Source organism: Anopheles coustani, chromosome 3 (assembly GCF_943734705.1).
Source record: "Anopheles coustani chromosome 3, idAnoCousDA_361_x.2, whole genome shotgun sequence".
In the NCBI taxonomy this organism is placed as follows: Eukaryota; Metazoa; Arthropoda; class Insecta; order Diptera; family Culicidae; genus Anopheles; species Anopheles coustani.
The window spans coordinates 76,064,343-76,594,484 of record NC_071288.1 but is presented as its reverse complement, the minus strand read 5'-3'; the positions used below and the strand labels follow the sequence as shown (position 1 = coordinate 76,594,484).

Genomic DNA, 530,142 nt, shown 5'->3' with positions numbered 1-530,142 from the left:
TTTTTGATTAAAAAAATCCAGATCAAAACACAACTGATCAGCAGGCATGTGAATACTCTGAAACTTCCTTAAAATAAATAAAAATGCTTAACATAAGCGAAGGTCAACAGTGTTCGATAGGCCAATGATGGTTTTAAATTCGTACAAAATCTATCGAAAATGGCAGTCATGATGATCATCAATCGATTCACCTAATTTGACGTTTGCCGATTTATTATCAAAAAACATTGTTTATATTGTGATCATGCGTCGTGAATTAAAAATGTTAGTTTTCCTCATTTTTCCTTAGTTTTGCATCCTAAATTATCGAAAAAAGTGTTCTGGTACATTGTACGAGAAAATTGAAGATACGTGATGTGGAATGATTATGATCTGTGCATCATAGTTTTGCCTTCTCTCATACAAACCGTAAGTAATCGTATATTAGTATCGATTATGAAAATCATGTTTTTACTTTTGTTATGAATCGAATTGATCATAAATTGTGAATGATTTTTTCTCCGAGGTGCTATTCCATCGATTGCGATTGGGATGCTCAACGTATGCATTAAACATTTTCCAATGAGCGGTATCAGTACCAATGGTAGCATATATTTATCCACCCTATCCTATGCCAACGTGTTTACCCTGCAACGAAGACTTCATCCCACCCGATGATAATCGGATGGGCATGTATAATTCCGAACACAGCATTCTTGATTTAGCCAATAGATCTTGCCCAATCGGTCGAACAGATGCTGAACATGCGCCAAAATGGGTCCATCGATGCCTGAAGCAATGCAAGTAGCTGTTTGGAAATAATCCGGCACGTAATTTCTATCCCCTTTCAGCGCTGAAATGTACATGAATATACTTCTGCCCCGAGTGGTTTACACGATAGTAAGATAATGCACGATAGCTACCTCATTGCAAGACTGCGTAACGATTCGAAACGACAATCGAATTAAAACCCACCGATGTCGACGGTTCGGGAGGCAGGTTTTTTTAGTAGGACCAATCGGGTATCTCAGCAAAACGCATCACCACCGCGCTGGATCAGGCTGGAAAACATTGGAAAACATCCCGAAAGCCGTATTGCAAGCGCTGTTCATGCTACGAAGATGTTACATAAGCTCAATGGTTGGCGCAGGGCTACGATCTGCACAAGCAACCCTTTAACATTGCATCTCTTGGGGAATTATGCTTGGGAATGCTCAAAGGAAATATTTTTACTATCTTGTGTCTCACAAGTGTTTTATATTCGCATTCCAAGATGTCATAGATCATGATCCCATGCGTCACATTGTGTTCAACAGGTTTTTTCGGTCATTCTGTTACTGAAGGTGTCTCAATCCCCAAACCTGCTGGAGCTTCTGTTCAGTTCAAGTATTTCACGGGCTACAAATGCTTTGCGTCTTACTACGGCGGGAGAAAACACAAGCCATACCGTCGTGCAGTCTGCGTACCTAGCGATTGACCTTAAAAATTTCGACTCATGTCGGGCCTAGAGCTGTCACCCGGCCCGGGAGTCCGTCCCGCGACAAGCCAGGGTTCACGCCGGCGCCTTTGCGGAGACCTTGGGCTACAATATTTCACTGCCTCGGAAAATGTTGTAAACATTTCGGTCGGTCTCCACCCGACGGCCCGGACTCTCCCCGTTCTGATGGCGCAGTTTTTTTTGTGGAGCAACCCGATCGATCGAGAGCGGGTGTATAGCCAAACATTCAGAGCAACAACGGCAGCATTCGCAGGGTGTGTAAATTCCAGCAAGGCAATTAATCAACAGGCCGTACAAATGAACTTCGGTTATTTTTTTGAACTGACACCTTTTGGTTATTGAGGGAGAAGTTTTAGTTTCAAAGTTCCATTTTAGTTCGCTGCCGACCAAGGATGATTCTAACCATTTAATTTGCATTCCTTACAGCATTGCTATGAGCTTATACTCTGCTTAATCCGCTCCACAGTACCGCAGCATTCGTAGGGGCTTTGATCCGTGTGGTATGCTGTTCTTTTAATTAAATGCTATTCCCTCTAGCTACCTTTCGGTGAAACCTTGGCTTTGGGACCGAACTCGATGAAATTTGGTAGCTCAGGGCTACCTGGGATTGGCGGATTAATTTTTCACGTCGCTGAATGCAGGTGGTACAACAACATATTCCGCTCTCGGATTGTCATGATGTTGTCCGGGTGGTGGGTGCAGCTGGAAATCGATTCGTTTCGATACCATTTTGCTGCGTAATGGCGCTTTATCGTTCGACTCCCTTTCGCCCAAACTTCGCCCAACATTAATATGCGTGATGGTGACCTCCCGTCGGCCTCACCCCCGCCCCAGGAATCAGTAACTTCTGGTGGCGTACAGGTTAAAGGTCGCTCGGCGTACCGGGCGAGATTCGGGTTTTGCAATACCACCAGCGCGCCCCATATAATGCTGGACAATTGCTGGATCTCTCTAAGGTTGCATCGGACACGAGCATTTGCAACGAATGCAATGGCAACCTACCTCCTAAACCTGCCCCGGACACAACCACCCGCTTTCAAATGGGTGACAGGCGTGAAATTTTCGGTGTTTAGCAAGCGTAACACATCGTGGGCTAGACTGGGTCTTGAAGTAAGGTTGGCAAGGTTTAGACGAGGCTAAAGGTCTCAATTTAATATATTTTTTGCCAATTAAGTCATAACATCCGTATGATATGTTACGATTTATGTTCGTTTTCTTCGGCCTGTTCTGTCTGCTGAAGCATTTATTGAATGCTGTTTTCGATACTTGAAGTAATTGACCTACTGAACAATTGTTTGGACTTGTGCTTCCATGTTTAACGGGTTTTAGGTTTTGGTTTAAACTTATCCTTCGGTGTCTGCATCAGAAAGTACAAAATATGTTCATAGCATTTTTGCTGCCGAACACTTTTACTTTGAATGGTTTATGATGCTTTTCAAAAACAATTTAACCTAATTTCCGTTTGTAGCTAACTTCAGTAGCACATAAAGTAATAGTTTATCGACGTTGACGTATGTTCAGTACTGTGTTGAAAATTAACAAAAGTGTTTCCATGCCTTTTCCATCGTACCATCAGAAAGCGATCAACAGGAGATAACTATTACTTTATTGCACATTTGTAAAATACTTTACATCCCTTCTGGATACATACCGGGAGCGATTAAACTGAAGCGACGTGCCTTCGTTACGCAAAGCTCTCTAGCGTCAACGTGGTGTTGCCAGGTCCGACCAACCCATTCGAAATGCGCACGTTTTACGAGCCGTTAATGTGTGTGGTTATGGTGTGCCGGAAAGGTGAGTGGAGCGATGTTTCAAACGTTTGGCCGATGGGCGCTGCTTTGTTGTGAAAGATAATGCGCGGGGTCGTTGGGCGGGAGATAAACTATCTTCATACGAGTTGTTGTCCGTTTGCGATGATGATGGTGGGTGGCTTTTAAATGCTGGAAATTCTACCATTCGAAAGGAAGGTAGTTTGTGCCGCAAAAATGGACATGCTTCCAGGCAACGGTATGGATAAATAACAGAAGGAATTAGTAATATAACAGCATTTTGTTAAATATCAGCAATAGAAAAATATTTGTTATAAATTATGAAATGTACAAACTGCATTAATTCAAAAGCCAGTAGAAACTAAATTCATTCAAACATTAAAACATATACATGTTGATGTAGAAAGGTTCTACAACAACTTAACGACTTTAGGACATTATAGATGATGCTTTAAAGATATATGAAAACATAACGATGTAAAAAGTATATTTATGGGGAGAACATAAAATAAAAATAAAGCAAGCCTCCTTAATGGGGCCTAAGATGTACTCAAGACTATGGCAGATGTAATATCCTATTTGAAAAATGTGACCCCTTTCTTATACTGCTAAAATTATCTTGGTTTACTCGCCCCTTCTGAAGTACCCCGTCTTCAGGGCACAGCGGCTCGGATAAAGGAAACTTCACCGTGCAGTATACCGAAAGCCCAGGAACGATTCCGGACGACACACGCGTGACATGTTGGGCGGGAATTGTGGGCAAGTATCCGATTACGCATTACGCGCCCGGGGAAGCTTCGTGAAATGGCACGCACTGCCAACCCGATTGATGCCCTTCCCTTTCCCTCTCGCCTTCTCTAATGGCAACGGCTCCGCGTTACGGAGTGCACCGGGCGGTAATTGAATCGTTTATACATGTTAATTGCAATTTATTATTAAACGCTGATGCTGGCGCTCCTCTGCCGGCGATCCTTTCTCCACTTCTTCACGGTTCAGTTGACCATTCCGGCGAAAAGGATCACTGGCTTGATGGGGGTTGTTTGATAAGTTTGTTGGACGAAAAAAAATTAAATGGCATAGATAAATTTTTCTCAATTATATGCGATTTGTATGTACTCATAAGTAAAAGAAAATATCAAAACCAAAACAAAAAATATACTTAATTGTATTGGATTCGCATGCTTTCAATTTAAAATGAAAAGAAGTACCATAAATGCATGTTTCAATATTTACAATCAATTTGGAACAACAGTTTGGTACGAATAAGAGTAAATGTTAATGACCAGAATCGGGTATCAAATATTTCAAACATAAGCACATGATAGTTTTATTCTAGCCACGTTTCAAACAATTGCAAAACACGCACTCTCTCGTGGATTAAATTGCTTGTCCATTGCGCGGAACGACGGACGCGCGTCCGCAAATCGAGTTCAGATCGATCTTACACTACCGCTCCGCGCCTTAGAAACGAAGCGGCCAACAAAAGGAGGCAAATAAAGTTCCTAATCGATTTCCATTTCCACCGCCCATCTAAGCGTTACCTTATCAGGCGTTACTTAACCCACCGCGTGGCCCTTGGTAACCGATATTATCGAACCCTGCGCACCGTGGAATACTGCTGGTGATGCTGGAACTGATATGCTGGACGATGTAAAATGATGGAGCATTATCGGTGCCGAATAATCGATGAATCTCAGCAGTGATTAAGTTACGGTGCACGATGGAAAGTTCTTGGTCAAACGTTCGTTCTGAGTAGAGCTCGTAGCCGTTGGAATCGTTTATCGATTTTTTATACTTCATTAATAGTTCGAGTTAATGCATGTTTGATTTCATTTCAATAACAATTAAGCATAATATTTTATCAAGTAGTTATATACTATCATCAATCCGAAAGCGCCCCATTACATCAGTGTAAAGCTCGAGAAAATTCAGCCACACTATGTATGAGTTTATAAAACAAATCAACTCACTTTAAACACCTTTAAGTTTTTTTTATAACTGAATATTGTATTCAAATAAAAACTGAAACCAATTTTATTAAATTTTAAATATAATAATCATCAAGGTCATTTCAAATGTGAAATGATTGGCGAAAAATTTGAAGAACGAATAGATAGTAAAATTATATCGTAAAATATACTTAATACTGGCCACGTGGTTCTGCGTGGGTACGTTAAACTTTTCGTTGTAGAGTAATTTGCTAATAATAATTTCCTGCTCCTGAATTATTTTGCAATTACGGAGAGCAGTGCAGAGATGCTATAAAGTCGAAGAGGTTTGCGTTTCGTAAGCAGTTCTGTTTGCGCAAGCCATCGAACATCATAACGATGCGAATTGCGCTTGGGTTTCTGGTAGTTGTTGTGTGTGTCCTGAGCTTGACTCAGACTGCCGACGGACGCCAATCGTCGGAGGAAAAAGGCAAAGAAACGGGCAAACGTCCTGCCGACCTAGGATGGCTCGGAAAGGGAAGTCTACCGACGGAAAAGGCGAAGTCAACTCTTGCGAAACTTACTTTGGTGAAGCAAACGGCGAAGACGACCAGAACTACTCGTGCAAGACGCACTAGAAGGCCAAGGATAACGAAAACAACTGCGGCAAGGACTACTACTACTAAAAAACTGGTTACCCCTACAACTGAGTTGAAGTCGATTGTACTGAGTACTACGACCGGGCCGACGACGACTAAGCCTATAATTTCTTCAACAACAACTACTACTGCGACTACAACGACCACTGTTCCGATAACAACAACAACACGTCCTACTACAACTACCATCCCAACAACCACTGCGCCTTCGACGACAACGACTACTACAACAACTCGTCCTACTACTAGCACACTCCCTGCACCGGCTGCAATCCCTACAACTACTACGCTTCCTACAACAACAACGATTCCAACAACTACAACGATCCCAACAACTACCACACTTCCTTCTACTACAACGGTCCCTATAACTACAACGATTCCTACTACTACAACGATCCCTACAACTACAGCGGTCCCTACAACTTCAACGATTCCTACTACTACTACGGTTCCATCAACTACAAAGATTCCAATAACTACAACGATCCCTACAACTTCAACGATTCCTACTACTACAACGATCCCTACAACTACAGCGGTCCCTACAACTTCAACGATTCCTACTACTACTACGATTCCATCAACTACAAAGATTCCAACAACTACAACGATCCCTACAACTACAACGATCCCTACAACTACAACGATTCCTACGACTACAACGATTCCTACAACTACTACGATCGCTACAACTACAACGACCCCTACAACTACAACAATATCTACAACTACTAAACCTGCTACTACTACAACTACTACCCTTCCTACAACGACTACGCCGGTTACTACAACCAAAGCAACACCACCACCACCACCAAGCATGCCGAATCCTGGACCGAATAATAATGGAAACAATAACAATAACAATGGAAACAATAACAACAACAATGGTAATGGTGGTGGTAGAGGTGGCGGTGGTGGTGGTGGTGGTGGTGGACGCGGTTGAAAAGCGCCCGGCTAGAAAGGAATTCCATGTTTTTTCATGTTTACGTTGGATTTGTGTTTCGATCAAAATTGAAATAGAAGAAAGGGGAAAACGATTCATTGTTTTGTCTTTTCCTTAAATGTTTCATCCTTATGGACAGTATGTTTATTTGAAAGCCGTAATTTCTCATACAAATGATGCGCCATGAACGGGATCAGTGCAAAAATCTTAATCTTCTTACATACTTCTTTTATGTTTTAAATGATGCTCGATAAAATATTGATACATGAATAGAAAGTCTAAGTTCGTTTACAGGAAAGAAGGAAAGTGTCTTCAGGCCAAACAAAAGTGTACAATTGATTTGTTTTGTAGGGGCATATGACCTTAGTTGCCGGTCCTTAATCAACAGAGGTCTACATCACCATGCTTGCTGGCGAAGGCTGGATTCAACAGCCGTATTGGGGTAAATCCTCGCAGACTAAGAAGAAGAAGAAGAAGAAGAAGAAGAAGAAGAAGAAGAAGAAGAAAATTTGTTTTGTGTTTGATTGTTGATGGTCTTCCTAAAATGCCTTCTAAATATGCTCGTTTGTAGATGTAATTCTATAATATTTCCATACCGCCACACAATGAAAATTAGTTTGCATAAACGGCTGAAACGTGTGACTTTCATGTTTGTTCGTATGCGCCACGTAAATACTGGTTCCGGGATGGGTTTGTCTGTAGATAAAAAGGGGTGAAAGGTTTTATGCTAGACATTCGCTCTATCTCCGTGTCATGCTTGAACGGGGCCGAAAGTTTGACCATAACGCGGATTGCGATTGCATTCGAGCGGTCCTTCCCTATGCCATTTCAAATCATCCCCCGAGCCGTCTTCGGAAACCCGTCGTCGAAATGGAAGAACGCGCGGTGTTGCAATTGAGAGTGGACGGTCCAGTTGAACCACCGTAATCTCAAACTGCGTTGGTTTGATTAGGATTGTTATACCTATTTCATGCCACTTATCGATTAATAAACGATAAGTTCACCGGGCAAAATTATAGAGCAACCCTCGAAGCAATGCGCCCACAAACGAAACAAGTCGTCGTTACGGACGCGCAGCTTCTTGATTTTTGCACAACGAGGCCGTTCGGCTTTGAAACCTTTGGAGAATCGGTTGTGGGGTTGTTTTTCTTTCTTGGGTCTTTCTTTCTCCGGGTTGGTAGTGCCGATGCCAGCACCTCTCTCGGAATGGAATCATTTGTGCAGATGAGCGATGAGCATGGTGATTTTACCAGCGATTCGAGTGATTCCAACACCCTCTGCTGGCTTAACCTTTTGCGGAATGGACACTTGCGGAACACCCTTCGTTGAATCGGGTCTTTGTATGTGCAATCGCAAAAGTCTACATGGATTGTCCTGCTATATTGCTAAACGCAGATGGTTTTTTTGTATTGTATATATCCCTTGACATATCTCGCAAAAGCGAAGATGTAAAAAAGAAAACTTTGTTTCAGCCCTACATTCAAACGGTAACTACAAATTGCAGGTAGTTGTTTTTCGTGTTTGTCTTAGATGAAGCTTCCTCAGTTTTTATTAAATAAACATTTGTCTCCTAATTTATTTCTTGAGAATCTAAGTATTATATCTTTTTTAAATATGACCAAATCCGAGTTTCAATGTAATTGCTCTCGAAGGTGTTTATGGGTTGAACGAGAAATAATTATTTTGCTTAAAAATATATATAAATATTCAATTTTATTCATTTGCAAATAAACAAATTAAAAATTTAAAAAGTAAAAACGATTTTGATGCGTAATTAATTACATTTAATGATTATTTAGTTATTATTGTATTGAATATATTATGTAATACTTATTTAGATGCTAGTTTTTAGTACAATTAAAGTGTAAATAATTTGGAGTAGTAGTCAGGAATTTGTTAAACAATCTTTAAATATGATTGCTACAATTAAAAATTAATAAAAACAAAATGAGTATCAGAATTTCACGATTTTCCCATAATGACATTCTCGTAACATTTTTTTTCTTTTTGGTTTGCAAATTACTCTCTTTACACGTCCTTCAAAATGGTATGTAATGGTATACCGCTTTCGGTTATAAGTGATTAAATTAGTATCAAAAACAAATTAACTCTCCCCGGGAAGTAATACTCACAGGCAGCTGATGAATCGTATATAAAGGCTCCTAGAAGTGGAACGTACAAGTTTGGCCAATTCCATCCCTGAAACCCATGATGAAGTTGTCGGTTTGTCTGGTAGTGCTGTGTGTTCTAGCGGTGTTTGTGTCGAATGCAGAATGCGGCAGAGGGAAAAAGAAGTTTGATGATTCCGAAGAGCAGGATGATATACCCTACGGATGGGTGAAAATCTATTTGAAGGTAAAAATGCAATTAAAGAAGCGATTGAAGATGACAACGACCACACGCCGGGTAGTAACAACCCGACGACCTCCGATGGGATGGACGACGAGAATGTCTGGAACTACGCAGAAACTCCCAACGATAACTACCAAGAAGGGAGTTGCGAACTCGACGGAGAAGGGAGGCATTCTAACTACAACTACGGCTAGAGCGATGAACACAACAGTCAAGTTAAGTATCACAACGCAGAAGCCTGGGGTAGTAAGTACGGCAGGAACTACGAGTACTACAAAAGCAGCACCGACAACCATGTGGCCCACAACGACGAAATCTTTGAGTACTGCAGCTGTTTCTTCAACACTGCCTACTACGATGAGTACTAAACCAGCTACTACAACGCTTGGAACAACAACCACCCTGGGTACAACAACGACTACTAAACCAGCTACTACAACAGTTGGAACAACAACTACCCTTGGTACAACAACGACTACTAAATCACCTACTACAACAGTTGGAACAACAACTACCCTGGCAACAACAACAACAACAACAACAACAAAACCTGCCACGACCACAGTTGGAACAACAATTATCCAGGGTACAACGACCACAGTTGGAACGACAACTATCCTTGCTACAACCAGCACGTCGAAACCAGCCACAACCGCAGCTGGAATTACATCAAACCCGGCAACCACCTTGCCGACAACAACTGCTGCATCTACCGTTACCACAACTGCAGATGCCAGCAAGAAGGCATCCTCTGCTACGATTAACGGGGCCTTTTTCGGTCCAGGAATCATCAACGGACCAACAACAGCACCAGCAGCTACAACAGTAACACCAACAACACCGACAGCATCATCGACAACTCCAACGACAGTAACAACAACAACGGCCAAGGTCAGTACCACCATTTACCTCGATAGTACGCTAACGGCTTCCGAAACTACATCTCCTGTCATCCCTTCCTCTTCCGCTGCCATGATGGCCGCCCCGACTCCATGCGTAATACAAACGACGCCTGTTTCATTTGACACGACTACCGCAAGCAGGCCAATGACGAGTACAGCTACGACTACGGCGAGGAACCTACCTACTAGTTCGACAACGCCCACACTGGACACTACCTACGGGGACGAAGAGATCTCCTACGACTATGAGGACTTGGAACCGGTTCCAACAACTACCACCATCCGTAGCAGGGAAGATAGTAACGGGAAAGGACACAAGGAGAAGAACAAAAAGAATGACAAGGAGAAGAAAAATAAAGAAAACAATGGGTTACACTTGGGTCAGCAGAAGGAAGATTCGAAAAAGAGGGACAAAAAGGGGAAATAAATGTAATCACCTAGGAGCATCGGTAGGGGTTTCAAGCGACAAATAAACACGACAATGTGTCCTGGATTGGTTGTACCGCCGCCAGTCTTTGAGAGTTGGAAAATTATCCACTAAGGTCATTCGCGATTAGTAGTCGTGTTCCACATGAGTCAAACAACGGGCTGGTATCGCCTCAACGCCAGCTTCAAGTGGTTTGCTGCTGGGAGTACTAAGCCCCATTGGGAGCGCCTATTCCCACAAACGGTATCATCCGGAGACAATAGGTTGACACCAGAAGATACTTTCGTAAAGTGACGAGGCGTGTGAGCACCGGTCGACACGGCGTGTAAACACTGTGTGCCAGTCCTTTCGTAACTATCCCGCGGGTCACAACTCTAGGCCATGAGCATTGGAGAATGGCTTACATTCGGTCGTTGCCTGGCTCCAGCACGGCGGTTTGTGTTGTGTCTTCTTCCTCCTGCGCTGTACGTCCACTGCCATGATCCGGGGCCCTCTTCTGTAATGCGCACCTGTCAGATGTCAATCGACGTGCAGGCCGCTTCTGTCGCCCGCTGCGTGGAGCAATATCCCGTGTTGTTGCCATTTCAATTGCGCACGCCGGGAGATATCAGAGTGCGTGGGTTGAATGGTTGCTGTGATGGCCATCTCAAAACGACGCTTGTCCGGTTGACACAGTTCACGGTTGGTCTTTGGACGGTGTGTCATCATCAGCGGTTCGGTGGTTTTGCGAAAATGATTTTTGATTTTCCATTCCCAAAGGATGGTACACGGACAGAAATGCATTGGTTTTGATAGGTATGAACCGAAACACGAAACAAATATGATCCACCTGAGGGTAATGATCACTTGTTGACATTTGTGATTTAGCTCACGTGATAGAGAAGGGTTTATAACGTAGACAGAGCATCGAAAGATAATACACAATGCTCCTGACCTACCCAGAAGAAATACAATTGTTGTTCGAATAACGCTGAATAGAGTGAGAAAATGTTCGGGAGACGTAAATTTAACCTCACACTACAATTGGGTCTCTCAAAGCTAAGATCAACATCAAGAGTTATCACAAACGAAGGGGATTGCATATGCTACAAAATTTTGTATGTAAAGTAATCTAATTAAAAAGAGATGCTGATACTGATTTCATTATAATTAAATGAAAAACGAATGGCATACTACAATGGTTAAAACACGTCGCAACACCATCTGTATGATCTTGAACGTTTTGCAAGTACTATGTTGATTCAACTCTTTCTTCAGTGGAAAAAGTCCTTCGCCGTCAGTCAGTGCCCTGCTCTCCATTTGGTTGAACTTGATTCACATTCGACGCCTCCATGGTTTATAGCGCATGTTTTTTTTCTCGTCATTACATGAGAGAATAAAACACAGAGAAGCACGGCAAAGTAGATTAACCAGATTCCACCAATCCCCGCTCCACCCTTTTCAGCAGGTGCCAGTTTTCCCGCGGCGAACCGTGGCGTGCCCGGTGCCATTTTGTCGCCCGCTCAGATGTGGCGCGAACGTGCGCAATACTGTAAATTAATTGGTTATAATTATCAACCACATTGTCCGGGAGGTATTTTTTCGCTAGTGCCCATTTTCCACCACAACGTTTGGTCCACGGTTTGACGATCGCCCTTTCCTTTACCCTTTTTCTGTATCTCTCTCTCTCACTCCGCTACGGTAAGGTGTCTCTATCACTGCCCTGGGTTGGTTCGTAGTACTTGTTTTACGTGTACTTAATTTTCTTGCCGCCGTTTTCCCTTTTCCTCCCGTTTTTATTTTTCGGACCCCGGCCGTTAACCTCGCGGGAGTGGGTGTTGCATTCGACAGCGGCGACGAGTTCCCACCGATGGGTTGGACGGACGACGCGAAACAGCCAATTATGACATTAGCATCAATTTGTCATTGTGCTGCAGTCGAGGGTAGAGGATCAGATTGAACCTTTGCAGGGCTTGTGGAACAGCTCTGGCCGCGAGGGTAGGGGCTTGGGTCTCATCATGTGTTATGAAATATCAATTTACACCGCTTCGTCACATTCTGCTTGTGGCCGATTGGAATTAGAGCCGGTGGGGAGCTCAAGAACACACCAGGAACAGAAATGATTGCGGTGGTTAATTCACAAACGTCCGGCAAGTGATTATTTGTTGGATCTTTTAGAGGCTTTACTGGATATAGTTAGCAACAAATAAAAGACAACAATTTTGGGTTAGAGGAAATATTCTTTTGCATGTATTTGTCCCTCACAAAGTATTTGTGGTAGCAACAATTGTCCATTCAATAGCACCAACGTTTACTAAATTGTTGTGCATAGTCAGGGTGGGATTAGAACCAAGGATTGTGTTCATTATTCTAAACACGTCAAACGAGTTTAGGGAATAAAAGAATTAGGTCTGGCAAATTGTAATGGGAAACTATCAATCATTACGCAATATAAGTTCTAAACATTGGCCCAAGCCTGTGGGTCGTTCCAGACCACACCGAAACTTATTCTGTCACTAGATCCCTGATACACCCACCCCTAATGCCCTGATGTGCTTTGACTTGCTTGACACTCGTCAACCTCGCAAGCCGTCGATACACATTTTCCACAGGGATTGGCAGAGTCAGACTCCGGAATGTGCGTTTCATGGTCCATCGAACTAAGGCGGAGAGCCGTAACAACGTGTCCGGTGGTGTGTCAATGTCAAGAGTCAGTGTCAAATCGGTTCAATCACACAGAAGTAACAAACCGCATATCGGATTTGTCGGTGTCTCTTTCTTTTAGTTGGTTCTTGATCTACGAGTTTGTGTAATATGCCTGAGAATGGTAAAAACATGCCAGGTTTAAGGACCCAGACACCTACGGGGGGTCCAAAGTATGGTTGACAAACATCACTGGACATCTCCTAGGTCGGTTTCGAGGTGACTGCAACAAGCGTAAAGTTTGTGTGTCGGAAGAGTGACAAATGAACTAATTGTTTTTTCCGGTAAGGTTACTCGGTATCGCTTGTGCATATCGGCTGCCGCAAACGGACACTGGAACCCTGCTGTGTAACTTCGGGTTACATTGACCAGAGGACACCGTGCCATTGTGCTCTTGACTCACCAGTTGACAGTTTTCGAGGTCAGTTGTGCATTTAACCGTGCGCTACCGTGGACGTTCATACGCTCCCAACACACTGACGCTGGGGTAAAACAATGACCGAACGCGTGCGAGAAATGAAGTCCAAATGGAGCACATTCTTCGACACCCGCGACACGTTCGCTCTTAATTGTCCAGCTTGGAGCAAGGTTAGGCGCGCGCGGGAACCTGTACGAGATGCTGCACGGTTCCAACAAGCTGCCGATACGATCGATCGGACCTGAGAACTTGGCTTCGCTAGATTTTGGGATAGGCCCTCAAGGAGCGAGGCGAGCGGTCAAGCGAACAAATTCCATCATTAGTCACCCGTGTGGCGGCGGGTGTCCGGTAGTTCTCTCTCTCTGGGGCATGTCAACAAAGTCGAACCGAGCGGCTTGTTGGCAGTTTGTTTCAAAGTGGTCCGAGGTTAGAACGAATCATTCCGCCTCCGTTGTGGAAGAGGCACTCCCAGAAAAAGCGGGTTCGAGATAGACGCAAGGTGTGGGCCTAACCAGCTCCAGGTCCTGCCGGACTGGTGTTGAACCGAGAGCCTAGGCCCGGTCATGCGGGCTTGATGGACGGATCAGGCGGTGAGTGGTCGTGATTGCTTCAAAACTGCCAGGAATTCGCCAGTCCCCACACATATACTTCCTGGTACCATTAATATGTGACCACCACGCGGGTCCAACCGGTGCTTACGACCCATACGGTGCGGACTTCGAGGCTACGGGTCCGCTAATGGATCGTTTATTGACGATTAAATGATTTCGTCAATCCCATACGGGACCCCGAGCCATTGGAACCAGGAAAGAGGAGGTCCACGAATCGAAAGTACCATCGGTTAAAAATAAAAACAAAACCAAAGCACCGGCAACGGACTCGTTCCGGCATCGAAAGACGACTCCTGGCCCCCGCGCGAAGTGAGTGGCGAATTTCGCATTCGTTCTCTTGACAGTGAAACAGTCAGTGATCGGCCGGCGGAGATCGTTTGGCAGCAGCAGGCGCCATCAACAAAACATTCACTAAACGTCACACGAGCCCGACGCACGGTAGTATAAACGGACACTAATTGCACACCGCAGTAGGTGAAGTAGTAGTAGCAGCAGCAAACAGTACTTCATTGACAGCTAATTGTAGCACATGATTGGGCGCCATTAGCTTGATTATTTTACGACGCCCCGTTTCGTTTCGGCTCCGTTTCGGAGGATATTTATGCTCCTCCAGGTGGATGTTACCGGAACACGATTGGGTGGAAAAAATATATACACACCACATTCCTCCAAGTCGCACTGTGCAGTTCTCCCCTTTTTTTTCTTTCGCTAGCCAGCCATTTATTCCGTCAATATATTTGCTTTCGCGCGCCTTCGTTAATATTTAAATTATGTTTCCCTTCTCACCGTCTGCACCGAATGTGGTGACACTTCATTCCGGAATCCTTGCGTCGGTAATCTTCCAGTTCGCCTTTTTTGGGCGAACTCGACGCTGGCAGATTGCGTAGGCTGGATGCACAAATTGTCCGCCGTGGAATGCAGCACGCGTGACAAACGCAGTTCAAAAGTGCGAGGGCAGAGCAGATATCGGGAGGAGGGAAAAAAAGAAATTTCCCAAAAACACACACCGCAGTCACTTTCCTTTTGCATTGCGTGTTTGCAGTTTTGTTTCATTTTTGTAAAAACTTTACTTACTCCGTTTTCGTTTTCATTTCTTTAAAATAGTTGAGGATCGTTTCTTGTTCATTTTTATTCGTCGTCCTGTGACGGTAGAAAAAACACAAGTGGACAACAAGGGTGGAAATAAAAGTTTTTATTAAACCAGTAACTTCCCAGTGCGTGTTTTCGAGGCCGCAAAGTGAAAGGTCACGCGACAGTGTGTGCGCAAACTGCATCGGTCGCCACGTAACGATGCGCTGCAATGCGATGGGAAATTGAGAAAAAAAAAATGGTGGAAATCGATGGGTGGGTGGGCACGGACACGGTCACGGCACACCATGCGATCGGAAGGATGTGGTGTTTGTCGCCACCGTGTCGCAAAAGAAAGCAGGATGTGTCGATATCGCCGCATCGTTTCGAGAAAAAAGGTTCCTATAATCGCACTGGACTTGTTTTGTTAAACCAATTACCAGGTTCTTCAATTCTCAAGGGGATAAAAGATGTAATGAATTATAAATAAAACATTTCTCTCGATAGATTTAGGTGGTTAATATTTAATGAAAATTGTTTAAAGACGTGTTAAAGCTGAACTTACCGTCATGGAGCAGTCCTGAAGAAAGAGTTCCGGTTGTCAGCCACATTCGAGCCACATAAGTTCAACCATTCGGCACTGTGTAGAGTACGGCGAAGCACAAGACAAACCTGGAAGCATCCGTGGGCAATAAAAGAAAAACAAGAAGAAAAAACTGCGAAGATTTGCTTGAGAGTAGGTCAGTTACATCATGATGCATGTACGTACTTATGCTGCACCATATAACGAAGTGGATATTCATGCTTTCCTCCTCCGGTTGCAATGGTGCACGTCGGACAGCTTCCCGCCCAGCAGCCACGGTTCATGCCGTTGTCGTTATAACGAGTATGCAAAAATCCTGCACCCAATCCGTCCGAAATAGCCGCCGGATCGGAGGTGTCATCCGTTCCGCGTCTGCGATTGGGGTTCACGGTGAATGATAAACGAGGTGGAAAAGGGAAGAATAACTGGGTGGTGTTTACTAAAGATAGAGACCAGACGGAAGAGTTGAGGAACAACGAACAACAAGTCTAATCCTCAGTACACGATTTGTTTGACAATTTATGGAAGTAGTAAAGGTCGACGAACTATTACGTTTTAGTAGAGTGAAAATGTAATATTGTAAAATGAAAATTCCGGAACTATTGATAATACAACAAAATATGTAAATAAACACCAAAAAAGTACAAAAGTCTAATAATAGACCAGAACAACCAAAACGAATTAAAGAATACAAAACTATAGTGCCAAATGATAAAACAAACTCTATTCAAAAGACTATGATAAAAAAACATAGAATTTTATGAATTATATTCCTTTAAGTAAACTTTACTTAAAGTAAACTTTGCAGTTGAAAATATGAACCATATCTGAACAGAAAGTGAAATGATTTCTACAAAACAAAAATATTTAAATGGTATCGAAAAGTATCCAATGAGTGCGAAAAAAAGTGTGGCTAGAAAAAATTCAACAAAAATTGAAGAATACAGAAAGAAAAACAGTTGCATGAAACAAAACAAACCCAACTCGAAAACGCATCCAGTGGACGCACAATTTATTGATATCCCGTGAGTATTCGAATACCCTCGGGGGCGCGCTGTCATCGGCTTCGCACGGTGCCATTCATTACGAAAAAAGCTGGGGACATGAGTCGGAGAACGGAAGAAAGCTACATTTAATCGATCCTTCTCCTGTTTTAGCTCAATTGCTGTACGTGGACACTTGACCCAACTTTACCGGCAGCAGCTAACAGACGATCGTTACGTACGCAACGGCACTGCCAGCCAGCCGGAACAGACGGAGGGCATGATTTATAATCGCACTTTGAACTCACTATCCGATCCAGCTCATCCAGCGCTCCGATTCAGCTGGATGCCGTCCCGCTGGGAAAAGTGGACTTGCAGTGCACGCCGTCCTTTTACTCGCGCGTCGGGTGTGGCCGTTCCGATCTCGTACGCAATCGATTGCGCATGCAGTTCGCCCGGAAGTGTCTCCAGCGGGCCGTTACGAATCGTTCACGTTATTGCGTTTGCGGGTCAGGATCAATGTTTTATCGCTGCCTCTCGATCGCGGGTTGTCTTTATGCGTTCTTTGGCCTCGCGTTACTTATCGATTCATGACAAACACGTCGATTTTGCCCGACACAACGCAGGAAATCGATCGACCGTTGGGTCTCTCTGTAACTCCCGGTCGTATCCAAAAGTCGGTGATACACCCGCAGATCTCCGCAGTTTCTCCGCAGATAAGTTTTGTGCCCGGCACGCGCATAGGAAGACAAGCGAAACAAGCAATACATTATCGGGGAGGGCAAAGTAATTTGTACCCGAATCTATCTTACGTTATCGAGGGCCTTGTTTGGCCTTTTACTGATTCGAATTTCTGCAGCTGCGCCAAATGGATAAGCCTGTTAGGGGATCGATTGTCAGATTAACGATCTTGCTTTGGCTTTCTCCATGTTTGACAACAAAATGAGCGAGCATGGAGTTAAGTGGGCGTATATTACCTTTTAAACATTCAAATCAATTATAATTAGTCTGGAAAAAAAAATAAATAAAATTTTACTCCAATCCTTACGATTTATGTAGAAAACACAGTTTAACCTGAAAAATATAATAATATTGTTAGACACTTTATTGAAAAAACTATTGAAAAAAACATATTGGTACAACATATCAATAGGTTTGATGAATTTGACAGAAAATTTATGTTGGAATTCTTGAACAAATTTTGAATTCTTTTTTGTATCAATAAAATAGTTGAAACATGATATGGAACATATTTATAGTGATCAACTGCTCCCAACCAACTTTTCTTCGTCGGGCAAACTAAACAAAGTTGTAAAGAATATTTTGTAATACAAATTCATGCTAGGAAACCTATTTTATTGAAATTCAACTAAAAAGTTGCGGTGATTCAACTTGTTAAAGCAAGTATTGCCACTTACCCTTGCTCCAATACTAAAAATGTCGCAATAGTAGAAAAAATGTTTCAATTTTCATAAACCTAGGATCTTGAAATTAGCCTGAGTGAGTAACGATCGTTTTATCTGATTTTAACGACCATTTATTTAGGCGAAAATGATTGACAAATGCATCCAATTCATCGAAAACGAACGATTAAATGATAGGTAAATAAACGAGATCGGTTTGTCTTATTTCTCTGCAAAAATCACTGTGTAATGGAAGTTATTTAAAACATCAAAAAGACAAACTTAAAATGTAAATCACGCAAGAGTTCTTTTGATTGATTTGTATTAAATTTAGTTCATGGTTCAAAGGTTAATTTTTATGATGCTCGCGCTTATTTAATATAACATCTCACTTTCTGTTGCAAATCATTTTGTATTAAATTTCCATGAGTTTAATTGCATTTTACACTCCAAACACCACTTAACCTCGTGATGAACGGGATAGACAATGAAGAACTGCCTTCTCACGAGATAAACCGTCTTAATTGCCCGCGCTGCTGGGTGCTGATCAATTAATTATGTGGTTCGCCGTGCGATGTGGCCTGTCAGCTCTCCGAATCTTCCGAGCAGCTCCGAGCAGATGATGCATTCGGTGACTCGAACGATGGGCGGTTTATTTTCGCCACTTGGCCGCCGGCCGGTTCCAGTCGGTTGTTTGCTTTAGCTTGTTGTACCTTCCGATGGCGTAAGGTTTCCCGAGCTGCACCGAAACCGACACCGACACCTCCCTCCTTCACGACCCCGAGCATAAAAGCAATGCACTCGCGAGCACTATGCATTTCGGGAATGCAACGCGGCGTGCCATTAATCATCGAGGCCACCGCAGACCGCGCAGCTGGCGAGAATTACTTTCACTGGGACAGATTTTCTCACTTTGATTGTTTTGCTGATCGCTGCCGTGGCAAACCCGCCGCCCGCACGGCCCTGCTTCAGCCCGTGACCTCCGGTGGTTACGTTTAACCGCCCTTTTCTCCCTTTCAATGAACCCATTGCGGTGAAAAGTGCATCGTTTCGTGTCTCCTTTCCTTTCTAACGAGATGATCATCTTTCGAATCAAAAGCCCATCCACCGACCGCTTCCTTTACGCGCCTAGAAGAGACACGCTCCCTTGACATGGTGTGACAAATCATGATTTATGGATCGGGTCACACCGAAATGTGGTTTTTTTCACCCGCGCTTCTTTCCCCCTTCGATCGGGGGTTTTTTTTTTGTATACATTTGTATGTATCCCTTTACTTGCTCCTACTGGAAACCTCTTCTTTCACGACTTGCTCTGACATCCGTGGATCGGCCATTTTCTGGTAATATGGATAAAGTTTAGGGTTTCTTATTTTTTCCCGTTTGATATTTGACACAATATGTGACTTTGTATGATTTTTTCTTAATGGAGAGAAAGATAGAGATGCAATATAGGAATGTTTCCCAGGATGCATTGATTACAAGCTTGATGACGATTTAAGATTCATCCTTACATAACCCTATCCTCTTGAAGGTATGAAAAATTAAATGAAAACAAAATCACCTACCCCTGTCCTCCCCGCTGTATTTCGACAGTTTTGCTTATTCAATCTGACAAGTTTTGAATGCTTTACAATCCACCGAAGATGGCATCGCGAGATGCGCCCGTTCGTGCATCTGATAAGTTGTAAGGTGGTCCGCGCGCTGAGTGTCATCACGGGACGCACAACTTACCTCACTTGATGTCGATGTCAACAAACATGACACATCAAATGTGCACCACTGCATGCACAAGTTAAGTGCACTTAACTTGGAGACAGCCTTAAGGTTTTATATTTTTATTTTATTTTCTATTAAAATCAAGCATCTGTTTTTATTTTTCTTTTTCTAACTCCACTACTGTGAATTTCGTTCGGAAAAGTTGGGTTTATTCAAGTTTTTTTTATGATTAATAATCGATTTGCGTTGATGATGTAATTATTTGATTAACTTGAATTACACTCGTCATCTTCAATGATAAACGAGCTTAATATTTTTATGTAATAAACAACTTACAAAAATTTGTGCCGTTTTCGTGCGGTTCTTCAGAGTGTTTTGTATTAAATAGCATTGATGTTTAGCCTACAACGAATGCAGCTTTAGTCAGTTTGTGGATAATTCATCAGTTTATGTAATATTTCCTTTGAAATACTAAAACTAAACTGATCAAACGCAACACTAGCTTGCAGATTGCCGCGGGAAAATTGCATCGTGAAAACAACAATATTGCACTCTTACGTGTGTGCGATACGTTACGATGCACCAGCGGCATTTGCAAACTCTTCGCACCGTTCGGGAGGAATTTGTTCCTTGTTGCATGTTGACCGTTTTGTGAACCGATCGTAGATACGCGAAGAAAGCTTAAGCCTTTGGCGTTATAAACCCTTGCAGTGCTCTGTTTTATAGACATTTTGCAGTTTTCAAATGTTTGAAGAAAGGATGATTATACTGTTTTGTGAACAGCTTCTTAACTTGGTATTTGATTTAAAATCCGATCTATTTCCTTTATTCTGGAGATTTGTAATTGTTATATTACCATCCTTAACGTAGATATTAGTAATTTTTACTACTAACGAATGTTATGCAATTTCTTGAACAGCCTCTGAAATCTAGCTTTTCATTAATAAATTGACTACCATTTATTTTAACTTAAAGCATGGCTTGCATTCAACGGTTCCCGATTGAAAACAATTTGTCTCTCTTTTGTTTTTCCCTTTCATTCTCCACTCTTCGTCGTGCTGCATCCGTTGCATCCATAATATGTTGGGGTTTTATTGCAGGTGTTTATTTTATTTTATTTTCATCCCTCATTGCGATGGATGCGTGCGTTAGGTGAAAATTATAGCTCATGCAATTCCTCCCATCGCTCGCTCAGTGAAAAATACGGGGTGTCCAAGGTTGGAGGCAGAGAGAATAATTATGAGGACAACATTTATCATACGCCAAGCGTTTACTTTAGCCATGTTTCGGTCGCGCATCGGCGGTGGTTACGAGCTTCGGGTGTAGTTCTGGCTGTGTTGACAGAGGTGAACGCTAATCTCAGCCCATCCTGTGGGTATAAAAATAAAAGATGATGACTAAATTATCGCACGTAAGTTTATGAGACGTCGTCAGTGCGTAGGGCCCCGTAACTGGGCTCGGGAATTCTAACGAAACTCGATCATACAAATGATCGCAGTGAATTGAGCGAAATAGGATAAACAAACCGAACCGAAACGAGCACCACAGTGTTCGCCTCCGGTGAGAAAATGTGCTTCCGTGTCCACGCCTTGCACATCCCTCTAGGGCTCGCGAGTTATGCTGCCTGTCCGATTCCCCCTGGCTCCATGTCAGCGAAAGATTATGCAAAGGCACAAACAACCAAGTACGTGAGGTGACACACTGGGGTCGACGCCGTGCTGCTTTTTTCTTCTTTTTGTAATGTAGGTTAATGTTACATGCTTTTAACTGCAGGTCATTGGGTCCTGTGTATCAAGGTGTAATAATGTTCTCCACCGGGTTACGATCGTGCTGCAGGCGGCTTGGTGCATAGGCATGTTAGCGACGTGTTGTTGATTAGACGATTTGATAGTTTTTTTTCGAAAACAACTAGGAGGCGTTTTATCAATAAAGAACTTCTTCTGTACTAATTTAATTCTCTTCTAAATGAATTCAAGAATATCTAAGTGACCCACCCTGTGTAGATTTGACCACAAAACAATGATAAACATTTATAATGTATCGAGAACGGTTCGTATTAAATGCTTGTAAAATAAATGGTCCTATAGATCTAGTGTTTAAACGTAGAAAACCGATTTTTTTTGACAAATTACGTAAAAGTTTGATATCTTATTAACCTACGTGTGTGTTGTGTTTGTGTTGTAACCGATTTACTAAAGAAACATATAAGAATTCAATTCAAGTCAATTGAAGCGAAATTCAAACTCTTCTTTTATAAACTGTTTTCGCTTTATGACCAATATATTAAAAACAATAAGTAAAATGATAACTCATGCGACATCACTCCGGTTTCCCACCGTAAAATGAAGTAATCAAGTCCAATCCAATCGAAGTTTTTCTCCATCCTGCCATTGGACGCTAATTGCAATCCATTGCTCCACAAACTAGTACTCAGCCTCCAAACAGCCTTTTCGAACTAGTTCGTTTTACACTAGTTTCATTTCATCTTCGTGGTTTTGTCTTTGTGGGTTGAACCACGGGTATGCATTACTTTAATTCCGGTTCAATTCGTTTTACCATGTGTTCGCCGTAAATCTTTTCCAACTTCACCGATGGGACCGATTCGGGAAAAGGAGGAGTTCGGTGCGCTTCGTTGGTTTTAATTTGCATTTACATCGCGTCATCCAGAGGCACAGTTGCAAATGGTATCTTTGCGAACGGCTCGGGCTAACGCTAAATTATGCAAATTGTGCTATGATTTCCAATAAATCAATCCCGCATTGCAATGGCAGGTAAAAAGAAATGCATCGTGATATATATTTAAAACGGTTTATACAGAAAACAAACCAAAAAACAATCATTTGAATTTAAGCTACAGCTTTTCATACTTTGTAAAAGAATTAAGAGATGAGTTTTTTGATATTTAATTCAAATACAACATTAAATTTTAATCTTGAATTTTTGAAAAAAATCATTCGTGCAGTAAAATGTGGAATGCAAATCAAAATTATACAACTCACTACTAAAACGGAACGTTTACATGTTATCTTAATCTTCTTGGAGATAAGAGAGAGTTCTATGTCTACAACACATCTGCCTTCCAATAACATGTGTTTTTGGTGTAGCTCGATGATGTTGGTGAATGTGCTTCCTGTGTCTAAATATGAAACAAATCCCTATCCCATCTCAACGTGAAACAAAAAGCGCGGTTGAAGCCGATGCTGTTTGTGGGGAAAATCAGGAAATGGTCAACCTTTGGGCACCGGTGTCACCGAGATTTGTGATATTATGTGAAGCACGTGAAAGGAAAGCGTCCAAACGTTAACCAAAAGAAATTGAAGCAGAGGAAAGGCCTGCTCGGGAGAAAAGGGCAGCGGGATTTGTTTCTAATCCTTTTAATTAATAAAATTTCCATTTGATCCAATTGCAACCGTGTTTGCGGCGAGCGAGACCGACGACTCGTGACACATCCGATCCGAAGGTATCAGCACACGCGTCCGAAGGCAAGGAAGTCGGCAGCATTTGCATGCGTAGCCCGAGCAAAGGTTTTACGTTGAACGCTTTCCCGAAATCCCACACGCAGCCTGGCGGAAAGAAGGCTACGTGTGATTTGCGATAGTGTCACGAAACACAGACCTCCCCTCGGGCGGGCCAGAAATAGTACAGACCGGGAGCGACTTCCCAAGGCAGGGAAAATGCAGCCGTTGCGCAGCGAGCAAGGCAGCGCTTCTCAATCGACGACGTAGGCACAGTCCAGTCGTTTGGTTGAAAATTTTATAAAACCGATTTTTTAAATCCTTCTTCCATACGAAATAAGAAATCTTCAAATATGCACAAAGGTGAGGTGCTCTTTCAAATGGTTACTTTGTTTAAAAAACTAAATTTTAGATATTACTACATGTTTTGTATTGCTGAAAAGTGAATTTGGTTGGTAAATTTTTGAAGTAGCTAATTTTATGGCAACCTATTGACAATTTCCAAATACTTATAAAAATCTTTCTAATCCAAAAATGGAAGAATGTATAAAAAAAGTTCCCTCTTGAAGTTTCATAAGCCAGTAGTTTTTTGGAACTACTCGAAATTTGTTGGTGATGTATCAGGGCTTTAAAAGTTACTGTTTAACGATTGGTTGCCTGAACTTGCAACTCTGGGAGATATAAGGGTAGTTGGGAAAATGAAAGCCAGGCTGATCCTCGTCTCCATACTCCTATATTGAGGTATACAATAGAGGCTCCTTGAGGTATGCAATGTGTAACACAAACCATTAGGTAGATTGGCGCGTATCAGGTGTAGCCACAACCAAAAAAATTACAACCCGGGCCACATTTACTCGTTTAAAAGAAGCATCAAAGTGAAATACAAAGAAAAGCAGAAATGTTTAACAAATTTTATAAATATTAGTTTACATCTGTTTTATAATCGAAAACAACTGAAAACTGAGTGAAAATTCAGATAAACATGTACAATCGTTGATTGGAATATAAATGGACAACCTTCTTCTTTTTCATGGCGTGACGACCATGTTGGTCATGCCTGCCGTTAAGAATTACTAGACTTTTTCCCTGTATGCCCGTGGATAGTTAGTCCATTCGTGTAGTTGATTGTCCGGTCTCGGTTGGGATAAGAAACCACGTCGTCGAATTATTGTAGAAAACTGATTTGTCGAACATTTGGAGCGAGAATGAGAAGCTCTGCAATTTCTTAAAAAGTTCCGTCAAGAAACTCCCGGCCCACTTGCTGGCCTGACGCTGCTGTTTGCTGCTGATTGCGTGTAGATAGGCAACCGCCACGCAGCAGGAGTGTGTGTATGTGGAAGTGAGGGAAAAAGCTGTCGAAACGAAAAACGGAAGATTAAAACTATTTTAGATATAAAGTGACAAATGAAGAAATATAATCATAATATGCGCATGAGATAAGAAGTCATGCCATGCGGACTCCCGGTGTGCATATTCACGCGTGTATATGTGTGTGTGTGTGTGTGTTATAACAGGGACTGTGAATAAAAGCCTTCGTGAATCTAGAAGCAGGAAAAAAGGTGTAACGAGCCGGGTTTTGCCGTTAGATAATGTACCTTGAAGATATTTCAATTAAATCACGAACACGGCCGTTTTTCCTTACGTCGCGAAAAGGGAAATGGTGGACGGCTTAGCGAGTTTGCTGCCACATCATCATCTTTACGTCATAATCCCTGACCATTTCAAAGACTTATCCCATCGAAGCTTCAAGCTGGCAGCCGTAGGATGTGTTAGTAACGAACCCTGAGAAGTCTATTGCTGTTTCGTTTTATTGTATTGCGATTAAAAGAGATTGAACCATTTGAACCGTCACTTTTCTTCAATTTGAATGTTGTAAATGTGTTTGAAAAGACGGAGAGAAAAAAAAATTACACAAGCATGTTTTTTTTAAAGAAAATGATCTAGGTCATATGTTCTTTCTATGTCCTTTTCTTTGTTTTAGATCTTTCTATCTTTCTTTTAGTCTTTTCCTATGTTTGCATCATGTTTTGGAAGAACTTCTACATAATTGCTACTGATTCCTTTTGTTTTTATTCATAATAGTGATCACATGGTATAATTTAATTTTTGTTTGCGCTTGGAACAACTCTTACATTCACAATTCATTTTGATATTTCTTTTTATTTTTTTCGTTATTTCTTTTTATTTCGACAGAGTAGAATGGATTGTTAATTTGTACTTCTTTGTAAACCAATTTTGATTGATTTGTTTTTTTTTTAGTGTACACTTTTACATCGATTTATTTTACTGTACAGGCTTTTCTCGTATATAAGACATAATGTCTGAAACTAGCGATATTTGCAATGTTATCTGCCAATCATGCCAACACCACATCAAGTAAGACCTTTTCGCAACTGATCAAATGTCGGATTGTTATGTTTCACTAATTGTGTTGTGTTTGTGCTTGTGTAAGTATGCGTTATATCATATGCTCGCCTTCCCCAGGTCCTGACAGGCAAGAATGATATGTCGTTTTACTTGCTTAACTCTTCCTTTTCCTCTTCGACCCATCCCCACATCCCTCATCAACTGTTGTTGTCATGTTTCATGCTTCCGAACTGTCCAAACAAACAATTAAACAACAAACCGAACGGTCCGTTCCGTTTGGGCGAGCTTTAAATCGGTCGAAGTGCCATTCTCTGCCAAAATAAACCGCGAAAAACACCACACGTCTACGAATCCGAATCCGTTCCGAGGCCGATCTGATAGCGTTGCTGCGTGCGATAAGCATCGGCATCGTCCGGTTACGGTGTCCGCGCGCGCGCGCTCGCGCCGTGAAAGTTCGGTGGAGAGAATATTAATGGAAGATGCCCAAAAGTGCGGGCGAAGGTGGAGAAAAAATCCCGAGCGAAAGGGATTGTTTATTTATCTTGGCTTATTTCATTCATTATACTTCTCCGCCTTTTTTCTTTACCCACGAGTTTCAGTCCAAAGTTGAAATTAAATAATGGCGACTGATTATAATCCACCAAGCGTGGATCAAATTATGTTTCCTTTTTGAAGCGCAAGGCTCATGTTAGTGATCACTTTCTTCCAGGTTCTTATTTTGGTTAGTTGCAATCAATCGTGATGCCGGTAGACATTTATAAAGAAACTCCGTTTTTAGTAATATTCGGGAACAATATTTTATGCTCTTCAAACCATAGTTTAAAATTTGAAATAAACATTTCCTCTTCTGAAACACACAAGATAAAATGGGAGTGTAATGGAAAACTAAAATTGATTTAAATTTGTTGTCAATAATCAACGATTTTATCAGAAAAGGATAAACAAGGCTCAATGAGATCTATTTTTCATTCCTTGCATACGCCTCGAAAAACAAAGCAATCGACCAAAAATGAAACTAAAAACCCAACGAGAAAGATCTTTCTTCCTGTCTACACCCAATTGGTCAGCCTTTCTCCCCGGCGTCAAGGGAAAAAAAGAATGAAAACAAATTAAACGAGCTAATTGCCGGTCGTAAATACGAGTATTGATGTCATCGCTGCCGGCCATTACAAACCGGGCCACCAGTGGTTCATAAAACGAAATGAAAAAAAAAAATACCCTATCCGAAAAACCATCATCCCAATAAAGCTTTTTGCAACGGGTTCAGTTCGAATTCGACGAGCGAGAGGATTTCCCCTTTTTTTATCCATATCTTGAATGGATTGAAAGATTTTTGCGGGTGCGTTTAAACCCTTCCCGAAGGAGCGTTCGAGTTTACGCACGGAAGGAACCCGACGATGACGGAAGGTTTGGAACTATCCGGTTGAAGGAAGTGCCATAAATCAGCACTCCACAAACTCGCCGGAACGTGTTTAGCCGGAGAGACGGAGCAGGATGAGTGCGCGGGAAAGAAATTGCAATTGGATCTCAGCAGCAACCGAAAGGTGAGAAGGCAGCCCGCGACAAAGAAGCGAAAACCCGTGGCGCGTATCGGGGCGCCCTTTTTGGCGAAGGCACCGAAAGGAGGAAGCATTAGACGGGTGTCATATCCGCTGACTGATGGAAAGAAAGTTGGCATGCCGTGCCGCGGGTTGACCTTTCGCCCGACGAGCCTCGATATGGCCTGAACATCGGCGGCGAAGGCACATCTCTGCAGGGCGGAGCCAGCTACGAAAGGAAGCCGCCGCTTGGAAGCTCGCGGAATCGGATCCTTTGTGTGGAAAGGCGAGGAATTCGGCCAGGAGCGGCCCCTTGGAAGGGTGGTTTTGTGTAATTCGCATCCGCGTTACCTAATTGATTGGAAGGTGAGCAGCGAGCGAGCCGGGCACTTGTCATTACACGATCTTTTGCAACTGCCATTCGTCAGGGGCCTTTTTGAAAGGGAGTTGGCCCGGCCCAAAGGGTTGCCGTTCGATTATTCTATTTATGCACAAAGTTACCGTGAGCGTGGGATGAAATATGAAGCTTTAAAGTTTGTTTTCATGGGGCACTTTTCAATGTAACATTATATCTTTTCCATACTTTTGCTCTTTATTTGTGAGGATTTTGTTTCGTCTAGAAATTAAAAAAAAAACGGAAATTTAACACTTCTGAAAACGAATGTTATTTGAGAAATTTCGTTCTAACAAGACAATGTTATTTTTCAGTTAAAATTGTTAAAATCATAAAAAAATAATTTTGTTATGCTGATATATTTAACTTTTTACCTTAATGCTTTCAGGCACGATTGGGTGAACATTTCCATACTAAAACGTTTCGTTGACATTCCATTGCATTTCCTATTCAAATATGGATTAACTACATTTTAAAGTGTGTTCAAATGAAATTGAATTAAATTATAATTAAAAAGTGTCTTGAAACATCAATTGAAATTTGTTGAAAACAGTCTTTTTGTACCATTTTATTCCTTTGAATAAGCTTCTCATTATTAGTTTGTTTCGAAAATTAATCCATTTTCATAAAAAATATTGGAACAGTTTTCACATAATATTTTTTACTTTTTTATCACTTCATCATTTCACATCATTTGAAATATTTACTTTATAATAAATGGTTTTTAGTTATGAAAGTCATTATATTTATATCATAGGTTCTTTCATTATGAACTTTTGATAAAAGAAAAACGTAATATGGTTCTTTAGTATAAATATATTGGTAAAAGAGTAAATGAGGCCCCGGGCTAGATTCTCCTCTTCCTGCTGGTTCACATTAAGCGCCTGAAGCTATGCAAAGCGCGACACATGCATTCGTTTCGATTTTTGAACGCTAACGGTTCGCTTAAAAGAACATAACGGTTTAAACTAATCACGAAGTGGAGGTTGAATGCGGGTTAACATACTTTTACATGTTAAGTTACTAGTAAGTAAACTATACCACACATGATGGACAGCATGAAACAATGAGTTTAGCCGAAGAAATGATTTGAAAACGGCGGCGCGCCCGCAGCGAGCGCAGCGAGCGGACTGCGCTAGGTCTACCGAAAAAGAGAGTTTGTTATAGTTTTGAGAAATTAGGGGGGCCCGTGGGCCCCCCTCATACCGCACCACCTAGGTTGATTGCGTAGCCGAAATTAACGGTACACACTACGGTTCAAATATTCGTAGGTTGAATATAACGAATTAATGTATCACCAATTGCATACATTCAGTTTAAACGTCCACAAGAGGTGTAGCCACGATCGACAACATGGCGGCCGGGGCCTCATTTACTCTTTTACCGATTTTTCTAATAACTCCTAACCGTTTCTGTAACAGTTCCAACATAATTCTGGAATAGTCTAGCTTAAAGGATTGCATTATCAGTAAGCAATAAGGAGCACAAACTATTCCTAAGAACCAGTTGCTAACATCTCAATAATCTGAGTTTTGTCGTAAAAACGTGCTATATTTCATACCCGAAAACCTCCCGCTGGGTGGGGGTAATGCATGAAACAGTCGAAAAGTCTGCAATAAATATGATCGCTCGTGATGGATCACTTACCAGCCAGACTCCGGTTTCGTCGTGTACTTCCGCAGAGTAATTGCAAAACGAATCGAAACGAATCGGAAAAAGGGAGAACCAAACGATCCGCGACCGAACCGATGTGGAAGGTTGTCCCAAAATCGTGCCTTACCGCCGGTGGAGACGGAACCTCGGCCCCTCCCCGAACCTCTCCTTATCCCCGTGGGGCGCGCGTTATGGCCACTTCGTCTCTCAGCATGTGGTATCGTAAAAAATGCCCTGAAACGCCACCGGGGTTTCGAGGGTTCGGTTCGCTTTGTTGTAATGCTCAGTTACGCGCGGAATGTTCGATCGGAGATCGTGTCGGATCGATTGCCCTATCCGGCGGCCACCAACAGCATTACACACTCACACACAGGTGGTCGCACGCGAGCGAAGCATAATCAAACAGCACGAGCCGGCATCGATTCGGTGGAATTTGACCTGATGGATGCAATTAGAGTTGAGGAGGTTTTCTTTTAAGGCAAGGCGGCGGCAAGCGGGTGGAGGGCGGCGCCGGCGAACATATGCTGCAATGGCTCGGGTTCTTGGCGACCCTTGGGGTCACACAAGGTGGGGTCATACGAGTAAATAACACACACACACATACAAAGATAACGTTGCAGCAAAGCGAAGGACTTTAATTAAGGTAGGGCAATCTCCCTGAGGCAAAATCGAAGGGTTCACATGATATTTACGATCGGCCGTCAAGAGGCATATCAAAATGCCATATTTTGTGTAATTGATTCGGGAGATTAATACCAATTATGTAATAAAAGCAAAGTGCTACTGCTTGTTTTAATTTACGAAAGTTTATCGTAGTTTGAAAATATTTTGGGTTGGTTAATTTGGATTCAGAATCATGAACCTGAATCAATGTATAACTCGATTGGTTGAATGTAAATCTTTTCAATATTGAAAGATTCTTAAGGCTCTGCTAATAATTCAATAATAACCCCCAATGAAAACAATTTCCCCTAGATTGATTAATGTATTCTACTGGCTTGATGCTCCGGAGATGCTCGGCTAAGAATGGGCGGAGAAGAGAGTTATGTTTTACTTATGCTTTAACCCTTTCTGACGAAGCTATTTCTAAGCACTTCCAAGGAACACCGGTCGAAATCCAGTTCTGGAACTACCTTTCTATGCTACGACATTTACTTGGTTTGAGAGATTTAATTTCATAGCTACAATTGAGGCATATTTGAAATGATTGATATTCCAAGATTGTGTTGCTTTTATTTTTATTAGAATTGTATATGGCTCTACATTTTGTTTATAGTTTACGGGAGTCCCAAAATTTCTGTTAAACGTAAACAAATATTGAAAGCTGTAGACAATCTATACACAACACAAAACTCGTTACAAAATAAATTTAAAATATGCAATAGAATATAGAATTTAAGCGTTTAAATCCTGCTTTATGCAGCAATTATGACATTCCTTTATGCCATGGATCGATATGGATTTAGATCGGCCTCAAACGATATAGCAAACGTGGGTTAAATATGTCCGGACAGGCTCTAATCGAACGTGTGCATTCAGTGCAAGAGCAATTCAAATAGGCAAACGGCACCCATCAACACCAATTTGCAAAAATGATTTACTATCGGCCCGAGACGGGGCGCCAATGAAGAGATAGATGTTGTCGCCAGGACTCGCGTGCGTACCTGAAGGACACCGCAGTTTTGGTGTGGGCGATCACCGGAGGAACCGTCTAGTCAAAGGTGGGACCGTTGATCATAAATTTTGCTTGCTGGAAGGCGAAGTGATTCAGATCCGATTTAAATTCCATCTTTTCTCGGCGTTGAGTGCTTTCAATATGTTCGTTTCTTTTATTTTATTTGTTATTGTTATTTATTGTTCTTAGTCTACAACTGATTTCACTATATAGAACACTTTATTTTCATTATCAGGGGCTCAAAAATGGGTGTCCTTTGTAATGATGATGAGTTCGTCCAATTTTCGTTCACATTTGGTTGGATGGAAACATTTCTTAACACCTCGGGTGAAAAAAAAGAAAAAGAGAAGAATTTTATTTAGCGAGGTGTTATTTATCTCCTAACCTTAATTGCTAACACTTATTACTAATCGCCCTATTATTTAACTAAATTATTTAGTGCGCTTACTGAGCTATATTGGCATTTCAACCTATACCGTTTTTATTTATTTATTTTTTGTTATGCTGTTAAAGTATTTCTATTTTGGTTATCTGGTAGAGTTATTTATTGTGCTAAACCACATTTTTATGATTTTTTTGTTTTTGTTTCTTTTTCTGTTCCCGAATTAATGAGAATAAACTTCTAAATTGTGTTTCTTTTCTTCACGTACAATTTAACGAAAATTAACTTTGTAGAGGATTAAATGATGGCCAACTGTTTGTTTTGGTGTTTGCTACCAACACCCTAATGTGCTGACAAACGGGCACCCGATTTACGTCGGTAGGTGGCACCCGAGAAAAACACGCAAAACCCAAATCGGGGTGACACATCGAGCGAGACCCCGCCTCACCTTCCCGAAGGCGGAACAGAGGGGTTCGTCGCCTAATGCCGCACGCAGTCTAGCGATTCGAGCGCACGCGATGCAGAAGGAAAAGCGATGCTTTACGCCATGTCGGATGTGCGAACCTCTGGGGGACACGAAGAAGGATCACGATGCTGCTGACCGCGTCGTTGGTTGATGCGCGTTTTATGGACGGCGCTGGTTGCACACACGTTGCGTGTTGGACAGAAAAAAAAGGTGCAAATGGGAAGAGGCCAAAGGCAGCGCGGGCAGTGCAGTGCAATTATAAAAATAAACACATACTCACGCGGCAGAATAAGTGGCCGGAGAAAATATGCACGGGGGACCTAATCGTAGATTCCGCTAGAAGTTCCCGCATCGAACGCAGGTGAACATTAAACATGCCCAACATTATGCTCACGAAACGCGTCACCATCCGAAGCGGCAGACACACACACATACACACACACACACACACGCGGGCGAGTCGCTATAATAAGCAACGGAACGATTTCTTTAGGAAATGAGTCAATTTAGTCCCGCACACTCCAGCCTCGTCCGCGTGTGACGTAATTCTAGCCGCGATGGGTGGCTGAGTGGAGGATTTTCCTCGACCCGGATTTTTTCTTCCCTTCTCCTGCTTCTTCTGCTCGGCCAGCCAAATAAGAGTGCACCCGCGGACGCCTGGCTGAAGACGGGAAATAGTGTAGAATTAGTTCGTAATTTGCATTCAATTGAATTGTGAAACCGTGAACGTGATCGGGACTGGGAGTTGTGTGTTACATGAAAACCTTGCACCCTTTCCTGTGTTACATGAGTCCCGAAGGGTGCGAAAGGGGGTTGGAGTTTGACACGTCCGAAAGGGCAGCGAAGACATGGAATTAAAATTCGATTACCCGTATTTTAAATCGACGGTTACTGAAGAGAAAAATACTTTGTCTACAAACAACCACGGATGAAACTTTTCCATAAATCGATACACGAAAACAGACGTACGTTTTATTTCACTTTAATTCTCAATGAAGCGTACGCTTGTCGTTGTTCGAAAATAAATCAGATAAAGGCTGAACAGAAGTGAAGAAAACCGCAACGGCACACGCAATGGCACACTAACCGACCGTAATCGATTAGATCGCTGGCGCCAACGGATTGGCCCGTGGCGTCGATAGCTTTTCTCTATTTCCCTGTTGTGCTTCCCCCTCTCCCCTCCATCCTTTGCCCATTGGATTAGAGATGCGAATCGGCGCATAAATCATAATTACTGTCCATTTTGGGAAACTGCTTTCCAGTCAACAACGTGCCGTCTCCGTCGTGCGTCCCGCGAACCCCGACCATCCCGAGGCACGTGAGGGTGGCCGGGGTTGGGATGAGGTTTATAATTTTTTTTCTTCATTTGGATTCCTTTTTACATCGCGACCGACGCTTCGCGTACGGCGGTGGGCACGATCCGGGTGGGAAGATAAGACTTCTTGGGTAAATAGAAGGAAAAGGGCAACCGTAAGTCCTGAGGGGGAAAGGTAGGCCCGCCGCGCACGGTAGAGTTTAGTATATTTTTTTCCACCCCCTCCCCCTTACCTAACACCGCGCAGTAGTAGAGTTCGAATGGCGTACGGATTTGGCGACCTCATTTCGAACGGTGCGCTAATGCGTTCGGATTTTTAGTCGAACAGCAGCCTGCAGGGTCTGCTGACGCTAATTGTAAGCCTGCGTTTAATTGCAGCTAGCTACCGGCACTAACACACGCACTCTTACACACACATACATACACACATCCACGCCTCATGGATAAGCGGGTGAAATAGGGTGGCAAAATTTATATCGATCGGTAGATAGCATTAAGATCAATCAAATACAATTAAAATAGATCGAACGTAATAACAACTGCATTAAGGGTGATTAAGTGGGAAAAAGAAACGAGAGAAGGAGCGGAGAGGGGAGGTCGAAATGGACCGATAAATTTGGTGGCCCAATTTACGATTGTGTGATTCATTTATTGGATCAATGTTAAGGAGGGCTTAACAGTGCAGCTATGCAAACATATTTTTCTCGCGTTGTCCTTGAATCGAACATATTGAGATACTAAACAAACGATCTTATTTCCAGTTTGATCTCTTACTCCACTTGTCCTAAAGCCAATAATGTACTGTAGCTGTTGGTTTTCAACATAAACATTTAGCAGTTCGTTTCCTTGCTAAGGATTTCTGTCATGAACAAATATCACAAAGATATCGACACAAAACACCAAAACGGAATAAGGTTTCATTACACAGTGACCAGGCATTAAGGGCCAGTGTGGTTAGATGCCCCATTTGGTGGTAAACTGCACCTGCACTTTTTAGCTTAATTATACTATTTAAAACAAAATAAAGTAATAGAATATGTTCATTGGCATGTCGAATAGATTTTATTTAAATTTCATAGCTCTGAAGTAAGATTTAACAGCGAAAACAGGATACATGCTAGATGAAGACTTCCTTATGATACTATAAGTTATAACAAGTGATAAAATAAAATAGTGCACAAGAGACATTCAGCAAGTTCTTCAACATGCTACTTAACGAATACCGATCAGAATTCATAATCCTTGTTCTTGAAAATCATTACAACAAAGCAAAGTTTTTATTAGAACTTGAAAGCACATTTTACTAAATTCTTGACATTTTCTACTTTGTGATAAATGATAAATTGCTCTAAATAAATAACAATTACCGGTCGAGCGTTTTGCCGTACTTTTTGGACCATTTTGCCCCACATTTTAAAATGACGCGTGAAAAAAAGGGCTCTCTAAACAATTTTTATTATTTTTTGGCACTAAAAGAGAGGGTAACCAATCGATTTGTGATGATTTGAATTATTTTTCTTGAATGAATTTCGAGAAATAAAACTTTTTCGTTTAAGTATAGCATATTTACTCACATTACCTTATATCAACATCATGCAGAGATATGAACACCGCTGGAAAACTTTTGTCCGACTGTTGATTAACGCAAACGAGAACCTTTTAATATAAAGTGTTGTTTTTCAGCTTTAAACTTGTTGGTGTGTTGGTTGGAAAGTATTAAATAGATATGCCCACGATTGATGAATTGACGTTTTGTTTCGTTTTGAAGCATTTTTGGTTAGTTTTATAAGCTTTTTGGAACGCTTATACTGGTGGATATTTTTTTAAATAAAATTATAAGAGATCAAGGAAGCTGCGACAATGTCAGATTCACTAAAAACAAAAGGCTATCGTAGCAAGCAACAGGCATATTTTACCGTTTTATGGCCAAATATATGCTTTTAACACCAACACTAAAGTGCCCAAAACCAGTTATAACTATTGAGTGAACCATTACTGGAAGTTATTTATGTTATTATTTCGTTTAACAGTATGCATTACTCAGATTAGCCGTATCATTCATGTGTCAAAAGTTATTTAGGGTGCTTCACAACCGGAACCACCCCACAACCGGAGACAAGTCTTATAAGGTGTATACTTTTCGAACTAGCAATTTTGAAAGGTACACCCATTTCAATGTCGTACTGTTTTTGTTCCTACGTCAGCCCTTCACTTTGATAGATCATTTAGCGGATCAGTTTAGATTAGTTTTCATTGTCAATAAATATTTTCCACTCCATTTTCTTTTCATTTTACTGATGAAGGATGTTGATAATTTTTTCATTTGTGTCTTTCAATTGAAATCCATTTTTTACATTCTTACTGCTTTAATTTAAAATAAGATCTCAATTTTGTATCAAAAAACCATTAGAATTTGCGTGGAAAACTTAATTTTAAGAAAAATATTCAGTATTTTTCCCTCTTATAACCGGTTCATCTTGTTCTTTTACTGCAAAACAAATCCGTAAAACCTATGGCAACTGAATTCTCATCCACCTACAGCTTGCCGCGATGGGGCAAGAATGAACCTGTTGGAAAGGGTAAGAAAATTACTCATTTTCCTTCACCTGTACCGTACCTATTGAAACAGCTCAATCCGACACCAGTGCCAACACCGAAATGAATGTCGCAAGTAGGGCGCGCAATTAATCGGCAAAACATTGTACGCTGTGTCGTTTGCTTCGCGATGCTAACTTTATTTTTTCCATCTCGGCACAAAAGAACCCAAAAAAGGGCAGCCGATTTGAATTAAACAGCACCGATTACGTGTGCGGTCGGTGTGTGCCCATCGGCGGCGATCATTTTCCCACAATGTTTTCCAAGGAAAGGCCTTTTCGGAAAAGGGTTCGGCTTTTTGAAAGGTGGGAGAGAAGAAAACAAGCTGTCAAATGCCAGTGAGATGTTCTGCTTTGGCCGCGCAACGGATATTTTCCCACCGCAAAGGGAGGGCATCGTAATTATATCGATCAGCAGCAGCAGCAGCAGAAGCATTAAAAAGCATCATCATCATCAGCACCAATGGTGAGTGTGCAACGCAAATGACACGCCAACCGGGCGCTTTGTAACTCATCCCGGGCGTGTTAAAGCCCTCTTTCGTTGGTCCTCATTTGGAAAAACAGTCCATTCAACACGTTAGCGTGAACCGTATCCGGAACAACGTCGGGCCGCTCGTCCGTCGGACGGCTTAGGGATCAAAGACAAACGAAACAACACAAACCCGGGGCCAGAAGTAGGCCATCGAGGCTCCCATTTCGATGGGAAGACACCGAACCCGTCTTCGTCGGGACTGCGGGGAAATCATTTCGATGCACCAAACAATCGTGGACACGCTCTTCGAACGAGGGAGGTGAAACAAATAACAGCCCTCGGGGGAGAAATGCTTCGTTCGTTTTGGCCCAATCATCCTTTCCACCACCCTCCATCCTCCCAAAACCACCCACTCAGCGCAGCAACGTCGATGACTATCGTGGCAAACATTTCTCTCGAACGTCGAACTTCTGCTCGAACGTGGCCCGCATGACATAAGCTCCTAACTCGATCGACCTCGTGGGAGAGATGCGGCTCCAGGAGCATCCCGGGATTGGGAATTTAATGCATGTAATGACGCAACCCGCATCGCAATCGTCTTCCACGAACCGGTGACAATCGATCGGGAGATCGAGTTCCCCGGGTTGGCCGATTTCTATCGTCCGTTTGTTCGATACGATGTTAAGCAATAGAACAAATCGTGGAATGACGTTCCGGGAATCCATCAATATCATTTATTATTATTTTTAAAGTCTTCAGACCGTCACGGGCAGGGAGAAATGGGACAACAACCATTTGCAAATATTACATTAACGAGAACAAATGAACAAGAACATTCTAGTTAATAATCAATTCGAACAGTTGTTAATAATTATAACAGTCAAACTGATCCTTGCACCACATGTTTGACAGCTAAAAACATAATAAAATGCACTACATACTACTGCACTACAAGAATTTATTCAATTATTCTAATTCTAATCAAAACGGCAAGATTGTCGAACTTAAATTATGAAAATAGAACCAAAGCTACCAGAAAAAACTACTATCACTAACCAAAGAAATAGGTTACTAAATTTAACCCATGAAATAATTACAGAACGTATTCAAAAAATAAAAAAAAAAATATTGATAAGACAAGATATAAATATTAATATATATAATATAGCCGTTGCAAACAGCATATTAATAACAGCTATCAAGTTGGTTTTTAAAACATATGAAATTATTTGAACGAAGAATGTTCCATTTTTTCCAACTTGTAAGTAGTAAAGATTATCGGCTATGAGTTTTGAATTTATTATAAGTAATTTGTAAGTTTTTAGGCATTTTTTTATTTGTAAGTAATTATTCGATACTCGTTTTTCTATTACCGTATTTAAGTAAAAAATCTAGATGAGTAAATAAAGAACAAATCGCTATAAAAACCAACCCCTGAGGTCCTAGAGATTTAATGATTATCATATTTTGCAAATCATATGGTGAAGAAACGGAAAAAAAACATTGCACCACGCTTATTTGCGTGTTTTGTTTATTTTACCTTTCCCATAAGACTGGACTGTTGAGTAATGCACGTTGCGCAGGTACCTCGAAAAGGGTAAAATTGATCTAAATATCCACCGTTTAGTTCCCTTCGTGTACCTTTTTCGCCGTCCGCGACGTCCATCAACAGCAATCGATTAACGGCGAGCGGGGTGCGAGATGCGTGCGTGACCGGCGGGGGCTGCGATTAGCACGAACTGCGTCTTCACCGTCCACGTTCGGCACCATCATCATCATCATCATCATCATCATCAGCATAATCATCAACACAACCATGACTGGTCGTTTATGATATCGCTGGACGCGATTCAGGAGGACCACAAAACAAAACCCAAAACCAAACAACACCACAACACAAAACACTCGACCAGGCCAGGAGAGGTCGGGAAGCGCCGGCATTAGATGCAACCGTATTGGGATGGGGGCAGGAGGTCCGTGGAGAAATAAAAATAGAAAAATAGAAAAACGGAACATTAGACGAAATCGTTTAGCTTTGGCGATAGCCAAAAAAGAAAACAAAGCAAAACACAAGACCCGACGAAAGATGGACGATCATCGGACACGAGCGAGTCGTAATTTCGTGGGAAGAAACCCCTTTCGGGCCCGATGTTTTTGGTGGATTGGGGATGGGGCACGTGCGAATGGAACGGCGCATAAAACTAACCCGGCGTATAGCTGCTAAGCGCAGATAGCAGCATATCACATTTTAAGCGGCTTATGTAGTTTAGCCTTCCCCCGTGCGATATGGTAAGCTTGATCGTTAAATTTGTTCCGGATCGCTTGGCCTACGGAAGTAGGAATGTAGGGCTAATAGAAAATTTTCGGGCAAAGTTCAATTTTCGTTCGACGAATTGTTGTAAAAAAACACTGAACTAAATAGAAAAGAGCAAACTTTTCAATAAATCGTAGCGATACAACACAATCAAACGTACGAGCGATTTTCCAAAGCTCATTCCATCTACAGTTGCTCCCAAAAATGTTGATGCACGGTAAATTTTCAATTTTGGAAATACCTATTTTAGTAAATATCTTGTCTATCGAACATTTATCGTTATTTTGGATTAATCATAACCCATTTAATAATGAAACACCGTTTTCGGCGGTTACAAAAGTCTTTGCGCAATGTTGAAAGACTTCAAACATGGCCTAATTAGTATTTTTTTTTTTCATTTCATTCAACAACTTTAATTTAAAAACGCCAAAATTGCGTTATAAGTCGCCACAGGATATTTGAAAAGAATTGCGAAGCGAAAAAAGACAAAAAAAACCAACTAACCCTAGCGTACTTTTTCTCTTAGAAAAGGATAGGGAAAATGTGCACACTTACTTTCTAGCGTATTTTATGTCATACTTATTCATTCATTGTTTTGGAATGTAAATCCCTGTAAAGGATTCACATCTCTAAAATTATTTCCCTCTCTTCGTCGACCTGAATCCCTGCTTGAATGAACTTGTTTTTGGTTACGGTAATTAATAAGACTCTGTGGTTTGTAAAACTTAGTTGACTTATCAATGCAAAATATTCTGTGCAGCCATAACTACAAATTAATACTAAAATGGTGCAAAATAATTAGCTCGTATCAAATGTGTGTTGGATTTTTCAATTACATGAGAGTTTATATAAGTGCAGTTTTTAGTAAAATGATTAATTTGCTTAACAACATCATTTGTAATAATGTTATCAACAAGAAGAATATTTTAAGTTACAGATGCTTTAATTTCAACTGATAAAAAAGATGTGTTCCGGTTTGAGTGCGAGTGACTGTAAGCTGGGTAGGGAGAAGTATTTAGTATGCATGCGTCGGAACATAACATTTGCGATTAAAACAATCCCTTGGCTTTTTTCGATGGTTAGGTAAATTAAAAAAGAAAAACAAAAAACAAACGGCTACGTGTGTAAAACAAAACTGGATCCCGAAACGAAACACCCGCCGCACACAAAACATCGTTTTCCGCCCGCATCCGTAACGGGCTCGTCGTAAAGTGGGCGGTGAGGATTACGCGCAGGTCGATCTCAAACGGGGTGAGGTTCCGCATTGGAAATCCCTTACCTCACCCCTTCCCCATTACTGACCAAAGGCAAGACATCCCGCAGCGACAGCAACAACGCACGAATCCGTAACGCGTAACGGCGTCCGGGTGGCGGCTAATCGGGCAACAAAATTGTACTTTAATGCACTTGAACGGCGTGCTGATAACGGAAAAAGGGTAAGGGGCATGGGGGGTACACGGAGCTGGAAATTCCAGGCACGCATTCCCGGGTCGGGTACTCCTTCGGCGTGCTTCAGCTTACTATTTTTCTTTTATGCTCGATCCTCGGTAAAATGTAATCGTTTCCGTCGTTTATCAAACCCGGTTGGCATCGGGGCAAAATTTTCCCGAGGAACCGTGTTCGTGTGTCCCTTAATGGTCAGCTGGGTCGCGTAAGATATGATTAACTTTTAATTGTGGATCGTAAATCGTGAGGTGCACTGAGAGAGCAACCGCAATCGAATAAAAGTTATCACTTTTGAATAACGAATATTAAAAATAAACAAGATTCGTGACTTATTCTAAAGCAGCACGCTTTCAATCAGAAAACAATTAAAAACCCTAAAATTTAATGTAATTAACTTTTCGGTTTAATTTCTCACTTCTTTCCCCCCAAAACAGCTCGTCACGAAATGGAAATGAACTTCAAAGTAAACACCACACGAAATAATAAACAACTGAGCATGTAATGATTGAGCAATTATCGATGCGCTGATGTAATATCGACACGAAACGGTTTCAACGATACCGGTGCTGGGCTGGATGCAACAAAGTTCAGCTGTTTGTCAGCCCGAGATTAATTGCTACACTGCGGGACATGGTAGGTGTCGACTACGTAAGTAACTGATGTTATCGTATGGTGGGAAAAAACGTAAACCTGTCAAATTGAGACCGAAAGGAAATGAAATACTGCGCTTTATTATCTTACTTAGAGGTACAAGTATAAAAATATGTTAATATCCTTGAAAATGATTCTATTCCTAGTTACTTTCTAAAATAATAAACGTGATGTGATTCTGACATTTTGTTTCAACTGGGGGCATATTTTCTTGTAGAGCATAACATTTAATTACAAATAGTAAACAAATTAATTACTAAATTACAAATAGTTACATAATTAAATACTCTGAATTAAAATTTATTTCTTGTTTCAATATTGTTGCAATTTTACCTATTCATTGATGTATAAAATTAGATTGACTAAATGATTTCAAGTTTCAAATTGATTTATAAAAAAAAATCATGCTCATGCGAATATTAGCAAGTCACACTACGATAAAAGAGATTGTGTACCTTTTAACAACGAAAAAGTATGCATTAACCTCTTTCATCTCCGACCATTTTACTATCATTTCCATCAGTGTTGGCAGCTTTACGGTGTGCTCAACAGGTTGACAAATTATTGCAAAAATTTAAACCGAAAAAACGTCCATCAAAATTCATCAACCAAGGAACAACAATGGTGTGCGATTGGCGCCAACCTTCGAGCGAAGAGCGGAAAATAAAGCGGAAAAACTGCCCGCCCTTCTTTGCATACACGTTGAAATGTCGAACGCTTGTCCTCTTCGAACTGGCCCTAATTATCGTTGCCGAAAGAAAGCCATCGTAGCCTTATTTCAATTACTCCACCTGGTCCCCGATACGTTGATGGATGAGTTTTGGAGCGAAAGATATCGCGCGTTGGGGAAAGGTTGTTTTGCTGGTGTGTGGCGGAGTTTCAAAACGCTTCTCAATCATAAAGAAAACATCGCGAGCGTAGATGAACTGAACTGGTTAAACCCTTCAAGGCGATTGGCCGTGTGATCTGCTTCTTTCCATCGGCTCCCCGAAAAACGCGAAAGGTCAATAGTGCACGCGGTACGCATTTAATTATGGGTCTCGAGGTGGTAAAAATGGTAAAATTAAACACTCACACACGTACCAAAATATCTGAAAGCCAGCCGGCAACGCTTGGCGGCCGAAACGCTAAAGGACACCCGGCTGATGATGATGCTACAAGGGATCGCTCCGTTCCAAATAGCCGAAATAAAACCTGACCTCACTCACGTGCGACTCCCTTTGCGGCCACGGAGGGACGGCTACATCTTCTCCGGAGATTCCCGGCTGGTTTTCCTTTTTTCCCCGTTTCTACCCGGTTGCCCCAAACCGAGAGTACATAAATAGGATATCGTAAAACGAAGAGTAAAACCACGTACCGACCTTTACCGAGTGGCGTACTATATTCGCGCCGGTATTCGATAATGATCAAACTGGAACCGTGGGCAGCAGTACGTCCCTCCTTCACTGACATCACCATTTTGTCCGTCGTAGGAACACATAGTTTACGAAAGTATGTCAGAACGACATTTGCGGTGTATAGCGATGTGTACGAAAGTTGAAAACTGTGGCACCCAAGGACAAAAGTAGTAAGGTTAGGTTTTTCTTCTATAGATTTGACATTATATATTAGTTTGTTAGATTCTACATTCTTACAGATGTCGTAGGTCTATACATTTCAGATGATGCCTTTTGCATGTTGTGATTTGATGGTAGCCGTTTATGAAAAACAAGTACAAAGACTTGTTTGCAAAAGTTCTTTAATTTGAAAATCAATATTTATCATCCTTTTACCTTATTGTTGCAAGAAATGCTCTCACTCTCACCGCTTTAATCTATTATTTGAGATGAACACATTTTCCTTGATTTTAACATTTAACAGTTTTTTTAATTGTCTGGAATCAATTTGTTACCGTTAATAAAAAAAACAACAATAATTTAACATGTTTCATGTTTAAAAAGAGACGAAGAATAGAGTTTCAACTTCCACTTTCCAGAAATATGCTTTGAAACATAAAAGTAAGACCTATATAAAAACACACCTACTTTTCGAAGCAACAAACACGCGATAGGATAACCTTAAAACCTTGATCAATGATGGTTCACATGATCTCCTGGCAGTTGCATGAAAACAGAATTCCAAAATCCACATGATGCTACCGAAATTCCTTCACGTTCTTCATCACCGTATTACTTTAACTTTACATATATTGTTTCACGCAATACCACAGTAACAAGTTGGCGTGTTGGGGGTGTTGAGGTTTAAATTGTTTCTTTTTCTCTTCTTTTTTATTTTGTAGTCTTTGTCTAGACTTGTCTTCCTTAGCCTTTTGGTGCAGCTTTGACCAACTATTTTCGATGCTGTGGGAACCGAGCGCACTTCCAAGGCTGTCCGCCTTCCGACCGAGTGCCGAGCCCTTCCGAAATCCCCATCCAAAGACGATCGGTTGCATGCGGGGTGGTGGATCATCACCCCCACGAGGTGGGAAAATCAATCAGTCACGACGCGACGTGGGGCCGTCGATAATGGAGCGGAAAATGAGCAAGCAGCTCATCAAAAACCATCAACCGCTCGATTTCGGAAGACGATGTACGAAATATACTAACTATTTGGTTGTCATATGAACCTTTATCGACGCACATACTAACACACCTGATTGAGGGCATTTTGGTAGGGTTTTTCTTCCCTCCCGCGATTGAACAATTTGTTCGACATTTTTTGTGTTGTGCTATGAAGCGTTGGAAGTGACGCCGTATTAAAAGGTGCACAAGGTTTCGTTCAGGTTCGAACAACGTTAGAGCAAATTATTTACAATTGCTCAATTCGATGCCATTGACATTGAAGCAGCCGAAGAATTTGTGAAGGGAGGGAAAAAACTAAATCAATATTCATAGCTTTGCTGAAAATTCTTTTTTATGACTTTTCATACAAATGCCCTTAAAAACACTTCATTTGAGACCCGAATGACAGCGATCATCTCTTCTTCAACTCAGCTCATTGTGTACTTTCAAAGTCAAGAAGCATCTCGAGCGGTGGGAAAACAAATGAAAGGCTCGAGAGAGTTAGAGAGGGTAAAAAAAATACACCATACCAACCCATTCATCAACTCCTTCGAATGTGGATCATTGAAAGTAGCATTTAGAGACACAAAGCGGCCACCCTATAGGTCGTTTACAAGAAAAATAAAATAAAATGATCCAGTCGTCGTCGTCGTAAAAAATGCCCCTCGGACGACAATCGATCGACAAAAGGAAACCGATCGAAATCCACCGTTGAGCTCCGAAGATGGATGAGACTCATCAATTGCTTCTTCTTTATTTTCAGATCCACGCCATCGTGCACGCGTGACCTTGAGGAAAGCTGGAAGGAAAAATGATGCTTCGCTTCATTCTCTTGTCGTGCGAAAGCAGAATCAAAGCTGACAGCTGTCAAAAAAAGGGTTTCCATGGTGATGAGCGGAGCAACTTTGTCTCTAATTAAATAACGTTCCCTACGCGATGCGATCGATGTTCTCGTGCGATCGGTGAGTGACACTGACACTCGGCGATTGCCTCGGTAATTGAATGTTATATATGCGAAATGCATAACCGACGGTGCTGGTTGCAGGCTATCATTATTTTTGCTCTAATGAGGCAAATCGAAGACGACACTGGGACGCTGAGGATGAAGTTCTAGCGAGTGGGAGAAGAAACCAGAACACAACACCGGCTTCCAAGGCTCACCGCGGAGGTGTTAGATGGATAAATAATGGCACCCGTCAAACGATCTGTCAGAGGGATCTGCAAATGAAAAAAAAAAACACAACGTACAATTTTCTCCCTCAAATACGCCGATCAATGCACGAAGCGGGCAGAGGATGGAAGGATCCTGTTAAGGATCGGGTGTCGGCGTGCTGGAATTTCCGAAAGAATCTAACTGGGCACCATCACCATAATGACAGACTGCCCGAGCCGGCATCGAGCACGAATGCATGTCGCCCGGCCACGGACAATCCGTCAGAGGTCTCGCTGACGAAACGACGATCGCACCTCGTGAAGAATGTTGCATCTTCCGAGCGACACGGCACATCACTCTGTACACTGGGTGTTGCTCAATCGGTGCCGTCCACAGACCGATCGATCAATCAAGCCGCCCAAACGACGGACCGTCCGATCATAATCCTTCGGCGCAACTGGACAAATGGTGGCAAAGCTAAGGTTGCAAATTAGAAGCGAGTGTTTATGGACCGCCATTGACTTACTTTCTGGTTGGAGCGTCAGCCAAACAGTTCTAACGGTACGTTCAGTTTACGAACACATCAGAACAGCTGAAGAGACGCTTTAATTACCCTGTTTAAATCCTATATTTGAAGTTGTGATAATCTACCTTACATATTATAATTCAAAAAGTACACTCAATAAGTATACAAACAAGTTATGTGTACAAAGTAATTATAAGTATACATTCATTTATGTCTGGTTCTCCTTTTATTTAAAATGTTTGTTTTTGGTGTTAAGTGTTAAAGTTGGACTCTACTATAGATAAGCGCATTTTTAATGCTTAGATGCACAAACATTTAGTAATTAAAACTTAAAACGAGTGATATTAGTAAACCTTTTTCAACAGAAATCTCCCGTTAGAATGTAAGAACAATGTGAATAGATCCTACCTTGTATTTTTGTTTTTAATATCTGACTAATTATAACTCACATCTTTATTTTTGTTCCTTTTTTAGTTCTGATGAATCTAAATTTATATCATACCGGATTGCTGAACGTACAGACGAACGAAACTACGGAAGATGCAGCGGATAAGATTCTCGATTCTCTTCAATTCCTCGCCGGTCGCTGTCGCTGTCAGCTGATCAACCAGATCGCGAGTCCAAGATCTCGACGTGTGAACGAAAGCAAAAGTGAAGAAAATTACCCCACTACACAACCGCAAGAAACGATCGGCGCCAAGAAATGCAGACAGACCGTGGATGGTGGAGAAAAAAGCTCCCCCGAAAGCTCCGAAGATCACGAACGATCGGAGTCTGATCGGGGCACTTTCGGTTTCACTTCGGGGTGCAGGAAAAAGGAAGAAAACAAACAAGCCAAGAACTCGCGGAATCGCGCAAGTCGCGTGGGGCAAACGTCTCGAAGGGAAGTTGGTTCGGCCGGTCGCGGTTTTGAATTCAGTCGTCTGTTGATCGTTGCGGTAGTCGTCACGCGATCGTTCCGCGCAACAGCGTGCCAGCGAGGTGGGTGTACGTTCGTATGTGTGTGTGTGTGTGTTTGTACCGTTTTCCCAGGACCGAGCGAGGACGCGCCGTGATTTTGTTGTTTTTCACCATCTTCTGATCACCTTTTGAGCGGAGTAAAATATCGCGTGTGCCATTGCGTTGCGTTGCCGTGTGACGAAAAGATAATTCGCTGGATTGATGCTACTGCATGTTCCAGTTTCGTGTTTCGTGGGCTTGTGTTAGTCTTTCAAGTGCGTGATTGAGAGGAAAATCGTTGTACGATCGTGTTGATAGGATACGCTCGAAACTCGGCCCCCTCCGCGGCTCGGAATGCTGGTGCCGCCACAGAGTGAAAGAAAGAGAGTAAGAGTGTCAGATAAAATTTCGAGTGAAGACGCAAGGGTTACTTGACCTTAGACAACAATATTTCGGTGTGGTTTAAATTGGCCTCGCGGTGGAACGAAGGAATAACACTTCAAGAGTCGGTCGCAAAGAAAAACACTCGAGCGAGCGAAAAAGCTTCGAAAGCTGTTGGGAATTTAAGTGTTTATCTGGAACTGTCGAACATTGTTTCTACAATCATTATTACTTGTTTGTTGTGTGTTGAAAAGTAAACCTTTGTTTTTATAATACTTATTTTTAACGTGAACCCTTTTCATTATTTATGTTTGTTGGAAGGCAGAAGGACATTACAATAATTAACAAATTTCTTACGAGAACACTTGTTTTATACTTTATTTTCATACTGTGCTGTACGTTTCATACTTAAAAAAAAACTGTACGTTTTACTGTTTTTTTTTTCTATTACTAAAATCATCAATTGTGGTTAGTGTAATATTTGTTAAAACTAAAAATTATTCTTTTATTTTTTCAAAAACTATCCATTTGGGGAAATCTGGTATCGGTGAGGTAATTTGCATGAAAGAAAGCTCGACGAAAACGAATCAATTCATCTGCGGTCTCACGGGCTAATTTGATTTAATTGATCACACTTTTTCGTCACTTTCTTCTGACGCAAACGGTCGGTTTCCGTACAACGGCAGCCGGCGAACAATAGAACCGTAAACAACTCCCCAATATTAGCACCGTTTTCCATCGATTTTCACGATTACAATTTCGGAATTTTTTTATTTTGCCCTCCGGTTTTTTGTCTTTTCGACATTTTCTCCCAAGTGAGAGGGTAGGTGGAAAAAGCGGACGAACAAATAAACAACCCTTTGCAGGGATTCTTGCCAAGAAAGTGTAGCATAAACTCCACGATCTGGCCAGACGAAGGTGCCCGATTCCGGAGTGAGAAGAGAAGTGATTGCAAAGGGAAGTCGTAAAGAAGGTGGTCGGGAAGTGAAAGAAGAAAAAAACGCGCAGTAAACAATGGTGAACAAACAATACAACGTGCACAATCCGAAGCTGCACAAGTCGACGGCGGCGTCCAAGAGTTCGCCGGCGCCGCTGCGCAGCTTCTACCCGCCGGTTTCGACGCGCCCCGCCGGCGCCACCGACGAGGACCGCTTTTCCGTGGAAAGCGACAGCAACAACGCGTCCAGTGACTGCGGCAGCTCGGTTGGCGGCCGCCATCGACAGCTGCCACCGCCTCCGCCGCCCCCGACGGCGCACCCCCGGACACCGCAGGCACAGAACAATCTGAACGTCAGCCGCCGCGCGACGCCGTCTCCAGGGCTCGCCAATCGGCGCCACGAGCACGACGACAGCGAGCACGACGGGCTGTACGGTCGCAATATTCAGTTCTACAGCGAGGGCCGGGTTGAGCTGGCCGAGGGGGATGCCGTGGGTGAGAACGGTGGCGGGCGGTACGGTGGAAAGGAGCTGACCATCAGCGACATCGGCCGATTTCAGTACATTCTTCAAATGGACCGCGAAGTGGTGAGTAAAGAAACCGTTCTCATCAACTTCTTCTCTTTCTCTGTTGGTTGTAAATGCTACAACTTAGTTTGATTTGAAAAATTGTATCATTTTTGCGGGAAAATTACAATATTGGGATATATTTAAACGAAAGTTGCATTTTTCAGCTTTTTTATCGGTTGGATTTCCTTCCAACTATTTGCTGAAAATTCTGCTAATTAACGTGGAGGTTTAAATATACTTCATGTTTCATAAGTTTTGTCAACACTTAGTTCAAAGAACTCTGACAGATTTGCTCAATTTTACTTTTGAAATAGTTTGATCTTACCATTCCTTTACCATGACCTAAACTTAAAACAAAAAAAACAATCTTGTCAAGTTACTTTCCATAAGTTTTCTGCAAGTCTCGCTTGCTTCAATTGATATTTAAGAAAGCTTCGAAACATGAAAGATTTTAAATGTGTCAGGATATTACATAACTGAAAAGTAGAAAGGTCAATGAGGTTTAAGAAAATGGAAATCTTTTTTCACAAGAACCCAAATGAGTTCTTAAGTTAATGACATGCATTTTCTGGCTGAACACCAAAAACCCTCGTAACCAAGGCGGTCCCATTGTGCCATTGTGCGGTGATCTTTCTCAGCGATGCCATTTCCACCGAAGGAAAAAGTAATCTGATTTGAATTAAAAATATGCCCTTGATGCGCTGATCAAACGTAAACGACATTTCGGAGCAAGATATTTGCAAACATTAGCAAAGCACGTCGTATGCTTTCAATGACAACCCGAAAATCAATCGTATCAATCACCGAATCAAAAATTGGGTGATTAATTTTGTGACATTTAAACCGAACCGACATTGGGAAAAAATACCCCGAAATCAGATCAGAGGGGGGCTGTTCGGATATTTTCCTCGGTGACCGATGGGTGGTGGAAATATCAGATCAGAAACGTGCGCCATTTCCCACCCAAGCGGGCGAAACCATAGCGCAACATGGAGCGCCCCAATCAAGGCGCACTTCCGTTCCCAAAGAAGGCAAGAAAATAGAAGACGGCGAAGAAAGAAAAAATGCACAAGAATTAAGACATCGTTTTCATGGTCCCAGCAGGGAGAGCGGGGGAACGAGGGCGATGATGATTTGCGCGTATGACCCCGATCCGTCAGAAATCTCATCACCGTAAAAACGGCGATCACAAGCAAAAAAAACAACAACCAATTCCAAAAGGGGGCAAAAAAAACATGGGTGAAACTAGTGTTACATGTTGTTGATTTTTTTTTGCGTTCGCCCTTCGTCCACTTCCAAGGCGTACGGTGCGGAGCATAAGCGGGCACATCATAATGCTCGGCTTGGTTTTGACACCCACTTTACACTCTGGTCAGGAGGGTATTATTGCACTCCACACTTGGCGACGGACGAGACAGGGCGTGAGAGGGAGAGAGAGACAAAAGACCCAGCCCCAAATGAAATTCGGCTACTCCCCATACTCCCGTTCGTCGCTGTTCGGGCGCCCAACACTATCTCTCTGATGGTTAATCAATCAATGTGTCACGCGAAATTAGCTCCCCTGGCTCCATTGTGGCTCAATTGCTGCCATACCCGGGCTCGCCGCCCGCAGACCGGGAGGTACTTATTGTGCTCTGACTGATGTAATGCAATGCCCCCCGTCCCGAGCTGACCAACAGCGTCAGCGGTCGTTTTTTCACCTGCTTTTTTTCTACCCGAAAATGTCATCCACTGGCCGAAAATCGGGCTGCGCCGTTTAAATTAAATCTTATGCACGGCGTTTACGAACAATTGCGCATATTATGCATTCACACTCCCCTTTTTATGACAATGCAGCAATTTTTATAACTCTTAAACCGAACAACCGGGCTTGGGAGTGTTTTAAAGGTGTCGTTGGGCAAGCATTTTTGATGCAATGTTTTGAAACTGTTGAAGTATATTTGAGCAACTTAATTAAAAATACAACTGAAAAGGTAATTTAACAAATATAAGAATAATTACTTTCGAAAGATTATTTGTAAGGTTTGATGTTCTAAAAGTTTGGGTTGCTGCATTTTTGTCATTTTATTTCTGCTTGATTATCATTACTCAATCACTTTTACGGGTTTTTATAATGTTTTGATATATGTTATTTGGTTAACCTAATGCAAATAATTGCGTCCTTGTTATAAGTTGAAACCATTTAAATAATAAAGAAAAACTTAAAAAATAACAAAAGATATTCGATAAGCCGTAGAGATTTTTTTCAAACATATATGGAACAAAATCAGATCGAAATGCAAAAACATGAAATAAAATGGTTAATTCCTTCGAATAGCGTCAAAATAACAGTTTTGGTGATTTCAGGCATTTTCGATGAATTACCCAACATCCGCAGCTCGGCTCTCAAATGTTCGACTCTAACTATTTCTAAGGCTCCAAACCTCGGTGAGAAATTCATCGTAATCGAACGGCAACCCTGGTAACCGAATCACTCACAAACTGCCAACGCCAAGCAGGAAGTGTCGTCCACGCCTCGTTATGACGCCCTTCCACCAGCTTCCTTGCGGGTCAATCCGGGTCGAAATACAAAAAATCGGCGCTGAATCTAATGGTTGATTTTTTTTTAATTCGAAATTCCCACTGCAGAATATGGTCACGTCATAAATAATACGCTGGCCGAACGGACGCGAGCGTCGCAGCTAAGCGGTCTTAGCTAAGCTTAGCGAATCTTTAATTGGGCACGATAAAATGGGAAACGACAAAAAACATCGCACATAAAAGTTATTGCTTCGATGACGCACCGGTGAGCGAACGATGCATCGGGCTGGCGAGGTTGAGTGTTTGTGGAACTACCGTTTTTGGCAACTGATAGTTTGGGATAATGTCTCGGAGGAAATATTGGGTAAACATTAAAATTAATGGAATCCACTGCTAATTCTGGAAATATCTTTACTCGAATCCATTGCTTTTATATAAAAGCAAAATACAAATAAAACATGCACACGATGGCATCATGAAAAAAACGATCATTAAACAAGTTTCTAGCAAAATGCATCTCATAAATCAATTTAACCGCGCAATTTGAGGTAAAAAGAAACACTCCCAAAAAACACGGGTCTCGCCCATCTTCAGCCTCACTAAAGCGCCACTAAAACGGCTATCTAAAATGTGTCTATCACCGTCCTTCTTCTTCGGTAAAGGTTCGGACCGACATTACTCAAAACAAAACTGGGCCCCAATTTTGTAATGTCAGTAGAGCACGTCATGCGGATCGTATCTTCGCCGGATCGTGTTGCTTTATGCACCATTTACGTAGCCTCCCAAGCCGGTGCTTGGTGTGTACGTGTGTACGCGAGTGAATACAGTTTTAGGGTGTGTTCCATGCGAGAAGAATCAACTTGAGGACCAAACAAAAAAGCAAACACTGATCTCCCACAACGATCCGGCGATATTTCTGATTCTGAGCCGCGATTGCCGCTTCCATGGCTTCCCACGCTGAAAAGCGAAGAAAATCGTCGGCCAAAAAACAAACGTGCTAGACTGGGGAGGGTATGGAAAAAAGACGCACAGCACGCATTCCCATCAGCTTGCAAACTTGGCGGATGGGGGCTAGAAAACAAAACAAAAAGATCAACGAGCTAGAAAGCAAAGCAACCTGCCGCGGCGCCGATGGAAATGCTGCACCGTAGCAACCTTTTGTGAACTTTTGCCGAAGCCTACTGTCGACACTTGGTTTGCTTCACCTTGTGGCGGTGCATTGCTTATTGCTTGTTGCATATCTTTCTTTATTTCAAGAGAGAAAAAGTAACAAAACGTGTAAATATTAGCTATAAAAAATGGTTACTTATTGAATTTTGTTAGAATTGATTTTATTTTATTTTTACTGCAATTAAAAATGAAAATCCTTTTATTTCATTTGTTCAAAGAACACATTTGAACCTTTTCCCTACATTAAAATATTCTTATTCATAACAAACCAAGTTTCGCTCAAATGCGGTTGATTTAAAACGAAAGACTTCGATGCTACATTAAGCGACGAACTACCAGTCAAAATTTAAAAATACTTAAGGGTGGAATGATGGGTTTTTCCTTGCATAGTTGCTAATAAGTAGTTCGATACTACCTTTTAATCCCCAAAACAATTTGCAATGCAAATGACGTGAAATATAAACTTTTAATAGTTATGTAATGAAGTCACTTTGATCTTATATTATTTGTTTGTGCTTTGAAAATGAAAATAAATTCATGTAATTTTGTATGATTAAATTATAGTCACTTTTTCCCTACATGGAAAAAATACTGTTCCGCTTTCATAGGGCTGAGTTAACATGAAAGACTTCGATGCTACAGTAAGCGACGAACTCCTCACCGAAAACGGCCTAAAGTATACAGAGGGTGGAATTACGGTTGTTTTTGCCTGCTTCTTTCCATGTTTAAGGCTTTGTAGGAGTAATTTAAGGCCGGCGATCCCCCAATCAGCCGCTGGCATGCGCTCGATCACCATCATCAGGTGCTTCCAAGGGACCCCGATCAAATAACGATCGGGCGCATCCTCGCTTCTTCTTCTCATCGAAATCACATGAAAAACGGCATGCTCGTGCAGCGTGCAGCGGCAAAGGTTAACCCGGAGTTGGTCGTGACTGAGCTTATGCTGAGGGTGCCCGTTGTAGGGCGCTCACAAAACCAACAGCAATAGGAAACGGGGACGAGCTGCCGTGAAATCGAAGAACCAACCCGATGTTTTGGGTGCCGCCGACGGTTGAAACCGAATTGTCGCACGTTAAATGCCATCCGAAAAGTGCAATGTAACGAGCACGCTCCACCAGGGATGCCCCCGGTCGAGATGATGAGAAAACCAACCCTTGAACGATGGAGTAAACCTATTGAAAAAGAAAAGAGTCCCACATCCGCATGGAAATGGAATGTGAAGAATGTTCGCATTATAAAACAGCTGCAGCAACCAACGCAATTCCCCTATGGAGGTGTTAATTTTATCTTCATCACGCCGACGCAACCGTTCTGACGCATATGTATATTCCCGATTCGATCAACGGATTAAAGGATCGATTGTTTCGGGAAGTGCTAAACGAACTGCGAGCCGATCGATTTGGTAAAGTTCCGGCCGGTCAGTGGTTAGGTAACTTTCACGCAAACAACGACAATGCGAAAGTGAAAGGTACAGAATTGGCACGTCCCTCGCGGGCGATCTTTTTCCGTGATTCCTTGGGCTCGATTGGAACTATATTGTTTATTGGGGCACTTTAGAAATCTATTTCAAGCTAAGTGAAGATTTGAAGTGGTTTTCTAAACCGTACCCCCAATTGAATACACATGGTTTATGTTGAATTTTAAAGGTTTTAGATGATAATTCCAGTGTTTTTAAATTCAATTATTTAATTTTTTTTTTAACCAAAATGATTATTGTAAAACTTGTGTCAAGTTTTGTGTCCTCTGAAAATATTTAATATTTTCTTATTATAGAACAAAATCTGAAACAACCAAGTTTTAGTTGGAATTCATTAATTTACAACATCTCAAAATCTTCAACGAATCGTAGAAAACACCTTACCTTCTAGAGTTCATTAACATTGGTGCCGGCTTTTGGAATTCGATACAAGAAAAATATCAAATAAATAAAAAATGAAAGCATTCACAAACACAGGAACACACATAAACTCATTAAAAATTCTCAGCCTGCCTGACCTTCATTTCGCCGGTACGGAACGATAGCAAAAGTTCTCTCCGCGGGAAACTCGTTCCTTCCTGGTTCACGATTGGAAACCAAGAATCTTCCTCCGCACTCGAATCGCTCATCATTTCTCCACGCGAAGCTAGTTATGCAAAACAGGGCGGACAATTCCACCCTCGCGCGCACACTCCCGCTAAGCGTTTGTCGGGCCAAAAATAACATTCTGCAGGTTCACAGAGTTTGAAAAATTTAAAAACTGAACAAAACAATAGTATACATCTTCGTGGGCAGATTTTTTTCTCTCCTGAAGGCCACGGTCCGCAAGAGAAATGCCGAACGAGTGGGAAAGAAGCAAACGCCGATCGTGCACGAGTCTGAAGGATGCGAAGCGTATCTATTCTGCCTTTAAACCACGCACGCTGTTTTCTTTTTCACTTGCTTTCCTTGTTCTACCATCAGCACAACTTTCGCCTTCGGAATCATCACGCCGCCGTTGGCCTAACGTAGCATAATCGACGCCCGGTGCCGTGCGGTGGTAAAATTGGTTCAAGATCGTTGCCGGTCATCAAAATTGATCCGCTTCAAGGCTTCGTAAACGCGGCCACATTTTCAGCCTCCTAGAGACTGATGGAACTTGGAAGTGAAACAGCAGGAAGGCAACGAAGTGGTACAGTTTTTTTTTCTCGAAGTAGGAACGAAAGTAGATTGACGGTTCTTTCCACTATAAAGTCGGCTAGACAGAAAGTAAACGAGATTATTCTTCGGCATGGAATAGAAATATTCACTTCTTTACATAATCGGTTTTCCCCCTCTTCTTATATTTCTATCTATCTTCAACTAAACTGTATTACCAATCGTGAGGGAAAAAATAAGATACAAAAAATTATAGCCAATGTCGAATTTTATTTTGAATCTTTAAATGTTATCTTAGAAATGGCAAAGCGTAAAATTATTTTTTTAAGACAACGTGTTTATCAAAGAAATATTTTCTTTACAAAGGTTTAAATATGGCTATCATTGTCATTAATTAATCTTTTTACCCATGTTTTTTAATATGAAAAGTTATATAAAAAACTGTCCGAATGGTTTTTGTATTAACTTAAAAAGTTGTGCATTGAACTTTGTGTGAAAGAACCAAACACATTAAAGCATGGCATATAAATCAATAGAAGTAGGAAAAAGTACATAATGACGCCTATTAAAAGCGTGAAAACAGACGAAGTTGTAGCTTCCCGAAATACCGAAATACCAATATTGCCCGATTCAGAGTGTATTGAACTGATAGATCAAACTTTTCAGTGTTCAAAACATGGTTTAAATTGACAACAGCCAAATGTAAACCGAAATAAACTTCTGCATACAAAATCTAATTTGCAAACGAATTCAAAAACAAAATAGTTCAGTAATGGTTGACTTTCTCCACCCAAAATGGACTCCACATGCTTACGAAATAGACAATGCGTTTCACGCAGAATACGCAGTGCGTAATGAAGAGCTGCCGGTGTTGAGCGTTTCGTCAGCTCCAGCTGGGCAGTGTGGAAACTCGTCCAGGTTCGGCGCCCCGTTGGACAAATTTACGACCCTCCTAAACTTGACCGCCATTCCGCTAAAACCGTTGCAACATACGCAACGTCGCCTAAGTGCCACGGAAGCAGCAGCAGCAGCACCAACGCCGAAAATAAAGCCGACTCCTACTACGCGCATTGCTTCATTCTTAGCGAGCCCGTCCCTTTTTCGGTCCGGATGCAAATGATTTCCCGCGCGGCTCAATGCGCGGTAGCCCGGTCGAAATGCAATCGAAATTCTTCGAATGTAAATCGAAATCGCCGACGCACGCCGAAAGTCGCGACGTTTTGCAACCTCGGCCGAGAAGTCGAAGGTGTTTATCATAAATTCAAAATTCCTCCCGCTCGACGAGCTCCGATAATCCAGTTTTCGGTTGCGTGCGTTGCTCGGCCGGCTCGCGAGTCGTCGACGGCGCGATTGGAAGATCCAGTTTACCCGGGGCCGTCTTTCGACAAACTTACAGCTGCCTGACATTGAAGGGGCCAAAAATGGACGCGCACGTCCTTCAACTCGCGCCGGAATATTGGTTTCGACTCGTGCAACGGACGTGGCATGGTTTCGATTCCAGGAGCGATCATCTGTGGCGTGACCCTTGGCCGATGTCGCGATCCCTCGGAAGTCAGAGTTCAAACCGGACCCCCGAAAGGAGGATCCGAGTGCGCCGATGGAGTTGCGAGAGGATGGCGACGGGCTGGGGATGATAACCATTCGTTGACATTGAGGCGGAGTCGTTCTTCTGCTGCTGCCCGGTTTTTCGGTTCCAAGGAGTCGTCGTTAACGATGTTAGGCTAAAAATATAAATGTAAATTTATGAGATTGAGACTTGTTTTCTCGCTATCGTGCTCATCAATGCATGTTGAACAGCTGGGAAAAAGTATTGTAATCGTCAGAGTATATTATCTATCCATGTGTTTTGTTGTTTGTTTTTTGTTTTTTTAAACATGTTCACTTTATTGCTTTCAGGTTTAAACATTTCAAAAGCGTAACTCAATTGTATATTTTACGGGAAAAATTCCATTTTCTGTAATCATGTTATAACATTTACCATATTTTTACGCGTATAAAACCTTTGTACAACCTAGCTTAGTATTTTTTATCTTTTTGGATGTAGTCCATTGCCACAGTTTACTTGAGCAAAAAAGGGGTTTTATTATCACTATCGTTGCTAGTTGTGCTATCAAAGTTGACGTTCTGATCTAAGAATTTATGTAATTTTCTTTACATTCAAGCCTTGAGACTTGAATCAAAATATTTGTTTTGGAGATTCAATTTAATAATTTTCGAAGCACAAACAGTTAGTTTGCTTGTATTATACCACTAGCTTGTATTACACCACTGTGCTTGTATTCCTTATCTAATAATCGAGGAATGAAAAGAAGGTCTTGAACAGACGAAAATACAGCAACAATTTTTTTTAAATAATCGTTTATTTCCTTCATTTCAATTTAAATACTCATTTCTTGGTTGAAACTAAACCAGTTTTTCGACGAAATAAAGTTTTATATTCATCCGTTAAATATTACATTGTTTCAATACATCATGGTTACTTATCGTTTATGGTGTACAGCACAAACGGTAACGTTCACATTCGAGTAACATGTGCATCACGAAATGAAACTCAATGTAATATTTCCGCATATTTCACCGAGAGCTTAAGTTGAAAAAAAAAAAACAAACCACAGCTAAACCTCAACCAGTGCAATCGAATACCCACGTTCAAGGGCCCCGAGGATGAACATTACCCGAAGGCTGAGTCATGGGGAAGGAAATACCCATCGGCAGTTCGCGTTTCAGTTCGATAAAAATCTGTCCACGGAACATTCCGTCCATCCATTCCCTTTTCGCGAACGAAAAAAAGGAAAAACCTATGTTACCTTCGTTTGCAAACGTTCTTCACCAAAGACCTTCGGGTTTGCCAACCCGTCGAAGGGAACGACAGCGATCCGCGGTGACTCTCTCCGCCCCGAACGTCCCGCGGCAATTGAATGCCGATTTTTATTGCATCATAAAATAGAACAGCAGTCTTCGGGTTGTTTCTTGCCGTTGGCGAGAGATGCTGGTGGAAAAATGATGATGGAATTGATCTTTAAGATTAAAGGTTTGTCCCACGATCAAGATTTCGGTACGATATGGTGGCTTTTCTGATCGGCAAGGGTGTGCGTTTTATTATGTTTTGGATTTTTTTTTTTAGTAACCCAACCACGCTAACAAGCGCCACCATCGGAGTTCGAACGTTCTTGCGAATTCGTTTCGTCTCCTAATATTTTTATCTTTTTTTTTGCAAAATGGAATCTTCGTGTTCAGAAGGCAGAAGAAAAAATGAGCATAACCCAATCGAATCGAACAAAAATCGTGATGGGCCGGCGAGGCGGAAATCGTACAATCGATACACGGTTGAGAGTGTTTTATTGACTACACGAAAGCCCCACGAGCCAATATGAGCATCTCGTACGATGTCTCTGCCCTAAGGATGATTCGTAAACAAAAAAAAAACGACGTACTCCTACTGCATTAGCGTCGTCAACATATTTATGGTGCTTTATGATGCCGATCTACCACCAGGATGTTCCATAAGTTACCGGCGTATTAATAAACAGCAACGACGAGCGTCGAACTGTAAAAACAAGCTGGCCAAAACAGAGGCAAAAGAGAACTGTTTCATCTTCCTTTCAATGTCACACCGTGTGGCCTTGATATTTACTTTTAGAATGCTTTGTTTTTTTTTGTAAGGAAGAGAGAGGTCAGTTAAAAATAATAATTATTACTGACAGGCCGACATAATACCGTGCCTTTTAATTAGTAAGACTATGAGGTTGGAGAGTAGTGAATATATGTTTATCGTTGCCAGCCTTCATGCAGATGTTTTGGTTTAATCTATCTTCTATCTATTTATCTAGCATCTATCTATCTTCCTCGTTCCTCTAATATATAAAATTTTGCAATGTACTATTGTATGGCAGAAGGTTGTACAATCTTATGTTGCATGCAAGAATGCTATGCAACCAGTAGCCAACCACTAGATAAGGGGGAAAAAAACATCTTAACAAACAGCGCAGCAACATTAGAAAATACCTCTTTCAAGAAAATTAAATAAATAATGAAACATGGATTAAATTATTAAAAGCATACACTTATGGAAAACATGTTCAAAACGCTTTCCAAATTGATTGACATTGGGAACCAGCTAATTCAGGAAATATGGAAGAATACTAAGATAATCAAATTTTTCATTTGTAAAAATTACAAATTCTGGCGTGCCACCAAGCCCGATTATTACAAACCACATACTAATCGAAGTGAACGAAGACAGTCAAGGTAAAAGCAAGTTCTACACCAAAAAAAAAAAAACAAAAACATGCATTATGAAAGGTTTTTTATAATACCATTAATTAGCATAAGTGTAGAATATTGCTAAAAATTATCATCGTTTAAATACATATAAGCATTAACATTGCAAGCGAGAATAAAAATGAATTTAGTGTACAAACAAAGTTTCCTACTTTGTCCAGACCAGTTTGACAAATAATTTAATTATTGCTTCGTTGGTAAAGGTTTTTACAAAATATACCATTCAAAGAAAATTTCTTATGGAATGAGTTATTTCGTAAAAATAATATTAATAGCAATAAAAGTCCTTAATGGTGTCTTGCATTAAAATAGTGAAAAGTGATGTATTCTTTTATATAACACATCGTATGAAAATCGTGTTCTTTTCGAAATGAAAAGTATCCATAACGAAATGAAAGAATACATTAAAACGTAACAAGTTTTGAAAAGATGAATAATTGGTTGACTTTGAAAAAAGGAACATTACATAGCAAGGATCAACTCTGCACGATTAAGTCGCATATAGTTGTTCACGTCTAACCTCGTGTAGTCATATTCTATTGGAACAGCAAATCACTATGGTCAAATGAAGACTCTCGAACACCGAAGGTTCCGTTCGCATCGAGGCAGATGAAACACGAGCAGAAACTCGACCCGGTACAATGTTGTTCCATCGTGGCCGAAATAATTACAGAGCTGAAAAAAACAATTGCCCGGTAATGTCTCCCTCCCCGGCGTGGGCCTTCGTTCTTGGCTACCGTTTTTGTCTTCTGTTCGCATTAGGTCGATTGATTGATCGCCGTTTAGTGTAATTCCACGCACGATTTCTTCGGCTGCTGCTACCGCGTCGCTCCGAGGGTGGCAAGGATGATGAATGTTTTCCCTCCCCGACATCGCTCGGAAAGGGTGCCAGCATCCCTAGGCCGCCGGTTGACATTGACCAGTGGGTTATTTTTCTGTTTTTCTCTTTGTTTTTTGCGGTACATCTCGGCCACCAAACCGGAGCAAATTATACACCCCGAGCGCGAGGGCATATGAAACCGAAAGCGAGAAACACAACTCAAGCGAACTTGAGGCACGGAATCGGTAGCAATTTTATTGCGCTTGTCAGCGAACGAAGCGCCGTCGGTGTAATATTGGTGCACTTAGGCGGTGGGAGAAGGAGTGCGGGGGCCAGTGCAATGATTGTTTCCGCCATCCATCGAACTGCTCGCTTTGGAGGTCAGCTGCGGGATGGGCGATCGGATGGATGGTCGTAAAAGTGGCCTCACAAATTGATAATCATCGTAAAAAAGACGGCCGAAACTGAAAAATTAATATAAACCCAAGGAAACACACCGGGATCCAAAGAAAGAATCGTAAAAATTAAACCACTTCGTTCGGTGGGTTCGTATCTGTGCAGTTTTAACTGCAGCCGGAGCTGCACTGTCGTTAAACTGGGACCGAACGATTCGAACGATCTTTTTAACTGAACCCGAGCTAAACGGAAGATTCCACCACCGTTCGGATGCGCCTCACGCTGTCTGTCTCTCCTTCTCCCTCTCTCTCTGCGGTCAGTTTGAGAACTGGTTTTCCTTGGCTCAATGCCAACGTCGTTAGTTTGCGGCTGGTTTCATTAGCATAACTCACGGCGAACTGTGCCAACCCTCGGCGAGCCGGGCCGCTTCTTTGCGCTTTTCGATTCGGAATAACTGGAACAATCCGAGATGCCACCCGTCGTCGGCCGCTGGACCAAACCTTCGGCAACCGGTCGCCCCGGGAATGTGCTGTCAAACGGCCGGGGTCATTCAAAGCAACATAAAAAAAAGAAGCCAGCCCGTCGACCTCCGGTATGCGTGTGTGTATATGTGTTTTTTTTTAAATTCCCTCCCAACTCCAAATCCGTCGAACCGTTTTGATAAGGTTCGTCGCTTACGGAAGCATTGCAGTCTATCGTTCGCTTATCGGTCCCTGTTTTTTTTCCTCTCCCGTGGCGGGGGGTAATGATCGCGGGAAAACGATAAGTATGATAATGTTTCCGATACGTGTGTGTTTTCCCGTCCCACCCTTCAAGAGCACCCCCTTTTCCCAAACCTCCGTTTCTACGCATTGCTGCACACTTCGCCCGTGGAAAGTGATGTGTGTGTGTGTGTGCGTGGATTCGGTATCAGATGAAACGCCCGGCATTCGGGAAAATATTACGTTACGGGGTGGAAATTTTAAATTTTACGAGCTTGGAACTTGTTTTGTGGCTTGTTATTTGTTTTACTTTTCTTTCCTTTCCTTCGCGTTGTAAGGTATTTTTATAATTTTTATCACCCACGGAAGCCGCGCACGGTTGGGTAACGCGCAATCGAGGGAATAAAGCATACCATTAAACGTACTTCGATGGTTTGATAATCTTTTTTACCTCAGGTTTTACCTGAAACAGGTTCAACCGTGTCGTATGAGGAGCTGTTAATTATTTATCATGAGGTTAATGAAACAAAAATCTGTTAATAAGACGGTAACATGTTAACGCGTAAAACAACAATTCCGTAAACAATTTGAGAGTGAACATGCACCAAGCAAGCTTTTATCATCGTCTCGGCAATATTAAAAGCTTCCTACCAAAAAAAGTTTCATAAACTGGGGCAATCCTTAAAAGCGGTTCTGCAGCGAGCAGTTTCAAGGATTGGGCGACAATAAATCCATCTAGGTTTAATTGCTTACCATGAGTCATACCGTACCTCCTTTTCTGCACTAGAAAACACTCGGTGACACACCAACGAAAAACCAACCCGTATGTCACTCTTTATTACGTGACTAATCGCACACACCATAATTCCGCACCAACAATGGCTCACTTAGGGAAGGGATAGCATAAGAAGAAAGAACCCCCGGAGCCTCCAGGGCCGTCGTCGCTGCTGCGTTGCTCGGTACAACAACGTCGAGGCCACCGCAGGCTGCACTTCGAAGACGGAAGTTATTTGCAGCGCGTGTAAAAGAACGCTGCATCGGACTCCGGCATGCTTGCGGGTGCCGCATGTTGGCCTATTGTTTTGCTGCCATTGGGTTGCAGAAAACAAGAAAAAAAACGCACAAAACCCCAACATACCAGCAAACGCACCTAATTTTTTCGCAACATTAAATTCGCTCCGTTCCAATCCTCGCCGTACGGCTCGCTGTCCGGGTGCTTGGACTAGCTTTAATTGCCGCCGCCATACGCCATAAAGTCGCTGGGCGTGTGGTTTATTAGCCCAGCATTCTCCTTCCCCTCTCAGGCGGCAGCATTTCGAACAATGGACCGCTAATGTGCGACAACCATCGGCGTGTGTGCGGCTTACTCACGTGACAAACACGACAAAGACACGCGGATGGAGATGTTTTACAGCGCTTTTAATGTACGTACTAGTAGTGTGACGAGGAAACGGGAGATTTGGGTAAGTCAAGCACTGAATTTTACGATCGTTTTATCACTCTAATGTGACATTATGTAGAAATAGATTTATCAAAAGATTAATCTAGAACTTTATCTTCATTTGATTCACTAGGTGTGTGTTTTATTTATTTATTTTTGTTATGGAAAAAGTAAAAAGTTGATACCAAGGCTAAAACATGTTTTATACTTCCATCCTAAAAAGGCAATTTTAAGACATTAGACAAATACTTTTTAGACCTGAAAGTTTTAGCCCCACTGCTTTTGAAGACTTTAAAACTAACAGCAATGATTGATGACAATTAAAAGGAATGGTTGTTCAAATCTAAAAACGCAGCTTATTTTTTAAAACGAAATAAAATTGCCCCTTGTTCCCTTTGTGAAAACTAATACCACAGTCCGATTCGTTCGATTTATCCAATATACCTGTAAAAATATGTACACTAAATTGTTTGAATTGTATTTGGAAGAGTAGAAACAATATTTAATGAAATACCAGCAAATAGTTAAACAAAAAGCGCAATGGTTACGAAAAAAGTTATGTTTGTATTTATGAGTAATGTAGAAACAAGCAAATTTTTAACAAGACACACCTCTTACTGAATATTTAGAACATTTTGAAGCGATGTTTACCTAGCGTACATTATAATTTCATGCCAAAATAGCTCTAAAATAAATAGCAGACACATTAATTTGCAGAGGAGCATGCTTTGATTTATCAAGGGTTATTATTAATATTAAAAGTTATTCTTCGTTTTGAAAAATAAACTCATAAATTGTTAATAATTAAGAATTACGTTAATCATTAAAGCTTACTTTCAAACTAGACTGAGCGTGTAGCAAGAGTTGTTTTTCTAGTCAATAAATTCATAACATTCCCTTTCAACCAATCGTAAAATGAATGTTTAAAGTAACACTAGCGGTCATATATTTTTTTAGTCGAATTCAATCCATTATTCTGAATCAGGAAAAAACCTGAATTTAACGCTTCTCGGCACTTGAACTTAAAGTTAATTTAACTCAGCTGCATCCGCTTCATCCTTGCCGTCGGACCGCGTCGTTCTGAAATAATGAGCATACATTTATTGCATCCATAAACGATTGCTGCGTTCCAGTCATTTGAAAGGTGGCAAAGTAGGAAGCCTTCTCTGAGTACTCTTGACGAGGCAGCTGTCCACCAACGCCGCACCAGCTCCCCCGGTTGTAAGCCGACCCATCGCGAATCGTGACCAATCAATTAGAGCCTGATCGGAGAACGTGGCCACTTTGAAGACACATTCTACTTGACGCAACGCGCGCAAAGAATAGAATGTGCTGTCTCGGCGCCGATTTCCGCCAGGTGTCGATTGTGTCCATCCGCGTCCATCAATCGTGAGGGGGCGCCCGACGTGCTCGACAGCACACACATGTGCATCACCAGTCATTTTCCACGGTCCCGCTCACGATGCGGTCAACATGCGTTTGAATTCCGTCCAGTTCAACGACTACTCCGCGTGGCGCTGCTGGACGAAACCGTGGAATCATTGCGGAACGTTGCGCCAAAACGCGCTGCCCGCGAAGTTGCGCCATTTTGGACACGCTTCGGGTTTAGGGTTTTTTTTCTCGTCGCGTCCCGGGTTGATTTGGAAAATGGAAATGCACAGCCGGTATGTGCGTCGGTGAGCGGGTTGTATTAATGAGCCAAAAAGTAACAGTGACACGCGCTTCACGACGACGCCATAACGACACGAGGAAGTGGCAACATGTGTTCGACACGTTCGAAAAGGGGTTGAAAGGTGAATTCAGTCAATCGTTTTCGGTGCCTCTCGATGTCTTTGTTGCTTTCAGTTTAGAAGCTAGGACATATGTCAATAATTCTTAAGATCTTAAAAACATATTTTCATATTTGTAGGTAATTGTAATAATTACACTGTAACAACCATAAATAGTATTTAATGTTATTCGTATTTCAAAATTCGCACGGACGTGGGGATGTAAAGTTATTTTCATAGCAGCTAAATATCATTTGTTGTTTTGCTTTATATTTTTTCTAATTTTGGTCAGTAACAATCTTTTAATTTGTTAACAAATTTGTCTCATTCCATTTTGTAGGTAGCGTTATAAAACAATATTATCAAATTTTTACAAAGGGACAACATTAAAATAAGGAGATAAAACCACATGAACAAAAGTCAAAAGCTGATAAGTTAGAGACAAACTCAGATGCGATAAAGACAGAAGTTGATGCGCTATTTCAATCAAAGATGGGTCAGAGCCAAAGATTCGTGGCAATGACTGTATGTTACAGATATTCTATGCATGTTTCCAAAACGACAACAACACGAAGAACTATCGTTTCAAAATATTTGTTTATATTTATTTTAATATATTAAAATATGTTATTTTTTAAATATTTTTTAACTATCGTTAAAACAAGTTTAATAAGCCAAAGTCACAAAGGCTTAGCCCATTTAAGTATGTTTGAAAATACCTTTAGTTTGCGATCTAACATTAAAAACTTTTTGTTCGTAAGAAAGTTAACATCGGCAGCTGCAAATTCTGACAAATGATCAATCGCAAAAGAAAAGATCAAACACCAAATTTTGATATTAGATTATCATGACGGTTTGAAAATTTGAAAAATAGAAAGAAAAGACAACGATTGATAAAATAAATCGTGCAACGATCCAGCCATCTAGATGAAAACCATTAAGCACGCCCCAAAAACCCACGCTTCGACGCGCACTAACGACGTAAACTTTGGTCAACCACGCCACGATTTGGTGTGATTCACTTTTCACTTTTTCCCTAAGGAAAAAGAAAACAACAAACACTTACACACCCCGTGCTTGACCACGAACTCGAATTCCGACACGGTGCCAAGTATCATTAAAGGTACTAAGCGTGAGTTGAGCGTGCGAGTGGAGAAAAGAGAAGAAAAAAACAAGCGAGGGGCTGGAAGAAAAACACATCTTCAACGAGTCGAGCTACGAGTCACAGGGCGCGTACCGCGTTGCGTAACGGTTCACGCATGCAATTTTCCGTCTCTGGCGTAATCTGCGCGCGCGCGCGCGCGACGCCGACCGCGGTGGAAAACGAGGTGGATGGCAGTCGTTATTATCCGGAAATCCACCAACCCAACCCCACCCCCCCCCGAACCACAACCGACGAACCCTTTTGGGCGAGATGAATCCAATATCTCATGATCTTCTGTAGGAAAATTATTCACACCGGGCAAACGTAAGTGTAAAGACTCTCGTGGTGGGCGGGCGGGCGGGTGGGTGCGGTTAAAACGAATTGGATCCATTTCAAGCCACCGATCGGTTCCGCTTGAGTGTTTAGTCGATCAGATTTAAATGGCGAAAGATTTCGATCGACTGGAGTGTCGAAAGAAAACTCGTAAGAAAAGCAACTTCGTTGCCACACCGATTCGATTTTCCGAATGCCAAATGGACACGTGAAAAGAACGTCACTGAAAGGAAAATTTCACCAACTCGGTCGTGAAAGGCGACGAAGAAAAAAAAGCAAACACACTTGGTTGCAGCGGAAAAACACACACGTCTCACTGACATTGCCGTCCATCGGTGTTTGGCAAACAGAAAATCGAATGAAAACGAGCCGAAAAAATAGCTCGATTCAATGTTACAGCTAATGAAACGGAAAAAAACCCATGTCCATTGCCATCGTGTACCTCCTGACGTGAGACAAAGGGTGAAAATGTATGTTTTCGGCCGGGCACTCACAACTCGTATGGAAATGGAAAATGAAGCCGCACGCAATTGTTGCCCTTGAATCGTGGTGCGCGAATCAATACGATTGAACTTTGTTTGGTCGTGAGGGGGAAAAACGGCACACGCCCACATACCGAGCAAGGTTGACTCATTGGTGGTGCAATTCGTTCGTTTTTGCACGTTCCATCGATAAAGGATGATGCACTTTTGAGTGGTGCATTTTGTTGTATCGATTTTCAACATAGGTGTTGATGGTTTAATACGTTTTAATTATTTTCTATTATTATTGAATTAATGTGCAAATCGTGGTTGATGTTGGTTGAAAAATTAATTTATTACACGCTTGATATTGGACCTGAAACTATATTTTTATAGCTATAAAGTTTGTATAATTTTAGCTAAACAATCAGAATGCAAGGATCATGAATTCTATTCAGTATTCGTTGAGTAACATTTTGAGCTACTTTATGAATGTCTGTTTCCAATATGTTCTTTTAACACTTGTAATAGCTTTAATTATCGAAGGGTAATCTCACATAATTGGGAACTTAATTTCTAATTTATCTGTGAAATGTTATGGAAGAGTCGTGAATTTTACGTTGGATGTATTAGACACACCAATGAACATATTCTGTTACTTTATTTTGATTTAAATGGCCCAATTTAGTTAAAAAGTGGTGGTGCTTTCAACCCTACTGGGGCATCTTGCCACACTTTCTCATTTTTTTACTTTAGAAGTTTAAAAGTCCTTAAGTCCTATTATGTTTATTTATATAACATGATTAATTAAGGTTTTCGAAGGCTTTCTATTTTATATCGAGTTGTTTATTTTTCTCTCTTGTTAGCATTAACTGCAAAATACAGGATTATTGAAATCGAAGAAGTCTTCTCTAGATCAAACGATCTACTAAGTGGGTTTCAACATTTCAAATTTGTTTTTAGTTGAAGGGCATATTTTATATGATTTAGAATTAAAGCTAATATTTAAACTATGCCGCATTTATCTATCCTTTGCAAAGGTTCATAAATTAATTCGTTAAATTCAATTCTGTTTGTTCGCGAACCATCTCCATGGTGTAATGATCAAGATAATCAAGTACTCGTGTACAAATTGTACACGAATATCACTTTCACGATCGTTGGAATTCCAAAATCGGCACCGGCATTTGTACTGAGATAACGAACCACCGCTGCCCGTCGTGCATCTTTCATGTTTTCGGTATTTGGTTTGTGCAAGCTGTTCAGAAACATTAAGTAACTCCTGCGCGATCGTAATCGGTACATGCATGGCAGTATCAATAACACCAACCAGTGAAGGAATCAAGAAACGGAGGGAAAAAAACAAAATACCGTCGCAAACAAAACAGAAATTTAAAATATTCTGTCTACCCTGTGCCTTCGTACATATGCCGCTCACGTCCTGCCCCCGATCGCAGGCGGTGGGAATGTTTTTTCTTTAACATTTACATGTATATTCACACACACACACATACATGGTAGCCCTTTTGGCTGACACACATTTAAAAGTGCGCTCGACAAAATCTGATAAACGAACCGATAAACCCGCCAGCTCCGTGATGCGCCCGAGCGCCGATTACATCAGCCCCATTTCGAAGGCTGTCGGGAAGGAAAAGCAGCCGCCTGCGCCCAGGAAGTGGCCGGGAAATGGGTGATGGACCCGTGAATGCAGTTTTCGATAACCACCTCCAACCGGCACTCTCCCTGCCGGCCCGTCGGTGCATTTTGTAGTCATGTTCCATGGGAATGCACCGGCGTTACGTGTGCTATCACCGTTTTTATTTACTTTTCTTATGCTGTTTTAGCTTTTGCCGGGAAGAAAGTGTGCCTTCCCCCACGTTGCCCGTAAAAAACTCGGGTCGGACAGTGCTACAAATCTGCATAAAAAAGCGATCGAATCGAAGAGGGATACCGATACGGCCTTTTTTCTTTCTTTATTTGACGGAACGTCTTTCTTTTTAACGGCTACCGGAGCCTGTCGGTTCGAAATGGTTTTGTGGGACGGTTTTTTTTTTGTTTTTACCGCCGAAGGTATCTTGTTTCCCTCGCGTGGTGTTACTATCTGTCACCTTCGGTATGACAAAATATTTCCACCGGAATGTCATAATAAGCGAGGAGCACATAAACAGCGATATTTATGCCGTGAACATACTCGCGGCACCGTGATTAAGCTTGATCGGTTCGTATTTAGGTCGTAACCGAAAATGGGTTGAATTTGTCTTTTCGTTCGGAGTTGTTACTGTTGAATCGCCTAAAAGCACAGCAAATATCATCAAAAACAAGACATGTAAGGATCACTTAAGTACAACATTTGATAGGGAAATTAGGAGCAATTGACATCGTATAAGCAACAAAAAGAAACTCATCCTTACCCAATCAATAATATAAACCCTTGGAAGTGTAAACAGTTATAAAAATATCAAATATCAATGCCAGAAAATACAGTTGAATGTACTCTTAGTCAATATACTCATAGTAAAATTTTCATAGTATTTACTACATTTACAGTTTGAAAAACAGTTCGTTTTACCTTACAAAAGGTAGAAACTTTAATTTTTATTAAATGTGCAAGGATTATGGACACTAGCTTGTTTTAGCAATTTGTTTGATGGACTTTTATGAACCAAAAAAAACTTGACCATAGTTCAGCAATCGATTCCTCAAGAAATCCTCGATATCATCTTCACCATGCTGTTTAGCATATGAAATATATAAAAAGTCAAACCTTTCATATTTTTAGATCCAAAAATATTATTCTCTATCTTATTGACAATGAATTTTAACAAAATTCAAGAATTTAAGAAAAAAGGTATAATTTCACAATATTATGAAGATAAAAATATGAAGATTCATTTGGTCACACTAACTCTCTCTTTCGTATGTTTGATTTATCAAGAGAACGAAAAAAATAATAAAAAGTTTTACAATAACTAAGAAATAGTTTATTAATTGTTATATATATAAAAACTAGATAAAAATATCTGAACGAGGAATAGTTTTTTCTTTCCTTTCAATCAACCAACCGTCTGGCGCCGGGCGTGCAATTATGTGGTGCGCATCTTCACTTTTACTTTCACGCGTTACATTTTTGTCTTTCTCCGTCAGCACAATGAGACGTCGGGACGATGAAAAACCCTCGCCGCCAGACTGCGTTGTCATCGGTCTCGGTGGTTTACCATTTTACCGCGTTGATCGATTCCCGGGAGCGTGCGCCGATTACGCGCAATAATTTTTCCTCCTGCGCTTTGCCGCTTTTCCACAACTTTTTCCTTTTTGTAGTTTCTTTTTTTTTTCGTTTTTCGTTATCCATCGATGACGGCATCATTGCGCACGACATTTCGCCATTCACTATCGCGAGCCATCGGTGAGCCTAATGGACGAATGCTCCTGCGGACGTGCTTCACATTTCAAACATGAAGACGAATATCATCGCCAGCATGTGTCTCCTGTTGTGCTCGAAGCAATTTGTCGTTTGGCGAATGAAGAATCGCACCACCGCAATTGAGTGGTCGGGCTTTCCGTCTGGTACAAATTGTTTATCATTACTTGAATGTCAAACCTCGACCGCTGGGTGAGCCATTTCTTTCTCTATTTACCAAACGACGGGTGAGGAAAATTAAATTAAAATCTCTATGTCCTTTCTTTTCCATGGTGCAAACAAATGACATTTGGTCGGTGAAAAAGAAAACGAGGAAGCGTTCCGATGCATTACCGCTGTTTCTGTCAACAATCGACTCACAAGATCGTCACATCCGTAAAGATGCCTCTCATTGGAATCTCTCGTAGCAGCGATGGAGGAAAATAGTTTTTTTTTCGATTCGAAAAAGTAACGAAGAGAATTAGAGAGAAATAAAGAGGCAAATGCTGGGAACCTCCTTTCAATTTCATCTTCGTTTAATGTCGTGATTAATCGATAAACATTCTCTGCGAGCAAAAAAGGGAAAACAGTTTGGAATGCAATGAAACAGCGATTCAATAATGCAGTGAAGTTGCATTAGGAAAAACGGGAGAAATGTAGGAATCGTAAGTCGTTTTTCCCAATAATTACACAACGGCATGAAGCGCTATCGATAGTCGAGCAATTAGTCAATCACGACAACATCAACATTATGATGACCATCTTACGTTGGTAAAGCCGTGGAGTTTGAGTAAATGGTTAAAAGAAATTTCTATTATTTGATGTTTCTTTTTACTATTTTGCTACCTTCTTCAGTCGTTAGTATTTGATAATATTTTCCCTTTTTCCATTATCAAATTTTCTTTTCCGACCAACCTTGGCGCGAACGGCAAGGGCGATTGAACCCTTCTGGGCCAGCCCCGGTGCAATTTCGTCAGCTTCCGACTTAATCGACCGTGGCCAAACATCGTTTCCGCCTTCCGACCAGCTCGGACTCGGATGTCGAAGCACAAACAGGCAACGAAAACCAACTTTTTTGCTTCCATGTCCACACTCCACGCGATTGCTTCAGCTCCACTGGAGCATTTTTCTAAACGGGGTGCGGTACGAGGGGGAATTTCAATGTTCAAAAACTGTGCAATGTTTGATGTTGAGGGTGTTAACGAAGCCATCATAATTGGAACATCATCGGTATCATCGCGTCGGAAATGCGAAACTTTGCTTCAACAATGGACAGTTTAAATGATGCATGAAGCAGAAGTGAAAATGGAATGGAAGCAAACGGAAAATGGAAATCAAACGGTAGCCATAGCATGATTACGAACGATTTGGGATGTTTTGTGGATGATGATGATGATGATGATGATAAAGTTTTTAATCATCAGCTTACCACCTAAAATCCCGACAGAACAGCGGCTATAAAGTTGATGAATTGTTCTGTCCTGAAAGCATGAAATTTTAAAATTTCAATTGACAAAGTTTTCTTCAAGGCGCAGGAAAATTTTCTGCTACGCAAAACAGAATTTTCACGAGTTGAAAAAAGAAAATTTTATTCTATTGTTTCCGAATTAAATTTGGTTAGCAATAACTTTATCGTTAACTGTTTTGCAACAACTGTTTTAAAAATTTGTCTATATTTTGCCTATTTAAAAAACAAATCTTTGCAGTAAATATGTATAGAGTACGTTCTAACGATCAGATCAAATGACAGCAGTTATAATAAGTCCTTTGTTTAACCTTTTGCGCTTTTCTAACGTACAACCTTTTTCTTTTCCTTTCACCCATTTTTCTCTCATAGGTAAGTTTGAAGGCAAACCCCCCGCCGAACCCTTTTCCCAGCGTTTAATGACAAGGCCATCGTCGGAAGCGGATTTCCCACGGAAAGGGTCTGTTTTCCCACCCACATGTCATGTATGCTTCAGGGACACCGTCCTCCGGGCGTCCGGTGACTTATTCTTCAGCCGAAATATAATAGAAAAACGAAAAAGACGTCCTTCACCGTCCGGTAAGATCGATATCGTACGAGGCGTAAAATCGTTGTTCAACACGCAGATGGTAGGGGAAAAAAGTGTCCAACCGAAGAGTGGTTTATAAAATCAATCAACAACAGCCAACCCATGCTAACCGTAGAGGAACTCGAAGGCATTTTTTATGGCACTACGATGGGAGCAAAAATAAACGTTCACGGTAGTTACATTTTTATTCGATCGCTCTTGCAGCGTATTTGGTATAAGATTTTTTACCTTCCACGTTCTCCTGATCGGGAGTCAGAAGGGGAGTATTTAAACAGAGGGTTTGCAAACAAAAACACTACACTTTTCCAACTTCCACCGGACAAATGTGGCGCTTCACACTGAGTGGCCAAAAGAAGGAGCCAAAGTGGGTCGTTTTTTGTCGAGTTTAATCGAAAATCTAACGACCATTGTTGCGACCTTCGTTGACGGGAAGCTTGATTGAGCCGCGGGAAATAAACAAAGCGGCGTCGGAAAAATCTCACATCGCACTCGACGTGAGAACATTGCACCCTGTTTGCTTTCTTCACCGCTGTCAATATGATAAAACAACTTAAAAGGTCATTGTTTAGTCATCTAAACACTTTCATCGAGAAGTTGGAGACAATCAAAAAGTAATAAATGTGATTTTGTTTGCTATAGCCTCAGGCTTTTCACTGCGTCTTCTGATCTTATCGATACGTAGAAAGCTTCCGTGGACTTTTTCAAACTACTTTTCGCATTTTTTTTTTTTTTTTTTGGTAAAATCTTTAAACAAATTTAAATCCCCAGAAAATCAGATGTGAAACTATTTACGTTGTTTTGACATCGGCCACCCACACTGACCACACAAGAAGAACCCCACCCACCGGGTCTGTGGGTGGGAAAATGGGCAGCTTTGTTTAACCCTACGAAAAGCGTTTGCATAATAGTGTCATTCGGTCGGTGGCTTATGGCGCTGGGAACAAGTAAAACACAATCACCACCGACCGCTTGATGAAAGAATTACACTTTTTTTATATTATTTACCAACACTTTCCATTGAAACGGGGAAGGAGGGGATTGGAGTTGATGGGCTGCCGAATGGTGGTAATATGGGACCCTTAACCGAAGAAAAGGTGCTTCAAAAATCACTTAAAACTTAACGTGATGAGCAATTGTCAAGACAAAGGTGGTAGACGGACGGAGAAGCAATGGAGAAACTGTCAGGTATGACGTTTGACATTTACTCGCGTACTTAAACTGAACACTGTATTGCCACAATTGATCGCTTCCCACGCTCCGGAGGCTGTAAACTGTAAAGATCTGCAACTGCTTGCTGCACCCCTGCAAGCCCTGTTTTTCGGTAATTTGCACACAAACAAAAGTCAAGCCGCGTTGCAAACAGTTGTCGCACCTCCCGCAGCAGCGGCATCATAAACACCGAAATGATGAGCAAACCGAACGGAACGTCACGATCGAAATAGGTCAATAAAATCGTACATCTTCTCGGCGGTTGTCTCCCTGGGGGCAGAATTCAAGCGATCTCGACACCGATTGCTCAAAGATCAAATAAAATTATAATCAATCGGTTACGACGAAACCCTAGCCACCGCTTCGTAGAAGAAATGCCATCCATTCTGATGGGACCGGAATTTGCGAACAGTTTCCTACCGTTTTGTTGGCATACCCGATGGTGAGATTTCGACAGAGCTTTGCTCAAACAGCAATGAGCTTCGGGAACGTGGATCCTAAACTGCAAATCTATTAATCGACCCTTCGCTTTCGACAACGATCTCAAAACCTGCATCCGTCATAACGCGGCGGTGTCTGATCGCCCGAACTGGATGATTGCTAACAAAATGTCAAAAAACCGGTGAGTGCTTTCATAACTGGGGGTAACATTCTCTCGTTTGTGCTTTTATCTCACGCCACGGGCCGATCAAAGATCAATTGCTCAAAGCCTGTGAAATGTGGGCAAATTTATCGCAAACTGCTGTCGTTTTATTTTTTTCCAATTTTATTCAGATCTAGCAACCATGTTTCAGTGTGCACTCTTTCGGACGAAATTGATGAAGCCCTGCGGGACCGATTGCTATGCAAAATAACAAAACGTCATCAAGTGCTGGCCGTTGGGAAAATGGAGGGTTAATATTGTACGTGATATTTCCATTTTATGATGGTACTTTTGCAACATCATTTCGTCAGTGTTGGGCATCGATGCAGGTGTCCTAGTGATCGAAAGTAAATGATGTGGTTTTTGCGCATTTGCATCCCTTTTATTCATGTGATCTCCTTTCTCTTTTACTGTAATAGGATGGATTTACTCATCCATCTTTTGAGTTTATACTCCGATAGACATTATTTAATCACAAATTGCTATTTGATCTTGTTTAGTACATTTATTCCACATTTCCATTGATGTTCGTGCGGTTTAACAGTCCTGAAGCAACAAAGTTTGCCTGGTGGGTAAGAAACCGCTGGCGAAGGTTGTGGAAAGAAATGTGGTTTCCCCTTTCGAAGAAGATCTTCTCTTCTGCCCGTTGTTTCACGGTATCAATAATTTACATCGTGACACGAGGAAAGGCACAACACGAAACGAACAGGGTTCGGCCGACGAGCTGGTGTCGTCGTCGTCGTCGTGACAAGTTTTACCTTACCCTTTTGCGCAGAGGTGCAGAAGAAACACGTAGCTCACAATACAACAGCGTGTTCCGTTGGATTTGCCATTAAATATGTCGGACTGTTCCACTTCGTGGTAGGGTTCGCTTAACATTTTACGGAACGGTGGAAACTGTGAAGATGCACCCAAGCATCTCGTTTCACCTGAGCGTGTGCATCAGAATAGACTCAATTAATCCTTGGAATGGGAAGGAATTTCTTCGCCTCTGTGTAAAGTAGGCATCTTCGACGAGCCCTACACGAACTGCCTAATCAAATGTCATGATTCGCCATCGATTTCGACGAGGCGCACGGCTATAAGAGTTGCATAAGCAAATCTGCTAAACACCGGCATCGTTGGGATAAACACAAAGCACCGCGCATGTAACCAATGCATGCAAAGTAATCAGATGTGCGCGCGCGCACACACACACGCGGCCACAAACACTCTATGGTACGCCATGCAAAACGGGTTCATTAAAACGGACATTTTTGCTGTGACAAGCGTTCGCTCGCACTTCGTTAAATGGTCGATTGATGTGTGGTGGCTCGGCCCGATCTTCCTTCCCCCCCTCAATGAGAGGACATGGAAAGCACGTCTTTCACCTACTTACCATCGAGCCTCTGATTGTAACAAAACAAAGCGAAAACGAAAGGAGGCGAGGACGGAAAAGAAACGACACACCATCGTCCTAAACCGTTCACCTATCGTTCGTCAATCTTCGACAACTTTAGGGAGAGATCGGTAACTAATGATTTGGAAGGGTTAAGTAAATCGTACCACCCTTCATTTGCGCGGTGACATTGCGCCCGCCTGGGTGTGAATGGTGTGTCCTACGCGTTTCGCTAAACATGTCCATCTGTCAGCGAATTCAATGATGTCATTCAGTCGTTCGGCCGGTCCACAGGCGAAGGTTTCCATCTTTGTTACCATCTTTCTCCGACTAGACATTTCAGATCGATTCGCTTGAACGTTGGTTTTCGATAAATGGCGCCGAAGAGGACAAAAACCTGGAATTTCTCTAAGAAAATTGGCGCGCAAACAGCGGAACTCGAAGGCCAATACATGTGTGTTAATTGTGCCAAATTGAGGGCAAGGAATCGTATTTTAACACTCTTGAAAGTTATTCAAAAACGATTGAAGATTTGGAGGTAATTTTTGCGAGGCCGACCTCTAACTTACAGAGATCGAGAAACATGGACGCGAGATCCAAACCAAAAAACAACTCCGGCTCACACTCCGGTTTAATTACAAAATGAACCTACTGCTATACCAACAATGGTGACTGAGAAGAACATCGACATCACAAAAAAAGCGACGGTCAACAGCGTTATAAATCTTAGCCACAATCACCCTCAACACCGTCTGAAGAACTCGCTCTCGAGCGGTATTTGTAAGGCTGTAAACGTAACAAAAGCATTCCATTTTGTTTCTATTGCTGCACCCATATCGCTCCTCGGCGTGCGATGTAGTCACACGCGTATTTCATCCCGCAACGCAACGCCCCCGTTAGCATGCGGATTTGTCTTTAGCTCTAACCTTCCGACGTGGAATGTGCGGATTTAACGCATTGCTGGGGAGTGAATGATTCCTCCACACCTCAAACCAGCACCGGTAAGTTCTGCAAACGAAGAAAGGCTGGGTCAAGTAGGAAGCTCGACGCCTGTTAGTAACTTCGATATTGTGCCGAACTCATGGCTCAGTGAAGTACAACAAAGCGGCTAAAGTATGTGTATTGAATCCAACATATGGTACGGTACAACAATAATTGAAGTGGAAAACGCAGAGGAGGAGAAAAAATCGCATCTACTGAAACAATCACCACCGAAGCGCTATTCGTCGAGACGCTTTAGAGCTGTCAATATCTCTTTTGTAGGCAAGTCACCGTTCGCACATTTCGCGGTTGAGCTACTACTCATATGTCTTACGCTACGAGGTTCAGGGATAGAGCACGCGCTAACGCAACTTTCCGATGACGATTACTCGCCCTACTCGTGGTGCAGGTGAAGTTCAAAGAAACCCTAGCCGCCGCTATATCGCCGCGAAGGTGTGGAACTGCGATTGCCTGTGATTTAAGAGGCCCTCGCTCGCGCGCTACCTGTTAATGAACTGTCAGCGATGGAGTTAATAATTTACTGTAGTTCCTACGAACGATCCCCGCGTTGAAGGTTCGGAGTGGTCGGGGTTTCGGAGTGATTACTGAGGGTTAGTTCGATGGCCCAATCCGATCGTCGATAAACGCGCAGGGGACGTACCACTGTCCAAGTAGTACCGTGCTCTTATTTCCTTGTAAACGCAAAGATTCAGATGGAATTCCCTATTTCCTTGCGATATTGGTGTCAAGTATCCACCTGTGCTGATTCACTTCCCTGCGCAGATCCGCAGCTGTCAGATAGCGCCAAGCATGTCCTTCCATCCCCAACGTTAGGGCACTTCAATTCTTCGCTGACCTTCCTGGACCTGAGTTTCTGCGTCAATAGGAAAGGAAATGAATCAAGTTCCGGAGGAGTGTTTGGAGTGACATAACATGAAATAGGCTACAAATCGGACGATCTCGCCGCAATTAGGCGACCCAGTACCGACAGGAAACGATGTCACACACCGCAGACGGTCGGCGCGCGCAAAACACTAATTAGGGATCGGCACGAGAGCCAAGCTGAAGAGTGATCGGCGTCGGATCGGCGCTCCCATAGATCCAAGGATCTCCCGGTTCGAAGAAGTGGCGCTTGCTGCGCCTCTCGTGGCCTCGAAGCAGGAGGAGTTTGCTCTTTGCGTGTTATTGTGTTCCATCTACCATCTCGGGTCTCCACACTTCCTCGCCGTGGGATGGCCGACCGAACACAATTGGGTCACCTGGGAGCGTCAAGAGCGTCGTCCTCTGCGTCGGCCGTTGGCATCTCTGATGATCTAGGATGATCAAGCTTTCCGATCGAATGGTCGACCGATCAGGCGGGCAGAATTCAGGTCGCACGTCGACAATTGGATTTACCATGAGAAAAGGAAGTGCTCCAAGGGCCTCCTCGTCGTCGAAGCAAGCGCGAAACGAAACCGAACACGCACGTTTGCGCCTTATTTGGTTCGCCGGCTGTGTTTTTCGAGTGATGAACAGTCTCATCCCATCTCATTTCTTACTCACCGCGATGCTTAATTCGCCGTTCGCATCTTTTCCGAACCACCGTCGCGCGAGCGTTTGTTCTTCAGATAAAAATCGACACGAAGCAATTTTTCAAACTTGCTGCCAATGGAAGAGCGGTATGCGCGCGCACGCTCGCAGGAGAAAAAAATCCATCACACCAAATTCGAAAGGCAAAGGTCACGTACTTTCGGTTTTGGTAGAGGAAAAGCCAACAGTATGACAATTGCTGGCGCTGAGTTCTGCGAACTCGGTCACTACCTTTCGAAAATCTAATTATCGATCATCCACACGAGTTCGAGCGTCGAACGTCGGGCGGTGATGTACACGACGCAATGGAATTTAAATGGTAACGTATTGCTGCAACGCATTGAAGGAGTCGATACATCGATTCGTCTGAGGTGACACAGAAAAAAAAAACCTCTCGAAAGATTCAAAAACAATCGAACCATGTATCCATTCCCACCCCAGATATTACCTCATAATAGGGACTGTTCGATAGATCTCATTTTGATTTCAACCTTCCGGCACGCAATAACTATGAAATTATTAACACCGTGTTCAATAGCTTCACATGCCCTTTTTAAAGTTATAGTGTTTATTTTACTGTTTTTACAATTTCTTTATATTTTTGTCACATGGTTACTACACAAGTCAATAAAAATTTAATTAGATTTTTATCATTCTGTGTTCACTATAAGTGAAAAGTGAAAGAGTTTTTGTTTGCGGCGGAAACATAAATATTCAGGTCGAGAACTTTATTACGTCTATTTTCAAGAATTTTAAGATCCTGGGATTCAACCATGAGTGACGATGGTATTTCAAAATATGTTATAATTAATTCTTGTAACATTATCTTTGAAGTGTAAAAAATATTAATCAAATCTTACTATGCAATAATTCCTGTTTGAGAATGTAATCATAAAAATTTAAATGAATTAAGAAAACATCAACGCAATAAAAAAACAAAGAATATATAGTTCATTTTTTTACAGTACTTCTAGACAATGAATAACGGCACAAATTTAAACATTTTCTTCAAGCTTAAAAAGTGCGATCAAAAAGAAACAAACATTTCTGAATCAAGGATAATTAACAGTAAAACCAATTACCTATAGTACGGCGTATGAGACAAAAATGCTTCTCTTCAGGTCGAGGAGATCTTCTACGTTGCGTTCTAACTAAGCCAAGGGCATCGAAATCACACGAGTCGTGGACCGAATTTCCATGCAGTCAATTATTGATCCTTTACCAATCGGAGCTAATCATACGTTTCGGCGTATTCGTTTCTGTTCTGCTTTCGAAGGCTAATGAGCATGCTGATTGATTTTGCTATTGTTTATATAAATTTATTTATAGTAGTCTATAATCTTCAATATCAATATAAGATTCTTTGTAGCAAGGTTTTAAAAACGAGGTATCAAGGTTAACGGTGACGTTCTGGAAGGGTTAATAGTTGTTGTGCAGACGGGCCTGTGTCCCTTAAAAGGCAACGGAGGGTCCCATCGAGCGACCACATTCCACTTTGCATTTGATGCCTCTTTGCCCCCCTACAGGGTCAGCCCCTTCATCCACACCGCGTTCCATTGCATTGTGCATTGGTGCATCGCAGAATCTCCTACAATCTATTTATTACCCGCTCGACGCTCGATCTTCCACCGAGCCTCCTCAAGGGTGGCTCATCCGGTTTTGCAACTTTCGCAAGGCAGCACACAAAACCCACACACAAACAAACCACCTCGTGCCGGTGCACGGGTGATTGATGAGAGTGATTTTCGCGCGCGGAAATCAGGGGTGCGCAAGCGCAACCGTCTTAGACGCAGCCGTTCTTCCACTGCATACACATTAATTAAACCGATCCACAGCGAAAGGCAACGAAAGGAGTGTTCGGTGCGCGGTTCCGCGTTTCGACCGGCCTCGGGCCAACAGGTGAACCTAGATCGGCGACCGGTATATGGTGATCCTCACGGCGACGATCCCATCCATAGCCATAGGGGTGCTGCATATCTGCTCCGCAAGGCGCCACCGACTCGGCAGGAGGGAGGGATGATCTATAGAGTCCGGGCAGAAGGGGCTTGCCCGAACCTGAACGACAGTCCGCAGAGTAATGTGCACCATCATCGGCTATTATGTTTCCGCGCAGGGAAGGCCAGAGGGAGTTGAGGGGGGGGGGGGGGGGGGGGGGGGGGGCGACTTCAGGGTCAATCTAAATTGTGCTCGCGTTTTGAGTGGATCCTTCCCTCACCCGAACGGTAGATTGTTTTCTTTGGCGATAAGTTATTATGACTAATGTTATATTTAAATGTGTGCTAGTATGCATGATTATCTCAGAAAATAATGATAAATGGCAAATTGCAAATTGTCTTTAAAATATGCTCTACTTCAAGCAACAATAACATTTTTTACTATTTTTCTATTATTCTATTTTTTGAGTCGAGTTTGTGGGTTTTCTATTCTCGATCAACAATTAGACTTGACGAATAATTGTTGAAAACTGAATCTTATTTCTATCTATGAATTTTTTCCAACAAACAAACTTTAGAAAGTACATAATGGATTTCTAAATTTAAGCTTTTATAAATAACCCGTTTCTCAACATCTTATACTAAAAAGTTAAGGGAAAAGTTGTTTTTCGTATTGTTATTTATTTAAATATTATTGCACTTCAATAAATACCAACAATCATTTGTAAATTGTAATGTAATTTAGAAAGCTCATTAGACTCGCTATTCCCGAAATCTTTTTAAACAAAAATAAAATTGTAAAAACAAGACTATATTCAAGAAGCTATATTCGAGAAATAGTTGATCTACTTTACATTTTGAGCAGTTACAATTTGTCCTCGAAATTTTGTCTAAAAAGATTTATATAAAACCAAATGTTAGAACTCGCGTGGAAGAAGAAAAATTGTACGAAAAATATGAATATACTATTTTTCAAAAAACTTGTTCTTTAATATACAATGTTTCTACAAAACCCATTATTGAATTGAATGGAACATCTTAACACCTTCAAACAAATCACTGTAAAATAACATCAACAAACAAATTACACATCGCTGCACGACACAAGAAACAAATCAATTTGAAAAATGCTGCAAGTATTTTCACGCTCAATAGATTGCATGATAATGACACGTTCAATTTCCCGCGCCGTCCCCGAGTTTTGATGGCGAATCGTTAGAAACGATATCCGGAGCATGCCGTGGGTTTTGTAATTGGTAACGATCGATCAGAACCATCTCGCGATACATTTACCATTTCCTCGTTTGTCCAGCGGCGCGAAAGTGAAAGAGGAGCACTGGCATGGGAAATGTATGTCCCGGTCCGGGATGATGGTACACGTACGATGATGGCTAGCCAGTACTGAACGCCTTCCTGGAAGAGTGGCTTTTACCACTCTCGTTACTCAATCGAACTCGAGGAGGCGAGGGTATTGCCGCAAGACGTCGTTTATTTGCCATCGTCTCCAGTTGTTGCCAGACGGACCGGCGTTTGATACCGGTGACGTTCTGCGTCCGGACGTAACGTTCATGCGCACAGTGGGCCTTTGGATAATGCTGTGACGGACATAATATGAAAAGGATTTCATATTTTCTCACTATGTTCCATTACTTCTAAGTTACTGGCTTTTGAGTTTATTTGCTCAATTTGCTTGAGAAACTAATTAGAATACTTGTTTGCATTGATAACAATCTGTCTACTATCAAATATCTCTTCAATGTGTTTAGACCTCCAAAGAAGCATTTGTTCTTTGTTTTAGACGCGTTTTTAACATTTTTATAATAGTTGTATACTTAAAATAGAAAAAAAGGATCCACAATTATCAGAGTTGTAATTTCTATTACAACCCATGTAAAAATCTGTAAATAAACGACACGGTCCTGAAATCAAATGATCGAAAAAGAACCCAGTTAACGAAATGAAAAAGTTTATTAAAAAGTAAGAAAATGAAGAGCACAATCTAACAAATCCAATCCTCGTGTGGACCATCGCCCTCAGGAAGTATCGTCCGAAGTGGTAACACCGAAATGACAAACTCGTCCCGACCCGAGAAGCACGGGACGACGATTAATGCAAATACATTACCCGTAATGCGATGCGATTAGGCTGATTAGATTAGAAGCGTCCAACATTTGCAGGTCGCCGCTCGATGGCCTCGGATGCGGCCACGGTTTCCCGGTTGTTTTTTTCGCCCTTGTGGTCGGTGTCCGAACCAAAGCGCACCACTTGCCCGTCACCCGAGATGGAGAAATGGAGTCAATTTTGTACTTCCTCCGCTTCCTTCGGGCCGTCTGTATGTGTGTCTCGGGAACGGCTATCACGATTGAGCACGCGCCTGGCCCACCTTTTTCGGTTCCCGATCCCGGATTGTTGCGGCGTGTTGCCTCAAACGACAGTCAATTAACAGCTGCCTTCGGACCGATGAAATAGAATCATTAGTCCTCTACCCCCTCAGTTCCACCACTCGTTCACTACTCCCGGCCACTTCTTGCCGACGTCGCAGGATAAGCCGCTGTGAAGGCCACTCACGAGGCCGCCTTTTCTGTCAACTCGGGTGTCTCTTTCCCTTTTTCCGGCGCGATGCCCGTCTTCCTCGTGCCATTTCTTGCGACAAATCAATTCATTATGGTGGATTAATCTCTTCTGAGCTGCGGACTGATCGATGGTGTGTTTCCGCCACCCCGATCCGATCGTCGTGATGCTCGGTGAGGTAATCGATCGGTTGGTTGGCAATGTATGGCAATACTATTAGTTATCTTGTTTCAGTGGCAAAGCTGCTTTAGGCTGAACTTCTTTTTTCTGTGAATTTTTATACTTGACATCCATCCATCGAAGGTTCTTTATTTAGATCTTTTATTGTCCATTTATCTATATTTTTTTCTCATTTATCACGTGAAAAGCGTTTTTTTAAATCAATTTAAATTTAAAAAAAAATGAGAATGAAAAAAAGGTAATTGTCCAATACTTTTCTACATGTTTCAAACGTGTTAAATGGAAAAGTAAAGTGTGTGAATTTCGAAACTTTTATATGTTTACTTACTTCAAAACAGTGCAACTCCACCACATGGAGCGTTGATATTTTTAAAACATATCCCATACTGGTTTGCACACATTTTCGTTCCGCATCGAGTCGGCGATCAATGTTCCCGTACTGATAACATATCGTCGTAAAAGCTTCACACGATCCGGTCTGCGTCGGATGCCGCACGATGCCGGATGTGCCATGCGCAATTGACAGCGAAAGGGCTCTTCAGCTATGCCGCTCCGCAATGCACTGCATCGTGGTCTGAGGCTCTTTTCCTGCCACGAACAGTGGTGATGTAATAAGAGTAAGGTATACATACATATCACGTGTTATGACTTCTTCGCTCCACATTTCCCTGTTCGAGTTATAAGTCGTTACATCCTGCTGATCTCCCGCCAGTGCTTCGAAATGGAAGCATCATTGCCGGTTTGATTTATTTCGATACGTGAACTTAGTTACATGGATGTATAGATAAATGCAAGAAACATATACTAATCGCTGTAATTGGGTGGCATGTATCTACTTTCTTACATACGAAGCATATTTTATTGCAAAGTTATTGAAGAAGAAATTCAAAATTAAACTTAGATTAATTCAACGAATTTCTATATGACTGATTAAAAAAAAAGAGAAAAATATCGAAAGGAAATGAACTTGAATCGCATGTATTACCGATCACCAAACCACATGTCTTAGGGACTCGTTAGAGCAAATCGGGGTTTCTGTGGTCGTGGAATAGAATTGAATTTCGAATCCCATTTTCTCCACATTAAATTAAGTCCCTCCAAAGGGTAAATTTTTCGAGCGGAACAAACTTTCACGATCACGACCAAAGACGGAACAGTAAGTGAAAATTGCAGTCACCGTTTGTGGAGTAATAATACTCTCAAAATGTTTTAGAAAACCAAACGGTCTATTGAGAGTAAATCTGTTACATCTTCCATTTTTATTTTACGCCGAAAAGTATGCAATAGGCGATGCACGGAAGTTTGATCGCTAGTTCATCGCTCGGAAGAAATATTTAAGGATGTCCAGTTTTCTTCTCTCTAAGAAGTTCTACGAAGCCTTCTCATATTAAATGCATTTCTTGATTTCCTGAGAAATACCAACAAAACATTGTATTTATTACATTTTCCAACAACTTCTTTCCAGGGCACACCGTACAGTGGTTACACCGCAGCCTCCACAGACTCTCACACCCTGCCCTCGTCACCCACACCCACCTCCCTCGGCAGCAGTGGGCACAACCGGCAAGGATTCAACTTCTGGAAGGCCGGCTCGCAGACGCCCCTCTCAGCTTCATCCTCCAGCAGTTCCTTTTTCCGGCCAACCACCCAACGATCCTTGCCCTACAAGGTACTCAAAGTGATCTGGCGCTACATCAAATGGCCACTCGGGCTGCTGCTTATCTGCGGGCTGCTTGGGCTGGTCGTTTACTTCCTCGTTGTCGGTAAGTGTGTCGTAAGCGGAAGCTTGATTCTCTCGAATGGCTAATGGTTCGTTTGCCTATCGCTTGCAGATCGGGATATTATGAGCAGCGGGTTGTTGGGTGAGGATGGCTACGAGGTGGACGAGAACCTTTCGATCGACTTCAACGACTTTACCAGCGCGAACGATCTGCACGACCACCGTTTCCCGGGCGGCTCGACGAAGGAACCCAAACCGAAGGACACCCAAGGGTCCGGTCGCACCGCGGACAGTAAGTTCTCGTTCGGACTCGACAACGATCTGCTGGCCGTGTTTGGACCGCACTCCCGGAAGCCCTCGTACGAACGGGACAACCACCTAGAGCAGCATGACATCGGGACGTCGTCCGGTTGGCCGACAACCACCACCACCAAGACGAGCTCCACCGGAGCAACCGATGAGCAGCGGAAACGAACGGAAAGCGCCAGCGAGGAGATACCGGCGCTGGTGGTGAAAGTGACCGATGCGCCGATCCGGAAGACCAGCACAATCTCGCTGAAGGACTACACCAAGGCGCGGGTCGTCTTCGACGATGACGACTTTCTCGATGCGGACGATGGCGAGAGCCGGGCGAAGGAGGGCACGACGCGGGCGTACGAACCGGCACCGGCCGCGATTCAGGTGGGGCTCCGGGGCAACGTGGCGCGCGGGCCGGAGGTGCGGGGCTTCACCTCCGGCCATCAGAACAATTTTGGCGTCCCGATCGAGGAGGACGAGCGGCTGTTGCGTCGCCTAAACGAACAGCTGATGCAACTGGAACAGCTGAGACAAGTGAATTGAACACCATTTTCCTCGTTTTCTTTCTCTCTTTCTATGTCTTTCTCTTTGTTCGGGAAGTTTCGTTACTACTTACAGCGTTTTATGTTTGTTTGCAATCTTTCTCCTATCAACTTTCCTTCGAAGCATTCAATTATAACACTTTAAAACATGGACATATGTATCGAAAGTATAGATATGTATACTGTCGTAATGAGAAACAAAAAACAAGTGTAATCGATGTTTAAAGTTTAAATTCAAAATGCATTTCATATTCGGACAACAACAAACTAGTAAAAATTGTTGGTATTTCAAAGTTTTGGCTTTTTATATGATAAAAGATAATGTTGAAGACTGTTGTGAATATTTAAAATTTAATTATTGAAGGATTGTTCCGATTGAAAAAGATTGCACTTTTATTGACCTTTGAGGTTTAACGTTCTAATTAAGGTCTGGACTGGGTGGTACCACATTTCACAATAAGATAATCGGGTCAAAATTATATTTCACAATTACAAAAAACAACGACTGGTACATGTTTTGCAAATCTTGGTGCGTTTATCTTATAAAATCCAATCCCATTAAAATTAGAAACAGATAGTTTCACCGATTCCGGTTTTTTGTGTTTGTTTGTTCTACGCCAAGAATGTGTTATTAACGTTTGCACATTATAAACACATTTTCTTCTAATTGATTGCACGGTTCAGAGAAGAAAGCATACCAAAACAACGTCTGTCTGATAAAATACTATGGAAACACACATGCCACACTTGTATAAATGCATGCGTGAGATCTTGTAAACTGTTTTAAAACATTTCTTCAATAAGGTTTTTTTAAATTGATGTGCACTATGCTCACCAATCGGTGAACAATTTCACATGTGTAAAACTGTGTTTAATTGGGCTCGGAATGATCTTTTTGGTGTCTTGCATTTGCTTATCGCATGGTTAATGCTTTGGTCAAAAGAAGTTTCTTTTTATACGTTTAAATGGCACGATCTTAACACTAATGATAATATTTTATTCCACTTACTCTACGAAAACACATAGAAAAATATAACAATCCCTTCGGCTACGACTGATTCGAGCCTCTACCGGACGAAGGTTTCCCCGACGCTACCCATTCTGTCCCGTTTTGAAATCACGACGGAAGGGTTGAAACGATTCAATATTTCCGAAGAAGGTATGTTTGTATTAATTCATAATTTGTTTCCAAACTAACAGAATTGTTGCTGAAATGTATCTTATCGTAGGCATATGTCAGTCCACTTCACTACCGCTCTGCCGCGGAGTTCTGCCGTACGACTTGACGGTCTCGAACAACCGGCAGCTATCACGTCTCGAGTACGACCACTTCCAGTATCTGATCAACTCGAAGTGCTCGGTCCGGGTGGCGGAGTTTGTGTGCCTCGTGCTCGAACCAGAGTGTCGCCCGACCCGCATGGGAACGCTGACACCGTGCAAGCGAATCTGCAAGTGTAAGTGACAATTCGCGAAATGGTTTTCCCAAAAACTTCCCCACCGATTCTTGCTGTTAACTTGGGTTTTCTGTTCTTTCCAGCTATTTTGGAACCCTGCGCCCACATTATCGCCAGCTCGGAAGCTTTAACGGCGACCTTCGACTGCGATAGCTATCCGGACTCGGACGATCGGAACGTCTGCGAGGACCCGACCCGGCTCGGTCAGTGCTACGCGAATGAGTTCCGGTGTGCCGATAAAAGCTGTATCCCGCTACAATGGAAGTATGTGAAGAAGGGCAGCACCCTGTTGGGGTTCTACTAAAGAATTTCATATTCCGCTTCAGATGCGACAACATCAAGGACTGCCAGGGTGGCGAGGACGAGTCGGACTGCAAGCAGTGTGAGCGGGACGAGTATCGGTGCATGTCAAACGATAAGTGCATTCCGGACAAGTGGCGCTGCGACCAATACGAGGATTGTCCCGATGCGTCGGATGAGCTAGATTGCTACTACGACGAGCCAACGACCTACCCATCGGCCTACGGTAGCCAGCGGGAGTATCCGTTCGTGCAAGTACAGGTCCCGAACAGTCCGAATGGGTAAGAAGCGAAAGGGAAGAGGGTATAGCGTAGCCGTAGCACAGTGAACGCACGCACGCACGCCATGCACTTAAACAAACTACACACAAGAGATCGTGACCAACCGGAGTGGAAGTAGAGAACAGTAAGGGTAAGGGCAGGACTGACTCTGGACGTGAGTTCTCAAAGGGTACGTAGTATGACGATCGAGGCATCCAGCTGGAGCCCAAGGTCATCATGGACAGGGGAAGTAGAACTGTGGTAAAGAACTTGATCATTGTGACGCTCAATTAATAGACGCTGTAGACAGAGAATGGTTTCTATGGTGACGGTGACCCAAAGTGGACGGAGACTATCTGGTAAGGACTGAACATAAACAGCTGTAGACTTGGATGACCGATCCTCGGAGTACTTCGACGCGAGACGCATTTCACTGTAGCCATCCACCTTAGCTCGCTCCGGAATCTTCTGCTAGCTCTAGAAAAAAAGTTCTTTAATTACTTGGCTCGTTTTCGTTTTTTTTCCCGTTGATAACACTTCCGTTTTTAGTCGCCCCTACATAACCATAACCAACGAAGATCGCACGCAGGCCGAAGCCGACCAGCATGATCAGACACAGGGTTCCAGAGATGGTGATCGGGAATACGCCAACTACGGCACGTCGGAAGAAGATGCCGACAAGTATGAACCAACGGCGGCGGAGAACGTACCGTTCGTGAATCGTCAGAAGAGTCGCAACGATACTTCCGCGGAGGATAGCACTGCCCCGGCGGCTGATGCGACCACTACCGATCGGTCAGCGGAGACGAAGGTTGAAGATCAAACGGAGGCCGAAACGAGCCGAACGATATCGGTGCCAAAGTCACTGGGTAATAGCTTTTGGGTAGCGCGCACATTGAGAACGGGGTGATGAGGAAGGATTAATTGCCAGCGAAAGGAAAAGCGACAGATTGTAACATTCTTACCACCTTCCAGTGAACTTCCAGGACAGCAAGGAAATCATGATGACCTCGGACTCGGAGAACGATTTCAAGATCAGTAGCACGAGCAGGGACTTCCTTACGACGGCCCACGTTTCCCCGTGCCCTGAGGGTGAACTGCGTTGCGTCAGTGGCATTTGTATATCGGTTAACCAGCTGTGCGATAGAGTAAGTGTCTACAAACGCAAACAACGCAACGAACTCATACTAACATGCCACTCTTCATTCGCTTAGGTCCAGGACTGTGCTGACGGTGCGGACGAGGCGGGATGCACCTATAAGGATTAGTGAATAGAACAATGGCGGCGTTAAATGGCATTTTGTCCCGCCAGTGATGCAATCTTTCATTCCCATTAGTTTGCTTTTTATTAAGTACGTTCCATTTCTCTCTCACCATTCGCCTAGCCTTCGTTGAGTGTATTGTTGCTCGATTTTTAAATTGTTGACTCGTCTTTAGTAGAGGACTAGGATGCGCTACCAATCGAATCTCAACCACCGTGCATGCGCATGCATACTTCATCATCCACTCCACCGGCGACAACCCGCACGACAACCAAAACCGGAGACCCATCTGCAAATAATGCATTGATAAGTAAAAGCAGCGAGGGAAAATAAGTACGAGAAATAGGGTACGAATTAAAATTAAATTAGATTTTCAATGGTTTCTCTTCTCTGGCCAACCCCGGTACCGCATACATGTGAGCATTTGTGTCCATTCGTACCCGTTACCATTAGATTAAGTTGGATCCCTTTCCACTGAACGATCCCTTTAGGTTACGATCGAAACCGCATCCATGCGTTGTCTTTCACCTTACGGTAATTACTTGCTAGGGATCTAGGAGCCGTTTATTTTCTTTCAAACACTATATATTTCGCTTTGTAAATAGAAGGCACACACACGTACACACAACACACACTGGCACGTAAACATACATACATGCATACCATCATACTTACATTTCATATCCGCTATTCTTTCCAAACTTTTGTAAATGTTTTATTTTTATCAGGCTAATAAACAGAATGAAACTATGGATCGATATTAATACGTATATTAAAATGATGTTTTATTTAAAAATATGGCAAAACAACGCGAATGTAATAACGCTTTAAGGATTGTACCCTTTAATGCTAATATAAGAGAGATGAAACATGGCTGTTAATTATTGAGAAAAAATCATTCTTTTCCCATACCGGGAATCGAACCCGGGCCTTCCGGGTGAGAGCCGGATATCCTAACCACTAGACAATATGGGACTTGTTGCGAGTTTGCTACAACTAACCAAACCGATCCGATATGTTCAGAAAAATCCTATTTTTATTTTCAATGGTACAAAACACCGGGCGCCCGCTTGGCAACACGCGGTCGCCAGACACGCGCATGACGTACGGGAAACTCCGTCCGGCAAGCGGCGATGACTCATCCATCGTGAAAATAAAAACAAACATGCAGTTTGGTTCACGAAAATGAACCCCTTTGGGGATGAATGTCGCCCCCGTCCCAACACTTTCCAACTTTCTCGCGCCTATCACATCGAGCGCTTGGAGATGATGCAATTCGATGATATAATACGTATCCCATACGGAAAGAAAGCACGCGCACATACGCAACTACGTTGATTGTGTGCTATTGTGAAGACAATGCACGTTTTGTTGGACGAAATTTTAAGTTAATATTTAAATTAAATAAATATTGTCAGTGACCGTTGAATAATAGCTATAGCAGACATTTAACGAATATTTGTTCAAGTCCTTTTACTTTGGCTTATGATTAAACCTGTTCACTTTCGTATCTATTTTGATGAGGAAGAACACATGGGTCCATTGTTTTTATTGGGCAGAATTTCCCACGCTAGCGCCAGATGGTTCCCGTTGTGCAAAATGCTCTAAATAAACCTTCTTCGTCGCTGGATGAAACGAAGCGCATGAACTCATCACACTCTCTGTGGCGTTGGTAGAGAAACAGTACGACTCAGAAGAGCATCGCCAGTCTTATTCTAGACGCGACCGGGAAGGCACGTGTTTTCGTTCCTCTCGGAACGCGAGAGATTATTATCGTGGTTTACACTTGTGCCTTGCGAATCATGATTTGTTCAATTGATTGGAAATTCGGATTTTGTGCATTTAAAAAATGTTCATGCTAAGCGTAAAGGGGCGTGAATTTGTTATCTAAGTGTACCAGAGACCAACAACGTTTTCGATCTTCTGTGCAATGACACATTCCATCTCCAAACGGGAGATGGCAAGTGATGAATCATTATTTATTGTCGGCGGGCTACTCGCAGCGTGTGATGTTTTTTTCTGATTTGAATACTAAACCACTGGCACATGGTGTCGTGGGGTCGTATTAGTGCATTGTCGTCTGCTGCTGCTGGTGGCAAGTTTATCGGATTAGTCAAACAGCAGGGTCACGCACAAGTTGCTTGAACTTTGTACCAAGTCCGTTCGCAAGCGCGCGATTCCACAGCGCCAGACATCGCCTGCTGCTATCTTTTTTGTTTTGCTAGACTCCATCGGTTGGTCCATCCGGTCGCGGGTTCTAACCGTTGTCAAACGCGAAGTCAGTGACTCACTCCGGAGGAAGAATTTATGTGTGTGTTGCCTCATCGCTTGGCGAAGTTCTAACCGGAGCAAAAACATGACCGACAAAGCCGCGTCTGGAAAAAGAGAGTGAAAAACGAGGCCCACCACCCACCCGTACAGAAAATCACAGCAGGTGGTGATTGTTTACCGTTACTCGGAACCGGAACTTTACCTTCCACCCGCTCAGTATTTCCGATGTGTTAATTCAGCACTACTTGGGAAAGAGTACATTCGGTGTGACTTAAGCTACCCTCCTCTAGCTGGTTCCATACCAGCTCCAATGGGTGGCTGTGAAAATGTTACGAAGCGACTATGTGATTGTGAAGGTAAGTTTTGCCGGCAACTTTAATCCTACCGGTGATTTATGTTCTTTGTCGTAGAAAAGGTGGTTGTCACAAAGCGGGGGTTATACTCCGATCTTCTGATATGAAATATTACTGTATGGGACTACCATTAGAAGATACTGTTTAATGGTGGAGCATGATGATTATAATAACATTTTCACACATGATGAATGAATCCGATTTAAAGCTCATTCAGAAAATACCGATTGTTGAGTTTGCTGTGATACATGAGTTTAAAGCAGAATACAAAAATCGATAACAAAAATCGAAATAGAGAAACATGTATCACAATGAATGCACACAAACTCAAACATAATTGAGTCTGATATGATATCAATGATATGGCATTAACCACCTGTTACTTACTAACTCAAATGGCGCTACAACCGCTGATCAGCTAATATATTAAATAAATAATAAAAAAACGTGATAGGCCATACGTTACAGTTTAATATGTCCGGCTTTCAATTTAAAATATATTTAACGTCAGTTAGCAAGATGCCGGCCTGTCTGTTACTCCTGAGTTGTTTTTTAACAATGAGTTAAATTTTTAAACTACCGTATCAACTCATTGCCTAGCGTAATTTTATACTTTTGTACATATACATCGTAACATCGTTTATAAAACAACGTTCAGAGACGTTATGTTATTAAAAAAAAGATCAACAACTCTAGCAACCAGACAGATTTTGGCAGTACTATGCTGATTTAGACTACATGTGGCACCCATATGTTCATCAAATGTTCAGAATATTTTTATGTGGCTCATAATCCAATCTAAATAGTTCGAAGGTCTCCCAATTCTTCATAGTTATGCTATAGACTGACATTAACAAACTACTGATCTTTTTCATATTATTGTAATATTCTCGCTGGATAATTTAATAAGCAACAACCAAAGTTTGCAAATATGTCCTCCATCTGATAATATTCACCCGACGGATTACTGGTTAGTTATTTCAATATGCAACCTCGTAAACTACCAATAGCAACTCGAGGAACAAATGACTGATAATAATGCATACGCTTGTTGTATTTAATCTACCAAATTATTCAGTAAGCGCATCATAATGATGGGTTGACAAAATTTATAACTATTTTAATGCGTCGCGTTGCAAAGTATGGCTATTTTTGAACAAAATTAATTTCTGCAACGATTGATTCAAAAACGATACGGGCAATCTGCGCAAATGACAGGAGCGCCGCGCGTTTGTTTACGTGGATCGCGTCAATCGTGGAAGAATACAACCCTCGATATAACCTTTCTCATTTACGTACCAAGCGCAAACCTATAGCAACAACTGAGAAAAAAACAAACAGTCAGCGCCATCGACACTACGGGCGAAAGAGAAAACGAATCACATTGGTGCGTGTGAGGAGGGGGTGGTCAAATCAGAGTGCTATATTTTTTCGGAAAGAAGACCAAACACAAACACCAACTGTGCAGGCTACAAGAACTGTCAAACGGTGCAAAGGCAACATAGCAGTATCTTTCTCCAGAAACAGTTCGGAAGAAAAACACCCCTTCGAGCGAAGTTCCCCTCGCGAGCTCCGTTTATCTTTTCGTTTATTTTGATTGCCACGGGAAAAACCAAACATCTAGTAGACATAAACAAGTGGATCGTCGTGAACATTATTTTCCCTTCTCGAACAAAAGCGATTGGAGTGGAATTCCAAACAGTGGCCATCAATCGATCTGTGCATGCGCAAAATCGTTTGCGTCGAACCAACGACGACGACGGTTTCCTATGTGACTTTCCGTCTGTTGCTGCATTCCACATTCCTTTTCCCTTGTGCCAACGGTCGCCACGATAACACATCCGAAATTATGTGTTGACCATTGTTCTGCGCTAAAGGGCGTAAGATAGCAATCGAAGGGCAAAAAGAAAAGTGAAGGATTAACAAACGCACACACACTCTTGGGTAAGTCTAACGAATTGAGTTGTGCTTTGCGATTGGATGTTTCGTGAATGATAAGAAGCAGAAAGGCACCCTTTCGGGAGATAGTGATTCCATACCATTGTTGCCAGCAATTGTCCCGCATTGCACATCGTAAATCGCAATCACTGAACATTCGAAGGTGCTGTGTGCAAGCGCCTTAGAACAACCTGTTCGAATATACAATCGTATACGTTTCCGTACGCCTCTGGCCGGTTGCGTTCTTGAAGGAACGAGCGAGAAGGCACGATGCTGGACGACGGATGTTAGTCCATCAGCGACAATTTAGACTAATTAATTGCACATCTATGTGGACGTCCCTCTGTTTGCGAAGGGGGCGTTTTGCTGGAATGTTACCAATGCAATTTGTCGTTTTTTCAGACCAAATCCTACATCCTCAGAATGAATCGGGAGGAGAACCTATGCTGGTTCCATGGCAAGATATCGCGCGAAGACGCAGAGGACATCCTAAGGCGCGGTAGGTTTTTCCCAATACGATATTCTTTTTCAACCTCACATCACAATGAATCGTTTTCTTATTCACCTCCAGAGGGCAGTGATGGGGTGTTTCTGGTGCGCGAAAGCTCCTCCTCCGAGGGTGACTATGTGCTGTCGGTGCTATTCATGGGTGAGGTGGTGCACTATGCTATCCGGCGCCACGGGGACGACGCGTTCTTCTCTATCCACGATCACACACCGATCCACGGTCTCGACTCGCTGATCGAGCACTATCAGAAGGAGAAGGGCAACCTGGTGACGCGGTTGCAGGTGATCTGCCGGAACGAACCACCACCGCACGATGTCCGCAGCCATGGTACGACCAACCTGTTGCACCGGGCGACAAAGGAGAGCAATTATACCGTCGTCTCGGAGTTGCTGAAGTGTGGGTATAGAAACATTGACTCCAAAAATCAGGACGGCCAGACGGCGGTTCATCTGGCGTGCCTGCATGCGGACGATAAGATCCTTCAGAAGTTGATCGAACGGGGTGCGAACATCAACAGCCGCGATGCAAAAGGCAACACGCCACTTCATGTAAGTAGAGAAGAATTACTCACGTTGTAATGTGAGAAAAATAGTAAAAATATTTTTTAAGGAAATACTGTTTATCAGCTCTATGACATATGTTGCAGATTTTCGTAATATTTTATAACATGCTCATTCTATTTAAATTGTAAGTATGCATTCTCGTTTAAATTTCACAAACAAAAAAACTATAACATGTTATTTGCAATATTCAGCATCATCAATATTAATATAAGTCCACCTTGAAATTGAACTTTAGAATTCTTTTCACGATAATACGAATACGAATCGTTTTTAGAATTATTCTTTGACATCTTTGACATCAGACATTGGGTCAGGCACAAAATTAATACTCGATTTCCGTTTTCTTTCCAGTACGCATGCGCCAAACGGAACGGGCTAGAAATGGTACGGATGTTGGTGAGCGCGTCCGCTAATCTACAGGCACGCAACAGCGATACAGGCTGGGTACCTTTGCACGAAGCGGCAAACAACGGGAATCTGGAAACGATCAAAGAAATGTTGCGCCACCATGTCCCACACCGGCCGCGATCAAACTTTGGCGAAATGCCGTCCGACCTGGCGCGTCACCGTGGCCATTATCAGGTGGTGGAGTACCTCAATCAGTATAATCCACGGGATCCCATCACACGCCGGGAGCACTGGTACCACGGAACGTTGGAGCGCATGGCGGCCGTCGACAGTCTCAAAGCGCACAGCAAGACCAAGCGAGGGCAGCAGCACAACAAGGAGAACAGCGGGCCGGCGGAGAACGGTGCGGAATCCAGCTCCGGTACGTACCTGGTGCGCTACTCGGCCAAACAGAACGTGGACGTGCTGACGATGTTATACGACGACGAGCCAAAGCATTTCATAATCCAGCGTCAACAGGATTGGCTGTACATTGACGAGGGTCCGTTTATGAACTCGCTCGAACACCTGATCGAGCACTACACCCGGTTTTCCGATGGGCTGCCGGTTAACTTGCGCCACCCGGTACCGCCTGGTCCGAAGCCACCCATTCCCACGTTCGCCACCATACCGAAGTCGAAGCATCGAATAAATCGAGCCGCAACGGAAGGGGGCGCTCCTGGATCATCCTCGTCCTCGTTCCTTTCATCGCTCGTCGGTTCGAACGGGGTCGGAACTTCTTCCAGTACACTCACGAGCATGTTTCGCAAATCGAGCGAAAGTGCCACACTACAACCGGCAAAGGGTGGCGGACCTAACAGCGGACTGCCTGGTGCTCCGATGCGGAATCTTTCCGTGCCGAACGATGCGATGATGCAGATGAATCGGGTCGGATTGTTCGAGCGCAGCCCGGAACGGCCACCGAACAGAAGCCCCAAAGGAGGACGCGGAGAAGTCGACGAACAAAAGTCGACGGCGACGCTGAAGAAAACGTTCATGGAAGGCATGCGAAGTCTGCGCAAAAGCAAGCAAAAACCGAAAACACCTTCCGGTGGTGATCCTACCGATGCGAACGGACGCGTGTCATCGGGTAGCACCGGTGATCATTCAATTAATTCGGTTGGGCTTGGTTTGCCGCCTACAACAGCCTCGCCCTCGTCCTCCTCCATCGAACCCACCGTAAGTCCGTCGAAGTTGCTGCAGCAGTTGAAGTTTTCTTCCGACTTTAACCTGGTGGCCAGCTGTGCCGCGGCCGATGATATCTACAAAATTCCGACCAACAACTGTGCCATCGTGGACATTGACATCGGTGAACCGCCGGTCACCGGCGTCGCTCCAGTACCAATCTCTCCCCCGGTGCTCAGTTCTTCGACATACCCGGCGGATGTTCCGCCCACCGATGACGCTCCACCGGCCATTCCTCCGAAGCTGTCCAACACTTCGCTCGATAGTGTCAACAATAACGTCCACGATACTACACCGGCCAGTAGCACCGACTACTTCACTCAAAGCGATGATCCGGTTCACTCCAACCGAATGCCGGACGAGGAAAGCGAAGACATCTACTTCGTGGAGGTACCGATTCCACCCCCGCTGTCGTTGCTTCCTACGCGTCCACCACTTGTGGGGGCGGAGGGACCTGCACCAGTGTCGAGTAATAACAACGACGAAGGAGCGGGGCCACCACCCGCGATTAAGCCCGCCCCAACGAACTACGTCATGACACGGAACGTGCCGATCTTTAGCAGCGTCTCGGTGGAAGAGTGTCAATCACCGACCTCCCCGACGAACGGTGGCGCCCTACGGGCGAGCCGGTTATTCGAGCGGCTCGATTCGACCCAATCTGCATTCAGCAGGGCGAGCGTACTGTCCGGTGAGAGTGTCTTCTTCTCCATGTTTCAACAGAACGAACGGGCCTCCCAGGTGGACGGTCCGAACTATTTCATCCCGAAGGAGTGCATCCACCCGGAGGTTACGCTGGGACGGGGTGAGTTCGGGTACGTGTACCAGGGCTACCTGGAACCGTGGCCAGTGGAAACGACGGCGGGCAGCAGCAACGGTTCCGTTAGTCCTCCGATCAAAATGCTCGGCATGGGTCGGCTTCCAGTGGCGATCAAGAAGGTGCTGGACAATCAGGAACGCCGCGAGCGGACGGATTTTCTGCGCGAAGCGAGCGTCATGATACGGCTGCGGCATCACTGCATCGTGCGTCTCATCGGTATCTGCAAGGGTCCACCGTTGATTATGGTGCAGGAACTGATCCCGCTCGGTTCGATGCTCGTGTACATCACGAAGCACAAGGCCACGATCGTTCCGCACCAGGAGATGATGATCTGGGCGGCACAAATTGCCAGCGGTAAGTGGCGATGAACAGAATTAGTTATGGCTCCCCCTGCTCCATCAATTACTCTATTTTTTTCCCATCATCCCGTAGGCATGCAGTACCTGGAGGAGCAACATTTCGTGCACCGGGATCTGGCGGCCCGCAATATCCTGCTCGCGAACAAGTACCAAGCCAAAATATCCGACTTTGGGCTGTCGCGAGCCATCGGTGCCGGGCAGGAGTACTACCGTGCTAGTCAGGGCGGCAAGTGGCCCATCAAATGGTAAGTAACAACATGGCTATTATTTTTAGCTTCGGAGATTGCTTCCATAAAATATGCTAACCATTGGAAGACGTACAATTTGTTAGGCAATGTTGTATGAAGGCTGTTTTACGAAAGTTACCGGAACTTTATCCATCATCGTCACGACGTCGTGAATGTTCTGAAAGTATGATTTCACCAGACCTTTGTGCCGTTCATTCTTCGAGCTTGGAGCTCTCGTATCGTTCCAAACCGCTTTTTCCGATGTAAAATCGTCTGGGCAGGGTTCCTTAAAGATTCTTATGGTAGTCTCTGAAATACTAGCTTCTTAAACATCTACTTCTTCTTCTAACTACATAAGTGACTTTAATCAACATTAATTCCGCTGTTGTTGATTTACTATTTTGACCACGACAGATTCAATTAAACTCCTTCATAGTTTTGATCGAGCCTGGCTCGAGACTACAACACAAAAACAAGCTGCTTTTGATCTTTGAATAGAAAATTACTGATGTTCTTTGTTTTTTAATGAAAAATAGATGAATTCAGTGCATGTTACATGCATTGATATGATACACATGCATGGGGATGCTATTTTTCCTGGATCATTGTATTTGTTTTACTCCCTTTAAGAAATCAGTCTGTTAATTTGTTTTTTTGTTTATGCCTTCATAGGTATGCACCGGAAAGCTTCAACTACGGTACGTTCTCGCACGCCAGCGACGTGTGGTCGTTCGGAGTGACGCTGTGGGAGATGTTCTCGTACGGCGCCCCACCCTATCACGACATGAAGGGCGTCGACGTGATCACGCTAATCGAGGCGGGCCAGCGGCTGGCCAAGCCGGACGCCTGCCCGGACAAGGTGTTCGCGGTAATGCGCAACTGCTGGCAGTACAACCCGAAGCAGCGACCGACCTTCAAGTTCCTGCATCGGTTCTTCTCCGATGACATCGCGTACCAGAACCTGCAGGAGCTGGTCGGAGCGGGCACAGAAATCAACGCCAACAGTGCGACCATTTCGTCATCTCCGCCGAACAACGTCGGCGCCATTACCGGAGGCGGGGACAATGTGGCTGCCATCACCCCGTCGACGGTGTAGGAAAGGCGAACCCCCAAACCATTGCCCGGCTTATTATGGCTCTTCCAAAGGTGATAAAAGTGACTTCCCAGGAGTGTGTATATGTACGTATACGTTTTATAATTAACGTTTGTGCAAGTATTATGAGGTGGAAACACATTGCGTTTCCACTTTCATTTTATTCTATTTTTACGCCTTCCCCTCCCTTGGTTGTGTTATAATTTTACTACAATTTAGTTATTTATCAACATTTATTTATGCTTTTCTCATCATCTTTTCGATGCTTTTTTATATTTTTGATTTACTTTTCATGGGTTTTGTTTTATAAAAATATAATTTAAAAATATTGTGTTTCCAGTTGCATGATTCAGTTTATTTTGCACTCTTCGCTTCAAAAAGTTTCCAAGATACAGAATGATAAAATTGTCAAGTACTACAAAATAATAGTATTTATTTAGCAAGGATCATAGAAAACGACACTTCCACAAGCGAATTTAAATCGAAACGGAATTCTTTTCATGCATTTTTTGTTTACAATATTTGAACGGGCAACCATCCTGCAAGTATTCTTTGTTAATGTGTTTCGTTCTATCGAAGTGTCATAAAGTTTCGCATGCCATTTGAAACAACGGAATGTATAATAAGAAACAAAACGTGCCACCAAAATCGAATAAATTCCTTTGATGGGTCGATCACGTGGTTTTATAATGTATGTTTCATCGACGTCTCACGCTAGTCCATAAAGGAGATCCAGCCCAGGCCGTCGGATGACTTGTGGCCATCTCAATGCCAAGCAATTGTTTTTCTAAACCGGATGCAATTTACCTTTCGTTTATGCGTGGCATATTTACAGACAGCAGAGAATATGCAGATAGTAAAAATTATTAAAGTAAGATACCCTTGGGGGGTCCGCGACAGCCGAGCGGTAGCGCCGGTTAGAAAATCGTCCCATGAGCGCCGGGGCTCACCACCTCGACGGCGTGGGTTCGAATCCCAACCGAGACCGGACCCTCCCCTGTACGAGAGGACTGACTATCCACGTACAACAGGGAAACAAGTCTCGTAAGCCCTTAAACGGGCAGGCATGACCAAGGAGGTCGTTACGCCAAGAAGAAGAACCCTTGAATAAATGGAATTTATTTTATGTAAAAAGGTGCAGTAAAACATAAGAAAGTCCCGATTGTGTGCGCCGCTGGATTTAGTTTCGTTAAACGTGGGAAGACCCAAAAGAAAACGGCGCACATCATTCTTGATTGTTTGTTAAAAGACAAGAAAACCGTCCAGCTGATTAAAAGTATACTCTTTAGTTACAGAATCAATTACCCCATTGATGCCACACTGAGTTACTTTGGTATTCCTATTATATTTTCACTTTTTACCAGCATTTCGGTACCGCCTATGCATAAACTACCATAAGCACAAAACGTATAAGCTTTAATGTGGATGTACCATTTTCTTTCCTGTTACCGCCCTCTGTTCAACAAGTTCTGGTGCGCCATGTTTTGCCATGAAATGTACGTAAAGTTAGAAAAATGCACTAGCCGAATCGAAATGATGTGAAATTTGATTAAGTGTAGAACGATAAAACGTTTCAGTGTGTAAATGAATGTAAAGTTCCAGCGATCATATACTCCAACGAATACATTGAAATAAAGGAACTACAAAACGAAGGTAGACACAATTTGTAGAACTCTTAACATAAGAAATGTTCTGTTTTACAATATCACTAAACAATCAGTTGTCTGCATGGGTGTTAGTGAACCGGTACTTTAAAAAAAAAAACAACAAATAATAGGTGGAATCGCATACGAATTTGTTTAATTTTAACCATGGCTTAAATTAAGCAATGGTCTATTTTAGCCGCTCGAATTTGGTATCGCGTACTGTTTCAATTGACCATGGTTAAATGTTAAACCATTGATACATAGCCTACTTTGACGCTTTGATTACAAACAATTTGAATTGAACGTTTTCAAAACAATTTTTAATAAAAAAAACTCCTTTTTGTTTTTCATTATTAATTAAATTTGTAACTAGTTTTTTTCTTACATTTTTATTAACTACAAATGAACAAATAACAACACGATATGGAAAATACAAGCTTGTGAAATCTATTGCCTAGTGTAATTCGTAAAAAACATTGGCCATTCTGCCATTTACTTCGGTTTGTGTGCAAGAGGTGGGACATTTTACAACGAGAATTAATGCAAAGTAAATCTTCTGCCACTAATTCATGTCACAGAAAATATTTTAGTGGATTTCCATATCGTAGAAAATTATATCGACTCATTCGTATCGAACCAAGGCATTTGGCTCAACTGTAAACTGCATTCGGTAAGCTCTCTCTATAAATTATAAATAAATGCTAAATTTTTCTTTTTATTAGAAAAATTAGGTGGAATACGCCATTTTTTGCCTTCGTTCATACAACCGGATATGGTTCGGTTCGTTGAAGACTGGGATTACCCAATTTGGTTCAGCCAACCAACTCTGTTTAAAAAAAACTTACTTGTTTTTCGATAAGCTAATAAATATAAAAAAGATGCTCAATAACTAGTCCTATCCATAGTAACTTAGGTGTTAAATTGCCAAATGTTCTTTAAACATTCGTTTGCCCATCGGCGACATAACCGGTAATTATTTGTGTTTTTACTTTTTTATTAAAGCTTTTTCATCCACTCTAATGTTAAAAATGTATATTCTTGTGCCTAGTTTCACAAAAATATCGACTTCCCTAAGGATATTTTACAATAAAATATCTTGCGCGGAAGATTTGTTTATTTAACAACTACCCCAGACACATCATATAATAAACCATCTTCAACGCTGAAGTCAGAGCGTATGCGATGCCAGAAACGATGGTTTATTATACTGCTCGAAATTTTTACCCGCAGAACCCTACCCACCCTACTACCAATTTTGAATGAACTCAGGCCTATCCCCGTGGATCGGAGCGAGACGCAGCGACTGACTTATGCTCCGTCGCATTCGCGCTGCAGCACCGAAATTTTTCAACCCGCTCTTGAGTGAAACTTTGCATGAAAAATGAAATAAATCGAGGGATGGAAAGCATAAACCGTTACAGTTTGAACGGAAAGTGTATTTTTGAACTTTGGATGGCACCGGTGCTGCCACCAACGGTACAACATTTTCCAATGTAAACAACATTGACGCTTTCAAATCTATTATCGATGCACAATAAAGAGAAGAAATAAAACAAACATAGCTCCTCAATGGTTATTCCTAGCCAAGTGCATCATACAGACAAAAGATAGTCCCACGAAATACCTATGCAATAATATTTATATCATCTCAATCGCCTCAGAAATGATTGTGTTTTAGATGATCAAAGATGTATGATTTCAAAAGCATTCGAAGCATTCTCGTGCGGTCACTTCAAAGCAACACTCGATAGAATAAAGAATCCTTCGACAGAATTTCTATATGTGGGTATGTTTTCATTTACGTTATTACAAAATCGTATAAGTGTTACATACTTATAATGATAACGAGAAAATAGACTAATATTATTCAATTTATTGATGATATTAATCTGTTAGCTCGGAACGATCTGTTTGCGCATGCACATGCACATGCATATCAGCAATTCCTGCGCTACAAAAACATATTACGAGTTTGCTAGTTGCTGGCTTAAGTTATGTTCTAAGGAGGGTGGATGCGATATTTTTTTCTCCCAAATTCAATTTTTACTCTTCTCCCGTAGTTGCTACCATTGCTACCGCTGTACGTTTTACACCTGTGAATTAACGAATGCATATCAAACTAACATATGTTCGGCTATTCACAAAGTGTGTCCATTATATTCTAAACATCAAAAATATATCCCAACGATACATTGATCATTTGAATCAATGATCTCGAACGCCAATTATTGCGAAGTGTTTGATGTTAAGGATTCATGTTCGCCATTTGATATTTGAAATATAGAATTCTTTTTCGAGTTTTATCTTCGGGCGGAAACATGTCCAACAGTAGGGCGTTTTATTTTTTAAATAATCGACATAGACTGTCCTTATACCGATCAAATCTTGATTAGCGACGAACGTTTGCATTTCGGGAATATTACAATAACGTTGGCATTTAAAAAATGAGGCAAATTTTAAAGAATTTTCATGGGAAAACGGAATACGTTAGCAACTTTCTGTTAGCAGCAACTAAAAGCAAGTTAAAGAGTAGCATTTCGTTTAAATTTAAAACAAGTTTGACAACAACCATCTACGTTTGATTGTGTGTTAAACATCCAGCTTAATAGCGGACCATGTGACCAACGATTATTTAAAACCAGACGGCGACAAGTGGTAAAAAAGACTAGTAATTTATATTACTTTTGAAGCTTGTTACAGTATATTTAAAGTGTTTTGTGGTCGCTAAACTCCCATAGAACGGCATATCGTGGCTGAAAATCAGCGAGAACGATTTGCCCAAAGTCGCTGTTCTTCCTGTCAAGACTTCCGGCGTATGGAGAAGTGTATAGTGTGCAGTGTCTTCCGGAATAAATCAACTTTATCAGAAAACACGATAAAGAGTACGATTCAGTGGTTTGGACATACATAGCCACAGTAAATCATGCGTAAAGAGGATCGGAGGAGTTGAATGGATCAAATATAAATGAAATATCCCACACTGCTCACCTTACTCATGGCTATCAACTACAACCAATCGAAAAAAAACATTTACAACAACTGAAAACATTCCCAAATGGTTGGTTTGATTGGCTATGGCAAAAGTTTCGGCCAAGGCCAACTGGCCGTCGGAAGTTATTTTGAAAGTACTAAAAATATGTAATGTTCAATAAAATTTACTTGATTCAATATACTTGGTTGACTTTTTTCTTGTCGTCAACGAAAATTTGTCTATTTTTTAATGCAAACGTCGTGGCCGTGTTTCTCAGTTCAAAGGTTAATTACAAAGTAACGGTATTCTTTGTCCGGTAGTGGTTAATTTTCTATCCGCTTGAGCAGTTGCTACACGAGTTTATGTATTTATATTAGGGTAACCAGCATTAAAAAAACGACAGCTTTTTGACCAAGGACCTGCTCTCTTTTAAACTGTCAATACATGATTTCACCTTATGCTGGGAAACGATTATGTTTCCGGCAGAAGAAGATGTTGGAACGTATTTTGCACACAAAAGTAGCTTTTGATAAGAGCTAGATTTTTATCCGTTACTTCCGAATGCTGTCTCCAATTGGTTTATAGATCTGTGTGTAGATCTTTACTAGTTTCCAAAAGACGTAATCTCATGAAACAATCAAATGCTAAGCAATGAAAAATGCGATGCGACATCGAAATTTGAAAAAAAAATCATTGCAACTTGCAGTTGGATGTAGTGGATGTGGGTAAGCTGTGCAATTAGTTTTTAACCAGATTTTGGCATGGCCTATCTTTGTAAAAGTAATTTCTTATCTGTAATATATTTCAAGCTAGGTATGAAGCAAAGTTTCTCGTAGAGGAAAAAGTACATCTTTCTTCATTCGTACTGTTCTTTACTCCGCATCCACTTTTGTTTTGCATGTTCTTAACGTATAAAGCACATGTTACATAAAAAACATGCAACTTAGTCGCTTGGTCACTTTTAATGACGCCGGCAGTACACTGGGCCTTGCGCCAGTTTGTATTTAAATTTAAATCAAACATTTTGCGGTCATATTTTAGTACCTTTTATTACATGTTAAAAATGTGACGAACAACTGTAATGGTAACACAAATAAATTCCATGCGCATATGTATATTTAATGCTGCGCGAAAATATAGCAAAGATAATCATACGGTGCGATCGGTTGTCGCCACACCAGTGTGGCAAAACAAGAATCAGCTGGTTCTTGTTAGCGGTTCTATTTACAAGGTCAACGCGCGTGCGTTATACACATGTGTGTATCAAGCGACGCGTGCGTGTACTGTCACGCAAACACCAAAGCGATTAAGGAAAACCCTAGTTAAACCCGAGGGTGTACAATAATCTCGGTGGACTACTGGAACAATTCGAGGTTAACACCCCACACGCTTCGGACTGGCAGAATCAAATGGTAAGTAAAAACTTTAATAACAAAGACAAATATATACATCTTTCACCCTCAGGCAACATATCAACTCCCAAAGCCGAAGGAACGGCGGAACACCTGCTACCAGGCGAGCAGAACACATCAGGAGGTTACAAGAGGACCGCAGAGGGGAGCGAGGCAGCAGAACGAGAAAGGCAGAACAGAACAGAAGAAAGAGAAACAAACGGAACAAGAGTTGTGAAATGTTTTTGAATTTTTTCACATTTTTTTGCAAAGGTTCAAAACAAAGCTTAAATTTGTTGAATTATTTCATTAATTATTTCATACGCTTCAATTATTTCATGAACTCCGGTGCTGCATCAGAAATGAACGGAGCTGCTTTAATAGGAAAAGTAGCCGAACACTTCACAGAAAAGCAGCGGTCATTTTCCATAGCGAAATGTTGGTGGGGCGGCAGATTAAACCATGGTTAAATAAACAAATCCGTATGCGATTCCACCTAATATGAAAGGATTCTCTTAATGTTCTTATTAAACAAGGATACCCTAGAAAGAAAGAAAAAGCGTAGTCAGATCAATGAAACAGAATAAAGTCAAAACAGTTAGGTTTCTATGACAACAGCGAGAACTTTATTTATTGTACATAATGGGGGACACAATGGATACGAAGACACCTAACATGCAGGCGCAGCTGAAAATGGTTCTACTCCATTTCAGCCACAACCAAAGAACATAAAAACTTTTTAAATGACGAGTACACTTTTTTGCTTAAATCTATATCAGAAGTTGGCGCTTTAGGCAATCTGAACGCCACTCTGCGCACAGTACTTTTGCAGCGCTTCCTGGTGAGCCGCCGGCAGGGAAGAGATCAGCGTACCGACCTTCCCGGCGTGCGCCTGACCCAGCTTGCCGAGGTGCTGTACCAGATATTGGCGTACATTCGTTACGTCCGGCAGCGGATCGAACGGTTTCGGCTGGGCAAAGTTGAGCTGCGAGTAGGCGGCCTGATAGCCGGGCACGTCCTCGATTTCGATGAAGTTATCACCATCGATGGCGGACTCGTCGGGCGGCAGCTCGAAGATCTGCACCACCGTCTGCAATAGCTGCGGCCAAAAGTTTACGTATGGTTCGGCCAGCATCTCCGGGCACTCGCACAGCAGCTTCGTCAGCCCCACGGAGACGATCTTCTGGTCGAGCTCACCCGATACCTTGTTGATGTCGGGGATGAACACCCGTTCGACCACCATGCCGAACATTCTGAAGAAGAAAAGTGGTGAAAGGTGTTTGGTGCTTTGCTAGGACTAACTTGGATAACGTGGATCTACTTACTGCGCCTGAATGCTTTCGATCATCTGTATTAACGCCTGCGGGCCAACACGTGACGCGTAAAGGCAGAGGAACACGATGAAAGATCGCACAAACTTGGTCGTCTTGGAGGAACTAAGCCGTTGAAAGAGCAGCGAAAAGATCTGACGCATGCTTTGCCCGAGCTCTTCACTGTAAGGTAGAGATGAGGAATGAAACAAACGATTGACAGCTTGTATAAAATAGCAAACCATCCGAACTTACGCTGGGTAGTGGAGCAACAAATTCTGCATCAGATAGAACCCTTCATGGTCATTGTTCTTTGAGGCAATCATCTTCTGGAAAACACCCAGCACGCCGCTCAGCTTTCCCTCGGCCGAAATCTGCGGCGAAGCTTGGCGCACAAACGAGCACAGTAGCCGTATCAGCGGTGTCACGTTGCCAGGGCGCTCCCAGAGGGTGGGCGCCAGTAGGCACGGGAACAGCGACAGGTAGGTGTCGGGAATGCTGCTCTTACCCTCCCGGATCTCCAGAAACAGTGATAGCATCTGGAACACGTAGGGCATGAATTCTGAAACACAAGCAAATAAATATGAAAATAACAATCACAATCAAAGCTTTGTGTGCGGAAGTAGTAGGCTAATGCATTAGTTTGTGTTTATAAAATATAGAAGGCACTATAAGGAACAATCCCTCATTTTTACTTTTGTTAAAATTATTCTTCACAAATCACATGGCATTTGTTTCTGTTTTGGCCCGCTGTACACTGACTTTCGTGGTGTAGTGTATTTATACACCTTTTACGATATGTTTTTCAACAGCCTTAGAACTTACCAAGCACATCCTGTTGCAGTATTCCCTGGAAAACGGGGAACAAAGCCTCCTCGAACGAACTGACAGCATTCGGGTCTGCCTTGCAAACCAACCTATAATGTAAGGCGAAAAGTAGGCCGCACAACAAATTAGTCACTGATGATTTGGTTTAAGGAATGTAACTTTGCTTACTTTACGGAAAGGGAAAGTGTCTCAAACAGATAGTGATTGAAGTGTGGCTTCGATGGGTTCTTCGAAACGACCGTCAGGATCTCGGTTAGGCGCGGTAACACCACGATCATGAACGGCAGCGAAGCCTCCTGGAGCGTGTTCAGCACGCGCATGATACACTTCATGATGTACTCGTTTTCGTTCGAACCCTGCACGGTGAAGGCGGCAAACAGACCAGTGATCAGTTCGGCACTCAGCGGCGTTAGCAGCTCCTTCGTCACGATCGGTTGCTTGTCGGTGCCGCGCATCGTCAGGATCTTGTCGATGGCGCACGCCGCATACGTGTGCACCACAACACTGCCCGCTCCAAGGTGCTTCGCGACCAGTGGCATCGTGGCGACGATAATCTGCGGCCCCAGGATCGTCCGGAACGTCATGATGAACTTGAGTGCGTCGGCTTTCAGCACCGGTAGCTGGTTGACGTCGGAGCGTTCCAGCTCCGGAATAATCTGTTGTTGGGTGAACTGCGGTAGCGGCACCAGCTCGGACGATTGCGTGACGCCGTGCTTCTGCGTCTGCCCCTTGGAAGCCATCGACGTGACGAGGTAGATGGCGGTGTCCTTCGTCTTCCAATTGTTGGCCGGGTTTTCTGCGTACTTCGCAAGCAGCACCTGCAGGTATTGGCCGAAAATTTCGATGATTTTTGCCTCAAAGTTCTGTGACAGCGTCTTGACGAGATCACAGGCCGATCGACGTCGCGTTTCCACGTCCGAACCCTCGATGTCCCGTCGGATGTACTCTTCCGGGTTATCCTCAAACAGCTCCTCGTCCGACAGCCGGAAGTCCATGTTCGGGATGATCACTTTCTCGCAAATACTTGCCAGCACGTTCGGATCTTCGAACAGATGCCGATAGTGATTCCTGTCCGCGACGGTACTAAGGAACTTGAGCGCATAGGAGACGAGCGAATCGTACTTCGTCTGGATACCGGTGTTCACCAGCAGCTCCCAGACGGCCGTCACGAACTGGGGCATGTATGGGCCGAACTCTTCGTCGTATTTCTGCGCGTACATGCAAAGATTCTCGCAGATCTGCGACCTCAAGTGCTCCAAAACGCCCGCATCCTCATCGTCGGGCGTCTTGAGACAGGGTACATCGAGTGTCAGCAGGCCGTGGAATGCTTTCATCCACGTTTCCATGTTATCCTCGAAGAACTCGGGCAGATCCTGCGAGTTGAGCGAGTAAAACACTTTGCACACGAGCACCAGCGAGCTGTAGATGACCTTCAGCGCCTCTTCGTTGTTCGCGTGCGCTTCCGCCAACCCTAGTGTAGCCTGCAGTAGCTCGGTGAGCGGTTTTGCGATTTTGTCCAGCACGAACTTAATCTCCTCCCATAGCTCTTGCGACTTGAACTCGTATCGGTAACGCTTGAACAGCGAATGAGCCGTCTGCAGCACACCGTTGATCACATGAAAATCACCCGTGGCGAACTTTTCAATCATCTCGTCGATCAGCTGGGGCCACTTGAGCGGGAAATCGTACTTCCCGATGATGCTGACCGCATCGCTCAGCTGCTTCTGTATGGAAGCGGGTGATTTCAGCATCATTGGGACGATCAGGCTCTTGATGCCGTTTCGGTCCGACTCGCACACCTTGTCCGGCCCATCATTCTCCAGGTGGAAACCCCAGTTACGTTTGACAAAGTTCTTGAAAGCGATCGCCGCCGCGACTCGTATCGTCATGTCGACCTGCGGACGATCGACCAGGTGCAAACATAGTAGCGGATAGTTTTGGCTGATTTCAATACTTTCGATGAACCTTTCAGCTGGAAACGAGTGAAACGATATTTACCCATCATCCTCCAAGCCATCGTCCTTAACCTCTCCAAGCTACGCGTGTCCCGGTGATGCTTTACATTACTTACCGGGTCGTCGAACTTCCGGATCGGGATTAAGCGTCTGCTGGAGGTAGTTTGCCAGCCGCTCGAAGTTGTTCTCGTTGATTTCCATCGTACGCTTTCGTTGGGAGATTTGCAAAGACCAGCTTTACCAACCTTTTGCCACCACCCTTACCAACGCTACCGTCCACCGCGCGTAAATATACAATAAATAAAAACCACCTAATGAAATTAAATCACCACTGCGGCTCGAGGGAATGTGCAAGAAGCGGTCCACAAAATGCCTTTTATCGTATCGTGAGTGAGAATGGACCGGCCAAAAGCGTACAAGCAAAGGCACCGGTAGTTTATGTTTTGTGTATGACTTTTCGCAAAATTTTGACCGCTTGATGGATGCACGCAATTTGCAGCATCGATGAAAGTGACACATTGAGACTCAAACTCACCACTTTCCTGTCGGTTCCGTTGAGTTTGAAAAACATATTCTCACCTTCAATACTAAGATGGATTTCGCGACAAACCTTTTACGCTTTCTTTCTGCATGTAAAAGAAATTTTTCACATTTTTCTCATAAACTTTTTGATATCGTTCCACTGTATTGTATTACTTTGAGTTGAAAAAATGTTATTTCCGTTTAAAATACCGGTGCCATTTAAATCACTGCGTGGTGAATATAGGAAATGTCAAACTACAAATTTGACAGCAATATGTCAGTCGGCTCTCGATGGCGTCAAAAAAACGCGGTTTACTGTGTTGGCATTCCTAATTTGTTGATATCAGATAGCGTTAGGGAAAGAATAGAAACAGCTAAACCCACCGTCGCGACATTCCTTTTGCCCAAGAATATTCAGCTCAGCTAGCTGCCGTTATCAGTCCATTCATCCATTCCAAAGTTTGTCATGCTGGGAACGCAAAGCGCAGTACGGGACGAACAAACCACCTCCGCCGATAACAAATGTAATGTCGATGAATCAGAGCTACAACGTCAGCGCGAAGGTCAGCAAGCAGGAGAAACATGTTACGATCTATCTCGCTTTCGAACGGTGCGCGTGCTGAACAATAACAGTACGCACAAAAGTGTGTGCCTGTTGGGGCACTTTACCAATCTGTCCACCGAGCAGTACGCGATCGTGGTGCTCGAGAAGAGGGCCTTCACCGAGGCCCAGGTTACGACAGCAGCGACCGTAACCGACGGTCGTAACACGCCAACGCATCGTGAAAACTGTGCCGTTGTCAGTGAAAGTGAACACGAACCACCCGTCACGGACGTGGAAAAGTCTTCCAGCCACACGTTTTTCACGTCGTCATCGCGCTTGGAGACGGAATTCATCAATGACATCTACGGTAACTTCGTCTGTACCGTGGATCCAGCCTTGAACCGTACGTAAACCTTAAATGGTAAGGGTTCTGATAGAATTATTGCTAATTCTTTCCATCTCGGTGTCTTTCATACAGGACTTAAGGTAACCATAGTCTACCCAGCTGCGGAGAAACATATCGTCAAATACTCGGTGCAGAAACGATTTTTCATTGAAGAAACGGCCGATCTTTATAAAAGAATCACCTTACCTCATCTGGAACAGGGGCAGCTAAGCTTGGAGGTTTGTTTTTTAAATTTTCAATGAAGGAAAATGCCTTTAATTAATCGAGTGTTTCTTTCCATCCATCACAACAGTGGCTTTACAACGTGCTGGAACACCGTAAGGAAAAAGAACGTATCGTCTACGAGGATCCGTGCAACGAGAACGGTTTCATTCTGCTTCCCGATTTGAAATGGGACGGTAAAACCGTCGAGCAGCTCTATCTTCTCGCGTTGGTTCGCCGTCGGGACATTCGTTCGCTGCGTGACCTAACATCCTCCCACTTGCCGCTACTCCGCAACGTACAATCGCGCGGAATCGCCGCCATCAAGGAACGGTACGGCATCGGCCCGTCCGAACTGCGCATTTTTCTTCACTACCAACCAACGTTCTATCATTTGCACATGCACTTTACCTATCTGCGCCACGATCCACCCGGCATTACCTGCGAAAAGGCGCACCTTCTGTCAACGGTCATTAGCAACATTGAGCTGCTGCCGGATTACTATCAACGCGTGACCCTTTCGTACGCCCTAAAGGAGACGGACAAGCTGTACGAAAAATTTGTCGCAGCCCTAGCGCAACTTCCGTCGGAACCGGCAGCAAAGCGTGCCAAAGTGGACACGTCGGCGGAACCTCCGTCGGATGAGGCGAACTAACAATAGGCAAAAAGGCAGCTTCTCTTCAACAATCTCTTCAATTTAGTTCCATAGATAGATATTTAGACAGGATGGTTCCTTCATCGACTGGTAATATCGAGCGCGTGCTGATCGAGATGCGTCCACGGCTTCAGAGTGCCAACTTTTTTATCGCCTTCCGGCGAAACTTTGCCGACATTGAGTCGACCACGATCGATCTGGCGAACGATCGTCTAACGATCGCCATTGGGAAAGGCGCAGCAGCCCCCGAACGGTACGAGATACGGGTTGGCGACTTCTTCCAGCTGCACACGCAGACGCTCAGTTCGCTGGTGATAAAAAATCGTTACCTCTGTTTCCGGGTGAACACGAACGAGAGCAGTTTCGGAACGGAATTGCTGAATAGCCAGCAGGAGGGAGGTGGTGGTAGCGCTCTGGAAGAGTATGAGCAGTTAAAGCTTGCGGTAAACATTGAACCAGATGCGCGGTATGCTTTGCTGTGTAGCAATTGTGGCGGTTCATTGAATGCACAACCGGACGCCGAACTCGAGGGCATTACGTTCCGACGCGTCCTGGAGCTTCCATCCGAGCAGATGGACGCTAACGAGTGGTTCTGCCATCGTCACGATCACTCGACGGGCGAGGCGACTGAAGGCGTATCGCATCAAAGCGGAGAGCATGAGAAACTCACCATCAACAAGCTTGAACCGCAGACGTGCGATCTACTGTACGGTCCATTCTATGCCCTGCTTCATCGGACCGCCCTACAGCGCGTGCACATCCGGAGCGATCGTTTTGTGCACTGCCGACGTTGTCTGCAATTTCTCGGAACATGCCAAAAATCGCGCCCTTGCGTCAAACTGTGGTACGAGGGTGTGCGCTTCCAACCGATCACCGGGAATCGGGTACCATTGGCGCTCTTTCGCGTCGATGAGCCGCTTGAGCTGTTCCGCCTGCTCGTGCGCAAAACGATACGAGAGTGCAACTTCGTCACGCATCTCGGCCTTCCGCCGATGTTTAAGCTTATGTTCGAACTGCACCGTCCCGGGCGAGAAGGGGACGTGTTTTACCTGCTGCTGCAAATCATGGACAGTGGGTTGAGCGTGTTCCGCATCGATGCTAAACGAACCGAACCGGAATCATCGGGTTCGTGCTCGGAGGATATCGATGACGTAGGAATGGCAAAGTGCCCATTGCAGTTAAAAACGACGGAGGACGGTCAGAATCGCAAGGAAGACGACGACGACGATGGCACCACAGAAGCCGATGACGACGACGATGATGATGTATTCATTGAGTCTAGCTGCCGTAAACACAACATTGTCCTGCAGCGGCACCGCGCGATGAAACTGATGTACTGGTACGAAAAGTACGAACAGCAGCCCCTGTTCACTTTCTGGCGGGAGGACAGCAATGTGGTCAACCTGGAACTTTCGGAACCAATGTTCACCGCTGCCATACGCTACCTGGATAAGAACTCTAGCTACGTTCCGGAATGTTATCGCGTTAATCAGGGATTCAGCATGAGCTATCTTGATATTACCTAGTGTGGAAACTAACACGAAGCAAATTGGGAAACTTATAAGGAAAAACTTATTACAAAAAACTGCTTTGATTAGAAGGAAAATGTCCTGGCAAAATATTAAATTGCGTTGTGCTGCAACAATTATTTCGTCTTCGGAAAGAAATCCACTAGAATGAGCCGCTACGACCTGGGAGATACTTTTTCAAATAATTCAGCGTGTAGTAGAACTAAGCCTGAACTGTAGAAAATTATCAAACAAGTTGGAATGGAAATGGGGGGTAAAATGAACCGACATGTTTTAAACTGAATTGTGCCATTTCAAAATATGTGTACCCCACAAATCTTCAAGCTTCTCGAAAGAATAGTTATTTATTGCTCTCAGGTAATACACCGCAAAATAAGAAAAATTTCCAAATTCCATTTCAAATTTGGATTTGTTGGTCTTCGTTCGTACGTTGATTGAACACTTCAGCTCTGTCACTGTAAACGAACCCTGACGAAGGCGAAGCACCTGACAAGTCATCAACAAAAAATCGTCCGTAGCCCCTATCCAAAACCACCGTAATTTGTGGAAAGTAGTGGGGTGGAAGGTACCAGACAGACTTATCATCTCTTCGTTTTCCGTAGACATTCGCTGTCGTTGTCGTAACCGTGCGTCGTGTTAAATAATCTTAATCTGCCTTGGAAACCGTAGGGTATCGCCAGCCGCTTTCACTTCGAGAAGATAACGGGAAGCACGCACCACCACACGATGGAGGTAAGTTGATTTCCGGAAGTAAAGAATATTGTTCCTCTATAAGTACACTGCTAAGGGACAATTTGTTCTCCTTTGTAGATTGAAATTTTGGACGCGAAATCGTCGAAATCGCTCGGCAAATGTCGCGTGTCAGGCGACACGACACTGCAGTCGCTGAAGAGCGAGGTGCAGAGGCTGAAACCATCGCTGACCGTGCACCGGCAGTCACTCCGCCTGGAACCGCGCGGTAAGGCGCCGAAGGAAAGCGAAACCCTGCAATCCCTTGGCATCACCGCCGGTGGCAAGGTTTACGTGCGCGACCTGGGCCCTCAGATCAGCTGGAAGGGTGTCTTCCTGGCCGAATACGCGGGACCGATCTTCGTGTACCTCATCTTCTTCCAGCGCCCTTCATTTATCTACTCGAATGCTTCCGCTCCGATGAGCCAAACCGCAACGTAAGTGTTTTGCAAATGTAATGTGAAAACTTGTTGCTACTTGCTGTGGAAGTAATCATCGATAATCCAGCGCAATAACGATTAAGACAACCTTAACGAAAAAAGCGACAAGGTTACTTAAACCGTAAAAGAAGCAGTTCGAAGTCCATCACACGATACGATAGTGTGTTGGAGATTGTGATAATGACCCCGTTAATTTATGCACATACATTGCCCTTCCGGGCGAGGAAAGGCCGGACAGTATTTTCGCTGCGCTTTCCATTGAACTCTTGTTTTACCGAAATCTAAAACATGGAAAACTTACGAATTTACTTTCCACTTAGATTCGTCTCACCGTATCATGCTGCTAGGAAAATAGAAAGTTTTTGTATCGCATCAACCTTTTCGGAAATTACTATGCGACGAAACACACTTGCAACTAAAAGCACCACCAATTGAAGGTTTTTCGTACTCCATCTTAGGGTATTTTTTGTGACTAAAGTAAACTCCCCTAGCTTCATGCTACGTCATTTAACTTTACTCTCGTGGACGTTAGGTTGGGACAAATGGGAACAAAAAGTGGTTTGCTCCGCACAGTTGTAAGTAACATCAACAACAGGCTTTATTTGCCAATCATTTTGAAGCTCGTCAATCTCAGTTGGCTTCGTACGTTAATTCTGCCACCGTGACGTAAGCAATATGGCTTTGATTTCTAATGGTGGTGTTCGTTGTTTTGCTTACGGTCTTCCAAGTTCAAGGTCGACGATATCGGAGCCGGTTTGAATAATTTTAATTTTGAATGAAACTGAACTGTACTTCAACATTCTAGTATACTAGTAATGAACTTAAATTAGTTTAAATTGAGATTAAATTATTAATTTATATTCGTGGATAACTTTTCTCCTCGACAGAATTGCTGCCGCTTGTTGGGTCGCACATTATGCAAAACGTTTGCTGGAAACGCTTTTCGTACACCGCTTTTCTCACGCGACGATGCCCCTGAGAAATCTGTTCAAGAATTGCTCCTACTACTGGGCTTTCGCTGGTTATGTCGCATACCACGTCAACCATCCGCTTTTTACGGAACCGTGCCAGGCGATGGTGTACGCCGGTTTGGCAACCTTTGTGGTAAGTGCAAGTGATGCAGGAGAGCATCCATTAACAAGGAATGGCAATGATTTTCCTTCTCCCCCCACAACAGGTCAGTGAGCTGGGCAACTTCTCCATTCATCTACTGCTGCGCAACCTTCGACCGGCCGGTTCGACCGTGAGGAAAATCCCGGTGCCGGATGCAAATCCACTGACGCAGCTCTTCAAGTTAGTAACACCAGATTCAAAAATTCACCGTTGTTTGAACGGCGAAGATTCTGATTGCCTGTTTATTCAATTTCTTTCAGCTTCGTCTCATGCCCGAACTACACCTACGAGTTCACCTCGTGGGTCGGTTTCACGTTGATGACGTCGTGCATTCCGGCCGGACTGTTCGCGGCCGCTGGCATGTACCAGATGACTATGTGGGCTCTTGGCAAGCACCGTAACTACAAGAAGGAGTTCAAGGACTACCCAAAGAACCGCAAGGCTATCCTTCCTTTCGTACTGTAAGGCAGAAAATGAGCGTTCCGTGGGTTGGCCGACATCCTCCCTATCCTCTCTAGGAGAGGCTTACATTGGGATTCGCTCCGTGCCCATTGAGAGATTTCGTTTTTGCATTTGTACCGGGTTTTTTAGAGTTTGATGTTTTTTTTTCATTTTGTTAATGGTTGAGGTGTGATTTTTGTGAAAATGGTTGACACTTATATTTTATTGATTCGTTCGTTTACTCACTTTTCCCAGCATATTTCCTGTTCCGAATGGTCGAATGAATGCGCAGTGCATCAATGCTCACTCTCACTAGAATTAATTTCGCTGAAGCAATTAGTTATCATTTTGTTGTTGTTAGCAACAAATCAGCATTTATTTATTATCGAGTGCCGGTTCATCTTGCGTCTTGCACTGCACGTCCGTGTTCAATTGACTTCGTTTTGGGCAGAAATAGAACGAACGTATGACGAACACAATTCAGTCGCCAATCATTCCTTGCTGGCAAATTGCGGACAAAAAGCAAAACTAAATAAAAAGAAACAAAGTTATAAGAAACACTACACTAAGATGCGATTAAGGGGGAAAAGAGCTAAATAAATAAACACAATTACAAGACTGTATGCATTTGCTATGATTTATCCTTTCGCCCTCCTTGTTTTATTGCTTTACAAATTCCCATTCGTTCCTAAACCCAAACAAAAAATCACACATCGACAAGGAAGCAGTTTGGAAGGATATACATTATTAATTATTTTTATTACTTTTCTTTTTTTTTTAAGATATATCTGTTAGTATACCATCGAAAAAACATCAACCTTCGTTTGGTTGTTAAGTTTTGTTAATAACACGCGCAATAGTTAAAAAAAGCATAATTGAAAATCTTAGGTGAATTTACGAAAACAAAGTTTCATTTGTCCACTCAATTTCAAAATGTTCGATATGGCGTTTGCCAAAAGGTGGACACCACCTTGGGATCCTTGCTAAGAACAGTTCTAATTTCGAGTGTGAAACCTTACTACGCTGGACTAGCCTCAACTAGCCACTCCAAAGAACACACACACACATGGTTCTATTAAATACATCATTGCGAGCAACATATTTAAAAACCCTTTCGATTTTGCCATCTCTTTGCATGGAATATTAATTGTTCGATTACACTGACCTAATCAATATATTAAAAAATAAACAGATAAAACCTTTACACCCACCAGTGAGATAATACTTTCAATTTCACTCGATCTGCTCACGGCGCTTTCAAAGGTATTCTTTACGGTTTGCTAAGTATAAATCTAAAGCGTTATGAAAACGCTCATTCGTACGCCACAACAGAATGCACCCTCGGGGGGCTTCCCAGTGTGCGGGCTATAGAATTAAGAATAAAACAAAAATATGCGTGGCCACGATTAACTGGTGGCGACGTTGCCCGCGCCCCAGGCTTTCAGCAGGGCGAGCGTTTTGTTCAAATGGGCGCACCATTCGTCACGTTCCTCCTTCGAGTCGGCGGATAGCAGATACCTGGAACATCAAACAAAAAAACAATTAAGGGATTGCAGTTCCACAACGGCGGGGCTCGTTCGTTCGTGCTGCTTACCTTTCGATGGTCATCCTGCCCCGACGGACGATCTTGAGTGACTCGACATCACCGTCCTGTGCCGGGCGTGGAAATTCCAGCATGAGCGTATTGAGCCGGGAGCAGACGTCGCGCGGTGCCACGCCGACCCGCTGTGTGCTGCAACCCTGCAGATCGATGCTACCGATCGGTGCCTTCCGCTTCTCATCGTCCGGGTACCGCCAGTAGTTGATCGTGTGGCGCTGCAACCGACACCAGCGCCGATGCCAGGCACCCAGGCCCGACACGTCCTCGTACATCGTCAGGAACCCGTGGTAGTCCACCGTGACGGACAGTTCGCAGTTGACACGCATATTAACCGTGCCGTCAAGCGGACTGGGACAGCCAGCGATCGGGTTTAGCATCCAGCTGGTACGCTGAATTTCCTTCAGCGAGAAAATGATGAATCCGTACTGAATGAGCGACGGCGAGCGGACCGCATGTGGACCAGCCGGTGACTGAACCGGGGGCATGATAAGCCGCGAGTTCGCCTTGATGCCCTTCGGGGTGTGCAGTTTGCTTGATCCACCGCCACCCTTCTTCTTGCTAATCGGAAGGTGATACTTGACTTCATGCGGGAGAACTTCGCGCGATGCTGGCATACCGTAGATTTCCATCGTTATCTGTGGGGAACAACGCCAACTCACAATTACAATTCTATTCCAACCTTGGGAGGATTAGCATTTACCTTAAAATCCGCAAACACGTTACTCAGCTGCAAAACGTCCGGAAAGCGCACCGACAGCATGCCCGGTAGCGTCGGGGTCGTTTGTGTGGCCAGCACGGTTTCATTGTACTTCAACAGACAGACCAGGTTGTGTCCGGCGATCTGATCGGCCCCAAGTTTGCGCATGTACTCCTGCTTCAGTGGAAGCGTGATTTCTTTTACCGTCAGACGGCCCTTCTCGGTCGGGGCCCCCGGGGGTCTGAGGCAGCCTTCCACCCGCAATCGTTGCACTTCATCCAGAATTGCCTGCCGTCGGTGTGCTATTATGTGTGTGTGGAAGAGGAAGTAAGCATGTATTTATTCAAATTAGTTAATAATCAAAACGTTTGCGTTTCATGTGGTCAGACTCTTCGTGTCCGCCGAACTCAGTAGATGTAGATTTTTTTTGTATTCTGTGACTATTGGAGAAAGGTTGAAAAATCATTTGCTAGCCTAGTTCCGGCGAGACCTAAACGTGCACGAAAGGTCCAGCAACAGACAGACGGCAAAACGGCCCGATGCTGTCTTGGCTATGACAAAATTCTGGCCAACTGCCAAATGGCCGCCTGACTGGAGCGGCGGTATATTTTTTCAAATAGCAAACTGATGTAATTAACTTAAAAAAAATTACTTCACTCAATCATCTTACAAGATTTTTATCCTATCGCCGATGAAAGTTTATCCATTTTTTTTAATCCCAAACGTTAGTAAAATTGTATGCAAACGGGAGAAGGAAACTTACTGGCAACGAGCAGATGCCGCTCGCATTCTTCCGCTTCTGACGAGCCGGAAAACTCTACGGTGGCCGCGCACAAGTTCAGCGCCTGGCTGGTCTGGGCAATAATCGCCTGCTGTTTGCACACCTCGTCCAGCAGCTTCTTGATCTTGTCCTGCACCAGAAACTGGGCTTCCTCGGTGGACGCACTGGTACCGGTCGATTCGGCCGTGCTTGAAACGGCATCCTCCTCATCCTCCTCGTCCGAGTCGCCGGCCGTGGTGGAATCGACTACGGGTGGTACCGGCGTCCGCGGTACTCTGCGCGGTGTTAGGGCACTTTGCTGCTGCTGCTGTTGCTGCTGCTGGCGCCGATAGAAGCTAACGGTGTGCACCAGTGTGACCATGTTGTCGTCACCGGACGGTTTCACCTGTAGCTCCGAACGCACGGGACTGCTGTAGTCCACGGTGCCCCCGCCATTGGTACTACGGCGCGGAGTGCCCGACTTACGTTTGCTGGCGCCAACAATTCTTGCTCCATCATCCTCCTCGTTGATCGTCACACAGCGATCGCCACCGCGGCCAGGGTGTTTCTGGTACGAGAAGCTGTTTGACGAAACGGACGATTTACGCTAGAGAAGGGAGGAACATATTAAAAGTAGAATCTCCAGTAAGTAAAACGCTCCCGGGAGTTTCTTGAATACATAAAATCGGCCGAAAAAATGGATCGTACACCGTGAGGAAAATTGTGTTGTTTTAATATGTACTAGCATTAGATGGCCGACTGTAAATGATACCCTAATACAGCCATAGTGTTAAAACCAGACATTTTTTAAGTAGGTTATATTTAGTCTATAGTAAAACAAAATTTATTAGTACATGTTATAAAAGATAGAGTTACATACAAGGATAGAGAATAACAATCCAATAACGTATTCCCACAGCAAACATTCATGCTATTCATTTCCACCACCCTCCACATGCAGCTTCATTATTCTAAATGCCTTTCTTACGGGTGTATTGTACTCCTCGCTGCTACTTTCATCGACGAACGCCTCTTCAAGGCATGCATCGAGCAGATCGCTGTCCTCCAGCTGACCCGAAGTATCGCTCAAGTCAAACTCGACCGTTCGTTTCGGTGGCGCACCAGTCGACAATTTTGCTTCCTGCTACAGGGTAGGTAATCAAACAGGGAAGAGGCAAGGGGGAAAACATCGAATAGAGCTAACATCGAATTTGGAAAGGGAAATACTTGAGGATATTTTGTACACAACCAAATAAAAACCATTCCAACTTTTATACTTGTGGTAAACAAACAAAGAAACTGCACTCAACGTAACTCAAACCACGGAATGATTACTACTACGCTTTCCGTTTCGATAAAAATACAACCAAAGATCGTAGCAAATGGATCGATGTTCGTGCTTACCTTCCATCCCTGGCTTTGTCGATGTCCACGGTTGCTCTTGCGGCGATCGTTCATCTTGACGGCATCCATAATTTCACGACCCAGACTCACATTGGCGATATTTGCTTCGTCGTCCGAGTACATGAAGCTGTCGAGAGAACAATGGATTTTTTATTGGATCAATCTAATGAAATCATTTCTCAAATCCGACAATATCACTTGACAACGATTAACCATGTGGATTTTAGCCTTTTTGCAAATGATGTTATTTAATTATTTATTAAAGTATCGGTTTGTCGATGAATTACGTTCTTAAATAGCGTTGTTAATTAAGTTAAGTACGACCCCATAGAATATATGTTAGCAATGACGCTTTTAGTCATATTGATATGTTCGAACATGTGACTAATTTATATTTTACTCTCACCTCAAAAATAAAAAAAAATCAAAGCTAAATTTCAGAAAATCAATGAGTTTAAACGTATAAGTGGAAATAACAAAATTCCTTAATGTATATCATTAAGGAAATTTGTCAATTTTAATAATTTGATGAAAAAATTTCTTATTGAATTCAACCAAATTCAATGTTTGTGGCTACAATAATCGTATTATTCCAACCAGTGGAAAAGGGGTATTATTTTAAGCAGAAAAATATTTTACAATAATCTGTAACACCTAAAACCCTTTCTGATGAATGAATCAATTGATTTCAACATGCAGATGAACAGTTAATGAAAAAGCATGATTAAAAAAATATGTTTAACAAAATTCAAAATAAATGCATGATGTGGGGAAAATGATCTTAATATGATGATAAGGAACGAGGGAAAATGAATTAAGAATAAAATGTACAGGTTCAGTATAAGCCCATAAAGCGTGCGTGAAAGTGGTTATGAGGCGTGTGCATGGCGTTCAAATGTTAGCGCAGCAAAAACACTGCAAAAGGTCAACAATAATTTCCCACCTGTCGTCATCCTCGTCGACTTCAAACTGCTCCTCTTCATCATATTCGTCCTCCTCTTCCTCTTCCTCTTCGCCACTCTGGTCTTCCAGGCGCTCATGGTCGGCCTTTTCACCGTAGCTTGCGGTCCGGTAGGCCCGATCGTCCGATGTTTCCGAGCCGGACACCGTGGCCGTAGTGTAATCGTCACACGGGGTACCTTCGTCACCCGATTCGGTGGCCGTCGTTTCGATGTCACTCAGCGCCGGGTACATGCGGCCGTCCTTCGCAGCGGTGCCCACCCGGATACGTTTAACGTCGTCCAATGCGGCCATCACTCCCGGGCTGTCCTTTGAACCATCTGGAAAGGATACATTTCGTGTAATTGAAAATTAACTATTCTATTTCGTGAACATCGTTGCGAAGTGTTTCTCGTACCACTGCGTCGCTTTACCGCACCGGTGTGTCCACCATCGTCAACGGGTTTCTTCTTTTTACCGCTCGATGTCAGGTAACCCTCCGGGGGCATTGGTGGTGCGGATGGGATGGGTCTTGGACCATCGCAGCTACCGGACACGTCGGACGACATGTCGACGGGCTTTGAGAAACGGTTGAGCAGTTGTTCCATTTCCTGCTGACGCTGCCGCCGATTGTCCTCGGCAATCTGCGACTCTGAGATGGTGCTCGTGTTGGACATCAGCGCCGCGACGGTATTACGAATGGCCGAACCACTGGCCATTGTTTCAGCCTTTGTGGCAGGCTTGCCATGGTCGACTTTCGGCTTACTTTGTGGCGATGAGGGTGCAGCAGCATTCGCTTTCGTCTGATGCCCGGTGGTGATACCACCGAAGCCTTGGATACCTGACGAGGACGATGCCGAAGACGGACCTTCCTTTTGGCCGGTGATTTGCCGAATCGATGGACTGATACCGAAGGCAGCCTTTGGTACAAGTGCCGCTCCCTTATTCTTTTCAAAAATGGCCAGGCGTTCCTTGAGCGACATTTCGGCCGGATCTTTCTGCCCCGGTTTCAGTATGGACTGGCGCCGACCGGAAGATTTTTCAAACATTGCTGCCCGACCCGATACGATTCCACCGCCTTGCTTCGACGGTAGTGTTTTTTTCTGCTCCATTGGTGGTTTTTTAACTTCCACCGCTTTCAGCGCCGGTTTCGCCTCAACCGGCTTCGCAACGGGAGCTCGTCCATTTTCGGGTCTTTTTTCATGCCCATCGTCCTTGTAGTCGTACACCAACTTCGGTGCGGTCGACTCACGCCTCTGGAAGCCCTGCGACTCGAGTGTATCCATTACCTTCTGATCCCATTTGAGGGACTTCGTTTGCTGCGGTTTACCTGCTGCTCCCGCCGCTCCTACTTCACCACCACCCATTCCCGACGCCGACTTCTGAGGGCTGAGGATCGACTTTGGTGGATTTGGTGCGGGGTACTTTTTTGGCGTTGCACCCGTCACGGTAGCGTGGTTAGTACCACCACCACCACGTCTAGGGCTTTGCTGCCGATTGGGAGATTTCTTCTCCCTACCTGGCACGATGGTCTCCCGATGGTGCTTGATATCCGGGTGCGATGTATCATCCTCCCAGTTGTTGATCGAGTCGGCTAGCATCGCCAGCTTGGCCAGCTTAGTTTTCTGCTGGCGACCGCCACCCTCTCTCAGCTCCTCATGGAACCGTCCCTCGGTACGGTGCACTGGCGAGGAAAGATCCTGGGTGTCGGAGTACAGAGTGCCGAGTCGTTGCAGCTGATTTCGCGACTGATCGCGAATAATATTCTTCTTCGACGCATTCTCCTTCTCACCGTCAACGTCTTCTCCATCACCGCCACCTGCAGCCGCTGCAGCAGACATTCCCGCCTCAATTGCACGCACAATATTGTGCTCCCACTGTTTCTTTACACTACCGTCCGTCTCCAGTTCCTTCACGCCTAAGTCTACCTGCAGGTTAGCGCTAGTGGTGATATTAATTTCAAGCGCTAGATCACAGTTATCCTGACCACCAATGTCCACCGTCGTAGTCCGGTCACCGTCTGCCGCCGTGCGGGTCGACACGGTGGTTGCAGAAGCCTGAACAGGCGGTGCTTTCGGTGCGGAATGCTTTCTCGATCCTGACGGTTTCTTTTTCGGCGATGCACCCGACGTTGGCTTATCCGCTTCGTAGTTAAACTCGGACAGTGGGAACTTCGAAGTGTTCGTAATACCAAGCGCTGCAGCCCGCTTCTCCGCTCGTTCTAGTATATTCTGCAGAACGGAGCAGTGCATGGTTTTAGCATCATTTCTTGTGCAGCTCGAAAGATATGCTTACCTGCGTGAAAGGATCCATGTTGGCATTTCCTCAATACTGCCACACCGAATATGAACTTAGGAAATATAAACTTCCCGAACACTTTTCACAAAAAACCTCACTTCGTTTGTAATATTGTTTTCAAAAATGTATGGCACGCACTTCTTACGGACCAATTTCCGGGCAAATCAATGTTTTCTGAACGAACCTGTACATGCACTGCGAAACGCCTTTCGCTTTGTTCTTTTGCTAACGAGAAGCGTCAGTGGACTGGTTCAAAAATTGCAACGGTCGTTCAACCGACTACTTGTCAAAACAAACGACCGTTGAAAGTCAACTAGATAAGTTTATATGAAACCCATTTTCGAAATCGAACGATCTTCGAAGATAAGTTTGAAAAGTACGGAAAGTTGAAAAATGGGAACAAAATGGAATCGGTATTTAGTTCATTAGATCAGCATAATTATCTGATTGTTTCTACAAACGCACAAAACAAGCAATTTTGTTTCTTTGTTTTTGTGATAATTTTTGGGTACGATTTTTATTCAACGTGTTACCTGTTACTGCAGTACTGAACTAGGCACTGGTAAACGATGAAGACCCCGATTGTGACAGCCAGCACATAAACAAAACAGTTCGCCAACGTTTCCTTCGATCATCTGGCGCGGCGAATTTCATCATCTTTCGCGAGACCTCGGGTGGAAGGGATAAAGTGGTTCAAAACCAATTCCCCTCCAAAAAGATCCTGTTCGAGGATTTCTATCACCGGTGACTTGCTTGTTGGAACGTGCAAATTATCAGGTAGGTACCTTCATGTGGATTCCGTGGTTACCAGGCATAGTGCACGGCATCGTCAAGATGCCTTTCTTCGTGATGTAACGCATTCGCGCAAGGTGTCTGACCTTGAACTTCGGAGGGAAGATCTTGAGGAGGGATGTATAAAATAAGTGTGCTGGGGTCGAGCCATGCGCCACAGCTGATGTGATAGTAACCAGAAGAGTGTTTAAATTAATCATCTGTATTTCTTTGTGCCTGCATTTAGAATGAGCGGTAAAATGCCAACGTACGACGAGACTCACTCGGATAAGCTCGCCCGCAAAGCCCGAGAGTCTCCCTTCATGCCCATCGGAATTGCAGGCTTGGTGGCGGTATGTGGCATTGGGGCGTACAAGTACAAGAACCGGGGAGCCATGTCGACGTCCGTCTTCCTGATGCAGCTGCGAGTGGCCGCGCAAGGCACGGTGGTCGCCGCCCTGTCCATCGGACTCGGCTACACAATGGCAAACGAGTATATTTTTAACAAAAAAGAGTAGAAAGCTAAGAGGCTCTTTGGATACTCAAAGAAGTAAGTAAAAACTGGACAATTTTTGTTTAAAGTTATTTTAATAATATGCTTATTCGTGCTCGTTTTTCGTTTCGCTTTCCTTCCAGGTGTAAATAAGTATTAACAAATAGAGAAAATCACTATTTATTCTCCTATGAGTCCTTGGGGCAGTCCGACTCCCTTTCATCATCCTCCGAAAAAAAAAATAAGAACTCGACGAAAAAGGTGTTGTTACTAGTGCTACACAAGATGGAAACTGTGATTGACGAGATGTTATCAAGCAGAGAAGAAGGAAAGAAGGAACTTGATAGTGCAACAAAGGCAACAATCAATCATTCCTCGTCCTTGGAAGCACAGGATCGATATATCTCACTTAGTTTATTGGCGGATTCATCAGCTTTGCACAAATCGTTCAAACATTGATGCGTCTTAATCTCCCAACGATTCGGAACGACTTGGAATAAATTTGCCGGAACTGTTTGTTAAAACCAAAAAAGTTATAGGTATACTAAACACAATTTAAAGAAAAGAAAAATATAATTGTACCAAGTGCGAAGCTTCAGTGTGTGCTTCTTCATTTTCTATTCCGATAACGAACAGCATGTGATCGTGAATTTTCCGAATGACGTGTGAAAACTGTGGGGGGACAAAATTGCAGACGTAGGCAGGAGGTAACGCTATGAAAGTGAAGTGGTGTGGTTATTTTTGGTACACGCTGGTCCACGCGAGTCTATGAATGAAAAGCGGTTCTATTCCCGATAAACACGGGTATTCCTATCTCCTGTCTGGGAGGGGATATTGCTCTTGATGAACATATGTTACTACGTGACCTTCGGTGACACGGTAATGATTGTGACCCACTTCAGTTTAATGAATGTGTTATTGTCGGCAGTGGGAATCCGGGAGATGTTTTTTTCTGCTAAGTCTCAAGTGAGTTTATCAGTTTAATGGTGTTTCATTTTTAATTCTGCATAACGATGAGCAAAGGGTTTCAAACAGTAAGTACCGGATGAAAGATAACGATAATGTTGAACTTGAATCATTTCAATTGAGCAATAAAAAAGAAAGCTAAAATAATTAACTCTTCTCTTCTAGGTATTTTGTGTAGTGAGTGTAGTGAGAAAGTGAAAGAAACCCATGTGGACTCCAATTATAACTTAATTTATTAGGAGTAATTAGCTATTTATTGTACAGAACAGAAAAACAAAGTCAACTGGGATTTAAATCGACTTTTGCTGCTGCTCCAGGTGACGTTGCGTTTGGCTGCTTTGGTTCTTCTTCACTGTGTCGTGTTTATGCTGCACTCCGGACAGCACCTCCGTGCTGCGATCCGTGTCCCGCCTGTACACCCGATTGTCGCTCGGTATCTGCACGTACCCGTAATCCAGATTTTGCTGCGTTTGCGGCTGATAGATCGCTTGCTGCAGTGCTACACCTTGCGGCGAAACACGCGCTGGGTCGGCGAAAACGGTCGTCCGGCGGCCGGCGGAAGCGAAAGAGATACCGAGCGGTTGGACGGGCGGTGGTGGTGGTACATGAATGTCACGATAGGCCGCAAGCGGAGCTGAAGCCGTCGATAGTATGATGGAACCAGCGCCGGCCCCGTTCGGGGATGGTGTTGCAATATACGCTAGGTTGGCGGGAGCCTGGAATGCAGATAGGTAAGCCCCACCAGACACTGGAGTTGCCTGCGTAGTTGTCGAAGCAATCACTGCACCGGCGTGCGGGGCCGTATTGTAGCTGTGGATCTTCACGTCACGCAATTGCGACGGATAGAACGGAGCAGGAATTTGGGTTGAGGGGTTTGCCGCGTAGTAAACCCGGGCAGGACGAAGCTGGTATTGTTGGTGCTGATGAACCTGCTGTTGCTGCTGTTGCTGCTGCTGTTGCTGAAGAACCAAAGGTCTTTCGTAATATGTTTCGTACGCAACCGGAGGAGCTGGAGCTACCTGACCAGCGGTTGGAGAAACAGCTGGCCCTGAACCAGCACCGGCCGGTTCGTTCTCGTAGGTAACGTCCGCCCGATAGCCATTGTTGTCGGCCACATACTTGACGATCTGCATGCGGCCATCTGGAAGCTGCACCTTATAGCTACCCTTGACCGCGCCGTCCGTTTGCTGTTGCTGCGTGTGCGAAAAGTCATCACCCGACGCCGAGTCCTTCACGGCGTACGAGAAGACGTAGTTTTTCTTCACGTTCGTAGATGCTTCCTATCCGCGCGGAGGTGAGTAGAAAAGGAAAAGAATTTCTTTACTGTCGCATAACATATTCGCCTCATCATGATTGATCATTACGTACATTGAAGCTATCGATATCCTCGACGGCGTACCCTTTGCCGAGGACTCGGGCGGCATGTTTCGCCAGCGCCTGATAGACCGGTTTCACAATCTGTCCATCCGGTCCGGAAAAGCGAACCATCTTTTGGTGGCGTTCCTTGAGGGCGAGCGTCTCGTAAGGGTACGGCAGCCCATTGACGCTGTTCGGTTCGCGCAGCCGTGGGAACTGAATGGGACCTTGACTAAAGGGTGCGGGAAAAACGATCGTGGGAGATTATGAATGACAGAGGGGAAATAAAATTATCAAACCGGCGCCCAAGGTCTCCAAAAAGAAAAATGCCCCGCCTAAACGGTACCGTTTAGCGGTGGCGGCCGGAAGGGATTCGGGTCTTACTTCAGAAGGTTTTGGGTAAATTTTTCCCCGTTCGTAACAAGGTTCCGGTCGAAGATGGCGATTCCCTCGTAGGCGTTCCGGTACGGGTGTGGGTTGACATCGCGTGGTCGCAGCAGGGAGGCCGGCTCGGGTGATTCGACGGCCACCGCCCGACACGGCAGTCCCAGTGAGCCGAGCGTCACCACCAAGTAACAGCACCAATTGATCTGTCAAACGAAACGAAGACAGGCAAGACAAGCCACAAAACAAATTCACAAATTGTTCCACATTGTAGTAGGCTCACGGCTTTTGGGGTAACAATGCGGCTGCCCTACCTTCACCATCGCCGCCAAACGCCTTGACTGCATTGTCGGTTCCCACTGTCCGCGTGCAATGATTTAAAACACATCCACAACGGCCGGTACCTCCGCCTGTTGAAGTTGTCCGTTAGAGCCTGCAAATGGGTGAAATGCACACGAGAAGAAGGGAAAATAAGTATAATAACACGTTGCGGGAGGGTGATAGACGAATTTCGGGGGCTGCAATTTTCACACCAAACACAGCTCGCATGGCTCGTGGGGGCGTGGGGCCACCATGGGGTAAGGTGCAAGGGCTCGGTTCAGAAGAGGGATGGATCGATATTAGCACTGGCAGTGGCCTTCCATTATTGCAGTTTTACGGCCGCCGTTGGTATGAATGTGCGCACTGAGGGAGGTGCGCAAGAGCATGAGTGGATTTTGGAATTTTTCCACGCCAGCCCCAAGTGCGCGAACCTCCGGCCGGGAATGTGATAACATCGGTACAAACTATGTTCGGTGGTTCTTCTGTTACGACTTCGGTACGGTACACCGAGGAACAGATCTTTGTTTATTGTGTGCAAATCAAACGCTGCGTAGAAGAAAAATTTAATTTAATCATCTTTAGCCTAAGATAAGACATCCATCTTGATTTTGCGAGAACCTGAGTGATTAAATTGCTGGAAGTTGTTTCTATCATCTATAGGCGCCGTTTTATTGTTTAATCTGAGGAATGTTAGGGAGGATATAAGTGAAATAGATTTGAGTCTAGTTTAGTGTTATTTAATCATGTTTTATACGAATTGATTGTTGTTTTCAATTGACCAAGACCATTATCATAGATGCAGTTATCAGGGCTGTTCGAAAATTATCGATTCAATTATTAACATTACATTACATTTTTGTCCACAGACATGAATTCAATTCGAAAAAAATGGTCGATTGAACAAGATAAGATGAATTTGATGCAACAGCTCATTCATTTGATAACGCTACTCTGATGGATCCTCTCTTTTTTTTTACTCAAACTTATTAGAACGTTGAATGTAGTATTATTTATTATAATAGTCAAATCCCTTGGAAGAATTAATATTTAAAGAATAGGGTCAAATAAATCCAGTCAAAAGGGGTCCAAAGTTTTAGTCTAAAGTGTTTTAGTCTAAACTTTTAAATTTTAGATTTACTTATTATGTTGGTTTATTGTTGTTTCTATAATGTTAGTGCACTTTTCAAACATTCTAGAGGCAAGCAATAAGATAAACTAATAAACATATAAACATATTCTTTAGAAGTTTTTTTTTATATTCCTGCTAATTTTTTATTCGTTTGCAAATTATTTGTTCGCAATTCTATTCTTTCAAGATTTTATACATTAGAAAGACGCCTCAACTTCTATAGCATCCTCCAAATAAGCTCCACTTCCACGTTAACCTTGACCGCTGGTCAAACCCGTCTTCAAACGCTCTCACGATGTTGCATGATGAACCACGAAGAGCTGGTCCATAAAAATTACACACGTCCAAATTATGCTCCAATTCACAGCTCCATAAAAACCGCGCGCAGGGATACAAGCTCCATGCATCGCATGGTAAGGTGGTGCATCCGTCGATCTGACGAGGTGCTGCACACCACCGGTTGTTTTTTTTTTTAATTGGGACGTGTGGTCTTGGAGATTTTATGTTCTCGTACAGCACCCCCGCTAAAGTTCACACAATTGGTCGTTTTGACCTACCAACAACAGTTACGTGCCCTATGGAAAATGTGTGTCTCATCTATGCTACACGGGAACCCTTGACCTACGCGCCCAATCTTGCGTTGGGGTCGTCGCGTATGTATAGAAACCCATAAAGCCGTCGATTGATGGCCAGCTCGGTTTATGTTGTGACGGGATGATGTTTGGATCATGGAATCATTAATGCCGCGCTCTCCAGCACGAGCGGTTATTTAACGATCATTAACATACCAATTAGTTATAGACGGACATTGTTGCCGTAAGGGTGCACGCGAAATCGCACGCGCGCGCGCGCAAACTGACCGGTTAAGCCGTGGAGTCGAGCCGAGTTGCGCAACCAGTTGAAGATGTCTTCATTATTTGGCGATGTTTTGGTACACATGTACACGGGCAACAAACGGGTAGTTGTTGACCGTAAAATTGATATGGTAAAGAGTCATAAAAACGAGTCCTCGTTGTTGTCCTACTCAGCCGGCGTACAATGTGCTTGATCACACATATTTCTCTTCAATGTGAATTATGGATAATCTTGTATTTTTTGTTTCGACGCAGAAGCGACCAACTGTATTCCGACCAACACATATTTTGGTACCGATTGTATAGTAGAATAAAAGGCAAGAAAGGGTGTCCAATCTTCTACTGTACATTTTGGTAAGTTATAAATACAAAATTTAACAAGAAAATTATGTTTTTTAAAACATCCAATGGAGAAAGTAGTTTGAAGTAAAAAATCTCATAACTTAATATGAAAAGAAACATGCTCTACATAATTTGAAACTATCTAGTTTTACATCAGTTTGCAAAATTTCACAATTATTAGGTAAGATTTTTGTGTAAAAAAATAGAAGGGTGAAATGCGACAAACGGAAGATATGAAAAGTCAACATTTGCATACGCGCCGGAAAGCGCGATGATCGAATTTACCGGTACACATAAATCACACTGTTACCCAATATGCAACACATGTCACTAAAATTTTGGCCCGATCAAATTCTTCCGTTGGCGGGCTGATCGAAAACGGTCGGCAACTACACCGAATGCAACAATTTATGCTGCTCACGTTGAACGGATGTAGGAAACCGCCCGCCAAAGAGTGACAAACTCGGCGCATTTCACACCAGACTACAAGTCCATAAAGCGGTTCACAATAGCGGCCTGAAGACTGGGAGCATTAGTATTCCGAAATGCTGCTGCAAAAGCGTGGAACCACCGGGTGTTGACGCGTTGAAACGACCTAATCTCTGCTTCTCACTAATTCGTTGCGTTGGCGAGAGTTCATATTATTGGTTTGTTTCAGGTGTCCCCAAGGAGGTCTTTCTCCATCGATCACCCAAAACCAATCGGCCAGAAATCGTCCAAGTCACAAGCACGCACACACACAAATCTCGCCACAGATCGATCAACCGAGTAATTGCCGAGGGTCGGTTCCGAAACGTAGAAGTAGCATAAGACAGTTTCACCAACCCTTTCGATCCGCCGAAAGAGAAGAAATTTCCTCACCCTGACAGCGAGGTAATGTCGGCAATTAATCCTGTTAAAAACGGATCGAAGCTGCTGAACGGTTTATGGAAGGTGTACTAAGTACCAGTACCACCCGACACCCTATTTGGCACGACGAACACGAAACCACGAAATGATTTTTTTGTATTTGAATGATAGTTAATTTTTTATCCCGCGTGTGAGGTAACTAATTTGGAAATTACTAGAATGGAGAATTTATGTCCAACAATTTAGAAAAATTGTAGGCAGACAGAATGCTTAATTTTTGCGTTTTTTTTAATTTTATTTTAAAAATATTTGTTCTCAATGACTATTTCAAATTTTCATGGTTCAAAAAATAAAACCAAGAAACAAATGGTGAAAAAACTTTCCTTAACAATTTGCTATGAAATTTAAAAACTTACACGAATTCGAACACTTTGAGTTCTACTACGAAAAAATCGTGACACTCAACCGACAATCGCACTTTAAATACGCGTTGTTTCCCTCGCACCACAGATTCTTGATGTGTTCCACTACGATTAGGGGTTGCAAACTATTCCGATCAACAGCGTCCGTCGTCGGTGGGCTCCGGTAGGGCACTGAATGTCCGCGTGCCGGTCTGCGCACCTCATAACCCCGACGACGTGTGGTCCGGTGGCCCGCGCAAGGCAAACATTTCCGCCAAAAGCCGAAAACCGCGCTGCGCCCTGCCTTTTGCCCTGCTAGCGTCTTCCGCCAGGCGCCGTCCGGTAGATGAGAGCCTCTTGTAAGGAGAGGGGAGATACCTGCCTCTCGTGGGCTGGCTAGGCTCCGATAGGCTTCAACACATTCGGTTGGGGGTGTACCGCTCCGTCTACGGTGACGCACTGTGCCGCGCACGGGTCTGTGCAAAAGAATGGCAGATTTTGAACTAATACCCTTTACCATTTGGTTCTGTTCAATAGTATGTTCGTTATTCTTATTTTGGAATTTCAAATTACTTTTATTTGTATAAACGATGGTTTTCTGTTTGAAATGGGAAAGAACAAAGTGTAATCAAAGTTGTTTTTATTAATAGTTATAATTACATTCAAAGTCCAAAATTGATAATAAGGACTTTAGACTAGACTAGACTAGACTGTAAAACATACATTTGAAATGCCGACAAAATATTTTCCAAAACGTAAAATTATTCTTTAAATGTCGTAATACTTAGCTCAATTGAAAATACCAAAAGAAATTCCTTACTCTTCTCACGAGAATCTCAGCATATATGCAAACCGTACATGTTATGCACAGTTTCAGATTTTTTTTTAGTAAATTATATTGCAAAGAAGTTAAACCTGAGGTTATGTTTTTAGTTGCTCCGATTAGTCATGTTGAGGAAAAAAAAAAATAACAGTACGGAATAGAAACTCTAACTAGATTTCAGATCGATCAAGTTCGTAAACAGATTTATGGAACCTATCTCTGAGGGCGTTTGTTCTATGCTGGAAAAGATACTAAGGCAAATTTATGTCAACTACTAACATTAATACGTTTATTCATACTACACTATCAAACTAAATTGTCAATTGATGTTTAAATTTGGGATTTTGCAAAGACTAACATTAGCTAACGACATCTAAGTACATCGACATCAATATAAAGTTCAAATTTAGCATATTATTTTATTGGGTTTATATGTATATTTTTCTTGTACTTATTTCTAAGCTAAAGATATTTTATATACGTTCTCTTCTTAGGTGTGGATGGTCTTCAGCTTGGTGCGATAATAAAAAAACTAAGCTCACACTGAAATCGGCTACTTTTTCGTCTGCTAGTGTGGATTGAAATTTTGGTTTGTCTTTGCGCAACATCAGACTCCACGCACTTTAGTCAAACAAATGCAACCACCTTTGGGACCCAAGCGTATGTACTTTAGCACTCTTTATCACATCAGGTGGGAAGGAGGAACTTTAGAACTGAAAACAAACGTTGAGTGGGGCAAAGATTTCAGACCTCCAATCGGGCCTCACGTGCAACCGAAGGGTGGAAGCAACCCTAGAATCGGCCGATAGTGTCTTGCATCTTAGTTGTCGGTAGTGGTGGCGTGATAGAGCACTCAATCCCGAGGCACGGGGCGTGCGGTCGGACGTTTCGCGTAATTAGTGCCAATGGTGGTAAATCTCGGTGCCTAACCTCCCACTTTGCATATAACCTATCGTGCACTCTATCAATGGAGGTAGGGAAACGGTGGCAAGTGTTGCCCACATGGGAAACGGTTTTGGGAAAATTGACTGGGCTGGGCCGGGACTGGGAAAATTTCACGCAGCCTTTTGGACAGCCGTGCAATATGGCACATTCGTCACAAATGTGTTTGTCTAACTTTAGCACGGCGTCTAGTGTAAGCTGCTGTGCAATCTCGTCGGTGGAAATCTTGTTCACAATCGACTAATTGTTTTTCTTTTTTCACTGGAAAAAATGGGTGGTGATTGGTTTGTTTTTTTCCCACCTGCACAACTAACGCTAAATTCTTTCGTAAAATCTCATCAGCATGCTTGAGGTTGGGATGTGCTTTTTAATTTTTGCAAAACTGTGGGGACGCCATAATTTATAGGAAAACGGTTAATCAAACGATTGTTGGGATTTTTTTCGAGCTTGCAAAATATTAAAACTAACATTCCAAATTAAACTCATCTTATGGTGCTTCTGTTAAAAATGCATCAAACCATGTTCCGCTCTATCCCAAAAACATATGTTGTATATTATTTTGTACGGTTTCTGAATAAGTAAAAGTGATTTATAGTGTACTATTAAATTTTAGGAACACTTCGTCTCCGTAACTATTTTCCACGATTAGAAAATAAAATAGTGTGTGCTTGTAGCCGCTTTGTTTTTCGCATAATATCATCACTATTTTTATAATTTGGACTACATTTATTATTTTTTACGGTAAATTTAATCTTCATGTACCTTCTTCAGTAGATCACGTGTCGCTTGCAGAAAAACCTCGTGTCGCACAAAAACAATCGGACTACAGGTTTTGCAAACAGCTTCACCCGCTTGCGCAAAAGCAGATGCCAAAACGTCTGCCCCATCTAATCAATATTCCAATGCCTCTTAACCGGTCAATAGCAGGCAAATCGGCGAAAAGTGCACAGAAAAGAAAACCCGTCACCGTAAAGGCCGGGACCTAAATTTCAAAATCCCTGCCAGGCGGATAAAAAGGTGAAGAAAAATGTAACCACTCACTCGGTCAAACAACAACAACATCCATCGCCATCGTCGTCGTTGTCGTCGTCGTCAGATGCAGCTGGTGGGTCGCATTTTGATGCAAATTCCTCCGATCGATCATCAACTGGCTTTCGGTGCCAATAAGTTTGTCCGCCTGGCGTTTGCAATTCGGATTTTGGGTTCAGTTCGACGTGTGAAAAAGGGAGTCGTCCGTAGGAAAGGGTGAGACAGTGGGGGTTTTCATGCTAATGCCACGGTGCGCGACCTAGACCGATCTCCGGACACTTAGGAACCGGTTGGGAGACACATTTTCTCTTTCTCTCTCTCCTGCTTCGGTATCGTATCTTGTGATGCATTTTAGTTGGCTTTGAAAAGGCGGTTGGTCGGGCATTTTCCGGGTATTTTTTTATGGTCATAATTTTCTACCCTTTGCCAGGTTCCAGCCGCGCGGAATGAGATGTATTTGGTGCCATTAGAAATAGATTGCTCATAATTTACCTTCCAGTTCGACTCGATATCGACAAAACACGCGGCCTACATACGCTGCGTTGGTTGCGCTTTACGCTCCTTTCGTTGGAAACATGGCCGTTTCATATCTCATCGCAAATAATTCACTTAATTCGGTGGGGGCGCGAAAAATTCTTCCCTGTTTCTTTGACAAAAAATCCGTGCGGCTTGCCGGCGGCCCAAAATCAATCCAGATCGGCTGACCGTACAAGGATCGATGCGAAGGACCGACTGCGGCCGTCTCCTGTAGTTCCGACATATGCGCTCTTGCATACGATGATATGTTATTGCAAACCCCCCCTTTAATCCACTCCACGCAAGACTGTTGCAGCGCATTGCTTAACCCGAACCGACAGCCTTTCAGATCGCGGATTAAGATATGTTCTGGGCCCGGATTCGGGGGAGGTACGGAAACACACATGTTCAGTCTGTGCGGTAATCGTTTCTGGTGAGTGCGTATTATGTACTGTATGCCCATTTATGATCGAGCAATAGGTTTTAAGAGGTCGTGACAGAATTAAGCGATCAAGTGAGTGACGATAGAAGTGTGTATTTATTGCTTGGAACTAACAATGGAATGCAAAACAATCTGTCTTTAATGAGTCATGACAAATATTGTGACAAACATTTACAAGTTTTATCATGAAGGCATCCAAGAATAGTTGTTCTTCAACTTACTTAAATAGTACTTTAGTCGTAATGCGTACCATAATTTGTTCTAAACAACATATCGTCACAATATATTCGAGTGAAATTAGAATGTAAAAATGAGTAGATTAAAGTACTGACCGAAAATATGTCAGTTCCTTTATTTGATTAGTTAAAAATTTTCAAAATTAAATAAAATGATATTTTGTTTAGACGTAATAGATAGTTAGATAGTTTTCGTATGAAATGTAACAACAGAAAAATCTACAAATTGAAAATATGAAATACTACTGAAATGTTTTGCCAATTTCTCGTTTCATCGGTCAATTCGTCTTTTTACATCACTAACATATAGTGATCGTATGTGTCGTATAAGTGTATATCCCCTTATTTGTGAGTTCTCAACAATGACTATACAACCGAACGTATTATGCTTCTTAAAAACAAAAAACTTAATCAACTGCAGCGCAATCTAATTTCTAAACACTTCATAAAAATATTTATCATTCGAAACAACTAGCTTAAACCAGTTTAAAAACGTTAAAAATAGTTCATTTTTCCAACATTAAGTGTTTCTACAAGCTTAAATGAAACGAGCTCTTAGAATAAGTTGGTGTGTTAAAATAGTATCTGGTGTTGTGATCATTTACTATCATTTTATATGTCATTTGTTAACCTGATCTTCTGGCTTTAACGATCCCAACACTGTCTTCCTCAATCCTTACGTAGCTTTTTATCAGGTGTGTGACCAAATTGTTCTTTTCTTCTAACACCTTCTTTATCGTAAAGTACCGATAACCTTTCCGTTGATTTAACTGTCATTCCATTACCCGACACCGTTGCTCGCTACTTCGCTACTTTTGAGGGACTTGAAAACGCACCTCTTCAACCGACCGAAGGGCAGTCCACGAGCTGGTGTTACTGATTTTCAAACTGTTTTTAACGAACCAACCAACCACCGTCGCATGTCGCACATATTGCGCCCACGGCCAGGTGATCGTGTGCAAGAGCAACGTCAAATAGAAAATGTATTTTTGCCTTCCTTCCTTACATTCAAAATTGTTGAGTGCTTCCGTAACCAACAAACCGGTGAGCTTGGGGTCGTTCTTAAAGGGAGAGGAGAGAAAAAAAGAAAACGAAAGTGGTTTTAGGAGCAATGTCAGGAATGTGTCGCAAGTTGGCGTGCGGCACGTTTTGGCCGGAGGTTTTTCTTTCGGGGCGGCAATTGAATTCGGGCTCGCTAATGAATGAGCTTTCGAGTTTCACATTTCAAAGTTTCGGCGTTGAAAAGGGAGAACATTATTGACAGTAATTTGGAGAAACTTAACATGAACCAAAGAAACTTTAGTGAGTTGAAGGTCTATACCCAATATTGCTCACGTTTCGTCGGGACTTTGGTTCATTTTTAATTAACAACTATATTGAGTTCAGATCCTTTGATATAAATCCCTTTCACAATACGTTTAGTCTCTATATTGGACCACGATTTGTCAAACATGCGCACTTCAGGAAGATCTTCCCGAACCAATATTTCCGTTACGCTCTGCATACCTGTTAACCTACTTTATGGCACGCGTCCCATTGCCCGGTTGCTATTTTTTCTTTACCCCATGCAGAACATTAGTTTGTTTACTTTGGTTTCCGTTTTGTCCCACCTTTTCCTGAAAATGCCGTAACGATTACCAAAATTGCTGGCAAGAGTGGGGAAATATTGAAATAACTTGGCACGGGGATGACTTTGGGGGTAACCTTCAAACACCCCCCACGAGGGATGGATAAGTGCTAGGCAAGGGTGGGATTTCGCATTACGAACTGACACAATTTCCTAGTTGCGTGTGTCTTGACGTTATCCTCAGCCAAAACCCGTGGACCAACCGCCAACAACCCACACAACTGTCCCCAACTGTCGCGTTTCGTCCGGGTAGGGTTGGGCGGAGGGGCGGAAAACCGCAGGCCAAAGAACCCGCCCTTCTCGAACGAACGCTTCCTGCACGGAACCACACTCTAGGGGTTCTTGCATTTGGGCTCTGGAGTCGTCGTCCGCCGCGCCATCGAACGGTGCACCGCCCATTAATGACGACGACGGCCGAAAGGCTGAACGCTCGGAGTAATAATTTAAATTCCACCGTATGCCAACATATGCGCGGTCAGTTTTATTTTTTTCTCGTCTTTGTGGTACAAAACGTTCGCTTTTTGGCTCGCAGGGCCAGGCTGAACGGTGACTAATTTGGTGCAATATGTTTCGGCGGTAGACCACGTTGTTGATCCGCCTCGATCTGGCCTGATTCTTTCGAGCTTCCGTTTGGTAAGCCTGCAGAACTGAATTCGAGTTCCTGTCGAGTTCCCGGTGGAACTGTGCGTGCTCGAGTGCAATAATCGATCGATTGAATTGTGTTTATGATCGAGCGGTTAAGATAAGCCACGACTCGACAAGATGAGGATTAATTTATTTCTGCAAAGTAGAAAAAGGGAAAGAAGAGGGAAGTAGAGGTCCCAACCATGTTATCTTGCGAAGGGACGATGAATGGTAAGACTTAAACTTTGTAGATAGTCCCAAAAACACAAACGATAATTTTATAACAATTTTGCAAAAAAAAGCGGATAAAAAACGCATGCCGACATGGCATGGATATTTCACTATTAAATTTTCATATTAGAAACAAAATTTGAGAAAATAAGGCAGGAACAAGAATTAATAAAGTTTTAACAAAAAATATTTCCAAAATCGAGCACGAATTCAAATCCAGTTTCTCTTATTCATAATCCAGTATTTCAAAAAAGCCTTCAGTTTTTCTATTTCTAATCTTAAAAGTCTTTGTATTTTAATACACGAAAACCTTTCAATATCGTTTTAAGTTTTGTTTTGATTGGGATCTTTTGACGTCATGTTGCGATGATGGTTTACTACCAATAGGGATTAAACAAATTAATTATAATTATTTCAATGTCGATAAAACCACATTTTTCAGTATGGAAAAATATGTCCTAATAGAAAGCAGTATGGAAAAATATGTCCTACTAATTTCTGAATTTCGAATAGTTGAAATTTATACTATTGAAGAAATTTTCTTTTGGAAGAAAATTTTACATCAAACATTGTTTAACAATAATGACGCATAGGGTAACGGTACCAATAGTGGTGCACTTAGTAATGTAACTAACAATATGATGTAATTTATAAGTGTTAAGAACACAATATGAATCAATTATAATCGATACACGACTTTTCTTCTGGAAAACATCTATTTTCACCGAAAACCATTAAAAATACACGAAAAAAGCGTATATTTCTTCCGATTTGGTTGCTCCTATAATGGTGGTATGGTTTTTTTTTTATTTATTTATTTATTTTTTTTTTATAGTTGTGTTATCGTGTTCCTATAGTGGTGGTAGTACTTGGAAATGACTGAAAATATTTTTACTATGACTTATTTTTTAAACATATTTAAAACAGAATGGCCAAATTACTTAGCCCAATGCATTTTCTTGGTCATAGACCAATGGATTGGCCTCATAGACTTTTTATAAACCAATGCATTTTGCAGCGATTTATAGCCTTAACACGTTGCCATGTCACCCAAAAGTGGGTGACAGTTCTAAAAAGTTCTAAAAAGTTTTTATCCATAAACAAATGAAAATGCAACATAAAAATTATAGTAATATTTTTGTCAATTCTTTTAGTAGCAAAATTTTAGCTTAGCCTGCAAAAATCGTTGGTTTAATAAATGTTTTAAGCAAATTTTATTAAAAGAGATTGTTCTAAAAAAGTGTGCTAAAAACGCTTGGCAGTGAACGTGCTAAGGAAATCATGGCATACCTGATAAATTCTTAAGAAATCCAGCATATTAGTGCAACCTGTTTGGAAAATATTAATTTTGGAGCCTTAATTTATTACGAAATGAGAAGATTTATCGGTTAAACACTCCGCAGAAGATCAAAGAACATTTCATAAAAGAACAAATATCTCCATTGTATTTACTTCGTCGTAGATCTGAAATTTTGTTCCACTACAACCACTATTGGTATTAGCACCACTATAGGAGCACTTACCCTAAGAGAATTTTAATATACTAATAAAAAAACAAAACAAAACAAATCAAACAATCACGAAACCAACGAGAACATAATAGAAAGAAGCATCCCTGGTGCAAAATAGTAGAGATAAATCATCAATCAATTTTTCGTTTCAATTACTCGGTGATATTGCAAATCAACCTATGTATTACATACACCGATTTTTTTGGCAGCGGCTCTTTAACATAACCCTTGTTTTAGCATATTTTTTTAAACAAAAGACTTGTTTTATATTTTTTATTTTTGTGAGTGTAAAATCTGTTTTTTTTTAAATATTTTAATAATATTCATTGAGTGAACACAAAACAACGAGTCATTAATAAAAAAATAAAAAATAAAATGTCTATGGAAATAAAATAATGGATTAATTCCGCAAAAAACTTAATTAAATATGACAGATCGAGAAGGTTAAAAACTGGGCGAGCCGATTGGCGGCAATCTCTTCAGCAATTTCCTTTAATTCCTGGGAGTGGGCTCATAATGGCGTAAAGGAATTATGTTTCTCGACTCTCCAAATTGCCCATTTTCTGCACCAGTTGGAGCGACGGTTAACATCTTTGCGCCATCACCACAACCGACCGGGTAGGCGTTCTTAATTGGCCCAGGCTCTTAACGTAAACCGGGAACGTGCGTGTTCGCCCGATAGCCCATTGGCGCCTATCTGAGGTTTTAGCGGTTTTACGACACCCGCCCCGAATGCCAAGGCCGCACGACGTCAGGGTGCGCCCTAAAGCTGTGGATAGAAAAAGCTCGAACGCACCCTCGCACTGGCCGGAGTTCTTTTCCGGTGCGTTTCGAGGGTGGTCGGTTCCCGAAATATGTTTTCTTCACTGGCCCACCTGGCCAACGGTCGGAGGCCAATAAATAACAATCAACGTGGCCGGCCGTAATGCAACCGTGTGACGAAAAGTTCGAAGCGCACTGCAATTAATCACCTTTATCCGATATGCGTGTCGATGCGGCACGTCTTGCACGTCTTTTCGATGACTTCTTTAAAAGGGCCCAAACACTAGCACCCGCTCCCTTTTGAAGGGCTCCACATCGCCACAGCCACTCTTTCGGGCGTCTTGGAGCAGGAATCGAGTCGAACACACCGTGCAATTGACGCATTGTTGCTGACGTCGTCTCGTCGATGTTCACGGTCAATTCGGTCCGCGAGAAAAAGGGCCAGTCACGGTCAGTTCAAGATTCCGTGTTTGATTTGACGGTTATTTGTCGATCGCGTCGGTCACATTCTTTCCAAGCTTTAAGCAGAATACCAAACCCCGAGTTGTGCTGGATCAATCGATAGGCTTCGTTTGAAACAGCGTCGAAAGGTCTTTCGAGTGATGTAAGAGGTTTTATGACTGCAAGCCTTATTGAAAAGGGCAAAAAAAAACGTTTTTTAAAAATATTTTGATTTTCTACTATGATTTCTCTATCAAGCTTCGGCAAATAAAAAGGATATGGAACACATGGTGCCAAGAAACAGTTACACTACACTCTTCGTGCGCAAACCGTGTGCCATCCGGCATGCATTTATTCACCGAGTTTATGGTGTCTGAGCATGCGGTAGTTTATCGGTTTATCCCCCAAATAACAGCAATTGGCTGTCGGAGCGATATCGCAGCCAATATGTACATGCTATAAATTCCGATCCCCAATCGCATGACCTATGTGTGTCATATTAGCAATCCTCGGAGGGAGCTTTTCGTACGAACCGGCATCGGTTGGTTTCGTGAGCATCATATAAATAACACATATTTAATTTGATACCGATTTCCCCCCGTGTGTGTGTCTTTTGAGTTGAAAAGTGTATTTTCTCATTTTACATATTTTTTTAAGTCATTTATTTGTAGAGAATTAACACTTTGCGCAGTCTTGATTCTGAAATTATAAAAAAAAATAAACAAAAGGGTATGAAATAAAGTGCTAATAATTCGCATCACATCGAGCTTCCTCGTCAAAAAAGGCCACCCGACTCAAAGCCTCTCAAAGCCATATTTACTACTACTACTTCCTCGTCAAATCTTTGAGATTTTTGAAATCCTATCATTCAAACGATGGCCTTTGCAAGCCAACTAGCTTCCTTCACCAAGTATTGCACAGAAAAACGGAAATAAACCACAAAATCGATTTGAACTGCCCTCCGTTAGGCAGGCAGACAGGAGGCAGCAATAGTAGCGACATATAAATTCTGTGCCAAATTTTGTTTATCATAAAAGCTCCCGTTGCTTCCTTTCCGTCCGAGGCGGGCGTGAAACTTGTGCTCCCAAAGCCAATCGGAATTCGCCGAGTTTTATGCCAACCGTGCACGCAAGGATTATTAATCATAGCTGCTTGGAGGTACACACACACACACACACACACAACCAACACCCCGTCGATCGAAGTCACTCCAGCGATCCTATAGGAAGCTCCGAGCAGTAGGCAACCCGTATTTCGGTTCGAGGATCGATCGGATCCGCGCGCACGCCGTCGGGTTTGTCGGGTTGCTAGGAAGATTGTTGATTTTGCGGACACTGTGTCGGAATGTGGCGACACGAACGACCGCCGACCGTCGGCCGGAAACCAGGACCGGTTGGCCTATAAAAGGCGCTGCGGTCATGCCCACGGGCTCTTTAGTTCCGGTGTGTCGCGAAGTTCATCTCGAATAGTCTAAACGGCGGAAAGAAGGAAGAAAGAAGTTCCTTGTACATAGCTGGATTACAATATTTTGTGTGTGCCTGACTTTCCGTGTGTGTGGTGCGTATGTGTGTAAAATAGTGAAAGTGTAAAGGATTATTAAATACTCCTAACCATGAAAACCGGGTACGGTTTGAACACGGCGGATTCGCTCGGATACTTGGGCTACGGTTCGAAGCCGTACTCCTCGCTCAACTATCTCGGCAGCAAGGGATACAGCTCCAGCTCCGCCGGAGGAATACGCACCAAAAGCGCCCTGGACAAGGATACCATAATGTCCAAAGTGAAAAAACCGAAGCTCAGGCAAGCTGCACATTAGTTTGAAATTTTTCCTTGGCATTTTTATTTTCTTCAAAAAATGTATACCGACAAGTTTTATCACATGACCAAAAGAATGTCTAATACCAACTTAAGAGACTTTGCATAGTGTTGGTATGAATAAGGTGCTTAGGTTTAATTTTATTGCTTCCATTTTTTTATTTTTCAAAAGTTCTAATTTGTTGTAAACTTGGTTTACTAGCAAATTGTTTAACCCTTGCAACCAAAGTGTTCATTTTGGTTTCAATAAATTCTTCTACATGTCGAAGACACGACGAAAAATGTCCTACACCCCTTGGACTTAAATTCTCTATCAGATTTGATAGACTCCGTTAGTCGTATCCTTTTGATTACAGAAATAGCAGAATATGTTCACACTATGAGAGATAACTTTAGTTTATCAACAAAGGAATTATGGTGGATGATTGAGAATAATTGTTATATTTTATCATAGCAGTAAAGCATTTATTTTTGATTTTTCAAAAGTTTCAATTTGTTGTGAACTTGGCTCACTAGCAAATTGCAACGTTTATAAGCATCTTGGTTTCTCTAAATTCTTCTACATGTTGAAGAATATCACACGAAGATAACTGTCCTACGCCCCTTGGACTTAAATTCGTTTGCAAAATAGTTTATCAGTAAATTTTGGTAAATTATTGAGAATAATTGCTTTATTTTACGCATTTACTTTAATGGGTTGTATGATATCCAATTTTTTTATTTTTCTGTATCTTCTGTATCTATCGACATTTTTTTAATTTTTAAATTTTTCATTTACAATTAAATAAGATAAAGATTTCAATGTATTAAAATTAAACCAAGTAAGTATTACATGAATAAACAGTTCACAACGATCCTGTGGTACATCCGTTTTCCTATCCTTATTTCTTGCGTTCGTCGTTTCCATTTCGCTAGTCTTATCAGTACCAAAGTATTTCAAAGTACCGCAAAGCGTTGCGTCTCTGCGAAGAAGTTTGTGTATATCGTTTGCTTTTATTTTCGATTTCCCACAACGATGGGATTCTCTTTACTTCGGGGTCCTAGAAGTACCGTAATGCCCTATGCAGAAAAGGGGTTGAACGAGAACATGATCGCACACCAATAATACGAGCAGAGGGAGAGCCTGATACGCACGCGTTCACGTTGTACGTTGCTAGGGGTTACGTGCGCCATGACGATCGTTGTTTACGCTGACCAAACAGACGCAGTTACTTTCGTTTTCCTCCGCACGAGAGGGATAGTCACTGTGCAAGTGTTTGATTGAGAAGTGTGTCGAAGATGAAGAGAAAAGGCTCGACTTTATTGATTATGGTTTGATACCCAAAAAAGTGCGCTGATAGCGAATACATAAAGTTTCGGTTAATTTTGTGGATTAACTCCAGCGAACATGAATACGGAGTAATAGCACTCTCGCTCTCGAAATAAACGATCATAAAGTTAAACTTATCTTATCTTCCTATGTTTCTTTTGGAAAATGTGCAGAAAAACGTCCACCGACAAAGTCGATCTACCGTTGTACAAGAAGAAAACGTTCGACTTCACCGACTATGCGTACCGTGAGGCTGTGAACCGTCTGAAGTTCCTGCTGACCGAAGCGTACGAACCGACGAAGGCAGCCACCAGCTTCTACTATCGCGCCGTCGACGATGGAAAGTCCGAGGCGTCCGACAATCAGTCCGTCGTCGAGCGGCCATCACTTACCGAGGTGTCCAAGTACTTCCCATCGACGGCCGTGTCACGATACGGCGGCGGTGGAGCTCTCGGTCGAAGATATAGTTTCCTCCACCGGGATGCGATGGGCGCGGGAACGTCGGCCGGTGCGCTAAAGCCAGCCACGTCGAACACCAGCTTGCATCCAACGCCATCAGGTGATTGGTGCTCTTGAGATCTCGAGTGGTTTTTGCATCTAACAATCGCTTCCTATTGCAGTGATTGCTGCGCAAAGCCTAGAGGTCGCACAGCCTCCGCCGGAACTGCTTGGTTTCATCGAGAAGCAGGAGAGCTACATCGAGCAGCTGGAGCGCGAATCTCAATACTGCCGGGTAAGTTGCGACTTTTTATATTCCGTATTACTTTCATTCTCGAATACCCACTAATCTCGCAAAAACCATTCACTTGCAGGAAGAGTTGTCAACCTTGCTAAAAAAGGTTAAGGACGTGGTGTCGGAGAATGAAGCCCTCACGGATCGCACCAGAGGTAAGGGGCTGTACCAGCTCGATTCATCCGAGAGCGACGACGTCGACTACGGGGACCGTGTTGGGCGTGATGGAAAGCACAGTAAATCCCTGTCGGGTCCGAACATCGTGTTTGAGTCGCGCATTAGTGAGCTCGAAGCACAACTGGCGCAGTCACAGATCGACCTGAAGAAGCTGTTTAATGAGAATGAGGAAAACAAGCGCAAGCTACTTCACGGTGCGAGTGATGTTGGCAACGCCGATGCCTATCGGAAGCAGGTTGAAAACTTACAACGGTGAGTTTTTTTTTGTGTCACAAGTATCTGAAGGGGAGCTAAACTTTTATATCTTCACTGCTAGGGATAAGCAAAACCTTGAGGAAACGGTACGGAAGTTGCAACTCTCGATTGATCAATTGAAGGACTCCGAAGCCTGTAACTTTAACAAGTCCCAACGAAGCCGGGACATGATCGAGCAGGTGGCGTTCGAGCGAAACCAAGCTGAGATTGAAATACGTCGTCTAAAGGTATGAATACGAGCGATGCGTTTACGACCACCGAGACTTTAATAGTAGAAACTATCGCCCAATAGGATGAACTGGAGCGTCAACACGAGCGTGTTCGGGAGGTCCAGCATGAAATGGCGAAGCGCCTGGCGGAGGAACGGGCCAACGCCGAGCGTCGCTACACCTACCACGTCGATCAACTTGGCGGAGACCTCAGCAGCCAGTGGGAACACGCCACCAAGCTGCAGCTCGAGGTGGAGCGTATGAAACGCATCGAGTCCGACTACAAGCGTGAGCTGAACCAGAAGAACTCCCAAATCGACGAGCTGAAGATGGAGCTGAAGAACAAATCGGCAATCTTTATGTCCGATCTCAACCAGGCCAGTGCGGAGAAGCAGTCGTTGGAGCAGGAAATCACTTCGCTAAGGTTGGTTACCGTAAGATATACTAAAGGGGTGTATGGCTTACCTTTCTTTCATACATTGCAGACTTCAACTGGAGCGTGCCGAACGTCAGGCGAAGGTGGAAGTGTCCCGGTTAAACGCTGAAATAACGTCGCTCAGACAGCGTCTCGATCGTGCCGATGCCGATGTTCTGCACTCGAAGCGGGAAAACCTTAAACTTGCCGACGAGGTGGCATCGCTTGAGAAAGAGGTAATCCGAAGGATAACTCCATATGCCTCCCAAGGGCTTAATAAACTCATTGATCTTCTTTTTCCAGTTAACTCTCGGTGAACTGAACCGAGAGACTCGACCTTCGAAGGAACTGGCGAAAATTATTTCCGACATGGAAGCAAAGCACAGTAAGTGGAATTACTTAGCAAGTTGATACTACTCGCGCATAATGACTGTTTATTCATACACGTGCCAGGGGCATAAGGGGTTTAGGAGGCTACAACTATCGGAAACATACAAAAACCCAACATGCACCTTCAGACCCACCTCAGACAACACACTATATGTGGCCTCTTTGCATAACAATCGGTGCCGCTCGCATATCTGTTCCCAACCGTTTCTGTATGCACATCAGTTGCGTGTCATTTCAACGCCATTCCCCACAACCTTTGCTTTGCGTGTGTGTGTTCGTTCTCGATCGCCTAGATCTTCTAGTCAATTGCTAGTTCACTTGCTTGTTTTATTCCCCATGTTTGCGATACTTATGATTCCATTTGTTGTTCTCGTTTCTCGATCCCACCACCAATGCTGCAGATCAATGTTTGCTGAACACCCAGGTTATTGTTTATCATTTCATTCGAATGCTTAGAAAACTGGAAACCAATGCCTTCCGACGCCTCGTGTGTTTTAGGAATCATGAATTTCCACCGCCAAGATGGTTTGATTCGTTTTGAAAGGCCGTTGTAACAACCGGAGTTTCGAAACGATCGGACGCCACCGTGCCTCGGAAGGAGGTCGTTCTCAATAGTTTATCCATGAGCTATTTTACAATGGAAGTCTATAACTCTGAATCCATCTCTTGGGTGCCCTAGCCCCCAGACTAGCCTACTAGGTAGATTCTTGTCGAAAGAATGCTCCATTGACCTGTCAACCGTGTCCCGTCTCAGTGAAGAACTTGTTCGTTGAACTTGCTTTACACACGGTGGTCGTTTTCCAAGTTTTTCTTTCCTTTTCATTTTTTTTTTTTTGGTTTATTCCTCTAGTCCCTGAGCGAGAGATATCAAAGGGCTTCCAACGGGCACCCCCTTGTTAAACGTTCTCCCTTTCCGTACCTTGCCGCTCAACATCAATCTTTCTTCTTCCCCTTCTCTTTCTTTCCGGTTTCGTCCGTCAACACCGTTCCAGCCAACACCGTTTCCGAACTCGAGGGCATGATACAAGATCAAAAACAGCTCATGGAAAAACTAACTGCAGAATGCAAAAGCTTGACGCATAAGTTAGAGGACACCACACAGAAGCATAAGTACATAACAACATCTTTCTTCTCAGTTGTCGTTTGTTGATCCCTTCTCATTTTGTGTCCATTTTTTTCTATGTTTGTTTCCGTTTCGGAGAGTGAAAACTACTAGGTTTGCCGTGTCGTTTGTGTTTTTTCCTCCTACTTCATTTGTGGTTTGCAAATTAAGGACATTTCAGAAATATTTATGTACTTAACATAAGCGATCAAGTTGTGTACCACAAGAGATCTAATTTAGAAATTCTAGTTTAGCCTTCCTGCCAATTGTACATAATCAATTTTTTAAATCATATTTTAAACCGGATTTGGTTTTAGTTTTTGATTACTAATTTTGTAAAAAAGAAACTCACACACTACTCTACACTATGATACAAAATGGATCTCCCCAAGCATGTGTTCCGACCCAGCTTTTGGAAGATAGACTTCCTACCTGCACTTTTCGCTTTCGTTCGTTTGAGTGGTTTTTGGTGCACGCGTTCCGGGTCCTTTTACTAACACCGACTCCTCCACTTCATCATGCTCCACCGACACCACCATCACCACCACCACCACCACCTTCATCAATCGTAGACGCGAGCGAAGGAAACGGGTCCGCTTCACGGGTATTAACTCCTTCTACGATCATCACAACCCACACCGCAACCACCAATATTCAAGCATCCGTGAGTCCGCAACGGAACTGGGAGTTGCTGGAGGAACCCCCAACCCATGGCCATACCGGACCGGAGGAGGATGCCCCGCAAAGGAGTCTTCGGACAACTTCGGAAGTCAACAGCAACCAAACCACTACTCGCCCCTGCTCGCGTCCCTTTGTGAAAGTAACCGATGGCAAAGGGAACACGTGGAGCGAGGGGGCCGTGGGTTGCGGCCAGACATCGCACCCTATTAAGATCGACGTCAATGTGCGCTTCGGTCGCCGGCCTACCGGAAACGGTAGCCCTGTTGCGGACCAGCGTGACGAGATGTCTTAGGGAAACCTCCCAATACTTAACCAGGCCCTGCTATAGGTTTCGTTTCGGTTTTTCTATGGAGTGATAGTACGTAAGCCTCAAGTACTCTGATAGTGCAAGTCGTGCATGCTTCGTGAGTAGGTAGTTTATCGCACCCGTTACTGTAAGCAGAAACGTATCTAATTTAAACAATGATGAAGGGTTTAGTTGTTTGTGAATATACTCATCAGCGTCTAGACCAGCTTATCTTTAGTTCCCATCACTTTCGTTTTGTTTCTTAATGCTTCTTCTTTTGGTTTCCATTTATTCAATCACCGTGTAATTATGATTTCGGAACGTTGTGTCCCGAAGAGAGGAAAAGCGGGAACTGCGCCAAACAAACTCGGAGCTGATGGAACGTCTGAAGCAAATCTGGGCCAACTACAAACAGATCAGTCCAGCGTTCCGGAAGTCAAGCGTGGCGAGCTCGTCCTGCGGGGACTTGGCAAACTCTAATCCAGCCCAGCTCGTACAGGTAACAGGGGCGTAAAAACCCTACTAACCGTGTGTTTTCTTGTTCTTTCCTTTCTTTCTCTCTCTCTCTCTCTCTCGGCATTCCTCAATCTGCTGTGACCTAAACTTGCGACGTTTAGGCAGGAGATAGACTATCTGCAAGAAAATTTAGAATACCTCACGAAACATATTAATCCAAATAATACTAACGCTACTAGCAACGACACTAACCAATACGCTTCGACAAATCCCATCGCTGAGGTCACTGACCGCTACTCGAACTCGACCCTACCAGCCACCGCCGCCGTTGCGTCCTCCTACAATCCGATCGGGGGAGACCAGCAGCAACACGGTGTTGGCGCATACGGTTTGACATCCGATACGGCTGCCAGTATCGCCGCCGCCTACGCAAGCCCCTCCCCGAACCAATCGATGGCGCGGGACGATGTGAACAATTACGAAGGTATCGAAGGTTCACTGTCGAAAGTTCTCGGACAATGGATGTGCACACTTGCAAGCACCACTCAATTGCCTCACCGGCGCAAAAACACACGCTTTTTGGTACCGATTCACAAGCCGCCGGGTTTCCGAGGCGAGAAAATCTATGCCCAACTTTTGTTCGATCGCAAACCTGGTGGTTTGTATTTGCATCGGCTCATGTTTTGGGCTCCATCTGGCTTGCTATTGTTTGCTTCTGTCGTTCTTAGGGTTCACATGCAAGTAGCAATGAACATGGCCACAAGCAAAATGGCCGAATTCTATTAACCTCGCTTTCCCACTGCACAGTAGCAGCGCAAAGTTCTCGGTGATCGTGAGACGAATATGCTAACGATCTGTTGTTGTTGTACTTTTTCGTTGAAATTTCGGTTGCCAATGAAACATACAGCTCGCTTATTTTGCGCTCCTCTAGTGCCGCCGACTACTTTGATTGTTTGACCAATTGTTTTGTTCGTGTCGTTGTCGTTCTCTAGCAATCAACGCTGGCTCACGGCCCGGAAGTACTACAGCACGATATCCACCAGTACCAGCACCAACCAATGGTCGAACACCAGCGAGCACCGTCGATGACGGAGCGGCCAATGGAAGTGGCGGAGGTAGATATGCCGGAGCCACCGGAGCAGGAAAATCGTCTCGACCCGAGTCACGAACATCCGATCGCCAGCAGTACCCCGCGGGCACGAAGCAACCACCCGAGTTGTCCCGCAACAATTCCGTCATCGACTACGGCAAGTACGAGACGGGTGAGAGACGAAGCGAGTCACGGCTGTCCCGTAGCTCCGTCACCAACGACGATGGAGGGGGAGGAGGAGGAGGAGGAGGAACAGGATCATCAGCGGGTACGGTGCGCCCAGGAGGCGTTCCGAAGGAGCCAGAGTATGGACGCGGAGCAGTGGAACAGGAGCGTCTGTCACGAGCCAGCGATTCCACTAAACCGGACAGCACCGGAGGCGGCGGAAGTGGCCGGCTGTCGCGAGAATCCGTGGCCGACCAGCAGCGGACCTCTCGCCAATCGATGCAGTCACTCGTCGGCTCACAGGGACCAGCCGGATATGGGCAGGATCCCATGCAATATGCCACCTCTGACACAACCGACCCAGCAGCGGCAGCAGCGTATGGACAATCTCAACAGCCATATGGAGACTTTGCATACCAGCAGGCCGGTGGAGAGCAGTACCAGCCGCTGGACGACCAATCTGCCAGTGCCATGTACGGCGAGGGATACGATCCTTCCCAGCAGCAACAGCAATACGATGGATATGCAGAACAGCAGTACGATCAGCAACAGCAGCAGCAGGCCTACGACCAGCAGCAGTACCAAGGCTATCAGCAATCATATGATGCACAGCAGTACGCCACTGAGCCGGTTTATGATGACACCAGCTACGCCACCGGAGCTGGCACCGTGCAGCAGCAACAGCAGCAGTCTCCACAAGGCGCCCAACAGTCACCAACACAAATATCAGCACCAGCAGCAGTATCCGCACCTCCCGTTGCACCTACACCAGCACCAGCAGTCGCACCCACTCCAACACCCGCTCCAGCGGCAACCGGAACCGGCAAACAGCAGCAGCAGCAGCAGCCAGGAAAATCCGCAGTCACAGTGGAACAGAAGGAAGGCAACCGAACTGTGGGGAACACACGCTCTGGCGCATCGTCCCGGGCAGGAGCCAACGGACAGCGATACAAGCAACCGTCCGGCACGGGACGGTAAGACCCCGTGCTGCCATCCGAGCAGCAGCCGGCCTCGCCAGCACCTTCCACAAACGACTTGCGACTTTCGGCCGATCGATAGCTATCCGCATATTAGCATCAGCAGTCCGAGCCTGTTCGGGAGCAGTCCGGACATTAGTCTCACGCCGTCGCCAACGTCGACAGTGCTGAAAAACTATGACGCGGCCAGCCCCAATCCTCGCTAAGTCGTGGCCGGCGCAAGCGACGATAGTTGTCTGTTTTCCAGCTGTGTGTGGTGTTGTGAGTTTGAACATGTTTTTTATTGTATTTAACTTAGGTTTCCCTCCCTCCCTTCTCAATGCCCGTTCGGGCATATTTGTAGTGATACCTGACGCTCTTGAAAATCAATAAATGAAACCCTAGAAGGAATTAACTACTGTGTTCAAAACTATCTTCGTACATATAAATCGTAGCCAACAGTCTACATTTGATAAGTTATTATTTCAGAACTCATCTCCGGTAAATAGAAGCAAATCTTTCCACACATAAGAACAGATTTGAAACATAAAGTGTGTCCTTAAGTAAATTAAGCCAAGGAAAGTGCGCTCTTTGTAGCGCCTCTAGTGGCGCCAGCCGGAAACTAAAAATTTTAGTAGTAACTAATAACGATTCTAGATGTGTACAATTTTGTTTTCACTGAATGCCGTACAATTGAATCGTTTGCACTAGTCATCCGGCCGGTCAAATGCTATCTGCGAATGATAGCGATTGTGATTCGATAGCGATTGTGATTCGATAACGATCAAATGTGTGGAATGATAGCAATTGTGACATTTCGTATCAGGAACCAAGGATTGCGTGCAGGAACCCCGGAATTATTACGAACATACTTTGCTTTTTTTCTGGTCCTTGATTTCTTCTTCTTTTAGACAATTTGTCGATCGTTACTGAAGCCAGGTTCAGAGTCTGGTGGAACAATGTGCGGTGATGTGCGCTGTAGACGAAGATCATCCATTTGTGATTTTTTTTTTGATTGACAAAATTTACCAAATTACTTCCGAATAGACTGCTGTGTTACAAATTGGCAGAAAACAAACTGTAAAATTTGAATTTCTTCGAACCTGTTTTCAAATCTAGTAGCCTTTTATCAGAAAATACTTCGAAAATAGTCTATAAATTAAACGCAAGCAAGCTAGAAGCACAGGATGGAGTGCAGATGCCAAATGTTTCGCTCCGCGGTAAAAGGACTAAAAAAAGCTGTTACTCGTGTGTTTTCTCCTTTTCTTTGCAGGAAGGAACCGGACTGTGAAATCTGCAAAATGGAGGCAGAAGAAAAAGAAAAACTGAAAAAAGTATTCGCAAAATTGAACAAAAAGAAATTTCGATACACGCAAGAACAAAAACAACGCTGGAGAAGATTACAGCCTATTTTATCATCGAAGAACCGCATGGGGACATGGATCAGAAAATACTTCGAAAATAGTCTATAAATTAAACGCCGCAGCAAGCTAGAAGCACAGGATGGAGTGCAGATGCCAAATGTTTCGCTCCGCGGTAAAAGGACTCAAAAGAGCAGTTACTCGTGTGTTTTCTCCTTTCTTTGCAGGAAGGAGCCAGACTGTGTAATCTGCAAAATAGAGGCAGTAGAAAAAGAAAAACTGAAAAAAGTATTCGCAAAATTGAACAAAAAGAAATTTCGATACACGCAAGAACAAAAACAACGCTGGAGAAGATTGCAGCCTATTTTATCATTGAAGAACCGCATGGGACATGGATCAGAAAATACTTCGAAAATAGTCTATAAATTAAACGCCGCAGCAAGCTAGAAGCACAGGATGCAGTGCAAATGCCAAATGTTTCGCTCCGCGGTAAAAGGACCCAAAAGAGCAGTTACTCGTGTGTTTTCTCCTTTCTTTGCAGGAAGGAACCGGACTGTGAAATCTGCAAAATGGAGGCAGAAGAAAGAGAAAAACTGAAAAAAGTATTCGCAAAATTGAACAAAAAGAAATTATAATATAATAATTATAAAGAATACTTTTTTCAGTTTTTCTTTTTCTTCTGCCTCCATTTTGCAGATTTCACAGTCCGGTTCCTTCCTGCAAAGAAAAGGAGAAAACACACGAGTAACAGCTCCTTTGAGTCCTTTTACCGCGGAGCGAAACATTTGGCATCTGCACTCCATCCTGTGCTTCTAGCTTGCTGCGGCGTTTAGTTTATAGACTATTTTCGAAGTATCTTCTGATCCATGTCCCATGCGGTTCTTCAATGATAAAATACGCTGCAATCTTCTCCAGCGTTGTTTTTGTTCTTGCGTGTATCGAAATTTCTTTTTGTTCAATTTTGCGAATACTTTTTTCAGTTTTTCTTTTTTTTCTGCCTCCATTTTGCAGATTTCACAGTCCGGTTCCTTCCTGCAAAGAAAAGGAGAAAACACACGAGTAACAGCTCTTTTGAGTCCTTTTACCGCGGAGCGAAACATTTGGCATCTGCACTCCATCCTGTGCTTCTAGCTTGCTGCGGCGTTTAGTTTATAGACTATTTTCGAAGTATTTTCTGATCCATGTCCCCATGCGGTTCTTCGATGATAATAGGCTGCAATCTTCTCCAGCGTTGTTTTTGTTCTTGCGTGTATCGAAATTTCTTTTTGTTCAATTTTGCGAATACTTTTTTCAGTTTTTCTTTTTTTTCTGCCTCCATTTTGCAGATTTCACAGTCCGGTTCCTTCCTGCAAAGAAAAGGAGAAAACACACGAGTAACTGCTTTTTTTAGTCCTTTTACCGCGGAGCGAAACATTTGGCATCTGCACTCCATCCTGTGCTTCTAGCTTGCTGCGGCGTTTAGTTTATAGACTATTTTCGAAGTATTTTCTGATCCATGTCCCCATGCGGTTCTTCGATGATAAAATAGGCTGCAATCTTCTCCAGTGTTGTTTTTGTTCTTGCGTGTATCGAAATTTCTTTTTGTTCAATTTTGCGAATACTTTTTTCAGTTTTTCTTTTTCTACTGCCTCCATTTTGCAGATTACACACTCTGGCTCCTTCCTGCAAAGAAAGGAGAAAACACACGAGTAACTGCTCTTTTGAGTCCTTTTACCGCGGAGCGAAACATTTGGCATTTGCACTGCATCCTGTGCTTCTAGCTTGCTGCGGCGTTTAATTTATAGACTATTTTCGAAGTATTTTCTGATCCATGTCCCCATGCGGTTCTTCGATGATAAAATAGGCTGCAATCTTCTCCAGTGTTGTTTTTGTTCTTGCGTGTATCGAAATTTCTTTTTGTTCAATTTTGCGAATACTTTTTTCAGTTTTTCTTTTTTTTCTGCCTCCATTTTGCAGATTTCACAGTCCGGTTCCTTCCTGCAAAGAAAAGGAGAAAACACACGAGTAACTGCTTTTTTTAGTCCTTTTACCGCGGAGCGAAACATTTGGCATCTGCACTCCATCCTGTGCTTCTAGCTTGCTGCGGCGTTTAGTTTATAGACTATTTTCGAAGTATTTTCTGATCCATGTCCCCATGCGGTTCTTCGATGATAAAATAGGCTGCAATCTTCTCCAGTGTTGTTTTTGTTCTTACGTGTATCGAAATTTCTTTTTGTTCAATTTTGCGTATACTTTTTTCAGTTTTTCTTTTTCTACTGCCTCCATTTTGCAGATTACACACTCTGGCTCCTTCCTGCAAAGAAAGGAGAAAACACACGAGTAACTGCTCTTTTGAGTCCTTTTACCGCGGAGCGAAACATTTGGCATTTGCACTGCATCCTGTGCTTCTAGCTTGCTGCGGCGTTTAATTTATAGACTATTTTCGAAGTATTTTCTGATCCATGTCCCCATGCGGTTCTTCGATGATAAAATAGGCTGCAATCTTCTCCAGTGTTGTTTTTGTTCTTGCGTGTATCGAAATTTCTTTTTGTTCAATTTTGCGAATACTTTTTTCAGTTTTTCTTTTTCTTCTGCCTCCATTTTGCAGATTTCACAGTCCGGTTCCTTCCTGCAAAGAAAAGGGGAAAACACACGAGTAACTGCTTTTTTGAGTCCTTTTACCGCGGAGCGAAACATTTGGCATCTGCACTCCATCCTGTGCTTCTAGCTTGCAGCGGCGTTTAGTTTATAGACTATTTTCGAAGTATTTTCTGATCCATGTCCCCATGCGGTTCTTCGATGATAAAATAGGCTGCAATCTTCTCCAGTGTTGTTTTTGTTCTTGCGTGTATCGAAATTTCTTTTTGTTCAATTTTGCGAATACTTTTTTCAGTTTTTCTTTTTCTTCTGCCTCCATTTTGCAGATTTCACAGTCCGGTTCCTTCCTGCAAAGAAAAGGAGAAAACACACGAGTAACAGCTCTTTTGAGTCCTTTTACCGCGGAGCGAAACATTTGGCATCTGCACTCCATCCTGTGCTTCTAGCTTGCTGCGGCGTTTAATTTATAGACTATTTTCGAAGTATTTTCTGATCCATGTCCCCATGCGGTTCTTCGATGATAAAATAGGCTGCAATCTTCTCCAGTGTTGTTTTTGTTCTTGCGTGTATCGAAATTTCTGTTTGTTCAATTTTGCGAATACTTTTTTCAGTTTTTCTTTTTTTTCTGCCTCCATTTTGCAGATTTCACAGTCCAGTTCCTTCCTGCAAAGAAAAGGGGAAAACACACGAGTAACTGCTTTTTTGAGTCCTTTTACCGCGGAGCGAAACATTTGGCATCTGCACTCCATCCTGTGCTTCTAGCTTGCTGCGGCGTTTAATTTATAGACTATTTTCGAAGTATTTTCTGATCCATGTCCCCATGCGGTTCTTCGATGATAAAATAGGCTGCAATCTTCTCCAGTGTTGTTTTTGTTCTTGCGTGTATCGAAATTTCTTTTTGTTCAATTTTGCGTATACTTTTTTCAGTTTTTCTTTTTCTACTGCCTCCATTTTGCAGATTACACACTCTGGCTCCTTCCTGCAAAGAAAGGAGAAAACACACGAGTAACTGCTCTTTTGAGTCCTTTTACCGCGGAGCGAAACATTTGGCATTTGCACTGCATCCTGTGCTTCTAGCTTGCTGCGGCGTTTAATTTATAGACTATTTTCGAAGTATTTTCTGATCCATGTCCCCATGCGGTTCTTCGATGATAAAATAGGCTGCAATCTTCTCCAGTGTTGTTTTTGTTCTTGCGTGTATCGAAATTTCTTTTTGTTCAATTTTGCGAATACTTTTTTCAGTTTTTCTTTTTTTTCTGCCTCCATTTTGCAGATTTCACAGTCCAGTTCCTTCCTGCAAAGAAAAGGGGAAAACACACGAGTAACTGCTTTTTTGAGTCCTTTTACCGCGGAGCGAAACATTTGGCATCTGCACTCCATCCTGTGCTTCTAGCTTGCAGCGGCGTTTAGTTTATAGACTATTTTCGAAGTATTTTCTGATCCATGTCCCCATGCGGTTCTTCGATGATAAAATAGGCTGCAATCTTCTCCAGTGTTGTTTTTGTTCTTGCGTGTATCGAAATTTCTTTTTGTTCAATTTTGCGAATACTTTTTTCAGTTTTTCTTTTTCTTCTGCCTCCATTTTGCAGATTTCACAGTCCGGTTCCTTCCTGCAAAGAAAAGGAGAAAACACACGAGTAACAGCTCTTTTGAGTCCTTTTACCGCGGAGCGAAACATTTGGCATCTGCACTCCATCCTGTGCTTCTAGCTTGCTGCGGCGTTTAATTTATAGACTATTTTCGAAGTATTTTCTGATCCATGTCCCCATGCGGTTCTTCGATGATAAAATAGGCTGCAATCTTCTCCAGTGTTGTTTTTGTTCTTGCGTGTATCGAAATTTCTTTTTGTTCAATTTTGCGAATACTTTTTTCAGTTTTTCTTTTTTTTCTGCCTCCATTTTGCAGATTTCACAGTCCAGTTCCTTCCTGCAAAGAAAAGGGGAAAACACACGAGTAACTGCTTTTTTGAGTCCTTTTACCGCGGAGCGAAACATTTGGCATCTGCACTCCATCCTGTGCTTCTAGCTTGCTGCGGCGTTTAATTTATAGACTATTTTCGAAGTATTTTCTGATAAAAGGCTACTAGATTTGAAAACAGGTACGAAGAAATATAAAGTCTCCTGCGTCGTTTTTCCTCTCGCTTGTATCGAAATATCTTGTTATTCAGTTTGTCGTACACTTTTTTAAGCTCTTTTTTTTTCTTCAGCCTCCATTTTGCAGACTCCACAGTTCTGTTGCTTCCTGCCTTCCTTTTGCTTTAGGAATAGATTTTAGATTTAAAAAATACCACACTTGCCGCCAATCATCGAAAAGGACGAAACAGACTACGAACTAAGAAGTATTCTAAATAGGATTGGGGTAATACAGGCGCTACAAGAAATCTTGCCTGGGCGGAGAATGTAACGCGAACTTATTTTATATAAAAAACTTTTTAACATAGGGCATAATTTAAAAAAAAGTTACATAGATAGCTTTCAGACTATTTAAAAGCTATCTATTTAATACTTTTTTAAATTTAATGAATTTTATTGCACGCTTAAATAGCTTCTCTACCTTACCATACCAAGTTTATCGCTATATGGTTGATAAAATGAGTGCAACGATTTCTTTCGTGGGGTTCTCTAAGTGGGCGAAAACTGGCACATTACCCCTTCTTTGGAATGAAAGAAAATTTATAACGTTAAACTTACGATCACAACCGACCACATTACTTGAATTGTGTTTTTATATGTATTTTCACCACATGTTTTATTGAGATTATAGTATCTTGGGAAATTGATTTTTTGATTGATTATAAATTTAATAACAAAAGGCTTTAGTACAGATCCTTGACAACATCAAAATACAGAGTATTTTTTATTTGATTTGATACATCGATCAGCCGATTCCCTTGGAAAGGCAATGTCGTCAATGATAATCACTATTAATTACTCACATAATGTCTACCATTATCATAAGTCTGGAAGCTGCTTGATGATGACAAAAAAAAGGTTGCGTAATAGGGCACAATAAGCATCGTACTTGGCACTTTACTCGTTGTGTGAATCATTCACTGTATAACGATTGCGATAGTGTTCTATCCCTGGTTTGTTTGTTTTTTCACTATGCCTACCGTTTAAGTCAGTTATACTTGATTCGCAGTGGCCCTAGCTGGCCGCCGGAATGTGATGTTTTCTTTTTTTTCATACATTTTCACTTCTCTTGGAACGGATCTTTAGCGATGTACTTGTCCAACGCTTCGTTACTTTCCGGATCCAGTGCCGAAAGGGCAGAGAAGCCTTCCTCATCGACGAAGCAAATCTCGTGGCCGTCCGGATCGGCCAAAATGATCACACGTACCGTTGCCTTTCCGGGTGTGTCGAGGGAAATGAGTGGCGTCAAGATAGTTCCGTTAGCGGCCTGAACCATCTGATCGATTTTGGGTTGTTCATCATACGGCACCGCGAACGCAATTCGTCCATACGCTTTGGCTCGATCGAGTGCCTTACCCTGCTCGAGCTGCGACAGTTCCAGCGCGAACTTTCCGTTGTTAAACGAAAGATCCAGCTGCTTGTCGCTAGTCGATCCAGCATCCAATAGGGGCATGGCGAGCGTATCTGCCCAGTATTGCCGTGATTTCACGATGTCGGTGACGTGTAGAGCGACACGCTGCACCGGATCGGTACCAGCAGCTGGGGTTTCCGCCACGACAAACACACGGTACCCGTCCGGCGAAACGAGAACTGCCTGGTGGCTTCCATCCGTCACCTTTTCCACCGGGTATCCGTGCTTCGCGGCACGATCGATGATGTCCGTTGATTTGATCGTCATGCCGACAAAATCGTTTCCCAGTGCGTACTCCTTCACTCCATAGTTGTACGTCAACTCGATTACGAAATGAGACGATTCCGGTCCATATCCGATCATCGTTTTGCTCCACCGGTTGTCGTACGGACTGATAACGGGAAAACAAGTAACGAAATAAAAACTGGTACCCCTGGAAGCGAGCAGGAAAAGGTAGCTCTCAATCTACAAACCCATTACATGCCGCATCGCAACCTTGCGTAAATTCTTCGTGACGCAGCACCTGTCGTCGAATAGGAAAGTGAACGTTACTTTGTGACCGGGACTCGTTGCGCACTCGAATGCGACCTACCTTCATTCCCAAGATTTCGCGGAAGAAGTGGATGTTCTTAGCGCGATTGCCGATTTTGAACACATAATGCAACGCACGTGCTGAAACCATTTTTGCGCTGTTTACCGAAATGTTTGAGATTACGATAAGATTGCACTTGAAACGGTGTTTGTTTACCACAGAAAGAACGTCGGCAGAACCGCCCGGATCAGTTGTCAACCACAGACTGCAGTTTTCTAGTGATCGGTACGGGATTTTATTCAAGAGATCGACATTATAACCTTTTCATACTGGTTACCATTGGCGACAAAGCGAAGGCACTGGACTGTTAAAATATGGGTTCGGGACCCAGTTTGACAAAATTGTGCCTCATGGTAGTTCGAACCTGGGAGTTTGGGGTTTATCATCCTATTGGAGCCTATTGTCTTCACATCGACTCATTACGTGACTAATTTGACTCACCTCGTGTCTGAATCGGGTCACATAAAATTGAAATATATTCGTATCAAATCAGAATTGAATCAAATCGAGCCCCAAACAAATTAAATCTGATTCAAATGTCGAGCGAATCAAATCTGATCCGAATCCATTAAATAGGAACCAATCCTTTAGAATCCGTCAAGGGATCGAATCCCAGTTCTGCCAACTCTAGCGAATATTGTTTGTCATCATCTAGCATTTCACCGCATACGATCAAGAAGTGTAGCTCGCAATTTAAGTTCAGTTTTCATCGTAAAAAGTGCAGCAAAAATGGCCCTAGCCGAAATTTGTGGTCTTTCTCAGAGCAATGTGTTCGGTGGAGCATCGATGGGCAACGATTTCTTTGCTCGCGACATCATGGTCAACACGCAAAACCTGCAAAATAACATGTCCCTAGCTGTACCTCCGTTTCAAGATGTAAGGTTAAGCTTGCTGTTGGGATGACTTTGTTGTTTTCTATTCTACATCATGAAATTTATTTCTTAGCCGGCTTTGAATTTGGCTAAACTTCAAGCCGCTGGTGAATCGAGCGGAATCAAGATGGAATTTGATCACGGCACAACCACCCTCGGCTTCCGGTTCCAGGGTGGTGTTATTCTGGCGGTCGATTCCCGTGCCACCGGTGGGCAGTTCATTGGCTCGCAGACCATGAAGAAGATTGTAGAAATCAACGACTACCTGCTCGGTACGCTGGCTGGCGGTGCGGCCGATTGCGTCTACTGGGACCGTGTGCTGGCCAAGGAGTGCCGTATCTATGAGCTGCGCAACAAGGAACGAATTTCCGTGGCTGCTGCCAGCAAAATTATGTCCAACATCGTGTACTACTACAAGGGGATGGGACTGAGCATGGGCATGATGTTGGCCGGATACGACAAACGAGTGAGTTCATCGGACCCTTTTGTTCTAATGGGCAATTTTTCTGAAGAGTTTGTTTTACATTTTAGGGCCCTCAGCTGTACTACATCGATTCGGAAGGAACGCGCACTCCCGGCAAGGTGTTTTCAGTCGGAAGTGGGTCCATTTACGCCTATGGAGTGCTCGACTCTGGCTACCACTGGGATCTTACGGACGAAGAAGCACAGGATCTGGGCAGACGTGCGATTTACCACGCGACACACCGTGACGCCTATTCCGGTGGTATCGTGCGTGTGTACCACATCAAACCATCCGGATGGGTGAACATCTCGAACCAGGATTGCATGGATTTACACTTCAAGTTCCAGGAGGAGAAAAACAAGAAGTTTGGCGAATAAGTGTAGCGGTTTCAGTTGTGTTTAATACTTGAAGAATACTTGGAGAATAAATTTCGGTCTAAGGACAATTCTATCTAATTTCAGTAGACATTTTTTCAATCAGTTTTTTTTATTTCTACTTGCACGGTGCGTACCGTATTGTATACATGTATACCATCTATAAAATATATTAGGTCGATTTAATATTAAGCGCGTAAATTCCTTATTTTGATTGAGTAGTGGAATAAATATGATTTATGGAATGTTGAAAACATTTTGTTCCCGGGGTAGTTGCCAATTACAACGGTGAAAGTAAATAGCAAAATTTTGGCTTAAAAGATATGTTTTTAAAGTTGTGGAAACAGGTCTTCACTTTGGTCAATGTTGTCATTTAAATGTCAAACGTTGTCTAGCTGTCGTAAATTCCTTCTGACTAGTCGGTGTATCTATTTGGCGACAAGATCTGCACTAATAATTCGTTGTTAAAATCCGTACGTGGGTGGAATTTGCACTTTAATTCTTTAAACAGATGTTCTGCATACATTTGGCGTTCCACTGAGTGTTGTGAGGTTGCATTACGTGTCGGAAATAAGGCAAATCCAATCCCTTTCGCATTGGAAGCAGTAGGAAGGCAACGAAACGTCACTAGCTCACACGTCAGCCGGAATCCGTCTCGCGATTTGTGATCCAACAAAACGTTTCTATTGGAATCGTTTGTTTTCGTATTTATTCAGTAAAAGTGTGCTGATTAAGAAAAATGGTACTGTGATAAATGTAACGATTGTTGAATATACGATTGATTGAATCCGTTAACCTATAATTACAGGTATTAATAGCGGCTGCAGTGTGTACAAAAGCTGGGAAAAGTATGTATCAAAGTGAAGGGATCAAAGGCATTGGCCACATTTTATAATAACAAAAACATCTTCTCGCACAGCCATCGTTTCCCGGCAGTTTGTTGAAATGACCAAAGCCAGAATCGAGGGTTTGCTGGCGGCATTTCCAAAGTTGATGACGTCCGGAAAGCAGCACACTTTCGTCGAAACGGACTCCGTCCGGTACGTGTACCAACCGATGGAGAAACTGTACATGCTGCTGATCACCACGAAAGCCAGTAACATTCTGGAGGATCTGGAGACGTTGCGTCTGTTCTCGAAGGTGATTCCCGAGTACTGCCGCTCGCTGGAGGAGAAGGAAATCATCGAGAATGCGTTCGATTTGATCTTTGCGTTCGACGAAATCGTGGCGCTCGGTTACCGCGAGAGCGTGAATTTGGCCCAAATCAAGACGTTCGTCGAGATGGATTCGCACGAGGAGAAAGTGTATCAGGCAGTTCGGCAAACGCAAGAGCGCGAAGCCAAGCAGAAGATGCGCGAACGGGCGAAGGAACTGCAGCGTCAGCGCATGGAGCAGAAAAAGTCTGGCCTGGGAGGGCGCAGTGGAGGAAGCGGGCCGGAAGGTTTCGGCAATCGGCCAATCGGCGGAGGCAGTTTCCCGAACGATAGTATTTCATCATCTAGCACACCGTTGGTTACCATTGGGGAGCTTAGCAAACCTGCTCCGGCCGCTGCGTAAGTTCCTTAACGATCTGGAAAAAGTAACGAAGTAGGCCAGATTGGCGACAGAAAAGTAAACCCATTCTCTTGTTTTTTGTTCTAGGAAACCAAGTGCGCCACGAAATGCTCTCAAGCTTGGCGGCAAGTCTCGCGATGCTGACACGTTCGTCGATCAGTTGAAAAACGAGGGCGAGAAGGTTGTTTCGACACCGCTTCCAGCTGCGGCTGCATCTTCTGCCGTTGCTAAGGCGAAACCAGCGTCCGATGTGGTGATGGACGAGTAAGAAGAGCAAATACGATGCCTGAAATCAAACCGGAACCGTCAATCATGTATTTCTTGCACTTACAGTGTCCACTTGCGCATGGAGGACAAGGTTGTGATCCGTGTTGGGCGCGACGGCGGATTGCAGACGTTCGAGTTGTCCGGGTTGCTGTCATTGCGAATTTCAAACGAAAAGTATGGTCGTATCAAGGTGCATCTGGACAATGCCGATCAGCGGGGCATTCAGCTGCAGACGCACCCGAATGTGGACAAGGAGCTGTTCCGCAGCGCGAATCAGATTGGTCTGAAAAACCCGGCTAAACCGTTCCCTTTGAACACGGACGTTGGTGTGTTGAAGTGGCGCTACCAGACGCAGGATGAATCTGCCGTTCCGTTGACGAGTAAGTAGACGGCGATTCTGATAACTTTATTTTAGAGTTGGCTGTAATTATCTGTTTTATTCATCCCACAGTTAATTGCTGGCCATCTGAAAATGCCGAAGGTGGATGCGATGTGAATATTGAATATGAGCTGGAGCATACACGATTGGAGCTGCAAGATGTTTGCATAACGATTCCATTACCGTAAGTAACATTCATTGTTTGAAAGAGAAGGTATCACAAGCGTTCCATCGGTTTACGTTTCCTCCTTTGTTTTACAGAATGGGTATTACTCCATCGATTGCCGAGTGCGATGGCGAATACAATCACGATTCGCGTAAAAATCTACTTCAATGGACGTTGCCGGTCATTGACGCTTCAAGTAAACAAGGTTCAATGGAATTCAGCGTACCAAACTCCATTCCAGGAGATTTCTTCCCGTTAGACGTAAGAACCACTTTCAACCTGGATCGTGTTGAATTAAATAATCAATACTATACTCCTTTCCCGTATTACACAGGTTACATTCTCATCGAAAATTCCCTACGCCGAACTGGCCCCTGCCAAGGTGGTCCTTGTCGATGGTGATGTCGATGTAAAGTTCTCCGCCGAGACGGTGTTCTACACGGACAAGTTTGAGATAGTGTAAACATATGATAGGTTCCACTCTATTTGCTCCCAAACACGTGCATTAGAGAGTCAACGGGGAGCATTACGTTAAAATATATAAACTATATTTCTGCTTATATTTGATGCCGCAATTCCACAGCGCACGCGAGAAGGGGAGTAGTGGTTTTATAGAAAAGGAAGCAAATGTTAGCTCACTAGTAGTGTATCTTTCGTTCGCTTCGATGTTGATTATATTATTCTTTCCCTCGCCGCTCGGCTCTATATTTCCCTTTTTAAATGCTTTCCCTTTTCGGTGTCAATTTTATTTTACAATCAATCCAATATGTTGTCCACTCTATAGTGGAAACGCATTCTGTATAAGCAAAGCTGTAAGAAGGCAAATATATGAATATTGATACGAGTATGCAAAAAAAATCTAAACAATGATTAATAATAACAACGTCTACAATTAGTGTCTGGTGTTCGAAGTTCGCGTTTTCGGGATGAAAGAAGCACAATTGCCCCACTTTTTTACTTTTTTACATACGTTTTAAAACCCTTTTTACTGATCCAACCAAGACTATGTAATACTGTATCTAAACTCGACATGTTAAGCATATTGTACCAAATAATTTATTCCATCAGATTCCTACAATATTGTACTTTTTTTTCAAACAATTGCGACAGTTCAAGATGCGAATGAAACTCGAACCATACACTATAAATGCGCCGTGGTTCCGAGGAATGATGAATTTATGACGTTACCTTGTTTTCACACACTTTGGGCAAACTGCGCAAAATGTAAACAAAAACATAACCCTCCATCGCACACCGGCAAGAGAAGGGGTTCCTTCCCGCCTTCTATTACGCCACAAGAATTCCAGCGTTTGGCAGGATGTTGAGGCGCGCGTCGTAGTTTAGGGAACATTGTGAAATAAACTGAAACTGAAAGTTGTTTGTGATAAAAAGTTTATTTGCTAGGTTTTTTTTCTCTCGGCAGTTTGTTATGCCTATAAGTGATGTTTGCTAAGCGTCTGATTTTATCCTACACGAAAGCGGTCCATCGGTTGAATCGATTATCAAATGGCGGAGGAAAAAACAGCTCCGAATATGAGTTTGCTGCATCCTGTAGCTTCCTTTTACGGCGTCCATATAGCTTGGACGCAAACAATCCAAAAGACGACGGCCAAAAGCCGGTGACGGTGTCGCTGTATCAAATGCGAAAGACTATCAAAACTTCCAGCCTAGGGGAGAGTGTCGAAGGAGCCACCTGCATTCAAACGTTCTGCCCCGTGTGTCATACGGTGCCTGGAGCGTCAGAACCAACAGGAACTGATAGTTCCTCGACGACACCCACACGTATATACGTTAATAAAACGACGGGAAATTTTACCTGCTCCACGTGCCAGTACCTGGGCCGTTGGGACCATATAGAAAAGTTTTTCCTCCCACACAATCGGTCCATGAAAACTGTGCAGGAATTGCGTAAGCAGAGAGATGCCTTTTTGGAGTTGAAAAAGGAACAAATTGGCGTCTTGCATCTGCTTCCGCATGATTCGGTGCCGTTGGACTTGGAAGGTGCAAAGGAGGCTATACGGCAGTTGCAGTTGGAGGTCAGTTTGGTATATCTTGATACGTTGAAGATGAAGGAAAAATTAACATACTTTGCTATCACAACCGTAGAATATACTCCCAGAAGCACTAGTCACTGTTAAGGCGCATTGGAACGAGCGACGGAAAGAACTCTCCATACCACTGCTGGACGTAGAGGAGCGACCAACCGGTTACAAAACGCTTCACGTCGGTCCCGACGGAGAGATCTGTGAGCGTACGGTACCGGAAGCAAATGCCAGCGGTTTAATTTATCTGCGTTGCTCTTCGGCCGGGGTATTAACCAAAGTGAAAGATCACCAAAGCCAAACGAATGCCATTTTAGTGCTTAACGTGCTCGATCTCCTTGCACTGGGAAGTGTAAAGCAAAATGGTAACAATTGCGAATCAAACTAGTAATGGCAAATTAGGTTTAACCAATATTTCCCTGATCGTAGCAACCGCCGTTTGTCTTCCTCATGGATTGAAAAATCTACCTCAACAGTGCCTGCCTGGATTGGAGCGATTCCAGCGGTTAACGCTGTGGTTTAACTACGACACCGCCGGTTGGGATACGGCCCGAAACTACGCCAAAAAACTCGACGAAAGGCGGTGTCTTTTTGTGCGTCCCACCGATCAACATCCCACCCCGTATAAAGCTCTACTCGAGGGAAACATCGAACCACGGACAATCCTGACGAAAGCACAACCCATTCTTCATCAGTCCATCACAACGTTCCGCTCCCTCCGTCAGGACGTGCTGAGTGATCTACAGAATATCGATAAAGTGCAGGGCGTCAAGTGGAAACGCTACCCAACGCTAAACAAGTTGCTCAAGGGTCATCGGAAGGGTGAACTGACCGTCCTCACGGGTCCAACCGGCTGCGGCAAGACGACCTTTATGTCGGACTACTCGCTCGATTTGGCCCAGCAAGGTGTATCGACGCTGTGGGGGTCGTTCGAGATCCGCAACACTCGCCTAGCGGTCACGCTACTGCGGCAAATGGTCGGCCGACCGCTCGATGAGAACTTGAGTGAGTTTGAGCAGTGGGCGGACGCGTTCGAACAGTTGCCGATCTACTTCATGACGTTCCACGGGCAGCAACCGATCAGGCTGGTGATGGAAGCGATCGAGCACGCGCAGTACGTACACGATATCCAGCACGTCATCATCGACAATCTGCAGTTCATGATGGGCGTGCAGGAGGACACGAAACACCTCGATCGCTACTGGAAGCAGGACGCCATCATAGCGTCTTTCCGGACGTTTGCCACCAAGCGCAACTGCCACGTGACGCTGGTGATTCATCCACGTAAGGAGCGCGATACGGACGAGCTGACGACGAGCTCGATCTTTGGTGGTGCGAAAGCATCCCAGGAAGCGGACAATGTATTGATCATACAGGACAAACGGCTAACATCGGTGCGGGGAAAGAAGTACCTTCAGGTTGCGAAAAACCGATATAGTGGCGATCTAGGAATAATGCCATTGGACTTTGATAAGGCGAGTCTCAGCTACGCCCAGCGTAAAAAGAAACCGGACGGAAGCACCGACGATGGTGTGAATGTGGAGGGACCGAATGGAAACCCGGCTGAGCGGATAGTTCGGAGAACATTGTTTTAAGGAAAACAAAACAGAAAACCACAAATGTGTACAGTTAAAAATGGTTCTTACGCAAAGAAACAGCCTTTAATCTACCGTCGAGAAATTCGGAGTAAAGTGAGTCAAAAATAAATTGGGAGGCGTATTGAAGAGTGCAATGGGGTAAATTTTAGGCAGAAGATTGTCGATAGCTCTTCACGTCTAGCAACTTCTTGCCGCACATGGCACAGATTCCTTTTTTGTACGCACACTGCTGGCAATAGTGCGATCCGGCTTGATGAATTTTCTGTTTGCATATTCTGCAATGAATGAAAAAATTGGTTAAACATGCTGATAAGCGGAGAAGCGTTATTTTCCAGCTTTTTACCGGCACGGTGCGAAATTTCCTGCGATCGGATTGTACCGCGCTTTCGAGCTGGTGAGTGCTTTGTTTTCGTTGATTTTCCTACCGCCACCTTCGGTTGTGTTTCGGGCGCCTGCTTTCCATGGGTCGGGTGTAATGACCTTTCCTAACTTTTTCTCACACTTTTCACAAACCATTGGGCCAGTACTTTTGCTTTCTGTGGTGTTCTGTGTCCAAAACTGCCGTATTTACGCTTCTTTTTTTATTTTGGCGAACAAATGACTCTGTTTTGTACCCCGCGTCCACACGGCATCGTAGCGTAGCGATTTTGGCACTCCGTCGTAGTGTCAACTATTTTTTATGGCCGTGGCTAAGGCCTCTCGACCAGCATTTACACTACGACGGAGTGTCAAAATCGCTACGCTACGATGCCATGTGGACGCGGGGGTATACAAACACCGAGTGACAGTTAGAATGACATTTGGCTCTAGTATACCTTGTGGCATTTTTACACGAAGCCAAAAAAGATCGTATAATATCAAGATTACTAAACACTAGACAGGTTGCGACAAGCAGAACATTTTTACCGGTTGACGATAAAAAAATGAAAGAAAAATTTGACAAACAAGTTGGAATGGTTTGTTGCGCTGCTATTTTCAATCAAAGAAGGCTTTAATCAGATTATTAAAGTTAGCGGAGGGACATATTCACAGTTCCACGAGAGCAGGCGTTAAGAGAACTCGAAATCTATTGAACACTATCTTTGAGTACCGGTGTGCCTGTAGCCGGGCTAAATCCTCGATAAACTTCGTAAACGATTTTTACTGGGGACGTACAAATGGATAAAATTCATATCATTCTTCAAGATCAACTCATTGTACACATTGGGTTCTTCCTCCGATTCTACGATTTAGAGAAATGTTGTTTCTCACATCTTACGCATATCACAACCTATACGGCCATGGTCCAAGCAAACCAAAAGAATATTAAAAGAGAAGCATTTTTATGCGAGCCACTAAATAATCTCCATCGTTCCTGCAAACCGCAACAACACCACCGTTATTTTGACAGACAAATTGTAAACAAGATATTCAAAATGGTTCCGAGCAAAACTGCTCTGTCGCAACCTGTTTAGTGTTTAGTAACCTTGGTATAATATACAGATTTCTTTTTCATTTTCTGAAGAAAGTGGTTCTTTTTTAACACCGAAAATGATTTTTTCCACAATATGCTTATCAAAAATTTACGTTTAAAAATTAATAAGTCGTTTTAAATCACAAAAACTGCACTGTTGAGTTTTGTTTGGAGCTTGTAAACCTAGAATACCAACTTGAAGAGTCTTGTCGCCTGTACAGTATTTTTTTTTGTTCCGTTGGTGTCGAGGAGCAAATTTGGAGGGTTGAGCGGTGGAGTTTTTCACTGTTCTTGTATACTGTGCATTCTACCATGGTTTCTATTTTTAAAAGCAACACAAACGCAGTATAGCGCATACTGCTGACAGTAAAGACTTATGTTGCACATGCATTTAGGGTGCATCTGTTTAATTATATTCTCTATGCAGCAGAATCATCCCCAGACTCGGGTCTTTTCTAAATATAGGAAACCAAAAATACCCTAAATGGATCCAACTCCCTGGCGTTAATTTTGTAGCGCTAACGCATAGCTTTGGTTCCGGGGTTTGCACTCGCAGGAAAAGAAATACATAGGATCGCTCCAAATCCTACACGCATCCCACGATCCGGGGCAAAATCTCAACGCCATTAGGACCGAACGCATGAATAAACTCCATGTGTAGGTTGAAAACGTGAACGTTCCTCCGTGCATGGCATTCTCAGTGTGGTATGTGATCTCCCACGAATGCTTGTAGTCTCCAAGAGGCACCACCAGGTCAGTCAACAACTCGTTACGACGCCAACGTGCCTCTTTCTACATCTCTTCAGTTATCTTTTTCCTTTTTCGTGGGCGCGAACGAAAAGTGAATACGCTTCGCTCAATCGCTTCCATCAACAGCGCGTTATTGGACCTGTTCGAAATCGGAAAAGGAAATCGCTCGCAGGAAACCCTGCAAGCCATCTGTTACTGTTTGGTGATATTTTTTGTCAAATTTAACTGCAAAACTGAACCAAGGGCATTGGCCCGGAATTGATCAAACAAAAATACCACGGTTCTTCCCTTATTACATCAACATCCTTAAATGTTCCCCCTTTTTTCCAAAGCCATTCCAAACCGGCGCCAAACAAGCACAGGAAACGGGTGTTGTCATATCAGACCACTTTTTTGGTTTGCTTTCCATGGGGCGCGGGGGAGAAGAATTATGGTTTCACCCTGAATTTGCGTGCGGCTAATTGAAAAAAAAAAACATTGGAGACACACGGTGTGTCAAGAGACCAACTCCCAAAATCAAGCAGCTACGTGTCATGCCATGCGCCACTATCGATCGCTAGTTTCATTTTTTTTTTGTACAAAAAAAAACATAAATATGGCCCGGAAAATGGAACATGCATCATATCGTTTGAGTTTTATATTTTTTTAAGCGACCGAGTGTCGCATTGAAGTTCCAGACGTTGCGACGCTTACGTCATCTCAACGACAGCGTGGAACCTGTCTGGATCGTCTTTTTATGGGCAAAGTCTTCAGTCAGTGCAATTGAATAATTCCGTACCATGATTTCACTCCTTGGGCCTAAGCGTAGGCGTCGACGTACTGGCTCTGTAGGTTTCGACCTCTTTTACCTTCCACGGCTTAATTAAGTGCGGGGTGAGAAGTTGAACGACATCTGTGTTCGAAAGTAGATCTCCCATAACTAAACGACCATGAGAATAACCCACCTATAGCTTTAGGAAAACAACCCACACGCAATGAGACTACTCGACTCGTAAGATTTCTGCTCTGTTATGCTTGTTTCAAATAATGCTTCCGCTTTATTACGCGAACAAAATAAGTTAGATTAAAATGCACATCAACTTCTGGGGATTTTGAATTTGTGCTTCAAAATGGAGAATACCGGCATTTCGTCGTGGGAGGCTTTTGGGGGTTCGCGGAGTGGAGCTCTGAGTTTCACCTCTAGTACTCCTCGGCTCCCTCGCCCTCACCCTCACCCGAGTCCATGCCGACCTCCTCGTAGTCCTTCTCGAGCGCGGCCAAATCCTCGCGAGCCTCGGAGAACTCGCCCTCCTCCATACCCTCGCCGACGTACCAGTGCACGAAGGCGCGCTTGGCGTACATCAGATCGAACTTGTGGTCCAGACGGGCCCACGCCTCGGCGATGGCCGTCGTGTTCGACAGCATGCACACGGCACGCTGCACCTTGGCCAGATCGCCGCCCGGCACGACCGTCGGCGGCTGGTAGTTGATGCCCACCTTGAAGCCGGTCGGACACCAGTCGACGAACTGGATCGTGCGCTTGGTCTTGATGGTGGCGATGGCGGCGTTGACGTCCTTCGGCACCACATCGCCGCGGTACAGCATGCAGCACGCCATGTACTTGCCGTGGCGCGGGTCACACTTGACCATCTGGTTGGCCGGCTCGAAGCAGGCGTTGGTGATCTCCGCCACCGACAGCTGCTCGTGGTACGCCTTCTCGGCCGAGATGACGGGCGCGTAGGTGACCAGCGGGAAGTGGATACGTGGGTACGGCACCAAGTTCGTCTGGAACTCGGTCAGATCGACGTTCAGGGCACCGTCGAAGCGCAGCGAGGCCGTAATGGACGACACGATCTGGCCGATCAGACGGTTCAGGTTGGTGTAGGTCGGACGCTCGATGTCCAGGTTGCGCCGGCAGATGTCGTAGATGGCCTCGTTGTCGACCATGAACGCGCAGTCCGAGTGCTCCAGGGTGGTGTGCGTGGTCAGGATGGAGTTGTACGGCTCGACCACCGCCGTCGACACCTGCGGCGCCGGGTAGATGGCGAACTCCAGCTTCGACTTCTTGCCGTAGTCGACCGAGAGGCGCTCCATCAGCAGCGAGGTGAAGCCGGATCCGGTGCCGCCACCGAACGAGTGGAAGATCAGGAAGCCCTGCAGCCCGGTGCACTGGTCGGCCAGCTTGCGGATGCGGTCCAGCACCAGGTCGACGATCTCCTTGCCGATGGTGTAGTGGCCACGGGCGTAGTTGTTCGCCGCGTCCTCCTTGCCGGTGATGAGCTGCTCCGGGTGGAACAGCTGGCGGTAGGTGCCGGTGCGCACCTCATCCACCACCGTCGGTTCCAGGTCGACAAAGACGGCGCGCGGCACGTGCTTGCCAGCTCCCGTCTCCGAGAAGAAGGTGTTGAACGAGTCATCGCCACCGCCGATGGTCTTGTCCGACGGCATCTGACCGTCCGGTTGGATGCCATGCTCCAGGCAGTACAACTCCCAGCAGGCGTTACCGATCTGGACACCGGCCTGGCCAACATGTACGGAAATACACTCACGCTGGCGGAAGAAGGGAGGAAAACACAATACATTAGGTGGAGAAAGGTAAGTGACGGTGTCTGCCTCATTCATGAAAGTTTCTTTTCCCTAACCTCAATGTGGAATGAAGTGGAACGGAAATGGAATGTCGAGAAACTGGAGGTGAAAGGCAGTGAGGAAAATGCCAAAAAAAACCCTCTATTTTATCTCTTTCTTTTAACAATTCCAATGGAGGGAATGGAATTGGAAAATTAAATAACGCTACTTTCTCCAAGTCAGCTTTTACGTGCTTGGATTGCTTGCGTAGCAAACGTTGGGAAGATTTTGAAGCACCGGAAATTGGTACATATGAAAAGCGACGAAATCATATTTTTGAGACTGGTTGATTTTGTTGAGGTATTTAAGTGCATTACTGGTGACCGGAAAATAGGTTCAGTATTTTTATTAGTTGTATAGTTTTCCATTTTATTACAATGTTCTTTTCAAGAAAGATCTCTTGGACAATGTGGGAACAAAGTAGACTTTGTAAATAACCATTCAACAGAGTTCAACAATTCCAAAACCCAGGGATGCAATAAAAACGCGAAGAAATAGTTGGAACACGATCCAATCGAGGGGCAGATGACACGTCACCGAAATATTGCACATCTGCCCTCAAACCGTAAAAGGGTCCCGAAGGTCCCACAGGGAAAACCGGTTCTTCCTCGTTCGGAAAACGGATTCTTTACCGACTTGGCTAAAGATTTTCACACAAACTGCACAATAACACTCGACAGCTCGACTTACCATGATGAAGATGAGGTGGTTTTTGGGCTGATGCACAAAGTTTAAAACTGAGCAGAAAATGTGTTCACTTGGCGAACGGTGACGGGTCCACGCGCTTGGGAGTAGCTTGCAAGGTTGCTTTCCAAACTGAGACTATGCTGCAGACGGGCGTCTCCGTCCGTATTTATGCGTTTTCGCCTTGCCGGCTTGCTGCGGTAGTGGGGAAAAATCAGACGATGAATATACAGTTACGCGCAGCCGCCATGGCAACGTTTCCACTGGAACGGGACCGGAGTAGGGTGCCATGGGGCAAAGTGCGACGGATGAGAATTTGAAATTGTTTTTTTAAGACAGATAAAACATTTAGAAACACGAAACAATATTAAATCTAGACTAGCCTTTTAGCAATTGTTTAAAAAACAATTAGTCATTTTTAGAGTTAACCTCTTCACAGTTTCAGTGTTTTTTGAGATTTTTTGTGATTTAGATCAATATTGTGTTAAATTTTGTTTAATTTCATCGATTAGTATCGCATAAATGAGTCAAAATGTACAAACATGTAATGACGTGTTTTTGAAGCAGGTGCACTTAGAATTATTATTAATTAATTAAAACATTAACTGGTTAACTGGTTAAACATAACTTACATTTACCATATGGCATTGTTTGAAATTTTGACAAGGAAACGTGAAAATCCCCAAATGAAACGAGCCGTATGATATTTGAATTGTGTTGAATTTGGTTTTATTTTGCATCTGGCCTTACTAAATTCGTGGCAGTCTGCTTCGCTTCGTCGGCGTTGCTGACTGATGCGGTATGCTGCTCTCGTTGAACTCAGCAGCATTTAATGCTCAATCAAGCGTTGCTCCCCTGAGGAAAGCATTTCTCCTCCAGAGGAAGTTACCGCAACGAATGAGAGAAAAATTATTCTGTTTTCTCCATTCGATGGGATTTTCCTATTACATATCTCCTTTTTGAACAGTTCGTCAAAAAGCTAAAAATATTACGTTTTATGTAAAAAAATATGAAGCTTAGTTCAGATATCTTTCTCATTATTTAAATAAACAAAACTCACCAAATTTCCGTCATATAACATTCAGCACTTTCTCTTTTTCTCTTGTTTTCTCTTGTCTCAGAGATTTTCAGATCCTCACTGCATTTAATACAGGTTGATTATGGTTGTATACAGGTTGATTATTTTTTAGACATAAGCATGGTAAAAAGCAGGCAACAACTGCATCGGAACTTGTTTCTCCTGTACAGGATGTACGTTTTCTAACGTTTTCTTTCAAATTCTACCGTGTTTTTCAAATTTTACCGTTTATCTTATTTCCGGGGATCCGTGACAGCCGAGCGGTAGCGCCGGTTAGAAAATCGGGCTGACCCCAACCGAGAACGGATCCTCTCCTGTATGAGAGGACTTACTATACGTACACATAGGGTAAAAAAGTCTCGTAACCCCTGAACGGGCAGGCATGACCAACAAGGTCGTTACGCCAAGAGAAGATCTTTTTAGAATTTGATGTTTTAAATTAATATACATTGAATTATGTTGTACTTTTCAGAAAGAGTATTTTCATATCCAAAAATATTATAGTTTTCATTAAAAGATTAATCATTTTTAAAGAACAGTTTTTGAGATTGAATTCTAGGAATATATTTAAAAAAATACAACATCCGATTCATACCTCAAAGCAAACAACATACCAAAATTATTTATTGTTAAGAACATCTTCAACATTCAAAAAAATTCACCGTTCGGGTCTATTTTGTAGATATAAGTTTTATTTCATTTTGACGAAAATGACGTTGAAACTTGCTTGTGATATATATTTTATTATTATTATTTGTAATTCCTTAAAAAGAAGGGGTTTTTATCAGTTTTATTGAGCACAGTCCATGAATACCTCGCCAAAAATAAAAATAGAGAAAACACATAAATACATCTGATCGGCTGATATCGATTTATTTTTAAACGTTCGTATGTTTATGTTATAAAACGTTTCATAAATGTATATAATATGTATATAATACAAGCGGCTATCCACTATATCGTACGTTTAACTTTAACTTATTAGATGTGTTGATAGGCGCGACTTGGTGGTTTTCAACTTCCGGTATACGATAGGACGCGGCGCACCATAAATAAATCCTCCATTGGTTTATATTTTAACAGTAATAACAATTTGAGCGGATTTTAGGATGTCTGAGTAAGACGTATTGATCGTGGACATTTTTTGATCACGGGCATCAAGAAAAAGTTATACAATGTTTGTTGATCATCATGCAAAATTTTCTTTGTGTTTTTTTCTTTAATCACATTGGTATAATTTTTCCTTGTCTTTGAAGTGATTTTGTAAAACAAGAAGGATCTATTCTCGATGAAGAAAAATATAGGCAAATTAAATAATGGGTGCTCTTCACACTGCTTAGATTAATTAACCGCCCTCTAGGCCTCACGCGATGATGCGATGCAATTGGAAACTATTACAGTAAAACCAATAAATAAGACACAAAAAAGCCAAAACTCAAACAAAATAGGTGGCAAGAATAGAAAAAGGAAATCAGAAAAAGATGGTGATAGAAAAAATAATAAAATTATATAAAAGAGCATTCTACATCGAAAGTGCATCTTCACGTTGAAAGAAAATCAAACAAGAAAAATCACACTCGCTAAGTTAACACAATCGGTGAAGATTAGTTTTCCACATTTTCCCCTCTTCACAACCCTCTTGCGCCCCATTTTCCCCCTTGTTCGCCAGTTTTGCTCCAGAACTTCAGTCGGTTTTCCTTTCCTGCACCATTTGTTTCGCGCACTTTATCGCTGCTGCTTCTGCTGGATGAGACTTTCCCATTGGGCGATCAGTTTGTGCGACGAGGGCGCCTCCTCCGGGTCGAGATCGCACAGCTGGGCGAGGGACATGGCCGGTCGCATACCGCCTCCGCATCCGTTACCAATCCTCGTGCGGCTTTCGAACAGTGGCGAAGGTGTTTCCCTACGGCGATGCAAAATGACGGATCAAATGAGGTGATTTACGCTTGGTGGAAGTTGTGTGTGAAATTCCGGTAGAACTGATCCACCCCATTTACCTCGGCGAGAGACTAGAGTTGGTCAAGGCGTCGCACAGTTCGCTGATCGATTTGGTCGACCGAAGCTTACTCGCCAGCGGATAGATCGGTTCGTCCGTGTTGTCCTCGTCCGAGAGTTCCTCGCTGGATTCGAATCTACAAGCACGAGTGAAAAAGGTACGATTAGTGTTTTCCCCATCGGTCGGAAACCCCGCACAATCGTTCCACTTACGTGTCGTAGTTCATATCCAGCAAATCGGATTGGGATGCGTTTCGGTTCAGCTTGCGGATCCGCTTCAGTTCGCACTCGCGCGTCTTTAGATCGCGCAGCTCGCGCTGGATTTTCTCCTCCACCGGCACGTAGCCGCGCCGGATCGGCTTTCCGTTCTGGTCCCTCTCGATGACTGGCGGCGTGGAAATGGCCGTCGGCAACATCATCATATGGGAGCGGCTCAAATCAAGTGAAGGCTGCAAGGGATAAACCATTTTCGAAATGATTAGTAGCTGCATTTATGTTGAATATTTTAAGTTCACAGTTGCTTCGTTAAGTTACATTCAAAAGATTGTTTGAAGCTTCGTTCAATTATTTACGTATGGAAATTGCATACTTTCAGGCGCCAAACTGGCAGTTGCGCCATGAAGTATGCAATTGGTTCGATTTGAATAATGTTTTACATCTTAGCCGTTGGTTATTACTCCATTCATACACAAACTACCGCTTTTCTTGTCTCTTTCAAATCTTAAAACCTTCAAGAAGAATAGAAAGTTTCTTTGTTTTTGTTTTCGTTCTCACCGAACGTTGTTTTCTGTTCTGCTTGACCTAGAATGTTCCCGCCACGCTTGTGCTCAAAAGAATGAGAAAATAAACTCTGCCATTAAATCACAACACGGATAAGCCGCTCAAAAACGCCACATTTTTGCCAAGCTGCAATCATTTTGCGAAATTAATAAGATAATCTCGCGTCAATTAGCGGGACAAGTAAACCCTCTTCGGCCTACCAAAATGTTAATACCCGTGGGAACTTTCCCAAAAATTGTTCGATTCAAGTCGCTGTGGCGTCAACCTACCACAATTGGGTCCGCTTTCGTGCTGGACGCGACCGTCAACTGGGGTGTGTTGGCATGGGCGGCGGCGGTGGCGGCAGCGCCGGCAGCCAGTTTGTTGAGCCGGCCGCGGGAAGCGATGAACTTCTGCATGATGCCGCGCTGGTTCGGGTTCGGATTGAAGCGCCGGGTCGGGGCCGACGTGTGGAAGAGCTGCGGCGTGGAGCGGGCCCGCGTGAGGGCCTTCGCCTGCGGGAGATGGTATTGCCGTCCGGCGGCACCTCCGAGGACCGGCGCGTCAGTAATGTCGGAGTCGCCGTTGGCGTTTCCGTTGCTGGTGGCATGCTGGGTGGCGCGGGGCTGGTGGCTGCCGAAGCGCACCGGCTCGTCGTGGTCCTTGCCGTTCTGCTCCAGCTTGTCCTTCAGGTTGGACACCGAGGGCGAGTGGACCGGTGTCGGCGAAAGGGACAGACCCGAGTCGTCCGAATTGCCCGACGTCGACGAGAGGCTGTCGTCGTTCAGGTCCATTCCGTTTCGTTCGCCCGAACCCGTCCGGTGTCCTTCACGGAGCTCCTGTTCGCGTCTCGCCACCTCGTTGATTTCCTCCTGTATCCGCTTCAACGGATCCTCGACCTGGCGTAACAAAATAAAAGAAAAATTTAGGTTAATACTCAACTAGCGTAAGAAAATTCTTTACAGATTTTGTATACATTCATATTTCCCCATTTTTTCGTATAAAATCATTGTATCATTGTTTAACGACAGTAACGTATGCTCCAATAAGAAGCGTTACTAACGACAGTAACGTGTGCTCCAACAAGAAGCGTTACTATCGTTAACCGATGAAAAATGCCCACATCTCATCGTTTATTGCTGCTCGGAAACGTTCAAAAGGTCCCTCTCGTATGGTTTGAGGTAAGGAAAAATTCCTCCTAAATTACGCACCCACTAACCTACATTTCCAAACCCAGGCAAAGTCCGCCACATGCCCCGCCCTCCCCGCCGGAGACGCCAGAGAACGGATGGCATCGCGATGGAAAATTGGAAATGATTCGGTGCAAATTAGCACCACCATTAATCTCGGCCCATCTTCATCATCTGCATACGGTGCGATTACATGCGTTACGCCGGCCTCGAGGCGGGAGGAAGATAGACGACGCGCTAATTGCGCTGCGATATGACCGCAAAGCGGTGCGCGCGCGCGCGTGGTTCAATTAAATCCAGGTAATCCGTAATTGAAGCAAGGTTGCAAGATTTCCATGCCACCGGGAATGCCGATGGAAAAGGGGGAAATTGGGCCGCAATCTCAAACTGGTGAAATCGAAGTGAACTATGAATCGCCAAAACTATGAATTCACTTTAAGTTTAAGAAATCTTAACGAATCAAGTTCTCTGTTGCAAAGTCCCGTGATTTGAAATTCGGCTATATACCAGGACTTTAAGGTGTGAAATTATGAGCAGTTCTCTTCAAAATTGTTGACTGATTTAAACAAATTCTAATTGCTTTAAAAAATACATTTTTAATGATATTTAGTCTGACGAGATTTATATTTCTTCTTAAAAGCGAACAAACATAATCATTTCTTTCTTTCGGAAAATCATTTTGTCCGATATTAATGTGTGTCAGGAATGAATTCTTTTTGGTACTATCATTTTCCACAATTATCCACAACTGTTTTCTCAATACGATCTTGCTTCATTCATGAAAACAGTTAGCTTCCAGTCTTCTAAGTGGTCACGGGGGAATCTTCCAAGAAGAACTCTTCTCATTGATTCTCGCTCCGCAAATTCATTGATGGAAAGATGAGGAAATTTATTCTATTTTCTCCTTTTTTTCTCCCCTGTTTCCTTTCTGTTTCTTCTTTCTCGAGTGTGTTCTAAACTATTTATTGCCTTGGCCGGCGAAAGAAGATGTTTGTTCAATTTTGTTCGCGATGTTCCGCACGGTTAGGTATAACCTCAGTTCTGGGTACATGAACTTTTTTCGTTATTTTTTAAGAGCCATTATTGAAGGAAGTGGCAAAACCTTCGCCTATAATTTAAGATGGTAAAATACATTATTAAAGTAAAACTCAATGCCGTTACAATTACTTGATGCCCTTTTATGTTTGAAGGTAAAAAACCGATATAGTTTACTTTTCCTACGAGCTTCCAAGTTCACCGAAGTCTAACGGGATTTCCCCATTCGTCTTGTTTTATTTCAACCGTTTTAGAAATTTGCAAAACACTCACTCGCATCCGTTCGGCTTCCCGGCGGAAGAAATGGAACTCTCCCAACCCAATCGGAATCGTAATCCGGAATCACCTTTGTTCCACCGGTCAGTCCCTCTCCCCTTCCCCCTATCTCTAACGCATCATTGCACATTGTGGCAGGAAGCTGGAACACAAACGAACTGAAGCCGGGAGAAAGCAAGTGTTTCGGAGGTGCGCGCGCACGCGCAAGTAAATTGTGATTTATTTGAATTGCATTAGATCGGGTTTGATTTCGGGTTGATCGCCGTGCAGGCGCATCCGGTCGACGGTTTTCCGCGGATGACTTCATACGGGCTACGGTTTCGCCGGCATTGGTGTTTCCGAGGGCGTGTGCGAGTGTTATTTTCCGTTTGATTAATTTCGCACACTCGCGGCCCAGTTAGACACTTTTACGGTTCTGTGTTGAACTTTCTCAACTGCCTCCGGGAAATGCAATTAGGAAAAGGTTATCCGTAGCACTCCCGGATGCTGAAATGTAGTTTACAAATGGAAGTAACACAGGTTGTAGTTTTATTTTTGTGTTTAGATTTCCGCTTCTAGTGCGGGACGTGCTGTTGGACGTCATGCAATTGTGTAGAGCAGAGATTCTCAATCTATGCTGTTCTCAATCTTGAAAATGTTTGACGATAACAAACTAAAAATGATATGTTTTGTACAATTTAAAGCCGATGACTTTTATTCATTTAACTTGTGAATATTACTTTCAACAAATTGAAACGGAAATATGGAAGAACAGATTGTAGAAACAAATACTTGTCCTCAGAATGGAATGGTTATGTTACTCCTTCATGAAAATCAATTTTCATGTTGTTGTTCTGTAAGTTTTCGATTTATTTATCACGTTAACTTTTCGCTCTAGGTAGTAAAAATATATGATCCAGTTTTTGAAGGCATTTTTGTGATTACAAACAGGTTTGTGGAGAGGTTTAATCACATGAAGTGAATAAATTAATGGAAACGTATCAAAATTAACTGTTCAAAATGAAAAAATAAAAAGCAAAACTTGTCAGGTTTTGCTACGTGAGGTATTATGCTCTGTTGCTCTTTTTAGAATCCTCTCTCTTTCGATATTATTTTCACATTCTTTTAAATCATTTTTGAATGTCTTCTATATTTCGGGATTTCATCGCTACATGAAATGTATGAATTGTTCTATCCTTTGCTATCCAACTCCTTTGTTGCTCGGGCAATAAGTATTTCTCTTTTTTCAGTGTAACAAAGTGTTTGAGAATCACTGTGATAGAACAAGACGCTTCAAAATCAATCAAGTTGCTAACATGTCTAAATGAAATTTTCCAGTCAGTTTCTGTTTTCTCTCCTTTGATAACACAACAGAGTGTAATTGAATAGCAACCTAATCAATTCCGTTCGGGCAATTCAATCATTGCCTCGCATAGAAGGCTAATGGAAATAAGGACAAGAATCGTAATCATTCGATTGGCGTCGATTCAGTTGCATGTTTTCTTCGCCGCAACGTGCCGTTTGCTTTCGTATTTCAATTAACTTGGATCGTAGAAAATCCAATCCTTGGACGTAGAAAAGGTGAGAAAAGAACGGAACCTGAACGTAAACATAAAAACAAAATATGGCCACGTTAAAGCGGCGTCGAAACCAGGGAGTTGCCTGGTTTGTGGAATGTCGAAAGTCGGGCACATGGGGTGTTCGTTACGGTTCAGTGTCAGGCCGCCTCCGCCAATCTTTTGCACCGATTAACGCCCACGTGTGTGTATGTACGAGAAAAAACCAATTTTCTTGTACCGGCAAGCCGGGGAACGCTTACTTTCTTTATTTGAGTTTCGCGCTTGGTATAAAAATAAAGCCAAACGCCTCCACATACTCGAAGAAAGTAGAAACTGACCGCCGGTCGGGAGTGAAATGGATTTATGTTTTATTTTATTTACTATCATGGTCTCTTTTGCTCAGCGAAATGAAAACGGAACCCGAGGCCGGGCTCGTGAGGTCACGGTTAATGACCAGTGGGGATCACCAACAATCTCGGGCGGCATTCGGGCGATCGTATGTAATTTACCACCCGCTTCTCCTGTTTTTCCTACTCCTTTGCCCTGTCAAACCGTGAACGAATTAGCGCCCGGTTGTGCAGTGCAATTTGCAATTTAATCGAAACCATCAAACAATTCCGCATCTTCCGAGTCTCGGCCCGGAACGTGATAATAGAAATGGTGATCCTTCCGTGTTCGTTGTGTCCGACACAACGTGCGGTCTAACATTTGGCTTGCATAGCTTGTTGAACGTCTAGTTTCGAGGGCTGGCCATGATTTGTCTATGGTATTTTTCTTGGGTTTTTCTTCAAACCCCAAGCTGACCCAGTTTATCCTTCACGGTGTGCACGAGCGACCCCCTTGACGTGGCGAGGGGAGAAGAGGCTGGAATGATTTATCACCCATCGCCCATCACCCATCGCTTCAATGCCAATGTCTCTTCGGTAAGGAAAGTTACCAACCCGCGAGAGGAAAGTTCACCCAAAGGTGACGAAAGCTTCGGCTGAAGCTCGGTGCTTACGGATTCGCCGGAAGATAAACCGAAAATAAATGCGGAAACCAGCTGTCCGGGCTGAGTGAAACACTAGTGCCCGGGGTAATATACCATCATCGACGCCAGATCTTGTTGGTTTCGCTCGAATGCTTGACGGGTTTCCAGCGCGTGTTATTTCTGTTTCATAGGTTCCTTCCGCCGGCGCGCTGCAGTAATGTCAGCGTCGTAACCCACCCCAGGGCGTACCCGGAGCCTGGGGCTTGGGGAAGGCCACCGGGTGAGAGGTTAGTTATGCTACCGAAGCATGACGATGCGGTGTCAGTGAGATGAGGTTCGCCTTTGCGTTGTTCACGTCTTTCGGGGCCGGGAAAATGCGTCAACAACAAGCGCTTGTAAATAGATCGTGTAAATAGCGGCCGATGTTGGGCTTGCGTGAAGAAAAATGCAGCCAACGACAGGAAATGCGATCGACGTTTGCAACCACTTTGCTCCCGAGAGTACCGTTACGAGGGAAGAAAGGGTTCCGACGGGGTTTCGGCTGTTTGTTCCATGTTCTGAAGGTCTGGCGAAAGGGAAGAACGAACAGAAAACTATGCCAAAGATCTAATCATCTGAGAAAACACTACCAAAAGGGGGTGTTGTCTGGTGCTCTATTAAAAATAACATGTTCTAAGAATTAAAGCCTATACATTTTTTTAACTTTAGCCTTTCCTTTTGAAAATTATTCAAATAGTTATGGCTAAAGATGGCTCGTTAATATTTTATTCCTATTTTTAACATTCAGAAAAACAAAGGGGTTTTCATTGTGAGACGTAGTAAAATATAATTGGCCACATTAAATGGTGAAAACCCATGGATAGATTTCTGCTACCATTTTTTAAACGTTTGTGGGAAACCCATTTTCCCAAAAAATTTCCTCGTACGCACCCCGCAGAGAATACAATCCCAAGATGGCATTACCTTTGCCAACCCCACATCAAAAGACTCTCCTTAAATACGGCGAAAGAACAGCGGAAAGTCAAACAAACACTCGCCAGAGGGAGAAATGGAACGAAAGACATCAACAGCCCGACAGACGACGAACCCCACCGTTTCTATTATTTTTAAAATCGGATTAACTTTAACTTGCGGCCGCTTACTTTCTTCTTCTCCCTCCCCCCCTTTTTGTCTCCCGCTTCCCGATGGGTTTCGGGTCAGCTGGTGGTGATGGGCCCTGTTAAGTATCGCTTCCATCGCGCGGGTTTTGTCCGTTCCGTCCGAGTAAGAAGCTGGTCGGCAGACGATGGAAGGCGATCGTTATCGCACAGGAAAAGCGCCATTCCGACCGGAAGTGCTCGGTGAGGGAGACGACCAGGAACGTTCCCAGGGGGAAGGATGTAAGACAAAATGGCGGTTCCCTTCCTGCAACACTCCACCGACGAGTGGACATTTTCAAAGTCGCCCCCCCCCCCCATATCGATAGGGTGATGAATTGGCGGTGATAGTTCTATCTTATCAGCGGCGGTTGCCGCGGAGTTGTTTATGAACCACCCTAGCGTTCGCAGTGAACAATAAATTGAATTGCTAGCCGATAAGGGGCCGAGTGCTTGTCTGCCAACAACGGCACGTTCATGGCAGAATTGCATCTTTCGAAATACTTTTCACGGCACAATAAATCTCTCGAACTAATTGATATTACGCTCGTGTTTCTCATCGTCTCGGAGTCACTTTTCAGTTGGATCAGTTCGCATCTATTGTTGGCATGATATTTATTTTGTTTCTCATTGAACAAGGTTGAGTCGATTCCTTTACCCCTTTCGATCTCTTAAATGTTTGTTTTAAAAACGCAAATAACTTATTGTTGCATCTTTGAAGGACGTTTCGCTAAGCATAACAATAAACCAAGCATTTGTTTGTCTTATATTGTTTCATATGTAACTCCTAATTATTTGAAACACTAATTATGGTACAAATATCTCACATCCGTCGTTTGGAATTTGAGCTCTTTAATTTGAAATAAACTCTTCACTCTTCAGTGTTGTGTTTGGTTCAAGTGATTGAGTAAGAGGGTTTGATAATAATAATCGCAGCCATCGCCTCATGATAGGTCTATCGCTGGATTAAATACTGCTCTTGAGTAAAACCATCGGAATGATATTGTTCAACGTGACGCTGATGGTAAAACAACGAAAACAAACGATCACAGAAGTGTCGTGTGCGTGCAATCGGAGTTCATTTCCACAAGCGAAACAAACACGACCAAACGGCAGGTTGGAGATGAAATTGTGTATCAAACTGTCCCGCAAAGGGTATCGCACCAGCCAAGTGAAATGGTCAGCCACGAAAAAGGGGTTCGACTCTGCACGCCGGTTCCGCATGCTTGAACACCCCCGACCAACGTCCCGGGGTTGAAAATGATGGAAAACGAACGGAACATGATAGGGCAAAGCAAGGGGGGGACGGAAGAGAGACCGAGGAATCCGAAACAAGATCAGCGAGCGAGTGAGAAAGAGAGATTAATGTAGAACAAAACCATTCGCAACAGACTCCACACGCAATACATGGCTGCGCAGATCGTGCATAATTCTGCGTTCCGACAGTTTATGAAATGGAACACACACAATCGGTTCCTACCCTCACATACATCCCCTTCCCCTTTCCGGGCAGGTGAATGAAAATGTGGGGAAATATGGAGCCATTATCAACGCCGATTTTGAAGGTCTTCACAATGCGGAAAATGCGGTCGACGAAGGGGACGTGAGTTGTTCGTTGATGGCGGTTTTGAAAAGGTTTACTCTCTGTTGAATTTTAGGTTTAATTTTATGATTTCAACGAATATCGCTTAGTGTGTTTCGTAAGATTTCTTCTTGATAACTATTGAGCTATACCCGATTTATTCTAAGTTCTAGTGAATCCACATATGTCAACGGTAACGGATTATTTTAAATTCTATTTATCCATCTTTATCTTTGAATAAGATGAATTACACAGATTCCATTTCAAGGGTTTCAATTAAGGTGACCGTCAATATTTTCGTATTTACTTTAATTTATCTTTAAGTATTTACGTGTTTGTTTTAATATGGCCTCGGATGGACAATGCCATATTGTCATGTTCTAAGTAAGTTAACGAACTTTGTTTTAATCATTTTAGTATACTTTATCGGTATATGGGAATGCAGTTGCAAATTTTTACTTCATCACAAATATCGGTTGATATTTTTGTATTGACTTACTTTTGTCATTTCATTATTCAGATTTTCTCTCTTTTCTTCTCAGGGAATCTAAAACTGGTCCCAAAGTCATAATTTTCGGGCATACACTTGGTCCATGTTGTGCATTCGGTTCAATCTTAAACATAGAACATTGAAAAAATCAAGTAGACTGCGTGTAATTTTTTCTCATAAAAGAAATCTAAAATCATTCAAAAATTCCATTTATTTTATGTCGTGTAGACTTTAGCATTCCTTTCTCAAAACAAAGCTAATGTCGAAAAACTTTCGGTCGTAGCTATTCAATTAACGCGTATATAATTTCGTTTGGTTGGAATTAATTTTATACCGGTTTTCTATAAAATTGCTATACAATGATTTACAAGCATATTTTTCTGACATAGAGATTTCACAAAATTTGTTAGAAGATTTTGAAAGCTTTCTGTTTGCACAATATGTTTAATGAAATGAAACGTTGTTTTCATTAATATGTTCCTCTATTTAACTTTTCAATTACATATTTTCTGTAATTATACATTAAGAAAGAATGAGTCAAAAAAATTCTAAATACTCAAGGTCATGCAGTTGCCCAGAGTGAAGCCGGACGACGAAAACCACCAGCTTCGCAAGCAAACCGATTTGTCAGCAATCGCGCGTTAACGGGCACACGATGAAATTTCAAATTCCTCCGAGCGGATCGTCTGTCGGATTTCGAGGCAACATTGTAGCCACGACACGGCATGCCGGGATGCCGCCGGGGAAACAAATCCGCACGCCAACGGATGGATTTCCACAAGATTGATTGCTTCGATGCTGATTCGAAGATCCGATCGAACCGAACGACAGTCGACGAAGAGAGTTCTCCGGTGGGCCAAAAGTAGGCCAAACACAGCATCAGCAACACACACACACATACGCACACAGAAAAGTGTTGCCTATCCTCTGGTAAACAGCACCTTCACCTTCTCCTCCTATTCCTTGCGGGGAGCCAGAAAAACCGGAAACGTTTCACTTTCAAGTTCGCCAAACGCGGTGGCCTTCGTCCCGGAGGAAAAGTGTCTAATCGCTTGCCCTGAGTACCCCCTGCTCGTTCCCGGTCCCTTTCTCTCCCCACTTGTCGGACGTGCCAGTGAATGGCCGCTCGCCGCACGAGAGATCGGACATTGAAGATCTGGAGCAAGTGCGCTACCCAATCGGCGCTTAATTATGGCCCTTTCCTCAACCTCTCGTTTTCTCGGTTCGGCTTCAGTTTCTTTTCCATTTTTCCTTCGCCAGGTGAGAAGAAGGCGCAAGAAAAGCGCTGTAGGTAACGTCGTCTCCGGAGACGTCTTGTCCAACCAAGGCAACCCATCTCCCGGCCGACCGGAGGGTGAACGTATCGGAGAGTTTAGCGACTATTTGCGTTTGCGGCGATTATCGGGAACCCGCGGGAAAAGTGGTCCCCATCCCAGAAGCCCCATGCCTGTCACTGTTTATGGCGCACCGGGTTTGCCGGTTTTTGTTTGAAAGTGAAATGAAATCAGGTGGACGTCGAGTCGGTTACCGCAGAACCGGAGGAAAGCTAGAGGCGCAAAGTACAGGACTTTTTCCACCGTGACGTGCTACGGCATGATCCTGTTACCCCGCCAAAGTCCGGAGCTCGTTTGGAAAACATGGACACAGCTCACAGCTCTCGGGCAGCTTCCAGTTTTCTCCCGATGACACTCGTACGATCGTTTAAGATCGTTGGCAACGTTTGCGAGTCCAGCGCACGCGAGGAATGATCACTTTTCCACCAGCTGGCAGCCTTGCAAGGCAACATTTTCCCTCGATAATTGGATGATTTTAAGCACAATTTAATTGACAATTCAATTAGCCGCGCCACAACCCTGCACTCCCGCCCAAGGTCCACCGTGGAAATCAATGTCAATGTTTATGTACAACATTTTACATCCATTTGCTAACGGAACACACCTTAAACCGGGCCCGCCATTGTTGCGTGCGTTTTCCCCGGGGCCCTTTTTCGGTTGGAATAAAAACACCTTTTCAATTTAACTTGTTCATTTTCCTTTTGCAACGATGACACAGCTTTCCCTTTTTACTCAGCATCCCAATCTTCAGTTGCTGTTGTGGTTGTTTGGAGAATAATAAATAACCTATTAATTAGGCAAACCGGTAAGCTGGAAGGAACCCGCTGTTGATAAATCTGTCTCCCGGGTGAATAAAAAAGGTGCACAAAAGAAACACATTTCCTTACGCTTACCGCCACAGCACAGTAGGATAATAGGCGGACATTACGGAAAAAAACAAAGTATGGTAACAAGTTTAAAATGATAGTCAGATAGTTGGTAACTAAGAAAACTTAGCACCAATTCAATACATTGCTGAATGTTCCAGCTGTTTTATGCTTAAGTTTGAGAAGTAAAAAAAGGGTTTTCCTTATATTTTAATGTAACTTTAAACACGTGTAGTTTAGTAAATTTTCGAACGAATTAGAATCTTTTTTTGAGTTTCAGTGTGTTGAAAAAATATATTTTAAGCATGTAAAGATAAGTTTCACATTTGATCAACTAGTAGCAAAGTATTCAAATGAAATGTTTTATTGAAAAATGAATAAAAATCAAGGTTCAAGATTTTCAAGCTTTGGTGATGTTTTTGTTGAAAAGAATTATTGAGGCTTTGAGCCAGAGTGGCTTTATTCTGGCATCACCGCTTACGATACGGAGTAATGCATGACGGAAAGCAATGGTGCGTGATCCAACGGCAAGAAGGCTTACAAATCAATGTTTTGAAGCAATGCGATACTGCAAGAGACAAAGCTATTCTAAATATCGACTGCATACATTTCTAGTACCAAGCATTTATCATGATACAGTAGCACCGTCTAGATTATTAATGGAAAGCTTTACTCTTTCATGTTGTTAATTCAGTTTTGGTTAAGAACAATGAAAATCGTCGATAAATTCATGAAACATTTGAAATATCCATATGGCTGTTCTACCTTATCCCACTGTGCACCGGTCCCTGCCTTTGCAACGAATGCTCTTTATCAACACTTTTCTGTCGCACATAAATCAACCTTCGATCGACAATAGGTAGCGCTGATGATGATCGTGCTCTCCACTCGTCCTCTCGCTCGAATGGAAATGGAAATTAGTGCCCGGGAAGTCTGGATCCATTTCCCATCGGAGAAGGGGCTAGAGAGACTATAATCAAACACGCATTTGGTGTAATCGAAACAAAGATGACGGTTTGAATTATAAAAGAAAATTAAATCGTTCCCTCCGGGCTCACACGGCGTGGTTTGCCATTAGTTACTCGATCGTGTTCTTTGCTTCCAACGTTTGCTTCGTCCAATATGTTGGTTTGGATTGGTTTTGGATGTTTTCCCTCCCGTTTCGAGCGGGAATTTGAAAATGTGATGGAATGAAAAAACGAGTTGCATTAATAGCACAGAAGCCTGAAGGAATGGGGAAAAGAAAATTACCTCCAGGGACATTACGAAGCGTTGGCAGGTTGCTTGCTGTTTGGTTGTTTTTTTTTCTGCAGATCGTAGAAACCGTATGAGAAATTCTTTCGCAGGTCGTTAATTTTAATTTTGATTTGGACAACGGTATTTCAGTGTGTTCTGTTTTGCTTTTTTGTTTGAAGGTTATTATCTGGCCCATGTAAGGCCGCGCATTTAACCGCACATCGTGAGGAGGAAAATAAAATCGTTCTTCCTCCCGGGTAGGACGGAAATGTCGTTATGGACCTGTTGAAGGCTTTTTTCGTGCTTTCCACGGTCACATCTTCGGACAAACATCTCGTCTCCATCAACCGGTCCGCTCAGTTCAGACCGTTGGAAATGAACCGGCAGAAACATGAAAAATACGTCTGCGGCAGATGAACTTTACGACCGGATGTCATTCATTGTTCTATGAGCCAGTAAATCATTGTAATAAATCATTTTTCAGCTATGATTTTCCTACTGCTTTTTCACCTGGGAAATCTGAGAAATTAAAAACACGAAATTTTTTCAGAAAGAACGGCTAGGCCTTATAAAAAAAATCTAAATGATCACAAAACACACAGAAGAATTGAGAGTTTGCTGGTCAACATGCGAATCAATTCGCTGTATATGTTTAAAAAGACTTAATAAATCAGTTTACCTGTATTAAAGTTTACCTTGTTTTATATGTTGATGTTGTTTAGTAACTTTACCTTGTTTTATATGTTTTGTAAACTTCAAGTTTTGAGGTCAAAAAGCAATCTAAAAATATCTCATTATTGATGTAAAATGCCATCTTAGTATGGCTCTGTTTTGCTCTAAACATGTTTGTGTTGCTAATTTCATTTTGAATTTTGTTTACTTGTCAAACTTCAAATTTCATTTCATTACTTCTATATCCATAAATACCTCCATCGTAATTAAATAATAGTCCTATTGAAATAAATTACAATTTATAAAATCTACTTCAATTCCATGGAGCATTTGATTCCACATTGTTTTCAACATGTTTTCAAGTCACGCCGATCTGATAAAATGTTGTGCGTTTTTGAAAAAGGAAAATTTAAAGGATCCTGCTTACTAAAATACACGTTTTAACCGGTATGAATGCAAACATTGGTTCAAACAAACCAATCGATTTAGCTTATGTCAAATAAATAGAAGTTACATTTTTGCTCGGAAAACAAACAGTGGTTTCCAAACCATGCACATTAAGAAACAGAAAACAACTTTATTTACATCTTAACATGGTATAAAAAAGATGAAAATCAGGATTTTATTGTCGATTTCTACAATGTTCCTGTTTCGTTTTTTTCCCTTTATTTTGCGACCATCATTAACGGCCACAGTCGGTATTGTTTATTGCTTCAACAGCCAGGTGAGTGTGTGTGTGTGCGCGCACGCTTGGAAAGAAGACGAAGAAAACAATCTCACCCCGCCGCGGCCACCTCTGTGTGTGTGTGTGTGTGCCGGTCGAGGCGGATGCAAAGAGGTCGGCAAGATAAAAATGCCAAGCGGAGGAGAGAAAATTTCGGGTCGCCGTATATTGAGGTTAATTGAGGTAGCGGCGCAAACGCATAGAAAAATGCACATGTGTACGGCGCGGAATGTGTGAGTTGGGGCCAGCGTCTCACTCCGTGGCCAGTCCGTGGGAAGAAAGCAGGTGTTGCGGCAAGACAAGAAGGAAATACGGGGCCGCACCTCAAAAGAGCCCCGCCATGTTCGGGGCCAGAAGTTACCAGCGGAAGTGAACAGTGGCCGCCCATTTGACCATCCTCCTCCTTCTCCTCCTCCTCCTCCGGGGCTCCAATTACGCTCCCCTGCGCACTTTCAAACGACTCGCTGATCGTTCATTATGCCGAACGGGGTGATTTGGACATAATTATTTTAGTGTCGCAAGGCGCACGTTTGATGCGGGCTGCTGTGGAACGCATCCCAATTTTACATGCTTTTTTGCAGCTTCGTTCAAGCGCGTGCCGTCGAACCATACGGGAAGACATCTAATCTGTGCTACTAACATTTACTGAACGCTTTCACAACGAGGGTTCAAATTGAGCATAATGTTTCCTTGCAAACACAAAACGAAACTACAATTAATTTGATAAGGTTTTGAGGTGAACGAACGAGAGTTTTTATAAAAATTTTAAGGACATAAATATGAGATTATTCTACTCAAATTAAAATTTAATACACAATGTGATACAGTCCAACTTTTCAAACAATCTGCAGCTAATATTTCAATCAAGTTTGCAACTAAAATCTCATATAAATAAGTACAAAATCTTATGCAGACTTAGCCTCCAAAACGTGTTCGATGGTTAAAGTTTCTGTATTGTGCGAGTTTACCTGAACCACAACTGGGTTCTTTTATGTTTGAGAAATTATTATAATATTATTTTTATGATAGTTGAATCGAAAATTTTTAGATTTCGGAATAACAATGAATAACAGTAAATAATACACTGTTTTAATGAGAAAAATATAATTTTAAATTAAACTTTTAAGTTTAAACTAAAAGGTGAACAACATCATCTGACGAAAAGAGTAAAAACTTGACATATTTTCCCACTTACAGCTGCAATCGCACATGTTCGTTCTCAAGATATGAAATAAACTTCGCCACCTGTGAATTAGTGTACTTTTGTCCGCACTTTGCGGTCCCGAAGTGCCCGACTTCTGTACCAATTAAATGCCTATTGTTTGCGCCGCTCCGGTTAAATCTTTGCGCGGGGCGGTAATTGTGTTTATTTTTGTGACTTTACCCAACCCCGACTCAAACGTTTCAATGGCGCAAGTAAACACTTGGGGAAGGAATTAAAGCAATTGCTCTCGTTTCGCGCTACTCCCTAGACACCTCGACATCAAATCGCCGTTTGGAAGTGGCGCACAGTTTGCTCGGGTGTCACTTATGCAATGGATATTAGCCAAAGTGACCGAAAACGTGGCACCAATATAGGGCACCCGAGGTCCGGCAAAAGTTGGACCAATACTGTTCCCGATGATGCAATTTCCTCTCGAACGGTTTGCGTTGGAAAGAGATTAAGTTTGCACTCATGGTGCATTAATCGATGGTTGGAGGATGTTTGCAGATCTAACAAGCAAACATCGACATCCTTCAAACTTGCTTCGTTATATTTCATGCGAAATTTCGCGAACAAAACCTTGTTTAAAATTTGACCTGTTTAAATTTGTGTTGTGTTTAACTTCTGTGAAAGATGCCAATTGCTTGTTGTTCAATAGGGAAATAAAATGAAAAATTCAATGCAAGACTTATTTCTCTTGTGTTAAAGATAATAGCTTGTGAACTCCATGCAAGCAAATCCCAATCAATGCAGGAAACGAAAACGGTCTCATTTTTGATGTTTGATTTCATAAATAAATTTGTCCAACCCAGTTGCAACCACGACCTCGTGTCACGTCCAGCGCAACGTCGGCGCTGCAAAACCGCGACAAAACGTGGTTTATCGCTCAAAGGAATGCTGTTTTTCTCCTTCTTATTGTTTGTTGGTTTCACCTTTGCAATTTCCCTGTCGTCCGGTTTTCGCTGCGCTTGCATCACTTGACCGAACCGCTTTGGTTACATTTGGTTGCAAAAACCACAACGAACGAACGCGAAAAAGCACGAGGTTTGTGTTTTGCACTTTTATTTTATGAAAAACAAACCGCGAAAGCGGTATGTTGGTACGAAAGGGAACGAAATGAGATGCGGTGCATGAGCAGTTTGACAAAATCGAGTCGACGAATCACGAAGATGACGATGCATCGCGGATGGTTTCAGGGTCGAGGTCGAACGGTTGTTGAAGTTTTACATCGCAAAATGTGTGATGAGCATGATTTATTTACAAATAATTGTTGATGATAATGAAATAAATTGCCTTCTGCATAGAGTTTTTGAACTTTTCCTCTATTTACAATTCAAAATGAAGGAAAATATTATTTTTGATAGCTTTTGTTTTTAAAAAAGAAGATAAAAAATAAAAAAAGATAAAACAACTAAAAAATAAGAAAAACCAAAATTCGTGAGTCTTTTTTTCAGAGCTGTTAAATTACAAAACAAAACTGATGAAACTGTTTAAAACGAGTAATACATGTTTAAAACAGTTTATTTGATCAATATAAATCAAAACATAAACATGATAATTTGTCAAATTTGCAGCAGGAAGAAACGTTAAAGTGGTTAAAAAGTAAATAAATGAGAAAATTAGTGCAATTTTCCACTAAAATCCCTTAAGTGTTGAAATCAACCATTAGGCAACGAAGAATCGAACAATAAAAAAAACACACACACACACAAAACACTATGTGGTGGAAGATAAAATTCACTTTTCGTCCGATTACCAATCAGTTACGTGACGTTACGGAAATTTAAACCCCTACCATGACGACGAAGACGATGGTGACGACGTAACGCCCCGGGTGCAATTAATAGAATTCAAACCACTTTACGATGCACCCAAAACCCCAAGAAGGAAGGTTGAAAGACGGAGAGGATAGGATTTTTCCTCCCCCCACTTGTTTTGGATTTCTAAGCCCTCCAAAACCGCCATCAAGGAGAGGACGGGGAAAGCAGTTATAATAAATTTCATAAAAATTCATATTGTGCAATCGGTTTTATGATTTTCGATAGCGCGCCGAGAGGACTGTGATAAAACGCCAAGGGGCTGAAGAAAGAAAGAAAGAAAAAAACGTTGCTCTTGAGATCATTCACGTCCGATTTCTTTGGCTTTCTTCCTTTCCGCTGCTTGCCGTTTCTAAACGCATTGCTTCGGGGGAGCTATATGTAAACGGATCCGGCCGATAACCGATTATGGAACGAATTTCGAAGCGCCTCTGCATGGGTAGAGTTAAATCCGAGAGAGAAAGAAAGAAAAAAAAACAAAACGATGCGTGCCATATGAAACGAATCAAAACAAAAACCAAAAACCCTTCCCCAAAACTCACTATCACTTTCCCTTCGGTATGTGCGCTGGCATCCGCGCACGAAATACAACATAATCAATCTCGAAACGCATCGCACACATGGCGGAATGTACGATATCGTCTGCAGAAAAGCGCATGATGAGATTTTCCACGCCCGGACTGGCCCTTCTCCAGCGGGTTCAACGGCATCAATTTGGCCGATTTGTTTCGAGAAATTAGTCCCATTCGGTTGTGCATGCTTTCTTTGCCGCGTTCGAATCAATTTCCATGCTACCGGCGACCGCCATTTTCTTCGCCATCACTGTGTGTCTTGGAGGAGTTTATGGGGAAGCACAGAAGAAGTGTTAATCGTCAAACGTCGAATTCTCTAAATCACGAAACGTGTGTTCCGAAACATTCGGAAGCTCTTAATTCATCCGTAGTTTGTTCCTTCGCTAATGAGTGCGTTCTGGGAAACGTTTGTCGTGATCTTAGTTCGTCTACGTAGAAGAAAACGTTCGTGATTGGGCGATATTCTTTACCAGATCGTGACGTTAGCAACGGCGCCGAACAGCTTGTGTCATAAAACTTTTCATTACTAAACATTCTTCCCACTCAAAAATAAAGGCCTTGAAAATTGAAAAAGCAAGTCGCTATGACACGGTTTAGGTAAAAAGGTTTTTCTCATGCGAGTGATCCGCGAGAACAAGGTCACCGCATCGAGGGTGCGTGTTCTTCTCACACTCTCACAAAACTAACCGACATGATAAGGCCCGATAAAATCGGGCAATCTTGTATCCCAATTATTCCGCCGTTTATCTCTGCACTCTGTGGGAAGGGAAGGAAGAAACTAAAATGGCGGTAAAATCCCCGACGGGAGCCCGTTACGCAATTGCGTTTGAGTTCCCAACTGGGGATTGTGGGAAGATCGGACGTTCTGAGAAAATTCGAAACGTGGAGGCGGATTAAAACGGGAATCGGTCGTTATCGTGTGGTGTCTGGAATGTGCGTGAAAAAGGCATCGATTAAACTTTGAGGCCGTTATGAAAATGCGAGTCCACATAAGACACACTTTTGTTGCAAGACAAAAATTACCCTCGATGGGTTAAAAGTGTAAAATCATGGTACACATCAAAAAAACTGGAGGCGGAATGGTTTTAGCTTTGATATATTTTCTTTGAGGACAGCACATTCGAAATTGCACCGAAGCTTTCGAGATGAAACTGTACCATTTATATAGCACGTAATACCATGTTTTATAGCGCACGTTGTGTTATCAAAACAAACTGCACTTCAAAGAAAATATCACCAATCGTCACCGGGCCACAATTGTTTGCCTGTTGCACAGGAAAAAATAAACCGAACACTTGACGTAGCGATACACTCTTCACATCATCAAAAGCATCTTTCCGTTCCTAAAACCGACCATCAAGTGCAATGGGAAATATATTTAAAAAACGTAACGTGGCACTCTAACTCGGACATATTTTCGCCATTTCATTTGTCGTCAGTTCTTACCATCAGGAGGAAAAAGTAAAACCAACCAATCTGTCTCATATCGAGCGAGTAGTCGACTGACCACTTGAAATACTTTTTTAGGTTCTCCAACAAACTTAAGCACTTCAAGAGATGCCTTATCTATTCCAGAGTCTCACATGGGTGTTAAACAAGAAAAATAGTATGTGTTCGAGAAGTTTTCTAAATGGTTGCAATCTATAAAAGCTATAGAAGCTATAGAACATATAATTTCAGGGGATTTTCTTATTAAATAGCTTTTAAACTTAAAAAACTTTTCTTCAACACTATGTGCGCTCCAACTAGCACTTAAAACTCATATTACCATGACAACAAATGAAAAAGTTTAAGCGTTTGACACAAAGTTAAAAGGATTTTTCCATCGTTCATAATGATCAATTCGTTGTTTGTTTCTCAGCAGTTAACTTTTATTGTTTGTTTTCAACTTTTAGCTAACTCTTATTTTAATCAAGTTAAATGTCAATCATGTAATATAATGTTTAAACAGTTTTCATTAAACACTTTCATACAGTGAATGAATAGATGTTCCTTTTCCGGAAATCAACATAACAGTGTCACAATGATACCATACGAAAAGTTTAAATGCGTTGTCAATATGAACCCTTAACAACTCTTCGTGCGCTACGCTTTAAATAAAAAACATATTTGTATTGAAATTCTTCCCATTCTTTTGCTCTAAAATATACAAAACAAATATCAAATGTAACACTTTTTGTCAAACCAAATGGTGAAGTAAAATTTCCAAGTTGTTAGAGGAATTGTTGAATGACTAACCGTTCTAATGATTGCCAACTCTGCCAAATGGAAAGATAAGCTTAAATCAGTTGACATAAAATGTAGTCTCTTATGTTTTCTTCTCCATCTTATCGAAGGTGAACTCTTTCTGCTGGGGAATTTCTTTGAAGATGGCCACATAACTTGACTCACTCTCGTTACGGTGACTCAGCTGACACTGCAGGCACTAATTGAACGGGATGATAAAAATAAACCAAAACACACACATGCACACACCGCATTCGCGAAACACGAGCTGCAAATTTTCATTGCCAAACCCTGGGCTTGGCCTTTTCAATGTTTTATATTTGAATCAAATTGCCTATCCAACTTTGGTCAACCTTATCATTAGAGGGCTCTAAATAGAGAACGAACGCACCAAAGCGGGATGGCACACCACCTTTCGCAGATGACATCAGTCGCAAGTAGTAACCCAGCGCTAGCCCAACCATTGCGAAGTGGTCATGAAACAAAAATGCTGTTTTGCGATAATGTGTGGAAGAACACACATGCTTCACAGGGTACGCTGTACGGCGCTGGTACGAGGTTTTGAGATAAGATAACGGACGTGGCAAACAACACGGGCAAAACGTGCACAAACTTTTCCCATTTCTAGCTGGTGGAAAAGGTGTTCCAATTAGAGCGAAAGAGAGTAGAATTTGCTTCTGTAACAGGTCGGGAAAATGATGTTTTTAAAAGTGTACACACATTACGACTATAGTTTAAAATTAGTAAAACTAGTTCAACGTTGACGAGCTTTAAAATGTTATGCCGAATATCATTGAAACTGTCATGTAAAATTTTAAAAGCATAACCTCAACTGTCACGTGCCTCAGTCCCCGTTAACATGTACCTTGATCACCTAATCTTGTTCTCCTAAAAAAATTCCCTCTAATGTGACCACTTGGGGCCAAGCAAATTTGTCATTCTTTCCAACCCCAACCACCCCCGCACGCAATAATCGATCGCTTTCCACACAGCGATAGCACCGAACTGTTCCATCTTGTTGACGTCAAACACGCTCTTTTGGTGGACAGCTTTTAAGTTCCTGTGGTTCATAACATTTTGTCGAAACCGAAGCGAAGCAGCACAAGAACAACAACACCAACCGCCACTCAATCAAAATGGGCGCTGGTTCAGGGCACTTTATCGGCTTGTTGCATCGATTTGCGGACAGTTTTATCACCATCAAACCACCGGCGAAAAGTGGCGGCTGGCATTGGAACGATAATTGATAACGGACCGGGAGGAATTTGCGCCTACAGGAAACGGAATGTGAGCGGAAAGTCGCTCCGAAGGAACTCGAAATGTTTAACGGTTGGTTGGGAGACCTTGTATCGAAAATTAAATTACTGAACATGACATGATTGAAAAAAGGAAGCGTGGTATAAGATTAACTTGTAAGATAATTCTATTAAATAGATATCCTTCATAACTATAATTTCGGGTGGCTTGTAAATGAAAATCTAAGAGATAAAACTAAACCATGTCAAATAATGCGCTTTACAAGTGGATTCACCTTTTGAAATCCAACCCATCTACTTTGGAAATGTTGCCCGGGTGAAGGTTTTCGAAAATCGGAACGAAAATTAATGGTGGCAAAAATACAAATGAACCCGCAACCTTTCCCGTTGCCCTTTGGACTTTTTTCAACCCTTTCTTCGGCAGGTTAGCTACGGTTCATCATCATCATTAGCGAACTTCGGCTGCCACAAATTGAAGCAATTTCGTCTGAAACGTCTCCTAAGCGTTACGTCGATCGTGACACCGTCGTGCGTCGAGGTCGATCGATGATGCGGCATCATAAATTGGAAAGTGTTTGGCTCGGATTTTCCATCACGCCGTGTGTTCGTTGTTGTTTTGCAAACAGTTTTTGGGCGCATAGCAAAAAACCGGTGCAAAAGCACGTACAGGAAAGGCTGTGGGAGAATCAGTTTTTCGATCATTTTTCGAAACCCCACGAATCCACGAATGTGACCTTTTTCACTTTCTATCCGGCTCTTTTTTCTGTTGTTTATTTCTTTCTTATTTCCAGCCCTTACATTTCTTTCCGGGAATTCGGAAACAGTGTTGAATAATTTTTCCCCCTTCAAGCTGATGTTGTCAATAAAGATCGAATGGTAAGAGAAAAAAGCAGCATCAATGAGACCGACCGCATAAGGCTTTACTATTTTTTCTCCATCCAAAATATGTGTTCGTTTTGTTTTTACACATTGGGCTCCGTTTTTCGATGTCTTTCTTCGCTGGCATGCACTCACATGAATTATGTCTCCTTCGGCGATCATGCGATCTACATTCGACCGGCAACCATTTTTCCCCGGCGTCCCCGTTCTTCACCCTTCCTCCCGCTGCGAGAGAAGGAAGCGGATGGACGACTTTTACTTTCCGTCGCACGCTCGCCACTAAACGCAAACATGATGCCGGGACCGGACCAGCGCTTTCCTTCGGCAGCGAAGGTGAAACGAACCGGTTTTCTTCGACCGAAGGCAACAAAGAAGGGCCGAATGGAGCAGGCTGCTTTTGCGATGATGCAGGCAGATTTATCTCTTGCATTTGCGTGTGCTCCCATTGTTGACGTGTACCGTTTTGCTATTTCCTCGCGAGGGGACATGTCCCAGTCGTGGATTTCAAACACGCAACGTATGAACCATTTGAAAGTGGTCGTTAATAAAATGTACTAATTGATGTACCATTATTTTACATTATATGACAATGATTTTGTTTTTTACTTTTAGGGCAATAGGCAAAACAAAAACAGGTTTTAGAAAAGCGCCAATGAAGTTATTCGATCTGTTAAATATTTATGATATAGCAATGGATTTTTTGATGATTTTTCTGCGTCTAAAATAAGTTTTTCGATTATATAAATTACAGTTAACTGTTAGGCATAATTTGCTAAATTTTCTTTACCCCTGGACGAAATACGATGAACAGGAAACCACATTTTAAATGCAGTTACACTTGATTAACCTGTTTTAAGTGAGATTTTAGATTTGTTTGCGACCTTCAATCAAATATGTTTAATTACTTACTTTTAGATTTGTTTGTTACCTTCAATCGAACATTTAGAATAACAAAATCCATTGTCATGTGCAAATTTTATGTGCGTCATGTTCAACAACATCCTTGAAGAGAACTGTCGGACATGGTATGAAACCATCAAAATAAAATCGCACTAAGAAGTCGTCCGTCCTCGACAATCGGACACGTGGATACAAGAGCACGTTTTAAAATGCTCAGGCTTGAGCTGGTCTTCATCTACTGAATGGTGGAGCACAGAATATTGTCACTGCAAAGAGTGCCAATGCACATCACCACCACTTTTCTACCACTTTGGCAACTCGACTCGCAAACGCAAGTGTTTAAATGGGAGGCAAAACACCTTGGAGAAAGTGGCTGGAGAACATGCAAACAAGTTGCTTGGCGTAGTGATTTAAGAGGTGTTTTTTTCGCTTCTTCATTTTTCCCTCCAGCTTCAGCAGTTTTGCCCAGTGGTGAGTATTTGCATTCCGTCAAGCTTCAAACTCTTCAACAATGGTTGAAGAAGGTTCGTAAAAAATGGGAGGAAAACGTCCAAATCACACAACGTTTATAACTGCATCATACATTTGCGGGATTGTTTTTTTCTCTCCGCTGAACGCTGTCGAAATCGAAATCCAACCATGCCAACAAATCTCCATATAAGTATGTTAAGAGCAGCTGGACAGGCAAACGTGATTTTCCTCTCACGTTCACAATGGAACCAAACGATAAAAAAACGAAGAAAAGTAACAAAAAAAACAACAGTAAAAATCATAACCGGACAGTAAACATAACCCTACGGTCCGCGCCGTTTATTACACACACACACACGCACAACATCGGTGCACAATCAACAAACTAAACAAGCTCAACAAACAAAAAATTGGCAACATCCAAAAGAACATATGTTTGAAGCGATCGACGAGAGAAAGCGAAAATTGCACGGGCTTCAAAGCGCTTGAGATAAAACAGCTATTGCTATTGTGTTTTTCACTCTTTTTCTTGGTTTACTTCTTCGTGTTGCATGTTCTATTGATGGGCAGGCTTTTTCTCTACCCTTATTTTCCTACCAGCTTCTTTTCATTTCGTGTCTGCCTTGTGACGTGTTTCCTAAGGAAATCAAACCCGTTGGTCGAACTTTTTGAATTGAGTAATTATTGAATGTTTTGATGACCCTGGACTTATTAAACCGTGTTATTATATTGAAAAGACAGAAATTCTGTTTGACATCGAGAGTACATTAAAACAATAATTAGCATGGAAAAAAAATCAAAACTGTTCATACGAACCGAAAACACGAATACAGAAACAAGACCACCTTCAAATAAAGCCCCGCCGGGTTTTCCCAACCCCAAGGTTGGAAAAGAAATAGACAAATATCCTAATGTTTTAGCCCACCGGGCTTCGTTCGACCGGTAAGTGGTGCCATTGTTTCGCTTGATCGTCATTTCACACCTCGTGCTGGAACGATTTCAGCTGTTGACCAACCGAACCCCCGTTATTTGCTTCTAACTTTTCCTAAATCGTCCAGCCTCCGTCACCGTTGTTTGTCGGTATGTCCGCCCGTCTCAGAAGCGTCCATTTTTTCGCTCCAGTTTCACTGCATTAGGTTCGTTTCGGCACGTTAAAGGTTTCACAGTGACGAAAGTAAATGTCGCCGCTGGAAAATGGTAATGCCGCATAGTTTTGGAATTAGGGTCGTTATTAGCAGTTGACTTACTTTGTACTTTAAAAAAAGTACCTTAAAGTGTAAATTATTCTCCAGTCATGTCAAAAGTAGTGATTGTCCCGATCATTGCATTGTAGAATTACATAAATCAAACAGTTGTAGATTTACGTGAAACACCATAGAAACACGGTCACTAAAGCAACAAAAAAGGATCTCAGGTAGAGACTAATTCAGTTCAGTTCAGTTCCAGTTCAGACTAAATAATTTCCCAATGAAGATGTCAAGGATAAGGTCATGAAAGAAACCGAATATGTTAAAATTCTCACAATACAGAACAGACGTTCGAAATGGTTCCAGCTAAATCGATACGAAACATACGGTATTCAGAACCTTTGGCTACTAGAGTAGCAATAGTGGTATTTCCTTTTCAGTGCGTTCTCGAAAAATTCTCGCGAGATAAGCTTTTCGAACTCTAGCTTAGGGACTTAGTGATAGTTTGTTCATTATCAGAAAATTTTATCAATACACCCCCAGTTTTGACTAAACCCATGAGAGGTTTTTTAATAAACTATGTTCCAATCTACCTTCATTAAAGGGTTGTTGATAACTACAAGATTTGCCAATTCTAAATGTTGAGTTCCATACAATTCGAGCATGAGAATATTTTTTTAATGTTTTTAGACAGAACGACCTGTCCTTTGAACAATTGATATCGAACATGAGCAACTATTGGTTTATTCCTAAAGTATACGGCTAACGTAGAACAATATTCAAAAAACAGTTTTTTATATCGTATGAAAATGGTTTAAGGCATTAGGGCAGATACTTTCCGGTTCCATCGGAGTGGAAGTAAGATGCAAATGAAAAGGAAACACGCAACACCATCCCGTCCCTTCAACCCCTTTTCCGCTCGTATAACAAGAACAGCAGCGTGTTGCCTGGCTCTCGGGTAATAACATAATTTTCACCTGCTGATAAATAGCTGCCGTCTGCGGAAAAACGGAGTACGAACTTCTCACCGGCACTGGCTCCACTTTTTGGCACGCGCAATTTTGCTTGCGTTATGTATTTCAATGTAGATTGTTTTGTATCCGATTGTGCGGGTGTTTGCGAGGGAGTGGGTGATTTTGTTGTTGCCGATGTTAGTGTTTGCTCCTTCGCCACTTTTCTCACCTCACCCCATCCCAACGGATCAGGTGTTAGCTTGCGGACGGGGTTTTTTTTTCTTTATTTTCCTCCCTCGCGTGCACCGTTTTCTCACGATATTGTGTTACCAGACGTTCCGCGCCCAGATGATGATGGCTGTAAAGGGCGGTCTGTTGGTTGCAATTCACTTTTCAAATCACTTTTCCACACACAAAGTCGTTATTGGATAGGCCAGTTGCGCTCCCGTGGGCCAGGAGAGAGGTATTTGTGTGTGTGTATTTAATTAATTATTCAACATTTTCATTGCTCGGGCCAATAAACTACCGTTAACTGATCATTCCAGCCGTTTGAGGGTGGTTTCGAAGGAACTTCCGTCCGATTCCGTCCATCTGGGCACCTTTCGCCCGTTTATGATTATTAGCATAAAAATATGTATCACGGCACAATACAAACGTGTTATTAATGACTCTCCGGCCGTCAGTCTCACACCGAGGAAGTACCGTGGGACCCCGTATCATATGTGCTTATTATTTGCGCAATGGAATGGAACTTACTTTCCCACTTTTGGCAGCGCGCTTCCGGAGAAAAGTTCCCGCTTCTTCCCATCCGCGGTGGGAAGGCGATTCGGAAAGCGAAAGGGTTCGTCGATTGGTGTACAAAAAAAAAAAAACCCGCCAAAACCCGAAGTAAAAAATGCCATCATAAAGTGAGCTAATGTTGGCCAAGCAGCAACATCCCCGCCAAGTGATCCAAGCAGGAAGGGAAGGAAGTAACAGCTTCTCAGCCCGGCTGCAATCTTATTACAATTAACGTGTACGTGCTCGAGGCGGAAAAGTGTAGCCGAAGGATTGTGAGTGATAACTTCGACGAACGAACGGCGGGGGGCGGGGGGGGGGGGGAAGTCTTCCAAATGATGGACCATTGAAATTAACTGCAGTTACTTCAACAGACGCTGCACTGCAAGGCAAGTGTAAGAAAAAAACGCACACCAGACACATGAAAGACAAAGTACTGAAATGATCTCTGCCAAATGGAGCTTTGCTAGAAAGCACAAGGAAGTAAGCAACAAAGTGTCAACCATTTGCCTAAGCTAGCGATCCGTTTTTCCGGCATTTTCTTTAAACGTGTGCATATGCGCAACAAAGCAGTTAGTTGATAAACGAAATAATGTACTAAGGAGAGGGGCTTCCGCATTTGCTTATAAAATGTGGCGTGTGTAGGGCCTTTACTCAACATTGGTGTAATCATATCGGCACTACAACATTGTTAAATAAAGTAAGGAAAATAAAACAGGTAAGGAAACCTTTTGATCTATTTCCATACGAAAACAAAGTAATAAAACTACCTGCAGCTTTATGAGAGAACGAAGTAAAAAATAAAGTTACTGTACATCCAAATTTAAAACAAAAGCTATTAAAACGATTCATCAAGAGTACGTTGAAACCTCACTAACGAGCAAACCATTATTACTGCGAACTTCTTGAAAAAACGCAACTTTATGTAGCGTTGGGAAAAAAGATGGCTAATAAAATTTGCATCGTCTGCCAGCACATTTCTCGTGGTTGTTAGCCCGAAAAGAGACTAAGAAAGAAAAACAAACCCTATCAGGACCATATGGTGCGGTTAGATGTGGTCAGCTTTTTTTCCCGACCACCGTAGTTCCTGCTTCTGATGCCGGTACGTCATGCCACATGGTCACATGTGCCGTCTTCCTTTCCCTCTCCGAAAAGGGTCTTCGCTGCTTCGAAAGGTGCCCCACGCCGTTATGGAAGAGGCCGACTAAGGGCTGAACGTTATAAAATTGTTCCCTTTTTTTGTTTTTGAACCTTCATGCTCGGAAAGTGAAGAAGGGAGGTGAAAATGAAGCTTAACGTTGATCAAATTACTTTGAACGACGTCTTCGCAGCACTTTTCTCTCTCCGGCCGAACCGTCCAAAGGCAGCATAATAATGGAACCCCCAAAAAAGGGGTCGTTCCGGTTGGTTCGTCCCGAGGGTTTTGCGGCCCATGTTCCCGGCCCGAAAAAGGGACAGGAAATTAAAACGGGCTCCCTGCACTTTTGATGGTGTGAAATTTCAAGTCAAGGTAGGGGAGTTTATTTTCACCTGTGTTAGAAGCAAATAATGGATGATCTGAAAGTAAAATTAAAAACCCGCTCGAAGCATTTTAGATTGTCTACCATTTTTAATCATACGAGATCGAGTTCAGAAACGGTTTGACCACATGACTGAAACTAAGCGACGCACCAACACAGTTCACATGATGGTAAAACAAACGACTTGAGATTACACGCGGAAGTAAAACAATCCACGGATTATCCGGAGATAACAAACAAATACACCCTTCAACTCATCGGTGAACAAACGATCAGTTCAAGGTTCCATAATTCCTCCTATTGATACTTTATTGCACCACTTTCCCACTCATCAAATGATAACAAACATTGGCGTCACTGGCGACTTTTATTCTACCATCCCACGGTCGGCCAGGTTTCCCAAAGACTCACCTCAATTCCGATTTGTCTCATGGCGATAATGATGGAGCCGTTATCGTCCGGTTACGTCGAAGAAGGCAGATAGCGATGGAGGGTGGATTTAATCTCGCCTCTCGCAGAAGAGCGCGCTGCACCTGAACAAATGTGCTAGAATATACCGATTTCGTGTGTGTGTTTGCTTCGAAAGATGTTTTAGCACAACGTAAGATGCGCACAATTATTGCACAATTTTTCTCTTCCGAAAGGAACACTGAACTTTACCCACACGTAAAGGGTCGCAAACACTGTTTCACCTGATCTGTTGCCTGTCTGCACAAACCTTTATTTCCTCCGACGAAACTGCTTCCTTGCGAGATTCCGGTGCGCGAATGAATTACACTTTTCTGTTTTGTTGTTTCCGTGACGTCAATTTGACGAGCGCGCTTTGCGTTCCTATGTTCACTTGCGCGGATCGAAGTGTCGAAAAGTGACCTCGAACCCTTTTTTTTCGCTTGTGGGATCTTTGCAATGGCGGCGGATGCAACACACTTGCTGTTTTCGTGTTGGTTCCAAGCTCTCGAGCCACCAACAACGACCGAAGCCACCTTTTTTTTAATATGTTCCGGTGAACGACTTTGCGCGACCGCTTCACAGCATCAACAACAGCTGCTCTGGGTCCGAGGCTTCCGAAGCACTCCTAACGCGACAAAAGGAATCTGCGCGTCCACTGCAGAGTTGGATGGATCCGCGGGATGCCAAACATCCGACAACACAACCGAGAGGTGAAGAAAGCCCACCGTGGGAGATCGAAGTTTGACGTTGCGCACTCGACGGCGGATGGAAACGAACTGACCGACTGGAGCCCACGTTCTGTCACTCGTATGCTGGAGCCACGCGGCTTAGAAAGCGCCACACATACGCGCGAGAGTGAGCTGTGCAAGTGCAAATAGGCACGCCGTGGAGAGGAGCAAAATGGAGCCCGCGAAATCTCCTAATGATGGAGCTGCGCCGATCCCCCCAAAACACGAGGGAAAGAGACAACGAAAGACTCAATTGCGAGAACGGTGAGAAAAGCCACTTTATCTGAAAGCGGGACATCTCCGGATGGGAGCTTTTGAGAGCAAGCTTTCGCGAAGCATGAGCAAACTTCGGTCGATCACATCTTGAACGTGAGATTGCACACGGAGTACCGCATCCTTGCGTAGATTAATTTCTTTTATTTCCTTATTAACTGTGTTGTTTACCTCTGAGAAGATAATTTATCTTTTAAGTTTGTATCTTGTGGGGTTACATCGCTTTTACATGGTTACTTCCGATGTGGTTTAATTTTACTACTTCATCAAACATATTATGTTACTTTTATTTATTCGAATTTAAAACATCGTGCTATAGCACAGTAAAAACAATGATAGCTTTACCACAATTTGTTGTAATCTTGTCGTTTTTGTCTTGTCAATACTTTAAAATAGTTTTTGTGTTGGCTACTTTAAAATATTGAAGAGCGATTCAAAAATTTTGTAAATCATGCTTTGATATACACGCTTGTCTAGATTTGTTAGATATATTTAAAACCCAAATGGTTCTACGTATCATCTTTCGAATAAAACAAGAAATGGCGTTTTATTTTTATTTTACATATCTCTATAAATTATGATTCTATTTTTGAAAACGAAAAAACGGTTTTTTCCTCCTGGCCGGTTGTCCTTATAATGGTGGTATGGTTCCTATAGTATAGTCATTCCGAGTACCTTTAGTGGTGGTAATACAGAAAACTTGGAAGATACTGAATATATTTATATATTATCAAAAAAGGTTGCATTATAAAAGTGTGGTAAAAATTATCGGCAGTCAACGTTTTAATGAAATTATGACATTCCTTACAAATTCTTAAGGAAATGTTCATATAAGTACAACCTGTTCGAAAATATGAATTTTGGAGCCTATATGTTACGGAATTGAAAGGTGTATCTTTTGAATACTCCCTAGACGATCAAGGAATATTTCGTAGTTGGACAAATAACGCTATTATATTTATTTCTTCGTACAGTTGGAATTTTGTTTCGCTACAACCTCGATTAATACTAGCACCACTATGGGATCACTTACTCTAAAAAATGGAAAGAGCTATCTTAATTTTAAACAAAATCACTAGAGAAAATATTTTTACTTTCAATTTTAGTCTTGAGATTTTATGACTGAAAAATACAAAACACTAAAAAGCATAATCGCATACGCTTCTGAACTTTCCTAAACACCTACCATTAAATGTAAAGCAACACCCACGCGGAAAACCACCGGGCGGACAAGAAAAGCTAACGTGTTGCTGCGTCTGCTAATGATCGGATCAGTTACAAATCAATTTTCCCATATATCTCGCCTCGTACCACAAGCTACCTAACGTCTGCGGTTGTAACGAATGCGTCGGAATGTCTAAAATACAGTTCGCATGCAAAACTATGAGCGAATTATGCGGTAGCGGTGGCGGGATCGGTTGCTAGTTGAGGTTGCTGCTCTGGGAGGTATGATTTGCGAAATTGAAGCATGAACTGCCACCGCCAACCCGGAAAGAGAACGCATTATGCACCGATTGGCACAAACGAGATGCATTAGGCTGCGAGTGTGTGACGTCTCGGAACTGCTGGTAATGGCGGTGAGCTATCGATTGATTTCTGATGCTAATGGGTTTCGCTTTGAGACCGTTACGAACGATTAAGCTGCCAGGTGTGTCTTGAATCAAATTGATTTTGCTCGAGCTGGTGGAGTTGATCGCATCGGTATATTTATGAGGAAATTTCGCTCACCTTTTTCCCTGCGCGATCGGGATGCTCTCACTGTCATTTGAGATTTGAAATCCGAACAAAATGTGTTTTTAAAGCTAAAACCCAGATGATGATGCGTGGGGAAAAAGAGTAAACTACCGGAAGAGAATATCAACTTTCCGTTCGTCCCTCTAACTACTTTTGGGAGACTTTTCCTCATCTGATCAGCGATGGAGAATCGCAGAGTCGGGGGCTAAATCGATCGTGACAAGTTCGAAAGTTTATCCACCACGTTCATCTGGGTGGAAATGTGCGGGTTTTCCTTTTTTCATTAGAAAACAAATACCGGCATCACCTTTTGGGGGAGGCGAAAACCAGATAACTCGACCCGCCCGCGAGCAGGTGAACTCGCGCAAACAAGCACCTGACGCACTTTGGTGATTTTTGGCAGAGATTGGCTTTTCCTTTTTGCACGAGCACAGCCTGTTTCTTGTTGTTTCTTTTCCAATTTTACGATCGACATCGGGTGAAATGGTGTGTTTTCGTGTGTAGCTTAATTGAAGGCCACCTCGTAAATCATATACAGTGACGGCAGGTCGGTGGAAAATTATTGGTCCGGTGACCCACCATCCGCCGAGCTCTTGGCGTAGCTGATCTCGTGTATGAGTGCGAATTACTTAGCCCATTTTTGGCTCGTCCGCTCGTCCACTGTGGTAGTAAAAGGCTACCATATTTTTCTTAAGGGGATGTTCCTGATTTCTCCAATTTTTTTGTTACAAACTTACCTGGCCATACATTTGGAGCCTGCCTGGAGTTGACTTTGTGTTTCCCCGCATTTTTTTTTATTTTAAATATTTATTGCTACTGGTTTATTATTTTTTCAAACGCGTGATGTTTTCTTTTATTGCCGTTAATGTATATAATTTTTGCTGCTCACTTTCTTCGTACCGTACTCGGTTGGCATTTGCTGTTTCCTGCATATTTACACGATTTGCTGGATCTTATTTTCTTTTTCTTTCTTTTTTTAACCTGATTACCTACAGTGAAATTTGGGAAACCACCCTATTTATGTTTTGTAAAACGTGTGTTTTGGTAACCCGTTTTGTTTTGATAACGATGACTCTCCATGTAGTGTTGTGTTGTAATAAGTGCAATTGCAGTCCATCACATAATAGTAAATATTTTCACTTTTTCCATCATGCACTCATATTATTGGCCATTAATTGGAAAACTTTGAGGAAAAACAAAGCTATAAACCTCACACAAGACTCTTAAACTCAGTTCAAACTTTTTCTCACTTTTACACAATAGGAAGATCGGAAAACACGAGCGATTTCTGGGTAATCATACACTCCCCCGGTACGATCGAACCCCGGCAACTTTCGCTGGTTGGTCGTCACTATTCCGGGCGGAAGTAAAAATGCCGTCCCAAAACCTACCAAAGGTGTTGAGGTGGAAAATTTCGCTTTTTCCTGACCGGTAGTGCACTCTTGCCCATGTTCGATCACATATCACAATTAACCTCCGGGCTGATCGGATTCCCGGCTCTCGAGAAGCTGTTGATGAGTATCATAACCGCTTTAATTATGCTCGTCTCGAAACGGGGGAAACTCCAAAACATTATTTCCCAATTCCCATAACGAACGCGGTCGGTTTGGTTTTAAGAATAATCGATCACTGGCAGATCCAGATCATGAGGTGGTTTTTTTTTCTTCATTTACCTTGCTGTTATCTCGGCATTATTACATGCAATTCGGTTCAGCGGATCGGTACCATTTTCCAGGGCAAAGGCATTGCAATGAAAAGTGGGTGAATCGCAGTGAAGAGAAAAGTAAAAACATGTAAAGTAAGTAAAAGTACGTCAATCGACAGGCAGAAGAAATACGGCGCGAGGCAAAATGTAGCACAAGCGGTAAATATACCGATAATCTCTAACGAGGACGATATCCGAAATTCGGCGCGTACATCATCGCACTTAGGGTGTAATTAACCACACGGTAGTATAATTAATCAGCTCGTTCAGACCGTAACGTTCTCTGGAGAAGCAATGTCGGCAGAATCTGGAACATTTTCTGCTTCTAGGTTTTCTTTTTTTCTTTATTTTCTGCTTCTAGGTTCTAAGGTTTTGCGTTGAACCTGTTGTGGCATGCTGAAATCTTTTGGGAATCGTTCTAATTTCTACAAAAACATGGTATGCCAAAAATAAAATTTCTTTCTTGTAAATGAAAGCTCATCGTAGCAGCCTGGAGATTAGACTTGCTTAATAATTTTGTTGGTTTCGTTCTGCAACCTTGCAACAGTTCGAAGTTAAAATGAGCAAAAATACGTCGAAAATCTGTACCGTCGAGTTTGACTCCATCGAGGGATCATTTCCTTTTGAGGTATGCATGTAAATATAACTAATTTGATATTTCCTAAGAAGAGCCGTGACGGATTGAGATTTCCATTTAGAAAAGAGTGCTGAAGTTAGAAAATGGTACCGTGCATGTAGTTGGACGCGTTGGAAAGAATGTTCCCAATCTCGAAGGAACACTTCTGTTTGAAACGGGTTTACTATCCCGAAAGCATGCGAAACTATTTTTCAAGGGTGGAAAATTATACCTTTTGGTAAGTGGAACTAAGCATTGTTGGCTTTGATGGAAATGTTGATTTCGTACACTTTGCAGGACCTCAACAGTAGCCACGGAACGTACGTGAATGGAAAAAAGATACCGGCCGAGGGAAAGGACCCGAATGCGGAGATCTGGAACGCCTGCGAAGTGAAAACCGATGACATCGTTAGGTTTGCGTCGTCGCGAAAACTCTGTGCTTCCGGTGAGGTTCAAGCACCGATCGAGGGCAGGCTAACAATAACAATTGCATCGGTGGGAAAGAAAGAAAAGGTCGTTCCGGAAGGAAAGCAAGAACCACAGGAAGAAGTGGCACTGCCGTGCACACCATTTGATGGATACCAGCAGGAGAGAAGGGAGGTCCAAAATCTGCAAGCGCGGGAAAGCACGAGCCCCAAAGCGTCACCGGGAAAATGTGAACGAAAATGGTCGCTACTGCAACCGGCAGAGACTGGCCAGAGAGGAACGCTTACGGATCCGATTGCAACGACCAGCAATAGCTCGCAAACGGACATTCCGAAGCAAACTGATGGAGCTCTTCCTAGCTATTACGGCCAGTGGCAGGAAACAGATCGAGAGTTCTCGATTTACCGCCGACAAACGCTAAAGATTATTGTTCTATGTTTGGCGATCGCCGTGCTTTATCATCTCATTGCGAACGGTTTAGAAATGATGTTAAAAGCAAACAGCAAAAGACATTTGAAAATTTAAGCCCTTTTTTTAAGTCAATAAAATTTATAGTCTAACTTACATTTATGTTTCACGCCAGTGATTTAACAAAAAGATAAATTGATTTTATTGCAACATTGCGTATTTCAATGCTCTGTTTTACAGGATCGGATGAATCCTTCCATCGTATATCAATATAAAACACCAAAGTGGCAAAACTGTAGTTGTTTTTGAAGCACGAAACTTTCTTTCTATATAATTTATATCAAGGATGTTAATTTTGAAAACTAAACGCCTTTGGGTATGCAATATGCAAACAGCGTAGCGAGTTGTAACGGGTTGTAACACCAGCTTCATTCAAATGATGAGTGGTTGTTTTACCGTTATCGGATGCGCAAAACCATCTTTAATTACACCAAATGTCGCGCCGCAATCGACCGTATCTAATCAAAGATGAATAATTCACCTTGTGGACAAAACCATCTTACGTCTAAATGGGTCTTTGTTTGATACAACCAGCAACAAGCGAATGTTACTCATCGAATGCCGCCATACTGGGTCATAACTGGTTCGGCGTTAATACTCCACCAAATTAGCCTCAATCGGTCGATAAGGATCCACCACGGGAAGCAACGTTGCTGTGTACCAACGAACAGGTGAATCTTCTCAATGGCAAACGAACTGCTGCTGCTGCTAAGCAAAACAATCAATCAAAACAAAAACAAATCAAACCGTTTTATTTTGCAACTCACTGGATAGTAAAGATTGCGCGCATCTTGAGACAATCGGCTGTCTGAGGAGAACCGATAAAAAACAACTAAACAAGTTTTGTTCGGCTCGATTCAGATTCATCCAGAGCAGATATCTTAGATAGGGATAATTTGGCAGCAATTAAGAAGACGTTGACACTAATGGGGTTGGAATGATTGCTTCAAAGGGAGCGTATGGCAATCATTAGTCGCCCATAAAGTGACAAACAAGACTCATGAGTCGAGGTGGGCGCAGATTACATAGAAACAATGTTATTTATTCACTTTATCATGTCCTACAGCATGTATTTCGGTAAAAACGACCAAATCGAGTAACTATATTTAAAAAATGGCATTTATTACTCTACTTTTTTTTACTCTAGCTGAACCGTGAACCCAACTATATAACAGTTTATCCTGTAACTACTTTATGTTTATTTGTACAGTTTCATAAAAGCGATATGTATTTTGTAAACTACACTTCAATATCCCTAGAGACGTTATATAATCGCAATAATATGTTTCATCTCAGAATACACTTACTCGATTAACAATAAAAACTGTTGTAAGCAAAAGAATTGATACATTCTACCGATTTTTTAACCAAGGAGTTAACCAAGGCAAAGTATGCTCGATAATATAGAATAAGTATACAGGTCCTGAGTGAGTAGTACCTCTTTGCTGACAAAATGCTATACACTCTTAGTATTAAGAATAACTTACATCAGTCATTCCTGAATTCCTTTATTCAGCTATACAGGGGCAGAAATCAATGTACTTGGGTCCAACAGCCATCCAACATCATTGGCTTATGTTAACATCGATTGTTGGCGGGGAAAACAATGTCCAGCTCGACCAACAGCATGAACGTTACGATCAGCAGATAGCCGACGGCGAGGGCGAGTCCAACCAGCTTGCGGAGGGTGTATTTTGCGATGTACAGTACCAGGTAGAGCGTAAAGATGGCCGCGAACAGTGCCAGCACGGAGTACTGAATACCATACGATTGGATGGCGATGTAGGCCCCAGTTGACGGTCCGCCATCGACCATCGTCCGTATGAACCAAGGAAGCCCAAGGGAGAACAGTATGGCAAGCGTGTTTGCACCTAGTGAATTCGAGATGCCCATTGCTCCGTTACCTGAAATGTGGATCAAAAGTAAACACCATGTAAATTTGCTGGGTTTCACCCGAATTCAAAGAACTAACATACCTCTCCGAATCATGGTTACCGCCGATGCAGCTTCCGGCATGCAGCCACCAAAAGCCAGGAACGTCATGCCCATCACCGTGTCCGGAATGCCGAAAGTGTTACCAATGATGGAAATCATCCAGAAGACGATGTACGCGCACAACCCGATCCAGCCAATGCAGCAAATAAAGGTTATTGGGTATAGCCGACGAAATCGGAGTGGATCCGGTACAGTACAGAACACTACCAGTCGATACGGCCATGTAAAGAACCAAAAGATCGTTCGCCAGCCGGCAGTAGACTTTGCAGGAAGATGCACCAGTTCACTCCACTTTGTGGTCGATGGTTGCTCAGAGGTTTCACACTCAGCAGGCGTCACGACGTTCACCGCCGATAGGCCAGAAGAGTTTGGGGTTATCCCCGCTGGCTCAACGGCTGCTTCATTTTGTTCTTTCCGTACGCCATCTTCGGATATACTCACCATCACACCGTTGATGGCGTGCCCGAGGATCGCTACAGAGTACTTTCGAGGAATATTGGGATCCACTACGCCATCCTCTGGTTTGGGTTCCATGCGCCCACAAAGATTCCAACGATCCTGAATAAAGTGGATAGCTATCGACTTGAATCGTTCATTTTTGAACATCACCACAAAGTAGAGTATGTAGGTGATGCTGAATATCATCGCCTCGTACCATTCGATTCGACCATCCCAGAGACACACCACAAGGAGGGTGGTGGAGATGGTGACGATTATAGAGTCGCGTGTCAGAGGCCACCAATCGAGTTGAACGTGCTATCGGGAAAAAAGAAAAAGAATTTGTTTGACAAGTGCACCCTCGAGAAGGATTAAGTTTGTGAACTAACCATTTTCGTCAGGAGTCCGACGAGTGCCGCTACGCCAAGTGTGTTGAATAGCATCGAGCCCATGATCGTGCCGACACCAATGTCCGAATCTACCGCCAGCGTGCTAATAGTGTTGGTGAAGAACTCCGGCATCGAGGTAGCCGTTGCCATGAAAGTGGCCGCTGCCACGTCCTGTGACAGATTCAAACTCTCGCACAGACACTCGACCGAGGGCAGGAAGTACTCGCTGCAGACATACGCGAGCAACATGAAAAAGTAGACTGCGGCCAGGAAGTGCAGAATGATTGCACCCTGGAGTCGCTGCTCCTCCGTGAACGCATCCGGTGGTAGATCGTCCAGACTTGTCGTGACGACACATATCAGTGGGGAGTTAGATTCACTTTGAGATTCGTTCGTGGCTACAGAAGACGATCCGTTCTGAACGGTTTGCTGGTGGAATTCAATTGTTGCCCGAGAACTGCTGAAGCGCTCGCCGAACAATACAGAACCATTGCTTAATCCAACTATGGAGTGAATTCTTGGCACTGTGGAGGGGTAGAATTTGCAACCAATAAGTAATAATCGTAATAATAATAAAATATGAAACAAAATTCAATTTTTGTTTTAAGATCATGTTTGTAATTAGTATAGCCACTTCAATCACTTGGAGAAGTTTACACACGAAACTTTGCCTCCAGCACACGAAACTTTGTTAAACATTGACTCTATTGGACCTCGTGGGCAAAACCTTACACATATATTTTTATAGAGTACCAGCACGGTTTACTTTTCACTTTGGCGCCCATTGCCAAGTTTGCTACGCCACAAGTACAACAAGTCCACGCTGGAAACTTGCTCAATCGAAGGACCACTCTCTCGAGCGTCCAAGTACACGACACGGAAAGTACACGCTACAACCGGGAATCACTCGAAGATGTCGATGTGAGTGCCAGCCATAAATCAATAAGCATCAAGTGATCATGTTCTTTTCGTAAGGAAAGTTCTGCGTCACCATGCAAACACACGCGGTCAAATTTATTTACCAAAGCTGGTATCATGTCTTTGTTGCATTTTTTTTACTCACATACTCTGAAAGTACTTTTTATGACATTTTAACTGAATTTTGGTTTTTCTTCTCCATAACAGTTAAAATAAAACACTATTGCAAAAATAATTACCGAATATTGCTCCACTGTACTGCACGTCGAATAGTAACACTAGCATTACTATCACAGCAGTCCTGTGATTTCCATCTATCGAACCCTTCATAGTTGTATCACTAGGGTTTTTTTTCAAAATCTCTGATAATTAATACTGGTTTGAAACAAACTCCACACACTTCCGGTTTGTATTGAAGCCACGAAAAGTTGGTTTATTCACATAGCCTACTATGTGTTGCTTAGATTCTAGTAAACTCCGCCTACCAGAAGGATCTACTAACACGCAGGCGGATAAACCGAGCAATCGGTAACTCGCAGGTCTTCCACGAGAATGCGAAGCACGACTGAACGTCTCTGGCTATTGAACGCGGTGCTTGCCCCTAATGAAGGGGATCTGGTCCGCCTTTACGGTGCCCTTTTACAGCGCTTCAGATATCGACATTGGTCTGTGTCTATAAGGCACTTTGTATTTGTCTCCACCGCGTGCTATCAGTGTGCAATTGCCTACGCGAATACCCCTCTTGATTTGGTTTTGATTGCTGGAAACCCTTGTGCCGCCACTAGCGTGGTCGTGGTGTCGAGGTGGTGTCAGGTGCCAGCTGTTTACCTCCTTGAGACCAGCGTCTAGGGCGTTTTTTTTCTGAAGGAGCTTACTACAACAGGGCACACAGGGCCGCATTCCGCCGGCGTGTTGTACGATTTGTGAACCGGAATTCGCACCGGAAAGGCTGTGAATGGTGAATAAGATGCGCAGGTAGAGGAACGTCTCATATCTCACTGCTTACAGGTGTGCAGATCTACTGAGTTCCCAAATGGATTTAATCCGGATGCTTTTTTGCCCTGGAGAAAGCGTTGAAGGTACCTGAAGTTGTTGGTAAACTTCGGCCACACACAACCACATACTTGTTAAAAGAGATCTCATAGCGATAACTGGCCCCCGCAGATTGGCAGATTGATAGGTAGCGGTACTTCACCGCTACGCTCGATTGATCTAATCTGTGCAATATTTCCGCTAATAAATTCTCTTATGGTTTTTTTTTTGATAACAATGGCATCACCGAGAGAACGAGTTTTCCCACGCAACAACAATAAATTTTGAGATTACTTGGAAGTAAAACTGATTTTAATTTGATCTCCCATAATTAACTATTGCGATCTTTTATAGATAGAATACAATCTTTTCCTTCTTCATTACCCCAGTTGTTACCACCTGCAGATATGAAATGAGAGAAGATACATACGTAGTCAAGAGAATTCAAGTGGCAATATTATAAGTGGAAAAGTCATCGTTGCAAACCGGATTTTTCATTCAACTTTAACAACAGGACCATCACAGGCGATTGAGTATTGTCTTCTTATCGTATGGTTTCATTCCAGGATACGCTCGAATTAGTGAAATGTACATAATAGGCCTGGTTTTATGGATGACAAACACAACACGGATGCCTCACATTATCCACTTCACTAGAAGACGCCGCTAAATGCTAATGAAAGTGGAATAAAATGGACGAGCCGCAACCAGCGTGTTTCAATGTCAAAGATAACGGTGATTACAAACTTTGACTTTAGTACGAGCTGATTCATTGGAATCGTTCAAATATTTATACTGTTCAGAAGGAATGTGAAGTGTTGTAAGGTAAGTCATATTTTGCTGTTTTAAATATTAAATTTCAACACAACCCTCAACATCTACAGTACCAGTTATTTTTAAATGAATTTTTATATCAACACCCCTAATAACAACAGAGAATGGCTTACACCAATTAGTATTTTTTTCTCGCAGACAGAGGACTTGATTGTCAACCTTAAGTTAAGCCTATAATCTTTGGATAAGAAGTTCGATAAAGACGAGCTGGTGGTATGATTTCTCTCTTTTGCGTTCCGCATGTAAAAGACATAAATAAAATAAAAACACAGGTTTCGCGTGTAAAGGGCAGCAGGGCACTGCCGGAGTATTAGATTTCTTTTATTATGAAATAATAAACTACCAAACCAACCAAAACGCTTAAAGCGTCGCGCTAGTTCAAGTGCTTGGTGTGCGGGTAGTTTATGTTAGCTAAATGCAATAAATACGAGAAAAGCGCGTAGCTTTTCCGCGTTGTCCAATATCACCCGGATCCCGTACCTGTACGGAACCGTGTTTATGTATTGTTGTTACTTTTTATCAAACGTATAAACAACATGGTACATCACAATTAACACGAACTATGTTTCTTAGTAGGATGTACACCGAAGAGAAAACAAAAAACCCGAAAACGTAGTCAAGTGCTAAGTCTACTATCTGGCTATTAGTAATTCGTGAGCAGAAGCCAACCCATTTGAGTATGTATAGGACAAATTCAAATATCTCAACAAACAAATACAGGAAGTACTATTATGGTAAACAAGGCCGATGGGTTGGATAGACCATAGTCGACACAAGATTTACACTACATTATGGCTACTAATGATGGAAATAGGATGTATCAAACACATCGAATTAGGCACAAAGTGATATGATTGTGCATTTCGTTGTGCAGGAACATAACTTCTGAGCATTAGGTCTTTTTGCTGAGCTGAGTTTCTGGTGCATGTGATTGTTTGCTTCTAGACTGGGGGTATATCTACATTTTGGCGCTAGCCGACAACCTTGTTATGTTAATGTTCGGCTAGCACTCATCGCCTGAAGGAATGATTATGTCCAGCTCGTTCAGGATCATGAACGTGACGATGATGGCATACGCAAGGAACAGTGCGATTCCAACAGTTTTCCGCAGTTTGTACACCGCCACATAGATCACCAGGTACAGAATCCAGATCGCACCAAACAGCGCAATGATCGAGTACTGCAGGCCGTACGAGGCGATCACTAGATAAGCGTTGGTCCCGCTGCCACCATCTGCCAACGTTCGGATGAACCAGGGAAGTCCGAGCGAGAACAGAATCGCCAGCGAGTTGGCTCCCATTGCGTTCGAGACGCCCATCGCTCCACTGCCGGAGCGGATGACCAGCACGGCCGAAACGGCTTCCGGCATGCAGCCTCCGAACGCCAGAAACGTCAGACCCATCACCGACTCCGGGATGTCGAACGTATAGCCGATAATCGAGAGTAACCAGAACGTCATGAAAGCGCACCCGGCCAGATAAACGATACACATGATGAACGTCAGCGGATATAGCCGCCGGATTCGGGCCGGGTTTGGGATGGTGAAGAAGGTGATGAAACGCATCGGCCAGCTGTACCACCACCATACCGCCCGATACCACGTTTCCGAGGAGATCTTCCATAGCGTCATATCGTCGTACTCGCCTGGATCTTCCACGACGTGGCGTGCGGTCACTGATTGGAAAGGAAAGATTTAGAGGAATTAATTATGGTGTATTATATCGCTTGTTGGCCTGATTTAACTCCAGAATACTTACGCTGCAGCTCGCCCATCTTCATCTTCGTCTCGGCCATCTGCTCGGACAGAATCGAGGCGGTGGACGCACGGAACGCCGGCTTGTCGAGCGTCTTGCGGGCCATGTTCGGAATGGTGGCGATGTTCTGCTGTATCTGTGCCTCCGCCGCGATGCGTTCGTCCTCCTCGATGTTCTTGATTACCCGCGCGCACAAGTTCCACTTCACCTCGATGTACTTCTTGGCCACCTTCATCAGCCGTTTGTTCTGGAACATCAGCACGAAGTAGACGAAGAACAGGATAAAGAACACCATTGCCTCGTACCAGTAGATCCGACCGTCCCAGGCGAACCCGATCAGGAGGGCGACGTGCGCCGAGAACACGATCGAGTCGCGCGTCAGCGGCCACCAGTCGAGTTGGACGGGCTAAGGGAAAGACAAAACAGCAGCATGAGTTGAAAAAGCCTTCTCTTCTTAACAGGCCGCAACGGGAACGTACCGCTTTTGTAGCCAAACCGGCCAGCCCTGCTACGCCGAGTGTGTTGAAGAGTAGCGAACCCATTACCGTGCCCAGGCCCATGTCCGACTCGGCAATGAACGTGCTGATGGTGTTGGTGAAAAACTCCGGCATCGTTGAGGCGACGGCCATGAACGTGGCGGCAGCTACATCCTGAAAGTGAATCAGAATAGCAACATTTTAAATGACTCATTCAACGATCTGTATGCACCACGAACACACAATCACATAAAAGACGTCACTATTAAGGCGACGGTTAGTCTGGTTCCATAATCTCCCATCAAAAACCCACTGCAGAATTGAGCACACGGCAAGGAAATTGATAGTCCCCTGCAGTACGCTTCCAGCTTCTAATCGCTGATTGATCGAGCTAATACGTGATTGATCGAGCACGTGTGCGTCCGTTATCCTGCAACACGGCTGGCTTCAAAAGGCCCTATAAATCACACGACTAATCGGTAGTCAGAGTATCGCTCCCACGGAGGCGATAAAGTCCGATTGCTGACCGCTGATGATTTAACGCCCAAATACGAGTGAGACAAGCGGTAGATTTATCGACCAATTGTTCCCGCAATTCGATTTATTTTCGCCCGTCGTTTACGTAGGGTGAAGCGAACAATTAGAGAAAAGTGCAAGTAGGATAGAAGATTACAGATTTTTTTATGAAGAGTCAATAGTAAATGAAGTCATGGAGCGTTTTGCGAGATAAAAAGGTTCTTATTATTATGTTCTATTTTTGATAGTAATTTAAATGTTTACTCGAGCATTCGGTTAAACAAACTATACAATCAATAACATCTAATGATCGAACTAGAAATTATCTCAAATCAGCCAATTTTGTACCAGTTCTTTTGCGTTCGTATTTTTTCGTCCTAAATTCTATTTTGTGACGAGTTTTTGCGTGTGTTGAGGCTCTTTACTAACGTCAAATAAATTAGTGCACAGGAAAGACGTGATTTTAATCCTCCCTCGTGCTGGGGCCGTCATACTTATCATACGCGAACCCATAATCACATGTTCAACCTGGATTAGTTATCAGTACCGGTACGATGTGTCCTATGATGGATTTTCCAGCGCCCATAATACCAACCTAGGCCTAATTGCGCACCGGTTCTTACCTGTGTCAGATTCAAATCCTCGCAGATACACTCAACCGATGGCAGGAAGTATTCGCTGCAAACGTACGCCACAATGGTAAAGAAGTAGATCGCGCCGACGAAATGTAACACGATCGCACCCTGCAGTCGTTGTTCCTCTGAACGAAAGGAGAGTAGCCAAGATTACTACACGCGCCCATTTCACACATTCGGCTTGCAATGGCTCTGGATTCAAGCATTTCTTACGCGTGAAAATATCATCTGGTAGATCGTCTAGGGCCGAATTCTCTTCACATTCCACTTCGACCGCTTTCCCATCGGGCAGCACCTCATAGTTGATCCTCCGCCAGGGATACCAGTGCCAGGTGACCTTTTCGAGCTCTATCCTTTCGTCCAGCGTTAGGTGTATGCTGGTGTTGTCCGGGAGTGGATGGTAGACGACCGTTGTCGCCGTTGTGTCATACGTTTCGTCCGTTGAAATATCTGCAAGCATCGATTGGGGAGCGACACGTTCGAAAGAACATCGTATGGTAAAATTCATTTGAGATAAGTAATGCCTCATGTGCTACCGTTTACAACATTCGTTTGATGACTTACTTAAGTGATCAGTATCATAATAATTACTATCTATCACCACCATGGACATTACGACGGGAAATAAAAGCACCAATCCACCGACCGTCCGTAGACGGTGACCGAAAAGTGTCATTTTGACAGTGCACACACCACTCCACGGATATTCGAAAACAAACGGCAACGATCACCACACACTAATTCAATACGATTGGTTCACTATCGAAGGTGTTTTGCTTGATCGAGTTTCGATGGTTTTTTTTATAGGAGTTACGACCTGAGAACAGCACCTTTCACGTTACCGCCTCTTCACCACAGCGTTGAACGTGAGTTGCGTTTGTTAAAGTATACATTCACTAATGCAGAAAGGGTGCTGTAAACACTGTTCTAAAGAAAGGCTCGTAGTAAACTTTCCTAGTATGAGCTAGCGCTTCTTGAGTAATGTGATGTTCCAGATCGAATGAATACTGCTTCCGTTAAGTACACCATGCGGTACACTGTTGGCCACAACTAGACACACTAACTAACGGTGCTACCTTTTGACCAAATACAGTGTCCGCAGCGTTTGCAATTGATGCCTTGCTCGGCGGCTTTGAGACGCTCGAGGTCGCCGAAGGTCGCTTGCGTTCTTGTCGGTGCCGAAGGACAAGCCGGGCTTTATGGTAGCTCTCGTCCGACTGAGCCGGTGCCCAATGCGCTACTGACCGATGTCCAAGCGACGATGGCTAATTTTTCTAACCACCAAACGCCTTATCCACAAAGCCCTTGCCGAGCAGCGGTGGAGGCCGGTGCCGGTTGGATGAGCCTCCGATACATCGATATCTTTGAAGGAAAGGAAAAAAAACAACATCGCCCTTGCGCGCCATCAGCGAGCCTGTGTATGTTTGGTTCTTTATCTTGCTTGGGTCGTTTTTTCGATTTTAAATCGATATGTGATTCTAAAGTTAATTATTTCACACTCGTGTGCGTTGGTTGTGTGATGTGTGTTGTGCAGGTTAGAATAGGATTTCACTCGTAGGACACGTAAGTGCTTGTATCTGATCGCTATTTTCGGCTTCCTCTATCAATTTAAGTTCCTCCGACTTTTATCAATTAAATTATTTAAGAAGTATGAAGCAGCCAAACACTTAAGAAGCTAGTAAATTTTCCCAGTGAAGAAGTAACAGAAACCAACAGAAAACCCACCAACCAACCAAATTTGATGTACATAAAAAAATCAAAAATATATATATAGTAATCCTAATTGATGCTATGTGATTCATAAACATTAGCAAAGCAGCAAACTCTATGTGAAAAGAACCGGTTTCTTTCTTTTTATCATTTCGCACGTTTTGGTGCTATAAATCGATAACATCCAAACGGTTCCCACCGTATGTACTAATTATCAGTAAGCTTTTTATGGCACAGGGAGTGCTGCCGAGATTTTGTTTTTTTTTTTACGGTTTTATTACTACGCCACATCTTGGTTATCCAATCGGTACCATCATAAAAGCGTAGGCAAAGTCTTCAAGTGGCATATAACGATTGAATTTGATCTGTAGTTTTCTTTCAACGTATCCTTTTTCATCCCATTTATGCGGGCAGTGCGATAGCGACTAGCAAAACATCAATATTTTGGGTAAAATAACATTTGCGGTTATCGGTCACTTTTGTGGTCAAAAACGGTCAAAAAACGCAAAACCACCTCCCCCAAAGCCGCTTCTAATCTGTAAAACGTGCATGGCGTATCGGAAATCAGGAACCACTGCATAAGCTCCTCCAGCAATGGCGCTCCGTGATAATACTTCGGTACCATATCGTGACGCACCTCCGAATGATAGTTGTTTTTTTCACGTTGATATATTTGTTGTTTTGTCCATCTTTTACTACATGCGTTGTATTGCGTCACATTCGTTTGTTTCGTTTTGTTTAGTTTTTGTCTAACGCACACGTGAAGGAATTTCGTATCCGATTTCTACCGATTTAATTACACACGGATGGATTGAAAAGTTTGCCGACGAGCGAATATGTCGAAAGGAATCGAAATCCGATGGGAAAATAATTGGTTTATCTATGGACGAACAAGCATAACCTGTACCACCCGCGACCCAAACGATGAAGGTGACATCGCTGCCTTAACGCTGCATTCTGCGTCATCCGTCAGGACGTCAGGAAAACGTTAAGACGCAAATGGTAAAAGAGAAAACAACTATTTAACTCCTCGATTACGCTATGATTTCGTCATTTTTAAAGATTTTTAAAATCCATAAAAGGCTAATTTTTAGTTCATTTATTTTTTATTGTTTGATGCACCTCTTCACCATTCAGATAGCTCAATGTAAAGCAAAAAAGATCGATTTGATTGGATTTTTTTCCAACTTTTACTTTTTCAAAGTATTAAATGCCCACGCTGACGAGATGGTGAGCCCCGGCGCTCATGGGTCGATTTTCTAACCGGAGCTACCGCTCGGATGTCGGCTGGGGACCCAAAGTGGTCAAAATGACCACTAACAAGCATTCTAGGGATGGTCAACTTGGTTCTCGTAACTGGTTGAACAGAAAAATCAACGATTTCTTTTTTAGTTGTAGCTATGAAAATTCAATGCAGCCTTTTTTTCTTTTCAATATTCAGCCATTTTTGAAATAGTAAAATAGAGAATTGCGTTGTGGTCTAAATCAGGGTTCTCCAAACTTTTTTTAACGCGGGCCGCATTGGGTGGAATAACCGTAGCGTTAGGCCACATTTACCCAAGGAGGAGAGGGTCGTAGTTTGGAGACCCCTGGTCTAAATGACCGCTATTTGGATTCTAGTGTTAAAAAGAAGAATTGTTACAAACAAAACTAGAAAAAATGGTAACGAAACGGGTTTTGATGCATGTTCGGATCAATCAGTTGAATTAACAAAACACTATCCATTCTCATCCATAAGGGATAGATATATTATCCACTCTTGTAACCATAATTAAACATAACATGGTTTATTTATCCACTCTACGATAATATTTTCAATCTCGATCTTAACAAACAAAATTATCCTATATATATTAGGATGATAATGTAAACTGCTGGAAGGATGGCATCGGAACGGTAAACTTAATGCAAGTGGGATGTCGGACGCGACTCCCTATGTACTACATTCTATGCCGTTATCAGTGTGGACAAGTTGGAAGATTCACTGGGAAGAACACGTTCAGCTCAATCAAGCTGGACATAGTCAGAAAGCCAATGTACATCGACAGGCAGGTCAAGCCCACCTTCCAGTCGAGCTTGAAGCGATTGCACCAGAAGGCCAGATAGAGACCGCACAGTGTTGATAGGAGGGCAATAGCCGCGTACGTGAGCCCGGACGAGTTAAGCGAAACCCACTGTTCGCCCGGTACCGCCGGAAACGCGAGCGCCTTGATCAGCCACGGTAGCCCAAGGCAGAGCAGGATGTCGAAGGTATTCGAACCGATAGAGTTGCTGATGCCCATCTCACCATGCCCCTGGTTGGTGACGATAATGCTGGAAACGGCCTCCGGGACGCTGGTACCGGCCGCCAGGAACGTCAGGCCCATCACCGAGTCCGGAATGTCAATAGTGTCACCTTGGAAGTAGCGAAAAAAGACGATTATCTCTCGGAAGCGTGGTACAACTATAGCAGTGGTATAACTTACCAACAACGGTTATGAGGAACGCCACAAAGTAGGACGTAATGCCGATCCAGAAAATGCACGCGAAGAACGTCACCAGGCGCAGCTTAGGATAGCGCCGGCAGTCCGGAATCGTCGTCCACAGGATGAAGGTGATTGGCCAGCGGCAGATGAATGGAAACAGGCTGTCATCCCGGTGGTTCCACGGTGAGGTCGCGAGTTCTGGTGGTTCGGAGAACATCGAGAGAAGCATACGAACTTTTAACGGGCAAGTTCTAGCTGAGCTGGTGGGAGAGATCTCCGAGGGCTATATCGCAACTTACCGTACTCCTCGAAGCTGTCATCGCTTGCATCACTATCGCAGGCATGCTGCGCGTTGGTACCATTCTTGGCCCCGGTGGCCGCGGACTTTCCGTTCCCTCCATTGGACAGGAGGGGAGAGATTTCCGTTACTTCCGTGTACGGGCGAATGTAAGATTTCCGGCGGAAGGTTTTCGACATAAAACGATTGATAGTATCGTTGCAGTACATTGCTGTAAATATATTCAGACAACAAATGTGTATGGATCGAGTATAGGGTAACAGAAAGATAAGGCTAAGTTAAGGATAAAAGAAAGAAAGAGGAATATTGAAATGTAGTACGCTTTAACGATATACAGATTAGCCAAGATCGCAAGCTAGTTCAAAATTCCAAAGCAGGTGAATCGGTACTGATCGAAATACGAAATAAGGCGAATTAGCGAGAGACAAGATAAGGAAATAGGAAACGGAAGGAGGAGGAATTAGGAACACTAGCAGTCCGACTTGGACTTAACAGTCTTGCGATTAGTGTCATAGAGTGAAGTTGTACGATAAAATATTATTATCGACATAATACTAATGAAGTTGTAAAAATATACAAGGTATTGCCTTTGTTATTCAAAAAGTCAAGAGGGGATGTTCTCCAACATTTACAGCAAAGCTTATGTTTCCATCTATGTACGTCAGTCTACATTTCTTCGCGCAAAAGACCCAATAGAACAACGTTATCAATAATGACATTAATATTTATTTTGAAACCCAGACAATAATGGTACAGTTTGCTTTAGAATGCAAACATCACCAAGCTGTTCGTCATATAGAGGTGAAACGTGTTCTGGTGTGACCAATATCTGTAACCTAAGTTTCTATGGTTACACGATTGTTGGTATCGCTAAGCACATGCTTTGGCATCAAAATCGACTTATCAAACCTACTGCATCTCTTTAGAAAAATGTGCGTCAAGGTGATGGTCATCCGATTCGTAGTCGACTCATGGGGACTCATGCCCATCATTGTTTACAGATGATAATATTCGGGCATGTTCAGGAAAACTTTCCACCTATTCGGACAAACAACGTTGTGGAAATCTTCAGTTGGCTGCTCTTTACACACTTTGTTTGGAATAAGACGGAAGAAAAACCAATAAAATGTACGTCCAGGTGGCCGTTCTTTTGTCTCTTAAATGCCAGTGTCAAGTTCATTGCCTTCGCAACAGTCCACCCCCAAAAACCTGACAGCTGACCGTGTGCCATTAGCACAAGATTAGGCTATTTATCCAACCGGCTTCATCCATCATCATATGGCCTACTTTGTTGCACTGGTGAACTCACCGGTGTCCGCCGTCCGCGGGCGCTTTTATCGGGCGCGAACTGCACCGGTATCATGAGGCCCAAACGCACATACACAGAGAGAGCAGCGAGTTTATAGATGCAATTAAGGCAAACAGAAAAGTACATTCACGGTCCGATTAAGGCAGTTGGTACGACGATGATGAGCCAGAAGTCCGGACTTCGGGGGTACGCAGATAAGCATCTCCGACCGAGGGAACGATCCGGGTAAGGGCATTGAGCTTTGGAATGAGTTGTGCTTCTGTTTCAACCAGAGCATTTTAAAGCTAATCTTACGATGAACGCTGATTTGAAAATAATGTCCGATGAACTTTGAGTTGTGACGCCATTTCTGAGATCACCATCGGGCAACTCCTTGTAGCTGTTTCTATCGGCGGTTCACATTATTTCTGCCGCTCGCTCGTACGACAGACACCAGTGGCGGGTCAGATAAGAGCAGCTTTTTATCATTTCCCTAAACCCCATCCCTTCAGATAGAAGAAACAAGATTATAGTAGTACTCCTGAGTGAGGATAAGGTACGGCTCCCTCGTTCGAGTCCATGATTCGATTATTCAAATTGAAACGCATGAAATATTGTCTACTTTATCTGATTTTGGTTAGCGCAAAGTAAATTTGAGGGATTAGGTAAACATTCGAATGGTCAAGAACGTACCAGCGATGTACAGCACGTATGCTGACACAAGGATCGTGGCTTCGTACCACATCACACGTCCGTCGTACAGGACCCCGATCAAACCGATCACGGCGATCCCGTACATCATGGAATCGCGGGTCACAGGCCACCATCTTAGCTGCACAACCTGCATAACGAGAAATAAGTGTATTTAATGTGAAGTGAAAATAGGTCTCCACTTGGAGGACATTTGCAAATTCCTTACCTGTCCACCCAGTAGACCGCAGACGGCCGGAACGGCAAGAATGTTGAACACGGCCGAACCAACGACGGCACCTACACCAAGATCACCCTTGGTAACGAACGTTCCGACGCAGTTGATAAACAGCTCCGGGCTGGACGAGGCCGCCGCCATGAATGTAGCGCCCGCGACATCTTCTTTCACCTGCAGCTCTGCGAACAATGCGAGAATAATAATGAACGAACGAAATGGCCGATGGACTGCCGATTGCGGCACATACTTTTGCACATCAACTCGATCGCCGGAACAAAGTAGTCATCGCACACGATGGCTAGCAACCAAAAGCAGTAGCAGGCGATGACAAGGTGCACTATTATCCACCCGTGGCGTCGATCTTCGCGCGTAAACCCATCCGACGGAAACTCAAAGATGGCGGCCGGTGTGCAGTTGCGCTCTTCCCGCGGTGGTTCACCGGAAGTTTCGTTCGTCCCGTTACCGACAGCTTCCGGCACAAGGGTGGTTTCGTACGTTGGCACCTCGGTGGTAAACTCCGGTACTAGCGTTCCGTTAACGAGATCCAGTAACTCCACCTCGCTCTGAGGCAACGTTAAGAGTCGTCGTGCAAGTGGTGCGCCATCATTGATTCTGCTTCGAGCACCACGGGTATCACTGCTCGCCGGAACTAGGGCAAGATTGAGCACATACACCGAGCCCAGGCACAGTACAAACAGGACGCGCAGCAGAAACGCCAGTCGTACCCTTCGATTGCGAATACCACAGAACGATCTTTCGTGCACGATTTTAGTCCCAGGTGTTACCATCTCACACAAGGCCGCTCTATCCGAAGCAGCTAGTTCCTGAGCGTGTGAAAAGTGTCTCTAGCACTACAGATCCTATACGAGTCAAAGGGTCACAATGAAACCCACCAGCCAGTACGAACTGTTTCAGCAGCAGGTTTAGAGCACGATAGTCTGTTCGATTAACAAAGCACACTCGCAAACGGAACGGAAGAACGCAGGACACTTGCACCTAACCACCAAGCGGTGAGGAAAGAAAGTCAATCTGCACGTCTCCAGGCGCTTATATAGTCCAATTGCTCAATACAATGTCGCCATCGCACACTTTGCCTCGGGAATACAATCTTGGCACGATGACATGGTGTCTTTACATGTCTTTGGTGCGGAAAGACACAGAAAACAATAACAGAAAAAGAGAGACAAAGTGAAGATAGTATTGTGTCGAGAAGATGCGGATGCAGGAAACCATCTCCCCCGGGGACAAAATCATACCGATGTTTACCGAGTGCAATGTGAGGGTGACCGCCGGGATATATCACCATAAATCAACGGCAGGTACACACATGCACAGACAGACCCGTACGATGCAAGTGATCATTGTAATGGTCCGTTTTCCGTGTCCGGGTGACACACGATCGGCTGTAACACCGGGAGATAAGTGCCGTTGACGTCTGCTGCCAGATTGCAACCAAGAGGGATCGAGCTTCTGGTGACATGGCAGTTGCATCTGCGTGATCAGTACGGTGCACTGGATTAACCACCAGTTCATGCCTAAGACGATCCTGTTACCTGTAGACGATGTCCTCAAGCTATTTCCTAAGGCCGAGCATGCAATCTTCATGTTATAATGCATCCCAACATCTTTAATTGAACCTCAACTTAACCCAGCATCCCTAGCATCACGCCGATCCCTGTTTGTTTGCGAGTTTATTTCTGTTCTTGTTGCATTTGGGTCAAGTTTCAAACGCTCACTCAAACATCTGAAAGTGTATGTATCACGCCGCTCCAAACGCTATCACACGAAATGTACGGTACGTCCACGAGGAACGGCATCTCTTAGCCATCATATCATACCTTACACTGGATGTGTCGAGGATTAGCGCAATAGAAGGGAAATCAGAAACACACACTCTCGCACACCGTTTCCAGCGTATCTAAATCTCATAGGTTCAGCATGTGCACGCGATCAACCGCATCCGGGAACGATTGTGGTTACAACCGGTTCTGGCACTAAGGATCTGGCACCTTTTAACTACCGCGTGCCTTTGTTTGCTACATTGATATTTAAGATAATCGCACATGGTACTCGGAAAAATGGTTCAAGTAACATACTTTCAACGGGATATCGGTACTAGAATTAACCAAAGCCGGCATACTACCTTAGGCAAATAACATATATTTTGAAAACATTAATATTTATGTTACATATTTGGAAAGGGCTACTTTTTCTTACTATGCTTGCCGGTAAAATACGTTACTTTTACAAACGTTTTCTAAAGTTTATCAACATGGAAACAAGCGAAGGCAGGTTAACAAACGAAACAGTATTTACAATAGCATTGTAGAATACAGCACAATAGACTTGAGTAATTGTGTTTTCACGAGTAGCAGCGTGCTTTACCTTGCCGTATCCATCGGGCTAATCTTAGCAAAGAAAGTGTGAGCTTTTGTAAAAAGTAAAATTCTAAGTCGATAGAGAGTGAAAACAGTTCTATACTCGAAAAGTCTAAACGAATTTCCACTAGCAAGCATAGGCCACATTTCTTCATTATTTGTTAAAGATCTCATTATTTCATGCACTGATTACTTGTTTTTGATTATGTTATGTTTTTCTATGTTAAGGAATGATGGTTCGGCATGATGGATGATGATTCGTTAAATTTGCCCTGTGTTGCACAACTAGACGAATGCTCTGCATCGCTTTCTTTTACATTTTTCATTTATTATGTTTATCATCTAGGTTTTACAGATATCTTTGTTTTTTTTTCTTTCCTGCATCATTTCTCCGAACGTACCTCACTAACAACTAACAACAAGTGATGCCAGTCACGGTGACTCTTCGATTAAGTTGTTCTATCGTACAACAAAATGATGAAGTTCAAATGACTCGTTTTTTCAACCAGGGCGATTTCTAGCGCAAACCGCATGGCTAGCCAACGTTTGGCACAAATAAAACGCGAAATAAAAGTGGAATGTGTGTACATAAAAGCAGTGGTAAAGAAAACAGTACTGTAAGCGATAGAGATTCTGCGGTGCGTTAGAGAGCTACAGAGTAGAGAATGTAAATTCAGTGTCGTTTCAGAACAGGGTGCTAGAGTTCTGTTTACTTTTACGAATATCAAAACAGACTATTTTACTATGCCTTTGGCATATCCTTTTGGCTCTTTGAGGGCTCAACATCTGTAGTAGTAGAAGAGGAGATTACAGAACCTACGGATGGTGCGATTTTCTGACTGTTCCTGTTCTATCAGGATTAGTTTGTTTTACTACAACGTCGGTAAAAGGTTTCTTCATTGAGGTGCATGATCGTTTGGTCGACATGTAAAGAGAGGGAATGCTCCGTTCGTGCACGAGCATCGACAGCGACGCCGGCTCACCGCCCGCAGGTTGGTAGATTCACGCGGAAGAACACATTCAGCTCGATCAGGCTGGCCAGGATGAGGAACACGGCATACATGATCAGGCAGGCGTTACCAACCCGCCGGTCGAGCTTGAACTTGTTCAGCGAGAACGCAATGTACAGCATCAGCAGTGTCGACAGCAGCGAGATGGCCGAGTACTCCAACCCGGCCGAGTTGATGCCAACCCAATGGTGGCCCGGTTCGATCGGGGAGAAGGCAGCCTTGATAAACCAGGGCAGCCCAAGGCAGAGCAGAATATCGAACGTGTTCGACCCGATCGAGTTGCTGATGCCCATCGAACCGTGTCCTGTGGGGGCCGAATTAGTCGAAAAAAGGAAAAGGTTACTGATCAATCGCCATCGGAGCAGCGGTAGTCGTCGCCGTTACCCACCTTGCTTAGCCACTATCACACTGGAGACGGCTTCCGGCACGCTGGTTCCCGCCGCCAAAAACGTGATGCCCATTACGGAGTCCGGTATCTTCAGCGTGTCACCTGTGGAGCAGAAAAACGGCCAACGAAACGCTCATTAGTGGAAGGGATACCGGGAGGAAACCCATCATTATCTGATAAACTCATTCATCCATGGACGAGCTCTTTACCCCTCACGCTTTTCTCTAACCACACACACACACACATACACAGGCACGATGGGCACGAGGAAAAAGATGTACCCCGTACGGGGAGGATTAGTAAAAGAAGCCCCGTGGGTCGCATATCTTCTCCTTATCGACCACGCCGATCGAACGTGACAATTTGATGGAGCTAAATGTAGAGTAGCTTGGGCAGGTTTTATCGCTGCCACGGGTCGGCATACTAATGACCACTATCTCTGCCTCTGGATAAGACTTCTTCATATTCTTAGGTCCTACATTTTCCAAAACGTAAAGAATTTAGTTAATTCTTATAGGAATAGTTCGAATGACAAAAGATTCTTCTGTGTAAAAGTATTCATGTTGGGTACTTCGCCAGGCGTTGGCAGCTTACTGCGCCTATATCACCTACATGTTTTGATATCGTAACCAAACTTTTCACCACACCATATGATTTGATTAACTGTCCACAAAGATTTAGTACAAGACACCACGTGGTGTAATCGGTTGACATAGTTTTAATGACATATGGTAAACCACTTTAGAGTACAAAAAAAAGGTTTTTTACAAAAAAAAATTATAGAATTCTGTTCCAAACAATCTGTTTTCTGATATTTGAAATTAAATCACTTTCCTGATTGTGTATTGTGCTTTTAAAAAACGATTGCTTATAAAATTGTAACAATTTACACGGAAATGCCTTTCTCCAAACATGGTTCAAATTGATGTTTATAGATTGCTGTCTACAACTCTTCTATTCTTTGCTTAGATGTGTGTTTTAATGCGTTATTTGAGTGAAACTTTTGGGATAATTCAGAGCAAATGACGTCTTTCTCCCATACCAAAACAGCATATTGAAAAACGCGAAAAATCGACGTGATCGGGAGCCTTCGCTTACTTTTTGTATAGGGTTTAAATTTTGAATAGTCGTATTGACTTAACCATACCATTCTCTCTGGATAAGTTAGATTAATCAGTCCTTACATACGAAGGTTTTCGGTGCCTGTCGAAAGTGGATCTCACACGGTCGGGGGTTCGTCTTATTGCTCATGAGTTGTTTTAGCAAATAAATAGGAGCTCTTCCCTTTATCATTCCAGCATCTTACCTATGATCGTGATCATCCAGGCAACGACGTACGACAGCGAACCGATCCACACGATACACATGATGAACGTGAGCGGAAACCAATTCCGGAACCGGGGCTTCTCACAATTAGGTATGGTGAACATGAACAGCAGATGGATTGGCCACGTGATAATCCACGAGAACTGCCGGAACGCGCTCTTACCGAGCGGATACTTCAGCAGCTTGAACTCGTCCTCATCGTCCTCCGCCCCGTCATCATCCTCCTGAGGACCGTCGTTCCCGCTTCCCGTTCCATCGACTCCCGTACCGGCTTCGAGCGCGCGAACAACCGCCTCCGCCGCCGGCCCGGCGTTTCCAGTTCCATTTTCCACCTCCACCTCACCCGCGTTCGCTGCTCCGTTGCGGCTCTTCTCCTTGCCATTCGTTGGCCGCGGTCCGTTTTCTTCGCGCGCTGGCGGCGTTACCGGACTGGGTGGTGGCGGGGGGCGCTCGGGGACACTCTCGTCGGCCGCCCCATTGCCACCGGCCGGCCGATCGATGGACGCACCGACATCCGTCTCCCTCGACTCGCCGGCGCTCGCTGGTGGCAATTCGCTCGATGGCTTAATTTGCATCTCCACGTCCACCGTCGGCGATGACGTCAATTCCCCACCGCCGACCGACGGTGCATCGATGTGGGCCACATTCTTCAAGTTGCCGTTCTGCTGGAAGTGTCCGATGCGCAGCGGTGTGTGCGCCTCAATTGCTTCTAAATTGATTGGTTCGTTGTGTTTCGTGTTGTTCCAAAAGGCGGCGGGAGTTTCAAGTTCCAAGATGTCAATCGGAACAGCAACAGTAAAAAAAACGGTTGTAAAACAACAAACCATCGAGCCAGAGCAGGAAGGCAATTCAACAGAAAGAAACAGGAAAGAAAAGTAATATTAGAATTCAAACAAGGCGCCACTTGGATAACAAAAAGAATGGATAAATAAAAGGGTGCAAGGAAAGCGCTTTTCTTCTTCTACAATCTACCTGGTGTCCGGTTGGATTCCGACTTGAGGCTGCTGGAGGTATCGTGCGATCTTCGTTTTCGGGCGTGCTTCAAACCACCTTGCGTTTGTGTCCCCGAGGAAGCGGATAATGTAGTGCGAGCCATAGTGGAATCGAAAAGAAACCATTTGTGCATTGATTAATTAACAATCAGAGTGGCCATCACCATGGAAACGAAGCAGAGTGTCCTCTGAGAGATGCTATAATTTTGTACTAAAAAAGCGACAGTTTGTTTGCACTAAGATTTTATGGTAGACAAACTATTCGTGATGCAAAATTTGCTTTTCAACTTTAGTACATCAAATATTTAGCTTTTGAAAAAGGATAAGGTGGAAAGTAACACATCGTTGCAGTTGATATAGTTTAACCTACCTCTAGCACACTTTTGGAACGACTTGTCGTAGTACATTACAGCAATGTAGACGATGTAGAGCAGCACTAGGATGAGCGCCTCGTACCATTCGACCCGCTCGTCATGGATAATGCAGATCAGAATAGCGACCGTTATACCATACGCCAGGCAGTCCCTCGTCAGGGGCCACCAATCGAGCGGCACCACCTGGAAGGAGGACCGAAACAAAGATAAGACCAACATGAGTTCCCCCCTTCCCCCGTCCTACATACCATTCCAGCACCGATTCCACAGCAGGCGGCCACCGCCAGGATATTGAAGACGGCCGAGCCCACGATGGTACCGACGCCGATGTCACCCTCCGTGATGAACGTGCCTATCACGTTGACGAACAGCTCCGGCGCGGAGGTGGCCGCCGCCATGAACGTGGCACCCGCAACATCGTTGGACATATTTAGCGCTGTTTGGGGATGACAAGGAAGAGTTAGCGATTTACGAGCCTAATGTCCAGCTATTCTACTTTTAATTAAAAACCGTCACCCTGATCATCTAAAACCATCTATTAAACAGCTTGTATCCAATATAAGGGACTAATAGCTTCAAATTGGATGAGATTGGCGTTGGATTAGATTTGAATAAAAGTACATGCCTTTAGTAACATTTCACAAGTTTTGACAAATTACGTAGCTCAGATAAGAAATCAGAAATCAAACTGGGTTAGATGAAATATGTCAATTGTTTCTAAGAGATTACACTCTCTTCATTACCATAAAATTAGTATATCCGAATTTATTTTATCCAAAATCAAATCTACCAAAATGAACAAATTTGACTTCAGAATATTCACCCAAACATTATATCTGAGGAGTACAACCTACAGGTTGATACTTTGGGTCAAGTTCTTACCATCTGCATGTAATGTACCCGTAAATACTTGCTTCCTCGGTTTAGCAAACTTATCTCCTCACGTGCGCGACTTACCTTGACATATTTTCTCCACAGCAGGTACAAAATACTTATCACAAACTACGGCCAAAGCTACAAATAAATATAAACTAGCGATTGCATGTAACACTACTGCCCCATTCTGGCGCTGCTCCTCGGTGAACAGGTCCCGTGGGAAGTCATCGATGGCGGGTTGTGTGCAGTTCATCCCTAGGAAGAGCAAGCAAATAGATGGAGGCTTGGCTTTAAGGAATGGTCGGTACAAGGTAAATGGATAGTTTAGCGCTGCGGGGGAAGGCGCTGTTTTAAACCGTTGATCCAATTCCCCCCCGCCCTAAAGCACAACATCACTTTGCATGCGTAAAGCGTGTTCCAGTAATTACGACTGTCGGCAGATAAGTTATCGGCTTGCATCTCGAATCAAGCGAGAGGAATTGTTTCGTTTGATCTCGACAATAACACTTCCGGCGCCACTCCGGACCATGCACACGAAACAGTGTACCCACACTCGCAATCGAAAGGGTCTTCCAGAATTCGTCGTGCCCTCGCCATTTAGCCATTTAGTGCTGGTAAAACACACCCGCGTAGGACGGAATGGTAGGTAAGTGATTTAATTAGAATCGGCCACTCCACTGATAGCGCGCGGTCTCGGGGGTCCGGAGAGCTATAGACGTTGCCTGCTGCCTGAGACCTACGTCACTACAGACGACGGTCCGAAAAGGTCGTACACACCGATCCCGAACGTCGTGCACAGCGAACTCTTCTGTCTAATTGAAACAAATAGCAATCGTTTTGCAGCTTCCTTTCCACTCCGTGAACCGATCTTGTACCGTCTTCGTCACATCACTTAATTTTCGAACCCATTAACGGTAGCGCCACACCCTTGGAAGCCTCTGCCACCGCCTGTTAATTAACTCCATCACGAACTTTGCGGTTCGACGCAAACTGCTGCGATAGGCGATCTTCAACGTCACACACTCAGTGGCCACCCGCGCACAAGTTGTGGAATGTGCGAAAACTCTCACAATGTGCCTTTGGTATTGTGAAACTATGAAGCAAAGTTCAAAGGCTGCCCGTTTGATCGGATTCCGCGAAATTCCGGATTTCGTCGAATGTCTAGAGATTAAGAAATGAAATACCAGACCACGTCTCGTCTAGAAAAGCTTGCAGTAACGAATGAATTGCAGTTGATTCATGAATCTACTTCTAGGCTATACTTGTTGCTCTTTTTTTGTGTAATTATTTTTTAATTGATTGGAAGATGAAAATCCAACCGTGTCATTTGCAAATTGTATGCAGGATGTGTTGACATTTGGAATGAAAATTGCAATCTATCTTTGTCAATGGTTCAAACTATTCAAACCATCGTATTTGGATGGAAATATCTTCTTAAAATTACATATTTACAACTACACTGCCCACTTGTTGCCACATTGCCAAACCAGCAATTAGCACGGGTAAGGTAAACAATGGGCTATAAATCTGTATTTGACCAACTCTTAGCCATTTCAAATTCCATCGTTATTTATTCCCGTAGGAAATGTTTGCTCCATAAATCAAACCCAATGCCATCATTATGAAAGTGGAATATAAGATAGTACCGCGATGATCAGTGCCTTCCGGTTCACTGTTTGCTTTAGGTGAAAATCTACTTTGTCGCATCAAAGAACAGAATATCTCCCCCGGATTTACTATACTGTACAGACCTGGGGTCGGATTGCGTAAAGCAAAATAAATCTTTGCGTAGATGTTGCCAACACGTTATCATACATTGCACGCATCGTGCGGTTGAAAGTATCTCCGCCATCTTTTAAGCTAAGATGTCTATGGGGTGATATCATACAACCATTTCCTTTTATGGTTTCTCTTATTTAAAAATATATGAAAATTGACTGATTTCGATTCGATTGGATTAATTCGATCGTAAAGTCCGTGCTGAGGCTGAATGTGTCAATTGTTCCGAAACACATAGTGAAATTTGAGTGCCCATAAATCAAAAGAAATCCCATACCCAAGTAAAATTATCGCAGGAGGTGAAAATGGTATCTTTATTATATTATTTTGAGTTTTATGGGGATCACTGCTGCAAATCCTAGTTTCTAGCCACGCCTTAACTGGAACCGGTTTCCACCAGGCTTATCTAAATTGTTCGTTAAATCAACTGGAGTGGCTTGTAGCTGTTTGCCATTGTTTTCTGCCTCATGGAGGAGGTTGTCGTCCACAACGATCAACGACCTTATCCCTCAAATCGCCTGCGTGGAGCATTCATGCGTGCACCACTGTGACACGCAGATCGTATTACACCGATCCAATCAATCCAATTCGGTAAACTGGGCGCCACGCTAAAATGTAAACTTCGTTTTTTTTTGCATTTTCCTTCGTGCGTTACGCTGCCCGCATACGGGGTGGAGTATTTACGACCAAGGGTCAACAAAAAGGGGTGCGTTTTGTTGACAAACTCGGTTGCGTTGTTATTGTATCGCCCGTTGGTACAAACAAGTATCGGGCAGATACGAGATTTGCGTGGTGGTTTGTTGGTTCCGGGGAAAAAAATATTACAGTTTAAAATAGTAAACGATGAAAGAGCTATAAACAAACTCCTTTTGTTTATATGATCAATTTAGAGTTTCTTTTATAGAAACCATTAAGCAAGCCCATGTACGAACATAAAACTAAGTAAAATAAACACAAGATAGCTCAACATCACAACGTCACTCGGGAATAATTCATGAGATGATCACATTTCTTTTTTATCGCGTAACATCCTTCATCATGTGATAAGCATTATCTCCCCGTCAACTTATTGCAATCGCGGAAAAGCTAAAATTTTAAAATTATGCAGGAAACATCGTGACAACTATGTTGCAGGGAAACCATACCGGTAGCTGCAACATTGTAATGGAGCGAATAGGTAAATTTTACTTGATAAAAACACTAACCTCTCACGTAGACGACAGTAGATAAATTACAGAACTCCGGCTCAGATGGCATCGGCCATTGTCCGAGCACCGCGTGCATAGTGAGGAAAAAAGCACCAGATAAAATGATCGTGCCCCGATGTGAGGCCGTTGTTGCTTAATCAGTTGATTGATCTGCAACATCCCGCTGCAGCCCAGCCGAATGAGCAGAGGAGAAAATGAAGAGACAAATACACATACACACACGGCAAACGCCACGTGTCAAAGCATAAACGCGTAGCTACGGTCGCCAAATGTAAGTGAACATTTTTATTACCCAAACCAATTGTCCCAAAAGATGTCAATTAAATAAAAATGCTTGTACGAATTTTATAAACTATAATGTTTCACAACAAACGATGATCAATTTATCTTACTTTAAACTTTAGACCAATTATTTTTCAATTAATTGGATTATGCATATTTTTTACATTCTCTGTATGTACTCAAATATCTTATCTAATTTAAAATGAAGCTAGCATTTTATATTTTCTTATAGAGTAAATTTACGCATTGTCGTATGTTCGGTCACGTTAACGTTCTTCATTATTATATGAAATACAAAAAAAGATAAAAATCTGATAATTAAAAAAACCTGTTGATAAAACAGATTTTGTTTTAAATCCTCTTGGGTAGTTACCATTTCATTAATTTCATTCTTTAATTATGATGATGAGTAAATAATATCAAAACAAGGATATAAATTGCACTGAACATAATTTGAAACAAGGGTTTTGTTACTTTAAAATTGTGTAACTTAATAGCACTTTATAAATAAGCTCTTAAGCAACATGACACAGTCACAGCAGCCATGCAGCACATCTGAAAAAAATCCTCACAAGTATGGTTCAAAATAACCAAAAACATTTTTTTACTATCCAAAAGCAGTCCAATTAAATTCCAATACTACAAGCCTTACACAGAGAAATTGTAAAAGAATTGTAAAAATTGTTGAAATTGTAACCCCCTTGGCAACAGGACTAAAAGACAAAAAAAAGGTAAAAGAATATGTTGTGAATATGTCGAAATTTTCGGTGGAGTAGTTCATAGTAAAAATATCATAAACATCAAGACCACACCGGCAAACAAAATAGCCTCACGAATGACGAACAATATCGTCATCGATGTCCACCAGTGCGTCGCTGCATGCCACAATCGAAATAAAGCTAGAGCACACCCCCCATCAACTAACACAGCGTTAATCGCGATCGGAGTTTCGCAAACCACCACTCGAACGACCCCGAAGTCGATCAAGTCGATGGCGATCGTGGGAACTTTTCACACACCAGTGCAAAATTACCCTCACTCTGTCTTGGTGTTGAAGGGCCGCGTTCCCCTATCGATTCGCAACGATCGAAGATGAACACCACAAGCAGCACGAGGGACGTATGCAGTAATTATACCGTGCGCCCACGATGCATACGCTTCTTCACCATCCCCAGTCCCTCCCTTCGAGCCCTCTCGGAAGCGGCAGCGTGCGATCAGTTGATCACTACAAACAACCCCCATGATGGCAGCTGGCGGTAGCCGCCTCCACTCTCTAATCGGGTCGGGTCAATCAGCAGATTATTGAATGCTAATTGTCAGTGTTGGAAGCCCCCCAAGGGGGAGGGGAGGTGCAACTGGTGGAACGTTTTGTTTCCTTCTCGCCACGCTCGAGTGTTGATTGACATTCTATCGTCGAGAGAGCGGGATGGCATGGCCGAACGGAAGTTTGAGGTGGAAAAATGGGGAAGAAAATGGACACCAAATGGCCATGGTTCGGCCGATATGTCGATAGCTTTGTGTTCCAATGGCGCTTACACGCTGCTGATTGGCGGTAGCTGTCATCGCGTTGTCACACACAGGGATAAGGTCGTACACATAAACGTTCCGTTTTGTTTTGCATTGCAACTTTCTGTACACGTACGTTTTTTTACCGGAAGTAAATACTGCAGCTGTTTGAGAATTAAAAACAACAAAACAGAAATGACACAAATTCACTCAGCAGGTTCAGTTCACATTCCAACACAAATAATACCTCACAAAGCACCAGGCGCCTCCACGTAACCACGTGTTTTAACATTCATTATGACATTGTGAAAAACTAACTTTGAAAAGTTGAAAAACAAAATTGGAAACAAATTTATCGAAAAAAGAGTCATTGCTTCCATCGATCTTCGACCTTTGATTCGACGCTACATATTCCAAATTGACTGTGCGTTCGGAAGATCACACAGAAAAAAGAAGAGACAGAACGAAAAGCCAAGCAATCATAACGAACCAGCAAACAGCGCCAGGTCAGGAGATCCGTGTTCCATTCAAGTGACCAGTTAGCACCGGTACGAGTTGGAACACCATCGGTCCGATCAGCCGGAGGAAGCGCGGCAACAACAATTCTAGCTGCGTACACTACCCACCCTCAGCATTCGCCTTCCCTTCGTCCAACCCTCCCCCCTTTTGGACGACCCGGTTTTGCACCCCCTTGGTAAGTGCCCTCTGGAAGATGTTTAACGAAATTAATTGAATCTTATTGTGAAGAAATTGTGGAGCATTATTTATCAAATGAAACTACCGACTCGGGCCTTCGAGTCGAGAAGGCACTCGTGGCCGGTCGGGCGCTCGAAGCGATGGAATTTACTAGTGTTGGTGCGTGTATCTTGTTGAGTTTGGAAACATACTGTATGGCAGTGCCCATCAAGTAACTTACGAATAAAGGAAGATAAACAGTGGATAAAAAAGGCTATTTTTAAATATTCACTATGAGTATCGAACTAATAGACATTTATAACGTATAGGAAGTTTTATATAAGATACAGCCAGCCTTCGAGCCACACAAAAACGTTACAGACCGGTGGCCGAGATGAGCGATTGCAACGGCCATTTTCGATTTGTTGACCTTTTTTTTAATCTACACGAATGAGCTGTACCTCTTATCACCTCACGCAAACACAAACAAACATACAAAAACCACCTCAAACACTGATTGTCGATCAACTCCTCCCAATGGTAACGGATCTCCGGTGTTTACCTCTCGCTGTAACGATCAATCCAGATTGTCACTGGCTCAAACACACTCCTCAGTAAAGCATCACCACTTCGTTTAACACTCCATATCTTCTGCCTTTCGGGCTGTTCCCGTGGTTATTTTAGCGTTTTTTTCCTTCACGCGAAATGCATACCGACTTCTCCACGAACAACCACCGTTCAGCTCGCGACGAGAGGACGAACACGAATGGAACGTTCGAAGATCGATTCCTGACGCGCAAACTCGCTTCAAGTGTGCACTTTCGCGGGCATCCGATCGCACAAACCCAAGCAAACGGAGCGTATGATCGTTTTGAATGGACGATCGCGATAGGAAGTGGGATGAACGCGTGAACGGACTGAATGAACGATTGTCTGATAAGGTCGAATGAGTTTAGACTCCGGTGCGTGTGCGGTATTGATATAACACAATACCAATCCACAATTGTTTAAAAAAAATTCATTCCGTAAGTTTATCTAAGGAAGCGTGTTACATTACTTTTCTTAAAACCCACATTTCTTCCTGCTCACTTCCTGTTCACTAGTCCACACACATCTAAGCTGGTCCATCGAATCGAAGCAGTCCTTTTATTGTCCTTTCCACCAGAACACGAAATATTTATTACGATCCAGTGCGAGCGATCGGTCATCCGTACGCAGTTCATTCCTCTTTGGTGCACGATATTTGACGAACATCCGCAAATGGACAACAGTTTCACACAAACACGCGACCACGATGGACGGATGGATGAAGATCAAATATACCCAAGGAAAGAGAAAAAGAAACGTCTCGTCCCGGCCAGAGCCGGAGCATCCTCTGCGATTCACTGCGCGCGACTCCACACACAACCACACAGCGAGGAGATGGGACCCACGAGGGAACGGTCGGGGTGGGAAGGGGGAACGACGTGGAGGGTTAGGGAGCCGCCGGTTGTGGCCACTTTATTCTTCAATCTTCCCATTTTCTTAAATTAAGTGCCATATTCTTCTCTATGATTATCCATAATGCCTCTTATCCGTCCACGGTTTCACGCTTCAACGGGCAGGAGGATAACTTCGGTTACGGTATCCGGCAGGTTCTCGGTGCAACACTTTGCTGGTCCGCCGGGGCATGCTTCAGCTACAAACTCTAGCCGGGTTTCAATTTTGATTCCTTCTGTTTCGAAATTGATTGCGCATCACACCATTTTTACAAGACCGTTATATTTGGCAAAATGTGATTCCTACCCAACACCTCTTAGCACACTGCAATTTCGAATTACTTAGGAATACTATAACCTCACAAAAATTGCCTCTAAGGGTAAAAGGAACACACTAATTATTCATCAATTGAAAAAGCACCGAAAATTATACCGCCAACATTTAACTAGAGGAATAAGGAAACGATTCACAACACTTTCGAAAAGTTACTGGACGAATCGATAGGAATTTTGGATGATTTTTAAATTAAGCTATAAATAAAATGGGACAAAACGAAGAAAAAAAAAATAACGAGAGTGGTATCTCCGGTATCAAACACACCATTGCTACGCGCCAGTCCCCAGTAGTCCGATTCGTCCATGTTGATTAAATCACAGTCAAATTCCAACTGAAGCAGTGAAACCGTTTGGCGCTTATGTATAGACCGGCTGCGAAAACTCTGCGTCCGAACGGAGGGCTTCCGATGCCCGTGCCCTGGGGAAGCGAGAATGGACGACACAAGTGTGTATGGCTGTGTAGGAAACAACACCCCCATACACCGTTGGCCAGGGACACACGGCGCAATGGCCGCAAGTCGCCTTTGGGCACCAGTGGTGGCTTGCGAGAAGAGATTTCGGAACCCCGGTCACCGTTAGTGTGTATATACTCAACGGAATCGAAATTCACACACACACCTAAGCACACAGCACTGACCAGCGACGAACATCCCCCGCCGCGGGGGACCTTCCCAGAGCGGTCACAAACGTATCCGAGTGACGATCGGCATATTGGAGATTGTTGTCAATTGTATTGTGCTCCCAGCATTCATCAGCTGCCCACGGTTGCCTCCACCATTTCCATCCTTCCTACTATACTGCTCAACACTTTCTTCTCCCCCCGGTATTCTATGACATCTCTCTCTCTCTCTCTATCTCAATCTCTCTGTCTCTCTGTGCTTCCACTGGATAGCGGGCACAACTTCCACAACGATTGTGTTCGAAAGAAGCGAAAAATAAAACACCATGGAGGCCGGAGTTGGGAGTGCAGTGAAACTGAACGAATCGCGATCATGGAGTAAACGCAAGTGGGGCACGAGCAGCAGGGAAATTGAGCATGCTCTACGATCAATCGGCTACGTTCGTCGCGATAGGTATATCCACCTAACTGGATCAGAATAAACCAACGACGATGTCGTTACACTTGACACAGGGTTCCCGGAGTATAGCCCGTGCGTGCGCCTATCGATGAAGGAGGCGCATGATGTTTTACGACGGTATAGGATTTTGGAGTATACACTGCCGAGTGACGCACCTTGCCTACGAACGTACCTGGCAGACCAACCAAGAAAATACTTCTCTTACTTTTCTCGATCCGATTTAAACGAACTGATCAAATATTTTCAAGAGTAGGATCGCTCAACTTTAGCCTTAGTAGTATCTTTTAAAGTAGTAAAATTTGTAAAAACCCTAAAAATGTATTTTATACTTGGGTGAGAGGCATATATCATGCTGAAAAGTGGAAGAAAGATAGGTATCTGGATTACTTTGATAAATGTTGTTCCTTTTTTAACGTTGAGAAATTTAAATATGTTAAAACGTGAACTAATCAACACTCATCGAATCGAAATTGAATGACTAGAAGAAAACACGGGGCGCATGAGCAACAACGATGATAATCACTGGTAACGGTTGTAAATCTTGTTTCACATTGCGGGGGGCACCTCGTTTTAAGAAATAAGAATGTAAACACAGCCCAAGCTTCATCAAACATAGAACTTTAAGAAATTCTTGCACTTCTATACAGCAACATAAAGCGTGCTATACCAAGCTGTTTAAAAACATATGAGCTTCAGAATAACAATAGAACTTATGAAGCTTTGTTTTTATACAACTTTGTTGTATCTTTCTATTAGTTCGTTATGTTATTCTTTTGCATACGTAACACGTAAAACAAACAATAACGGTGGAATATATTGCATTGTACCTAGGTTTCTTTTCGTTATACTTATTATTGGAAAACATGAAATCACGACAGTATCAGGCAGTCGTCCAGAACTATTCTTCTTCTTCTTCTTCTTCTTCTTCTTGGCGTAACGACCTTGTTGGACATGCCTGCCCCGTTAAGGGCTTACGAAACTTTTTACTCTATGTGTACGTGGATAGTCAGTCCTCTCGTACAGGGGATGGTCTGGTCTCGGTTGGGATTCGAATCCCCACCCCCCATTTAAACCCACACCGTCAAGGATGGTGAGCCCGGCCGGTTCATGGGCCGATTTTCTAACCGGCGCTACCGCTCGGCTGTCGCAGACCCCCTCCAGAACAAGTAAACTATGCAAATATCCTACATTTTTCAAATTGTGTTGAAAACTATCATGCGTACTTCCTTAAGCCCGGAAAGACAAGTAGGTCTCTTATGGAATTGGTTGAAACTATCTGAGTTATGTTTGTAGTGAGCTAAAACATGATTTTTGACATACACGCGTACATTACCCCAGGAACCCCCAAGCTTTCGAGTTATAAACGATGTTGGCCAGTAAACCAGGCTGTACAGTATGTCGTCATTCAGCATGCCAGAAAGGATATATGGGTGTAAGCGTTACGAAATGATTTGCAGCACTCGACAACTTTGGCTCAATTTGACAGAATTTCTTCCGGACGCTGAATACCAATGACTACACGCAACGATCTGCTTCGTTTGATTCGGGAGGCAATTAAGCATACTCCGGTTCAAGTTGCCGGAAGACGAATGACTGATATGCTTCTACCAACCCATTCTGGTGAACGGGGAAATTTTTATAACAGAGTTGGAGAAATCAATACAGCACTAAAGCATCATCGAAGTAGACATCAACGTTAACAAGCAATGGACAAAATAGTTACCTTTAAGGCGGAAATTGGAAAAGACTTCAAAATTACAATACGCATGGTCAATAGTTGACAAGCGGAAGAAATGATGTGCATATTTACAGCAGTACTTGGTCAATACTTACCATCCCCTTTGCCAGTCCTTTCCCGAGTTCCCGAGAAGGAATAAGAATCGTGCCTCGAGCAATATGTCGTTTTCTAAACCATCTTTAAGTAGGCTTTTCATGTGTATTTTTTTCTAATGTTGTGGAACTTCATCCTTCTTCTCCTTTGAGTTCCCTTTTTTTAAGACACGTGTGATTTCTCTGTAATCGATCAGGCCATCCTTGACTGGCATATCGCTTAGCAGCTCGTCCACTTCGTCGTCGGTAAGGCAATCTCCCATCGTCGTCAGCATCTCGCGTAGATACTCAACCTTCAGAACGCCTGTGTTTTCATGGTCGAAGCAGCTGAAAGCATTTATAATCGTCTTCTCTGGATCGGTACAGCAGGCTCCCTGCAGCCGGTGGCCAAACATCGACAGGAACATGGTGAAGTTTATTTCAGCCTTTGCCTCGTCCAGCATGCCCGCTACGTACTCCTCAGATGGATTTTGGCCCAGCGTTAGCAGCATGCGCAGTAGATCATCCTTACCGATGAAGCCGTCACCGTCTGTATCAATCATATTAAACGCTTCCTTGAATTCGGCTATTTGAGGCCGGTTGAACATGGCTAGAACGTTCGATGTCACGGCTCTGCCGCGCTTTTTCGATGTCTTTATCACACGAGATTGTCGTGTATTGTTGGAAGCCATCTCGAGACTCTTTTGTTTTTTCGAGTAAGAATTTACCGAAAAAGTATTACTTAATGAATACTCTTAAAGCACTTAATCACAGAACAGGAATCGTAACGACGTGCTAAACTACTACGATCTTCAGATGATTGTCTAAAACTGAATTGGAAAGCAGTCTCCAGAACGTTGAGCATGGATTGGAGAGTTCTTCCACCTTTACGTATATGAACCTTTGTAAGACCTACTGCGATGCTAAAATGAAAACACGTCGTAAGTAAGGAGATTTGATATTAACACCTCTGCCTAACATTGCTTTGCAGATACCTTTATTACAGCTGACAAGGACAAAAGAAGATGGTATAAAAATTGGTTGTACTGAAATAAGCGATCGAGTCAATATATGGTTTTTTAAACACGCACTCAACTGCCACCCTGTTCATATCCTTGCAATAGTGATCTTGGTTGGTACGATTATTTTTCATACTGTCAAAATTATCCACATACTGGTGGTGGGAAAAGCATACGGAATTACTTCATTTTATTCGGAACTCGAATTATTTGCAAGAATATGGCGCCATAATGGCCAATAGCTTCGGAACAAATTATAGATATTGAATATAACGAATTATATAAATTACAATTCTTCACATAGGTAATGTTTGGAAAGGGTTCTTCTGAGCCGATTCCAAGGAAGAAAATTTTAATTTTACACTTGCAAGCAGCGTTCCATTTTTTGGAACAGATCGAACACATGGGTGCAGTTTAGGACTCCCAACATCATACTGTAGTAAAGAATTAATCTATCCCGCGCTGTTTGTAGTGAAAACAAACTTTAATCCATAATCTAAGTTGATCAAGATGAATTTCTCATTTGGAACTCCAACGACCACCGCAGCCGCAACAACGGGAGGCTTCTCGCTCGGGGCACCCGCTACCAGTACCGCCACAACGGGATTTTCTTTCGGTGCCACACCAACCTTCGGTTCCACCGGCATTACTGCGCCGGCAACACTTTCGCTTAACCCAGCAGCCACGACCTCCACAGCATCCACGGGAGGAGCTCTACCAACGCTTTCGTTCGGCGCATCGCTCGGGACCACTGCTACTGCACAACAGCAACCAGCTCAGGCCGCGACATTGCCAACGTTCGGCTCACTGGGAGCGCCAGCACTGGGTGGCGGACCCTCGGTAGCTGCTGCTACACCAACAGTCAATGCGGCTCAACCCACCGCTACTGGTACAGCAGGAATTAATCCACTAGGAGGATCCACAACAGCACCCGCCGGCACAACGGCCACAGCTGGTCCTGCTCCGCTATCGTTGGGAGGGTTTGGATTGCCGAAGCCTGCAGAACAAAGTGCTCCCACGACGACTACTACCACATCGGGTACTCCTAAGACAGTCGCACCAGCCACTCAAGCAAGCCAAGCCACCGGAACCGGTCTTGCGGCAAGCTTATCCACCAACACGCAAACAACACAGTCGACCTCCGTGGTTGGCAATCAGCAGTTGAAGTTTTTCCAGCTAGAAGAGTTTATTAACAAGTGGACGCTCGAGCTGGAGGAGCAGGAAAAATTGTTTACCAACCAGGCCACCCAGGTTAACGCCTGGGACAACATGCTGCTCGCCAACGGGGAAAAGATCGTCGCTCTCAACGAAGCCGTCATGAAGGTGAAGGCGGAACAGAACGCGATGGAGCAGGAGCTGGAGTTTATCACGGCCCAGCACACCGAGCTGGAGGAGTGCATCGTGCCGCTGGAGCAGGAACTGTCGCGAATCGGACAGATCGATCTCGAGCGTGGACAAACGTACTCTATGGCGGAAACGCTCGACTCGCAGCTGAAGCAGATGTACGAGGACCTGAAGGAAGTGATCGAGCATCTGAACGATGCCAACAAGTACACCGACCCGAACGATCCGCTGGTGCAGATCGGGAAAATCCTGAACGCGCACATGAACTCGCTGCAATGGATTGATTCGTCCTCGACGGTGATCACGAATCGATTGGAGGAAATTAACAAAATGCACGAAACGCTCCGGAAGGACAATGAGCGTTCCTTTCGTCTAACGTACTACGACCAATAACAGCTACGTGGTAATCGATTATAAACATGTTTTCTTTTTATCAATTTCCAAATAAAACCTAACGTACTATGAAATCAAAATGCGAGCAAAGCACCAAAACTGTTCCGATTTAACTGAATCTGAAACATTCCAATTTATAGGTTTATTTAATGTTTCTGTCACTCGTCACTGGTAATAGATGCTTTTGATGACTCTTAATTATCAACCATCTCTTTTACGACCTCTATTCTACATCCGTTTTTGGAACACTAACCAGAGTGTATTTTGTCGATCCACAAGAGATATCTAAAACCCTCAAAGAATTGTAGTAAATTCCGCCGGCCTACCACTCTCCGCCTTCTCTTTCTCCATTCGCAGCTTCATAATGTACGTGGTGGTAAATCGGATATTCTTGTCCTCCTCTAGTGTGGAACTTTGGCCAACACCACCCTCACCCGATTGATAATGTTCCGTGTAGTGATTCCGCAACTCCGACAGCAAACGGTACGACGCATCGCAACGGTCACACTTGTACAAATTGTCGCCCACGTGCGTCCGAATGTGTTTCACCATGTCGTTTGATTGCGCAAAACTTCGCTCGCAATAAGTGCATTTGAATGGCTTTTCTCCCGTGTGTGTCAGCATGTGCCGCTTGAGCATATAGTTCGAAAGGAACCTGTAGTGGCAAAAGAAAAAGGGGTAATTGAGCTATATGCTTTTTCCGGCTGAACAATGGCAATTCTTACCGCATCTTGCAAACTTCACAGCCAAAAGGACGCTCTCCTGGATAAAAACAAAAAAGAAAAAATGTTGCAAAGACAATTAAAGGTAAACCCGTTTTAAAACTTTTACCATAGCCGTAATCTGAAAATATTCTAGACCACACTACAGAACAAACTATTTCTGGTAGAAGCGCATATGGAAAAAGATAAATTTCTATTTTGCATAAACATTTTAGATAAGACTACTTAAAAATAGTCTAATTCCATATTTTTTATGTAAAATTTACCTGTATGTATTAACCTATGCTTTACAAGGGAAGAGTGTTTGGTGAACTGAGTTCCACAAGTTTCACAGCTAAACTTCTTAACCTTCGTGTGTGTATACTGGTGCATTTTAAGACTCCCTGAAAAATAAGCATTAATATGCTATTATTTATAACATACTACAAACTCGAACCGTCCTCCACAGAAGACGAGTTTTGATACTTTGCACACCTTTTGTGGTAAATCTACTCGGACAGAGCGTACAGGCCCACGGTTTCTCTCCAGAGTGCATAATCTTTGTGTGCTGGCGTAAGTTCGTATTATTGGTAAACTCTTTACCACAAAGCGAACATAGGAAATCTCCTCTTTTCGTGTGTGTCCGTATGTGGCTCTCGAGGAGGTTCTGCTTCTGGAAGCCTTTGTCGCAGAATATGCAGAAATGTGACCGCCCAGTGGCATGACAATACTGATGATGCTGAAAGGCTTGCTCGCTCATAAACACCTTCGGGCATTGGCCACAGGAACGTATTTGATCCGTATGTTCGGCTTTCAAATGGTCCGATAGTTCCGTAGGGCAGGTGTATGTCGGGCCGTCGCACAGCTGGCATCGATACAGATCGATTTTGGTTGTTAGTGTATCCGATTCCTCGCTGTTTGTGTGTTTTGCGGTTGCATTGTTCTGATTACATCTTGCTTTCGCTTTCTTTTGATGTGGTTTGCGGCGTTGTTTGGAAGCGCTTGCAGGCTTTTCCGGCGAGTGTTCAACTTTCTCCTCTCCTTTGACTGACTTATTGCCCCTAGGGTGGCAACCATTTGAAACCTCAATCTTTGTCGACGATTCACTAGGAACACGCTGTCTTTTAACTCTTTCAGAACGTTTGCATACCTTTACCGGTACCTCGAGTGCATCCTCGCTTTTGATCAGCCCCCACTCAGGCGTCTCTTCGCGCAATTCTTCGACGAGATCTTGAGAAGTTTCGAATACGGTCAACATCTCCGGGGCACACTCTTGCTTGATCCCATCCGCCGAAAGAAAATCTGCTTCCGTTGCACTATCATCGGCAAGCGATGGCACACCCGCTTCCGTTAGCATCTTTCTCAATCGATCAGTACTCGCCATACAAAGCTCGTACAAACTGTACGCCTGGGACACTCTCTGCCTACACTTCCGGCATATCCTGGAGGGCCAATTTTCATTCTGATCGTTGTTCACTTGCTCGGTGTTAAAAATACAAGGGAAAAGTCGTTCCAACATCATATGCAAACTAGTAACTTCACCGTGCTCAGGCATCGATTGGTAGATATGATAATCTAATTCATCGGGCGATACGCAAATGCGACATATTGCCTGGCTCGACGGCGCCATCGGTATTTCCTCTTTTTCCATTTTTATACCAACAATTCAGAGCCCGAAAATGTTGCTCCTGAGTAGAAATAAAATATCACCACATCAATTCACTTTCGTTCGTAAAAAGAACGGACTGTTTTGTTTTGGTTGTCGTCATAGGTGCCAAGAGAAATATGTAAATACAAACAAGGAAAAGGTTTATACAACATGATGAAACATAGCGCAAGCTGAAACACCTCATTAACGTTTCGAATGCGCGTATGTTTCAGTTGTAGATCAAGTTTGCTGTAGAGCCACTAACATTGCACAACATGCATAACATGAAAAAATATGAACGAAGAGAATGTTCCACATAAAAGTAGGAGGTAAAAAATGCTATATATTTTATTATTCAGTCGTATCAATAATCGAACTAACTCATTAACTTACACTATTCCTGCTTTTTATCAAACAAGCGGTTTAAAATATTCATACTTGTAAAGCGTATTTCCTTTTCTTCCTCGACGGAAGAGCTGCCAATAGGGTTATCACCAGGTTGGTAGTGTTCTTTGTAGTGATTACGCAGTTCGGACAATAAGCGGTAGGAGGCATCACAACGATCGCAGTGGTAGGCGTTGTCTCCCAGGTGCGTCCGCATATGTTTCACCATGTCGTTGCTCTGAGCGAAGGCGCGCCCGCAGCACCCGCACTTGTAGGGCTTTTCACCGGTATGCGTCCTCATATGGCGTTTTACGTGGTCGCTTGAAGTAAAACTAAATAGCATAGAGTATGAAACGGGCATGTAAAAGTTACCATATCAAACCGATTATACTGACCTCATCTTGCATACCTCACAGCTAAAGAAACGTGCTCCTACAATAGAAATTTGGTTAAACGATATGAACTCGCAGTAAAGTATTTCCTGTAAGTACAACCTGTGTGCAGTAACTGGTGCTTCACTAGCGTATACTGCCGACTGAAAAGCGATCCACAAGTGTCACAAGTAAACTTTTTAATTTTCGTATGAGTTTGGTAATGTCTCGTTAAATAACCTATGAGAAAGGGAACCAAATAATAAAAAGCGGCAATAATTAATACGTTTTTATAATGCACAAGGCACCGGAAAAACTACCTACCTTTTGTACTAAAACGCATCGGACACTGGTCACATGTGAAAGGTTTCTCGCCATAATGGCGCTTTACGTGCTGCCGAAGATTACTGCTATTGCTAAACTCTTTGCCGCAAAGGAAGCAAAGGTAGTCGGTCCTGTGCGTGTGCGTGCGAACATGTCCCTTCAAAAGGTCTTCGGTTACAAAGCCCTTGTCACAGAACATGCAGAAATGCGACCGACCGATTGCATGACAATACTGATGATGCTGGAAAGCCTGCTCGCTCATGAACACCTTCGGACACTGGTCACAGCAACTTATCTGATCTGCATGTTGCTTTTTAAGATGGTCGGTTAATTCGGATGGGGACGTATAGGTTGGTCCTTCGCAGAGTTGACAGCGGTATAAATCTATTTTGGTTTCCGGTTCGTGTGCGTCTCCAAGATGGTCATTTATGTTATCTTTGTTACATATAGCTGCCTTGGTTTGTAGTTCCCCTTTTCTGGTGCTTTCCCGTGATCCTCGAGTTCTGGGACGTTTCTTTTCTGATACTGTTTGCACCGGTGTCACGTTTGTGGCCTGTACACTTAGCTGCCCATCTTCCTCTTCACTTTTTATCGCCGTAGTATCATCGCTTGGCTCTTGCTCTTCATTTAAATTATTCACCATATCTACGGAATCATCCTTTGTTGCAATTTCCACAGACTCCTTTGTTTTCCACGCCTTAACTCCGATTGAAAACTTTCGCAATGGTTTTTTATTAGGTGATACTTGTTTGATTGTTGATTGTTGTATAGCTGCCTTCGTTCTAATATTCCCCTTAGTCCTTTTCCGGCGAGGACTTGTGCACCTTCCAGCTGCCTTTTCTTCACTAAGAGAAGAATTGGTACCTCTTATAGGTTTTACTAATACTTCATCTGAAGTGACGAGCTGATTTTCCTCCTCCACTTCAACGTTTATTTTCTTTTCCGTTTCATCGAGCACGACTTCTTCTACCGCTAATAGCTTTTTCAGTCGCTCTGCACTCGTTGCACATAGCTCGTATAGATGGTAGGCGTTTGAAATCATCTGTTTGCATTCCTGGCAAACTCGGTTGGGCCAAGAATTGATTTCATCATTGTGCACTTGCTCATCGTTGAACATTGCTGGGAACAGCTTTGCCAGCTTCCTATGCAGGCTAATCGACGTTACACCGTCCTCGCCTACGAATTGGTGGATATAGTAATTTACATCATTGATTGTGATACAGATACGACAAAATGGCGATGTGGGAAACTTTGTTTCAATATATTCTTCGTCCATTATCTGACGAAAAATGATCTTTAAATAGTAAACTAAAAACTATGGATGATGGTGAATTTGTTTGTTTATTTTCTCGTTTACTACATTTGGCAAAATTGACAGCTCCCATTTTACACAAGGTAAATAAACAACAAACGTGAAGGATACTTACACCGTGTAGGAATCGGGTCCCACCCATTCAAAATTTCCGTTCGGAAATGTCCATCAGTATAAATGGATGTAATTTTGTTAGTTTGCAGGCTCCTGCAGATTGTTTTATTGCTCGGAAAAATGAAAAATAAGCAACATTTCCTCACGCTCATCGCAAACAATGCTCAGTTATGCATCCCATTATTTTATCAATAGTACACAATGAATGATGAATTTAATAAACTTCATCTCTACAAGCTTTTTAACGAATAATGTTTAAATATGCTGTTTTTTTCATTTTATTAGACTTTGTACATTCACTTTTTAGACATCCCACTTTTATTAAAATTTATACAAATGCATTTTTCTCATGCCATGAACATTAACCATTCTGAAAAGCATATGATAGTCACATTTTTTACACACATATAGCTATATACATTATGATAAACTTTCAAAATCCTCATCAAAGAATTTCTGTCTGCATGACGAGATCCTTAGCCCGGTTATTGTTTTATGCCTTCGGTTGGCTCGTTGTAACCGCTCTTTTATGAATCTACAAAATGTTCTTAATTTAAATACCATACCATTATACGCAGAGACTTCTCTTGCTACACTTAAAATATTTTGATTACTGCATATTTTTGTTTTAGGTTGATTATCGCGGCTTATCCCCGTCCAGCTACACGTTGCAAAGAATCGTTGCGTGAAAATAAGATCGATTATCTCATGCAACCGTTTGGGAACATCGAGGGAATAAATTTTAATTTCGAGATATTGCTTGAACCTTTCACGGTACTCTGCATCTTCCTGTAGCTTTCGTTCCAGTTCTTCCAGCTCGTCAGGCGAATCTATTGGCTTATGGACAAATTCTGAGTTTCCTATTTGAACTCTCGCTATACCGGGATTCAATTCTGTTTCTCCTTCAGCCTCGTAATCATCGACGGAAAATTTTTGCTTGCACACGGCTTTTCTCATCCCAAAACAATTTTTTTCCCTTAAGTTAGCTCGTTGCAGACGTTCTTTGACAAATTTATTAAATGATTTTAATTTAAATACGTGGCCATTATATGCAGAAACCGCTCTTGCTAATCCTAAAACATTTGTAAAACTACGCAGCTTTATTTTAGTGTGAGTGCTTCTACTAACTCCTGTCCAGCTAATCGAAGCAAAGAATCTTTTCGTAAACAGTAGATCGATTACTTCATACAACCTATTAGGAACACCGAGAGCATACATGTTTAGCTCGAGATATTGTTTCAAGTTTTCACGGTAAGTTACATCTTCTTGTAATTTTCTCTCCATCTCTTGCAGCTCGTCGAGTGAATCCATTGGGTTTTGTTGAAATTCTGGAATTTCAGTGGTTTCAAGTCTAACCTCGGCGGACGTTTCGTCCTCACTCACGACGGGCGGTAATTTTGATTCTTCGTCATCCTCAAAATCGTCGTCTTTAAATATCTGTTTACAAGTGGTGTGTCTTTGACCGGTGGTCTCTCGTTCCCTATGTGTTGCTCGTTGTAGTCGTACTTGGATGAATTTATAAAATGACTTTAATTTAAATATATGCCCATTGTACGCCGAAGCTTCTCGTAGAAAACTTAAAATATTAGTAAAACTGCGCATTTTTGTTTTAGGTACATTGCCCCGACTGACTCCCGTCCAACTAAACGAAGCAAATAAGCGTTTCGTGAAAACGATATCGATTAGTTCATATAACCGTTTCGGCACAGTGTCGGAAAATATTTTGCGTTCGAGATATTGCTTCAATTGTTTCCGATACACAGTATCGTCCTGCAGCTTTCTCTCCAACTTTTTCATTTCGTCGAGTGAATCCAATGGAATTGGATGAAATTCTGAATTTTGTATGTTTTCAAGTCTGCTTTCAACGGATGTTACAAACCTACCCGTAACGGAAGCTACCTGTGTGTTTGCTTTGTTGAGCTTTCTGCTTGTCGATTTTCTGCCTTTTTACATGTTAATTTCGATAAAGAGAAGAGAAAAAACGAGAACAAAAAAATGAAGAGTGTCAATTTACGACTGCCGAGCCCACAAAGTAGAAGAGATTACTAAATCATTTCAAAATCGCGAACCATTAAACCATTCATATCAAATTGATAAATTATCAATAACACCAACATTCTACTTTTCTAAATTGACGATTCGAAACAGTCGTCTACAAATGTTTTACACAACGTTGTAAGATTACGCTAAAATCACTGACAAAAAACAATATTTGGATGGCTATTTCAAACCGTAAATATATTATTTTGTAAAACTTGTGTTTTGAAATGAAGTATTGTTTTATTCATACAGAAATAAGATTATAATAATTCTTTGAACTCCATCGTGATAAGTGCCTGTGTTTAGATGTAACCAAAAATTTTCATGCTACCTTTTGAAACATTAGTAGGTCTAACCTTGCGTTCGTTTAACACGTTAAGCGCTACGCGCAAATTGTACTACTTCCCGTTCTGCCAGCGATTCGTAGAAACGCCGGCCTACCCAACGGGCTCTGTCGGCCCGAGCAGACCGACACCAGCTTACGGGGAAGAACACTGTCGGCCCCACGGGGCCGACGTAGCGCTTAACGTGTTAACGTTGCAGTGTATTCAGAGGTTTTACAGGAATGGCGAATGGTGGCGATGAATGGTCAAAATTCTCGTAAAATACGCAAACTAGTTTTCACCATTACTAAGAAATATTAACAGATTAACCAACAACACAATCCTAGAGGTGTATTTGAACTCTAAGCGGTCATGCCCTCTGCAAGGGTACATTTTTCAATATAATCATGCATATTATTGAAGTAGCTATCGCAATCTTCTGCAGTTATTAGGGATCCTACGCGCTGGATGGCTGCCACTAACTGTTCTTCATTTTGAGGATTTTCTTTTTTAACTATAATATTCCATTTGTCGAACAGGCGTTCAATCGGATTTAACAAACAGAAATTAGGTGGCAGAAACATAGCTTCAAAGCCTTCTCTTGATAAAGCATCACTAATATCGGAGCACCTATGGAATGCACCTTCATCCATTAAGAGCACAGGTCGATGACCAGCGTTTGGATCATTTAATTTTTCTTTTAGTTCTCTTATGAATTTTGTAAACCCTTCCAGATCAATAGCTCTTTTTTTGCACTCGAAATACAAAATACCGCATCGGCGCATGGCACAAACTATTGAAATGTTCTTTGAAAAAGTTCGAGTTTCGGGCTTGGTAGTAGATGATGTTCCATCTGCGCTATTTGATTCGTTCTGTACAATTCGCATAATTATATTGAAACCTACTTCATGGATGAATGTGATTGCATCTTGTGGGAGTCGCAATTCAAGCTGACTGTAAGATAGTGCATACTTTTTTAGATCTATCGTGCTGGTGGTAATTGGTCGCTCAGCAATAAACCTTTTGAATGAATAATGAAAACTATGCAATTCTCGAGCTATCGTAGTAGCGCTTACTTCAATTCCGTAGCATTCTTTCACCTTTTCGCGCAGTTTTCTTAAAGTTAACGAAGAATCCTCGTCCATCCATAAACGAATAGTTGATGAAACGGAGGAAGAAAGTTTTTTGGTTTTAATGCCACCGCGTTTTTTAGCCTCTATCTCTCCCGTATTCCAATAGTTTCTCAGTATACCGTAAACTGTTGACCGCTTGATCGACAAGAACTGACTGATAAGGCTAGGTGTGAGTCCACTGTCGTATGCATCGATTACCCTTTCGCGATCTGCGGCGCTCGTTGTTTTAATCCTGCCTCGGGGTTTTCTAGAAACTTTTACTGTCTTTTGCACAGCAATATTTGCATGAGGCGTCACTAAAATGTAACCAATATCTATTTAGAAATCTTATTGTTACCCAAAACATTTATCTGTCCTAAACATTTATTATATTAAGTAGCCTATAGGTCTAACTTTCTCTCCTTTTTCAATTTTCTTTTAATTTAAGATTCCAACCAAACATCATGCACTCATCAATTTGAAGTTTAAATAATTAAGATGAAGTTCAATTTAATCATTATATAAATTACCAATGTATTTTATATTATATTTTACCCAAAAACACAGTGAACAAACATTTTAATTTTTCTGATAAAAAATATCAATTTAAGGTTTAAGGTTGGATTATGAGATTGCAGGATTCTCAAACTTATTTGCTTTCAAGTTTTCTTTTCTTCAGCTTACCTTCAGCAGTTTTCGTGCTACGATTTAACTGCGTTTTGATGGCAAGTGATGAAACGTTGGTGCCCTGCAGCAAGCTGCTTTCAGTTGTGGATTGGCCATCCTCAATATCGGTAAACACATTCGCTGTAGATGAAAGACTTTCGAAACCTCTGCATTCGGAGCTCTGGTCGTCCGAGTCATATTCTACCTTCAGCATTAAGGGGTCCTCGCAATCTAATTTCATTTTGATATCTCCATCATGATCATCGACCTCCGCTTGAAAAGTGTGTGTAACGGTTTGTTGTTTTGCAACTAGCAGTGCCAATTGCTGCGCACTCTTCGTACAGAGTTCGTACAACCCGTACGATTCTATTACTTTGCCTTTGCAATCCAGACATATTTTTGATGGCCAATCCATAACTTTATCACTTAACACTTGCGACTCATTGAAGACTGTTGGGAAAAGCTTAGCCAGCATCATATGCAGGCTCGCCGTGCCTTCGTCTTCGTTTGGGGCTTCGTAAATGGGGCAATCTACACCGCTGGTTGTTGTACAAATGCGACAATACCACGACACAATTGCCAATGAACCCGAAAACCGATCTCGGTCCATGGTTTGGCCTACTCAACTAACTAAAGCACAATTGTTTACGGTCGCTGCCTGATTGCGGCTACAACTTCTAATAAAATATAGATGTTTGACATTTTGCACACAGTAACTCAAGGTACATACATATTTACCGTGGTCAACTAAAACAAGGGTTTCGGAGATTACTTCCCAACGAGCAAAGCAACTGTGAAGCACCCGGTAAATAAGCGGCTCAATGACCCACCTACTAAGGCTCCATCATACCCTTATTAGACAAGGAATTTATCTGTCATATTTTTCCATCCTTTTATACCCTTATTAGGCTGGTGTCATTGCTTTATCGCACGATGTTTTGTCGGACGACAGGTCCGCCAATTTTTCTGTAATTTTCTTAAATTCCAAGACGATTAAATGAATTTTATTATTTTTCTTAGATGAAAGGCACAACTCCGAGTTTATAAAGTCCAACTTTGTTGACAGATAAAATCGGATGCGTCCATCCGATAAAATCAAATGAATTTGATTTTATCGTGCGAAGAAATCGTGCGAAGCCTGCAGCTGTCAAATCCCATACATTTTCGCCTGTCAAAACATCGTGCGGTAAAGCAATGACACCAGCCTTAGACGAGGGCTTTTACTGTCATCTTTGCCCAGTATTTTACTGCCAAAATAGGATTTTGACATAAAAATGCTGCCTGCTCGTGTAATAACGCAAAGTTCCACAAAGTGGGTTTTCCGGTTAATTTATCATTTGCATGTTTGAATTTAGCGTATTGTTCAAGCTAGAGTAACGAACAAAATCTGTTGCAAACAACAGAGCAAAAAGTAAACAAATAGGCACATTGACATAAAATTTCTAATCGAAAGAAAATCGGTCGTGCCCGGTTCCGATTTTGAGGAAAGAATGTATCTGTCAAACGCGTTTGGCAGAAAACTTCTGGAAAAATATTACGGAACCATTCCTCGTCTAAGTCTAACCGGGCCGCTACACGAACCGAAAACTCCAACCGAGAACTCAAAAACCGTATAAGTTTACGTCAAAATCTTCTCGGTTCGTGTAGCCGCGTTTTGTGGTACCAATGCTGTCGCCAGTCAATGCAAGCGAAAAGTTTCTGACAGTCTATGCATGTGTCAGTCTCTGCTGTTTTTGTTTTTGTTATCAGTTAGCTCAAAAAGCTGCCTTCGAAGCAAACAAGATATCATCTTCAGTTAACACAAAAAGTTAAATATGGATAATCTGTTGATGAGTGAAGAGTGGCTAACAACCCTATCCAGGGTCATCGAGTTAAGTACCCAAAACTCTCAACAACGCAACAGGCAACGCAACAGGCGTATTGTGCGTAGGTGGTGGATGCGTCCAATTTTTTTCCGGCGGCAAGAAGATGGCAACCGTTTGCTTGACAATATTGTAGCAGAGCAAGCAAACCCTTTATCTCGGAAGCCCTTTGTTGTTATCCAGCATCCATCACATAATCCCCTTATGCATTTGCACCGGGTGCCACATTGCCGAAAAAAAAACCTGTCTAGTAACCTTAAAATCCAACGGAAATGTAATTTAGTTTCATCACAGGCAGAGACGAATGACCGAGGAGGTCAAAGTCTCTGAAATTAAAAAAAAGTTTCATCACAGGGAAATAAATCTCAAATTAAAAATTATAGCTATAAAATGACAAAATATTACCGTAACTACAAAAGAAACACGTAAATTTATCACCATATGTTCGTTTATTTTGTTTTTGAGATTTGTTATGTTTACATTTATTTCTTTTTCGTCTTCTTCTTCTGACGCATTTGAGTTTTCGGTTAGCTGCCAAAAACTTCTCGGGTGCAGTTTTCAGCTCACGGAGCTGAAAAGTTTTTGACGTAAACCCCTCTTCTCGCCGAAAAGTTTTTGAGTTTTCGGGTCGTGTAGCGGGGCTCTAAGACCCCCGAGTAACTCGGGGTCCACACTATAGCGCGACGTCGCCTGACAGGAGCTGAACTCCATATAAAAAAAACCTTGCGCGATGTCGCGGGAATCGCGCTAGATTTTTTTTGCACGGAGTTCAGCGCCTGTCAGGCGACGTCGCGTTACGCGACGGTGCAGTCTGGAAAGCGTGTAATAAGGGTATCAAGGAGTTGTGCACCTACCTTATGACTGTTCATCTCTACATAGGAAACTCTGCTAGGAAACTGGTGAAATTCCTGTGAAAGTTATATGTAGTCTCGCTAGGCGATTTCGAGCAAATCGTACGAAAAACGTCCTACGTGACACAAACATCGAGCAGTTTTGTATGGTAAGTAGGACGAAGAAGGACGATTGCTCGAAAAAAGTGCCACATTTGTTTCATCCCCATACAAACAAGTAGAACGTTTATACCCTTATTAGACGAGGAATATTTCTGTCCGTCGATTTTGGAAGATAGTGTCAAGTGGCCATTGACAGCAATATTTTTTTTTTTTTTTTAAGTGGCACGACATCCCCTAGTGGGACAAGGCCTCTCTCCGAAGAGAGTTTGTGTGACCGAAAGACGGTATATTATAGATCGGTGGTCAGCCGTTCATAATACCGGAGGGTGCCAGACTCGAGATTCGATCCCACACCTGTGGTGTGGTGTTTCCTGACAGCAATATTGATTTGGTGACAGCAATATTGCTGTCAGAAAATCGGAACCGAGCACGACCGATTCCGATTTTCTTTCGACTACCCGGCTGACAGAAATTCAAATTTTATGCTGCTGTCATGTACTTCCAGCAAGAATCCCAGCAACCTCCCAGCAAGTTAAAATTTGACGGATCGCCCATGTATTGCCGCACACATTTGCATTGGTTTGCTTGGTGGTGTGAGTGAGTCTAGCTCGCGTGTAGGTGTGTGTGTATGGTATATTCTATGAATGTGATATTTTCTTCTACCCGCAGAATGTTGCGGTGAAATTAAAACATTTGCTTTTTGAGAATTAAGTCATCGGATCTTTATTATTCGGATATTTGCGATCACACTATTTTCTGACTTACCAGTGTAGAGATCCAGCCTCTGCAGTGGACTTGCCGTCTCAGAAAGATCCAATTCTTATTAGAATATGCGATCCAGCTCATGCATCATTCGACGCATTCTTCAGCTTTGCTTTTCATTCCTAAAAGTAAAAAAAGTTAAAATGTTACTGATTTGAATTACCTAGATTTCCATCATTTTCATAAGTTTATTAGTTTTTTCTTAGCTCAACAGTATTAATGGCACAATAATAACACTCGCTGCTCAATGCACTAGCGCCTGCACTCTGAGATTGCTATGACCAGAATGCGCAAATACATGATGCTGTGGTTTGTCCAACAAGAAACACACTCACATATCTCAAATAGGTTTCGTACGTAAGTACATGCGTATACGCGAATAACGACACAGTAAGCATATTGGGGATAGTTTGGCGTTGCATGGTTGCAAAGATAGAATATGCATAGGAAGCATTCGCACCCTCTCTCTCCCTAACCGCGTGACTACATTAGGCGTACCATACCAAAAAACTGGTACGCTCCAAGTGTCAAACCAGCCCGCTAGGCAGCTCGAAATATCGTTCTCAAAACGTCCTCCGCGCGAACAAACGTCCTCCATTTTTGTATGGGGATGAAACAAAAGGAGGACGTTTTTCGAGCAATCGTCCTCCTTGTCCTCCTCACCATATAAAACTGCTCAATGTTTGTGTCATGGAGGACGTTTTTGAGGACGATTTGCTCGAAATTGCCTAGCGGGAGCCAACCCAGAAGTGATGGGTTGCATTTGGTATGGTACGCTGGAGCTCGACCGTACCAAGTTTTTAGTGGTACGCCTAATGTAGTCACGCGGTAAGAAAACGAGCAACGCACACATTCTCATTTCTAATCATAGAGTTGAGAGGGGGAGAAGTACAGAGTTTTGGATGCGGGGACCCAAAACCAGGATGAGCTGACATTTTTCGTCAACCGGGTAGTATTTTTATGTCAAAGTGGCGATTTGTTTACTTTTTGCCCTGTTGTTAGCAACAGATTTTGTTCGTTACTCTAGGTTGAAAAATATGCTAAATTCAAACATGATAATGATCAATTAAATGCAAAGCACATTTTGTGGAACTTTGCGTTATTACACGAGCGGACAGTATTTTTATGTCAAAAGCCAATTTTGACAGAAAAATACTGGGCAAAGATGACAGTAAAAGCCCTCGTCTAATAAGGGTATTAGCGGGTAAGATGGACCGTTGAAAGCAAATTTTATTTATTGAACAAATAATTTGGTGATCACGGTGATGACCGTGGAGTCCACTAGCTTCGATTTCATTTACATTGTTTTAATTTTATTATTTATATTATGTTGTCTGCACGTTATTGATTATATTATAGTTCTATTTATTCATTATTTATAGTATTATTATTAAAACATTCCTTCGCCGTTCGTGCAGCGACGTATATTCGTCCACATTTGGTGCACGAATCCCTCGGTATCTTGTCTAGTAACTAGGTTTGATGCTTCAGCAATTGCATTCATCAACTGTTTCTCATTTGTTGGCTCTGCTCTCTTAACAATCGATTTCCAATTGCTAAACATAATCTCTATCGGATTAAAAAAGGGAGTATTTGAAGGAAGCAGCATAAACGGGTGGCCTTCTTCCTCTATTACTGTTCTTACTTCTCCGCTTTGATGATATGGAATATCATCCATTATAAGGATACATGATCCGATATCTGTAATTTTTACAAACAGTTCCCGAAGGAACTCTATGAAGCTTGGTACATTTTTCGCTGCGGTTCGATGCTCGTAGTGAATAATTCCGTTTCTTGTCATCGCGCATAAAATAGAAAAATTGCGCGAACCCACCGGATGACTGCTACTGCTATTTACTGCTCGTTCCCCATCAGATTTGCGCCCATACGATACTCTGAAGATGGCTTGAAAACTCTTTTCGTCAATAAATACAATCGCATCATCAGCGTATTGATCTGGCAGTTGCAGAAATCTTTCTGCGTATTCTTTCCTATCAGCTATCAATCCAGGATGTACAGCAGGCAGGGCAACTTTATGCACCTTCTTAAATGAATAATGAAATCCTTTAATAACTCGAGCTACCGTCGTAGTACTTACTAAGATGTTATACTGTTCGCGAATCCTTATTGTCAGTTGCTTAAACGTTTGAGAGCAATCCTGATCAATCCACTCTTTAATACTTGCAATTACCTGCCCATTTAATTTCTTAGTGTTTGGTGGAGCACGCACGGTTGCTGCAATAACTCCCGTTTCTCTGTACTTCTTTATTATTCCGTGCACTGTAGAATGCTTCACCTGCAGCAGTTCCGAAATCTCTTTCATGTTCATTCCTCGCTCATAAGCTCTAACTATTCGCTCTCGGTCATCGTTGCTTGTTATCGTTTTGATCGTATTGGATTTACTGCTAGAAGAAACACTTGGATTTGCCGTTCTGGGTTTTGCCAGCAAGCTACTATCAGTTGTAGTTGGACTATACCGTATGTCATTAAACACATCTTCTGTAGGATGCGGGCTTTCGAAATCTTTGTATTTTGGACTCGATTCATCCGAGTCATATTCCACTTTCAAGGCCTCGGTTTCCTCACATTCTATGAACTCCATTTTGATCTCTTGTTCTTCTTCTGAAGTTCCTGTGCAAGCATCTTGTTCTTCTTCTGAAGTTCCTGTACCAGATTGTTCTTCCGCAGCTACGTTTATCATACGTTGTGCACTATGTATACAGAGATCGTACAACCTGTACGATTCTATTACTTTGCCTTTGCATTCCTGGCATAATTTCGATGACCAGTTCATAGCTTTGTCAGATAATGTTTGTGACTCATTGAAGACTGTTGGGAACAGCTTACCCAGCATCATATGCAGGCTCGTCTTGCCTTCACCCTCACTCAAAGATTCGTAAATGGAGCACTCGACGTGATTAGTGGTTGCACAGATCCGACAAAACCTCGACATTCTGGTGCTGTTATTAGAGGTCGAGTTGTAACGAATGTGAGATAGCTTGCCTGACTTTTCCACTTCCATCTCCATAAAGGGCTCCTTCCACGATGCGAGTATGGTAGTGAGTATGGTAGTGAGTATGATGAGTGACGGGTGCTTCGACACTCTTCATACTCACCAGGCACCCATTTTCATACTCACTACCATACTCACCATTCCCGGCATCGCCGGGAGTATGGCTGATATGGCTGACGACTGTCAATGACACAAACCTGGCAGCAGAGGCAATGACATACAAAAGCATGGTGTAAACGAGGTTGAATACTTCAACATAGGGTGGCATGTTGTCTTTTCGGTCATACGTCCTAATGTGTCAGAGAAATATCCACCGAAGTTTACAAAAGCTTTTTTTTCAAATCTGCTAAACAAATGATGTTAAGTCGTTCTATATTAAACAATTTATGTGTTGCGACTGAAAGTAGTGCTTAACGAGATAAATTTTACAAGTATTGTTATTAAAATATGTATCGTCAAACTAGAATAAAGAATAAAACAAAGTACTAGATATATTTAGTACGACCGAAAAATGTTTGTCTTACGTTTTATATAACTTGTTATTATTATTTTGTCAAGAGAAAGTAGTATTTAACTCAAAAATTATATCGATTGGTTCGCGCATGTTGGTAGTTTGTCGAACTATCCGTGGGCTAACTAGCGACAGGATATAGTCGAAGTCCACTTTCGACATGCGCACGAATTGAAGCACCGTTTCCTCTATTCTGTTTTCCAAAATAGTTGTAAGGAATTGGTCATCATTCTGCCGGCATAAAAATATGTCGTTCATCCACATGCGATGACGGCAGCGCTGATTTTCAAGCCGATTGCGTTCTCGACGCATTCTCCGCAATACTTGGAGGCGGGCTAAATTGCTCATGGCTAGTGCCAGTTGTTGTCTGATGTTTGAATACATTGCCACTGGTACACTGACGATTGCAAAACTTGAACAAACTTTTTAAACCGACGCATCAAGGCCGACAAGGCTTTCTGTGATTCCTAAGCATATCTACACTATTGACCAGTATTTTAGCACATGCTAAATTTTAGGTTCTAAGCTGTACTAGAGCTTTTTATGTGTATTTAACGTCCACAACCGAAAGGTTTTTCATCGTTTTCTTTCTTATAAATCAAACACAAATGTTAAATTGGCGAAATAAAGTTTATTTAAGAAGCTAAAGAACAAATTGGTAAATTCATTCAGCAATGGATGTTAGTAACATGCGCTTAACAAATCACCCACACTGTAGCATTCTTTGTCGGCTTCATCAGCTGGTGCGCCATCTGTCAACATAGACCCCATACCATTCTCGCCCATACTCACCTGGCTTCGTCCACACGGAAGCATACTCACCCATATACGGTGCGCGTTTTTGACATCTGTCAAAAACTCACTACTAGAAATCCGACCCATACTCGCTGTGTGGAAACGGCCCTTAAAATCATTTTTGGGAAATGGTTTGGATCTCGTAATTGAAGGAATTGCTAAAAATAAATTGTAATAGAATCATTATACATATTATAGAATCATTATACAGCACTACTTATAACAGGGGCCCAATTTTCGCTTTGCCTACAGAACTGAACCCATTTGCGTTTTAATTCTTCCTCAATCGGGAACTGATGGAAATTAACATAAATGTTGCGGGTTTTTACATTGCTTGAGTTGTTCGTACAGAATGAAGCTGAACAAAATCGAGATGGGTTGGTGGGATTAATTTTTTTCTTACTTGGGAAACTTGAACTGCTTGGTGCGTACCTCACTGATGAAAACAACAATAACAACCATAACCTCACGACTCAAGATATCTCAATAAACAGGCGAATTCATGGCTCCATCATGGTAGCCATATTGAATTTTAATTTTGACAAACACGGCTAGGCGGACAGTTTTACCCAAGATAAACACGAACTCTTTCTTAACCCCTGGTCTGAGCTTTACGCATACGCATGCGTTTGCGTTTTTTGCAAGATCAATGGAAAAGAAATCGCGGCATACCATGTAACGAGCAAAAAGCCGTGTAAAATTTTTTGATAAATGGTTGACATTTTGTTTACCTCTTACGAGCAGCCAGGGCACACCTGCAAATTTGGTATGTTTCGTCAACAGAGCGGCAATTGAGGCTCTCGGAATATTTTCTGGAGCATCCCGCGCGTGAGGAAGACCATCACACTTAATTTCACCAATCATGGCGACCAACAGGATCCATATCCAGTGATTTCACACAAAAGAAAAATTTCTATCCGCGAAATCATGGGTACTCTGATCCAAAATTTCCAATTAACTATTTCGGTAAAATCCCAAATGAGGCACCCTAGTCCCACATCGTCGCCGTTTTTTCAACGTTTGTGCCTGAAAGTTATGCAATAGGTGGCACATCAATTCAGTTTGAATATTTGAACCGTTTGAACCGTTTCCGTTAGAAGCTGTAATGGTTTGAACCAAAGACAATTAACAGACAGGTCGCAGCATACCATGAAACGAGCCGAAAACCGTGGGAAATTTTTTTACAGTTGGTTAAAATTTTGTCTATTACTCACAAACAGCGAAGAAAGTGGAGTAAAACTGCAAATTTGGTATGTTTCATCAACAGAACAAAGAGTTGAGGCGTTCGAAATATGTTCTGGAGGAAGACTGAGTATAAGGCAGACCAAAACACTTTTCGGCAATCTCGGCAAAATTTCGGCAATCTCGGCGAGCAAAAGGATTCATATCCCATGATTTCATACAGAAGAGCAGTTTCTTCCACAAAACCATGGATACTGTGATCTAAAATTACCAACTAGCTATTTCGCGAAGATTTTGGCGGAGTTCTCCCACAAGTATGCTGAAAATTTTTGTAAACACTGTTTTAACCAACTGTCACAACAATGGCGGAGCGAAAAACAGCTTTGATCCGACCTGTCTGTTGATTGTTTTAGGCAAACGTGCTGGCAAACAGCGACCATGGATCGTAGCAGGCTCCTTCGATGTACGATGTGCAGCACCACTTTGTCATGGCCAGTGAAAATACGAAGAACGCGTTGATGTTCACTTGAAGCCGCTTCTTCCTCCTTGTGGAGACACTGAAATGTGTGAAAAGCGCGGAAAAATCATCATCAGTAAGAACTCTGCTGTGGGTTCTTACACACGTACTTACTGTCTGGTGCGAGTTAACCTGGTCCCGATTAACCACCCCGAGTCGGTCGATCCAAGCGCTGCTATCGAACACTGGCCACCGATACTATGTTACACCCGGTAACAACGTGCTATAAGAAAAATCTAACAACTAATGAAACAACGAATACGCTGGTAAAAACACGGTCGAATGCTTGCTAGTTGGCCAGACTTCTTCTTCTTCTTCTTCTTCGTCTGCGAGGATTTACACCAGTACGGCTGTTGAATCCAGCTTCCTGGGCCTTCGCCAGCTACTCTGGTGATGTAGACCTCTGTGGATTAAGGACCGGCAACTAAGGCCATATGCCCCAGTTGGCCAGACTTGCACAGTAAACAGTAAACAGTAAACAAACAAAGGTTTGACAGCCAGTACCTCTTTCCACTGCGGCGCCTCCCAAAGAAAAATTATTGGTAGGTTATGAGGAATCCATCCCTACCAAAAATACACTTGGAAAGGTTCTTTTTGGTAGGCATGTATACCTTTGGTAGGAAATTGCAGCAAGGTTCTCCTTGGGTGATCGGTTAAACAAGCAAAGAAGGACAGCATAAACCAATGAGTTGGAGTGAAAAAATTATTATGAAACGGCGACAGGCCCGCAGCGATCGCAGCGAGCGGATTGCGCTAGGTCTAGCGAAAAAGGGAATTTGTTTTAATTTGTTAAATAGGGGGGCCCATGGACCCCCATCATACACCCCTAGGTTGATTGCGTAGCCAAATTTTCATAAACTCATGCAAGTAGTGCACGAGCGAGTTCATGTTGTACATCCTTTCCAGTATTACAATTCACACATTCAATTCAAACGGTAGCAGTCTCGTTACATGACAACTTTCGTCAGGGAGTCAGTTTTCAGTTACTAAATTGAGCTTCTAATTCTTTTTCTTCTTGGCGAAACGACCTTGTTGGTCATGCCTGCCCGTTAAGGGCTTACGAGATTTTTACCATATGTGTACGTCAGTCCTCTCGTACAGGGGAGGGTCCGATTTCGGTTGGGAATCGAACCCTCGCCGTTTAGGTGGTGAGCCCCGGTGCTCATGGGCCGATTTTCTAACCGGCATGCGCTTCCGCTCGGCTGTCGTGGATCCCCAAATTGTGCTAGTATACAGGAAAATTAAGTATTATTCAATGTATAAATTCGTCAAGCAAAAACGGTCCTTTCTATTTTATTATGTAAACATTTCAAAATATTTATTAGAACTCAAACAAAAAAATATAGTTATCCAACTAGTTACCTCAATATTGTAAAAATGTAAAGTAATCCATGTAATATCGAATACTCAATTATAAGCTACCTAATAGTGTAACCAACCGTATGCAAAACCTATATACGAACAAATAAGATTCTTACTACATAACTCTATACTGACAATCCTTTTGCTATACATACTAATTCACAAACTTCCTAAGCATCTCTGTTTTACACTAACCAGTGTTGTTTCTTATATTTTTAATCAGGACAAGGACGTTTCTTAGGAACACAATTTGAAGTGTTCTGTGGATGCGATGAATGATAGAGTTTTTTTAAGAAGAATGATTTTACATATTCATCGGTAAGTTCCATAAAATTGTTTCCTCCCGCGAATTTACATAAACTCAAGATATGTTCTTGATCTGATAAACAGATCTTTGGATTCGGGAAACCTCGTCCTGTCCAGCTGCATTGTCGCAAAAACTGTTTATCGAATAGCAAGTTTAATATAGTACTCAGCCGATCGTCTATGCTAGAAACGGTATATATGGCGTAAATAATGTGGCTTAGCATTTTTGCCATGAAAATTGGGTCATTTTCTAATTTGGAATTGAACGATTCTAATTCCTCCTTACTTGACACCTTTTCAAATTCGAATTCGCGCGTAACGGTGCCTTCTCTTTGGCATAACGTCTTAAATATATGGTTTACAGATCCTTGCAGGTTTCTCGCAATTTTTGTAAGGACTTGCATATACTTCTCTATTCGTTCCTCATACGACTGAAATGGAAATTTAGATACAGGAATGTGAGCAGAAGTGGGTGCACATGATGTAGAAGCCGGAGTAGTATCAAAAGCAACCGGGCGATCAACAAGAGCAGGACTAGGTTTAACCGATCGGTATGGTAAAGAGGGAAGAACAGAGGATTTCGTAACTTGTTTGGATAGTCGTTCAGGTATACTATAAATGATGGTAGTATTAGGAACAGGAATGGGTAGCTGGGGTAAAGTAGGTAATTGAGAAACTTGATCGGATGATGTAGGTACGGTGGCAAGCGCAGGTGGTTGACGTACAGGAACTCGTATCCGTGTTAGTGCCGAATAGTTGTGGTCCAATCCTAAAACCAAGCGAAGCAGTTTAGTATCATTTTGTTCGATTGTAACATATAAGAGGAAAAGCAGGTCGACTGATGCATAGTAGCTATGATTTACACACCAGCAGATCAAGTCCCAGTTCATGCAAGTAGGGGAAAGTGGGACAAGATGCCCCGGTGGGGTAAGATGCTCCGGCTTGTTTTTAGCTGAATTAAGCCCTTTTTAAACATAAATTAATTAATGTAACGTGTTGAGTAACGTATCTACTACATCCGATGTGAATTTAACGGCACAACATTACCAGCTCATAAAGACAACAAGACGAATTTTATTCTTTTTATTTAACGAATACCGAAGAGAAAATCATTTAATAGTACAAAATGTTAAATAAAAAACAAAAAACGACCGGTTCTCATATTGCGGCAAGATGCACCGGCCCAGGTGGGACAAGACGCTCTAGCATTCAAAATCTAAACAATGGGGCATGATGCACGATCAAAACAATATTAAAGCGTTTTAAGATGGAACTCAACGCTTTTGCCATTGATCTCATGTTCGGTTTCGATGTCAACTCTGTAGCGGGCTTACTTTCACTGCGTTATCACACTGGTCCCCAATGCTGGCATGGCAAAGTCGCTGGACTGTCAAAATTTGGATTTAGCCAAAGTGATTACTATGCAGGTGGGTTCATCCTGAACAAATTTCCTTTGTTTTTTTTAATAAAATCCAGAAAAATAAAACTGTTTGAAAGAAATGCAATACATTTTGGAAGATTTTATCATTGCCCAAAAGAACAAAAGTTCGATGTATTTGTGTTAGAATTCATAATTCATATATTTGTAAATTCACAGCTCGGGCCTTTCAACGTGATAAAAAACCTAACAGATTGTGTTACAGTCCATACCTATGCACTAATACCCATAAATAATTGATATTTGGTACACTTTTTAGTCAGTTATAGCCTCTTCTGCTAAGCAACGGTTCAAATATTCCCACATGTCCCTAATGCAACCTTCGCAATCCTCCGGTGTTACTAGATTAGCCCCATTGTCAATTGCTTGAAATAGCTCGGTCTCATTCTTTGAATTAGTCCGTTTAGTAAAATTTTTCCATTTACTAAAAAGATTTTCAATGGGGTTGAGAAAAGGAGAGTAAGGCGGAAGGTACAACAATTCACAACCGATTTCCGTGATCAATTCCTTCACTTCCTGGCATTTATGGAACACGACATTATCCATGACGATCAAAAACCGGGCCATGCCACGTGATTCCATCTTCTGTTTTAGTTCCCTAATGAATTCAACCAATTTTACCCGCTGAATGATACTGTCGTTTCGAACATAGTGAACAATGCCTGCTCGGGACATGGCACAAACAACTCATATGTTCCTGGTTCTGAGCTGAGGAACAACTGCTACGGCTGGTTTACCAACCCGTGATCGGCCCGCTGAGGTTCTCATCGATACGTTGAATCCCACTTCGTCGATGAAAACAATTGCAGTATCCCCCAAGCGAGTATTGAGCATACTCTTTACGCGCAGCAATCCTACATCCTGAATTTCGTCGTTCCGGTATTATTTGCAACCGTTTAAACGAATAGTTGAATCCCGCAATTGTACGCGATATGGTTGTTAAAGAAACCTTAACTCCATGAACTTCCTCCACTTTTTTGGCAATTGCTTTCAGGGAGAGTGTGCAATCCTCATCTATCAAGAGTTTTATGAGCTCTACTGCATCACTAGAAAGCTTTTTCTGTTTGTTGCCACCACGTTTCGCAGCTTCCTCCTTTCCTGCGGCTCTTACTTTGCGTAAGATAGAATACACCGTAGGGTGTTTGATATTCAACGTAACTGCAATATCTGCCATTCTCATTCCATTGTTGTATGCGGAAATCACCCTCTTTCTATCTTCGTTACTGGTAGTGACGAGTTGTCGGCGGACGACGGGAGGTGTTTCTTCTTCGCTACTGCTTGACATGGCTAAAACATGAAAGCCATAAAAAGAAATCTTCATTAGTGTACATGTTTATAAACTGTAAACTTCTTATCAAACCGTATTTTGGCTAGCTGGCTAGCAAAAAAGAAAATCTACTAGAAAGAGCAAATAACGAATATGTACACACAATTAAGCAATATGACTCTACTGTCAAAGCTTCAAAGAGCAAGTATGCCTCTGAATGTGAAGCGGTGACCTGACACAGGAGGATATAATCTGGCTCGCATAATCGAAGAAGAAGAAGAAGATAATTTGGCTGTGTCGGAAAGTAAGCCCGCTACAGAGTTGACAACGAAACCGAACATGTGATGGCAAAAGAGTTCCATCGTAAAACGCTGTAAGTCAGAGTTGAAATGGAATATTTTTAATTAATGGAAGAGAAGAGAAAATTGTTTTTCGGTTAAGGGCGGCACGTTGCCCCAGTTTACCCTACCTACCGAATAACTTCTCTTTTCTTCTTTCACTTTTGTAGACTATCCCTAAAATCGGCACGGCGGAGGTTGGTCATAGTAACAATTGAGGGTATTACAATTGGGAGGGCGGAAACGACAAACTTTTTGACGCTGTCCGATACAAAAGGTACCCTGCGAACGGTTTTGCTCGAATCAGTTCATTTTACAGGCAAGGGGTAGGGAGAATCCCATCTCCACGACCCTCCACTGTGGACAAGATCGAGATAGCTGCTATTGATGCTATGCCCTGACTCTTTCTTACTTATTGCCGGTTGTATAAAAACTGGTTGATGGTGTGCGTAAAGCGGAAGGCATATGCATTGTATGCGTGTTTTGGATTTTCATTCAATGCTTTCTGCTGTGTGCAAAAAGAGTTTGCCTCGAATGTGCTATCTCCTTCACTCTTATTGAAGCGCGACACATGCATTCTTTTCGAATATTTGATCGCTTACGGTTCGCTTAAAAGAACATAACGGTTTAAAATAATCACGCAGTGGGGGTTGAATGCGGGTTAATATACTTTTACATGTTAAGTTACTAGTAAGTAAACTATACCACACATGATGGACAGCATGAAACAATGAAACAACGAAAATAGCCGCAGAAATGATTTGGAAACGGCGGCGACAGAGGTAGGGGAGTATGTGGAAATATGTATCACATTGGGACGCGAACTAGGCTAAATTTTGTTATCGAATTTTGAGGTAGTAATGCATGATACTTGTTTAGCTACGTATTTTATGCACCCTGAGTGAGTTTGGCGTTTCAAAATTTGAAATTCATTGAGAAAACAACCTAAAACAAACATCGACGATATTTTGCCCCACAGTAGGACCCCGTGTGGACCCCGTGTAACACGTAAAGCGCTATGCGCAGATTGGACGGTTTACGTTCGGCGGGCGATTCGTAGCAAACCGTCGACGGCGAGAAAGCAGTGCTTTCACTTTCAATCATGTCTTTACGATACAAAACAAGCCAAAACAGAGAAACTAAAATACGGAGTCAGACTTCAGCATGTGTGCCCCCGGTGGCAAAATCATCATGCTTTCTCGTTCTGTTGGTATCAATTGTCAATTGGACGAGAAATCATGCTGATTTTGTCACTGTCGGTCCCGAAGAACATGTGTTCCTACCAAACCGACTCTGTCGGTCCGAGCGGGCTAACGCCGGCATACGGGAAAGAGCGCTGTAGCGCTTAACGTGTAAATAATTAAAACTGGTATACAAGGCAAAAAGCGACCGCAGATTCCTATTCGACTGGGATGTTTAGAATAATAGCTATTATTCATTTTCAATACATTATTAACAAAAAATAGCTTACCTTCACAAAAGCTTATGCTTGGTTTTAGCTGCGGTTCGTTTGCAGTTGAAGAACAGCTCTCTTCATCGTTTTTGAACACATCCTCTGTAGGCGAAACACTTCCGAATCCTCTGCATTCTGAGATCTGGTCGTCCGGGTCATATTCTTTCTTCAGCTCCGTGAGTTCCTCGCATTCTACAAACTCCATTTTGATCTGTGCGAGTGGATCATCGTTTTCATCTTGTGTTTGTTGATTTGCTGTTAGTATTGTCAATTGACGAACGCTTTTCGTACAGAGCTCGTACAACCTGTACGATTCTATAACTTTGCCTTTGCAATCCTGACATATTTTCGATGGCCAGTTCATAGCTTTATCACTTAACATTTGCGACTCATTGAACACCGTTGGGAAGAGTTTTGCCAGCATTGTATGAAGCATCGTCATACCTTTGGCCTCGGTGGAAAGTTCGTAAATGGGACAAACTACTCCGTTGCTTGATGTGCAGATTCGACAAAACTTCGATACATTTGGACTCAAAATTAGCGTGTGGTCCATTGTGACCCGTAGAAACACTTGAAGCACAGTTGTTTGCTGTTTCTGCCTGATACCGGGCACAACATCAAATCGAATATGCTTGTTTGACATTTCGAAAGCGCAGCACAAGATCCTTAAATATTTATTTTGGTATATGCAACACTTGGTTACTCAAAACAAGGTTAATGTTGAGTTATGTTGCATACGGTTATCATGTAGTGGTCGACCGTTATTTTCAAATGATTTCAATGAACAGGAAGTCAAATTTGTAGTTCAATTTACTTTATATTTTAAGTTTATGGATTATTCTTGCTGTCATCAATCTTATGATCTTTTATGGTAGTTCATTAATATCATCTTCTACCAGATATTTGGAAAGGTTAGACCACATGAGCCCGAATTCTTTCTCACAGTCCTTCGGAGTGATCAAATTTGGAATTTTATCTATTGCCTCAACGACTTGTTGAACATTTGGAGGATTTGTGCGGTTTGTGAAATCCTTCCAACGACAGGACATTGATTCTAAAGGATTTAAACATGGCGAATGTGGAGGTAAGTATAACAATTGGATTTTTTCTTCTATTACAAGCTGTTTAATCTCCTCGTGTTGATGGAAATGTTCCGGGTCTATGATCACAACCGTTCGCTGATCGGGTTTGCTTATCAGTTTCTTTTTCAACTCATGAATAAATGTGTTGACTTTAGGGAAATCAAATGCCCTCTGCGATGCCAGGTACTGCACAACTCCTGCACTGCTAATGGCACATAATATGGAAATATGTCTTGAGCGAGCCGGACGAACTACTTGTCCACGCTCCCCAGTCCGGGTATTGAGTATGAAATCGACGTCGTGAAAAAAGATAATCTCTGTCCCACAATCCCTCAATGATGAAAGTTTTATGGCATACTCCTTATGTGTGAGATTATTATCCGATTGGACCGCATTTACAATTTGTGGTACATGTACTTTCTTAAACGAATAATGAAACCCATCGAAGTAGCGAGAAATAGATTTTACGCTCACTTTTATGCCATGGTATTGCTGCATTTTCTTAGCAACTGCCTGCATAGATATTGTGCAATCTTCTCCTATTAAGGACCTCAAGCGGTCAATCGTTGCTGGAGGCATTTTAATCTTACGATGTTCTCCAGTGTGTGGCACAATACCACTCTGTCTATATGTTCTAAGAATATTCCCTGTTTCACTTTTCATATTCTGGGCTGATATGGTCATTTCTTTCTCTAGGTTGTAAACTATCGTTGTCTTATATTTTCCACTTTTATCCGATTGTTTTAGCTTGGAATTTTCTCCTCCAGACAAGAAAGTTCCAGTGAAGGATGCTGAAAAATACCAAAATGTTACAAAATTAATGTTCCTGACTCTGTATCCTTGATTAAAGTATAATCATTATTTAAATTTTATTCTTGATTAAAAATGGTGTGCTGAGTATGAGCAATAATTGTTTATTGTAACTGACTAGTTGTTCCGGTTATGTGCTGAAGGTTTGAGATATCTTAAAGACACAACAACAATTTTGTGCCTTTTTCTAGAAGGGCAAAGAAGTAGGGTCGGGGCAATAAGTGGTGTTTTCATTCCCTAGTAATTTCTTAATATTTTTCATTTGGTTAATGACCGTACCACAATTTTAACATTATTTCATTTAACCAGTCAACAATCCAATCCAACTTAGCTAGTCCCTTACCGCTGTTTAAACTTGATACAAGCTGCTCGATCTTATTTCGTGCTCCAAATTATATTTTCTTTGAAAGAGAACCGCCACAGGCGGGTAAAAAACCTCGCTGGCTATAGTTGCGCACTGAAGAAACATTCGCACAAACTCCCGGTTCAACGATGATTTTGGATGATGATGTTGGTTCTTCATAATCACCAAATCGAAGCCTCCATCGCCGTAAGGCAGCACGTCTATTGCTTAGTCGCTTATTTCGTTCAATTTGCGACTCAATCGGAGGACTGGCGTAACGAACATTGATGACCTCCAGCATATCGTGTCCTTTCCCTGAGTTTAAAAGAAGGAATGAATTGACATAGTAACCAAAATATATATAAATATTACCCATGATTAATTAACGTTCCAACACTTTTGTACTACTCATATTGGCTAAACCTCAAAGATTCTGATTTTAAAATATTTGGTTCCATCCTCGTATCTCCCTATCAATGTCTCTGCAACAACTTCAGTTTGAGTTTCTTCTTTTCCGCACTGTTCGTTACAAATAATAGTATCTTTCTACCTCCTGTTGACATGAGCCATTTACAGACTTCTTTAAGGAACCCCTAAGGGTTTTTATGTTCACCTCATTCGGTTGAAAGATTTCGTAAATTCTTAGTAATTTAAATACGATAATTCATACTTCTTCTTCTTGGCGTAACGACCTCTTGGTCATGCCTGCCCGTTAAGGGCTTACAAGACTTGTTTCCCTGTTGTAGTACGTGGATAGTCAGTCCTCTCGTACAGGGGAGGGTCCGGTCTCGGTTGGGATTCGAACCCACGCCGTCGGCTGTCGCGGAGCCCCAATTAATTCATACTAATAGTTTGAAATAATGTTTCAAAACAAGAAAATAAGTCAGTTTATTAGTATTTCTTGCTCAACTATAAATTAAATTTTTTAATGTATTCCTCTGAAGTGAAAACATCAACATCGGTTATTGGTCTCCTTACTTTCGGGAACTCTTTCCGGATGGTTGACTCAGAAACTGCTAAACCAAATTCTTCTATCAATTTTTTACGTATTTGAGACAGAGATATGGTACTGTTTTCCTCGCGCAAAGCGCGTATCCAAGAAACGTGCATTTCACTCAGCTTTTTCGGGTGATCTCCTCCACGCTTTTTTCCCTCAATGACGCCGGTCTTGCGATATCTGCCAACGAGTGCATAAACGGACTTGGTACGTAGCTTAAACTTTTGAGCTATCTGAGCCACAGGAGCGCCTTTTTCGAATGCAAATATTATTTTCGCTCGATCGGTGTTTGATATGGTTTCCCGCTTACGAACCTTCGCAGTCGAACAGCCAGCTTTATCTTCCACCGAAATAACTGCAATAAATCATCAGCAATGATTACTGCAATTATCATAATCATCATTTAAATTAATCAAAATGCAACCGCTAATGCATAAATTAATTTCTATATGATCATCGTATTACCCTCAAACTCGCGTCTTTACTATCTAAGTTGCATTGGATGCTGACTTAGCATAAAAATGCAAATTTTTTTTTAGTAATGCCTCTCAAGATGAAACAATTTACTATGTGTGATGTACTGAGTAGCGTTTTTGGTTTAGCGTACCAATTATAAACAATGTTTACCTTTTAAATTTGCGTTCTGTTTGGTGCTTTGTATCTGTTCCATTTTGTTGGCCGATGAAGAACTGCTTTGAATAGAAGTAGGTGCAGGTCGACTATCCTCAGTGTCGCTGAAAACATCCTCTGTAGGTGAACTCCGGTAAAATCTTTTGTAGGTTGAACTGTGGTCATCCGAGTCACATTCTTCTTTCGGTACAATAGGTTCTTCACATTCTATAAACTCCATTTTAATCACTGCAGGATGGTCATCTTTCTCCTCTTGTAGGGTATCAGTAGTAGGTTGTTCTTTCGAAGCTATCGTTCTCAAGCTACGTGCACTCTTTGTACAGCGCTCGTAGAACTTGTACGATTCTATCACTTTTGCCTTACATTCCTTGCATATTTTCGTTGGCCATTTCAAGGCTTCATCACAGAGTACCTGCGACTCATTGAACACTGTTGGGTAGAGCTTAACCAGCATCATATGCAGGTTCGTCGTGCCTTCATCTTCATTCAATGTTTCGTAAATGGACCAATCTACATCGTTGTTAGTTGTACAAATGCGACAAAAACTCGATACAAGCGTTCCTGAAAGGCTGTTCCGATCCATCATTTGGCTAAAACAAAATACACTTGTTTACAATGCCCTCCGTGGCGTCCAAAATCACAACAATATGATCAAGGTACAACCATCTAAGATGTCAAAATATAAACACCGTGAGTAACATTCCACCTTCCCCGTTGGTCTAGCATTGCCGAAGGTTGTTACACGAGGTCCAGACTACAGCGCGACGTCCGTCACGAAACGCGGCGTCGCCCGACAGGCGGCTGAACTCCATATAAAAAAAGTGTCGCACAAATCGCGCTAGACGATGCCTAGTGTAGAAACAGCGAAAAACGCGACTTCGCGCTAGCCCTTCTCAAAAGTCAATTCGAAATGAAAACAATGTTGGTTATTTGATTCGTTTCCACTGCGCTACTCTGCTTTTATTACACGTACTGAACAGATTACATCCGACGAGACTAACAGACAGACACAGAATAATATCTTGCTTCACATTCATCATAGTCTACTACATGACTATAGCCTACTCGATAGTTGAAGTTGTAATCGCAAAACTCAACACTCCTCCTCAATTACAACCGCTTCAACAATTCCCTTAGGTCAAACCTAACAACCTACAGTCTGCTGCAAGTAAAATCGGACGCTTGAAAAATGAGAAGGTCTGCTGTCTTTCCGCAAGCCTACAGCATTCCCGGAACCGAATATTGACCTTTAACGTATACATTTCTATTCATTAACTCTTTCACTATGTAAGTAAATTGAAAACGAAATCAAAATCGATTGTTTTACTGAGATACGGCTCAAAATATGCGCGAAGACCCGAAAAGCGGACACGCAAGTAAAATCGGACAGCTAGGATTCTTTGCCGTTTGGTGCACTTCAAGTGGTCGCATGTCGTTGTACCTGCACATTTATTAGTTGGCCACTATTGTTCTTTGTACTTGATTTATAGGTACCCAAATTATCATACAAAAAACCCATAAAAAATAACGATAAGCTGACGAGAATGCAAACAAAGATTGTTACTATTTCACTGTGGATTATTTGTAATGTTTTAGTTAAAATTTAGCTAAAAAAGATTTTTTTTCATAAGTTTCTAACACAATTCACTTTATGCAATGCAAATAATCAAAACAGGTGTTTGAAATTCAGCATTTTCTCAAGTTTTCACTTGTAGCTAAAAAAAACTTGTAGCCGTTTTGGCGTGCTTCCAACTTATATTTTGTAATTTTCTTTACATAAACTCTTTAGTTTACGTCTTTCAATTATCACAAGAAGTTTTAAATTGGTTTGTAGTCGTACAACCACCACCATAAGTTCCTACAAGTGCTTTGTTACCCACAAGTGTATTGTTATTGGATGGCGGTAGTGAGCAGTTTGGGCAGTTGGATAATACCCTAATCTAGTATCCAGCAATGTGTGTTTTGGATTATAATCTTGATAGAATACAAAATATTACTTCAAATGTTAGTTATTAGGTGCTAGGTTTTGACTTAATTTTGAAAATATTGATGTAATACACCTTGTTCATGATGCCGTGTATGACATACAGCTCCCAGGAACTTCGACGGAGTTACGATACCATATGATTGATCAATCATGTCCAAACTTCAAGATTTTTTTAACTGATATGAATGCTAATGGTTAATACCTTTGACTGTGTTAATATATATGATGAATTTTCTTCATTTAATCATTGTTTTCTTACTTTAAGAACTCTTCTTCCCACGTTTCCAAGTGGGTTACTGGGTTATGCTTCATTGATCTCGTTAAACTGAGGGCTTCAGTAATGAAATTAACAAACTTTTATTTCACAAGACTATCCAATCCTATTCTGGTTTCCCCGTAAGTAGTTTCCCTTCATGTTTGGATCATCTTACTGATCATAATCTGGGCATAAGCCCATCTGATACTAACAAGTTTAAGTTTGTTGCTTCTGTGTAAAATTTGAGTATTTTTGTTTCTTCATTTTGTTGTCTACCTTGCAACTACAAAGAACAATAGTGGCCAACTAATATTTGTGGTACTAGAACGACCTAAAGTCACTTGCAGAGCGCCAAACGGCAAAGAAACCTAGCTGTCCGATTTTACTTGCGTGTCCGCTTTTCGGGTCTTCGCGCACATTTTGTGTCGAATCTCACTAAAACAATCGATTTTGATTTCGTTTTCATTTTTCTTACGTAGTGAAAGAGTTAACGAAAAGAATTGTATACGTTAAAGGTCAATATTCGGTTCCGGGAATGCTGTAGGCTTGCGGAAAGACAGCAGACCTTCTCATTTTTCGAGTGTCCGATTTTACTTGCAGCAGACTGTAGATAACTTCTTGAACTTTGTTGTTCCTAGTGGCTTGGTAAAGATGACAGCCACCATGTGTTCTGTGGGACAATAAGTGAGTTGCAACATTCCGTTTTCACACAACTCCTAATTTCTTCTACATGATGATTTTCACAGTACTATGGTCTCTGTGACCCAGGCGACGATGCCACATGTCAATGCAGTTAGCATTATGTCCGGCCGTTGCCAACAACGTTCGCTGTACATCGGTATTGAGCTGATAAAGATTTCCATTGCGTTGTCCTTTCATCAACACTTTGCCGTCTTTCTTCACAACGCAGCCATTTTTGGAAAAGTTTACTGTGCAGTTTTCATCACACAACTTGCTTACAGACAGCAGACTTCCTGACAGTGACGGCACATGATACACATGTTTCAGCCTCACAAGGATGTCCTTTTCATTTCCATTAATAGATCGAAACTTAGCAGATCCAAACCCTGCTGCAGATGTTTCCCTTCCATCAGCCAAGCTCACATTTGTGGTGTTCGCACGTATATCATCTAGTAGCGATGCGTTGCTAGTCATATGAGAAGTTGCTCCTGAATCGAAGATCCATGACGCAGAGCAATTCTCCTTTTCAGATCTAGCTCCCAAACACACTTCTACTTCTGCATTTCCATCCACCAAATGCGCCTTCTGTTTAAACGATCTGTTCACAGCTTGGTCCTCCGTCTTTTTCAGTAATCGATCCTGTTCTAGTTTCCAACAGTAGCGCCTAATATGCCCTTCTTTATTACAATAATGGCAGAGCCTTTTCTTCAGCACAGGTTGCTTCGTTTTTACAACCTTGCAAGAATGCTCTCCATTTCCATGGCCATCACGCTCGACTCTCTTCCGCCATTCATCTAGAAGCTTTCCTTTCACGAATTGTAAATTCAAATCTTCTTCTGGTCGGCTTTCTAGGGCGCTTATCAAAGTATCATACGATGCATGCAGGCTGGATAAAATAATAGCAACTAGCCAATATTCTTTCAGAGCATCTCCCATACTTGCGAGTCGGTTCGACAATTGCGTTATTTCAGCAAGATGTTCTGCCATGTTGCCATTTTCGGGCAATTGTAGACGAACCAGTTTCCTCAGAACATGGATTTTGGAGGATAGCGTGGCTCGTGCATGATGTTTCCGCAGAGCTTCCCACATTTCTCTTGCAGTTGCGGAACGGATGACGTGACACGCTTGGTTGTCGTCGATGGACAAACCAATGAAAGCTCTAGCCCTACCATCTTTAACAATCCAGGTAGTATCAGGCGTATCAGGCTTCTCATTTTTCACTACGTCGATCAATCCTTCCTTGGTCAGCAACAACTCCAGCCGAAAACGCCAGATTTCATAATTGAAATCGTTCAACTTTTGTATCGAGAAATTCGTATCCACCATTTTCACGCTCAAGATTCTGGGCCCATAACCTGTTGGTTATTTGATTCGTTTCCACTGCGCTACTCTGCTTTTATTACACGTACTGAACAGATTACATCCGACGAGACTAACAGACAGACACAGAATAATATCTTGCTTCACATTCATCATAGTCTACTACATGACTATAGCCTACTCGATTGTTGAAGTTGTAATCGCAAAACTCAACAAACAAATCGATAGCTGGACAAAACGTAAACAAACCGAAACACAAACGTGAACAAAACGAGCAGTTCCAGTTCGGTAGTGCATCAGAGCGGATGTTAGCAGTGCACAAGTTTCTTGAAGTAGTTAGCGGAAAAGTAAGGTTAGCTTAGGGCACGACCGCGTGGTCACGCCGAGCTGGAGCTCAGGTCAGATAAATCCTAGCTGCCGCACATCTCGGGCTGTTTGAGTCAATCAAGCGGACCACGAGGTTTTTGTGTCCTGACAACGGAAGGAATTATTCCTCCCGTGGACGGCGGGGCGACATATGGCTTTTATAGCCGGTCCTAAAGGACGAGCCCCTTCATAGGAGTTCGGACAGAGTCGGTACGCCTCTGATTACGAGTAAGGGAACAAACGTTCGACTTAGCGTTGGAGACTATAGGATATACCCTGACTCGCATAGTGAAAGAAGAAGAAGAAGAAGAACAAAACGAGCAATAGTCTCCACGACACATCGGATTTTTCGTTGTTCTACTTATTTCTAGCCTTCACAAATGTAATTCAATTATGAAACTTTGTTTTAATTGATATTTTTACCAAAGTTTTTAAGTAAACAAACTGCTCTTCAACAAGTAGGAGATGATGTGGAAGTATATACTTCCTACGGCGGGCCAAAATATCGTCGTAGTCTGTAAGTTTGTTTTCTCAGTGAATTTCAAATATAGAAGCGACAAACCCACTCAGGGTGCATAAAATACGTAGCTAAACAAATATCATGCATTACTACCTCAAAATTCAACAACAAAATTTAGCCGAGTTTGCGTCGCAATGTGATACATATTTCCACATACTCCCCTACCTCTGTCGCGCTTGGCTTGCGCGATTGTTCTGCCGAAACTGGGCTACTTTTGAAACGGGACGTCGCGCTGTAGTGTGGCACTTGGGTCTTCGCCCCCGTGTGAAGGCACTTGGGTCTTCGCAAAGCCCATACGCTGTTCAGCTACTCGCTGGTAGCTTCAGCTACACGTCTTCATGCAGTGAGGCACCTACAGATTGCACAGATTGCATGGAACTGGGGAAAATTGTTGTTTTGAAAAGTTATTGTTTTATTTAATAAATTTTATACTTTTATCACATCAACCTTGGGCATTGCTAGACCAGAGGGAAAGCAGGAATGTAGCTCAAGGTGTATATGTTTCCACATCTTAGATGTTTACACCTTGATCACATTGTTGTGATTTTGGACGCGGTCGGAGTGTATCGTAAACAAGTGTATTTTGTTTTAGCCAAACGATGGATCGGAACAGCCTTTCAGGAACGCTTGTATCGAGTTTTTGTCGCATTTGTACAACAAACAACGATGTAGATTGGTCCATTTACGAAACATTGAATGAAGATGAAGCCACGACGAACCTGCATATGATGCTGGTTAAGCTCTACCCAACAGTGTTCAATGAGTCGCAGGTACTCTGTGATGAAGCCTTGAAATGGCCCATGAAAATATGCAAGGAATGTAAGGCTAAAGTGATAGAATCGTACAGATTCTACGAGCGCTGTACAAAGAGTGCATGTAGCTTGAGAACGATAGCTTTGAAAGAACAACCTACTACTGATACCCTACAAGAGGAGAAAGATCATCCAGCAGTGATCAAAACAGAATTCATTGAATGTGAGGAACCTACTCCGTTCAAAGAAGAATGTGACGAGGACGATCACGGTTCAGCTTACAGAAAATGTTACGGGAGTTCACCTACACATGATGTTTTCAGCGACACTGAGGACAGTTTGCCTGCATCTTCTAGTAGCTATTCTGCCAACAAAAGTCAGCAAAAACAACGCATTAAAACTAACGGTGATTTGAGAGGTAAATGGTGTTGATCAAAGATGAAAACGCTATTTCATGCTTCATAGTTTAAATTTGGTTCCATCTCAAAAGGCATTGAAAAAATTGCTTTGCCGATTTTACTGAATCAATGCATACAATGTAATTACGTAATATAAACTATGAAACGAATTGGAGTGGTGTCTATAATATGATTTATTGTAGTAATTTCGGGCAAAACTAATTGTGGCTGTTTGTCTGCAGGTGTTCGGAAGTATAAAGCCATTCCAGACTCCGACCGGGCGAAAATCATATTTGCATTCGAGAAAGGCGTACCTACGATTGAGATATCCAAAACGCTACAAATTAACAGAACTACTGTAAGCGCAGTCATAAGTAAATATCGGAAAACCGGCATAATTCAAGCAAAAAAGCGAGGAGGATCAAAGGGGAAAAAGATGAGTGAAATTCATATTTCTCGTATACGAGCTTTGCGCGAGGAAAATAGCTCCATATCACTTAAGAAAATAAGTCTAAAGTTGCTTGAAGAATTCGGTATTGTAGTGTCTAACACGACTATTGCGAAAGAGGTTGAGAAGGTGATTAAGAAAGCAGCTAAAGCTAATGATGTTTTTAATTCAGAGGAATTTATACAAACATTCAATCCATAGAAAGTAAACCAGGTGTTTTTAAAGGGGGTCATTAAAAGAGATTTCGATCGTTTTGAAAAATGCTGAAAAAGGATACAGAAGTTTATATGTTTTTAGAGTAAAAGTTGTTAGGTTTACTGTATAAACCAGGGGTCGGCATACATTTCCTGAGCCAGTTGATTCACTCTGACGTCCGCACAATTCACTATGCTTTACGACCGGCGCGTTTGCATTAGTTCCTCCGTATCTGGCCGCCCTGTTTGATCATTCTTTTTCAATCTTTGTTAAAATTTACGTACGAACAGTAACCGCGTGACTACATTAGGCGTACCATACCAAATGCAACCCAGCACTTCTGGGTTGGCTGACGATGGTGTGCTCGAAAGAGCTCGATGAAGTGCTCGATTTTTCATATTGGTAAGAACTTGTCGAGCAGCTATCAGTTAATTAGTGGAGAGCATCAACTATTTCGTTTTGAAAGAAGTTATACAGCATTCAATCCGTTGATAGAATTATTCTCATCTTTTCTAAGTCGTGAAACACTGTGGTAAAACGAATCTTATTGATTTTATTTGCCTGTAATTACCGTCTGTAACCGTAAACTGCTGGATTCAGTTTGAATACACAAGGTGAGCAGGACAAAGCATAGGGTTAGAGTGAGAGGTTTTGTGACTACACTTGCATCGCTCTATTCTGATAGAAAAATCGATTTTTGACACTTGGAGCGTACCAGTTTTTTGGTATGGTACGCCTAATGTAGTCATGCGGTAACGCCCGCTGTGAAATTTGTTTACTTTCCATTTGATATTTGTTTACATCCAATAGTCTGTGGGACGTGTCAGGAGACAGCGTTGACAGCACACCAAAATGATGTGATCGGATGCAAACTGATACGGAGCCATTACATCTATAGGTGAATCCTCCGATCATCCTGCAAAAAAGTGGGAATTAAAATATCAAATTAAAATTTTATTCTTTCTTGTTTAACAATGATAAAAGTAAATAACAGTATCTAAATTATTTTAATGTTTATTAAAACCATAAAACACATAAAATAAGCACTTTTTATGTGGGCCAAAAATGGTACATAGGTGGGCCAAAATAGAAGCAAAGTGGGCCAAAATAGCGACAAAAAGTGTGTTTGGAAATTGATACTTTTCCAGTGAAAACATCAAATAAACTCAAACATATGATTTTAATGCATGTTTAGATAGCTACTCTACATTATCATACCCAGTTTATCGTAATATGATCGGTACAATTAATGCAACGATTTATTTTGTGGTGACCCTTCCCTAAGTGGGCCAAAATTGGTACTTTAACCCTAATCCTAAATGCTGAAAAAACAATAGAACGTTGAAACTTAACTGCTTCATAGCCATCTTGAACTTTTTTAAATAATGTAGGCCTATGTGACATTCAATGTTTTTGATTTCAGAATTGTAACTTATGAATCTTTCGACGACAATCTTACGAATCCATTCATGTTTCTTCGAGGATTATGAATTCCCAAACAATGATGATTATCGGACTATTCACAAAAACAATTGAATAATCATGAATTTTATTAAAATAAATATGGGTAAAAGAGTAAATGAGGCCCCGGGCTAGATTCTCCTCTTCCTGCTGGTTCACATTTAGCGCCTGAAGCTATGCAAAGCGCGACACATGCATTCGTTTCGAATTTTTGAACGCTAACGGTTCGCTTAAAAGAACATAACGGTTTAAACTAATCACGCAGTGGAGGTTGAATGCGGGTTAATATACTTTTACATGATAAGCTACTAGTAAGTAAACTATACCACACATGATGGACAGCATGAAACAATGAGTTTAGCCGAAGAAATGATTTGGAAACGGCGGCGCGCCCGCAGCGAGCGAAGCGAGCGGACTGCGCTAGGTCTACCGAAAAAGAGAGTTTGTTATAGTTTTGAGAAATAAGGGGGGCCCGTGGGCCTAGTTACTCTTTTACCTAAATATGAAACCTGAAAAAATTTGGTTAGATGAAATCTTACCGCGTGACCACATTAAGCGTACCATACCAAAAACTTGGTACGGTCGAGCTCCAGCGCACCATACCAAATGCAACCCAGCACTTCTGGGTTGGCTGACGATGGTGTGCTCGAAAGAGCTCGATGAAGTGCTCGACTTTTCATATTGGTAAGAACTTGTCGAGCAATTATCAGTTAATTTGTGAAGAGCATCTCCAAAAAGTTAATTGATAGAAAATAATACCATATTTTAGAATCATGATGGAGTTTAAAACTGTTATTATTATTTTTCCGTACCATAATATTGTTGAAACATGACAACTTTACTCCATGGATGAAAATAATGCGCTGCAACTGTCGTTCCAACCAGGCGTTAACAAACAAAAATACTCGTTCTCTTTTCATCGTTTTTTTTCTTTTATAATAATTGATACGATGTATTTGCTTAAATTTTTTCTACCCGCTCTGTTGGTCATAGTTCTTAATCCAACAACTATTTCGTTTTGAAAGAAGTTATGCAGCATTCAATACGTTGATAAAAATATTCTCATGTTTTCTAAGTCGTGAAACAATGTGGTAAAACGAATCTTATTGTTTTTATTTGCCTGTAATTACTATCTGTAACCGTAAACTGCTGGATTCAGTTTGAATACATAAGGTGAGCAGGACAAAGCATAGAGTTGGAGTGAGAGGTTTCGTGACTACACTTGCCCCGCTAGGCAGCTCGAAATATCGTCCTCAAAACGTCCTCCGCGCGAACAAACGTCCTCCATTTTTGTATGGGGATGAAACAAAAGGAGGACGTTTTTCGAGCAATCGTCCTCCTTGTCCTCCTCACCATACAAAACTGCTCGATGTTTGTGTCATGGAGCAAGGTGTATAAAATAGAAGGTGAAGTCGTCCAGTGTAAAATGACATTTCATGACTTGACATAACACTTCTGGGGTATTCATATGGGTTTTGAGGGGGGGTATCGGAAAAGGATTGGGCTTTTGACATAACTCTTCTCAAATATGGCACCCCTTCCAAAGCGACATAAAGTCACCTTCTATATTTATACACCTTGGTCATGGAGGACGTTTTTGAGGACGATTTGCTCGAAATTGCCTAGCGGGACATCGCTCGATTCTGACAGAAAAATCGGTTTTTGACACTAGGAGCGTACCAGTTTTTTGGTATGGTACGCCTAATGTAGTCACGCGGTTACAAATTTAACCGTTACCCGTTCAACCGCCTACCCGGGTATTTTTTGGAATTTTGTTTTGTTTTAACTTTTGATTGGACTGACGTATCGGCATGAAACTTTTAAGCTGGCCGTAAACGTTGCGAACTTGTTCGCGCGAACAATTTGACAACCAGGCATTGCCTATGTTAAGGAAAGGAAAGGAAGATATAAGAGGATATCTTCCTTTCCTTTCCTTAACATAGGCAATGCCTGGTTGTCAAATTGTTCGCGCGAACAAGTTCGCAACGTTTACGGCCAGCTTTAGAATGGCTAGAAAAACTCATTTTCAAATTTTCCAAGGAATTTAAATAATTTTTATTTGCGTTTTTCGGTTGATACCCCGTTTAAACGTTCAACCGGACTACCCGGGTAGTTCATACATTTTGTATGGGAGATTCCGTTTTCTTGTACTTAAGACTAAATATCTTTTTATTGAGATGTCGGGTCGATTTAAAATTTTCATTGAAGAAACTTGAGGGTGTTTTCCAAATTATTGTATAACTTTTATAAATTTGAAAAATCATTAAGTATGTTGATTTGACGTTTCACCCTTTTCAAAAATTTCACCCTTCACATCTACAACCATTTACCTGTGTAGTTCATATATTTTACATAGAAGATTGCTTTTTCTGTATTTTGGTACTGATATCTTTGCTTTTAGATACTTAACTACTTGAATTTTTTTGGAAAATTACATAAAATATTGTAAAAATTAATAAACTATCAGTCGCTTCATGCTATCTTCATGCTTCAACTGGGAACAGAGTTTTGTCCGTTATGTTATTCTTTTTTCGTCGGAAATGCTGTTCCTAGTAATTATTCTATGTGTCTGTTCGGTTTTATCTATTCTAAGGATTAAGTTTTTCCATAACTCTCACTTTTACTTAGCTTTTGTTGTACTTTGAATCATACACGAAGTCGAATAGAAGCGAATTAATAAACGTGTTTGTGGCGCACTTTTTCTGAACAAAATTTTGTGTAGCATACTTGTATTTAATATTAGATTAAGATTTTAAGACCTAAACGTAAGGCATACATGTTTAAATTATAGAATTCGTGTTTCCGAATGAAATAATCCTATTTGAACATTTAAAATTTCTTAAACAATTTTGGAAAAAATTGAATAAATTTCTGAAAATTATATGTATACTGAAATACAGAAAATGCAAACATTTATCTAAACAGGTCTGGGTCATAGATTTGAAAGGTGAAATTTTTTGGAACCTCAAATTAACATACTTAATGAATTTTTAAAATTATAAAAGTTATACATTATTTTGGGAAACACCCTCAACTATCTTCACTGAAAATTTCAAATCGATCCGACGTCTAGATAAAAAGTTATTTAGTCTGAAGTACAGGAAAACGGAGTCTCCCATACAAAATGTATGGACTACCCGGGTAGTCCGGTTGAACGTCTACGTACCTAGGTAACTTTGGTTGTACGGGTGACGGTTGACACCATTTCTCGTTGCATAAACCTTCGGAGTCTGTGTTGTATATATCCACCTTGGGCAATGCTAGACCAACGGGTAAGCTTCACGATGCTTATATTTTCACATCTTAGATAGTTGTACCTTGACCACATTGTTGTGATTTTGGACGCGGTCGGAGTGTATTGTAAACAAGTGTATTTTATTTTAGCCAAACGATGAATCGGAACAGCTTTTCGGCATCGCATGTATCGAGTTTCTGTCGCATTTGTACAACAAACAACGATGTAGATTGGTCCATTTACGAAACATTCAATGAAGATGGAGGCACGACGAACCTGCATATGATGCTGGTTAAGCTCTACCCAACAGTGTTCAATGAGTCGCAGGTACTCTGTGATGAAGCCTTGAAATGGCCCATGAAAATATGCAAGGAATGTAAGGCTAAAGTGATAGAATCGTACAGGTTCTACGATCGTTGTACAAAGAGCGCACGTAGCTTGAGAACGATAGCTTTGAATGAACAATCTACCACTGACACCCTACAAGACGAGAAGGATGACCTTCCTGCAGTGATCAAAACGGAGTTCATAGAATTTGAGGAACCCACGTTGCAGAAAGTCGAATATGACTCGGACGACCACAGTTCAGCCTACAATAGATACAGCGGAAATTCACCAACAGAGGATGTTTTCGGCGACAGTACATACAGTTTGGCTACACCTACTGATACGCAAAACAATTCTTTATCTGCTAATAAAATGCAGCAAAAACAATGCATCAAAAGTGGCGCTAACTTCGTAGGTAAATAATGCTGATGATTGAGATTGCTAAAGAAACTATTTCGTTCATCATAAATAAACATTTATTCTATTGTTTTAAACGCATTAAAGGCAATATTTCGCTTTTTTAAACAATTCTAGCGCATTGTGCATACTATGTAACGTAATATTGCCTTTGAAACGAATGATGTTTATAAGGTGATGTAATGGTGTATTTTTGAGATCATTAATTCTGGCTGTCCGTTTGCAGGTGGTAGGAAGAAAAAAACTGTTCCAGACTCGGATCGAGCGAAAATCATATTTGCATTCGAGAAAGGTGTGCCTACGATTGAGATATCCAAAACAATGCAAATTAACAGAACTACTGTAAGCGCAGTCATAAGTAAATATCGTAGGACCGGTGTCATTCAGTCACAAAACCGGGGAAGATGTCAGCCGAAAAAGTTGAAGGAAATTCACATTTCCCGCATTCGAGCTTTGCGCAAGGAGAATAGTAGATTGCCACTCAAAACAATACAGCAAAAGTTAATAGAAGAATTCGGCATTTTAGTATCTTCAGCGACCATTTCGAGGGGGTTGGAGAAGGTAGTAAAAAAAGTAACACCTGCTGCTGATGTTTTCTCTTCAGAAGAATTCCTCAAAAAATTTAATTCATAGAAGATGAACTCTTGTCAAACCAGGGGTTCTTGCACAATGATCTTTAATTGCTGATGTTAATAGATGTAATAATTGTTCAGTTATCGATTACAACTTCAACAATCTAGTAGTCTATAGTTATCTAGTTGACAGTGATGAAGATGCAGGAAGGATTATTCTTAGTCTGTCTGTAGTTAGTCTTGTCTGTGGTCTGTTCTGTACGTGGAATAAAAAAGGAGTAAGAGAATAAGCAAACAATATAATCAACAATAATTTTTGTTGCATCATTTTTTGGATTGTAGAAATATGTTGAAAAAAATTTGGAGACAGGTTCGTATTAGAACTTTAATTTAGAATTAGAAATTCAAATTTCTCTACAGACATTTTCGGCTATCATACGATAACGACGCGATCTGTCAGCTTTTTCGACACGACCTGTCGACGTACGATAAGAAAATGACATATGTTATAACACGAGGTCCAGACTACAGCGCGACGTCCCGTCACGAAACGCGATCTCCTACTTGTTGAAGTGCAGTTTGTTTACGTTTCGGCGCCCGAAAAAACTTTGGTAAAAGTATCAATTAAAACTGAGTTTCGTAATTGAATTACATTTGTGAAGGCTAGAAATAAGTAGTAAAACGGAAAGTCCGATGTTTCGTGAAGAATATCGCAGGTTTTGTTCTTCTTCTTTCTTCTTTCGGTATGCGAGTCGGGGTATATCCTCCTACGCTAAGTCGAACAATTTGTTCCCTTACTCGTAATCAGAGGCGTATCGACTCTGTCCGAACTCTTATGAAGGGGCTCGTCCTTTAGGACCGGCTATAATAGCCATATGTCCACCCGCCGTCCACGGGAGGGATAATTCCTTCCGTTGTCAGGACACAAAAACTCGTGATCCGCTTGATTACTCAAACAGCACGAGAAGTGCGGCAGCTAGGATTTGTCTGACCTGAGCTCCAGCTCGGTGTCACCACGCGGTCGTGCCGTAAGCTTACCTTACTTTTTACATCGCGACGTCGCGTTTTTCGCTGTTTCTACACTAGACATCGTCTAGCGCGATTTGTGCGACATTTTTTTTATATGGAGTTCAGCCGCCTGTCAGGCGGCGTCGCATTTCGTGACGGTACGTCGCGCTGTAGTCCCCCGTAGGACCCCGTGTATGGAGTTCAGCCACCTGTTAGGTGATGTCGCGTTTCGTGACGGGAGGTCGCGGTATAGTCTAGATCTCCTGTGAGAAACACAGATAAGCGAAAATCTATACGCAAAGAGGGCTGAGATAACGTATCTTTTCCAAATAGAAACAACGAGGATTCACTTCTAAATTTAAACATGTGGCAACAGATATTCAGAGTTACCTATCTCACACACACTCAGCCTCAGCACGGACTTCGATCAAATAAATACGATCATGCATATCACGCCAAAAGGTTCGATTCCTTTCGCTAAGCCGAAAACGCTCACACTTCCGTCGAAGAGGTTTTAGAGTGTCCCAAAATAGCGGCCCGGTGCCGATAGTAGAATAATGATTGCCGTCTTCGGGTGAGCCGTTTTCCTCGAGCGGTGGGTGTCTCCTTAGGTGGGGAAGCGTATCGAGCCATCCAATTCGGCGGGAGAAATACCGGGTTAGATGCTGCTTCTACGGTACATGCTTTATGATGCGAGGATGATGATGGTACTGGTGGTGGAAATGATGATGGTGCGTTTGAAGTGGTTGACTCCACACTGTAGCGATCAACTGTGCTTGTCAAGAAGGTTTTAGGTGCCGGTTTAACTCTTCTGTAGGTTCGTCGGGGGAAGTATGATTTCACGGCTCGCCTTCGATTTGGTCGTTTTATTTGCGCATCGCGCGTCTCCTCGGGTGGAGTGGCGCATCTAACCCTCAAGGCTGGCATGGATGAGGTTTCTTCGTAGCGGGCTTCTTGGTGCGTCGATGGTGGTGATGATGATGGTACTGGTGGTGTTAGAAATGATGATGCTGGATTGGATACTGCTCCTACGTTACGGGCTTCATGGTGCGACGATGTTGAAACCGGTAGTTGCGGTGGTGATGAGGATAGGAGTGATGATGGTGCGTTGAACCCGGTCAACCCCGAAACACCCATGTTCACACTGTGACTACAAACCGTCGAAGAGGTTGTAGACGCCGATTCACTTTTACTACCGGCCCGTCGCCGATAGTAGTACAATGCTTGCCTCCTCCATGTTAGTCGTTTTTTTTGCCCGAAGGGTGTCTCCTTCGGTGGAGAGTCGGCTGGCTCCAAAACACCCACACTGTGTTGACTAATCGTACTTGTCGAGAGGCTTGTAGGTGCCGATGAATCTGTTCTATAGAATTCCGTGTTTTGCTTTCGTTTTAGCCGCTCTTTTCGTGCATCACACGTCTCCCCGGGTGGAGTGGCGTTTCGAACCCTCCAGGCCGGCGTGAATGAGGCTTCATGGTCACAGACTTCTCGCTGCATTGTTGACGGTGAAGATGATACTAGAGGTTGCAGCGGTGGTGATGGTGTTTGAAGTGATAGTGCTGGGTTGGATTCGATTTCTACGTTACGCGCATCATGGTGCGATGATGATGATGATACAGGTAATGGTGGTGGGGGTAGACGTGATGATGGTAGGTTGAATGCAGCTGGCTCCAAAACACCCACGTTCACGCTGTTGCTATAAACCGTTTCTGTCGAAGAGGAAGTAGATGCCGGTGCGGTTGTATTAGCGGCCCGTCCGCGGTAACAGTATTCGGCTTGCCGATCGGCGAGTGTCTCCTGGGTTGAAGAGGCGTATCGAGCCATCCTGATTGGTGAGGATATTACCACTGCTGGTGTAACAAAACCGGCGGTGTCTCGTAACACCTCTGATGGATCCATTCCTATTAACAACAATTGTAATGTGTTAGATAATTGTAAGAAGTAGAAAGCCTTTCTTAAAAATATCCGCATAAATAATTCTGTGCGTAGGAAAAACGAAAACGTTGAAAAATTCAAATGTGTTGGAATTATGCATCTCGATGTGACGTACGTTCGCTCGTTTCACCTTTACACGTGCTGTCTCCCTTGGCGCATCCTTAAGCGCAATTTGATATGATACTTTCCGAGGTACGTAACATATGTAAAAATATCGTGCTGTTTTCGGCAATCAAAACTTCGTATGTGAGTATCGTGAATTTGATTCACATTCTTCGCATGATTCCCTTCTTATTGAAATGCTTCAATTATGCCGGTCTTTTGATATTTATTAATGAACTGCATTAATTTGCAATAATTTGGAAATCAATAATTTTCTCAAACGGAAAGGTATCTACGGTACATTGTCTTCTTCTTCTTGGCGTAACGACCTTGTTGGTCATGCTTGCCCCGTTGAGGGCTTACGAGACTTTTTACTCTATGTGTACGTATAGTCAGTCCTCTCGTACAGGGAAGGATCCGGTCTCGTTTGGGATTCGAACCTCATGGGCCGATTTTCTAACCGGCGCTACCGCTCGGCTGTCGCGGACCCCGACATAGGTACATAGTATGCAACATAAAATTGCTAAATTTAATAAACAAATTACAATCTATTAATTACCTCTGTAATCACCGTCGCTTTTGATGCATTGCTTTTGCTGCATATTACTGGCATCTAGAGAATTGTTTTGAGTACCAGTTAATGCAACCAGATTGTGCTCATGGTGTACAAAATCATCATCTCTTGACGAACTCTCGTAGAATCCAGTGTAGGCTGAGCTGTGATCGTCCGAGTCATAATCAACTTTCTGCAACGTGGGTTCCTCACATTCAATTAACTCCATTTTAATCACTGCGGGATGATCATCCTTCTCCCCTTGTAAGGTGTCAATGGTAGATTGTTCTTTCGAAGCTATCGTTCTCAAGCTACGTGCACTCTTTGTACAGCGCTCGTAGAACCTGTACGATTCTATCACTTTAGACTTACATTCCTTGCATATTTTCATTGGCCATTTCAAGGCTTCATCACAGAGTACCTGCGACTCATTGAACACTGTTGGGTAGAGCTTAACCAGCATCATATGCAGGTTCGTCGTGGCTTCATCTTCATTCAATGTTTCGTAAATGGACCAATCTACATCGTTGTTTGTTGTACAAATGCGACAAAAACTCGATACAAGCGTTCCTGAAAGGCTGTTCCGATCCATCGTTTGGCTAAAACAAAATACACTTGTTTACGATACACTCCGACCGCATCAAAAATCACAACAATGTGGTCAAGGTGCAACTATCTAAGATGTGGAAACATATACACCTTGAGCTACATTCCTGCTTCTCCGCTGGTCTAACATTTGAGGTTATTATGATTGGAAGGACTGAAACGACGCAAACTGTCAATTTACTTAATCGCAACATTTCGGTCATTCCAACCATAATAACCTCAATTGTCGGTGGTTGTTATAGGCTGTAGGATGAGATTTTTTAGAAACTCAAATTAATATACGTAATGAATTGTTAAACTTAAAAAAAAAACTGTTCAATATTTTGGAAAACACTCTCAAGTAACTTTACTGAAAATATCAAACCAATCCGACCTCTACATAAAATGATATTTGATCTGTAGTACAGAAAATTTGATCTGTTATACCCTTATTAGACGAAGAATATTTCTGTCCGTCGATTTTGGAAGATAGTGTCAAACTGCCATTGACAGCAATATTGCTGTCAGAAAATCGGAACCAAGTACGACTGATTCCGATTTTCTTTCGACTTAAATTTTTACGTCAAAGTGGCGATTTGTTCACTTTTCTCTGTTGTTTGCGACAAATTTTGTTCGTTACTCGGGGTCCACACTACAGCGCGACGTCGCTTGACAGGAGCTGAACTCCATATAAAAAAAAACCTTGCGCGATGTCGCGCGAATCGCGCTAGATTTTTTTGCATGGAGCCCCGACAAACAAAGTTGCGCGACGGCGGGTTTAGGTGCAACTTTTTCCATACAAAACGCCCGGGCGATGAAAGTGCTACCCCAGTGCTCCTCTCCGCGAGTCTATACTTGCAAGCGGTAGCACAACATCGCGAACAAAACACCGCGACGAAGCGATGCATCAGGAGGAATTTCCTCATCCCACCCCTGATGGACCCATACTTGCAGATGGCACTGCAACACGGACAGGTTCGGACCAAGGCGCATTAAACAGGGTAGGTTTGGTAAATGTCGTTAAACTTTTCAAACCACAAAAACCCTGAAGTTGAATCGGAAAATTGATTCATATCAAAACTTAACCATGACTACGATGAAGGCACTTAAAAAATGAGTTTTATGAAATGTCCATGAAAACCATTTTTTTAACTGTCAGTATTTTCTATGTATTGCTGCGTTAAACGCAGTAAGGGACTTTCTCTCGCGCTTCTCAGGCGACATCAAACTTCGCAGGAAGTTTTTGAACTTCTTGCTTCAGCGTATATACTCGATCAATAGGTTGAAAATTAGCACTGCACTTGTTTTATCTTGAGCAGTTGCGAGAGTAAGAACGATCGCTCGCACAGCCACCAATCGATAACGTAATGCTATGATGTTCGTTGTATACAGCTGGAAAAAAATATTGTTTATTGATTACTGCGAAAGCGAAAAACCAAAACAATCGCTATACATTTCTCATACCATGATTCATCATGATTCATAATGTAAAGAAATAAAATATTATGTCAAAAACATGGATCTTCTATCGAGCTATTACTTTCAGTCGTAGAAGTGTAGTGGTGAATTAAAAAACACATTTTTAAGTGACTGAAAGCAAAATAAGTGAACCAGATCCAAATATTGCGCAAAATAGAATCAATGTGTTCAGTTTTATATCAATCATCACTTCAAACACTGCTCATAATTACCAAGCAATGAAGAAAAAATAAAATATTATTTTGACAATTAATTATGAATTTGAACCAAATGTCAACAAGCCAAAGTAAACCAACCTACAGCTCTATGAGCCTTGGGCAGTTTTGCCTGCTGTCAGCAGAGTTGTTTTGATTTTGCCACCGCTTGCAGAGTGAAATTGCAGTTCACCAAAAATGTGAAGAAAATAGTAATATAGCGGCAGTTTTCGTTAATATTCGGTAAGTAAACGTTATTAAGATACATGAAAATCAGAAAAAATCCAAAACTGTGCTAATTTTTATGCATTTTCTTTTCCAAAGTTCAACGCAAGCAACAGCGGCACCAGAAGCCCAACCGCGGTGTCTTCACGCGGTGGAATGCAAGTTACGTGCGGAGATGGCTGATTTTTGCAGTAAAGGCGGCTCCTGGCGAATAAGCGGTTTGTAACGTGGTTTATAAATATATTTCAATAAAAAATGTTCTTTTAATATAAAATTACGACTCGGGAATTTTCCTTTGTATATGATGACAAAATATTGAAAACATCGCCTCCATTAAAACACCGCGCATTGTATAAAAAACATCGCGTCACGTCGTTTTTGTCACGCAACCTACATATTTCGCAGGTTCCATCAGGAGCCCGATGATACCATGAAAAACGCCCCTTTCATAGCGCAACATGGATATTCTTGTTACTCGGGGTTCAGCGCTTGTCAGGCGACGTCGCGTTATGTGACGGTGCAGTCTAGAAAACGTGTTACTCTAGGTTGAACAACACGCTAAATTCAAACATGCAAATGATAAATTAACTGGAAATCCCACTTTGTGGAATTTTGTGTTATTACACGAGCGGGCAGCATTTTTATGTCAAAAGCCTATTTTGGCAGTAAAATTCTGGGCAAAGATGACAGTAAAAGCCCTCGTCTAATAAGGGTATAAGGGTAAAAGCAGTGCACGGAGCTCCTGAAATAGTTAGCGGAAAGTAAAGTTATCTTACGGCACGACCGCGTGGTGACACCGAGCTGGAGGTCAAATCAGACGAATCCTAGCTAGCGCACATCTCATGCTGTTTGAGTGAATCATGCGGACCACAAGTTTTTGTGTCCTGACAAACTGAAGGAATTATCCCTCCCGTGGACGGCGGGTGGACATATGGCTATTATAGCCGGTCCTCAAGGACGACTTCATAGGAGTTTCGACAGAGTCGGTACGCCTCTGATTACGAGTAAGGAAACAAAATGTACTCATATACCGAAAGAAGAAGAAGAAGAAGAAGAAGACTTCAAATTAATATATCTGTTTTTATCAGCAATTAAAGATCATTGTACAAGAACACCTGGTTTGACAAGAGTTCATCTTCTATGAATTAAATTTTTTGAGGAATTCTTCTGAAGAGAAAACATCAGCAGCAGGTATTACTTTTTTTACCACCTTCTCTAACCCTCTCGAAATGGTCGTTGAAGATACTAAAATGCCGAATTCTTCTAATAACTTTTGCTGTATTTTTTTGAGTGGCAATCTACTATTCTCCTTGCGCAAAGCTCGAATGCGGGAAATATGTGCTTCACTCAACATTTTGCTCTTAGTACCTCCTCGCTTTTTTGCTTTAATGTCGCCGGTCTTTCGATAGTTGCTAATGACGCCGAAAATCGTGCTTAAATTGATTTCCATGGATTTGGAAATTTCAGTCGCAGTAACGCCTTTCTCGAATGCAAATATTATTTTCGCTCGATCGGTGTCTGATGTAATTTTCCGCCTCTGGAGATCTGCAGAAGAACAGCCAGAATGAGATTCATTGCAAGCGGTGGCTTATTTGTTTGAACTATTTGAAATGAATAGCTTTTTTATAATCTTATTTATCAACATTATTTTACCTCTGGAATTAGCTTTGTTTTTTATGCATTTTTGTTGTTGCATTTTGTGGACCGATGAAGAACTACTAGTTTGTGCCGGTAGACTGTCCTCAGTGTCGCCGAAAACATCATCTCTTGACGAACTCTCGTTGAATCCATTGTAGGCCGAACTGTGGTCCTCTGAGTCATACTCTTCTTTCGGCACAATAGTTTCCTCACATTCAATGAACTCTGTCTTGATCACTGCGGAATGATCATCCTTCTCCTCTTGTAGGGTGTCAGTGGTAGATTGTTCATTCAAAGCTATCGTTCTCAAGCTACGTGCACTCTTTATGCAGAGCTCGTAGAAACTGTACGATTCTATCACTTTAGCCTTACATTCTTTGCATATTTTCATTGGCCATTTCAAGGCTTCATCACAGAGTACCTGCGACTCATTGAACACTGTTGGGTAGAGCTTAACCAGCATCATATGCAGGTTCGTCGTGGCTTCATCTTCTTTCAATGTTTCGTAAATGGACCAATCTACATCGTTGTTTGTTGTACAAATGCGACAAAAACTTGATACAAGCGTTCCTGAAAGGCTGTTCCGATCCATCGTTTGGCCAAAACAAAATACACTTGTTTACGATACACTCCGACCGCGTCCAAAATCACAACAAAGTGATCAAGGTGCAACTATCTAAGATGTGGAAACATATACACCTTGAGCTACATTCGTGCTTCTCCGCTGGTCTAACATTGCCCAAGATTGATATATACAACAAACTCCGAAGGTTTATGCAACGAAAAATAATTTTAAAATGTAGCGTCAATAAAATGTAGGTTCCAATAAATTCAATTTCACATTTCACATCGGTCTCAATAGATTGTTGCACATCTTTTATTGGTTTTAATGGATACAATTGTAGACGAGTGATTATTAAGTTGTTTTCAGGAATGCTTCGAGATTCATCATTATTTGGGAATTCCTCAATCTCGAAAGAATGGATGAATTCTAATGAATTTAGTCGAAGGATTTATATATCAGAACTTCAGAATCTACAAATATGAATGTCCCATATGCGTTTTGAGAATGAATTGAAACATTGCCCTCACAGCAATTCTTACAAATCATGCATTTGTACAAAAAGTTCAAGACAGTTGTGAGGCTTTCAAGTTTTTTTTCCATTTACGCATAATCCGGCCCCGGAAAATCAACGTCTCACCATGGGACTACATTACAGCGTACCATACCAAAAAACTGATACGGCCAAGTGTCGAAAACCGATTTTGGTATGGTGCGCTGTAACCAAGCAGTGCTAGGTTGCATTTGGTATGGTACGCTGTCACTTGACCTTACCAGTTTTTTGGTATGGTCCGCTGTAATTTGGTGCCACGGTCATAGTTTTCTTCAATACCTAGGCCATCTACAAGTACAATACTTGATAATTTCACTTAAAGCATAAAACTGCATGGATAAATGATCATTCTAGTTTTCAAATTTCATTCGTCTTCACTTTGATGACCCTTTTTCAAAACTAACTGGCTTATTATCTATGGAATAAAGGTTTGTATAAATTCCTCTGAACTGAAAACTTCATCAGCCTTAGGTGCTTTCTTAATCACCTTCTCAAACTGTTTCGCAATTGTCGTGTGAGACACTACGATACCGAATTCCTCTTCTACCTTTTGACTTATTTTTTTAAGTGATATAGAACTGTTTTCCTCGCGCAAAGCTCTTATACGAGAAACGTGAATTTCACTCAACTTTTTTCCCTTAGACCCTCCTCGCTTGTTTCCATGAATTATTCCAGTCTTTCGATATTTACTAATGACACTGGAAACGGTACTTGTATTAATTTGCAATGATTTGGAAATTTCAGTCCCAGGAACGCCTTTTTTGAATGCAAATATTATTTTCGCTCGGTCCGTGTTTGATAGAGTTTTCCGCTTACGTGCATCTGCAGACGAACATCCAGAATGAGTTTTTCTAGAAATTGCTACAAGTATAAAAATGTAAATCGTTTCTTCTTATTGGACGAGATAGAACATGTTTTAAGGCATGATGTAACAAATTGTGTTTTTCATCATCTTTCTTATCAAGACTATTTACCTCTCAAATCACGGTTGGTTTTAATATATTCTTTTGGCTTCATTTTGTGGGCAGAAGAGCTGCTAGAAGATGCAGGCAAACTATCCTCAGTGTCGCTGAAAACATCATGTGTAGGTGAACTCCCGTAACATTTTCTGTAAGCTGAACTGTGCTCCTTTGAGCCACATTCTACTTTGTACAGAATAGGTTCCTCACATTCAATGAATTCTGTTTTGATCACTGCGGGATGATCATCCTTCTCCTCATGCACGGTGTCAGTGGTAGATTCTTCTTTCAAAGCAATCGTTCTCAAGCTACGTGCGCTCTTTGTACAGCGCTCATAGAACCTGTACGATTCTATCACTTTAGCCTTACATTCCTTGCATATTTTCATGGGCCATTTCAAGGCTTCATCACAGAGTACCTGCGACTCATTGAACACTGTTGGGTAGAGCTTAACCAGCATCATATGCAGGTTCGTCGTGGCTTCATCTTCATTCAATGTTTCGTAAATGGACCAATCTACATTGTTGTTTGTTGTACAAATGCGACAAAAACTCGATACAAGCGTTCCTGAAAGGCTGTTCCGATCCATCGTTTGGCCAAAACAAAATACACTTGTTTACGATACACTCCGACCGCGTCAAAAATCACAACAAAGTGATCAAGGTGCAACTATCTAAGATATGAAAATATAAGCACCGTGAATAACATTCCAGATTCATCGTTGGTCTAGCATTTCCATGTTCCGCAACATAAGGTTTTTCGACAATTGCGAGAGATTGATTGACTTTTACCGTTTTTATAATAAAATATTCGCTTTCGAAAACACTCACGCGGTTTATGCAAGCCCGGGTTTAATTACTCTTATAAAGTAGAATTCTAGAGTTGAACAAACATGTAACATTATACATGTTATTATTTATTATTCGCTTTTATCAATTACGGCTGAATTATATCAATAAATTGTAGATTCATTTTATTCTCTTTTTCACCAGTTGGTATCATTGACATATTTATTTTATAATTTTAAAAAAATAGCTGCACTGTTACATTTGAGAGTCATACAGATGAACTTATAATTAAAATTTAAAGAAAGACAAATACGGCCCGATACAGTCGTGCGGTTATGCCAGATAGAAAACTGGCTCATTATAGATGAGGCATCCCTTAGGCACCGTGTAGGATATGACGGACTATCCACACACCCGAAGGGGAAAGTATTGTAGTTCCTTCATAGGTAGGCATGACCGAGGATGGTAAGTTAAGCCTAAAAGTAAGAAAGACAAGCACTTACGCAAGGTGTGGCGCAACTACTAATCATCCCGGAATGGCTTAGATACTGTGCAACTTCCATCGTTACTTTCCGACAACTACCGGTGCATTCCCATCGTTACAGTCCAGATTGCTCTGGGCCATTTCTTTGCGATATCGCAGCTTTAGTATGTCGGTGCTGGTAAAACGTATTCCTGCTTCATCATCCGCAGAGGAAGCTTCCGGCGCCTTCTCCCCCGGTTGATAGTGCTCCTGGTAGTGGTTTCTCAAATCCGCCAACAACCGAAAGGACGCATCGCAACGATCGCACTGGTACGGGTTGTCGCCAACGTGCATACGCATATGTTTTACCATGTCATTGCTCTGCGCGAAACTACGCTCACAGTACGTGCATTTGTAGGGTTTTTCTCCAGTGTGCGTGCGCATGTGACGCTTAACGTGGTATGAAGATGTGAACCTTAAAATGTACGCAAGAAAAGATTCAATATGGCTAAACGTTGCTTTCCAGGTGAGAATAAATCATAGCTACCGTACCTCATCGCGCAAACCTCGCAGCTGTAAGGACGAGTTCCTAAAAAGCAAAGTACGTATGAAAGAAAACAGTGTCTAATAAGCATCCAACTAATGGTGCACATTTAAATACCTGTGTGGATCAACTGGTGTTTAATCAGCGAGTAATGTTTGTTGAACTGAGATCCGCACGTGTCGCAACTAAACGCCTTTACTTTCGTGTGTGTATGTTGATGCGATGTTAATCCACCTGTAATATAACAAATTATATCATACTGGGATGCCTTTTTTCTAGATTTTGAATTGTTTCGTGCAATCACTCATACCCTTTGTGGTGAACCTGCCCGGACACTGGCTACATGCCCATGGTTTATCCCCCGTGTGACGCTTCAAGTGCTGCCGCAGATTACTTTTATTATTGAACTCTTTGCCACAAAGCGAACACAGATATTCGCCACGGTGCGTATGCATACGTATGTGACTCTTCAATAGATCGGCCGTCTGGAAACCCTTGTCGCAGAAGGTGCAGAAGTGGGATCGCATCGTTGCGTGACAATACTGGTGGTGCTGGAACGTCGACTCGTTCATGAACACCTTGGGACACAGCTCACACGAACGGATCTGGTCCGGGTGCGTCTCTTTCAAATGTTCCGTCAGGTCCGTTGGAGACGTGTATGTCGGCCCATCGCAAAGCTGACAGCGGTACAGGTCTATTTTACTCTCCGGTTCACCGGCCTTGTCTGATTCGTTTTCTGCGCAAATTTTTGTTGGCTTAGGTGAACACGTTTTAGGTTCTTTCGGCTGTCGGATTGCACCACGCTGTTTCTTAGTGGGTGCTGTCTCAAGAGTATCTGTCACGGAACTGCCCTCAGCTTCCGATTGGTAATCTTTGCATATAGCTGATCCAGCAGGGCTTCCTTCCGTAATGTTTATGTCGGGCGAAACATTGCGCCTGGCCGGTCTACCCCTTTTTCTCAACGTTTGCTTCTTTTGCCCTTTTTCATTGGCAAAACTATTTTTCGTTGATTTAGTATTCCTTCGGTTAGGGGATAAAGCCTGGCGATTACCGAAAGTCCGCTTGCGGCATTCTGGAGACATTGTTGATTGTTCCTGTTCACAATCGCTTTCTCGAAACTCCGTTTTTACGGAAAGATAGATCTGCTCCACCTTAACGACATCCATTTCGGTTTGTGCAGCAGTGCTATCCTCACACAACAGCTTCTTCAGCCGGTCGGTGCTTTTCAAACACAACTCATGCAATCCGTAGGCCTCTGTAACCGAGCGCATGCACTCCGAACACACTTTCGAGGGCCAGTTTATTGCCTGTTCGCTCGCCGCCTGCTCATCGTTGAAAATGGTCGGGAAGAGGCCGTTCAGCTTTGTGTGTAGGCTAATCAGCTCGCTGTCGTCTAGCTTCGCCTCATAAATGTCGTAGCTCACGTTGGTGGTCGTTACACAGATGCGGCAAAACGGGGAACATAACCCGGACGGGCTACTGCCGACCACTTCCTTTCCCATTTTTAAAGCTGGCGCGCCAAAGAGATAATGCAAAAACAAAACGATTTAAAGTAGCTGCCTTCGTTTGCTTTTACATTTTCACCGTGACTAGATTCAGCGAAGATCTACGAGCGAATACATACAGTGTATTCGACCAACAAATGTCAAACGCAACAAATGAAAACATACCCAAGATGCTTACACAGCATGCTGTACACAAAACCAAAACAAATGCCCATAATCATTTGTGCAACCTTGGGTTTTTTTGAACTGACGGTTTGATACGATTCTGAGGAGCTGATAGTCCCTTCCCATGCGGAGTTTTTGCATAAGTAGGTATTTAAGTTTGCTGGCGGTCAAATTGAATATCAAACATAAAACATAACAGCAAATAAACAAATATATCGCCCGCTTTCAATACATATGTTTTCATCGGAATATGCGATGATCAACGCCCCCAACAAAATCGAAATCAGTATAAATCTCTAGATCTTATATTTATTTCAATCAACTTTCCAATCCTTCAACCCTTTCTTCTATCATTTGCTTTACATTCCTATTTTGTCTATCTGATGAATAATAATTTGTTCACTGCTTTTGTATGATTTGGGATTTCCGATGCATTTCTTTTCAGTACACTTCTGTGACACTTGTGTTAGATTAATTTCAGCTACGTGTTCATGCCTTGCCCAGTACTGAGTGGGGAGAGGATTTGGTTAAATACGTCACAATAATTACAATAATAAATATATAATAATAAATTAATGATGCTCATGAAGTTGTCCGTAATCCTCGATGATGTGGCTGATTGATTGAAACGACAAGGAAAGGAAACCCTGGCATAGCCCTACAACACATCAGAGCCGGGCGGGATCCGTGGATGATAGACTCTTGCTTTGTTTCTTTGCCAGAAAAGCTAAAATGGATATCGATACGTAGGCAGCATGTCTTCCACTGCCACTGGGCTATATCATCATCATTTCTCGCTATACTACATAATCGTTATGAATAATTGTTGTTTTTTTTCGTGACCATCATTTCTTTTTCTGGCAATTTCCAAACATTGGTCACAAACGAATTTAATGGATGTTATTAATCCGGTCCGCCTTTGCAAGAATGCAGGATGATCAAAAATGGATTATTCTTATTGCAAACCGACGAATCGTCATAATATAAAGCAAATAGACAAACAATCTCATTGTTAAAGGGGCATTTTTTCCATAAAATTATACAATACCAGAAAACATACCGTTTCAAATAAAAAGATCAGCATGAATCATACAATCTTGATACATGAGTCCAAGATTCGGTGCTGATAATGTTAAAATAATTATAGACTAAGCTAAACTGATAGTTTATAAAATACAGTTCCTCGACAGTACAAATTCTACCTTTTCGACTATGCAAGCTTAAACAAACAAGATGCCAAATGAGATGATCAGAAGGTAAATCAGTCCTTAATTATCATAGCTTCGCAAAACAGAAGTTTAGTTGCAGGATACTGTTCAAAAGCATGACGACAGCTTTGCTTCTCTATTCGCTTTCCCAGGAAGAGGAAGAGCGGTATAAAAGCAGTCATATGTGCATGTAAATGAGGAAATAGAAACAAAATGCAACTTCCAACAGGAAACGGTGGTGGTGGTGGTGCAATATTAACGACTCACGAAGATTCCTGATGTCTCTATTAAGTGCTCTGTTACAACTTATGCGCTAGTTATTTCCTCAAATCTTTTTGTTGTTGTTTTATCTTCCCCCATACTATTCTATCGGTGATGTACTTTGATTACTGTTCGGCTTACTAATCGCTTTCCGTCCATTTTCTCTGTAGTTCCACAATTTTTGTCTTTACACTATAAGTAAGTTTATACTTAAACAATTTGAACTACTACTTGCTTTTGTTAGTTTACTTACTGTTGTTACTCGTTTTTGTTTGTTTGTTTGTTTGTTCTTCTCTTTTCATGCATCTTACTTATCATCTGCGGCATCGCTGCTTGTTGTTTTCGTTCCTACTGTTACTGAGTGTGGCTGTATTTGTTTTTCTGTGTGTTACTCTTTTTATGATTTTGATTTGCTTCTGACTTAAATACTAGTTGTTTTTTTTTACGCGGCATATGCCTCTCCTCTTGCTAGACCCCGCTTCACCACTATATACGTGTACATAGGCGATTTATATTCCTGCAAATGTTATTACTGTATGTTTGTTAGTTTATTCCTACTGTTCTGCTGGCTCTCTCCTATTATATACTGCTGCTCAAACTTTGCACTTAAACAATACTTTCTCTTTCTACTAGGGCTAAACTTACACCTTTGTCTATATGTACGATTTTTTTCTCCCTTTCTTGAGTATGTAAAAAGATACGATATAGCTGCATTAAGGTTATATCTATATATAACCATGCATTAAGGTTACGATATATGTATATGGATACTACGGGTGTGATTTAGTTGTTTGTGGCTTACGTTACCGTTATTTAGCATTACTTCACTACACGCTGCTCCTGGTCACACAACACACCTCATCTTTACCTCGGCTCCTCCGAGGCTATAACACTCTTAGCATTGCTTCCTTTCTTTATATTCTTAGTTGTAGTCGTGGTGTTTCGATTTCCAATGATACTATTGGATGCAAACATGGTTGTCTACTTTTTGTGCGCTGTTGAAACTGAAAGGTCGATGAAAATTGAAAAATGAACCAGTTAAGTTGAAGTTGAAAACAAACAATCCAATTTTACAATGTAATGCTAGACGAAACAACTTACGTTTTCTTGCAGAAACTACACTTGAAAGCACCATTGTTTGATTCTATTGAAAAGAAAAATAAAATTATTGTCATCAAAGTTCCGAATACCGAAACGAATGTACTACTTACTCAAGTGATGCTCCTCTCGATGGGTTTCGTATGATTTTTTATAGGTAAACGTCGCTGGACACTTGTCACATTGGAACGGCTTCTCGCCCCGGTGGTTAGACTGAACGTGTGCCGTAAGAAGTGCTGGCAATAAGAGAGGAAAACAAAAACCCCACAAGTGAATATAATATCGAAAAACACTTCCTCCACAAGGTATAATATTGGTACGCTCAAACAAAACGGTAACATTCAACTGCATTGTGGTTGAATTTGGAATTCACTATTGTTCCTTCGTTCATACTCATGTAGTAACTTAATTTCGTTTAAAACTATAAACTACCTGTCAACTAAGGGATAAACAAGAGAAGAAATACTCACGTTTTGCCTCGAACGATTCGCCGCAAAAATTGCAGTCGAATGATTGCGGTTCAGTTGGCTCCAGCAGCTCGTCGGCGATAGCCTCGTGCTGCTGCCGGATGTGACGCTGCAGGTGGCCACTGTACTCGAAACGATAGTAACAGATGCGACACTCGTGCGGCTTGTCCTTCGAATGATGCAGCGTCTTATGCTGATTGAGATTGCAAGGATACAGGAACTCCTTCTTGCACAGCTCGCACACTATCTTGCCCTTGACGGCCGGGGAAGAGCCAGATGCAGCGGCCTGCTGTTGTAACTGTAGCTGCTGTTGACGCATACCACCCGCCATCATCATCCCACCGGCTCCACCTGCAGCACCGTAGCGCGAACGAGAGTGGGTTGGAAGGAGGTTCATATTCCGCCGGAAGCTGGCGGTTGTCTCGTCTTCCTCTTCCTCCTCGTCATCATCATCGTCCTCTTCTGCACCACCATCGACGTCGTTGGCATCCGTCACATCATCATCGTTTTCGTCATCGTCGTCATCACCGTCCGGTTCCCGTTCATCGTCATCATCAGCGCCGGCGCCACCGTTGTTATGACTCTTAGCGGACGCCGCTCGTCTTCGCTGCTGTTGTTGCTGCTGCTGTTGTTGGTAACGCATGCTGAAATCCTTATCGTAGATATTGTCATCCAACACGAGTTCCAAGTTGGAACCATCGAACAGCGGATCACCTCCGCTTCCATCGTCTGCGTCATGCTGCGGATACTCCCCATCGGAGCTGCCACCTTCGGCCCTGCTGTTACTACCACCTTCGGCGCTATGATCCTCGGTGCCACCGCCGGCGGACGACCCCTCGCCGTGTCCTCCACCACCGCCCATCGAATCGTTGAACATATTCTCGTGCAACATATTGAACGCACTGATGCCGAACGGTACCTCCAGGTCCATCGCTTCCCCGCCGATGTGGGTCATCATGTGCGTCTTCAGCTCATGTGCCGTAGAGAACGTGCCCGCGCAAATGCGACACACCAGCGCTTCTCGCTGCTTCTCGCCCGACGGTGACCCCGACGAGCCAGGCATTCCACCGCCGCCGCCACCTCCCCCCATGATACCACCTCCCTGGAGTGGAGACATACCTTCTGGCCCGCCGGCGTCTGATCCGTCTGCCGTTGCCGGGATAACGCGGCGCAGCTTGCGCCCACCAAGATGTATCCGCATGTGCATCGCTAGCGAGCGTGCCTTGATAAACTTCAGTGAGCACATCGGACACTGGTGCGTCGCAACGCCCCCGGACCCGCCCGCTTCCGAGCGCGACACCGAGGTGGTCGGTGCGATAATCACATCGTCCGTGACCATTCCGCCGTACTTTGGCACGCCGCCACTCGCACCTCCGTCGTCAAGCAACGAAGCCGAACGGCGCAGATTTCCGGTAGCTCGATTGGAGCTCGTGCCGGCGGCGTCTCCGTCGCCGTACGCGTCCTTCGGCTCGTTCGGGTGCAGGTTCGCTCGGTGCCGCACTAGGTGGCCCTTGAACTCGAACCGATAATGGCACGTGCGGCATTCGAACGGCTTCTCCCGGGCATGGTGTAGTACGTGATGCTGTTTCAACTGGCAGCTGAACTTGAACACCTTGTGACACAGCTTGCACTGCCGATCGTTCGGTGAGATACCGATGTCGGTCGCCTGCGCCAGGGACGGGGCGCGCCGATTCCGCGCCTCATTGATACGCTCTATGTGTGTCTGCAGGTGCACCACCAGCTCGCTCTGGCGGCTAAACCGGGCCGAGCAGATAACGCACTTGATTTTTCGCTGCGACCAGTCGCCATCACCTTCCGCCTGTCCGGACGATGGTTGGCCGCCGTCGGCTGTATCATTGCCATCCTTCGCACCACCGTTGGCTTCATCCGGCCCGCCCATCAGCACCAGCGGCTGTAACAGATGCGAATTATCGTCAGCCGCATCGGTAGGATGCGCGGCTACCGCTTCTTTTAAGTGCAGCAACTCGTGTCGCTTCAGATTCAGCTCGTGCACGAAGCTGTAGTGGCAGATTTTGCACTCGTACGGTTTGTCCGGTTGATGATGCAGCACCGTGTGCTGGTGCAGCTGGCTGCGGTAGGTGAACGTCTTCTTGCACAAATGACACTGGATGATGGGACCTGGCCAGGATGAACGTTTGCGACGAGTTGGGGTGGGAGTAGTAGCGGCGACACCGGAACCGTAGCCAGTCGAGAGTCGCGGTGCGCGGCCGAGCTGATGAGTACGCACATGCTCCTGGAAGATAATCTGATTGTCGAACATCTGGAAAAAGATGTAGAACAATTCTAATAAGATTGAATCCCGCAAACTAGGCATGGGCAAATTGAATCAGAACTGTATGATTCACTCTGATCTTTCTACTGAGCGAACGAGTACCGCACATTCAAATCAACCAAAATGATTCTCCCGCACGCCGATGGTCCCGACTATGCATACATAGGAAAAATCACGACTCGCCAGCTGTGTGACGATGCCCTAGTGGCAAAATCAGCATGCTTTCTCGTTCTGCCCAATTGACAATTGATACCGACAGAACGAGAAAGCAGGATCATTTTGCCACCGGGGTGGTTCCTTACCGTCTATAGCCGTACGCCAGCGGTGCGATATTGATTCGTTCTACGGTTGATCATGAATGTGTAAGACAATACGTCACCCGCTGGCGGTGTGGTATAGGTTCTACGTACGATCGTTCACCGTGCTCCCAAGCCCTGCTCAACCGCACGCCAGACGTGCGGTATTGATTCCTCGTGCGGTCACCTACCGTGCCGGCTATAGCCGCACGCCAGCGGTGCGATATTGATTCGTTCTACGGTTGATCAAGAATGGATAAGACAATACGCTACCCGCTGGCGGTGTGGTATTGGTTCTACGCACGACGATCGTTCTCCGTGCTCCCTAGCCCTGCTCAACCGCACGCCAGACGTGCGGTATTGATTCCTCGTGCGGTCACCTACCGTGCCGGCTATAGCCGCACGCCAGCGGTGCGATATTGATTCGTTCTACGGTTGATCAAGAATGGATAAGACAATACGCTACCCGCTGGCGGTGTGGTATTGGTTCTACGCACGACGATCGTTCTCCGTGCTCCCTAGCCCTGCTCAATCGCACGTCAGACGTGCGGTATTGATTCCTCGTGCGGTCACCTACCGTGCAGGCTATAGCCGCACGCCAGCGGTGCGATATTGATTCGTTCTACGGTTGATCATGAATGTGTACGACAACACTCCACCAACCGGCGGTGTGGTATTGGTTTATTCATTGATCAACGAGCTGGCTAGCCCTGCTCAATCGCACGCCAGAGGTGCGGTTATGATTCTTCGTATGGTTGATCAACTTTCCTACTATGTAAGTGTGGGGCAAATCTTTACACCATTCTTTCTTTCGTTCGTACATAAACGATAGCAAAAAAAGCGGTTATTGTATCAACCGCTATAATTTTGAATGAATTACTGTTTTAGGCGGGCAACGATATTAATTATGGTTGTTAAAATCACATCCAGAAATATCATGAATAAATATTCTAATATCGAATATTTATGTAAAAAATATTCTGAATGTATGTGATATCTTACAAAATATCCAATTTTTCACGGTGTTATAATGACCAGGCCAATATTTGCCGTTTAATCTATAACCCATTCGACGAAAAATCGCTCTTGGGACGTGCGGAAGAATCACCGCACGCGTTCAGTTCATCTCACTGAGCGAACTGCACCGCACCTGATCTTTTTAAAGAATCATCTTTCCCATCTCTACCGCAAACATAGCAACTTGTATGAACGCTCGTTTGAACCTACAGACAGACCGAACAACTCCGGAGCAATTAATACGACAAAATCGAACCCTCCCCAGCACGAGAGCATTGACCACGTACACAAAGGGAACAAGTATAGTAAGCCCTTAAAGGGCAGCCGTGGCGTTGCGCCAATCAGAAGAACGTATAAAAGTTGATGAAAACATTCCTTTTAAAGCAAAGATAACTTCTTATCAATGAAAGAAACCCTTATGCAAGATTGGTAAAAAGATAGATCGCAGCACACCATGGAACGAACCGGAAACCGCTTTTCAGACAATCGAGCAGTCAAACCCTCTACAATGCCCTATTTTCATATCACTTTCAGCATAATTTTCGTATCAGCTCGGGGCGGCTGACACAAAATTTTGCAATTGCATTTTGCTCTACAGGTAGAATAAAGGATTTAAAATGAACCCTTCTTTAATCTCACAATGTTTAAAGATACCAAATCGAGGTTATCAATTCGGTACCGAACTTAACGATGGCTCTAATCTGATGTAACCCCGGTTGACAGAAATTTAAATTTTTGTATCATGTAGTTCCGCAAGAGTCCGAGCAATCTGCCATGGAAAAACTTGCTGTAACTACATGACAGCTGCAAAAAATTTGAATTTTTGTCAACCGGGACTGTATAGTTCAGTTTTTCACAGCTTTACTAATTTTTTAACTTAGAAGAAAGCCTGCTAATTGCCATTAAGCTTGGCCTATTAAAAATTACCGTGCAAATGTTTCATTCCTATATCCTCTATGTTTCAATACCCGATGCAAAATAAAATGACCGTGGCCAACCGCTTACTCTTTCAGATCGACATCATTGCATCTAGTAATCCCTGGATGTTTTTTTCTTATACTTTACACAATAACCTTTTCGGTGCATTCAAATTTTTTAGTAAGTAAATTAGCAACAAAGTAATGAAAAATATAGGTTATTGCGCTTATTCTGGATTGCACACAACCAAATCTTTTAAACTAGGAAAAAGTTTGAAAGTAAGACAACGTTATAACTCTCAAAAACAGGGTTTCAAATTACTATGGCTAAGCAATTGAGCACATGACAACCGAAAAGCTTCAATTTAGTTGGCAGAAAAATACCATACCTGACCGCAAACGGTACACTTGAACAGCTTAATCTGCTCGGTGTCTACGTCGGGGCCGATGTCGGGCAGAATGGCCACACCGTCGCCCTGCTTCGCGATCGACCGATGTGTCTGCAGGTGCCAGTCGAGCGACTTTTTCTTCAGGAAGCGTCCGGAACAGAGTTTGCACTTGTAGATGAGCGTGAAGCCACTGTTGCTGCCACCACCAGCTCCAGGCATCGACTCGTCGTCCTCTTTCGACGGATCGTTGCGCAATTCTCCGTCAGCATTCGATTCGCCCTCCTCCTCCTCCGGCTGCCGCTGCTGCCCTCCTTCCGTACCGGTGGTTTGGTTGGCACCAGACTCCGACTCCTGCTCGCCATCGCCCGACTCCACCATCATGTCGGTTTTCGTGCCCGGATGCATCTCGGCGGCGTGCGCCTCGTACAGGGCGCGTGACTCGAACTCGCTGCTGCACACCCGGCACAGGTAGCACACTTCCGAGTGTAGCATCTGCGCCGCCTCCAGGTTGTGCGTCTTCATGTGCCCATTAAGGACGCTTTCGCGCGTAAACGTTTCCGAGCAGACCGGACAAGTGTGGCTGCCCCGGCCGCCACTACCGCTACCGCTGGCCGGTGAATCGAGCGAGGTATCCGCCGCGGCCGATGGTGCGTGATTGCCGAGCAGCTCCGCAATGGAGGATGCGCCCAGCGACCAGCGGCCGTGCTTGGTCGCGATGTGCTGATTGAGCAGCTTGCGCCTGGTGAACGTCTCGGCGCACTTCGAGCAGCGATAGGTGGTCGGCTGGGTCGGGTCGCAGCCGAGCTCGTGCCGCAGCATGTGCGCCGTGTAGCTGTACTTCATCGCGAATCGATAGAAGCAGATGTGACACTCGTACGGCCGGCCCTTGGCCGAGTGGACACGCTTATGCCGCCGGAACTGCGTCACCGTGCTGATGACCTTACCGCACATGCGGCACGTGAACATCTGCTCGCCCGTGTCCGGATGGAAGGACACTTCGTCCGGATCGATCAGGTCCTCTTCGTCATCGTCGTCGCCACCGGCCCCACCGGCACCGTCCTCCTCGTCACCGTCCTGCTTTGGACGCTTAGCTCGTCGGCTTGAAGATGCCGACGTCTCGTCGTCATCCTCCTCATCGTCCTCACTGTCGTCCTCCTGACCCGCCAGCGACCCCTCACCATCGGCGGTCTCGTTGTACGAACGCTTGCCCGTTGTGCGTTTCATCGTCGCCACGTGCGTCTCAATGTGTGCATCCAGAGCGCTTCTCTTTGCAAACCGCACCTGGCAAAGTTTACATTTGTGCACCGCCGCAAATCCATCCGGCACCATATCCGGTGCTGTTTCGCTCTTCACCTTTGACACATCCCCATCACCCGCCACCTTCTGCTCATCGGAACTACTGTCCTCTTCCTTTTTAATATCCGACTTCAACGCATCGGTCTCTTCGTCGTCGTCGTTCTTTTTCTGCTCCTCACCGTCACCGTCGTGTTTGGAACGTTCTGCGGCCCCCGCCGCTATCGCCTCCGTTCTTTGCGCTTCATCGTGCGAGGCAAAGTGCGTCTCGAGCGTGGATCGGTCGTCGAATTCCACCAAACACACGCGGCACTTGAACAGCTGCTCCGAGTACATCGCCAGCAATGCCTTCGGATGCTGCTCCTGCATGTGCCCGGTGAGTTGGCTTTCTCTGGCGAACGAAGCGGAGCAAACGGTGCACACGTACGCGCGCTGCTGCTCACTGCCACCCGCGCCCTCTTTGTCGCCTCCGCTTCTGGTGCGCGCCTGCTTTTCGGCCTTGTGGTTGCGCAGGTGCTCCATCAAACTCGCCTGATCGTGGAAGCGCATCTCGCAGATCGGACAGCGCTGTTTGCTCGAGTGCATCAGCATATGGCGCTTGTAGAGCGTGTACGTCAGGAACGTCTGATCGCAGGGCACGCACTGGAGTAGCTCGTTGCCACCAGCGCTTCCCCGACCCTGCCCACCACCCATCATGTCGCCAGAGCCTGCCGAGCTGTCCAGTAGATCCTGCTGCCCGAGCGCGGACCCACCGCCGCCACTCAGATCGAGCATTGCGAGCGGTCCAACGTGCGTGCGCATGTGCGAGATCAGCCAGCGTTCGTGGCGGAACGTGTAGTGACACTTGCGACACTTGTACGGCTTCGTCGGATCGTGCTGGCTGATGTAGTGATTCTTGTAGTAGCTGTGGTACTTAAACTCGCGCAAACACTTCGTGCACTGGTGCTGGCCGTTCGGCAGCAGGCGATGGAACGAATTGTATTCGTACGCCAGGCCCGCCCGCTTGGCTGCTAAACTACCATCGCCAGCGCCCATGTGGCGCAGCGCATCGGGACCATTCGTGACGTGCTGTATGCGCATCGGACTCGAAGCGGGAACCGGGTTTCGCTGGTATTTGCTCCATTTGTTTGCACCGGCGTTTGCCTGCTGGTAGCGTGCCCGTAACGCAGCCATGCCAGCGCCGGGCTTCTTCATCATGCTGGCCATATGCAGCGGGTACTGGCGGGCATAGAGATAGGCATCATCGGGATCATTCATCCCGAGACCGCGTGCAGATCCTGAAATGATAATCAAAAATTACTCAGCATAAATAATTCATCGATCACTGACTTATTTTCAGAAACTATATTCAGTAACTATCCGAGCAGGCTATCGACGGATCACTAGCGTCGTTTTAGAAATCTTCAAATTCTGGAGCCGGCCTTCCATTTTTTTCCTCTTTTTCGATGTGTTGTTTACTTTTCCTATGGGATTTTGGGAGAGACTACGTCGGGAAAGGCATGGTGCTTTCGGATTGACCACACATATTGGGTATACAAAGGTGTGAATCTATCGTAAACTTGTTAAGTTTAAATTTTTTACAATTTTTTTTCTGTTGCAACTTACTCTTACTCTCTCTTGAAACAACATCGGACTGATGTATCTTACATAAGCACAGTGACACAAGGTAAAAATGTTGATTCCCTTCCGACTAATGGGAATATTATTTTTGATTGACAAAATTTAACTCGATGGCATAGATTAGAACAAATGCATGCTGTGGTTTTCCATCGGATAAAATGAATGCCAATAAAAACAAATACTACCGATTCAAAATGTTTTACAAAGCAACAGTTTCAATCCGATTAAGTAAATGATATCAAAATTCGAATCCTCAGCACTTCCAGAAAAAGTAAACCGACGCGAAATGAGTTTTTGTCACCTTTGTAGCTTCGAATCGCACCGTCCGGATCGTAATCGGCATCATCTCCTTCGCCGTTATCGGCCCCGTGATGATCGAAGCGCTCCTTCTTGATGCGTCGGCCGTCGCCGGCCGCATTTGAAGCCATCAGGAGCTTCGTGTGATACTTTCGGCGCAGCAGCTCGTCGTTCCGCAGGCACGTATCGTACAGCTCGTACGCAGCCAGCAGCTTGCCCTTGCAGTCGAGGCAGATGCGGTCGGGCATGCCAGCATTGCTGCCTAGGTGCAGCGGATGGCAGACGGCCACCAGTATCGAGTAGAGACTGCGCGACTGATACTCCGGCACGACCGTGCAGTAGAGCGATTCCATCTTGCGCTCCGTCACCCCGTCCGGGTCTTTCTCTTCGCACAGACAGACGCGGCAAACCTGCGCCACCGGTGCCAACTGACTGTCACCATCGTTCGCACTACCGGCGCCCCCGCCCGAATGGTCACCGAGCCCTTCGCCCAACTCCACCACCACCGGAACAAGCGGTTCTAGTTCCAGCTCGATCGAATCGTCATGCTTCGAGCGGGTGTTGCGACGCCCGACACCCCCACCACCTCGTCCCCGGGTAGCTCCGGTGCGTCGCCGTCGTCTACCGCCGTAGTCATCGTCGTCCTCCATCTCCTCGTCGTCATCGTCGTCCTCGTTGTCTTCGTCGTCGTCATCGTCCGCTTCGTCGTCCTCATCCTCCTCCTCGCCGTCCTCCATTTCCACCAGCATACTTTGCACCGGGGGTATGTGTTCCATTAACGCCAGCCCATCCATATCGTCGTCGTCCTCCTCTGTTTCTTGCGGGCCGTTTCCTCCCCTTACCCCGCCGCGTCCTGCTTGTGCCATGCCGAGCGGATGCGGTGAAACGTTACCACGTGCGCGCGGCATATCATCGAGCGAGTTATCGTCGTCGACGAACCGTACATGCTTTACTGGCCGCTGTTTCCTCTCCGATGGATCGTCCCTTCCCCTCGCGGAGCCGCCAGCGGAGGAGCGCAACAGCAGGCCCTTGACGTTGTCGTTGTTCGTTTTGTCGTCGGACGTCGTGGCGAGCGGATCCATCGGGATCACTTCTACCAGTGCGTCGGCGTCTTCATTGGGATCGTCGGCGCACACATTACGAGTGCTGGAACGTGTGACGCGGTCGGATGTAGAGTCTCCCCGTCCCGTTGGTCCGACCATTCCAGAGTTGGTAGTTGTTGTGTTCGTGCCGTTGTTTCCAACCAAAGGCAACGACATAGTGGATTGCTGCGATTGATGCGTCTGCTGCTGGACAGCATCGTTGGGGTTTGTATCGACCGATGGGAAGGTAAATTCCGATTCCAGTGGGGCTTCCATCGGTCCCACCCCGTGCATACCGTACATGGAACCGGAAGCAGTGGTTACCACCGACGATTGCTGGGTAATGACCGACATTTGCGCCTGCTTTAGCTGATGCTCGTTGGCCAGCGTCATGTCCGATGGTTTTGCCATCGAAACCATCGAACCGCCGGCATCGGCCAGTGCACACGGGCTCGCCGAGGGCAGTGTGACGGCCGGTGGGAACGATGGTCTCGTTGAGCCGGTGGGAAACTCCGTGTGCACCATGGGCGCCACGAGCCGGTGCTGGTCCGGCACCTGCATCTGCTGCATCGGGGACGCGTTTAGCTCGGCACTCATACGCTGCAGAGCTCCCGGCGAACCACCCTGCTGCATGTACGAGGTCACGTGGGTCGGTGTGGACGTCGCATGCCCATAACCTCCACCGGTGCCCGTTCCACCGCCACCCGCCATTCCCGGTACGCCAACGGGTGGAGAGGTGGCGTTCGGACTCGCCCCGAGCCCGACGGATCGCACCATACCGCCGGTGACAACGCCGGGGGAATAGCCACCGCCGGCACCCGTCTCTACTCCCACACCGAAGTGTCCCATTGCACCGGCGTTAAGCTGGTCGGTGTGGAAGTATGCGCCTCCTTGGCCGGCACCCGGCAGCGGTTCACTGGTGCGCCCAGAATACTGATTCACGGTGGACGCCGGCGGCACCATCCGACGTTGGTGGCTTTGCGCGGTGGTTTCATTCCCGTACGGAAGACTCGCCCCGTGCAGAAACGCATTCGGTCCAACCACTACGTCGGATTGCTGCTGCTGCTGTTGGTGTAGATGGTGGGCCCCAATGGTTGATCCCACTCCGACACCCCGGTCCGTGGACAAATTGTCGCCCCATTCCAGCGGTAGCTGGCTTCGGAGCGTGCTGCCGCTGTACTTATCCTGCATGCAGGAGGTCGCTGTCTGTCGCCCAAAATGCTGTTGTTGGTACTGCTGTTGTTGTTGCTGCTGCTGTTGTTGCTGTTGCTGCTGTTGCTGTTGGTGATGGTGGTAGTGTTGTTGCTGCTGGTGATAGTGCGCCGCCTGCTGTTGCTGCTGCTGGGGCAATAGATGTTGCTGCTCCTGAAAGACCTGCTGCTGCTGCTGTTGCTGGAACAGTTGCTGCTGCTGGTGATTGAGGTACTGCGGTACTACTGGCACTACTTGCCCCGTCCCGACGAAACCCCCGCTCACGTCCGCCTGCACCTGCGTTCGATCCAGTACGAATGCCTTCGATTTCACCTCCTCGGGATGCATTATGCCATCGCTTTTAGTGAGACGACACTGTGTGTACAACCAAGCCTGCTGCCATATGCGCGGACACTTTAATCCACCGATTTAAAAAGCACTGTAACGCGACGGCGAAGATACACAACACCCTCTTATTGCTTTTCCTCTTCCTCACCAAAACGATGATGGCGACGGCGATGTGGTGGTGATGGTGCGAGATTGTTTTTTGCTTCCCTAATTCCACTTCTTTTCTGGCTGGCTGCTTGCCCTTCGCAACTCCGCGGGCATCAAACGGCACACAGTTGTCGATGATGTCTTGTTTCGCAGCCGCCAATCACTACAAACCGTAGAGAGACGGCGACGACGACGATGATGATGATAATGATGCGAATGATGGTGATGACACTGCTGCTGCTCCTTCGCCTGCCCCTTCAGCACGATGCAGCCACTTTTTCGATGCACTTTTATGCTGTCAAACATATACGCACACATGCACACAGGGGACACACACAAACACAAGCACACAACAGAGTTAATTGAGACACACGAAGGGAGGGATCCGCGACGAAGACGGCGACGACCGCATCGCTTTCTTCATCAATTGCACAAACAATCTTCCATCTTGATCCGCGCCCCGTAGTAATAATACTATTATTGCAAGGAAGGCATCGCAACGCTCGCGCACCTAACACACACACACACATGCACACATAAACACACACACGCCGCCACACAGGGGGAATTGGGATGCGGAACGGAACACTACTGTGTCGGCACGAACTGCGTTTGAACTTATTTTACATTTAAAAAGCACACACCACACCACTTCCGCTTGCCGAAATCGAATCGTAAACGAAGCAACCGCAGTCCTACGAACGAGGTGGAACCAAACGGTTCAATCAACGAAATCAACACACTTTTAATGGGAAAAATTCCTGGTCGGGATGGGAGCTGAAAAAAAGTTTGCCCGATTTCGCTACATGGGAGCAGCGCAAATGACAGCTCGCCAGAAGTACTGCTGCTGCTGCTGCTGCTGTTGCTGCTTTTCTTCCCGTCCGCGACACACGCACACACACACACCCGTACGCATGGCACGCGCACCCTACAACCCCAAGCCGCTGTGCACCTCAACGACGGACGTCCACAACCGAGATCACGGATGCCTATTTGCCGTCTCGTTCGCCTTTTCCACCTTTTGATGATTGCACGGAAACGCGGTTCACACTATTTACTTTTCAAGTACAGCACAAGCGCACAAACTCTTTTTTTCTCATCCACTATGCCACCAGCTGCCGGCTGTGCAAAAGAACGCGAGTTTAGGAGAGTTTTGCAAACACAGTTCCACGGCCGCTTTCCTTACGCGTCGGGATCACATAGTTGCCATCGGTGCGCTAAATGATGCACTTTTCGTCACTTCATCTTCTTCCCTGTTTTTTTTGCCGTCATGCCATCCCTTCCACAGAGTGCGAGAGATCACACCGTTTCACCCCCGCCGCTCTCGTGCACCAACAAATTCCAAGAACCTTTTTTTTTCATTTTAATTGCGGCGAAAAGCTGCGAACAGATGGGGCGAAATTTTCCGCAGGCGAAATGTACTCGACATGATTTTCATGTTCCACTTTAAGAAAATGTGTTAGGCATTCTTGTTTGGTGGTGAAGTGTCCATCATTCAAGCCATTGATTTGCTTTTAATAAAAAACACATTACCTTGGGGATAGAATACGTTCAGAAAAGCAACCCCAACTAGTTTTCAGCTATCGTTTTATTAACCTCAAACTCCCACATGGTCCATCTGTTGCAAATCGAGCTTTCGAAGCAAAATGAGATTGAATCTCATTTGAAACGGTAAACCGAGTGTTGTAAACGTAAGCACACCCGGCTGACAGAAATTCTTTTTTTTTGCGGCTGTTATGTAGTTGCAGCAAGAATACCAGCAATTTAGCAGCAATTGCATTTTTGACGGATCGCCACATGTATTGCCACACACCTTCGCATTGGTTTGCTTGGTGGTGTGAGTGAGAGTAGTTCACGTATGGGTGTGTTCATATGGTATATTTTATTAATGTGATATTTTCTTCTACCCGCAGGATGCTGCGGAGAAATCAAAACATTTCCTTTCTTTCAACTTTCAAGACATCGGATGTTTGTGATCATGATGTTTCCCGACTTTGTGTAGTGTAAATAGCCGGCCCCTGCAGTGAACGTGCCGTCCCAGAACGATCCTATTCTTTTTAGCGTCTGCAATCCAGCTATCATTCAACGCATTCTCTAACTCGGGGTCCACACTACCTCGGAGTCCACACTACAGCGCGACGTCGCCTGGCAGGAGCTGAACTCCTTATAAAAAAAACCTTGCGCGATGTCGCGTGAGTCGCGCTAGATTTTTTTTTGCATGGAGTTCAGCGCCTGTCAGGCGACGTCGCGCTGTAGTGTGGAGCCCGAGTAACTTGGCATTTTCCAGTCCATTCCCAAAAGTAAATGAAGTTTGGATATTACTGATTTGAAACACCTAGATTTCCATCATTTTCATACGTTTGTTACTTTTTTCTTACCTTCTTCTTCTTCTTCTTCTTCTTGGCGTAACGACCTGTTGGTCATGCCTGCCCGTTAAGGGCTTGTGAGACTTGGTTCCCTGTTGCGTAAAGTATGGGGATCATTGCGTAAAGTATGGAAGAAGTAAACCCGGTTGACAAAAAATCAAATTTTTACAGCTGTCATGTAGTTACAGCAAGTTTTTCCATGGCAGATTGCTAGGACTCTTGCTAGAACTACATGATAGCAGCAAAAAAATTAAATTGCTGTCAATCGGGAAAAGATTTTTGGAAATCAGGGTGAGCTGTCATTTGGCGTCAACCGGGCAATCTTTCGCAGGCATCACTTTATCAGTGTGTGTGTGTGCGTTTTCCATGGGATTTGTTTGCGCACTGCGTGACAACGCGCTGGTGCTCGTAGTAGCCAAACTCATCGTCTACTTGACGGACGGAATAATATAGCGAAAAAAAGACGGTTCAACTATCAAGGCTGTGCTGACAACGAACTCCCAATATTGTTCCCCGTATCATAGGTCTGTAGCTAGATCCGGAGTTCCGTGTTCTGCATAGGATTAGTGTTTTCCTGCCTGTTTTTTGTTTCCTCCGTTTTTGCGCTGTTTTTGCGTTGTTATTGTTTACCAGCTGACAATTGTAGTGCTAGAAATGGACCTCCCGGAGGAACCAGCACTGGAGTTGGATCGTCCAGCAGCAGTAGCAGCAGTAGCAGCAGCTACGACAACAGGGATGGTTGTGATCTGTCGGGTTTGTTTGTCCACCCGCCAGCACATGATTTCCATTCACAGTACCGTGCCGGAGTACGATCAGAAGACGCTGTACGCGATGCTGCTATCCGTCTGTCGGCCATTGAATGAGCGCGAAAAGGTTCCGGGCCTACCGGAGCAGATCTGCCGCAACTGCAAGTGGAAGCTGCTGTCAGCGTACGATCTGTACGAGACAACCCTGGCGAGTGATGATCAGCTAAGACAAGGCGTACTCGACGTGCAGGATGAGAGAACGGGAAACGACGGGCCGTTGCCGTCAGAGGTAGTAACAACAAGTTTGAAAAGACCGTTCAGTAGCATGGTTGACAATCAACAGTTGGAGCAGACAGGGAAAAAGATCAATTTGGACCGCGTAAAGAAAGAAATACCCGACGATGCGTTTGAAGACTCTTTGAGTGAAAGTAAAATCAACGAGACTACGGACACCCTTGATGATGCTGCGGTAGATACAACGATAGAAGGTGACGCAGAGGATCGAACCGACCAGTCGTTCGCTGGTGGAGTAGACGAATCGAAGGACGATCCGAATCAGGAGTCATTGGAAGCATTCTTTGAGGAGCACTATGAATTAGATACGACCACGAACAATCACGTGTGCGGCCTGTGCAAGCAAGAATTTGCCTACAAGAGCCAGTGCCGCATGCATATTATCCAGAAGCACAATCCGGCCAAACCGTTCAAGTGCGAAGTGTGCTTCTGCACTCTGACTAGCCACCATCGGTTGGTTCGGCATAATATCATGACGCACGGCGTTGGTCAGATCAAGCAAGGAGATGTCATAAAGTCACCGCACGGCAGTAACGGCGAGGTAACGTATACGTGTCCGATCTGTCGAAAGGTTTTTAACTCGAATGTGCGTTTCAAGCGCCACAAGAACGTACATGTCGCACATAATCGTCCATTCAAGTGCGACGTGTGCCTGTACCGGTTCGCAACTAGACCGCAGTTGACCCAGCACGCCAAAGTGCACGAATCAAAGTCACCGTCGACCGGGGAATCTCCCGGACCGGACACCACCAGCGGGTGGTATGGGTGTGATCGGTGCGAAGAAATGTTCCCGGGCAAACGGGCACGCACAATGCACATGAAGAAGGTCCATCAGGTGTATCAAATGCCGAGCAGCGGCGGCCAGCGGTCCGACGATCGCGAGAAGACCGACTACACGTGCATCATCTGCAACAAATCGTTCGAGCGCGAAACCGTGCTAAATACACACATGAAGATGCACGAGCTACTGGCGGCCGAGAAGGAAAAGGAAAAGCGGCTCGATCTCGAGAAGCTGGTAAAACAAGAGCTTCAGCAGCAGATGAAACTGAACGTGCCGCCCCTTCCGCCACTCTCACCCGAGATTGTCGATAAGTCCAACCACGTTCTGGAACCGTTCGTACTTGGGTTAGTACCGGTCGCCAAAGCCGGTACCACAACAAATAGCAGCAATACCAACAACAACAGTGCTACGAGTGTGAACAACAATTCCGATACAACGTCGGCGGGCCCTTCTGCAGTGATCCCGCAACAGGAGGAAGCACCCAAGAGTGACATTGCGTTCATGTGCATTATCTGCGAGAAGGAGTTCGACAAACGGGAGCTGCTAAAAAAGCACCAGAAGGACGCGCACCCCAAACTGAACGTCGACATTGTATCGCCCAAGATGGGGCGTGGGAATGTTGGCGGAAACAAGGTTCCTGGCAGATCCATGAAGCCATTCTTACCACGGCTGACAGCAAAACCCGGCTTGAATGTGCGACTCTTGAACGGTTCCGTTAAACAAAGCAGCAAGTCGTCAACGGAAACATCGATGGAATGTGAGTATTTGTTAAATATTATAACAGCACTGCAGTCGTAATTGTCGATCAGCATCATTGCATGATAGAGACACATACGAAGTATGTTCTATTGCAGTAAAGTTGCAGCATTACTTTTAATATTGTAACTCACTGGTTCGTTATGCCAATTGTTTTCTAATTGAAGCTTGAATTGAAGTAATTCAATGTAGAATCCTTCAATTGTAATATCTTCACTGGATTCTTTTAGTAATCGATATTAGTCACGTTTTTCTACTATGTATTACAAATTTCTCTCCACATGTTTGATGGTTTACGTGTTCTTCATTCTTTTATCTTTTATTGCATTTGTCAGTTGTTTAACATGAACATAAATGTTAAGAATAGCACTAAACTGCCCATTTATAGTTGAAGGAAAATGAGAAACTTGGAGTAACTTAACACATTCCACTCAATAATTGTTTGATTCAATTTATCCATATTACATGTAATACATATCGGAGCATCGTGTTTTTCTGTTGCAAACCTCATCATTGCCAACTCGTTTTTCAATCGTTGGAAGATGTTTGTGCACGTTATCTTCCCCAGTAAGCGGTGCGTTGACGTGCTATTGCAACAACTACCAGCGCGAGTGAAAAAAAATGGGCTAGCAGTAGATAAAATGCTTTGCTTGTGTGTTCTCTTCTGCATAAGTGTGCTGTATGGTTTTGTATGCTTTATAGCAGTAAAATTGTATTTTATTTTCTGAAATTTAGTTTTGCTTTTCAATATTTACATGACCGTAACCGTGTGCTGCCCCAGCAGTGCGGCACGAGCAATAGAATTGCCTATTAGTTTTTACCTTTTTGTTTCTGCTTCTCAAATGTGCCATTATGCTGGTGTGGACATATTTCGATTCCATCAATTTGACCACATGGCACCACAATTCTATCCCTTGGCCCTTTTTGTACATGCCAGTAGTAACTTAAAACCAGTTTCACTCGCAGTTGTGTGTATTCCTTCTCGTAGAACATACCGATAAGTTTTTGTTTCTTATTTCGTCTTCATGGCCCTTCCCAGCGTATCTTTAGCAAATGTTTTGTTTCATTTTCCTTTCCCTTCTCCTTTTCACCACCATTTCCTGCCGATCACGAATGGTCTATGGCAAGTTAGCAAATGTAACAAGTAATGCACACATGTTTTATTGCTGACTTTGGCATCTGCGACGTGCAGAAAACCTTTCTACGAGAAGTGGCTGACCCGTACGCCAGTTGTTTATTCTTGTATTGATTGTTACTTCTAGATATTTTGTTTTTTCGAACCTCATGTTGTTCGATTGTACTGTTTCATATTGCGCTTAAATTTGGGTCATATAAATTTAGATTTTTACGAAGCGTCAACTTTTACAGTTTCGTTTTGCTTGATAAGTTCAATGCTAAACATATTAAAATCATAAATTTGGATGTTTCGAAAGTTTTTGTTCAATATGTTGCCTAAAGTATTATATGATAACAATAGACGTAATAATATATAAAATCAGACATACAATCCAGCAAATTAATTGCATGTGTTTGAATGTGTATATACACATACATATTCAAAAAAATATAATATTTGAAAAATAATTTAACAATGTGATTGAAGTTATTCTGATCGATGGATACGTTAAAAGTAGGTTAGTTTAAAAGATCAGTTACTCAAACAATTTTTAAAATTGTGGATCTGTTAAAATTTGATGAAACATGTAATTTTTTTATTATAGTTCCATTACGATAAATCGATTAGAAAACAGGGCTGCATACGATGTTTTGTTACATACGGTACTTTAAACAATGCGCATGTATGTGTGATGCATAATGTTCCCATCTTTGCTGTGTGCTTCTGCAATGCATACCGTATTTTTTTAGGTTTATTACAAAAAGTATCTCTAATATTTTGTAGCGCAAGCGCTAGTCGTCTGCAAAGAAATCTTTAGTATTAGTAATGTTTTTATTCTATTCAGCCGATATGAAAGATTTTTACGATCGATTGGATTTGTTTCTTATTTGTTTTATTTCATGATTAATTTTATCTAATTACAGATTCGTACAAAATTTTATTTTAATGCGCCCATTAAACACAACGTGCTTTTTTCTGTTTTTAGATACTGGAGACTCAGAATCCCTCGATCACGAAAATGATAGCAGCAACATGCAACCCGGAGCCGACAATGGATCCCAGGGGGATAAATTGACCCCCCTTCGGTGCGAGCTGTGTCACAAGACGTTTTCCTACAAGTGCTACTTGTCGATGCACATGCGAAAAAATCACGACAAATCGAAACCGTACGCATGTAAAGTTTGCCATTACCGATTCGGGTACCGCGGTACATTGCAGAAGCATCAGCTAATACATTCGTCGCAGAACGTGCAACCTGGCGGGCACGGATCCATAATTTTCAAGTGCCGTATCTGTTCGGCGAAATTTCTCGAACTGAAGCAACTGAACATTCACCTGAAGTCCCACCGAAAGCCGACCGACGATCCAAACCGGAAGGTGCAGCTCATCCAGTGTCAAGAGTGTTCCCAGATTTTCAGCGATCGTACCCAGTACCGGCAGCATATGGAGGATGAGCATGACCAGGAAATGCTGGTTGATCGAGAGCCACGATCGTCCCACCACCCTAACGACGGGGACGAATTTCATCCGGAGCGTCTGTTGTCGGAACAAGGGCGACTAGTTGGTTCTTCGTCATCATTGCGACTCGGAGGACGTAGCTCAGCATCTTCGCTTGCTGATCTCAAGCTGCAGCCAGAATTAAGGGACGAGGAGGCCGAATCGTTTCTCAACGATCTGTCGATCATAAAGGTCGAGTCAAATTTTGAGTGAAATGGAACTAAAAATTAACTTCACGTCTGTTTGAGAATCAAAGGGATTTCTCCATTTTTAAACATTAAATTTCTTTTCTTTATGTAAGGGTGCGTAGAATTTAGTCCGGTCTATTCGTATAGACAATATTAACAGGAAGGTGTAAATTTGTGTAAACAAACAAATTCTTCTAGACTCATTGTCCGATCATACAATGTTGACCAAATAAAAAAACATATACAAAATTGAATGAAAGCGAGCGAACAATTGAAGTTCATTCCGGGCGTTTTGGCCGTTTTCCAGACACTTTCGCAATAAATCACCATAAGGTTACGTTTTGGTTCACCAAAGAGTACTTACACCTTCGAATGTTCAATTTAAAGTTAAGGCCAAGAGCGCATGCACTTTAGTTATGTTTGCTATTTTAGTTTCTCTTAGTTTAAACTTCCATTCGTCTTCTTTTTTAAACAATATAACTAGCAATCAAAACTGCTTTACTTTATGTGCTTTTATATCGTCTTTGTAGTGCCTATAGTTTCTTTAAAATAAATTTGTTTTTGTCCTATTACTTCCCTGCTGTTATCACTCTTTTTTTGTTACCGAACCGAAGCGGGAAAATATGCGCAAGAAAACATGATACATACATTGAAAATGTGTAAGGAAAGTAAATCTTGCCACAAGGGTAGGATCTTTGATCATGTTCTATTACTTTTATTGAGGTCATAAAGAATTTTGCAAAAATTACATAATAAAAGTTGATTTTAGTTCGGGTTATATAGTAAAAGTTGATTTATTAAAATTGTCGACGAGCACCGAAAACGACACGTCAATATAATTACAATATCCTTGTTTATGCTACACGATAAATTTGGATGATGTATAAAAACAAAAGATTTTATAATTTATGAGGATCTCATGCCAAGACCGTTTAGCGATTGCATTGCCAATTGAATGATTTAATATACGAAGAATATTTTTTATTTTATTATTCTATTTATTCAATCGTCATAAGTCAAACAAATGCAACAAAGAGCGTTAAAACGAGTTCATTAAATTAATGGTAAAGCGTAACGGTATTTTTAAATGAATCTGCAAGTGGTTTCGCTCCGAGTTTGCTTAAATTTTCGCCAGTTTGGCTGCTGTCAAAATGTGACGCTTCTGGACAAGCGAAAATAAAGTCGTCCCACTCACTCACACGGCTGTGTCATATGCTTTCTCTCGCGTTAAATTGCTGCTTCGTGGTATAGCTTTCACATCGACGCATGCCATCTCACTTTCACCAGCCAAATAACACGACCAAATAGGCCGCAAGCGAAGAAAGCATTTGAATTTATTTCCCATTTTGGTGAAAATTTTTGCTTGCTCAACGTTTTAGATCTTGCAAGCAAAGTCCACATTGCAGGTAAATAGCATAAAATAACGGCATTTACTAGCCGCCATCTTACGTTGGTGTGCGTGTGTGACACTTAGCTAGTACTAGCTCTCTTTCTCGCATGACGCGAAACTTCGGACGAAACTCGAAACGCTCACAAACCTGTTGCTTTTCTTTCGCTGCTAGCAGCTTCAGTCGTACGAATGCTCTGACGCCGTGCCGTAGTGCGTCGTGTGTTTCTTTTCGCGTGACGCGTTTTCCGTTTTAGTTTCCGTTTCGCCCTTTAGTTTTCCGCTCGCCAACACATTCCGTTCCGTTTAGTTGATGCGTGGTGTCAAAAGTGCGGGTTCGGCCCAACTGTATGCCAGAAGGAATTATGGATTTCGTAGTGAGCTGGGCTCGCATGCCCAGCGTGCGTCCAAAATAATCCAAAATGTGACACATTCCGCTTGACGCTGTGTGTTTTTTTTTATTCATTTATTGCCCACTTCCAATGCGAATCGCAGTATGACGAATAGTCGCCACATCATTTTAGCTAGTTGAAATGAGCGTTTTTCCGGGTAAACCGTTAAGTGTGTTGAAATAAGGTGGAAATGTATTGTTCGACGTGACATGAAAAAAAAGCAAAGAAAAGGAAAAACAACCATCCTAAAAAGTCAATCCGCACATACATACACACACATACACATTCCGACATTTTTGTTCCCGCACTGTGCGGCGTAGCCTGTTTTGAATGTGAGAGCCTCAATTTTATGAAACATGTTTTCGTTTACGTATGGCATCGGCAGGCGGGTAAAACTGTGATCGGAAGACGTCGAAGTTGAAACAACTGCTAAAAAATTGGCTGATGAAATATTGCCGTTGCTTCTTGTGTGCGGCGCGCGTCAGTCGCGTGCCTGAAGAAAAGTGTCCCGACAAGACCAACGAAAATTGTAGTAGCGCGCGTCGTTTACGAGTGTGATACCAGTTCAGTCTCCGGTGGAAAAGAAGAAAGGCAGTAACACCCCGTGAAGTGTAGGGGTGTGCACCTCCACGAAAGACACGGTTCAAAGAAAGCAACCAAGAGGTGCGCGTTCGAGCATAGAAAGAACGACAAAGAAAGAGAGACCGTTGCCTTCGTGGTCGTCTTCGTCGGCTGTTGGTGGTTTTTTCCCTCGTACGAAAGAAACCCTCACGACCGCAAAGACCGCCTGAAAAAAGGGTTGCAGAAAAGAGACTCCCATCGCATGGGAGAAGAACGAATGATCGGTTTGAAACAACTCGTTCCGATCATAACAACGGGAACTGCAGGCTCCAGGCGGGCGAAGCATAGAAGCTAGCGGTGTAGCAGAAGCGGCAACATAAAATCCAGTCTCTTTGTGGTTCTTTCGACATCCCATTCCTATTTTACCTCGCCCAGTCGCGTCGTCGTGGGCTTTTACTGCGAAGTAGTAATGTTGCAAAAGTAGGCTGGTGTGGTGCGCGTCGTGCGCGATTCTTTCTGCTTCGCACAAACACATACACACCCACGAACGCAGGCTGCAGCGCGCCGCGAGATAAACAAAACGAATAATAGCGTTCATGACCATACGCACGCCGCCATCGTTGTGCGTGGGCTGCTTTCGCACTTGGAAATGCGATACTTGTTAGACGGCCGGGCCAAAGACGAAATAGCTGCATTTTTATTTAATAGTTGACATTTTATTAACGGGAATCTAAGACAAAAGTAAAAGACGACGCCGAAATCATCGGTTGTTATTTATTCCGTCCAACGTACGGTTCTCCAAACGTCGCGTGTAGTTGAGCGTGTCGTCGGATCCGCGATATGGCCACTCTAAACTGGAGAACGCCCGCGACGGCCGCGGCACCTAAAAATGCGGCCCCACAAACTCATCATCGTCATACGCACCACCCACATCAAAGACTTTCGGCTGGCGTTCCAACCGGTGGCTATGGTTATTATGATAAAACATCGACAAACAACGTTGCACGTCACCCGGCCGCCAATAGGCATGCACCTCAGTCGGCCGCGGTACACAAGTCCCCGATCCTACCGTCGGTACCTCCAGCTCCCAGCTGCCTTCCGGACGAGGTGGAAGACGATTTGAGCGAAATAACGATTCAGTTTGACGATGGGGTGCAAACGTTGTACGTTGGTCCGGTCGAAATAGTCGACAAGGGGGATGGTGGTGGTGGTAGCGTTAACGCATCTCAACAAGCAGTTGCCAGCAACCCTCCGAGCCTAGGCAAAGATGGTGGCCGAAATGGAGCGAAAGAAGAAAATGTGACCATCCGAGGAAGTGGTGAGGGTGTACGAGCACGCGAACGGTACCAGGAGGAACGGGCGATCGTCACGCTCGAGCCAGTCGGTGGCCGGGCGAAGAGCCAATCCTTGCCAATGTTCCTCAAGCAGCAACAGAAACAACAGCAACTACAAGAGCAGCAGCAGCAGCGGCAACAGCAGCAACAACAACAACAACAACAACAGTTACTACAAGAGCAGCTGCAGCAGAAAAGGCAGCAAAAGCTGCATGAGCATATACGGCAGCAACAACAACAATACCAGCAGCAGATCGAGAAGCAACAGCAGCTGGAAAGAGCTAAAATGATGCAGCTACAGCAGCAACAGCGAGCTTTAAAGCAGCAGCAGCAGCTCAAGCTGAAAGAGCAAAGCCTACTGCAGCATGTGCAGAAGCTGAAAGAATCTCAACTGCGCCACCAGCAGCGGCAGCAACAATTAACCGAGCTGCAGCTGACGGTGAGTGTGCAGCAGCAACCTGTTCCACCGGTGGTGCAATCCACTCACCGTCAAAGCAAACCGTCGTCGTCAGCCAACAAGCGCCAGTCGGTTTTAACGCATCAGCAGGCGGTGCTTTTACAGCGGCAACAGATGCAAATGCAACAGCTGCAACAACAACCGAATCAGCAGCTGCTGCAGCAGCAGCAACAGCAACAACAACACCAACAGCAACAGCAGCAAATACAACAACAACAATATCAACAAATTCCTCCGCGACAGAAGGAATCGCTGTCCTCATCTTCGTTACCGGCAACGATGAAGCCTGCTCAGTCTCAGCAATCGCTATGCATCAAGCAGGCACCGATGTTGAATTTCGCCCGAGCAGTCACATCCACTATTGCTCCCACGAACAACGCCAACATAGGCTCAAAGCGGGCATCTTTGGTTGTTCCGTATAACACACCGGCTCCGGCAGTTCCTCCAATCTCTGGCGCCCATCTTACTGTTGTGCCGGTTGCCTCGCTTAGGGACGATAATAATAGATCCGCTAACGCCATTAATCGCGTGTCAGTGCTCCGTTCACCACCGCAGCCGATAGCGGTAGCGGCAGCACCGGCTTCCAAGCATCAACCACCGGCTGTGACCGCCGCAACTGCGACAGCAACAGCAGCGGTCCCAGTTCCGGTATCAGCACCACCGCCACCGCATATCCTCACGACAATCAAGCAAGAGCCGGACGCGGCACCCGAACGTGTCGACGATGCGAACCACGCTCTCTCGAACGAGGCCAACAGCGATCTGCTGCAGGAGACGACGATGCTGGTAGAAGAGAAACCATTGCTGGTTAACGTGGCAGCCGTTGCGGAAGATTCCTCAACCGCAGCGGTCGGTTCTGTTCCTACGAGTAATGGCGGCGCATCGTGCGACGCTGCTATTACGACAGTCGCCGGCGTTATAACCAATACCAGCGCAACCCAAACGCTGCTGGAGGAGGATATCAGTACGACAGCGGCGGTAATAATATCTACTGAGCTGATGAAATTAGCAAAGGATCAAGCAAGTTCCACTAATGTCGTACAACAAGAACTAATCGAACAGCAGGTAGTAACGGCGGCGGCGGCGAACTTGAACGCAGCGGACCATGATCCTGCCGATGATATCCAGTCGGTAGTTGGAACGGAACCAGCAGCACCAGCAGCAACAGTTGAACACAAAGCGCTTCAGCAGGTCGCCGCGGCGGAAGTATTGCCCGATGCGTCACCATCATCTAATGTTACGGGTTAGTAATTTTGTTGGAAAATAATTTCATCAAGCATAAACAATGGTTCCATCTATATTGCCCACATACTCTCCTTCTCTCTCTTTCTGTCGAACGAATGCATCAGGTTTGTTTCGTCTTGAATGATTTCCTAAACCAAGCCGCATAACAGCGTTGCCGGCTTTGTTGGCTCGTGTATGACTCTGTTCTGTTCTTTGTCATTTTTACGTTCTCTACGCCACATCCGCCAAACTTGCTTCAGATGGCGGTGTACACAAGCTGCTTACCCACACCACCGTAGCACCGCAATGCCCTTGGAACGGTTCGTTTCCCTTTTACGCGTCATCTCGTCATCATACAATGCCAGTCGCAGGCAGCAGCCGAGCATTGAGCTACATGTATGTGTGCGATGGAGCTGCCTGGTGGCTTGTACCGGAGTGGTGGTGCCCACTCGGTTGCCGCTGATGTGTGCCGTCATGTTTGGAGACTTTAAATAAAACTTTTTTTCGTACAATATATTGTCCAGCGAGATTATGCTACGGCACGGAACGGTTTGTTGTTCGCTTTCCATCGAATTACCGTAAGTCCCTGCAATGTTCGGATGAAGCGGTTTTCTTCGCCCCATGAGTGAACAACCATGCTGCTCCATTGGTCGTCGTTTCCAAAATATATTGATTTTTTTTAAATATTTCATTGGGTAGGCACACCAAAAATAATTGGTTGCGCTATCAATAATGCACGATTGCTAGTTAAATGTGGTATAAACAAAATTTTGGTATTAAACGAAAATTTTCGATTTGCACACCAAACAAATAAAGTAAGTTAATATTAATCTTTTTTACTGTTTTATGTACAGTAGACCCGGGCACTTGTTTGGTTGACATAATTGAAATTATAATTACTGTATGTGGAACATTTTCCATTCATGATTATAGTCTTGCTGTTATTTTTCTGAAATACGTCTCCGTGAATTTAACCTATCTTTCAGAGTAGGACTTTCAAAACTAAGTACAGCAATAAAAAAACGATTTAAAAAAAAGAAAACTTTTCTTCTTCTACTTGGCGTAACGACCGTCTTCGGTCATGCCGATGGGCCGATATTCTACCGGAGGTACAGCTCGGCTATCACGAGCCCGCCATAATGGAATAAAATCCTCGTTGGAATTTGAGTAGATTTTGCAACTTCTAAATTAACACTGAATAGGACTGTTGATAAATCAAACGGCCGATTCTTGCAAAGTATTCAGCGCGGCTCTTGTACTTCCATTGCTAAACCACTCAAGGTTCTGCATTTTGGTACATGCTCAATAAAACCGTAACATAATAGCAGCTTTTTGTTTCATCTCAGCGCAATCAGATGAAATTCGATTTCTTCTACAAAGAAGCTTCTTTCCGGACTATTTTGGAATCAAACAATGCTGGTCAATTTGTAATCAACCACAGATGAATCAATTAACACGGTCACAATTAAATTTTTGTATCCTCAAATATTGTGCTGTGTACTCACTTTTTTGTTGAGTTCTTGGGTCCCCAAACTCGTATTTGGATGCTGCATCAAAATAACAGTGTAAAAAACATTCCCTCATTTGTATTTTTCTTAAATAATTACTCCGCACAAAGTTAATGGAATTTGTTTCTGGTTTGGCCTACTGTGTACCGGCTTTTGTTGTGTAGTTTATTTAATTTCTCTGCCATCTGTGATCTGTTTACCGAGTTATAAAAACATCTTATTGGAAAGGCTTAGCTACTCTATTTTATTGTGACTACTACGCTTACCACATTGATGATTTCTCGTCGATGATTAATTGATTAACGTGCCGTACTGTCGTTTTAGCTACACATCTGGAAATACCACCTCCACCTCCTAAACGCGGCCGTGGACGTCCGCCGAAGGTGCCGAAAATATCTCCCTCTCCGGAAGCAGTATCCGGCAAAACTGCGGCATCAAATGGTGCACCGTCGTCGGCAAAATCCTACATATCCGTGTCGGCACTGTTCAAGCCGAAGAGCAAACGAACCCGAAACGTAGAGGATGCAGCAGCAGCAGCAGCAGCTACCATCGTCAGCGAGGAGCAGACTCAAAAGAAGACTGAAGCGAATGAAGAAACCACAATCGGTGATGGTGGTGATGTTGAGGGTAAAAGTCTTTCGAACGGCAAAGGAGGTAAAGCGACGAACGTACCGAAGGAGATTAAAGTGCGATCGCCGGCGTCGCTGAAGGCCAAGGGCACGGGTGGAGTAGTAACGAGCAGTGGAGGAGAGGAAACCGAATCCGTCCTGGAAGAGCGCTCGGCGATTGTTGTCGTCAACGTTGGAGAGCAGCTGGAGACCAGCTCTGCTGTTGAGAAAGAGGCGGTGAAAGAATCATCTCCCGGTTGTGACAGCGGTATCGAGTCGGTAAGCGATTCGATGACGACGGCAAAGAAGCATCCAACCCGTGGTCGTCCAAAGTCCAGCATGAGCGCGATCAGTGAGGAAGATCGTGAAAAGATCCCAACCAGTAAGGAGAAGGAAACAAGCGAAAACGGGAAAAAGCGTCGTTCGGGTTCGTTGGTGCCGAAACCACCGTTGGCACAGCACGGGACTCGGGATCGTAAAAATGAAGAGTTATTGGGGGATGAGGAAGAGGAGGAGGATGACGACGACGAGCAACAGCCGCTCAAAGGGTTGAAAAAGCGCGCGGTACGGACGGCCCGGAAGCCATCGGCCAAAGCGAAGGAAGCGGCCGAAGCCGCTGAAGTTGCCCAATCGGTTGCACTTTCCTTCGGGGATGAGATTCAATGCTGTAAGTGTGATATGTCGTTCAAAACGGAGGCTTGGTACCGGAAGCATTTGATGAACGCGCACGAGCTGGATCTAAGCCAAACCGTACAGCTATTATCGTCGTTGGTAGCGAGTGGAATGGGTGGAGAGGTTTCAACGTCAGAAGTAACACAAGCAAGCGGTGCGGAAGTGGTCCCCAGCGGCAGTGAGATAAATGGCGCAACGGAAGCCGAAGCTGCGAAGGCAGACGACAGTGCCTCATCGAAGGATAAAATGTCCGAACACCACCGGGGGACTAAGGTATCCAAAAAGGAAGTACTCTCCCCCTTGGCACCTTCATCGTCGCGTAAACGAAGTAAATCGATGATCTCGAGTGAAGAAGGAGGAAGTGGAAAGCGAATGGCAGTAGAGGTGGTGGTGGCGAGTTCGAGTAAAAAGCAATCGACCACGGTTCAGCAGAATGGTGTCTGTAAAAAGGAGATCAAGGTAGAGCAGCAGCAGCAACCGAGAACTCAATTCGGTAACCTGCGACAAGACGACGACGCTATGCCAGAGTCGAACGTAGCGGTAGAAGCTTCCCAGCAGAATTCTTTAATGGCTGCCGACGGCGATTCGGCCTCGCCATTGGAAACGAAGCCGCAAACGAAACAGGAACGCTACGAACCGTACGATCCGTACGAGGGAGATCCGGAAAAGCTGTCTCCATTCGAGGAGGCGAAAGTGATCGTACTAGAACCAGACACGGCCGCTACCGCTGGTGGTGGTTCGATGCTCTTCAAGTGTACCATCTGCGATGGTCAGTTCACGGACATTCCCGCCATCAAAGAGCACCTGTCGACGGTACATGCCGCGATTAAGCGGCGCTCCTGCGAACACTGTGGCCGCACGTTCGTGCAGACGGGTGACCTGACGCGCCACGTACGCATCCACACCGGGCACCGGCCGTTCAAGTGCCCGTTCCCCAACTGCACGTTCGCGTTCATCTCGTCCGGGGACCTCTACAAGCACGTGCGCCGCCACAACGCGGACGTGGCCCTGCCGAAGCCGCACGCTTGCGACCAGTGCGGCAAGGACTTTGAGCGCTCGTACGATCTGAAGCGTCACAAGACGATGCACCTGAAGCAGCAGCCCGGTTTCGAGGGCATTACGTGCGAAGTTTGCGGGAAAGTGTTCGCCCGGAAGGACCAGTACCGGGCGCATACGTACCGCCACATGGGCGTACGGCCATACCAGTGCGAGGTGTGCGGGAAGGCGTTTACCGATCCGAGCAACTACTCCAAGCACGCTCGGTTACACGAACTGGACGGTATCGAGGTGGTGTGCGACTTTTGTGGACGTCCCTTTAAGAACAAGAGCGCCATCTCGAAGCACATCTTTCACTGCCAGCAGAAGAAGATGCGCCGGATGGCGGCCAAGGTGGAGAAGGGTGAAGGCGGCGACGGTGGTAGCGGCAAGACTCGACGCGTTGGAGTTGCGGCCGGGATCGGCAAGTCGGATGACACCGTGGAGGAGGCTCCGCTGAAGCTTAAGCAGGAACCGCAGAGTCGAAAGCAACAGCAGCAGCACGGCAAGAACGGTTCAAAACGTAAGCGACGACGACGACGCTCAATGACACCTCAGTCATCCTCCTGCTCCGAAGGCATGGCCGACGACGATGACGACGATGACGACAACGACGACAACGACGACGACCAGGACGAGGACTACAGCGAAGGCAGCATAAACCTCGATGCACGCTTTGTAAAGCAACGGAATCGGCGTAGCAACTACAAGAATGGTGTTACCTTCGAGGCTTCTCATTGAGCTGTTGAACCATTTTTTTATTCCCCACCGCGGAAGGGCCATGTTTGTTTAACCGGCAAAGCGTGGCGCACGATAAGCTTCAACTCGGTTGAGATTCACATCTTAAAGCAGGGAAAAAGTATTACGAATCGGATTCGTACTAAAAGAAGTCTGAACTCTATCCTATCCTATCCACTCATCCAGCATGATGAGAAGAACACTTTTTACTGCTTTTATCTTTCTTGTTTTACGTAAAACGACCAAAACGAATGAATATTTAAAAACCCAACCTGGAACCGCCGTTTGAAATACGGTTATTTTATGTAACTGAGTGATTCATCGCAATGGAGTGAAGCTTTGTTCTCTTCTCTCACACTCGTTTGCCTCGGAACGGAATGACTCTCTTTTTCTCGCTCAACTTTTTTTTTGTTCGTTTTTCTGATAAGCAATAATAGCAACTAAGGAAAGCTAGATAGATATTTTTTCTATAACTTTTAAATGAACTACAGAAAGAGGGGAAGAAGAGAAAAACACGAATGGAACTCGCGAGAAAGTGATGATTATGATGATAATCAAATTGTTACATCAAACGGGAAGGAAAGGAGGAACGGATTGAACTCCCAGGCTCTTCCTTAGCTAACGAGTCGTTTTGCTGGCTTTTGTCTACTTATTTCTACTTACTTTTGCTAAAGAACTTAATTCATTTTAGGAAGAATGTACGATTCAAGAATTCTCTTGCATTAATGTAATGTAATCGTATGTATACACATTTACATTTATCTTTATTAAAAATAGTTAGTTTCTTTTTTATATTAAGATCGTTTTTTCGAGTGCTAATGAAAAAAGCTTGCTTCGAAACATTCTGCCTGCATTATTCCGATGCGTTTGTGCTCTAGTGCGCGGTTTGGAGGTTGCCTGCAAAGGCATGTTCTTATATAAATTATTTATCCGTACATACTGTGTTCAAAAAATTAAGTAGCATTGCAGTTACATGTTTTTTTTCATATTTTTTATTTATTCTTCCAAACTAATTCCACCGCCTGCTAAGCCATCCCGTGCACTTATGCCAACGTATGATGATGATTGATCGATATGATTAGAGTATATGGGGCAAATTGGTCACGAAGAAGAAGTGCAGTGTCGTGGTGCAAGAGCCAAGAGTTGTCTTGTCACAATTTGGGCCTCGTTTGGCAGATAGCGTTACACAAACATCCCACGACGTTCCGGTAATATTCCACAATAATCGAAGAAAAACAATGCCAACTTAAATTTTGAACACAGTAGTACATCGACCTCCTCCTCCGGCACTCACGAAGCAACCCTTGGAGTTTAGTTTGTAAGTGAATCCACTAGAAACGTTAGTTTGTGCACCTTTCTATTCGGCAATGGTTTTACATTCGTATTAATGCATTTGATTTAATTTTAAAGCACCATCAAAATGAGCAAAAAAACAGCCGCGGAACTTTGGCAGGAGAAGTTATTTGCTGTATGATCTTATGTTTTCTCACTAGACGCTAGAACACAAACAATGATATTTTACAAAGTGCTAGAAACCCATCAATGCTTGATCGTACGCAACGATGTTAAAATTAACATTAAAAGACACGCACAACTCATATCGGAAGAGGTTGAGATTGAAATGAAGAATAATAATCAAGTTTTGGTGCATTACAAACGACTACGAAGCTTTGTTTGAACTTTGTTTGACCTAAAATAAAACAAAACTAAACTAAAAAACAAAACCACGTACCTTCTCGCATGGAAACACTTGCAAACGTTCCATACTGAATAAACAATAAACGAAACATTCTAATTTTAGTATCGCTAAAAGAAATTAAGTACGCATAAGACTTTTTTGTAACAAAATGATAAAAAAAGATTGAGGAAAAAGACATTTAAATACTATTCCTTTTGCTCACAAAGTGAAAAGCGGAAAAAAGACAAGAGAAAATAGATATTATACAATACATACCGCTTGAGGTAACGCTCCCTACCAACCAAACCTGGTTGGACAATTTGGAGTGAGTCTTTCGATTTGAGAACACTGATAATAGTTGTAGGCAGGGAAAGGCGAAGACGAATAGAAAGATAGAGGAGTTTTCATTCCGATTGGTCTTATTTAACGACAAAAAATCCCTCAACGGACAACAGATTGCGAGTCGTTTTGCTTCCACACGTTTATATAGGAGAGCGTAACGGCGTACCTTTGCGTAGGTTAAACATATAGTTAAGCAAACAGTAAATATAGCGATCCGACAAATTTATCGGTTTTTTCTACAAATATATGCCATCTTTTTGTGGTGTCGTTTTTTCGCGCAATTGATGACGGGAACGGTTGGGTTTGGTCGGGTGTTCCGGGCTTAGGTCTTCATTCCATGATTCTTCTAAAAACAATCATACGAAGTTGCGTGTTCGACATTTGCCTCTCACAATCGTGGCAGCTTATGACTTCTCATTCTCCAAACTTTAAAGCGACGACCAGCGTTTTTACGACCATAATGGGAATTAACTGCTTGTTCGGACAACCAATATGTTACGAAAAACCGTTTAACGCAATGACATCTACTCTTCTACAAACATACAGTCAAGTTTATTTTCCTTTTTCCAATTTAATTTCTTGCATATCGGTTTTTTTGCAACAGTTTTCATTTCCCACCAAGCGTATGTCTTCCACCCGCATGTTAAGGTAGTAGCAAGTAACAATGTCCGGTTATTTCAGTGGCGTAATGTCCTAATACATTTTCGGCAGACAAACAAACACTGTACAAACCCCTGCCTTACCAAGGCTCCGTGAGTTCGCCCCATTTCCCCCTTTTCTTCGCATGCACTTCGTGCCCTCCTTTTTCTATGGTATACCATTTTCACACGGTGACTTTGACTGACTTATCATGTTAAAAATACTTTCCATTACTGGCTGGGTCTCACTATGCAATTTGTCGCCTAATTTGATATCCTGTTTTATCGCTTGATGTTATTATTCCTACATATTTATATAGTTTTTGCTACACCTCTGTACACAGAACCTCATTCCTTTTTTCCTATGGTTTTTAAAGCTTAATGTACAACTGAAATGATGATGAGCAAAACACAAAGCAAAACGATATCTTTCAATTTCCCTAAAACAAAAAGAAACTGCATCAACTGTGGAGGGAATATGGGTCTTTCGGTGTAAATTAAACCTAAACTCTTCTACCATTGACGTAAGCACACAAATAGTTGGGAACAGCTATGCCTTAAACGTATGATACGGCCATGCAGCGTTGCGTTAGTTGATTGCTTCCGGAACGAATGTTCCGGGTGAGGAGGATGGTCTGTTCGGATGGTGGCATTCTTTACGGAATTGGCACCTTCACCGGTTCCTCTTCACCCGGCCCGAAGAACAGTGCACTTAGGGCAAACAGTAGAAACACGACGCCACCGATGAGGGTCACTGAAAGAGACGAAACGTAAGGATTGATTAGTTTCAATCAAATCAACACCCTTCCCCAGCAACATACCAGTTCGGACAGAAATTCGTTGGGCGATCATGCGCCCACCGATCACAGCCAGTCCGGTGCAGATCGAGTGCCCGATGATACCGCCGAGGATCACACCGTACACGTTTTCGCGCGCGCTCAGGATGATCGTCGTCAGCTGGGACCGGTCGCCCCATTCGGCCACGAACGTCATCGTGAACGCCTGCATGAAGATGCGGAACAGCAGCTTCAGGGCGGCACTGTTGTTGTTCAACCGGCCACGGGTCGAACCACGTCGCGCGGCACCCGATTCGGCGTCCTGCACCATCAGGCCCCCGCCAGCGCTAACCTCGCGTTCGAGCTGCACAATATGGGAAGAAAGGGGAAAAGAGACAAAGACAAAACAAAGAATTAGTTGCAAGAAACAGGAAAAGTTTGCGGACAGTTCTAGCTGGTTTGACGATTTCGTCAATAATTGTCCCCTCGACGGTAATTTCTGCAGCGAAAAAGGATTGAACCCTTAATGGTAAATGATTTAACCAAACGGTGATGCGCCTAATAAGGTCTAATAAAGCTCCAACTAAGTCGAAACCTCCTTTGAGGGTCGTTTCGATAAAATGTGTGTTAATTTTCGAAAATGGCGTTAATCTGTTCAAAGCTTTTCCATTGAGTATATGCTTACGGAAATAAGCATCGAGTGTAAAAGTGGTTAATAATTTTGTTTGTTTGCGAAAATGCCCATTACTTCCGATCGGAATTTTCGTGATAACGTGTCGTTTTCCGTTCTGTCGTCCGGTGTGCAAACAAACGTATGTAGTAAGGAAAGGAGAAAGATAACGGATGTGGCCACACTACATAAAACACAAGGGCACAAAATAAAACCAATTTTGATGAAGCAAAACAACACGCAAACACTTTCCACGGGCAAAGGTGCAGCAACTGGTATTGAAAGCCGAAAACAAATATATTGTTTGTCAAACCCAATTTTAGTGTTTCAGCAGCATTACCAACAACGTACTGGTTTTACACAAAAAGTCATGAATGCGAAACGTTGAATTGGCGATGGTAGACATTTTATTGTTTTTTTTTTTAATGACAAAACAATAAAGGAACTTCAACTCATACGGACAGCAGAACACAAGAAGCAAAAGAACAGTGACAACAACCGAACAACAAACCTAAAAATGGTACTTATTATTGGCGAAACTCGATAAAACGGGTGAACAAATCGAATCCAGAAAGAATAACAACAAAATATGAATCGATACGAATAAAACGAAACGAATGCGAAGAAGAGCAAAAGCCAGAAGCAACTGATATGTATATGTGTCCAAGGAAGAAAAGCGATGTGACGTGGAAAAGGCTGGCAAAAATGGTTCGTTGGGATCAGGATCGAATTATGCACTTTGCCCCAATGGTCAATGGTTGACGAAGAAGATCAACAAGTTTTTTTTCTTTTTCACTCAAACAACACAAACGATCTCGTACATTAAAAAAAAAAATAAATAAGCATAAAACAAATAGAGAAACAAATGAAATCATACTCTCCAACAACAGAAGCAGAATAAATAAGAAAACAAATAATATAGCAGCACAAAATGAGGGAGAAAGGTCACACAATGAAAACCAGGATCGGTAAACCGTGAACAATGGAAGAAAACGAAACGTTAGCCGATGGAAGCGGAAGGACGGAATTTAAAATACATTTCATTCCAGTGTACGTGCGGTAGGTCCTCGCGCACTCGTGTGTGTGTGTGTGTGTGTGTGTGTGTGTGTGTGTGTGTGTGTCTAGTGTCCGATCCTTCCTGATGGTGTATGTGTGTGTTTGCGTGTTGTGAGGATTCTATTTTGCGAAAATTGCCCTCTGGTCGGACCAGATGGAGTTAATTGTATGTCTTGGGCAAACATTCCGTTTCGCTAACCGTTTTATGCTGAGTTCCTCCCGCTGTTCCGACAACTCCGCCGGTTCCGTTGGCCGTAGGTCCAGCCGACGACCCGGAAGTGGCGGCATAAGTGTCGACCCCGTTGTTGTTGGCCGTACGCAGTCGCTGCCGTTGCTCGCTTTCCACTACGCCACCTTTAAGCAGGATCAGCTTGCCGTGGGAAGACTCCATCACGTCTCCGGTAACCGTGGCCGTAAGGTTTCTTGTGCGGTTCGGTTCGCGTGCGTCCAGCGCCGCGGTTCCGCCACCTTCGTCACCGGTTTTATCGCCACCAAAACTGTTGGGTGAGCTTTCGAGATTACCATCCGTTTCACCGGCTTCACCGGTCGAGATTCCCGTTTGGTGAGCATTGTCCTGCGTCGTGGCCTTCGCACCAGTGCCGAACACTGCCGTACCACCGTAAAGTTGAGAGGCGGATGAGGACAACCGCAGGGTGCCGGACCCGGAGGGCGTCGCTTGCTGGTCGGCGGCCAGCGAGTGGATGGAGCCGTTGTTGCTACGCCTCGAATGTTCCTGTTGGAGATGAACGCTACCGATCGAGGACGTGGCGGTTGCGGTCCGCGACAGCATCGGTTTCGGTTTCTGCTTGCTGGCCGCCTCCTCCTCCGTGTCGCTCAGCGGGAAGAGTTCGACCGTGTCCTTCCGACCGCCGCTCATCGATCGTGCCAGCTGATTATAACGATGTTAACCCGGGGCCGGAGGTTAGTCGGGGATGATGTAGAGCGTGTGTGAGGAGGAAAGGTTGGTTACAGGTGAGGTTGGGTTCCACGAGAACAACACGGTCATAGAAAAGAACGAGGGATTGTTGAGACTTTTTGCTTTCGTAAAAAAAAAGAAGATGACGGAAACTGGTTCGCAGGACCATGGGGTTTGAGCGTGTAAGAAAAAAACCTAGCGAGTGAAATGCGAAGTACAAGAAAAAATCGTTCAAGAAAAAAAACTAGCATAGAAAATGTCACAAAAGAGAAACTAACATATCAATGTTGGAAAGAATGAACTAAAAGCAAAATTGAAAAAGCTTAAAAGATTGTTTAGCAAACAAAATAATCCTAACCCGATCTTTGTTTGCGATTTGTTTGAGCTTTTCTCTTATGTAACGTTGCAAGTGACTGATAGCACGTTCCACAGGTGACTGAAAGATAGTGGAGTTAGAACAAGAACTTCTAGTCCCGTTCAAATGTTACCACCAGAGTTCCGGATGAGAATTTCTTTGATGACAGGAAATTGTTTCCTCGAATGGCAATGGTACGACACTGACCCATTCATCTTTCATCAGCATCTGCTGTAAGTGTGCGCCTAGCGGGTGCAATTTCAAATAATTGCAACTGCAAGCGAGAGTTCATTTCCCTGTATTTTAAGCACTTCCGCGATTTAATTTCGTCTGGTATATTCATTAAACTTTCCTGCAACCAAGCGACATACGTACACACAGTTTAACTATTTTCCCTTGGCTTTATGAGGAAAAACATTCGATAAACCATTTGATTTAAAATCGGGTTTACGTTAAACTGTATTAACCAATTTATGTTTATGAGCGTGTTCCAACATGATCTTTAACCTTAAGTGTAACTTAATTGCATTGATCACAGGAGAAGACAGGATTTAAACAGAATTCGGGAAATAGTAATAGGATGTTATTGCCATTTACAAAGATTACTAGAAAGTGTTCAGCGATTGCAAGGCCTATAAATTGATCCCGAAGACCATAATTAGTCGACATGTTTCTATCGTCGATCTCAATAGGTAAATAAGAGCAAATGATTACAACGAGGAAAACAAATAGTAAAAGCATAAGTTTAAATTTCATAACATGTGGTGCTGTACATTTGGAATATTACTAAATTAAATGTAAAAGAAAAAGCATCATTCTCCTTTTAAAATAACTAGACGATACACGATACAATTATAGGATAAAAGCGACTGAAAACAGTATGTTTTATGTGGTCCTATTGAGGTGTCAAGTTTGCTACATAACATTGTTGCTCCGATTGATAACATTCGATTTGATAACATTGTGCGCCATCTACGTGTCTCGACCGGGGTGTCCCCAGGTCAGCATGCCATAAACGGCGGCGCTACCGCCAAAGAAGCAATCTAGGATGGTTTAAAACAGCAAAGCAAAGAAAAGGGCAGTCCGTGCAGTGAAATAAAAACAATGCGTGACGTGTTGACAGTAGCATAAAGTTTAAAGAGAATGTGGTAAATCACCACTCGGAGGGTGGTCCACAGTACAAGTCAGGGCACTAGTCATCGATGGGAAGAACGCAAAGAGACCAGGGAACGCAAACGCCACTGAAGTACGTGAGCGATAAGAGAAGGATCTTCAAATAACGATAGGAGCTGGGGTAGATTTGGTGATGGCAAACCAAACAGAGCTGTCGAAGGTGGCGGCGACTCCGATGGTATCTTTCGTTTATCACCTTGTACTCATATCATCATAGTTGGCGGGAATATGAATCAATGGAATCTTAATTACCACGCGCATGGCAACGAGACAATTTGTGTCTGGTAGGTAGATGGTATGATGTGTCTGGTCAAAGGAAGATAATAATTAAATATTGCAAAGGTGAATGAATCCTTTGACGAATTTTAAAACATGTTCAACCCGGTTTTAGATGAATAGACAAGTTGGATTCAAGCCATTGTTTGCTGGCGCTATCCTTAATCGCAACTGAGCCGTTGCCACGTACGCAACATACCGGCCGTCTATTCGCTAGTGCTGACACATTTTTTGGTTAGCGTTATCTTAGGAATATTTGCTCATCTTTTTCACGTCAACAGAACTTGCGCGGTTTACAAGAACAATCATAACCACGCACGCGTGCAAACGTGCGAGGATGGCTAAAGCGAAAGATTAAGCAGAGACAGAGGTGAAATGATTTATAGAAACCCGCATTCTTCAAGGGTAGAGCCACACTTAACGCGGCTTGCTGGGAAACGCATCGTAAGTGGAATGGGATGCGGCAAAGAATTCACATCAATGGTTTAAAATAACTTCCTAGGACCGAGAAGCACTAGTACGATTACAATCACACCGTAAGGGAAGTCTATGCGAGGAATCCAACATTCTCGTGCCCAAGGTAGGTCAAGGTAATTCCGATTCCGGATTAAGCCAATAGAAAAGAAGAAAGCAAAACGAAGCTGGAAACAAAGTAAAACTGCTCTGCACATCCGAACACACCAACGACGAGATAGACCGCGCGTCTGATAGATAAGGGATGCCCGATGCCGTGCGGCCAGTAGGTTAATAGGTGATCTCCAACGTACTAACGGGGAGATTCTGAGTGTACATTCGTTTTTATTCTTTTATTGGGATTCCATGCAGAGAACACCAAGACAAGAAGGGGAAAGCGGTTGTAGAAAAAAGGTGGCAGGAGAGTTGCAAAATCTTTATCGAATGCAATACCAACGGCGACATGGACAAGGGTGTTGAAACAAGAATCTACTGGACAAAGCCAAGATATAACGAAAGTACAGGACTTTCTTGAGCGGAAAAAAACCGTAACGCACCGCCTGCTGTGTGTGTCTGTTGGTGTGGATTAATGTTATCGAAGGAGTACGATGGACATACCTCATCGTCGCGCTTTCGCAGGTCCGACTGCACCTCTTCAAGTTCTTCGGCCGCTTCCGTGGCCGACATGCGGTAACCATCGTACAGCATCTTCAGGCCGAACAGCGCAAAGAGTGCGGTAGAGATGTAGAACGTATAAACGCGCGGTATTATGGTGGCGGCCATACCGAATACCACCGACAGAACGGTCATGAGGGCGAGGGCAGCGATCGCACCCAGGAACACCGTCAACCGTGGGTGTCGCATGGCCATGATTGCCGCAATGAAGAATGTCTTATCGCCAAGCTCCGAAACGATGATCACCATGAAGGAGGCGGCGAACGCGTGCACAAACCCGATATCGGACGTGAGCAGCCCCTTACCCTCGGTCGGTGCACCGCTGCTTCCGTTCGGCGACAGCTGGAAAAGGGAGCGGGGTTTAGTTTGGGCTGCAACACAACATCGAAATTGACACTGGTAATTACCTCTTCGATCTCCGTCACGACCGAAATGTCCTCCTGCGGCATCTTGTCCGCCCCTATGCCGGCCGTGTCTAGCATGCAGAGGAGCATCAGGTAGAACACACAAACGTACGTGCAGTTCACGAACCGCTGTACGATATTTCGTATCACAAACTTATTCATCACGCTCTTGCCCGACATTCTGGTTTGGGTTTGGGCTTCCTTGCGACGCGTCTGCTCAACTTGACTTTAGTTTTGCTACCACTTGCAGCACCCTGTTGTGTCGTAAGCTGTCGAAGGCAACCAGAAAAAAATCAATCGTCTGTCGATAGAACAACCTGTGTGCGTCCGCGAGCTGCGTTTATCTGTGTTCGACTTGCGTAGACTGTTACTTTCAGTAAACTGCCTTTCGCTACCACTAGATCACAGCAACCGTAAGGCTGTGAGGTGTACCTTCTAAATTTGTTAGTCCGTTGCTATGAGGAACGATGAAAATGTTAATCCGACGACTGACTTAAACACACTGAAACACGGCAAACGCACGGCTCGCACCGATAAAATACACCTGTAGTGCTTCGCACTGGAGGAACGAATGAAGCAGAGTCGGCTGCTGCGTATTCTCTGTAATTGCCCGTACGGTTAATGTCCATCCAAACTCACGTAGCTAACTGGTGGTGTAAAAATAACTGATACGCGACACGTTTATCGTTCGCCAATTGCTTTGACCATCGGGTTGACAAGAGGCGACAGCACAGAGATATTGTAATCGGTGAAGGAAATAACGCGACGGCGACGGCGACGGCGACTGAAAGACGACCACTAAGGCTAAGGAACCACGAGAAGCATGAAGGTGACGCGAAGACGGCAACGACGGCAAATGCAACGATGATGTCTGGACTACATGACGTTGAACCCGATTGGTCCACGGGGGGTGGTGGGAAGTGTGGAAGTTGCTGGGGGGTGAATAACATGACGTTTGTGATGTTTACCTTTCAAGTACCGCTAGTCACTAGCGGATGGGATGTAGACTAGCTCTACTAGCTGTGGGAATTTTGAATACTCTATTGTTTCTCGAATATATTTCAAGAGTTATTTGCAAATCTAAACAATTAACACAAAAAAAGTATGTCCTCCAACGACTTCTTCTTCTTCTTCAATTCGGCGAGGATTTACTCCAGTACGGCTATTGAATCCAGCTTCCTGGGCCTTCGCAAGCTAACCTGGAGACATAGACCTCTATTGGTTTAGGACTGGCAACTAAAGGCCATATGTCCTGATTTTCTGTGGTTTTCGATTTTCTGTAGGCGTCGCCTTTTGACTGCCACCATGCGGCCAGGAGCACTGCTAGCCAACCACGCTAGTGCGCAGTCAAAATGCGGCTGTTCACCCGCCGTAACGAAAGGAATATTTCCTTCCGTTTGTCAGATCGCACGAAACTCGTGATCCGCTTGATTACTCAAACAGCACGAGATGTGCGTCGGCTAGGATTTCTCTGACTTGAGCTCCAGCTCGGCGACACCACGCGGCCGTGCCTAAGATAACCTTACTTTTCAGCTAACCCTTTTCAGGAACCTCGTGCACTGCTAACCATCCGCTCTGATGCGACGCCGACCTGGAACTGATCCTCCAACGACGAAAGCCATCATTGTTCGTACAATACGTAATGAATTTCATCAGGGTGGTTGTAAACATTTTCCGACTGTCAGACACAACGTTTGTCAGTTTGTCATATGGGATATGAATGCTTTCGGCGCGCAAACTGAATTGTTGTGGAATCGGGCCACTGCTAGCGCGTTCCAAGTTCTAACGCCAGCTTGGTGTAATCGTTTTGTTTATGTCGGCCACTTCTTCCGAACAAAGTTAAACTGTTTTTCAATAAACTCTTTTTGTGTTAATACGCGTAACTGTCTTCTCTGTCATTCAGTGTTGGTGTGTGCTATGTGTATCGTATGAAACGAAGCTATAAAGTTATAAAGGGTCGCGCACTCGTGACAATACTCCCCAAGTCCTACTTGCCCTGTCCTGCATCTGCATGTTGCCCCACATTGATTAGCGTTTAGTAGTAACACCAAGGGCACGCAAAGGAACACTATTACCGACCCGCCGTAATGTTTATCGCCGACCTAAGGAAAGACTTTTACCAGCAGCTCATCGGCAAGCGGTTACTGGTGCTGGTGAACTATGATCTCGATGCGATATGCGCGAGTAAAATCCTGCAGGCGTTGTTCCGCTGCGACAACGTGCTGTACTCGATCGTACCGACTATGGGGCTGATGGCCATGAAGCGGGCGTACAACGAACATAAGGAGGACGTGCGATACGTGTTGCTGATCAACTGCGGCGGCTGCATCGACATCGTGGATGTCCTGCAACCGGAACAGGATGTTGTATTTTTTATATGTGATTCGCACCGCCCGTACGATGTTTGCAATGTTTACAGCGATGGACAGGTTGGTTTCTATTGCACGTGCAAACGAAGTTAAGATGGTCTATTTCACGGTTGCTTCGTTTATGTTTTGTAGGTTCGGATCCTAGGAGAGATGAATAAACACGAAAATATTCCTGCTTTCGAGGATATTTTCCAAGACTCCGACGACGAGGAGAGTGGAGACGATCGAGATGATGGTAATGGCAGTGCAAGTGACTCGGAGGACGGCTCTGGTGATGGTGGGGCGGGAAACCAGCGATTAAAGCGTATCGAACAGCGCCTGCTGCGACGCCGTGAACGAAAAGCATGGCAGGAACGACGGCTTACGTTGATGTTCGAGTATGCACAATACGCCTACTACGGTCCCAGTTCGGCGCTTGGGATCTTTGAATTGGCTTGGCGACTCTCTAAGGATACACTCGATCTACTATGGTGGGCCATCGTTGGTGTGACGGAACAGAAGTTGCTCGGAAAGGTAGAAAGCGCTTCGTACACACTATTGATCGAAAAGATACAGTCCCACGTGTCGCGGCTTACCAACAAAGCGGCCGATCAGACCACTATCCAGACGTCGGTAAAGATCGTGTTCGAAAGTGATCTCCAGCTGGCCTTGTTCCGGCACTGGAGTGTGCTGGATTCGCTCCGCTACTCGTACTATCCCGCATGCCGGCTGAAGCTGTGGACGTACAAGGGCGAAAAGATGATGCACGAGCTGCTGGTGGACATGGGACTACCGCTGGTCCAGGCGAAACAAACGTTCAACGCCATGGACCTGGTGCTACGCAAGGAGTTCTACGAGAAGATGGAAAAGTTTGCCGACAAGTATAACCTGCCCGATGTGACCTACGCATCGTTCGTGCTACAGTACGGCTACCGCAATCGATACTCAGCCGCCGACTATGTCTACTCGATGCTAGCAACGCTAGAATCCGTCCGGCAGGACCGGCTACCGGAAGCATGCTTTCTCCACGCAATGGATGCCCTGACACGAGCGAAAAAGCAAATTCTCGACGAAGGTATTGAATTGTGTAAGACACTGTTGACGACCGTGTTCAAGCAGGTACAGAGCAGCCTCGAGCTGCACCAGATTCGATCGGCCGGCCCATTTCTGTACCTCGTGCTGCAGGAGGAGGTACCATTCTTTAGCTGCCCGTATGGTTTGATGATGTTAGCTCGGTTTCTGCTCCGTGCGCACGTGGCTGTGTCACGGAATCGTCGGGCGCACGAACTACCACTTATTGCCATTGCGCCAATCGATCTGCAGCGGGGCGTGTCACTGCTTGCCGGCGTTCCACCCGTCTGCGAAGACAGTCGACACTTTTTCGCCAAAGCATTCGAGGAAGCCGGGAACCGCAGTGGTGCCGTAATCTCACAGGATTTCTTCGAAACGGCTGTCATACAGATTCAACACTCTGATTGTACAAAGTTTCTCGATGCGCTTACCGTTATGCTTAGTTGATAAAGATGATAAAGTGACCTCCAGATTTTTTTTAGTCATAAGACCCCACGAATCGGCGATGTTCTTTTACTACTGCCTGTCCTGATATTTTCTATTCATTTAGCTGCGATTGTGTGATGCCTTGGGAAGAAATTTTTCACAGAAGACTCCATTTTACACACTTCGACATCAACACAGTGTTTGCGACATTTCGACACTATCCTTCACACCAGCGTTCCGTGGCATCGGGGGAAAACAGCATTGTTCATATACTCCGTACTAAAAAAAAAAAATGTGTTGGGCAGCGGAAAGTTGATTACAACAGTCGGTTCATATAAGTTATTGTATTAGGATAAAAGTCGGAAAAGAACATAACAGAATGGTACATCAGTTTAAAAATAAAATGATTACCTGAATGATGCATCGACGTCTTGATCAAATAGTTGAACTTTTCTGTTTTTCATGACTTTCTTCTACATCAATGTGTTTATTGTTCCACGGATTATTACGCTATTGCAGCTATCAGTTCGCTATTATACGCTACGGATGGGCCTGGTTGTAAGATTCTCGCACTTCCGAAACATTCCTCGTTGCGGTAAAACACAGCATATTGACCGGGCGTTATAGCGCGAAGTGGTTTGTCTAACTTGACGAATAATCCCTGTTTCCTTGCACCATCCGCGCATGCTACGATCGTTTGAATGAGACTACATTCAACCAAAGGTTTGGTATGCTGGAAACGAAACTGACATCGTACCACACGGCCCTCTTCCAAACCATGGGGAACGTTGATCCAAACGGGATCCTCCGCGTACACCATGTCGGTGAACAGGAGCGGATGGTCGTGACCGGAAACCACCTCTATCACGTTCGTATCCCGGTGCTTCCGGAGCACGTAGTAAGGTTGCAAACATCCACCGATTTTGCACTTTTGCCCCACCGTCCAGTGGTGGAGCCCGGCGTGAGTGCCAACAACCCGACCACAATCGACGTCCACGAAAGGGCCCGGCTTCGTTTCGATATACTCGCCGATGAACTGTTGAAACGATCTTTTTCCCACAAAACAGATACCCATGCTTTCCTTTTTCCGGGCGTACGACTCCAATCCGACCTCGGTAGCTAATTGTTTGACCTGTTGCTTCGTTAAAGCTCCGATTGGGAACATGGTCCGCTTTAGTGTTTCGGCAGTAATCTGGGAGAGGAAAAACGTTTGATCTTTGATGGGATCTGGTGCCATAAGGAGACGGACTTCTGCGAAAGAAGAAAAAGTTCAACAGATTTGCGAAATTGTCTTTGTTCGGTTGACATACTTTCTTCATCATTGTACTGTTCGAGGAATGGGCCAAAATTGGTACGTGCGTAGTGACCTGTTGCTATGGCATCCGCATTCATACGCTCGCGAGCATGACGATAGAAACGATTGAATTTGATGTGCCGATTGCACAATATGTCCGGATTAGGGGTGATCCCAGCATCGTAATCCTTTAGGAAGCTTCTACAAGATGATAAAAATACAGGTTAAGCGAATAGATCATTTTGCACAGATTCAATCATTACTTACCCAAATACCTCTAGCCAGTAATCTTTAACAAAATTGATTTGCTCCAGAGGAATATCCAGCATCCGACATAGACGCTGCGCATCCTCCCAGTCCTGCTCACCGGAGCAGTATCCGGATTCGTCTATCAGGTCCCAGTTTTTCATGAAAGCTCCACATACTTCAAAACCTAGGAGTTTTGTTGGGCGAAACAGATGTGAAGACAATTATCTAGCAAACAACTTCGATCACTTGGTCTTACCACGTTTTTTCAGTAAGTAAGCTGAAACTGCACTATCTACTCCACCGGATATGCCAACCACCACTCTGCGGAACATGTTTTCTTTGCTACCACATAATTACACCAGATTGCGCTATGATTCCTATATCGGCAGTATTCAAATGAACCAAGGAATACCGGTCTTTAGGTAACAAAATAAAAACAAACCTCATCGAACTCTTCTAAACAGCTGATAGTTTAGTGATCGTTTATAACGCATGGTCGACAGCATTCAAATGACAGTGGTTTTGTTTTGTTGATAAATTTCACAATCATCATGCACTGATGATACCAGGCGTACTAGGATAAATTTCAATACAGTAAACAGGATTTACCTTATTTTTATCCATGAGTGAAGTGAACAGAAAGTGTAGATTGTGCTTGCGCCAAGCCGATGTCGCTAGTGGCAGCACCATTACGGATAAAGAATTTCAGAATATGATGAGTTGCGTATTCTTTTTCTGGGTAAATATGTACACCGCAGACCATCGAGGTATTTTTATTCGTATCGAACTCGTATCGTATTCTGTTTCCAGATTCCAAACGGATATGCCTTACCTAAAAGCGTCTGTCGTCAGTGTTACCTAAAAATACGAGACTTTTATGACTACAGTAAAGTAGTTCAGGCTAACCAGGAAATATTAAACCGAGAATATGATAATCATTTACCAGTCGTTGAGCAGGACCTTCTTCCGGAAGCAAAAGACATGGCGAACGAAGAGGGAAGCGATGATGACTGCCAACAACGAGGGATTGCTCTGGACATTATGGAAGTAAAAATGGAACCAATGCCTGCTAGTGACGACGACAGTGATTTCCTTTGCAATGCATCATCCGTTTCCGGAATGAAAAGCGAATACAATACTGATGCTTCAAACCTTGTAGTGGCCAAAACTGAAACACGAACTAGAGACAAGGACAAAGTAGAGGGCGATAGAAATCGGGATGGAAACAGCCTTTGTAGGAATCAAGGCGGATTGCAAAAAGTAGAATGTCCAGTGTGCAAGAAAATGTTCGGATACCATTACATCAAACACCACTTTTCTAGCCATCTCAGTCCGCTTCAGTGCGAATTGTGTGGCAAATCGTTTGCTGCCAAAAAGAACCTGACGCGGCACCGACAGGTAACGCACGGATTTGCCAAAAAGCTTAGCATATACGATTTGATTCCAACTTGAGGGACAACTGATAGGTTTTACTAGAGAACTATCCGTTGCACTAGGGAAAGGTTGAGGATGGGTATTTGTGATACCATACAGAGATATTGTAGAACAGACACATGTTGAAACAATGCGCCTAATAGTGTCGTTGATATTTATTTCCATTTTTAGAAGATCTCTCACTCTCCCTCTTTTTAAAATGTATTTGCAATAAAGTATTCTGGAACGTGTATTTGAAATGAATATGTTTGATTCTTATTTTAGCTTCAATTTTCAATCCTAAACCTGATACACATCCCTGTGATGCTTGTTTTCCCCTAAACCTAGTTACCCGTGGCTGAGGTATTCTTATCTAAGTAGCCTGATCAGAATTTCAATAGTAAAACTTCAAAACGAAATACAAAAAAGGTTACAAAATCAACGAGTGCATTCCAAAATTCTTCCCAGTTGGTTGAAGCAGAAAGCGCTTTGGAACAAAATATATTTCGGAACAATTCCGTGGGTGGTAACTGGGAATGGACACATCCTTAGCCACAGCGGTGCCAGATACCGTGCAGGTGGCGGTAAGGATCCGGCCCCTCTCGCAACGTGAACTGGCAAAAGGATACGAGAACGTGATTGTCCAACCGAACCCGCCCGAACCACGTCTGATAGCGCGGGGCCAAGAGGAGTTCACCTTCACCGAGGTGTTCGGACCCGAAGTGGACCAGCTCGAGGTGTACGAGCGGTCCGTGAAGGCTATCGTGCTAAAGTTGCTCGATGGTTTTAACGTGTCCATTTTAGCTTACGGCCAGACGGGGTCTGGGAAAACCTATACCATCGGAACGTCTTTCACCGGGTCCCGATTGACGGGCAATGTGGGCATTCTGCCGCGAGCACTTCTGGACATCTTCTCTATGGTTAACGGCGAACAAGGGAAAGCGGTAACAGATGGGACACGCTACCGGGTGTGCTGTTCCTTCATGGAACTGTACCAAGATCACGTTTACGACCTGCTATCCCATCGACAACGGTACGAGCGGTTGCTAGGTATCCGGGAGGATGTCAGCGGAGGAGTGTTTGTAAAAGGTTTAACCGAGCTAAACGTCTCTAGTGCGGAAGAAGCATTGCGTTGGTTGGGGCACGGTGCTGGAAGTCGTGCAACGGCCCCGACCAGCATGAACAAGGAATCAAACAGAAGTCACACTATCTTTACGGTTATCGTGCGATCATCTGCTGGTAGTTCCGACGAAAGAGTGACCATATCGAAGCTGCACTTTGTCGATTTGGCAGGCTCTGAACGGGCAAAGAAGTCGCGCGCCTGTGGGGACCGCTTACGAGAATGTATTCAAATAAACAAGGGTCTGCTGGCGCTAGGGAACGTCATTTCAGCTCTTGCAAGCCATACGAAAAACAGCCGCAACACCGTATACGTCTCGTATCGCGACTCGAAACTCACCCGCCTGCTGCAGAACTCGCTCGGTGGGAACTCGATTACGCTCATGCTAGCCTGCGTTTCACCCGCATGCTATAACCTCGAGGAAACACTTAGCACGCTCCGGTACGCCGACCGCGCCCTGGCCATCCGCAATAAACCAACGAAAAGCTCACCCAGCCCTTCACTGGAGAGTGGTTCCAGCTCCGGGACGGATGCACTGGAACGGCTAACGAAAACCGTGTCCCGCTTGCGCGTCGAAAACGAGAAGCTGCGCCAGCGAATCTCAGCCGAGTTGCGACCAAACTTCGGGGTGACGGCGAATGCCACCGGTAAGCATTTGATTGCCCAAAACCGCCTTCTGCACGGTCAACTCAAGGCGTCCTTCGAGGAATCGACCCGAAACGAACTGCGGGCGTCCATCGCGGAAAATGCACTAGGCCGGCTGGAACCACTCGTGATCACCGAGACGATCGACCCGGCACTAGAAATACCGGATAGCGAGCAGAAGTCCGCGGAAGAGTTACGCCGAAAGTGCCTGGAGGTGCTGCTACGCTACCGCACGGAGTACGAGGCCCTCCGTCAACGTCCAACGGCCCAACAGCGATTCACGATCTAAGTTATCTCTAAATTAAATGTGAAAAGGAAGAAAAGAAAATTTACTACCGCTCCCCTTTTATTGAATTACACCCGCTGTGTTAGTCTTTATTACGTCAAATATACACCATTTTTTGTTATCCTTTTTCCTACTTCAATGTATTTCTTCACAATACCGGAATTCCATCATTTACCTCGCAAACTAACTGAACCCTACACAAATGCGTGTCGCGGTTAATCTTCTGAGCAAAACAAAATTGAATCTATTTTTTCTCCATTACATCTTTTGCTCTTGTAAAATTGCTTTTCGGCCTCTAAACAGTTTCGCGAATTAATAAAGGTTCACCCTTTATTTCAGATGGGCTCCTGTTTGGCCACTACGCTCTAGTTATGATTCACCGTGTAATACATGTTTGTCTACACATTTTTACCACTGCTTGGTTTACACCTTTAATTTTAGTTTGTTCTTAATACACATTTTTCTCTGACTAGACCTGTTAACTTACAATTTGTTGAGTTTTGTTGTGTTCATTTTCTTGGTTTTTGTTTTATCGTGTTACGCTTGTTGTATCGTCTTGTTGTCTTGTTGTAAATGAAACCTATGGAATAGGGGAAAGAAACTTATGTGTCTGTGTTTATGTTTCCGTTTGGTTTACTTATTATACTGGAAATCTATTTGCAACACATGGTTTCTTAAAACAAACAACTTTTTCAAAATAAAAAGGTTAATTCATACTAAAATTACTGAAATGCTTATCTCTTGTTTTACTTTTGCTCTCGAGTCAAACAACACTTTATCCGATATAAGAGAAGTGGAAAAAAAAAAATCGTACCGAAAGGACAATAATTTAAAACGCATCCACGAATTGCAGCCGAACTTTCGTCAAAGTAGAAAGTAAACTAAGTCTAACTTATCGATTAGCCGTGTGAGCGCGTGGTGGCTTACACAATCCTACAATTGAACACACGCGTCACACCAAAGCACTTGTAAGTTTTACATTGTTAATTTAATAGTAGAATACTTCCTAAAATCAACTAGCAAATACAAAACGCAACTTTTACGCTTATTTCCAGAGGCCTCAGTTTGTGTTAGCATTAGCGAATCGGGTTTCTTAAAGCCTTTCTTTTCTTTTTCTTCTGGTCTTATTCCTACTCGCTGGTTTAATGTGCTTTTAAATTAAACTGTCATTTGCCTTTTTTACTTTTGTTGTATCACGCACCATGTCATTCTATTAAACTCACACACTAAAAATATTCTTTCGAAGGCGAACCCTTGCTAAAAGATGCGTGCAGATGAACGCAAACTTGTGTTAAAAAACAAACCTAAAGCCTAAATTAGCAACTAACCGGCAGACCCGGTGTAAGCGAGATAAATTGTAAGGCAAAGAAGAGAGCACATGCGAGTACGTTTACGCCACGCGTTTGGCTCTTCTAATAAATTCAGTAAAATTTCTATAATTTACTCAGTAACTGAGAAGCCATTGTAAGGACAGGGATGGTAGCGCATTGGGACAAGTTACTATTCAATGGTGTCGCTCTATCTTTTAAAACAGTTCCGTTTTTGTGAGCAATTATTTTTGGATTTGTAAAGTTTTAAATCATGTTTCTCTTGTATTTCGTTCAACTCGAACTAGTGTTCTGTTCATCGTCAACCGCTCAGATCGTATGAAACTAACAAAACGTCGATTGTGCGTTTGACAATTATCCTAATCCATCGTTTTGATTAAATTCCAGATAATTTGATCCTAGAGCATAAAATCGCCAACCAATATGAGAATGAGTATTTCCTCATCCGTACCCATTCGTTTCCATGCGTTCTGCATGAAAAAAACGCTTCCGAAATGCCACGCTTTTTGTCCGAAAACGGTCGTAAAACGAATCGAAAAGCTTACAAGTTTACTGAAGGAAAGAGGTCGCAAAAACTATTATTAGATTTTGATTTTTTTTAAAGTGGGAAACCACTTTTTGCGATTCTATTGTTGCCCTCTGTTTGTCTATTTTCGCAATATATTGAGCTATATATTGTATTCAAATGTATGTTCATGTTACGAATAGTATGACACAACCATTTGTTTAAATGTGTACGTTAATTTTTTCATTCTTGATTTCCTATCCTCAACGGCCTCGTTATGCATATTAGTGCATTTTTTCTTAGTCATTCGGGACCAAAACTCGGTTCTTGCACGATTTTTGTTTTCCTATAGCAGCGTTTACACATTTTTATACATTTTTTAAGCATATACCGTACACTAGGTGTTAGATGATCTTTCTCAACTCACCCCGGTCTTAGGCCAATCGAAAAGTGACCGCAATCCGGTGCACTCGATTCTCTTTGCAAAAATAAAGAAACTTAATACAAGCCATATTTAAGCTCCGTACCCAAAGATTTTTAGCACTTTACATACTTTCTTTTGTACTTAAAATAATCCCATTACATTTGCCAAGTTACCCTTGAGCTGTAACCTTTCAGTTCAACTAAAAAAAAAATTAGCTTTTGCTATAAAATACCTCATTTGCTGTCCATCGATCGTAATATTTTTACGAATATTTGGTTGAATTTTACGAATTTCAATAAAATACTTTATATTTAAAATTAAACCATCATTCAAAAACATCTTTCCATATTGTCCAATCGAATGGTGATCGATTTTATCGTTTCTTTTATCTACAATTCCAGTACCTCCCGGAGCTGTTACGGAAAGTTGGTAGATTGCACCGAATATAGTACGGCTCCGGCTTTTGTTTTTGATCCTACGCCCGATAGTCCCTACCCAATAAATAACACTAACACTAATCATTCCGCCTTACTAGCTAGTACACGACGATTCGGTCGGTGTTTTTTCTCCAAACAAAATCCTCTGTGACCAAGCACACAGCTCGTTTGATCGCTCCTGGTCCGTCCATCGGGTGGCAGTATAAATTAACGTGATTTGTTTTTGTATACGTCCACTGCGACTACTCACAGGCTAGCTTGCCATCGAAGCTGGACAGGGCGATCGCAAACGCCTGGAAAGCGCACAGCGGATATCGGAAATCCATGGTGAAGATGTCGTCCGCCGTTCTCCCGAATTGCATCACGATGTACTCCGGGTCCGAGTCGTGCACCAGCTGGAAGTTCTTGACCGATGCTTGCGTGACGCGCCCGTGGAAGTTGAGCACGTACGATTGCGTTTCGTCGTTCCAGATGGGCGTCTTGTTGTGCAGTTCAACGACATTGTCCATGTTCTGCAGAGTGAGGAAATGGGAGGGCGCGATTAAAGTGACACTGGCTACACGCAAAATTTGATTTGTCCCTCTGATAGTTAAGCGGGGTGGAATATGTATAAATAAAAAAAAACACGCCCAACCCCAAAGGGGAGTTCTTTGACTTGGGAGAACCAGTTAAACGACACCTGACCTACACGGTCCATGGAAGAACCATCTGCTGACCTCCACTTAGCACATAAATGCACACCCTCCGCAGACATCCTTGGTAGAGGTCAAGCCCCAGGCAATGCCTGGCCATTAGCTTGTGGTGGCTCATTAGTGCCTAGAAAACAAGGGCAGAAGTGAAGAGGGGGAGAGGGCTTTTGAAATGTCATTATGAATTTTTAACCTTCATGCCTTTGAGGTGTGGTCTTTTTTATCGATTGTAACTATAATGAGAGCGTTACCTTAGGGTATTGAGCGTAAAAATAGTGTTCAAAGGGAATAATAAAAATTAGACAAGACAAAAAAGTAAAATATTATAAGGCAAAGTAAAAGTTATTAAATGAAGAAAGAAAGCAAGTAAATGAATGCTAACGTATGCTAAAAAAATCATTAGAAAAGGGAAAAGTCAATCAATGTAGGTAAGAATGTTGTATTCCAACGAAAATTACAAGAAGAATAACACTTCAATGTAACAGAAAGAAACAAATGTAAGCAAGCGCTGAATGAGTCGAAGAAAGAAAGTTGAGAGCAAAAGAAAGGTGACGAATGATAAAAAAAATACTTGATAAAGGAAACTTTATTTAAGACCCCGGAATCCAAAGAAAATTACCAGTGAAAAAAATACAGAGGGAAACAAAATTATAATGGAGAAGAAACAAAAAAGAAGCAAACGAACCCGTGACGAAAGTGAAGCGATAGAACTTTGACCATCCCTAGGGGGTTAATCAAGGCAACGGCCACGGTGTAAAAATAAATCGACAGACAGTAAACCATCACGTCTAAATAATGTTCGCATCGTTTTATGTAACGACGTTAGCTCGGAGCACGTACGTCGGAGGGATACGCTCGCGGTTGAAGTTTGAATCGATTTCTTCTACTGCACCGGATGTGGTTTACTGTCGTTGGCTCCTTCGTGTACCAGACGGTACAGCGGGGGAAAATGTATGTCTCTGTGCTCCACCATTTTTATATTTCAATAATGTAAAGTGGAGAACAAGCATTCATCAACGAGAAGCTCGCCAAAAAAAAGGAAGTTTGCATCTTTTATACGCTGTACGTTCAACATTGAAATATAATTTATAATGCTATAATTTATCAAAGGAAAGAGTGAAAAGAAGAAAAAACTCGACGATCTGCCAAGCAACTTCTTCAGCTGGATCTAATGAGTTCGTTGATTTATCTTTATCTGGCATACACAACCGGTGGCCAAGTTTTTGCAATTAGTAAAGTTTGCATTAAAATAAACACTATTGAAATTGGAAGAAAAACTTTGTCCATAAGCGGCCATTGGTCAAAGTACTCCTATCGCTGGAAGCAACAACAGCTCGCTTTCTTTTTTATTATTCCCACACCGATCGACCCCAAAACCGGACGATTGTTTTCTGCCCATGACGATGGAAAGGGTAGCTTTCGCCTAAAACTCATGTCCTTCCCGGCGGTAGATAATTTCTTCTGAATGCTCGTTACGCCGCGATGGTGGTGTAGTATGATTAATATCCTTGGTTTGGCCACCGCTCGAATCGATCGATCTCCCGTCCGCGAGCAAACAAGATTTACGGGGAAAATGGGAAACTTTTCGAACCGCACCAAAACATTAGCTTGAAGAGGGGCCGGGATACGTGGACGAAGGATCTTTAGCATCGGCAGGGACGGTTTGTATTCGCTTTTACCCCCTTCGGGCGACGATAAAACTGCCAGCTACATACAGCCGGCACACGGCCACCCCTTTCTGCTGCCTCGTCCATACAAGCTGTACCTGACAACGTACGGAAACGGACCATCGGGAAAAAGAAAGAGGATGGAGGACGGTTACGTGCCACATTATACCACACCGGTTGGTTAACTACCACCCTCGTCCACCGACATTGGCGTAATGATGATGATGATGCTCCCGTGGTCTCGATGGTTTAGGGTTAGTCTCTGGTTGAAGCGGGGTTGAAACTTTTTCGACAGCCTGCAACAACCACGTTAGAACGTGTAAACCCGGCTTAGTGAAAAGAGAAAAACGAAGGGAATAAAGCGGACCGGACGAGACTAGGGGCGTCTCAGCTGGCGAAGGATATGGTGGCCGGTTGTTTGCCGGATCCGAACCGCAACAATCTGATCTGAACATTGACATCTGATGAGTTGAAACCGGCGATGGAAACGAGGAGCGACGAGTGGTTTTAAAACAATTTACCCAAACTCGGGGCCAATTAATTTCGCAACTAATTCCATTGGGCACCAGAAGAATGCCGAGTAAGGTGAAGCTGTTATTCACAGACACTCCCCCATTAGATGAGTCCTGGAGATATACACTGTGTCACAGTTTCTATAAGACCACCTTGATGTTAGTGAGTTTTATTTATTTTTGTTTTTAAGAAGTGGGTTTTTTTTAATTGAAATTTCTCACTCTGATACAGGTGTTGGTAGAAATGTTATCATAAAAATTAATCCCAAAATGCATAGCGTGCCAAAAATCTTGAAAATTAAAATGTTGAAAATCCATATATCGATTGTCCAACTGTTAACCATTTTAAGAAATGGGATTTAATCTTGAGCTGGTTAAAAAAGTTTTTCTATCAAACATAGCCAAGGCCATAGCAGCAAAGAAACCATTCAATGGACAAAGTTACACAACTAAGGCCATATGTCCCTTAACCATCTCTGCTAGTTAAGTTTACTGAAACTATGCCAAATCGAGCTTTGCAAGACGTTTAACGGTTTGGAAAAGTAATTTACTGTTATCAAGGTATAAAATTTATTTTACGTACATTGACAACCACCGAAGTTTGGTAGGAAAAATCTACTCCTACATCTGTACGCTCTCAAGCTTTTCTCGTTCCAATGTTCTTTTCCACAAAACATTCCGGAATCGCGACCTGTCGGCCGGAGGCACGAAAATATCACCCGCGTCACCCGCGCACGCTTCAATTACCTTTGATTTCCAGCAATCGAGCAGACCCTGCTGCCCATCTGCCGAGCTTATTTGTACACGCTGATCGTCCTCGGTCATACCGGGCAGCAGCACCGTCATATTGCGGGGTCCTTTAAATCCTAGGATGTTGGTGTCCTGTAGAACAAGGGCAGCATGTTAGGGATTAGAAGTGAAAATCATAACAAATTGTATCGCCTTGGGGGAGGCCATTTTTGGTACACATTACAGGGTCGCCACGCAATACTAATTCTATTGCTAGGTGGACGTTTGATGAAGTCAATAATTAGTTCACTTACATAGATTACAACGGCCAGGTCGAGCCGGGGCGCGGTCGGGTCATTCTTAACGCCACTGTCGTACACGAAGAACGTCGTGCCGAACACATTCGAGCGTAGTTTCCCCACGAAACCATCCGCCTGCCGGGAAAGATCCGTCGGGTCGCAGCTGATGATGTAGTTGGACGTTTTACTCTTCTTGCGCTTGCGACCTGCGGTTGAGGGAAAAAAGGTAAGAGAAACAGGTCAACTGACGTGCATCGCTGGCAAACTGCGGAACATCTTGTAGTGGCAACATTTCGATTATATAAACGCCAATTGCACCGAAAGGGATTGTTTTGTGACAGTTGCAGTGCGTAACCTAAGCCGTACGAAAGAAGCTTCGTTTTCCCTTTTCCCCGACCGAAAAACGTACCGGCGAGACAGAACACCCGCTTGCCGTAGTCCCGCTCGAGGTGCAGGTAGTAGATGGGAAACAGGCCCCGGTCCATGCCCTTCCGGTCGCGTGTGATTCGGCACTTGTAGAGGACGCCCTGGGCGGCCGGTTGCGTGACCCACTGCTCGATCGGTCCGATAACGTCGCCCTCGGTGTCCGGCGGTCCGCCGCCGCTCGGTGGCGTTCCGGAGCCCTCGTTGCTTTTCACGTTGCCACTGCTGCTGTTGTTTGGATGGTGCTGCTGCTGCTGGTGGTGATTGTTGTTGTTGAGCGCGGGTGAAATCGGGACCGAATGGGAGAGCAGCTGGTCGGCAGTGGGCCGTTCGTATAGGACACCGCCCGGGCCACCGTTCGCTGTGGACTTGGACGAGAGCGACAGGGGTAGCACGTCGACTGGCGTGCTCTCTTCGTCTTCACTGTCCTGCGACGAAGGGGTTAGCTTTTCCAGTGTCGCTGCAATGAGTCATAAGAGTACGACAATTAGCGGCTCGTCATGAAATCGATTACTTCTGAATTTATTATTTATCACAAAACCAGCACAAAACACTTACAATCACTGTACGGTGAGGTTGGGGTCGTCGTGAGGGAGCTCCCCGTAACGTTCGCACCGGCAGCTGGCATCGCGGTAAGGGTGGGTGAACTGGGCATCAGCTGGTCCGGGTTGTTCGGGGACATCATGAACTGCATCGGACCATCGTACGCGTGCACCTCACGTCCGCTCCGATTGACGCCGGACATTGGACGGACGAGCTGCAGATCGCTGGCCTGCACCATGCCCGGTGTTGCTCGCTTCTGTCGAATGTAGGCTTCCATCAGTTGGCGCTGGAGAGAAACATAGGGCAGAGTACGCAGAAATCGAATGAGATTTGTGAGAACAACAAACTCAATGCTGTTTTGAACATGGTCACATTCTTTTGATTGTTAATTTACTGCAATATTTGTACATCACAATGACATAATTGCTTTATATGCTGGTACAATTTGCGTGTTACTGGGTCCTTGTCTTTTTTGTTTCGGGAAAAAATCCTTTTAGCTAGTTCGATTTCATTCTATCACAAGAACTTACAACAAAAGACTAGTGTTGTGCCTTACTAATCTTTTGGCGAGATTAATGCATGTGAATCTTTCACCTAAGATTTATTCAGATGGATTCATGAATCTTTTAGGATTCGAATCATCAAACGATCATGAATCTTGCGAAACATTAATGAATCTTTAGAATCTTTCATTTCTTCCAAAAATAGGGAAAAGAGGGTCCTTGTTTGCTCATCACTTTTCATCAGTTGATGATTTTTTGGGATTCATGAATCTCTCATTCAAAGATTTATGAATGTCTAAAATACAAAGAACCATTCAGATTTATGAATCTGACTCTTAATTACACAACTTTAGAAAAGACCGATTGACCAACTGGAAAGAAAAACTGAATATTGAACAATCAAAGCTTCAAACCTACTTTCATCTCATCAATATCACGTGCATTACCCAAATCCGTTTATTTGACATTAAAACATTTAAAAAGGAATTAAACTTTTTTTATTATTTCAAACAAAGAATTAGCTCTTGATTCCTACAGTGGTCGCATTGGGAAAAAAACAACCTAAAACCGTAGTCCGTCGAATATGAACTCTGTTGGCGAAATTCTCAATATTATTACGAATGACGAACACACATCGACCGAGTTCTAGTGAGACTCGGTCAAAGCTGCAAAAGAGTCAATAAACCATAGGAAAAGTCAGTGCGGCTAAAGGTATTTGGTAAGGTAACTTGTTTCACTGATTATTTTTTGTAAATTAATTAAAGTTGTACTCCCTTCATTTGAAAATCTTCATTTCATCTTCAAAGCGAGCCACCCAACGGGGTGAATTTAGGTAATTGTTGGGAATTACAAACCTGCTTTGAAGCTTCACCATTTACCATTTCCCATTAGAACAAATAAATAAATACCTCCAGCATGAATTCACTCCGGCTCTCGTGCACCAGAGCTTATCTCGTTTCGGTCGGCTCAATGAGCAAACAATGGGGGCACTAAAATTAACACCCTAGAGGCAGTGAGGGGTGGTCCTAATCCTTGGCTAGGTGTTTGCTCCGCGTTTGGCAAACGACAAGAGCGCGATGGAAGGAAAGTATGTAAGCCCGCACACGCCAACTCTCGCACCCTTATGTGAACACCTTTACGCCGTCGTCGAGTTGCCTCTTCGGCCCACCGTTGCGGTGGGAAAATTTGCAATTAACAGATTAAACAACGGACGACAAGGGAGTGATGAGGCGAAAGGGAGGGTGGTCTAATGCAACACTAGCTAAATGGTGCATTGCATATATTAGCACCGGTGGTCGATAATGACATGGTTCCACGAGGCGTTTTTCTCTCGCCAAGAGCGCCAAAGAGCTTCCGTATCGATGGTTGAACGAGGTGTCAATGAAGTAAGAAAAGGATTGGCAAACAAATTTGTTGAGAAGCTCCAATGGTTAGGACAACAAAAACGAAAAATATTCAAACAAGTTTATTAATTTTCATTACAAATCTTATAAACGAAAAATAACAATAGAGCGATATTTTAGAAATAACTTTCATATTCAACAGCATTAACGTGTTCGCAAATTTCGTCCTTGATATTTGACTGAGGATGGATTTTAGCAACGTCAGAAATGATGAAAGCAAAAAGACGAAGAAAGCTGCTAAAAAAAGCGAGATAACAAAAGTAATAAAATATACTTTTATTGTGGGATATTACCAGCAACGGGTTATTTGAAGTTTCTATCAAATGGTAATAATATTTCTAAAATAATCTTGTTTTACATCATATTGTCTTTTTACGTTACGACAGGTAGATATTAAAATCCTAAGAAATTGTGAAAAATGATATAAGGAGTGCAGTTAATCAATCTAATGGTAAAGTGCATCGTCGTAGGAAAGGAAAGGACAAAAAGAAATTTGTGATTGAAAAATTTATTGTATGTTATTATATGTACAGCTGAAACTGAACTGTTCAAAACTCTAATAAGTATATGCTAATTTGGGAATATATAGCATGGATGCAATTCCGTAATGGCTAGGGTTGTTCGTCTATTTGAAAAACAAAAAATGTTTGGTAGGGAAATGAAGAATCTATTACACAGAATATTTTTCCAACACAATGATGTTTTCCTTTCAACGCTACAAGCATATCCAGCTGACAAAAAGACTTCACAAACGAGACGATCCACATCCGACACAATATGTGTGGCGGCGGCTTCTATTTGCATGTAAAGTAGAAAATCGTGGTTAAAGTGAAGCTTCCACCGAGTGGCGTTGTACCGTGTGCTACGAGGAAATTTGCCTTTCATCTTCCACACAAGGGACACGGACGGATGAGGTGAAACCGGTGAAAATTGTCAAACGCGAACGCTCTTCCTTTTCCGACGGTTCTGTTGCCCCCCCTCTAAAATCCCTCCCGTCGGTGCATCCGTTTTTCCCTTTGAGCGGAGTCGAGCAGACAAACGACCATTCGAGTCAACCACCGAGAAGCCTGCGGGGAGGCACTGGCCGTGAAAAACCACGTGATGAAAAGCTCATTCGAAAATCTAGCTCTTAACCGTACCATCCTGCCCTCCTTCACTGGCTTTTGCGGCTCCGGGTTTGTTTTCTGACTTTGTTGTTTGTTTGGTTTCGTTTACCCGGCTATTTTTTGGTCGCTGCCAACGCGACTCACACTTCAACTTTCTCGCGCCGCTCGACCAACTGGTCGACGAACGGGTTTCAGGAGGATACCAGCTTTACTTTTTCCACCCTTTCGAAGGTGGCAACAATTTGTATCATTCTAGGATAGTGGGCTTTAAAAAAGGTTACCGGAGCATGAGCCTGCTGAAATGTGGGCAACGATGGTGGCATATACAGCGTGCGTGTAGATTATGGTCTTGAATTGAATTAATGATAAAACCGCTGGCACTTTACAAAATCGATGAAAAATTAAAGTTGGGGCCTACGTGACAATAAACAGATGGTTTCCAAAAACATTAAAAAAGCAACGATGAAACCAATAGAGTTGAAAAAAAGAGGTAGAACATAACAAAAACATTAAAACTTAAAAAAAAATCAGAACCAAATTGAAATAAACATCTCAATTCAAAATTAGCACCAGCTACCCTTCAACAAACACCTCGACTGGGAAAATGTTCCATCTCTTTCCTGCGCTTGTGGTTGAATTTTGTTCCCCGGTTTTCCCCCAGAAATCCTTAATGCACGCTGATGCAAATTGCCAAAGTTGAGCAGCAATCTCTTGTTTTATTTTTTATCTCTTGTTCCAACCCCCGAAGGCGGAAGTGTTGTGGAAAACCTGGTCAAAATCTGCATCCATGAGTCTAATTATGGGCATCATGGTTTGGTTTATTTTCTACCAGCCTGGGAAATAAAGCCCACGTTGGCTGGAGTGAAACACTCCGTGCAATTCAGGGTGAAACGGAGCATTAAACGAGAGAAAGTAAAAACAAAAACTGCAATTCTCCACCTCGTTCTCGTTTCCGTGCTTTTAATTTTCACCTCCACCCTGATGACCATCGGAAAAAACAGCAAAACAAAACAACTGCCTGGGCCCCATCTTACCGGTACCGTTGGGCAATGGAAGCGATGTTACACATAACGAAAAAAGAAAGAACAGGAAGGAACAATTTTCCTGCGAAAGGAGGAAGGTAGAAGTGATGCAATTACTATAGTAGAAAAATAACATTTGCACTGCTGCATTCATTGCACAGTGTCCAAGGTGTGTGCAATAAGGAGATTAGAAAAGCGTAAACAAAAGCAAATAACCAGACAAACTGCTTTTGTGGAATGAAAACCATTTCCTTCACTTAGGGGTTCACCTTTGCATACTTTCGTTCGTTTCGCCCTCCGTTGTACAAAACGGGCCATGACTTAAAATGCTATTCTTTTCTATGTTTTGTGTAGCAAATTTACCCAACACAGCCCAATGGTGACAAATTTTGTGCTAGAATTTGCTACTCGTTTTAAATTGATTATCTAAGCTCTACATCTTTTTTATTCTGCAGGTTCTAATTTCTTGTGCTTGAAACATACCGTTGTTAGCAAGAAGGAAAAAAATTGAAAACCTAGGAAATTGACACTTATATTAAACACATTGGGATGAAAAAATAGTAAGCAAGCACTAAAGGAAAAAAACAAACAACGAACCCGATTTCACGCTTTCGCCGCAATGGAGACGCCTGGTGCCTCACGTGGACAAACATCAAATCAAACAGGCCGACGAAAATTTAATATATTCCCCGTAGCAATGCGTCACTTTAGTTGCCAAGAGCTATTCTTTTCTTTTTGTTTTTGGTTTTGCCCTTCAGTAACCCAGAAGCTTCTTAGCCTTTATGCGTTGTTCATACTATTTCCCACTCAAACACTCATATTACAACAAGAAGAAAGTGAACAAAATCCACGGGGTCAATCGGGGTTAATCGTAAAGTCTCGTTTATGCGACCGGTCATTTACGGCACACTAAACCTGTGCAGAGCGCGGTGTGGGTGGCGAAAAGCTACGGCAGCTCAAGTGGAATTATGGAACCATACCAAACAGAGAAAAAAAAGGAGAAAATAAAAACCTAAGACCCGCGCTAAAGATGGTAATGAGATTAACGATTTCTGACCGGCGGACCAACAACGAAGGGCTTCGTCCACCCAGCGATAGATCGTTGGGTTATTTGAGCGAATCGATTGCGACACGAAAGGAAAGGAGCCGAGGAAACGAAACTCACACAAGAGGATGGGATGGAACTCCTAAAGGGAAGGATGGTTTCACGGGCGATTGGTTTTTCTGCTTTTTACTTTCCTTTTCCACACTGGACAGCAAGGCATTACATGCGGCGTAATGGTTTATGCCGATTTGGGAGTGTAAATTGCAAGAGCTTAAGGCTACTTACTGCATAGTGTTGGAGAAAGGAGAAGTGGGCTTCTTTTGTCAAGTAAATATAACCTACTTGTCATTTGTTGTAAGTAATTGTGAAGAGGAAAAAGAAAAAGCAAATAAAAAGAAATCTTTTCCGCTAACGATCGTTACATTTTCTTCCCCAAAGTTTGCGCCGCATGGCACAACAATTTATCAACTTCGTATTGATTACTTGGCTCTTCAAGGTGCGCAGCAATTGTGGCTCATTTATTCATCGTTAGGTCTGTCTAGACTCCAGATGCATGCCAATAGCGATAGGATCAACGAAATGACGTAAAGCCCTGGACACGGCGATTGGGGATTGCAGAGCCTAAAGCATGGGGGCACCAGGTCTGGAAGCTTTGGATGCGGTCGAGCTTCATATCCAACGGTGGGTTAGCTAGAAATGGGTAGCGAAAATAAATGAAAATTAACATCGCTAAACCCCGGGGAGAGCCGTGCACAAATTTGACCAGTCAAGTTCTACGAGCTTCGTGGCTGAAAGGTGGGGAATTTTTTTTTTCCCCATTACTGGGAAGCCACCGGTTTTCCGGTGAAATCTGGGCAGCTGGTAATGGTACGGACGGTATTTATATAGCACGTTAAGCTACGATAACGTGGATTGATTTATATTCCTCTCGCGCAGATAGCCAACCACCGGAAGGCAGGATTGACGCAGAACAGTGTGGCGTTTCGGGACCACCAAACCAATGCCAAAATCCTGCTGCTCACTATTCCGCTTTTGGGAAAAACAGGCACAAGGTACGTGTCTGGCCGAAGGTACGCCATGATGTAACGAGCGACACAATGCAATACCGCAGAGCAAGGTGAGAAATCACATTCCATGAAACAGGAACCGGCATATTTATTATTCTCGGCACAAATGGACGCCAAAGGTGAGAACAGTTAAATTAAATGCTCTTATTTGTTTCCACCGACATTGGGATTTGCTGTTTTGTTAGTATGTTAATCATTTCACGTTTGCATTCATGATAACTTGACTTAGTTTTGTACAACCGCATATATTTTTCATTATGTCAAAATTTTGCTCTCGTTTTTGATCATGGGAATTCTAAAATAAATTTCGTCTGACCGCCGAAAAACAAAAACAGTCAACGAATGCATTGGGTTTCGATCTATATAATGGTATGCTACAAGTGGTAGAGGGAAAGTTTCATCAGCACAAGGGATGTTTACAGAAGCATCGGGGAACTTTGCAATGATACAGGGAAATATTACAAATAGCAAGGGGAATCGTGCAAACTCACCGGGTAACTTTGCAATCGATTAGGGGAGTCGATGGGTAACATTCGATGCGAGATTCTCCACGTTTACCGTACCGAATCCGTTGCTTGACAAACGAGTATAAACAAATGGATGAAAAATTTGAAGGTAGTAATTTCAATCGAATTGAGTAAAAATACACAGCAAATAATTTACTTTTCTTGTGTGAGCGTACCCGTGCGGATCAAAGTAAATATACAAATTACAACAAACGAGGACTTTTGTGAGGTTGCAAAGTTCTCTGTTTGGTATGCACATTTCCCTTAGCTGTTGTACACATTCCCCTATATGATTGCAATGATCTCTTTACTGGTTGAAAATATGCCCTTTGCTTTTGAAATGTTCCCTTTACCTTTAGTTATAGGCATTCGATAAGTTATAACAAACTTGTTTACTGTCTTAACAAGTTATTTGTCAAAAAAACAAGTTAACAGTTAAAACCTATTAGCAGTCATAAAAAAATCACTTAACACTTCTAATTGATTTCTTCAAGCATAAATATATTCAGGTTGCATTATCAACTGTTTGTATTTTGTATGATGGTAGTCATAATAACTGTGTCATGTTAAACGTAGCATGGCGATATTTTAGATACAGTTTCTTTAATCTAACTACACTTGAAAGAAGGACAATTATTCACATTATTTTTAAATGAAACCCTATAAAGAGCAACGCCTTTAATTGAGGAAAGTGTGAAAGCCATTGCCTTCCGCTCGTCCTCTCGGCAACAAAGTACCTCAATAAGGATCACGTTCCATTTCGGACCATTTTCAGCCGTCAAAAATAAAAAAATACAAATCGTATACGTTACTCAAGTGATGGAACCATTAGTTCGCATTGAGATTTTTTGTTTTCCCCGCCGAACAACCTTCCCACATGATGACGAGAGCGAGCTGGCAGCAAAGTTCCACTAGACGGCCGTTTAATGGCCGTTGAATAGACCATTCCAGCGAGTGTTATGTTACGTCACCTTTCGCACCGTCTCGCGAAACCCCTGGCACGTATGTCGGTGCATGTTGGTGTGCTGAAGAACAAGTGTGAAGAGAAAAAAAACGTGACGTCCATTTTCTTCGTTTCATCGCATCGCAGGCTCAAGTGTCGGCAGGACGGTTCCCGCCGCCGTCTACTCCGCGATATGCGTACGCCAAGGGCAAAAACTAAAAAGCAACACCACAAACAGAATATTCGAGTGACACACGGGGCGAGCTTCATGGGGTGGTTTTTTTTTATTTTTGTTGTTGTTGTGTTAAGAAAAACCAACTAAAAGCTGTCCCGCTTTCACTGGGCATTTGAAAAGCACTTGAAATTTGCATCCGTGGGGAAAAGCAAAACAAAGTAGCAAACACGTCCATTCGGCGTCCCCGGGACTGAGCAATGGAAAACCGACGGCGTTCTGGTTCTAATTTAATTTTGTCTTCCCTTCGCTCTCACTCACCGAACACTCATACACTGCTTGACAAATCACTGTTAGCACAAGGTGGAGCAAATAAAAAAGGAACCAGGCAAACCTCAGTCCATAACCTCAAATCTCTGCTAACGCTCGTTGGTGGGGAAAAATCACATAATGTATCCTACTTAAACACAAACCACCTCACGCCGACATGGAGCCCTTGAACCGAAGCATAAAATCGACCCCCGGAAAGACACTCGTACCTCGTTCGAAGGAATAGTCAAGTCAAGTCGTGACAATGAGAAAAAAAGGAAAAAAAAGAAAAAGGGTGATAAAAAGGACACGCATCCAACATTGGTTCGTGAATTAATAATTTCAATTTATTTCGATTCGAACACTGACGATGGCCCACGGGTTCGATTTATGAGTGTTGCTGGAAACTCCCCTGGGGGTTCCTATTTTAATTCCGGTTCCTAGTTGTCGAACTCCACTTTGCACCACTCTCCCTTCAGGTTGCACTTGAACTGCACGTGGAGGAGTGTCCGTACTGGAAGCACATCGAAAGCCTTCGACAAGGGCACGAACTTTCCGACGGACATCAAAGAACGAAGAGAGGCAAAAACCTTCAACCGCCGAACGCAATCGAAAGGACTCTTGTAGGTGATTAGAAAACTAGGACGTCGATAGGTGAGCCGGGAAGGTCGAACCCGGACCCGTGGCGCACCTCCCTTTGCGAGATGGAAAGTCTGGTGGGGTGGGGTCGGCAGGTGAGTAGGGGATTAATATTTGAACCAAACGTCACCATGTTCGAGGACGTGTCATGCCCACGATTCCAACCAGGAGCTCTACGCCTCGTATCCTGAAGGACACGACGACGTAGCGGGCAAATGCGTGTTTCCCAGGCGCTAAACAATTTATAAACTGTAGGAAAAAAAAACCGGGACACGTTTGAGAACGCAATCCTCTGCCGAAGCGGGCGAAGAAATGCAAATGTAAACGAAATATACCTTCACCGAAAGCATCCCGATGTGCCGATGCGCGACTGATAGAATTACGTTTGGCATTATATCGTTGTTTTATTTTTGGCTTTTGGTCTCGTTGGTTTGGTGTGTTGTGGAAATTTGTGTAAATCAAATTACTTCCAACCCAGATGGTACTATTTGTGCAGGTGCGGAAACACGTTTGAAGTATAGCTTTTCCCTCTACAGTCAGCTAGCTATGAAAATAGGCTTTCGTTGTGAACGGTTTATTTTATCTGTAACTTTTGCTCGAGTTTAAACTGTCCCAACGTTAATGTGGTTTCTTTTTTACAGTTTTACTATCAGAGCAGCGATGGTCTCACAATCGCAAACAAATGCGTATGTATAAAGCAACCAAATGAATAATGTTGCGACTTTTTTATATTTTCAACGCGTTTTTTGTGTTTTTACAAACGGAACGGAGAAATACTTACTTCGAAATTAATCAATTTTGAAGTTAGAATCGTCAGTTGATGTGGATGCACTGATAGTGGTGTTTCTTGAAATTGCAATCGTATAGATTTCCTGAGACGGGAATTATATGTTTGGTAGCGAATGAATGTGTTTTATATGATATTTCACCTATTTTACTGTTATAGAATTGAATTGAAACGTTCTTTATATCAGAAATCATCACTCAATCTTGGGAGTAACCTTGGCCTTGATAGAACTGTGTTTAAATAAATATTTTTGTATGGGCCAAAAGAGCACTTCATTGGTTTCCTTGAAGTTTAATCGGCATGTACTATTTGATTTATTGTTTTGATTCAAAAGCTTTCATTACTAATACACCACTGGCAAAAAAATGTTAAATTTTACTAGAAAAATTACATATTTTACTTAGTTTGGCATAAGATAGTTTGTCAGCAATTCGTTTGTCTGATTGTCAGAAATTTAAGGTCTTTGCTCTTCTACTTTCTTAAGTTTTGATACACGATTTGGTTTCATGATTGTTTGACGATTTTAAGTTTAAAATTTGATTAAGTTAAAGTGTAATTAAAATTAGTATAAATTACTTGGTATGTTTGATCAAAGCTTCTTCGGCTTTTCCGGTTAGTTAGAAACTTGTTAACTTATTTTCATGCCCATTTCTTACGCCACGTAAGTAATCTTGTTTGTGGTTAGGGTAATCCTCCCACAATATATCGCTCATTTTATAGCCTCCCAGTTTTTGCGACGGTGTTTCAGTGTTCGGTGGAAACTAAAATATTAATACGACCTCCGGTGGAGTTGAAACCACTGGCGACCTACGTCTCAGCTTGGCGCTAGTGGAGGTAAGAGCGGAAGCAATAAAATGGTCGATTTCATTTCGTAATTTTCAATTTGTGGCCAGGGCCACGCCACGCGGTAAGAAAGGTGTCTGGTGGGCAAACCATAGCAATAAAAAACCGGTGCTGCCTTCCTGGGGCAGCTTTATTTGAATTTCTTTTTTTTTAATTTGAACTTAGTTTCCCTAGAGCCAGAACAATGCGTAGACAGGACTTAGCAGGACTTGGGCATATGATGGGTCCAACATTATACATTACCGGCCAAAATGGGCAGGTATTAGCTTTTTCCCCCCCTCTATCGGTAGCCCACCCATATTTTAATGTTTCCACAATTTCTAATTGAACCCAACACGGACGCCAGCGGGATTCCGGTGCCTTCCATAATCACGAAGGTCAGGATGTTACCGGCACATTACATTTAATTTTCATCATCACCTGGCAACCATGTGCGCCGTCCAGGAATGGTTTACGTTTGGGAATTCATGTTGTTTTTTAGAAAGCAAATATTATCTTCCGCTCGTGCTGATACCTTCCATTAGAAAATGCGAACTGACCGGAAGCTCGTTTTCTTTTTGACCACCGAACAGAACAAACAATTAGTGTTTCGTACACCGAATCCCGCAGATGGATTTTAAATCTTACGATTCAATACAATGTGCATTAAATCATGCAGATTATCCTTGCTGAATTGTGAGGCAATGGGGGAATATTTGTTGTCTCCCGGGACCACAGATCGCCTCCCGGAGGAAACAAACAAGAGCGCCAGGTAACGGACGCCGCACCTGGCGACACAACTGGTTTGTTATTTTTACGAAACAATCCCGCCATGGTTCATTTGTTATGCAAATTTATTCCCCCAACGGGATAGTGGCTATGGGGAGTTTGGGAGAAAAATCACCAGCTGAGGTATGATTGATATCAGCGCCGGTGGAATAAAGTTTACATGTGTAGCCTAATTTATTCACATATTTGTTATCTGAACCTCCTTTGGCAGCGAGGAAGTTTAAACGTTAAATTAATTTATTTACATTGTATTTTTATTGAACCACTCCTCCTTAAATGTGAGTCATTTAAATTCACCCTTATGTTCTCCGTTCGATATGGAAAAACAGTTAAACCAGGAGCAAGCAGCATTGAAGCATTTAACTACACCTTCCAAAAAGCCTTCATCTGTCATCATCGATGATGATGGGCGAACGGTGATATGTTCTTACCGCTACTTGGAACCGAGATTCATCCAACGTACTCATATGATGACGTGCAAAAGTTAATGATACCGAGAAACCGAAAACGATTGCATGAAATCGGCTCAAACGCGTTGGTGCGAAACATATTCTCCTCACTTTTCGACGAAGGTACCGCTCGGGGGAATACTATCGGTTATCTGTTAAATCGCAAAATACCATCCATGTTGGACAAACAAAACAATCAAAAGGGTTTGAGTTCGGTTGTTTGCAGAAGACCGCACTTACGTAGGCAGATTATGGTTTGGATAGCATGGGTGAGGCTGAAGATGCAGCTAATCGTGGTAGAGATAAGCCAAGAGTTTAGCCGTTTTTACTTTGAGTAGGCAAATCTTTACACTATTAAAATATATTTAACGACTGTTACAAAATAAGTCTCAACTTATGAATAAAAGATCAAAAGATTCGTTTATGCATCGTTCTACTTAATAAGCTTCTTCTAGAATCTGTTTTTTTTGCATAGGTTGCAAGTTTACACGCTCACCTCACGAACGTCAGTTAAAGCGATGCGAACTGACGTTAACCAAATTACCCTGAGACACATTTATGTCACTCCATTTGAAACGCAAACGACTCCTCCAGCTCGTTTATTACTTCAGGTCGAGGAAAAACATGAAAAAATCTGTTTTTTTTTTATTTAATATTAAATTGTAAGTTCTAACATCCGTGTGGGAGAAGAGCAGGTACACCGTCCTCGTAGGTTACAGCGAAACATATCCTTGTCACTGAACTGGAACACTGAGGCCACCCAAGCCACGTGAACCATACACAAGGGTCGTGTTTGGGAGGGTGTGTTTTGGGGCCCACAACCTTTCCAGCAGGTGCACAAACACTTTTTCCTCCCCTTGATTTTGGTGCACGCTGGAAACGTGTGTTGATTTTGGGAAAACAATCAAATGCTCAACTTGGCGTTGGTCCTTACTTTCGTGGCCGGATATTGCCGAAGTTTAATTTACTCACCTACCAAAGTTCCATCGTAATAAAAGCCAAACTGTACCGACTGCAAGTCTGCCGTTGGGTTTGGAAGATAATTTTGGGTTTGTGTACAAGTTTTTTTTCCAAACACCAGACCAACGTAACGCCAGCTGAACACGAAAAAAGAACTAAGAAATAGTAAACAAACAAGGCTCTGAAAGAACTCACATCCAATCACAACTAGTTGGTTGTCAATAGTGACTGATAGACTTTTCGAAATAGAGTAAAAATTTGAGCTGCATGTTATGAATCTTTCGTGAACGATTCATGCTGAATAATCATCAATCTTTTTAGATTCTCTAGCGTTACAAGACTATAAAGATTTAAACAATGCTAAATATTCGAAGTTTCATGGATTGCGTTATGTAGAAAGAATATTTCATGAACAGATGATTCATGAATCATTTAAAATAATTTATAATTTATTCAGATAAATCGCGATAAATGATCCATCAACGATTCATATATCGACCAAGGTACATATGATCTTCAGTCTTTCATGACTCATTGATCAAAAATCAGCAGAATCCGCGTTTCTTCGATTTCTCTCATAGACAAAATCATGAAAAAATGTAACTAACACATTTCTCATGTTATCTACAAGCGCATAGTTTGACAAATTTTTCAGCTGTTTGATGTAATGCATTTGTTGATATAGATTTGTGGATCGTTTGTGTTTAATAAGCTGGTAGTAATTTTTGGGCCTTAATTGAATCTTAGAAATCTCCGGAATCTTTAATTTAACGTAATTTATAATTCAAATTCATAAATCTGAATCTTAGATACACAACTCTATTAAAATACTGTTAAGATAATTGAACCTAACAATGTGTTTATTCGCGATTACATAAAATGATCCTTATTAATCAGAAAACCCATAGAATTACGTCACGAGTTCGTATACTGTGTGCACCCAAACCGCTAATGAATTTCAAATAGAGTTTGATTAGATTTTTGAAAATAAACAAGTAAATAGAGCTTTCAGTGTTCCCAGTGATAACTAGAGCCCTATCTGGGGCACGAAACGGTGGAAGAATTTGTTAATTCTGTATGTTAGGTATTTTTTTTCTTAACGTATGCCGAGTCCAAGATTTAGTTGTCCCTTGTTTCAGGCAGTTCGACGCTTTTAAAACAACCCTCGTACCAAGTTACGATTCGCTCGGCATATAATGAAAAATGCCAATACTGCCACCATTTTACTCCTCTTTCCGAACTGGTTCGTTGCTTTGCAACAGAGAGCGGGGTTTTTTTTCTCGCTTACCGGAACGTATGAAACATTATCACGTAGTCAATTTCTCTAAAAAAGAAACCCACTCCTCCGGTGGCGGCAAAATTACTGGCAATTCTCTTCCATGGCGATGGTGTATCTACGTCGATCCTCTTATCGTTAGGTGCTTGCTGTGGGGTAATTTTTTGCCTTTTTATCAACACAAGTGACTCGCTGCACGTAGAAATTGCCCGGTTAAGGGAGAGACCAATAAAAAGGGTAATCAAAAATCTCAATCATATTCGGGGTAAGTGGTTTTGCCGGATAGTAGATACAGATCGTTTGCCGAGAAACCCCCAACCCACGGAGTAAAAGGATAAGTTCTTCGCAACGAGTATGGTTTTGCCTGAAAGTATAATCGACAAATCCAATTTGACCGGCACGAGTTTTTGGGCCCTTTTGCCCCGGTTGGGTGTTGTACGCAAACAGAAGTCATTGCCGGACGGTAAGGATTTGGGCAAGCAATCGAACTGTTATCAAAGCCATCATTAGACAAATCACATCGGAGAAAACACGTAAATTGGCCAATTTTGAATCAAGTATCAATATTTCATAATTTCACAGCCATTTGTGTTTGAATGGAGACTTAGTTTAATACCCTGCAATCTCATGAAGTCGAAAGAAAACCATACACACATACTAAATGAGTACATGGAACCAACTGGCCTTAATAACACAAGTCGGCCGCAATTCGTTTAATCCTTTGGCTTGGTTTAATTTAATTTAACTACCAATGCCTCCTTTCATAGGTCGGTCAGCGACGCCTCTGTGGGAGACCATGCACAACTCGTGTTGCTCCTTTCGTAATCCTTTTTACTAGCGTCAATAATCGACACACTTCCCGAGCACATGTGACGTAATGCAACAGGCAGCACCGCGAAAGGACAGAACGTGTCGATGTGTGGATGTGGAAGCAGTAACACCCACTAAGGGGATTAAGCGAATCACACCCGCATCAGCAGTTGGGGAAAAACAAGGCTAGCCCAGGACTTTCCATGTCATTTTGACAGTAAAGTAATGTTCACAATATCCTTTTTTTCTCGTCAATTGGTGCAACTATGTGATATTTATATCACCGTTTTAAATCGCCTTTCCGTAATTCTGATAAGATTTTCACTCGCCAATGCATTAATCTGTCAGCTTTTCGCGCTTATTTTTATTTGTTTTTCACCTTCAGTGGGCAGGCTCCCGTTTCGCTTCCAAAAATCCCCGCGGGCTCGAAGCTCCCCCCCCCCCCCCCCCCCCCCCCGGCAGGTGGCGAAAGTTTTTCGCTTAAAACATTAATTCAAATTTTCACTTCCATGCACTGATGGCGCGGGGGAAAACTAAACAGGGGGAAATAAGGAACCCCGCACCAAAAGACGGCGTAAACAAAGCCAAGCTCTCACCGATGGGTAACGGACAGGGTAAGCCACACGCTGCACGATGGGAAGGCGGGTTCGGTTTTCCAATCGATCGATTGCTTATTATTATTGACTTCGGCGGCTGCCGGAAATCTGCAATCGAAACCATTAGAAAGCATCCCGAAATTCGGGTCGGGTGCAAAAGCGAGCGGGAGATGAAAAGTGAAGAAACTCGAACCACCTGAAAACTGCCGGCGGATGATGAAGACGAAGTGGAACAAGGTGAGAAAAACGGAGGTGAAGGGAAAGCCGCGTCTCACCAGCGGCAAACAAATCGCTTTTCATTTTCATGTAACGTTCAATTTTTCCCCTCCATTGATTCGACGCACCCTCGACGGAAGGCAAAGCGGCAAACAAAGTACCGTCGAGTTGGCAAGTAAATACTTTTTTTTACCATTTTGTGTCTCCCGAAATCGGACCACCGAAGGAATCGATCTGCACTGACCTCGTTCCTTTGGGAAAGGAGTATACGGCAACTTTGCCGCGTCATCGGAAGGTTCAGACGACCATCAGGCAGCAAGTAGCTCGACTGGAATGCAAACTGTCTTCGCGTGTCTGGGACGGAAACAAACGCGTCCTCGAGTTCTATAGGAAGCGTTGGGTGTGTGAAAGAGTTTGAAACTTGTTTTGCGCTCATGTAAGCTTGAAAGGGGGTATCTAACTATAACCATTCCATAAGATCAATTTTTGCAAATGTATCGCGTAAGTATTTTCCACTTTGGTTTGCTTAGAACAAGTTTTTTGTATATAAATTCTCCTTTTTCCTGGATCCTTTCCGCCGTGGCTTTTCTTCCCACCCAATCAATCAAGCCCCCCCGCCAACAGAAAGAAAACGATTACATAAAGTACAGAAGGAAGCACCACCGGGGCGACCTGCATTGAGGTCAAAACAAATCGAGTCCAGCCCGGCGGATGGGGTTCGGTGTAAAAACCTGCTTACTCACCTCTCAACCATTCGATGGTAGTTTGGTATCGGTGTGTCTGTGTGTCTCGACGGCGGTTCAGTGAGTCACTTCCTTCTACCATTTCCGCTTCGATCAGTCGACAGTGCGACAGAATAGTGCTAGCGGAAAAGCGAATATGTGTGTTATAAAATGTTGCTACCAAACGACACTTCCCTCCCGACCATCGTGCACGGCTTAAGGGGGTTAAACCGGTCAAAAACGGGATTCCGGTTCATTTTGATCCGGTTTCAGAACGATGCTTTCCGGTAGGAACGGTGTAACATGCTTCCACCGACCCGGAGGAAGATCTAACTACCGACGATTAGACGAGACTCGAGGTTTTTTAACCTTACAGGTTCCTTTTTAGTTTTGTCTTTGCTGTCCACTACTTTGTGATCATTTGGTGTCACACTCGTAGAAGCGTAAATGGTAGCGAACATTTATTTCCCCAGCTTCTACCTTCCAGTTCACACCTAATGACTTGAGCTTAAAGCTAACCACCTTGGGCCCAGCTTTAATTCATACTATGGCGATTGAGAGTTCAATTCCCAATTCTGTACGTTAAACATTCACTCCCGAAAGGTTCCAAGCTGTTTTACTAAACATCCATCCATGAATACTCCTCGCTATCACAATTATCAGGTCACAGAGTGTGGCTTTTCATATTTTCTGCTCGATTTGAATATGGTTCACCCATCTTGAACGTGTGGTTGCCAACACTTTCTTCTTGTTGTGGTCCCTAATAACACATGCCCAACTACAATACAAAAAAAAAAATAGTCAAACAAATAAAATTGTCATGGAAAATGTCGATTTGTGTAGAGTTGGGCGTCTTGTGCTGGTCGTTATGACAAAAAAAGAAGCAGGTCAAACGTACGAGGTGAATCTTCTGGAATTGTTGTTTCTATTATTTTGCTTCGCTCTCATGTTTGAGCAGATTGTTTTACCAACTTAAATGTTTCTCACGACAGTAAAGTGCGTTTTTCCGTTTCCCTCATTTGACTCGGATGTTCACTTACCTGCTGCTCCAGCTTCTGATGCCGGCTGCTACTGGTGTTGCTATGGTTGTTGGCGGTGGTGATTTGGCTGGTGTTGCTGCCATTGCTACCGTTGTTGATTGCACTCATGGTGCCGCGAGGTTTGTCGTCTTCCACCGGCCTCAGCTCGTTCCGTTCGTTTTCGCTGGTGAAGATTGCGCCACCGTTCCGGGGCCAGCCGGACACAGCTTCATGCAAAATCGAACGCAAATACCAAACACAGATTCTCTTCGACGCCTACTTACGCACCACGGTACTTGCGAGGATTTTTAAATAACCAGATTCAACGATGAACACTTGAGAGCAAACAAAAACACACACACACGGCGCTGGAGGCTCGCCGTCTCAGTTGAACATCTGTCCGACAGGCCAACGCTTCACTGTTGCTTGGCTATCTTCTCAAATTCTTTGCCGATTCGCTTGAGGTGTAGCATTCACTAGCTTTATTTTCTATTATATCTTGATCTTGAAAAACTGCCCAATCATATCGATACCAGATAAACAGCGAGTTTCGATTGCATCGCACCGAAACCAATGAAAAGGGGCACGTTCTTAGTATGCAATGCGCTAAAAACGGTGATGATGCATAACCGCATCAAAATGCTGCGAGACCGTTGCGACCGGATAGCACAACTCGTTGTCTACTCGTTCGATAAAGCACGCTGGCAAACACGTACAACGGGTCCAGCCGATTGGAAGGAACCACGCTGTTGTCATACGGATCGAAATCAAAGGCTACTTATTTTATCGATACCGACCGCTTGGCTCCTGCACTCGTCGCGGCGTATCCTGCCCGTCGTTCGGAGAACGCGGCGGATACAAACAAACGGACCCAAACACTGCACAAACACTTACACACACACAAACACAGGCACAGACGCGAAATGCGCGATTCTGCGAACGAGATATGTCGTCAACGACGGTTTACCTTTGGAGGAGGGTTGGCTGCAACGGATGGTAACTGCATATTACTGTCGTTAATCACGTTTTCTTGCTGTTCCAAATGCATTCGATATACAATTACACACACAAGCACACAAACGTAGGGAAATACCATACAGTGGTACTGCTGCGTACCATCGACGCTTACAAGGGCGATGATGCAAGTTTAACTTTTTTACGGTGCCCACATTCGGAAACACCAATAAAACTAACAGTGGTAGGAGCTTAAATGTATGAGCTGCCGCACAGTAGAACAAGCTGCTGTGAGCGACGAGCAACACCGTACGTCCGTTCTATTCCGATTCATTCGGATTAATGAGAACGAACGGTACTTGCAGTTGACATCGACGCTTGAATCGGAGAGCGATAGAGAAAGAGCATGAGAAAGGGAAAACAAAACATCTAAATACAGCTGCCGTTTGCAAATTACAGCAAGCGATGTATCAGTGCTGAGTATTAGGTAGTATACGACACATGGTGCATGCAGCAAACAAGTGAACGAAAAGACATCATGTATCATTTCACGTAAACCCGACTCGACACCATAGACAGACAAACAAATTCAACAATAAACGGTTTTTATTGCAGTATTGTGTGGGAACCTAGTTTTGGGGGTTTACATTAGTTTTAATTGAGGAATATAGAGGAAAAGTGAATAGATTTAACGCACATTTACAGCACGTTGGAATAACCGTTGTGTTTAGATAAAACAGATCAGTTTGCCACACTCAGTAAAATATCCCTCGCACAACGTCACAAGGCTGTCAAAATCGCAGTACAACCAAGGTAGTTCCATACGACGCAATAGGCTACCGCTGCTCCAGCAACCTTGTAAGAAAATATCCCTGCCATGGTTACTAAAAAAAAGTTTATTTCAGCAGGTTGGGTTCTCACAACTATTTATGTAATGTTTTGAAAAATCCTAATTTGTATCAAATTTGACGGTTTCTGTTGTTCCAACAAATTCGTGGAATTAAAAGGGATGCTGTGTAGTATGTATTTAATCATTTGATCATAAAAACGCTTTAAATCGTTTCCTTTTGTGAGAACAATTTTTTGAATGAAAATAGTTGATTTGTGTTGATAATGCTGATCAAATAAAATTCTTTTAATATGAAATTTCGTTTATTTCAATGGTATAGATGCGATTAAATAATATTTTGTTTCAAATTCCGGAGTCACAAAATGGCGCTACGTTTGGCTGTCAAATCCTGGCCTCCTTGTGACATTGGTCGAAGAAGAAGAAGATTAAGAAGAAGTGACATTGATCCCCGCGAGACGAAAATGTCCCGTTTTCGCTGCTAGCGCGAGTGCTGACCCGCTGGGTTAAGGGGTGCATTTTTGGTGAACAATTTTCACCTGTAAAACCGAACGAAAACGGTCCGAAAACATTGCCAACGTGCAGTGCAAGGTAATGGCGTACGGATGTGCATATTTTATCGGTTGGCGAGCGTGTGGCACAAGTGAAAAATAGGAAATTAAAGTTGGCTGCTTTCTTCGCTGGTGCTGCGGTTTCTATGCTGGTTTTGCTTCTTGCTAGTTTGGTGCTGAGTTGCCAGCACACACTCGGCAGTGGCCACGAAAACAGAATGCTTGATGCGCGTTTTCGTTGACCAGTTCTGGCAAGGAGTTACAAATCGTTGACCGCAAAATGCTGTACCTCGGATGGTCATAATCTTGTCGTCGAAAACAGCATAAAGTCAATTTTTGTTGGTGTATGGTCGTGTGTGTGTGCGCGCATTGGCATACGTGAAGTGTGCCACGGTTTGTGTATGTGTGTGCGGGTGGGTGGCGGGTTATTTTTTTTTGCTTTAGCGGCTTTCGGTGCGAAGTGGGATCAAGCGTGTGCCGTGCCAAATATCATCCGTTGGCAAACGGTGTGTCGGCACAGCAATCATCTTCGACCAATCCTCCGAAGTGGTTTTGCAGGACGCGTTGTGAAGCATGAAATTCGGTGCAAGAAAAGCGAGAACACTTTTGGGGCCGCCCTATATTACGTGTTCGCGCAAACGGTTGGTTGTGGTCCATTTTCGGAGCATCGTTGTGGCAGTGGCAACACTGACCACATTGATCCTCGGTCGACGCGCGAAGGTGTTGCCAAAGCAGAGCGAAAGAACGGAAGAAGGGAGCAAGAAATAAAATACCGAAGATAATGGGAGGAGGGAAAATTAGCGTAAAATGAAGAAAAATATGAGTAGAAAATATTTTGCCGAGGCGTCGTCATCACCAGCCAGCGACGAGCGTAAAAGAACGGTGTATCGAGCGTGTGTGCGTGTGTGCGTGCGCGGGGCGCTCGTACGTGTGAACGCGCTCGTGTGTGTGCGTGTGTGTGTTTGTGGGTTATGTGGAAGGGACGGGAAACTTTGGTCGGGAAATGGGGTAGCGTGTGGTGGCGGGCGCAAGGAAAAGATGAAATGGTCGACGACTGATCTGCACCTCGCGCGGGAAAGTACAGCAACGCAATGTAGAATGCGAGCTGGCATGATGGAAAGAAATCGCAGACGAAAAAATAGCAATCAGGGCAGGCGGCCGCAGCGAAATACAGCACGATTGGTCCAAGGAGGAGATAGTAATGTAATGTGGAGAAGAGAAGAAAAAATAGCTCCGATAGACGCAGTAGGCATGAACGAAAGGCCGATGTCGGTTGCTACTGTTCACACCGCTCACGCACACCTGTGTTGAAGTGTGAGGGCTTTGGAATGGTTCGAAATGTAATATGGAGGAGTTGAAGGAAAAAAAGGATATAAAATTGCGTCGACCAGGATGTGTTTGCAAGTGTGCGCACAAGCTATTTGTGTGAATGTGTGCGGGTTTGTACGTGCGCCTCGATTAGAAATATAAAAAAATAAGCTAAGGGAGCAAAGGAAGCCAGCCTAAGTAAACCACCCTTCACTTCTGCCTACCTACAAACCGGACCGGAACCAGCTTTTTTTGTGCGGAAGAGGGATGCTGTGTTAGCCGCAGAATATCGAAGAATAATTTTTCCAGTTTTTCGATCAATTCCATGTCTGTCTAGCCATCCAGTTGCAGCTTCCGGTGCGAGTAAAGGCACGACATAACCCTCGTGGTATTATCCTTTCTCCGGGCAATACGCTGGAGGAGTGCTACGTTACAGTGGCTGGTGGTATGCGTGCGCGCGCGCGCGTGTGTGTGTGTGTGTGTGTATTTGAAGAACGGCCAAGCCCTTTCGCTTCCGCTACCAACTTCCCCATCGTCCTTCTTCAAACCATGGGGGATGTGTGGTCTTCTTGGGCAGCCTCCTTCCTTGCCAGCCGATGAATTGAAAAAAAAATACTATTGTGCTTCATAAAAGCATACTATTACTGAGTGGTTGTTCATAACAACAAAGTTTTTTATGCTTGTTCTCTACATGCTACCTTTTCTCATGCTTTTCCCTCTATGTCTACTTTCAGCTAATGAACTGGAAAACAATCATGAATGAAATCTGAACGCTTAGACAAAAAACAACTCAAATACAGTTAAACAAACAACAACAACAACAAAGCAGAGTGAAAACAGTGAGGTTGTTTTGTTTGTGTGGATCGGAACGACGCCGGGGAAGACAAATAGAAGGTTGCATTTGTGATTGACGGTTGAGTGGCAATCGCTTCGATAGTCAAAATCTCATTCGCAGCACAAGTGAAACACAACAATTGGAATTGCGCTTGCAACAAAATAAAACCACTTGAGGAACGGGGCACTACGGTGCGTCAAACCATCCAGAAGAAGTTAAAATCGTTCGTTCGATCGGCGAAATTACAGTGAGTAGCGGTAGCGCGAGTGGACGCTAAGCTTGAACCAGGCCCCCAGGGCCCCAAGCTGCATCCGGGTTACAGGCGGGGGCGAATAAAAGCGCGCATTCGAATACGTCACAAACGTCCATGTGGAGATAAAATTTGACCGTGTGCCGCCCCGCGAGTACCTAACCGGCAAACGGACGGTTGCATACCTTTTTAATCCGTGAAAATCATCCAGCAGTGTGTGTGTGTGTGTTTGTTTTGTTTTGAATTTCAACATTTTAAACAATTAATTAACATATAGCCAACGGTTACGTTTCGGTAGCGAAAGAAACAGACCCGCAACTACTGTCAACGGGGCCAATAAATTCCGAAGTGCTTAAGCAATGAGTGCCCCTGAAGACACTAGCGCTACTGCAAAGTCTGCTCCCGATCACCATCAGAATGTTGTGCCACCGTCGTCTTCTTCGTCCGTCGCAGCATCCGTTTCTTCTGCATCCGGTGGAGCGGCTGCAGCAGCAGCAGCAGCGACAGGCGGAGCAGGAGTGCCAGTTGTTGCAGGTTCCGGCGTCCCAAGCGCAGCTACAGTGTCTTCGCTGAGTATAGCAGCGCCGACCGGAAGCGGTACCGGTGCGACCAACGGAAGCAATATCAGTAACAGTGTTAGCGAAAGCGAGGAAACGGCCAAGAGCGGCATTAAAACAGCGACTTTAGCGGCCGATGTGGTAAAAATCGGTGGTAGTAGTAGTGGAAGTGTGCCAGGAGGCGGGAATACCCTTTCCCTCGGAGCGGCACAAAGCGATGCGAGCTCCCCAGTGTCAGCCGGTCCAGCTGGCGATGCCACCTCGACGTCAGCTACTTCCCACACCACATTGCCGAAGGAAACGTGCCCGGTCCCGGTATCAGGTTCGGCAACAGCATCCTCCTCCTCTATCCCGGCCGTTCCAGCGACCACGGAGGATGTGGGAGCATTGAAAGCCACCACTGTTGCCACTGCACCGATCACTTGCTCATCCTCTTCGTCATCGTTGGAGTCGGTGACAGGCCACCCCGTTCCGGTACCGTCCAATGGGGGCAGTGGTGGTGAGGCTGTGGCGGGTCCATCGAATCTGGCGAGCCGGGGACGCGAGGCAGTCGACAAACACCAGACGTTGGAATATCACTGCCGGATGCTGGAAGGTAATGGCACAAAAGCCTTTGAACAAAGTATATATATTACAAAAGTCAGCACACACTAAAACGCTAAATGGAAGCGAACGCACTCAGGGTTGAAATTGTAGCGACTAAACAAAAAAAATCTCTTGAGAATTTTGGAAGCAAATATGGGGAAATATCGATGCATTTTGAACTTTGTGCAAAGCGAGAGTGAATTAAATATGGTCAGACCCCTTTCGATGTTTGTTTTGAAGCTACCAAAAAAGTGAGAGTATACAAAATTTCATCTTGACGTAGTACAATGTTTTATATCTTCTGACTTGCATAAGATAAAAAAGAAGTATTTCGCGGCTATCTGATTCTTTTAGAACATGAATTTACTATTTGGTAAAGGTAAATCATGTTGAGTTGTTGGCAAGGCATGATCGCACTATAATTGTGAACATTTTATAACTTTAACAATTAAAATAACAGTTTAGTAAAAAGCAACTGAATGTCGCTCTAAGCATAGTTAATTTTTTTTTGAATTTCCATTCTAAGTTGAAGTTAATATGTCTATTTTAATACCAAGTTTTATTAAAATATAGCTTAAGGTAAAGCTCCCAGAAATGAATTACTGCAAGTCAAAATGTATCTAAACATAAGGACGCTCATGTATAATGCAGCAGTTATATTAAAAGTTAATTGATGCAGTTAGATGTGATAGATAATTTATACTCCAAATGTATGTCTTCCTGTTACTAGATCTCAATAATTGTTAATGTCCAAACGACGATTTGCCAAATTCCGCCCAAAACAGCCTTGGATAGTCAAACAGTTCCATTCCGTGTTACGAATTTATAGGTGACTTTGACTAAAGCCACATTCCTTTTAAATAATCCCCTAATCAACAGGAAATACTAAGGTCTTTGACGTGTTCAAAAGTAACAATCTCCATAAACTCCATAGTGAAATATGAGGATTCTAACATTTTTCAGTACTCTGAAACAAGACGCAACAGTGGGGATGAATTTCAAATTCAAAAAAATCTACTCGTTCATGGACTCAATAATCGCGTTTGCTAGTTTTACTTACAAGCAGTAAATCGATCCATTTTCCTGCCCTTTTGAGCGCGCAAACGTGTGTTTGTTATCGTCGAGAAAACGTTTGAAGCTGCAATGTTTGTGGTAGTGCGCTGGCGCACACCCATTTTTGGATCGCAATCCTCCACAGGCAGGATAATACAATGTCGGTGGTGGGTTTGTTTGGCTGTGCACGCTTATGCTCGCGCACGTGTGTGTCTGTATTTGCTTTGCGTCCCTTCCCGGCCGGCAACGAAGGATTTGTGTTTGCCAACAATTTTGAAATATTTGTTTTTGTTTGATATAAAAAGGGAAAACCATTGGAAAAATGGTAAGATCCAACTTGGCTGGCAATAAATTATTATTTGTCCAATCCATTAATTATATTTTTTTTTGGTTTATACAAATTATGGGTCGCCTAAGTGTTACCGAAACGCATAGCAGTGGACTGCGGAGGGATGCCATCACAAAATAGATGGTTGTGAAAGAATTTCTTTAGAATATAGGCTTCTTGCAAAATGCTTACATGATCACTTCATTATAAGAACATAAACAAATTCCTTAATTTAATCGATTAACAATCTCCATAAGGGATAAAATTAAAATACAACACGCGTTTATTCTCCATTTTACAGAGGAACTTCAATCCGTGAAGGATTCGGAAGCGAAAGTCAAACAACAGTATATCGAGTCTCAGCGACGGGAGCGTTTCCTCGCTCGGCGGCTTGCGGTAAAGGAGCAGGAAATGCAAGACTATGCCGTAAGTTTTCCACGTGCATTAATGTAAAGAACATCCCAACTCAACCGTTCGTCTGATGGTTCTCTCGTTGCAGAATCAAATAGCGGAACTGAAATCTGCCCAGGCTCCTGGCCCAGCCGCCCTGCGCTCGGCCCTACTCGATCCCGCCGTTAACATACTGTTTCAGAAGCTCAAGGCGGAACTGCAGACAACGAAAGCGAAGCTGGAGGAAACGCAGAACGAGCTGTCCGCGTGGAAGTTCACGCCGGACTCGAACACGGGCAAGCGGCTGATGGCCAAGTGCCGGCTGCTCTACCAGGAGAACGAGGAGCTTGGCAAGATGACGTCGAACGGCCGGTTGGCGAAGTTGGAGAACGAACTCGCGCTGCAGAAGAGCTACAACGAGGAGGTGAAGAAATCGCAGCTAGGTCAGTACTTTTACTTTTCGATACTAATACTTACAATGACATTAATGATACGAGCAAGAGCAGCTGCTTGTGTAACTAGCAGGGATGAGGAAGATAAATATTCTTTTTCAAATCAAAGAAATTTGGTAAAATAATCTAATTACTGCACACAGCAAATTTTGAACAGAAATAATTGTTTTATAAAAGTCGTGTTTTTACAAACCGACTTAAAAATACTAGAATGGTGTTATACACGTAAAAATATAGTAATTTAAAAAAAATCAATCCAAACAATGAACGATTATCTCATCCTTTGTTGTACAATTTGTGTTTTCGATCAGATCAGATTCTAGTATTTAATACATATGAGTGTGAATATAGATGTCGTTTGTGCGATTAGTAATCTAATTGATGTTTGCATTTCACTTCCACAGAGTTGGACGACTTCCTGCAGGAGCTGGACGAGGACGTTGAGGGCATGCAGAGCACGATCGTGTTCCTCCAGCAGGAGCTGAAGCAAACGAAGGACAGCAGGGACGAGCTGGAGAAAGAGCTTACGCAGCTGCGTGCGTATGTTAGTGCCACCCTGCCCGCCACCACTCCCACGGACGAGCAAGCGATGCAGGTGGACGACGGCGTGAGGCAGGACAGCCGTGGCTCATACCACCATCGCCCTGAAGGTGATGGTGGTGTCGCATCCGACAGTGGCGTTGGTAGCATGGGCGGTGGTATTACACCCATCTATCTAGTGAACGGTGGCGGAACTGGCACGGGCACGGGTACCGTTGCTAGCAGCAACAGCAGACTGGTGGTGAATAAAAGTTCAAGTGGTGGTTTTGTTGTTGGTGGTGATCAAGATGTGGTGTACAACAATCGGACGCACGGTAGTGGCGTGAGCAGTGAGTTACGAACTACACCGCCTCCGATCGGCAGCAGTAGCAGCAGCAGCAACAGCAGCAGCAGCGGATTATCGACAGTTTCCTCTTTGCCAGCAGCAAGCGAGACGTCCGTAGTAGCATCAGCGACGTCGGCAGTGAATGGTGGTGGCGTTGCTACGGTGACTGATGCAACAGTTGCAGCAGGCAATGCCGGTGGTGATGCGTTAGTTAATGAACTGAAAGATCCGCTGCTGCCGGCTGGTGGCGAGAGCCATCCCGCAGTTCGAACTAGTGGTAACCATAACCCCGATGGCAACACTCTCCACAGTGTTAACAGTGCGAGCCAGAAGCCGCAGCAACGGCAGCAGCAAGCCCCCCATAATAATAATGAAACACAGCAGCAGCAGCGAGTGAGTAGCAATAACGGTGGCCGAAATGGTGGACGAACAACAGTGGCCGCTCGGAAGCGCAATTACAACGACACCGAAGCCGACTCGGCGGTCGACCTGCTTGCGGCGGAAGCAACGAGTGTTGTTGGTGGTGGTGGTGAAAGTGGTGTGCACATAGTGGACGGTGTTGTGACCGATAGTGGTAGTACCGTGGCAAACGGGAAGCTCCTGCTCGGTGCCGGACCATCCGTGGACTCCACGCCGGACCAGCAGCAGCAGTTTGACGCAGTAGAAGCGAACAGTGCAGGTGGAAACAAGCGCATGACACGGTCGGGTAAGGGTAAAGTAGTTGCTTCGTCGGTGTCGTCGCTTGCTGGGATCACTCAGCCCGGCTCGGTCTCCTCCTGCTCCTCCTCCACCACGACTGCATCCTCCTTGTCGACGAATGCGCTAATGACAAGCGCGGCGAAAAAGCTCCGGAGAGGATCCGTCACCATGGAGGAGGAAGTCGATCCGCTAGCCGATACACCCCAACAGCAGCAGCAGCCGCCGCAGCATCAGCAGCAGCAATCGGGACAGCCGCAGCATCTGCAGCACCACACGCAACAAACGATATCGTCCGCTAATGGTTCAAACTAGTAGCAGCACCTGATATTTAGACGTAGTTATTCATACATATAGGACGTATAGGGGTTAGTAGCACTGTTTGTGGCAGAGTAGTCTCCACACTGCCATGGGAGCCGTGGTGTGGGAAACAGGAGGGAGGACTCCTTCCCTATGCCACCTGCAAATACTCACCCCCACCCCAGCGCGTGGCTGGTGAGAGAAGGACACTGGAAGGGGTGGAGAGACCCTTCGAGGCATGCAGTGTTGCACCTCCCGTTTTTTTTTCTTCACACGGGCCTACTTGAGACCTACTTTACACCGGAAACCTTGGTGTACATAGCCGTACACTCTTGCGCTTGCGATGTGTTCTACAGTGCGCGAGGAAAGCTCGGGTGTGTAGATCGGATATCAACTGTTTTAAAAACGTGCGCGATGCGAAACGAAAGTGCGCTTGTTGTGTGCGTGTGTGTGCGTGCATGCATACTCAACGCCAACAAGGATGCGTTCTTAGAGGGAATATTTCGCTTGTACATGGAAGCGAGGAGCAGCAGCAGCCCACCCGCAAGTGTATAGGAAGTTAAGTACATTTAAAATCTTAATTTGTAAAAAAATAATAAAACAGCAACACATAAAAACAAATGAATGAAAACAAATCACCTAAAGCACCGAACTGGCAGGCAGGAGCGTGTTGTAGTTAAAACAACAAAAAAGAAGAAAAAAAAATAAGGGAAAACGAAACAGGTACATAAGAAAAAACAAACAAAAGAAACAAACAAACAAACAAACAAGAAGACTAGAAGTTGTTCAATAAAGAAAATAATTAAGCAAGATGATCTGCAAATGATTAACTTACTCATACCAGAAACATAAAAATTAACCTACACTGTCACATACACAGACTATGCACTTTTGAAACAACTCACTGCACTTTTGAAAGTATGATGATTGGTATTTTGCAATTTCGTTCCATTGCAGCAGGAAAAAGTGAATTAATCAGATCGTTGCGGTATTTTTTTCTTCTTTATTATTAATTACAAATCCATGCCGTCACAGTGAGATTTCGGCGAAAAGTAACAACACTAAATTATTGTTTGGTTCACAGAAACTTAACCCAGCCTAAGTAAGGAAATTGATCGAAAAACCACACTATATAGAACGGTGTGTCTCCGAAAATAGAGTCATTTTCTGTTTTATGCGACCATCTTCCCAGTTGACACGTTCTTCTATCCCAAATTATTCCACCTGACTGATTCGTGTACATACTTGAGGCTCGAATATCTGTTGTTCGAAGATTGTTGCTCTTTTCTGCTCCGTTTGTGGCCCGATATCATCCTAATGGCAGGTGCATGGCCTACGATGATTTTTGCGAGGAAGGTGGGCTTTGTTTTGTTACAGCCTGCCCTGCCTGCTGAGAACATAAAATTTCGATCGATCTCGAAAATAAACCTTTCAAAAGGACTGCACGAAAACGTACGTAAACATATTTTAGGAAATTCATTAAAGCATCCCTTCTGATACTGCATGTTGTTGGCAATCTTCCTTCGGTTGGCCTGTGTTGATGCTTTCTGGAATAAATAAATCATTTTACACACCAGCAACTGGAAATCAAGTTCTTCGCCGTTTGGAGGATCACTAAAATCGCGCAGTGCATGTGAATTGAAAAGTGCACCCATCAAAACCGTGAACAAAAAACGAAAAGGGGGAATGGAAAGAAACGAACGGGTGGAAAGAGAGACGGGGGAAATACAATAGAGATTCAAGACTCGCTCTAAGCTGTAGGATTATAGTTACTTTTATTTTAGTTCAGTTGTCTTTACACACGTCTTTTAAGCATCATCTGCCCTGTAAACTTCTAGACAGATACTTTAGCGGATATGAGTTACTGAAACGAAAACAAAAAATTAAAAAAAAAAAATCATCCATAAAGCAACCAACCACCCGCCATGTACAGAAAACGACAACAAGTAAACCATTTGGTCGCCCCAGGAAAAATAAAACAGCACACGACCAATCGGAAAAGGATAACTTGCGTTGCTAAGGTTCGGCATAGAAAAGGCAGAAATGGACTCATATATTTGACGCAATTTACTTAGCTCATATACAATCGGATTCAGGTACACAAACACCTACACTCATAAGCATTGGAAGGCAGGATCGTTACATAAAGTTGTGTAGTAAAACTAGAAAATGAAGGACGTGTACGAGGCGCGGGTGGAAAAAGCATAAATTAAATAATAATTAAAAAAAACACACACACACACATTAACATGGCAGGATGCATGCCTTTGCAATGCGTAGATGAGATTAAATTCCTGGTAAGCCTAGACAACGGTAAGCGAAAACATGAATTGAAGTTAAGCGAAAGTAACATAACATAACGACCGATGTGTGGTTCTTCACAGGGCGACGGAGGAAGGAAATTAAATAAACAAAAACGCGAGGAACAGGAGAACCGACAAAGTTCATAAAATTAATGACCTGTAATTTAAATTATTTCAAATGAAACAGTAAAAAAGAGAATAGATTTAAATTATTCATAAACGATGTTGTTATTTTATCGGTAGCGTTTTAAGCACGTGCTAGTGCACACTTTGATCATTGATGACATTGATTGGTGTTGCAAACATCAGTTTTTAATTTTCTCGTGTTAACTAACAGCATCACATTTTCAAATCAAATCAAATAATAATGTTGCTCTTTGCTGAAGACTTTATTGGCAATCGGTATGTGAAGCAAATCGAAATGTGACACATTCTAGTCACGGCCCAAATGCTCGATTACGTACGCGCGAGACAGATTCCGAATGCACGCCAGGCGCAGCAGGTTAACCAAGTCCTCCGTGCAGTTGTTGAGCAGATTGGAGGAAAACTTAGGTATCAGTGTCGTCTGGTCTTCCTCCTCCTCCTCCATCGGCTCGTCGTCGGCTGTGGTGGAGGCGGTGACGTCCACCGCCAGTGCCAAACTCAGCATACTTTTGGCACTGGTTTTCGGGTTCTGCTGTTGCTTCTGGCGTTTCAAAGTTTGCTGCCGTTTCTCCAGCATCGGCACCAAGGCCAGCTGCAGGTGTCGCAGCACGGTGAGTGTTTCCGCGGAAGGAATTATCGGTTCCTTAAATTCGAGCAGCGGTATAACGTCCGCCATCAGACACGGCCAGAAGCTGTAGAACGAAGCGGCGAAGATAAGAAACAGCGTGGTTAGACACATTTTGACGATCATAGCAAACCCCCACCCCCCGTACTTACTATGATGGGACGATGTTCGAGTCCATGAGGCTGATCAACAGTTCGGCCGCCTGCGCGTATTCTTGCTTGCGGTAGAGCAGACGGAAATCGTAGTACTTCTTCAAGAACACCAGCTGGGAGGAGATAAAAATTTTCTGTCCGAGGTTTGCTATCATCTTTTCGCATAGCAACTCCCCGTGATTGCAGTAGTGCTCGAGGAAAATGTTGGCCACATTCCGCACGTACGTGCTGTCTCGGCTGCGGATGGCCCAGTCCAGTGCACTGCCATACCGTCGGTGGGCCAGGTTGCGCTTGGTCAGGACCTTACAAACTTCCATAATCACGCCGGGAAAATCGTTTTTGCGTGCGACGGCGATTAGCTTGAGGGCTTGCGCTTCATGGCGTATCGGGACACGCGCCAGGAGGGCCTCGCGAGCACCCAGCCCCTCGGTGGAGGAAAACTCCAGGTATCCCATACCAAGCTGCCAGTACGTCCCTTCGGCCATCAGTAGCGATCCGAAATCGTACAGCAGGGATTCACGTTTCAGTTTTCCATCCGGCAATGGCACCGTGGTAGCTTCGATGCCGTTGGGATCGTCCTCGGGTCGACTACCGTGCAAAAGGCCGGCATGGTACAGCAGGTCGACGATGTGTACCGCGCACCAATTGTTGTCCGGAATCTGCTGTAGCAGTACCACAATTTCGGGGAGGTTGTTGTCCATTATCGCGAGCACTAGCTTGTCGAGGAACGTTAATCCTGGAGCGGTCTGGTTCTGGGCCGATGCGAAGTCCATCATCCACTCGTTTGCGTACTGGCTGAGCTGATAGTACCGGCAGCTGGAATCTGTGTACAGGAGAAAACCGGGTAGATACTCGTACCAACAGGTGGCCGATCGCTGTTGCTTTCTCCAAGCCACCCGATCGCCCGAGATCAGCCGCAGGATTTCCTCCAAGTACGGTTCGGCGCCGAAGTTGCCGGCCTCGATCAACATATGCACGTTGTCGCGCCAGCACTGCCAGTGGGCTTTGTACTTGTGCACCGAGAGCCCATCGTGCACGTTATAGATGGGCAACGATTGGAGCAGTTGTTCGGCCACTTGGAAGGACCGCGTATCGGAGCTGGGATGCACGCGCAGCAGCGCCCGGGCGACCATAGTGTGTCCCTGCAGAATGAGTGCCTTCACCAATGGCCAGTAGTTTGCCCTCTTTTCGACATCTCCGGCGGGATCCTGCAGCAACGCCGTCGCGTCCCGCTCGGGGCCTGGAAAGTGGTAGCGAATCCACTGGAGCAACGACGTCACAACCGTCCCGGACGAAGCGTTACTGTCTACGATGAGAATTTCCACCAGATGCCAGACGCACTCGATGGAGTACAGCATGTTGCGGAAGATGCTGTCGGAGTCCTCCGGTGACTCCTCGCTTGCCGGTTTCATTCGCTGCAGCGTTTGACGCACGGACTTCCTGTATTGTTGCGATACGTCAACGAAGTCGATCGTCTGCGTTTGGCCCCCGAGCAGACCATAGCGGCGCCTTTGCAGAGTGTAAAACAAATGGCCACACTCGTACAGCATCGTACGGGCTGCTGGATCGGCGAGGATGAAATCTGGCTTCATAAGGTTAATTTCTCCCATCAACCTGTGGCTACTGTGAGCCTGGTGGTCACTAAAAGCATACCGATAGTTTTATATAACAAGAATTACTTCGTTGGTAGACAGACGCGTATAACTCCTTTTCTTACCGTTTGTGCAACACATTACCGAATGCGAAGGTCGCAAATTCATTATTGTTTACCCATGCGAGGCTCAGACCTACTTGTTTACCGCGAGTGTTTGGTACCATCTGCAAGGAAGTAAAACAAAATCATAAAAATTAACTCTTCAGGCGGCTTTGAGAGACTTTAAACCTTTCGAACTTACAACCGTGCTTTCATTTGTCGCCATGGCAGTGATAAATATTACGCTTTTCCAAGAGCCGAAACTGATTCTTTCGATGCGGTTTTCCGCGCGGCGTTTTGTTGAATTGACGTACGTGCAAGGCTTGTGTTGCTTCGTTGAAGGTGCAGAAACCTTGGTTGGTATTTTTTGCTGAAATACGTGACGGTTGCTAACAAAGTTATTTACTTGTATAAGTATAAACTAACCTTGGTTGAAAGGCAGTTGACTAGTGGTGAGGAAACTTCGAAATTTCGGGAGTAGATCAGATCATTTGCTCTCAGTTAAAAAACAAAGGAGCATAATCGTACTCCAATGCCATACGGCTACGGGTAAAAACGTTACCAGGACCATAATGGAGTAGATCAGATCACATCGCCATAAGCCTACGGGTAAAGAGCTCAATGATTCAGATCAAGATCTCAATGAGACACATTGCCATGCAACTGCGGGTGAAGGCGGAGTAGATTATAGAATTTGCCTTCACCGTGTGACTATATCAAGCGTACCATACCAAAAAACGGGTGCGGTCAGGTGTCAAAAACCGATTTTGCTCTCTTTCTAGCGCACCATCGTCACTTGTACGTTGTCGCTAGACCGTACCAAGTTTTTGGTATGGTACGCTTGATGTAGTCTCGCGGTCATATGTGTTCAAATGTTGAAATGTGGCGTTTTGCCTTTATAAATTTAGAAGACTCAATCTTTGCCAGTTTGGCAATCTCATCACTACTAGTGTTGCCCGGTGAAAAAACACGATGAATTGACAGACGCCCAAGGTTACTGGAACGAAGCAGTACTTACTTCAAGCGGGCAGCCTGAAACCATTTTTGACATTTCTCGACGAAAATAAAAACATAAGAAAAATAAAGCCTCTAAATAAACAACTGCTTCTCTTCTTTGCCAGCGCCGCTTGTTTCGTTGAATTAAAACCCGCTATCACTGGAGGCATTATGGCAACAGTGGGAAGTCGTGATAAATTGGACTGCGAACAGTTCGAATGGACCGCGGAAGAGGAAATACAGCTGTTCCTCGCGATGGACGGAATGAAACCGGTCGGCATCAATCGACACTTCTACATGGCGTGCATCATTGACCGGCTGTCGAAGGCCCTCCAGCGGGACATCGCCAGTGAAGCGGTCTGGGCGCATCTCGGGACAATCTACAACTTGCGAGCACTCGATGAGCAAGAGTTTGTGCCTTTTCTGAACGAGGAGTGTGACTTTGGACTGCCGGAGGCCGACTTTGGCGTTGCCATTGGCAAGAGGAAGCCGGAAGACACTGAACGAAGTTCAATCCCGGTGGCTAGTGAACCAGAATCTAAAAAACCGGAAGTCAAGCTAGAGCCAGCGGTTGCTAAAACTCCCGGTAAGTGGACCGGTTTATTTGTTCCGTTTCAGGGTTGTTGTCTTACTGTATACAAAACTAAACTTGTGAATTGTTTCTCGCAGCAACCAAAACACCAGTACCGTCGAAAGATGGTAAAGAAGTCGAAAAGGAAGAGAAGGACGCGCGTGACCGTGATCCGACATCGGTAAAAGTGAAAACGAAAACTCATGACGGTAACGGAGTAACCGAGGGTGGACCGAAACGCTCGCAGAAACGAACCAGAGGGTCAATGACGTTTGAACCGAGTCACTCGAATAATTCCAGCCCGGCCAACACCCCTCCAAACGGGCCAAAACGCCGACGCATTTAGCTGATGGACTATTTCATCGATCTTGACAAAGTGCACTGAAACCCCTTTCGGCCGGGCTTCAACACTTTCAACGACGTGGGGTTACTAATTTTATTCATTTTACAACTAATGTAAATAATCTAACTGTTTCACCAGTTCAAAAATGCTATGAAATGAACTGTGTAATGTATAAGATGGGAGTCAAAATGTAAATAAAAAGATATCCAGTACATTGCGTGGGAGTTACTCAAGAATTCTCTAGTATACATACACTTGTTGTTTAAAAATATGCTAAAATCTAGAGTAATCGGCATCACAACTAAAACGAAATATTGGGATAGGGTCCAACATCAGTCTTCGAGAAATCTATAGTTTAAGCAAGTAAGATATAACTAAAAAAATTGTATAAAACGTTTCATGTATATATTCTCAGAACATATTAATTTATAGTTGTGTATATTTTCTCAAAACATTATATCGGGGAACATCTTTGTGTATTGGACCAAGGCAACCTACTGTTCCTTCTTTATCCTTAGTCAAATTTAAACGAAGTGATCCTAAATAGTCTAAACTTTTCGAATTCAAGTTTAGTTGCCCGTAGTTGAGGAATCTATCTCCGTGTATTCATCTTGCATATAGAAAAGGCAAACAAAATGCTGTAGTGACAAAATAGCGGCAGTCCTGAACTGTTCGCTAGTAACGATAACTGTTTGAACTCTTGTTTGTCTTGTTCTAACATCCAACACCAACTGAGGCGAGAAAAGCCAACGCTGGAGTGAAGATAAAAAATGTAGTTTTACAACGTGAATTCCAACGTGCAACTCCGCTATGTTTGCCAATTCGTTTATTAGATGTGAAATTCTAAAAGCATGCTGTGTTGGCGCTCTGCACATACCAAATAAGCCACAAACTATTGTTGTTTCTAACTTTTATTAATAAAACCCTATGTATGCGAAAGAAACAACGGTGTTCGTATACAGCGACAGGAAGTCCTAAGTAAGTCCTAAATAGAACCGTGCAGTGACACATTGGTTTCGAAGTGTTGCTGTGCCAAGGAAACTTTGGGAGAGCAATTTGTTAAGACGAGTGGATCCTTTACTCCCATTTTGAAATGAATAGGTGGCCATAAACGTATCAATCCAAGAATAAGCTCGCTAATATTACTTCACCTTGCAGTGTGTTCAGCAACGACGTTATAATGTTTTTTGGCCAATTGGGACGAAGTCCATTTGACAGCTCGTATTCAGGTGCGACGACAGCTACCGGTGCTTGACATCAAAAACAAACATTCAACCGCGTGTGTTTCGCCAAACGGTGAATGTTGTTGAATGGTTGATCAGTAAATTTGTGGCGTTATTGTAATACTAGCACATCGCGCTATTATGGCGGGATTAGAGATAGTTGTTGGAACATACGAACAGTTCACAGTGTGTTACCGAGTAGAGCAGTTGCAAAAAGTACCCAATTCGACGCGGTTCGCTCGCACCACCGTACTAACATTCTTTTCGTTGCCTTCTTTTTAGGATCCAAGTAAACTGTATCTGAAGGAGGCATTTGCCGCTCATATGCATACTGCCTCGGTGCGAACAATTGCATCGAACGGAAAGTATGTAGCGACCGGTGGGGCGGACGATCGCGTTTGTTTGCTCGACGTGCAGAACGATATGCAGCAGAGTGAGTTCCTTCATCACGATGGAACTGTTAATACGGTCGCCTTTTCCAACGATGGCAGCTTCCTGTTCACCGGTGGTACCGATGGAAGTATGGCCGCCATAAACACGACCAAACAGGCCGTCTCTAAAACGTGGAAAGGGGCACACAAGACTGCGGTCCAATCGATTTCCATTCACCCGAAGGGCAAGATGGCACTTAGTTTGGGGAGCGATATGGTGCTGAAAACATGGGACCTCGTAACTGGCCGTGCACTGTTCACAACAGCCTTGCACAAAAATCGCTCGTACGGTGGTTCCCTGACCGGCGTCCACTGGTCGCCGGATGGCGAACATTTTGCCCTGCTCGGAAACAAGGTGGTCGATGTGATCAGCATCGAGACGACGCGCTCTGTTCGCATGTTGGAGTGCGGATCAAAGCCGACCGCCATGTGCTGGCTGTCCGTGGAGGAAATAGCCGTGGGATTGGAGAGCGGTGAGTTGGTGATGGCTAACATACATGAGGAAACTCAGGAGGAGAAGCTGCAGATTTATGAATCGCGACTCAAAGCCCTCTCTTGCCTTGGCGAATACATAGCGACCGCTTCCAGTGCCGGGGAAGTTTCGTTGTGGCATCTGCATGGCGTTGACTTCACACAGATCTGTACTCAGCAGATCGGCTGTCGTCCAATTTGCCTAACGTTGATGAACTCTGGTAGATACCAATTGAAGATGAAGACACCAGAGAAGGGCGTCTCGCAAAAACTGCCTGCCGACAATGTGGGAATCAAATCAGCCAGCAGCAGTACCATTGCCAAGCGTATCGCGAATGAACTTGCTTGGGTAAGCGTAGAAACAGAAGATCCTGTGCAGCTTGCCGCTTCGAAGCAGTCCCAAAAGGGTCCCAAAAGACAGCATTCCCACGCTGTGCGTAGTAAAGTGCAACAAGGAGAAATAGTCAAAAAGAAGCGTCCGAATGTGTTTGTCGAAGAATCGATCGAAACTGCCGTGACGCTAAGTACACCGGACAATGTGCATGTGGAGAAAAATGGGAAAGGTAGCAAATCTGCAGCTGCATTTGCAAACAAATCTAAAAAGATCAAGAAAAAAGCTTGATTCTTCGGTGTTGTTCCAGTCCCAGAAGGCATCGCCTCACTAATTACCGTGCTTCTGTTGTAGAGCTACTTTTTCAATAAAACCCGTTCTGACAACCGTTATTAAGTTAAATTCGCTGTACACTTTTAAAAACTTTTTACATTAAAGCTAGTATCGGCGATGTGGGTTCGAATCCCAAATGATATCAGACCTGCTCGTGTACGAGACGGTTGACTATCCACCTACGCAAAGGGAAATTCTAGTAAATTCTTAACTCGTTCCCGTTTGGTTTGGACTGCAGACACAGATATGAAAACAGATGTTTGTACATTTTTATTCCACCATTTAAGTGATACTAATCTAATCGATGCTCATATAAAAAAAAAAAAACAAATCATTGTTGATAACAATCCCAAGCAGCAAATTAGTAACAAAAGTACTATCATAGTTGTTAGGATATTGACCATCGTTTAACACGTTGAGCGCTACGTCGTCGCACAGTGGTTCAGCTAGAGCGGCGGTCCGGTCTTCCAAATTGTTTACAGTTTTACGTTGTTTCTGATTCACGTAAGATGACTTTGGATGTTGAAAGAATGAAAAAAACCAAATAATTTTTATTAAATTTTCTTGCATTTTTTTACGTTTCTTCTTATACAAAAAAAATCTTTTACTTTCGACGGATAAACTTTCTTTGTTTTTTGGGTTAATCTGGATTTTAGTGAAATAGAACTTACATGTGGATCACTTGTATGTATAGCTCGCATGAAAACATCTTAGTTTTTTTCCCTGGAGCATTTTCTGGCAAGGTTTTCCCTGTCGTTACGAAAAAACTTGTGGCGAGCTTCAGCTGCTTCTTTACCCATTGAACCTAATGGTATTGGAGAGTGAAGAACCAATCCATAAATTTGTATTTACATTCTATATGTTTCAGTACAGTAGCTCTGTATTATCACTGCATTAAGTGGTCTTTGGAGTTTATCGCTATGAGAATGTTTCTAAATCGTTTGATTAAGTCTATGTCTAACGCATTACTTGCTAACGCAGGATTTGGCAAAATTCTACGACACACGTTTCCAGTCGTAGTCGTTCCTGCTGATCCTGACCGCACTTGATCGACTTTCATGCCAAATGAATCGTAAAGTTTTTTTAGAGCAACTACACAGTCTTTGCTGGGACAGTATTATTCTAATCCTAAAGAAAACATTTGCCACACATGCTGACACTTGACTCCGTATTTTAGTTTCTCTGTTTTGCCTTGTCGAAACATGATTGAACGTGAAAGCACTGCTCGCTCGCCTTCGACGATTTGCTACCATTTGCTGGCAGAATGGAAAGCAGTGCAATCTGCGCAAAGTGCTTGACGTCCAAGTAATTTTGTCATCAGTATCCATTGGACACATCGAGGAATGATTGTTTCGTTGAAACATTTGCTTGCTCAGCAGTTTTGATTGTTCAGCGACTCTGCTCAGACCGACTTGGTTTGGCGTAAAGTTTCATTTGTGTTCAAAAGAACACGTTTCAAACCCGCGATGCAACCAATCGCTGCGTGAAGTTTATGTGGTCCAATTTCGTCAACCGTGGGTTAGTTGTGAATGTGCATGCATCGGCATGTTTTTCTGTGCATCTCGTTTATTTTGAAAATTGCTTACATTTGCGCATTGGAAAGGCATCCAGTTTTTTTTCGCAGAAACAGTGGTGTTGAAGCAGCTGTGTTTACTTTACCAAAAACCCGGTACTTCGTTGTTTTGTTCGGTTGCTTTCGTGTTGTGTTATGTGTTCTTTCCCGTATACCGGTGCCGGTCCGCTCGGACCGACAGAGCCGGCTTGGTAGGACGGCATTTCTCTGTTTTGCTTTGTTCCTTATCGTCGAAGCATGATTGAACGTGAACGCACTGCGTCGATGGTTTGCTACAAGTTCCTGGCAGAACGGAAAGCAGTGCAATTTGCGAACAGCGCTTAACGTGCTGAGAAACTTGTCCAATCCAAAGTAGGCTGCGATTCGTAAATTTCAATTCGATTCGTTAGAAGTTGCCGATGTTTACTGCTCAATTCAACAGTATGATTATCACGTTTGGTATTACGGAAATGCGGTAATGTATCGTCGGTTGAAGCGTAAAGAAGAATGAGAATTAAAACTTACGACATAGAAGTGAAAAGTGTATGTGTTGGTGCATGATGTGTAGTTGAAAAAACGCAGTAGTTCGAAACGAAGAACAATTGAGCATTCTGCGGTCCGCGTCGCAGTATGAAGTTGAACTTTCATGCGTGTGCACGTCTTATGTGATCGTCAAGTGATTTTTTTTTAGAAGTCTGTTGGTTACAAGAAAGATTAAAGATCTTGGACAGTGACGGCTACTTTTATCTCAGTGACAAAAAAGTGTTAAGCGTAGGTAAGCCATGGATAAAATATGTGGTATTACAAAATTACAAAAATTGAAAAATGGTCGATGAAAATTTATTTTTTATTTCTTTCAATAAATTCCTGTACGGAACATGGAAACTGGGAAAATAAAATCACTCGCTGGATTTTATAAATCTATTCATATTCCTCTCTCCATGATTGAGATGATCTTGGGTCGATTACATTGTTTGATTAAGAAAAGACGCATTATTCTGCATTATTTTCACCGGGTTGTCTGGCGGAATTCGTTGGATGTGTTTGTGTTGACGTGCTTACGCACACATCTTCAAAATACAGAAAACGTAGAGTTTGGAGGTTAGTCACCACAGTACAAAAGTAGCTCTTGGTAAAAGCTGTAGCAAATTTTGTTCAACGCAGAATTTTTCATCCAACAAGTCTTACTGTGACCATAGTTTCAACAAATTCTTTATTGGAAGAAAAAGCGATTCTATCGTACCAGTACGGATAGATGTTTCTTTATTTGTATTCATCATTTTATTAATTGGTAACTATTCCTAAGCTTTGCATATTTTGTATCGTCAACTCTTCCGTCCTTCCATCTTGGTTATCGTTAGCTTGTGTATGTGTGGTTGATATTGTGAGGAAAAAGAAGATATATTTAAATATTTTCATCCACTTGAAGCCAATACAATTCAGGAAAGTTTGGCCATGAAAGAGTTTCTAATGGTTGCACTTTCACAGCAGATTATGTTAGTGGTAAAAAGTGCATGATTGATAACCGTGAACATAAATCAAATCACGAAAAAGCGAGTTGCTAGTTTTCCACAAGATTGAAATCTCTACCGCTTGTGATCCAGAATCTGGATAGAAAGTCTGGAATGTCATCAGAGCAGTCAGGGAACCTATGACATAGCTTATTGCATAACCCACTGGAAACATATTCGTGCTGAAGCAGAGGAATGTGCTTCAATTTCCTACTGAATACACACATACACGCACGATACACATACGCTACACTTGGAGGTATCAGCGCAACGCGTGCGCGTTTTCTCCTTGTTAGAATAGAATCAACAGGGAGGCCTGATATTAGCAATTTTGTTTGCAGGGTGTGCAAGATCAATGACAATTTACACCAGTGGTTTGGCAACGGGAAAACGAGAGCAATGTTGAAAATTTATTAAAATCCGTCATAGCGATCCTGGTGGGGCGCATGAATTTGAATGATCCGTTGCATCGTTTAAGAGATTCAGGAATCTTTCAATGAGAGATTCATGAATCGCAATCGCAAATTCATCAACACTTTGACATCCGCACAATTCATTGTGTCGCAACGCTTTGCGACCGGCGCGTTTGCACTATTTCCTCCGTATCTGGCTGCCCTGTTTGATAATTCTTTTTCAATCTTTATTAGAATTTATTTCTTCTTCTTCTTTCGCTATGCGAGTCGGGGTATATCCTTCTACGCTAAGTCGAACGTTTGTTCCCTTACTCATAATCAGAGGCGTACCGACTCTGTCCGAACTCCTATGAAGGGGCTCGTCCTTTAGGACCGGCTATAAAAGCCATATGTCCACCCGCCGTCCACGGGAGGGATAATTCCTTCCGTTGTCAGGACACAAGAACTCGTGGTCCGCTGGATTGACTCAAACAGCACGAGATGTGCGGCAGCTAGGATTTGTCTGACCTGAGCTCCAGCTCGGCGTGACCACGCGGTCGTGCAAGCTAACCTTACTTTTCCGCTAACCCTTTCAGGAAACTTGTGCACTGCTAACCTCCGCTCTGATTCACTACCGAACTGGAACTCCAGAATTTACTTACGAACAGCAACGCGTGCTGTGAAATTTGTTTACTTTCCATTTGATATTTGTTTACAGCCAGTAGTCTGTGGTGCGTGTCAGGAGACAGCGTTGACAGCACACCAAAATGATGTGATCGGATGCAAACTGATACGAAGCCATTTCATCTATAGTGTATCCTATAGATTGATGGTGTATGGACGTCAGAGTTTTAATGTTAAAATTAAGACCAAAAAATGGGTCAAGGAACCCCTTGTTTTGTTGTTGGTCGCATGGTCCACGTCAATGACAAAATCAACAATGTTTGTGAAAGATCCATGAAAGATTCATGAAGATTCATTATAGTTTAGTTAGAATCATCAACTTTTGATGTTTCAAATCCCAAAAAGATTCATGAACCAATCGGAATGAGTCTTAGGGGAAAAACACATATGAAAGAATCTCGCCTAAAGATTCATATTCAACACTAGTATCAATGTCTAGAGAAGACAGAGAACAAAGAGAGAGGCATAGAACAATTGCTCGTTTTTACTTTTGTTGAAAATTTTTCCTTACTATTGGAATTTGTTTCTGTTTTGGCTCGATGTGCATTGACTTTTGTGGTTTAGTGTATATCTACTTTATGATAGTCATTTTTGTGCTTATAAAATACTGTGCCTGCCAGTAAAAGTCAGTCTTTTCATGGTCAGATTTAAAGTTCAGTTGTTTCAAAACGACGGATTTTTCTTCACGACAGGTCGAAAGTGAACATATAAGGTAAACAATATATTGAAGGTATTTTCTAGAACTTGTTGAACTGTTTCAAACGACGACCTGTTGGATGTCAGCGTGTATACAACACAGTATGCTACGACATTTCTCGGTGTCAGGTATCGTCAGTATGCTCTATAAATTTAAGAGGTTACTGGGTTTTTTCTTCAGTAAACCCAAAAGCGGACGACAGCAGCAATCAACATTAGCCATAGTAGTGAATTAAATCGATGTAGGCTAATACCCTTACTAGACGAGGGCTTTTATTGTCATCTTTGCCCAGAATTTTGTTGCCAAAATAGGCTTTTGACATAAAAACGGAGTCCGCTCGTGTCAACGCTGTCACCAGACACGCACCACAGACTACTGGCTGTAAACAAATATCAAATGGAAAGTAAATAAATTTCACAGCACGCGTTACTGTTCGTTCGTAAATTCTAATAAAGATTGAAAAATAATGATCAAACAGGGCGTCCAGATACGGAGGAACTAGTGCAAACGCGCCGGTCGCAAAGCGTTGCGACACAATGAATTGTGCGGATGTCAAAGTGTTAATGAAATTTAGAATGTTACAATTTATTTTACTAAATGTGAGTTTGTGGGCCCATGAGCGCCGAGGCTCACCACCTTTACGTTGTGGGTTCGAATCCCAACCGAGATCGAATCCTCCTTTACGAGAGGACTGACTATCCACGTACACATAGGGTAAACGTCTCGTAGGCCCTTAATGGGCAGGCAGACCAACAAGGTCGTTACGCCTAGAAGAAGAAGAAGAAGAAGAAGAAGAAGAGTATGTGACTTTGGTTTAGAGTATTGAAAATATTGAGACAACCCTTTTCTTAAAGTTTTCATACTTGTAGAAATATTGATACATGCGTTTTTATGCACAGTGTTTTCATTTAATTATTTTTGTATCGATTTCAGAAAATGGCTGATCGTGAAACTATAAACCGTGTTCTGCGACAAAAAGTTCACGATGAGTTGGACAGGGCTCTCGTTCTGTTGCGCAAAATTTCTGATGCGTCATTCAGAACAACGGTGGAAAAGAGTTATGATGATATTTTTCGCTGGGTTAAAGATCGTACAAAAAGGTATGAATTGAAAAGTCTTTAATATTTGAATTGAGTTTTATGATATATTTTAATATAACTTTTCCTTTTACTTAGGGTGAAAACTGATTCACTTAAACAACTCTTCATTGCAACTAACATTTTGATAGAAAAAATGAACTCTTACCTTGGTATCGTAAATGGCACCATAGCAGAAACGAGTCCAGAAAAATATGAGAAAGAATGCACACATAACCACAATATAACATCCGATCATCAAGTATACCTGGATCAACAAGTTGGAGAGAAAAACGTTTCTGCCAATACTACCGTCATTAAAGAAAGGGTTCAAGCTCAAGCATGTGCAAAAGATCAACGACTTGATGAAGAAATTCTTGAGATGGCCAGTGCTTACGATACTTCGCATGTTGGTCCACCAAAAATTATTGAATCAGTTGAAGAAAGTAGAGAACGTATAGCGTTGAAATATCCACGCAAAAAAATCGACTCAGAGCTCTTTAAGAGACCAGATGCACCACACAAACGTCCTAGTAGCCCACTTTTTCTTCGAAGGCATGAAATTCTTCCCCCTAAACAGACTGCTGCGACATATGCTGAGCATAAGAGACAAATGCATGCTAAAAGGATATGGGAATCGAGAACTGAAGTTGCTGTCGTTCCGTCACCTTTGGATCCGCGCATAGAATTTTATAAACGTACACACGATAAAACTGCTCCGAGAAATGAGGAAACACCTTTCCAACCACTAACTAAACATGGCCCGCAAAATAATGAAACTCAAAACATACAGGGCAATCAGGACAACACGAACCAAGAAAATGTTCAGTGCAATGGAAAATCTATTGTTGAAATATGCACGTCTAATGAAATATCTGAATCATTGGAACCGCCAGCAACCCTTACAACAGGCGTAGGTAATACAGTCAAAAACGTGTTTGGTAAAGTACCGGGAAAAGTAATAGGTGTTAATGGTGCTACTAAGCATACATCCACTACCGCGGCATCAAATGTTATGGTTGAGGTTCCAAGTGCAACGAGTAAAGGTAGGCAATCTCGGGAGCTGCACCTTTTATTGTCAGATGCAACAGATTTCCTAGAAAAATCGACAAGAAGAGAGCAAAGCAATAAGGCTGACCAACAGCACAAGGTAGCATCAAATGTGTTGGAAAAGTTTGGAATCACACGGGATGTTAGAGTGGTTTTAGACAAATATGACCTTGAAGGCGCCGGAACAGCATTAAGGCCTAAATTAAGGCGCCGGAATAGCATTTGCTTCGGTACACTTACTAGCTCGTCAGAATGTAATTTTGGAAACCTCGATAAACCAAGCAAATTGAGCAATAATACATCGAAAAAAAATACCATTACGCACTCAAAGGCTCTAGAAGGAGCAAAACCAGCGAGTAAAGCTGGGAAAAAAAAATCTGAAATCGTAGTGAATAATGAAGTGGTGAAACCATTGAGTGAAGGTGATAAAAAACCATCGGAAATTGTAGCTAACGATAAAAGACCGTTAAATCACGGTGCTACAACTTCAAAACAACAATGTAAGTCAGGTGCAAAACCCGGCAATTCTAAAGCTAACGGTAAGCGAAAGATACAGGCAAAACAAGATCCAGTTCCTAAAAAACAGCGCCGGGAAACGCTAAATTGCAGTGATAAGTCAGTGTTGAATGAAACTGAGAAACAATCCACAACTGTTCAGCTACCTGAATCTGTATCCATTGAAGAACCTGTACCTAGTAAATTCATGAAAAACAACAGTCCAAAAATACACTGCAACAGTAAATATATAACTAGTTGCTGCTTATGCAACTATCAAGTGGAACATCAGATTGATATGGTTAAGCACTATGTTTATGAGCACCCTGCAAGCGAAGCATTTGTTAGCCGAGTCACACCCGAATGTGCCAAAACAATCAAACAAAATCCATTCAATGTTGTTGGCAAACGAGTTGTTTCAAGACATGGCCCGAAAACCATCTCATTCAGCTGTTTTTTTTGTGAAAAACGTAATACTCTTCGAGGAAACGACTGGGTACATCACCTAGTGAGTCATACAGGGGAGTACCGTTTTCGGTGTCGAGCATGTCCAGCTATGGCACGTACGTTAGATGAGCAAGTGCAGCACGATGACATCTGCGGAGACCCTGAGATGATCGTTTGTAACGATATAACCTTCGATGAGAACCATGTGTACGGTTATATGTGCGAAATGTGCAATTTTGTGCAAATTCGTCGTTTCAATATGGATAGGCATCTCCAACGAGAACATCATACCGAAGAAACATCTTGTTTCAAATTCAGTCTCGTAAATTACGAGCTTGATTCAGAATCCCAGTCCTTCCATGGCTTAGTAAAATGTGAACCAAAAGCAGAAGAAAACTGGTTATGTAATAGTAGTATAATTGTGAAAGAAGAAAAAATACCCAATGAGGCGGAGGAGCTGGAGTCTTTAGAAAGTGTTTCCAAACAGATTGATTATCCGATTTGCATAGAAAAACAAGAATTAATTTTACCCGACGACTGTGATGATTCAAATGACAGTCAGTGTACTCTACCGATGACCTCAAATGACGAAGACAGCTGGAACATTCTTGATTTGGAAGAAAATCAAAGCTGTGATCAACAAAAACAACTAAGTGTAGTTAAAAAAGAAAATGTTGGCACCGAACAGTGTAATGTATTGAACAGTGAAGCTGAAAATGGACAAACGCTGGTTGAAAATGTCTGTGATAATGGTGATCCAAATAACCGATGGCAATTATTTACAAATTCCAACATCGCCCATAAAATTGTTCTGAAAAGGACAAATAACCAACGAAACATTGTAAAGCCTGACTTGGAGCAAGAGTGTATAAGAAGAGCTGGTACAACGGAGAGCAATGAAGGTGCACCGATAACACCTAACGTCCCGTTAATTCGTGTTCTAAAATTGCCTGGTGATAATTTATCGCGTTGACGTGGAGGCATCATTCTTACAGCAAGAATTACTGTTAACAACTAAAATACTCAGGTGCGAAATATTGCTTTGGTGAATTGCCTTCATTTTTAACAATTTGTTTACGGTTCTTTCGTTTCAGTCTACGAATCATCACCGTTGTGATCTTATGGAATATACTACCCATTGATGTACTGCCATTTTAGTTATGAAAGTGATTAGAATACAATATTATTGTTATGAATTTTAAATCACATGATTTTCACTTTTTTTTATGTGGCACGACATCCCGAAGTGGGACAAGGCCTCTCTCCGAAGAGAGTTTTCGGTGACCGAAAGACGGTATATTAAAGATCGGTGGTTAGCCGTTCGTAATACGGGTGGGTGCCACACTCGAGATTCGATCCCACACCTATGCCGTGGTGTTTCCTCGTGCTACCGCTGCGCCATGGACACTCCCTGATTTTTATTTACATGTAGTTGGATAAGGATAGAATCATGTTTTGTCAATAAGTTTGCTGCTCTCGTGCTGATGGATGAACAGAAATGACGAATGCCATAACAAAAGTAAAATTCGTAGGAAATGTTTGCTAATGGCTGAAAATATGCCTTTTGATATGGCAGACGATTAACACTTGAATCCAAACAGCGGTCATTTTGACCGCAACTCATTTTTAGATTTTAATTTCTCAAAAACGGCTGAACATTTTTACAAAACAATAAGGCTTTTCATAAAATCCAAAGCGACCATTTTGACTGCTCTTTTTAAAACGCTATAACTTTATTTTGAAGTTTTTTCAAATCCGTAAACGGATACATTTCAGTATATTTGTTGACTAGCTTTTAAGGTTTTAGGTTGTTCGATGCATCTCTTCATAATTCTGTTAGCTTGGTGTTACGCAGAAAAGGTCACATAAAGGATACATAAAAAAAATAAAGAAAAACGCCAAAAGATAGTCAACTAAAAAGTAACCGTTTGCTAATTTGTAAAATCTTCGAATATGACGTAGTTATAGCGTGTTAATGATTCCAAAGCAATGTAATCTAGGTTTTAAAAAACTATTTCGCATATCTTTAGTCAAAGGTGATCTTATTGCAGACTGATAAAACTCTTCCATTCACGTTACCTACAAAAAACAGCAGAAGTTCGGTTTTAGCTATTTAGGATATTTGCATATAGTCTCATCTCACCTTCGTGCAATCAAGCGGACATTTCAAATGTTGATTGAATGAATGATATGGCTTTAACTGAACTGAATCAAAATCTTGATAAAAGCTATTCTTCCGTTGGAAAGGTGGCGCCATTGTAGTATCAATAAGTTATTTTCTAAAATTTTCCAACAAAAGCATGTTATTTAAAATGCTAATAGTTTTTAATGAGAAAATTGAATTATCGTTATAAGAATAAAAAAATTTCATATGCTGTAATTCACCGAAACATTCGAGTTTATTCGAAAGTAAAAAAAATACCCTTTTTTGTGGCGGGTACGTATAAATACGTGGCGGCTTGACCCCAAACGTGGCAATGTATTGAGCGGAGGAAGGCAACATTCTCACGGACGAGCGAGAGGTGATCGAAAGGTGGAAGTGCTACTTAAACGGACACCAGAACGGAGCGGAACTAGGAGAGTACAGCAGCGTCGCAGACGAAATCGTGCAGCACATTAGCCAGATGGTAGATGACGATGTGCTGCCATCATCCTTGGACGAACTCACTAGCCAGTATACACCAGCTAATTGTGAAAATTTGGGAGCAGAGCTGTTGGGGCTGGTTAGCGTCAAGGATCGCTACAGCCATGCACGCTCATTGCTGATCGGCAATATTGACTTTCCCGCTTTTCTCGCAGTCATTCCTTTCTACGTCCCATCCCATAGGTTTCGTATCCCATAGGATTTAATCCTCCTATCTAACTTCCCACACACCGTCAGTTTCTCTTCTAGTCTCTTGTCCGCAGTTTCCTACTACTTATTCTATTCCACTATCTCGTACCCGTTCTTACTCTCTTCGTCCGTGTTTTCATGTCCCTCCGTTAAGTTTCAAGTGTCGGACTTTGTATATCCAGCATGGTAATAATTATACAATAAAATAATAATTATATTAATAGTACCGGAGGAATGACAGCTGGTTGTCATCCACCCAGTGTACGTGAAGGGTGACCGAATTGACTATGTCAACTTTTGCGCCATCACAGACCAGATCTTCACTCTACGGCTCCTCTACACTCCACTCCAGAAGTGCCGGGAGCACCAGAACCCGACTCACCTCCTCTTTATCGGCTTCAAGGCGGCCTACGAGACCATAGACAGGAAGGATCCGTCAGAATCTCACCGAGGTGTGTGCTAAGATGATAGACTCTCTTGCCTTCTATTGAAGAAAAAAGCGTACACCGGACTGAAACACGAGACCCCTAGGATTGGATTAATGATCACTGCGACGAAAATGAAGTACCTGCTCGTCGGTGGCTCTGACAGTGACAGAGTGAAAGGGTGTTCTTCCTGTTGGTTATATGCTTGGCTTATTTTGCCACTCCTCTTTTATTCCACGTACAGAACAGACCATAGACTAGACTAACTACACTAACACACTGCAGCCGATACCAACAGACAGACTGCGAATAATTGGGGGTCCGCGACAGCCGAGCGGTAGCGCTGGTTAGAAAAATCGGCCCATCAGCGCCGGGGCACCACCTCGACGGCGTGGGTTCGAATCCCAACCGAGACCGGACCCTCCCCTGTACGAGAGGACTGACTATCCACGTACACATAGGGTAAAAAGTCTCGTAAGCCCTTTACGGGCAGGCATGACCAAGAGGTCGTTACGCCAAGAAGAAGACTACGAATAATCCTCTCTGCATCTTCATCACAGTCTGCTAGATAACTATAGACTACTAGATTGTTGAAGTTGTAATCGATAACTCAACACTTCCGAGGGTACGATTCGCGATTTCTAAATAACGTTTCTAGTAAACAGATGACGCAAAACAGCTGCATCTTCGTGTGCTTGATTGTTCATATTCAAAGCTACTAGCTAGTGCATCGAAACACTTTTTTTCATCCGTTTCTGTTAAAATGCGATTTCCGGCGAAAAGCGCAAAAGCATTGTGCACAAATGGTGCTCCACTCCTGGCATTTTGCTTAGGCAATCAGCGGAATCGGTAGTTGTGAGTATCGGAGCCGTACGAACCACCATCCGCAAGTTTCGGGAGTAGAAAGCTCAAAACTCAAACAAAAGAAACCGAAATGGAGTGCAAAGCAGGCCGCATGCGTTAAATATCGGGCTCGGAAGCTGTGCGACTAACTGCGGTGTCGCCAATCCTCGTGATGGACGATGAGTCGTATGTAAATTTTGACTACAAAACGTCTCCGGGTATCCAATACTACACCATGCCTGAAGCAAGGATGTCGATGAAGCCGACAAATCCATATTTCTCGAAAAATTCAGAAAAAGGCGATTTTGTGGTCCGAACCGTTTGTGACAACGGAGACAATGCGGACCGATACCTATATCTGGGAGTGTTTGAATCAACGTTTGCTGCCTTGACATGATATGAAAACATGCTGGACCAGTGTTGTTTTGTGCGGATTTGGCTTCTGTTCACTATGCCAGAGACACGATCGCATGATATGAAGAACATGAGGTACAGTACGTCCCGAAAGAAATGCCCTGAAGCCAGACCGATAGAGATATTTGGTGCGCTCATCAATGCACACTTGATAAAGAATTTTAAAACTGTAGAGCACGTCGACAATTTTCAAAAAGACTGGAAGAAAGTGTCGGGACAAGTCTATGCTGAAAGTCGTCAGATCGAAAGTGCGGTCATTAGCATACAATTAAATTTTTTTATTTCTTTTCGAAAATAGTCTAGAACACAACATAAACACAATTTATCAAATAAGTTCAGTTTCTGGAACAGGTTTTATTTTTAACCTAATTTTTTAATCGTGCTTATATTTCCGGGGGCACCCTTTAGGCTTACTAGATGACGACGATAAACTTGAGGTAGTGGAGGAATTTTGCTACCTCGGTACTATCTAAACTTTGGACAACAACGTAAACTACGAAATCCGTAGGCGCGTTGTTCAGGGGAATCGTGCCTACTATTGGTTCCACAAACTCCTGAGGTCCACAAGGCGCCAACCAGGAATTTTCGTAAGATAAATGAACTGAGCGTATATGGAACTCTAACGATCGCACCGCGCCACGTTTTATCTGTTCAGGTGTATTAGCCGCGTCCATCGTTCTATCATCGACGAATGATCCACCACCATCCGATGCGCGAATCGTTTGTTGTGTGTGAGTAGAATGTGTGAAGGAGAAGGATGGACCACGAGCTAGCTGAGCTGTATGCACACATTCTGACGATGGCGATTTCGTTGCTTGGAAAATATTACGGAGATTCCAAATGCTTATGCAGCACCTCGCCTGGTTCTCACCATTGACTCGCCCGGCACGAGACTACTACGAGCCCAGGGAGCTCGATGAATGGACCAAGTGGAGCAGAACCTACGAGACATCGGATGCGACCGGAAAGCTGTAGCCATGGATCGAGTATCCTGGAGAACAATTGGTGATCAAGCCATGTCAGCACGACGTGCTCACTGGTGAGCGGGCCAGATAAGAAGAAGTAATCGGTTGCTTGCAAGGAGGGAAGGGACAACAACACGCTATCATTTCGGATCATGCGAAATGGTGCAACGGAATTGTTGATTCGGGACAGTATAAGTATGCATCAACCATTTTCGTAGCAAAATGGTATGCACTAGGGGAAATTGGGGTAAGATGCATCGGCATGTTTTAAGCTGAATAAAGCGATTTAAAAATAAATTAAGTGATTTAATGTGTTCATTACCGTACCTTGTACATCGTATATGAATTCTACGGCAGGACATTGACATCTTAAAAAGAAAAGGAGAAAAAAATTAATGGACTCTAAATAATTATATACAATTTTCGCAATAGGGGTCCGCGACAGCCGAGCGGTAGCGCCGGTTAGAAAATCGGCTCATGAGACCGGACCCTCCCCTTACGAGAGGACTATCCACGTACAACAGGGAAACAAGTCTCGTAAGCCCTTAACGGGCAGGCATGACCAAGAGGTCGTTACGCCAAGAAGAAGAAGAATTTTCACAATAGCAATAACTTAAATAAAGATTACAAAATTATTATTTTAGGAATTGCAAGTGTTAAATTTATATTTTTCAATCAATCAGGCACTTTTATAGTTTACATGCTATTTAACGAATACCGAAGAGAAAGACTTTTAATAACATTTGAAATAGAAGACAATAAACGATCGGTCCGCATGTTGGGGTAAGATGCATCACTCCAGGTGAGGCAATACGCCCTAGCATTCAAAATGTAAGCAATGGGGCATGATGTACCATCAAAACAAGAGCAAGTTAAAATTTGACACACGCAGCCTCCATAATCCACGTGATGTGAGTTTAATAGAAACTAAATTTGAATAATTTTTTGTGATGTTCAACTGTGTTTTCATATCGTAGATTTACAGGATTTTACTCAAACTGGAAGAAATAATTACTAAACACAAGTAGCGTAACCGTTGTAAAATTGCTACTCATGATTGATGAGTGGAGGTGTTTTTTCAGTGTTTCTCTTGATGACCGTGCCAAACAAGAAAACGATCGCACATCAGCATGTTTCTTTCCTTAAAATAACACAACGCTGCCTGTCAGACTGTAGGCAATATAAATATGTATGCATTGATTCATTTTGGAAGGGTACATTTTACGTAACCTGGCATAATAATTGATTGGCATTGTAAAATAAATGAAATATGAAATATGAAATAATTTTAAGACTTTTTCGACAAGGTCGCTTAAACAGTCGAAGATATACTTTGAACAGGAATGGCCGCAAAACAATGTTTGCTGCATGGGATTATTTCGTACAATTGCAACGACTCCAAATCAAATCAAGCGTTGGTTGTAAGATCGTATCGTAAATAAAATATGTACAATTACCGCGGGTCGGTTATCACAAAAATCCACTCCCGGAAAAGACGGGCACAGCACAGGCGGAACTCAGAAACGTTACGCTCTCTGTTGCTCGAAACTGTTCATTATTTGGTATATGGTTTCGATTACGTTACAGAATATACAACTACTTAACTAATGACTAAGGAATCCAATGGCACGTATTGGGATTCGCAGTCATCGATTGAAGGATGCTGCTTAGGCCGGAAATACTGAAGCGGCACGGTGACCATTCAAAGTGGGATGTGATGGTTTTCAGAAAAGTTCCTTTGGATACCAGAATGCGACCAGCATTCCGGACAGCAGGGCAATAACTGCTGGTTGTGCAGCGCCAAGTCCGGCCCCTCCGTCGTCGTCACCGTCCGATGTTGTTTCTTCTTCGCCGGGTAATTCGATCGGATTGAAGAATTCAAAGTCCTTATGGTTGAACGCGTAGATGCCGAACGTTTGCATATCGCTGACTGGCGCCGTAAGGTTCATCGTAACTTGTTGCGTGTTGGTGGTGTAGCTAAAAGCATAAAATGCGGTTTAGATTGCAGGTAGCTTCGTTTCGGTAGTGTTTTCACCTACTTGATTTCGGACGTAAACGTGTAGCGGCTGGCGTCGTACGAGTACATCGACATGTCGAGTGAGTTGGGCATCGCCAGGGTGCCATTGGCCTGGAATTGGCCTGATATCGAGATCGAGGTGAACTCCATGTAGCCCGAGTTAACCGGTAGTAGCAGGCCGCAGCTAGCGATGGTTTGATTGACACACGCAATGACCCCGCAGATCGAAACATGTGCATCAGCAAAACCCTGGAATGTACGTATACCATCGAAAACGGCCAGCCGGTAGTAGTGCGTTAGGTCACGCTCGTTGTTCACGCTCAGACTGACGGCAAAGTCACAGCAGAATAGCCCACTGCAGACGATTTGCTCGATGGTTTCCTGCTGCCAGCTCGGATTCAGCTGGATCGTTGTGAACTGCTCGAGGAAGTCGCGTCCCATGCGTACTCGGTCCAATTCCGCGCCAGGTAGCCGATGACTTCGTGCTGCGCCCGACGGCACCTCCAGCATGTCGCTCGTGCGTGAATGATAGTGTACCGTGTGGCCCGACTTTGGCACGGTGACGGTGTACAGAGCGCGGGTGGGAACACCCGTAAAATGGGTGAGCAGGGCCCCATTTCGCCCATTGAACACGCCCGTCCCGGTCGCTCCGGACAGGTCGTAGTTTGTGCCGGAGACGATCAGGTTGGCATCGTTTGCGTACGCCCAGCTTTCGAAGATTTGCGTCGACGCTAGAAACGGTGGCTCCGAGGTCCAGAAGGCCGGAAACACAAAGTCGCGCAGGCCGAGCTTGATGAGCTGGAGCGTTGGGTTGGCGAACAGAATGTCGAAGCAAGTAAACACACCGAACCGCACGCCGAAGTCCGTCTCGAATGAGACCAGCTCGGGTACATCCGTCACACTTGTGCCTGGTTCCTTGAATAGGTTGTATTTACGGTACCGCGCGATCACCGTACCGTTGCGATCGAACACAACATCCGTGTTGTAGCGGACGGTTTCGGCCTTCTGCTGGAGGTAATACTGCTCGGATAGGTTGATCACCAAGTATTTACGGGTTTCTCGTGCCAAACAGGAAAGTTCCACCAGGATCGAGCCATGTGTGTCGTCGCACGGTGCGAGGTGCTGATCTGGATCCGGCACAAATACCGTGTCGGAAAGAGAGTTGAGTGTCAGCTCCGGAAACACAATAATATCCGCAGGCTATAAAAAAGGTAACGCATATAAAAATACAAGACGATTATTGAAAAGGATTTTTTTCTATCAAAATAAACTGCATCTGATAAAAAATAATATTTAATCATAGGCAGTATTAAATTTTATCGATTGTTCTTAAGGATAACAGTCCTTATTCAACTATTCTCGTTTCCTCACACTGGAATGAATTTAATGTAACATCTTTGCATAGCCAAAAGGTTAGGAACTTGTTTAGGTTTTGCATGCTCGACGCTTCAATCTCTTTGAGAAGGCACTGATTTTTGAATTCATTTGATTTCTAACCATGTTTAAGTACATAGATTTTCTTCTCATGAAATTTTTCACTGATGCGTACGGCGGTGCAATGGCTTTAGAGGGTAGCCTGATATTAACCTGTTTTTATATGGTTTTGCATTCTACTCACACAACACACAGCGTCTTTGTTGGAAGACGCGGAGGAACTGATAAGAAATGTCTCTCAATCGTGGTCGTGTTGTTAATGTGCATCGTTTTTCTGCCCAACTGGGTATTTACACACCAACAAAGTGTGACCGTTTCTGATAAAGCGGTCTGTGGAGATTCTTGCTACTCACCTGTGCCTCCGGCGATCGCACAAGCCTCCGGTATTCTTCCAGGTGCAGGTTGGTGCGCTGCTCGATGGGCATGGTCATCGGTTCGGGATGAAACTCGACCACGGAAACGACGTAGCTCTTGCTATCCACGGTTGATCGTACGAACGGTACCGCGCGGTAAGTATGTGCTTCCTGATCGTAGTCATTTTCGTAGTCCTCGAGCTGCACACCGATAAACGAGTGTCATTCAGAAGTTAAAAGAATGTTTAGGGTATTTCACCAACTTCTTACCGAAGGGATGGAACACGTTGGGGTCAGAAATAGCAGGAAAGTTATTAGAGAGACGGTAACCACGGGACCGCTGCTGTTTAGATGACCCATCCTGCGATGGACCGGTCGGGATACGGTGTCTAGAATTAGCAGTGATGTTAGCTTGGGCAGCCGGACCACAATCGTGGCCTGTTGTGTCGAGACTGACCGCCAATCGAAGACTACGCTCGGCTCGACGGAATGTTGCGCTTGTAGGGTGGCACGGGTTCGATTCACTTCGCGGTGGAGACTTCACGTTATCATCGTAGGTTGGGCGCGCTGCGGTTCAAATCCGCTGTGCTGCCTTCCGTTGCTCTCCGATGGTCTTTTTCGGTTTCTGTACGCGCCGCTCGCCCCCGGGCAGCACTGTTCATACGACAATATGAACGCCTTGCCGTGCGTTTCTTGTGACTAGCTTTTCTGTTACTGATAGCAGCCCCGTCGCAAGGGCTGGAGGGAGTATGAATGATTGCATTTTCCTGTTAAAACGGGGGAATAGAACAATTCCATTATGTTTCTATTGAGAGGTATCTACGGAGCCATCGGCCTGTCCGTCGTGGAGTGATTTGACAATCTAAGTAGGTTGCTATGCGAACAATAATTCACGCAGTTGCAAGTAAGTGCACTACGATGAGATTGATGTTGTCATGCGTTTCCCACGCTTTATTAATTTGTTTTACACCATCATATATTTATTATTTACCGTTATTATCGGAGTAAAGAAGCTGATTTGTTCGATAGAGAAATAAACGATGCATTGTTTAGTTACAATGTTGCAATCGAGAAGATAAACGAAAAGTCGTACATTTTGTAAACACTCATTAAACTGTTAAGAAAAGACCATAGTATGGCGAACCGAGTCACATGTATTGATTTGCGATGTGAGCAATGATACACAGTACATATCAGTAAGCATAACTGTATATATGAGTGAAAGAATTAAGCATTACGTTGGGATTATAATAAGCTTGTATTATGAAATATTTATCATGCTTTCGAATGCTTGTTTGAAACTAGTACATTAGTAATAGTGTAATTATTAAAATTATTGAGTTTCGCTAGAATGTTTAAGCCTAATTGAAAAAATAGTCAAATTGACACATTAAACAACCCTTCAGCTAATTAGAAACAGCAGAAGCCAAATTTGCTGTGAGGGTACAATCCAGCAAATAATTTACACATTCGCCTATTTGTTTTCTTATCGTTTCTTCTTTGAGTTTAAGTATAAAATTAGTGAAAAATTAAATACGCTGTGCTTTGGCAAAACAACTCTAGTACAGCAACAGCAGTATTTTAAAGTTAAAGAGACAAAAGGCACTCGTCCACGTGGTTTTGTCTTCAGTCAAGCAGCATTAATTTCCGAGTGCTGAGGTTAGCCCTAGGAAGTGAATCTAGTTCACGAGGTGCTCATACACTAATTATTTAGGCCTAACCAGGAAGTGAATATCATAGTTATGGAAGATTTTTAAGGTAATTACACTATTTAGTCATTTGTCACTTAAAGTAAAAACCCACCATGAAATCATCTCAATCTTGGTTAGTTTTGCAATTATCAGTAAACGTGCTCCATTAATGGATTTCGTAACAATGGAACTATGACTAACTATTTTGAAATGAATAACAATGTACATCGTTGTACTACTCACATGTTCGATGATTCATAACTTTGAGAAGTACAGTTCGAAGAGTCGTTTATCTTTATCACTGGTATGGGTTTCTTTAGTAAAGTATCAACTTAACTGTAAGTTTTTATGTGTACTGCTTTACCATTTGAGTGTTTTCTTTGCGAATTACGGAAATAAAAATTAAAGTTATTTAAAAGGACAGTTTGGGCTGATGCCGTTGTCTAGTCCTAAATGGGGTTTCTTCAAACCAAAACACTTTTGCTCAATAGCGTAATTTGCCCAAAAACTGTTGAGGCGAACAGTTGGTAAGGTTCTTGAGCTTAAGATTTGTTTTTCTTGCTGCTTCACGTCTGCTTTCTACGAATCTAAGTGCACACACTAACACTCGACGCGGTCCGTCCCGGATTCCGATAACGCCGAACGTTGGACCCGCGAACACTGCACAAATCAGCTGACCAGCTCTAACGAAATCGTAAACTTTTGTTTGTTTCCTGCTCGGTGGCGGAGGTCTTCTCGCGCACTAGATGACAACGGTTCGTGCGCTGATCGAGCACTGCACAGCCGGTGGAAAACAACGGCCCCGGTTGGGACGGGACAACCGGCGCGACGGGAACGATGTGGTCGGCAGGGGCAAGGCGACCGTGTAGGAATGGAATGTCACCGCGATAAGCTGCCGATCCGGTTGACGGTCCATGCTTGCGCGCTACGGAACACACCAACACCACTGCGGCAGGCGCCGGAACACATTATCGAGCGCAGCTTTTGGACACATTTTCAATGGACCGAACCGCGTGTCGCGTGTGTGGGGCGATGACTAACCACGAAAAGTGCACGTCTGCTGGCGGCAGACGACGGTTAGGGCCGCGACATCCCGCGATGTTGGTGGTTGGTGTGCGCGCACCGAGCTTAACGGATGACGCCAATGATTATCGTGGTTGATGATGATGATGACGACGTCGTTGGTGAGCGTAAACTGTAACGGTGCCTATGCCGAAGCAACGTGCGCACGTTTAACCTTGCGTAATACACTTGCACCCGATCGCGACGTCAACCCGTCCGCTAACAGAAAAGTGTGGATTTTTCTAACGCTCACCTAATGCACAGGTAGTTCTGCGCCATCGGAGGTGTCGAGTGAAACTAAACCGCTCGGAAAGAACGCGCTCCGACCGTTCGCATGGCGCAGAACCGTCCCGGACTAATACAGGCGCACCGACGATCGGACGGACGATGGACGCGAAATAAGCACCGTGCACGGCACCATGAACGCATAAGCGACGAGTGTACTCGATTTCTTCTACTATCAGGCTCCACCGACAGATCGGATGCGAGTTTCGGTTTAGAGTTAGGAAAAAGTGTTTAATTCAAGCCAACCTGATAAGAATTGAACGAGGCGAATTTTTGTCACACGTTGATGCGATAATTTAAATGCAAGTTTACACATTTGTCGGAGACGCTCGTGACTGAGGTTCTTTTCCTGCTCTCTTCATCTGCACACTGGTTAGATTTGCAACGGCGTTTGAAGTTATCTCGCACACGATCGTTTGTCAAAACCGCGAACCGTTTATTTGTTTACCAATACACTTTCCTGCACGCCACTGCATCACATCCCCGTTCCTGCCGGATTGGCCCACAAACAACCCATCTCGCGCTTTAATCCGATGGCGATGGTGTTGGATTGGAAACGCAATGCCATACGCGATGTCGATCGTCGTTCGGAAGAACGATTAGCGCCGTTCGAAGTCGAACGCGCCTTACAGAAGGGCTGCTTAGCTTGGCGTAATTTGAGATGGCATACATACATTCCAACGATGTACGTCTAATGAGCGAGAGTCTAATTTTGGTCGTTGTTCATGTTGTATTGGATAATCTGGTACAAGATTGTCGTCGAAATAGCTAACTGTAGGCATTGATGCGATTTTCTGTTTTATGTAGGTTCTTGATTTGATTTTTTCAAATTAAAATTTTATTTTTAATCAAATTCTTGTAGGAGTGTACTCTATTGCACTTTATCAATATGATTTTTAAGTTTTAAATTTTTATTAAGGAAATTATACTATGTCCGCAGTGGTTTTCAAATATTTCGTAAGAGAGCGTTTCAATCTTCTTTTTTCAATTTCTTTTCTCATTCATATAGTTAAGCTCAACCGCCACCACTTGTAGCAATAAAAGTTAGAGCAAACTTATGGAGTTCGAAAATCTTATCCGTTTGGGCAGTAAACAACACTCTCGTGCCGAGCAAAGAACGTGGCCGGATGACTAATTGCTGGACGGTGCTGGTTTTATGACTGAAATTGTTTTGCTCGTTGCGTATACGCATCCGTTGTTTACTTATGCGTAAGGGTTACCAGTCGAACTGGGGATACGGATCGTTTCCGGGAGGGGTGGTGATTGGTTCTAGCTGACAGACAGAAGCCATGCACAGGTATGACGCGATGCCCGATGAGATCAATGCCGCGGTGCTACGGCGGGAATCAAACACATTTCCAACGTCACCGTTAATTCGTGAAAACTTTAGGCTAAATCGATCGAAATGAAATACCGAGCATTTGAAAGATGAAATGTTTCAAGTGTCTTCTATGTACATTTTTTGCAGGTAGTTAAATATTTAAGGTTACTCACATGATGTTTGGTGCTAGAAAGTGCTGCTGTTCCACACGTGTTTTACATAATGAATGGTCATAGTTGTCGAGACGGTTCCCTTTTATTTCTTTGCCACTTCCTCAAAGGCCGCGATCACGTGCGCCCTGCGCAAAGGCGAACAATGGTGGATGGTAATCAAAACCGATCGTTACGTCCAGTTTTGGACTGCAAGTTTAATCTATATTCTAGCAGCGGAACGCACTCTGGGCGGGATTCGTTTGTTTGTTTGTTTGTTAGTTTTGTTTGCAAGAGAATGTGCGCCTCCTCTAATGGTAGTATAATAAAAGGAACACTTGTTGTTATTTTTTCAACAGCAACGTTTAGAGCTACAAAAAAATTGAGGCAGAAATGGTTTTAGATATTTCACTCGTTGATTCTAGTTTCAACGAAAATCTCTTTGTGCCATGTAAAGATCCTACATGAAACCGATAAGGGCACAAACTAAGCCTGTAGGTCCGCACTGCGGAAGGGGGGTTTTTGCTGTGCTATACTTGAAAAAATAATCACTGTGTTGTGGCGGAATGTCCGGTCGGTAAGCAAACAACTCTTATCTTACACGGTTTCGATACGGTCAACCAGTTTGGGTCAGAAAACACGAACGAAAAAGAACGGAAAACTCAATGGTTATCAAGAATGAACCACCTTTTAAATGGACGAAAATGAAAAAAATTTTTGCATCAGTTTGAAAGGAGAAGGAGGATAAGGATCAATATATTGAATAAAAAAATGGTTTTTGTAGGTTGATTGATTAATTTGTAAAATTTTGTTTTTATTCACACCCAACAAGGATGAAGTGTTGTTTACGCATTGATTGGAATAAGGTTCTTAAAATTGAGTAATTTATATTAGTTTCGACTTGTGAATTGTCGATAAAACTATTGAGGTTTAGAAGATTTGCTCTTTTTCTTGTTATTGTAAATAAATATTGATTTACAAATATTACTTCTTCATTGATCGAAAAAATATTGTGCATTGAATATTAATTGGACATGTTTGATATCGTTCGTCGTTCAGAACGAATATGTTTCGTACGCTTCACATGTGTCATATGAATTTGGACATCATATTCCTACTCATGATTTTCATTTCTCACTATTCCACTCTCACTTATCCTTCCTACCACTTGCTTGCCTTATTTGTACTTGCGCAAAAAGAAGGAGCATTTCTAGCTTCGAAATATTGGTTTTATCTGTGCAGCCGTGGTTCGTTTCGGTTGTGGTCGCATTTGTCTTTTATTTGTTACCGGATTTTATTGGCACTCTGTCCGCCGGCTGGAAAAATCAATACAATGCCCAATTTTCACTAATCCCTATTACACGTGCTGGGTTTTTGCTCGCGTTTGACCCAGCGATATGGACGGTTCGGTTAATGCGAAGTCATCGGTTTATGGGTGACGAAGAACGTGTCAAGAATTTGAATAATATTTGCCCCAAGAACACGCTGGGATTGAAGTGTGGGTGGCGTGATTTAGGAAGCAGGTCCTTTCGGGTGAAATGGAGATTTGTGTTGTGGTTAAGTTTCGGCTTCAGGCTATGAATTCTAGTTTTATCATAATATATTCTTCATATCTTTTGGTTGCTTTGTGTTTTTCATCTGTTTGGTTTTGGGTCGATCGTGAATGTGTACGGTTCCAATGTTTACAGCTTTCCAATTTAAGTGTTTTTCTCAACTGTTTGCATTAAACCATTTCTATAAAGGGAAAACGATAAATATTATATAACGAAAATATCCAATGCTGAACGGTAAATTAATCGATTTTTTTAGCTTTTGAATGGAGTGTGAGTTTTTTTTTATTTTTGTGTGTCAAGCACAATTTCTTTGCTGGTGATATTTTCAATTCAATTGGTTATTTATCCTCGTTGCTGTAATGAAGGCGTTTTTTGGTGTTTGATTGATTGTGAGCATTGATTGTGAAGGTTCATAATCACTTCTATTGCCCATCACTGCTCTACTAAAACATCGTTACTATGACTCATATAGACGTTTCGAAAATCCTTCAAAGAGGCCACTGGAAACGATGGAAATTATCATTTCAAACTTTTCTAGCCTCAGTGTCTGATACGGAAACGACTATCGTGCACTTTAATCGTTGTAACACAACCGGTGCCCAGCTTGACCAACCGTCAAGCGAGGCTTGAGGCGTGGTGGAGAAACAATGGTAGATTTCGAATGGAATGCAATTGACGTTGGTGAAGGTGATCCTAAAAACCAAGGAAACCCCGATGACCGGGGCAACGATATATAAATACGTCCAATCATTCGATGAACATCATCAGTCAACTGTTAGCCATCTGAAGAGCATCAAGCCAAGTCGAAGCCTAAAAATGAAGGTGAGAAAATCATAGAAATATTTTGGTTTGGATTTAGCAGCTCAATAACTTCAAACTCGTTGTACTTTTTTGGCAAGGTTTTCATCGTTCTTTCGGTTCTGTTGGCCGTCGGCATGTGTTCGCCTGTTCCGTCAGACAAGTCGGAAGAGAAGAAGGAAAAACGGGGCATCGTGGAGCTGAACAATGGCTACGAGCAGTACTACGGTGGAGAGGGTCTCTACTACGGCAATGACTACGATCGCCAGGTGACGAACCATGTTACGGTTACGAAGAAGGTTGCCGTGCCGTATCCGGTGGCGGTCGAGAAGCACGTCCCAGTGGAGGTGAAGGTCCCGTATCCTGTGCATGTCGAGAAGGAGGTCCCAGTTGTGGTGGAGAAGAAGGTTCCGGTGTACATCGAGAAGAAGGTTCCGGTGCACGTCGATCGTCCGTATCCCGTGCCGGTAAAGGTCCCGGTGAAGGTTCCGGTCTACCACAAGCAGGTGGTTGAGGTGGCCAAGCCCTACCCGGTGGAGGTTGAGAAGCCCTACCCGGTGTACGTGAAGCAGCCACATTACGTTCACAAGACGGTCCCATCGACGGTGTACCACGGTTCCTACGAGCAGAAGCCACTGTGGGGTTAAAAATGCTTCCGGTGATGTTCTTTTCAACTTTTAACCTCTCTGAAAATGATTATATTCGCTTAAACGATGTATATATACAAGTGTTATACATAGTTTACAACTATGAACTTAAGTCAATCTTAACTATCATGACCAATGTTGTCGATATCATGTTTATATTTGGATCCTTTTGCTTATGCTTCAAAATACAATTTTTCTTTTAGTAAAAGATGGTTTTTCTTTTTTGTATATAAACTTATTAAATTACTCTTGTTAATATATGATCGCTCTACTGATTTTATACAAACAATATAGAGAGGGTGCTCGGGGAATAGCGTGAGGAAACACCGCACAAGAATGTTCGAATGAGAGTTCGAATCTCTTGGATTAGTGCCAAACTGCATTCATTGCACTACATCGTATGTAGTGTAGCTTCATATGAAGCTAATCATCGACATCTAATATACCACCCGCCAATAGGTGTCTAATGCGCATTTGCTGATTTTACAATATGCATCAGCGTTTGCTCTTTGTAGGCATACGATTCGACGTTTACACTAGCTGGTTATCCTTACTACTTACTTAACTATTGATTCAACCACTAGTCACACATTCCGCCCTAGAAACGTATAAATAAGAGCGAAATAAAATAAACCCCTCTGCTGCTCCTCGCAAGTCGTTGTCATAATTTAGGTACTTATTTTGTCGCGTCCGCAATCCGAAACAAGGATCCGGAATTTCGCGCTTGAGAAATCAGTTTTTATGGTTGAAAAATGCCTTTTTATGTTCAATTGTCTCAACCGGTTCCGCATTTTGATCAAAGACTGTTTTAATCACAAACAAGTGTCTGTTTTGAAAGAGGAACTAAATGTTCATTTTCCAACTTTTGAAATTAAATTGATGAATTGAGAATTTCTTAACACACATCGAATACTTCTATAAAAATATCCCACGTATTGGAATTATTTATGTCTCACGATTTTGAGACAAAAATGGTGAACTGGTGAAAGTCGTCCATGTATTGTTTGTAGACAAGACTAGGTTTAAGTTCTCTATTCCGTTAATAGAAAAGGAATTTACGATATGTTATAACTCAATTATTCTCTGTTTATAAAAAAAAATACAATTTAAAACTAAGCTTGAGACCGGGAGGTGTTGATTTTGGTTTTATAGCTTTTTGGTAAATTTTAATACTTTATCGAGCCGAATTCATCATCATCATCATCAATTCACTGTGGACATGCAATTTGTTGCTACGGATATATTTCTTCATGTCTGCTTACTGATAAGGGATCCCGGGAACTTGGCTGATCAACACGTTCCATAGTTTTTGGGCCAAGTTCTACATATCTTCTACTTATTTTTTTGCGTTATAATTATTTGTTTCCCGAAGATTACAAGTTCTGTTTCGGTGAATTTAGCTGTAAATTAAAATCGGCACTCCACAACTTTCCGGCGACTGAGGAATTTACGACATGTAATAAATTAACCGTGCTACGTTGGACAGAGTGTTAGAAACTACGCCTTGAGTCATGGAACATTGATTTTTGATACGTTCGGAATGTGGCCGCAACAGTTGCCGCTCAATGTCAAAACTAGCGTCTTGACCTATCACTTTTTGCCCTATCATGTTGCTTGACCCGTTGCGGCCGCTACTGAATGCACCGTTGCACAGATATAAAGCGGAGGCAGAGTCGACAGATCATCATTCAGTTGTGATCCTTCAAACGTATAGTACATCCAACCAGTAGGCAAACATGAAGGTAAGTCATTATTGAAGGCTAACGAGGTATCTTGAGATTTACGGATAGAAAAATCTTCTTTGCAGGCGTTCATCGTATTCTTTGTGGCCCTGGCCATTACCAGCGTAATTGCAAACGAAGAACCGAAGAAGGAGAAACGTGGACTGTATGAGCTGGGACAAGAGTCTTACGAGTCCTACGGCTACGAGACTCCACTCAACCATGGATATTACGCCAACGACCATGTTCAGAAGCAGGTGAAACAGGTCATCACGAAGAAGGTTCCAGTTCCGTACCCAGTCGAGGTCGAGAAGCACGTCCCAGTGGAGGTCAAGGTCCCGTACCCAGTTGAGGTCGAGAAGAAGGTCCCGGTGTACGTCGAGAAGAAGGTCCCAGTGTACGTCGAGAAGAAGGTCCCGGTCCATGTCGATCGCCCATACCCAGTGGAAGTGAAAGTCCCAGTCCATGTCCCAGTCTACAAGAAGGAATACGTCGAGGTCCCGAAGCCGTACGCAGTTCATGTCGATAAGCCCTACCCGGTGTACGTTAAGGAGCCCGTGTACGTCGAGAAGCAGGTCCCTGTGACGGTTCACATCAAGGAACACCACAAGAAGCCGTTCTGGGGTTAAGATGCAGTATTGACGATATACAGAACTGATGAAATAAATGATGAAAACTGAAAATAATTATTTGTTTCACACTTATATTGCTCTTGTTTTGCACTAAAATACAGTACAGTTTATACAGTCAAATTACATTCAAACCAATCAAATCAAATTGATTTGTTCTTCACGTTCTCCGGTCTCCATCAATGTTGATTTTGTCTTGGCCTTCTTTTCAGTATTAAAAATATTCTGTAATTTGGTATGAAGTTTTAACTTTCAAGTTTTCATGTTTATATAAACTAAGAATCAATCCGGGGAGATAATCGAAATAATGTAACTGCTGGTTAAAAAGCAAAGAGAATCATTAGAGGTCGTAGTTTATTTAATGACAGTATGGGGAAAATCAAAGAACAACAAGATATAGTTATATTAAATATTTAGCTTTCGTTCTAGCAGATGATTTTTAGATTATATAAGATGCTTACTACACTAAACTAATCAGATGTTTGCGTTGATAACACCACATGTATCGTTAATAGATTGTATTTGGGATTTTCTATTTGGATAAATAATATAATCTATTAATGTTGTGTCGATGTTCAACGTGCTTTCAATTCCACTATTTTTATTCGATAATGTACTTACATTAAAAAAACGTTAAAAATGGTGTGTTTTATACATGTATCGTAGTTTGCAATGTTTGCACCAGTTCAGTGATTTAAAGATGTAAACAAATGTTTACGAATTTATTTTTGATATTTCTCTTTTATTACGATGTCTCACAGTCTTTAACGATGCTAAAAATTTAACGAGAGGGCATTTTTAGCCATTGGAGACTCCACAGGCTTTCGAATTGCACAACAGGTCCTTAAAATGTAACTTTAATCAATATCTCTCCAAGTGTGGGTCAATGATTGTTCGAGGCTTGCTGTTGTGGCTGGATGAAGTTTATGTTATGTATGTTGCTGGATGACCTTAACCTTTATTACATGTGCTATATGCTGACCACAGGTCCTTCCCCCAAAAATATCAGTCGTTTCTATAACCAGTACTGAGTACAGACTTTGGTATGGCCAAATTTATTAAATATATCATTTGATTGCTGGCCGTACTGTTTTTTATACGCATAACATACTTACTTAAAATCCAGGTGTTGACTTCCGTATGTACGTTATCGATTTCTGAAATCATCATCCCAGATTTAAACGATGGTGCAAACATTATCACGCATACAGTATAACCAAAATATTCTTATCTGAAAAAGAAGGCACGATTGAAGGAGCGTCTTTCGAGTTTTTATTTGTCCAGCTCCACTGATGTGTGATGTGTTACAGCGGTTCCAAGACTTGGATAATAATCATCTTAGGAAATGGAATAGAAATTACAGAATGTAAACAGAACTTCTTTGGCCGATTTGAACGATTTGATTTGGGACTTTTTTGAGTGCGTAAATTTTATGATTTTATTTCAGTTCATGTGTAAAATTGACGAAATAGCAAAGATAAAATAAGAAATATTCATCCAATAACCAATAACATTTATCAATGATAACTTCGACAATATATGTAATCGAACGTGTAAAATTGCGCTAAAACGTCTAGAGTCTAGACTTTTACGTAAAAAATGCAGTAGTTGTGTTCCTCACCGCGATTAGCCGTTGTATGCAGTTTGGGTCACGCAAGATCGACTTTCTCCATAACTTCAGATGCGTAGATGGGCAAAAGGCGAATTGGTGATAATTTATACAGTTAACATGAAATTTTGTGATATAAAACGGAGTCTTCGACGGTAGCCTATCATTCAGTGTTGATCCTTCAAACGTGCAGTACATCAAACACTAGGCAGACATGAAGGTAAGATACAACGTGAAGATATTCGTATAACATCGTTTTTGAGCTCCATTAGTCTAACGGAATCGACTCTGGCATTACAGGCGTTCATCGTATTCTCTATGGCTCTGGCCATCGCCAGCGCGGGTGCAATCAACGATTCCAAGAAGGAGAAACGTGGACTGTATGAGCTGGGATCTTCCCAACAGGAGTCGTTCGAGACCTACGGCTACGAGACCCAGCACAACCATGGATACTATGGCAATGACTATGTCCAGAAGGAGGTGAAACAGGTCATCACGAAGAAGGTCCCAGTTCCGTACCCAGTCGAGGTCGAGAAGCACGTCCCAGTGGAGGTTAAGGTCCCGTACCCAGTTGAGGTCGAGAAGAAGGTCCCGGTGTACGTCGAGAAGAAGGTCCCAGTGTACGTCGAGAAGAAGGTCCCGGTCCATGTCGATCGTCCGTACCCGGTGGAAGTTAAGGTCCCAGTCCATGTCCCAGTCTACAAGAAGGAATACGTCGAGGTCCCGAAGCCGTACGCAGTTCATGTCGATAAGCCCTACCCGGTGTACGTGAAGGAGCCCGTGTACGTCGAGAAGCAGGTCCCAGTGACGGTTCACATCAAGGAACACCACAAGAAGCCGTTCTGGGGTTAAGATGCAGTATTGACGATATTCAAAACTGATGAAATAAATAATGAAAAAATAATTTCGTAAACTGTTCTACATCCTCATTTACGGTTTCCGAATGGACGAGCTACTTTGGGGATTACATGAAAATATCTTGCCCGCTTCAGTAATTAGCTTTTCCAATCAATCGTAAATTAATTATACCTCATATTCAATGATATCAAAAAATATTTCAAATGAATTAGTGTCAAGTTTTCCTTCAGCAGAGGAACTTTGTTTTTGAGTATAATTGTATAACCACTTTTTAATTCTAGCACTTCTATTCTCTATACGGCATAGAATCAAATAAATAAAACAATAGCATTTGTATTGCTTATTGGAACTATTTTCATGTTATGATTATGTTTTTTCCAAAACATTGCCTTATTAAATAATTAAATAATTATAATAACTATTGAACAAAACAATTTTTCGTGTATGGGTAGTTTTGCTTTTCTGTAAATGTTTATATTGATATTTTTTCATAGTTTTCATGAGGATAACAAGTGATGTGCTTCATAACTGTCCACAAGGATGAACCAAATCTATAAAAGCAACATTTCAAAAGAAAAAAGAAAAGTGAATTTATTGTGTTATATTCTACTTAGTCAAAGGTAATTATAACTAATGCGATGCCTATTCAATAAATTTTATTGAACTCGCACATTATTTTTTTGCATGAAATGGTCAACAGACAAGAGTGACTTCAATGTTTTAAATTGTTGCATCAAATATACGTTAATCAATAGATCAGGATCATATGAATTGTTTCGTATAAACCATTGGTCCAGAAAAACGCAACGGCACCTTCTCGGAGGCTAGGTTTCAGTCCCACCTATAATCGAACCTTCCTCTGTGACTGACTATCAACGTAAAACCAGCAAAGGGAAAGGCGGGTACCCTTAGTGGAAAGGTAAAATCGAAGAGATTATGCCTAAGAAGTTTAAACTCGATATTTTTTAAATCAACTAAACAACATTTAAAACATATAATTTGGCATAACCAACCATCTTAGGCAATGGGAAAGAAAATTATTGAAATAAAAAAAATATCTTTGTTTACTAACTTTTGTAATAAACATAAACATAAACATAAACAACTATTGATTGCATGGTTTTTAATTTTACATCATATTTGAATTTGACAAAGTAGTGCAGATATTACAAGAAATACTGATCTTAGCTTTAATAATATTTCTCAATATAAGTTAAACCAAAATAAAATATATCGACCTTTAATAAATAGTTTTGTCAGGAATCATCCTAAGGAGCGCGAACAAAAACGAATACAAGTTAGTGGCGACGCTTACTGGAGCGAATAAAAAATCTAGCCTTTACTTTACTTCAATTTTTATCGCGACTGCCCATTTTTACCCAAAGGTGCTTTATTTATGACTTCGACGGTCGACCTCAGGGGTCATCGATCCTACGATCCCGGTGGCTAGTCAGCTGATTGGCGACGGTCCATTTTTGGACACATCCACTATCGATCGGGCTATCTTTTCTGACCCGAATTGACAGCCTGCGTTAGGAACGAAAAGTGTTTCTAACAAGTGTATAAGTATGTGTTCATTACGATGATGAGACGCTTGGGTCACGTCAGATTGCAGTATGACGTCAGATGAACTGATGGAGAAAAGGCGAATTGATGATAATTTATACAGTTTAAAAAGTGTGTGATATATAAAAGAAAGTCCTCCTCGACAGATCATCATTCAGTTGTGATCCTTCAAACGTGCAGTACATCAAACCAGTAGGCAGACATGAAGGTAAGATACAATGTGAAGATATTCAACATCGTTTTTTTTTATTTATTGAGAGTAACTGTGACATTACAGGCGTTCATCGTATTCTCTATGGCTCTGGCCATCGCCAGCGCGGGTGCAATCGCCGATTCCAAGAAGGAGAAACGTGGACTGTATGAGCTGGGATCTTCCCAACAGGAGTCGTTCGAGACCTACGGCTACGAGACCCAGCACAACCATGGATACTATGGCAATGACTACGTCCAGAAGGAGGTGAAACAGGTTATCACGAAGAAGGTCCCAGTTCCGTACCCAGTTGAGGTCGAGAAGCACGTCCCAGTGGAGGTTAAGGTCCCGTACCCAGTTGAGGTCGAGAAGAAGGTCCCGGTGTACGTCGAGAAGAAGGTCCCAGTGTACGTCGAGAAGAAGGTCCCAGTTCACGTTGACCGCCCATACCCAGTGGAAGTAAAGGTCCCAGTCCATGTCCCAGTCTACAAGAAGGAATACGTCGAGGTCCCGAAGCCGTACGCAGTTCATGTCGATAAGCCCTACCCGGTGTACGTGAAGGAGCCCGTGTACGTCGAGAAGCAGGTCCCAGTGACGGTTCACATCAAGGAACACCACAAGAAGCCGTTCTGGGGTTAAGATGCAGTATTGACGATGTACAGAACTGATGAAATAAATAATGAAAACTGAATATGTTTTTTAGGTTGATATTTAATGGAAGCAAATATGGAACGAATATGGTTTTATTGGTATAAGTTAGTTTGATAACGGATCGTTGACTTTTCTATATTTTTTCGTTTGACAATTTGTTTTTCTTTTAAAAATGTGGATTATAAGGCTATCGATTTGACTAAAAGAATTTCATACCCAAATGTTTCTCACATGGAGTGTGATATTTGGTGCTTTATACTGCAACTTCTTGTTATTCAACATCTGCTTGTGATGCATTTATATTTAGTGTTACGACAAGTTGGGACAACTCTATACAACCTGTCATCGCAATACAGATTTCTAAATCTGTCGAATGTCGATTTTTATACGATGTCTTTTATTCGGAAAAGGGTTGTTAAAAAAGATAATGTTACGAAGATTGTTGAAGATTAATATTATTGATGCATGTTGAAAGCGTTAGAGTTAAATTGTATCTTATATTCTATTAGATTTTCCCGATACCATGATGCAAATAAATTTTTGCGAGCAGAAAAAAATGATTGCATATAGGTCCTATCCTATATGATGTTTCTGTTGATTGAATTTCCATTAATGTTTTTGGTGCAAATAAAATATGTATGACACTGCACCAGTACGAGACTTATCATTACAATTATTACTATTGAGATATCGACCCACATAAACATTGACATGGGGGTCCGCGACAGCCGAGCGGTAGAGCCGGTTAGAAAATCGGCCCATGAGCGCCGGGGCTCACCACCTCGACAGCGTGGGCTCGAATCCCAACCGAGACCGGATCCTCCCCTGTACTAGAGCGACTGACTATCCATGTACAACAGGGAAACAAGTCTCGTAAGCCCTTAACGGGCAGGCATGACTAAGAGGTCGTTACGCCAAGAAGAAGAAACATTGACTTGGGCTAATACTATTTTGCATGTATAGATTATAACATTTACTATGTTTAGAAGTATTTACTATATGATTCTTTTTAATTAGCACTGAGGACGTCAATCCAGATTTCAGACTAGGTTTCGATTGTCACAAAAATGAAACGATAATAGATACTCGACAAGAAAATTGAAAACATGAAATGGATAATTTTTGGTTCAGCAGCACACTTTTTTAATGAAATTATTTTCTGAGAAAATTCCGGTAGACAGTTGACCGCATAACTTGGTACGATGGTTAGCAAAACGATGACCTTCAAAATCAGCATTGGCTTTTCATATTTTACACGCCCCGCTGGTAAAAGTGGCCGCGTTGCAAATTGTTCCATTACGACTACGTTTTGGGCCGTGTTACGTGGCTAAAGATGAGGGTGTGAGAGATGTGGATAAAGATGAGCTAAAGTGCCATCCCGTGTGCATTTCGGCCCCACATCGCGTAACGCCACCGGTGCGTGTCGGATGAGGAGGGTGAGGATTTTCTTTTATGGCAAACGTCGAGCTAGCACTGAATCCGAGAGATCAGCTGGAACTATAAAAGCATTGGTAGGGTCTTAGTTTAATCATCATCCAACAGTCGACCGTTGCACGGAGCAGTTGTTCACACAAGGCACCGCGTAAAACAAGGAAAGGCTACCATGAAGGTAAGATAGCAAAGGAAGACCTGAAGATTTCCGACCATTGATGGAATACTAATGTTGGTTTCTGCTCACAGGCGTTCATCGTGTTCTCTATGGCTCTGGCCATTGCTAGCGCTGCGAAACTCGACGATTCTAAGAAGGAGAAGCGTGGACTGTATGAACTAGAATCGGGACTCGAATCGTACGAAAGCTACAACCATCATGAACCACTCAACTATGGTTACACCAAGAAGGAGGTCATCACCAAGAAGGTCCCAGTCCCGTACCCAGTTGAGGTCGAGAAACACGTCCCAGTGGAGGTGAAGGTCCCCTACCCGGTGAAGGTCGAGAAGGAGGTGCCATTTGTCGTGGAGAAGAAGGTCCCAGTGTACATTGAGAAGAAGGTCCCAGTCCATGTCGATCGCCCATACCCAGTGGAAGTAAAGGTCCCAGTCCATGTCCCAGTCTACAAGAAGGAATACGTCGAGGTCCCGAAGCCGTACGCAGTTCATGTGGAGAAGCCTTATCCAGTGTACGTGAAGCAGCCCGTGTACGTCGAGAAGCAGGTCCCAGTGACGGTTCACATCAAGGAACACCACAAGAAGCCGTTCTGGGGTTAAGCCTTTTTTCGAATGTGGATAGGTCCAAGGAATCTGTTTTTGTTGATGATGTAAAATAAATGTAAAAAATTAAGATACCTTTGTTTTAATTCGCATAACATGTATAAGATATTCTACTGTTCACTACTATGACACTAGTAAAGATAGCTATACTTTGGTATGATTCTGATTTTAACACGGAACACCACATAAAACCGTTCTGGGGTTAGGCCTTTTGCCAAATTCGGATAGATTAATGAAATCTGATATTGTTAATGATGTAACACAAATGTTAAAAAATTAAGATACTTTTGTTATTTATTGCCTTAACATCATCCATCTCTTCTTCATCTCATCAAAAAAACATATTTTGGTATGATTCTGATTTTAGACATATTTATTTGTGTAGATCATGTGTTTAAGAGATGATCATGCACATATTAAAGATATTAACCCAACGCAAAGAACTATAATTAAAAACAACATTCTGGGTTAAATTTGGTGTCTCAGATTGCACTGCCAAATACTGTTTTGCTCAAATATACGTTTTGGTTTAGTTTCAGCAGCAAACATCTTTATACAGTACGCTTACGATTTAGTACGACCCGGTAGCTAAGAAAGCTCTGGTAATAATATTCGTTGCAGCAATCAGTTTCATTTACTATGAAATGTTTTTCAGCTGAAATCAAACTTCATAAAGAATATGGTATGTCTACGATATTCTCTTTACGACTTTCACCCCAGTTTTACTTATCTTGAGCTGAGATGCTTACCCTTGGGTTGAACATTAGCGATATCTTTGAATAACTCAAACTAGCGTAATGAAATTAGGATATGTGATTTGATACAATTTTTTTTAACGAACTATTGTCACTTTGGTTAAAACTTATTGCTAGTTCGAGCTGTGCGAATGTCAATGTTTCCACGCAACAAAGCTTTTAATGCACCAATATCGATGATCTACGTTTCTAAAAGATATGTGTCCGATAAAGCTTTGATTGCGACGAGAGGATGTTTTGTTGTTTCAGGAAGTTTGGCAATGCTATAAAAAATCAATGTTATGAATTACAAAGCGATGGCAACCTCGAAACCAGCTTGCCATGTACGCATCGATAGACCTTTAGCTTTTACGGTTGGTTGATTCTCCTTCTTTTTTGGTGCCTATAAAAATGCGAAAATGTGTAAGCTGGAGAGACAGAGATAATAAAAAGCAAGAGTTTTCCTTGGAGTTTCTAAGCGTTACAATCGCGGAAAACGCTCACTATAAATGCACCGCACTGTCGACGGATAAGCATCATTCGATCACGATCGTTCGTAGCAACAGCAAGCAGACGGTAGACGCTCGCACATCAAACATTGGAAAGGCAAACATGAAGGTAGGATTGATCATGGGGTTTTCTGTGGATTGCAGTATAAAGGCTGGACAATTTTTATCTCTTATCGACAGGCGTTCATTGTGTTCACCGTGGCTCTGGCCATCGCTTGTGCGGCGGAAGTCGATGATACCAAGAAGGAGAAGCGCGGCCTGTTCGAAGAGTCGTATGATAACTACGGCTATGACAACTACGGGCTCGGGTACGAAAAGGAGGTGAAGCACGTCATCACGAAGAAGGTCCCAGTTCCGTACCCAGTCGAGGTCGAGAAGCACGTCGCCGTCCCAGTAAAGGTCCCTTACCCGGTGAAGGTCGAGAAGGAAGTCCCGTACGTTGTGGAGAAGAAGGTTCCGGTGTACGTTGAGAAGAAGGTCCCGGTCCATGTCGACCGCCCATACCCGGTGGAAGTGAAGGTCCCAGTCCATGTCCCAGTCTACAAGAAGGAGTACGTTGAAGTTCCGAAGCCGTACGCAGTTCATGTGGAGAAGCCTTATCCAGTGTACGTGAAGCAGCCCGTGTACGTCGAGAAGCAGGTTCCGGTGACGGTCCAAATCAAGGAACACCACAAGAAGCCGTTCTGGGGTTAAGCTGCTGTTGAAGTCAAGACCTGTACGAAATGAATGATGCCAAAAATAAACCCCGTTAATTGATGAAAGTAGTTCATGTGGTGTGTATGTGTTTTTTAAAAATTTCATTCAATTTGGGATAATTTGTGACTTCATCTGTTGAACAAACAAGTGATTTTACTCATCGTTTTTGTAGCTACCACTCGATTGTTTAGTTTATAACAAATATCTTATGATAACTACGCCATTCTCAAACCTGTGTTGGAGTAGGAGGTGGGACTCATCATCATCATCATCATCATCGGAAGATCAATCGCTTAAGAAGATTGAACATAGAGAAGTTGTTTGTAATTTTGTCTATAAATAGATGGAATCACCCTTAAATCTAACAGGAGATGAGTTGGGCTACCAAATGTGCCTAAGCTTACCATGGAAGTGAATCTGGAGATTTCTGGAGATTTTTCTTCGAAAATAAGTTAAACTTTTGTGAAACGTGTACAGGATATTGTTATTGAACTCTTTGACTTTTTTTGTTAATCAAGAACAATCTTAAAAATGACCGTTTACACGATTTCTTCTTCATCATCTTTGGGGCAACGACCTTCCTCCGTTGTGCCTACCCCATCAAGGGTTTAGTTGACTTTTCTCCTTTGGGTACGGCAGTCCTCTCATACGGGGGAGGTTCCGATCCCGGTTGGGATTCGAAACCACTTCTCGGCGTTCGTTTGCCAATTTTCTATCCACCATAACCGCTTGGCTGTCGCGCACTCCCCGATTTCAACAAATGTGAGGAACATAAGTTCAAATCTGAAAAAATGGAACTGAATTAGAAATTAGAACTTAGAAATAAACGTGATTATTTTAGGGCTTGCTGTGCCAAGGGTATTGCAAGTTTCAGAGTAATGATGGAAGCGAACAAATATGACATAGCATGCATAAATATTTTAAGAGATGTTGTTACTAACCTTTAGTTTTTACTAAAATTATGTAAGGTGTTTTGTGGCATCCATTGATGTGTACTGTTTTAATAGCCTGGATGTTCCTTGTACTTACATGAATGTCTGTGGAAGGTTCATTGCGTGGTGTTATATTACGGTGATATGTATTGTTGATAGTGATATGTTTTATGTTGAAAAGAAGGATGATAGTTATAATGTATATCAACAATCACTGTTGCTGTTGTTAAAACCACTTCAAATTAAATTAGGTGCTTTTTCGGATTTAATTTATACTTTTGTAAAAATCATCTTCAGTTGTGCCTTTTCAAATTTGTGAAACTGAAAAACGTTAGAAATTCACCCAAATCAATTAGAAATCGGTCTGGTAAAAATTATACGTTAATAAAAGATGAGAGTGTGTGTTTGGCGAATTATCTGTGAGGCTTGCAATAAAAGAAATTGTAATCAATTATTGTTCCACAAACAGGCATAACGCAGAAGTTATACAATCGTGTTTTGATGAAAGTGAATTTGCAGTGAAAGTTCAACAAGTAGAAACTGAACCATATATATTGGCAGCAACGATCGCTTTCGATCAGTCTTATCGTCATCTTCGGTAAAGCACAACTAGTGACAACAATGAAGGTAAGTCTAACATACCACGCGTTAACCAGAGTATTTTGATGGATCGTCGGGTTTGTGTTCAAAGTTCCTACTTGCAGCGATTGTCATGCTCCTCGTGAATGATGCTGCAGTCATGGGTCACCCTCCTCAAAAGACAACTGAATCGGCGGAAGATTACCAGGAACATCAACAGTCGTACGAGCATTACGATTACGATCAGCACTACGGCCACTATAGCAACGGCTTCCCAGAAGAGGCAGTGAACGAAATCGTCACAAAACAAGTACCGTATCCGGTCGAAGTTCAAAATCATGTTCCGGTGGAGGTGAAGGTCCCGTACCCGGTGCAGGTCGAGAAGGAGGTCCCAGTTGTGGTGGAGAAGAAGGTCCCAGTGTACGTCGAGAAGAAGGTCCCGGTCCATGTGGATCGCCCGTACCCGGTGGAGGTGAAGGTCCCAGTCCATGTCCCAGTCTACCAGAAGGAATACGTCGAGGTCCCGAAGCCGTACGCAGTTCATGTCGATAAGCCCTACCCGGTGTACGTGAAGCAACCCGTATATGTTGAAAAATATGTGCCAGTGACGGTTCACATCAAGGAACACCACAAGAAGCCATCGTGGGGCTTGTTTTAAGAGAAAACTTTGTTTAATGTAATAAGTTTAATAAAAGTTCTGTAATTTAATTCAAGATGTCGAAGTTTTTCTTCTGGTATTATTTTCATTGGAAGCTTATGCAATATTGCAGCGCACATGAGAAACTAACATGGAGGTATACATGACAATCAAGTTCTTCTTCTTCTTGGTGTAACGACCTTATTGATCATGCCTGCCCGTTAAGGGCTCACGAGACTTTTACCCAATGTGTACTTGGATAGTCAGTCCTCTCGTACTGGGGAGGGGGTCCGGGTCTCGGAAGAGAAAAGCAAACTCAGTGTCCTAAAGTTAAATATAGTTTATAACATGTTGTTTTATTGTGTTGGTAATTAGTTACTACGCTACATGGATGTGTATTTACTTTTGTAATATCATGTTCATAATAAGCTAAAGTTTTTAACAAACCCGCCGAAAAAACGTTTTTTATGTTAGATACAGTTTTTGTGGGTATATTTGCTGTAATTTCCTATTTATTTTATTTTTTTTACGTACTGAGCAATATTTTTCAATGGTGAGATTTTAAAATTTACAAAAAATTTATTAAACTGGATGTACAAATCTGTAAAGATAATTACCTTAACATTTGTTAACATGCAGTACATGTGTTTGTAGCAATAACGGAAACTATCAAAATTCATCCATCATTCAAAGAAAGCAAAATGTTGCTTAGACATACAGGGTATTTCGATATAAACAAGCGCCGTGATGTTGTTCTTGAATAAACATCTTAACTTAACCTAATGAATTAAACTTATGCATAGTTGCTGTGCCTTACTTCGTCAGCAGTATTAATTTTCCTACTTCAAATACGAGGCTAGGTTTTCGATGTGAAGAATGTATTTAAATACGAAACTAACAAAACTCTGGTAGATTGATAACATACATCGTGTTTTCTCAAGCTCTATAGGGTATTATAATATCGCAGAGTGAAGAAATATGAAAGGCATGTATGCTGACAATAATGCGATGATCTCATTACACGTATGCATCAGACAATGACTAGTTGTAAAAAACGACTTTTTCAGTGAATGATCCTCTGTCAGCATGTGCTATCAAACTTTTCCATGTTGTGGAAGATATGGCACATATGGCGGAGATATTGTAACCAAGCTTTCATATACGTTTTGATTCACGCAAGATTGATTTTTGTCTCTCACGTACGAATGTTACAGCGGATGGTGAAAGAAGAAACCAAAAAGAGCGTTGCAATTTGACCTACCACGGTGTTTTATATCCGTTATGTTACTCCGGTTGGATCATATAAAACGAAGGCAGCGGCCGCAGATTATCATTCAGTTGTGATCCTTCAGACGTGCAGTATATCAAACCAGTAGGCAGACATGAAGGTAAGATACAATGTGAAGATATTCAATATCGTTTTTCAAATTTCATGAGTGTAATCGTGCCATTACAGGCGTTCATCGTATTCTCTATGGCTTTGGCCATCGCCAGCGCGGGTGCAATCAACGATTCCAAGAAGGAGAAACGTGGACTGTATGAGCTGGGATCTTCCCAACAGGAGTCGTTCGAGACCTACGGCTACGAGACCCAGCACAACCATGGATACTATGGCAACGACTACGTCCAGAAGGAGGTGAAACAGGTCATCACGAAGAAGGTCCCAGTCCCGTACCCAGTTGAGGTCGAGAAGCACGTCCCAGTGGAGGTCAAGGTCCCGTACCCAGTTGAGGTCGAGAAGAAGGTCCCGGTGTACGTCGAGAAGAAGGTCCCAGTGTACGTCGAGAAGAAGGTCCCAGTTCACGTTGACCGCCCATACCCAGTGGAAGTAAAGGTCCCAGTCCATGTCCCAGTCTACAAGAAGGAATACGTCGAGGTCCCGAAGCCGTACGCAGTTCATGTCGATAAGCCCTACCCGGTGTACGTGAAGGAGCCCGTGTACGTCGAGAAGCAGGTCCCAGTGACGGTTCACATCAAGGAACACCACAAGAAGCCGTTCTGGGGTTAAGATGCAGTATTGACGATGTACAGAACTGATGAAATAAACAATGAAAACTGAAAATCTTTTTGATGTGATTCTTGATCCATGTAATTTACTATGAATGTTACGGAACTGATTTAGAAATGTAAATCTTTGTTTTATAGTCCGTTCTTAATGTTATGTAGTGTGAGAAACTTTGAAGTCGATCACTTATGCTTTCTATCTAATTGTTATTCATTTTGCATATCAATAGCTGACCTTCATATTAGACTGGCCACCATGATACACTCCAGTCGAAATGTTTGATATATTATTCCATTGGTACAATTTTTGATGAAGTAAAAATTATCATAGGTTTACCGTAAACTAACTATAATATAGTAGATATATATATTTTTTAAAGAACCATACTTATTACTGGTGATGGGCATTCTTAAACTTTTGAAAATTAAATGGATTAGTTCTTACTTCAAAAGACGTACGTTTTCAACTTTATGCGTATTTTCTAAATTCAGCTGGTTATTAAATACGTTTTAACATCCGTTTCGAGCGTTTGTAACTACTTCGAACAGGTTTTTGAAAAAATAGTACAACGCATTCAATTTCATCTTCGGTAACTTTGAACAGTGATGCTTTGTCTCGTTTTTATGAAGTTTAAGAATTGTCTGTAATGTAAAACTGTGTCTTAGTGCTGCAAATTGAAGCTCTTTTTGATACAATTAAATTATCGCAAATTTGAAATTTTATCATTCAGCTTCCAATTTATTTTAGGAGCAGAAAAGATCATTTTTATATCAGTTTAAGAATAATTTGCTTGGCTAGTTCATCTACATACATCCCTAAAATTGTTATCAAGCTTTGAGTTTTTCAAACATATGACACAAAGTTCTCCATACATATTTCGTTTGTTTAAATGAAAAAATAATGCAATTTTTTTTATTATTCTCGTCAATCATAAGTAATCCCTCGAATATCCGAGAAGAGAAGTGCATGAAACCCTGGTAAACAATGTAAACATCTATCCTACTACTACAGCAAAACTGAGTCGCAGATTCGAATTTTCTTTTTGTACATGTAACATTAAATCAAGTCCAAATGTCAACTTGTACTGATTTACAAATATCTTCAGGTTATATCAAACTGGTCCCGCATTTAGACGACGCTCTTAAGATACAATATGGCTTACGTTTACAATGGTTTCTTCGTTATGTGCTTGTGATGTACGTTACACATGATCAATTTTCGGAATTTCTCTAGTTGGCAACAGTAAGAGATAGCAAGGCGAAGATGGGAAATAGTTGATGCTTCGAGGTTTCGCGATATAAAACGGCCAGCTGGCTTGGGTAAATCATCATTCAGTTGTGATCCTTCAGACGTGCAGTACATCCAACCAGTAGGCAGACATGAAGGTAAGACGCATTACAAAGCTCTTTTAACTATCAGAGTCTAAAGGTTCCAACACTCTACAGGCGTTCATCGTATTCTTTGTGGCTCTGGCCATCGCCAACGCGGCACCAACTGACGAAAAGACGAAGGAGAAGCGTGGACTTTATGAGGTGGAATCTCCCAAACAGGAGTCGTATGAATCCTACGGGTACGAGAATCAGCAAAACCATGGATACTACGGCAATGAAAATCTGGAGAACCACGGCTTCTATGGCAACGATCACGTCCAGAAGGAGGTGAAACAGGTCATCACGGAGAAGGTCCCAGTTCCATATCCAGTTGAGGTCAAGAAGCACGTTCCAGTGGAAGTCAAGGTCCCGTACACAGTTGAGGTCGAGAAGAAGGTCCCGGTGTACGTCGAGAAGAAGGTCCCAGTGTACGTCGAGAAGAAGGTCCCAGTCCACGTAGACCGTCCATACCCAGTGGAAGTGAAGGTCCCAGTCGAGTACACAGTCTACCAGAAGGAATACGTCGAGGTCCCGAAGCCGTACGCAGTTCATGTCGATAAGCCCTACCCGGTGTACGTGAAGGAACCCGTGTACGTCGAGAAGCCAGTTCCGTTCACTGTTCTCCTGAAGAAGGAGCACAAGAAGCCGTTCTGGGGCTAAGATGTACAGTTGTTAATGTAGAATAAAATATTGAAAATTAATTTGAGCATGCGTTAGTAATTAGAATCAATTTCATACGTTGAGAATTATGAAATAGGCACCGTTTCTTATTTTGTCAAATGTATGAAGCTTGATTTGAAATGGTGGCAGCACAATTGGGGTTCTTTTGCATTTCATATGATTGTTTTGTTTTTGGTTTACACACTTATCGGACAAATAGAGGGGGACGTCAAGTTCAGCATTTTGACATTTTTGTAAGTATACTCAGTGTAATGTATACGGAAGAACGCAAGTGTATCATTTTATCGCTTAAATTATTTCACCTGGAATTTCAACCAACTTTGTCATATTAAAAGAAGATATTATTGATAATTTGGTCCATACTATCCTGCTTCTCGAATGCATTTACACTATGATGTTTCTGCACGAATTAGACATGTCTCAACGAAACAAACCGAATCAGGCATCAAATCGGAAGCTTCAAGATTGTTTTGGTGCTTGAAAACATACTGGGATACGGAATAATGCATACAAAATTTAGCATTAAACATTGTAGCTTTTTGGTTAGATATACACATTTTTTCCACGTTATATGTTTCTTCGTGTTAAAACGGACACTGAATTGTTCAGGTGGATATGATTTGACGACAACATCGATGCGCTGTAAAATAATCTAGATTGAATATGATGTGTATTACCTGAACTGTAAGTCGTGAAATATTTTTCTTTTTATTTATTGTTATTTAAATTTTGTACTAAATTATATGTTGCGTCATTTCAAAATGATTTCACAACAAATCAATAATGAATATTAAAGAATGTTGTTTGTCCAATAGAGAATGATATTGATTTGAAAAGCCCACAAGCATTGTTTAACAAAACAAGGTTGATAATTTAAAAAGTGGGTTATGGTTTACGAGGTGTAACGGTAACTTGTAAAACAGCATAGATTTGATAAATTTCATTGATGTAATTTTTATAACATATGAAAAAAAGGAACATGCAATACGAAATTTCTAAACGCATCGATGGTGTGATATATTTTGCCGGTACGTAAGGAAAAAATGGAACATGGCGATATGGAGAAGTCACAATATCTGACTTCGCCGCATGAGCACTGGATATATAAAAGCCCCGACATGTGGATAGCAGTGCATCATTCAGTTGTGATCCTTCAAACGTGCAGTACATCCCACCAGTAGGCAGACATGAAGGTAAGACGCATTACAAAGCTCTTTTAACTATCAGAGTCTAAAGGTTCCAACACTCTACAGGCGTTCATCGTATTCTTTGTGGCTCTGGGCATCGCCAACGCGGCACCAACTGACGAAAAGACGAAGGAGAAGCGTGGACTTTATGAGGTGGAATCTCCCCAACAGGAGTCGTATGAATCCTACGGGTACGAGAATCAGCACAACTATGGAACGTACGCAGTTCATGTCGATAAGCCCTACCCGGTATACGTGAAGGAACCCGTGTACGTCGAGAAGCCAGTTCCGTTCACTGTTCTCCTGAAGAAGGAGCACAAGAAGCCGTTCTGGGGCTAAGATGTACAGTTGTTAATGTAGAATAAAGTATCATAACGAATAATTTCGTGTTGCGCTTACACCTTATTTTGCTTTGTTGAAATATGTATATTATGGATTTCGACTTACAAAGGTTCTGATACTACGATATCTTCTTTATTTTAATAGTTGAGTTATTCTCTTATAATAGTTCTCTGATTTGTTTTTTTTGTTTTTACAATTTTGTTCTATTGTGGAAAAGTAAGGTTCTTTCGTTTTTTCAATAAGTTTAGCGGCAGAAAATTCTAAGCATAACCTGAAAGCACAAGTAATAAAATCTTCAAGAAAGAAGCTCTATCATAAGCAATTTGCATTGGGGCATGAAGACTTCTTTAAGAAATTAATTTGTAACTTCCATTAAATGGTAAGGTAATGTGAGGCAAATGTGGCTCTTAAGCGAACAACATTCATTTCTTACAGTTCATTCAGGAAAAATGTCTCAAACTTTCAAAGATCGATTTTCTACCCTCTCTTTTATAACAAAAAAAAACACAAATGAAGCGACGTTAAAACTCCCAGATTGTTGTCGAAACGACAAATTTTAAGACCACTCTTTACAAGGAGTCGATTGTTGGGCAAAATGGTCCAGATCGTGGGACAGGTTGAACTCCGTCGATATTTTTTCAATAGATCTATTTATCGTGGTCAATGTTTTTGAGTATCCATAATTCCATTACTAAAAAGGCTTTCTCAGAAAAAAAAAATCTAAAAGAAAATCTAAATAAAAGTTTATTTTCTTACAATGAACTTTACATCATATATTTCAACATGACATTGCTAAAATTAATAATGAGTGAGTTGGGTATGCCAAATACGTAATTTTAATTAATTTAGTCGATACATTGCCATACTGAATAAGTTTGGAAAACGACGGTTTTATCTACCATTAATAGCGGTGCATTCTGCCCCATATAACCCAATGCAGAATGTTTCAATGTTTGTCTCCACATTCAAAATGTACGGATTATGCATCCAACTCTGTTCAGTTCAGATTCGTTAAGTAGCATATTGAGGTACTGTGCTGAATTGCAAAATTTTATTCTAACATTTGTTATAGCTTAAACTATCGTGTTAAAGTATTACATGATTTCAGGCTTTATCAGCTTTATCCTGTTTTCTCTGAACAATCTTATCGCCTTGAACGTCTCATAAGATGTATTAGTTTATACTTGAGATGAACGTTTGTAAATTTTAAAAGAAGACTATTTTATTATTTGGTGTGGGATCTAATCTCGAGTCTGGCACCCCCCGGTATTACGAACGACTGACCACCGATCTACAATATACCGTCTTTCGGTCATCAAAAACTCTCTTCGGAGAGAGGCCTTGTCCCACTTGGGGATGTCGTGCCACATAATTTTTTTTTTATTATTTTACTATATTTTTCGTTTCAGTAAATTTATATGGATCTAGATATACTAAACAGTTTTTTTCTATTATTTTTTTAGAATGTATTATGTAACGGTAAACAATAGTTATTGCGATGTTGAAAAGAAGTACTAAAAAGAATGTACAAAAGTGTTAGAAAATGGATCATTCAAAGGTTTATATTTTCGATTGCAATTTTGCAAGATCATGAACAGTTATGTCCTATTCAGACATTGTGAAAATATGAACATAACAATGTGAAAATATGAAAACATAACCTTGCGAAGTGAAGTTACGCTTTACCTCAACATTGAAATTTTGGTAACCACTTCCACGTGCTATTTTATAATTTTAAAGTTCTTCACTAATTTGATATAAACTAGTAATATTGAACCAGAAGACATGTGTTTTATTTAAAAATCAGGAACACAGATGTCTTCAAAATAAATAAAAAAATTTTAAAATTTTTAAATAAAAAAACATCTACTTAAAGAAAACAATACAACTCAAGGTTTACAACAGCTAAGTATTGTGATGTGAAGAAATGTCATCTTGTTTATCGAATAAGCCGTTGGCTACATGGAAAGAAAAGGTATACCAAAGGCATTACAACATGTTTTAAACGCATCGATGCTTTCATACATTTTCACCGTGCGTCGTAAAATCAAACGAAATGAAGAAATAGCATCCGAAACAAACGACGGTAACAAATATTACTTTTGGTTTCAATAAAGGAGGGGTATATAACCGAGCACTTGAGTATGGGAGTGCATCATTCAGTTGTGATCCTTCAAACGTGCAGTACATCCCACCAGTAGGCAGACATGAAGGTAAGACGCATTACAAAGCTCTTTTATCTAGCAGAGACTAATGGTTCCAACACTCTACAGGCGTTCATCGTATTCTTTGTGGCTCTGGCCATCGCCAACGCGGCACCAAGTGACGAAAAGACGAAGGAGAAGCGTGGACTTTATGAGGTGGAATCTCCCCAACAGGAGTCGTATGAATCCTACGGGTACGAGAATCAGCACAACCATGGATACTACGGCAATGAGAATCTGGAGAACCACGGCTTCTATGGCAACGATCACGTCCAGAAGGAGGTGAAGCAGGTCATCACGGAGAAGGTCCCAGTTCCGTACCCAGTTGAGGTCAAGAGGCACGTTCCAGTGGAAGTCAAGGTCCCGTACACAGTTGAGGTCGAGAAGAAGGTCCCGGTGTACGTCGAGAAGAAGGTCCCAGTGTACGTCGAGAAGAAGGTCCCAGTCCACGTAGACCGTCCATACCCAGTGGAAGTGAAGGTCCCAGTCGAGTACACAGTCTACCAGAAGGAATACGTCGAGGTCCCGAAGCCGTACGCAGTTCATGTCGATAAGCCCTACCCGGTATACGTGAAGGAACCCGTGTACGTCGAGAAGCCAGTTCCGTTCACTGTTCTCCTGAAGAAGGAGCACAAGAAGCCGTTCTGGGGCTAAGATGTACAGTTGTTAATGTAGAATAAAATACTGAAAATTAATTTGATCATGCGTTAGTAATTTCTTTGCATTGTAGAATCAATTTCATACGTTGAGAGTTATAAAACAGGCACCGTTTCTTCTTATTTTCAAATGTATGAAGCTTGATTTGAAAAGATGGCAGCACAATTGGGGTTCTTTTGCACTTACCATATTTTTATATTTATTTGCCAATTTGTTAGCCGGACAAACAGAGGGGACCTCAAGATCTGCAATTTAAATTTTTTATAATAATACTCGGCGTTATGTAAGAACGTTATATGTATCATTTTATCACCTTGATTATTTTAACTGAATTTTTTAATCATTATTTACACAATTAAAGTATATATTATTGCTAATTTGGTCCATACTATCGTGCTTCTCAAATGTATTCACACTATGATGTTTCTGCACGAATCATAAATGTCTCAACAAAACAAAGCAAATCAGGCATCCAATCGAAAGCTTCACGGTTGTTTTGGTGCTTGAAAACATACTGGGATACGGAATAATGCATACAAAAGTGAGCATTAAACATTGTATCTTTTTGGTGTGATCTTCTCATTTTTTCCTCGATATATGTTTCTATATGTTAAAACGGACACAAGTTTATTTAGCTGGATATGATTTGACGACAACATCGATCCTCTGTAAAACAACCCAGATTGAATATGATGTGTATTACCTGAAGTGTAAGTCTTGAAATATTTTTCTTAAAAGCTTTTTACTAAATTATATGTTGCTTCATTTCAAAATGATTTCACAACAAATAAATAATGAATATTAAAGAATGTTGTTTGTCCAATAGAGAATGATATTGATTTGAAAAGTCCATAAGCATTGCTTAATAAAACAGGGTTGATAATTTAAAAAGTGGCTGACCGTTTAGGATGAAACGGTATTTCAAATGACTTCGTGACCTGGTTTCTAAAATTATCGTTAAAGCCTTACAAGTTGTTATTCTACTTGTAACACAGCAAAGATTTGTGAAACTTCTTTCCATAGATATAATTGTTGATAACATATGAAGAAAAGGAACACCAGAAACATGCAATACGGCTTTTCTAAACGCATCGATGTATGTAGGAATAACACGGAACGTGGCGAAATGGAGAAGTCACAATATCCGACTTCACTGCAGGACCTCTGGAGATATAAAAGCCCCGACATGTGGATTGAAGTGCATCATTCAGTTGTGATCCTTCAGACGTGCAGTACATCCAACCAGTAGGCAGACATGAAGGTAAGCCGCATTACAAAGCTCTTTTAACTAGCAGAGTCTAAAGGTTCCAACACTCTACAGGCGTTCATCGTATTCTTTGTGGCTCTGGCCATCGCCAACGCGGCACCAAGTGACGAAAAGACGAAGGAGAAGCGTGGACTTTATGAGGTGGAATCTCCCCAACAGGAGTCGTATGAATCCTACGGGTACGAGAATCAGCACAACCATGGATACTACGGCAATGAGAATCTCGAGAACCACGGCTTCTATGGCAACGATCACGTCCAGAAGGAGGTGAAACAGGTCATCACGGAGAAGGTCCCAGTCCCATACCCAGTTGAGGTCAAGAAGCACGTTCCAGTGGAAGTCAAGGTCCCGTACACAGTTGAGGTCGAGAAGAAGGTCCCGGTGTACGTCGAGAAGAAGGTCCCAGTGTACGTCGAGAAGAAGGTCCCAGTCCACGTAGACCGTCCATACCCAGTGGAAGTGAAGGTCCCAGTCGAGTACACAGTCTACCAGAAGGAATACGTCGAGGTCCCGAAGCCGTACGCAGTTCATGTCGATAAGCCCTACCCGGTATACGTGAAGGAGCCCGTGTACGTCGAGAAACCAGTAACTTTCACGGTTTTCCGTAAGAAGGAGCACAAGAAGTCGTTTTTCGCTTAGAATTTCGTTAAGTATAGTAAGGCATAAAATAGCTACAATGTATATCTATTTTTTGTAAATCCTTTATCTTATCCGAAAGATTATCTGGGAACGTTAGTAAACGTACAAATGATTGCGTTTTTCTGTTTAACATAGCTGAGGTTGTAATGAGCATTGAGAAGAATTTGCAACTAATAACTTCATCCCTTGGGGAATTACTGTGATTGAATGCAGCAACGGTAAAAGACTGTGAAGGTTAGTAAAACTAAAATAATACTAAAATAATTCACGCAAGTTATGGTATGAAATATTACTAATTGTGACAGAAGCCTTGAGTGGATTTGATGAACATCATGTACAATGTTGAGATAAGGAATACGAGCACCTACCTGAAATAAAGACATGCAAACATTCATATGTATTCGTTTGAAAAAATTCTGATGTGTTAGTTTGTATACATCAATCAATTCTATGGATATTTGATTTAAATTAAACTCACGTTATAAAAGGCTGATTACATCTGGAAACCTTTATTAAGCCTTCAAATGCATCAACGTCGTACTTAACTATTACTGGCGATTCGTAACTGGCGATTCCCGCCAAATGTACTAATTTTAAATGATTTACCGATCAGAGGATATACGAACAAACAGAAGGTTTTCAGTAAAAATTCTCATAGGCAAAATCTCTATTGAATAAATACTGCTCGTCAAAAATTGTTTAATGTTCTGATTATTAGTTACGCAAATAAATTTGAGGAATCAATCGTTTATATCGTTTTGTCCACAGTTTCAATAGTATGCAAGATTTTCAAGCTGTTAGCACGTACTGATATAGGTATTTAGTGAGGTTGTATACTTTGGTTTTCATTTCATTCACATTACCTGCCGAATTTAGCAAGCGACCGGAAGAAGCCATGGATTGTTAAGCCTGTATTGCGCGGTGTATGCATGATGTTTCTTCTGGCGGACACGGACGATGGTCTGTGACATTCAACCGAAGGGAAGTTTACCGGTCGATCGTTTGCAATCGCGCTGTTGAATGAGTTGAAGTTATCCATTCGCCGGTGTGCATTTTTAGTCGTAGGTGTACCGTTGTCAGATGTTGAGTAACGAGCAGTGTCAACGCCTCAGCGACCCCCGCCCTGTGGAAAGTGCCAATATCGGTCAAACACCCGCCAGGCCTGGGTCGTGCATCAATTGGGTGCGCTTGGATGCATTTGCCATCGCGATGGACGCGAGTGCGATGGGAGGGCGATAAACTTGTGCTTTCTCGTCAATTCTCTACTCACCGTTCGAAAAAAATTTTAACAGCTTCGCGTCCACGGTGCGAAGCAATCGTGCGAGGAGCAACTCCGCCTAACGAACTTTGGGGGCTAATTGCGCAAAAGAAGCGATGTGATGGTAGAGAGAAGCGCTAGTATTTGTGTAACTTACTGGAATCAACACAAAAGCGACGAACCTAAGAAGAGAGATTCCCTTTCCCACCTCTGCTGAGGGTAGTATAAAATCCGTTGGCTGAGGTGGAGAACCGCATCATTCGGTTGTGATCGTTCACTGAAGTAACGTAGACGGTAGACACCAAATCTTAGTAGGCAGACATGAAGGTAAGTACTTCTACCGAGGGTTACTAGATTCTGTACCCAAGATGCCCTTTGTAACCATGTCAACCAACTTTTTTCCAGGCGTTCATCGTATTCTCTATGGCTCTGGCGATCGCCAGTGCGGGGGCAGTCGTCGATTCCAAGAAGGAGAAGCGTGGACTGTATGAGCTGGGATCTTCCCAACAGGAGTCGTATGAGACCTATGGTTACGAGCATCAGCAGACCCACGGATACTACGGCAATGAAGAGCTGGAGAACCACGGCTTCTATAGCAACGATCACGTCCAGAAGGAGGTGAAACAGGTCATCACGAAGAAGGTCCCGGTCCCATACCCAGTTGAGGTCAAGAAGCACGTTCCAGTGGAGGTCAAGGTCCCATATCCAGTTGAGGTCGAGAAGAAGGTCCCGGTGTACGTCGAGAAGAAGGTCCCAGTGTACGTCGAGAAGAAGGTCCCAGTCCACGTTGACCGTCCATACCCAGTGGAAGTGAAGGTCCCAGTCGAGTACCCAGTCTACCAGAAGGAATACGTCGAGGTCCCGAAGCCGTACGCAGTTCATGTAGATAAGCCCTACCCGGTGTACGTGAAGGAGCCCGTTTACATCGAGAAGCCAGTGCCGTTCACTGTTCTTATCAAGAAGGAGCACAAGAAGCCGTTCTGGGGCTAACTTTGTGAGGAATAGTGTTTGTTGGGCCAGTGCAATATAGTTTACAAAAATTTAAGCCTTTTCATTTTTATTGAAGTGACACATTTCTTTTGAGTTCTGTTGAAATTGAATTCTCTAGCGGTTGCTATGCTCTGGACTTCAAATGTCCCATTTAATTTCAATTTCTGCTCTAATCAACCTTCCGAAAGCAATATGTTCCGTCAATTCCGATCACTCTTCTATGCCAAGTTCAGCTCATAATTCATCCGAAACAGACGCTTCTAATCCCGCTCGCCAACTGTACCACTAACCTTGTTTTAGCTTGGCGTTTAAACCAGCGCCCAGGATAATTTGGCCATGGCCTGGTCCAGTGATCCTAAATCGCACGGAAATGTCAAGAAAACAACGGAGGGCAATATATGGGTTAATTTAATTTCGGCACTAAATTTTATCACCGTACACAGAAAGCGGTCCGGAATTAAATGGATGTATGTCCTGTGGTGGGAATAAAGTTGCCGTTAAGTTTCAAATAATCCTTCGTCAAGCGGCGATACATTTAAGTTAGTTATAATTTAATCTCGACAACTCATAACGAATAATAAGTGTGCAGTCGAGCGATAACTACATATTCTGGTTTTAATTCTGGTATTTGAGATTCTGCGATGTTGATCAACAAGTTTGGAACGCCTGAATCTTTAAAGATAATGTCTATGCCTTACCAAAAACTCTCTTATTACAATACATCAGCGTGATATAATGAAGTGACCTGATGACACAAATAGAAAATAGAAGACCGTTGGCACAAGAGCAAGAGTCAAAGGCAGGCTTATCGTTTCGAGCAACCGTTCTGGTATGTTCTATAAGTTTAGAGCGGGACCTCGTTGGGATTACCGGCCAGCAAGTGTCCAAGAGCTCACCGAGGAAACATTTTGAGCTCCTTTCTCTTTTTTCGAGCGGTTGTTAGCCAGACTCAACCCACAGCCATGATTGTGATCCTTTTTTATTTTAAAAAAAACTAATACATACGAGGAAGGCCATGTACACTGTGGAATGAACAGAACCCAGATTAAGAGTGCTTCTATAATGTATGGAACTCGCTGCATGTGTGCAGCATACGGCTCTTGCTCTGTTTATTTCGTTAACTTTTCTTCTCGTAAAAAAGCAACCCTTTCAGCGGAGACCAGGAGCCCGAATGATTGTGCGGTGGGCTCTAAATTTTCGTTTTCTTCTCTGACCCACAAACCCGGGATAGCTCGGATTATGTCCTCACGCCCCAGTTCATGCCCTTTCCGTGACCTGTCTCAGCTAAGAGCGAAGCAAATTGAAAATAACTGCACGGTTTTTGTTGTGTCGCTGCCGTGTCCGACACTAATGCAGACGGTTCGTGCCCTCCGCTTCTTTTGGCTAATGAGCTGGCCGCAGTAGCCGGTGTGCAACATATGTATGCAGCACCGGTCACCTCTAGAAGATGCTTTCGAAATGGGGAAATTGGGGATCATCTGACCGAATGTACGCTGCTCCACGACGTGAGGCAATGTCCACTGTCAGCTGGAACATACCACAAAGGATAGCAATTTATTCATATCCTACTGGCAACAACAGGCTAGACGGTATGCCTTTTTTCCCAGTTTGGTCGTTTTGGTGTCGTTGTTGAAAATTTTAAATTTATGATTTACTGAGCTTCGAGACATGCTAAATTAATTTGTCGCGAGACATCAGCAGTGAGTGAAAGCTCGAAATTTATGGGACAACTCCTCTAATTTGGTGTAAAAACAACTCCTCTAATTGGAGTAGGCTTTCTAGAATGTGTTTCTGTCAAAATAATCGATTTTTTAAACCTTAAACATTAAACTACGATGCACAAACACTGCCGATGTGTTACAAAAATTGAACAAAACGATGCAAAAGAGAAGTGTGAACTGTGTTGGATGATTTCTTTTTTGGTTACATACATAAATATTTTGTTTTTAGTAAATTTTGTTATTATTATTATTATTGTTATGTCCCACCAATGAAATACTCTAAGAAATACGTTTCTGTTTTATCTAGTCTCTAATGGTGTCTTTCCAATATTCAATAGTTAATTTTCTGCAAAATATTCGCGGCAAAGTTTAAAAAATTAAACAAAAAGCAATTAAAAATGTGAAAAACTACAGACCCTAACCGAACCTAAATAAGAAAAACTGCAGAAACAAACCATCCGTATGATCAAATGTTTGCATTTGTGCTATACAAAACACAGTTGTAGTATGTAAATTTTAAGAAATGGAAAGTATTCTTTTCTTTTTCGAAATTCTGCATCATAAAATTGGTGGAAAACTTGTGGGAAGATATTAATTTTCAGTTTCTCTAACATACTTTTTGAGATTTTATTACTTCTGAACTACAAACTGAAAATCACCAGTACCATCTCCGCAATGGTATGATCAACGTCAGTAGAACAGTCCAACTGTTCGTCCAGCGGGAAATTATTCAAAATGTTGTGCACCATCGACAACATCGGTAGAACAAGAAACCGAAAAGAAACGGATCCGATAAGGGGGAGGAGGAAGAACCACCCTAAAGGAATATTGATGGTTATTGATGTGTCAGGAATTATGATGATTATCTATCATGAATATGTATACGCCAAAGCGGTCGGGAAAGCGGCGTTTCCATTCCGTCCGGGTTTATTTTCTCACCACCGGGCGTGTGAAAGTTGGCGAACGTTGGGATTTGTGGGTAGGGGGTGGGCCGAAAATGAAACCGTGAGGATAAGTTAGCCAACGATCACCAAAACGATGGAGGGTATGAAAAAGCAAAAACACAACGAAACGGAAAAACACCAGCTTTTTAACGGTTTCGTTGTCCTGCCAAAAACGCAAAAATATATCAAGCAGCACGAGCACACCAGGTCAGCTGGTGAGGAGTTTTCCTGACCCGGACTCCTCTTCTCGTCCGATTACGGGTGGTCGAGAGGAGACGGGGCCCTGACGCGTGGTGGGAGTTTCTCCGATCGGCCAACAGCAGATTGATATTATTTAAATCTTGCTTTCCCTGCGCGTGCGAATATTTTTCCCGACTGATGGAAAAACCCTGCGTCGCGGGAGGAGGAGGAAAGGAAATTTCTCGCTGTATGACGATGAAGATAAAGCAGGGGTTCGTGAACGGAGCCTCGCGGGAGCACCATGATCTCGATGCCATCGAGCCGATCTACAGATGTCAATAATGGGCTTCCTGTCCTTTTTTCCTCCGTCCTGTCCTGAAACGAGCGGCCCGGTTGCGAGGTGATTATGGAAATTCGATATCGATTGCGATGACACCGGCGTTACACACTAGCCCATTCGCTATCTCACAAACATAAACAAACACACACACACACACCTACACATCTTGGGTGGATTGTGAACGGCCATTTTCGTAGGGCTTTTAAGCGCAGAAAACACGACGTCGGCTTGTGAAAGCGATGTTTTGATTCCGGGAAACGTGGAATTCGACCGAAACCGTTATCTTTTCTGCTGGTGAAATTTATTCTGCGGGAAAAAGGTTTTTCACTGTCAAGCGCACTGGGTGGCAAGGAAAATTGAACAGATATACTGAACGCGCTTTTGCGTTAAGGGAAAAAATGTCTACATATTCCAGATGAAATGTTTCTAAAGAATTGTATTGATAATATACAGAAAGGATTAACAGAACATTACAATTGCGTAGAAATAAAAGGAAGGAATAGTAATTGCATCCTTCGATTGACGCGTCGGAAACAAAATCCGTCGTTGGACGGATTTTTATTGACTTCAACGCCGCTGAGAAGGAGGCAAGGAAGCAGCAGTTGTTAATCTGTTTGGCAAAAACATTGACACGCTTTCCAATCGGTTGGCATACTCTCTGGTGGAAACCGTTTCCCCGCCAAACGTTTTGGCACGACGAACAAGCCGAAACCGAATGGAATCGGAGCGTCGGATGGTCGGAAGAGATCCCGGATGAAGTTCGTCTTTTGAGATATTGTTTTAATATGAAAATCCATAAAATTTAATTTCCTCGGGGACTTTTTATCGTATCATTTTCTCCGCGGCATACACCCCGTCGTTGCCTGGCCACGGCTCGGTGCGCTTGTGTTACAGATTAGGCCGAAGTGAAATAGTATGCCGGAGGGAAATTGGCTCCGTCTGGAACCGGCCGGGCGGTTCTTGCCGGAGAAAAATCTCCTCCCGTGCAATCTGTGTCAGGCGATGGCGACGGGGCTGTTGTTGTACGGAGCTACCTGCAATAGGGAGCAAACGGGGGACGCCTAGGTTCCGTTCATGCGTCCATTCCATTCCTTCCGATCCTGACGCTGAGGACTGCCGCATCGGCTCGCGCACTTCCCGCTCGAAGCCCGAGGGAAACGTAAAGCGTCTCCATCACGCAGGGAACAGGAGGGGGAAGGGAAGTGTGGCGTTCCGGTGGAAAGTTTTTCCACCTCAAATAAGTGCAATTGTTTCGCCAGACGGCAAAGGAAAATTAACCTTATTTTCGAGCCCCTCCGGCTGCAGACGGTCGGTCGGACAAACGTATTATTGTTAAATCAATTTTCCACCCAAACGAGATCATACACAGCTTCAATAAATCAGTGCTGATCACTGGGAAAAGCGTGCCTTCGGGTATGGGTGAGCAATGCTTCCATCTGCAGTGCATGAAAGAGGAAATTAGCTTGAAACGACACTGCGACGATAGGGAAAGTTTACAATATTTTAATCACTGACACCATTTTACCGGAGAATGTTCATCTAGAAGTTTTACTTTTTTTTAATATCTTAAAACAATTAAAATGTGTCTATCATTGTGTACTTCGTATACAGACTATTTAAGATTTATTATTAACTTACGAGAACATGTAGAATATTGTGAAAATGTTAATCGATTTCATCATCACGATTTACGTAGTTTTTCAATTCAACCAAATAAAGCATCGACTTAATTTCGTTTATAGAATTTGCTTAGAGTTCTGTTTTCAACAGATTAACAAATGTCTGTTGTTTGGAAAACTTGTTGGATTTCACTTTTGTTGGTGTCAGCAGTTTCAATAAACAAGAAGATTGCTTTCGATAGCAAACTTCAGAGAGGATTTTTTTAATTTAACATTTTTGATTTTAAAGTTAGTTTAGTTAAAAGAAAAATTTATTTCAATCTAGATCAGATATTTTCTTCGGTCCATCAAGTTTGTAGAAAAAACTAAAAACCACAAAAGAATGCCATCAAGTGCTCCATCAACGTATTCAGACGACAAATAAAGATTCTGCAAATACACGTTTACTTAAAAATACTGGTATATTTTAGTTTTTAATCAAAGTTTCCTTCGCCGGAAATCTTTTACTATTTTTAAAGATTTTTCATCGTCTACAGCGAAGTCATGTAAAACAGGATTGAACAATTTACCACGGAAAAGGTAGGTGTCTATGCAAAGCATGGCAGGGTGAGCTTTTTTTTTCGAAAGGAAAGATAAAGTAGAAAATGCGCGTGAGGCAACGGGGCAGTGAAAGTGAGCAGAGTTCAAAGTGACATAAAATAACGCCGTCAGCTTCGCTAGCAATAACGGTTCGGTCGAAGAGAAATGTTTGTGGTAAAAGTTAAAACAAATAACTCATGTCATTTGTCTTGCAGTCGCGAGGCGAAACGAGCCGTGGCCTGTAAGAGCAGCACACATACACACTTCGTTTGGAAAATGCGCGGGTGGCCACATCCGCCTCGCACATGCCAGGACGTCGGGATATATTGGAATGCTAGTTGTGGGGGTTGGTTTCCTTTGCTGGTCGTTGGTATTTACCATTTGCTTGCCATACCGGTTACCGGTTTCTTCGTCGTGCGACGACCGCAAAACCACGAAACCGCGGATGTCTTCCAGTCTCCGAGCGGTTGCTCCAAGTTCCGCCCTTTCGCAAGCAATTTCTCATTGCATTCCAAGGAACATTGCCGTGATAAAAAATGAAACAAACTGTGACAACGCGCAAACAGTGTTCCCATGCTTTGCTCGGTACGTTTCTCTCGATTCGGTATCGGGAAAATAAAAACTGTTCCTCCCCGCCCCCGGTGGGTTGTAAGTCAGCTCGGTTTGTGGTTTTGGTCAGATACATTGTTTTTCCACCCAACGCTGCCAGACGATCGCTCCCGACGCCGTTACAATGCCCTCAAAACAAAGTAATCGATTGTGAAACAAGTGCCCCAGTATCGCCCACTTCCGGCGAAGGAATTCCGGTTCATTTTATCTATCGCTTTTTCATCCACTTCGCTTCGAAGATTAAACAAATTGAACACAATTTTGGCTGACATTCGACGCCTTTGAGAGTTAGTTATAGCATACAGTAGATTATTTAATTTTATCCTTTTGACAATATTGAAATTTGGTAACGGGTTTAAAGAGCGTGAAATTTATAAAAAAGAAACCTTAAAAGCAATTTTCTAAGCATTTTATAAAACCTTCTAGTAAAAACAACATTTTGCACGCAGTGAAATACTTACTTTCATTTTCATTTCTGCTTTTGAATAAAAATAGTTTTTTTTATAAAGTTATAAACTAGATAAGGGATAAGTAATAGAGCAGTTGCCTTGGTGGGTGCACAAAAAATTAAGTATTATTTGTGCTCGTCAGTATAAAGTACTTTTTTTTTTCCTGCCAACTGACTACACTGTTGGAGCTTTTATGCGATGAAAAATTCACGACTCCTGGCGTTACGCATGATCTTTATTTGCGTCGAGAAAACGACTTATTTCTGAGCCAAACTTATGGCTGTTGGAAAAAGTGGACAATCTCACAGTCCGCTTCTAAAACCGTTCTTTCGTTTTTCCTCTAAATGCTTTCATTTTTATCTGTGTGGGTTCTTTCTTCCAATGGTTTGTGTTTTATTTTCCATCCTGATTAAACCGCGAGGTAAACGAAAGCTTAACGAAATGAATCTTGAGCTGAGAAATTTGTCTTTTCCCTTGCAAAGAACGCATTTAAATTCAAACCAAATGGATGGCATCAAACTGTTCACCTGAAGCCCATTTGGTCCCATTAGTCTTCGGGAAAAGGCAATGCTCGAGACCGGGAGTCACGGGCACAAATGATGCCCATCTAGTTGCAGCCTTAGTCTTTGGGCGAGGAAAAAACGATGACAGTACCATCGTTTCGTCTTCACTCATTATCTCGCCCAAAGTCGTCCTTAATTTTTCATTACTTCATTTAAATGTAGCAACGTGCTTTTTTGTTTTTCATGCCCACCCTCTCTCTGGCGCTTTGTTCTATTCTTCGCGAGATTGTTTCGACGCCTGTTGTCCTTTTGTGCATTTACGCTTCTTGCATCTCCCGGAGACGGGTTTGGTTCTTTAGCTTTTCGATCGTGATAATGATGAAGAAAGTTGCAGACGATACTGATGATGCTCCGGGCCAGCGTTGGCGTCGCCAGCTTGCCATGTTTGCTATGTTCGCGAGACAGTCTTCCTTGAAGTCGTTGAGTTTTTTTCTTTTTATGTGTTTTTGGATTCACCTTCCTCTCTCCAACAGACTTTTGGGTTCACTCAAAATAAGCAAAAGGGCGACATTTGAATGGTTTTCTTTTCTTTCAGTTGCGTGTGTTGGTGCAGCTTTAAATATTCAGATGCTGTAGACAATGGTGCGATGTATTCCAGCATCTGTCGAGAAAAATAAATGAGATCTTTCTTGGTAACACCAGCATTAGTCATGGATTAATAGAAATAAATGAAACTCCTAGGAATGAACTTAAGATGGTTGAGTTCTTGCATTGTCTAGGAAGATTGGTTGGGGTCAACGGATTCTTGTGCCATTTTGCATACCTACTTTCACTTTTAATCGATATTATTTTCTTTGTTAGTTGGTTAACAATTATTGTAACATTTTTATCTGATTCTAGTTTTTTTAGTTATGTAATTGTTTAAAATATTAGGAAGTAAAATAAGTAAAGGAAAGTATATTTAAATATATCTGAGTGTTTTAACATCGAGATTCAGCCCGATAAAAACTGCAAATGTAACAAAATTCCTTCATAATCATCTCAAGGCTTTTAAAGCCTATACTCGCATATGAGTCCCATTTGAAAAATCTTCATATTGAGAGAGATTGAAAATTATTACTTAAGATTATGTTTTGCCGTTATTAGTGATACGAAATCTATGATTGGTTGATCACAACTTTTGTATTGTAACATAAACATGTCGTTGAGAACGACATTTCATGTTAAATGAATGTTTTTAATTCTAAAATGGTGAAAATAAAGGATATGGGACACGATATGCGGGTACTTTCGAAGGCGAAAGCAAAATCATATCGCATATTAGTCCCATCCTATAGCGTGCTTTGTTTACCTTGCACGTCAAAACATTGATGTTCGGGTTTTCATTCCATGCGGATGTTTGCACTTTAACAGTGTCTAATTCGTTAAAAAGCTTGTATTACAACCATTTGTTGTTTATTTTAATAACTTTACGTTACAAAATTGTTGAAGTTTCAATAACTAGGACTTTTCTTTCATTTTAGCAAAGAAATCATATATGGGACTGTTTTGCGGGTACTTTCAATATGGGACGCAGTCAATTTGGTATTTTTTCACATTTCATGCACTAAATGGTCACATCATGCACTAAATGGTCACTTTGAGATATTTTTTTTGAAAATATATTGAAAATGAACATAAGTCATAGGGCTAACTCAAAAGAGATGAAAAGTCAAATGGGACTGATATGCGAGTATGGGTAGTTTACCAAACAACATTAAATTTCGCAATGAATCAACAAAGGCTGCAATAGAGATGTTTGTTAAGTGAATGTTTGTTTTATTTTATTCTAATTTAACCATTTTATATGGTTTACCAAATGGCGTTGTTTCGAAGACTATTGAACGAAAAAATAACATTAAAATAAACAAATTGACTTTGGACCAACAGTCCATTTGTAAAGCAGAATCGCGCAATGCAATTTAATATCATACGGTATGTTTAATAAATTAGGTAACAGAAGATATCAGTAAATTATGCCAATCGGTATGAAATCATGTATTGCTATTTTTAATTTTATTCCATCGCGTATCCTGCAAACCAATCGTTCCGTAGAACGTTCAATCCACATCCCACACACACACACAATCATTAATCGCCAATGGAGCTTATTTTCACCGATCCGTGTATGCATGGCTGACTGGCCATAATTACCGTGTCTGGCTTTCATCGACTGCAAGCCTCTCGGTGCCAGGAGTCATCAGCTGGCTCGTTCCCCGGCGTGGGAGGGGTGGATTTTATTTTTCCCCATGTATTTTATATTCATTTTCGCCACGTTTCAGGTGAGGAAGGTTTTGTTTTTCACGTTCCTTAATTCGCCATTCCCAACTTCCCAACATCAGTCAGCCGCTCCCGATGGCGTTGATGAGTTTTGGCTTGATCCGTTTACGGCGGACATTAACTCGCCGGGTTCCGGTCGTGCCTCCGGGGGTGGAAACGCAAACCGTCCCCACACATACACACACACACACACACGCCCTGGTGAACCATTACGAAATCGTAACCAATTTTCACGAGTCAAATTGTGTGAGCCAGTTTCCCCGGTTTTTCCCGCAAAACCCATTAAATAACGGCACTGCGAGGAATGTCGGCTGAAGAAAAAAAAATTAAAATAAAATACACAGACACACATGTATATGCATGGGAATGTAGGGCAGTTGGTGTGGCGGTTTTCTGCGAAAGCAGACAGAAATAATGCCCGGGGGGAAAAACGAAGGCAACGCTGGCGTAATGGCGGACACTACAACTACAGGACATATACAACGCATTTTAAGCGTCATCTGCCGATACATTAATCATTGCAAAAATTAAATAATGATAAAACATTAATAAACCGCTCGGCCGGTGCGGCGGTTGGGAAAGTTTCCCCCGGTCACAGTTGCGGGGGGTATTTCAAGCGTCGGGAAATGTTTTGCCCAACACGGTAGTGCCATTTGTCAAGCGGAGGTACGATGTAAAATTATGGCTTAAGTGTGTTATGCATGTTCGCACTGATTTACCCACTGACTCGGACCGTAATGCTTACCGGAGAACGGAATGGCTTGCCTAAAAATGCACAAATGGTTGGTAGTAACTTGTTTAAAATTTATTCCAGTACGAGCTGACGAACATATTGGGGAAAAACAGTCTGAGTTGTGTTCAATTTTGCAAGAGTTATTATAAATTCGATTGACTTTCCCAACGAAGCAATTAAGTGGATGAAAACTGACGAAGAGTCAGCAAGACAGAGCCATAAACTGGCCGGGTTCACTGACCAGGCGATTGCCAAAATCGCGAAATTTGAAGCGATTTAGTTGCTAAAAATGGGGAATGAGAAGAAAAACAAAACCGTTTTCGAAACTTACCTCATACAAGGTTGCTTTTAGTTTTAGTTTTCTCTCCCTCCAGTGGAGTTTGTGTTCATCGGGGGTGACGAGACGTTGTTGGTTTGCGATATGGTTTAATCAAAAGAAGACCCACCATCCATTCGGTCGATCAGGTTCAGTTGTCTATTGCCAAGCGTACCGGTGCTTGCCATTTTGGGTGAAAACTTCCGCCGGGCGAGCGTTTTCTGTTGTTTTCACAAAAACCCGGTGTAAAAACTGAAACGCAGAATTCGTGATTAATTCAAGTTAAAACGGTTTCGCTTGCGTCGCGTTTATTGATTTACATTTTGGTGCAGTTTTGCCAATTGGCTTCTCTCTGGTATGTGCAAGGTCTCTGTTTGGAGCTTGATTTCTAGTGAAGTTACAGTGTTTACATTGCTTGTCGAACAGCATCCACAAATGAACAGTGAAGTTGTGTTCAGATCATTCGGTTTGGAACAAACCAGACAATCCTCCTTAACAATAGAGTTCAAATAGCTGTTATTTTTGCAGAAACAAAATTTTACTACAATGGAAATCAGCGTTGCATTCGATTTTGAGGTCAATTGTGTCCCATAGTTGTGGTCGAAAAATATAAAAATAAACTTTTCATAACTTCAACAAATTAACTAAAAATTGATCGTTTTAGATGTGAAAAGTTTTCGAAAATAATTAAGTTATAGCGTGTTTAAAAGAACGGTCAAAAATCAAAAGTAGTATGAAAATTGATTTGGAACGTTTCCCCTTGCTGCAATGCGATTGTTCAACGTTTTGGTGAAATCAAACCATGTCGATGGTAATTAAAAATAAATAATGATTGAAAAATGTAGTGAAAGAAAGGAAAAACAAACGTCCAATGACACACAAACTCACACACCAGATGAAAGTACGAAGTCAGGGGTTTGCAACACGTAAAGTAGTTTAGATGTATGTACACGTATTGCAGTTTTTAGTTATATGCTTAGTATTTACTTATTCCCATATCTTTTCTAAATTTATAAAAAAAACACACGTGTAACCTTCGTTTTGTAAAGTAAACGTTTTGTAATTGAGTAACAACATGAAACATTCAAATGAAGTTGTCCATCCCTGTCAAATATCAGTTTTCGCCAAATCACGCCTCTAAAGGCTCGGCTCAATGTAAAAAAAAGCAAACGGAACGGAATGGAAGTTTAATTAGTGCAATAAAAATACCTTCCGCGAGTGAGCCTGCACATAAAGGTTTTTGCTGTTACGAGGTTCTTGTTTTTCAGCGCGCGGTATAGGATGAGCGGCATGCATGAACAAAGCGTCGCGTATGGAGGTAGAAAACGGTACTCGGTTTACAAAACATATAAAACAGAAGAAATAATAAAAATAAAATCAGGTCCGCACTGCACCGAAGAGATGCAAATGCAACGGTATTAAAATGCGCCGGGGCTCGGTCAAAGCGGCATAAATCATGTTTGGTGCGTTTCTAGCAAATGAGGCCGGTCATTCTTTCACTTCGATTGTATTTCTCTTGTCTTGTTTTTCGTATCGGAACGTAAAAACTGCATTAATTTTGCCCATACAGGTGAAGCTTTGTTTGCATTTCGTTTTTTGTTTATATTTTATTTTCGAATCAGATGCCTTAGTTTTTTCTCGGATGAAATTGTAATTTAATGTAATTTATATTTTTATTTTTTTAAAAATGTTGCGTTTAGATAAATCTAGACGACTGATTTAATTTTGTTTTGTTTGGCTTTTAATCGACCTAAGTAAGCACGGAAGTGTGATTGTTGGTTAAAGGTAAATTCCGAGCACATTGGAATCGGTGCTTGATAAAAATTGTACCGGTGAAATAAAATCCTTCTGCAGATGAAGCTCAACAAATCTCGCTTCTAACTGGTCGGATGGCAGATAAGAATCTCTTATCTGCTCTGGCTTCTTCCGCCGATATCGAATGACTGTTCCACCGGAATCGTTCAAGAACAGCAGAAGATGACGACTACGGCGACCGGAAGGATGAAGCCGAAATGGTGTCAATTTTGGATTATGGCATGAAAAGCGGACACGTGAATCGTGTTTTCCGGGCGAGAAAGGGGGCCCACCAAGGTCGGGCTATCACTATCCTTTTTTTTTCCTCGACGGAAGCAACTCTTTGGTCGACGGTGACACCCATAATGGAAATCCAATCAGCCCGAAAGCACCGGATGCAATCGAGCAGCGAGTCAACGATGTATCGATTTTGCGGAAGCCCACTGCTTTCGGTCTGGTTTCGTCAAGAAAAATAGGGTGGCGAAGCGGGGTGACGTCCAATTTTTCCCACCGGAATGGAAGTGCACGACCAGGGGAGAGGGTGTAGCACTCAAAGATCTATGTTTTTCCATCCGCCTTTTCACTCCGCCTTTGCCAAAAGAGGAAAACTGACAGCAAGATGATTGTGACCCGCACGAATTAAGATTAAATAAGATCGATCGGAAAGTGAACGTAATGGAAATGGAAAACGTCGAAGCCGGATGAAAGAAAGCAGCAACCCGCTATCGGTGGCTTCAAATGACATAATTCGTAAACTGTAAGCACAAGTGATAAGAGTCGTTTTATGGCGTCATCCCGGGAAAGGCAAAAGCCAAAGACAGGATGAGGAAGAGATCCCCGATGGCTCCGGAAAAACCTTCTGCCACACATGGAAAGGATTTACTGCAAATCGCAATCGGGGGATAAAAATAGGCTCCTAATATGGTCCTTTTGAAATGTAGTTTAGAGTCAATCGGGAAGGACGATAAATACGTCCTAGCTTTTTCCTGTTCACTCGCTTTCAGCTACTTTCTGAAACGATTTATTCATCTTCTACTCACCTTTTGCTGATTATTTCTTGAATCATCATTTCCTGATAATCCTCGTTTAAAAAAGGGGGGATCATTTTCCGTCTCTTGTATTGCTGCCTATAAAAACTATAATTAGTGCCAAACAATTTCCACATGGTTATCGAGGATTTTCAGAATCCGGTTAGATTTTTCTAGGCAACGAACTCTATGATTATTTGAGGAAAACTATAAAGAGTTATCAAGTTGTTTTTTCGTTTCAACCACTTCTTTTCGTTTCGGTTCGGTTTGAATGGTGCCATATTTGTAAGAGGCTAATTACTTTAATCAATTTAACGCAGGAGGTTTTATTTATTATCACATTTTGTCACAGTGAGTGTGTTGGAAAAGCGACAGAACAACGTACCAAGGAAAGTGGTAACTTAATTACCATTATTTTAGATAGATGATGGTGAGTGGTTTACCAATTGAATCAGCGGCTATTATTGGACGTTAAAGCGTTATGAAAGAGGACTGAAACAATTACAGCATGGTGGAATGGCCCATGGCGAATTTAATTGAAACGTTCAAAGTAATTGCAACAGCGTTTCAATCTCAACCACGTTATGGATGTGTTGAGTTAAAAAATAAACATCTAAAAATATGCTACTCAGTTATGAAAATTGAATGAGCTATGTTAAAAAAAATATCATGAAATTCGTGCTAGTCAATTTTCAACTTTATCAATTTTCTTTCTGAAACGTTGCATCATAATGAAACAAACTTCACCATTAAAATGCGTTTTAAAATTTGATCTTTTCATTACGGACTTTCCGCAGCCCACTTGAGTTTATTAAGATGTTTTGTTTTTGTTTTTGTTTATCTCAGTTTTACTGTCACATGCTTGTTACTAGTTTACTTGTTTACTTAAGTGTGATTACTCTACTAGCGCTACGCAACCCTCCCACCTTTCGTAGTCTAGTGTACACTCTGGTGTTAGTTAGTTTGATGCATTCGTAATTTTTGGTTTCCAGAGTGTCTGAACGGGTGATATGAAGTGGCGAAAGAGCAAAATGGGATTTTGATCGTTTATTGGACTGTTTCGTGCTCGAATTTTGAACTTTCCACTCGTTCCAATGTACAAATCTTTTCCATCGCTTTTCAAATGCCATTGCTTTCATCAAATTTCCGCTAATCATGTTCTAAACTTTCTATTCCTTCAACTTTTTTTTTTCCTATAATTGCTTTGACTTTGATTACATGTCTTAAAATGTGTTTTGACAAGAACTTTTGATTTCTTTTGACTGGCTAACGCGTTGCTTTCGTTTTCATAATTTACAAACCATTCTACTACCATTGCTTACACGTTTAATGAAAGAAGACTGAGAGGAGCTGTTTTCTTTACACTAAATGGAAGGATTTCCATTGCTAGTTACCATCGTTCGGTCGACGTTCGGACCCAGGGTGTCAGAGTTAATTGTTTGATTTTATTTTCTTTTTTTTCCAAAATGAGTTTGATAAATCAATACTCTTTCAATGTTTTAGCTTTGTCGACATCTTTGGATTGAGGAGTGGGTTTGTTTTCGTGTCAATTGTTTGGAATGTCTTGCAATGCTTAGATGCCAGCATTTTTTACAATTAGTTCAGGTCCGTCACAAACCAACGCTTGTTTTTTCTGTTTGGTTTTTCCTTACATGTGCTTCTCTGCGTTTTCTTTTAATTTTCTCTATATTTCTCTGCCTCACTCACTCTCTTTCTTGTATCATATTTGCTAGTGTCGTTTTCTTCATATAGTTTTTGTTTTTTTTTTCAAAAATGGTTCATTTTGAAAGGAAGGGAGTGGGGACAATTTTTGCACAATGATTAATTGCTTTTCGACAGTACATCGGTCGCGTTTCGTCAGGGAAACATGTATATACACATACGCACACACAGACTTACACACACACACATACATACGTACATATATCAGACGTCTAAGTAGCGTACGTTGCGTACGTTATCTCGCTACGGTGAAGATAAGACGAAATAATATCGCCCTGTGAAGGTGGCGCCAAAGGATGACGGTTTCGTTTTTGTTCGCCCACTTTCTTTTCTCATCTGCACGTTTAACATTATTTCTCTTAGGTTATTGAAGGTACCATGCCTCTCAGATTGATCTTCCCTTTTCAGGGAGGGGGATCGTGATATTTGAAAGTGTGAAAAGTGAGCAGAAAAAAAAAACATAGAAAGAGATTGTTTATTTACAGATAGGCCCCAAAACTTTACCCCAACCGCAACGAGAGGCCATAGGAAAAGGAACTGTTTGATGCTGGTGTATTTAGTCCCGTCACCCGTTGTCGGTCCTTTATTGCACTGTAATCTTTTTCTTGTACGTAAGGTGTGAGTGTAATATGTTACAGACAAAATGTTGATGATACTTTGATATGATGTTAATAAATTTCTGTGTGTGAAAAAATGACAAAAGACAGAATTTAATTAAAGTTTTAATTGCTTATTTCGAGGCAAACTGACCTATAAACAAAACGTTCGGGTCTATTCAAATTTTCTTCCTTCCGGTTCAATCCAATGATAAAAGCTTTTAAAATAATCATGTATCGAATGTGATACCATCATAAGAGTTTCTATTAAGTAGTAATAAATCGACTGACAAAACACAACATCTCATGATAAAATGGGAATCCCTCATCACTTATTCGTCGCTTTCTTCATCAAAGATCGGAATTTTATTATTTAATAATTTTTGTTTTTGTAGTCCGACAGTTGTCGTTGTTCGTATAATATGTTTGGAAGAAATAAAATGTTGTTTATATTAAGCGCTCAAGGTGCAGGATCCTTTACAACATTGCTTTCAGTTTAATTGGCTTTCTTTTAAAAGAGTTTAATAATTAAGGCATACTTTCAATGTATTTTTTTCCGGCATTCTTTATTACAAGATGATGTTTTTAACTGATTATTTCTCGGCATACCATACAAGGTTGTGCACAGTTCTTATCAAATACCTGGAAATACTTTTCAATCATCCTTCCTTTCCTCTTTTCATATCAATCCAGGTGAATTATCTTCAAGAGCCCTGTTAAAATGGAAGGGAAAAGATATCCTCACAACTACCAATCAGTTTATCGAATGGTACTTTTACGTTTTCAAATAGTTTAAAATAAAGGAAGTTCCTATGTTTAATTAAACACAATTTGCAAAAAACTCTCGTCAAGATTGGCTTCATTCTGGCTAAAGAAAGAGAGAGAATCTATGAATAGGAATAGGATACACAAAAACGTTTTTGCGGCCACGCCTTTCATTTTCCGTGAAGATGAATAAAAAATTGGAACTCTTGCTGGCGACTCATCATCGTCGTTCGTTTGTGGAACTTTCAGAAACTTTTACTGTGGTCGGCGAAAGCAAAGAAATGAGCAAACCCAGCTACGGTCGGCTGAAAGGTCAGGAAAAGTAACGAAATGTCGCACACACACACACACAGATTCAGAAAAGGCTTCCCACAGACGAGACAAGCTTGTTCTGGTAGTTTTAATTAAGCGTTCGTAGTCGTCCCTTTCAGGTAGTTTGAACATACATAATTGAAATTACCCTTGCAGCATAAATTTGAAGTATTAAAACCCATGAACATAATTCAACGATCAATAGTATATTTTACATCATGTTGCCAAAAACGTTCAACGTCGATCAAAGCCAAATGTTTAATAAATTATGAAAATGTTAGTTGTTCAAAAACACTATTGGTAAATGAAGGCATGGCCTGAAAAGTTCTTCCACATCGACAAAGAGAGATTTGATGCCAAAGTTTCGCTCTTATGTATGCTACAACCGCGAACCACAACCGTGCGCCAAGCCATTTAGGATGGAAACTTTTCCAATTTCGATACATCAATCAATGGACGTTGATTCGGATGTTGCGGATTTTATCATTTTTCCCTCTCCCTGCGCGATTTCCTTAGGTTTTGTTCGGTTTGAATGATAAACCTACAACCAAAAACAAGAAAAAATATCGCAAACCTCAAAAAAATAATAAAAACACCTTTCCCAAAGCAGAAGGGAAGCACCGTGGCTCGTGGATATGTTGAAACTTTTAAGTGGGATGGGAATGTTCGAGGAAAATTTAGTGACACGTGACCTTCTCCGGCTGCCAGTCGCCGAACTTTTCCTTCGCTTGACACTGTCGATCAAAGTCAGAAGTCCTGGTAGGCGCACGGGGAAGGGACGCTTCGTTTGCATGACGCCGCGAAGCAGACCGTGAAAGGTTAAGGTTGTGACGGGGAAGAAACCTTTAAGCCTAACATGGGAAAATAATGTCCCTAGATACATGGCAACAGGATAGCTGTTGGGTGTTCTTGATATGCGAAATTGAAAGTCTTTTCTAAATGTTCTTCTTTAAAAGCTTCTTTCGGGAAGGACTCTTATTTCCTATTGTAATAGAAATACACGTAGCTTATACGGAAGGTATATGATAGGTTAAAGTAAATTTGTCGATAGAATCGCAATGTGTATGAGGTAAAATATAGAACGATCGAAAGAGAGATAGAGAGGCAGAGCGATGGAGAGTGACAGGGATGGGCAGAAGCTTAACGTGTTCTTCAGTGTTCTAACAATAGTCGTTACAAACAATCCTCCTTACGCCATCCTTTAGTGCCGGTGTATAAGTGTGTTTGTTAGTGTTTATATTCGATTACTTAGCGAAATGCGTAACAGATTAGAGGTCAACAAAGTGTTGCAATAGGCTTAACTGTATCTTCTAGCGTAGAAAACTCATTCGCTACCTCGTTGAAGGGGACACCTTTGCTTATGTCAGGCGATTTCAGGGCGGACATATTGGTTTACTTGCTGTCAACTACAACTGCAGACAAAAAACACTACTAGAACTAGAGCAAACAGAAACAAAACAAATCAACATCGACGATCCTGTAGTCTCGTGTTTTGTTAGTGTGTAGTTTTTAGTTGTTGTTTGTTTAATACTTCTTCCTCAATTACGGCCAGCCAACACAAACAGATAACATATTAACTAAACAGTTTTGTCTAAGTACCGCTTTGAGTAAGATACGATGACTGGGTTAATGCGTCTGAGACGTTTCGTTCTTGACGGAGTGCGGACGCCTTAGAGTGTCGCACAGCGTCGTCTTCAGAAGTCGTTCCCTTTTCCCGGGCCAACCATATTTACAGCTTACACGTCAACGTCGAGTAGAGCCCTAACGCTAGTCGTATTACTACCGCTACCGATCGTCATCCGTTGTCATTCGACAAACTCCCGAGCGATAAAAGCGGAGCACCGGAGTGCAGCCTTGACCGTTGCGCTTCCTTACGTTGGCAGACGACTGCAAGCCTTGGGCCTCGCCTTACACGCCTGGTAAATGGTATGGTAAATAGTAAAGCCCGGCGTTTGCCGAGCCGTAAGTCTCTCGGGTGAGTTTTCACGAAAGACTCCCGGGGAAAACCAACCAGGTTACCAAGCCAGGACGCCGAGACTGCGGAAAACTCCTGCCGGAAACGGACCACCAACGTTGGCACCTTATGCTAGCGAGTGAACTTTGGCCGACAGGCAGTTATGCAGCACGAACACAACCGGCTTGGGACAACACTCCATGTCCAGCTCCTGTTCGGGAAAGAAAGGAAGAGCGCGACGCCAAGAGTTTAGGGATTACACTCATGAGACGGACAGTGTCATCTAACGTGAGAGAGAGATAGCGTTTGGAAAGCGTGTCTTCTTACCAGCTCGGCGCCCTCCTCCGTGCCGGAAAAGTCCAGGAACAGCAGCTTGATGCCGTCGTCTGCCGAACCTTTCAGTTTGTCGAACGGAAACGACCAGAGGGCTTTCGAGGCCGGCCCGAGCCCACTGTCCAGCAGCGTGAATCCACGGTCCAGGTGCACAATTAATTGACATGGCCGTCCCTGGGGAGGAGAAAAGTGGAGAAAGGAAAAGTCGTTCAGCTTACGAGGATTTTGGCTGGCATTTCATTTGACATCCACACGTGGGTGCGTTTCGGGTTTCGTTGATTTGATTGAATTTGCGTTTGACAACATGTAAATATTCGTACTTTGTTTTAGAATCATGTTGAGGTATTATCATCGATTTGCTAAAGCCGAACCAAACAAATATAATATTCGTACTCAGGTTCTCTAGCCAAAGATGCTGCTTTGTCTAACTATAGCTTTGAAGCTTGAGCTTTTATTTGAATTTGAAAATGGATTCATATGATCTACACCAACTATTGAAAATTATCAATATAATACCATAGATCCTTTTCCAATTTTCTGGTGATAAATTTAGTTATCGGTCATAAGATATTTATAGTATTTTTTATTTTTTGCTACATTTTTGAGTTATTTGCCAACATCGTGAGTGTTACTATATTTGTTCTGCGGCATTTTTTGTGTTGCATTGCTTTTGTAATATTTTTCCAACGTTTTATTTTTTTTCTCGTAGTAGTTGGATAAGATTTTTCAGAGCTTTGTTACTAGTTTTCTTTTTTTCATTTGTTGTTTTTTCTCATCTAATATGTTTATAGTCGGATTTGTCATTTGTTTGATATAGTGTGTCGATACGCTATGTGAGTCTATGAGATTCATCTTCTAACGGTCCAAATTGGAAATCGTTAGCTCCCCTGGCGAAATTCGGAGTCATACTACGGAGAGTAATATTGTTACCACTTGCATTGCCTGTTTTTAGGACTCCAAACATAGAAAAAACGGTAGCACAAGCAGTGTTTAATGGTAAACTGATTCAGGTTGAGACTGATGCCCTAAACCTTCTAGAACTAGATTTTTTAAGAACAACCTCCAAAAGTACGTGTACCGAATTTTATATAAGATAAAACCAACCGAATGGTTCTTCTGTGAGTTTTTACTGGTACACTTGTGCTTATTCTGCTTGTTGTATATGTAGTTCTGTACGAGTTCCACAAAGTATTTGCGTTGTTTTGTAAATTTACGCATTTCCTGTGAAATTTTTATGTTTATTTACTACACTCTGATATTTGTGCCGTTTTTGGACTTAATCAGGTTTGTTTAGGAAGAGATTTTTAAATGTGTATGCACAGCTGAAAAACTAATAGATTTCGAACCAATTACTCCAGCTTCGTAGATTTTAAATTCAGTGACACCTTAGGTTTGGAACTCTAGCCAAAATAAGTTTTCAACCTACGACCTTACAGCCTACGTTTGTCAAGGATAAACATTTGCTAGAAAAACAAGTTACGCCCTAAGTTTACACCAACCATCAATCCTGACTTACGGCTAATTGATAGCTCGCTCGCGAGCAATCGCCGTTAAGCAACGTGTTATCCAGCTCCGCTCGTGGCTCGGGCTTCAATTATTGGTTCGATTAGCTGCCGTATTTTGTCACCCCCGTCCGGGGGGGGCCTAATCGGTTTAGGCCGGCGGTAAAACTGTATCCAAAACTGCTCGAACCGCACCGGCCGAGGTATCGGGATCGGATTACAGCCGAAAAGCAGAAGTGCATCCGGAGAAAACGCACGCACGTTGCAGGGTGAACGTTCACCGCCCGTGGAAAACCGCATTCGACCGGGTGGTATAAACAGAAATTTACTAGCGAGCCAGCAAGGTAACCGGGAGGAAAAGTGTTGTTGTCCGTGCGATTTAGCGAATGTTCACCGAACGAGCCGAAAAATACTTATCGTTGTTGCGGATTTTCCGTCCCACGTCGTAGATGTTGAGTGTGGAGTCATTGGAAAAATCGACGATCAACCCCGTGTTGGGGCAACTCTGCTGCCGCCGTTAATTAATAACTTCACCCGATCCACGGCGTGCCCGAGTGAAATTCGATTCCAGGTTCAAACGGTTCACTATCCGCTTTTCCCTCGCCTTGCCGGGTCGCGGGCAACACTGGCGTCCGTTTGTGTGCCGTGCTACCATTCCCTTTCGATAGTGGGTGGGTCGGAAACGGGCGATTAGCTAAGCTCTTTCGCTCGAAAGCGTTGTTCGCGGTTGAAGAAGGTTACAAACAGTGGGCTTCAATACATGCCGACTTTAAACCGTTCACCGGAGGATTGTGGTTTGGTGTCGCTGCCAACACTGCCACAATCGCGCTCGTGTCAATAAAGCGACCCGGGCGGAACGGGAACCAGCCAGCCCGGGTGGTGCCAATCCCAATTATACCCTTCCTCCAAACTCCCACGAAGCACTCGGACTGCGCCGGATCAGGTGTTTCGTGCGGCTCGACGACTCACCGTAGCCTGTTATGCCGGGTTAGTGTTTTAATTAAACCGTGAACGGATGGTAAAACGTAGACGATGCTGTCGGAGTCGGATTGAAGTAGAATCGATCACGCTTTATGTAACGATTAGTGTCTAGTAGATGCGATGACTGAGAGATCTCATTTTGTGCCAACGAGGCTCATCGGATTCGTTAACAAGGCGCATAAAAGTAATGGAATATTCATACAAATGATGGTTTTATACTGAGTGCTAACTATTGAATGAAATAACAACATCCTACTCAGTAGAGGTTTTCAATTAGCTTGTTGAGTATTATAGCAACCGTAACAACTCGATTAAAATTTTAAATTATAGCGTGGCCGTATAATTAAACCCCAAATTGAATATATGCATTGGGATGGGTTGCTTCATTTGTAGAAGTATTTTTAAGATTTATTTAAAAATGAAAGGAAGCTAAACATTCTGAAAGAAACCCTATTTTGTCAAACTTTTGCTATCTTTTAAAAAGGTATTGTAATGCGCCTAAATGTATGCAATATACAAACATCCTGTCATCTTCGAATGGTTTAATTTCTTCAAATTTGCATCGTTACTGCAGCTTCCCGTAGGTACACTTACCTGAAACAGACATCGGAAAGAAAACTCTCGCTGGCAGACGATGGCATTATGGCAGCCCTGCACCAGCACCCGGGCCCACGCCGCCATATCCCGGTTCGTCTCCGAGCGCAACCAATGGCTAACGACGCCCCGTGTCGTACCGCACCGGATGCAGAACACGCTCGAGTGTGTACTCTGCTGGCATGGAGAATAGGAAAATGAAAAACAAACCATTAAAAAGTGTAGAGCAACAAGCAACATTGGTAACAAATTCAATGTCATAAATTAGTATCAGCACAAAATGGTCGGTCGGGGAGGGAACCGTATGACTTACCGAGTTGGAACCCACGGTTGAGGTGTTGCCTGCACCGGCCAGCCGAGTGGCCACCAGCGGACAGCTCTCGAACGGTCTACTCCAAGCTTCCACGGACCACGGGGCGCTCTCATACAGGCTGCAAGTAGCAGTTCGGACAAAGGAAATAATGATGAGGGTCATAAATAGTAAGAGATATCCATCATAACGCACTTAACAATTTTTTGAAGGAGAGCTGCACAGTCAATGTAGTGAATAATTAGGGAAAATTTTAAGAACTGAGAACCAATGGTATTAAAGATAGAACAAATAACCACAAGCAGTTAATAAATGTATAAAAATAAATCAAGTAGAAATATCTTATTTTTAAAGCAAAATATCCCTGATATTAGAAAAGGGTACAACGTGATATTTTATGCTTTCTTAAGTTTTTCCTATTGGGAATATAAGAATCAACGAAAAAGAAATATTTTAATACTGATAACCTTCCTCCAATTCCAACTACCCGATCCCACAATGGTATAAGCAAGAAGAACAAAGTGTAAAGTGATCACTTGGCGAAAAGGACACTCGTAAAGACACCGGTGAAAATAATAGCGACTGAATCGCATCGCCCACTTACCCCACCACGCCGTTTAGCGTTCACACCAAGTTCAGTTGCGTCGCGAACGACGGAAACAACAACGATGGTCAACATTTATTCAACCAACTGCTGGAGCTGCTGCAGCGCAGCGAAAGTACCATCAACCCTGTCGAATTGTACTCCCAATTACACTTGGCTTTTTCTACAGCCTCCCCAAAGGACAACGTTGCACCTTGGCGTGGAAATGAAAAGCTCTTGAGCAGTGCAGCAGATAAGATACTCACCCCGAGAAAAGTGGAAGGGACGGTAAGAGCGTTGAAAATAAAAATTCGAAACAAAAACATTCCCAAACGAAATGGCATTCCGAGCAAAGGAAAGCAAGGACGAGAACGAACTTCGGGTGAATGCCGACGCTCGGCACTGCTACTGTGTGTTGAGAAGGAAATGAAAAGTAAAATGATAAATAAAAAGGGAGAAAAGAAATCCCACTTGAAAACTGCAACAAAACGAAATACTTATGTTGACAGTAATTAAGAAAGAATCCGAGTGAAAGTTTGTTCTATTTTCTAGCAGAGGAAAGAAAAGTGCCGCAGAAAAAATTAAGCATTTCCACATAAAGAAAAAGGGCAGTTTTCTTTTCCGTTTGCTTCACAGATAATGAAGCATTTTACAAGCAGCCGATAGCATAAAGATACTACCGTTGGCGACTTATGCCACAGGGAATCGTTGTTCTTACTGACATAAAAGCAATAAATGCATCGTCGGGAAAAGCAAGTGGAATGAAAATACTGTCTGGGGAAATAGATTGTCCATCGTGATTTACAACCTCGAGGAATGTTGGAATGAAAAATAAAAATAATGTTTCAAAGAAAGGATATACTCTCGAGACTGTTGGTGTTAAATTATGATCTAACATAATTGATCGTTTTGTTTTATTTTTACACGGATTTAGTCCTATACGAAATCGTGGATCGTAAACTCGTCAAACATTAGCAAAACAGCGGTGCGGCTCCATTTTTCCGTTGAAAACTCGACATGTTTGTAATTAAAATATCACAAACAAACTAATAACCATACAAACCGGTTGTTTGAGAAGATTTTTGCAAAATAAATTTTTACCCACCGACCTAAAAACAGTTTTGACAGATGAAAGCGTCCCATAGTTGACCAGTTGAATAACTTCTATAGATTTCTTATTTGAGGTTTTTTTTAATTTAAAATAATTCCTGATTCAAGAATTCCAAAAGAAAGTAACAAGTTTCAAGTCGCTCAACTAATCGTAAGTCGTTCCCCCGTTGTTTCCCACATTAATAAAAACGAACCTCAACCTCGAACCTAACAAACCTTTGTTTTATAAGGAATGCAGTTACGCCCTAAAACCTAGTGCGTGTATCCCGTTCTATCTTGGTTCCGGACATCGAAAATGTATCCCCTATCTGCTTGTGGAGAGAAATTATTTACATATTTGATTATTCATTCATTCGCCTAGCGTTTCATTATCAAACCCTTCGTAGTGTTAACTTTTCATGCCTAGAAGACGACATGCGAGACTCGCCGTCTGCAATAATCGCGTTTGGCCGAACGATCTCCACAAACTCTTTTAAAATTCAAACCATTGGAAAAGGTATTCGCTTGAGCTTGGTTGTGGAACACGAACTTGCGGTTTCTGCAAACGGTTCTGGATGACAATTTATCCGGTCCGTTTGGGCAATCGGTTGTCATCCCGAACAAGCAAGGAATTGCATTCGAACACGAAATGGTACCGAAAGAGAACCCACCAACGCTTCATCAGATCAGGAAGTGCGTGTTGTTTAGAGTCGTCGTGGTAATCGTGGTGTTGATTGGAATCGGCATCGTGTTTTTGGGACGAATCGTAAGATACGGTTTAAAGCAGACTACTTTTTTCAGGGAACACATTGTAAAGAACTGAAGTTCTAGATCTAATCTAAAACGTATCACCAAAGATCTTCTCCCAAAGTCCTCTTGATGACTTTACAAGCGATGCTCCAGCCTACGTTTTCGATTGATCAATAACCCGAATGCCATCTTCAAAACCACATCCGGGGAAATTTGTCGCGCATTCCTGTAGCTATCCTGTATAGACGGAGCACAATCTCTCTCCCAACCCCTAGATTAACCTGAGGTTGTATTAATTATCAAACATCGGATCGCGATCCGGCGCGACGTGTGGAGTCGTTGTCGTGGCCCTTCACCACCGACCGAGCGCCGGGGCATTCCTGACAATGTGAGTGATATTCCATTTCGTCTGTCAATTAGGAATCCGTTTGGTTTCGAGTGGGAGGACGGAAGCGCGCAAGATGAAGGCATTCTTGTGGTCATGGCGGGTACATTCCGAGCGAGGGAGTTCCCGGACGGCGGTTGAGTGATGATAAATCAAATGAATCATTCCTCCCCGTTTGGTATGTCTTCGGGTGCAGCCGTCCGGAATGGGGTGGAGGGGTTAGAGATCAGCAACGGTGCATAAGTTAGCTAAGGAAGGGCCGTTTACATCCACTCGACTCGAGCCGCACGACGGAGGGGACAGTTGGGAATGTCGTGATGCTGACGTTCTAATTCCGTCGCACGAATTGGAAGGTCCATGCCCTCGAGAGTAGCAGGATGTACTCCAAAGGCGACAGGATGTTTGCGGTCGGGAGGATTTCCCAACCCTCCGCGGCGATCCACTGTGTGGGCCGGCTCGATCTAGATGCCGCAAGTGGCTGCATATCGGCAATCGGATAATGCCCGGGCTCTAGGATCCAATATGTCCGGCAATTTAGGGACGGATTACAGCGAGCTCAACCGAACTGCACAAAACAATCCCGGCAATGCCTCGTCGCATGTCCGAGTCGTGGAGGGTTGTGTAAGCGACGAATTCTTGTAGCGATATTTAATGGCTTCGGAGAGAAGACGAGTAAACGATACTTGATCTGTGTTGTAATGTGAATATGCAATGTCGTCCTGTCTCTGGAAATCTGGAGAAAATTCCATGGGTCGGCTATGATATGTAAGATACGTTGGTATTTTTCTAAATGGTTTTTTCATAATTTTTCATACAGTACAGTTACTTTATTTGAGTTCAGGCTTCATTTGTCCTTAAGTAGGAAATCCAAATACTTTCATTACCAATTCTGGTTCCAGTGGTAAAACATCCACTCCTTTGTTGTTAATCATCGAAGCAAATACCTCCAGCGGTTATAACCTTCGAATCTACATTTTCACATTCTCGAATATATTCTCATTCACATTTTTCATGTAGACCCAAAGTTCATACACTTTCTACATATTTTAAAACTATTCTTGTGTTTACTCTAGACATAAATATTGTTGTTTCATTATGGTTAGTATTCAAAAATGGCCCAAAGTATCGCCTGTTTGTATCCAAAATCATTGATAAGGTGTTCTAACACCTTTTAACACTGCTAAATTTATCTATCTATCATATCTGTTAAATGTAACATTTGAGTGATTTTTTTATCTTGAAAAACTGGCCTTCCAGTTCACCATATCTCTATCCAATGAATTATTGTGAGTGTCCATGTATTCTACAATATATAAAAAAGGAAAATATATCAACTTTGACCCAGCTCAATGTAGCAATTCATCGAATTTGAGAGAAAATAGCAATGAAAACCGTGCGTGGCATATGGAATGGGTTGGAAAAAAATTGTGTTATGCCAAAACATATTCTGTAAATGATTTATAAATTGTGGGTTTTAATTTAAAAAGGGCGAGAAAATCCAACTAAGTGTTGTTAACTAATTGGTTTGAATTTGTATGAGAATATTTCGGACACCATGAATATCTTGAAAAGTTTATAACAATTAATCGTCTAATGATAAAATAACCTAACACTATACAAGTTTCAATACATTTTAATGAGTATATCACAATATTTTTCATAAATTGGATAAGAATGGACAATTTCAGAGAGTTTTTACACCATGAGAAGAAGTGTTTAGGTATTCTCAATCTATTGATTGAAAACTTATTGCTTTTAGTAATAAAAACAGTAAATAAAACTTAATGTTTCAGTAATAAAAACAACAATTTAATTTTTAAATTTTTCTAAAAATTGTGAATTTTAAGTAAAACTCAACACAAACGTTTTCATGCAGAAGGAGTGTAAAAAAGAAGATTCAAATTATAAACATCACACAAAGTTACACTTATTTACCAAAAAGTTCCACATCTTAACTTTGGCTTTGAGTTAAACTATAGCTAAACTCAGCTCCACAGATCAAACACTGTTCGACCGGTGGTGGTGCCATCCTCGATTCCAGGTCGTTCTGTCCTAAACCCACACAACGACCTGAATGTGACAGTGCTGTAAGCCACGTGTAAACCACGGACGGGCGCCCACGAACGCCGGGCATGAGTAATTGGATTTATCCCGGTGGCAATCAGTTCTCCATTTTACAACATCCTTCGGGGCGAGCGGAATGTAAATTTCCATTATGTTCCGGCGGTCGGGAGCATCTTGCAAGGTGCCTAGAAGGGGGAGGGGAGATGGCAGGGTTGGAGCAGCGAGGCAGGCACTCTTGTCCGTGGGTTGTTCCTATTCGCGGGAACTTGCGGAAATTCGTGGAAACGCGGCTCACAAGTGAAAAGCGTGGATCGGAAAGGGGTGTTTGTAAAATTACAAACGTTACAACCCATCCCTCCCTAGTCGCTCTCGCTCTCTCGTTCGCTCTATTTCGACCGCTCCCGCTCCACTCGAACCCATTTCGAAAGGTGGAAAACCGGATGGCGACCTGGGCGGTTTGTTGAACTTCCAGCAGCAACGTTTATTAACCGCGAGATTTTATGCGTAATTTATCGCATGCGGCGTTTTCGGCGAAGTTTGTCCGCCGAAGCCGTGGAGCTGGTGGGAAGTGGCTCTTGCCATGTTGAGACGGTACGCAAATGAAATGCGAGATAAGCGTTAGATAAAACTTTCTACGTGAGCCGAAGCGAAGCTAAGCCCGGGTTTGGCAACACTGTCTGTTCGCTTTCTCTGTTTGAGGTTGGTCACACGACGATTCGGGGAAGATGTCGAAAGGAGGGAGAATTTTCTGTGTGTTTGAGCTTTCGAACTTCATGGTAGGATTTGGGCCGGGCGTACTCCACTGGACGCGAAGCCAAACGGGAAAGCCCGACTTGTACGACTTGTTAGTTTCATTTCGAAACCCCATCCCATCCAAACCTACCACTTCGGTTTGGGCGTGAGTTTTCCAAGACATGTGCTGTTTTGTTTCCGGGGGCAAGTTTGCGTTTTCGGTCCATGCCCAGCGGCACCCTTCACCATGCGCCGGCAAAACGTGACGTGTTTTCGTGGCAGCACGACTTTTCCGACGGTAAAAAAAAGTTCGTCCCAAACACGGCAGGACGAAGTTCGGCTTCGGCCAACGGATCATCAGCGGTTCGCATTTATTTAGACCCACACTGCTCCGGACTTTCCCATTTCTTCACTTGTGGCCAACCGAAATCCGCAAACGGCTTTCCCCCCTTCGCTTCACCCCGCTCTTCCCCATCTGCTTCAGAATTGACTTTTGCCTCGCTTTGCGAACCAAACAATGCGTTGAATCAACTTTCATTCCCCCCTCCCGACCGTCGGCCGCCGCGACAACCGTCGTGTGTCCGAGCCAGCAGGGCAGAGCATTAGAAGCATCGGTTTTGATACGTCTGTGTCTGTGTGAGATTTCCGGTGAAAGTTTTCCACCATGGCGAAACCATAAGACGCCCAATCCCGTATGGCAGGGAGCTTAGCTAAAGGGCTCAGGGAAGTCTTGTCCGAGCGAACCGGAAGTTGCTCAAAGTCTTGCCCATGTTCATATCCAAGACAGCATTGATTGCTGGTTGTGATGCGAGTGGGATTCCGTTCTGACGAGCGTACAGTGTGTTGGGAAATAAATGATGCATCTGGCCAGTTTAGCTTATCCGATCGGACAATAACGCAAGACAATGTGTTACGTCAAATAACTTAGAAACGGGGTTAGTTTGATCCGGAGAAGAGAAAATAACAATTTTTACAAAAGTGGGCTTGCGTAACAATTTACAAAAAAACACCAACGTTCATCATCATTTGCTAGAACTCGTCAAACAAACATCGTGTGGAATAATGGAAAACAACATAACAAGGTAGAATGGGGAAATATGTACAATCCAAGGAAAATAATTACTGCCCCGGTTGGACGAAACTGTGAGTGTAATTAAAAGGGTTTCTCTAGGCTTCAATTATTTCCTAGTAATTCGTATAAACAGTAAGTAGAAAAAACATTTTAATTTCGTGTTTTAAAAGTTAGTTATCACGATAAATATTCCCTCCCATAGAAGAAGGATAGAACAATCGAAGCGGATGTTTTAAAACAGAAAATTTTGTATTTTATTTTAAGGTAATTTAAAATGGTATGAAATGCCAAATTGATGCTTTTTTTTAGATTGCACAGTTTCCATCTTTTCAATAACATTTTTGAAAGTGTTTGAAAATGTGTAATGGTACAGTTCTCTTGTTTTAGTTTAAAGTAGAAGTTTAGCTTAAGACGAATAACTAATCTTGTAGAAGAAACGAAGACGAGATCAAAAATGTTTAAAGTAAAAGGAGAAGGTTTTACTGCTCTTTACTACTTTGCGTATTTTAAAACATAATATAGTTCGAAAAACTAACGCTCCAGTTTCCCCTACACATGGATTCCGGTGTAAGTGAAACGATACCAGTGGAAGGAGCTGGTCAGCGATGCTTTTAGTGCCGAATGTCTTCCCGGCGCGCAGTAAATCTGACATTATCCCTTAGCAGACTTAGGGCCCGGTGGAAAGTAACCATCCTTCCGACCGAAAAACAATCCACTGACATTATCTTCACGCTGCGCTGCGGTGTATGTTTAGGTGAGTGTGTGTTTTTGGCAGTTTCTGGTTTTCTCGTAAATTTCCCAGAAAATACATTTAAGACATCGATGGACCGAAATGGGATAATGGTTCGAACGTAGCAGGGGGAGTTTGTGTATGGGTGGGTTTTCCACCCGTCCATTACACACGATTTGGAGCAAGATGTTGGTAAGAGGAGTCGATGAAAGGTAGTGGTAGAACCGGCAAACGGTACGCGGGAACGTGTGATGATGGAAAACTTCACGTTTCACGTTTCCCGACCGACGCACGAAGTAATGCACGAGAAAGCGTTCTTATCCTAGTTTCAATTTACTTTTCCTTCGACGCCACCACCTTGCGCCCGAAAAGTAAACGCGGTGAGCGTTAGGAAAAAAGGAAAAAGCAACCCGAAAACTCCGGGAAAGCACAAACTGACAAGCACAATTCTCAAAGTTGGTCGGAAAACACATAAAATAAAATCGTAAAATAAAACTGCAGCTGATCGGGGGGAAGGAATGAAGGCAACTAAAAGTAAAAAAAAAAAACAGAAGGAACAAGGCCAACAGAACGGACAACAAAATCCTGGAAATGGTTTTTACTTACCGTAGTTCACGATCGGTTACTGCAACGAAAATCGATTGCCATTTGTCCAGCTCGTCGGAGCTCTCCGAACTGGAACGTCCATTCTGTGCAACACGCGCAACACCGGCCCGGCGAAAATGGAGAAGAAGAAAACGGAGACGAAGAAAAAGAGGAACGAAATGCCAATAAGAAAGAGTCCAATGAAAACTTTGCCCAATGATGGTCAAATAAGAGCAAAGATAAAAGTTGATGAGTTTTCGCCCTCCCCTCCTCGGTCCTTGGCGTCAACCCTCGGGTTGCACCCCGGAGAATTTTTCCTTTTCCATCAACCGCGCGTTCCCGTTGCCATCCCTCCATAGCCCTCCCTTCTACCGCATCGTTTGTTGATTGTTATACGATTGTGGTTTCCAGCGGAGAATTTTGTTTTTTCTTTCCCCTCTCTCCCTCGAAGCGATTCTTTTCTTCTTAGTCCTTTGTCCCATAATGCACTTTCAGCAAATGGATGTGTCGAGCGACGGCGTGTGTGCGTGTGTGTTTTCAGGCAACACTTTAACTCACCCTCAACCAACAATGGTGTCCGTGCGGTGCAAATCGGGTCGCATTTAAAGCTGATTGCGGCCGACATCGAAGTCAATGGCACCGATAACGAACGACAGTTTGATTGGGGGAGGGAAAGAAAAGCTGAACGGCTGAGAAAAAGGGGTCACAAGAGGGAAGAGAAGATGCTGCACATACTAGCATGGATAAAATATGCTTTTGTAGAGAAATGGAACGCCTTTAACACTAGAATCCAAATTGGGGTCATTTCGACCCCAACGCAATTTTGGATTTTATTATCTCAAAAACGGCTAAATATTTTTAATAAAAAATAAGGCTTTTCTTAAAATCCATTGCAACTATCCCTAGAATGCTTTTTGGGGCTCATTTTGATCCCTAATTTAAAACGTTATAACTTCACTATTTGTGAAAATTTTTCAAATTCGAAAACTGTTACTTTTTTTTTATTTTTTGACTAGTTTTATAGGCTTTTGGTTTTTCGATGCATTTATTTATAGCTCTTTATATATTTATAGCTCTTTATATTTATAGCTATATTTATAGAGTTTTTTCAGCATGTATTTGTTCAAAATTCAATACCTAGAAAATTAGTCTCTGCCCGAAAGTAAGTATGTTGAGGACAATTTCAAAATTAAAATCATATTTTTACAATTACAAATAATTCCACAAATTGGCCTCAACGATCGAAAATAACGCGAATTCCCATAGTAACGTATCCCGCATAACGCTTCGAAATGCTCGCGTTCGGAAAAACGGAACAAACCACCGGACGGAAACAACATATGGAAAATAAAAATAATTTGTTATCTTAAATATTATATGAGATTATTTTTTAATGGTGGCCTAATACATAAGCATAATAGCGCACACTTTTTTCTGGATTTACATGACAAATTTAGAAAAAATAAAAGTTGAAAAGGAATAAAAATCGATTCATCGATCTTTTTTGATTTACACCGAGCTAGCGTTATGATGAAGTGGTACATCGAAAAATTAAAAACGCCAAAAGATAGTCAACTATTATACTAAAAAGTAACAGTTTACGGATTTGAAAAATCTTCAAAAATAGTGACCCCTAAATAGCATACGGACAAGATTCTAAAGTAATGTATTCTCGTGTCAAAAGACGCGGAAGATTAGTTAGAAATGTTGTGTTATTTTTTTTTAAATAACGAATTAAAATGACGGCCACAACCTAACTTTACACCTCCATTATACAAACTACAACGAATTAAAATGCATTCCACTTCGCTCGACACAATCTTTAAACACCCGTTTCAACCCGGGTCGTTCCAGCTATCCACATTGGCAGCGGAAAAACAACCCCGTTCAATTAGGGGTTGTGTGTTTCGCCACCCGCAAAAAAATAAAACTCCATTTGATCTTAACGCCCTCGACACGAGTTCACGGTGGAGACAGACACGTGGCGGCCAATTAAAACACCGAAGCATAATTAAACTTTCCAACCGGCTGTGAAGGCCGACTGTTTCGAGCGCTTCAACCCGTATCGTCGTACGATACTCGTGGCTGGGGGAGGCTGTGTTTGTTTTTTACCTTTAGCTGGCTCCGTGCTTTGGTTTTGTTCAAACGAGAAATTCAGGGAAGGAAAAACGAAAGCAAACCTCGCCTGCCTCGATCGAATCGAAGCTTCGATGATTTTGAGCGACCGAGGGTAAACTTGCATCTTCTTTGGAGCTAATCGGGGAACGTAGCAACCGTTGCTGCGAACAGCCGGTGGTGCCATGCAGATTGCCTACCCGACAGGCGCTATCCACCGTTCAGCTTCACTCAATTTCAACAGCGCGCAATGTCTGTTGTTTCAATTAGCGGCGATGGGTGGGCGGGGTGGTTTTTCTTTTGCTTTTCTCGTCCACCCAGCCGTGCCGGATCCTTGCAGCCCTCTCTTCGGCCTCGTTCGTCTCACCTGTTCACCTCCGCTCCGCCGGCTCAGCCAACCGATGTGCTTCAGCTCGCCGATGATCGCCAGCAAGGCCCGGTTCGCATCGAGCAGCGCCTTCTGGGTGCTCTTGCCGATGGCGGAGTGCAGCGCGTTGAACCATGTGGTCGCCTCCTGCGGATCCATCGCCCGCAGGATGCACGAGTGGATGCCGTCCGGCGAATGCAGCTCTATGCAGCGGTTTTCTGGAAATGAAAAGGGAGAGAAAAACCGAACCATAAGAAACGATCCGACTGTAATGAGGGCTCAACCATGAGGAGGGGCAGTTGCTGGGGAAGGCCTATCGGAAGTGATTATGCTCGAAGCGGGGTTAGCGATGTGAAGAGAATGAATTCTTCAGCAGATTAAATTGCCCAAGACAGAGGTTCCCATTTTTTGCGGATGCGATGGAAAGGTTATGAAGCGAAAGGATATTATTTTCTCAATGAAAAGAAGTAGAGAAAAATAAGGTCAAATCTTTGTTAAGTTGTAGAAACAAAAAGATACTTTTGATCAAGAGAACTCAAGTAAGTCAAGTTTGTAATTAAAATTAAATACCAAACCATTTTGAAAACCAAGTGTTTAAAAATTATTTCAATTAATTTCAATGAAAACCACTCAAAAACCGAGAAGATAACGAATCAAATATAAGTATAAACATTGAACACACTGCACTACAACATTATAATTTTAAGTTCAAAAATAGTCCTACAAAAGAAAAAACAACTGAATATGTTTTCTTCTAAATATCAAATTTTGTTTTTTTAATTTTTAAACTAGGTTCGATGATGTTCATTTTACAATGCTGCAAAAAAAGCGTTTTTTACAATAATAACAGGTACGGAACCCGAGGCAGAAAATGGCTGAAGCTTACAAAGGCCGGGCAGTTTCTTTTTAAAATTACATTTTACAACCTTTGGTGCGTGACATTTGGCCCACCAGCACCCCGCAGCTCCCTCCCCCCTCCCCCTCCGAACTGACTGCGGGGGTAGGTGTCAGATTGACTTAATTCTTTTCCACGATCAAATTAAACTGTCACGAAAATAAAATGGAAATCGCACTAATGAGAGGCTGGATAATGGAATTACTGCGTGAGCGGCCACCGTAAGGCATCGTCCTAGGACGGTTGGATTTTCATTCTCTCTAGCCCCCCACCCCCTCGCTTTTGCCCACGGAAGGTTAGTTGGGTTAAATGGACCAGCGGGATCCTGGCGTGAACTTTGCGATCGGATGCGGTTCAAACGCTAAAGTTCGCCAGAAAGTAATTAACTCCCCGCCGAGGGCTTGCGTTGGCCGAGAAAAATAGACATCGGTGGTGTGGGAGTAAGACTCTACCGTCTTCCCCCCCACCCTTTGCCTCCAACACTGGACACCCTCACGGAGTTGAAACGGTGTAACGCTCGTGGACATGAAAGCTGACCCATGGGCCATTTACGACACGGTTGTGCCGTGACATAATGTAATGGCACACAAATCTATTGTAAATTGCTCGTGTACCGAACAGGGAAATTGGGACCTTTTTCCCTTGGTAGGGCGTGACCGAATGGTGCATGAAATTCATCCGGGCGGTCAATATGAGTTCTTGATATTTATGTCGATTGCAACATCTTTGAAATATCCATTTTGATCATACAATCACATTTGATCAAATGATAAATGATATGAAATGAAAATAGGAGGAATTTTGTATCTAGTTCAACAAAATGCTTAGCATTGATTATTCCAATCATCTCGTTTATGCATTAGATTTCAACAGTTTACTCTAAGAAATTTCTTCTTTATCTTCTGCAATCTCTATCAAATGGAAATGCAACAGGAATCGGAGTCTCATGGTTTGGTTTGGTGTTGGGTTTGCTCGAATTCGATTTACAATAAATTTCCCCATGAAAAAGGGTCTCCAGAAACGTGTGAAATCGTAGACCAGAACGTTCGGTAGCTGAGGAAATGCTGATAAAATCTCAACATCATGTTATTTATGCCATTGGCCCGTTTCGTGGTTCGTTGATTGGCAGCTGAAGTAAAGGAATGGCAGCAAAAAGCTTCCTGAAGTTTTACCCGAAAGAAAACCCCCTTCCGATTACGTAAGCTTCAGGAACGGAGCCCGATTGGCACGTGCTGTTGAAGGGCGTTTGGATTATCTTGATTTTATCTTGAGCTGCTGTGTTTGCCCCTACACGACAACCGTTGACGCGCGTAAATACGGTTGAGGAAAATACACAAACAATTGTCGGGTGGCCGTAAATGGGTCATAATGTTTGGTGTTTTATTTCATTTCACTACCGAAAAACCAAGGGGGGGCTTTTGTCTCAAAAAAAAAAAACAAAAAATGGGCACTCGAGAAGCCTGCACCGCTCTAAACATGGCATTCGTATCGCGCGCATAGGGATACATAAATTTACGACGAGCGAAACAATGGCGGCCGACTAAACCGGGCAAATATCATACCGACTTTACGTTTTGCGCACCCATTATTTTCCGAACGATAAAGTGAGATCCAAGGAAAAGTCGTTTGCTGTGTTTATTTTTATTTTGCACGAAAAGAATCTTTTATCTCCCCCGACACCCAGGAGTCGTTTCATATCGAAGATCCATTTCAAACAACGCTTCTCTTCCAATGCCGATTGGAAAGTTTTCTCCCATATGTGTGCTACAATTTTCATGCTGTTTTTTTGCCTACGAACATTGTTCTTTTGTTTGTTCTGTCACAAAACAAATCGACAGTCGTTCGGTGGAACGATGAACGACTTTCTGGAAACTGTTTGTCCCCTCGTACCAAAGCGACGCGAAGGAAAACACAACGGATAAAGTATCGGAATCAAGTGTTGGTTTTTGAGTTGGTAAGCCGAAAAATGATTTCCCGGAAACAGGTTTTGTAGTTTGTTTTTGTTTTGTATGGTTTCGAACAGTAACTTTGTCAAATTGGTTCGAACTTTAACAACCGATCGGAATGAAAGATGGTAAAAATAAGTAGAAAGTTGATTTTAGGAAAGCAGATAGAGTCGTTTCAAGCTGCTCAAACACGCTCACATATGTTCAAAACAATCACCAAAACTTCTTGGCTTGTTGAAGATTCCCCAAAACGAGCTCCGTTTGTGGCATCCTCAAGGACGAACGGTGGACCGCACGATGGATGGGAAGATCTCTCTTGAACCAGAAGATCTCGGCAAGGCGAGCGCCGAGGCGATACCATGATGGCATCACATTATGCTTGTGGTGATGGTGATGATGATAATGTTGATGCCGGGGGCCGTGATCGTGATGGAGGTAATTTTCTTGCGCTCGGCTCGAAAACAAGCCGGGAAAAACAAACGTGGTGCGGTCTTTCTGTGCCTCCGTTCCGAGGCTAGGCAGCAAAACGTGGTTTTGGGTGGAGCCAAAGTCGAAACTTTGACTGCGGCTGAAGTGTTGAGCTGAAGGTTTGCTTTCACTTTCGTTCTCTTCCACCGCTTTCCGCGGTACAAAGGTACCGGAGTGTCGGCAAACGGATGTAATTCGGTACCGTCCGACTTCTGGCTGGGCGTAGAGTGCTGCATGGAAAATGCTTCGCCCGGTCGGAGGTTCTTGCAGCACGTTTGGTCCTGAGCGGTCGTTTGTTTTATTTGGCCACAAAGTACATCGCGCGGAAAAGGAACCGCCTGGTGGTGGCGTGGGAAAGCCGAAGAAAACCTCGGCTTATCATCGGCTTAACGCAAACCAGGAGGAGATGTGTGTAACAGCGCGTTGCCGACAATTTTTCTTCCTCTCGTTGCGCAAGGTGACGTCGTTCGTTACGATCGTGATTTTCCATCTCCCCCACGTCCCCCAGTTCCACCGACAAAAGCACCTGTCGAGAGCAAAAATCCTTCCGCTTTGACTGTACGGGAAATGGAATCACGGTGAGACGCTTGGAAAATAGCGAACCGATGGAAGGAATGAACCGACGCAGAAAAACCCGCTGCGAAAAGGGGTGTCGAAGGGGAAGGGAGGCCCAGAAATGACGCATTTTATGGAAAATAAAAATGAAACCGGAAATTACCCCATCTCATTTCTATCATCATATTTTCCTCTCTGCTCGTGGCTTTACATTTTTGCTTCATCCTGCGCCCGGAAGAACGAAATCCCCTTCTTGGAGGGTGTTTCTTTCTTTCCTTTTTTTCGCCGCTCGGAAATAGCTCGTTGTGGGCAGAGGTGGTGGAGTTTTCAGGCGAACTTAAGGCGAGGGTTGAATTTTTATCCCCTAGCTTCCGGCAGTTCATAACGGGGCCAGCCGCCGGAATGGATGAGCGAAGCATAAAGAAAGCCGGAAAAGGCTTGGCGAGCGGAAAGAAACGCAACGGGAGGGTCCGATTCCGACCGAATTCATTCATTGCCAATCCCCGGAGCCAATCCATTCGCCGAGATTTCCCGTCCCCGCATTGCTTCCGATTGCGTTTTGTGCGCCCGGTATATTGCCGGAAAATTCGCGCCCGCGTTTTCTTCGGAACAGCGAAAAAACAGAACCACCCGTGCACGCCCGTTCCAATGCCGATGCAATAATAATAACTTACTCACGACCGTCGACGGAACGTGCATAAGGCTCTTGTGGTCTTACGCGATCGGTGCCTGATTATGACAAATGGGCGGCCGGGGATTTCCTACAGGTGGGCAAAGTAAAATTTTCCACCACCGAATGGCCGATTCTAAACGAATTTGTAAACAGCGAGAAAAACTGATTCATAACTCAACGGAATTAAATTGGGATTGTTTATTCACGGATAAGTAAATAAAGAATTATGTAAATAGTTTTTACCTTTTCGAAGTTCACATGATTTTTAAGGATTAAAAACTTATAAAAAGGTTGAAAAGTATTTAACTCATTTTCAAATCAAGCACTTATTGAGAAAAATAGAAATTCCATTGACACACTTATTGAAACATGTTTCAAAAACTAAAAAACTAGTTGTAACAAGCAAACGGATGGAAACAAAATTCATACGCATCCAGCAAACAGTTTATCAAACGTCTAACGATTCCCTACGAGAGAAATGGAAAAGTAAGAGAACGAAAAAACCAACCACAACGGTTCATCCGACAGATGAAGCAGGAGTTTTGAAATTTCATAACACGCACCGCAATATCTGAAATCGATATTGGCCACTTCAAAGCAGATCGAGACGGGGGGATGAAAGTTTCATCGTCCACAAAGTTTTCCACCCTGCCTTCCGAAACCGGTGCGATATGTTTCCGATCAGTCCCTAGTGGCGTAGTTTCAACTGTCGTGCTGCCTTTTGTGTTTCGTTTTTCATCAACCATACATCAGGCGGTAGATGGACGATGAAAAATTGAAATTGTGAAAAGTTTCTGTCTCTGTCTGCACGAAACGATTTGTGGCGAATGTAGGGAACAGACTGTTGAATATAGCTTGTTATTTTGTGGCAGCATAAAATACCGTGGAATAGTTTTTTCTGATAAAAATGACCTTTCTTTTTATTTTATCTCTTGAAAACAATATTCAAGTGGCTAAATTGACAATTTTAAAGTTATTAATTTCAGTAGCGAAAATACTTAAATAATATTACTTTGCGTCTTACATTGCTCAACTTTCAAACATTTATTCTACGGAAATACTCTACATGAAAATTATCTCTCATCGTGCTTCAACTGTAGTGTTTTTATGAGCTTCTCTAATATATATCAATCAAAATGACATTTTAATTCATATTAAAAGTGGAGCCAGCGCACGAAGTTTCAAACGACTTTTGATGGATAAGCCTCGTATTAAGTGCCTAGTCCTATCGTCAGCACGCAACTCCTAACCTTCCAAATGTTCGGGACAAAGAGACACAGAACCGAACAATCGATTGAAAATTGTTTTAATTTAGCCTCGGCTGAGCATGACGTTCGTGCACCCACCAGCTGTGCGGGGAGAATGGATCGAGCTACCGTTACGGGCAACAGTTTACGGCCGCCCAGCTTCGACGCTCGTTAGCAGCCATGTAGAACTGCACTTGGCACGTCAAATTGAAACTATCGAAAGCACTCGAAAGCTTATTTGACAGCTCAATAGCGTGCGTAGGGGTGGTTCAGTTCGACATGGTGATGAGGCCGACTCGATGGAGGCGCATGGTCACTCGTGCGAACAGAGTGATGGAGGCGCCTGGTGGATGGTATAAATAACCACCATAATAAAGGGTTGGTGTGCATATCGGTTTTACGCACCCAAAGGTGAATCGCTACTTATCGTATCAATTTAAAAGAGCGTGAAAAACATCCAACCTTCTGCTCGGTGAGCAATAAGGCGTGTTTCTCTTTACCTTTACCAAGGCATCTCGTTTACTTACCGATGGGTCGCGGGTTCGCATTTAATACTGTTTGTATCTTTTTACCTTTTCACTTTCCCCACCTCATTTTTCCTTCAGGAATGAAATACTGCTAGATAGGTAGCGTAAAGCTTCGCTCAGATCAGCGACTCCATGCTGCAAAATATAAACACTGACAACACGTTTCGCAAGGGAAACATCCATCGTCGTTCATAAGAATGCAGATAGGAAAAAGAAAGAGATATAAACTGGAAACGTCGAGCAACTTGATAGGGACTGCCCTTCCGTGTGCAAGGAAGTGCATGTAAAGTAGTGATTTATTCAAGATTTTATTATTTGCTTTATCCTTGCCAACCCTGGCCGGGGAACTCCGGCCGGTTAGCTGGCAGGACTCTTCTCCATTTCTTTTCACTATCTCGCAAGTCTCTTCGCTGGGCTGAGAAAACTGTAAGAAATAAACTCCTTTCCCCCGTAAGGATTGTTGTCTCTTCGGTGTTCCGGGTCGTAGGGAAGAAAGTAAAATGTAGCTTTGCAGTTCAGCTTCGTTCTATCGTTTGGTCTTTTACTTTTCCACCTACTGTTTGGGCTGGTTGTAGTTGATGTTTTATTTAAAACCAAGCCCGTTTCTATCGCCTAGCGAAAACCGACGGCAACGTTGTGGTCCCATGGGAATCTCTACGGACGAGTGAACCCGAAACCAAATCCCTGCCAAGTGAATGTTCACCCCCCGGGTTTCAAGGGTGTGCAGCGGCCGGGAGAAGCATTTTATTAGGCATGACTACTGCTGCTATTGCTGCTAGTGCTCAGCGCCCCGTGAAGCGTGAGGCGGCAGATGACTTCATCATAAATTTACGCACAAGTAAACAATTGAGCATGACATGATTGGGACGCCGGATGCTGCACTGCAACGGGCTGGTTATGAGTATTCCTTTGGAGCATCCGATGTGAATTTACGAAGCCTCTCGTTTTGGAGAGGAGAAAGGAGCAGTTTTTGTTTTGAAATAATTCATATTTACTTTATATTTTACTCACCTACACATTGTTTGTTTTGTGAAATATTGATGTTAAAAATAATGCTATAAAATAAAATTAAAAATAATGCTATAAAATTTAGAAAAATAAAGCGGGAATAATTTAACCCAAATACCTTCGTCATGAAAATATTTACTTTCGAATTATATACCACTTCATCTTATGTAAAAGTTTCGTAAGTTATATTGTATAAAATTGGAATAATTAATACATTTTCTATTTCGTACGGAAATCTGTGAACATTCGTCTTTGGAGACCCATTTGTTTATGCTCTGTTTAGTCAATCGTCTTGGGCATTCACTCGACACCTAGCATTCCCTTTTTCTATTGAATTTTAGCCACACCCGTACACCAGTAAGTACAGTTTATTTTTCACGTTGCACCGGAGTCTCTGGGAAAATCTCCGTATCGATGGCATTCGCCAAAGCATTCATCGTTTGGTGTTATCTTTCAATCGTTTCGAACAGCTCCGAGACTCTACGGATGTAAAGAACCGGAAAATAAACGGCCCACCAAGGACTGTCTGTCAACGGAAAGCGTTCATGCAGGGAAATAGGTGTACTCTCGCTGCTGGGAATGTCGAGTAGAAATGTTCCTCGACTAGATGGCCGAGCAGGTCGGTAGGAAAATGTTATCAAGCTCATTGGTTTGTCGGATAATCGATCGTTCATCGGCTTGTAAAGCTGTTCTTTTGCACGCTTTTCCTGCTTGTCTGGTATAGTTTCAAGTACGATTTCCTTTCCTCATTGCCAAGTGCCACATTTCGAAGGAAGGGCAAACAAACTTAAATCCGTTTTTACGCTCAAGTCGGATCATTTCAAAGGATTCTTTATCACTCGCTCTGAGCACACAGTTTCGGTCTCGTACGACATTTCCTGCCCTTGCCAGCCCGTACCGGCCCTGTAAGTTCTTGGGTGAAAATGAATGTCAACACAGACCAGCCGTCAAGCTGTTTCGTGATGGGAAGATCGAATATATTCTTAATCTTTCTCACAGAGGACTAAAACGGAAGTGTGGGACGTCCAGAGTGTTAAATAAATAGCAAATGTTGATTTAAAATATTTAGCACAAACCGAATGGAAATAAAATACCGAAAGCATTGGGAGCCCTGATTGGAGATGTGTGCTCGTGTGTATTTTCTTTTTCTTTGCTTAGAGAGTTTGCATTCGCCAGCAGCAAACCAAGAATTGCCGCTTGCACGTGCAGGAAATGCAAATGAGTAGGCCATTTGGGACGTAAGATTAGGTGGTCTGCTTTTGAAAAACCGAAACGAAGTCATGTATATCGATTTGGGCTATAGATTTCTTGGGTTATGACATTGGGTAAGTTATACGCACACTGAATAAGACGTGAAAAGAGTGGTGTATGATGTTAAATGAAAAAGTCAAATATAGGTTGTAAAATTCTACTCAAACGGGCATTCTATCTAAAGGATAAAAGATGTTTGCAGGCGAAACTAAACAATAGCCAAACTTTATTACGTATGCAAATCACACTACTCCGAGACGAAGGAAAATAAACCTAAATCCATGAAGAATTTGCCCCTTTACGGACTTCGTTTTCTAGCTTGTGCCGCCAACAAGTCGGTCAATGGCCGGAACGATGTCCATTCCCGTAGCTAACAATGGATCGATTCTATACGAGTTCCATCCAGCACTTTTCTCATACCGTTGAGGTCGAGGAATGAAACCAAATCTGACTAGTTGGGAAAAAAATTAGATTCCTGCTGCCCGATCAGCAAAAAGTCGTACAAGAACAATCGTTGAGGGAGAACCATCGAACAGGAAGCAAGAAAGTTCGTTTTCCGCTTAGATTATTTGCTGACACAGCTCGTGTCTTCTTGACTGTGCTATAACGTTTCCGGAACAGCCAGTAGGATGCGTGCATTGAACGTTTTGTGGAAGAAGTTTATCGGTATTTTTTGCTCTGTATCGAAAAAGTACCAGCATCGGAAAACTGCTTATCATAAGAAGCTAGTTGGCCATCAAAAAACGAAATGCAAACGAATTTCGGAATGAAAAAGAATCCCGTCCGCCAGACCGGAACCGAGTGCAATACGGGTGTGCTTTTCCCCGGCCAGTAAGGGATATATGTAGCAAAATTAAGTTGCTCATGCGAGGGTTGCAAGAAAGAAAAAATGGGGAAGAAAAACCCATCCCAGACACCCCGAGGTGATGCAGATTCATTCCGAGACCTTCGCTGCCCCCGGGATCGTTAGGTCGAGCGAAATGATGCGCAAACTGACGCTGCATTGCTGCATAATGGCTGCAGAAACCATTTAGGAGTCCGGTTCGGTCAACGGCAACGTATCCGGCCAACTCCAGTGACATTGCTGATGAGCACTTGGCTCATGAACAACGTTGGAGCATCCGGCGGCGCGCTCGTTTCAGCTGCAGTTGAGCCTTTCAATTAGCTGACAAACTTCAGTGGCATGAAATATTTATTCGCATGAAATGAGATTGCTGGTAGAAACATTCCTCCTTCCAGTGCAATTTTTTTCCGGGTGCACAGTGGAGAACGTTTGGGATGCTTATTGATGGCAAACTTAGTGTGCTGTTCAACCATTTCGTTTTTATCAAAACATAATTTAAGTTTCTGGTCACCCTGTTTTTAGTTTGAAATTAACCCACTCTACTTGATGGGTTCGTAACTCCGTTCCGTTCCCGTTGTAAACAGACTAACCACGCGTTTCTAAGTGTCAGCTTTAGTAAACAAAGTTATGCTTAGCTTTTTAAAACTTTTTGATGTGAATTCTGTGTTGCCATAGTTTCAAGAATATATTGTGCATTTTTAAGCAGTTATTGTGGTTTAATTCCGTGCAGTGTATATACGCGCGGAGCTGCTTAAAGTAAACCAACATTCTTCATGTGACTCTGAGCAAGACGATGAAACTCCATCGTTGTTTTTTTATTGCAGACAAAGCTGGATCAAATCTGCAAATACGAACCAATTCGTTTTCCGGGAGCTTCAATGTTTCTGGACCATATTCCGTAGACGCTAGTGTCGGTACGACTCCAAACAGTCACCTTCTGATGGCAGCGTCACAAGAAACATCGTGCATTCGATGCAGTCCACCTTCCGTTGAACAGCTCCGTCTGTCGTGTGCATATTTCGCTCCCCGCCCACGGCCAGTTTGTGAAATTATTGAAAACACCAGCAGTGGATGGTTGGCAAGTGTAGTTACTATCCTGTCGTAAGATGCAAAACATTCATCCCCGGGGCGGAGAATAGTTGGCGGCGTACTCGAGCAGGTGAAACTTTCAGTGCTATTTCCAGCATGAATTCTAGATCTTCCACCGGGCTACCGGAGAGATTTGGGTTTGTGCAGCGGCAAAACGTAAGTAGCAATAAATATTTATAGTTTTCCCAAGCCCGCTAGAGTCCGGTAAGCTAAGTCACAAAACACCGATAGATGTAAATGGGATGAGATCGTGTTCTTTTTTTCCTTGTTTTACTTGTCGAATCGAAAGTCAACTGCGGTGATGCATTTTCAGATTATTCACTATCCCCCCTTTTTCTCGTTACTGCTTTCTGTCGAGATGTGGTTTTATTGCAATGATGCTTTCTGTGGGAAGCAATATTCAAGTCATTTGTATATTGGATCGTTTTAACCTACGAAGCTAGCCCCATCATGATAAGTAGTTGGAGCAGGTATAAGTGACGTACTATGGTTTTTTTTGTGCACATCTTTTGAAGGAAACCCAAAGGAAAACATGGACAACACAATTAATAACCTCACAGTTGTCCACTGCTCGAAAGCGGTGCGACAGAAGTTTCAATCTCACTTCAACCACACTTACCGGGATCGTGGTACTTCAGGTTGCGGGCCAGATGGGTCAGCTGCAGCGGGATGTAGCGGGTGTCGGCACGGGGCGGGCTTCGGGGCGCAACGCCGGGCGGGGACGAAGCACTTGGGCCGAGTGGACACAGGAACGCGCGCTGCAACTCCCAGCCCACCTCGGAGATGATGCTCGCCTTCCGGAAGTACGGTGTCACTTCGCGCAGGAATTTCACTGAAACGAAAGGCAAAACCGGGTGGGAAGAATTAAAGAAACTACCATTTACCAACGGAGGTTAATGATGAACGCCTGGTGCCTGGAGAAGAGAAACAAACTGGAAAAAACACGGCCAGCGACCGTAAGTGAGCGACGGTAATTCGATAAGCACTCGGACGTAATGTGGTGGAAGTTTTTATCAGCCGCTTTTCTTCGCCACTGACCGCAAAACCGGCTAATCGGTTTCGGTCCAGAGAACTTTCGTTAGCAAAATTAGGAGAGTTTGTGTTCGCTAGCTGCACTCGACAACTTGCCTTCTTGCTAATGGTTAGTTCATATTCCGAGAGTTTGGGACGAAGGGCACAATACAATACATTTTGAGATTTTTCTGGAGAGTTAGTTAAAGTTACAAGTTTTCTCCGTTTATTGTTTCACTTGGAAAGTTCATTTCCAACAATCGCTTACAGTTTTTGCAAAAGACGCCATAAAGTATGGATCTTTAAGGTGATAACCATCTTGTAATTTTGTTAACTTTGCCACTGGCTGCAAAGCGCGGTGCTTAAAGTTCCCTCATGAAGTCATATTTTCAAGTACTAACCACACCACCGGAATATCTATTTCCATTTTCCTGTTTAGCACAATGATAATCCGCGAAAAAAGTGAGTTCTCCCTCGAACACTGCATGAATGAAAGCGTGATGACCTTTTCATGGCGTTTTCACACGATGCCAGGAGGCAACGCTTAAATGCAACGATTGCACACGACACACACACTCACACATGATGATGGAAATGGTTGCCTTTTGCTGCAGGCAGCATAAATGTTCATGGTGCTGTAAAATCGGAGATAAGTATGTTTTTTTTTCTGTCGCAGCGGGGTTTTCGTGTGCTGTATTCTCGTATGCTTTTTTCTTCTGTTTTAGTGTGCTTTTTTGCTTCTGACTAAATAGGATTCATTTTCGTGTGTTTGAAGAAGGCGTTGTGCAGATTTGCACCGACCTCATTCCTTAAATTAAGTGTTTTTGTAAAATATTATTTAGCATACAACTCTAATAGAGGGATTTAATTTTCTCTCGAAGTATGTGTTTGATAAGGAGAGCATGAAATGCAAGCCAGGTTTTTACACAATTATAAAGTTGGGGAAGGTTCTCATGTAAAGTCAAACAAGTTAATAGCATACATGTTAGACGCGAGTTAAAAAGCCACTTATCATGTCAACGGTAACGTCATTATATGTTTTCTTTGTTAGTGCTTCCCATAAAAGTCATCCTTCGAAACGAACGTACCTTCCGTTTTCCGTTCGTATGCATATGAAAATGTAACAACACCTCGTTAGCAGGGATTTGTTTCACCAAAATAACTGTCTCTCAAAAGTTATAGTTTAGACAAGCTACCTAAACATTTCCATACGTGAGTACGAATACAAAATAAGTAAAAACCTCACCGAAAAGTTTTCACTTCAAGGCACTCAGTTGCTTTTCGACAGAACGATGTACGGTTGGGTTTACTTTTTAAATGTGTGTTATCAGCAAGAGTGTTTCAGAAAAATGTTTTAAGTGGGGTGCTGTCAGGATCTTTAGGAACACACTAAGGGAATATAATAAAAAATACACACACCAGAACAGGTCTGCTGCAATATGTTTGCACAAGAGTTAGGAATCAGTTCCTCCTGCTCTTCCATTAGCAAAATTTTTCCTAAACACTTTCAAACAACCATTGAATGGGAAAGCAAAACTCATCAGTTTCTCTAACTCCTGACCGGGCAAAAAACGTTGCATCGGTTCTGCATCGAGCAACGAAGCAATTTGCTCCCACTTCTTGCGGCATTTCCAAACAACGTGTTCAATAAACTCCGGCCATCCTTCATCGGTCCTACCTCTATTCTTTCCTCCCTCTGGCAAACACCACACGCCCACTTGCTATTAGCTTGATTCGGGGCAAACCAAATGAACTTACAGTTCGATTGCTTGTGTTTGTGTGGTTGGGTAAATTTTCTTAACAGCTTCAGAACCGGGGCCCTATGCCACTTCCCGACCGACCGAAGGGACCGCGCCAGAATCGTTCCGAAAACTATTTTCACTCGTGCACAAGTTTTCCCTCGAACGTGGCGTGACGTTTGCGTCCCAGCACCGAAACGGGGGGGGGGGGGGGGGGGGGGGGGCCATTACACGGTGCAAACATATTGCTTGTTTTGGTGGTAGACTTCGGCACGTCTTGGCCCTCCCCCCCTATACCCACCGGAACGCAACGCGTGTCTGGTTGTTTCGAGGGGTTTGGTTTGAATTTTTGGCAGATAGACAAATCATTCCGCACCGAGACCGTGTTTTGCTTCGATCGGAAAACTTCCGGTTGGCCGTTTGTAGCCTTTCTCGCCAACCCGCGCTGCCTATGTCAGGCTTACGTTTTGCACTCGTGCTGAATATTTAGCTTTGAGAAAACGTGAGTTGGGTTGCACCGAACGGTTTTGCAGAAATGTTGCACTGGTAATGAGCGTTGTCAAGACGGATCTAAACGGTGACTTTTCAACTACGTGTTGTGCAGAACAAATACATGTTAATGGCTTGTGGTTTGCAAAAAGATGAAGTCTTGAATGTGTAACTCTTCCCTGCAGGCTTCCAAATCAAAGGAAATAATGTGCTGTTGATAAAAGCTGAAGATCTCTTCTTGAGCAGTATCATACTACAACGAATCTCATATTCATTAGATTGCATGCGTCCAGCCTTGGAAACGCATACAAGGGGAAACAACTCTATCGCACCTCTTCACTAATCCGTAGCAATTGAAATCGATGCAGCAATGCACTCGTTTTACGCAAACAAACTGTAATTAGAAGATCAACCGATCGGCTCAGGTGGCATCGTTGGACGTTTGCACATTTATGTTGCATTTATTTACTCCCACTTTCCGGAATGGAAAATGGAAATAAACACTCCATCGATCACACGGTGGGCATTTTGTCGTGCCTTTGTATAATTCACTTCACTGGAAAGGGACACTCTCTCTCGCATTGAGTCGTCCTTTCCCGTTTGCAACCCGCATTCAATCATCGACGATAAACAAAAACATGCAAATGCACACTCCACGAGGGACACCGGATGGGTGCGGCCGCATGAAATAAATCAACTTGCCACTTGCCGGAGCATCCGGGCCGGGTCTCCTTTGCCTTTCGAGGAGATGGCGTGTGTGTGTGTGTGTGTACCCTTTGAGCGGGAGTACTTTGCATTGGTAAGCACTGGAAAACATATCGGAGAACCGCAGGACTACCGGAAGAATTTATCGAACCGGATGCGGTAAGGGTTTGCCTTGCATTTACACGTCCTCCATACTTCTTCACTCCTCCCTGCAGTTCCCACTCATCAGTGTCCATTTACGTCGAGCGAGCTCTGTTTGCCTTCTCCCTCGGGTGGCAAAACTTACACAGCGCATCGTAAGATGAAGGTAAGCACTGGGATCAATAACTTTATCAAAGCATCCAAAAGGATTCCACCAGATCTTATAGGTTTTCCGTGTCCTACTCTGTATGCTTTCAGGACATAGCTCGACCAGCCCCTAGTAGATCGTAATGGTGCCAAATGATTTCTGTTTTCAATTACCCCGAATGCCCAGAGACGGACCCGGAGTGCATGATGCAACTTGCTGTTACTGAAGTCCGCAGTGCAGTGCAGCAACTGAAGTACCTGCCGGGCATTAAAGCATTCGATTTTGTGACCTCATTGAAGCACCACTGCTAGCCTGGGTCACATCATAAATTCACAGGCGTCCGTTCGATTACCGGAACGGCAGTGGAATGAAATATGACCGAATGGAAAACGGGGAACAAGTGCTGACTTGTTTGAACGTTACCCCGGGACTCTAGTTGACACTGTCTTCTTCGATCTCGGAGCGTTGCACGATAGCCAGATTCAGCCGCTCTTCTTCAATCTCGGAGTCACCAGATTTACCACCAAACGTTGTGATTTTTATCGACCTGTGTGAAAGAGTGGAAAGGGGGTGGATGCATGTGATGTTCAAGATGAAAATGAACAAACAAACAAACAACTCACAAGAAGATAGGTCGCAAATTCACGAAAGCCACTTGCCAGTGGACCAATTTACCTTGATCGATAAAACAAGGATCTCTGCTTCGTGGAACGCTTAGCAAAGACATAAAAATGGATCGGTTGCCGAAACAAAAAGCTGTAAGCGTTTCCACTTCACCTTTCAGTTTAAAGCGCTCGATCAGTGTTTAAGCACGACACGGTTGTAACAGTTTCGAACCCGAGGGTTCCGATGGCACTTTCCCGATGCTTATTTCTGCGCTTCTGCTAAAAGCCGATTTGTTTTTCAGAAAACTAAAGCACCATAAGGAGGATCGTTTTCCGTTTCACGGAAGAAAATACTTCATCCCGAACGGAACGTCGAATCCCCCTCCCCCAGCCGCCGGATTGGAAAGCGAAAGATTGTTTTTAACGGTTCGCGCCACTTTCTCCCGGTCGGCAGAAATACGTCGATCGAAGTACGACAAATGTTTCACGACGAATGATGGGGCAGCGCTCTCGAAGCGTACGCTTGGAACTGAAGAACGCTGGAAACCGGAACCGAAGGAGGATTTTACGGAAGTCAACTTGAAGGCAGCTTAAAAACTTCGGCGGCCATATTGAGTATTATAAACTGAGCCGATTTGAGCGCTCTCGTAATGGCGGCGGAGTGTGCAATAGTGTGGGGATGGTAAGAGTTTCATTCGTCGTTAGTGCTTGGAAAGAATTTGATTTAAAGTTTTCGAAGTCCGTCCGATATTTTACCTTTTTTTTAGCGAAAAACGAAAGAGGATTTAATTGACTTAAAATCAATTACTGTGAACAAAAAGTCCCTAGAGGTATGCAAGTTAGTACCTTAAAAGCATTTGACATTTTTATAAATAATTGGTTGTGAAATGTAAGAAATTTTCAATTTCAATGTGAGAAATTGAGTATAAATGTAGGCGTAGTTAACAACATTATAAGGATACGGAAAAAATATTGCTAATTATGCTGCTAATTAATTTTAATAGTAGCATAATCAGTAGCATATACAAATCGTAGAAAAATCCGAATGTTTTCTTCAACATTATATTTTTTTATGCTGTGTTTCACCGCAGCGAAAATCAATACAATGATGAAAATGAACATTAATGTTTACGGCGGTCCGTTGGGTGTTGGCTGGCTGATTTTCCATTACATGTTTGAGTAGCGAGAAACACGACAAATGGCTGCAGCACTTCGCCACCGTCGGTCGAAGCAAAACGCAGAAGAAATATATCGAACCAGCGTAGCCGTTCGCCACCGCATCGCCATCGCAACTCCGCCGGGAGTTGTTCAGCAGCAACGAAGTGCAAAGCCTTCGGCTAACATTAAAATACACGGTTATTATTTGCCACGGTTTGCACAACAGCGAAGAAAGGCCGGCAAATAAACAACAACGGTCAAAGTAATAAATTTGTAGCCCTCCGCTGTTTCTGCTTATTATCCGTTCCGGTTCGGTTTGGTTGTGTGCTTTGTTTGGGCGTTTGTTTACACTGCCATCTTGTGCGGCTGTCGGATGCTGCCCTGCGGCAAACGGAGGCCAAACACATACGAACAGCAAGAAGTGGCTCTCTAAAAAACAGAAAATGGTTGCCACCGGCCTATTCCGGCGCTCTACGCCGAATGCAATGATTGCAACGAAAGCGAGCAATTTCTACGAAACGAGATGATGTTTTTGGAGGAAAATTTAGGCTGCCATTTTTATTTGTTTTTCCCTCATCCTGTAACGTAGATCGCTCCCAAGCGTAAGGTTATTTTATTTTTCCGAACCGGCACCAACGTACGAGGGAAGACAAAACAGAAACCAGCCAAAACCTACCTCCGGGGCGTACGAGCCTTTTATTTTTCCAGAGCATGTTTTCCATCCTACCTCGCCTGAAGTGTGCACCTGCGCAAGTTGATTGCTTAGTGCTGTAATAATGGCGAGCGCATTAACCTTCCGGTGTGGTGCCTTCGAAGGGCGGAAGCATAAGGGCCGACAGCATCATTCGTTCGTTCGAGTGGAAATGGGCACGATGGGGGAGTGCAGCGTTTTTCCGAGTGCTGCATTACCACGTTCCGTGTCTGCTGAAAGGGAAGCCACAACAATTGTACACGGTGTCGACTGGCTGCTCGGTGGACTTGGTGGAGCAAGTACGACCGGACAAATGAATTCATTTACAGAATTGCTATGAGAGGCTTCCGTGATGTGTAATAGAAATTTTCAAGAATTATGTTTAAAGGATCGTTTCCAGCAAAACAGCCATTTTGAACCATTTCGATGAGTATTTTTCTTGGAACGGTAAAACATTATTTTATCGTGCTTCACTGTCGAATCCGTGTATTCAGGTTAAAATTGGTTTTCCTTCAACTTTGTGCATCGGTCCAAATTTGTTTAACATCGAATCTTGGTCACGAATCGAACGAAGCGCTTTAAGAAAAACATCATACCCTCAAATGCGCAACAAGTTCCGTGCTGACCGTGTCCGTAAATTGCCCTTTCCCTCGATGGTACGATGCATTCCGAACGGAATGGGAAATAAGACATAAAATAAAAAAAGGACCGAATGCTTCAAACGATTCTTTGATTAAATATTCAGCAGCACCAGCTAGCCACCAGGCAGCGGCCAGCAGCAGCACACGCTCGAGAGCATTTTAATTTCAAAAAGAAAGGAACCGGAGGAAAAACACACGAATGCAGAAAGACCCCATCATCATCATCATCACCGGCAAAGCCGTACGAGGGTTTGGGGATTTTTTCGAAGGTAAATATGTACACCTTGCTTTTCGTGCCGTAGGTTCGTGCACGGTTACCCGGAAGCTCCTAGCGTCTGTGCTTGACTGACCAAATGGGTGAAGGAAAGGAAAAACTCTCACACCATTTTCCAGGAACGGAAAACACGGCATAATTGATCTGCCAACATAAGCGTTAAGGTGCTTCTGGCTAGTTTGGGGTATCTGGTTGTGGGTGTGATTCTTAAAGTTCGTCGGAATTTCAAACAACTAGAGTCCTCCCTTGAAAGGTTCCGTAAAATTTTGTTATAAAAGTCTCCAGATGTTGTTGTAAAATAGTTTGTCGAAAATCAAAGATTTTTTCAGGCTAGGGAAAAATGCTGCTACAACCCGACACAATCCTAGCACGTTCCTGTGCCAAGAAGCTACCGGATGATTCATGATAGGCCAGCGCTATCTCGGCAACGTATCTTTACGAGTGGACATCGTTTCGCCATCGTGTTTTCCACCCTGCACTGCAGTTAATTACACGGTTGGCTTTTGTGTTCGGGCTTTCCTTTTTTTTCTCTGTTCACTCCCTGTAAACATTTTCCCTTATCCAAATGTGCCATTGTTGTGCCCTTTTGTCTTGTGACTTTTAATGCAAAACAAACACAGTCGTTTCACCAGCCCACTTTGTTCCGGTCTTGATCTTTGCTGTTTTTTTTTTTTTTTTTGTTGCTGCTGTTTCGGTTCCTGGTCTCCACATCGAACCACCATTTTGTCGGTGGGAAAGCACACCGAAACAACACAATCAGTGCGCCTCGGTTGCTCGGTAATAATGACCCCGAAAGGTAAACCCACTCACAGAATATTATGGTGGCACTCAGAGATGGTGGCGGGGAACTGGAAAAAAACTCTTCAAGAAAGGTGCGTGTAGTTGGCACAGTGGAGCACGTTGAGGAAGGGAAACAGAAAAAAAGCGCATGCTAAAAACATAACAAGACCGATAAGAGAAACACAACAAGTTGCTTCCGAAGCGTGGGCGTTACGCTTCCGCCGCCCGGTGGAAAAGCTTCGTATAATAGACAAAACAAGGGATGAAAGAAAGCTACAGAACGACGCACACATAGACAAAATAGAAGTAAAAAACACACACAAAACAATTATCGCCCACCGAACGGTAGTGTGCACGAACCGTTCAGCTTTCCCTTGGGGGGAATCGGAAAGTGAAGGAGATAAAAGAAACACTCTAGCAACAAAGAACATCCCCGGAGGCTGGAAAATTGGGGAAATGCTTAGCCGCTGTCCCGTTGCCATGTCCCAGGGTTTCCTTATGAGGTGCTTTTTTTCTTTGGCCGCCCATCAAAAAGGGATCAGAAGCACACCTCTAACGCCCGACTTGAAGGTTTCCAATCGAAGCCTGCAAACGAACGGAAAAGCGACACTGACAAATTAATACAGAAACAAAGCACAACTTCACAAAAAAAAACAGAAATCTAAAAAAAAGGTAAGATAAAGGGAACACGCAAAGCGAAAAAGGTGAAATTGCTTGTCCCTCATTTAAAAAAAAAAAAGAAACGGTGTCCAGTTGCCGACATCTATCACGTTTCTCGCTGGTAGTCAACCGTAATTTTGCTTCATTTCGTACTTTGTTCTACGGCTTTGAAATAGAATACTGCAAGCAAACCGGCCACGCCAGATGAAAGAGGGTTGAATTTCTAGCTGGCGAACGAAAAGGACGCCAGCAAAAGCGAAGACGATCCCCGGGCCACTTCGTCCAGTGCGACATCAGCTTCAAGGGCTGCGCCGGGTACTAACACCGGTATCCTCTTGCTGTTGAAACGTCAAACAAAAAGGAAAGCGGTAGGGTTCATGTTCCTTTTTTCTCGCAATTTTTTCCTCCACTTTTCCGCGTGCTCTACTGGACTCATTAGACGATCGTTCGCTGCCATTTTCCTTTTGCTTTTGCTTTTGCTTCCCTGACCATCGGTTTGCTTCCACCGTTGGCTGATCAAGAGATAACGGCCTGCGGGCAAAAGGTTAGCAGTGGCGGACCAACCACTCTTTTTGGCACAATTGCCCGCATGTCAGCGGGGAAAGTGTTTTCCCGTCGCGCGAGACGCCAACACCAGCCGCGAATCCCTTTTCTTCCTTTGGGATGATGTTTTTTTTTATTATTTTCTTTGCGACGTGAAACAATGTGCCGTAACGACCGAATCTGGGCGAATGTTACGTTGTTCCAGGGTTTTATGGGGGAGACTGTTGAGCGTGCGCCATACCGGCTTATATTATTTCACAATATCTTCGTTAGGTAGTGCTATTGTGCTCTGTTGGTAGTTACTTTGAGCAACATCAATTTGGAATCGATAGCTTTTTTATATTGCACACTCATTTTTATCAGTTATCTCTTCAAAAACGGGTTTTTTTGCAACTTATTATGTTACAATTTCATGAAAATTTGATGGTGGTATTACTTTTATTTTCTTTAATCTCCGTACTCTGATTGCATTTAGTCAGTACTTCACAATGAACTTGTTGTAGTCATTTACAATTGACGACAGAAAAAATATGTTGAAAAAAGTATAGATTTTGTTTCTACCTTCGACATTTAAACGACGAAAATGATGCCGTCCGCTCAATTTTCTATGTACCAGCATTACGCTAGTTAAAACCAAATAATTTAATTTTGTCATGCTTTGTAACCAGTTTTCCTGAGTCACAAAATAATCCTTGAAACGTAAATTGAGGTACCATTAAAAATACATCTTCTAATCTCTTGTGCTTGATTTTAACTCTGATAAACATTCAACTTAAAGTTGTGTTTTATAGTTTAGTTTTATACAAAATTAGCGAATACCACATTTTACTTTTTAATTGAATATCCCAAATGCTAACGCAAAAAAATGACGTTTAATGATCTTTCTTTGTCAAAAAATAAATCGAAAAATACATTTGCATAATTCTCACATTTTTATTTCCTTAATTTCCTTCGTCGACAGTCAATTCACAAATTCATAACATTAAAATTTAAAAATAAAAAACGTGGGCAAAAAGTACGGGCCCCTAAGGGGTTTAATAATGATTGAAAAATGTCTCAGGATTATCGAAGTTGGATGTGTGACTCAATAGTTGTGCCATAGACAAACACGTAAATCATTCTATTTCAAATACTTCTAATTTATTATGTGAATTGGGATTTCTAAAACGGAAATCTTCAATTTTTATCTCTGATCCGCCTGGAAAGATTATTTAAACCTTTATGCTGAACGAATCAATATAGATTATTCTGAAAAAAGCCGTTAAGCCTTTCGAATGAGTTTTCATCGGATTTTTCTACGACGACAAGATTACCAGTCCCTCCCCCGCCCCCTCCTGCCATCCCTTGGGTAGGCCTATAACAGGCGTTCTTCAGAAATAAATGCTCCCATTGAAAGGAACAAGGAGTGACGCAAAAAGTATCACTCACGAGGAAAAACAAAATGGCCACAAAAGTATGGCGGCTAGTTCGATCCATTGCCGTCAGCACAGACCGAAGCAATCAGTGTTGAAAAAAAGAAAATAAAACAAGGACACACGATCGCTTCCCACACTTCAGGGAGATCAAATTTAATCCATCACTGTCGCAACCGGTCGGCCCATTATGCGCGCACTCGATTCCACTCAATCGATACTCCCCGGGGTCGCTGCGGTGTTGTCGATGTTGACGAACCTCATCCGTCGCCGACGGGTCACCTCGCTGCGCCTTCGTCCACTTCCTCCCACACGTCATTGTTTGCCATTTTTCCAAGCGGCGAAGCGACACCGGAAACACCGCAGGGCATCGAGCGAACGCCGGGAGGGCACGGCAGGCATTTTTAAAATATTTTTCACGCCACACGCCGGGAACTTCATCCCGGGAAAATAAAAGACAAATAAATGAACCCTACCGCCGATGCAGCGCGTGCCCGGGCCGGGTGTCGTGACGCGACGTGGAAAATACAGTGTCGCCAGATGATATGATTTTCCCATCGCTATATGTGCTTTATCATTTTTCTCACCCTACCTTTTTTCCTACCTTGCATGCGTAAACCGATGATGCCTTTCCGGCACGAAGCTCCGACCCACCAGTCGTCACCCGGCGCCGCGGGTGTCATTAATTTAAGCGTACTTCATCTCACTTGTCAAAAGTGGGAAACCAAATCCGCTCTTCCGCCACCCCGAAAAAGGGGGAAACGGGTGACGGAAACGGTTAAAAATGGTGGAAAAAAAGAACCCACTTTTCACGGAGGAAGGCAACGCATAAAAGTGCAGGAAAGCACGGGCAAGAGCGCTTCCAATGGGATCGTTTCGCTGCGAAATACAATCCACACGGTGGCGGGAAAATAATCAATGTCACAAAAGGCACCGGTTGTCTTTTATGGGCGTAAAAATCCGTATCCGGGGAAACCTCCGCATCGACGCGCTAGACGAGCTTTTGCAAGCGAGACAAAATAATGAACTCTTTATTTCACCTCGGCAGTCCGTCACGAGGCATAAAATTTATTCATTATTTCGAAGGAAAATTACTGCACATTTAAACATTGTACCTTCTATTGAGGAGCATGATTTTCCCGTGGCATATGAATTGATGGTTTATCAACAACTTTTTTCTAGCATTTATTTGCCCCTGTTCGTTCTTCATACAAAACGGAACGGGTAGCTTATAACTATACTATACAAGTGCCAAATATCACGTCCTTCAACGACGCCATCCTTTAAACCGACGTCGAAAATGTGAAAATGCTTTTACGCCTGCCCGTATATTTGCTGTCCTAAATAAATGACATCCTTTCACGTCCGTGCGCCCCAAAGAAACCCTTCAAACTGCCAGATGGACTCGCTAAAATTATTGCATAAATTTTACACACCTTCCGCAACGCTCTCGTCCTACAACACGTGTTGGTGAAAAAGCCTGCATACATGTTCGTGACAGTAACACACCGATTAATGTACTATTTGCCTTGAGTTGTCCGTACCGCTTTTCATTAGCATACATATACATCGTTTTTGCTGCATTCGTACTCCCACCCACACTCACACACACACGTGTTGGACACGAACACGAAATGATAAACATTTGTGGCACTCCTGTGGCAAACGGGGCTGTTGGAAAATCTTCCACTTTCAGCAGTAGGAAGAGCCTTTTACCGTAGAGGGCGTCGTAGAAAGCTTCTGTACAAATAAATGTGGGTGTCGGCAGGGTTCTCCAGGACATCGGGTGGTTTTTCTTCTTGGAGTGTCGAAATGAAGGGATGGGAGGAGGGGTGCTGAGGTAAATATGTAAATCATTTAACCCCTCGTACATCAAAACGGCGTATCGTTTGCGAGTGGGTTTACGTTTTTCCCGACGCCTCCTTCTCGACGAACAAGAACGAGATCAAGCCGAACCGAACGAAGAATCCATAAGGCGTTTTTCCTCGTTACGGACGAAAAAAACCACCCATAAAAACACCCGTGAAATCCTCCTTTCCAGAGCCTCGAGGAACAACGATGATTGAGAGTGCGATACACATCACCGTTGCTTGGAGACGACCTTAGATCGTTCGAGCGTCTTATGGTATCAATCGTTCGGCTTGTAAGGGATAAGCACCACCGGTCCCCGTTCGGCAGGCGGTTGGTAAAGCGAGTCCATCAATTATCTCCCGAAAGCTTACCGTCCGAAAGCTTCAGAGAGCCGGGAGTTACAGGTTGCGTGGCGTTGCGAGTGGAACGTGGGACAACAAAAGATATGCTACGAGTGAAAAATTGTTCCTTTTAGGTTACACAAAACACTGAAGAGCATCCTTTATCGAGACATTAACTACAATTTGGGTGGAATACTCTTATGTTTTATACTTCCCTGCAATCCTAGAACGTTATAAACGATTAGCTTAAATGTGTATTGCTAAGAACATCTAGGAAACACCTCTACTATATGGTCTTTGCTGCTAGGTAAGATGGTTATTAAGTACCTTTTCTCTGCATGCCTTGTAGAATCTAACCTTAATCTTAGCATTTCAGACTGAGGAGAATCTCGTTTGCAATAATATTATGTGAAGCTGTCGACTCCGCCTGAAAAAAGATCTCAACTCTAAAAAAAGGAATGCACCTACTCGCCGCTGCAGCTGAAATGCTGTCATAAGAAGCTCCCTTTTTAGGACGAAGCGAATTGCAAAAACCTACACGAGGTACGACTAAAAACCTCCCACGTTAGGAATGGAAATGCTCGTATAGAAACGTACCAAGCGCACCGCTCGAGCGGTGAGAAATAGTCATCAACGTGATTTATCCCCTGTACGATGTGCCTCAAGCGATTCGTCGCCATCGCCTGATGCCTGAGAACTCGAGCTCCAAGCGTCTTACCGTCTCCCAGCCAGAAATGTTCGGCCGAACAATGGCCCGAACCGAAATAAAACGCTCCATTGCCTCCCACACCTCGGTGAAGATGGCTCGGTGGGGACGTTACCATCACCGCCAAGCGCCTTGAGTAGGGACTGCTTTGTCCACACGTGATTTCCCCAAGGCACTCGAGAAAAGAAGAAACCTCCGCCTAAACGATGTAGATTGTTTTTCTCGTACGACCGAGAGGGTGGACGGTATCTCGTCGGAGGTTCGTCTGTTGGAACAATCGCTCCACACACGGGCAAAGGTACCGTTTATGGCTCAGCTTTCGCGTCGACGATACCTGTCCGTGGCAGAGTGTAGTGTAACACGGTGTGTGTGCGGCGTCAGAGGGATGAGTTCCAACTTCTGGCAGGATGGGCTACGGTGTCTGAAGACCGGTTACGCCATATCGAACATCCCGAGTGCTCGAGTAGTACTCCCTGCAAGTGACAGCACCACCACAACCACCGCCACTATCCTCCAACAGCGTTGTCGGTAGCGGAAAACCCGAATCGTGCGGTCATGGTTGGTGCAGGCATCGGTTGGTCTTTGTTCCAGTCGCCCACGGGCGGTCGACAATTGAAACCCACCTCAAGGTCCACACCGGCTGATCGAGTCGAAGGACCTAGAAGCTTCGCCGAAGCCTTACGGAATCCCAGCCGCCGGGAGCGTACGTCCCAGCCATTTGATACACTCAATTTGGGATGGAATCTGCATGATGATATATGTGCGAATTGCTCAGAACTTCGCTCGCCGACAGCGAGTTTTCTTACGGCCAGTACTGTGGGGGGAGAGTTTGGTTCTGAAGTTCTGAACTGTTTGCCCTAAGTATGGCCCACTGGCTCGAAGGTGCTCTAAGAATCTCGGTCCTTTGCGCTCGTTTTTTTCTGTGAGAATCCAGCTGGCAGTGCGAAGAGCAAGGGTTCGGAGTAAACTTTCAGCACCATCAACGCCTCGTACGTAATCGGCCGAAGCGACCCGACTTGCGAGGGGCTTACCAAATACTTTAACAGTGGACCAAACCCGTAGTCTATCGTCCCGTAGATCCTCGCGCTCTCCGGGCTGTGTAATGTCTGCGTGGGATGGTTTCGGTGGATCATAAATTAAATCACATCCGCCCATATTCCGGTGCGCCCTTCGGCCAAAGTCAGAGGACTTGAGGGTCCTCCAGTCCAGGAGCACTGAATACCTGCGCTGCTACTGGTGAAAACAAAAAGTCCAAACCTCTTGTGATGCTTGACTTCCGAAAGTGGTACACGCCATGACTCCTTTCATCACCGCGCCCCACTTCTTTCCGGGTTGATCCAACGAAATGTGCAATTTGTCTCGTGGGTGGCTTTCGGTGGTGGTGGCGTTTACCTCTAATGGCGCTAGCGTTTGCTCTCGGGCATGGGGTTACCTTTCTTAATTATTCACGCACCTGCGTGTGCCTGTGTGGGATGATGTGGAAGTGCGTATGTGTGGGTTTGCGAGATTGAGACGTAAAGAAGCCGTCCATGATTTATCGACGCCATCGCCTAAGATGGAGCAGATTTTCGTCTTTTTGGTTGCAACGTAAATAGAAGACCTACTCTATCCTTAACGCTCCATTGATTTCGATAATGGTAAATCTGTTTTCTCTTCATTAGCCATTTATAGAAAGTTCGAATACTCTGACTACCTTATTCATGAACAAAACCCTTAAAAGAGCGTAGTATCCTCCTTCAATAGAAATTCATTTGAAATCGATCATATTTACTTAAGGTTACAAACATTAGTTATTCGGTAGACCAATTTTGAAGAGCTTGCCAACTCACTCTGGAACTAAACGCAGGAAGATGATTTAGTTCTGTTCACCGAAAACAGCTTATTTATATAGACAAGCTAGTAACACATTCATGTTTTTGAAGTAATCTACAGTTTCGTGCATCTGCTACTAGAGTAAAAACTACTGTTTCGATGGAATGAAGATATTATTGGCAATTGCTTTTTAATCCTTTTCATACTACAACAAGATATTCATGAACGTTCTACAGGATCAATGTTTTTCAAGAAGGCTAATTAATGATTTTTGAAATTTAATTTGAACTTTAAGCTTCTTGCATCCCATCAACGATTTAATAAGTAATATTTCCAGATGTGCTGCTTTGTTTTGTGCATCTTTTAATTGTTGTCTAGTTTTTGTTAGTAAGTTTTTGGCATACTTCTCGTCTGTCATTGTTATTCAAATTTAGAACCATCGCAGAAATTCTTAGAATTCCAATAAAACTCAATCATTCAGTTTTACTGCCAAACTGTCAATAGAAGTTAAATTTTTATTCCCTCAGCTATCGTATTCGACTCTTCATTGCAATCGACGTTCGTGAACCACAGTCCTACACTCACAGACATATGAGCTTTCTGTTCGGTTGCGTTGCGGTTCCTTTCCCTGTCATGCGCTTCGAGAGAAGCAAATGAACGTCCCGGAACGATGATTCAATTAGTGAGTGAAATGCGAACAACATCCCACCACCGAAACGGAGTAGCTTCCTCGGGAAGGAAAGGTGGAGGGATTGAATGGTAATGGTTGGGGTTGAGTTTTTTTCGGCGGTAGACGTGCCGTGTACCGGAATTTTGACAGCATCCAGTCCCACGCTGACTGATTGACTGAAAGAGAAGGTAATCTACCTGAAGAAAATGTACGGAAAACACCGGTGGCAAAGAGTTTCCGGTGAAACTCCCGCACGACTTCGAACCGGCTGCTTGGGAGTTGACTTGGTTGGTGGGAAAATCGAATTTTCAAACCCCAACCCATTTCACGTACGCTACACTCTCGCGAGATCCCTCATTTCCACGCGTTTCCCTCGCTTTCCCGAATCGGTTTACTTCCATCGGAACGTAGGAAAATGTTGCTGTTTCGTGGGCAACACTGTTACAAGTGTAAAAATTATCGTTCGCTGTGAGGCGGAACCTTTCGGGAAAGCCAGGGTATCGCAAACAGGAGGTGAAGTTGAGCCTGAAAGCTGTCTACTGACAACCGCAGGCTTGCACGGTATTCCGTCCTGACGGTTACACACTTACATATGAATGTTACAAAACATCCGCTATCAAAAACCACAGCTCGCTTGAAGCGGGATTCATATTGCGTACTTCCGACACAAAGGTTAAAGCTCAAATTCTTGACAAGTGGAAGAAAACTGGATGCTGCAAAACGATGGCAAGTCGAATATCGGGTCTCGCATACTTTAGCCACAAGTTTTCGCCCTTAAAGTATCCCACCTTGTTACAACTTTGCCTCCGGCTTTCCAGAGGAAACGAATTGGACAAGAAAGTTGAACCTTCGAGGGGGGTGGAAGAGAATGTGTAAGCCAACTCCTAGGATATATCGCAAGGTTGTTAAGTGATCTGTTTCTGCCTCCTTTGGTGTATTGTAACCATACTCTCGTCCCGCGCAAAGAATCTAGGTTGGGCAACGAAACCCGATGCCTTTCGTGTCCCATACCAGCTTCCGGGAGTTTTCTAAAAGCATCTTCCTGTTCGATGGAACAGACCACCAGCTACCTAAATACCCTGCGGAACTTGGTCGGGAGCTTTTCGATCGGGAAAGAATAACAGCGAAGCGAGCTTCCCGGAATGCCTTTGATGCCGCTTAGGTCCCCCCCCGGTTATGTATGCCAAGCGAAAACCAAACTCACTTTAGTATATCCTAACGTACCACTCAAGTGGTTGGGTTACGAATACACTTGCCTACGATTCCTCGTACTCGAGGACGCTCTGGAGTCTGCTTTCGACCAAAGCATAGAGGTGTGTAAAATAGATTGATCTCTGGACAAGCTGTACCGAAACATTTTAAGCCACGTACACACAGACGCCCACGGATTCATCAGATCCCACTTAAAACCACTTGCGTGCCAACAGCAACGCAATGGAAACGATGTCAACGAAGCCACGTCCAGGGATACACGCGCCGAATTGTGGCTTTCTCTGTACAAACTACACCGAAGACCGACCACGCCATCCAAAGCATCCTCACGAAAGTGGCTAATCCGATCATCGGTTTGTTTTTCGGCAGCCTATCGTACGTGTCGCGTCACCTTCACACTCGAGTGCCGTTGGTAAACCATCGCGACTTAGTGCGCCTTCAGAACTACGAGCTCAAAAAAGATATTCAACAAACGAAGCTGTGCTCCGCTTGTGCGCTCAGGTTTGTTGAAACACTCCCGCTATGGAGTTTCATGTTTCAGTCCGTTAGGCTGGAAGTGGATCCTCTGGCAAATTCCTTCAAGGCGTGGGCTTTGTTTGGATAGAGCCTGTAAACTAGCGTGACTCGAAAATTGGTTTTAGTGGAAATTTCAGGCCGGCTGCTAAAATGCTACAGATTTCACCGCATTCGCCGAGTGCTGTTTTACGGGATTAAACGGACGATCCACTGTGTTGAGGCTGTCATACAGGGACAATTGGTATGTAAATTGCACACTTGAACGCTGAGAGGTGTACATACTTGTTTTGAACAAGTTCTTTAGCATAGGATAACGATTCTGGATGACAGTGATACTTATGGCACCCTTTGTTCAACTCTGTTACCCCAAAATTCTCTTGATGCCTTGTTGCAATGTTCTATCAACTGAAAAAAGTGCTCTCCAATGGGAAAAAACAAATGAATTACTCATTTTCTTTCTAGTTACAGTTTGTTCTCAACTAGCAATGCGCTTAAATGCGTTTATTTGGATTTGGAAAATCATGGATCCTTTTCAACTTTTTTTTTTTAATATCCGATTGTTAACCCCTTGATTACCAGTGATTTCGAGAAAGTTTTTAAATTTGCAGACATTTAAATTCTTCATTTTTAAGTTCCGTTAGCTAATAAGAAGTTGGAAACTCATGTTGAACCACCCAGGAGAACTTGTGCTCGCCGAAAAACCATTGTCGACGCATTACAACACAGGCGCCATTCAATTATGGCTACGTCACTTTCGATTAAATGAAAATTCTCCCTCTTCGATCATCTGCTATGAAATCATTGCTATGAAACGAATGAACAAAATAAGTTCTTCGCATTCCCCGAACGCGAACTAATTTCACAACCAACTGAACATCCGTTTGACACATTCTTATTTGATTCGGGCTCACTCGGTCGTGGTGTCCGTTTTGGAAAATCCCAAAAGCTCAATTTCACTCCTTCGTGGGCAATTAATTTTCTAGCTCATTTAAGTTTCATCGAGTGAAGGAACCGAACGCGGCAAACCATCCGAATGCTCCCCTCCCTGGTCGATCGAGATGGACGGAGATTTTGGAGAGAAGAAAATTACTTTCAGCTCCCAAAAAATGCCTGCAGCTGGTTGAGAGCATGGATGATGATGATGATGATGGTGGTGGTGATGATGATGAAAACAGGGTTAAAAATCAGTTCAATGGGAAGAAGAAAACATTGTGCTGGGAAACAGAAAAGAACTCCTTCTTCCTGTAAAATTCCGTTTTTGCCAAACGAATTGGGAGGAGGTTTCGCAAGTGGATAACAAAAGAAAGCTGGTAGTTAACTTGCGCAACAAAGTAAACAACCCAAACTTATACGATCCAACGTGAAAGAATGAATACAAAAGAGAACCACCGTTGAACATCATAATTTGCTACCCGAAACCGAACTTTCGCTGGCAGTATCTAATTTATCATTCAATGGGCTGTGAGATGGCGTCGAAAACTGTTCCGCAGCTTTGCCGGAGGGCCGATGGTGATTCAATTTCTTACAAAGACACAACCCACAACCCGCAGAATTAGTGCTTCAGCGGAAGGATTAATCCACCCTACCGATGGGACTTCCGGTACCATCGATCACAATCGCAAATAACTATCCCGTTTCATGCTTCCCTTTCGTTGCTCGAGGCACGGAAAAACTTCCGTTTGCCTATCTGTGGGAGGTTGGAAGATATTTTGTATACCCGGCGCTCGGTGGCGTCACTAATCAATCTTGCTCGCATCGCAGCCGGTGGCTCCGTGACGGCAGTTGCAAGAGCACGGAATTGATTTTTCCTTCGGACGGGGCGGCGTAGTGGTCGCCCCAGGGGGGAATACCAGCGCCATCGGAAAACTTACCGCAAATGATGGATGAAGCGGTGCACGGTGCAAACGAAGTTCATGAAGGCTTTTGCAAAGTCGGGTGCATGGCGTTCCGTTACGATCGTTGGGAGGAGTAGTTAGTAGAAGGTAATTTAAAGTACCTTCAACCTTTCCTCGGAAGAAGTGGTTCAGACGCGCCTCTGGTAAAAGCATTTGGGACATTACCTTATTTTGAAGGGAACACAAACACTCATTTGCTTCGAAGTTGCCAAACAAATGGAGATTCATCAATCTTTAGTATCTCGTTCGATGCAGGAACAGTTGATTTCGGTTTATAGTGGCACCGTACAAGGAAAAAGCTTACCTGCAATGAAAGAAGAGAATGAAATTTGATAAATGTTTCTGAAACAATTCGTGTAACACATTACAAGTCAATTGGATCCATAAACTATTCAAGAGGAACTCCAACAACCGCTCGGTGAAGTGCACGTTATTTTGTCTTCGACTAAGTTTTCCTTCCAGCCTTTTATGATGTGCCTATTTTTTAACATTTGTTTTGTTTTGTTTTAGAATCTTGTTCCCTGCGCTTCCCAACCTCAGTCGGCATTGCTTCATTGAATACGTTTCAAGTCCCTAAGGGAAGGCCTTCAGGGCTGCAGCCACGAACCCCAGGAGTGATTAATGATGCTTGATGGACAGACAAACAAAGATATCAACTTGGCTTCCAGCTGGCGATCCGTCGTGAAATTTGTACTCTACCCACGAGAGACGGGACGGGGCCACGCCAAGTTTGGTTCGGTAAATAGAGCAACGATGGCGATGGATATCAGCGTTCTTTCATGCTGCCGTTTTATCGCAGATCCCGGAGTGCCCCATTCACCGACGACGGACATGATGATGTACAGGCACAACTCAAGGATGTCATGTACGAGTAGTGTGAATTTAATCACAGTTTCGTCCACTTCCTACTCCGTGCGGACGGCGTCGCTCTTGGAGTAGAGTGAAGAGCAAAAACAAAAAGATGACACTCACAACTGTCCGCACAACTGTTTGCGACACTATGCCCGAAATCTTTCGTGCACACGTCTCACGTTCGCACCGACCAGTACACATTCATCCATCATTGGATAAAAAGGTTGGTCGTGATAGAATTAAAGATTTATGTACCGACGGCCACCATCGACCATTCATCATGCCAGTTGAAGATTCGTTCGTAAGTGACCCTCGGAAGGAATCAGGCATGGGATCAGGCATGTGATTTTGGAAGTGAGCTTTAAAGTAAATAGTCAGTGATTGGAAATGCTGAAAATCGAGACCAGTAGATGGTATTACGAAAGGAAATCATACTCGAAGTAATAACCGAAATTTCCTGAGAATTTAGAAGAAGTACTTTCTAACCTAATCTGTACACTCATCGCAAGGAAATACTTGGAAAAGGACGGTTTCACTTTATTTTCGGAGGATGCATCAAATCGAACAAATTCAGAAGCAAAGCGTATTGTTTTACACCAATTCTTTAGTATTTTATTCACCTATGTTTGTTGTATGCTTCTCCAGAAAAACGATGTGTTCCATCCAATGCATCCAATTTATGTGAGTTGGGAACAATCAAGTAAAACGTTGAAATATTATAGAGGAGGATATAAAAAGGAGTGATGAACAGCAGCGGTAGAGTTGGATAAGGTTGTATATTATAGGAAGTATCTAGAGAAGAACTAGGTAATATATAGAAAACCTTACATTTATGCAAATAATTTTACAATGTATCTGTTCAAATCTAGAATATGATATTAATACTTCTACATTTCAACTTCAAACGATAACTTTTCCAACGGAAAACAATTGCCTCATTCAGTTAACCAAAACACGTACCGTCCCAAACATGCATTAGGATGCCTAAAACGTTCATAATAATGTGCGACAAGACACATTTTCCTTCGAAATAAGCTTCGTTTTGTGGTTGCTACAACAGCGCCCAACCCCTTTCGGGCGTATAACCTGTGAAAATTGGAGTAGTTTCCTTACGATTCAATTTTGCGCCACGTTGCAACTCACGCGCCTTGGAATGCGGCACGAAAGGCACGATAGCTTTCATTTTGTTTCGTTGTTGTTTTTTTCTACTTTGCCACGCTTTAACGAAAAAGGAGGAAACCTTTTCCCATTTCCCCGGCACGCAATTCTAGCGCGAAACACACATTCGAGAAGGGTTGTCTTGCTTTCAATTTAACCCGCCAGCTTTTGTTCCTTTTTTGCGTGAGGACAGTGCTGGCATTCTATTGTTTTTCTCGCTAGTTTGTCGCATACAAAAGATTTGAAGCAACACTGCCGGTAAAATGTGTCACGTTATGAACACTTACCAAAACTAAGAACAAAAACTAGCTGCGCATAAAATTCCTTCGGATACGAACCGAGCAAGGACGGTGCACGAACGAAAGACACAAAATGGAGAAACCACAAGCTGGCAAAGGGTGGATGAAATTAAAATATCCCATTTATGCGAAAAATTGTGCGGTGTGATGCAATTTTCTTCTGCAAGGCAATAGGCCACCCTCGGGAAAAGTGCACGACTTCCGGTGCGGAGAGAAAAATACGCGGCTGTAGAAAAACGACCATTCGAGAAAAAGGATGAGCAATGGGCCAGCGCATCGGCGTGCCATTGTTTTGTGGTTGTTTTGTGCGGCAACACACCAAGCAGATTCCTGACACGCATACAGACACACATACAAAACACTTTAAAATCATAGTAACTTTACTGAGAGCAGTGACGGTGGGAGAATAATTTGCATAAGAATTTGCTACTCGCCAGGAAACGTTGGTTTTCTTCGTGCTTTCTTAGGTTCCGGTTCGCTAGGACAGGCAAATGGAAAACTTTCCTGTTTCTTGCACCTTTTATATGGTGACGTTGGTAATTATTTTTTGGGAAAATTACTGCCCCAGTGAAAATGTGGAGCGAAATGGTACGAAACAATATCCCTGAGACAATGGAATCACTATTCTGCAACCAATGAAGCTGGCTTTATTTCTATCATGTGCTTCCATGTGTTTTTCCAGATAAATTTTCGATTTTGGTTTTTACTTGTATGCTTCTTTCGAAAAATTGTGGATAGTTTCAAAAGCAAGTTTGTTATTTTTACTTAGAAAAGCTAAGTAGAAAATTGTCGCAATGTAGATGTAGTAACAATTGACATAAATATTACTAATTTAGTATTGATTAACTTGAACTTTATAAATATATTTAATATACATTTAATCTAAAGGTAAACTTCAACCTTTTCCCGTATACTGAAAATCGTAAAATAGAACTGAGTCTGTTCTAAATGAACGGATAAATTAACGTAGGTTTTACTAACGATCAGGACATTAGAAAAACATTTTTGAAAGATAGAGTATTAGACGTTTAAAGGCATGTAACAGCCAACATACAAAACTCTGCGACAGAAACAACTACTAAATATCTCATGGCATAATTTAGTTCCACGCCTTGAGTACAAGTTAACTCATTTTTAGTTTCTTAAACATTCATCGAAAACATTGCTTCAAATGAAGGGTAAACCCTGCTATGATTTGCTTCATCGAAAGATTAACTAAATTTGCTGATCAAGCACTTTATCCCCGACAATCCTTCTTTATGGCCATGACACACTGGACACTCCATTCGAATAATGTCCCACCAAACCTTCCCTTGCCATGCTGCGTACGCGCAGTCGTAAAACGTGATGCGTCAATTTTCCGGAAGTGACCCGAAGGGTGGAAAATCCTGCTGCAGCAGAATCTGAAATCCAAATCCAATCGATCCGGGCCGTCCATCTGGAGGGCAGGTTTTTTTACCCCCTCCCTGCCCCACCCCCGATGGGAAGTGATTTACGTGCTCAGCAGCAAAAGAAATAACCCTCCTGGAACAAACCGATGCAAAAAGAAAAGCCGAGACGCACGTGCTGTAAGTGATAAAATGATTAATTTCCCTCGGCTCAGGATGGTCAAATTGCTTCCCCCTCGTGTGCGTGTGGGTGTGGTTGTGGAATCGGAACACACGATGCGTGGACCGACTCGGGAGCTCCGGGAAAAACCTGGGAAAATCGGTCCTTCGGCGTACACACAGGAGGGACATAAAGCGAATCGGGATGAGATCTCTTGAGGCTTTTGGATAGGGGGAGGAGTGAAAAAAAACCAACGCAAAGAATGACGATTGGAGCTGGAAGTTCGGAACGGTCGCGGAGAAGTTTGCTTTTTACTTCTTGTATCTAACATTCCCGGTTGTCTTCTGTTTTCGTTACTGTTTGTGAAGTTTTGCTTCGTTCACGCACAATCTTCTGCTTTGTTTCTGCACGTTCGAAGTTTGTTCAGTCTTTTTGTGTTTTTTTCTCCTTCATTGTGCTGGTCCTCACATCTTCTTTTACCCACGCCTATGATATGCGATTTTTATGGACCACCGTGTGTTTTAAGTACAGGTCGATTTTGACCATCACGAAGCCATGAGCACATAGAAGCAGGGTTTTTTTCGGGAAACCGTTCCTAATCTGCCTCAGTCGAGTTTACTGCCGAATCGCTCCGTCGGGAAAAACCATCGAAAGCTTGGACATCCTCTCGAGGCTCCGCTTGTCCTGCCCGCCGCCACCCGGAAGGAAATAATGCGATGATAAATGGGTGCAGCAGAATGGTTTTATTATTTCCTGGCTCATACGCCGCTGGAAGATGAAGCTGAAATGGGCAATTTTATACCCATATACACACACACACACATACAACTTTACCTAGCCTTAGTAGGTAAAGGGATGGTGGTAGTCAATTCGGCCGCCACCGGAAGATAGGAAAAAGGGAAAAGCCCTCAACACATTCCCTCGTTGCGCGCTTCGGGTACGGTTCATAGAAGCATCACTTTTCGTCACCTTCGCCAAATGGCTTGAATTTTCCAGCTTTCCTGCCCGGGTTCGCCTGCAGCAAATCGGTAACGAGCTGTCCACCCGAACGGTTAACCGAGCCCGGGCGAGAAGAAGAAAAATATTATATGGACAGACAGCCAAAAAAAACAAGGCGTCATCGAGCCAAGGATAAAAAAGGGAACGTTTTTCCAACTTCCAACTGGCCGTTGTTGGATTATGACGAAGACGAAGTTTTTTTTATTACCTTCCCGGGCCGGAAACGGTTTGAATGGCGCGGTTTCCACGTTCCGGCTATAGTTCTTATCTTATCGGGTTTTATAAGCTTTATTTGCTTGGGTGGACGTTTTAAAGCTCGCTCCTGCTTGGTTAAGCTTACGGAGAAGGTCGGTAATAATTATGTTGAAGTAAAGGTCAATGACGGCAAAGTTGTAACACGAGACGGCTGAAGTTAAAGCCTTTTTTAATATTTTCTTCAGTACAGTTTCATGTATTCTTTTTTTTTCTTTTCTTTAAAATAGTAAACGACAATAGGTTACAAAAACAGATTAAAAATAAAATTGTACAAAATAAATCAGCCACTTATGTAAAGTACGAAGGGATATTAATGTATTCGTTCAAATTTAGATGCAATTGGGAACTTTTGTAGAAGAACCTTTCCAGATCGTTGGTATATAATGATTTAGGTAAAAATGCTTTAGTAATAAAGGGTGTCCCAGAAAGTATAAGCACGATTTCTAAATTACGTTTCTGGAAAACGGATGACGCCAAACAGTTGATTCTTCGGGTGTTTGATTGTTTACATTCAAACCTACTAGATAGTGCATCGAAACTATTTTTTCAACCGTTTCTATTAAAATGCGAGGCATTTCCGTCAAAAAGCGCAAAAGCGTTCTGCACAAATGGTGTTCGACTCCTTACATTTCGCTAAGGAAATTGGCGAAATCGGTAGGTGTGAGTATCGGAGCCGTACGAACCGCCATCCAAAAGTTTCGGGAGGAGTCCAACTTTGAGGATACGCCGAAAAGTGGTCAAAAACCTGGTCCTATCGACCAACAGTTGAACCGGGAAAGAGCAAAAGCATTCAAGCAAAAATAGGAAAGTTCCATTCGCGATGTGGCTCAACAAATGGGTACGTCAAAAAGTAACGTCCAATGAGACAAGGCAAGATTGAATTTAAAATCGTACAAAATCCAAAAGAAATCGAAACGGAGTGCAAATTAGGCTGCATGCATTAAACATCGGGCCCGGAAGCTGTACGACAAGCTGCTGTGTGGTCAACCCTCATGCATCAGTTCGACGAAGAGTCGACCAAGACCAGACCAATTGAGATATTTTGGGCGCTAACGAAGGCACACTTGAGAAAACATTTTAAAGCTTCGAAAAACATCGACAGTTTTCAAAAAAAACTGTAAAACCGTTCAAAAGTGTCGAAAACCGTTCATGACAAGTCTGTGCTGAGCCATATCGGAGGCGACAGATCAAAAGTGCGGTCATTAGCATACGATTAAATTTTAAAAATTTTTGTTTTTCGCAAATAGTCCAGAACAGAACCCAAACACAATTTATGAAACAAAAATTTCGTTTCTGGAATAGGTTTTATTTTTTACCTAATTTTGAAATCGTGCTTATACTTTCTGGGACACCCTTTATGTATAAAATTGCACATTTATTTTCTTCAACTCGACTTCCAAGGCGTTTTCACATTTCATCCAGCTTCAGTTTCATCAGCAGTTTTCAAATGAACTCGTGAACTTTTCGCACCAAACTTCGCCCACCGGAAGAGGAAAGGAAAAGGCTCGCTCGTAAGAACGGACGTTAAAAACGAACCCGCCCAGTGTCACTCGAGCAGTAACATTTTATGTGCGAATAATTTACGACGTATCGATAAGGAACCGACGCCTTTTTTTTTTCTTTGAGGCCTTCGTCGTCGTGGCTGTCTGGTCTGGCCGAGTTTCCCGAGGAAATTCAGCCGGCCACCACGAACTGTACCGTGTTTTCCCCCAATTGCCTTTTTCTGGATCGGGCTCCAGTCAACCCGTTCCACCGTTCGCTTTTATTGGCCCGAGTGAACCGAAAACTTTGGGTTACACGGTTTTCCCGGGAGTTGGAAAATCTCTCCCCACTAGGAAAAAGGGAACCGCCGACGCTAGTGGCTGGTGGGTGGGTGGGGTTCCCATAAAATGCACCGTTTTATTGTAACGTAATAAAATCACGGCACCGCATTTCGGTCGTCATCTTTTCGCGCCGGAAAATGGGCGGATGATACTTCCTGGTTTGTGTCTGTGTGTGTGTGACGACAAAGGCCCGGCGGTTCTTACCCTTGCCACACACTTGGTGCGGTGGAAACCGGTACCGGTTGGGCTAAAACGGCGTGAAACATTTACCGAAATGGACAGTTTATCCCGGGGAGGTGTTCGTTTTTCTGCCAAGTGTTTTTCCTTTTGCTCCACCCGTTAGAGGAAAGCCAACCACCATCATTACGGGCGGGAAAGAAAATACAATGATGGTCGGGAAGTTGTTCTCAAGGCTAATAACGGTGATCTCCGCCTCGTTCCACGCCCTCCGCCTTCGTCCTTACTTGTCTTCTTTTTTATCTCAAAATAGCTACAAGAGGACACCGAGGCACGGAAAATGTGTCCCATTTCTCCCACTTTTCTTCCCACAAGCGCCCCTTCAACACGTGCCGGGGTTGGGGGGGACGTTTTGTGTGCGGATGAACCTTGTTTTTTTGTTGCGAACCTCCAAATTGTTGCGTCATTTTCGCAAAGAAAGGCACCGCATCCGGAAAACATCAAATGCGATCCTTGGGGATGCTGCACTATTAAGAGTTCATTTATGCGTGTGTGCGTGTGTTTGTGTCTCCCGAACAGTAACATGAAAAAGTCGCCACTAGTGGAAAGCCTCCTACTCAGCGTTTTGTACCCACTTTCGGCTTCGGTAGCCAAAAATGTCCTTCGCCAAGAGTCCTCGAAGTGTCCTCAAGGGTTCACTCGGTTTTTTTTCCCCCGTTTCCACCCACATTCCGGTACGGTACACTTCCGAGAGTCCGCCCTGGTCCGTGGGAGGCATTGATTCAATTTGGTGGCCTTTCTATGACCCCCTTTCCGACCCCCCCACCTTTTTGTTCCTCATGTCCTTCGCCGATCGAGGAATGGAAATCCCTTTTTTCCACCTTCGAATTTTGTGTTCCTCCATTTTTTTCTTGCTCTGCCGGAATGGATAAAGACTTCCGTCGGAGCGTCCCCAAAGTGGCATTTTCCGACGCTCGGCTCGTACGATCGTTTGATGTGCCGTTTTCTGTCGTTCGATGCCGTTTTGTTGGAACCCCTTTTTCTCGTAGGAAGGTCGTCTACACTAACGAGTACACTCGTGAACGCACCGCAGAAAAAAAGCCTTTGGTTAAGAAGAAGGAAAAGAGGTCGGTCCCCTTTCGGAAGGGCGTCCCGAGCTGACGCCACCAACCATTTGTTAGATGGTTTTATTTGCTTATAACTGTTTTCGATTGCATCGGTGTGCGCAATTTTTCTCACCTACATCCTACTCGGTGGTGTCTTACTGTTTTTCTTTGATTTTCCTTTTGCAGTTAAAGGTTTCTAGGTGGAGACCCCCTTTTTTTCTCAGCCCAAGAGTAAAACATTAGCTTCAACTGTAATTCGTTTAGGTGGGCGCGTTGGTGAAGGCTTTTCCTTTCCACCTCCCGTGTGTTTCCTCTTGCTCCAATTAGAAAGACACCCGCGCAAGGGTCACAGGTCACCATGGTTCCCGGGGATTCGGCAAACTGGAACACCGGAGCAGGGCAAAAGAAGTGTCGTCGACACGCACGTTGAACTTGTGCAATTCCCGTTCGCTTCACCGTTCGTTCCGGTTGCGTTTCCCCCTCTCCCCGTTTCAGGAAGAGGCTCCTTCGTGCCTCGTTAGGAAGCAATTATCGGATTAGCTTAATTAACCTTCTCCACATGGTGACCCGTTTCAGCCACCTGCGTCGTGTTTCTTTCCCGCTTATTGGCAACTACTTTCCGTGGTTCGCTGTTTTCTCCCGTCCTAGATGGAAAAGGGACGAAACTGTCCAGAGAAACCTGCACGTGTGCATATAGGGGGGGCTGAACCCATGTGCGTATGAATAATCGAAACTAAATCAATAGCAGGTACCTTTGCATTTTGCTCGTACTGTTCAGTTTTTCATGAAATAAACGATGGATTTGTATAGAAAATATTAAAACAATTTTAAATAGTTGTTGATTTTACCTAAAATATCTGTTTAAGGTCGTTACATGATGGTGAAGGCTAAGTCCCTGCTCAAAGAAATACAAGTTTTAAAAATATTTTTTTGACATATCGTAGTGATTACAAACGCACCGAAAGGATGGAATTTAAAGCATAAATAACTGCTTTATAACTGAATAGAGTAAGCAGCAACAGCAAGTGGAACATTTGGCTCTCTCTTATTATCCTAGTTTTTCTTTAAAAGTTATACAAGTTTTCCTCCAACAGCAAGATTCAATGTGAAAAGTCGCAGAGGAAAAAAATAATACATCAATTCTGAGTGACACATTTTGATGCAATTTGAATAGTCAGATAATTTGGTCACACAAACTTTTCTTGAAAACAACTCAACTTTTTTAAATGATTTTAATTTTTTAAAGAAAACATACAAAAAGTAAAATGCTTTTAAAATATATAAATGACGTCAAATAGACGGACTGGATTAATAAGTGATTAATAAAACCATCTATGTTGTAAAAAGCAATTATTTAAAACCCAGGTTTTCCCTATTTGATTTTAATAACCCGCTAAATTGGTATAGAATATATTCATACTTATACAAATTAAGAAAAATTAAAATGTAAAAATGAAAACGTTTTTGGGGCGAATATGTTAAACAACATTTTCAAATTTCGTTTCAACCAAAATGGTACAACACTTTTCTTAACAGTAAATGGACTTAAGAAATGTTTTCATTATATCAATGATGTTGGTTGATGTTATTTGTATCTAGATGCTTACATTCTACTCAAATGTAAGACGTTACATGTTACTTGTTTTCAGTGTATGTGGTTCGTGTATAACTTGTTTAAAGGCTACTTGAGTTTTGAAATGTTGGTGATGCTCTTAAAAAGATAAAATGTTTGTGGCAACAAAAATAATTCCAACTGCATTAAAATTCTATAGCCCAATTTGCTGTTGGTATTTTCTTCAGATCGCTTGATTGTTACGAGCCTTTGCGATCCAAATCTCAACACCTTAAGAAGAATTCTAGCCTACCCAACAGCAAAAATCCACCCCTCTCGCTTTCTTTATCTTTCTCCACCGTAACGTTTAAAAGAAGAAGGTGCTTGCGGTTAATTTCGAGCCAGCAAATTTATTACGGTCCGGGGCCACCCGTTGTCAAATGGTGGGCAGAACATTTGGTCACGTCTGCGGCTAACTGTTGAGCTCCTCAAGACACTGCTTCGTGCGTCCCCCCCCCCCCCCCCCCCCCCCCCTCGCGCTTTCCGAAAGTGCCAACACGTTCCCAAACCGCAAATTAATGTTTCAATTCTGGCGACATTTTAATTTTGCTCGGTCGCGTACCAGCGTCTCGGTTAGCGTTGGTTTGGTTTGGTTTGGTTGGTGGGAAATGAAATGTTCTTATCAAAATTAGCGGTGTGCGAGCAGGACGACAGCATTTAAATACTTGCGGTCGATGTTAACGGTCCGATTTGATGGCTTTAATTGTAGTTTGATGGGTGTTTCAGACGAAAGGCCTACCCGATTGGGGGAAAGTCTGGCGCGTTGGCAATAAAACAAAACCATTTTCAGTGGCTTCTACTATCGCGTGAACAAGTTATCAATGTTTATTGACACTCGAATAGAAATTAAAGTCGATGGAGCTCATAAATGAGCCAATGGGATAATGAAAATGTTCGACAAAACTTCCTTTCGATCGTACCGGCTCACTACTGATTAAACGTTACCTTTAACAATCGAAGTATATGTTTTAGTTTTCCCTTTGAGAGTGAACCACCAGGCGCCTCCATCGGAAACAATCATTGCTTTTCTTCCCACCCCTAATGAGATGCCGGGGCACGTACGGCAAACAAACAATATTTTAATTTACCACCATTGTTTCTACCACGTACGCGCGCTCCCTAACATGGCAGGACAAACAATGAAACCTGATCGGTAAACGAAAAGAAAAAAAAACATAATAAACTGTCACAAACAATAAAACTGGATCCGCTTCTTTGCCATCCCTCGAAACGTTCGGCGCGTGCGGATGACGTATTGGTGGAAGCGAAAGACTGCAGCGTACGACAAGCTTTGCGAACGTGAAGAATGCACACGCTTTTTCCCCGTTCCCGGTACGAGAGCAACCGAGAGCGGAATGAAAACAAACAGCAAAATCCATCCCTTAATCAGCGACGGAGGGACATTTCAGTGTTGTTTTAATATTCCGTATGGTTACACTTTGGATTGTACCGCTCAGCAGCTTCATTGAGCTTTGGTCGGTTTGATTGTGTTTGTTTTCTCTTTTTTGGTTCCCTGCGCTATTGGAACTGCTTTATTCCTCACATGATTTCCCGCTTGTTTGGACAACGCTCTGGAAGCTCCGTCCAAGTGACGTGGGAAATGCGAAAAGAAAACAACGCACCGAGCTGACGCTCGCGTTACAGCACACGAAAACCGGTGCGTTTTTGCGTCAAGCAATTGCGCACTCATTGCGTATTCCATCTGGCAATGGTTCGGTCTTATAAATCATAAATCCAATTTCAGTGTCAGTTCTTTCGTGCAGCGTCATCTCTGGCGGTTCCTCCTCGTTGCGTGACCGACGTGCGGGTGCTGCGTGCTGCTGCTGGCATGACGTTTCTATATTGCCATTTTACTTTATCCTTCGTTTTTTTTTTCGTTATCCCCACAACCGACAGCGTTTTGTTCTATTGTAACGGTTTTTCTTCAACCGTGTGCTCCTTGAAGGCAGTCAGTTATTGTGGTTGGTGGCGTTTTTGGTATGCTTGCGACAGAAGACAGCAGCCAGCGTGTACCGGTGGCAACCAGCCAGGACGTGGACATGACGTTTTGCAGCAAACGATTGCTTGTTGCCCGGCGACTGCCACTTCCGCTCGGTGCTTTCTTGCTACGTGCCAGTATTTATGCCAACCGGAAACGAAACCGAGCAAGCAAATGCGTTCGTGTAGCAAATGCTCGCGGTGAAGGTGCTGCGTGATTTCCCCGATGCCTCGGAAAGGCAGAAAAGCGTGTGCAGGGTGTGGAGTCGGTATCACGCGCCTAAATGTAGACTTTTTCAATGTCGTTGTATTTCCAATTTGCAATATTTCCCTTTGAAGTTAAAAATCAATTTAAAAATGTTGCTTATGTAAACCAAATCCGATGGTTGTTCATTAACTTAAGTTTGAACTATCGTAAGCCTTATTATATTTCCTATATTTTTCATCTACGAAAAACTCAATTTTAAGCGAATCAAATGGTCTTCTCCTTTGAACACCTTGAAGGAATCGATCGAAGAGAAACGGAACACCGTCTGGTCACCAAGAATTGAGCAGCTTAGGCATAAGAAGCTGTTCACACCAACGTAAAACACCCCAACGCTGAAACCAACGCAACAGTGTCAAAAGCGGACTATCACTTGTTTTCCACTTCCGATCGGGACGGGAAATCCGGCCACGACGACAGCCGACAGTCGGTCCAGCGTTCGGTTTCACCCGGTTCCGGTGTTCCGGCGGCTCGTACTCGGCGCGTTCACCTACCTTCAAGATCGACGACACGTCCGGCCCGCTTCAGTGCCCGCACCGCCTCCTCGTGCGTCGCGTCGCGCAAATCCTCGCCGTTGACCGACAGGATGGCGTCACCGACGTACAGACCCTTCGCGTTGTCCGCCGCCATGCCGCGGAAGATTTTCGAGATCAGTATCGGCATCCGGTTCTCGCGCCCGCCCTTGATCGAAATGCCGAGACCGTTGTTGTCCGATTTGATGACTCGCACCTGTGGAGTAGGCGGGAAAAGGCGGTACAATTAGTTTCCTTCTATTTGCTCATGCCAGGAAACAGGAAGTCAAGGGTTAACACTAGAATACATTGCTTTGGAATCTTGTCCGAATGCTTTTTTGGGGTCATTGATCCCTATTTCTAAAACGCTATAACTTATATTTTATTTTTGAAGATTTTAAAAATCCTAATCCCTAAGCTGTTACTTTTTAGTATGTTTGTTGGCTATCTTTTGACGTTTTTAATTTCCACCTTCAAAATGTGGATTTTAAAATATTCCATAAGATGTTTCCGTCCTATGCTTTGTTCCGTTATTTCGTACGCGAGCATTTCGAAGCGTTATGCGGGATACGTCACTATGGGAATTAGCGTTATTTTCGATCTTTGAAGCCAATTTAAGGCGTCATTTGAATAAATAAAATCTAAAAAAACTCAATTTCTACCGTTTTTGCTATACATCGAGCAAACGGAATGATGAAGAAATGCATCGAAAAACCAAAAACGTCACAGGATAGTCAACAAATATACTAGAAAGTAAAAGTTTATGGGTTTGTAAAATCTTCAAAAATAGTAAAGTTATAGCATTTTAAAACCAAGGGTCAAAATGACCCCTAAAAAGCATTCTAGGGATAGTCAAGTTGGTTCTCGGAACTGTAGAACTGAAAAAAGTAGATGTAGGTTTGGATTTCACGAAGTGGTCTTTTTTTTGTAAAAATATTCTACCGTTTTCGAAATATTAAAATCGAAAGTTGCTTTAGGATCAAATTTAGGACCTATTTGGATTTTAGTGTTAACGAAAGCAATCAACTTTGATGATTTTGCGATATTCTGTTCATACAGTTTCAATACTCAAACCAACATTTTCAGACATGCCTAATCCATTGCCTACAACAGAAAAGAATTTAAATTCCTACGAAAAACCGCTTAAAAGAATTCTATTCTATCTTATTTTATAGTGATGATGTGAAAAGTGAAAATGATCGTATCTCAAGTTGAAAAGATTTGAGATTGAAAACGGTGCAAACTCAATTGCATACTTTTTGGCGCAAAAAACCAAACCCATGGTTAAGGAACTAAACAATTTACGGTCGAAACTCGATTGACTGTAAAATCAGTGTTCTGCACTGAGCATAAAACGTTCCTTACCCAAAACGTGGTGAATTATGCTACCATTTGGTTGGACTTTCTATTTCTATCCCGCAGGGGAGTTGCTTTTCCAGAACAACGCAAACCGAGCGAGTTGGTTGACCCAAACCGAAAAAAGGAGGTTTCAGAAGCGCGCGTGTGTATGTGTACGGTCGGGATGCATAGGGAGTGCTTTTATTGGGTCACGCGGGAAAAATGGGCGAAAAACAATACAAAAACTAACAACGGACTGTTCATATGTTTTCCAGGCGACAAAGCCGGAACCGGTCGGGCTACTCACGTGTCGCTTCTGGTTCGCCACCGAGTCGGGCACATCGCAGATCTCGGCGATGCCATTGTCGATGCTGTTGTTGTTGCTGTTGTGGTTGTTGTTGGTGCCAACCGGACCGCCGCTGTGTGTGTTGCCGTTCGTTCCGTTGCTGGTGATGCCCCCGCCGCTCCCGTTGCTGCTGCTGGTGGTCGTGGTGTTCGTGGTGGTTCCGGTGCCGCTACCATTGTTGTTGTTATTGAGGAAATTATCGCCACCGACGCCTCCGGCAGCCCCACCACCACCACCACCGCCCGGGCCACCGCCGGGGCCACCGTTCGGCAGGCTGACGCTCCCGTTGGCCGTGAGGGGCGTTGTGGCACCGTTTAGATTTTCCGACGAGTGGATCGACGGACCGGACGCGCCGGCCGACGACGGCTGGGAGGAATTGTTCGAGCCATTGTTGCCACTGTGGTTGCTCCTGCGTACGAGGGGGAAGGGCGAGGAAAAGAGAGCATGTGAGTGTGTGTTCATTAGAATCGGTACGAGCAAGTGGAAGGATTGTGTTTCACGGAAAAGTTTCTCCCCATTAAATGGCGTCGAATGCGTACGGTGGTGAAACTAACCGACCGACCGAGACGAGACAATCGGACTCGGTTCTAACCATTGGAATTATCATTCCTAACTCGCCCCGGGCCATCACTAGGTGGTTGGATAATACCGTGTGCGAAAGTTGGTCCTTTATTGGGCCATGATACTTTGCTCTAAACTTTTTCAGTTGCATTTTTAATTAAGTGACGCTTGATTTGAAATATCACACTTTACTTGATTGTTAGCGAATGATAAGAAAACATTTTAACAGTGAATAGATGGAAGAGTGATTTATCTTAATTCATAAATCCTCCCAATCCTGAGTCAAACTACGTATAACAGTGGGAAAAATCGATTTTGCTTTCATTCGTTTCAATTATAAGATACTCGCTCCAAATTGTAAGCCTCAAGCATATTCCCACAACGTGCTTTTGATAAACTCCACAACCAACCGAACCGCACCACGACGAAGATTGAACGGTTCCCATGATCAAATATGAATCAATGAGGGAAGCCGGCAACGAAGCACTCCGCAATCTGGTTGGATTCGATTACCAAACGCGGAAGATGGTTTTCATCAATTACACCGAAAACTTCGTTCGCCTTCCTTCGAGAATTCAAATCAGATGTGCGGTAGAGAGGATGCATTTCTTGGGCATCAGCTCGCGCAATTCCGTTCATCATCCTCATGCAGTTCCATTTGAATGGATCGCCCGGAGGATTACTGGGAGCCTTCTGCCAAGTAACCCCATTCGCCTCGAAAGTTCACCCACTTAAACCGCAAGATCTTTTGTGCAAGAAAAACCCATTTTGATCCTTATGAGATTTTTAACGTGAGAATGCAGACGTCTTTGGAAATGTTTGCCTCATCGCGGCAACACTTCCGAACGTGCAGTGCAGAGGATATGATGGAGAAGCATTGTGGAAAGACTACATCGACATAATCAAGCGCACCAAAACCCATTAAAAGATACATCGATTGCGATTGGGAGAAGAATTTGCTCCGAAATATAAATCGTCTAACGAACGCAATTCAACGATCTCATTCAGAACAGATGAGTCTTCTACGATGGAACAGATTGATATTGGAACCTTAAATAGGTTCAGTCCAAAGTGATAGAATTTCAGTTTACCAATTCTATTTAATTAAATCCAAATTTACAGTTAAACCATTCATTTCAATCAACACATTTGATTTGGTTACTATTTACACCACTTGTTATTCACGTGATTTCTAACGTTATCATCAACCTGGACAGTTACGAAAGTGTGTTTTTAGGTTGAGTTTGTTTGATTCCCTGGAGGCAACTTTTGCTATTAGTTAATAATTCTTAAAATAGTACAAAATTTCTAACTTAAAATAATGAGTCAATAAAGCTTTGATTACTTAATTAAAACATATTTCCAGAGTTGCAAATAGAAAGTGGAAGGAATTATTTTAATACCCCTTTTTCTGCTGTCGCTAAGTTGCAAGAGTCAACGGCGAATAAAGTGAAGTTTTCCACACATTTGTAAATGTCAGCTGCCAACACAACGTTAGATCCGGAACCCGGTTTTGGTCAAACTTGCCCAAAAACACTTTTAATGCGCGGATCATTCTCACCTAACCGTGGTTTGCCACGTCTCAATTGCCAAAATTCAACCCAGTGGAAAGCACATACACACACACACACACACGTATCCGGCAAAGAAAACTTTCAAAGAAAGCTATCGTTTCGTGGGTTTCAAGGATCCCTCCTGCGTGGCAAAACCCCGGACCAAAGTTTACCCCTTGGTTGGAAAACTTCTCACAGCACATCCCAATTGGGTGTTGGGTGATCGTATCCTGGTGGTGAAAGTGGAAATTAACGACATCGGTAGAAAATGGGGGTGGCATTTTAGGGTGGTTCACATGCCCGGAACTGGTTTGCAAAATGCTTTGGAGCATGTGATAATGTTAGTGACAAAATGAAACCGTTCACACGCAAGCACCGGAAATCAAGCGATGCGATAGCTGCACTTTTGCCATTCAATTCCTTGCTCATATTACACTGTTATTACTTTACATTAACATTCAACTTTACACTATAAAGATTTACTTAATCGCAATGATTATTACTAATTTATAGTTTGCACAACAGTTTTCATTTCTTGATTGAAGTTTCTTATTTTCAAATATGGCTCTTTCTATTGTTCTAGGGCCTCTTTTATATTCTGTCAACAAGAGAACTGAAAAAGAAAGCGTCTTGTATTTTTACAACACACTTCATCTGCAAAATTACGAAGCCAATACAAAAGCACCGGCCTTAACTCCTTTCAATGAAAAGCTCGAGGAACCTTTTCACAGCTTTTCATATGCTTCCCTTCCACGTAAGCCTTATCATCTCAATTTTCCCCCGGCTGAGGGATGAAAATAGTTGATCAAGCGCTCGAGGAAAATCGATCGAAGTCACGCGGGTCCCACGGTTGATAAAACCATGGGAAATGTACGACGGATGGGGATGGAAAATCTTTACCGTGCGTCGCGGCGGAATGGCGGAAGTTAGTGGTGGTACCGGGGGCTGCATGAAATATGTTATGGAATTTCGCATTTTCCCTCGCGAACCGTCCGGCAAAGTCGCGCTCGGGTGGGATCAAGGGAAGAGCCTTCTTCCGGCGCTGGCGTGCTCTATTCAATTAATTTTCCCGCAAAACGTGTTGCTTTGGGTGGAAAATTGATTAGTGACGGTAATTATTTATTAATCTTTTCTCTTCCATGAACACCAATCCCTACTTCTCCCTCTCTCCTTTGCCTTTCATTCTGCCATTTCCAGGACGTTGTTTCTTGATGGCTACGGCTCAATTAGTACTGCAAACGGACGGTATGAGTGTGCGTATGTGTGCCCATGTGCGTGAGGGTGTGTTTTACTATATGGAAGGATGGTCCGGGTTGACTGTTTCCCAACAAGCCGTAGAAAATTATGCGTGATTAGCGGCGAACTGGCACAAACACTCGTTACACACGTGAGAGCGCAACGTTGGATGTGTGTGTGTTTGTGCACCGTTTGCTATCGAGATTCCCAAGCTCCTGAGATGGGCGAATAGGCTTAGCACAAGTCTTTGGCAGGATAAACATCTCCCAACCTCCGCCGCCCGCGAACAACGAGAGTACATTTGAAAATATGAGTCCAAAAAGGAAGAATTAATTGCGCCTGAAGTTAGGCTACCTGCAGAGCCATAAATTAATTTGAAAACATCTCACAAATTCCGTTTTATTTTTTCCCTTTACTTCTACAAACTCAAGGTGAAAAAAATCTACAAAGAAGATAAAAATGTCCACCGATATTACACACTAATGCTCACCGTGCAGAATCAAGAGGAATTATTGGCCGCCAAGCATATTGGCCCTCTTCAACACACGCTACTCAGGAATGCGAAGCGCTCACATCTTTCCCCGGCCATATAGTGCACTTGATTAACATTTATACTCATTCGCTCGTCGTTCGACATATGAAGTTCCTTGCCGGACGGTTGCCACACCGAGGATGAATGGAAATTAGTCGTGGAAAGTGCCACCAACGTGATTGGGAGGGGAAAAAATGTGCCACCTAAAAGGACCCACTGGTGACAGCACACAAAAACACACACACACACACCCCGGCTCGAGTCTATGAAAACGTGATTAGGTTGTAGTGTGGATTATAAGTAAATGAGCTGTTCCTGACGGGCGGCTGGACGTTGGATGTTGTTTCGAGCGAACGAGCGAAACTGCGCCGGGCCGCTGCTGGTACCCGTATTTCTTGCGTCATCAGTTTATTGAATCAAATTAGGGGGTAGGCGGCCAACGTGCGCGCGAAAAGCGAACGACGTGGTCCGCATATTTCTCTTCCTGCCGCCATTTGGGCGAGCGAGATTCTTCGGAGAAGGATGCGTAATTCAATTCCGTGCGCAATATCGCACTCCGGCTCGTGGACGTTCGTGGCGTAATGGTTCTTAAGCATTTTCAATTAATTCCGCCATAAGTAGCATCGTCTTGGTTGGTCTCGGGACAAGATGCTTATCTTCGCAGTTTCAGTGTTGGACTTGATATGATAAATACTGCTCCATTCCGTGTTTGTTTTCCATGCAGCAAGAAGCGCTTCGCACCAAAGCCTTTGGATGGAGGAACTTTTCCCATTTTCCTTTACATAGGTTAAAACTTTACCTTTTTTAATGTATGAACGCGTTTTTGATTTTGGGATCTTATTTCCACTAAAAATTGCGTGCTTTCTTAAACTAATTAAATCGTAATTTATTTTTTGTTCGATGCTCTCTTTTAAAAATTATGCGGCTTAAATGTTTATAGGCCACATTAATAAGTTTTGAAACTGAATGTAGTATCATCCCAAACGAGAAAAACCTCAAATTTTATGGTAATTTACAAAATATCAAAAAATCTGAGTGGTGTTATTCTTGTTTTTCTGACTGTATTATGTTTTGTTATTTGATAAGGTAGTGTACAGAAAAATGAACATCAAACTTACGGTTTATATTGAAGCAATGAAGTATTGTACAAAAAAACAGTATATCCTTAATACAACTAAAAACACCTGAAATTGGTTTTGAAATGTCTTCTTAGCGATAAAAAAAACGTTCCAATGGTGATGTGATTAACGATCATAACGTGTTTTCAAGCCTCGTAATATAAAAACCAAAAAATTAAAAGTTCCTGTTTTAATTTAATGACCCACCTTTTTATTGAACAAATTTTCAATTGTTTCCGATTTTCAATAAAAAAAAATATCCCGACACATTAATTGCTTCTATTAAATAGCCATAAGCCTTTGAACCTTTTCGCCCTTTTCCTCCGCCATCCGCTTTTCTTGTAGGCTTTCTAACGGCAATAAATTTGACGCAAAATTTCCAAAAACCACCCACACACACATTTTATCGCCCATTAGTTTCAATTACCTGCAATTCCGCCGTCCTCCGCCCGATTCGAGCTTGTGAAAGTTTCTCGAGCCACGTGACTAAGCCCCCCGAACCGGCCAGGAATTGCAGTCAATTTTGCCATCGCACTTCGGAACCTATTAAGCGATCGCCGTTCGAGGTTCTTAAAGCATTTCAAACGTTCATAAAAACCAACTGATGTGCATTTTCGGAGGTTGTGGAAAAAAGAATAACATTCAAAAGCTCCCATAAAGACGAACGACGAACGGAACCGAACCCCCCCGGAAACGTCATACCAGGGTGCGTATATGTATGTGTGGGTGTGTGAGCAGCTTTGTGGTTTAGAAAATGGCCACCCCTAATTGCTTACCGCATGCGCCGGTGAGAATGATGGCGGCTTTTAACGGGCATCGGGCAGCAGTTGTTCACTTCTTACACAAGCAGCACCCAGAAATGAGTCGCCGGTGGCGAATTCCGGCACCTCGGCAGAAGAAAATCGCGCCCAAAATCCTCGCAAAATTTTCCTTAAAGCCCTCCTTTATGCGCCAACCAAATAGCTGCACCTTTTCCCCCCGTCGGGAAGAGAATATCGACCCACTTTCCACTTTGCTAGGCTTTTCTGCCTTCGGATCGATGTGGTTTATTGGGTCATTTGCGGGCGCACCTGGGGACGGATGCTTTTATCGTGCCATTATGGGGCGCCTACTTTCATAATTCATCTCTCGGCGTGGCCTTAACGTTTGGTACAAGATTAGGAGAAACTTGTTGGCAGTTTTCCCGGCAAAGTAGCGGAGAGCTGGCATGACACTTTCGAATGAAAACTAAGCGGCAATATAGAGGATCAAACATCCACTTTTATAAAAAATATATTCATCCAACATGTTTTTTTACATGTTTTTTTTACCAAGTAAAATAAAATAACTTTTATCCACACTACCTCTTTTTTAATTTTCCTCTCATTTGTACTATTTTATTTTCTTCTTTATTTTCCTGTTTATTAGATTAAAGCTTATTTAAACATTGTCACAGTTTTCCATCAAACATCATTTCGAGTATAAATTTTCCTTAGATTTTGTGTAGCGCATCTACAATCGATTCAAAATTGACCATCGGTAAACTGATTGCATTGGTCCTGGCCAAACACAACACGTGATGCAACGAACGCTGCAGATCGAATCCGTCAAACCACAGAACACGTCCCCGCAACATCGAGCGTTGCAAAAGAAGAGAAATAAAAAAAAAACATTATTTCACTCCACAATACACCCGGACCGCAATCTACGTAATCACAAAACGAAACCATTTCCACTAAACTAAGCTTCGAATCATTACGTACGATGGCCGGACGCTCACGTCAGGTGCCCGGAACCTCAGTCCGTCTTTTCGGATTGCGAAATCAAAACACTGCCTTTCAACCCGTCGTTTTTTTTTTGTTGCTTTGTTTTTCCATCCAAACCAGACATTCGCTGGTGAGACGTCGACCGGAATCGGGTCCTGCCCGGCGGTCCTTTTGGTGGCCTGCAACGAACCGGATACGTTCGGAAGATATCATTCACAAAACGCCCTGCCGTTGACGGGGACCATTCGCTGGCTGTGTGTGTGTATGTGTGTGCTTTCGAGGCACCCGTACCGGGATTAATTAAACCAAACTTGTTTCCGCAAAACGGTTCACCGTACGGAAGTGTCCCCATGTTGGGGGCCATTTTTATACGCCATCCCACCCGAGTCCGCACCCCGACACAACACTCAATTTTGCGTTTTTCATCAGCTTTATTGGAAAACGTCGGGTACGGCTCGTCGTCGTCACCGATGCATCCGTCGAACCGGTGCCGAAGATCTTCTGCCCAAAATCGTGTCGAGTGCGGCATCAATTTGCGCCGATTGCTCGACGATAAACGACGGAAGCAAGCGACGCGTCACGGTGACGTGCCTACATATTGCTCGTCGACTGGTACGTCGGAACGTCGGGTGGGAAAAAACTGTCCAATACTGTGGCCTTCTAATTTTTCCATTTCCGGGCGGCATTCCCTTGAGCAAACAGCCAGCGGAATTGACCACCGAAATGCAATCCTGCAAATCGAATGATGGCGGGGAAAAGCAACGCAAAACATTCGTCGTGGTTCTTTTCCCATTTTTGTCAGGTTATTTTTCCATAGTTTTTGGCAATGTGTGTCGTGTTGTTCTATTGTTGAAAATGTATTAAGAATAGATTTTCCACCTTTACAAAAATGAACAGCTGTCAAAACCAAGGGTTTTCCAAGCTTTATTTATGCCTTCAATCAATAACGCACGTTTTATAAATCTGTTGAATTAATATTTAACCTGCACGCGGTTGAATAAACTGTATATTTCAATAATAAATTTGCTGTTAAATTAATGATCGTAACCTGTGCCATATCCGTACAACGCGTATCATTTATCCTACGCACTTTTCCTATTTGGGATAACAAAAAAAGTACAATCGCACCTCAGGTCACGGAAAAATCAAACCACTCGTAACGCGATCGGTTTTTATCTTCGTAATCAAGTTTAATTGACCATACGTCAGCATAATGCTGCACCCGCTCTTTCCCGTCATTGGTCATTGCCAACTGGACCGCCATAGAACGATCCAAGCAGCCGCTCGAAGTTTTGCAAACGACCAGCAAAAACGTGACGATACGGTTGGCCACATTAATAAATTTGATATCAATCAGTCAATCAAAGCCACGGACGCGGATGCGAACCACCCGATGTTGCACCGACCAACCATTGTGTGGGTGGTGGTTGCTGTGTGGACCACGCTTTATCACACGGCATTGATGGATGAAATTGACCGACCGCGTGATAGAAGTAATGTCTGATAATTTCAACCACCGTGTGCAGTAACGGAAAATTTGAAACGATCAGCGGAAAAAAAAACTACAAAAACGGGCTCGCTCGGACGGGCCCTTTAACTGATTCGTGGGAACCATTGTTGTGGGAGCCAATAAGGTTTTGCAATCGGGAACGCATGGCAGCAATTATCGTGCTCCGTGCTGGCGGATAAATTATGTGAAACGCGACTCAAACCGATTTTAAATACCGCCACGGTCCGGTTTCAAACTGCATTTTAAATGGTAATTACTGGCCGCACATAAATTCACCCATTACTGCTACGGGGGAGACATAAATTGATTTAACAATAGCAGCCGCAGGCACACAGGAATATTTCTGTTATTGTGCTTTCACAGAACTGTGATTATTCTAATTTTTCCCTTCAAAATCGCTGGTAAATATTTACGCCCAAATGTATGTAACAAACGATGCATCCTAGCATCTTCGTTTTTTAAACTTACCCTAGCGTGCCGTTTAGCGTCGTGGAATGGTCGATCGGTTCACAGGTTTCGTCCAGACTGACCGAAATGTACTCCGTCTCGAGGCTGACCGACACCCGATACCAGGCCCCGCGCACCCGCGTCTCCAGAATGCCGCTCCGGACGCCAGCACTGGTGGCCACGATCGACGCCGAGCCCGGGCTCGTCCGGCTGATGGTGCCCGATTCCACCATGCTTCCCACTGGTGCCTAGGCTAAGCCTGTCTCTGTCTCGAACACGACACCACACGAACTGCGACGTTCGCCTATCGTCCTGTAACTTTTTCCACTGAACTTTGGGATAAATTTCAGCGAATTGAAGCCGCACTTGTTTGTTCGTATTTTGTTGCGCTGGTTAAGTTTCTTGTATTCCAGCTAACGATAGCCCACAACTGCTCTCCAGGAGGCCATTTTGACATTGAGTTGTTGATCGTCCTTGTTTGCTACCAATTTTGTTTGTGAATTTTATTTTTCCTGTAAGAAAAAAGAAAGGAATGATATTAATAAATGTGGATCTATCTTACATTGATTTTGTCAAAGGTTAAAACTAGAATACATTGCTTTGGAATTTGGAATTTTGCTTTTAACAGTCATTTTGACTACTCTTTTTAGAGTGCTGTAAATTCTTTATTTTTGAAAATATTTCGAATCTGTAAACGTCAGCTTTTTAGTATATTTGTTGACCATCTTTGGGCGTTCTTAAAAAATTTGAATTTTTTTTTTCATTAACTCCTTCACAGTCTGGCCAATTTGAGAAATTGGCTCAAAAAATTGTCACACTTTTTTTTAATTTTTGTATAGTTTTTGGTAAAGAACCAAATAAAAAAATTAAATATTCCAATTTTTGTTGGGATTTTATTGTTTAAATCAGGGGTCTCCAAACTACGGCCCTCTTCTCCTTGGGTAAATGAGGCCTAACGCTACGGTTATTCCACCCAATGCGGCCCGCGTTAAAAAAAGTTTGGAGACCCCTGGTTTAAATGATGGTCAGTTTGCTTGTGTGTTATTTGTTATAGTGATAAGCAATGATTTGCCGAAAATAAGCGAAAATTTGGTTGAATTGCATCGATTAGTGTTCATTATATGAATAAAAGTTAACAAACATGTTAGAACGTGTTTACGAAGCAGGGACACTCGAAATAAACGACGCGCAACGAAAGTAGAAATGAAACGTGCGACAAAAAAAGCAGTATAAATTCCATCCATAAAACTGTGAAGCGGTTAATGGTTTAGTATGTTAGCTTCCTTTTTTTCCTTCTTTATTTACATTTTAAATTTTGAAAAAAATAAAACATGAAAGGGATTCAAATTCCATTTAATTGCATTTATTTTGCTTTCCACCGACCATGAAAAAACTAAAAACGCCAATAGATAGTCAACAAATATAATAAAAAATAGCAGGTTATAGATTTGAAAAATCTTCAAAAATGGCGAAGTGTTAAAAAAGCGGTCAAAATGACCGCTAAAAAGCAATTTAGGGGTGGTCAGCTTAGTTTTACGTACTGGTTGAACAAAAAATCGGAAATTTTTGTTTTAAATGTAGCTTTGGATTTTAAGAAAGATCTTTTTTTTGTAAAAATATTCAGCCTGGTTTTAGATATTAAATTCTAAAAATGCTTTGCTGTCAATATGATCCCTATTTTAATATGAGTATTAAAAGGGACCTTTAAA

General features: G+C 43.0%; 60 protein-coding genes, 1 long non-coding RNA gene and 1 other non-coding gene across 74 annotated transcripts; 34 read left to right on the top strand and 28 right to left on the bottom strand.

The window, feature by feature from the left end:
• The first annotated feature begins 9,230 nt into the window (after positions 1 to 9,230).
• LOC131266905 (uncharacterized) lies at positions 9,231 to 9,963 on the top strand. Its single transcript, XM_058269598.1, has 2 exons — positions 9,231 to 9,380; positions 9,634 to 9,963. Exons 1-2 carry the CDS (start codon positions 9,231 to 9,233, stop codon positions 9,961 to 9,963), a joined length of 480 nt encoding a protein of 159 aa, XP_058125581.1.
• Positions 9,964 to 40,517: 30,554 nt separating this feature from the next.
• LOC131259568 (uncharacterized) lies at positions 40,518 to 44,431 on the top strand. Its single transcript, XR_009178126.1, has 3 exons — positions 40,518 to 40,646; positions 43,953 to 44,151; positions 44,235 to 44,431. It is a non-coding gene; the product is annotated as an uncharacterized LOC131259568 (long non-coding RNA).
• A 2,771-nt stretch (positions 44,432 to 47,202) lies between these two features.
• Positions 47,203 to 87,101, top strand: LOC131259524 (uncharacterized). Its single transcript, XM_058261030.1, has 10 exons — positions 47,203 to 47,712; positions 82,726 to 83,023; positions 83,093 to 83,811; positions 84,846 to 84,978; positions 85,049 to 85,273; positions 85,357 to 85,537; positions 85,600 to 85,854; positions 86,383 to 86,702; positions 86,809 to 86,987; positions 87,054 to 87,101. Exons 1-10 carry the CDS (start codon positions 47,203 to 47,205, stop codon positions 87,099 to 87,101), a joined length of 2,868 nt encoding a protein of 955 aa, XP_058117013.1.
• An 897-nt stretch (positions 87,102 to 87,998) lies between these two features.
• Trnae-cuc (transfer RNA glutamic acid (anticodon CUC)) lies at positions 87,999 to 88,070 on the bottom strand. Its single transcript has one exon. It is a non-coding gene; the product is annotated as a tRNA-Glu (tRNA).
• A 3,228-nt stretch (positions 88,071 to 91,298) lies between these two features.
• On the top strand, positions 91,299 to 98,444 carry LOC131259520 (tyrosine-protein kinase Shark). The gene is made up of 7 exons (XM_058261026.1): positions 91,299 to 91,663; positions 92,060 to 92,156; positions 92,229 to 92,713; positions 93,080 to 95,471; positions 95,550 to 95,721; positions 96,376 to 97,667; positions 97,889 to 98,444. Exons 2-6 carry the CDS (start codon positions 92,081 to 92,083, stop codon positions 96,797 to 96,799), a joined length of 3,549 nt encoding a protein of 1,182 aa, XP_058117009.1. The 5' UTR covers positions 91,299 to 91,663; positions 92,060 to 92,080; the 3' UTR covers positions 96,800 to 97,667; positions 97,889 to 98,444.
• A 4,964-nt stretch (positions 98,445 to 103,408) lies between these two features.
• LOC131259523 (exportin-2) lies at positions 103,409 to 107,347 on the bottom strand. Its single transcript, XM_058261029.1, has 6 exons — positions 107,014 to 107,347; positions 105,111 to 106,914; positions 104,940 to 105,031; positions 104,370 to 104,676; positions 104,130 to 104,297; positions 103,409 to 104,057 (listed from the first exon to the last, which is right to left on the bottom strand). The coding sequence occupies exons 1-6, from the start codon at positions 107,096 to 107,098 to the stop codon at positions 103,595 to 103,597; spliced, it is 2,919 nt and encodes a 972-aa protein (XP_058117012.1). The 5' UTR covers positions 107,099 to 107,347; the 3' UTR covers positions 103,409 to 103,594.
• A 419-nt stretch (positions 107,348 to 107,766) lies between these two features.
• Positions 107,767 to 109,225, top strand: LOC131259550 (m7GpppX diphosphatase). Of its 2 annotated transcripts, XM_058261066.1 has the most exons (4): positions 107,767 to 108,170; positions 108,264 to 108,366; positions 108,442 to 108,587; positions 108,662 to 109,225. In XM_058261066.1, exons 1-4 carry the CDS (start codon positions 107,886 to 107,888, stop codon positions 109,223 to 109,225), a joined length of 1,098 nt encoding a protein of 365 aa, XP_058117049.1. In that variant the 5' UTR covers positions 107,767 to 107,885. The 2 variants fall into 2 exon arrangements, with proteins under 2 accessions (XP_058117049.1, XP_058117048.1); XM_058261065.1 differs by having other exon boundaries at positions 107,767 to 108,366.
• LOC131259541 (uncharacterized) lies at positions 109,152 to 110,937 on the top strand. The gene has a single exon (XM_058261055.1). The coding sequence runs from the start codon at positions 109,297 to 109,299 to the stop codon at positions 110,749 to 110,751; it is 1,455 nt and encodes a 484-aa protein (XP_058117038.1). The 5' UTR covers positions 109,152 to 109,296; the 3' UTR covers positions 110,752 to 110,937.
• A 337-nt stretch (positions 110,938 to 111,274) lies between these two features.
• LOC131259559 (probable very-long-chain enoyl-CoA reductase art-1) lies at positions 111,275 to 114,100 on the top strand. Its single transcript, XM_058261075.1, has 5 exons — positions 111,275 to 111,486; positions 111,565 to 111,920; positions 112,811 to 113,027; positions 113,101 to 113,216; positions 113,297 to 114,100. The coding sequence occupies exons 1-5, from the start codon at positions 111,481 to 111,483 to the stop codon at positions 113,499 to 113,501; spliced, it is 900 nt and encodes a 299-aa protein (XP_058117058.1). The 5' UTR covers positions 111,275 to 111,480; the 3' UTR covers positions 113,502 to 114,100.
• A 691-nt stretch (positions 114,101 to 114,791) lies between these two features.
• LOC131259519 (anillin-like) lies at positions 114,792 to 121,386 on the bottom strand. 2 transcript variants are annotated; one of them, XM_058261023.1, is made up of 9 exons: positions 121,173 to 121,386; positions 119,296 to 121,108; positions 118,882 to 119,218; positions 117,939 to 118,065; positions 117,523 to 117,678; positions 116,538 to 117,141; positions 115,778 to 116,076; positions 115,072 to 115,712; positions 114,792 to 114,995 (listed from the first exon to the last, which is right to left on the bottom strand). In XM_058261023.1, exons 1-9 carry the CDS (start codon positions 121,188 to 121,190, stop codon positions 114,884 to 114,886), a joined length of 4,107 nt encoding a protein of 1,368 aa, XP_058117006.1. In that variant the 5' UTR covers positions 121,191 to 121,386; the 3' UTR covers positions 114,792 to 114,883. The 2 variants fall into 2 exon arrangements, with proteins under 2 accessions (XP_058117006.1, XP_058117007.1); XM_058261024.1 differs by lacking the exon at positions 117,523 to 117,678 and having other exon boundaries at positions 121,173 to 121,385.
• Positions 121,387 to 121,806: 420 nt separating this feature from the next.
• On the top strand, positions 121,807 to 123,533 carry LOC131259567 (HIG1 domain family member 1A, mitochondrial-like). Its single transcript, XM_058261083.1, has 3 exons — positions 121,807 to 121,952; positions 122,194 to 122,496; positions 122,583 to 123,533. Exon 2 carries the CDS (start codon positions 122,195 to 122,197, stop codon positions 122,462 to 122,464), a length of 270 nt encoding a protein of 89 aa, XP_058117066.1. The 5' UTR covers positions 121,807 to 121,952; position 122,194; the 3' UTR covers positions 122,465 to 122,496; positions 122,583 to 123,533.
• Positions 123,534 to 123,637: 104 nt separating this feature from the next.
• LOC131259544 (uncharacterized) lies at positions 123,638 to 125,492 on the bottom strand. The gene is made up of 4 exons (XM_058261058.1): positions 125,460 to 125,492; positions 125,146 to 125,351; positions 124,774 to 124,993; positions 123,638 to 124,685 (listed from the first exon to the last, which is right to left on the bottom strand). The coding sequence occupies exons 1-4, from the start codon at positions 125,490 to 125,492 to the stop codon at positions 123,696 to 123,698; spliced, it is 1,449 nt and encodes a 482-aa protein (XP_058117041.1). The 3' UTR covers positions 123,638 to 123,695.
• Positions 125,493 to 139,837: 14,345 nt separating this feature from the next.
• On the top strand, positions 139,838 to 148,658 carry LOC131259521 (coiled-coil domain-containing protein 158). Its single transcript, XM_058261027.1, has 11 exons — positions 139,838 to 140,025; positions 141,523 to 141,908; positions 141,970 to 142,082; positions 142,162 to 142,511; positions 142,576 to 142,741; positions 142,807 to 143,147; positions 143,209 to 143,374; positions 143,442 to 143,523; positions 144,521 to 144,638; positions 145,934 to 146,096; positions 147,046 to 148,658. Exons 1-11 carry the CDS (start codon positions 139,838 to 139,840, stop codon positions 148,489 to 148,491), a joined length of 3,519 nt encoding a protein of 1,172 aa, XP_058117010.1. The 3' UTR covers positions 148,492 to 148,658.
• Positions 148,659 to 155,292: 6,634 nt separating this feature from the next.
• Positions 155,293 to 156,582, bottom strand: LOC131259565 (glyoxalase domain-containing protein 4). The gene is made up of 3 exons (XM_058261080.1): positions 156,338 to 156,582; positions 156,219 to 156,268; positions 155,293 to 156,136 (listed from the first exon to the last, which is right to left on the bottom strand). The coding sequence occupies exons 1-3, from the start codon at positions 156,425 to 156,427 to the stop codon at positions 155,395 to 155,397; spliced, it is 882 nt and encodes a 293-aa protein (XP_058117063.1). The 5' UTR covers positions 156,428 to 156,582; the 3' UTR covers positions 155,293 to 155,394.
• Positions 156,583 to 156,996: 414 nt separating this feature from the next.
• LOC131259561 (proteasome subunit beta type-5) lies at positions 156,997 to 158,137 on the top strand. Its single transcript, XM_058261077.1, has 3 exons — positions 156,997 to 157,213; positions 157,283 to 157,675; positions 157,741 to 158,137. The coding sequence occupies exons 1-3, from the start codon at positions 157,067 to 157,069 to the stop codon at positions 158,047 to 158,049; spliced, it is 849 nt and encodes a 282-aa protein (XP_058117060.1). The 5' UTR covers positions 156,997 to 157,066; the 3' UTR covers positions 158,050 to 158,137.
• A 319-nt stretch (positions 158,138 to 158,456) lies between these two features.
• LOC131259540 (coatomer subunit delta) lies at positions 158,457 to 161,291 on the top strand. The gene is made up of 8 exons (XM_058261054.1): positions 158,457 to 158,788; positions 158,855 to 158,894; positions 158,966 to 159,599; positions 159,688 to 159,864; positions 159,934 to 160,247; positions 160,319 to 160,430; positions 160,508 to 160,673; positions 160,747 to 161,291. Exons 1-8 carry the CDS (start codon positions 158,786 to 158,788, stop codon positions 160,873 to 160,875), a joined length of 1,575 nt encoding a protein of 524 aa, XP_058117037.1. The 5' UTR covers positions 158,457 to 158,785; the 3' UTR covers positions 160,876 to 161,291.
• Positions 161,292 to 161,722: 431 nt separating this feature from the next.
• Positions 161,723 to 164,153, top strand: LOC131259530 (mitochondrial DNA helicase). The gene is made up of 3 exons (XM_058261039.1): positions 161,723 to 162,448; positions 162,519 to 162,819; positions 162,884 to 164,153. The coding sequence occupies exons 1-3, from the start codon at positions 161,855 to 161,857 to the stop codon at positions 164,047 to 164,049; spliced, it is 2,061 nt and encodes a 686-aa protein (XP_058117022.1). The 5' UTR covers positions 161,723 to 161,854; the 3' UTR covers positions 164,050 to 164,153.
• A 14-nt stretch (positions 164,154 to 164,167) lies between these two features.
• LOC131259566 (cysteine-rich PDZ-binding protein) lies at positions 164,168 to 164,636 on the bottom strand. Its single transcript, XM_058261081.1, has 2 exons — positions 164,396 to 164,636; positions 164,168 to 164,327 (listed from the first exon to the last, which is right to left on the bottom strand). The coding sequence occupies exons 1-2, from the start codon at positions 164,566 to 164,568 to the stop codon at positions 164,198 to 164,200; spliced, it is 303 nt and encodes a 100-aa protein (XP_058117064.1). The 5' UTR covers positions 164,569 to 164,636; the 3' UTR covers positions 164,168 to 164,197.
• Positions 164,637 to 167,261: 2,625 nt separating this feature from the next.
• Positions 167,262 to 169,664, bottom strand: LOC131259545 (tubulin alpha-1 chain). Its single transcript, XM_058261059.1, has 2 exons — positions 169,550 to 169,664; positions 167,262 to 168,784 (listed from the first exon to the last, which is right to left on the bottom strand). The coding sequence occupies exons 1-2, from the start codon at positions 169,550 to 169,552 to the stop codon at positions 167,435 to 167,437; spliced, it is 1,353 nt and encodes a 450-aa protein (XP_058117042.1). The 5' UTR covers positions 169,553 to 169,664; the 3' UTR covers positions 167,262 to 167,434.
• A 1,814-nt stretch (positions 169,665 to 171,478) lies between these two features.
• On the bottom strand, positions 171,479 to 201,407 carry LOC131259551 (uncharacterized). Its single transcript, XM_058261067.1, has 5 exons — positions 200,598 to 201,407; positions 173,666 to 174,274; positions 172,830 to 173,065; positions 172,619 to 172,753; positions 171,479 to 172,524 (listed from the first exon to the last, which is right to left on the bottom strand). Exons 1-5 carry the CDS (start codon positions 200,616 to 200,618, stop codon positions 172,347 to 172,349), a joined length of 1,179 nt encoding a protein of 392 aa, XP_058117050.1. The 5' UTR covers positions 200,619 to 201,407; the 3' UTR covers positions 171,479 to 172,346.
• Positions 201,408 to 208,164: 6,757 nt separating this feature from the next.
• On the bottom strand, positions 208,165 to 210,656 carry LOC131266896 (sodium/potassium/calcium exchanger 4-like). The gene is made up of 4 exons (XM_058269586.1): positions 210,566 to 210,656; positions 209,409 to 209,932; positions 208,563 to 209,337; positions 208,165 to 208,490 (listed from the first exon to the last, which is right to left on the bottom strand). The coding sequence occupies exons 1-4, from the start codon at positions 210,654 to 210,656 to the stop codon at positions 208,165 to 208,167; spliced, it is 1,716 nt and encodes a 571-aa protein (XP_058125569.1).
• Positions 210,657 to 212,477: 1,821 nt separating this feature from the next.
• Positions 212,478 to 216,793, bottom strand: LOC131259533 (sodium/potassium/calcium exchanger 3-like). Its single transcript, XM_058261042.1, has 6 exons — positions 216,138 to 216,793; positions 215,787 to 216,023; positions 215,562 to 215,698; positions 214,426 to 214,596; positions 213,950 to 214,352; positions 212,478 to 213,866 (listed from the first exon to the last, which is right to left on the bottom strand). The coding sequence occupies exons 1-6, from the start codon at positions 216,247 to 216,249 to the stop codon at positions 213,196 to 213,198; spliced, it is 1,731 nt and encodes a 576-aa protein (XP_058117025.1). The 5' UTR covers positions 216,250 to 216,793; the 3' UTR covers positions 212,478 to 213,195.
• Positions 216,794 to 219,007: 2,214 nt separating this feature from the next.
• LOC131259538 (sodium/potassium/calcium exchanger 3-like) lies at positions 219,008 to 223,050 on the bottom strand. Its single transcript, XM_058261049.1, has 6 exons — positions 222,510 to 223,050; positions 222,254 to 222,441; positions 222,028 to 222,175; positions 220,048 to 220,257; positions 219,749 to 219,946; positions 219,008 to 219,678 (listed from the first exon to the last, which is right to left on the bottom strand). Exons 1-6 carry the CDS (start codon positions 223,048 to 223,050, stop codon positions 219,242 to 219,244), a joined length of 1,722 nt encoding a protein of 573 aa, XP_058117032.1. The 3' UTR covers positions 219,008 to 219,241.
• A 1,728-nt stretch (positions 223,051 to 224,778) lies between these two features.
• LOC131259532 (sodium/potassium/calcium exchanger 5-like) lies at positions 224,779 to 229,166 on the bottom strand. The gene is made up of 6 exons (XM_058261041.1): positions 228,979 to 229,166; positions 228,727 to 228,913; positions 228,337 to 228,414; positions 227,345 to 228,073; positions 226,039 to 226,140; positions 224,779 to 225,954 (listed from the first exon to the last, which is right to left on the bottom strand). The coding sequence occupies exons 1-6, from the start codon at positions 229,156 to 229,158 to the stop codon at positions 225,620 to 225,622; spliced, it is 1,611 nt and encodes a 536-aa protein (XP_058117024.1). The 5' UTR covers positions 229,159 to 229,166; the 3' UTR covers positions 224,779 to 225,619.
• Positions 229,167 to 239,895: 10,729 nt separating this feature from the next.
• LOC131266888 (myosin regulatory light chain sqh-like) lies at positions 239,896 to 240,450 on the bottom strand. The gene has a single exon (XM_058269573.1). The coding sequence runs from the start codon at positions 240,448 to 240,450 to the stop codon at positions 239,896 to 239,898; it is 555 nt and encodes a 184-aa protein (XP_058125556.1).
• Positions 240,451 to 241,172: 722 nt separating this feature from the next.
• On the top strand, positions 241,173 to 242,602 carry LOC131259549 (nuclear pore glycoprotein p62). Its single transcript, XM_058261064.1, has one exon. It carries the CDS (start codon positions 241,288 to 241,290, stop codon positions 242,512 to 242,514), a length of 1,227 nt encoding a protein of 408 aa, XP_058117047.1. The 5' UTR covers positions 241,173 to 241,287; the 3' UTR covers positions 242,515 to 242,602.
• On the bottom strand, positions 242,539 to 247,263 carry LOC131266881 (zinc finger protein 184-like). The gene is made up of 8 exons (XM_058269560.1): positions 245,943 to 247,263; positions 245,742 to 245,858; positions 245,643 to 245,679; positions 245,259 to 245,579; positions 243,711 to 244,879; positions 243,503 to 243,619; positions 243,240 to 243,276; positions 242,539 to 243,169 (listed from the first exon to the last, which is right to left on the bottom strand). The coding sequence occupies exons 1-8, from the start codon at positions 247,216 to 247,218 to the stop codon at positions 242,809 to 242,811; spliced, it is 3,435 nt and encodes a 1,144-aa protein (XP_058125543.1). The 5' UTR covers positions 247,219 to 247,263; the 3' UTR covers positions 242,539 to 242,808.
• Positions 247,264 to 247,635: 372 nt separating this feature from the next.
• On the bottom strand, positions 247,636 to 252,158 carry LOC131259529 (uncharacterized). 2 transcript variants are annotated; one of them, XM_058261037.1, is made up of 2 exons: positions 251,528 to 252,158; positions 247,636 to 249,311 (listed from the first exon to the last, which is right to left on the bottom strand). In XM_058261037.1, exons 1-2 carry the CDS (start codon positions 252,117 to 252,119, stop codon positions 247,789 to 247,791), a joined length of 2,115 nt encoding a protein of 704 aa, XP_058117020.1. In that variant the 5' UTR covers positions 252,120 to 252,158; the 3' UTR covers positions 247,636 to 247,788. The 2 variants fall into 2 exon arrangements, with proteins under 2 accessions (XP_058117020.1, XP_058117021.1); XM_058261038.1 differs by lacking the exon at positions 247,636 to 249,311 and adding an exon at positions 249,946 to 251,160.
• Positions 252,159 to 255,051: 2,893 nt separating this feature from the next.
• LOC131259558 (uncharacterized) lies at positions 255,052 to 258,111 on the bottom strand. Of its 2 annotated transcripts, none has more exons than XM_058261074.1 (2): positions 257,934 to 258,111; positions 255,052 to 255,208 (listed from the first exon to the last, which is right to left on the bottom strand). In XM_058261074.1, exons 1-2 carry the CDS (start codon positions 258,106 to 258,108, stop codon positions 255,174 to 255,176), a joined length of 210 nt encoding a protein of 69 aa, XP_058117057.1. In that variant the 5' UTR covers positions 258,109 to 258,111; the 3' UTR covers positions 255,052 to 255,173. The 2 variants fall into 2 exon arrangements, with proteins under 2 accessions (XP_058117057.1, XP_058117056.1); XM_058261073.1 differs by lacking the exon at positions 255,052 to 255,208 and adding an exon at positions 256,441 to 257,488.
• A 4,318-nt stretch (positions 258,112 to 262,429) lies between these two features.
• Positions 262,430 to 267,819, bottom strand: LOC131259547 (uncharacterized). The gene is made up of 2 exons (XM_058261062.1): positions 267,287 to 267,819; positions 262,430 to 263,541 (listed from the first exon to the last, which is right to left on the bottom strand). The coding sequence occupies exons 1-2, from the start codon at positions 267,708 to 267,710 to the stop codon at positions 262,682 to 262,684; spliced, it is 1,284 nt and encodes a 427-aa protein (XP_058117045.1). The 5' UTR covers positions 267,711 to 267,819; the 3' UTR covers positions 262,430 to 262,681.
• A 250-nt stretch (positions 267,820 to 268,069) lies between these two features.
• Positions 268,070 to 271,754, bottom strand: LOC131259539 (uncharacterized). Of its 4 annotated transcripts, none has more exons than XM_058261050.1 (2): positions 271,128 to 271,754; positions 268,070 to 269,141 (listed from the first exon to the last, which is right to left on the bottom strand). In XM_058261050.1, the coding sequence occupies exons 1-2, from the start codon at positions 271,714 to 271,716 to the stop codon at positions 268,135 to 268,137; spliced, it is 1,596 nt and encodes a 531-aa protein (XP_058117033.1). In that variant the 5' UTR covers positions 271,717 to 271,754; the 3' UTR covers positions 268,070 to 268,134. The 4 variants fall into 4 exon arrangements, with proteins under 4 accessions (XP_058117033.1, XP_058117035.1, XP_058117034.1 ...); XM_058261052.1 differs by lacking the exon at positions 268,070 to 269,141 and adding an exon at positions 269,229 to 269,818; XM_058261051.1 differs by lacking the exon at positions 268,070 to 269,141 and adding an exon at positions 270,352 to 270,855.
• A 5,055-nt stretch (positions 271,755 to 276,809) lies between these two features.
• On the top strand, positions 276,810 to 278,437 carry LOC131259557 (uncharacterized). The gene is made up of 2 exons (XM_058261071.1): positions 276,810 to 277,430; positions 277,653 to 278,437. The coding sequence occupies exons 1-2, from the start codon at positions 276,860 to 276,862 to the stop codon at positions 278,057 to 278,059; spliced, it is 978 nt and encodes a 325-aa protein (XP_058117054.1). The 5' UTR covers positions 276,810 to 276,859; the 3' UTR covers positions 278,060 to 278,437.
• A 4,443-nt stretch (positions 278,438 to 282,880) lies between these two features.
• On the top strand, positions 282,881 to 284,761 carry LOC131259555 (uncharacterized). The gene is made up of 2 exons (XM_058261069.1): positions 282,881 to 283,491; positions 283,720 to 284,761. The coding sequence occupies exons 1-2, from the start codon at positions 282,906 to 282,908 to the stop codon at positions 284,124 to 284,126; spliced, it is 993 nt and encodes a 330-aa protein (XP_058117052.1). The 5' UTR covers positions 282,881 to 282,905; the 3' UTR covers positions 284,127 to 284,761.
• A 6,452-nt stretch (positions 284,762 to 291,213) lies between these two features.
• LOC131259556 (uncharacterized) lies at positions 291,214 to 292,417 on the bottom strand. Its single transcript, XM_058261070.1, has 2 exons — positions 291,797 to 292,417; positions 291,214 to 291,688 (listed from the first exon to the last, which is right to left on the bottom strand). The coding sequence occupies exons 1-2, from the start codon at positions 292,371 to 292,373 to the stop codon at positions 291,282 to 291,284; spliced, it is 984 nt and encodes a 327-aa protein (XP_058117053.1). The 5' UTR covers positions 292,374 to 292,417; the 3' UTR covers positions 291,214 to 291,281.
• A 218-nt stretch (positions 292,418 to 292,635) lies between these two features.
• On the bottom strand, positions 292,636 to 294,435 carry LOC131259560 (uncharacterized). The gene is made up of 2 exons (XM_058261076.1): positions 293,871 to 294,435; positions 292,636 to 293,757 (listed from the first exon to the last, which is right to left on the bottom strand). Exons 1-2 carry the CDS (start codon positions 294,316 to 294,318, stop codon positions 293,312 to 293,314), a joined length of 894 nt encoding a protein of 297 aa, XP_058117059.1. The 5' UTR covers positions 294,319 to 294,435; the 3' UTR covers positions 292,636 to 293,311.
• Positions 294,436 to 294,839: 404 nt separating this feature from the next.
• Positions 294,840 to 297,255, bottom strand: LOC131259536 (zinc finger protein 79-like). Its single transcript, XM_058261045.1, has 4 exons — positions 295,961 to 297,255; positions 295,768 to 295,884; positions 295,659 to 295,695; positions 294,840 to 295,581 (listed from the first exon to the last, which is right to left on the bottom strand). Exons 1-4 carry the CDS (start codon positions 297,150 to 297,152, stop codon positions 295,209 to 295,211), a joined length of 1,719 nt encoding a protein of 572 aa, XP_058117028.1. The 5' UTR covers positions 297,153 to 297,255; the 3' UTR covers positions 294,840 to 295,208.
• Positions 297,256 to 297,615: 360 nt separating this feature from the next.
• On the bottom strand, positions 297,616 to 312,587 carry LOC131259516 (uncharacterized). Its single transcript, XM_058261021.1, has 7 exons — positions 311,988 to 312,587; positions 308,481 to 311,407; positions 305,267 to 307,836; positions 300,358 to 302,635; positions 300,001 to 300,123; positions 299,891 to 299,933; positions 297,616 to 299,793 (listed from the first exon to the last, which is right to left on the bottom strand). Exons 2-7 carry the CDS (start codon positions 311,095 to 311,097, stop codon positions 299,748 to 299,750), a joined length of 7,677 nt encoding a protein of 2,558 aa, XP_058117004.1. The 5' UTR covers positions 311,098 to 311,407; positions 311,988 to 312,587; the 3' UTR covers positions 297,616 to 299,747.
• Positions 312,588 to 314,028: 1,441 nt separating this feature from the next.
• LOC131259526 (zinc finger protein 808-like) lies at positions 314,029 to 319,519 on the top strand. Of its 2 annotated transcripts, XM_058261034.1 has the most exons (3): positions 314,029 to 314,134; positions 314,244 to 316,188; positions 318,290 to 319,519. In XM_058261034.1, the coding sequence occupies exons 2-3, from the start codon at positions 314,265 to 314,267 to the stop codon at positions 319,012 to 319,014; spliced, it is 2,649 nt and encodes an 882-aa protein (XP_058117017.1). In that variant the 5' UTR covers positions 314,029 to 314,134; positions 314,244 to 314,264; the 3' UTR covers positions 319,015 to 319,519. The 2 variants fall into 2 exon arrangements, with proteins under 2 accessions (XP_058117017.1, XP_058117016.1); XM_058261033.1 differs by having other exon boundaries at positions 314,051 to 316,188.
• Positions 319,520 to 320,620: 1,101 nt separating this feature from the next.
• LOC131259518 (uncharacterized) lies at positions 320,621 to 331,157 on the top strand. The gene is made up of 2 exons (XM_058261022.1): positions 320,621 to 324,363; positions 326,177 to 331,157. The coding sequence occupies exons 1-2, from the start codon at positions 322,170 to 322,172 to the stop codon at positions 328,906 to 328,908; spliced, it is 4,926 nt and encodes a 1,641-aa protein (XP_058117005.1). The 5' UTR covers positions 320,621 to 322,169; the 3' UTR covers positions 328,909 to 331,157.
• Positions 331,158 to 331,455: 298 nt separating this feature from the next.
• Positions 331,456 to 339,174, bottom strand: LOC131266872 (uncharacterized). The gene is made up of 6 exons (XM_058269549.1): positions 338,750 to 339,174; positions 338,321 to 338,586; positions 337,857 to 338,255; positions 334,265 to 334,954; positions 332,385 to 332,703; positions 331,456 to 332,317 (listed from the first exon to the last, which is right to left on the bottom strand). Exons 2-6 carry the CDS (start codon positions 338,495 to 338,497, stop codon positions 332,220 to 332,222), a joined length of 1,683 nt encoding a protein of 560 aa, XP_058125532.1. The 5' UTR covers positions 338,498 to 338,586; positions 338,750 to 339,174; the 3' UTR covers positions 331,456 to 332,219.
• An 895-nt stretch (positions 339,175 to 340,069) lies between these two features.
• LOC131259537 (cell division control protein 45 homolog) lies at positions 340,070 to 342,598 on the top strand. 2 transcript variants are annotated; one of them, XM_058261047.1, is made up of 3 exons: positions 340,070 to 340,155; positions 340,444 to 340,746; positions 340,819 to 342,598. In XM_058261047.1, exons 2-3 carry the CDS (start codon positions 340,561 to 340,563, stop codon positions 342,181 to 342,183), a joined length of 1,551 nt encoding a protein of 516 aa, XP_058117030.1. In that variant the 5' UTR covers positions 340,070 to 340,155; positions 340,444 to 340,560; the 3' UTR covers positions 342,184 to 342,598. The 2 variants fall into 2 exon arrangements, with proteins under 2 accessions (XP_058117030.1, XP_058117029.1); XM_058261046.1 differs by having other exon boundaries at positions 340,076 to 340,746.
• A 27-nt stretch (positions 342,599 to 342,625) lies between these two features.
• LOC131259552 (mitochondrial tRNA-specific 2-thiouridylase 1) lies at positions 342,626 to 344,128 on the bottom strand. Its single transcript, XM_058261068.1, has 4 exons — positions 343,962 to 344,128; positions 343,724 to 343,889; positions 343,473 to 343,657; positions 342,626 to 343,413 (listed from the first exon to the last, which is right to left on the bottom strand). Exons 1-4 carry the CDS (start codon positions 344,035 to 344,037, stop codon positions 342,668 to 342,670), a joined length of 1,173 nt encoding a protein of 390 aa, XP_058117051.1. The 5' UTR covers positions 344,038 to 344,128; the 3' UTR covers positions 342,626 to 342,667.
• A 145-nt stretch (positions 344,129 to 344,273) lies between these two features.
• Positions 344,274 to 345,372, top strand: LOC131259562 (DNA-binding protein Ikaros-like). The gene is made up of 2 exons (XM_058261078.1): positions 344,274 to 344,444; positions 344,516 to 345,372. Exons 1-2 carry the CDS (start codon positions 344,328 to 344,330, stop codon positions 345,155 to 345,157), a joined length of 759 nt encoding a protein of 252 aa, XP_058117061.1. The 5' UTR covers positions 344,274 to 344,327; the 3' UTR covers positions 345,158 to 345,372.
• A 282-nt stretch (positions 345,373 to 345,654) lies between these two features.
• LOC131266864 (chromosome-associated kinesin KIF4-like) lies at positions 345,655 to 347,172 on the top strand. The gene has a single exon (XM_058269535.1). The coding sequence runs from the start codon at positions 345,655 to 345,657 to the stop codon at positions 347,170 to 347,172; it is 1,518 nt and encodes a 505-aa protein (XP_058125518.1).
• A 2,339-nt stretch (positions 347,173 to 349,511) lies between these two features.
• LOC131259542 (protein king tubby) lies at positions 349,512 to 373,165 on the bottom strand. 2 transcript variants are annotated; one of them, XM_058261057.1, is made up of 7 exons: positions 373,081 to 373,165; positions 371,908 to 372,181; positions 354,741 to 355,011; positions 354,169 to 354,642; positions 353,775 to 353,965; positions 353,479 to 353,613; positions 349,512 to 350,375 (listed from the first exon to the last, which is right to left on the bottom strand). In XM_058261057.1, exons 2-7 carry the CDS (start codon positions 372,013 to 372,015, stop codon positions 350,106 to 350,108), a joined length of 1,449 nt encoding a protein of 482 aa, XP_058117040.1. In that variant the 5' UTR covers positions 372,016 to 372,181; positions 373,081 to 373,165; the 3' UTR covers positions 349,512 to 350,105. The 2 variants fall into 2 exon arrangements, with proteins under 2 accessions (XP_058117040.1, XP_058117039.1); XM_058261056.1 differs by having other exon boundaries at positions 371,908 to 372,399; positions 372,854 to 373,158.
• Positions 373,166 to 374,167: 1,002 nt separating this feature from the next.
• LOC131259525 (uncharacterized) lies at positions 374,168 to 383,826 on the top strand. 2 transcript variants are annotated; one of them, XM_058261031.1, is made up of 6 exons: positions 374,168 to 374,278; positions 376,281 to 376,854; positions 376,909 to 377,783; positions 379,456 to 379,580; positions 379,654 to 379,987; positions 380,401 to 383,826. In XM_058261031.1, the coding sequence occupies exons 3-6, from the start codon at positions 376,991 to 376,993 to the stop codon at positions 381,870 to 381,872; spliced, it is 2,724 nt and encodes a 907-aa protein (XP_058117014.1). In that variant the 5' UTR covers positions 374,168 to 374,278; positions 376,281 to 376,854; positions 376,909 to 376,990; the 3' UTR covers positions 381,873 to 383,826. The 2 variants fall into 2 exon arrangements, with proteins under 2 accessions (XP_058117014.1, XP_058117015.1); XM_058261032.1 differs by having other exon boundaries at positions 376,281 to 376,867; positions 376,942 to 377,783.
• Positions 383,827 to 384,530: 704 nt separating this feature from the next.
• Positions 384,531 to 387,063, bottom strand: LOC131259528 (nuclear pore complex protein Nup75). The gene is made up of 4 exons (XM_058261036.1): positions 386,977 to 387,063; positions 386,799 to 386,899; positions 385,082 to 386,722; positions 384,531 to 384,996 (listed from the first exon to the last, which is right to left on the bottom strand). The coding sequence occupies exons 1-4, from the start codon at positions 386,998 to 387,000 to the stop codon at positions 384,594 to 384,596; spliced, it is 2,169 nt and encodes a 722-aa protein (XP_058117019.1). The 5' UTR covers positions 387,001 to 387,063; the 3' UTR covers positions 384,531 to 384,593.
• An 826-nt stretch (positions 387,064 to 387,889) lies between these two features.
• On the top strand, positions 387,890 to 388,947 carry LOC131259563 (MRG/MORF4L-binding protein). Its single transcript, XM_058261079.1, has 2 exons — positions 387,890 to 388,356; positions 388,440 to 388,947. Exons 1-2 carry the CDS (start codon positions 387,942 to 387,944, stop codon positions 388,685 to 388,687), a joined length of 663 nt encoding a protein of 220 aa, XP_058117062.1. The 5' UTR covers positions 387,890 to 387,941; the 3' UTR covers positions 388,688 to 388,947.
• A 1,008-nt stretch (positions 388,948 to 389,955) lies between these two features.
• On the top strand, positions 389,956 to 391,774 carry LOC131259546 (p21-activated protein kinase-interacting protein 1-like). The gene is made up of 2 exons (XM_058261061.1): positions 389,956 to 390,123; positions 390,190 to 391,774. The coding sequence occupies exons 1-2, from the start codon at positions 390,049 to 390,051 to the stop codon at positions 391,429 to 391,431; spliced, it is 1,317 nt and encodes a 438-aa protein (XP_058117044.1). The 5' UTR covers positions 389,956 to 390,048; the 3' UTR covers positions 391,432 to 391,774.
• Positions 391,775 to 393,540: 1,766 nt separating this feature from the next.
• Positions 393,541 to 400,631, top strand: LOC131259522 (uncharacterized). The gene is made up of 4 exons (XM_058261028.1): positions 393,541 to 393,800; positions 397,243 to 397,409; positions 397,485 to 400,404; positions 400,472 to 400,631. Exons 2-3 carry the CDS (start codon positions 397,246 to 397,248, stop codon positions 400,348 to 400,350), a joined length of 3,030 nt encoding a protein of 1,009 aa, XP_058117011.1. The 5' UTR covers positions 393,541 to 393,800; positions 397,243 to 397,245; the 3' UTR covers positions 400,351 to 400,404; positions 400,472 to 400,631.
• Positions 400,632 to 406,393: 5,762 nt separating this feature from the next.
• Positions 406,394 to 412,063, bottom strand: LOC131259534 (vanin-like protein 2). Of its 2 annotated transcripts, none has more exons than XM_058261044.1 (5): positions 411,946 to 412,063; positions 408,932 to 409,428; positions 408,662 to 408,862; positions 406,897 to 408,074; positions 406,394 to 406,834 (listed from the first exon to the last, which is right to left on the bottom strand). In XM_058261044.1, the coding sequence occupies exons 2-5, from the start codon at positions 409,019 to 409,021 to the stop codon at positions 406,582 to 406,584; spliced, it is 1,722 nt and encodes a 573-aa protein (XP_058117027.1). In that variant the 5' UTR covers positions 409,022 to 409,428; positions 411,946 to 412,063; the 3' UTR covers positions 406,394 to 406,581. The 2 variants fall into 2 exon arrangements, with proteins under 2 accessions (XP_058117027.1, XP_058117026.1); XM_058261043.1 differs by lacking the exon at positions 411,946 to 412,063 and adding an exon at positions 410,596 to 411,591.
• A 3,373-nt stretch (positions 412,064 to 415,436) lies between these two features.
• On the top strand, positions 415,437 to 418,517 carry LOC131266855 (titin-like). The gene is made up of 3 exons (XM_058269523.1): positions 415,437 to 415,544; positions 415,622 to 416,162; positions 417,958 to 418,517. The coding sequence occupies exons 1-3, from the start codon at positions 415,437 to 415,439 to the stop codon at positions 418,515 to 418,517; spliced, it is 1,209 nt and encodes a 402-aa protein (XP_058125506.1).
• A 1,823-nt stretch (positions 418,518 to 420,340) lies between these two features.
• Positions 420,341 to 420,978, top strand: LOC131266845 (titin-like). The gene is made up of 2 exons (XM_058269511.1): positions 420,341 to 420,346; positions 420,427 to 420,978. Exons 1-2 carry the CDS (start codon positions 420,341 to 420,343, stop codon positions 420,976 to 420,978), a joined length of 558 nt encoding a protein of 185 aa, XP_058125494.1.
• Positions 420,979 to 422,752: 1,774 nt separating this feature from the next.
• Positions 422,753 to 425,596, top strand: LOC131266837 (mantle protein-like). Its single transcript, XM_058269498.1, has 3 exons — positions 422,753 to 422,758; positions 422,828 to 423,331; positions 425,231 to 425,596. The coding sequence occupies exons 1-3, from the start codon at positions 422,753 to 422,755 to the stop codon at positions 425,594 to 425,596; spliced, it is 876 nt and encodes a 291-aa protein (XP_058125481.1).
• Positions 425,597 to 426,744: 1,148 nt separating this feature from the next.
• On the top strand, positions 426,745 to 427,535 carry LOC131266828 (uncharacterized). The gene is made up of 2 exons (XM_058269487.1): positions 426,745 to 426,951; positions 427,023 to 427,535. The coding sequence occupies exons 1-2, from the start codon at positions 426,745 to 426,747 to the stop codon at positions 427,533 to 427,535; spliced, it is 720 nt and encodes a 239-aa protein (XP_058125470.1).
• Positions 427,536 to 429,091: 1,556 nt separating this feature from the next.
• On the top strand, positions 429,092 to 429,707 carry LOC131266821 (uncharacterized). Its single transcript, XM_058269474.1, has 2 exons — positions 429,092 to 429,097; positions 429,162 to 429,707. The coding sequence occupies exons 1-2, from the start codon at positions 429,092 to 429,094 to the stop codon at positions 429,705 to 429,707; spliced, it is 552 nt and encodes a 183-aa protein (XP_058125457.1).
• Positions 429,708 to 431,068: 1,361 nt separating this feature from the next.
• Positions 431,069 to 431,694, top strand: LOC131266811 (titin-like). The gene is made up of 2 exons (XM_058269462.1): positions 431,069 to 431,074; positions 431,143 to 431,694. Exons 1-2 carry the CDS (start codon positions 431,069 to 431,071, stop codon positions 431,692 to 431,694), a joined length of 558 nt encoding a protein of 185 aa, XP_058125445.1.
• Positions 431,695 to 433,070: 1,376 nt separating this feature from the next.
• LOC131266800 (titin-like) lies at positions 433,071 to 433,721 on the top strand. The gene is made up of 2 exons (XM_058269450.1): positions 433,071 to 433,076; positions 433,137 to 433,721. The coding sequence occupies exons 1-2, from the start codon at positions 433,071 to 433,073 to the stop codon at positions 433,719 to 433,721; spliced, it is 591 nt and encodes a 196-aa protein (XP_058125433.1).
• Positions 433,722 to 437,478: 3,757 nt separating this feature from the next.
• On the top strand, positions 437,479 to 438,129 carry LOC131266774 (titin-like). Its single transcript, XM_058269413.1, has 2 exons — positions 437,479 to 437,484; positions 437,545 to 438,129. Exons 1-2 carry the CDS (start codon positions 437,479 to 437,481, stop codon positions 438,127 to 438,129), a joined length of 591 nt encoding a protein of 196 aa, XP_058125396.1.
• A 1,258-nt stretch (positions 438,130 to 439,387) lies between these two features.
• On the top strand, positions 439,388 to 440,038 carry LOC131266767 (uncharacterized). Its single transcript, XM_058269401.1, has 2 exons — positions 439,388 to 439,393; positions 439,454 to 440,038. Exons 1-2 carry the CDS (start codon positions 439,388 to 439,390, stop codon positions 440,036 to 440,038), a joined length of 591 nt encoding a protein of 196 aa, XP_058125384.1.
• A 1,579-nt stretch (positions 440,039 to 441,617) lies between these two features.
• Positions 441,618 to 442,286, top strand: LOC131266759 (mantle protein-like). Its single transcript, XM_058269387.1, has 2 exons — positions 441,618 to 441,623; positions 441,702 to 442,286. Exons 1-2 carry the CDS (start codon positions 441,618 to 441,620, stop codon positions 442,284 to 442,286), a joined length of 591 nt encoding a protein of 196 aa, XP_058125370.1.
• An 18,610-nt stretch (positions 442,287 to 460,896) lies between these two features.
• LOC131259531 (beta-1-syntrophin) lies at positions 460,897 to 528,666 on the bottom strand. Its single transcript, XM_058261040.1, has 10 exons — positions 528,455 to 528,666; positions 519,693 to 520,140; positions 518,030 to 518,264; positions 486,084 to 486,296; positions 474,962 to 475,179; positions 472,501 to 472,583; positions 464,493 to 464,610; positions 464,180 to 464,353; positions 461,097 to 461,276; positions 460,897 to 460,980 (listed from the first exon to the last, which is right to left on the bottom strand). The coding sequence occupies exons 1-10, from the start codon at positions 528,664 to 528,666 to the stop codon at positions 460,897 to 460,899; spliced, it is 1,965 nt and encodes a 654-aa protein (XP_058117023.1).
• Between the last annotated feature and the right edge of the window lie 1,476 nt (positions 528,667 to 530,142).

Excerpts from the sequence above, each read along its gene's own strand:
- LOC131266905 (XM_058269598.1), top strand. The coding sequence starts at position 9,231 with ATGTCTGGAACTACGCAGAAACTCCCAACGATAACTACCAAGAAGGGA. Across the intron at positions 9,381-9,633 it reads CAACGCAGAAGCCTGGGGTA|TTGGAACAACAACTACCCTG; the intron begins GTAAGTACGGCA and ends CTACTACAACAG.
- LOC131259524 (XM_058261030.1), top strand. The coding sequence starts at position 47,203 with ATGGTGAACAAACAATACAACGTGCACAATCCGAAGCTGCACAAGTCG. Across the intron at positions 83,024-83,092 it reads CGTTTACTTCCTCGTTGTCG|ATCGGGATATTATGAGCAGC; the intron begins GTAAGTGTGTCG and ends TATCGCTTGCAG. Across the intron at positions 85,274-85,356 it reads GTGCAAGCGAATCTGCAAGT|CTATTTTGGAACCCTGCGCC; the intron begins GTAAGTGACAAT and ends TGTTCTTTCCAG.
- LOC131259520 (XM_058261026.1), top strand. The coding sequence starts at position 92,081 with ATGAATCGGGAGGAGAACCTATGCTGGTTCCATGGCAAGATATCGCGC. Across the intron at positions 92,157-92,228 it reads AGAGGACATCCTAAGGCGCG|AGGGCAGTGATGGGGTGTTT; the intron begins GTAGGTTTTTCC and ends ATTCACCTCCAG. Across the intron at positions 92,714-93,079 it reads AAGGCAACACGCCACTTCAT|TACGCATGCGCCAAACGGAA; the intron begins GTAAGTAGAGAA and ends TTTTCTTTCCAG.
- LOC131259523 (XM_058261029.1), bottom strand. The coding sequence starts at position 107,098 with ATGGAAATCAACGAGAACAACTTCGAGCGGCTGGCAAACTACCTCCAG. Across the intron at positions 105,032-105,110 it reads ACACTTTCCCTTTCCGTAAA|GTTGGTTTGCAAGGCAGACC; the intron begins GTAAGCAAAGTT and ends CTTACATTATAG. Across the intron at positions 104,058-104,129 it reads ATCGAAAGCATTCAGGCGCA|AATGTTCGGCATGGTGGTCG; the intron begins GTAAGTAGATCC and ends TTTCTTCTTCAG.
- LOC131259550 (XM_058261065.1), top strand. The coding sequence starts at position 107,886 with ATGCTGGGAACGCAAAGCGCAGTACGGGACGAACAAACCACCTCCGCC. Across the intron at positions 108,367-108,441 it reads CGTGGATCCAGCCTTGAACC|GACTTAAGGTAACCATAGTC; the intron begins GTACGTAAACCT and ends TCTTTCATACAG. Across the intron at positions 108,588-108,661 it reads AGGGGCAGCTAAGCTTGGAG|TGGCTTTACAACGTGCTGGA; the intron begins GTTTGTTTTTTA and ends CCATCACAACAG.
- LOC131259541 (XM_058261055.1), top strand. The coding sequence starts at position 109,297 with ATGGTTCCTTCATCGACTGGTAATATCGAGCGCGTGCTGATCGAGATG.
- LOC131259559 (XM_058261075.1), top strand. Across the intron at positions 111,921-112,810 it reads CCGATGAGCCAAACCGCAAC|AATTGCTGCCGCTTGTTGGG; the intron begins GTAAGTGTTTTG and ends TCTCCTCGACAG. Across the intron at positions 113,028-113,100 it reads CCGGTTTGGCAACCTTTGTG|GTCAGTGAGCTGGGCAACTT; the intron begins GTAAGTGCAAGT and ends CCCCCACAACAG.
- LOC131259519 (XM_058261023.1), bottom strand. Across the intron at positions 117,679-117,938 it reads GACAAAGCCAGGGATGGAAG|CAGGAAGCAAAATTGTCGAC; the intron begins GTAAGCACGAAC and ends CCTACCCTGTAG. Across the intron at positions 116,077-116,537 it reads GCGGCATCTGCTCGTTGCCA|CACACCGACGGCAGGCAATT; the intron begins GTAAGTTTCCTT and ends CACACATAATAG.
- LOC131259567 (XM_058261083.1), top strand. The coding sequence starts at position 122,195 with ATGAGCGGTAAAATGCCAACGTACGACGAGACTCACTCGGATAAGCTC.
- LOC131259544 (XM_058261058.1), bottom strand. The coding sequence starts at position 125,492 with ATGCAGTCAAGGCGTTTGGCGGCGATGGTGAAG. Across the intron at positions 124,994-125,145 it reads TTTACCCAAAACCTTCTGAA|TCAAGGTCCCATTCAGTTCC; the intron begins GTAAGACCCGAA and ends CGCACCCTTTAG. Across the intron at positions 124,686-124,773 it reads AGGATATCGATAGCTTCAAT|GAAGCATCTACGAACGTGAA; the intron begins GTACGTAATGAT and ends CCGCGCGGATAG.
- LOC131259521 (XM_058261027.1), top strand. The coding sequence starts at position 139,838 with ATGAAAACCGGGTACGGTTTGAACACGGCGGATTCGCTCGGATACTTG. Across the intron at positions 142,512-142,575 it reads CAGGTTGAAAACTTACAACG|GGATAAGCAAAACCTTGAGG; the intron begins GTGAGTTTTTTT and ends CTTCACTGCTAG. Across the intron at positions 142,742-142,806 it reads TTGAAATACGTCGTCTAAAG|GATGAACTGGAGCGTCAACA; the intron begins GTATGAATACGA and ends ATCGCCCAATAG.
- LOC131259565 (XM_058261080.1), bottom strand. The coding sequence starts at position 156,427 with ATGGTTTCAGCACGTGCGTTGCATTATGTGTTCAAAATCGGCAATCGC. Across the intron at positions 156,269-156,337 it reads GCGAAATCTTGGGAATGAAG|GTGCTGCGTCACGAAGAATT; the intron begins GTAGGTCGCATT and ends ATTCGACGACAG. Across the intron at positions 156,137-156,218 it reads TGCGATGCGGCATGTAATGG|TCCGTACGACAACCGGTGGA; the intron begins GTTTGTAGATTG and ends TCCCGTTATCAG.
- LOC131259561 (XM_058261077.1), top strand. The coding sequence starts at position 157,067 with ATGGCCCTAGCCGAAATTTGTGGTCTTTCTCAGAGCAATGTGTTCGGT. Across the intron at positions 157,214-157,282 it reads CTGTACCTCCGTTTCAAGAT|CCGGCTTTGAATTTGGCTAA; the intron begins GTAAGGTTAAGC and ends TTTATTTCTTAG. Across the intron at positions 157,676-157,740 it reads TGGCCGGATACGACAAACGA|GGCCCTCAGCTGTACTACAT; the intron begins GTGAGTTCATCG and ends TTTACATTTTAG.
- LOC131259540 (XM_058261054.1), top strand. Across the intron at positions 159,600-159,687 it reads AAACCTGCTCCGGCCGCTGC|GAAACCAAGTGCGCCACGAA; the intron begins GTAAGTTCCTTA and ends TTTTTGTTCTAG. Across the intron at positions 160,248-160,318 it reads ATCTGCCGTTCCGTTGACGA|TTAATTGCTGGCCATCTGAA; the intron begins GTAAGTAGACGG and ends TTCATCCCACAG.
- LOC131259530 (XM_058261039.1), top strand. The coding sequence starts at position 161,855 with ATGTTTGCTAAGCGTCTGATTTTATCCTACACGAAAGCGGTCCATCGG. Across the intron at positions 162,449-162,518 it reads TACGGCAGTTGCAGTTGGAG|AATATACTCCCAGAAGCACT; the intron begins GTCAGTTTGGTA and ends TCACAACCGTAG. Across the intron at positions 162,820-162,883 it reads GGGAAGTGTAAAGCAAAATG|CAACCGCCGTTTGTCTTCCT; the intron begins GTAACAATTGCG and ends CCCTGATCGTAG.
- LOC131259566 (XM_058261081.1), bottom strand. The coding sequence starts at position 164,568 with ATGGTTTGTGAAAAGTGTGAGAAAAAGTTAGGAAAGGTCATTACACCC. Across the intron at positions 164,328-164,395 it reads GGAAATTTCGCACCGTGCCG|AATATGCAAACAGAAAATTC; the intron begins GTAAAAAGCTGG and ends CATTCATTGCAG.
- LOC131259551 (XM_058261067.1), bottom strand. The coding sequence starts at position 200,618 with ATGAGACAAATCGGAATTGAG. Across the intron at positions 174,275-200,597 it reads TGAGACAAATCGGAATTGAG|GTCGAGGATCCGTTGAAGCG; the intron begins GTGAGTCTTTGG and ends TTGTTACGCCAG. Across the intron at positions 172,754-172,829 it reads CTGGATATGAACTACGACAC|ATTCGAATCCAGCGAGGAAC; the intron begins GTAAGTGGAACG and ends TCGTGCTTGTAG.
- LOC131266896 (XM_058269586.1), bottom strand. The coding sequence starts at position 210,656 with ATGAAGGGTTCGATAGATGGAAATCACAGGACTGCTGTGATAGTAATG. Across the intron at positions 209,933-210,565 it reads GTACAGTGGAGCAATATTCG|TGCCAAGAATTCACTCCATA; the intron begins GTAATTATTTTT and ends ACCCCTCCACAG. Across the intron at positions 208,491-208,562 it reads GGTAACCATGATTCGGAGAG|GTAACGGAGCAATGGGCATC; the intron begins GTATGTTAGTTC and ends TCCACATTTCAG.
- LOC131259533 (XM_058261042.1), bottom strand. The coding sequence starts at position 216,249 with ATGACACTTTTCGGTCACCGTCTACGGACGGTCGGTGGATTGGTGCTT. Across the intron at positions 216,024-216,137 it reads TTATGATACTGATCACTTAA|ATATTTCAACGGACGAAACG; the intron begins GTAAGTCATCAA and ends CGATGCTTGCAG. Across the intron at positions 213,867-213,949 it reads GAAGATGGGCGAGCTGCAGC|TGACCGCACGCCACGTCGTG; the intron begins GTAAGTATTCTG and ends CTTTCCAATCAG.
- LOC131259538 (XM_058261049.1), bottom strand. The coding sequence starts at position 223,050 with ATGGTAACACCTGGGACTAAAATCGTGCACGAAAGATCGTTCTGTGGT. Across the intron at positions 222,442-222,509 it reads GATCGAGTTGATGTGCAAAA|AGCTGCAGGTGAAAGAAGAT; the intron begins GTATGTGCCGCA and ends CATTGTTCGCAG. Across the intron at positions 222,176-222,253 it reads GCGGTCTACTGGGTGGACAG|GTTGTGCAGCTAAGATGGTG; the intron begins GTAAGGAATTTG and ends CTCGTTATGCAG.
- LOC131259532 (XM_058261041.1), bottom strand. The coding sequence starts at position 229,158 with ATGTCCAACGATGTTGCGGGTGCCACGTTCATGGCGGCGGCCACCTCC. Across the intron at positions 228,074-228,336 it reads GGAATCCAACCGGACACCAG|AAGCAATTGAGGCGCACACA; the intron begins GTAGATTGTAGA and ends CAATCAATTTAG. Across the intron at positions 225,955-226,038 it reads TGTGATAGTGGCTAAGCAAG|GACACGGTTCGATGGGCATC; the intron begins GTGGGTAACGGC and ends CGGCCCCCACAG.
- LOC131266888 (XM_058269573.1), bottom strand. The coding sequence starts at position 240,450 with ATGGCTTCCAACAATACACGACAATCTCGTGTGATAAAGACATCGAAA.
- LOC131259549 (XM_058261064.1), top strand. The coding sequence starts at position 241,288 with ATGAATTTCTCATTTGGAACTCCAACGACCACCGCAGCCGCAACAACG.
- LOC131266881 (XM_058269560.1), bottom strand. The coding sequence starts at position 247,218 with ATGGACGAAGAATATATTGAAACAAAGTTTCCCACATCGCCATTTTGT. Across the intron at positions 244,880-245,258 it reads TTTGATAAAAAGCAGGAATA|TGTTGGTATAAAAATGGAAA; the intron begins GTGTAAGTTAAT and ends CGGGCTCTGAAT. Across the intron at positions 243,277-243,502 it reads GCATAGGTTAATACATACAG|GAGAGCGTCCTTTTGGCTGT; the intron begins GTAAATTTTACA and ends GTTTTTATCCAG.
- LOC131259529 (XM_058261037.1), bottom strand. The coding sequence starts at position 252,119 with ATGGACCGAGATCGGTTTTCGGGTTCATTGGCAATTGTGTCGTGGTAT. Across the intron at positions 249,312-251,527 it reads TAGCACGAAAACTGCTGAAG|GCAGAAAATCGACAAGCAGA; the intron begins GTAAGCTGAAGA and ends ACATGTAAAAAG.
- LOC131259558 (XM_058261073.1), bottom strand. The coding sequence starts at position 257,415 with ATGAACATGAAAGAGATTTCGGAACTGCTGCAGGTGAAGCATTCTACA.
- LOC131259547 (XM_058261062.1), bottom strand. The coding sequence starts at position 267,710 with ATGACGATGCTTCATACAATGCTGGCAAAACTCTTCCCAACGGTGTTC. Across the intron at positions 263,542-267,286 it reads AAGCATAAGCTTTTGTGAAG|GATTGGACCACAACTATTCG; the intron begins GTAAGCTATTTT and ends GCTTGGTTTTAG.
- LOC131259539 (XM_058261050.1), bottom strand. The coding sequence starts at position 271,716 with ATGATGGATCGGAACAGCCTTTCAGGAACGCTTGTATCGAGTTTTTGT. Across the intron at positions 269,142-271,127 it reads ACAGAACGCAAATTTAAAAG|CATCCTTCACTGGAACTTTC; the intron begins GTAAACATTGTT and ends GGTATTTTTCAG.
- LOC131259557 (XM_058261071.1), top strand. The coding sequence starts at position 276,860 with ATGGATCGGAACAGCCTTTCAGGAACGCTTGTATCGAGTTTTTGTCGC. Across the intron at positions 277,431-277,652 it reads AACTAACGGTGATTTGAGAG|GTGTTCGGAAGTATAAAGCC; the intron begins GTAAATGGTGTT and ends GTTTGTCTGCAG.
- LOC131259555 (XM_058261069.1), top strand. The coding sequence starts at position 282,906 with ATGAATCGGAACAGCTTTTCGGCATCGCATGTATCGAGTTTCTGTCGC. Across the intron at positions 283,492-283,719 it reads AAGTGGCGCTAACTTCGTAG|GTGGTAGGAAGAAAAAAACT; the intron begins GTAAATAATGCT and ends GTCCGTTTGCAG.
- LOC131259556 (XM_058261070.1), bottom strand. The coding sequence starts at position 292,373 with ATGGATCGGAACAGCCTTTCAGGAACGCTTGTATCAAGTTTTTGTCGC. Across the intron at positions 291,689-291,796 it reads AAACAAAGCTAATTCCAGAG|ATCTCCAGAGGCGGAAAATT; the intron begins GTAAAATAATGT and ends GTTCTTCTGCAG.
- LOC131259560 (XM_058261076.1), bottom strand. The coding sequence starts at position 294,318 with ATGATGCTGGTTAAGCTCTACCCAACAGTGTTCAATGAGTCGCAGGTA. Across the intron at positions 293,758-293,870 it reads AACCAACCGTGATTTGAGAG|CAATTTCTAGAAAAACTCAT; the intron begins GTAAATAGTCTT and ends TTATACTTGTAG.
- LOC131259536 (XM_058261045.1), bottom strand. The coding sequence starts at position 297,152 with ATGGGAAAGGAAGTGGTCGGCAGTAGCCCGTCCGGGTTATGTTCCCCG. Across the intron at positions 295,885-295,960 it reads GGGCAGGTTCACCACAAAGG|GTGGATTAACATCGCATCAA; the intron begins GTATGAGTGATT and ends GTTATATTACAG. Across the intron at positions 295,696-295,767 it reads ACACCAGTTGATCCACACAG|GAACTCGTCCTTACAGCTGC; the intron begins GTATTTAAATGT and ends TTTGCTTTTTAG.
- LOC131259516 (XM_058261021.1), bottom strand. The coding sequence starts at position 311,097 with ATGCATCCCGAGGAGGTGAAATCGAAGGCATTCGTACTGGATCGAACG. Across the intron at positions 302,636-305,266 it reads AGTGTACCGTTTGCGGTCAG|ATGTTCGACAATCAGATTAT; the intron begins GTATGGTATTTT and ends ATCTTTTTCCAG. Across the intron at positions 299,934-300,000 it reads TCGAGAGGAGCATCACTTGA|AATCAAACAATGGTGCTTTC; the intron begins GTAAGTAGTACA and ends TCTTTTCAATAG.
- LOC131259526 (XM_058261034.1), top strand. The coding sequence starts at position 314,265 with ATGGACCTCCCGGAGGAACCAGCACTGGAGTTGGATCGTCCAGCAGCA. Across the intron at positions 316,189-318,289 it reads AACGGAAACATCGATGGAAT|ATACTGGAGACTCAGAATCC; the intron begins GTGAGTATTTGT and ends TTCTGTTTTTAG.
- LOC131259518 (XM_058261022.1), top strand. The coding sequence starts at position 322,170 with ATGGCCACTCTAAACTGGAGAACGCCCGCGACGGCCGCGGCACCTAAA. Across the intron at positions 324,364-326,176 it reads ACCATCATCTAATGTTACGG|CTACACATCTGGAAATACCA; the intron begins GTTAGTAATTTT and ends CTGTCGTTTTAG.
- LOC131266872 (XM_058269549.1), bottom strand. The coding sequence starts at position 338,497 with ATGTCGGGCAAGAGCGTGATGAATAAGTTTGTGATACGAAATATCGTA. Across the intron at positions 332,704-334,264 it reads GAGGAACTCAGCATAAAACG|CTCGAACGCGAGGTTAGCGC; the intron begins GTTAGCGAAACG and ends CATATTGTGCAG. Across the intron at positions 332,318-332,384 it reads ACGAATTTCTGTCCGAACTG|TGACCCTCATCGGTGGCGTC; the intron begins GTATGTTGCTGG and ends CGTCTCTTTCAG.
- LOC131259537 (XM_058261046.1), top strand. The coding sequence starts at position 340,405 with ATGTTTATCGCCGACCTAAGGAAAGACTTTTACCAGCAGCTCATCGGC. Across the intron at positions 340,747-340,818 it reads ATGTTTACAGCGATGGACAG|GTTCGGATCCTAGGAGAGAT; the intron begins GTTGGTTTCTAT and ends TATGTTTTGTAG.
- LOC131259552 (XM_058261068.1), bottom strand. The coding sequence starts at position 344,037 with ATGTTCCGCAGAGTGGTGGTTGGCATATCCGGTGGAGTAGATAGTGCA. Across the intron at positions 343,890-343,961 it reads TTACTTACTGAAAAAACGTG|GTTTTGAAGTATGTGGAGCT; the intron begins GTAAGACCAAGT and ends CAAAACTCCTAG. Across the intron at positions 343,658-343,723 it reads TACTGGCTAGAGGTATTTGG|AAGCTTCCTAAAGGATTACG; the intron begins GTAAGTAATGAT and ends ATCATCTTGTAG.
- LOC131259562 (XM_058261078.1), top strand. The coding sequence starts at position 344,328 with ATGAGTGAAGTGAACAGAAAGTGTAGATTGTGCTTGCGCCAAGCCGAT. Across the intron at positions 344,445-344,515 it reads GTTGCGTATTCTTTTTCTGG|ATTCCAAACGGATATGCCTT; the intron begins GTAAATATGTAC and ends TTCTGTTTCCAG.
- LOC131266864 (XM_058269535.1), top strand. The coding sequence starts at position 345,655 with ATGGACACATCCTTAGCCACAGCGGTGCCAGATACCGTGCAGGTGGCG.
- LOC131259542 (XM_058261057.1), bottom strand. The coding sequence starts at position 372,015 with ATGAGTGCAATCAACAACGGTAGCAATGGCAGCAACACCAGCCAAATC. Across the intron at positions 353,614-353,774 it reads ACCTGGCCGTTGTAATCTAT|GACACCAACATCCTAGGATT; the intron begins GTAAGTGAACTA and ends CTTGTTCTACAG. Across the intron at positions 350,376-353,478 it reads TCGATTGCTGGAAATCAAAG|AACATGGACAATGTCGTTGA; the intron begins GTAATTGAAGCG and ends CTCACTCTGCAG.
- LOC131259525 (XM_058261031.1), top strand. The coding sequence starts at position 376,991 with ATGAGTGCCCCTGAAGACACTAGCGCTACTGCAAAGTCTGCTCCCGAT. Across the intron at positions 379,581-379,653 it reads AGGAAATGCAAGACTATGCC|AATCAAATAGCGGAACTGAA; the intron begins GTAAGTTTTCCA and ends CTCTCGTTGCAG. Across the intron at positions 379,988-380,400 it reads GGTGAAGAAATCGCAGCTAG|AGTTGGACGACTTCCTGCAG; the intron begins GTCAGTACTTTT and ends TCACTTCCACAG.
- LOC131259528 (XM_058261036.1), bottom strand. The coding sequence starts at position 387,000 with ATGGCGACAAATGAAAGCACGGTT. Across the intron at positions 386,900-386,976 it reads CGACAAATGAAAGCACGGTT|ATGGTACCAAACACTCGCGG; the intron begins GTAAGTTCGAAA and ends ACTTCCTTGCAG. Across the intron at positions 384,997-385,081 it reads TCGAACATCGTCCCATCATA|CTTCTGGCCGTGTCTGATGG; the intron begins GTAAGTACGGGG and ends TTCGTTCTACAG.
- LOC131259563 (XM_058261079.1), top strand. The coding sequence starts at position 387,942 with ATGGCAACAGTGGGAAGTCGTGATAAATTGGACTGCGAACAGTTCGAA. Across the intron at positions 388,357-388,439 it reads AGCGGTTGCTAAAACTCCCG|CAACCAAAACACCAGTACCG; the intron begins GTAAGTGGACCG and ends TGTTTCTCGCAG.
- LOC131259546 (XM_058261061.1), top strand. The coding sequence starts at position 390,049 with ATGGCGGGATTAGAGATAGTTGTTGGAACATACGAACAGTTCACAGTG. Across the intron at positions 390,124-390,189 it reads GAGTAGAGCAGTTGCAAAAA|GATCCAAGTAAACTGTATCT; the intron begins GTACCCAATTCG and ends CCTTCTTTTTAG.
- LOC131259522 (XM_058261028.1), top strand. The coding sequence starts at position 397,246 with ATGGCTGATCGTGAAACTATAAACCGTGTTCTGCGACAAAAAGTTCAC. Across the intron at positions 397,410-397,484 it reads GTTAAAGATCGTACAAAAAG|GGTGAAAACTGATTCACTTA; the intron begins GTATGAATTGAA and ends CCTTTTACTTAG.
- LOC131259534 (XM_058261044.1), bottom strand. The coding sequence starts at position 409,021 with ATGGGTCATCTAAACAGCAGCGGTCCCGTGGTTACCGTCTCTCTAATA. Across the intron at positions 408,863-408,931 it reads CAACGTGTTCCATCCCTTCG|CTCGAGGACTACGAAAATGA; the intron begins GTAAGAAGTTGG and ends ATCGGTGTGCAG. Across the intron at positions 406,835-406,896 it reads ACGTTTACGTCCGAAATCAA|CTACACCACCAACACGCAAC; the intron begins GTAGGTGAAAAC and ends TTATGCTTTTAG.
- LOC131266855 (XM_058269523.1), top strand. The coding sequence starts at position 415,437 with ATGACCGGGGCAACGATATATAAATACGTCCAATCATTCGATGAACAT. Across the intron at positions 415,545-415,621 it reads GTCGAAGCCTAAAAATGAAG|GTTTTCATCGTTCTTTCGGT; the intron begins GTGAGAAAATCA and ends TTTTTTGGCAAG. Across the intron at positions 416,163-417,957 it reads CGAGCAGAAGCCACTGTGGG|AAAAATCTTCTTTGCAGGCG; the intron begins GTTAAAAATGCT and ends ATTTACGGATAG.
- LOC131266837 (XM_058269498.1), top strand. Across the intron at positions 423,332-425,230 it reads ACGTCGAGAAGCAGGTCCCA|GAGGTCATCACCAAGAAGGT; the intron begins GTGACGGTTCAC and ends TACACCAAGAAG.
- LOC131266828 (XM_058269487.1), top strand. The coding sequence starts at position 426,745 with ATGCGAAAATGTGTAAGCTGGAGAGACAGAGATAATAAAAAGCAAGAG. Across the intron at positions 426,952-427,022 it reads TTGGAAAGGCAAACATGAAG|GCGTTCATTGTGTTCACCGT; the intron begins GTAGGATTGATC and ends TCTTATCGACAG.
- LOC131259531 (XM_058261040.1), bottom strand. The coding sequence starts at position 528,666 with ATGGTGGAATCGGGCACCATCAGCCGGACGAGCCCGGGCTCGGCGTCG. Across the intron at positions 520,141-528,454 it reads ACGCTAAACGGCACGCTAGG|GAGCAACCACAGTGGCAACA; the intron begins GTAAGTTTAAAA and ends CCTCGTACGCAG. Across the intron at positions 461,277-464,179 it reads CTTTCCGATGTCTGTTTCAG|GGACGGCCATGTCAATTAAT; the intron begins GTAAGTGTACCT and ends TCTCCTCCCCAG.